The sequence below is a fragment of the Lepidochelys kempii genome, chromosome 5 (genome assembly GCF_965140265.1).
Source record: "Lepidochelys kempii isolate rLepKem1 chromosome 5, rLepKem1.hap2, whole genome shotgun sequence".
NCBI lineage: Eukaryota > Metazoa > Chordata > Testudines > Cheloniidae > Lepidochelys > Lepidochelys kempii.
Window position 1 is genome coordinate 130,252,768 of NC_133260.1, and position 576,716 is coordinate 130,829,483.

The 576,716-nt window shown below is 45.4% G+C and overlaps 4 protein-coding genes across 12 annotated transcripts; 3 read left to right on the top strand and 1 right to left on the bottom strand.

The window, feature by feature from the left end:
• Positions 1–512: 512 nt before the first annotated feature.
• TRABD2A (TraB domain containing 2A) lies at positions 513–110,974 on the top strand. Its single transcript, XM_073346320.1, has 7 exons — positions 513–632; positions 16,134–16,694; positions 72,198–72,344; positions 77,360–77,534; positions 94,913–95,003; positions 107,061–107,318; positions 110,756–110,974. The coding sequence occupies exons 1-7, from the start codon at positions 513–515 to the stop codon at positions 110,937–110,939; spliced, it is 1,536 nt and encodes a 511-aa protein (XP_073202421.1). The 3' UTR covers positions 110,940–110,974.
• A 23,961-nt stretch (positions 110,975–134,935) lies between these two features.
• On the top strand, positions 134,936–327,164 carry DNAH6 (dynein axonemal heavy chain 6). Of its 8 annotated transcripts, none has more exons than XM_073345870.1 (77): positions 134,936–135,017; positions 137,768–138,019; positions 139,220–139,411; positions 140,295–140,554; positions 142,647–142,914; positions 143,161–143,295; positions 143,384–143,507; positions 145,504–145,648; positions 150,022–150,190; positions 157,049–157,165; positions 160,717–160,917; positions 161,371–161,491; positions 162,505–162,656; positions 163,287–163,439; positions 166,202–166,453; positions 168,107–168,235; positions 170,651–170,764; positions 174,088–174,231; positions 174,803–175,015; positions 175,935–176,027; positions 176,842–176,961; positions 179,070–179,250; positions 181,638–181,734; positions 181,964–182,159; positions 182,760–182,924; positions 184,251–184,364; positions 185,613–185,738; positions 185,842–185,997; positions 186,774–186,935; positions 189,151–189,288; positions 192,221–192,388; positions 193,168–193,316; positions 194,098–194,205; positions 195,925–196,480; positions 199,052–199,171; positions 199,710–199,892; positions 200,558–200,701; positions 206,297–206,518; positions 209,017–209,164; positions 212,192–212,349; positions 215,059–215,190; positions 216,643–216,814; positions 220,240–220,386; positions 220,477–220,550; positions 222,473–222,627; positions 228,799–229,030; positions 234,645–234,797; positions 235,253–235,393; positions 236,884–237,126; positions 237,922–238,089; positions 238,759–238,994; positions 241,044–241,305; positions 243,444–243,567; positions 244,171–244,367; positions 244,802–245,005; positions 246,516–246,641; positions 266,627–266,791; positions 269,921–269,988; positions 276,959–277,139; positions 279,085–279,264; positions 280,348–280,581; positions 281,099–281,234; positions 282,320–282,495; positions 283,296–283,486; positions 284,185–284,345; positions 286,132–286,220; positions 294,295–294,441; positions 300,408–300,546; positions 304,124–304,243; positions 309,589–309,710; positions 311,488–311,617; positions 316,292–316,419; positions 317,849–318,034; positions 319,753–319,825; positions 322,562–322,713; positions 323,813–324,035; positions 326,879–327,164. In XM_073345870.1, the coding sequence occupies exons 2-77, from the start codon at positions 137,774–137,776 to the stop codon at positions 326,980–326,982; spliced, it is 12,510 nt and encodes a 4,169-aa protein (XP_073201971.1). In that variant the 5' UTR covers positions 134,936–135,017; positions 137,768–137,773; the 3' UTR covers positions 326,983–327,164. The 8 variants fall into 8 exon arrangements, with proteins under 8 accessions (XP_073201971.1, XP_073201972.1, XP_073201973.1 ...); XM_073345871.1 differs by having other exon boundaries at positions 139,220–139,396; XM_073345872.1 differs by lacking the exon at positions 234,645–234,797.
• A 3,389-nt stretch (positions 327,165–330,553) lies between these two features.
• LOC140911863 (neuronal acetylcholine receptor subunit alpha-7-like) lies at positions 330,554–460,801 on the bottom strand. 2 transcript variants are annotated; one of them, XM_073345880.1, is made up of 10 exons: positions 460,758–460,801; positions 438,256–438,395; positions 393,257–393,301; positions 391,561–391,670; positions 390,050–390,129; positions 386,949–387,116; positions 381,102–381,296; positions 379,278–379,364; positions 352,200–352,309; positions 330,554–332,122 (listed from the first exon to the last, which is right to left on the bottom strand). In XM_073345880.1, the coding sequence occupies exons 1-10, from the start codon at positions 460,762–460,764 to the stop codon at positions 331,601–331,603; spliced, it is 1,464 nt and encodes a 487-aa protein (XP_073201981.1). In that variant the 5' UTR covers positions 460,765–460,801; the 3' UTR covers positions 330,554–331,600. The 2 variants fall into 2 exon arrangements, with proteins under 2 accessions (XP_073201981.1, XP_073201980.1); XM_073345879.1 differs by lacking the exon at positions 460,758–460,801 and adding an exon at positions 459,832–460,144.
• A 94,833-nt stretch (positions 460,802–555,634) lies between these two features.
• CHRNA6 (cholinergic receptor nicotinic alpha 6 subunit) lies at positions 555,635–564,978 on the top strand. The gene is made up of 5 exons (XM_073346321.1): positions 555,635–555,769; positions 557,133–557,177; positions 558,838–558,947; positions 559,056–560,034; positions 564,856–564,978. Exons 2-5 carry the CDS (start codon positions 557,151–557,153, stop codon positions 564,976–564,978), a joined length of 1,239 nt encoding a protein of 412 aa, XP_073202422.1. The 5' UTR covers positions 555,635–555,769; positions 557,133–557,150.
• The last annotated feature ends 11,738 nt before the right edge of the window (positions 564,979–576,716 follow it).

Genomic DNA, 576,716 nt, shown 5'->3' on the forward strand with positions numbered 1-576,716 from the left:
GGAGAGCGAGGGGGTGATTAGACCCACAGCCCAGTCCCCTCTCTGCCCTGCCCGGCGTGGGGGCAGACGCCGGGGAGCGGGCTGCAGGGGAACTAGGCTGCTCCGAAGGCTCCCGGGCAGGGGACTGGGAGCAGCCCGCGCCCCGGGAAGACGTATCCTCCCCCCTGGGTAGGGTGGGGGGAGAGTTTAGGGTTAGGCACCTCCTGCGGCCAATCGCACGGAGCGGGTGACTTCGTGCCTCCATCCAGGGGCTGCCGCAGGAACTACAGAGCTGAGCCCAGCCTCCTGCAGGGGAGGAGAGGAGCGGCCGGTCCCCTCGGGAGGGCTCCCCGCTGCTGCCGCTGCAGAGCCCCGCTTTCCCCCCCAGTCCCGGCATGGCGAGCCCCCCCTCCCGCGCGGCCCGGGGACCCTTTAAGGGGAGGGGGCAGGGGCTGGGAGGCCTGGTATTGGGGTGACTCCGCTCCCCTCCGGCCAACGCTCGCGGCTCGCCAGTCCCCGGGCTCGGAGCGACGATGGTGCAGCTCGCCTGGGCTTGCCTGGTGCAAAGCTGCCTCCTCCTGCTGGCCCGAGCACGCCGGAGCTCGAGCCCCGCCAGCGGGGACCCCGCCGCCAGCTGCGAGCTCCACCGGAAAGTAAGTGCCTGGCCCGGCTCCGGTCCGGGGGAAAGTCCCTGCTGAAGGGGACAGGGCTGGGCTGGGCTGCGAGGGACTTTCCGCTGCCCGGGGCTGGGAGATTTAACTTGCGGGGACCCGCCTTGCTCCCCTGGTAGCAGCCCGGCGTGGGATGTCTCCCCATGTGGGAGACCCGGGAGGCAGCCGCCTGTCCCGCTTGCCTTCCTTCCTGGCTGGTTTGTGGGATGCAGTTTGGGGCTTTGCCCGCGCCCCGCGCAAGGAGAAGGGAAATCCTGGCTGCCCCCCCCCCCCGCGGCTTTCCCTGCCTTCGGGGATCTGTGGGGTTCCCCCCCCCCCCGCCTCGTACAGCTCCGTTCTTTTGCTCGGAAACACGCTGGAGCAGGGGAGAACCTCTCTCCAGAGACAGGGGAGGGGGAAAGGAGCCGGGCACGGATGGCTGGCTCGTAAAAGATGAGGTGTAAATAGTGAAGTGATGGGATTTCCAGTGTCCGTCATGAGATCCAGCTAGGGGAGATAAGGAGGGGTGAGGAGCGCCAGCCTGCTGTTTGTGTGGGTCCTCGCCGTGTTTACTTTCTGCAGCTCTGATTCCTTTGGCAAATCACTCCAGTTTTAACCGCCCCCCCCCCTTGCATCCTGCCAGTGATCAGAAGAAGTGTTCTCCAAACACGACCCTGTTTGTTCTAGCTCTTGATCCTGGTAACGCCACCACTGTTTACTCTCTCTGCACAAGATGATTTGAATTAAAACGTCTCCTTCAACCTGTGCTTCAGGTCTTTTTGTGACATCCTGCAAATTCAACTAGATAGGTCCACAGATTCTGTACTGGACTTTTAAAGTTGGAATGAAAGGCTGCAAAAGGCAGGCGAATGATTTCACTAGCAGAGGGAAGTGTAAACATGTTGAAAACTGTCCTAAGCCTGCTCTGTAGATGACCTCTGGGACCTTTTAACTTGAAAATGGTAACAGAACATAGATCCAAACAAAGAGTAAAACATTGCTCCTCACAATTTTTGCTTGAGACTATCTGACTGTTTTTTTTTTAAATGACCATGTGATTCAGTTTTCCAGAGATTCTTTGACAGTACAGAAAATTTACAGATGACTTGTTCTTTTTGTGCTCGTTTTCCTGTTTCCAGTCCTCTGAGGCATGGCATACCACGTTTTATTAAGGTACCCATAATGTATTATTCCCTCATGGAAATCTTGCTGTGGTGCTCTTTTAATAAGAACTGCTGCAAGAAATGTGTAACTAAAACCAGTTTCTCATAAAGTAGCCACCAGCAGTTTTTTCTTAGCGCTCAGAAAGAGTTCTTGCTGGAGCAGCTCGGAATATAGAAGAAGGTGAAATCAGAGCACAGAAGGATTAAATGCCTACTGTGAGCATCATGTGCAAACAGGGAATTGATGGTAATGGACATAATACACTTTTTAGTTTAATTAATTAAGGATGACCTCAATCGGTGCCTGCTTGGTATGGTATAGTTAAGCCTCGCTAGGATGGTTGCCTGGAGACAAACTGATAGTACAACCTGGCACTTATATAGCGTGTTACATGGTCAAAGACCTGTACAAACATTAACTAATGAATCCATACCCTGGGGAGGTAGCTATGGAATATTATGCCCGTTTTATGGATGGGGAGAATGAGAGATTAAAGTGACTTGCTCCAACCCACAGAGTGGCCCAGCTTTCTGCAAGGGTATTTGCCTCACATGTGCAATGCCAGTTGTGTGTGCAAATCAGGGATGTGCCCCTAGGAATGGGCATGCATAAATCCCAAACTTCACATCCACAGTGCTTGTTGGCACATAGGAGTCAGGCACAAGGAAAGGGTGGGCGCAGACTTGGGAGAAATTGGACTGTTCTCCTGCTTCAGGGGCAAGTAACTCTCGTGAAATAGGTGGGAGTTACTAGTTGGTTGCGGTGTTGTTGTAGCTGTGCTGGTCCCAGGGTATTAGAGAGACACGGTGCGGGAGGTAATATCCTTTATTGGACCAACTTCTGTTGGTGAGGGAGACAAGCTTTCAAGCTCCACAGAACTCTTCTTAGTGTCTGGAGTTATTAGTGTCCTACAACGCAGCTTAGCTCCAAGCTATGGGTGTAGTTTTGGGGAGGGTCAGGGGGGCATTGACACCCCCCCCCAACTGCAAGTCTCGGGCAGACATGGAATTTCTTCCCCCCGCCCCCCGTGCACAGCCTTGTTGGAATTTCCTCCCCCTTGCCCCCCCAATATAGAAGTCAAACTGTGCCTATGCTCCAAGCACCGCCTGAATCTGAATCTCCTTTCATAGTTTGTTTTACCTTTCAGTGTCGTGGCTTCCTGCTGGCTTTTGCCAAGACTCGTCACTTCTGCCAGGGCAGTTGGTTACTTTGGCACACTGTTTGCCAGAATTGCTACCTGGTTGCATTTATGTTACTTTTTATTTTTTATGAGGATAGATTTTTTGCTTATTGCTCAAGCCCCAACCTGGACAGTTAACAACCATACTAATTAGCGAGCTAGCAGCATAAACTTTTGTTATTACTGACCTGTTTGAGGCCGTCTCTACACGATTGAATTTGACTGTCTGAACATGATTGTTCGCAATGATATTAGCTGACCCATGTTGAGCATGATTAAGCAGCAAGTGAGGATGAGGACGAAACATGATGAACAAAAGCATAAGGCCAAGATTTTCAGAAGTGACTAGTGATTTTTGGAAGCCTCATTTTTTGGCTGCCCAATTTGAAACACTTCAAAGGGGCCTGACTTTCAGAAAGTGCTGAGTACTCACACTCCGAAAATCAGATGCTTTTAAGGTATCTCAAGTTCGGCATCCAAAAAATCAAGGCACTCATAATCACTGGTCACTTTCAGAAACCTTAGGCATTCTTTCTCTAGTTCATTAAGAAGTGCTGCAGTGTGTTGGATTCAGTGCGTGGCTTAGAGGCAGTCTGACCTGTTCTCATGTACCTGAGAAGATGCTCAGCCTGGTTTGCCTCATCTACGCTCACTTCTAATGTTTAGTCCTGGGTTAGCTAACATGATTGCAGCCAGCCATGTTCAGGCACAGCAAATTTCATAGTGTAGAGCAGACCTGAAAGGAGCTAGGATCCATTGAAGTGCAGGGCTCCTATACTTAGGGAGGTGACAAATCCACAATTGGCTCATCTCTGTGCACAATATACGGTTGGTTTTACAATGATTTGGGGATCCTGTGGGAGGATTTAGCAGCTGGCCAGTGAGGTCAGGTTGGAGACCCTTGTCATCAGGGAGCTGTGTGATGGTTTGGTAGCTGGGAGAAGGCCAGGGATACCTTTTTATTGCTCTTTCCACTTGTGAGCTTGTCTCCCACGCGCTCACTGCAGGGACGCCTACCTGTAGCCCACCTGTCTCATGCTGGGTCCTGCTGCCCCCTAATGAACTGTCCATACACCAGGCAGCAGTAGAGTCTGGGGCTTTCCCAATCAGAATCAATCAGGAATCGGGGCTTTGGAGCACTGCAGACTCGACTGTGTGTCACACTACAGGCAGCTTATCTGAGATGCCAGAGCGGGTCTAGCAGACGGCACTCAACCCCTGCCAAGGTAGAAGGCGGTTTGCCAGCCGGCCAGTCAATTTATTACTGGAGCCAGGATGTAAACCAGATTTCAGTGTAATCAGTGGCGGCACCCTCATAAAACTGGGTCATGTTTGGAGAGCAGGTGCCAGGCCAGGCTCGGCTCCCTTCAGAGGATGGGGCGTAGAAGCCATGGGCTTGTGTGAATTTGTAGCAAGGACTTTCAAAAACAAAAAAGTTTTGGGGCATCTGTAAACTTTGGCAGAAAAAATTGTATTTATGGAAAATTGCAAGCCTCCGGTTGAAAACACCAACATGTTTTCACCAGCAGTTGATGCAACAAGACTTTTACCCTTTGTCAAGAAAACCAGAGGTGAAATGTGTTAACGAAGTCTCATTATCTCCTGATTACTATGCCATTAAAATGTGAGACTGCCTGTAGTTTTCCATATTGACAGTCTGCTTCCTCAGGTCATTAGGACAGTGGGAGAAATGACACTATTCAATGATAGATTTTATTTTCAGGTCATATAAATAGGAGTATCCAGCTATTTTCACGGGGGTGTTGTGTAAAAAGGAAACACACTCTTGAAATGCCACATGAACACTTCTAACTCCATCTCTTTTTAAACAACATTCCCCATTGTGCCTGAAGTGGATAAAGTTTTTTTAAAATACCAGTTCCTCAAATTATGGGATGTGCTTTTTCTTACCTCCCTAAATTGCTTTTACACCTGCCCTCCTCTGTGACTCCCAAACCTTCCATCCTGAGTGTGTGTATTCAGTGTCTGAAAGAGATAAGTTGCTATTTTAAGGAAGTGGCAAACAATAATTCTTCAGAGACCTTTCTTGTCAAAGCTCCATGTTATAGCTAAAACTGCAGCCAATAATTCTCCCCAAATCCTGGATTTTTGGCACAGTAGAAACCATTCTATGTTTTCCTGGGGGAAAAAAGCTTTTAAAAGAATTAATTTGCAAGAGTGTCTTTTGTGAACATTTAGGGTTTTCCCCATTCATGAATGAACTCTTTTGATCTGTTAGTGTATTTTGCTAAATGTTGATGCACATTTATGTGTTTAATGCCAGCCCCCAGGGATTAGCAGTTGTAGCTATTTACAAGTGTAGGGAGCATTGTTCATGATAAATGGGCCAATTAATCTAAACGGCTAACTTTTCCCCATTATATTTGCTTCTAAAGAGCATAAGCAGTTTGTCCCTTTATGTTATCTCATCTGTCTGTTGTAAATTCTGGCTTTTAGTTTGAAAACTGATTTTTATTTTTCCTCTGGTGAAAAAGGTACTGAATTTGTATTCTTTTAATAGTTGTATGCAATGCAGTCCTTTTCCCCAGGCAAACTCCATTAAACTAGATTTAGGATATTAAGTATGCCAGTAATTTAAAGGAGGGGAAATGAAGAGAATATTATTAATAATGTATTTAACATTTGCAGTTAGGTGCATGGGGCACTTCACTCACTGTACAAAGACATAGGCCCCCATCCTCAAAAGTCATTAAATACCTTTGGGGATCAGGGCCACAGTCCCTGCTTTGAATAGCTACAACCTAAGTGGAACGTGACAAGATGGGACACTGAAAGAGATAAGCAGCAGACAAAGGAGATAGAAGGAGTGCAAAAAGCACACACAGAGTAAGATTTTGGGGCTGCTTGAGGGATGTATTCCCAGTTTTGTATTACAGTACTTTAAAAAAAAAAAAGCGTGAGAATATGGTAGTAAATTTAAAGAGGCCATGTGGTGCAACAGATTGGCCACTGGACTAGGATGCAGATGACCTGGGTTCTATTCCTGGCTCTGAATGATTACAGTGATAGAGGCCCTAAATGATACTGGAGCCACTGTACGTTCACATAGTGACATTCCCTTCCCTGAAGAATGTAGTCTAAATACGCAAGACAGCCCCAGAGTGGGAGGGAAGAACAGAGGTGATGCGGTTTGCCAAGGTCACACAGCAAGTCACAAACAGAGCTAGGACTAGAACTTAGCACTTTTGATCCTCAGTTCAGTTCTGTACCCACTGCACCACACTGCCAGTGAAGAGTCCTTTCCTTTTTGATTTTCTAGGTTCTCGCTCGTTTGTCAATGGCTTTCTGGTAACCGGATGCCCAGTGTAATTCCACTGGAGATCTTTGTTTCTTCCCGTTGCTTAGCTGCATTATTTATTTTCTGTATCTCTAGTGTTTTACAGCAACCAATACAAGGTTTCAATGGTTTTGAAATAACTGTTGGGGAGGAAAATTACAGTATCCCTGATAGTTGTGTTACAATAAAATACTTTGCGCGGATGTCATAAAAACCTTCCTGTTTGGCAGGTTGTAGCTCTGATCTACCAGCAGGTCTTTGTTGGCACATGAAATGATATATGTCAACTGACAAATGAAGTAGGAGGTGTATATTTGGGGACTGAATGTTATGTCTTGTTACGGTCCCGTAAACGCTGCTTGTGTCTTCCTGGAAAAGCAAGCCGGCAATTGCAGCAAAGCCTTTTGCTGTTGGTTTAAAATAGCTGGAATCTGGGGGTTGGTCTATTTCATGATGTCTCAAAAATAAATCCATGAAAAATCTATTGGAAACACCCTTTAGCAAGAGCATTTGGCACCTCTGCTCTGCTAAAACAAATAAAAGGAAGTCAAGGTGCACAGAGAATTGTAAAATTATCTAAAGGTAACTGGATCAGCTAACTTCAGGAGATAGCTTGGCACAGGATTCTGTTCCTAGTCATGCTAGTGACTGTGATTTGGCCTTAGGCAAGTCATATTGCCTCCCCATTTCCCTCAAACTCTTTTCTTTCTTTTTAAGCTCTTTGAGGCAAAGACATATGTCTCCTACGATATGTGTGATGTGCCTATGACAGTAGGGTTCTGATCTTTGCTGGGGCCTATCTAGCTATGATCTTTATCTTGCCCTCTTCACTGTCGTATCCGAGCACCTCACAGTCTTTAAAGTATTATCCGCACAATCATAGAATTATAGAATATCAGGGTTGGAAGGGACATCAGGAGGTCATCTAGTCCAACCCCCTGCTCAAAGCAGGACCAATCCCCAATTAAATCATCCCAGCCAGGGCTTTGTCAAGCCTGACCTTAAAAACTTCTAAGGAAGGAGATTCTACCACCTCCCTAGGTAACGAATTCCAGTGTTTCACCACCCTCCTAGTGAAGAAGTTTTTCCTAATATCCAACCTAAACCTCCCGCACTGCAACTTGAGACCATTACTCCTTGTGCTGTCCTCTTCTACCACTGAGAATAGTCTAGAACCATCCTCTCTGGAACCACCTCTCAGGTAGTTGAAAGGAGCTATCAAATCCCCCCTCATTCTTCTCTTCTGCAGGCTAAACAATCCCAGTTCCCTCAGCCTCTCCTCATAAGTCATGTGTTCCAGACCCCTAATCATTTTTGTTGCCCTTCGCTGGACTCTCTCCAATTTATCCACATCCTTCTTGTAGTGTGGGGCCCAAAACTGGACACAGTACTCCAGATGAGGCCTCACCAATGCCGAATAGACGGGGACGATCATGTCCCTCGATCTGCTCGCTATGCCCCTACTTATACATCCCAAAATGCCATTGGCCTTCTTGGCAACAAGGGCACACTGCTGACTCATATCCAGCTTCTTGTCCACTGTCACCCCTAGGTCCTTTTCCGCAGAACTGCTGCCTAGCCATTTGGTCCTTAGTCTGTAGCGGTGCATTGGGTTCTTCCATCCTAAGTGCAGGACCCTGCACTTATCCTTATTGAACCTCATCAGATTTCTTTTGGCCCAATCCTCCAATTTGTCTAAGTCCCTCTGTATCCTATCCCTGCCCTCCAGCGTATCTACCACTCCTCCTAGTTTAGTATCATCTGCAAATTTGCTGAGAGTGCAATCCACACCATCCTCCAGATCATTTATGAAGATCTTGAACAAAACCGGCCCCAGGACCGACCCCTGGGGCACTCCACTTGACACCGGCTGCCAACTAGACATGGAGCCATTGATCACTACCCGTTGAGCCCGACAATCTAGCCAACTTTCTACCCACCTTATAGTGCATTCATCCAGCCCATACTTCTTTAACTTGCTGACAAGAATACTGTGGGAGACCGTGTCAAAAGCTTTGCTAAAGTCAAGGAACAATACATCCACTGCTTTCCGTTCATCCACAGAACCAGTAATCTCATCATAAAAGGCGATTAGATTAGTCAGGCATGACCTTCCCTTGGTGAATCCATGCTGGCTGTTCCTGATCACTTTCCTCTCATGTAAGTGCTTCAGGATTGATTCTTTGAGGACCTGCTCCATGATTTTTCCAGGGACTGAGGTGAGGCTGACTGGCCTGTAGTTCCCAGGATCCTCCTTCTTCCCTTTTTTAAAGATGGGCACTACATTAGCCTTTTTCCAGTCGTCCGGGACTTCCCCCGATCACCATGAGTTTTCAAAGATAATGGCCAATGGCCCTGCAATCACATCCGCCAACTCCTTTAGCACTCTCGGATGCAACTCGTCCTGCCCCATGGACTTGTGCACGTCCAGCTTTTCTAAATAGTCCCTAACCACCTCTTTCTCCACAGAGGGCTGGCCATCTACTCCCCATGCTGTGATGCCCAGTGCAGCAGTCTGGGAGCTGACCTTGTTCGTGAAGACAGAGGCAAAAAAAGCCTTGAGTACATTAGCTTTTTCCACATCCTCTGTCACTAGGTTGCCTCCCTCATTCAGTAAGGGGCCCACACTTTCCTTGACTTTCTTGTTGTTGCCAGCATACCTGAAGAAACCCTTCTTGTTACTCTTGACATCTCTTGCTAGCTGCAGCTCCAGGTGGGATTTGGCCCTCCTGATTTCATTCCTACATGCCCGAGCAATATTTTTATACTCTTCCCTAGTCATATGTCCAACCTTCCACTTCTTGTAAACTTCTTTTTTATGTTTAAGATCTGCTAGGATTTCACCATTAAGCCAAGCTGGTCGCCTGCCATATTTACTATTCTTTTGACACATCGGGATGGTTTGTCCCTGCAACCTCAAGGGATTCCTTGAAATACAGCCAGCTCTCCTGGACTCCTTTCCCCTTCATAAAAAGAAAAGGAGTACTTGTGGCACCTTAGAGACTAACCAATTTATTTGAGCATGAGCTTTCGTGAGCTACAGCTCACTTCATCGGATGCATCACTTGCTCATGCTCAAATAAATTGGTTAGTCTTTAAGGTGCCACAAGTACTCCTTTTCTTTTTGCGAATACAGACTAACACGGCTGTTACTCTTTCCCCTTCATGTTAGTCCCCCAGGGGATCCTACCCATCCGTTCCCTGAGGGAGTCGAAGTCTGCTTTCCTGAAGTCCAGGGTCTGTATCCTGCTGCTTACCTTTCTTCCCTGTGTCAGGATCCTGAACTCAACCAACTCATGGGCACTGCCTCCCAGATTCCCATCCACTTTTGCTTCCCCCACTAGTTCTTCCCTGTTTGTGAGCAGCAGGTCAAGAAAAGCTCCCCTCCTAGTTGGCTCCTCTGAGGCAGGATAGTGCTACTATGCCCATTTTACTGATGGAAACTGAGGCAGCCTGCAGTGGAGCAGAGGATTTAACCTAGGTCTCCCAAATCCTAGGCTTGTGTCCTGACCACTGGACCATCCTTCCTCTCCTCCATCTGGCATCTAGGGCATCAATATACATAATAAAGTGACTAGTGCCTAAAATTGAGTGTGGTGTGATCCGTCTCTGGATCCTGTGAGTCTGATTTTCCTCTTACGCTGGTGTAAATCAGGAATAAGTCATTGAAATTAGTGGAGTTACGTGGTCCCCTTTGCATCTCTCTGGCAGTGTCAAAGGACCGTAAAGTGTAATGCTCACTTTAAGGCCCCTTTCTGCTGCTGGAGCAGTGTAAAATGACCTTAGTGTAGAGTGGAATCAGACCCAGTGCCTTTATCTACTAAATATTCTTGAAATGAGGTGAGAGAGAGGGGCTGCCAACTGTCCCATAGCGCTGGGAGGGTGAGCAAGCGTCACCACTGTTCCTGTGTTATCTCACAGCCACTTAGCACTTTGTCGAATTGCTCCCCTTTTGGGGGGAGGGGAGGAAGATGTTTGCTTGCTTTTTATCTTTAAGCTACATGGAAAAAATACCTAACAATAGAAGAGCTGCACAAGGGCAAGTTAGGATCAGTGTGTGATACGCACAGGGTGGAGTTTTCAAAGGCACTCGGCCTGGCTGTTTTCTCCTCCAAGCCCAGGGCAGTAAAATTAGGCCCATGCAGAATGCATTTGAAAGTCTCACCCACAATTTTCAGAGTAACAGCCGTGTTAGTCTGTATTCGCAAAAAGAAAAGGAGGACTTGTGGCACCTTAGAGACTAACCAATTTATTTGAGCATAAGCCTTCGTGAGCTAGAGCTCACTTCATCGGATGCAGTGAGCTGTAGCTCACGAAAGCTTATGCTCAAATAAATTGGTTAGTCTCTAAGGTGCCACAAGTACTCTTTTTCTTTTCACCCACAATTGCCATCTCAGGTACTTGGGTGGCTTTCAGTATCCTAGTATCTAAGCACCTCACACTCTGTAATGTATTTACTCTCTCAGCATCTCTGGGGGGCAGGGCAGGGCTGTTATCCCCATTGTACAGATGGGGAGCTGAGGTGCACGGGCGATTAAGTGACGTGCCCAAGGTCGCACAAGAAGCCTGTGGCAGAGCAGGGAACTGAACCCAGGTCTTCCCCATCTCAGGCTAGTGCTTTAACCGCTAGTCCCTCCTTTCTCTCACATCACTGCCACCCGTTCTCTCCATCTATGCTGAGTAGAGCTCTGGCAAAATTAAGGAACTTACTAGACACTTACTAACCAGAGGCCTATAACAAAGCTGTAGATTTTGTGGGGGGTTTTCAGGGGGAGAGAGTGGGTGGAAGAAACACAAGGGAGCTCCAGAGGCAGCCCCTTTGGTGAGCTGCCCAACCTCCCCTCAATACCTTCTGTGGCTGGAAAGGGGGAGGCTGTTGGGGAAATGGGCGTAAGTAATAACACCTGCTCTCCTAGGAGAGTGGGGGTGTCAAATGCTTTGAATGCCGGCACCGCCTTCTGGCAGAAGATGCAACTTTGTGCAGCAACTTCTAAAGCTCTGTGTTGGCCAGCAGGATTGATTATGTTCAGGTGTTGGGCTCCTGTCCAGAGCAGACTGTCCCATGCAGTACTAAGGGTGTGCTTTCCCACCAGATGTGCCGTCCCTCCAAAGATGGTAAATGGAGGTCCATTCTGCCCATTTCTAATGCCTGTTCTTGTGGGAATTAACGATCCCATAATAGTTTTCAGAGAGAAGCAAGGAGGCCCAGCCTGCCCTCAGTAATAACTCTTGCTGCTGTTTAGTGCATAGAAATGTCTGTAGTAACATCCAAGTACTCTTTAGGCACAGAGATCTCATCTGAGACTGGGTGAGAGCCATTGCTGAGTGCATAACCGGGGCTGGCTTCTCCAACACAATACACTGTACTTACGGATTGCAAGCTCTTTGGGGCAGGGACTGTCATTCACTCTATGTCTGTACAGAGCCTAGCATGGTGGGGCCCTGATCTGTTTGGCCTGTAGATGCTACTGCAAAATAGTTCTTTGATAATAATAATAATAATCTACTTTCGGTATCTATCTGATTGCTTTCTAAAGGCCACTGAACTTCCCAGAGTATGTGAGTATTATGGCAATTACTCTTCTGGTGAGTTTGTTTATGATCCTGGATGAACCTCAGTTGTCACCCTTTATGTTCCAGCCAGATAAAGCTCAGTTCTCTGCATGTTGGCTTTAGCCTTCCAGCAGCTTTTGTTTGGTTATATTAGTTGAGCCAAAGAAATTTTAAGCTAGCCAGAGGCAACTCTTTCCCTATGATCCCTTTTAGCTTTGGCTCCTCCCGTGCATTGCCTGTCACGTACAAGATCAGACCTGTTTAAAGCAAAGGATGCCCTTTCAACCTCCTCCATAGCTATGGCTGCTCTCCTGTCTTTTTGTTCACTTGCAGCTAGTAAGTGACACCACTTGTCACTCCTCCTCTGTGGCTTCCATTTGTCTCCATTTGTTTTCTTGCCACATTAACGTCTTCCTCGTATTTTCCCTATTAACTAATAACTGGTTTAGTCCTCTATAAAATTAAAATGCTGGTAAATAAAAGGATTTTACACTCTTTAAAGAGACCTCGTCAACTTGAAAATCACCTTGATTTTCATGGGAGCGGCTGGGTGTTCTGTGCTTGGAAAATCAGGCCATGTATTTATGCCTAAACGTAGGCACCCATTATAAAAAAAATCTTGGCCTTGAAATGTAGGCTTATGGTGCGTGCTTTGGAAAATCCCACCCTACCTCTGAAATCAACGGTAAAAACTCTCATAGACTTCAGCGGGAGAAGAGTTAAATCAACATTGAACACTCTGGCTAGTTGCACCCTGAGCGTACTATTCTTAGTGAAGGTTAAGGCTGTGCAGAAGTTGATGACACTCTGCCTGGGGAAAGCCTCCTTCCTTACTACAGGTGAGTAGCCCATTTGTAAGGATTTCCTGGATGAGTGGATTCTCATTAAGTCAAAAATAAAATAAAGCAGAATGACTGTCAAAGCACTGGGAAATGAAGCATCAGCACTGCAGCAAATACCCAGTCAACACTTACTCCAAACCAAACTGCTCCTGATACAGAACGACATTCCCTTGCCCAGGAAGGTCTCCTATAACCACCTGGGGGATTGGGGAGATTTTCTAAGGCACCGATAGCAGTTAGGTGCCTATCATTGGTGCTTTTGAAAATCTCCTTGTTGGTCTTCCAGGCTTACTTCTACACAGTTCTCTCTCCTGATATTTAAACATTTGGGGCTAGATTCTCCTCGCACTAAAGCCTGCTCTGGAAACACAGAGAGACCTTACAGTGGGTGTAAATTACATTAGAGGGGACTTTAGTGTAAAGGAAAATCCAGTGCTTGAGCCATCAAACTTCCCACAGATTCATTTTAAAATGGCCTCCCTTACTAGTGTTCTTAGTTCCTTTCTGTCTCCTGGCACAGTTTTTCCTCCAGCTTTGCTAGTCATTCTCTTTCCTTTGTCTGTTTTGTTTTCTCTGTTTAATTGTGGTTAGCATTCTGTTTATCTTCCTCAGCCCAATCTTCTTTCACCTCCCCTTTCTACTCAGGGCACTTATCTCACTTAGGTTTTGATTCATCAGGCTATCCTCATTCAGCAAAGCAGTAACCCACGTGCTTAATTTAAAACCTGTGCTTAAGTTCCATTAAAGTAATTGGACCTTAAGCACATGGATTCAGAAAAGCTTCCCTGTTCAGGAAGGGGATGTGAACATTTGCCTGCTAAAGTCAGGGCAAGTGCTAAATTGGGCTTTTGCTCCATGTCTATTTTCAATCTTCTGTTAGTTATTACTTTACATATTTCTGTCCCTTCCCTATGTCAAACCTCTTCCATCTCTATTAAACCACCCTCTCTATCCTCCCCCCTCTACTTTCTCTGCTTGCTTTTTCCTCATTCATGCTCCCTTCACTTTCTTTTTCCATAGTCATTTCCTCACATTCTTTTCATGTCCCTGCCCTGTCCTTCTTCTTTTCTTCATCTAGCATCTCATGGTCTGTTGTATTTTTCTAGCCTCTTCCTTCAGGCCAGCTGGACCCCTTTGCTCCTGTTTAGCTTCCTGCAGGATGAGGGAGTTGAGGACAGAGAAATCAGAGGAATCCCAACATGCCAGAAAAGCTAATTCAGCGATAGAGTGGTTTTTGTGGCATGTGTGTCCGTAACATATTCCAATGTCCCATGCCAGCTGTGGGATGCACCTTTCATTTCTTCGGCATGCATGTAACTTTGCCTCAGAACACTGCAGTCCTCGCTTGATTTGGAGACCTGGCCTCTGGGTGACAGTAAAGTAGACGTGCTGGAGTTTTCAGCTGAGGAGTGCTGTGATCTGGAGCTGTGTTTGATAGAGAACATTCTCAGAAACCATTGTCTGGGATGAGCCACTGTGGAATTATCTTTCACATTAACCCTTCTGGCCCTAGGTTTCCACTGGAAATGCATAGGCAATGTGTTTCCAATAAGTCTTCTAAGGAGCCTGTTCTGCATTTACCAGCCAGAGCAAGGCATCTAAGCTCAACATTCACGCACACGTAAATCTAACCCCAGCTCTAGGGCAATCTTTTTGGCTGAAAGCTGACCGTATGTTTGAATTGAGTGTCTGGATGCCCCTGTTGGAGCCAGACATTCGATAACCAGATCTTCCTGCCGGGCAGGGATGGGGTGGAGATTCCAGATGTTTTGTGCTTCCCTGCTTGTGGGCAGACAATCAGGAGCAGATTGCCTCTTACAGCAGCACTGACCCCATCATGTACTCTGATTGTAGATTACCTGGGCCCGCTCATCAGCTGGTGTGAACTGGTGTAGCTCCTTCAAGTGAAGTCGTTGAAGACGTGGTGACCCCGTATATATTTACTGTCATGCCATAGACCACTCAAAGGCTTGATACAACATTACCCTCTAGGATTCTTTGAGATGTTATGGTCAGTTCTAGGGGAACACTTTAAATCATTCTCTATTAAAGCAAACACAGTGACGTCTGAGAACCAGACAGAAATTTAAGCCACCACAGGGCAGGATCTTTTTAGAGCTAGTTCTAAGGTTTGTTGCTACTAAAGTAACTAAGCTGTGCAGTTAAGAGTTTGAAGGCATCTGAAAACCATATGTTTTTTAAAAAATAAATGTAAAAGTTTTTTCTCTATTTCAAAAAACATTTCTTGGAACTGTGGGCCAGGTCTGGCTCTCAAGCAGCATTCTAGCTTCCTTTTTTGTCTTCTAAAGTAATTGCCTTTTTCTCCCAAAGCTGTGCTGAGATAGGTTACGCCGAGGGGTCAGGGATGGGCATCAGCCACCTGTGCAGCCTGTGTTTCCAAATTATTATCTGAGTATGTTCCTTAGCCACCTGCCTGTTATTTTTCATGTTACATGCTGACTCAGAAGTTCTCCAAGGATGTGAAGCTTGGCAAGGGCATTCCCTCACCAAACAGATTTGCATCACAAAAAGCTGTGTCCAGACTGTTTCCTGGATGAAAGTTTTCTGTCTCTATGCATGTTTCCTTTCTCCTGGAGGGCCTCAGAAATCATCCATGGATGCTAAAAACATGGGCTTTTCCTGATGGAGAGGTTGAAGGGTGGAGATAGTGGCAGCGAATCGACTTCACCAAAGCAATGGCCGCATTTGACCCACTCTGGCTGGGGGAGGTTGGCTAACGTAGATTCCACTCCCTGGCTGGTATCTGCAGGCAGTGTTGTCATCAACGGCAGGGCTGAAGTGTCTGTCACTTGGGTTTTTCTGTGAGATGGAGAGGCCAGAGCCACTGGTTTTATTTTTTAAAAAATAATGACAATGGGGTTTTAGTGTTTTAAAAAACAAAGAAAAACCCGAGTAAGGCAGGGGGGATTTTACTACCAAAGGAATCTCACAAGCTGAAAAAACAACCACGGTCCCAAAAGCGTGGCAGGTCCACCTTTGTTAATAGTGCCTAGCTCTAATTATCAGTAGGTCTGAAGGCACTTCGCAAAGGAGGTCTGTCTCATTATCCTCATTTAACAGACAGGGAAACCGAGGCATGGAGGGGTGAAGTGATTCTCCCCGGGAGCTGGCCAGAGCCAGGAATAGAACTCAGGTCTCCTAAGTCTCCACCCCATGTTCTACCACTAGACAACACTGCCTTCCTTTAAAAGGAGAGACCGTTCCTGTGGGCACCGAGAGTAACTCTACTGGCCAGCAACATCGTGTGGCCCATTGTATTTGGGGTGCAGACTTGCCGGCGAGAGGCAGATCATACTAAAACAATGTAACTATTTATAACCTATGTCACTTGCCGTGGGTATTTCTCTCCTCTCCCCGTCTGTGTGATTTTTCTCCCCATGCCCCTCCCTCCCCTCCAGCCTGCAGGCCATTGTTCGTTTACTCGGCTGTGTTTCTCTTCCCTTCAGCAAAGCGAGCTTAACTCCTTCCTGTGGACTATAAAGAGAGATCCCCCATCTTACTTTTTTGGCACCATCCATGTCCCGTACACCCGGGTCTGGGATTTCATCCCTGAGAACTCCAAGAAGGCCTTCCAGCACAGCCACATTGTTTACTTTGAACTGGACCTCACAGACCCCTACACCATCTCCGCTCTCACCAGCTGCCAGCTGCTGCCGCAGGGCGAGAACCTCCAGGACGTGCTCCCCCGGGACATCTACCGCCGGCTCAAGCGCCACCTGGAGTACGTCAAACTCATGATGCCTTCGTGGATGACTCCGGACCAGCGGGGCAAAGGGCTCTATGCTGACTATCTCTTCAATGCCATCGCTGGGAACTGGGAGCGGAAGAGACCTGTGTGGGTGATGCTGATGGTGAATTCTCTGACCGAGGTGGACATTAAATCGCGTGGCGTCCCTGTCTTGGATCTTTACCTGGCCCAGGAAGCCGAGCGCCTGAGGAAGCAGACCGGGGCTGTGGAGAAAGTGGAGGAACAATGCCATCCACTGAATGGGCTGAATTTTTCCCAGGTAAGAGGAAAACGGTGTTTGACGTGGAGCAACCAACTCTGAGGATGTCTAATAAGGACAAATATTTGAATACAGGCTCTCTACTGGAGAACCTGTGAACACAGATCTGGGAGACGCAGCCCACAACTAGGGCCATGGTAGATGAGAGGGAGTGGCTGGGCAGGCGCAGTGCTCCAGCCAATGCAGTTACTGTGATACACCTTTCCCTTCTCTCCCCAGGGTCCCTGTGTGGGACTCATCCTGTCCCCTCCCTGCACATATCGGGGAGTCTAGTACCAATGTGGGTGAAAAACTCACGTCCCATCCCTGCTTGGAGCATGGAGGTGAGGGCTCCTGGCAACTTCTCTCCCCCCCTCCCACCCCCCAACCCCCCCGGTCCACAATGAGGCTCTAAATCGCTTGATGCATAGCCCATAGGCACCACACTATTAACCCCTTCTTTGCTGAGAACTAGCCATTTATTCTACTCTCTGAGCAATTTTTAATTCACGATAAGACTTTTCCTATGGCCCCAGAGATGGGGACTTTGCCTGTGTGATTGCATCCTTTGTCTGTCCTGTATGCACTGCACTGGTCAAGGTGACCTGCAGTGGGGGAAAATCAGTTTGTGCCCTTTCTTTGCTGCCTTATGGTGAACAAAGAAGTATATCCACTCTCAAACAAAGTATGTTTTTGCTTGTTTTGTGTGTGTTTCTTCTCAAAAATATCATAAACACACAGTCTTTCCTATTTTGTGGGAGGGTTTTTTTGGAGTCGCTCTCTCTGGGTAGAGGTGTGAAATCCAGTATTGACAGGTCTCATGATTTCATCATTAATCTCACGATGTTTCTTCAAGCCTCAGCTGCTAGAATCAAGTGATTCCATGAGAAGCTCAGTTTTTCTTAGACCAGGGGTCGGCCATCTTTGAGAAGTGGTGTGCCAAGTCTTCATTAATTTAAGGTTTCGCGTGCCAGTAATAAATTTTACGTTTACAGGGGCCCCAGACTGGCAGCGGGCTGAGCAGTGCCGGCGGCCGGGACCCCGCTGCCGGTCTGGGGCTCCATCTGCCGCCTGCGCTGCCGGTCTGGGGTCCCGGCCACCAGCCTTGCTTATCCTGCTGCCGGCCTGGATGGACGGAACCCTGGGCTGGCAGCGAGCTGAGCGGTGCCGGCGGCCGGGACCCCGACTGGCAGGGGCTGGCGGGCAGAACCCCAGACTGGCAGCGCGGGTGGCAGACGGAACCCCAGACTGGCAGCGCGCTGAGCCACTAAGCCCACTGCCAGTCTAGGGTTCCGTCCACCAGCCCCTGCCAGCCAGAGTCCCGGCTGCCGGCCCCGCTCAGCCCGCAGCCAGTCTGGGGTTCCGTCCGCCGGTCCCTGCCAGCCGGGCTCCCACCCCGCTAAGCCCGCTGCCGGCCCGGGGTTCTGTCCACCCAGGCCGACAGCGGGCTTAGTGGGGCTGGCAGCCGGGATCCTGGCTGGCAGCAGAAGTGCCACTAAAAATCAGCATGCTGCAGGTTGCTGACCCCTGCCTTAGACAAACACAGTGTAGCCTGGTGGTTGCAGAGAAAAGCTTGAAAATGTGACAAGAATGTGCCCTGAAGGCTCAGATGCCAGAAGGCAAAGAAAAAGAAGCCCAAATGTATTATTTTAAAAAACCAAACCTCATGTTTTTTAAGCCAGTCTCTTGATATATATAATAGGTATTTTTCGAGGGGCCTGTTGATTTTTGGACCCTTGGGCTTTATCGATACTGTAAATCTTTGGCACAAGAGCTTTGTTATGATTGTTTCTTCAGGCAGCTGTGTTAGTTGTGTGTTAATTACAGATCTTGGTTTTAACAGGCTGACTAGAAATCACTCCTTCTCTAATCATGTGTCACTTGAATGGGGACCCAGGTATTATGATCCTATTAGTGCTGCAGTTATCCATATAGTCTTCCAGGGGGGAAAGAAAGAAAGAGAACGAAAAACACATACACACACCACTACCACCGCATTTTTATACATGACAGAAAAGCAAACAAGGGCCCACCCCCACTTGTCTTCTTTGTAGGTGATTTTTATTACTTTAATGGAATTCAGGCAGGTCGGAGAGACATGATTTCCCCACACAGAAGCCTTGCTAGTTTGTTCATATTGTATTACGCTCCTGTGCAGTCTGTGTTTTATAACCCCGCTCGCTGCTCTGTTCTATTTTGATTGCTGTTTGTACTACCCTGTAATTATAACTCCCTGGGTCACCCTTAGCACCTTTCTGAAGGACAGGTACGGTGTTAGTCTCTTGTGCCAGAGGGAGCTGTGTTTAGTCCTGCGTGTTTCTGCACTGGTTATTGTGGCACTCTGGAAGCACAGAAACCCTTTGATGTCGCAGTGCTGGCTGGCTTGTTGATGGGGCTTCTGCTAAGAGCCCACCAGCTCCAATTCAGCTTCCCTCCCCTAATCCTCCAGCCTCCCCCTCGCCACATCATCTCCCTTCTTCCCAGTGGTCTATGTGTAGGTTTGGCTGCTTCCTCCTGTTTCCCCCCCATAGCTCCCTTCCCCAGCCTTTTTCAGCTCCCATCGAGTTAACACCAGCGTTTCAATACCGTCCCTTCCTGATACATTCTTTTTGGAGTGGGCAGATTGGGCCTAGAATCGGGGATGAGGGGACTCCTGATATGAATTATACATGTCTAGTAGCTGAGTCCTATACTCTTCAGTTTTCACAGAAGTCTCAGATGAACTCTTCCCCTAGGCACTGGCTTGGTATTGTAATTGAATGTTGGGAATTGTTCTCCTTTGAGACCTCTATCTCTGACATTGCATCATCTTCGTGAACTGCAAAGAGAAAACCTAGGGCAGCTATTTCCTTCCTTTGGGGTGCAAAGAAATCATTTAGCCCTTGCTTTCCGAGAGGTTTTGCTCTTTGGCTGTGGTTGTTCTTCCTACTTCCTCTTAATCATTATTTTTATGGCTCTGTCATACTGTATTTGCCAAAGGCGTCTTGTTCTTTACTAACTTGGGCTGCCTTTCCTGTTTTGAAATGACACTTTTGGCTTGACCATACTCTGTATAGTGCTTTTAGCCCTGTGGTGGTGTTCTGTGTCTTTTTTATCCCTTTTGCTTTTTCTGAGCGCTGTATAACTTCTGGGAGTGTGAAAAGACTGAAACAGTCACCACACTCGGTCTGTCTCATTTATTTTCCTGCCTTCACTCTTCATGCCATTTCTAACCTCATTTGTTTAAAAGTTCCCCCTTCGGGGCTTATTGTGTCTCGTGGTGCAATCCCCTGTAAGGATGCAAACTTCAGTCATTGCAGAATCAGGGCCTACGTTGGGCTGAGAAATTATTTGGATCCAGACCGTTAAACTTTGAGGTGTCAATAAGTATTAGGCTTCAGTTTTTTTTGTTTTGGATCCATCCAAAATCTACAATACCAAGCCAGAAGAAAAGGCTTTTTATCCACTGGCTCCAAAGTGGTATTTTATTAATAAAACGTTTGCCTTTCATTTCCAAGGTGGCACGTTCAACTCTTTTGTGTCAGTTCCCACAGTACAAGACCACAATGGAAAATTACCTTTGGAGATAGCAATTCAAACAAAAAGAAAAGGAGAACTTGTGGCACCTTAGAGACTAACCAATTTATTTGAGCATGAGCTTTCGTGAGCTACAATGAAGTGAGCTGTAGCTCACGAAAGCTTATGCTCACATAAATTGGTTAGTCTCTAAGGTGCCACAAGTACTCCTTTTCTTTTTGCGAATACAGACTAACAGGGCTGTTACTCTGAAATTCAAACAAAGGATCTCAGAAAAGGATAGATCAAGGAGCCATGCATGGCCTGAAGCTAAGGAAGGAATAGTTTAGGTTGGATGTTAAGGGAATGGTCTTGACATTAGGAGAAATTGGCTGATGCAATAATCTACCAAGGCTGCTGATAAAGGCCCCTTCACTATGGAGATTTGAGAACAGATTAAACAGGACACTATTTGGAATGGGATGTTGTAGTGTTCTGCACCTTGGGTGTGGCTTCAAGGTGCGTGTATTTTAACCATTCCTCCTTGATCCAGTTGGAACATCAGGAAGTAGGGCTTCTAGTTATTTCAGTGCATGTCTGTGACACAGATTCAGTTATTTTGGTTCCAGTTGGTGTGTAGATAAGCCCGTAGCCTATATGTCTAGACACAGAAGTCAGGGCATTATCTGGGTGTCTCAGAAGGGAAATGGTTAAGTGTTTGAATTTATGTTGTCATACTTAGACTTCAATTAAGACATTATTAACTAAATTTGATAGTTTGCACCTCTGCCTCAGTGTAAGAGGAATGCAGTCACTGATTTGCAGTCTCTGCATTCAGAAGGGCTAGACGCTTTGTTTGTTTTAAATGAGAGCTTGGATTCTGTGGAAAGACTTCAAAATGACCAACTCTGCACAATTTGCTTTTGTGTAAATTTGAATTGTTCACATCTAAAGCTGCCAGGATGACATTTGTACTTGTTCAGTTGAGAAACTAGTTTTTGATGAACTGTATTTCCTGATTAAAATTAATAATTAACTTGGCACACCAAACACTTGCATAGTAGAAACACAGTCTTCAGAACATGTGAGACAAGGATTGCTTCTCTCTCTCTCTCTCTCTCCCCCCCCCCCCTTACATTCCCACAGAGCACCCATCACTGTGCCACCTGACCAACTCCCAACAGGACTGTATGAGCAGATCAAGATACGATTTTCCCTTTCTTCTCTGTCATCAGGGCTGGGCTCCGCTGTGGGGGTTTTGTCAGCGGAGACACTAAGGGAATGTTCAGTCAGAGACAACATGGCTCAGGCATGTTGCTCTGCAGGCACTGACATTTGGGTCATTCTCATCTCTTCTGGCAATGAGTTCCAGGCTGATGGGCCAGTCAGTGGGTAAGCTCTGTCTGCTCCATTTACAAGCCTCGCCTTGGGATTGATAGTACCCCAGGGAATGCACAGAGCCACTGGCTGGGGTGTGTGTGTGTGTGTGTGTGTGTGTAGAGGGTGGTGTTATATATACGGCAAGTGCTTTACAGCGCTTTTCTCTCCCCTCTCAGCATCACCTCCACCTTCCCAGCATGCAGCCTCAGCCAGGTACTCTCCTCCTGGGGGAGATCTCCACCCAGCCCTCGGAGAGCTGGGAGGTGGTGTGCGGTGAAGGTGATCTAGACTCGGGTATTGTCTGCATGCTGCTGGAAGTCTAGTTCCTCCTGATCCATAGCCAAGTGCACACTGTCCCATGCCCTGATCTGCAGTAGATGCAGGTGTTGCTGGTCCAGGGCCTCCGGATGCGGGGCCCAGCCTGAGGTACCACCTGTCAGGCCGTTTGTGGCAAGTGTTTCTGTGTGTGGGGGAGGGGGGCTCCTGTCTGCCGTGAGGACCTCACAGTACAGCCACCTTCCCTCCAGCAAGATGCTGCTCTTTCTGGAGCCTCCCCATGGCACTCCTTGTGAGCACCAGAGGGCGTCGCTAGAGCAGCATAAGGGCCTTTCTTCTCCTCCAAGATTTGACCGTGCTCCCAGCTCCTGCTGTCTCAGGGAATGAGCCTGGGATCCAGACTCCCATGGCATCACCGCCCTGGCCCTGAGATGGTTTAAAATGGGATTTTAAACACTGTACCATGCTGTACTGCCTGTGAGTGTGTCTGTGTGTGTCACATCTGCCTTCTCTCCTGGGCTCCTATACTCAGACGTGATGTGCTTAGTAGGAAAACAGTTGGGGTGCTCTGAGCTGCATGGCACTGATCGCTTCTAGGTAACTTTGGTGCCACTTTCAAAAGAATAGCTTCTGCGTTGGCAGACAAAATGGTGCAAGCACAAGTCCGCAGCTGACTTGCAGACTACATAAAACTAGAAATATAAACTCTGAGGCATCAGGTAGCTTTCTGACTCAGTTTACCCACGGGGGAAATGAGAATGGAGCTTGGAATTGGATGAGGAGCATGTCAGTTGATCTAAGCCTGTGTTAGAGAATATCCAAATTAGAACTTTCAGAACTCCTCCTCCCTTTGCTTGAGGCTTAGCGCTATCTTTGCTAAGCGTACAAAAGTCAAATGTGAACAGACAAGTATTTGGGAGCAGCTTTCCCCAGTTGACAATGCAATTTGAAACCAGTGAGAGGCTGGCGAGGCAATCCATGCCACTTAAATCTAGTACCGTCAACAACGCCAAGTGTATAACAATGTTTAGGTTTGAGATTTATTGGAATCACAATCCTGTCATAGAACCGTGTTAGGGCAGATTTATGTAGCCGGCCTTGTAATTTTCTCACAATCTGGTTACACTGTTCTAATAGGATTAGCAGGATTGCTACATTTGGCCAGAACCTGAATTAATTCTTGGCTGAAAACGTACGGCTTCAGGTTTGGTTTATGTAGGGCATCTGCTAAAAGGATTAAGGGAACATTCCAGTGAAGAACTTTGTTTGGGCAGCTTTTGTGTATTTCTCTGTTAACCTGTTTTGGGTTTTTTTGGAGGGTTCCGCATGTCTGTTTTTCACAGAATCTGTAGTCTCAGTGCACTCACTGGTACATGGCTGATTTTCATCCTGTTTGATCCTCGTATGTGTCATTTGCACTTCTTTCTTCAAAGTGCCCTAAAAGAATGAATGTGAAAAATGTTGGCACATCTTTGCAGGCCATAAAAGCTGCAGAAGTTTAAACCTGCTGGTGCCCCAACTGTAGAAATTTTGCATTGGATCCGACTGATTTTTGTCAAACAAAATTTTTTGCTACCAGCAAGTCTTCTTATCTTAGCCCTTCCTAATGCACAGCCAACTGTTCTGTTCTTGCTGAGATGATCGCTGTCCTTGTTTGGTGTCATCTGAGGTGGGGTTTCATAACTCAAGGGTCTCAGAATTGCAGAGGCAGAGACCCTGTGGATGGCTATGGTTCATGGTGGGAGCAGTGTATCATGCTCTTCCACTGGGCTCCTCACTTGCATTTCTAAGAGTTTGGTCTAGACCTCAAGGAATCATTCATATCTGGACTTTATGTGAGGACTGATGGTGTTTTCCTGTTTTCCCTTGTTGCTCACATGAGAAGCTCTGTGAACTAAAAGACAACCGTAACCCTGTACAGATGCACCGCTGAACACATCAGGACTTTCTACACAACATGCTGGTGAAAACCTTTTTACTGATGCCGGGGCCCAATCCTGCATCTTTAGTGCAGGTGAAACTTCCACTGACTTGAGCCCATCTGGCCTCCGTAAGTGCTGAATTAGGTTTTTAAAGTGTGTCTTCACTGCAGAGTGAACTCAGGTTCTTACCTGGGTGTTGCTTTTCACCTCCTTCCCACCTACACACACACCTCTTTCACCCAAGTTCAGTGGTGCTTTCAGCCCGAGCTAGCTGTTGTATCTTACGGGTGTGGGCTGGAGTCCAGGTGCCTCTTTAACTCAGGTGGATAATCCACCTGCTTTGCAGTGAGGATACACGTAAATCACTTGGGTGCTGACTGTTTTCCAGTGCCTTCCCACAAGATAGACAGACAAGGTCTCCCACAACTCACTGGGAAAAAATCTGCTTACTGCAGCACAAAGACTGTGGGATGTACCCCCCAGAAATCTGAGTAACATCCACAGAGGAGCGCAGTGACAGCGAGGACAAAGTGATGTGGGCAGGGCTTTGCAGTGCGTCAGCTTGCACCCAGGCTAGGCTAACGTGGGTGCTCAGACCTGGGTGCCGATCACCCAAGTTATCCCTGCAGTGAAAACGTGCCCTTCGTTAGCAAATGCTTGGTGGTTCGCTGGTGGTGTGATGCACTCTGAGCTCATGTGTAACACTGTTACCTTTTTCTGGGCAAAACATGTTCTAGGAGGAGTTTGCAGATCTTTGCCTACCTCTGCACTCCTGCTAACAGCCTGTACCTCCCTGCCTATGCAAGCAAAACCTGAGTCAGGTGTTCCGGAGTAGTCTCAGAGAGAAAAAAATAGCCGGGGGGGCCCTTTTAGGTCATGGTGTTACTACACCATGATTGGCACCAGGTCTGAGCGCCTGGGTTATCCTAACCCAGAGGCAAGCATCTGCACAGTGTGCGTGGGGGCGTAGCCATGCTTCTTTGTGCTGAGATGCACCAGAATTCTTGCGGCCAGGAGAGCTTGTCCATCCTTCAGGGGGAATTGTGGGAAGGCACTGGAAGACCATAGTCCAATTCTCTCTCTCTCTAAAACTCCGCTGTCATTAAGGACAGTCCAGCTTGACATGAAGAGCTACAATTTCCAGGCTGGATTCTTCAGTCTGCACTGAATCCTGGCCAGTTGGATCAAACCAGGATCTTGAGCTCATTACTGTGATGACAAGACAGCTTTCAAAATGCCAGCCCAGTGCTGCGGTTGGGGAGGGAAATTTCCCCCAGGTTCTGGATGAAGAGTGAACCAGTGACAACTCAGCAACCCAGCAGCCAGCCCTGCCTGCCAAGGCAGTTTTAACCCTGGTAAGGTTTCGGAGCCACTTGGATTCTTAAAGGGCTGCTTTGAATCCGATGGGGTCCCTTTCGGTTTGGATTAGTGAAGACGTGCCGTCCAAAAAGTAGCCTATAGTTTGTGCTAGCTGGAGTGTAATGTTTTCATAACTTCCAGTAATTATGAGCTTGCTATGGGCTCCTTGATAAAGGCATTTTTTCGTCTCTTCACTACCATTAGTCATAGCATGTGAGCACCCACAACCGCTCCTCCGGCTTCGGATACTTGCAGGGATTTACACATTCTGACATCTTGGGATCCTGTGATGGTTCAGAGGCTAGTCACCCTAGTGCTGCTTCAGAGTTCGGGGGATGGTTATAGTCCTGTTGGTTAAAAAGAGGTGCATGAACCACACTAGTGAGAAAGTAAATGCAACCAGTGGCTAGAGAGGTCTTTCTAAACGTATCTAGCCTGCACATCCATAACTCGAGACTCTTCTCTGTAACAGGTATGTCTGACTCATGATAGTGTTCGAAACAAAACATACCCACATTTAAATAAGGCAGGTTCTCATCTGAGACAGTCCAGTGTTCCTTGCTTTAGAAAGTCCAACTTGCTGTTGCTTGCCAGTCATTAGAGCCCAGGACTGTAGCAATCTGCTCGATTTCATTGACTATTCTGATACAAAACATATATGCTGGATGATCTCCCATGAGGATGTTGGACCAGATTCTTGACCTCTCTGTGTGCTTTGGCTGTGCTGGCTTAACAGTCCACCCAGGATTCCCCCTAAGTAAGGGGGTTCACCAAATGGCATAGAGCCTCTGTAGTGACCCCACACCATCCCCTCCCAGACCACTGTGTAGGGGGTTAACCTGGAAAAGGGGGGTGTAGGAATAGTGCTGCTGTGCTCTGGCAGTTCTTGGCTGCTAGAATAGTCCCTTGGGGGCATGGGCAGCTAAGCAGAATTTAGAGCAGCTCCCAAGATGCTCTAAATTAGTGAAGGCCTGCTGCAGAACTGGGACTTGCATCTTGCATCAGCTACCTTTGCATCTCCCACCCCTTCTCAGCTGCAGCTGAAGAACTAGCCTGGTTCACCAAAGTCAACAAAATGGTTACCTGAGGAAAGGTGCCACAGCCCAACAGTGCGGACAGTCACAGCCTGGAGAAAAGGTTGAAGCACAGCTTCTGATGCACATCAGGAGGAGGCAGTGTATGGGCTAATGCCACAGTAACAACCCTGTAATTGTTAGGTGACTGTTACAAATATATGGACATTTTAGGCCCTGATGGAAAGAAACTATCTAGTAATTATCCCTCTTAGGTTCCCTTGTGCATGCAGGTACAGCCGGCCCTTCTTGTTAGCAATTAACCGGCTGGCTAGCTGACTCCAGAAAGGTCCTATTTGGTACTGGCCTTGATAATAGCAGTGGATTCATACAGGGATCAGACTAGCTTGATTTCCAAGTCTAAAAGGTTGGGACCAGGTAGAGAGCTCATTTTTGCCACTTTAAAATCTCTCTTAAAGAGTCAGTGGCGCTACGTGTTGCTAAACCTTCAAAATATCTGACTCTAAAATGCAGTTTTAATTGTTTGGGCGGGTTGAGAGGTGCATTTATTGTGATAGGAAGATGCTGTTCAGTATTCTGTATTGTAGCGTTTTGCACTTGAAAACATGCCTTATATTACCGCAGCACCTAATCAGGATCAGAGGCTGTGCAAATCTATCGTCCGGGTCCTGAAGCCTTCCTAATTTGGCCTTCAAATTGGTGAAGCTCCTCTGAACTCAAGGGAGCTCTGCTTGTTTACCCTGAAATCCTAGCTTTGTCACTCTCTTCACCTATCTAAAGCTCTCTGTTCCATTTATTGTCAGCTCAGTTGTCCTGACCTCCACTGCTCCCAATTTAACAGTATCTTTGTATTGATCAGCTGCTCCTGATGAAAGTCAGACCTCAGTGTATTTCTGGTCAGCCCAGTGAAATGGAGACAGGGTTCCTTTTCTCCCTGGTTCAGGCTGTCGACACTGGCTCACATGCAGCGAGATGTCTTCTCAACAAGGGTTAGAAACCGAAATGCTAGGTTAGCTCCTCAGCTGGCGCAAATCAGCATAGCCCCATTGCTTACAATGGAACGATACCAGTTGAAACCAACTGGGGACCTGATCTTTGTTTTTAAATGAGAGGCTGCATCTGAATGTGCAATGCAGGCTGGATAACTATATCAGGTGGGCCAGAACTAACCCTAAAAGGCCAGGTTTCAGAGTAACAGCCGTGTTAGTCTGTATTCACAAAAAGAAAAGGAGTACTTGTGGCACCTTAGAGACCAACCAATTTATTTGAGCATAAGCTTTCGTAATGAAGTGAGCTGTAGCTCACGAAAGCTTATGCTCAAATAAATTGGTTAGTCTCTAAGGTGCCACAAGTACTCCTGTTCTTTTTCCTAAAAGGCCAGTTGCTTAACACCACTGGTTTATAACCATTAGAGATGTCTTGATCTATTTTTCTGTCTGCCAGATGATAAGCTGTGGAGGTAAGTATTCCACTGATGGACCTACACCTTAGTTGCTCCTTTTAGATGAAATGTATAAAGAGTAAAGCCTTGGCTCTCAAGCATTTTAAAAAGTCCTTTAAAATTCTACATTCACTTTTTCTCAATTTTTTAGTTGTAAAACCTAATGCCACCTAGTGCAGTCTACTGACACACCGGCATAAATGTCATTGTGCACTCTCTTTATCATAATTATAGCAGGAGTCCCGAGAGGGTGGGGGGAAATGCAAGCAGCACTCGTTCCAACTCCATAGCTTTGATCTTAGCCTTCTTTCCACATCAGACAACTCCCAGGCCTATGGCTCCTTTCTAGACTCTTAAAACACCCTATCGGGTATGACATGTTTGACACTTCAGGATCAGTTCATGCCACGCAGGATTCTACTCTTGTCTTACAGATCATCTCCTGACATTGAAATGTGTCAGCAGGATGCTGGAGGGATTCCAAATAAACCCCAGGATACTTAAATGGAAATTAAACAACACATGGATGTTCTATGGAAATTATCCAGATTCTAAATCTTTGCTGATCAAGTAGATCAATTCAGATCCTTCAACTATGAGCCATTTATTCCTCCCTACACTATCCCTGTGTTATATTTGGTTGAAAAGTGTGTATCACAAGTGTATTAAAGGGACATTGTCATCTTGTTTAGATCTAAAATATAGTTCCCATTAAGGGTTTTATATATGTTGGGCTCATGGCCTTTTTTTGGTTAAGCACAAGGGGGCAGAATTAGAGCTGAGTTTTCAGGTTAACTCTGCATTCCCGGCTTGATTTCTGAGCTTTAATGTTGCATTGATGCTTGCTCATTTGCATGGAAATGTAAACACGTTTATTTACAACACTGACTGGCCTAATGACACCAGTCTGGGGTTCCTGGGAAATAGCGCTAAGCAAGAACTTTAGTTTCTCCACATTTTTTTTTTAAATACAAAGGCAAGTACCAACAAGCGAACATGTAGGACCACTAAGGCACGGGATCTTAGCCTTCTGCTTCATATGTATGGCACTCCTGCATGCACTTCCTGCTAGAACTCCAAAAATCTTTTAAGAGCAGCGGGCATAGAGCCAGCATATCATAGATAAATCATAGACATTCAGGGTTGGAAGGGACCTCAGGAGGTCATCTAGTCCAACCCCCTGCTCAAAGCAGGACCAATCCCCAATTTTTGCCCCAGATCCCTAAATGGCCCCCTCAAGGATTGAGCTCACAACCCTGGATTTAGCAGGCCAACACTCAAACCACTGAGCTATCCCTCCCCCCATGTTAGAGGTTAACTTTAGTATCAGCCACAATAACATGCAAAGCATGTGGGAAAGGTGAAGAGTTGAATGAAAGGGACGTTCACCTGTCCGTAACACAATCTGCAGTAAATCTCCAAGGGGCAGTCATTTTAACTTGCAGTAGCGATGAGATCTTGAAGAAGGAATACCGGGAAAAATTCCTGTCACTAGGGGGAGTCATGGCTAGGGAGAGATTTACAGTGCAAAACTGAGTCCCGGCTCCTTCAAAGCTGCACATGCTCTGCCCATTTGCCACAGCCAGAGCTGTCGAGGGGGCAGTCCAAGATAGAGCTGGATCAAGGGGCCGCAAGCGGGGAGGGTCCCAGAGCCTGGGCTCCAGCCCAAGCCTGAATGTCTACACCACAGTTTTACAGTCCCGCAGCCTGAGCCCCGCAAGTCCAAGTCAGCTGACATGGGCTAACCGCGGGAGCTTAATTGCAGGGTAGACATAGTCTAAGCGATGGCTCTTGCCTCTGGCCGGGATAATCTGCAATGGAGCAGGGAGGCTGAGGATGGGGCATGATCAGGTCAGAACGCAGGCTCATGTCAACACTGTTGTTGCCATGTTAATATATACCAATCACACGTGCAGCTGGAAGCCTCTGGATTTCTAGTTCCCATACCCATCATTCCTTTCTGTGGGATTTTGCAGATAGGCCAGAATCCATCCCAGTTCTCATTTCCACCACAGAGGGCAATAGCCAATCTTCCATTTTCATCACTGTTTTTAAAGACTTTCTTTGCATCTTCAGCACCTCTCTTGTTTTTCCTCTAACATTCTCACCAATTCAAAGGGGAGTCATAACATCACCGAGCTTTGAAAACATTTGCTGGGAAGTTGGGATCAAAATCTGTGCCACAAGTTTCATTTAACACCAACCGAGCAAGAATGCCTGCTGCTGTGTTTCACAATTACTTCACTAGTCCTTGTCTGCTCAAATTCTAGTTTATTTTCTATTCCCGTTGCCCCTTAATCGTCATCTGTCTCTTGAGACCAGCCAATTCATCATCTAGGATCTAGCCACAGATCTGGGTAATGGAAACCTGGAGACTCATCATTTCAATCTTCCCCTTAAGTGCTCTGAGTATTATGCTGTGGTTTGAGCATCCTGTACATAACTTGGTCAGTTTCCAAATTGCATTTGCCCCAGCTAATGGTTCCTCCTTCGTCTCATGCACCCCAGTCTCGGGAGCAAAGTAACTGGAGATTAGCCGCAGATAACACCTTCTTTATCTTGGCAACCGAACATTCCAGCAGAGATTTTTATTGACAGGCGCTTATAACTGAGCTGAAGATTATAGTTAATGCTGTTGGAAATACCCCTTCCTGAAAGCAGGGCTGTTTTTATTGGGGGTGGTGAATTGCACTTGCTTCAGCCTGATTTATATATAAAAAAGTGGTCCCATACCTTATTTGCTATAGTTTCTGATAAGAGTGGCAGGGGAAAATAGGGTGTCTTCCTATTGCCAAGCTACTGACAGGAACAAAAACCATGTAAAGCCCCACTGAGTCTCAGATGGTGGTCTCTGAAGCCAGCACATTTATCTGGTTCAGCTAACTCTGAGCAGCTCACCTTATTTTCAGTCGTGTGATTTTGAGAAGTAGAATGAAGATGGGGAAGAGATCCATCCTGACGTGGGTCGGGCTGTAACGGCTTTTCTTTTGTAGGATCACTCAGGTAGGCTTCAAAGCCATCCGGCAGCAGCTACAATGGAGAGGGGGCATTGTAAAGCGTTTGGAGAGGGAAATAGGAGCTGGGACTTGGGAAAACAAATTCCACAGGGACATAAACAGGAGAGCGTGAGGTAAAGTTGATATGGGTGAGCTGCTTCCATCCACATCCTCACTGCTTTTCCTGTCACGCTCCCTCAATGTGTAAGTTACATTCACTTGGCATGTCCACTGCAGCCAGATTGGTGCAAGTTATGTTACTTTGCAATGCATACTTGCTCCTAATTTTTCATAGAATCATAGAATATCAGGGTTGGAAGGGACATCAGGAGGTCATCTAGTCCAACCCCCTCTCAAAGCAGGACCAATCCCCAATTAAATCATCCCAGCCAGGGCTTTGTCAAGCCTGACCTTAAAAACCTCTAAGGAAGGAGATTCTACCACCTCCCTAGGTAATGCATTCCAGTGTTTCACCACCCTCCTAGTGAAGAAGTTTTTCCTAATATCCAACGTAAAACTCCCCCACTGCAACTTGAGACCATTACTCCTTGTGCTGTCCTCTTCTACCACTGAGAATAGTCTAGAACCATCCTCTCTGGAATCACCTCTCAGGTAGTTGAAAGCAGCTATCAAATCCCCTCTCATTCTTCTCTTCTGCAGACTAAACAATCCCAGTTCCCTCAGCCTCTCCTCATAACTCATGTGTTCCAGACCCCTAATCATTTTTGTTGCCCTTCGCTGGACTCTCTCCAATCTATCCACATCCTTCTTGTAGTGCGGGGCCCAAAACTGGACACAGTACTCCAGATGAGGCCTCACCAATGTCGAATAGACGGGGACGATCACGTCCCTCGATATGCTCGCTATGCCCCTACTTATACATCCCAAAATGCCATTGGCCTTCTTGGCAACAAGGGCACACTGCTGACTCATATCCAGCTTCTCGTCCACTGTCACCCCTAGGTTCTTTTCTGCAGAACTGCTGCCTAGCCATTCGGCCCCTAGTCTGTAGCGGTGCATTGGGTTCTTCCATCCTAAGTGCAGGACCCTGTACTTATCCTTATTGAACCTCATCAGATTTTTTTTGGCCCAATCCTCCAATTTGTCTAGGTCCCTCTGTATCCTATCCCTGCCCGCCAGCATATCTACCACTCCTCCCAGTTTAGTATCATCCGCAAATTTGCTGAGAGTGCAATCCACACCATCCTCCAGATCATCTATGAAGATCTTGAACAAAACCGGCCCCAGAACCGACCCTTGGGGCACTCCACTTGACTGCCAACTAGACATGGAGCCATTGATCACTACCCGTTGAGCCCGACAATCTAGCCAACTTTCTACTCACCTTGTAGTGCATCCATCCAGCCCATACTTCTTTAACTTGCTGACAAGAATACTGTGGGAGACCATGTCAAAAGCTTTGCTAAAGTCAAGAAACAATACATCCACTGCTTTCTGTTCATCCACAGAACCAGTAATCTCATCATAGAAGGCGATTAGATTAGTCAGGCATGACCTTCCCTTGGTGAATCCATGCTGACTGTTCCTGATCACTTTCCTCTCCTCTAAAGGCTTCAGAATTGATTCCTTGAGGACCTGCTCCATGATTTTTCCGGGGACTGAGGTGAGGCTGACCGGCCTGTAGTTCCCAGGATCCTCCTTCTTCCCTTTTTTAAAGATGGGCACTACATTAGCCTTTTTCCAGTCGTCCGGGACTTCCCCCGATCGTCATGAGTTTTCAAAGATAATGGCCAATGGCTCTGCAATCACATCCGCCAACTCCTTTAGCACTCTCGGATGCAACGCATCTGGCCCCATGGACTTGTGCACGTCCAGCTTTTCTAAATAGTCCCAAAACACTTCTTTCTCCACAGAGGGCTGGTCACCTCCTCCCCATGCTGTGCTGCCCAGTGCAGTAGTCTGGGAGCTGACCTTGTTCGTGAAGACAGAGGCAAAAAAAGCATTGAGTACATTAGCTTTTTCCACATCCTCTGTCACTAGGTTGCCTCCCTCATTCAGTAAGGGGCCCACACTTTCCTTGGCTTTCTTCTTGTTGCCAACATACCTGAAGAAACCCTTCTTGTTACTCTTGACATCTCTTGCTAGCTGCAGTTCCAGGTGCGATTTGGCCCTCCTGATTTCATTCCTACACGCCCAAGCAATATTGTTATACTCTTCCCTAGTCATATGTCCAACCTTCCACTTCTTGTAAGCTTCTTTTTTATGTTTAAGATCCGCTAGGATTTCACCGTTAAGCCAAGCTGGTCGCCTGCCATATTTACTATTCTTTCGACTCATCGGGATGGTTTGTCCCTGTAACCTCAACAGGGATTCCTTGAAATACAGCCAGCTCTCCTGGACTCCTTTCCCCTTCATGTTAGTCCCCCAGGGGATCCTACCCATCCGTTCCCTGAGGGAGTCGAAGTCTGCTTTCCTGAAGTACAGGGTCCGTATCCTGCTGCTTACCTTTCTTCCCTGTGTCAGGATCTTGAACTCAACCAACTCATGGTCACTGCCTCCCAGATTCCCGTCCACTTTTGCTTCCCCCACTAATTCTTCCCTGTTTGTGAGCAGCAGGTCAAGAAAAGCTCCCCCCGTAGTTGGCTCCTCTAGTACTTGCACCAGGAAATTGTCCTCTATGCTTTCCAAAAACTTCCTGGATTGTCTATGCACCGCTGTATTGCTCTCCCAGCAGATATCAGGAAGATTAAAGTCACCCATGAGAACCAGGGCGTGTGATTTAGTAGCTTCTGCGAGTTGCCGGAAGAAAGCCTCATCCACCTCATCCCCCTGGTCCGATGGTCTATAGCAGACTCCCACCACTACATCACTCCTGTTGCTCATACTTCTAAACTTAATCCAGAGACACTCAGGTTTTTCTGCAGTTTCATACCGGAGCTCTGAGCAGTCATACTGCTCCCTTACATACAGTGCTACTCCCCCACCTTTTCTGCCCTGCCTGTCCTTCCTGAACAGTTTATAACCATCCATGACTCCAGTCATGTGAGTTTGAGTCATGTTTGACAAACTTGTAAATAGCATTTCAGCCCCTTCTCTCTGCCCCCCAATGTGATAGCCCTGGCTTTGGCCCAAGGACTTGCAGTGGGGTGGCACCAGCTTACTTTAGGCTGAGTTCACTCTCCTAGCGCTGCCACTGCTCACTATGCAACCTTGGGCGAGTCATTTAATCACTCTATTTAATCAAGTCTTTATGTAGTTATACAATTGAAGGGTGGGTGAGAAATGCCTGTAAAATGTATATTTATTTGACTGTCTCCCTCACTATTCATATATTTCTCAGTGTTATAAGGTGTCCAAGTCTTCTGGCACCTCCTGGAGGGGATCCCATGCTCTCTGTGCCTATGAGGGGGGCTTTGCCCCACTGGCCAAAAGCAGTTCTAGGGCTGAATACTTATCAGAGGCAGCTCTACCAGCTGAGCTAATAAAGTGCAGCTGAGCTCTGTAGGCTCATTGCCTTAAAAGAAGGATGTGCTGGAGAGAAGTCATAGGGTTGTGGTGGTAAGGAACTGGGATGGGGCATAGTGGGGAGCTGCCTAGTACGGTGTGTAGTTCTTGATTTGGATTTACTGATTGCAAAGCTGTATGGCAGAAAATACTTGTGAAGCTGGAGACAAAGACACTCTACCTGGAGAGGATGCCTTGGTGTTTAAACATTTCTCTGATCTTTCCACTCCTGGCCCTGCAGCACTCAGCTTCTCCGACTGTATGTTTGCCAGGGCAGTCTCTGGGTCTCCTCGGGGCCTGGACCGATGGAGGCTTCATGCAGATTGGAGCCTCTAAGTGCTTCTGTCGTATTGCTATTTAATTATTAATGTGCAGTGTTTCAAAGTATTCAGCCAGTCAGAAGTTGGTCACATGACCTGTAAGGCTTACATGTCCTAACACAATGGAAGAAGGCAGCGTTGGCCTTGCCAAATGTTCCACCCAGAGGAATTTACAGACTAGAATTCTCTGATTTAGCCTGACACCTGCCGTACTGCGTGGGTGCACTACTGTCCTATAGCATCTGCCTGCTAACTGCCTTATGTCAGGTGATCTCTGTGAACCAGAACCAGAGAGCTGTGTTCTGCCATTCTGGCTGTCTTGGGAGAGACACAGCAGCCTGGTCAGAAAACACCTGCTGCTAACTGTGGGTACAGCTGAACTGGCGTGGAATGAAGTTTTGCTGCAAAGTGAGAAAAAGTCCAGCAACATTTCGGACATTGTGGCTGAAACCCATCTTAGCCACAGGTCATAAGCATTGTCTTGGGCCACCCTTGTAGTTAAACTGTATTCAGCCGCATTCATTGCTGATGTCTTCATTTAAAAAACAAACAACAAAAAAAAACCCCAACCCCCCCAATCCTATACCTGGATTACAGCTAGCGGAGTGACTGAGATAATACTTCAAAGTATTTCTCATGGGGTGCGTGCCTACCATCTCAAATCCTTCCTTGCAATAGCCTGTCCATGGAGGCAGCAGCACTGAACCCAGGGTGACCTCCTCCTTTCACCCATCACACAGGCTGATGTCCTAGGGGTTTCAAGCCACCGATGGACACTACTCAGTCAGTAGCCAGATCCCCCAAGTTCCTGTCACTACCTGTCAGGCTCCTGTCTGAAATACAATAGACTCTCAGTGACTAATCTGCAGATCACACATTTCTTAGAGGTGACTTCCAAAGTGAAAAAAAAAATTAATTTCTCGCCTTTTTCACGTATAAAGATGGCCCAAAACTCTTCCCCAAAATCTGGTTTTCACACTAACAGGTCCAGTTCTTGGCTGGTAGACTCCACAATGGCTGGCAAAACAGTGAGATGGCAAGAGCCAAGAGAGTGACCGTTGAGCTATTAAATGTGGGAGGGACTTTCAGTCAAGCTGTTAAAAAGTGGGGTTTTGTTAATGCCTATGTAATGTCAGTGACTAAGTAACATTTTGAATAGAGGAAGTCTTTGTTAAAGATTCGTCACCCTCAGCTAAGCGGTTGGCACTAAACATCCTGGAGACTTCCCAAAGGCTCTCCATTAGAGCTAGGGACAGAGCAAAGCTGATATTCCTGATACTTCTAAGGAAAAAGCAGGCAGTTCAAATAAACCAGGCCTTCTTTATACACCTTAGCAAGCAAAGGATGAGTAAGCCCCATTTTTTTGTTTTGAAAAATGATTGGTAGGCCGCTTTTAAATAAACGCCCTATTGGTCTCACCTCACTTCTCACTGAAGGTTTAGTAGCCAGGCATTGCAGTGAGGCCTCTTGTGACTAAGATTTCATCACTTTTATACAACATAATGCAGTACTTTTACTAGAATGTCAAGTGTGATATGGGATATTTCTAAAGAAAGAGATACTGCATCACAAGATGTACTTTATTATTTATTTTATGTTTTACTTGTCCGTGTACTTGGCAATTTTCAAAGTACGTTAAGGTCTATAAACCACCTTTGTGTACGGGGCAGTGCCACATATAACTCCCGGGTATGGCTCTCTTATTATCCTGGCTTTCTTCATGTGGCCCATACTAACAGCTGCAACTACAGCTCACTTCCGAGTGAGTAGAAATCGAAAATAGCTCACTTTCTGTCCAGTGCCATGTCTTAATACATGTAGTGTGCTCAGAACTCTGAGGGTTCACCCTTTAAGCAAGGCTCTGTCTTCACTGCTTAAAAAGCTGTGTTTTCGTGGCCGGGCATCCAGCATGCATTAGCTATCCTGGTCTAGAATTGTGGTGGAGACAACCGCTCTGTAGTTTTTACCGTGAGGTAGCTTAGTGCGGTCCACACTATACACCTACCGGTGGGTCACCTCGCCTAGTTTACCTCAGTAAAACCCAACATTTGTTTTTTAGCAATGAAGACAAAGCCTAGGGTTTTACAGCAAGATAACTATCGCACGTTACGTATCTTGCAGTAGTCCCCCACCCCTTTATAGCACTGACGACAAACCTAAGTAAAGCCATTTTGAGCTATAGCTGGCCCACTAAGTGCTATAAAAAATAGGTTCTCAATCCTGCAAACGTGTGAACCCATAGCATAGTATAATCTTACAAGCGTCTCTCTTGTAATTCAGCAGTGTCAGGATTAACAGCTGCTGAGCAGTATTTAAAATGAAGACCCCTGGTTTTGAAGGAAAACCCTTAGTTTTAAAGAGCCAGTGTTCACTGAAACGTCACTGCTCTGTGTGTGTTTTAACTGTACATGTGACACCAAAAGCCCTGAGCCTGTAAACAGTTATACATATTGTTAACTTCACACGTGTGAGTGTGACTTCAGTGGCACTGTTGACGTGTGTAAAATTAAGCAGTGCATAATTGTCATGGGGACCCCAGGATCAGGGGCTTAAGAACATTATGTGCCGAGGGAGGTCAGAGAACTTAATTCTCTTTCCTAGCTTGTTTGCCTTGGGTGTAGTCAGGCCCCTTTCTCTTTGCGCTGCACCTTCTGCAGTCATTTACACATGTGTAAAACACTGTCCTACTGATTTCTTAGCGTTAAACACCCACTTTGCACTAGTGTGATGGACTGACTATGCAAAGTTTAGGGCAATGGTGAATTGAGCCTGTAATCAGTTTCCTCTGGTTGTGGGTCTTTCCTGGGAGAGGAAAATGTGATGCATCCCCCAGCATGTTGGCATGGGGATCCAGGACAGGTGGAGGACCGGAGAGTCATGGATAACCTCTTTCCGAATGGCCTGGGTTTCAAGTGGATTGCCTTCATTTAAAGTGCTTTTGAATAGTTGTTCTGTGAATTCATTAGCTGTTCTAAGGCTGAGTTAGCTACTAAAGCCACATGATTGACAGTATTGCCAACTCGAAGCGTTCAAAGCTCATGAGTCAGGCCACCACAATTATGAGAATGGCTTAAAAATCATGAGATTTTTGAAAAATAGATATTGGCTTCTTTTTATTTGCTTTCTGGTTTTTGATCCTGTTTCCAAGCTTTTATCTGCAGTCATGAAGGGCTAGAAACTTATTTTTAAAATGAAAGCTGGGATGCTGATGCAGTCCCATTACTCCAGAGCTGGGGCTTTACCCAACAAACCTTGGGAGCGTTGGCAACACGGCAGTGGTGTATGCAGTGCAATACGAGAAATTCTTTTGTTCCAACTGGAAGGAAAGGGGGCTAATCTTGACACTAAAGCATTATTCTACTGATGCAAAACAGCGAGTAACAAATCCGTCTGTGCAGCCTGCTGTGCCTCCTCCCAATACGTTCAGAAGAACGGCAGGGTCGATGTTCTTGTAAACATCCCTGGTTTTTGGCTGCACTTTATAGCTAAGCAGCATGTTTGACAAATTCCCCCAATGGTCCCGGCCTATACAGCGCACATTTTCCCGTTAAAAGCGAAGAAAGGGACTCAAGTAGCTGCTCCTGCTTTCCAGAGGCAAAGTTACTCAAAACGTGTATTCTAGTTGTTAGAACAAAAAGTTGCTTTGTTTCTGCTCAAGTTGCTCTCATCTAATTTTCACTTTTTTGGGGGCGATTAGTTCTGACATGCACCACATAGCTCCCACTGGCTAAAAACGAAAGGAAATCAAGTCCACGGGTCTCTTACCAAATGTCTTCAAAGCAGAGTGTTGGAGACAAAGTCAAGAATGGATGCAATTCCAGGCAGTTAACAGAAGGGAGGGATGGCGTTTCACTTGTGAACTTTGGCTGTGGGCAAGCCGGGACAGTCATTTAGCCTGTTTGTGCCTCAGTTCCCCATCTGTAGAATGGGAAGAATAGCACTGCCCTACGTCATGGGTTTTTTTTTTGAGGATAACTACATGAAAGATTGTGCAGCGCTCAGATAGCACAGTGCTGGGCACCAAATAATTATTATAGAATCATACAATATCAGGGTTGGAAGGGACCTCAGGAGGTCATCTCGTCCAACCCCCTGCTTAAAGCAGGACCAATCCCCAACTAAATCATCCCAGCCACGGCTTTGTCAAGTTTGACCTTAAAAACCTCTAAGGAAGGAACCTCTAAGTACCTTATCTAGATAGTCAAGGTAATTCTGCTATGCCCCATGCCTTTGAGGACACATCACCTTCTCTGGAAAGTAGACGGAGTCTTAGCATGAGATTGCCTCTCCAGCACTGCTAGTCAGCATTGGTGGTGCTGGATGTGATGCTGCTCTATAAGTTGTTTTAATGCATTAGGAATAATGAATGTCAGGTAGGTATTATTGTTACCGGTGATCCATTTTGCTATCACGGTTTCCACAACTTTGTAATACCACAGTTATTGCTGCTGTGGCTTCATCATAGCTTCTCTTCTGTATGACTGGCCATAGGAGTCATCCTGGAGGCTCACACTGGATCAGGAACTTAGTTCCCTAATGCTGCCACAACTTACAGGGGGCTGAAGAGAGGGCAAACCAGTCCTTCGAATGCTGTTGGCTAGCCAGGGCAAAGTAAGTGCTCCCAAGAATAGAGAGAGTAAGAAAAGGAGCTTTACAAATTCTTGCAGCTGCTTCTGCAAGTTTGCTGGGGTCAGCCCATGTGACCTAGACCCAGCCAATCAATAATTTAGTAAGAGGTGGTTAGGGGAGGACCATAATCTTGACTCATTCAATGTAGACTCCAAGTGGAATCTTCCATTTGCTGGCCAGGAGATCACTGAGTTTGTGGACTCTCAGCAGAATTAGCAGTAGGGCTGTTCAAGTGAAGTAGGCTGAGAATATGTGCTATCTGGCCTAAGTGTGAAACATTAGGAGTACATTTCTCCCTGGTATAATTCCAGTGAACTCCTGGCCTTTTCTCAGATGCTGAAGCTTAGAGGAGAAAGCAATTTAAAAATGTCTTCTTGCTTCGGCTAAGGCAACCTTTATTTTCAAAAGGGAAAAGAAAAAAAAATTAAGGGATTAAAACAGCTGTTGGCATTTCTTAATAACGGTGATTGGGATTGCACCTCATCCAAAAATCACTATTAATTGACTACGTTATTCAAACTTTAATACCTTGTTTCTCGAAATATTAATAAAGAAATGATCTAGAAGAAAAGGAAATGTCAGGATGAGTGTGCTTATTTACCACAAAAGAAAGAAAAGAAAAGGAAAAGACTGAAAGATTGCTTTACATTTTCAGTCTTGTGTGATATTCTTTTCTTTTTCTCTTTTTTTTTTCCTTACTGTTTAGTGAAGGAGGCTTTTGATAATTTATGTTGGATTGGTGTATTTTTAGAATTGCTTTCCGTAGGATTGACAGTGCCCTGAGTGCTTCCCAAGACCTGGCTTTCGAAATAAAAGGATGATAATTATTTATTACTTCTCCAAATAAATGCTGTTTCTCCAACAGGAATTTGATTGTCACATTTGACCAAGGTTCTCTCATCTAACGCTCTGTTAGTTCAGAGCATAAATCTGCAGCAGGATGGCTCTCTGCACGCGTCTTGGAATAAATGCTGCTGTCTAGAGGGTGTTTTTCATTTCTCTGTGGAAGGGCACAGGGGTAACAGCCCCAGTAAATGAAACGGTTCTGGAAATTGGGGAAGTGATTGGCATTTTGTCTCCAGCAGGCTGATTCTAAACAGATTAGCAGGAAAAGTGTCCGTTTACATCAGTTTAGGAAAGGAGAGATGCCCAAACATCAGCCAATTTATTGGTGAATACTCTGAAGTGACCTGATGCTAATGTCCTTAAGCTGGTCATTTACCATGGTTAAAGGAGAGTAGGATTAAGTCAAGGTAACTTTTATTTCCATGCAAGGCTAATGCTGGACTTATTTGTGCTAATTGTAATAAGCAGAGCCCCAACAGGCTGAGAGGAGGCTGAAGTACCTGCAGGTGCCATGGCAGAAACAAAGTAGAAGTGACAGCCACTTCACAATGTCTGCCAAACGCCCGCTTGGGTAACCAGTTTGCAGCTGCCAAGGCTCAGATCCAACATTTCAGAATTCACTCCAGGCCCTTTTTGTGCACGTTTAAACTTTTCCAGATGGTTCGTAGACTTGTTACAGAACTTGGCCGTGTGCATCCTTTTTTGCCGTGCTGGGTGCTTGTGGAATGCAGCTGCACTTTATGCAGATACACACTGGCTGGGAGAGACTTCCAAAAGTACTCAGGGATTTAGGAGCACAGGTCCCATTGACACCAATATGACTTATGCACCTAAATCTCCTATCCACTTCTGAAAATCTTTCCCTGTTGGGACTATATGGGCCATAGACCTAGTGACCTATATATCGCTCATTTAAAAAAGTAGGATTTAAGTTGTTGTTGCTTGTGAATCAAACAGCTAGCAGGAAAACTTTGTGCCTGACTCCTGTTACAGCCAATGTGCTCATGCTGTGACAGACGTGTCACAGTAGGAAAAGCTATATGTGACTGATTTTACCCGCTATGTCAGTACAATCCAACATATCTGGCTTATTGGTGTGTAGGGGGGAGGAATATCTCTGTGTTTTCTGAGTTGTCGTACTATTTTAAACCGTATATAAGAAGCATGCGAGTGGAAGGTTTCAGTGCAGTTGTTAGCTACTGGAAGTACAAGTTCTTATGCGCTGAGTTACAAGATTGCCAAATGCACTGTCAGGGGGGTACATTAATGAACGGGAGGGCAGGCTGAACACAGCTGGATACATGTAAGTATTTTCCAACTCAACTATCTTCGGTGGGTACTTGAAAGCACAGCATCTGCAAAAACCAAAATCAGGTGTGGCTTGTACTGTTGTATACCTTGTATCCATGGCCCCCAGATTGTGTGTTCCTATCCAAACCTTGTGCAAAACTGCAGGAAAAGAGCTTAATCCTTAAAGGAAATAAAACAAGAGAGGGATCAAAATGGAGGAGAGAAGCCAAATAATGGACCTTTGCAGCTTGGCTGGTTCTTACTTCTTTGCTGTATTCTCTGCCAGCATCGCTGACCCATTTCCTCCTGTGCACCTGACATTTAATCTAGAGATTATAACTTTCCAATTTTTCAAAACTGCACACTACAGCTCCCCCCTCCCCCAGACCTCGCTCCCACCTCCCCCAGGACTCACCTACTACCTTCAGAGCTGGGCTGGGAGGAGCCTATGAGAAGACTGCCTGCCCAGTTGGGGCATGGAGGAGAGGAGGGGGATGTCAATCCCTGGAGCTAGGAGCTGGAGGGAGCACTTTGAGAAGCCCTGCCCGGCCATCATGGGCAGCAAGCCTGGCCGCCAGCCCTGCTCCTCAAACGCTGCATGCAGTCAGGAACCCGCCCCTTGGCAGCACCAGTATCTATCTCACCACTGGAGCTAGGAGCCAGTTCCTCAGATTAAACTTTTCTCCATCAGCTGAGCTCCTCCATCAGCAACTGCTCTTCCTGCCCTTCTGGCAGCCGAGACTGGTTACTGCGGTAACCGGACTTTTGGTTTCCGGTCAGCAGTACTGACTGGACACTGCAAGGGTCCCCTTTCGACCGGACTTTCCAATTGAAAACTGGACAACTGGCAACCCTAAGTTAGTCCCTCTCTATCTTGGAGGGTGCGCAGGCTTGGAGGGTCTGCATTGCGTACTATGGCATAATATCTCCCCAGCCATTCCTTATGATGGTCAGAGTTAGAGCTGCATGGGAAATGGTTTTCCCATCCTGGGAGAATTTTTGAGATTTTGAACATTTTTTCCCATCCTGAATGGGAACAAAACATTGAAATGTGGCACATTTTTCCAAACAGAAAGTCTGAAAATAATTCATAAGGGGTTCATCAAAAATTTATTTTTACTATAAATTAACTTAAATTTCTAGACAAAAATTCATTTCAACCTGAAAAAAAGAAATTTTGCATTTCCCAGTTTGAAAATTTTGAAACTTTTCAAAATGTTTTTGAAACTGGAAGTTTGTTGAAAGCAACCTTTTACTGAATAAATAGTTTCAGTTTTGACAAATTGGCATTTTCTGACCAAACACCCCTCCCCCTGCCCAAACACTTTATTTAACAATTCCCCATCTGCTCTTGTGTCAATGTTATCTCCATTTCAACAAGAACACCACCTTTTTAGGGAGGTCAGTTCTGGGGTCCTACGCACATTAAAGTTCCTTTCTATGAAGGTAAACTGCAAAACAGTGCTAAATTTTGAGCTGACCACATAATTTGGGGCTGAAAGGCCCTCATCTAGCCAGGTTTGGGGTGGCAAGGGGAGGGGAAGGTCAGCTCAGGAATAAGCTTCACCTAAGCTTTAAAAAAATCTTTTCTGCTGTAAAGTCTTTTTTTGTACCACCTCGTTTGCTGGATGTTTATATTGCAGTAACACCTAAAGGTTCCAATCCAGTCTGGGACCCATTGTGCTAGAGACTGTATTCACATGATCTATATCCTGTGGACTTTCCCTTGACTATGAAAGAGTCTGAGTCTAGGTCAGGGTTAGCTAATACATACTTGCTTAGGTCAACCTAAACCCTTTCCCCAGTGTAGATGCTGGGTAACATCCTGTAGCTTAATCTAGCCGGTTGAATTGTAGTCAAGACAAGGCCGTGGAGTGTACAATCTAAATTCACAATCCTGCATGTGCGTAGGTTTAAGCATCCATATAGTCCTGTTTCTCTCGGTGACACTACTCAGGTGCTTAAAATTAACCATATGCAGAAGTGCTTGCAGGATTGGGGCCTGAGAATGTGTAAAGTGTGTGACATCAGAAATACCGTGAATTGCAGTGAGACCTTTGGCATTTGTGATGCTGCATGCTGAGATATCTTCTGTCAACTGTGCCCACCTAGCAGTTACATAACGCACAGTAGCCATCCATTGGTCTCAAAGCGCTCTACTAAAGTGGGGGGAAGCAGGGGTGTTGTCATCTCTGTTAACAGAGATGGAAATTGAAACACAGGCATGTTGATAGACTTGTCCCATATCACACAGTCAGTGGCAGACTCAGGACTAGAGCTCAGATCTCTAGAGCTTTAGTCCACTGCTCTCTCTAAGCAAGGCAGTACACAGAGGGCTTCCCAGAGAAGACACACACCAGTGTTTTCAAATATGGGTGCATACCATGAGGTTAGTGGCTGCATTGTTTTTCTCAAAGGTACTTGGAGCTCAGTAGCACTCAGTGACTTTAATGGGATTTGGGGTGCTCAGAACTTCTGAAGAGCAGGCAACCTCTATATAGAAGCTGACAGCTGGATGTAGACTAACTGTAGGCAACTACCTGTAAAAACTCTAGCCATAATTTGTAGAGAGTTGGTTAAACTTATTTCTGTGCTGAATGCTGACCCCAACCTGAATGTGGGGGTAGGAGGATTCGGGGGGCCAGAAATCTGTGCCCAACTGTTCTCAATTTTGTCTTGCGGTTCACCTTTTAAATCTTCTCCTTGGCATTTCAGGAGAGTAACTCCAGCTGTCTCAGTCATGTCCAATCATAAGGATTAGTTTTCTGTAATGTTCCTAAAAATTTGCACAATATTTCAAAGGCTTCAGCTTCCCTGTGCCTGGGGCATCTGACCTCCTTCCCCTGCACCTTTGATCCGTTATTTGGTTAAAGTTATGAAACCCACCTGTTGTACTGAGCATGTTTCCCTTAAGGACCTATGTAACTAGTTAGAATCCCACCAGCGCCTCTGAAAGATACTTCCCGATTATGAATTGCTCCGTAAGTCAAGTCTGTACAAGAAGAAACAAAGTTTAATTTTTCTCTTTTATTGAACGAAAGGAAGTTGTTATATGGGAAGCGAATCTGAGTATCTTTCTTCAGTGTGGGGTGTTCATAGAACTATTCTGGCACAGGTCTCTCTGTCAGATCTCTCTGCTTATGATTTTTCTCTCTCTGCTTTCCTTTCCCATATCCTCAGAACTTCTGTGATTCTTGGGAAAATAAGACATGCGGATGTCACTCATCAGTGGCCTAAAGAACATACACATATAGCAAGTTTATATGCACAGGCCTGTTAACAGTATTTCAAATCTATCTACCAGAATTTAACCCTGGGCCTTGTTTCCACTCTGCTGTCTTTTTTCCATTCTGCCGCATGGAGAGTGTTGCGTAGCACATTCTGACAGGCCCAAAAGAGACCCTTCTATTCCATTGTCCCCTTTTTTTCTCTTGTTTTGGAAACGGATTTTAAATCAGCAGATCATTTTCCTGGCCATTATGGAATATCCACTGATATTCCATGGCCCTGCTTAGTTATTAGTGGGCCTGCCGTGTTTCTCAAGATCTGCTGCTGTATTACACAGGTAAAGACCTTCTTATTCCTTTTTAACTGAGTTGATCTGTTTTTTTCTGCCCTTTGCTCCTCTGTGTTAACTAACACTCTATGTTCTTGTTTGCCTGTACAGTAAAGGTTGTCTTTTCCCCTTCACCTTGTTGCACACCCTGTCTGAAGCTACACTGTTACTTTTTCCTTCCATTCTTCCTGTTCAATAGGACTTGAGTCCTGATTCTTTACAATCGTCCATGTGTTTTTCTTCTCTCTCTTGGTAACTGGCTGATACCATCTCTTTCGTCTTTCCCATTCCACCTCCTGTTCTTCTCATTTACTCCCTTCTCTGTAATAGGAGCATTGGGTGATTTTGTAGCACTTAGGATACTCAGTGTTTCTCTGCTGCACTTTGCAAACCATCTTGCATTTCCAAGCACACTGTGGTTGGTTGGCTGCATTATGGCTGCATCTGTGGTAGCATTTCTCAGGGACTGTCCTGGTAGTGCCATTTCTTCTGTACTTGTGCTTGCGCAGGCAGAACTCAGGTATTTTTACCATTGTGTCGTCTAAACCCGCTCACAGCAAGACTTATCGACGTGATACTACAAATGACAGTTCTCAGCAGCCTGCACCAGGGATCACAACATTGGGGCCACCAAAAGTGTTCGCAACAGTGGCAAGTCTCTGGGAAAGAAGGAAGGACCCAAGTTCAGCTCTGGTTCAGCTGCATTGTTGCTAAGACCTGTTGTCAGCATTGGGTGAATGTGACCTACTGTGGTCAAGGCTCGAAAGGCAGATGAACACACCAGCTTTCCCTTGCTAGTGAGTCATGCCGTTGCCCTGGTTCTGAAATACATTTAGACTTCTCTACGATGTACTTTAGAATGAAAATGAGGGAATCTGGAAAAGTGGAGACAGCCATGGCATCTGGGGAGAACGTGGGCAAGCTGAAAGATTGGGGAGGAAGAGAGAGGAGTCTGAGTACTGGGAAATCTGCTTCCTTGTGGTGGCTTTTCTCCAAAAGGGATCATGGGCCAGATCCTCGCCTGCTATATGTTGGTGTAGTTCCATTGGCTTCAGCTGGCCCTTTAAGCCTAGTGGGAGGGGCCTGCGAGTAGCATCCTCCTAAAGTTTGTCTGCTGTTGAAATGAGTGGAGTGGGCAGAGAACTACTCTGTTATATGCATGAATGCTCTGTGGTTCCCACTTCTCCAGGCTCCAAACTGAGGTGCTATTTGGAATAGTTTAATGCAATCACAGTGTGGCAATCCCTTCTCAGCCTCTTGCGGGTGTTGTGATTTTTGCTGTCATCAGATTATTGGACCCAGGGCAGACTTCTCTAAGCCTCTGCTGCATGGAAGTCCTCAAAGAAAGAGAAACCGTGAAATGAACGTATTGTGTGGTCAATGGAAGCATTGCAAATCCAGGTGTTAGGTAGTGAGGTAACCAACTTATTGTGAACATGCAGTCTACCAAAGCTCATTTAATTAGAAATGAATTATCCAGAACATGCTATATTTTTCTTTTAGACATTGCTTTCTCTCCAAACCACCTTTATTTTTCCCATGCTAGATTGTTCTAAATTGATAAAGATTATTTTATTGAGTGTATAATGTTGAGTCCTGAAAAGACTTTTCTACCAATTTCAGCTTAGCAGAACATAACAGCATCTGAAACTTTTTAATAAAAAGAAACAAGTATATAAAAAAGATGAGTATAGATTTGAGCAGCCTGCCAGTCAATATTAGCTCATTGATTTCATTTGAGCACACAGTCTATGTGCTGGAGTCTTAAGTGTTCCCAGACAAATAAGTCAAGAAGCCTTTGGATGAAGAAACTAAATTTAGAAGATTGAGGGTCATCTCAGAGGCAACACTTGCAGAAGAAGGCAATTTAATGTGAGTACATTAAAACAGTGTTGCAGTGAGTCACTAGGATTTTGGGGTGATGAGGGACATGTAAGTACTTCCATCGATAACCAAGTCAAACCTTCAAAGTTAGGAAATACCAGAATTAAGTTCTTCCTTCACAATCTTAATTCTGGTTTTTTTTGCACATGCCTTCTGATAGTCGCTAATTACATGAGAATTTACTGTTTTCCTCTCCACCAGACCCCTTGGCACAAATACCTATTTTCCACTAGCTTCCTTCTCAGAAATGGTTGAATCATTTTTGCATGGACTTCTCCAAAGGGCATAAATTGAGACAGGTGCCAAGCATGGAAAATGCCAGCCTGAAATGTCAGTTAGACTAAGCCGTAAACACCCAGCAACAGAAGATTATAATAGAAGGTCTTGGCAGTTCCAGGTCAAGGCAGTGCGGGACTGTAGGTCCACCCCCACATGGGGGCCCTACCAGGGTCACTACCCCAGTGAAGGGTGGTGGCCCCCTGTCAGGTGCAGGATCAGTGGAAGGGTGACCTCCTCCCTGAGCAGCAGGGGCCTGGGCTTCTGCGGTGGAAGGTGTGGAAGCTGGTGGCTCCCCGCCCCCCGTGGTTCTGCTAGCGATTCGTCCCTCTGCTGAGTGCTGCCTGTAGACTTCGGCAGCCATCCCTGCCTCACTGCACCCCGGGCAAGCTTTCAGCATTGCCAGACCCAAGCATTCAGGTTCTGAAACATAGTGAGATTTTACAAGATCATAAATGCGGGGTTTTGTTGATTTTGTCTTCTGTGATTTCACCCTTTAAAGTTCACGTTTTTCAAGCTTTTCTCTGCAACCAAGTGGGCTAGAAAGTTGCTTTGATGCCAGGAGTTGGGGCTGTAAGAAACACATAAAATCTCACGAGAATCTGTGTAGAATGACGAGAGTTGGCCATGCTTCATTTTCAAGCTTTTCTTCAAAAAAAAAAAAGGGAAGAAGGAGGATCCTGGGAACTACAGGCCAGTCAGCCTCACCTCAGTCCCTGGAAATATCATGGAGCAGGTCCTCAAAGAATCAATCCTGAAGCACTTGCATGAGAGGAAAGTGATCAGGAATAGCCAGCATGGATTCACCAAGGGAAGGTCATGCCTGACTAATCTAATCGCCTTTTATGATGAGATTACTGGTTCTGTGGATGAAGGGAAAGCAGTGGATGTATTGTTTCTTGACTTTAGCAAAGCTTTTGACACGGTCTCCCACAGTATTCTTGTCAGCAAGTTAAGGAAGTATGGACTGGATGAATGCACTATAAGGTGGGTAGAAAGCTGGCTAGATTGTCGGGCTCAACGGGTAGTGATCAATGGCTCCATGTCTAGTTGGCAGCCGGTATCAAGTGGAGTTCCCCAAGGGTCGGTCCTGGGGCTGGTTTTGTTCAATATCTTCATAAATGATCTGGAGGATGGTGTGGATTGCACTCTCAGCAAATTTGCGGATGATACTAAACTGGGAGGAGTGGTAGATACGCTGGAGGGGAGGGATAGGATACAGAAGGACCTAGACAAATTGGAGGATTGGGCCAAAAGGAATCTGATGAGGTTCAATAAGGATAAGTGCAGGGTCCTGCACTTAGGATGGAAGAATCCAATGCACCGCTACAGACTAGGGACCGAATGGCTAGGCAGCAGTTCTGCGGAAAAGGACCTAGGGGTGACAGTGGACGAGAAGCTGGATATGAGTCAGCAGTGTGCCCTTGTTGCCAAGAAGGCCAATGGCATTTTGGGATGTATAAGTAGGGGCATAGCGAGCAGATCAAGGGACGTGATCGTTCCCCTCTATTCGACATTGGTGAGGCCTCATCTGGAGTACTGTGTCCAGTTTTGGGCCCCACACTACAAGAAGGATGTGGATAAATTGGAGAGAGTCCAGCGAAGGGCAATAAAAATGATTAGGGGTCTAGAACACATGACTTATGAGGAGAGGCTGAGGGAGCTGGGATTGTTTAGCCTGCAGAAGAGAAGAATGAGGGGGGATTTGATAGCTGCTTTCAACTACCTGAAAGGGGGTTCTAAAGAGGATGGCTCTAGACTGTTCTCAATGGTAGCAGATGACAGAACGAGGAGTAATGGTCTCAAGTTGCAGTGGGGGAGGTTTAGATTGGATATTAGGAAAAACTTTTTCACTAGGAGGGTGGTGAAACACTGGAATGCGTTACCTAGGGAGGTGGTAGAATCTCCTTCCTTAGAGGTTTTTAAGGTCAGGCTTGACAAAGCCCTGGCTGGGATGATTTAACTGGGAATTGGTCCTGCTTCGAGCAGGGGGTTGGACTAGATGACCTTCAGGGGTCCCTTCCAACCCTGATATTCTGTGATTCTATGATGATTCACACCAGTATGGGCTAGAGGCTTTTTTAAAAAATGAAAGTCAAAATTTGGATTCTGGGACTCTAAGCATGTATGTATTGTTCTTGTGCCTTATTTCGGCCCGACTATTAAACACCTTTTAGCAAGGCATCACTTCTGCTCCACCTGTAATCGGGTGCATATCACATAACTGTGATCTCTATAACAAACTGCAGAGCTGTGTGATAAATGTCTCTTATCATGCACATTTGATCACCTTGCCTGTATTCCCAGTGCAGCTCTTCATGAATTTCAGGAATTTGCAGGAGATGGTTGGGAGATGTCCAGAAAATCTCCACGCCAGAATTTAGCATTGAGAGGAAAGAAAACGAAGTAAGAGAGGATACAGCCATGGGTAGGAGGAAGGGCAGTGTAGATACAAGTCTAATAGGTTATACTGGCAGTAAAATGTCTGTGCCTAATAGGGTACAGAATGTGAGTGAAGCCAAACAGCAAAAATGAAGATGTTTGTACCCCAGTGCGAGGAGCCTGGGTAACAAAATGGAGGAACTAGAGCTACTGGTGCAGGAAGTGAAACCAGCTATTCTAGGGAGAACAGAAACAGGGCGGAATAGTCGTCATGACTGGGCTACAGGTACTGAAGGGTCTGTGCTGTTTAGGAAAGACAGAAATAAAGGCAAAGGTGGTGGAGTAGCACTGTATATCAGTGATGAGATAGAATGTAAAGAAATAAGAAGCAATGAAATGGATATGACTGAGTCCGTCTGGGCAAAAATTACACTGAGGAAGAAAACTACTAGAGCCTCCCCTGGGATGGTGCTTGGGGCGTGCTGTAGACCGCCGGGATCTAATTTGGATATGGATAAAGCCCTTTTTAATGTTTTTAATAAAGTAAATACTTATGGAAACTCTGTGATCATGGGAGACTTTAACTTCCCAGATATAGACTGGAGGACGAGTGCTAGTAATAATAATAGGGCTCAGATTTTCCTAGATGCGATAGCTGATGGATTCCTTCATCAAGTAGTTGCTGAACTGACAAGAGGGGACGCCATTATAGATTTGGTTTTGGTGAGTAGTGAGGACCTCCTAGAAGAAATGGTTGTAGGGGATAATCTTGGCTCAAGTGATCATGAGCTAATTCAGTTCAAACTGAACGGAAGGATTAACAAAAATAAATCTGCAACTAGGGTTTTTGATTTCAAAAGGGCTGACTTTCAAAAATTAAGGAAATTAGTTAGGGAAGTGGATTGGACTGAAGAATTTATGGATCTAAAGGTAGAGGCAGCCTGGGATTATTTTAAATCAAAGCAGCAGAAGCTATCGGAAGCTGATATCAGATGATACAAAGCTGGGAGGTATTGCCAATTTAGAGAAGGCCCGGGATACCCTACAGGAGGATCTGGATGACCTTGTAAATGGAGTAATAGTAATAGGATGAAATTTAATAGTGAGAAATGTAAGGTTATGCATTTAGGGATTAATAACAAGAATTTTAGCTATAAGCTAGGGACGAATCAATTAGAAGTAACGGAGGAGGAAAAGGACCTTGGAGTATTGGTTGACCACAGGATGACTATGAGCCGCCAATGTGATATGGCCATGAAAAAAGCTAATGCGGTCTTGGGATGCATCAGGAGAGGTATTTCCAGTAGGGATAAGGAGGTTTTAGTACCGTTATACAAGGGCACTGGTGAGACCTCACCTGGAATACTGTATGCAGTTCTGGTCTCCCATGTTTAAGAAGGATGAATTCAAACTGGAACAGGTACAGAGAAGGGCTACTAGGATGATCTGAGGAATGGAAAACTTGTCTTATGAAAGGAGACTCAAGGAGCTTGGCTTGTTTAGCCTAACTAAAAGAAGGTTGAGGGTAGATATGATTGCTCTCTATAAATATATCAGAGGGATAAATACCGGAGAGGGAGAGGAATTATTTAAGCTCAGTACCAATGTGGACACAAGAACAAATGGATATAAACTGGCCAGCAGGAAATTTAGACTAGAAATTAGACGAAGGTTTCTAACCATCAGAGTAGTGAAGTTTTGGAATAGTCTTCCAAGGGAAGCAGTGGGGGCAAAAGATCTATCTGGCTTTAAGATTAAACTCGATAAGTTTATGGAGGAGATGATATGATGGGATAACATGGTTTTGGTAATTAAATATTCATGGTAAATAGGGCCAATGGCCTGTGATGGGATATTAGACGGGGTGGGATCTGAGTTACCCAGGAAAGAATTTTCTGTAGTATCTGACTGATGAATCTTGCCCATATGCTCAGGGTTTAGCTGATCGCCATATTTGGGGTCGGGAAGGAATTTTCCTCCAGGGCAGATTGGAAGAGGCTCTGGAGGTTTTTCGCCTTCCTCTGTAGCATGGGGCACGGGTCACTTGCTGGAGGATTCTCTGCTCCTTGAAGTCTTTAAACTACGATTTGAGGACTTCAATAGCACAGATATAGGTGTGAGGTTTTTTGCAGGAGTGGTGGGTGAAATTCTGTGGCCTGCATTGTGCAGGAGGTCAGACTAGATGATCATAATGGTCCCTTCTGACCTAAATATCTATGAATCTATGACAGGCCAGCAGCTCAGCTGCTGTAAACAGCCACCCCTTTAAACTCAACCTGCAACCAAAATGTTTTCTCCTTTTACTTCCTACCCAAATGTGGAACTTTCCGGTAAACTTACCTGGATGGGCTCTGTTCAATCCCATGACCCCATAAAGGTTGATTTTCAAAGTCAGCTGACGATCTAGCCATACAATTCCCCTTGGAATTCATTGGAGTTGTTTGGCAACATAACCTAGTCTGCTTGGAAAACCACAAGCCCGAGGCAGAGCTGGAAACAGGTCCTTGCTGCTGTTGGAAGCACTAGATCCTCTGCTTTCCAACTGAACACACAGTGCTCCCCTTGCTCCCCAGGGATATTGGCTCTGAAAGACAGGACATTCATTATGTCTTTCGCTCTCTCCCTTAGAGCCCTGCAAAATTGACACACATGGTAACAAGGATATGTCTACGCTGGAGGCATGCCCCCAGCTGTCCCATGTGGTGTGTTGCCCAAATCCCCCAACCATCCATACTCAAGGCCTTTAAATGCCTGTCTAGGGGCACATGGAACCCGAGCTGGCATGCTCCATTGAGGATATTTGGGACAACGTGTGTTGAGCTATGACCCGCCCACTTAGCAGTGTGGAGGCAGCAAAAGCGTGGGCCCATGGCCTTGTATTTAGATAGTCCTCCAGTGCCATTCCCATAATTCCCTGTGTCTGTATCTTCCAGGTCTTCTGGCCTTGGAATCTATGAAAGAGGCACTCAGTTATCGGCAGAGGTATAACAACCTAGAGGGATTTTTTTGGTTATTTGTATTGTGCAGATACCAAGAGCCCAACCAACATCAAGGCCCCCTTGTGGGAGGCAGTACACAAAGAGGAGTAATAGTGTGCAACTGTCCCAACCCAATGTCAATAAAACCTTCATATCGCACTCTGCCATCTTGTATTCCATAGATAGAGTCTAAGATTTCACATGTGAATAAAGCCAAGAAAAAGAAGTGTTCATCCATATAATGAGGTGTTGGAAAATGGCTAGGTGTTTATCTTTTTTTTTTGGTTATATTACAGTAGCACACAGAAGTTCCAATTAGGTCAGGCGCTGCACAAACACACTGTAAGCTGTTTGGGAAAGGGTTCTCTCTCACAATCTTATACTTCTCCCTAGTGCTTTTCCCAATTAAGAAAAGGAAGATCTAGCCTGAGCATGAGGAGAAATATGCTCATGGTGAGATGTGTTCATGACCAGATTAGTTTCTCAAAGGAGGAGGTTCAAGGGCAATTATATGAGACTTTTAAAACCTTGAAAACATGGTGAGGACTGGAGTAATCCTCATCTTACGGGGTGATGGAATAGCTGCCTAGTAAGTCATGTGTAACTAACTTGGTTAGACCTCCCATGTGTGGGTGATTGCTTCTAGGAAGGTTGGACCAAATGCAATCCCTAGTTTATCCAGGAGCTAGGCACATAACATCTCATGACAATAATACCTCAGATTGCCTTTAATCTTTTCTTTGCAGAAGAAATATGTTATTTTAGTTCAATGCAGAATAGTTTTTCGATGAAGGTAAAGTGTTGAAAATACAGGGATCTGTTTGACTCGAGGCATAACAGGTGAAATATTTATCATAAAACTATATCCATCCCCAGCCTTGATCAGAACTCATAGCATTTGCAGTTTACACTTTATCTGCTAAGCTACGTAGTTTCATTGCTATCCAGTAACACACACACATGTTAAATTTATTATTGAAGTTAATATTCTGTAAACATCTAACTCAGAAAGGGACTTAAACACGTGCCTAGATTTAAGAGAGACAAGGTGTGTGTCCATTTTATTGGACTGATGAGAGAGACAGCCACCTTGTCTCTCTAATATCTTGGGACTGACACAGCTACAACACTGCCTAGTGTGACGGGGCAAGGCCAGATGGCTATAGAAAAGTAGTGGGAGATAGATCTATTAGCTCCAGGCTCAACAAATCCCTGGTACCAGGATAAGTGAAATGGCAGCTGCTCCAGGTCAATTAAGACACCTGGGGCCAATTAAGAACTTTCCAGAAGGCAGGGGGAATGCTAGGTTGATTGGGACACCTGAAGCCAATCGGGCTGGCTGAAATGAGTTAAAAGCCTCCCAGTTAGTCAGGTGGGTGTGCATGTCAGGAGTTGTGGGAGGAAGTTGCGCTGTTGGAGAGGCTGAGTAGTACACACCATATCAGGCACAAGGAAGGAGGCCCTGAGGTAAGGGTGAAGTGGAGCTTGAGGAAGTGAGGGCTGCTGTGGGGGAAGTAGCCCAGGGAATTGTACATGTCATGTTTCTAAAAGGTCAGCTACCATAGCTGTTACTATTAGGGTCCCTGGCCTGCAGCCCGGAGTAGAGGGTGGGCCTGGGCTCCCCCCGCTTTGCCCCCTGATTAATCACTGAGACTGGGAGACAACAGAGACTGTGCAAGGAAGGATAACTTCTCCTCACCTCCCTTGCTGGCTTATGATGAAAATGGCTCAGTAGACTGTGACCCTTGTCTCTAGAGAGAGAAGGGTTACGCAGAGGGTCACAGTGAGCCTTTAAGGCTAGCGAAATCTGCCAGGAAACGTGGGACCCACGGAGGCAAGGACAGAGCTTTGTCACATTAGATTTAAGGCATTTTAATGGGGTTACTAACATGCTTATGGCCTGAACGCAATAGAAACATATAGTTTATATCGTACTTATGTATTTCCTGTTTACTGCTTGTGCAGCACTCCAAGAGGCTTTGGTTGGAGGGAGAGCATGCAATGATTATTATCATAGCCTATTAAGAATTAAAAACAATGTAAAGGCTACAAAGTTCAGATATGTTGGATTTTAATCATTCATACAAAGACCTGATGCAATCAGAATGTCGTTCAAATCAGACAATGTATGTTTATTGTTCATCCGTTTATTGAACAAGTACATTTTTCTATAATAGAGCTATAGACTTATCCCTAAACAGGGCCTCTGTCTAATACTTTTTGATTATGGTGTTACTGCAAATTGGTAAGCAATGGGAGAGCACAAAAATACCACTGTGAGCACCATGAAATTCTGAGATGATCTTCTCCAGTCATCCGAGGGCACACATACCGTGGTGAGGAGCTGTGTTAACAGCTCAGTGGATAGATTCTTTACGCCTCTCATTAGTGATGACAAATGTCAATACATAACTTATGCAATGGTTAAAGGGAAAGGGGCAGATCCTTAACAGGTGTAAACTGTCATAGCTGCATTTGGAGCTGTGACTGTCTACACCAGCTGAGAAGCTTTTCCTAGTTTCAGGCTGTTCTCAGGGCAGCCTAATGGGAGCAGAGTTAAGGTGGTCTGAATGGCCTTACCTGTGTGCATGCATTTGAATACTGGGAGGAGTGAGGGGGTTGTGTGATGTTGAACCCTAAGCTGGAATTTGTAGGTGTGCCCAAGTGTGTGTTTTCTTGGAAGGTTTTTTCACTGCAGTACGTGATAAGATTCCTGTGAGAGGTCCTTGATTTCAATAGAGATTTTGGAAATGAAGAAGAGTTCTGTTGGGCAAGACCCCAGGGAAGGTAGTAAGAGGAAGTGAAAGACGGAAGGTCATAGAGTGATATTGTAATGGAGGCAAAGTAAAGGGAAATTCCATCGCAAAAGAAAATTGCTATGAAGAGGAATAATACAGACACGTAAAAGATGAGATCTAGGCTTTGGTGCAGATTTTTGATATTACAAATGGCAGTTGGCAGTTAGATGCCTAGCTCCTCTTAACTTTCATTTGTGCCTTGAAAATCTTCCTTGTCTATGTTGGAAAAGTTCAGTGGTTTCACTAAAATGATCTAAAAATTGCTAGTTAAACCACTGCAATTTTATGTAAATGCACTTTAGCTAACCCAATATAGGCAAGAATTAAACCACTCTAAGTCCATTGCATCATGGATTTCCATAGGTTTAAATATATTATTTGTTTAAATAGTTAAACCCGGAGCACATATCTAATACAGACCATTCCGTAGAGCTGAACTGGGATTGTAGGACAATGGAAATAATCAAATATTTGAATGGCAACAGAATCTTGAAGAAATCTGTGCGGGCGCGGGGGGGGTGTCTTTATTTATGAAACACACCAAAGGCTTTGGAAATATCAATAATACACCTAAAACATAGAGATACCTTTTCATAAGAGACTGGAAAAAAGTGTTATAACAATATCTGGGGAAAAGAAAACTCATGGCAAGAACAGCACTCAAAGGGGACCAAATATGAGTGGATGATGGGAACGATGATCAGTGTATGATGAAGCAAACCGCTTTTTAATAAAAAGTGCGCGAGCATGAAACATCAAGAAGTGGTTAAAGCCACTGTTGCTTAGCCAGGGAAAGTTATTGACGTGGAGAAGATAAAAGAATACCTGGTAAAACTAAATATTTCTAAATCAGCAGGACCAGAGGACACACGTCCAAGACTTCTAAAGGAACTAGCACAGGATACAGCGGAACTGCTAGCCATCATTTTTGAAAATTCACGGAAAACAGGTGAGACCCCAGAGGGTTGGCGAAAGCAAATGTAGTAACATTCTTTAACAGGGTAAAAAAGACAGTTTAGGAAGTGACTGACCAGTTAGTTTGACTTCAGTAGAAGGTTACAACATCGTGAAAAGGAAGGATCCAATTTGTAAGCACTTATATAGCGAGCTGGGTGAAATTCTTCAGTCAAAACTTCTTTTTGGCAAAAAATTGGTAACATTGAGACATTTCTTGCATTCCTGTCAGTTTTACCAAATTGTTCTGGTTGAAAAAACCCAAAATCCTACATAAAAGGATCTGGAAAACCAAAATGTTTTTTGTTTCAACATTTTTGTAACAAAAACATTTTTGATTTTTTTGGTTCAAAATGACTTTGTTTCAAAATTTCCTTTAATTTTATTTTAAAAAAAACAATAAAATGTTTTAAAATAGTCAAAGTCAAAACATTTCGGTTTTGTCAAACGACATGTTTAGTTCTGCCTGATTTTTTTCCAATGTTTTGATTTGCTGAACATTTCAACCCCCACGCCCCGTTCCCAGTCTGACTCTGATACAAGTGGGTTCTCCCGAGTTCTTTGGAATTGCTAGCAAACCAAAAAATCTGCTCTTCGCACAGCTCTGCTTAGGTAGCCCATCCTGTTGTGACACCAGGAAATAAATATGGCTCAGTGAGATGCAAGCAGTGTGAGTTCATTTAAAAAAAAAAGATTGTCTGTGGGCAAAGTGGATGTAATGAACTTAACCCACTTGGCCTTCGGTAAGACTTTCAATACATTCTTGCCTGGAAAAATAATAGGGACGTTAAGGGATTGTTTAAAAGGTATGGTAAGGTACCAACAAGGGCTGGATCTCCCCAGCATACAAGCTAAGAAAAGATATTCAGCCCATTCCGACCTTTGAACTTACGTTATGTTATGATCCTTAACTATGCCAGGATAGCTAACGTGGCACAATCCCTGTAGTGTGGATGCAGTTTACACTGGTATAAAGGTGTCTCATACTGGTATAGCTTATGGCTATACTGGTATAAGGCACCTTTGTTCTGATATAAATGAATTCACATTAGGGGTTATACCGGTATAACTATTTTGGTAAAAATCACCCCCTAACTGGAACAGTTGTCCCAGTACAAAAAATCTGTAGACCAGGTCTTAATGTTTGTAAAGTGCTTTGACATCATCAGATAAAATGTGCTAAATAAGCACATACGATTATCACTGTGGAAGCTGGCTGCTCACAATGGAGATAGCCATGATGAAAAGATAGAAAAAAAGTGTGCTTTTCAGATGGTCTGATGTGTGCTAAGAGCCGCTCTCCTGGTGGTTGGGGGTTATGCACGTACAGAACGTACTGTATTTATACATTACTGGAATTTGGCACTTTACCTTTGCAAGCTATTTTGAAAGGAAATCAGCCAATGAAGCTACTGAACCAATGACAACTATTGCTGAAGAGTCTGGGTGAGTCAGGGAGGGTTCAAAAGACTGAAGATAAAAAGCAAATGTGATCACATTAATGTGTCACTACAAACAAGACACACTGGGTGGTCATGGACAAGGATGATTTCTCCTGTCTCTGCACAAATTATACTAAACTGGGAAGTGTTGGGGGCAGGGCTGTGCATCTGAGCTGAGCAGCTCCAGGTGAGCTGAGGGGACATGTTCAGTGTTTAAGTAATTGAAGTGGTGGGCACTGTGATAAAGTTGAACAAACTGGCAGCCAGGAGGGAGGCGCTGGGGGGCAGGGAGAGAGGGGGAGCTGGCTGCCAGTGGGTGCTAAGCATCCACTAATTTTTTTCCATGGGTGCTCCAGCCCTGAAGTACCCACGGAGTCAGTACCTATGGTGCCAGGAGCTGTACAGACACAGAACAAAAAGTCCCTGCTCCAAAGAGCTTACACTCCAAGTCGTGGGGTTACTGCACGGCCTCCCTACAGAGCAGAGTTAAGGTTGTTTGGGTCACTTAACTGAGCATTTCTTACCTTAGTGTGTTGGGATTTCTGTCAAGTTTTAACTCTGAATTTCCTGGGTTTGTAATACTTGGTTTTAGGATAAATATACCAGCTTGTGTTGTTTTTTTTACCCGTAAATTCCTGAATGACATGCACTCTCCACCTTAAAATCTTAACCATAGATTTTTTGTTTATTAATTCGATAGGGGTTTGGCTTAGCATGGGATTTTTCTGCCTTGCTCTGAGTCAGGACAAGAGGGACTATGAAATGGGATTAAGATATCACAATAGTAATACCGACTTGGAGGTTGTTTCATGAGTTTAAATGTTCTAGTGTTGTCTCCTTTGAGTTGTGGATGCATTCACCTGGAGAAAGGTGTAGTCAGTTCAGCAGCTGTGCCAGTAGGAGAAGCTTTCAGGGGTTTGTGTGTGTACAGACAATGAAACCTATCATTAGTTGCCTGATTCTTTATAAGACTCTGTTTGCAGTTGCTTAGAACACATGGGCAACCTTAATTCTGGTATGATTGACTTTGCAGGCTTCATGTCCTTTAAATATAGCTTGTTCAGATGTATTTAGCGAGAGAGGTTTCACTGATTAGAGAAAATAAATTATATCATTTCTTTTCTCCATCAGTTATGTTGTAAACTTAAAGCCTGTCAAGCACTTTAAGATACTGGGACAAAAGATTCTCTATGAATGCAAGGTGGTAGTAGTATTACAATTATTAACATGAGGTGTACTTAGGGCTAGTCTACACTTACCGTGGATCAGTGCTGCCAGGGGTCGATTTGCAGGGTCTAGTGAAGACCTGCTAAATCGACCACAGATCGCTCGCCTGTCGGCTCCGGTACTCCACCGGAACGAGAAGCATAAGGTAAGGTAAGTTGACGGGTAAGTCAAGTTTCTCCCGTCAACCCAGTGCGGTGTAGACACTGCAATAAGTTGACCTAAGCTATTCACGTAGCTGGAGTTGTGTAACTTAGATCGACTTAACCCCGTAGTGTAGATCTGCCCCTAGAAGTGATTTCAGGACACTTACTCCTTCTTTGGCATAGTCTGTTTTGTCGTGTGAACAGACCCTTAAGGGGTCTCGGTCTCTCTCTCTGTCTCTCTTTTTAATAAATCTGATTCTAACCCTGAAAAACAAATTGGGTAAGGGAAAGTGTTGCTTTTCTCTCAGCTCTTCTCTTTGTTGTCAGGGTGGCAGCGGGGTGTATTCCATCTGATGGGATATTCCACATGGTACATCAGGTGCAACATAAGGCCAGGGAATGGTTTGCAAGGAGATGGTTAATAGCACGCTTATACTCAGACCCCCTGTAGTGTTCTGGTAGCTCTCTAAACGAAACTTCTGCACAGACTCCTGCTGTCTCCATGCCTTGAGTGGTGTTTGCAGTGTTACTTGCTGTAGCAGGAAAGTTCAGGTTCCAGGCTTTGAGAAGGGCACTCCCAGCCGTTTGCTTCAATGGGAGTTGAGATGTAGCCTCAGAACATCTAAGAAGTGCGTTGCATCTAAGCAAGGAGCCCTGCTTTCTTCTCAGCACTCAGTTTGAACCATTAACATGACAAAGGAGGATTATTGACTTTCATTGCCACGATGCCTTTGATTCGAGGCTCGCTTTGATTCGGGGCGGCTGTGCTCACTTGCACAGAGGGACCGGTCCCCTTCAGGTGAAGAGGGAGACGAGAAATGAGCTCTTAAAGCGGAGGAGAGAAGAGAGCACACGACTCAATTGAATGGGTGACGGCAACCAATGCAGGGAGTTGCTGAGAATGGACACCAAAGCAGCCACGATGCCTTGAGACAGTTAAAAGCAAATTGTCTGGCTGAGTGGGCTGTAGCAAGGAAGATGCTCCCCCAAACTATAATTCAAGGGGTTGAATGGCCCTCAAAACTGAGAGCTGAGAAAAAAACATAGAAGATGAGGCAAATGATCGAACAGATGTGAGCGCTTTTGTTGCGAAGACTTGGAGGCTAGCGGGGTGGCGATAGGCTAATTTGAGTCTCATAATGCCAGGTTCCTTTCATATGCAGAGCAGCGCTTTGATCTGGGCTGGATGAAAGTGCTGAAAAGTGGAGAGGATGGCAGGGGGTCTTTTGTCTTTGACAAAAAAGGCATCTGCCGGGCTCTAACTCCCTCTTCCCCACCCCTTTAGCCTAGCAGGCTGTTCCAACAATGCCCGCAAAGGGGACAAGTGTCTCCTGACAGCTGAAGGAATCTCAGGGAGGAGAAAGACTTGCAGCAATATATATACCAGAGAGCTTAATCGATTTTTTCCACAGTACAAAAAGGGGGGGGGGGCAGAGGGAGAGAAGAGAGAGAGATCTCAGTGGAAATGAGAGGTGGGAGGGGGAAAAAACCTTTCTAATAAACTTGTTACTTTTGTTCTCGGAATACATCTTTTCAGGAGATGCTTTGATGCTGGTGTGAATGCACTTAATGGAAAGTGGTGTTGGGGTGGGGGGCAGGAGAGGAATATTTCTGAAAGAAGGACAAACTTGGAGTGATTTCCTGTGGATCTCAACGCAAGGAAGATTTCTGAGTTAATATAATACAGTGTGATGCAAGAGACACTCGGAGAACAGAAATCTACCTTATGTACCATTGGTTTGCAAAATCAAGCTTAACACAAACAGCTGGCTTAATTTAAACACTCCCCAGCCATGCAGAATTAACTGTAAAGGTCTCTTGCAACTTACTGTTGCAAATTTCTGTCTGGCTTTTCCCTGTTTGCTATTCTCTTCTCCCTTTTCTAACAGTGTACAGTAGCTCAGTTTCCTACTTGCTGCAGGGGGATTTTAACTTGGTGCCAGCATCCAATTCAAAGGCTCTAGATCAACTGGAGGCCTGATTCCAGTTGCTTACTTGTCTTACCCCTGTGTAACTCAGCAGAACTATTCCTGCTTTAGTATACCTGGTAAGTGAGATGAGAATCAGACCCTGACAGTCTAATTACTGTGGGCTTCCCAGATCAGCACTTTGTAATAGAACTAACATGTTCTCTTAGTAGTAACACGAGATAAGGTTATCAACTCTGAACCAAGTCAGTCACACAAATTAAACACCTTGAGCACATGAGTTCGGGAATTCTCCTTGCTATGAAATGCCCAGGACTATCAATCATTGACTGTTTACTGAAGATAAACTTTTCAGCAGGGGCACCATTTGAAGCAGCATCTGGTATCGCAAACAGCTGAAATGACACCATTCTCTAAAATAATTGTGTGGGGAGAATTTTAGGTGCTGTTCCTAAATGCAGGAGTGCCTTTACAAAGGCACACATGCTAGTACAACATAACGAAACCCTCAGCTTCCTTCGGCAATCCGTGCTGTGCGCTAGCTGCATTGTAACCATAGGCTCTTCTTTGATAAACATGCCACATTCTACCTCCAACAAATGCCCTCACAAAGCTTTAACAGCCTGATGCTGAGAGTATTTTTAGCACTACCATCATCCGCCCTGCACTGCATGGATCCTGGTGCCATGAATTTACTGCATGAAATTGTGGCTCTGTTGATTCCTATGCATTTGGCATAGCTTGACTTTTCTACCTCCCAGTGCTGTGGACTTGATCTTCAGTTCCTTTGGCTCCCCCTGATGACACCAAAGGGGTGCTGAAGGTACAACTGGGTGCCATGCAAGCAGGAGAGCGCACCCTAACTGATCTGCAAATGTTGGCTCAGAAGTGGTTCTTACTGGATGTCTATATCAGTTCTATGTAGAGCTGTAGCTTAGGTGGTTGGAACTAAAATGGGGGTGTTGCTTCCTGGAAAGTGAAAATAGGGACTGAACAGTTCCTTCCCAAAATGGAAATGAAAGCAGCCAATTGAGGTCAATATCTCCAGCTGCAGAATTGGTTTCTGGTGTTCGATAAAGCTATACTTGCCTGGGTGCCTTTTGCAGAAAGAACAAGGCATGAGACACCTAGTTCCCATTAAAATTAGATGGGAATTGGGCATCCAAAATCCAAAAACTTGAGTCCCTTGGGTGGCTTTGAAAACCTTATCCTGGAGCTTTAGATGATCTTCTAGCTGAAATATGGAATATCTGATTAGAACAGCAAAAGGCTTTTCCTCTCCTACAACTGCTTTACCTCTCTGACTATCCAGTAGACCGTTGCTGATCTTCACACTTCTGTGGTGGACAGCTCCCACCTTTCAGCGAAGAGTAGTGAGCCAAGGGTTGTAGTGAATATTTATATTAGTAAGGTTTTGTGAAGTACATCTCAGTGTCCTGTAATAGGTTTGAAAAGATTAAATCTTTATTCTGACAATTGTAGTTTTTAGTTTTAAACTGCATCCTCGCTTCGTTGTGTGTTCGCGATCTCACTGATTCACAAAATTTAATGAGGCCTCCTAGTGGAGATGCACCTTATCCCAGCAAGATTGCTTTTGCTGTTACTGCATATACTAGATCCCGGAACAAAATATGCCATTCCGGCCAAAGCACTTTTTTGCTGGTAAAATCGCATCTATCTTAGGGCTTTTGACGGTAAAGATCACACCCCAACTGACATTTCTGTACCAGGAAAAGTTTAAATCAGTGGCTCTCAACCTTTCCAGACCACTGTACCCCTTTCAGGGATCTGATTTGTGTTGTGTCCCCTCAAGTTTCACCTCACTTAAAAACGACTTGCTTACAAAATCAGACACAAAAATATAAAAGTGTCACAGCATGCTATTACTAAAAAATTGCTGATTTTCTCATTTTTATCATATAATTATAAAATAAATCAATTGGAATATAAATATTGTACTTACATTTCAGTGTATAGTATGTAGAGCAGTATAAACAAGTCATTGTCTATAAAATTTTAGTTTGTACAATCTTTGCCAGTGCTTTTTACGTAGCCTGTTGTAAAACTAGGCAAATATCTAAATGAGTTGATGTACCCACTGGAAGATCTCTGTGTACCCCGGGGTATGCATACCCCTAGTTAAGAACCACGGGTTTAAAGTGTAGAGCTGACCTTTGTCTGAGTAGGCGCCCTCTAGTCTTTAGCGTCAATTAGGGCTTGCCTATACAGGAAATTAAACAAAATGAACCAGAAGTGTGAAATTAGAGGGCCTTAGTTAAAGTTCCTGAAATCCCAGTGTGGACACACTTGTTCAGAAATGTCCTTAATCCACTTCAGTTTAATGTACTTCCAAAGTGAATTAAGCTAAAGGAAACTAAGGGTATGTCTATACTAAGAAATTAGGTTGAATTTATAGAAGTCGTTTTTTTAGAAATCATTTTTATATAGTCGATTGTGTGTGTCCCCACACAAAATGCTCTAAGTGCATTAAGTGCATTAACTCGGCAGAGTGCTTCCACAGTACTGAGGCCAGCATCGACTTCCAGAGCTTTGCACTGTGGGTAGCTATCCCACAGTTCCTGCAGTTTCCGCCGCCCATTGGAATTCTGGGTTGAGATCCCAATGCCTAGTGGGGCAAAAACATTGTCGCGGGTGGTTTTGGGTACATGTCGTCAGGCCCTCCCTCCGTGAAAGCAACGGCAGACAATCGTTTTGCGCCTTTTTTCCTGGGTTACCTACGCAGACACCATACCATGGCAAGCATGGAGCCCACTCAGATCACTTTGGCAATTAGGAGCACATTAAACAGCACGCGCATTATCCAGCAGTATATGCAACACCAGAGCCTGCCAAAGTGAAACCGGGCGAATAGGTGACGTCAGCGCAGTGATGAGAGTGATGAGGGCATGGACACAGACTTCTCTCAAAGCACGGGCTCTGGCAATGTGGGCATCATGGTGCTAATGGGGCAGGTTCATGTGGTGGAATGCCGATTCTGGGCCCGGGAAACAAGCACAGACTGGTGGGACCGCATAGTGTTGCAGGTCTGGGACGATTCCCAATGGCTGTGAAACTTTCACATATGTAAGGGCACTTTCATGGAACTTTGTGACTTGCTTTCCCCTGCCCTGAAGTGCCAGAATACCAAGATGAGAGCAGCCCTCACAGTTGAGAAGCGAGTGGAAATAGCCCTGTGGAAGCTTGCAACACCAGACAGCTACCGGTCAGTCGGGAATCAATTTGGAATGGGCAAATCTACTGTTGGGGCTGCTGTGATGCAAGTAGCCCACGCAATCAAAGATCTGCTGATATCAAGGGTAGTGACCCTGGGAAATGTGCAGGTCATAGTGGATGGCTTTGCTGCAATGGGATTCCCTAACTGTGGTGGGGCCATAGATGGAACCCATATCCCTATCTTGGCACCGGAGCAGCAAGCCAGCGAGTACATAAACCGCAAGGGGTACTTTTCAATAGTGCTGCAAGCTCTGGTGGATCACAAGGGACGTTTCACCAACATCAACGTGGGATGGTCGGGAAAGGTACATGACGCTCGCATCTTCAGGAACTCTGGTCTGTTTCAAAAGCTGCAGGAAGGGACTTTATTCCCAGACCAGAAAATAACTGTTGGGGATGTTGAAATGCCTATAGTTAACCTTGGGGACCCAGCCTACCCCTTAATGCCATGGCTCATGGACAGTAGTCAGGAGCTGTTCAACTACAGGCTGAGCAAGTGCAGAATGGTGGTAGAATGTGTATTTGGATGTTTAAAAGCACTCTGGTGCAGTTTACTGACTCGCTTAGACCTCAGCGAAACCAGTATTCCCATTGTTATTACTGCTTGCTCCACAATATCTGTGAGAGTAAGGGGGAGACGTTTATGGCAGGGTGGGAGGTTGAGGCAAATTGCCTGGCCACTGGTTACACGCAGCCAGACACCAGGGCGGTTAGAAGAGCACAGGAGGGTGTGGTGCGCATCAGAGAAGCTTTGAAAAACAGTTTCATGGCTGGCCAGGCTACGGTGTGAAAGTTCTGTTTGTTTCTCCTTGATGAAACCCCCCGCCCCTTGGTTCACTCTACTTCCCTGTAAGCTAACCACCCTCCCCTTGCTGCTTGCAGAGGCAGTAAAGTCATTGTTGCTTCACATGCATGCATTCTTTATTGATTCATCACACAAATAGGGGGATAACTACCAAAGTAGCCCGGGAGGGAGGAGGAGGGAAGGACAAGGCCACACAGCATTTTAAAACTTTAAAACTTATTGAATGCCAGCCTTCTGTTGCTTGGGCAATCCTCTGAGGTGGAGGGGCTGGGTGGCGGGAGGTCCCCCCACCGTGTTCTTGGCGTGTGGTGAGGAGGCTATGGAACTTGGGGAGGAGGGCAGTTGGTTACACAGGGGCTGTAGCGGCGGTCTGTGCTCCAGCTGCCTTTTCTGTAGCTCAACCATATGCTGGAGCATATTAGTTTGATCCTATAGGAGCCTCAGCATTGAATCCTGCCTCCTCTCATCATGCTTCTGCCACCTATCATCTTCAGCCCACCACTTACTCTCTTCAGCCCGCCATCTCTCCTCCCAGTCATTTTGTGCTTTCCTGCACTCTGACATTGTCTGCCTCCACTCATTCGTCTGTGCTTTGTCAGTGTTGGAGGACAGCATAAGGTCAGAGAACATTTCATCGCGAGTGCGTTTTTTTTGCCTTCTAATCTTCACTAGTCTCCGGGAAGGAGAAGATCCTGTGATCCTTGAAACACATGCAGCTGGTGGAGAAATAAAAAGGGACAGTGGTATTTAAAAAGACACATTTTATAGAATAATGGGTACACTCTTTCACGGTAAACCTTGCTGTTAACATTACATACATAGTACATGTGCTTTCGTTACGAGGTCGCATTTTGCCTCCCCCCACCGCGTGGCTAACCCCTCCCCCCACCACGTGGCTAACAGCAGGGAACATTTCTGTTCAGCCACAGGCAAACAGCCCAGCAGGAACGGGCTCCTCTGAGTGTCCCCTGAAGAAAAGCACCCTATTTCAACCAGGTGACCATGAATAATATTACTCTCCTGAGGATAACAGAGAGATAAAGAACGGATGTTGCTTGAACGTCAGCAAACACTGGGACCACACGCTGCCATGCTTTATTCTGCAATGATTCCCGACTACGTGCTACTGGCGTGGCGTGGTAAAGTGTCCTACCATGGTGGACGGAATAAGGCTGCCCTCCCCAGAAACCTTTTGCAAAGGCTTTGGGAGTACATCCAGGAGAGCTTTGTGGAGATGTCCCTGGAGGATTTCCGTTCCATCCCCAGACACGTTAACAGTAGCTGTACTGGCTGCCAGTGCCAGGGCAAATTAATCATTAAACACGCTTGCTTTTAAATCATGTATACTATTTAAAAAGGTACACTCACCAGAGGTCCCTTCTCCGCCTGGAGGGTCTGGGAGGCAGCCTTGGGTGGGTTTGGGGGGTACTGGCTCCAGGTCCAGGGTGAGAAACAGTTCCTGGCTGTCAGGAAAACCGGTTTCTCCGCTTGCTTGCTCCGAACTATCTACAACCTCCTCCTCCTCATCTTCCTTGTCCCCAAAACCTGCTTCCATGTTGCCTCCCTCTCCATTGACAGAGTCAAAGCACACGGTTGGGGTAGTGGTGGCTGAACCCCCTAAAATGGCATGCAACTCATCATAGAAGCAGCATGTTTGGGGCTCTGACCCGGAGCAGCCATCTGCCTCTCTGGTTTTCTGGTAGGCTTGCCTCAGCTTCTTAAGTTTCACACGGAACTGCTTCGCGTCCCTGTTATGGCATCTGTCCTTCATGCCCTGGGAGATTTTGACAAAGGTTTTGGCATTTCCAAAACTGGAACGTAGTTCTGATAGCATGGATTCTTCTCCCCATACAGCGATCAGATCCTGGTACCTCCCGTTCGGTCCATGCTGGAGCTCTTTTGCGATTCTGGGACTCCATCATGGTCACCTCTGCTGATGAGCTCTGCACTCACCTGCAGCTTGCCACGCTGGCCAAACAGGAAATGAGATTCAAAAGTTCGCGGGCCTTTTCCTGTCTACCTGGCCAGTGCATCTGAGTTGAGAGTGCTGTCCAGAGCGGTCACAATGGAGCACTCTGGGATAGCTCCTGGAGGCCAATACCGTCAAATTGCGTCCACACTACCCCAAATGCGACCTGGCAAGGCCGTTGCAGCGCTAATCCCCTTGTGGGGGGTGGAGTAAAGAAATCGATTTTAAGAGCCCTTTACGTTGGAAAAAAGGGCTTCGTTGTGTGGACGGGTTAAATCGATTTAACGCTGCTAAATTCGACCTCAGCTCCTAGTGTAGACCAGGGCTAAGGCAACTTCTGAATGAGAGCATCCACAGAGGGATTTAATGCATTTTAACAACGAGTACGTCTACATTGCAGCCAGGGGTGTGCATGGCAACTCATGTGGACATACCCGTAGTTATACTCTAGCTAACCTGCTAAAAATAGAAGTGAAGATGCCCCGTCTCCCACCCCCCAAACCCCACCAGATATGTGCTTGCTTGTGCAGCTTACACAGAAAGTCTGTGCCACAGCATCTTCACTTCTATTTTTAGCAAGCTAGCTAGAATACAGCTACTGCAGATATGTCTACACGAGTTGCAAATCACACCACGGCTGCAGTGTAAACTACCCTGAGGCACTTTAAATTCACTCCTTTAGTTAACCTGGTTTAACTTTCTTGAACTTCCTCAGGTAGACATGCCCTTAGCGGGGTGCTATTGGAGTGAGAAACAGAATTCCTGCGGTACCTGAAAAATGTGGGCATTAAGTGCTGTTTTTTGTGTCTTGAGAAGATTGAAACAGATTGTGTCTATATATACTAATACACTGAAGTAAAAGGTTCTTTGTGGGTAGGCAGTCAGGTTTGGTTGTAATGAAGGCAACATCATTTCACATTGTGTGAACATAGCTCTGTAATCTCTGCACTCTCATCTGTTGATCAGAAGGCAGGCACATACAATGGGGAGGGACAGACTGACATGATTAAATCCCATGTTCCCATTGTTTTATAATCTTGACATTTGGTATATGCATCCATGGACCTCTGAGCACTGGTTGGGGAAACCTTTACATTTTCCATCAAAGGTCACCAGTCCAAAACAGTTTACAAAAACAATACTAATGTCTCCTATGAGGCATTGATGGTGCTCATGAGATCTCTAGTTTGGAGGAAATAAGGCCACCTGAGGTCACTGGTTTTGTTCATTGGATTTTAGCCAAGGTAGTTGTTGAAGAGGGAGTAATTGCGCTGCATGGACCAATGCTGGTATCTGTTTCCATCCGAAAGGCAGACTGCTGTCAAATAGCATTCAGAGATCGCTATTTTCATACTGCCATAGTTGGACATGGATAAAAAATTTCCTCTGGGCAGGCACATTTGTAAAAAAACAATCTCTGTGTGGCATGCATGGATATGTTTATATACATGTATGTATAGACACCAAAACTCATCACACAAGATTCAAATTATTATTTGTATTACCTTGCTAGTCCTTAACCAGGACCCCAATGTGGTGGGAGCTGTACAAACACAAAACAAAAAGACAGACCCAGCCCCAGAGAATTCACAATCCAAGTATAAGACAAGTGACAACAGATGGATACAGACAGATGAGGGAGTACCAGGAAGTAGTGAAATGATACTGGGCAGTCTGATCAGCAGTGGTCAGAATAACATTACGGTTATGCCAAAGTCAGGCGCTGGACAAATTCTTTCTCTGGGTGGTGTTACACTCAGGGCTGGTTCTAGGCACCAGCAAAAGAAGCCCATGCTGCCCCTAGAAATGTGCCCCCGCTGCCCCAGCTCGCCTCTGTTCTGCTGCTCCGCGTCTCCTCCCTCCCTCCAGGCTTGCCGTGCGCCAAACTGCTGTTTCGCGCGGCAAGCCTGGGAGGGAGGGAGGGAGGAGAAGCCGAGGGGCGGCGCACGTGGGGGAGGCGGCGGCGGAGCAGAGGTTAGCTGGGGCAGGGAGCGGTTCCTCTATTGCCCCCCCATTACTTCTTGCGCTCCCCCCACCCCCACTCACCTCCCCTCCGCCTGCTCCCCTGAACGCGCTGCCTCTCCCCCTCCTGAGAGGGAGGGGGGAGAAGCGGAACAGTGGCATGTTCAGGGGAGCAGGCGGAGCGGAGGTGAGCTAGGGCAGGGGGTTGTCGGGGGGGAGCAGCAGGAAGCATGGGGGGGCGGAAATGCGGCACTCCCGGGGGAGGAGGCGGAGCTGGGGATTTGGGGAAGGGGTTGGGAAGGGGCAGAGTTGGGGCCGGGGCTGGGGGAGGGGCACAAAAAAAAGCTGGGGCGGCCAAAAAATTTTTTGCTTGGGGTGGCAAAAATCCTAGAGCCGGCCCTGGTTACACTTCACCACCTTGCACATCCCGTAGATTTGATATTAACCATATTAATATTTATCCCAATCCTCTTTACTTCCTTTGTGTTCTGATGAATTTGGTATTTTGGTACATTTGTTTTATTTGGAAAAAAGGAGAATAAAAGTGATAAAACACCCAATATTTTGATATCTATATCTCTATATCTATATCTTTATATATCTTCTGTTCATGTGTTGAAAAGCACCAGTAGCTCTAGGTGCTTTTTGCAGTACCTGAAATAAACAACAAGCAAGAATAAATTCCACACAGCAAATGGCACAAAGCCACCCAGGCTGGAATAATTCTCCCCATATCTAGCCAGGCACTTCCTTCAACCCGCCTTCTGCTCCAATGGCAAAGAGGATGAGCTTTGCAGAATGTCCTGGACGCTAGCAATTCTAGCCTCTCTCACTGCAAAGGGACCAGCTCCAGAGTTGATGTGTCCCCATGGGAAAAGGCCCCACCCCTTTAAACCGGGAGCCTGTCAGCTTTAGCAGGTCTGCTAATAGCAGCTGCCCTGATGTGGGAGGAAAGGGAAGAATGTTACAGGAGCGTGGTAGGTTCTGAGGATGCTGGCTTTTTGTCTTTAGCTGACTCGCTCTTACGTCAGCTCAGGTCATTCCTATTGGGTACAGCAGATGAGTTTAAAGGGCTGAGTGTCTCTGAGGCAGAGGGATGTAGGGGCTGGGATAAAGAGGTCTTGTAGGGGGAACCGTAGGGAACAACCAAGCTTGGGAGCAAGGTAAGGCTGAAAACAACCTTTTCTTGTTTACCTTAACAATAAAGGCAAACCTCCAGAAGAGGTGAATGTTTGTTTTATCTTGTCCAGTGTGTATGCATTGTGTTCAGAGCAGATAGCATCATCCTGCTTAGATAGAGGGTCTGTCAGGTGCCAAATCCATTTAGGGCTTCTATAGCCCAAAACCACCACCTGAATCTCAGTCAGGCAGCCAGTGCAGATTATAGGCACTGTCGTTATGTGCTCTCTGTGGCCCTAATTCAGGAAAACATCTGTATTAAAGACAGCTCCCATATTTCAACCAGGTTACCATGAACAATATCACTTTCCTGAGGATAACACAGGGAGATAAAGAATGGATGTTGCTTGAATGCCAGCAAACACCAGGACCATACGCTGCCGGGCTTTGTCATGCAATGATACCAGATTACTTGCTACTAGCATGGTGTGGTAAAGTGTCCTACCATGGAGGACGGAATAAGGCTGCTCTCCCCAGAAACCTTCTGAAAAGGCTTTTAGAGTATCTCCAGGAGAGCTTCATGGAGATGTCCCTGGAGGATTTCCGTTCCATCCCCAGACACGTTAACAGACTTTTCCAGTAGCTGTACTGGCCGCGAATGCATCCCAAGTCCTTAGGGCAAATTAATCATTAAACACGCTTGCTTTTAAAACATGTATTGTATTTAAAAAGGTACACTCACCAGAGGTCCCTTCTCCGGCTTGGTTGGGTTGGGAGGGTATTTCAGTCAGGGTGATAAAAAGATCCTGGCTGTCGGGGAGAATGTTGTGCTGTGTGCTCTCCTCAAGCTCGTTCTCCTCCTCATCATCATCTTCCCTGTCAGCATGGTGGAGAGTACCCCATCATCGGCGTCCACGGACAGGGGTGGGTAGTGGTGACCCCCCCACCCCCCCAGAATTGCATGCAGTTCAGCGTAGAAGCAGCATGTCTGGGGCTCTGTCCAGGAGCATTCGTTCGATTCTTTGGTTTTCTGGTACGCGTGTCTGAGCTCCTTAAGTTTCATGCGGCACTGTGTTGCGTCCCTGCTGTAGCCTCTGGCCCTCATGGCCTCGGAGATTTTTTGAAATGTTTTGGCATTTCGTCTTTTGGAACGTAGTTCTGATAGCACGGATTCCTCTCCCCACACAGCGATCAGATCCAGTACCTCCCATTCGGTCCATGCTGGAGCTCTTTTTCGATTCTGGGACTGCATGGTCACCTGTGCTGATGAGCTCTGCATGGTCACCTGTGCTGATGAGCTCGCCTGGCCAAACAGGAAATGAGATTCAAAAGTTCCCCGGGGCTTTTCCTGTACACCTGGCCAGTGCATCCGAGTTCAGAGTGCTGTCCAGAGCGGTCACAGTGGTGCACTGTGGGATAGCTCCTGGAGGCCAATACAATCTAATTGTGTCCATACTAACCCTAATTCGAAACGGCGATGTCGATTTCAGCGCTAATCCCCTCATCGGGGAGGAGTCCAGAAATCGATTTTAAGAGCCCTTTATGTTGAAAAAAATGGCTTCGTTGTGTGGACGGGTGCAGGGTTAATTCCATTTAGTGCTGCTAAATTTGACATAAACTTGTAGTGTAGGCCAGGCCTAAGCATGTGTTTCCATCCCATCAAAGTCAGTGAACAGAGTTGGGCTCAAGCCTTAAGTGCTTTCCTGAATTGGGATTTAAGTGAAGCCCTGCTCAATGCAGAATACTTCTTCTTACTCCTGCTTCTGAATGGCCCCAAGCTGAAGCCTGAAGCAGAGAGAGTGTGCTACAGAGGTCTAGTCTTGAATGGTAAAGGCATGGGTAACTCCAGCAAGGTCTGCACCCAAAAGAACCAGTAGTCCTCTTCTCACCAGGTGCTCTTGGCCTCAGCTGCTGTTTGAACAGCCCAGGATCTAGAAAGACACCCCCTCCCCCCAAGTTGCATAGCTGGGTAACAAACAATCCCTCAGTCTGCGGTGCTGACCCTTCCGCTTGCTGCCCGCTGCTCTGTCTCCGTGGGTCGCACCTCGGTCTGCTAGCCCTTACCCTGGCCCTGATCTCATTCAGATACTGAGTCATTCATCCTATTGCAACCCCCAGGGATGTGTAGAGATGCCACAGCCTGTATCTCCCCCTGAGCCCAACAGCCTCTTGTATTCGGGTGAGCAGGAGGGGAGGCAGGATAGATTCCCCTGCCCCCACAAGGCAGTGTACTCTGTTGTTTCTGATGTGTAAATAGCTATACCTCTGCAGGAAGGGTAGGTTGGTGAAGCATGTGGATTACCACACTTGGAGTGGGAGTAGAGTTGAAGATTCTTGTTCATATTTATCTTCACAGCCAGTGAGTTAAGCACTTATGAGGAACTCTGTCTTTTCCTCCCTCCTCCCTCCCTCAGGTGATCTTTGCTTTGAATCAGACTCTCTTGCAGCAGGAGAGCCTCCGAGCAGGAAGTCTCCAGACCCCATATACGACCGAGGACCTTATCGAGCATTACAACTGTGGGGACCTCAACTCCATCATCTTCAGCCATGACACTTCTCAAGTGAGTCTTGCCGCTGCACCCCCTGGTATTTCCCACCTGTCCCTGACTGCCAGAGAATCCCCTGATTCTGCCCTTCTGCCATGCCAGCGTCCTTCAACGGACAGCGCTGCCTCCACTCCGGAAAGGTCTGAGAATTGTTACCAATAAGTGGAACCACTTATTGTTCTGTTTAGTGTGGTAGAAACGGGAAGGGGAGAAATGAAGGGCGGGGGGATGTTTCAAATGATTGTGCCTGCCTTCTTGTCAGGCTGCCCCGATTTGGATTTTGGGGGGGTTTCTGTTCCTGTTAATTTGAACCTTTCGTTTCTTGCAACTTGAGAGAGTTAAAAGCTTTGCTCAGGAGTCCAGCCAATCCAAGCATACTAACTAGTGTTAGTGTGACCAGGTACAGCAGCAACACCGGGGCTCCCGGCATGCAAGGGGTTAACTCTGGCTTCCCTAGCATAGGTGTGCTGAGGAGGGGCTGTATGCTTAACAGGCTTTGCCAGGCTCGATATACAGGTATATCTGTCCTCCTCCCCTTTGTGGAAGTACAATTTAGAGTGTCAGAAGAGTGCTTTTGCCAGTAGACTGTAAACCATTTCCCCAAACAGAATTAGCTATGCTGGCAAAAGGACATTGTTGCTGGTATAACTGCACATACCGTAGGGATTTAGCTGTGTTGGTCAGGGGTGTGATTTCTTTCACCCTCCTAATTGACATAGCAATGCCAGCAAAACCTTCTGGTGTCGACCAGGCTTAAGAGGGTACGTCTACACTGCAGCTGGGAGTGACCCTCCCAGCCCAGGGTGACAGACCCGTGCAAGCTAGGCTGCTTCAGATAGCTGCGTGGATTTTGTGGCTCTGGCGGAGACTTGGTCTAGCCACCTGAGCTCAGACCCAGGGGCTCGGGTGGGCGCGACAGCCCGAGCTCTTGCCCAAGCTGCAGCATCCACACTGCTAATTTTAGCATGCTAAGCTGTGTGGTTTGTTTTATGCTGCACAGCTTTGCCACGGTTGAACACCCCTTTGCTGCTCCACTGCCATGTATTCTGCTGAGCTCTCCCTCCCGCAGGTTGCAATTATTTATCTAACACATCGCCCCTTCAGCCTAGAACCAAGGGGTCAGGTTGCCTCTCACTGGGGCGGTGGAACCAGTGCAATAGAGAGGAGAATCAGGCCATAAGGTTCTTTCCTGGTGATGAGTTAAGAATGATCACCCCCATCCTACAGACGGGGAGAATGAGACAGCAAGAGATTCGTGGCCTGCGTTTCAAATGTGCTGAACACTTCCATCTCCCCTGGATTTGATTTGCACTTGTGGGCTCTCAGCACCTGGGAGAATCAGGCCCTGTGGGACTTGCCCAAGATGACTCAGCAGGTCGTTGGCAGAGGGCCAGATTCTGCATGTGAGAACACTGCTCTAGATCCGGAGAAATGTCATTCGAATTACAGCTGGTTTACATTGGGCCAGATGCTGATCCTGGTTATGCCAGTCAGGAACAGGACAAAGATCCTCTCACTCCTGGTCTGCTTCTCTAACTGCTAGCTCACACTGCCTTTCCTTCGATAGGCCCCTTCGCAAATGTGGGTAAAGATTGCTAACTGGCTGACTTGAGTGGCTGCTTTTCTCTCCAGCCAGGACCAGAACATGCTCTGTCCTATACTCTAGCTTGTTGCCTGTAGACAGCGGAGTCTTCCCTGGCCTTTTCTTTGAGACAAACAGGATGTCTGACTGTTTAATTTTAGCACCAAAGCTCCGAGAGGTCACTTTTATTTTTTAAAGGCCCCTTTGGCATTAGGTTGTATAAGGGAAGAGTCAGTTTAGTCCCAGTGGAGAGGAGGCCCAGGCTTTTGGTGCGAATAGTGACACATGCATGTGAGCCTCACTTTGGCACCTATGTAACACTGGACAAATCACAAGCATTTTAATGCCTGTATTTCCCCCATCTTGGCAGTGGGGAGCATAGACGTCGACTCCGTGGGTGCTCCAGGGCTGGAGCACCCACGGGGAAAAATTGGTGGGTGCTCTGAACTCACCAGCAGCTCCCCGCCCTGCCCCAGCTTACCTCCGCCTTTGCCTCCTTCCCTGAGCGTGCTGTGTCCCCGCTTCTCCTCCCAGTGCTTGCCTCCACAAAACAGCTGTTTTGCAGCTTAACAAGCTCTGGGAGGGAAGGGGGAGGAGCGGGAACGTGGCGCGCTCAGGGGAGGAGGCAGGGAAGAGGTGGGGCCGGGGCGGGGATTTGGGGAAGGGGTTGGAATAGGGGCAGGGAGGGGGCAGAGTTGGGGTGGGGACTTTGGGGAAAGGGTTGCAATCGGGGGCAGGGTAGGGGTGGGAGGGGCAGGGGTAGAGTTGGGGAGGGGTCAGGGACAGTCGGGGGTCGAGCATCCACTGGTGCCAGCAGAAGTCGGCGCCTATGGTGGGGAGGGCAGTCACCTCCTCACAGTGGTTCATGGATTGGCTACTTCATTTTTGTCAAGCCCTTTGAGCTCCTTGGATTGTTTGCACTTCTAGAGTATGTGCCATTTTGATATATATTCCTATCGCTGTCTTGGGACGGAGCATGCTTTGCATTTAACCGTGCTTTTTTGTAGCCTAGTTATTTGGTGGAGACTCATGGCAGCAAAGAGGTGTCTAAGAGGATTGTGTTGAAAGCATGTCAGCGCAAGGGGAGGAGAGATTATGTAGGAGGGCAGAAGGGTGTATATGGCCTGATTTGTGTACAGGTTTTGCATGGGTGTAACTCTGTCTGTTAGTTAATAATGATACCAGTGCAATCCTGCATGCAACTTGTATGGGTGTATAAAAGTGTTTTATACCAGTAGAGCTCTTCCCCTTCCCATATGGGAATAGCTATATTGGTATAATATGTATGTGTGTACGTAACTGCATCCACATTCCGGCGATGGAGTTAACGCCATACAACTCTGTAGTGCAGACAAGGCCTAAGTAGGAGAACTGGGATGAAACAAAGAAAGATTGGGTTTAGATTGAATATCAGGAAAAACGTATGATGACATGCAGAGTCCGTTGCGGGAACAGTCTCCCAAGCAGCGTGATGGAATCCCCAGTGCTCTGATACTATAAACGACAAGAAAACGCCCTATAAGGAATCATTTGGCCTTGTCAGGGTGGTGGCTGGGTCTCAGACATTAGACCTCTGTTACTTCTGAGTGTGAGGTTCTGCCTAGCCCCTTATGTACGTCAATGAAAACGTAGGTCTCAACCTAGCAGAGCTGAGTGAGAGCTCAGTGGTGGGAGGGGTTCCCTGCCGATCTAACATTTCCCTCTGTGGCAGAGCACGTTCAGTGGGGTGCGCTGCGGAGCTGAAGCTACTGTCATGTTCAGTCCATTGTGCCAGTCTCCTGGCACTGAGCTTTGTGTGTGTGTCACTGTCTCTTTGTTGTTGTGCACACCTCACCATCGCCTCGGGGTGCCTTTGCAGCTGAGTGAATTGTTGGCAACGATAATAATAAATAGCACCTAGTTCTTTTTTAGCATTTTCCTCCACAGATCTCAAAGCACTTAACAAAGGAGGCGAGCATCATTATCCCCATTTCACAGATGACCATACAGATTAGACAAGTTTATTTTATTCAATTACTACAGATTACAGGCGATTAACCTTACTTCCCGTCCCGAGGAGAGAACTGCTCTGTTGATACCATGCCTCATGTCTCTGAGGGACAAGTTGCTCTTTACCTACACGAGAGTCCTTTTTCTCCACCTCATAAAGCTCACCTCGGAGACAGATTCTATGTGAGCTAGGTCAAAGAGTGACCTCCCTGCAGCCCTAATAGTCTAAATCTGTTAAAACAGCAATTCCAAACCAGTTGGATATGATCTGGGAAGTGCTCACACCCCATTGGCGGAGAAACGACAAAAAAAAACAAAACCTGCCAAATTCTGTGGGAGCCAATGAGGGGAAGGAATGAGCAAGGCACTGTCTTCCTCCTGGAGCTCCTCAATCTTACAGCACTTACTCCCCCTCTCGCCACCTTGAATCTGGGCGGTTTTGTTTTTTAATCTCCTTCCTCTGAAGCATCAGGGTTGGCCTCAGCTGGAAATGGGATGTTGGATGGGGCAGGCTAGGGCTCTGAGGTGGTACTGAGCATTCTCTCTCTCAGATACTTGGCTGGCTGGTTCTTGCTCACATGCCCAGGGTCAAACTGATCACAATGTGTGGGGTGGGGTCAGGAAGGAATTTCCCTCCAGGTGCAGCTGACCGTGACCTCAGGGGTTTTTCAACTTCCTCTGCAGTGTGCCAGTGCATTATCCGGGTATGTCTCACTTCATCATTTCCCTGCCACTGCAGGGGCCTTGGGCACTGGTGCCCCTTGGTCCCAAAGAATGGCAAAGGATTGTGGGAGAGGGGGGTTGCAGCAGGCAACCACAGGTGGATTTGGGGTTATTGGGGTGCGTGTGTGAGGGGTATTTGAGAACGAATGTTTAAAGGATGCTGTAATGACATCAGGACTGGGGACTACCTTGTAAATGATGCACATGGAGCTGGTTGAAAAATGGGAACGTTCTTTATGAAAAAATTGTCCCTTTTTGGGAAAAACGTTGAAATTTTTTGACCAACCCTAGCTGCTTGGTTATTATTCTCCCCCAACCAGCGCGGCTTGCGGGACAGCAGGCAAATGGCTCATGTGACACTGTCCCTATGATCTTAATGTTATAATACTTGGTGGGTTTAGGGAAAAGGTATGAAGCTAAAGATAGCAAATGACAAATACGGATTTCCTTTAGCTGTACAAGTAGGATTCAAGAGCTACAATATGACAAACCCAGAATGACTGTTTTCTTTGTATCAAGCTAAAACAAATTCAGGTTGTAAAATCACATACTTGGAGAACTGGAGCATTTTTAAAAATTCATTGAGAAGGGGTTTTTGTCCTGCTGTACATGTTTTTTGTGGGGAGTGAGGGGGAATGCCAGGCTCCTCGATGCCTGACCTTGACAATCTTCATCTCCTTGGAATACACCAGTGGAATAAAGTCATTTCCCACAAAGATTTTTCTTTCTTGCCTAGGTCCCAAATTTCATTAACGCCACCCTGCCACCCCATGAGCGCATTACTGCCCAAGAGATAGACAGCTATTTCCGCCAGGAGCTGATCTACAAGCGCAATGAGAGGATGGGAAAGAGAGTGAAGGACCTGCTGGAGGAGTACCCTGACAAGAGTTTCTTCTTTGCATTTGGAGCCGGTATGTGCTAGACGAGCTCTTGAATTTGATTACTTTCTTCCTGCATTTTTACAAACTCTGCTTTCAAGCCCCAGATTCTGTTATGAATCCCCATGCAGAACTCACTGCAGGATCAGACCCTTTAAAGGCATAACAAATCCTCTTCCCTTAGATAGTTCTTTAGCTGTAGACTATTATTCAAATTAAAGATACATGTGAACTCTTTGAAGCTCACTAAGGTAGGCAGAGTTGTTGAAGTTGCATACTTAGTTTACGGCCTCATGCTAGCTTAAGTCTGAAAAGTTAGTTGGTTGATGGGTATCTAGTTCAATCAGTAGTGCCAAGACACTTCCAATGAGATTGGGGCCCCCTGTGCTATGTGATATACATGTGCATAAGGGACAGTCCTTGCCAGGGTGGATTTATTCAAATCAAAGTGATTTAAATCACCTGATTTTAATCGAGATTTAAAGATGCAAGCAGGAAACCTTGATTTAAATAACTGATTTTAATTGTGCTTTGCATTTGTACTTTTTAGTTATTTTCCTAAGGAACAATTGATTCTCATTGGTTGGTAACCATTAAAACATGCTGATTTACAACTAAATAGAACTAAATCTGATACTTATACTGTATCCTCCTGGTTAGCAAATAGATCTAGACACATTTATTTTTACAGTCTCAGAAAATGGTGAATTTTCTTATTTACTAGATGACTGATTTTCTACTCATGATTTGTGTCAATCATGGAAATTGGTACTCAACTAAAAATGCACAAAACCAGCATTTGCAATTTTTGTAATTACTTGACTAAAACTACATTAATGATGCTGGATACTAGATTCTGTGTAAGTTTACCAAAACATATTTTGCATTTAAAATTAACTGATTTATTAAACAAACTATTATCTGTAGGTAATGTGTTGAACTAACTGTTTGTGATCACCACATCCTTCAAGATTTTAGAACTAACAGACCATACTTTCACACCTAGTTTTTATTCATAGACTGGAAGAGGAAAACAAGCATTCCTGCTTTTTCGGCTCCCAGTTGCTTTCTTAACTTCGAATGAACTAGTCATTGAACTGACCTAGTTGAATAAACTGAAATGAAGAAAATATTCTCTCTGCACTTGCAGAGCAGGCTGCTGCTGTCAAAAACTGGTTGAGCACTCTCTGGTTCCAGTTGCTGAGCCAGTGACTTCCACCAGGTCAGTGGTTGGACATTCTTTAGCACTTGGCAGCAAACATGTAGTGCAATATTATTTTTTGCATTTAATTTAAATGGTGTTATTAGATTATAAAAGTGTGGGCCTTAACACAGGTTGTCAATTTCAAATTTAATTTTAAATGTTTATTTTTAATAATCAACCTGTATTTAATAAAAATCTGATCTAAATAAAAAAATAGATCTTTTTAATTAAAAAACCCCTTCATGTTCATACACCCTGGTCCTTGCGCTGAAGACCAGCTTGGCTTAACAGTGAAATCCTAGCAGATCTAAAACATAAAAAAGAAGCTTACAAGAAGTGGAAGGTTGGACATATGACCAGGGAAGAGTATAAAAATATTGCTCGGGCATGTAGGAATGAAATCAGGAGGGCCAAATCGCACCTGGAGCTGCAGCTAGCAAGAGATGTCAAGAGTAACAAGAAGGGTTTCTTCAGGTATGTTAGCAACAAGAAGAAAGCCAAGGAAAGTGTGGGCCCCTTACTGAATGAGGGAGGCAACCTAGTGACAGAGGATGTGGAAAAAGCTAATGTACTCAAGGCTTTTTTTGCCTCTGTCTTCACGAACAAGGTCAGCTCCCAGACTGCTGCGCTGGGCATCACAACATGGGGAGTAGATGGCCAGCCCTCTGTGGAGAAAGAAGTGGTTAGGGACTATTTAGAAAAGCTGGACATGCACAAGTCCATGGGGCCGGACGAGTTGCATCCGAGAGTGCTAAAGGAATTGGTGGCTGTGATTGTAGAGCCTTTGGCCATTATCTTTGAAAACTCGTGGCGAACGGGGGAAGTCCCAGATGACTGGAAAAAGGCTAATGTGGTGCCAATCTTTAAAAAAGGGAAGAAGGAGGATCCTGGGAACTACTGGCCAGTCAGCCTCACCTCAGTCCCCGGAAAAATCATTTAGCAGGTCCTCAAGGAATCAATTCTGAAGCACTTAGAGGAGAGGAAAGTGATCAGGAACAGTCAGCATGGATTCACCAAGGGAAGGTCATGCCTGACTAATCTAATCGCCTTCTATGATGAGATTACTGGTTCTGTGGATGAACGGAAAGCAGTGGATGTATTGTTTCTTGACTTTAGCAAAGCTTTTGACACTGTCTCCCACTGTATTCTTGTCAGCAAGTTAAAGAAGTATGGGCTGGATGAATGGACTATAAGGTGGGTAGAAAGTTGGCTAGATTGTCGGGCTCAACGGGTAGTGATCAATGGCTCCATGTCTAGTTGGCAGCCGGTGTCAAGTGGAGTGCCCCAGGGGTCGGTCCTGGGGCCGGTTTTGTTCAATATCTTCATAAATGATCTGGAGGATGGTGTGGATTGCACTCTCAGCAAATTTGCGGATGATACTAAACTGGGAGGAGTGGTAGATACGCTGGAGGGGAGGGATAGGATACAGAAGGACCTAGACAAATTGGAGGATTGGGCCAAAAGAAATCTGATGAGGTTCAATAAGGATAAGTGCAGGGTCCTGCACTTAGGATGGAAGAATCCAATGCACCGCTACAGACTAGGGACCGAATGGCTAGGCAGCAGTTCTGCAGAAAAGGACCTAGGGGTGACAGTGGACGAGAAGCTGGATATGAGTCAGCAGTGTACCCTTGTTGCCAAGAAGGCCAATGGCATTTTGGGATGTATAAGTAGGGGCATAGCGAGCAGATCGAGGGATGTGATCGTTCCCCTCTATTCGACATTGGTGAGGCCTCATCTGGCGTACTGTGTCCAGTTTTGGGCCCCACACTACAAGAAGGATGTGGATAAATTGGAGAGAGTCAGCAAAATGATTAGGGGTCTGGAACACATGACTTACGAGGAGAGGCTGAGGGAACTGGGATTGTTTAGTCTGCAGAAGAGAAGAATGAGGGGGGATTTGATAGCTGCTTTCAACTACCTGAGAGGTGGTTCCAGAGAGGATGGTTCTAGACTATTCTCAGTGGTAGAAGAGGACAGGACAATGAGTAATGGTCTCAAGTTGCAGTGGGGGAGGTTTAGGTTGGATATTAGGAAAAACGTTTTCACTAGGAGGGTGGTGAAACACTGGAATGCGTTACCTAGGGAGGTGGTGGAATCTCCTTCCTTAGAAGTTTTTAAGGTCAGGCTTGACAAAGCTCTGGCTGGGATGATTTAATTGGGGATTGGTCCTGCTTTGAGCAGGGGGTTGGACTAGATGACCTCCTGAGGTCCCTTCCAACCCTGATATTCTATGATTCTAAGAGCTGGCAGTCTAAATAGACAACACAGACAAAGGCTGGTAGGGGTGGGGGACAGAAGCACAGAAAGGGGAAGTGACGTGCTCAAAGTCACACCAGTAGATCTGTGGACCAGCCAAGGATAGAGCCCAGGTCTCCTGATTCCCAGCCTAGTGCCCTACCTACTGCCTCCCAGTTAAATTTGTCTGTAAACCTTAATGGCCACTGGAAAGGGAAATGCAGCTAAAACCACGCTCAAGGAGAGCAGCATCCTGTCAAGCATGAGATGCACATGACACATTCATCTGATCAGTGGATGTTGCTTCAGTGAGGGTGGAAGGTCTAGATAAGGAAAGGGAAATATTTATCTAAGTGCAGTAACAGCATTTACAGTAAGGAGAAATCCTTACGCATGCAGCAGGGAGCTCTGGTTATGGGCTATCTGCTTAGCATAACGAGGATCTCTCACACCGAGCAGGGCAGTAATGAAAGGCAGTTGATAGTACCTGTTCAGGCATGCATAAAGATTATATACATACCATCCTTCTGCACTAACACACTGCTGCATACAGCTTTCCACCGTGGAGAAAAGTGAATCAGACACAGGTTACTTGGGTTAGGGCATTCGGGTGTGTGACACAAGTTCAGACTTTGTCTGTCCTTGGCCTCGCCAGTACATACCAGCTGCCAACACCACTTTCTGAACTCCTGTCAGGTCGAAGCAGTGTGTGAATCCCTGATGGGTTCATATTGATAATGACAGCCATAGATAGGAAACAAACACCAGCCACAGAAGAAGGCATAATATTCCTTCCTCATGAGAAGAGCTAGTCCTTGCCAGGTACTGCTCCAGTAATTGGGTAATAACTGAACACTGAATGGCTGACGTTCAAATGCAGAAGAGTTCACATGGACACAACTGTGAGCGTGAAAGCAGCTTGTCCCAGAAGCACGGTCCTCGAAGGAGTAATGCCCTCCCGGCAGGAGTACATGCAATGAAATGGGCAGGAATAAGCCAGACATTTCAAGATACCTATTCCTGAGTTTTCTTCCCTGTCTTCCATTTTGTTAATTTATTTCTTCTCTCTCTCAAGACCTGTCTGCACAACAACTTACATGCAGTGTGCCAAGGTGTGAATCTACAGCAGAAATGTACATCAAGTTGTTTGAAACGGGAGTACGGCAAAGTGCCCTAGAGCAGTGCTACTCAAAGTGGTGGTCCATGGACCAGTGCCGGCCCGCAAGCCATCGGCTGCCGGTCTGCGCACACATTGGAAAAAAAAACACCATTCCCCACATCAGATAGCTTGAGCAGCACTGCCCTACAGAACTTTTAGTGCATGGGAGCAGAGTCTACGCAGCCAGTTAGTGTGCGGCAAGCTGGCGTGTTCTACATTCATTTCACACCCTGGCTTGTCATGCAGTAACTCATTATGAAAACAAGCCCTCAATTTATTTGCCACTGTCGTCATCTCATACAATCTTCTCTGGCTTCCTCAGTTCTCTCTCTCTTCGCTCTCTGGCACCTGCCTCCCTGTCACTTCCCTTAGATTTTTAAAACCATTCCAAGACATCTTTGCTCTTCCCTTCATCCCTTTCTTCTCCTTCCTTCACTTCACCATTCCCCTCGCTCTCCCTTTCAATTGACATGCTCCCTTCTCCATTCCCCCCACTGCACTTTCTCTTCTCAAATCCCTCTTCTTCCTCGCCCATGGGGGAAGAGCTCTTGTACTTCTGCAAGGAAATGATGCTGTGGGAAATATCCAACCCTGCGCCTGTTGAGCTCTAGGTCACAACAGACACTTTGCACGCAGCCTGCAGGAAGTACACTGCTGCTTCTCACTCTCCACACACCAGTCAAACCTTTCTCAGTGTTTCCAGCATACTTTCTATGCCCCGCCTGCTGGAAGTTTCCAAGCCATTTGCGTTGTTTCTTCTCTTCCCCAGGGACGGACACTCACTCACTCTGTACAGGGGCCAATTTGGAAAGTGTCCCATTGTCATGTCTTTCTGTGGTACTTATCTGGCCACATCTGAGCACTCTCACATTCACATATGTATTCTCACAGCACCCAAGCGAGAAAAGGCAGGGCTGTTATCCCCCTGGGGAACTGAGGTACAGAGAGAGGGTAAGTGACGTGCTCAAGAGCACACAGGAAGCCTCTGGCGGAGCAGAGAATTGAATGCAGGTGTCCCAAGTCACATACTTGTGCCTTTAGCCAGTGGATCATCTTTGTATTTGGGTGTATGTCTTTGCTCTTCTCATCAGCCCTTGGCTTAAAGAAGTTCAATAACGCCACTGTAGATCATCCAGAAAGCAGTACAGGCCCCAGATCATGTTCCTACTGAAAAAACAAGGGCTGTATTATTCTGAAGCTATTAACACAGACTGAATGTTGGCAAACTGTCAGTAAGGCTACAAAAAGAAGGGCTATGGTCAACATTTCTTCTGTTACCAAAAGAAAAAAAATCAACCAATTACTGAAGGAAATAATGAAGCTGTTCACTTACTATGACGCAGATTTGTATGACAGTAAACCTCCAGGGAATGCTGTTTTCTTTCCCTAAGTTTTTGTTTTGTTTTTGTTTTTACAGACCGCCCAGAAAGGGGAATTGGTATGAACAGCCCGATTAGCCAATGTCTGAATTAACAATTCAGCAAGTCGTTAGAGACTTAACATCTCAGAAACACCAGGTCTTACTAGTTTTCCTGCTTTGTGACTTAATATGCTCTAAATTAAAATTAATTCACAGACAGTCCAGCACCATCTAAGACATGTGTACTGAAAGGAGCAGTCGTGATCAGGGAGAAGGTTTGTAGGTTATCACAAAAGAGGGATTGTCACTGACCAAGTGCACAACTGGTAAATAGGTGCTAGACTGTAATAGGAGAGGGACTTGGTTAGAAAGAGAGATGACATGCTACTGTTTAAGGGACTGAGCCAGTGCCTACTGGAGTCAATGGAAAGGCTCCCACTGACTTCACTGGGCTTTAAATATGACCATAAGGCATTTGTCAGACCCCATCAGTGTGCAAGACTCTACATCATGCCATGGGAATTTTAGATGGTCAACTCTGTGGGGCAGGAATTGTCATGTCCTGTATATTTGTCCAGCACCTAGAACAATGGGGTCCCACCCAGACTGGCCTCTAGGCATTACTGCAATAGAAATGTTAATTAGTATCAGTTCTTATGATTTGTTTATTGTTTTGAAAAAGATACAGTTTAGGGCAAGAAGCCTGACGAATCTTAATTAAAAGTGAAAGTCGTAATTGTGACTGGGTTTACAGTCTGCGGGACAGAGGAGATTGATGACGTGAGCCAGCAGAAATCTTTGTAAAACAAAAAAAAGAATTCAAGGCCAGGATACATTTGTCGCACTTATAGGGAGGTTTTAAAAAACCCTAAGGAACAGACGGTAGGATTTTCAGTTACCTAGGCAAGTTGGGAGCCTGATTCCCTTTGAAGGTCAACTGGAGTTAGTAGGGTAATTTGCTTAGGCACTTTTGAAATTCCCGCCTACAGTCTAAATAATCAGACCGGGGACTCCAGGAGTAAATAGGGAATGCAGCCAGAGCTACTTTGTGCAAAGGGTGCTAAACTCACGCAGTCGGTTACTAGAAAAGCCAAGAGATGCAGAGTATAAAGACATTCAAGAAACACACTCGGCCCCGAAAGAGAAGACTGATTTGAATTATTGACTGATAGGATTATCATAATGACAGGCTCCAATGGGGATGTAGTCTGTGGAAGCGGGAATCATTTCCAAAGCCCCACGGGTCGCATGAAGGGCACTCAGCCTGGAGTCTATGACAAATATACACAGTTGAAGTTTGAGTGTGCACAAATACCCCTTCCGAGGTATCCGTGGAATCTTCAAAATAAGGTAAGTCAGAAGAGAGAGAGAGTTGCAGAGAGCAGATCTCGATGGTGGTCAGCTGGCAGCTCCTTGTCTGTGCTAGAGTTCCCTCGTTAGTAGAAGGTGGTGGGAGATTGTTTCTAAAAAAAGCTAGTGTAGACATGTCCCCAAAGCCCTTTCTCTGGAAATCTCCCACCACTGGGCTACCACCAACACAGCTCTCTCCAGTCATGAGAACACTTATGCAAAACAGTGCATAGGTGTTTTTACCACCATGTTTCCTAATGCTGCTGGTCTTGCTGTCATGGTGATAAAAGCATGACCAGCCAGTTTACACTAATACCTCCATCACTGTTAGGGCTGGCGCAGCTGCAGCTAGATTTCCAGCAAAATGCCAGTGCAGATACAGCATTGATAGGCAACCTGCCAGAATGGAAAGGTTTTTTTTAATTTATATTTACTCAGGAAAATCTTCCTTCAAGCCATGATTTACTTAGTTGTCAGGCATTCAACGTTTAAGACTTGTTTTGAAATAAGTGACCCACACATTTGCTAAGGGATCTAAATCTATCCACAGAGACTGCTGGGTAGAAAGGCAGCTTGATATGATTTATGATTATGTTTTGGATTAGGGGAATTGCAGCTTTATTAAATCAATTTTGGAAATAATATGTAACTGCATCCTCTATATTGTACAAGGCCTTAAGCACAACAATTCCGAGAAAGTTTCCTATTCAAATAAGTGAACCACAGTCTAAGTAAATATAGAAAGACTGCCAAATCCGCCCATCTGAATGCCAGCAATTGCCTATGCATTAGTTGTTTGCATGGGAAAAAATGTAAAAGAATAAAATGTCATTTTTTTTTCACCCTGCTAGTAGAAAACACAGGCCATGCATTTGAGGATTTCTTTAACTCTTTCAGTGAAACAAGTATATACGAAGTGTATACTTTAGGGATGTCAGAGTATAGAGAATACATTTATTTATTTATTAGGGTTTTTATTACTTTGCAATAAACAAGAGTCCAGGCAATGCCTTGGATGCCTTTGATACACTGTTAAAATTACACCCAATAAGCAGATCTGTTAGTTACCCCAAGATCAAATCAAATAACTCCGCAACAACGTAAGTATAACAAAAACTAATTAACCTCCCCAGCAGAGTCCAACACCACTGTTGCTCAGTCCTACCCAGTCTAGCTGGAGATCAATCCAGAACGCACTCGATCTGCACGAGGAATATATTCCTTTGGGATTTGCCTTGATGATGATGACGAAGAAGAAGAAATGCAATATGGTGGCAAAAAAGCCATGTGACCTTGGTCTGCTTCTGCAGAAGCATGACAACATGGAAAAGGAAGGCTTTAAATGCAGCTCTAATCTAAATAGTTGTTCCATTGACTTCAGTGGGCTTTGGATTGATGGAAACAACTCTTCCAGCTGGTTACGCCAGATTTGTATTTTTCCTGTAATGAATTCTTCCCAAGTCTTTCCTTTCTGGCAGGATTAGATTCTTTAGAGTATGGTGCTTCCTGGCAGTCTATCCCCGCTCCTCCCCCCACACTTTAATCAGGCCAGTTTGTGAGAAGGCTCTGAAAAAGGCTCTAAAAGACCTGTGAGCCCAGAGCCCAGCCCTATACTCAGCTGAACTAAATGGAGATTGTGGGACCTGGTGAGATTTTATTTGTCTTGCACTTTTTCTTTTTTCCACTTGTCACCCAGTTGCCTGAAGGCATCTTGCGTACCTGCAGATGGATGGCACATCACGTTCCCAAATTTAGGAGAAGGCCAGGAGAATCCAGGCAGGTTGTTGAATGGAAGTAGCTACATTTCAAAAGAGCATCTTAACAGTATAAACTTTAAGGCCAGAACTCTCAGAACCTGTTGGGAATAACCGTGAATTCCCCCACTGAAAACACTGGGAACTGAGTGTTTGAAAATCTGGGTACCTTCATTTACGTGCCTAACTGGGAGCTGTTGGGTACTGAGACCTTTCTTGAAAATCTGGCCCTGAAAGTATTATATCAAAGCAGCAAAAAGACTTGACTGTAAAATGTGGCTTTGGTCATTGGAAAAAGAAGCATTTTTATAAATGTATGGAACTTCCATATTTCAGGAAATGGACCGAATACATGAAAATGTTTTGAAAGTAACTTCAGAGAGAGACTCTGAGAACTTCTTGTTGAGGAATAGAAGTTAATAAACAACTTTGACCAGAGTCCACAAGTCCTGCTAGAGAGGTATTAACTGAAGAAGCAACTGAATCTTGTCGATAAGGAAGTGAGACAATGGAGAAGTGACAAACACTGATACCTGGGTCCCTCCGGTCTTTGAAAATGTGTTCTCTGCTTTCAGTAAATTAGGTGAGAAGTAAAGTAGCTCCTATAAATTGAGGCCTGGAATTACTTTCAGTTAGGGTTGTGATTTTTTTTTTCTTTTTAACTGGAATAGTTATACCAGTACAACCCCAGTGTAGATGCAGTTATTTTCCTTCCTGAACAGGAATAGTATATAAAGCACCTTTATACTGATAGAACTGGTGTATTAGGTAGGGGGCTGTGCACTTTAACTAGACAGGTATAGTTAGAGCTGTACAACTTTTGCATGTGGACAAACAGCTTAGAGAAAGGATCTTGCTCCTCAACAAAGGACAGACGCTGCAAAATGACATGAGAAACTTGCAGCAACAGAAGAAGCTTCAGCATAAAGCAAAGACCAGCAACAAGCTCAAGAGCCAGGAACAATCCCTCAGCTCCAGCATGGCTTTGCAAATGTTGGTGCCCACACCCGGCCACACCACCACCACACGCTAGGTTAACTCTGTCACCACCATTGACTTTGGTTGGCTGTTGAACTGTTATCGTAACTTAAGGTTTATTAACAGCTTATGATGTTTAAACACTGACTAGTTGGATAACATATGTCTGGAAAATAGATGTGGGATTTAACTTTAAGATTATTAGTTTTCAATCATTTGCCTGTCTTAAACCACTGTTCAAAACAAGTTGATGGATTAAAAGGCATGAATACTCTTCAAGTGGTTTCTTTAACTGAATTAAAGCTCTTCTTCAGTTTCTGAATTTCATTGGACTTAGCCAGGTCGTCCTTTCTATTTAAAAAACCCCACAGTTTTAGTTTAAAGGAAGATGAATCCTATTCCTTTTACCAGACTTCCCTTTGCAATCAGTACATTGTTTGGAGAATCTAGGAGGTTGGTTAATTGCACAGGATCCACCTACTGAGTTTGGGAATAATTAATTTTGAGTTTAGCTCACCTAGAGAGCAGAATACAGGAAATGGCTCTCATGCTTATAGGAGCTGTAACGTCTGTTGGAGGTGTGCCTCCGGAAAGGTGCAGCAGACGAAGCCGTAACAGCACTAATTCCTTTATTGCCAGTTTTTGCTTCTTTTCTTTGTATACTAAATTATGCATGGTTAATAACTTAGTGCTGAGTTATGGCATCCCTTAGGCACAAAAAGCGCCTGTGTTGATAGACTGTGGGTTCACACATCCTTGAATTTGTATCACAGGGAACAATAATTCAGTTTTCCTGATCTTTGTTTCTCCAGGCTATAATTTTAGTAATTTGGGGGTTAAATTACTTTGCGCACTACATCCTAACTCTTACACAAACATACCCTGACGAGCTCCCATGGGTGGAAATAAACGGGTCTGTGGCCCTATGCAAGCCCATGCACTGGGATTCCTTGCACTAACAGGGTGACACTTCAGGCCAGTATGGAGGCAACCCGGACCAGAGCTAGTCCTCCCTCCATTGGATCCTTTGCTTAAGCCCCTCTTCCCCGTCGCAGTCACATGGCAACATTTCTTTCATCCAATTCATTTTATGAGGCTGATTCTTCCATCTCTGCCCAGTGGGTAGCAAGATACCATCTCTGTAGTTCAGGACAGTCTGGGTAGAATGGCTGATGATGCCAAGACAAATGGGAAATCTTTTCCAAGTGTGCGCTGGACACTACCCAAGTTAAGCTCGGTAAAAAGCATATGCAACTTATTACATCAGGGATTGTTTCTGCTGTAGCCTGTCTCTGTTATGGCTTGCCAGGTTTTGTTGATATAGAATAGGAGGGTAATCCCATGCAGGTCACTCTTGCCTCCCAGAGGATCAGCTGTTTTGTGGCCAGTCTTTTTTGCAAGATCGTTAATGGTAGATGAAGCTATCCGGGGACACACTCCTACAATCCTTTTCCCTGCTCCAGGTTATCATGCTTCATCCAGTCCAGCTCCTTTCAGGGAAAAGCAGAGATTGGTATTGACAGAGGAACCTCTGCTTTTGGAAGTCCCTTACATGAAGGCATGCTTGTCTACAATCGCCATCCCCTCCTGGAGAAGAGCTCCTCGGCCTTGCTTTGGTGTATATCTTCTCCGCATTGGTCCTGGAAACTGCATCTTGAGATTACTCCCTTCCAGGAGGCCATGCTTAGGTTCCATTTTTATTACTTCTTCCCTGCTGCACCCCACTCTGCAGGGAAGTCATTTGGGAAAACATGAGCCTGTGGTAGAGACCAGCCCAGAAGTTCAGGTTCCACCTCATGTAGTGATCTCAAGGGAATACAATGCTTTATTTTGCACTGTCCAAGTCGTTCAGTGGTGTGCCTTCTCCTGGATTTAAAAAATGCAAACTTTCTGCTACAAGTGCCAAACCCTGTGCTCTGTGAGCTGAGTGACCAATCTGCGGGACTAACCCGTGTGATGCCTTCCTACATCTCCCCCATGGACCTGATCTGCCTGGAATTTCTCCTTGTGTTTGTGTTGCTTTGGGTTGCTGGCAGTTCAGGGCCCTTCCTCGCACCTTCACCAGCTGTTGGGAGGAAAGGACTCTTCAGCTATCGGTGCCTTGATGATTGATTTGGTGGGTGAATGAAACTCTGAAGGGAAGCAAGCAGAGGGTGAGTTGCTGTTGTTCATATCTCTCAGCTGTCTGAAAAATGGAGCCAAGAGCTATGCTTCATGCTCACAGGACATAGTCTGTGAGGTGGAAAGTACATAAAGGAGGGTCAGGCTTGATCATACGAGTAAGCTTAATCCAGTTAACCAGGTTTCATCCTGGGCATATCTGTAGCTGTCATGGCTACTGTTCTGGATGTACTTCCTATTATTTTAAAATGTTTTACGTTTCAGGAGCATTTTAGGAAAAGTGGTTACAGATTCTCCCTCCTTTCCTAGATGTTTCTAAAAAATTAGAAGACTTGTTTGTCTAAGATATTTATAATGGCTTGTTTTCGCAATCCATAAATTGCTAGCCCACAAAAGCCATCTGAATGTTCCTAACCAAGTCAGAGAAATAAACATCCTGACTTAGGATATCCCAGCGGTTAGGACCAGTTGCATCACTCTGTGGTTGCATCACCACAATCACATGCTACAGCTGTTCTTACCACTACTCAGGGGACATCGCTCTAAAATGCATTTCCCGATAAACATTTTTGTTCACCCATATATATCCACCGGTTTGTTATTGTGGAACAATTTGTAAGTTATGGGTTATGCGGGAGTTTGAGGGAAAAGTGCTGAGATATTTCTGCTAAAGAAATACACACAAAATTACATGGAATTCAAGTTTTAGTTTCTTTTTTACATGGACTTTAAAAGAAAGGGCTGATCAAATTATTGATCTATCAGCATCAGATAGAATGTTTTGTTGAAATTCTGACAGCGGCATCATCTACAAAATGCATTCTTGCGACATTTAATAATTAAGAGACAAATTCTGGAACACTAGTGAAACTGCTACCGTCTGGCACTTCCTCATTCGCTTGGCTAGAATTTTACAAATGTCCAAATTCACAATGGTTTGAGTTGGGTTCAGCAGTCCCCTGATGAAAAAGATATTCTTGACTTAATTATAAAGAATAGAACACCTCTGTGTGTGTTCAAGGCAGTAAAGGCTGCAGACCGGAGAAATTGAGCATGTGTGAAGAATTGTGTCACTTAGGATATTACAAAAAATAAAGAAACTGACCCAACCAAAACCCCTTGCCCAATAGAATCACATAATGCAGAACATTTGAGAGGGATGTTAGGAAGATTTGAAATTCAGGGGCCAATGCTTTAACTGGTTTGTAAGTGCATGTTGGTCAGACAGCTTTGTTATTTGAGCATATTGCCTATCACAATCCCTGCACTCCACTTCCTTTCAGTACAGATTAAAGGCTTGGTTTTATTTACTCTCCAGTAGAGAGTATGGCTGAGCTGGTGCACACAACAGCTCCTCAGTTCCCTTTTGAGTCTGAACACAGAAGAATAGAGATTCATGGCTCCCCACCCCCTGCCAGAGTAAATTGACCTCTCAAATGCATCACTTCACCTAGTGGTATGAGGATAATGGAGAGCTGTGTACAGAAAGAAAGAAGTAGGCTTTCTGATGGGACAAGGGCCTGGGGCTTTTCTTTTGAGGGCATTCAAGTGTGTTAGGCCAAAATAGAAAACAGGTGAAAGAGGCCTACTCCCTGTCATGCTTCTATGGACTCATTCTCTCATACAGCACGACTGTTTGATCTTAAACCTTGGGAGGGTGAATCCCCTCTCTTGTTGTTTATAGTTGCTTTCGGTGAGTAGATAGATCTGGTATATATAACCAAGGCTCTTACTGTAGAGGGGGCTTGGACTGTATGTGTTCCCAGAACAGAAACAAAGTAGTAACTAATGACAACTTTACCAGTTCTAAATAGAGGAGCTATCCCGAATATCCATGAGATCCTGTGGCTGCGGCCCTCCTCCTTCATCCTCTCTCTTGTTTGCTACTTTCGCACGCAATAGCACATCTAGAATGAGTTTGTAAGCTCCTCGGGGCACAGGCCTTCTCTTTCTCTTTGTAGTGCAGAGTGTCTGGCACTCTTTTGAATGTTGCATAAACAAACAATATAACAATATCTCTTATGCATGACACATGAACAACTGGGTGGTAGTGGTGTTGACTTCTGGTGGTTGTAACTATTGTGAAATGAGTTTTTGAAGGCCTCATCACATGTCTGGGCATGTTTATGAGCACAGTTGTGTTTTCACATATACATTTTTTTTGTTCCGTTTCTCTTTTGCCGAGATTTATTAGCACATGTTTTCTCTCTGACAGTAGAGAGAGAAATCATTGTCCATCTGCTCATTGATGTCAGTGCAAATACTCCCATTGACTTCAGTGCACTTTGTCTCAGGTCCTAAATCATTTTCTTAAAAGCAAATTTCAGTGTAATATAAAAAATGTTCTTATCACGCCATCAAATTACAAAGAAGAGTAAGGACCTGATTCAGGAAATCACTTAAGCATGTGCTTGGTTTCAGTGGTACTTAAACAGTTGCTTGACTGCTTTCCTGAATGGCAGCCTAAATCACGATTATTATTTTTTGTAATGTTCATAAACAATAAAAATTACAAAAAGGAAAATGCCTTACAGCTTGTCTATGTTACCTAACACTGCACATTTCACCGGATATCCAATACAAGTATGCAATTGTGCAACTTTACAACTTGTCAAAGGTTCAAGACCAGGCAGTACAAAATCAGACACTATTACACAGACATAACATGTCAGGGTGGGGGTAACAATAACATAATCATACACAAATAGGAAAAAGAGGGAAGGAGGAGGCTGAGGTGGAGGGTGGGAAGAGGGAGGGAAAAAAGCAGAGAGGTGAAGTTAATGGAAGTCTGGCATTATTTGAGCTACCTCAGCATTTTTAAGCCAAATGTCATGACACCTATTAGGTATCAGATTTCTTTGAATTCCTATACTTGCTCTCCACGTGGATAAGCTAATCTTTCTTTAGCTGCAAACTCAGACAGGTCCGAATACCACTGCTCTATTCTGGGCATAAGCCTACTCCTCCATTTTTGTAAAATCACGCACTTGGTAATCACTGCAGCCCTCAAGAACCAAAGGCTTTGTGGTGGAGTGAAACCCAGCGTAATCGGGCCATAACCTACGATATAATTTTCAGATGAGGATTGGTTGCTGAAGTCAAGGGCTATTTTCACTCTTGTGTCCACCTTTTTCCACAGCTGCCTGCCTGCCTGTCGGTCCCATAGTATATGCGTCAGGGTTCCTTTTTCTTTACTGCAGTTCCAACAAACCAAAATTGCGGTTAGGAAAAAGAATAATTAAAACTCAGATAGGGAGTTGCCATTTTGACAATGTGATATAGATTAGAACACAGGAAATACAGCTTGTTATTGAAATGTCTGAGAACCTGATATTTTTAACGCCTAAGGTAAGTGCTCCTGTTTTAAAAACATAGATGGCTGATAATGAAATAAAGGTTAAGAACCTTGGTATGGCTTTTGATCACTCCGCTTCCATGGAAAGCCATGTGTCCGACAGAGTACATCACAAATGTGGTCTCTTGTTTTATTCCAGATGAGCACTTTGCGCAGGCTGCTTATATATCCCAGTCTGATCTTGCAACAGCAACTCATGCTTTAGTGATCATAGGCTTGATTATAGTCACTCCCGGTCTAGCGGGGCAGCTTGCAACTTGGTCAGAACACATCCTGGTGTGTGTTCCCTCGTTAGGCCCGCCTTGCCTGCTTGCCAGCAAATGCCAGTTGAGCTGGCACTGTTTGATTTTTAAAATCCTTTTGGTGACCTTTCTTCAGACCCCAGCCTGTCAAGTATCGGAGCTCAGACCACACCATTCTTTACAGATGATATCATTTCTCCCCAGCTGGGAGGTAATCTACTATAGTGAGCCTGGGGGTGTGGGACTTGCCGCTCCTGGACATCTATCTCAGTACCCCATACCCATTTTGGGGAATATACCTTAAACCCCATTTCTCTATACATTATTTTTAATCTGACCCTCTTGGTTAGTTTTATTCCTATGCATTTAGGAGGGTGTTTTTGATTGGCGTACTTTCTCTAACTGCTTGTGATAATTTTAACACCAAGTGCTTCTGCAGGAGGAAGGGAGTTCGCTACAAATTATAATTTTATTTAATAGCAGGCTGGTAAATGACAGAACAGGATACAGCTTTGAAAGTTTGTGCTGTACTTCCTGTGTCTCAGTCTGTTTCCCAGAATCTCTGTCTGATGAGGTATGAAAACAAACCTAAAGTCACAATCACAAGTCTTGAAGTCACAAGTCCTGGAGAGGATTTTCTTTTCCCATGCTGGTCAGCGTTTATTATAATAGACTGTCATAATTAATTCATTATGATGTCAGCATACAGGCAAAGCAGCATACACATCTGGTTGAAAATGGAGTGGACTTATAAATCACTGACAGAATTATGCCAGAGCCAGCTAAATCCTCTCCAAAGTTTAGTGGATTTTTGCTGAAGTTATAGGTGAATATCTGTCTCTAATTGCTTATTTTAAAGGAAGTGAGAGATTGAATTCTAGCCAGGCCAGGGCAGTGTCTGACCAAAGTCCAGAGCTATTTTTCATTCACCACAGTGGGATGACTCTTAATTTAATAATCACAACAAAAGGTTTATGACTTGATATTTAGCGCCTTTGGTTATGTGTACTGAAGTAAATGCTGTTGCTCCACATTGATACCAGTGTAACTTTATATCTCTGAATGATCTCATCTGTTATGAGGTCAGAAGGCAGTACCTGTTCACACAGGTGCTGGAATTAGGGGTGCTGGGAGTGTGGCAGCACCCCTGGCTTGAAGTGCTTTCCATCGTATACAGGGTTTACAGTTTCGTTCAATGGCTCTCTGCACCCCCACTATACAAATGGTTCCAGCATCCCTGCCTGTGTAACAATGTGCAGGAACACCTGGGAACAGTTTGGGATAGGAAGTGAAGGGTACTTTATCCAGTTGAATCTACAGGAGAAATGTGAGGACAGAAACATTTATTTACCATAGTGGCATACTGGTGGTGATTAGCAGCAGGGAACTTCCGAATGACCCAATGAGAACATTCTGGCACCACCCAAATAACCGGTATTGACGCTTCTCCAATAATTTGGTATATCATGTACTTTTTCAAGACCTCATAGAAGAGAAATGGAAACCAGTTGCTCTGACAGATCTTCTGCTCCTAGAAGTGTGGCTATGGTGGATTGTCGAGGAGCGTTTTTCTTTGGGAGGGGTGAGGATGGTTATTGCTATTCTTGTTTGATTTGCTCCAAAGTTTCTAATTTTTTTTCTTAACTGCAGGTCATTTCATGGGCAACAACACAGTGATTGATGTTTTGGGAAGAGAAGGGTATGAGGTAGAACACACTCCTGCTGGACAACCCATCAACAAGTAATATATACATGTTTTTATCATATTTGATAAGCCATTGAGATAGATAAGCTGTAGACGACTATAGAGATACCGTGGAAATAGATAGACTGCTCTTCTTTGCTATTTCCCGGTACAATTCCTTTGCTCTGTTTATCTTCTGGGAGCTAATTTGGAAACGCAGCATGCATGACACTTGACAGGTTGCTCTTTCGTATTGACTTGGACATGTTTTTCCCATAACTTTTAAAGCCTTGAGTTAGCAAGTATTTATGAACGGCAAGTTAAACCTATTTGGGTGGACAAGCTGACTTGTTGTAGTGTAGCACAAAAAGGGAAGGGCTAAAGGGAAGGGCTGCTAGTTTTTCTGTTTTATAGCCCCTTTTTCCCCACCCCGACCCCAGCTTGGCACATCTTCCCCTAGGGCCTGTGCTCCTGGGACCCTTCTCCCATTCCTTCCCTCTCTTGTGTGTTCAACCAGTCCCTCCCCTTTGGCTCTTTCCCCCCTGTACACAAGTACAGTGTCGTATCACTTAGCTTGAAAAGTCTTCCCTTGTCCCTTCCCTACCTGCCAACTCACCCCCTGTATTCTCTCTAAACCCCCTGAGTCTGCTCTGCCTTGACTCCTTGTGCAACGCTCTCCTTGACCTTTCCAATCTGACTTCCAGCCTCTCCACTTCAGAGCCGGCCTCACCAGCATCCTCCCTAACACTCTTTGTGCTAAGCTGTATTCTTGTTCCCAAGCTGTCTGCTGCCACCAATACCATTGATCACTCTCTCTTCCTCCATTTTAGACTAGGACACTTGTCTATTCTGGTTCTCCTTGCTGAGCACTCTTTTTCTTCATCCTGCCTGGTGGCTCCTCATCCTGCCTTCACTCCTACCTATGGATAGTCTTCAAGGTTTTCTCCTGAGCTCACCTTGGTCTCCCTCAGTGCTCTCTCTCAGGTGTTCTGCCGTGGTTTCAGTTACCAGAGAACTTCTACATCTCCCCCTCAGTCTAGACTTGCATCTCCCTCTGTCTCAGCCATCTCCTCCTGGACTTCCTGCCAATATCCCAAACTCCAGATTTCTGATCTCCCTGCTCTGCCTCCTTTCTCTGTCACAACTGATCATTTCCTTATTCTCCCTGCTTGGCTTGCCACCTGGGCCCTATCTTCCATTGCTCTCTCTCCCCTGCCCCACATACAGGTGCTCGCTAAATCCCATGTTTGGGCCTAGTATCTAAAATAAGCCTGTTCCCTTGTATTCTTACTGCTAAAACCTTGGTTCGCATTTTGTTCATCTTTCACTTTGACTACTGTAATATTTCCCTTTATATCTCCTTCCCCACCACATACCTCTGCCTTCATTATTGTCAGCGTTCCTTTTCTGAGCACCACACTCTCCAAACCGCCTTCCCAAACACCTCTACTAAAGGGGCTCGCTGGGGCTGGGACCATCTTTTTGTTCTGTGTTTCTACAGTACCCAGCACATGGTAGGGTTCCATGGTAGGAACTCCTAGGCACTACGGTCATACAAATAATATAAATGAAGTCACTTCCTTTCCTCCTGACCACGTCACCTTCCTCCTTGAATCCTTTCACTGGTGTTGACTGTTACCACAAGGAATGTAAGCTCCTTGTTGGGCTACATTTTAACCTTGGCTTCTCACATGGTGCTGAACATGCTTTGTCATAGTCTACACTTGCTTTTAAACCAGGCTCCACATGGGTTCAGCCACATGCCTTGCCATAGCCCTAATGTCAGCAGTATTCTGTTCTCTAGAGGTTCTTGTACTGCACTCATCACCATAGGATCTGAACACCACTGGGTAGCTCCCTGTGTAGGCGAGCCCTCTATGATGATCCATAATAGCCAATCAGAATCTAATACTTGAATCACTTCTTTTTTCAAAGAAAAAGTGCATGGTTTAAAAACGTTTCCTAGAAGGATGAAAAGTCTGGGGAAATGAGGTTTTTGTTTGATGAGAGCCTTTTGGCCAATCATTCTTTACAACTGCCTTAGCAACTTCTTATGCTCCAGAAAAAGAGAGCTCATGCCATCCTAAACCCCACTTCACATGGCCTAGAGATGGGAATAAAAACAAAGCCTAAAGAAAAGTCACAGAGTGAAATCTTGAGCCCACTGAAATCCATGGCAAAACTCCCCTTGCCTGGAATGGGGCCAGGATTTCACCCATAGTATTTTATACATTGAAGGAGGCGAGGGTGGGTGTCAAAGACACAGGCCCCTAACTCCCACTGACAGTCAGGGAAAGTTCAGTGCCTAATTAACTCCCATTTGTACCTTTGAAAACCTCCCCCTAAAATCAGAACTTGCTGCATTTCATGATGTGCAGTGTGAGAGCCGGGAATGAAGCCCTTGGTGGGCTGTGGCTGAAACCTGCTGAATGAGAAAGGTGATCAGGGAGATGGAGATGAATCCTGTATTCAGAGAAAAAAATGAAGATAAATGGCTCTGTTAAAATGTTGGGAATAGCCATCTAGGACTATTTCAAAGCAGGGTTAAGATGGGAAATGAGTTTACAATGGAATGAAAAGCAAAGGAAGGAAAATCCCTCTTGGGATGGTTTTGAGGCTCATGACAGGATAGCTCAGAGGCCTAGTAATGGGATACAGAGGCTTTGACCTCTCGGTCACTGGCTTGAACCTGTTTAGACTAATAGACTTTAAGGTCAGAAGTGACCATCAGTCTGACCTCCAGCACATTGCAGGCCACAGAACCTCACCCACCACTCCTGTAATAGACCTCAGGCTGAGTTACTGAAGTCCTCCAATCATGAGTTAAAGACTTCAAGTTGCAGAGAATCAACTATTTACACTAGTTTAAACCTGCAAATGACCCGGGCCCCATGCTGCAGAGAAAGGTGAAAATCCCCTAGGGTCTATGCCAATCTGAGCTGGGGGAAAATTCCTTCCCGACTCCAAACAGACGTTAGACTCTGAGCAAGTGGGCAAGTCCCACCAGGCAGACATCTGGGAAAGAATTCTCTGTAGTAACTCAGAGCCCTCCCCAACTAGTGTCCCATCACTGGCCATTTAGGATATTTGCTGTAAGTAGTCACTGGTCAGCTACCGTGACTCATCATACCGTCCCCTCCATAAACTTATCAAACTCAGTCTTGAAACCAGTGGAGGCTTTTCTGTTGTTTTTTTTTTTTTTTGCCCCCACTGCTCCCTGTGAGAGGCTGTTCCAGAACTTCACTCCTCTAATGGTTAGAAAGCTTTGTCTAACTTCAAGGCTACACTTGTTGATGGCCAGTTTATTTGTTCTTGTGTCCACATTGGTGCTTAACTTAAATAACTTCTCTTCCTCCCTGGTATTTCTCCCTCTGATGTATCTATAGAGAGCAATCATATCTCCCTTCAGCCTTCTATTGGTTAGGCTAAACAAGCCAAGATTTTTGAGTCTCCTCTCATAAGGTAGGTTTTCCATTCCTCGGATCATCCTAGCAGCCCTTCACTGCACCTGTTCCAGTTTGAACTCATCTCTCGTTAAACAAGGAAGCCCAGAATTGCACACACTATTCCAGATGAGGTCTCACCAGGGCCTTGTATAATGGTAACAACACTTCCCTGTCTCTACTGGAAATACCTCGACTGTTGCATCCTAGGATTGCATTAGCCTTTTTCATGGCTGCATCATATTGGCGGCTCAGTCATCCTGTGATCAACCAATACAGTCAGGTCTTTCCTTTGCTCTGTCACTTCCAACTAATACATCCCCAGCTTATAGCAAAAATTCTTGTTGTTAGTCCCTAAATGCATGACCTTGCACTATTAAATTTCATCCCATTTCTATTACTCCAGTTTACAGGGTCATCCATGTCTTCTTGTATGATATTCCGGTCCTCCTCCGTATTGGCAATACCTCCCGACTTTGTGTCACCCGCAAATTTTATTAGTACACTCCTACTTTTTGTGCCAAGGGCACAAATGAAAATGTTAAATAAGACTGGTCCCAAGACCAATCCCTGAGGAACTCCACTAATAATCTCCCTCCAGCATGACAGTTCACCTTTCAGCATGACCTGTTGTAGTCTTCCCTTTAACCGGTTCCTTATCCACCTTTCAGTTCTCTATTAATCCCCATCTTCTCCAATTTAATAATTTCCCATGTGGACCTGTATCAAGTGCCTTACTAAAATCCAGGTAGATTAGATTTACTGCATTTCCTTTGTCTAAAAAAATCAGGTATCTTCTCAAAGAAAGGGAAATCAGGTTGGGCTAGCACGATCTACCTTTTGTAAAACCATGTTGTATTTTATCCCAACTTACCATTAACCTCTACATCCTTAACTACTTTCTCTTTCAAAATTTGTTCCGAGTCCTTGCATACAATTGAGGTCAAACTAACAGGCCTGTAGGTCGGTAAATGGTCAAAAGTAATTCCCAGATGATGGCACACTCTGACATATGATCTCAGCCCAGCCCCAGTGGACATGTAAGCACATTCCCATGCCCATTATCCTAGGAGGAAGAAAAGGAGTACTTGTGGCACCTTAGAGACTAACAAATTTATTTGAGCATAAGCTTTCGTGAGCTATTACCACTTCATTGGATGCATTCAGTGGAAAATACAGTGGGGAGATTTATATACATAGAGAACATGAAACAATGGGTGTTACCATACACACTGTAACGAGAGTGATCAGGTAAGGTGAGCTATTACCAGCAGGAGAGCCGGGGAGGGGGTGGGGGGGGAACCTTTTGTAGTGATAATCAAGGTGAACCATTTCCAGCAGTTGTCAAGAACATCTGAGGAACAGTGGGGGGTGAGTGGGCGGGGAAATAAACATGGGGAAATAGTTTTACTTTGTGTAATGACCCATCCACTCCCAGTCTTTGTTCAAGCCTAAGTTAATTGTATCCAGTTTGCAAATTAACTCCAATTCAGCAGTGTCTCGTTGGAGTCTGTTTTGGAAGTATTTTTGTTGAAGAATTGCAACTTTTAGGTCTGTAATCGAGTGACCAAAGAGACTGAAGTGTTCTCCGACTGGTTTTTGAATGTTATAATTCTTGACATCTGATTTGTGTCCATTTATTCTTTTACGTAGAGACTGTCCAGTTTGGCCAATGTACATGGCAGAGGGGCATTGCTGGCCCATGATGGCATATATCACATTGGTAGATGTGCAGGTGAACGAGCCTCTGATAGCGTGGCTGATGTGATTAGGCCCTATGATGGTGTCCCCTGAATAGATATGTGGACACAGTTGGCAACGGGCTTTGTTGCAAGGATAGGTTCCTGAGTTAGTGGTTCTGGTGTGTGGTTGCTGGTGAGTATTTGCTTCAGGTTGGGGGGCTGTCTGTAAGCAAGGACTGGCCTGTCTCCCAAGATCTGTGAGAGTGATGGGTCGTCCTTCAGGATAGGTTGTAGATCCTTGATGATGCGTTGGAGAGGTTTTAGTTGGGGTCTGAAGGTGATGGCTAGTGGCGTTCTGTTATTTTCTTTGTTGGGCCTGTCCTGTAGTAGGTGACTTCTGGGTACTCTTCTGGCTCTGTCAGTCTGTTTCTTCACTTCAGCAGGTGGGTATTGTAGTTGTAAGAACGCTTGATAGAGATCTTGTAGGTGTTTGTCTCTGTCTGAGGGGTTGGAGCAAATGCAGTTGTATCGTAGAGCTTGGCTGTAGACAATGGATCGTGTGGTGTGGTCTGGATGAAAGCTGGAGGCATGTAGGTACGAATAGCGGTCAGTAGGTTTCCGGTATAGAGTGGTGTTTATGTGATCATCGCTTATTAGCACTGTAGTGTCCAGGAAGTGGATCTCTTGTGTGGACTGGTCCAGGCTGAGGTTGATGGTGGGATGGAAATTGTTGAAATCATGGTGGAATTCCTCAAGGGCTTCTTTTCCATGGGTCCAGATGATGAAGATGTCATCAATGTAGCGCAAGTGGAGTAGGGGCATTAGGGGACAAGAGTTGAGGAAGCGTTGTTCTAAGTCATCCATAAAAATGTTGGCATACTGTGGGGCCATTCGGGTACCCATAGCAGTGCCGCTGATTTGAAGGTATACATTGTCCCCAACTGTGAAATAGTTATGGGTGAGGACAAAGTCACAAAGTTCATCCACCAGGTTTGCCGTGACATTATCGGGGATACTGTTCCTGACGGCTTGTAGTCCATCTTTGTGTGGAATGTTGGTGTAAAGGGCTTCTACATCCTAGGAGGCTGTCTCACTGTAAAAGACCTGCATGAACATGGGGAGTGAAATGTCCCTTATAGCTTTATGTCCTATCCCTCCAGGTCAGGGGAGACTTATGGGGAAGTATCTTGGCGTCTCAGTCTGGCACTGTTCATTGGCCCTAAAGTCACTTGAAACTTTATTGTAAAATGGGAAGATGAACGTAAGAGAGTAGAAGAACAGCCACTGGCTGAAGCAAACGCTTCAGAGTGAAACAGAAAGGAAGCCAATCTGCAGCACGGGGAACAGAGCAGAGTGAAAGGCTGTCAGGTGAGGGGGAAAAAGAGAGGAGGGGGAGGATAAATTGAGGTGCACATAAACAGCCTGCCCTCCAGAGTTGTGATATTGTGTAGTGGCAGCATCCTCAGCTTCCCTCTTAGGGCAACCTGAGGTCCCCTTCGCGCCACCATCATTGTGCAAAGGGAACATACAGGAGCCGAAGCCCTGACTTGCACACTTGCTCACTTTGTGTGCGCGCATGCTTTTCCCTTGGATGGGGAACCAGCTGGGGGCAGACAGAAGACCGAGTGAGTTGAGCTCACAACTCTGGGAGGAAACGACAGAGCCAGCTGCAGCAAGGGCTTCTGTTCCTTTGAGGGGGACACTATATGCAGGCTGGGAGTTGAGAGGCCAGGAACTGGAGCATGGAGGGGGAGGCAGGGCTCCCGCCCTAGCGAAGGGCAAGGAGAAGAGAGACTGTGCTCCAGCCCCACAGCAGAGAGCACCGAGGACAGTTTTATATATAGTGCCCTGAATTGAATTAAGCTCCCGGTGTGTCTATTTTGAGCTTTTAAATGTTATTCCTGATTTTAGGCTGAATATGTATTTCATAAAATATTCATCATACAATCACAGCCGTAATGATTGCGACTCCCACTCTCCTCTGCAGCTGCTGTGCTCAAGGAGAGTTCTGCCGGGGTGACCTGGCACGAGGGGAGGGGAATGCGCCATGTCTCCATGCCTCTGACTATCCCTGGGTCCCTCTGGGTGTGGGACCTGCTGCCATTCAAAGGCTCGCCTACAGATTTACTGCAGAAAGTATCAAATGCCCTGAGATCCGCACCTCTATTAACCAGGTCACTCTAAAAATGCGAGGATGATGTGTGTGCACAAAGAATAAAACAGGTGCCCTGTGCTATTTGAACAGGCACTTCCTACACTCACCAAGGGATTGGATTCCTAAATCTCATTGTGATGTGTTTGTGGCAGTGCCCATGAAACACTAGGGGCTTTTTAAACCCTCACAAAGGGGCGCTCCTTGCTCACAGTTTCAGGACAGATGGAATGACAGAGGTTGGGGGAAGGACAACAGTAAACGGGTTTCTACACAGGTCCACTCAGGTTGCTGAAGGCAGCACAGTAGCAGTGGGTCTGTAAGGGGGAATTAAAAGTGGAAGAGCTCAGCAAGTTTGTACCATACCCAGGACACAGAGGTGATGCTATAAGAAGCTGAGAAAAGGGCAGGCAAGACTGGAGTGGAGGGAACCAGGGCACTGTAGTGCTTGAAAAGGGAAGAATAGCTCAGAATCTGTTTGCATTTCAAACCCAGCCCTGTATTAAATGTCTCTGTCTGAGCTCGTTCTTCAGAGTGCCTTCTCCTTCACGGTCCCAAACGGTCTCATTTCTTGGCACTGCCTCTGTCCTCTCAGTCATCTTGGATCAGGGTTCAGTTCTCAGTTTTCTTAGGGAAATGACTGTAAATTCACTCCTAATTTCATTCTCCCCTTCCAATGGGGACTCACATTCCATTCCACATCCTCTCGCCTTTGATCTGTTTGATTGAAACTTGTTTTAAATTCCATCACAGAGTTCAGGTTCAGTGACCAGACCAGTCTGGAAACTCCAAACTCTCACTGAAATCAGCCCATCTCCTCTCTGGGAGCCTGACTGCCGTTGCAGCAGGAGAAGGGAAACACTCATTGTACTCCCAGGGTACAGCTGGTGAAAGCAACATTTTTTTGCTCACTTTCTTCCTTTTATATTTAAAAACACAAGAACAGCTATCCTGGGTCAGACCAATGGTCCTTCTAGCCCAGTATCCTGTCTTCTGACAGTGGCCATTGCCAGATGTTTCAGAGGGAGTGAACAGAACAGGGCAATTATCGAGTGATCCGTCCCTTCTCCTCTAGTCTCAGCTTCTAGCAGTCAGGTTTAGGAACAGCCAAAGCATGGGATTGCATTCCTGATTGTCCTGGCTAATAGCCATTGATGGACTGATCCTCCATGAACTTATCTAGTTCTTTTTTGAACCCAGTTACTGTTTTGGCATTCAGAGCATCCCCTGGAAATGAATTCCACAGGTTGACTGTGCGATGAAGTACATTCTTATATTTGCTTTAAACCTGCTGCCTGTTACTTTCATTGTGTGACCTCTGATTCATGTGTTGTGTGAAGGGGTAAATAACACTTCCTTATTCACTTTCTCCACACCATTCATGGTTTTATTGATCTCTATCATATCCTCCTTCAGTTGTCTCTTTTCCAAGATGAACAGTGCCAGTCTTTTTAATCTCTCCTCCTGTTACAGACCCTAATAATTTTTGTTGCTATTCTTCCTACTTTTTCCAGTTCCAATATATCTTTTTTGAGATGAAGCAACCAAAACTGCATGCAATATTCAAGGTGTGGGCATACCATAGATTTATATAGTGGCATTATATTATCTGTCTTATTATCTATCCCTTTCCTAATGGTTCTCAACATTCTGTTAGCTTTTTTTGGCTGCTGCTGCACATTGAGTGGATGTTTTCAGAGAACTATCCATGATGACTCCAAGATCTCTTTCTTGAGTGGTAACAGTGTAAACCCTATCATTTTATATGTATACTTGGGATTATGTTTTCTAATATGCATTACTGTGCATTTATAAATATTGGTTTCAGAGTAACAGCCGTGTTAGTCTTTATTTGCAAAAAGAAAAGGAGTACTTGTGGCACCTTAGAGACTAACCAATTTATTTGAGCATGAGCTTTTGTGAGCTACAGCTTACTTCACAGATGAAGTGAGCTGTAGCTCATGAAAGCTCATGCTCAAATAAATTGGTTAGTCTCTAAGGTGCCACAAGTCCTCCTTTTCTTTTTATAAATATTGAATTTCATCTGCCATTTTCTTGCTCAGTCACCCAGTTTTGTAACTCTTCGCAGTCTGCTTTGGACTTTAACTATCTTGAGTAATTTCAGCCAAAGACCGTGTCCAGCCTGTCTGCTGCTTCTCCTCATGCTATAAGTTAACCTCCAGATCACTCAGGTATTCAGGTTGTGCTCCAGCTTTGAATGGAATGCCGTTAATAAGATAGATCATCCAGGTGCTTAAGAGGAATTTGGTTGGGCTCCACTTGAGGGAAAGTACTCTTTCTTACAGACATCAAGGATTGGGTTGTAGCTTTAAAGCTACTTCCCTGTATCAGGCATGATGCAGAGCTGCAGTGCCCCAAAAGGGGCACCAGGCAGATAGTGTCTGCTTGAGATGAGGCAGATTGCTTCCCTGGTTGTACTAGCTCCTACTCCGCCGCCAGCATGGAGCCCCCCTTTGAAGAGGCTAGCCCCCCGGCCCCACCAATTCTGCCCGAGGTCACCCCACTGTGACCTGAACCCCTCGCCCCCTTGCGGCTGGAGGAATCCTGCTCCCTCCCCCCACCCAGAAGACCCCTGGGCCGGCAGAAGCCACCCCAGCCTTGCCGTGCCTCCCCTCCTGAGACCCCAAGCCGCCCCATGGGAAAAGCTTGTCTCTTCTCGAAGAACCTGGGTCCAGGGAGGTTACTGGTGAACCTGAGAAGCTGAGTAGCACATACTGCCTCCTCAGCTGCCCTGGAACCTGCATGGTGCATAATAATAAGCAAAACTTCCCGTGCAAACTGCACAACCAGTGTCCAGCAGCTGCAGTACACCAGGGCAGGCCTTTTACACCCACCGCCTATGGCAGCCAGGGTTAGAGGAGGAGCAGCAGGCCCAGAGCCCCATTTCTCCCCCAGCTGCTTTTTGGAGGAGGCAGTGGTCCCTGTGCTCCCCAGAGCCAGCCTTGAGGGGGAAAGAACCTTCCTTGCCCCAGCACTTGGCCTACCTGCAAGTGTCTCCTCTCTGCAGCATGCTTCAGCTTTGTTATCCTAGGGGCCTTCAAAATGATGTCACCATCCACTAGGGTTGGCCTAGATCCCCCCTGAATCCATGGGATCTGCTGCCACCAAGTGGCAGGCTGACCTGACACACATCTCCCATTAATGACAGGTTTCAGAGTAACAGCCGTGTTAGTCTGTATTCGCAAAAAGAAAAGGAGTACTTGTGGCACCTTAGAGCTGTGGCTCACGAAAGCTCATGCTCAAATAAATTGGTTAGTCTCTAAGGTGCCACAAGTACTCCTTATCTCCCATTAAAACTCTCCATCCCATAGGGGTCCCTTACTGTAGTACCTGAACATCTCACAGGCTTCTATGTGTTTCTCATCAGCACGCACCTGCGAGGTAGGGCAGGGCAGTTATCTCTTTTGACAGGTGGGGAACAGAGCAACGAGAGACTGAGTGACTTGCCAAGGTCACCCGGAAGTCTGTGGGAGAGCAGGGAACTGCATGCTGGTCTTCCAGCTGTTAAGCCTGTGCCCTGACCATTGGACCATCTTTCCTAGCTGCCAGTGAGTACTTCAGAACTGGTGTTAGGGTGACCAGCCAGCAAGTGTGAAAAATCGGGACGGGGGTGGGGGGTAATAGGAGCCTATATAAGAAAAAGACCCAAAAATTGGGACTGTCCCTATAAAATCGGGATATCTAGTCACCCTAACTGGTGTTTAGATTCCCCAGTAGAAACAGCAGCATGGCCATGAGTGTGAATTAACCCTGTAACTAAGGTTCTATCAGAAGCTGTATCAAGCTCTTCATTAAAAGGCCAGTTATAGACCATCTCAAATGCATTCTCTTCTTCTGTTTGTCCCATCTCTGAGGTCCTGCATGGCTCCAGGGATTGCTAATGACATATAGAGCATTTCATCGCTAGATCGCTTGTTTACAAGATGCAGATTTGTAACGGTGAGGATAATTCCGCTTATGTGGTAAATTGTCCATCCTTTGGAGCCTTTAAACCTAGGCCAGGTCTACACGACGGACTGATATCGGTATAACTGCATAGCTCGGGGTGTGAAAAATCCACACCCCGACCAATGCGATTACACCAACATAACCCCATGCGTAAACAGTGCTGCGTTGATGGGAGACAGAGCTCCCTCCTCTCGAGGAGGTGGATTAACTACGCCAAGGGTAGAAACTCTCCTGTCGGTGTAGGAGCGTTTTCACTTAAGCACTACAGCAGTGCAGCTGCACCGCTGCAGTGTTTTAAGTGCCAGCCTGCCCCCAGACTGGCTGCCTTTATAACCGATCATTCCACCTCAAGCTGGGCCGGATGCAGGAATAACAGGGTGAAATTCTCTGAGCCATGCTATGGAGGAGGTCAGATCAGATGAGCATCATGGTCTTTTCTGGCCTTAGAATCTATCATTTTTTGGCCTGATTCTGAGAAATGGTGCGTATCTGCCAGTCTGACTTCAGCAGGCACTCAGTGCCTCTCAGCAGCAGTATTTTGGTAATGTAGTCAGCTAAGTGCATTATGTTATCCTTGAATGATTTTTTCCTCCTGAGCTCAGCCTGTGCATTGGTCGGTGCCGGAAACACTCTTTCCTTAGGCCCTCTGAACTGAAAAGACTCTGCTTGACCCGAGGTGTGACATGGGGCGGGGGGGATGGGAACAGAGGATGGGTAGATGATAAGATTTAAACCAGCAGAACTTCCAGGGGGAAATATTTGTTGACGTAGGGGATCAGGAGGCTGCATAGCATCTCAGTTGCCATGGGGCTGGACCAAGACCCCCACTCAAGGGCGTTCCAAACATTCTGGTTTCCTTTCCCCCCAGTGGGAAGAATCAAAAAACCTGGTCAACCTTCTCATCATCCTCACCGGCGTACACCCCCTATGTGATTGCCCAGGAGCTGCACCGCCCGCCGCATCCTCAGAAAGAGGAAGAGGAGCTTCTGCCCCACCTGCTGCTGCCCGAGCGTGTCGACCTGCTGGAGAAAGTGGACAGGAAATACAAGAAGAAGAAGAAGAAGAAGCAACAGAAGAAGCAAAGGCTGCGCCAGTTTAACGACCTCTGGGTTCGCATTGAAGAAAGGTACCAACTGGCGGGGGAGGGAGGCGCTCCGCTACACTAAGATTGGCTGTTAATCAAGGCTCATTAACATGCCACAAACCCTGTGTTTTAAACTCTATTCACTTCCTCTGGTGCAAATCCAAAGAGCAGAATTTGGTCTCTTATCTCCTGCAATTCTTATTTATGCATTTAGATTTAAATAATAATAAAAATTCATATTTCTAGGTGCCCTAACACACCATTAACAATGCAATTGGTTCTGTCTGCATAATTGGTTTAGTATCCAAAATAAGGTGGGGTGGGGAAGAGGCAACTAAGGTGGTTTTCCCAACCAAGAGAACTGACTCTCCTAGGACAGATATAACCACAAGAACCATAGCCGCCTTTTGAACTGTGTGTCGTTCGTCAAGCACCTTCCATTTGCCACTGACCCACTGCTGAATGTGCATCTGTAGATTTACTTATTTCCTTCCCATCTGATAAAATGCAGGTCTGATTCTTCATCACCTTGTGCCAACATTTACCGCTGTGAAATGTGCTCATTCAGACTGGGAGCGTTTCACTCCCACTGTGTGCAGTTTAAATGACTGCTGAAGGGGCAGGGCAATGGAAATTGGCCCCTACGAATTTTAAACAAGTTTCTCAATTCAGTGGGACTTCCTAAATCATTATTTTTCATCAGCCTCAAGGTAGAGAGCGCTTGAGAGCACCTGCACTGCTTTGATACATTATATCAATATATCATTGCTTTTTGATTCTTCTGAATGATATATTATGGGGACAGGTCGGGGGAAAGTTGCAATGGCTGTTCTTGTCTGAGTTTAAATGCAGAGATGATCATTATACTATATATTAAATATGGTTGCATAGGTTGCTATAATTTTCGTTTACTGAAGTTAATAAAGTTGATATTAGTTATAGTTTGTGGTTTTTATTGTTATAGCTGGTATTAGCTTGACCTTCAGCAGACAATCCTAAAGGATAACCCAGAGCCTTTACCAGTTTAGGCCCTGATCCTTTATATACCCACACATGTTTAACTTTATGCATGCAATATTCCTGGTGAAGTCAATGGGACTACTAATGTGCTAAAGCCTACTCCTGTGTGTTTGCGCGATCAGAGTCTTAGCTGAGGGTCATTTTTACAGCAAGGGGTAGGTGAGATGGGAAGAAGTGTCAGCTGAGCATAACTAGGAGTAAGGGCTGTTTCTCCAGTTTCCACTTCAGGAATGCTCTAGTCAGACCACCAGGGAGCACAAAGCTGATAAAGTTTTGTTGGTGGCTACTGTCAGCAACCCCCTCCTGACTCCAGGTATATGTGCCTTTAGGGCCTTGGGAGTGGCAGAGACCAGATCTCTCTTTCTTGCTTTCTTTCTTTGCAGTTTTCTTTCCACCCTTGAAATGCATCACTTGAACCAGAAACAAAGTCTGATTTTTAGTAGTGACCCTAGCAGCAGAAGGAGTAAATGGCTAGAGGACGAGCCTCCCAAACAGCTTCTGTACTGGGGGAAAACAAGCAGAGTGATGTTTATTTCTTCTTAATTGTCTGCCCGGTGCCTTCCAGCTAGGGAGAACTATAGGACGCCACTGTATCTGCCGCATACTGTCACTTAACTGCCCATCACTGCGCTTCAGATTAGATTCTTTCCATTGCAGGGGTCTCTGCACTGTCTTTGAATGTGTGGAAAATCAATACTAACTTTACGCCCTAGATATCCTACGTTACCTCTAGGTGATGGGCAGTTCCTGAAATTGCTGCCTTGTTTTAAGAAAAAAAAGAGCAAACAAACACATGCAAACTTCTTTGCATGCTTCTGTTGTGCTAACTGCCCCACCTAGTGGCGCTGTTTCACGTCACTGATGAAATTCAGTCATTCACAGGAACCCTTCAGACATAAATACTCAGTCCATCTCTGAAGCCACAGCCCTTACTCCTACATATCCATCTCTCAGTGGGTAAATCTCTTGTGCTTGGGTCTGGTCCATTCGTAAAGTAACTCCTGTGAGCAGGTAACCATGAAAGGCCTAACTCAAGTGATTTCATACAGTCTTGTAGCGGGTTTGGCCTGAATTGCTCTGGTCTGTGCTCCTGTATGTATCTGCTCTCTGCTTTGTTGCACTGCCAGCTGGGTTCTGTCCAGTTACTGTAGGAGCCGCCTGCGGGGCTGTTGGATATGGAGTGGTAAGTGTTTTCAAAAAGCAGACTAATTGCCTTCAAATTCCCCAAGCATTTTTGCTTAATGCACTCAGCCAACGTAAAGCAGGAATAGTGCACAGCAGCTGGAGCGCGCTGATGCAAGTGAAATGGATATGTTTGTACAGTTGGGCAGGTGTGCTTGCTGGAATTTTGCTGGAATTTATCTTAGTTTCCACCTAACAATGCTGGGCCTGGGGATTTGAGCTGTGTCTGCCTATAGCCTCAGGGTCAAATCTGGCTCCAACCTGTTATCCAGAGAGCAGTGCCCTCTGCTCACACTCCTATTTGGGACGGGCTTTTCACGTGGACCTTTGCTTCTCAGTCTCTAGACTGAGAAGCATTTCTAATAGATGCCTGGATTTTCCTCACTCCCACTGTCCCATATATGGTCTATATGCTTTCTCCACCTGCCAGTGATGCCCTTTCACATGGAGCATCATTTATATGGAGGCTGCAGAGAGGCTTGATTCATGCTAACATGCACGTGCAAACTGGGGAGAACCTGGACAGGGTTCAGGCTCAGCTGTTGAAAGCAGATGCATCAACCCTATAAATTGGTGCCATGTGGTGAGAATGCTGGTCGGCAGAGCCTTCTCTGCTGCAAGGCTAGATTTGTTTATCTGCTAAGGTTGCTGATCAGCCGAAAGGCTGGCTGCAGGGGCTCAGGAATGTTGCTAATACCTCTCTGCTTCCTTGGGATCTACTGTCCCTTCTGTGAGTGAAGGAAGTCTAATCAGGTAGATCCCAGCTCAGGGACAGGAATAACCAGCTCCACCACATTGAACACCCCCATCCACCAGAGAGTCTCTCTTGCCAAGTCCTTATATTGATGCTCAGCTGGGTTGGGGCCCTTCGGGAATTGTGGTGTGAGATGGGGATGAGGTATTGTCCATGGCATTCTCCTCTCCTTTGCCAGTGGGGATCTGATAGGAGCATTATCTGGCTCTGTCCTCCTCTGAGAGGGGCAGGTATGCAGTGCCCTGCCGTTAGCAGCATGAGTCATCAAGGAGTCTTGATGTCAGTGGGGCTAGGGAGGTTCAGAGTGGGGAGAGTGAAGGGCTCCCTTTCCTTGTGGATCCATGGGGCAGGGAGACCAAACTCACAGCCTCATTCAGGAACACACAAGATCTGCAGACAGCTCCACAAGTTGGTCTTGGACCCTCCTGTGGGCATTTCTGTGACAATTTGACTCCTGGTTCGTGGTGATCATTGACCCTTGTGACTAACTGCTGACCAAGATTCTTCTCTGTTTGCCTTGCAGTACCACTGACCCACCTCCCCGGATTCGCATCATTAATGGCTACATTACAGTAGAACCTCAGCCACGGGGACATGGGCGATCCAGTCACCTCCACACAGAAACCAGCAGGGCCCATGTGCCTGTTCACTCTCTGCTCATCTTGCTATTGACACGGGCTTTGCAGACATTAACAATGCTGCAGTGAGACTTGGGGTGAAACTGCAGGGTCTTTGGCTAAAAAACTTGGGGGGTGGGGGTGGGAATAGAAGACCAGAATCTCCAGGTGGGATGCCTGTTCTTTGGAATATCTTTAGATTCCTCCTTTTCCTGAATCTGGACCCCTAACACTATTAACTGGCTTGACATGCCCAATACAGGAGAAGATATTTTTAATGAAAGCCATTATTTATTCTTCTCTTGCAGAAGAATTATTGTAAGGTATCCCATAATGCTCTTGGGAGATGTACAATGTCGCTGTAACATAACTGCTGTTTAGCTGTATGAACCCGACTAAATATATTTTTTTGCCTTCACTGCCTCGCGTGGTGCAATAAGTTAAACTCTACTAACTCATTGGTGACTTTGGCCAGAAGAGACTGTTTTGGCCACATCAGCACAGCTGAGAAGAAGAGGTTGGTATCTGATGTCTGTGTTGGTATCTGTCACTTTGATTTCTCCCCATTTTGGGCCCCAGATGATACATGTCATTTAGTGCAAAATGTTCAAAAGCACCTAAGCGGGAGTTGGGAGTTTTAAGTCCCGTTGAAAGTTGCTTTTGGCAATGTTACTCTTAATCAAGACTGGCCACCTCTGTGCAGAGAAGCACTGCATGTAGATCGTGTGCTGAGGGAATCCGGGCCCTTAGTGCTTGGCAACATTTCTGAGGGGAGAGAAGCTAAGCCAAAATCACATTGAGTCAAAGCCCTCCATTGACTGGGCTTTTCTGTAGTGCAGCCCTGTTTCCCCTCCCATTCATCTCATTTTTACTTAGGACTGGTCTACACCTATCTATGTCACTCGGGGCTGTGAAAATTTCACACACACCCTGCCCCCCCCCCGAGGAGAAGAGTTAAGTCAACCTAAGCCCCAGTGTAGACACTGCTAAATTGACAGCTTCTCAAGAGACCCCTTTCCGCCACCCTAGTAAGTGTCTGGGTCACAGGGCTATGGTGGCATAGCTGCAGCACGGCAGCTGTGCCGCTGTAGTGCTTGTAGACATGGCCCAGAGTGCCCAGAAATACAAATTATTGGGGTATGTCTACACTGCAACTTGGAGCTCCAGTAGACACATATGCGCCAGCTCTGCTCGAGCTGGTGCACTAAAAATAGCAGTCTTACCAGAGTAGCATGGTGACTCAGGCTCGCCATCCGAGCACCAGCCCATCTGAGATCCTAGGTATGTACTCGGGCAGCTGGCACACAGAAAATTACACCTTCCAGCTGCTGTGTAGATGTACCATTAGCTGAGGTGGTGTGAAATGGGTCCAAAGGGCTCCTGGCGCCTCAGAATGCCCCCTGACTGTGAGACAGGGCAGGCATTTCACTAACCACTGGCAGCTGGTTGGGGAAATGAACTGAACTAGCTACACTGTCCACTTCTTAACTAAAGCCCCCAGCTTCCCCTTTCCTCCTCCTATCTGGTGTGACCTCTTCACAGTCGCCACTGCACGAAACAGTCAGTGCTGGCTTTTCTCCCTGCCCCCCACAGGCTCATTCCCATGCCCCTGCTGCTGTTCAGAGCTGTTCCCGAGCAGCGCTAACAGGAGTGAAAAGGCCACAGTCACGTCCCTTCTGCTGGGTCACCGGGGAAGCTGGGGTTTGACCCTCCCCGGCTAGGCCTTTTATAATCCCTAATGGTCCATGGCCTGTCAAGTATCAGTGTAGCTGAAGCAATAATCCTGTCAGGTCTATATTCGGCCTTTGTTCATGTAATACTTGCTTTGGGGTTAATGCCTGCGTCCAACTAAGGACAGAATATGGCCCTAACTGGTTTATTTAACCACATTAATTGTTCATCTATGTAAATTGCATCCTGAGACACAATCTCACCGAAATATAATTGCTTTCATTCAATGAGTGCAGAGGCTGGTGTACACTCTGTGCATGGGCAAGATCACTGGGTCCAACAGAGCTCTCACCTTTGCTCCCAGATTCCAGGGCTAGCAAAGTTTAGCTCTGGCACAAGTTCAGACAGCCGCAGGGGCCGTCCCAGCAGCCCTGGGTAGCCAGAGTTGCTCAGACTACGGGGTGTGGCTATTTTGTTGGCCATTGGGGCTACTGTCCACTTGCCAAGACTTTTGGAAGATTGTAGTCTAACTTGGCAGTAACAGAAATGTTCCCTGAACCTGCCTAATGGACCTGAGATGTGCCTAAGGGACTGCTCTCCACCTGTCTGTCCAAAACACCAGGATCACTTCAGTTGTCTTGGCTCATTGTCCTGAAGTTTGGTCTGCATTGGGGTGGGGGATCCCCTAAGGCCTCCCTTACCGTGTTGGCCAGAGTCTCTATGCTGCAGTCTCCAGAGCTAAGTGTAAGGTTGTATTTGGTACACTTGTACATATTGGCCCCCTTTTCTTTCACTCTTTCTTCCTTGTGCACTTGCTGACTAGCTGCATCTGGGCTTAATTCTCCACACCCACACCTTAATTTTTATTTTTTTTTGTACAGTGTCCCAGATATTTGACAGGGAGTCTGGGCTCTTTGAAATCAATGTGACTATTGCCATTGACTTCAGTTGGGCCAGGATTTCACCCTCTGTTGGGGTGGCTGGTACTTTCTAAGTAATAAATGAAAGAAATAGAAATTTGAGAATTCACTGGTTAGGTAATATAATTCTGTCTGAATTAGACTTCAGCCTCATGGAAGCAGGGGCCTGTCACTTTGTTTTATTCTGCTGAGTGGCATGTGCTTAACAAATGATGATACCCCGGATCAATATTCCGTTTGTACCCCAGCATTACAATGCACAGTATGCTTGTGTTGCTTGAATAATGAATAATGAAAAATTACATGACCATGATTGTGATATTTTAAAAATGTAACGTTTGTACAAAAACCTGGAAAAATTCAGCCCACTTTGAGAATGGCTTATTGAGAAAATTCCTCTACTGGCCCAAACTAGCCTGCAGAAGAGAAGAATGAGGGGGGATTTGATAGCTGCTTTCAACTACCTGAAAGGGGGTTCCAAAGAGGATGGCTCTAGACTGTTCTCAATGGTAGCAGATGACAGAACGAGGAGTAATGGTCTCAAGTTGCAGTGGGGGAGGTTTAGATTGGATATTAGGAAAAACTTTTTCACTAAGAGGGTGGTGAAACACTGGAATGAGTTACCTAGGGAGGTGGTAGAATCTCCTTCCTTAGAGGTTTTTAAGGTCAGGCTTGACAAAGCCCTGGCTGGGATGATTTAACTGGGAATTGGTCCTGCTTTGAGCAGGGGGTTGGACTAGATGACCTTCTGGGGTCCCTTCCAACCCTGATATTCTATGATTCTATGATTCTATGAAATGGCCCATGTATACCTTGCAGTTTTCACATCCTTATGAGTAGGTGTACATTCATTGACATCACTTATCTTGAACCTGGTGCATCTTCCAGTCAGTCACTTTTTGTTATTTCATGGATTTTCTCTCTGCTGCTTGTGGCTTTTCAAGAATTATATCTTACTTCGTTTTCTCATTTATTTCCAGTTCTGTTAACGATTGGGATTTCTTCTAGAGCTTTGCAGGAGGCATTACACAGCACAATGCTCTTTCTTACACATTAATGTTATACTCTTATCTCACACTGCTTCTCTGTAAGCTATGAATACCCCCCCAGAGTAAAAGGGGGATTCATTACTAGTTTACTTTCAGCCCCCCTCAGAGCATAATCCTCCAGATAAAATTGCAGAAAGGAGCAAAAAATTGCATGTGCTTCAACCTGGTTCTCAAAAGCTTATGTGCAAAACCATGCCAATGTTCTTGCTAACAATATGAACTGGAGTAATGCATGCAGCTGCCTGCCTACCTCTCCGTTCTCCAACACCCCCTCTATGATTTCACTTGTTTTGATTCTCTTAAAGGAGAAGCAATTTTTACCATTAATAATGCAAAATTAGACTTCTTCAGATCAGAAAAGTGCAAGGCTCACAGAACGTGAAAGATAAATAGAGATGAAGAAACGTAAGCTTTTGTTTCCTTTATTCTTTGTGCTCCGCTTGATAGAACTTGTTCCTTTTGTAGTGTCTGCGATGGAACTCTGTAGGAGAGTGTAGCACTTCTGAATTGACGAAGAGGCCAAGACTTTCAAAGTGCTCAATTTCACTTCAAACACTGGGTTAGTCTTATGACTGGTCCTATTTTCTTCCCTGTTGAGTTTAAGCTGCAATTACTCCACAAGCAAGGTACACATGCTGGTAGAGTTCACTGGGTTATTATAGGTTCTTTTGATCAGCTATTTAAAATACTGTGACATAGAGTGTGTAGAAATCACATTCAAAGCTCCCATTTAGACAGCCATGGAATGCACTTTAAAAGTTAAATTTTTCCAGTAGTTTGATCTCTGGGAAAAAAACGGGAGAAAACGCATCATTTACACTGAATTGATTTTATCAGAAGAAAATGTTTAAACCATTAAACAATCCCAAAGAAACTGTGAACTTGGTATATTCCTGCTGAAATTGGTTATACAGCCAAAAGAGTGCTGGTTTTACTCAGTATGGGCCCAATCCTGTAACCCATTATCATGTGTGCAGTCTTGCCCTATGCAACTAATCCTAATGAAATAAGACTACTCAAGTTGCAGTGGGGGAGGTTTAGATTGGATATTAGGAAAAACTTTTTCACTAAGAGGGTGGTGAAACACTGGAATGCGTTACCTAGGGAGGTGGTAGAATCTCCTTCCTTAGAGGTTTTTAAGGTCAGGCTTGACAAAGCCCTGGCTGGGATGATTTAACTGGGAATTGGTCCTGCTTCGAGCAGGGGGTTGGACTAGATGACCTTCTGGGGTCCCTTCCAACCCTGATATTCTATGATTCTATGAAGGAAGGGTTGGAAAGTCAGGCCCTAACTACGGGCAGGTCCACACGTAAAACACTGCAGTGGCATAGCTGTGCCGCTTTAGCAAAGACGTTACTATGCCGACAGGAGAGCTTCTCCCATCCATGTAGTTAATCCACCTCCATGACAGGTGGTAGTTATGTCGACGGGAGAAGCTCTCTCATCAACGTACTGCTGTCTACACTACGGGGGTTAGGTCAGCATAACTGCGTCGCTTGGAGGGGGGAATTTTTCACCCCCCTGAGCGACATAGTTATACCGATGTCAGTTTATAGTGTAGACCTGGCCTACGTAATAAAACTAGTACATGAATGTAGTGTGAAAATAAAGTGGGGAGATGGGGAATCAGATGGAAAAACATGCACAGTTCGATACACTTGTGTAAACATCTCAGGCTAGTTCTTCAACAGAGCTCCACACCCAACAGTTACCATCTAGGGACCTGAATTAAGGGGGAGAATTTCCAAAGAGCCTAGAGAATTTCCAAAACTCTGAGCTCTGCAGTGCTTAGAAAATGTAACATTTGACTGGGGTGATGTCTCCTTTTAGTATACAGCTTGTCTTGGTGACTGAGTTTGTTTACCTGTAGACTGACAATAATTGAACACTCAGAATAATAAAGACTTAACATGTATGGCTCCTTTCTAACATCTGGAATAAAGAGCCACAGGTGCTTTATGCTTTTACTTTCTTAGAATCATAGAATGTCAGGGTTGGAAAGGACCTCAGGAGGTCATCTAGTCCAACCCCCTGCTCAAAGGAGGACCAATCCCCAACTAAATCATCCCAGCCAGGGCTTTGTCAAGCCTGACCTTAAAAACTTCTAAGGAAGGAGATTCCACCACCTCCCTAGGTAACGCATTCCAGTGCTTCACCACCCTCCTAGTGAAAAAGGTTTTCCTAATATCCAACCTAAACCTCCCCCACTGCAACTTGAGACCATTATTCCTCGTTCTGTCATCTGCAACTACCGAGAACAGTCTAGATCCATCATGTTTGGAACCCCTTTCAGGTAGTTGAAAGCAGCTATCAAATCCCCCCTCATTCTTCTCTTCCGCAGACTAAACAATCCCAGTTCCCTCAGCCTCTCCAAGTCATGTGTTCCAGTCCCCTAATAATTTTTGTTGCCCTCTGCTGGACTCTTTCCAATTTTTCCACATCCTTCTTGTAGTGTGGGGCCCAAAACTGGACACAGTACTCCAGATGAGGCCTCACCAATGTCGAATAGAGGGGAACGATCACGTCCCTCCATCTGCTGGCAATGCCCCTACTTATACAGCCCAAAATGCCATTGGCCTTCTTGGCAACAACGGCACACTGTTGACTCATATCCAGCTTCTAGTCCACTGTAACCCCTAGGTCCTTTTCTGCAGAACTGCTGCCAAGCCATTCAGTCCCTAGTCTGTAGCGGTGCATGGGATTCTTCCGTCCTAAGTGTGGGACTCTGCACTTGTCCTTGTTGAACCTCATCAGATTTCTTTTGGCCCAATCCTCTAATTTGTCTAGGGCCCTCTGTATCCTATCCCTACCCTCCAGCGTATCTACCACTCCTCCCCGTTCAGTGTCATCCGGAAACTTGCTGAGGGTGCAATCCACACCATCCTCCAGATTATTAATGAAGATATTGAACAAAACAGCCCCAGGACCGACCCTTGGGGCACTCTGCTAGATACCGGCTGCCAACTAGACATGGAGCCATTGATCACTACCCGTTGAGCCCGACAATCTAGCCAGCTTTCTATCCACCTTATAGTGCATTCATCCAGCCCATACTTCTTTAACTTGCTGGCAAGAATACTGTGGGAGACTGTGTCAAAAGCTTTGCTAAAGTCACTGCTTTCCCCTCATCCACAGAACCAGTTATCTCATCATAGAAGGCAATTAGATTAGTCAGGCATGGCTTGCCCTTGGCGGATCCATGCTGACTGTTCCTGATCACTTTCCTCTCCTCTATGTGCTTCAGAATTGATTCCTTGAGGACCTGCTCCATAATTTTTCTATGATTCTTTTTTAATTGCTTTCTTTTACTTTTTAATCAACTTTACAAGTTTTTATGGCGACAGAAAAGTAACATTTCATTTTCCTTTCAATCTGCACTCTCTCCCTGAAAGAGGTGCTGCTTAGGGCACATTCTTAGTATCATTAAGTCCCCTCTATTTTGAGGTATTGAGAGTTTTGCATGTATGCAGGAGTGCTTTTTAAGTTCTGAAAATTTGTAGCAAGTTAAATTTAAAAAAGAATAGAGTGCCCAAGTGACTTAGGGCTCAGATCCTCAAAGGTATTTAGCACCCCACACCCAGTGACTTAAGAACTGAGCCTAGAATGAATTTGGAAAGTAGAATTCTTTATAAAATTCAGAAAACACCATTAATTGCACTGTTATAAAACATGAAGCCCCCAGACCCTCTCTACCACATAACATGAAAGGCAAAGCCTAAGTTTCTTAAAGCCCTCATTTCATTAATTAAAAGAATAGTACTTAGCTTTGATCAGACTTAAAGTGCCATGTTCCTCCATGTTCTGAGCTCCACTTGCACTGACTCGAATAGGAAATGCAGGGACTCAGCACCTCAGAAAATTGGGTGCTAATATTCTCACTAATTTAAAATGAGAAACAACAAAATGCATCACCAACCCTGCTATAGGCTACATTAAACATTCCTGTTGCCAATGCATGTTTGATTATATACTGAGCACAGTTGGCGCATGACTTTTGAAAATGTGCCAGGTAATACATTTTGTAGTATGGCTCATTTTAACAGACTGGAATTTTTTAACAAATGTGAAAACTTACTGACCTTCCCCCGTGTTCTCTTGTACCTCAAGATATTCTCTAACATGTCCAGAGGGCCCAAGACCTACAGTTTACTCTACCCTGGTCTACACTAGGACTTTAGGTCGAATTTAGCAGCGTTAAATTGATGTAAACCTGCACCCGTCCACACGATGAAGCCCTTTATTTCGACTTAAAGAGCTCTTAAAATCGATTTCCTTACTCCACCCCTGACAAGTGGATTAGCGCTTAAATCGGCCTTGCCGGGTCGAATTTGGGGTACTGTGGACACAATTAGACGGTATTGGCCTCCGGGAGCTATCCCAGAGTGCTCCATTGTGACCGCTCTGGACAGCACTCTCAACTCAGATGCACTGGCCAGGTAGACAGGAAAAGAACCGCGAACTTTTGAATCTTATTACCTGTTTGGCCAGCATGGCAATCTGCAGGTGACCACGCAGAGCTCATCAGCAGAGGTGACCATGATGGAGTCCCAGAATCGCAAAAGAGCTCCAGCATGGACTGAACGGGAGGTACGGGATCTGATCGCTGTATGGGGAGAGGAATCCGTGCTATCAGAACTCCGTTCCAGTTTTCGAAATGCCAAAACCTTTGTCAAAATCTCCCAGGGCATGAAGGACAGAGGCCATAACAGGGACCCGAAGCAGTGCCGTGTGAAACTTAAGGAGCTGAGGCAAGCCTACCAGAAAACCAGAGAGGCGAACGGCTGCTCCGGGTCAGAGCCCCAAACATGCCGCTTCTATGATGAGCTGCATGCCATTTTAGGGGTTTCAGCCACCACTACCCTAGCCGTGTTGTTTGACTCCTTCAATGGAGATGGAGGCAACACGGAAGCAGGTTTTGGGGATGAAGAAGATGATGATGATGAGGTTGTAGATAGCTCACAGCAAGCAAGCGGAGAAACTGGTTTTCCCGACAGCCAGGAACTGTTTCTCACCCTGGACCTGGAGCCAGTACCTCCCAAACCCACCCAAGGCTGCCTCCTGGACCCGGCAGGCGGAGAAGGGACCTCCGGTGAGGTGTACCTTTTAAAATACTATACATGGTTTAAAAGCAAGCATGTTAAAGGATTAATTTGCCCTGGCATTCGCGGCTCTCCTGGATGTACTCCCAAAGCCTTTGCAAAAGGTTTCTGGGGAGAGCAGCCTTATTGCATCCTTCATGGTAGGACACTTTACCACTCCAGGCCAGTAACACGTACTTGGGAATCATTGTACAACAAAGCATTGCAGTGCATGTTTGCTGGCGTTCAAACAACATCCGTTCTTTATCTCTCTGTGTTATCCTCAGGAGAGTGAGATATCATTCATGGTCACCTGGTTGAAATAGGGTGCTTTTCTTCAGGGGACACTCAGAGGAGCCCGTTCCTGCTGGGCTGTTTGCCTGTGGCTGAACAGAAATGTTCCCCGCTGTTAGCCACTGGGAGGGGGAGGGTTGAGGGGGTAGCCACGCGGTGGGGGGAGGCAAAATGCGACCTTGTAACGAAAGCACATGTGCTATGTGTGTAATGTTAACAGCAAGGTTTACCCTGAAAGAGTGTAGCCACTGTTTATAAAATGTGTCTTTTTAAATACCGCTGTCCCTTTTTTTTTTCTCCACCAGCTGCATGTGTTTCAATGATCACAGGATCTTCTCCTTCCCAGAGGCTAGTGAAGATTAGAAAGAAAAAAAAACCACACTCGTGATGAAATGTTCTCTGAGTTCATGCTGTCCTCCCACACTGACAGAGCACAGATGAATACGTGGAGGCAAATAATGTCAGAGTGCAGGAAAGCACAAAATGACCGGGAGGAGAGGTGGCAGGCTGAAGAGAGTAAGTGGTGGGCTGAAGACAGGGCTGAAGCTCAAATGTGGCGGCAGCGTGATGAGAGGAGCCAGGATTCAATGCTGAGGCTGCTGGAGGGTCAAACCAGTATGCTCCAGTGTATGGTTGAGCTGCAGCAAAGGCAGCTGGAGCACAGACTGCCACTACAGCCCCTGTGTAACCAACCACCCTCCTCCCCAAGTTCCATAGCCTCCACACCAGACACCCAAGAACGCGGTGGGGAGGCCACCGGCCAACCAGCCACTCCGCCACAGAGGATTGCCCAAAAAAAAAAGTTGAAGTGCTGTGTGGCATTTTCCTTCCCTCCTCCACCATCCCTCCTGGGCTACCTTGGTAGTCATTCCCCTATTTGTGTGATGAATGAATAAAGAATGCATGAATGTGAAGCAACAATGATTTTATTGCCTCTGCAAGCGGTGATCGAAGGGAGGAGGGGAGGGTGGTTAGCTTACAGGGAAGTAGAGCGAACCAAGGGGCGGGGGGTTTCATCAAGGAGAAACAAAGAACTTTCACACTGTAGCCTGGCCAGTCATGAAACGGATTTTCAAAGCTTCTCTGATGCGTACCGCACCCTCCTGTGCTCTTCTAACCGCTCTGGTGTCTGGCTGCGTGTAACCAGCAGCCACGGGATTTGCCTCAACCTCCCACCCCGCCATAAACGTCTCTCCCTTACTCTCACAGATATTGTGGAGCACGCAGCAAGCAGTAATAACAGTGGGAATATTGGTTTTGCTGAGGTCTAAGCAAGTCAGTAAACTGCGCCAGCGCGCCTTTAAACATCCAAATGCGCATTCTACCACCATTCTGCACTTGCTCAGCCTGTAGTTGAACAGCTCCTGATTACTGTCCAGGCTGCCTGTGTACGGCTTCATAAGCCATGGCATTAAGGGGTAGGCTGGGTCCCCAAGGATAACTATAGGCATTTCAACATCCGCAACGGTTATTTTCTGGTCTGGGAATAAAGTCCCTTCCTGCAGCTTTTGAAACAGACCAGAGTTTCTGAAGATGCGAGCGTCATGTACCTTTCCCGGCCATCCCACGTTGATGTTGGTGAAACGTCCCTTGTGATCCACCAGAGCTTGCAGCACTACTGAAAAGTACCCCTTGCGGTTTATGTACTCGCCGGCTTGGTGCTCCGGTGCCAAAATAGGGATATGGGTTCCGTCTATGGCCCCACCACAGTTAGGGAATCCCATTGCAGCAAAGCCATCCACTATGACCTGCACATTTTCCAGAGTCACTACCTTTGATAGCAGCAGCTCACTGATTGCGTTGACTACTTGCATCACAGCAACCCCCACAGTAGATTTGCCCACTCCAAAGTGATTCCCAACTGACTGGTAGCTGTCTGGCGCTGCAAGCTTCCACAGGGCTATCGCCACTCGCTTCTCAACTGTGAGGGCTGCTCTCATCTTGGTATTCATGCGCTTCAGAGCAGGGGAAAGCAAGTCGCAAAGTTCCATGAAAGTGCCCTTACGCATGCGAAAGTTTCGCAGCCACTGGGAATCGTCCCAGACCTGCAACACTATGCGGTCCCACCAGTCAGTGCTTGTTTCCCGAGCCCAGAATCGGCGTTCCACAGCATGAACCTGCCCCATTAGCACCATGATGCATGCATTGGCAGGGCCCATGCTTTCAGAGAAATCTGTGTCCATGTTCTGATCACTCATGTGACCGCGCTGACGTCGCCTCCTCGCCCGGTATCACTCTGTCAGGTTCTGGTGCTGCATATACTGCTGGATAATGCATGTGGTGTTTAATGTGCTCCAAATTGCCAAAGTGAGCTGAGTGGCCTCCATGCTTGCCTTGGTATGGCGTCCGCACAGAAAAAGGGTGCGGAACGATTGTCTGCCATTGCTCTGACGGAGGGAGGGGCAACTGAGGACACAGCTTACAGGGTTGGCTTCAGGGAGCTAAAATCAACAAAGGGGGTGGTTTTACATCAAGGAGTATTTCAGGCAGGACTTCACGGAGGGTTCCAATAAGAAATGGTGCACCTAAGTAATTGTTCTTATTGGAACAAGCAGGTTTATCTGGCCTCTGATTGATACATGGCTAGATTTACCTCACTGCACCTTCTCTGTGAGTGACTGCAGCGTGACCTAGAGGAATGAGTCCCCTAGACGGGGGAGAGGGGGGAAGCAAATGAGTACAAAGCAAATCTGGTCTATTTCTTGTTTTGATACACTCCATCTATCTTTTACATCTTTGGCTGGCAGCAGATGGTGCAGAAGGACTGCATGCTATCCACATGTCAGGGTTGCTCGGCAGAAGATGATGCAATAGGACTGCTAGCAATCCATATTGCCTGCCTGCTCACCATAAGATGGTTCAATAGGACTGACTGCAGGACTAAAGAGAATGACTTGATCAAGTCACTCCAAATTTAGTCCCTGCGCCCATTTCTGCCCAGGCGCTCCTGGCCGACGTGGCCAGGAGCACCTCGGACATGACGATGACAGCTACCAGTCCTATTGCACCGTCTGCTGCCACAAGGCAACGGGTTGCTGCTACTGTGTACAATGCAGTACCGCGTCTGCCAGCACCCAGGAGACATACGGTGACAGTGAGCTGAGCGGGCTCCATGCTTGCCGTGGTATGGCGTCTGCACAGGTAACTCAGGAAAAAAGCGCAAAACGATTGTCTGCCCTTGCTTTCATGGAGGGAGGGAGGGAAGGGAGACCTGACGATATGTACCCAGAACCACCCGCGACAATGTTTTAGCCCCATCAGGCATTGGGATCTCAACCCAGAATTCCAATGGGCAGCGGAGACTGCAGGAACTGTGGGATAGCTACCCACAGTGCAACGCTCCGGAAGTTGACTCTAGCCTCGGTACTGTGGAAGCACTCCGCTGAGTTAATGCACTTAATGCACTTAGAGCATTTTCTGTGGGGACACACACACTCGAATATATAAAATCGACTTCTATAATTCGACCTAATTTCGTAGTGTAGACATACCCTCTGAAGGCATAAGTGAGACTGAAGTGGTGCATAGGCCTTGTCCTGAACGTGTGCACTGAGGTGAATTTCACTCCTCGTATTTAATTATTTGAAAATGTAGGATTAACTTGCACTAGTAGATCAAGGTGCTAATGGCTATAAAAGGAATTAGAGCAGGAATGTTACAAGAAATCCTTCTGCTGAGCTTGGAAGTGCATCTATGAAAGGGACTAGGTGGGACAGATGTTTGAACCAGCGCAGACCTTCAGTTGGGGCAGTAAAGCAATCCTAATGCAAAGAACCCTGAAATTCAGGCTTCTGAGCTACAAAAAGATCCCAGAGAATCTGTAATGTCCTTGGAGGACTCAATTAACCATCTCTCTACAGTAGGCCCTCATTTTCAAAGTTATCGATGTAGCAATGTATCAATGCAATGTACAATGTAACATTTGAAGTGAGCTGTAGCTCATGAAAGCTCATGCTCAAATAAATTGGTTAGTCTCTAAGGTGCCACAAGTACTCCTTTTCATATTCCCACCTTGTTCACACAAACACCTAGAGTGTGTGCAAATAAAGTATCTGTACTCACATGATTGGTTAGGCAGCTAATTAGCTGATGTGCATGCACAGTCTACTGATTTACGTGTGTGCATTGGCTGTCTTCGCTTCTGTTCAGCTTACACACATGTATTTGTGCATCTCTGAAACCTGGTCCCTTAGATCCCCAATTACCTGTGTCATGCTTGCTTTTCTTTCTCTGCATTTTGGCAGGGGTGGGGTGGATGAATCTGCTTTTCCTTTTACTACCACTATTCCCCAAATACTGGGTATGACTCTCATTGGTGGGCGGGGGGAAGAAGGGGGGAAAAGAGATCTGACACATGATTTCTGAATGGCTGAGGTTGGCAATACCTGAGACTTTACTTTTGTTCTTCAAGGAAGTGAACAACCAGCTAAGAAGGAACGTTTGGCTTCGAAGTATTTGTTTGCCTTTTTGGTGAAAACACACAATGGGCAACAGCTTTAGAGGCATGAAAAGCTCATTGGGGAACCCGCCTCCCCTACAGTGCACAAACAGTGCAGTGTCCTTTGGGGCCTGCGATAGACCCCCGTGATTCTTGGGATCTGGAAGTGTCAGGGATACACTCAGATTGGATTATGGAGCAGCATAGTTAAGGCTCCAGTTAAATTTCTGTTTAAGGTTGAATTTTGCATCCTCTGAAATCCATAAAAATGGTCACATCAGTCTATACATTGGTAGGTATGGGTCTGGGATAGAGTTTATGGCGAAAATCTGAAGTCTATTGAGACAGAACATCATAAAAATGAGGCATTTGCACAGTTGTAAATGTTTTTTAATTACAACTGTCAAACGATTAAAAAAATTAATCACGATTAAACAATACAATACCATTTATTTAAATATTTTTGGATGTTTTCTACATTTTCAAATATTGATTTCAATTACTACAAAGAATACAAAGTGTACAGTGCTCACTTTATATTTCTTTTGATTGCAAGTATTTGCACTGTATAAAAACAAAAAAATGTATTTTTCAAGTCACCTAATACAAGTACTGTAGTGCAGTCTCTTTATCGTGAAAGTTGAACTTACAAATGTAGAATTATGTACAAAAGAACTGCATTCAAAAATAAAACAATGTAAAATTTTAGAGCCTGCAAGTCCTACTTCTTGTTCAGCCAATCACTCAGACAAACAAGCTTGTTTACATTTGCAGAAGATAATACTGCCTGCTTCTTCTTTACAATGTCACCTGAAAGTGGGACCAGGTGTTCTCATGGCATTGTTGTAGCTGGCGCTGCAAGACATTTACGCGCCAGATGTGCTAAAGATTCATATTCCCTTCATGCCTTAATCACCATTCCAAAAGACGTGTGTCTGTGCTCATGACGGGTTCTGCTCAATAACAGTCCAAAGCAGTGCGGACTGACGCATGTTCATTTTCATTGTCTGAGTCAGACACCACCAGCAGAAGGTTGATTTTCTTTTTTGGTAGTTTGAGCTCTGTAGTTTCTGCATCAGAATGTTGCTCTTTTCAGATTTCTGAAAGCATGGTCCACACTCCATCCCTCTCAGATTTTGGAAGACGCTTCAGATTCTTAAACCTTGGGTCAAGTGCTGTTGTTATCTTTAGAAATCTCACATTGGTACCTTCTTTGTGTTTTGTCAAATCTGCAGTGAAAGTGTTCTTAAAACGAACAACGTGCTGGGTCATCATCTGAGACTGCTATAACATGAAATATATGGTAGAGCAGGAGGCATACAATTCTACCCCAAGGAGTTCAGTCACAAATTTAATTAACATTTTTTTTTAACGAGCGTCATCAGCATGAAAGCATGTCTTCTGGAATGGTGTCCGAAGCATGAAGGGGCCTATGAATGTTTAGCTTATCTGGCACGTAAATACCTTGCAATGCTGGCTACAAAAGTGCCATGTAAATGCCTGTTCTCGCTTTCAGGTGACATTGTAAATAAGAAGCGGGTAGCATTATCTCCCATCAATGTAAACAAACTTGTTTGTCTTAGCAATTGGCTGAACAAGAAGTAGGACTGAGTGGACTTGTAGGCTCTGAAGTTTTACATTGTTTTGTTTTTGAGTGCAGTTATGTAACAAAAAAAAATCTACATTTGTAAGTTGCACTTTCAGGACAAAGAGATTGCACTACAGTACTTTTATGAACTGAATTGAAAAATACTATTTCCTTTATCATTTTTACAGTGCAAATATTTGTAATAAAGAATAATATACACTGATTTCAGTTACTACACAGAATACTATGTGAAAATGTAAAAAAACATCCAAAATATTTAGTAAATTTCAATTGGTATTCTATTGTTCAACAGTGTGATTAAAACTGTCGTTAATCATGATTAATTTTTTTAATTGTGATAAATTTTTTTGATTTAATTGCGTGACTTAACTGTGATTAATTGACAGCCCTATTTTTAATTATTTGTGTGTCTGTGCAAAACTAAAGCCTGTGGCAGGAGACACGATATTTATGCCACCAGACTCTTTTTGCTGGGAGCTAGTGTCTGGCATGAAAAACAAGGTCTAAAATTTGAAATATGAAAAGTTATCCGACCTTCAGTTTGGAACTACAGAGTTGGCTGCCCTAGTGCAGGTGATCCAGTCATGGACTGTCAGTATCACGCACACAGAGTGCTCAGCTGATCTGAACTCCTGACACAGCTTTAGCTACCAGCACTTCCCACTGAGTCTAACAGGCAGTCTGGAGTGATAGGGAATGGGGAACTGGTGCTGGTGTCTCAGGATCTCAGCTAAAAACTGGACTCCCCCTGCAGCTGCTCCAGGCAGCAACCAGCTGCAGTTCACTGTCTGAGGGGCACGGCTGCTAGTGTAACTCCTGAGGCAGCTTCAGGGACAGGTCTCCCTTGGGGGGCAGTGAAAGAGGGCATTGGATCCCTGAGCCTTTCACAAAAGTGCCTCATACAGCTGTGGATCACCAGCAGAGGGAGCGCTGGGCTGGCGATCCACGGGTGTCTCCCCAGACAAGCACTGCCTGGGACATTTCTTGGTGGGGGCCAGCACTGGGATCATGGTTGATATGGGGACAGGGAGATTATTACCCTCTGGGACCTCTCCATGCTGTGGTGGGGGTCCCTCATCTGTACGAGCCCTAGAGCGCTGAAACTGCCATGCTTCACAGGGCAACTTCATCAGTATTGGAGCTGCCCTCTGGCGTCGCCACCTGCTGCTTCCCCTCCCTGTCCACCACCCAACCTGCAGCTCTAGGGCATCCACACATTGGGAGATTCCCCACCCTAGCAGCTTGAGGGGCATCTATCCATAGCCCCTTGCTCTCCCCTCATTCCACCTTCCCCACTGACATCCCCAGCATCCCTATACAGTCCCTGCTCACTGATGTCCCTGCAGGAGGCCATCCCTGCCTGCCCAGTATGCTGCTGGCCTGGAGGGAAGTGATTCCTCGCCTCTTCATCAGCACCTGTCTGAGCAGCCTCCTGTTGCTCCTCAGACTCCATCCCCTTGCTGGCAAACTTGGTAGGTAGCTACTAGAGAAACCTACATGAAACTGCCTCCATTGGTTTGCATTGTGCACCTCCAGGGAAATAGGAAAAATAAACGGGCAGCAGAAGCGGTAAGTAGGACAAACTGGCCCCCACTATGGGTGTTTACTAATCTAAGGTGGTGTCAGGGATATGGTTAAGGCACTGTTTGTGGTGGGAGAGCTTTCCAAGTTGACGCTGTCCCTTTAAATCACGTTCCAGCTATAGCTAATCAGCTTTCTGTAACTAAACCTGAACTTGTACGTGGCTACTACAACAAATAATCAGTAGTAAATTAGGGGAAAGAGGCGACATGGAGAGACAGCAGCAGCATACCTACACTGTGCCTCTTGAGAGGAGACCTTGATTGAGCTCTCTGATATCACCTGAAAATTCGTGGGGGGGGGGGGGGGGAAGAAGAGGGGAGAAGAATTTGATAAAAACTCTTCTATGGTCACTGATAATAACTGAGTGATTCAAAACATTATGTACAACTAAACAATGTTTACCTTGGAGATAATACATGGATCTTTCCAAGTATGCAGTGTCCCTCCATTGACACTAGGTGTTGCCCATGTGCTTTAGAAGCAGAAAGCACATGATACTAGAAGAGTACCAGGCACATGGCATGCTGGCAAGAGTTTGGGGACTAACAGGCACCTGTATACAACGTATGTGGATGAGCTAGCACGATCTCTTTTAGAAACGTTCCAAGAAGCATTTCCAAAAGGCACCTTTCCTGACTCACTTTATTCGACACCTGTTTTTCTTGTATTTGGCAGACTAAACTAACTCCTTCAGAAATGTGAATCTTATATACAGAGAGTACTTCTAAATTGTCATCTGAAAATATTTGCTAAATTGCTTGCTATATATATTGAAAGTAATCAGGGTGAGTTACACTAAAATCAAAGATTTCAGAGTAGCAGCCGTGTTAGTCTGTATTCGCAAAAAGAAAAGGAGGACTTGTGGCACCTTAGAGACTAACCAATTTATTTGAGCATAAGCTTTCATGAGCTACAGCTCACTCCATTGGATGCATCAAAAATCAAACTAATATGACAAATGCAAGCAAACAAAAACGTAAGAACTCAAATAGGAATGCAGGTCTCTAAACAACCCACTTAAGCCTTGCCCTTATCCTTCTTTGGGGTGTCATGATTTATTTAAGCCATAAACTCTATGGATCAGGGAGAAAGTTTCTAGTTATGGCACTGAAACAGAACACAGGAGGTCTAGATACAGTTCCTGGCTCTGGCACTGACTTCTTGTATGACTTTGGTCAAGTCACTTTCTCACTTTGTGTTTCAGTTTTCCTTCTTTAAAAAGGAGTTAATATTGCTTAAAGGTGTTCAGATACTAAATTGATAGCAACCACATAAGTACCTAGATTGTGCTTAGCATATTTTAGCTGTTAAATAATAGATAAAAACCATCTGTATTTATGACAGGAAATTTCACTTAAGGTATTCAGTACTCTACTATATGCAATGGACTCAGAAGAAAATTAATTACTAATGTGCAATATTTGGCCATTGATTTCTGTTGAATGCAGGCTAGACCACTTCCCCGCATTTTGTGAGTGAAATCTATACATTCCGTTTATCTGCTAAAAATTCCAAACATTTTCCCGCACTTCCATTTTGGAGAGAATGAAACCACATGTGTGCTGGATTCCATCCTGACCAGCAGCAGGAGTCAGGCTGGCTGTTTCCCCATGAGACTGACTTAAAGAGACCCCTGGCTTCCCACTCCCAACATGACAAGAAGATCCTTCCACTCTGATCTCTCACCACCCAATCCCAGTCCTATTGATTTCCATGAAAAAGAGTAAATTTTCTTTCTGATAAACTGAGATGTTTACAAATGTGGCTATTTGTTTTGTTTTATGTTGAGTGGTACAGGAATGCATATCAAATGGAATCACACTGTATTTATGAATCTGCATGGTGCCAAACACAGCCTGTCTGAGAACTCAAAAAGAAAAGGAGTACTTGTGGCACCTCGGAGACTAACAAATTTATTTGAGCATAAGCTTTCATGAGCTACAGCTCACTTCATCGGATGTATTCAGTGGAAAATCAGTATCCCATGCATCCGATGAAGTGAGCTGTAGCTCACGAAAGCTTATGCTCAAATAAATTTGTTAGTCTCTAAGGTGCCACAAGTCCTCCTTTTCTTTTTGTGGATACAGACTAACACGGCTGCTACTCTGAAACCTGTCTGAGAACTGTAATTCTATAATTACACCCATCAGAGATGCTCCAGTTCTCTTGTATTCTATAATATATGAATTTCTGCAACTAGCAGTCATCTCTAATCTCTGTTCCCTCCCACCCAGCAGCAAATTGAGGCAAAGATGTGGGGTCCATGTTTCTTGGCCTATGTTATTACCTCCTCACTGTTGGTTTGGATCTCAGATAGGAAGCCATCTGGAGGCCGGAGGTCTTTTGGCCTCCTGATGCTGCAGGGGTAAAATCCTCCTTTCCTTCGCAGAGCAAATGGGAAGGAATGTGATGTCTGGTCCCACTCAGGCCAGCTCCTGAATAACACAAATCTTTAGCCAAATCCCCCCCATTAGACCGAAGAAATAAAGAGAATGGGAAGTTTCTTTTGGGATTCGTTTGCTAAATTAATCTATTTAATGTTGACAAAACAGAAATAAAAAAAAATCACCTTCACAAATGGCTTCATTGTGTTCATTTGGACTGGGTGAGTTTGTGGCGGGGACGGATAGCTCAGTGGTTTGAGCATTACGTTTGAGCAAACCCAGGGTTGTGAGTGCAATCCTTGAGGCAGTCATTTAGGGATCTGGGCCAAAAATTGGGGATTGGCCCTGCTTTGAGCAGAGGGTTGGACTAGATGACCTCCTGAGGTCCCTTCCAACCCTGATATTCTAGGTTGCTTTCTTTCTTGTAGTCAGCAAAATCTCCCCCCAGAAAAGCACAGGTTTTCCCTTTACAACCACCTATTCCGCGCAGGCCAGGCATTTGGGAAGAGATTAGGCTCCAGGGTCCCTGCTGAGGCGCAAGGCCAGGGTTTTTTGTTTTTTTTTTGAAGCAGAAAAGAATTTTATTTGTGTAACACTTACAAAGAATCACCAAAAAGAATAAAGCAAAACTATGCAACAAAACAAGAGCAAACAGAAGGTATAACACAGCAGCCTTCAGGAGGGAGAAGTGTTCAGGCTAGCCTGGGCCCAGAGCGGGGGGGCTTCCTCAACACTCGTGGTCTTCTACCCTCCTGAATTACCTAGTGCCACGCCCAGTGTCACCGATTATTCCTCTCCTGAGAGTGCCCGACAAGATGGGCATGGCTGCGGGGTGGGCAGTTTGGGGGGGGGTTACACCCACGTGTTATAGGACCCCTCCTAGGTGACGATGATGGTATCCACAGCAGCAACGGCTGGGGTCTCTCGCTCTTCCCCTCAATCAAAGGGTCAGACGGAGGGAACCGGACGGGGTCACCGAGCAGAGAACCTCGGACAGCGCCCACCGTTCCTCAAAGGTGTCAAGGGAGTTGGTGGACGCCGCCCAGAGGAACTCTGCCCGGATACGTGAATGTACTGAGGATCGGAAAACGGCCCTACAATCGCAGGACGCTTCATTAGCCAACCTCCCCTCTCTGGTTTTATAAATGGCTGTTTTAGCTAGGGCTAGGAGGAGGTTAACCAGGAGATCTCGCGATTTTGTGGGGCCACGGATGGGGCGTGTGTAGATAAAAAGGTGAGGGGAAAAGTGGAGCCAAAAGCGTAATAAAATATTCGTGAGGAGCCAGAAAAGGGGCTGCAATCTGGCACACTCTAAATATACATGCGCCAGGGTTTCCCTCACGTTGCAAAAAGGGCAAGTATCTGGGATGGGGGGGTGAACCGTGTCAAAAACACGCCTGTGCTTACAGCTCCGTGAAGGAGCCGCCAACTAATGTCCCCGACGGGCCTCGGGACCAAAATGGAATACAGGCTGGCCCACCAAGGTTGCTCACCCTCCAAAGGTGGCAGGAGGTCCCGCCACTTTGTATCGGGGCGGGACACCAGGGTGTGGGCGTGAAGGGTGTGAAGCGTGAGTGTGTATAAATATTTCCGTGGCGCGATTTGGAAGCTGACAGGCTGCAGTTCATGCAGCCGGCTTGCAGTGAAAGGGTGAGGGGTTTGTTGGGATCTACGGGGTAGGGGCCCAATTGAAAGGTTCAGCGGGCCTGGGGTAGAGGGTGGGCGGGGTGCGCCCTCGCGCAGGGCTCGATTAAGATAAGCCCGAGCAGCGGGCGTCAAGGCGGCCTTCACCTCCTGAAGTACGCGCCGGGGGCGGGGGTATGAGGTCTGGAGAGCCCCATGCGCTGGGCGAGCGTCAGGGGATCCAGCCAGTCTCCCCGGTCATAGTCCAAGAGGTCTCCCACTCTCGTGACTTCCGCCAGGACCAAACTCTGGCGCACTGAGCGGGACTCCGCCGCCTGCACACGGAGCTGGGGGTTGTGTAGCAGGGGCTCCGTGAGGAGATCTGCTCCCACGGTGGCCGCCACGGACCTGGTCGTTGAGAACAGTTTCCAGGTCCGGAGGAGGTCCTGGTAGAAGACCGGCAGCCCGGAGAGGTCTCGCGGAAAACCTCTCAGACAGAGATAAAAGAGCTGCCGGTTGTATCGGAGCCCTTGGAAGTGGCGCAGGAAGGCGTGAGCCAGTATGCTCCACGTCAAACTACCTGCACTATAAAGGAGCCTCTGCAGGGCCTGGAGGCGGAAGACACGGACCTGAGTGTACAGACACTTCAGGCCCTGCCCTCCTTCCTTCAGGGGTAGATGAAGAACCCCAACAGGGGCCCAGTGCATTCCTGACCAAAAAAACTCTCGAATCGATGTCCGGAGGTTGGTCAGGAAACCCGGGGCCGGGACCAGGGTGTTGAGCCGGTACTAGAGCATGGACAGGACAAGTTGGTTAAGAACCAGTGCTCTCCCTCGGAGGGAGAGACATCGGAGTAGCCTCGTCCATTTCCGGAGCCGCTCTATTACCCAGCCTTCTAAATTCTGCCAGTTCTCCGGTGGGGAAGGGTGCGTGGCAGAAAGGTAAACGTCTAGGTAGAGCAGTGGACCCGCACTCCACCGGATGGTCTGAAGCGCGGGTGGGAGGGAGCTCACCTGCCGCCAGTCCCCCACCGCCAAGCCAGAGCTCTTAACCCAGTTGACTCGGGCGGAGGAGGCTGCCGAATAGATAGCCTGGCAAGCCTCCACCCGCGCCAAGTCGCCCGGGTCCTGGACCACGAGGAGTACATCATCGGCGTACGCCGACAGGACCAGCCGCAACTCCGGCTCCCGCAGCACCAACCCTGTCAACCTCCTGCGGAGGAGACAGAGGAAAGGCTCGATCGCCAGAGCATACAGCTGGCCCGAGAGGGGGCACCCCTGCCGCACTCCTTGCCCGAAGCTGACCGGCTCAGTCAGGGTCCAGTTGAGCCTAACCAAACACTCCGCGGAGGCATACAGCACCCGGAGAAAACTCACAAACTGAGGTCCGAATCCAAACGCCTGCAGAGTGCTCAGGAGGTACTCATGGTCTACTCTATCGAACGCCTTTTCCTGATCGAGAGACAGGAGGGCGAACGACAGACTGTCTCTACGCCCGAGTTCCAAAAGGTCTCGGACTAGAAATAGGTTGTCAAAAATGCTGCGACCCGGGACAGTATAGGTCTGGTCTGGGTGGATCACGTCTGCCATCACGGACCCTAGCCGCAGCGAGATTGCTTTCGCTAAGATTTTGTAGTCTGTGTTAAGGAGTGAGACGGAACGCCAGTTTCGTAAATCGTGGAGGTCCCCCTTCTTCGGCAACAAGGCGAGCACTGCTCACCTGCACGAAAGAGGGAGGACCCCGCCCTGCAAAGACTCAGCCCAGACAGTGGCTAGGTCTTGGCCAAGGATGTCCCAGAACGCATGGAAGAACGCCACAGTCAGCCCGTCCATGCCTGGAGATTTATTGGTGGGCATGCGACGGAGGGCTTCCGAAAACTCAGCCAGGGTGAGAGGCAGCTCTAGCCGGTCTCGGTCGCCCACGCTGACCGTGGGGAGTTGCTCCCAGAGCACTCTGCAAGCACCAGGATCGGTCGGATCCAGGGAGAAAAGGCTTGTGTAGAAGTCACGGGCCCTCCCACACATCTCCACTGGATCCGTGAGGGGGGCGCCGTCTTCTGCTAGAAGGCAGGTGACGTGTTTCTTGGCCCCCCTCATTTTCTCCAGGGCGTAGAAGAAATGGGAGCTTTGATCCATCTCCCGAAGGAGGTGGATGTGGGATCGAACAAAGGCACCTCGGGCCCGATGGTCCTCGAGGGCCAGGAGCTCCTCCCGCTTCTCCCGGCACGCTCCGCAGAGGAGCGGGTCTTCGGGGCTGGCGGCCAGACGCCTCTCCAGCTCTAAGACCTCCCGTTCCAACTGCTCAGTCGCTGCATTTCTCCGTCTGCTGGTTCCCCGGGTGTAGTCACGGCAGAAGAGCTTGGTGCGCACCTTCCCGAGATCCCACCATCGCCGCGCTGAGGGAAAGGCACGCCGCTGCTCTCGCCAGGCCAGCCAAAACTCCCGGAAGGACGTCACGAAGCCCTCATTCTCCAACAGGCTGTTGTTAAAGTACCAATAGGCCGGCCCCGGCCTCTCTGCACGGAGGGAGGCTGTTATAGTGGCTAGATGATGGTCGGAAAAAGAGGCCGGCCGAACGTTGGAGGAGTGGGCCTGTGAAAGATGGAAACGGGATAAATAAATACGGTCCAAACGAGAGTGGTGTGACCAATGGGCCTCCACCCGGACAAAGGTGAACGTGGAAGTGTCATCTGGGTGGTGATCACGACAGATGTCTACTGGGGAGTGATATTCGACTATTTCTCCGAGAATGTTCTCAGCGGCCGGGCTCAGCTCGGCCCCTGAGCGGTCCCGTTCCTCGAGGGTGGTGTTAAAGTCCCCTCCCAGGACTAGGCACTCGTGAGAATCTAGGGTGCCGAGGAAATCGGACACCCGCTGATAGATGTTTTCTAAGAACTTCCGTAATGCATTTCGCAGCTCACGGGGGGGGGGGGGGGTTGCGAGTTCCAGTTTGTTCTCTGGTGGGGCTCCTGCAAGGCCAGGGTTTGCAAAGCATCCACGCGCCTCCTGGGGCAGCTAGGAGCCCACAAGAGCCTCTAGGCAGGTTGGGCAGCGACCTCACCAGACCCCCTGGCTCCAACTTGGGGGCCTACAGACCTTTACAAGCTGGCCCGGCCTGGCCCTGCTCCAGCAGCCCCCATGTGCTGGGGCCCCGCCCAGGGCTGCAGAGAGCCCGCTGCCCGGAGCGGCCCCTGCTAGCGGTGGGGTGAGCCGGGGGCCCCAGCCTGTATGCAAATGGCCTACCTAATACATGCAAATATCGCCCCCGTTCTGCCAACACACGCCTCGGTTAGGTCAAGGAGCGGCTCGGGGGGCGCGCGCGCTGGGCAGGCGGTTGGACCCCCCGCAGCGCGCTCCGGGACGCGTGGCCCCCATTGGTTGAGGCGAACGCGCTTCCGTTACCGTGGAGATCATTCGCCCCGCCTCGGCCTGCGTGGCGGCAGCCGGGGCTAAAGCGTCGGGGCTGTTGCCAGGCGACAGGGCGCTCGCTGGGCCGGGAGCTGAGAGTCTGGGGAGAGAGTGAGTGAAATGCCGCCTGGGGATCCCCCTTGCCTCCCCCCGCCCCGGACCCCTGGGGACCCGCCCTGGCCGCCCCCCGGCCGGGACCCGCTGGGGACCCCCCCTGGCCGCCCCCCGGCCGGGACCCGCTGGGGACCCCCCTGGCCGCCCCCCGGCCGGGACCCCCCCTTGCCTCCCCCCGCCGGGACCCCTTGTGGCCCCCTTAAATCCCCCCAGCTGGGACCCCCTGGGGACACCCCTTGCCTCCCTCCGGCCAGGACCGTCTTGCATCCCTCCGCCCCCCGCTAGGGACCCTCCCTGCAAACCCCCTTGCATTCCCCGGTGGGACCCCCACGTGCATCCCCCACCCGGCTGGGACCTCCCTGGGACACTCCTGTATTCCCCCCACCCGGGACACCCCCTGCATCCCCCGACCGGGACCCCCAGTTGGGACCCCACCTGCATCCTCCCACCTCCTGGCTGGGACGCCCCCCCCTGCATCCCTCTGGCAAGGACCCTCCCTCTATCCCCCCACCCGAGACCCTCCTGCATTCGCCTGCCCAAGTAGCTAAACAATATTTGGGGTCTTGCTGGGTTGTTTCCAAGAGGAGGAGAAATTGATTATATGAAGCAGGTATTGCTTCAGTGCAAACCTGTGTATTTACAAAGAACGTACATGAAGTCCAAGTTTTTGATCACAGTAGGAAAAAACAATAGCCAGGCGTTTTCTTGCTCACAATTTCCAAGCCTGCCTCTCTAGCAAGTCCTGTGCCCCCCAGGAGCTCTGTCCCTAGGCTACCTCTGAGGGTTTCTCTCACAGCTGCTTCTCTCATTGTCTGGTGGCTTTCTGCCCCTCTCATGCACACAGCCTGTCAAACAATCCGTGTGCCTCCATGGATTCACCAGTCCCAGGGAAACCCCTCAGACCATGCAGCTTAACCTTACTCAGCTTCTCCATGCAGCTCCTTGGGCAGTAGCTCCTATTGACTCCAGCTATTTTACACTATAAATGGGCTTAATTGCTCCTCCCATTTAGCATAAAAGAAGGATGGTTAGTACACCCATCAATTTTAACCGGGTCTGTGATTCATGGAAGCCATTAACACCTTCTTTCAGCATAGCATCATTATTATTACTGGTATAATGCTACAGGTGTGCATGGTGCTTCATTCTGTATAATCCCCATACCAGGTAGGTGGTAAATCCTGCATTTCAAGAGGATCATACCTTCCCTCTTCCTCCTCTGCTCTATCTGAACAATGAAGAGAAGTTTCCAGTACTTGCAGAAGAGAAAGTTAAGGTGGAATTCCTGGATTCTGGTTTTGCTGCAGCTATTCCCAGCAGGAAATGAACAGCTGCCACTCTTAATATAGTTCTCTTTAATGAGCATTAATATATTGGGGGTGGGAGAGGAGTAAAGAAAACTTCCCTCCACTACTAGAGGGGAAGAATTTGAAATTTTGCCAAGATAGGACATCTCTTGTTATAGTGAAACTGATTTATAAATTGCTATGTATTTCTCCTGAAGGATAATAGTGAAGAATTGAAATCCGACTCTTCTTCTCCCTTAGTTTTAACTTTTAAAATAAATTTGTAGGGTTGCCAGTTCTTGTGCTGTCTCCACTCTGGTAAAATCCATGGAAAACAGAACAATTTGAATTGGCGTAGTACTGGGGTTCTTAACTGTGTCACATTTGCAGTTCCAAAACCATAGACACTTTTCTCTTTCCACCTCATTTCTTTTGTGTCCATATTTTAGATCTCTTGAAGCTGGTTGGGTGGAGTGCTGGAAGTGGGACAAAGTATGTGGTCTGAGGGAGTGGAAAAAATGCTGTTTGATTTATGCTCTCCCCCTCACACCTCTATGGAACTGATGGGTGGTGAGGAGGTTACACCAAAAACAGTGCCCCCGAATGCATAGAGCCCTGCAAATCTGCGATATCTGCTTTATACCCACAGGCAATGTTTGCGGATCGCAGATCAGATGCAGATACAAATTTTGTATTTGCACAGGGCTCTATGAATGCATTCCAACTCCATTCAGTTCCCTCTGGGGTCTTGGCAGCCACAGCTCCTGCAGCAAGGGAGTTTGAGTGAGTTAATACCAGTTAGTTGCCGGCAATGACTCATTAATTTATTTATGTAATCCCTGTTGAGGTTTGGGTAGGAGAGAAAGATCATGTTGCCATGTCCTTAGTCTTGTTCCTCCTCTTGTCCAACACCTCCCCACCATCAGATCCTAATATCTGTGGACCTGCCAAAGGTGGTCTTCTGTGAACCAGGAGATAAATAATGTAGGAGTGGCTGTCTGCCCCTCAACCCCCCTGCCCTTGATTTTCTTGAGGAGGAAAGGGGAGGCTCTTAATAGTTACATCATTTAATTAGAATAATTCCAAGAGTCCTATACAAATGTATCTGACTGATAAAGAAGAGGAAAGATTTGGAGAGGAAGAAAATTGTAAATTAGAGGTACATGTAGCTCCTCCACTTTCTGACAACTCTCCCTTTTCCTCCTGAAACTATTGGATATGTCTTTCAGCTAAACACATTCTCAAAATGCTTTGACGCTCACTCACTGCTGTTGTATGTAATCTAACGACCAGGTTAGTATCTGCCCTATTATTTTAATATAGTTTGTTGCAGTAATTTTTCTTTTTTCTTTCACATAGTTGGTTAATATCTGGGCATTTTAAATTCTACAACAAAATGGATTTAGATTTGTAATACCCTCCTTTGTTTTACTTTAAAAATTATGTATGTTTAATTTTTAGGTAACTATGTCTAAGAAGCTGTCGTTGCCTTCTTTAACTACCTCATCATCCACTGTAAATGGCAGAAACAATGAATGTACAAGTGCAGAACTTCCCACTTCAATCACTAATACTAGTAAACTGAGGGAAAGACTAATTTGTATGGCTCCAAAACAGATAGCAGCAAATCCTCAAGGTCTTAAATTCATACACAGCACAAAATCGCAAGAAAGAACAAGAAAGAGACAGCAAGCCATAAAACTGGAACCTTTGGTATGTTTAAGAGAAATATGATTTTTAAACTGATCTGTAAATGGGAGCTATTATATTTACAGTATAATAAAATTTTGTCCCACAGTCATTAACTGTAGTAAGATGTATATGCCAATTCTTCTAAAAAACTAGAAATGCAGGGCCAGATTCTCAGCTGATGCAAACTGTTGTAGCTTAACTGAAGTCACTGGCACTGTAGTGATTTACACCAGCTGAGGCTCTGGCCTGCAGTTTTTTGTATATGTAATATTAAGTAATACATGAAAGCTTTCTTTAGTCTTTTTTTTTTTAAAGAATATCTTCAACTAATTAAAATGTTGATTAGCAAAGGTGTTTTCAGTCCAAGTTTATATACTGAGAGGAAGAACCAGAACACCAGAAAAACTTGATTTCCACACAGTTCCCATTTGGTGTTGCAGGCAGAGGAACATTGTGACATCATAGGTAACTCTGCCGGTTATCACTCACTCACTCCAGTTCAATTGCATACTTCAACTCCGTTGTTTGAGTCAGCAAACGAAACTGCAGGTCAGGACTGAGGAGCTTGGACTGAGTTGGTGCACACAGGGGGCTCTGCTTCTGGTCAGGAGCTCTATAGGTTGAATAGGTATGAGGCTGCAGATTTGTTTCATGGCTCCCTCCACACTATACCTGGCTCAGGCAAGATCATTTACGTTTGCCCAGTCAGAAGTTCTAGTTCATCTAAACTGTGCCTGTTTGGGGCTGCAGTGAAACTCTTCTGCCTACAGCAGAAAACGGGCAGTCAAGGGGAGAGATGGCCAAGACAAGCAGCAGTTTTAGGGTTAGGGTCTAAAGGTACAGTTAGGGATACTGGAGGATATGAATGCTGACTGGCTAAGTTACTTCTCTTGTCACAGTGGTACTTCTCAGACTCCTCTGCCTCCAGCATCAAATTGATACCATTAAGGGGAAGTTGTTATTGATATGAAGTTGATAAAACAATGAAGAGGAGGAGTAGTTTAGCTGAATTAACAATAAATTTTAGCTTTAGTGTCAGTATCCTGGAACATTGCACGTCCAGGGATAGAAACTACGTTCCTGCCATTTCTACCACCTGCCAGCTCAGGAGCGAAGCATGCAACTCTTTGATATAAGACTATGCAATTTTACTTTTGTATTCCTTTCCTTCAAATTAATCATTAACTTCCTCTATTTTTTTATATTTTTTCCTCCCCCAAGCCTGTGCTAAAGGTATATCAGCATCAGAAACAGCCTGAATACATATATCAAAAGAACAGAGAGCGTTTATTAGCTTGTGGATTACTACAGCCTTCTCCCTCAGCAGATAAAAGAAAATGGTCTGCTTCCATGGAACCAATGGCATCCTATGTTCCTTTAGTTGAGCTTCCAGAGCATGTAAGAGAAAAGCAGGTATTGAATAGTGACCCTAATCATTAGCTGTTATGGACCCCCGCTCCTGTACTTCTCATTCTGTTGAAATCAGTGGGGTTTCTGTGTAAGGAAGAAATGCAGCCTTTTAACATGAGATAATTACATTGGCCCAGATTGATCCTTTCAGAGAAATCTGTGGAAGATAGCCTCAGGGAATGTGAGACAAACTTTCCTTTGAAGGAGCTGAGACCCTGTGGAGTTTGAAAAGGTGAGGGCTCCCAACCCCACAGGTCTGCAGGGAAGACACCTCTGCTCTTCCCTCCCCCATCCCACTTCCAGAACCTGCAAAGGTAGGAACTGCCTGCCTTTAGCCAGGGGAATCTGTCTGACCCACAAGGAGCAGTGTCATGGAGCTTGGCCAGTCCCATGTTATGATTCCACTGCCCTTCATTGTACTCCCAGAATTCCATGGAGTCCTAGTGATCTTTTAGCTTTTGATATTACTTGAAAACTCAAGAAAGGGTGATCACTTCTGGCCAGTCTTCATCAGGATGAAAAGAACCGGTATATAGAACAGTGCTAGTAAGGTAGAGGCAGCAAACTCTGAAGAAAGCTTTAACAATGAGAAAAAAATACTTGTATTTCTTCTGTTCATGGCTTTGCCCTTACAAGATTCTTTATTGAGAGCTATATCCGACAATAGCCTGTATATTCCTTTTCTTAATGGGTTGCTTCCTTCTTTTCTTTCCCCCCAAATTCATTTCCCTAGGCTCTGATTTTATATTTAAATATTAATTTTGCAATTGGTAATATCCTTGAATTAAGAAAATTATAAAAGGGCATTGTCATGACATAAGGATATTTTGCCATGTCTGATGTATTTTTTCTGTAAACTGATATCTAATTTTGCTTTTATTTTAAGGGACAGCAGCAAAGCCCCAGTAAGGTACTAACTCCTAGTCCTCCCAAACAGCTACGTACTGCTCTAAAGCCAAGTGCCTGTAAATCTTCTGCCTCTCCACCTTCTTATGTTTTTAATGAAACAGAAGATGTAATTAAAGCTAACATTACAGATCCTCTGAAAATTATTAAAATAATATGTGAAAACAAAAATCTTGGATTCCTGTACATGACTCCAGCAGTTCCGAAGTCATCCATTAAATATGATACTTTTAATTTGAAGTGAGTTATTTTTTTCAAGCTATTTATTCAGATTATGCATCGACACTTATTGTTAAACTTTATAACGAGCAGTGTTTATGTATTATACATCTACTTAGTTATGTTTATGTATTATAGTTGTATATACAGTACATATAGTAATATATGTATTATACATCTACTTAGTTTTTATAGTTATAACTATAAGCACAAGACAGTTAGCCAGACAATTAATTTTCCCCTTTATATTTTATCATTTAATTCTTTAGAAATAGTTGATATTGGAACTGTTACTTTTTAAGAAAGTTGCTTTATATTTTTAAAATAACTATAATTGGATATAAAGAGAAAGTAAAACTATATTCTTTATAGGTTATCAATATAGCATGAAGTGTGTTATCAGATAAAGAGATGAGCACCTGTTTCAGGAGTGTTGTCAAGCACAAGGCCAAGAAGTGCATATCTAATGACCATCTGGCTGCAGAGTATGATTGATGTATTGGTCCAGATCCTCAGCTGCTGTAAATTGGTATATACCTGCTGAGGATCTGGTCCTTTATCTGGTACCAGTAATATGGTAGATACAAGGAAACCATTAAGGATGAGAACAGCCATCTTGCCACAAATAGTGTCTTCTGTTAATCACAGAGAGGGTACTTCCTCCAGTAAAGCTAATAAAGACACCATGAGTTGGAAGAAATTTCAGGAGGTGCCAGATCATCTGACCAAAGGCAGAAAGATTGAGACAAACAAGCAAAAACAGAGACAGAAGGAGATAGATAAAACAATAGAGGAGAAAGTCGGGTCAAACCACTGTTCTAATGGTAATATTTAATTTCTGGATTCTTTGGCTCCTTGTGCTAACATTACTATGGAGGCAGGCTGCTGAACCTCAGGTGTGAAGGGAGAGCTTTGTATTACTCTGCAGAAATCCTTCTGGCTGATTTTAAAGAATGGTACCGAAAACCTTGGAAAAGGAGTCATGTGCAGTTCTTCTCAGTAGGATGGTGGCTGTGATGCTGAATCTGAACTGAAACATTGATGGATTGTCCTTTAATACTCTGGTCTGAAACTAAAAGATGCTGCACCCTCCCTAACCTCTCACCAGAAGTTGGGAATTAAAAAAAACAAAGAACTCACTAACCTGTGTGCTGCCTAGAGAATTGATGCTAATTTAAGCAAACGTTCTAATTCCAGTTTCAGATCACTGAATCCACAGAATTCTGAGCATGTAAGAATGTACTGAACACAATCTCCATGTGACAAAATCATCTTGGGGCCATATCAAAACATGTCCAGACCAATTGGCAACATTTGTGTAACTCTTTTGATGCCATACTCACTGCTGGCCTAGGTCTTGGGCCATCCATCCCATAAATAAATGCATTGTGGGTGTGCGTTGAACATATGGTGTTACTGTGGCGTTCAGTGTTGTTGAGGCCTTTCTGTGAGGAAATGAGCGTCTTTTGAGTAATGAGTGAATGATGTTGCACTGTTAGTGGCTAAACGGTCATTGGGCTTTGGAAGAGACTAGAGTTAAAGCCGGAGACTACAGAGCTTGCTATCCAGCCAAGCCTCTAGGGCATAATTCATCTCCCACTACACAAGTGGGATTGTGAAGGATGAAATCAACCTCCCTTGTCAGTCTGAATGCGGGGTACAAGGCTGAAAACTAGATGATCTGTGGCTACTTTTCCAGGACTCAGTCGTGCAAGGTGTTGAGCATGCTTTTAGTGTTTTAGCACTTTAGTATATGTTTATGTTAAGCATGTGCATAGCCCCATTAAAGTAAAAGGGACTATTCATTTGATCAAAGTTAAGCACGCATGCTGATTAGTGATGTCATAAGTGCTGCCTTAGCTGCTGCTCTCTCTTTGCCTCTTGGAGAGTTACCCCAGTTTTAAAGTGATGTTACTATGGAGAATGAGGCCTAAAAGTGGGAGCTGAAAAGACAACTGAGAACAGATTTTTGGCTCCTGCTGCAGCTTGTGGCACAATGCAGTCACAAAGCCATCTTGATGGGCCTACCCCCTTAGTTTTTTTTAATAGATTTTACTGGAAATCAGTGAATTCACTTGTATCCTATTAAAATCAACTTTACATTTATTTTTAGAATTGTAAGCTATGACTGCATCAACAAAAATGACTACTACACCATTAGCCAGAAAGCCGTTATCCACACATGTGACGGAGAAGTTGAATTCATGCAGCTAGATCGCTGGGAGCAGGAATATCTGTATCACAAAACATTTACTAAGATTCCCATATTTGCTATCTTTTGCAAACTGAAGTCATTTACAGAGTGGAGGAAAAATGTCCGTGCCAAGAAAATCAATGCGTGCCGTAAAGCTTTGCAGGAGAACTTGTTCATCGTTAATGCTGTACGTATTTGCTAATGATGATATTTCTGAAGGAAGTAGAAAGCTAATGTCATTGCTAAAATATGGATGCATCCTCTCAAATGGAGTTCTGGCCTAATGTATTTTCAACTAGTAGGAATTCTGTACTGTTACCAAACATAAAATCAGATACTAATGTCATGATTTCCAAAAAGTCATAAATCTAAGCCTTTGTTTGGATTTTAATTTGTAAATATCTCTTGATAAACTATTCTTATTATTTGGCAGTCCTTGCGGCCTGCAGTGCTTAATGTTCAAGAAATGTGTTACCAAATCAGTGACATGGGGCTTTGTCGTCTTGAGAAAGGTTACACGTACACGCTGGAGGAATTTAGAAGCACTCAGTTCAAACAACTGGATGAGGTGAACTGTTTTCATTGGTTCCAAGTTCCTTACATATTCTTTTAGAGATTAGGTTTACATGGTTCTTTATGTGTACTATCATTTTCAGGTGGCAAGCCGTCTAGCAGAGTTCAGGGAGCTAGCGAAAAAAGTTGTTAGAAGTGCTTGTCGAACTGCCCTGCTTGAATCTGGATTCATTCCTGATGATTATTTTTATGGATCAGGCAGTGCAGGTATGAAAAGAAACTAAACATTTAGTAAATGACTGCAGGACATGTGGATCTTTACTGTGCATTTTGTCATGTATACCAGGCCACTGAACTGTTTCTTGAAAGAGTCTAGTATTTTCCCCTTAATCTGATAGGCAGGGTGTTACAATTTTGTACATGTATTGTATTGTGGAAAAGGTGCATCTTCCATGTCAATTTATAGTCCATTTGATAATAAATAATGTCTAACAATTCCCATAAGAGGCCACCTCAAAAATTATAATGTTAGCATCCAGCTTTGACTGTTTGGGTTAGGCCTCCATAAAGAATTGAACTTGTGTTCTGCTCAAAATGAGGAGAAACACTGGCTCGTTCTGATCTCCAATGACAGGAAGTTCTATAGCTGAACTTTAACCCCATGAGCCGGAGTCGGCTGACTTTGGCCAGCCACAGCTGTGCCACGGGTCTTTTGTTCCAGTGTAGACATACCCTGAGTGCGCTGTACCACTAAAATATGTGCTTAATTGTAGCATATGAGTAGTCCCATTGAAGTCAATGGGGCTATGGACATGCTTAAATACTTTACTGGATTGGGGCCTAAATCAAGAAGAGAACCTTAAAAATCAGTCATATACATATTTTCAAATGTGGCCTCCATTAGATTAATGAAGAGTATATGTAAACTGGTAAATGTGCACTCAGGTTTAAAACTTAGGAGTACTAGTAGGCTCATAAGTTTTAAACCCAAATGTGGGTAATTTTTTAAAAAGCAAAAACTATTTTAAAAGGACTACTTGGTTAAATGCTATGCATATTGAGCCAAAACCTCAGCTGATGCAAATCAGTGTCACTCCACTGGCTTCCACAGCATTATACTGGTTTACATGAGTTAAGGATCTTGCCCATACTGTAAAATATTTTTTGTAAAAATTTTTTGTTTACTTGTCTATAATTTATATATTTTAAATTATTTAATTAGAAAAGAATAAGAAGTCTGAAGTACTTGTTGAAATGCTCTCTGTTTGCTGCTGCTGACATTGCTACTTCAGTATGTTTAAGGGATGTTCTTTGGCTTGTCACTGTAAGGTTTTAAATTTAGTGGTGGGGTATGGCAGTTGATTGGATCTCCTTGCTATCTTCTGCTCCTCATTACTTCTGGAGCTGCTTGGGCCCAGTTGTCATAGAGCTACCTGGAAATCTGCAGTGTACATTTAAATATGTATGTTCGCTTTACCTTGTTCATGTTACCTAAACTAACAGGGAACTGGGGGGAAATACAGGTTTCCAGAAGCCAGTGTAGATGTCTTTGGCTTCTAAAGGGTCGCTTGAGATCCATGTGAATATTTGAGGATCTACAGCAGGGGTTCTCAACCTCTTTCTTTCTGAGCTCCCCCCTGCAACATGCTATAAAAACTCCATGGCCCACCTGTACCACAATAACTGATTTTCTGCATATAAAAGCCAGGGACAGGGCCCTTGTTAAGGGGTAGCAAGCAGGGCAATTGCCCAGCGCCCCACACCACAGGGGGCACCGCAAAGCTAAGTTGCTCAGGCTTCTTCTTCTGTCCGAGGTGGAAGGGCTCAGGGCTCTGGGCTTCAGCCCCATGCGGTGTGGCTTCAGCTTTCTGCCCTGGGCCCCAGCGAGTGTAATGCTGGTCCTGCTTGGCTGCCCCCCTGAAACCTGCTCGCAGCCCCCCAGATGGTCCTGGACCCGTGGGTGAGAACCACTGATCTACAGGTTTTGGGAAATGAGCTCTCTGCTTTCTCTGCAGGGGTTGAGAAGAAGGGGGAATTTCCTCTGAATCCTTCCATCGGGGAATTTCTGCGCAGTTTCCCTGGTGGAGTTTCTTGGGTACTGTGCTGTATTTTTTCTTTAGCCCCCATGAAAATGCCCTTTGCTTTTGACACAACTCAGACTGAATTGCTAAGTGATAGTTTTATGTAACTGTAGAATTTTCAGTTACACACGCTGTAGTACTTGCAATATTTTCATTAACATGTTTGCATATCTTCCATACAGAACAGGTCACTATGGCAACTGGATTAGCTGCTTCAAGTCTCTTTCTTGCTCCTCATTATGAAAGAGAACTTTATGGAGAAACAGCTGACAAAATGACCTACACAGAGCAGGCCAACAAAAGATCTCATTGTAGAAGGTTAACATGGTTAGTGTCTGGTGTTTGTAGCAAAAGTTGTTCTTATGCTTTCTCCTCACATAATCTCACAGTAGTTAAAATTATACAATGCAGTGTTCCTTACAAACAATGTACTAGTATATGTTGAACTGATCATAAGCAAATAATAACTGCATACCAGATCAGTTCATCTAATCTTAGGAAGGGCCAAGTATCAAATGCTTCAGTGCATGTTGTTGGTGCTTAATAAATAACATATCAAATAATATAATCATAAGAGCCAGGTTAAAAAAAAGACAAAAAACCTCACAAGGCATCCAGCCAATATTGCAGTGTGGTAAAAAGGGTTGGGGGTGGAAATCTACCCTGATCCCTACAGGCAATCAGCTTAGGTTTCGAAGCATAAAATCTTTTAATATTATTTTAGCTGGTGGCTACATAGTTGTAAAGATTGCTTTGCTTTAGTGCATTACGTTGTATTATGTTGTTCTATGAAACATCATAGAGTCATAGAATCATAGAATATCAGGGTTGGAAGGGACCTCAGGAGGTCATCCCCTCAGGACCAATCCCCAATTAAATCATCCCAGCCAGGGCTTTGTCAAGCCTGACCTTAAAAACTTCTAAGGAAGGAGATTCCACCACCTCCCTAGGTAACGCATTCCAGTGTTTCACATCCTGATAGTGTATTTTACATTACATGTACAAATGTTCTCCACAACTACATTAGCTGGAATTTCCATTTTATCTAGCTGGATGAGATAATTGTATATACTTACTGTAGTATGTCTGCACATAATTATGGTATATGTGCTGCGGGTTTAATCAAGTAATATGTTTCAAAGTGGACATGCAGGATTGGTCAGCATGGTCCCCTGCAGAGAACCATGAGTGGATTTTGTGCTGCAGACCTCATAGCCCTGGAATGGGGTTATGGCAGCTTCAAACCATCATTGTGCCTTCCTCATCCTGGGCTCTTCTAGGGACTGTAATTGAGATATCTCTGAGGTCCTGTCTAATTTACAGCACCTCTCCATGCAGTCCTATGGGCTGCAGCACTGTCTGGAATCTCTACAGTGCTGCTGCTCTGCCTTGACTTGCCCTTCCTGCCCTCAGACATGTCCCTTTGGTGGGACTTGCAACAGGGTCCTAGGGAGATAACTTTATGGCCATCCTCCAGCATGGCTAAGCCAGATGTGCTCCTGGCAAGATATGGGCTTTTAGGGCCCCCTTTACACAATGTAAAAGAACCAGAGCAGAAGTGAAGGTCTCGCCTCATAACTCTCTTTCATGAGTTCAGAGATCTTAAACAAGCAGATTCAAGAGATGGTGAGGAAACTGGCTAGCATCTAAATCTAGCTGCCTAGCACTGGAGTCTCTCCAGTGATCCCCCCCTTCTGGGGACTTCTCTCTAGCTCAGAGTCATAATCTTCCTGGTCTGCTTGTGGGGCAGTGCAGTCATACACTACCCCACATGCAAGGTTTGATACCATACCACAATTTAGGCCTTAGTTTGTAAGTTTTTTGAGGTAGGGGACCATGGGTGAAATCCTTACTGTATTGAAGTCAACAGAAGTTTTGCCATTCACATCAATGGTCCAGTATTGCATCACTTGTCTTTTTATCTGTCTATAAAGTATCTCGCAAATGCTATAAAGTATCTTGCAAATCACTACAAATGATAGTAATAAATGTAATCATTTTAATTTAAACATATTTGTGTCAAAAGATTTTAGCTGGCAAGTTGATGAGTCATAATTGGCAGTAAATAGTGGAAAAACAATGATTTCTGTTATGCCTGTAAAGTCCTCTGTAGTAAAACAGCACTGACATGGGGATCTCTGCAGAACTGGAAAAATATCCGGACGTGTCTATCAGAACATTCAGATTCTCAGGGCCACAGGGCATCAATGTGTGCTCTCTTCTGTCTTGCTTAAAATTAAGTGACTGAAACTTTGAAAAAAATGGTGGAAGGAACAGTTGGGCAAATCTTTACTGCTCTCAAGTTTCTGGGTGCATGAAGTCTGTATTTTCACAGGGATTTGGTGCAGATTTATTGTCTCTAAGCCGTGAGAATTATTTAGGGTGCCTGGAATATTTGAGCAACTTTGATGCTTTCAGTGTAGAGCACCTAGCAAAATTTGGCTCTTGTATAGCGCTTTATGACAAATTCATAAAAATTTACACTAACTCATTAGGAAGTATAACTGGTCATTTTCAGAGTTAAAAGCTATTACCACAGTACAATGTGGCAGATCTTAATGGTCTTCTTCCCCTTGCCAGTGAAGATTAAGTTACCAAGAAAGTTGATTTCAGTGATGATATCAACATGTTTTCTTGGGAGGTGGTATGGAAAACACACCAAGGAAGAGGTCCATATAGTCAGTTTAAGCCAGTAGAAAGATGTGTAGAGAGTTTCCATCTGCTCAGAAAAAGCAACATGAGGTAGGATGTTTGGAAGGGCTTGGGTGTGGCTGTGTTTTAAAAAGAATAAGTTATGGAGGCTAAAATAGAGATATATAATATAAGCTTGTTTTAGCCTTAACTGTGCAGAGGCAATTGCCTGGCTATATAGTAAGGACCTGTCTACATGATGCGTTACTGTAAGCCAGTTGGGGTGTAAATTCTAGTGTGCACCAGCATGTTGCGCACTAACTGGCTTGTGTGGACTCTGCTGATGCACACTAGAAGGTCCCTAGTGTGCACTAACATAATACCGTTTGAAATGGGACTATGTAACAATGCTACATCAAGTTGCTACATTTGAGAGCCATATTAAACCAAAGGAGCTATGTCACAGGTTGCCCTCAGGGGACTACAGGATCGTCATGAAGAGAGAGAGCATGCACTTCCAAAGCAGAGATTTGTAAGACAGACAAGTGATTGAATACCTTTCAGTGGCATCATATAATTAATCCTTCTAGATTTCTTCTGACACCCTTCGGGTACTAGGTTCTGCACACTAATAGAGTTGGGGGTTTTTTAGATTATCTTTAATTTACATTTTTGTCCCACCCTCAGTTTTGCTCATTTTGGCCACTTTCCATTCTATTAAAATTGATGATTATGTGTTGTAAGAGAGAGAAATATTAGTGCTATCTTCTCATTTCTTTTCTATAGATAACATGTCCAGCAATCCATTTAAAATTTCTGCCTAGGAGAGAATTATCACTATTTCAGAAAAAAATTATATGATTAACAATCTCATTTTATTGGAGAAAGTTGAGCAACTGCAATTTATGTTTTCATGCATTCATGTTGATACATGTTTATATAAATGAGGCCAGTTTTTGTGCTAACTTTGCAACCTCACTAACTCAATTGGTTTCAAAGTTTCAGCTATTAAAAAAAAAAAAAGGAGCAAACCAAACTTTGATCTTTTAAAATATAAATAAATTGAATAAACAAACTTTTTGTTTGGCACAGTGATCCACCCTGTGCAATTAGGAAGTTTAAAAAAGAAGCAATGAAATGAAATAATTAAGAACTAAAATAATCTAACACACTGAACATCAATATACTTACTGTATGGTAATTAATCATTAGTACTGTAATTTCACTTTTACAATCAAATTATAGAGTTGCTTGACAAAACTAACAATTTTTGTAAATGCCACTTTTAGCATTTATGTCAGTGCTACTCTGTGACTCATTTAATAAGGGGTGATCCTTGAGAAAAAGTTAAGATGTCTTAAGAAGTTAATAAAAAGCCCAGTTATACTGCCTGACTTTGAGAGATTCCTATTTCTTATTATGGCAGAACATCCCTACAGTTGAGGCTCTGCTGCTGAATTCACATAATAAAATTTGTTTCTTGAAGGAACATTCCATTTTTCTAGATGAAACCAAGTTATCACTTATGTAAATACTGCTGGACCAAATTTGCCAGTACATTCCATCAGCTTTGCACTAGTGTGGCGATACAAAACCTAAACCCAGAGCAGCACAAAGCAGCTCCAATGTACTGGTGAATCTGGCTCACCCATCTTTGTCATAAGCTGTTTCGAGTTTAATATGAAATGTGAAGTAATTCAGAGTTTGTTCTATTATTTGTTCTGTAAGTCTATCACAAAACCATCTCTCAAAGTTCTTTTCTTTTGTATATGTATGCATTCTGTGCATATTAGAGTAAAGGTATTTTTCTGCTTTCTGTTGGGGAATTGTTGGCCCAAATCCTGAAATCCTTACTCATTTTTTACTCTGTCTTTACACAGGCAAAAGTTCCAGTAAGGTTAATAGGAATTTTGCCTGAGTAAGGAATGAGTGAGGACTTCAGGAACCAGTCCTTTGAAAGCATAATACACAGTATACCTTTCCATAAAAATCAAACGCTCTCATCACAGAGACTTGTGGTATTCACATAAAGTGACAAAGTATTGTGCTTCCTTCTTCTGTCTCTCAAGCTTTATCCGTCTTGCTGACTACCTAATAGTGAACACTATGCATGTCCTGGCAGTAAAATCAGTCACTACTCTTTTGAGCTACCTTTCTGATAAGTTGAAAAGGACACCTGCTGCAGATGTCATACAGAAGTGGAATACAGAGGAAAAGATTGAAGTCTCTGAAAAAAAGGTAATTTTGTTTCAATGAAAACTAAGGCCAAGTTTTTAAAAAATGAGTGCATAAAATCCCTATAGTCCATAATGAGGCATATAAATAAGTGCTGTGATTTCAAAAGTTCTGAGTACTCAGCAGGACCAATTATTGCAATCTTAGCCTACATGTCTCATATTTTTCTGTTTATAGGTTGGTTTCAAAACAAAGATTAGAGGGAAATTTTTGTTAGGAAAGTTTAAATTCTTGCATTAATCTCATTAATAGGTGAATCTATGCTGATTATCATTTTCTTAGAAGGAGCTTCAACTTGCATTGTCTTGCACTGTTTGTAATGTAGTGCACTGTTACGTGTAATCTATGGCTGCTATAGTATTTACAGCACAGTAAAGAAACAAAAATTACACATTTGTAATCCTACTTTCCCTCCCATTTGCAAGCAATATGTGCCAAATGGGCCTTTGCAAATAAACTTATATTTAAATTCCTAGAACTGGAAAAAATCCTGTATATCTGAATTGAGATCTCAGACTTTATATGGGATTTCTCTTCTTCCAGACTTTTTCTTTTGTGCCCCTTTTGCCCTTTAATATATTCACAAATTCTCAGCCTTTGATCTGGTGCCAAGGAGCAAATGCATGCATTTACATGCATATATGGAAGCAAATTTCTGATCTGTAGCAAGGGGTACAAAAATTGCTGCTATTTGACAAGGAACTCTTCTAAGGGTATGTCTACACTACGAAATTAGGTCGAATTTATAGAAGTCGGTTTTTTAGAAATCGCTTTTATATATTCGAGTGTGTGTGTCCCCACAGAAAATGCTCTAAGTGCATTAAGTGCATTAACTCAGCGGAGTGCTTCCACAGTACCAAGGCTAGAGTCAACTTCCGGAGCGTTGCACTGTGGGTAGCTATCCCACAGTTCCCGCAGTCTCCGCTGCCCATTGGAATTCTGGGTTGATATCCCAATGCCTGATGGGGCTAAAACATTGTCGTGCGTGGTTCTGGGTACATATCGTCAGGCCCCCGTTCCCTCCCTCCCCCCGTGAAAGCAAGGGCAGACAATCATTTTGCGCCTTTTTTCCTGAGTTACCTGTGCAGACGCCATACCACGGCAAGCATGGAGCCCGCTCAGGTAACCGTCACCCTATGTCTCCTGGGTGCTGGCAGACGTGGTACGGCATTGCTACACAGGAGCAGCAACCCCTTGCCTTGTGGCAGCAGACGGTACAGTACGACTGGTAGCCGTCATCGTCATGTCTGAGGTGCTCCTGGTCGCCTCTGTGAGGTCGATCAGGAGCGCCTGGGCAGACATGGGCGCAGGGACTAAATTTGGAGTGACTTGAGCAGGTCATTCTCTTTAGTCCTGCAGTCAGTCCTATTGAACCGTCTTATGGTGAGCGGGCAGGCGATACGGACTGCTAGCAGTCGTACTGTACCATCTTCTGCCGAGCAGCCATGAGATGTGGATGGCATGCAGTCCTTCTGCACCGTCTGCTGCCAGCCAAAGATGTAAAAGATAGATGGAGTGGATCAAAACAAGAAATAGACCAGATTTGCTTCCCCCCCTCCCCTGTCTAAGGGACTCATTCTTCTAGATCACACTGCAGTCACTTACAGAGAAGGTGCAGCGAGGTAAATCTAGCCATGTATCAATCAGAGGCCAGGCTAACCTTCTTGTTCCAATAACGACAATAACTTAGGTGCACCATTTCTTATTGGAACCCTCCGTGAAGTCCTGCCTGAAATACTCCTTGATGTAAAGCCACCCCCTTTGTTGATTTTAGCTCCCTGAAGCCAACCCTGTAAGCGCCCCTCCCAGCGTCAGAGCAATGGCAAACAATCGGGCATCTGAGAGTGCTGTCCAGAGCACTCACAATGGAGCACTCTGATGGGGCTAAAACATTGTCGCGGGTGGTTCTGGGTACGTGTCGTCAGGCCCCCGTTCCCTCCCTCCCTCCGTGAAAGCAAGGGCAGACAATCATTTCGCGCCTTTTTTCATGAGTTACCTGTGCAGACACCATACCACGGCAAGCATGGAGCCAGCTCAGGTAACCGTCACCCTATGTCTCCTGGGTGCTGGCAGACGCGGTACGGCTTTGCTGCACAGTAGCAGCAACCCATTGCCTTCTGGCAGCAGACGGTGCAATACGATTGGTAGTCGTCCTCGTCGTGTCCGAGGTGCTCCTGGCCACGTCGGCTGGGAGCGCCTGGGCAGACATGGGCGCAGGGACTAAATTTGGAGTGACTTGACCAGGTCATTCTCTTTAGTCCTGCAGTCCTATTGAACCGTCTTATGGTGAGCGGGCAGGCGATACGGACTGCTAGCAGTTGTACTGTACCATCTTCTGCCAGGCAGGCAAGAGATGAGGATTGCTAGCAGTCGTATTGTACCATCTTATGCCAGGCAGGCAAGAGATGAAGATGGCTAGCAGTCGTACTGTACCATCTTCTGCCAAGCAGCCATGAGATGTGGATGGCATGCAGTCCTTCTGCACCGTCTGCTGCCAGCCAAAGATGTAAAAGATAGATGGAGTGGGTCAGAACAAGAAATAGACCAGATTTGTTTTGTACTCATTTTCCTCCTCCCCTGTCTAGATCACACTGCAGTCACTCACAGAGAAGGTGCAGCGAGGTAAATCTAGCCATGTATCAATCAGAGGCCAGGCTAACCTCCTTGTTCCAATAACAACGATAACTTAGGTGCACCATTTCTTATTGGAACCCTCCGTGCAGTCCTGCCTGAAATACTCCTTGATGTACAGGCACACCCTTTGTTGATTTTAGCTCCCTGAAGCCAACCCTGTAAGCCGTGTCGTCAGTCGCCCCTCCCTCCGTCAGAGCAACGGCAGACAATCGTTCCGCGCCTTTTTTCTGTGCGGACGCCATACCAAGGCAAGCATGGAGGCCGCTGAGCTCATTTTGGCAATTAGGAGCACATCAACCACCACACGCATTATCCAGCAGTATATGCAGCACCAGAACATGGCAACGCGATACCGGGCGAGGAGGCGACGTCAGCGCGGTCCCGTGAGTGATCAGGACATGGACACAGATTTCTCTGAAAGCATGGGCCCTGACAATGCATGCATCATGGTGCTAATGGGGCAGGTTCATGCTGTGGAACGCCGATTCTGGGCTCGGGAAACAAGCACAGACTGGTGGGACCGCATAGTGTTGCAGGTCTGGGACGATTCCCAGTGGCTGCGAAACTTTCGCATGCGTAAGGGCACTTTCATGGAACTTTGTGACTTGCTTTCCCCTGCCCTGAAGTGCATGAATACCAGGATGAGAGCAGCCCTCACAGTTGAGAAGCGAGTGGCGATAGCCCTGTGGAAGCTTGCAACGCCAGACAGCTACCGGTCAGTTGGGAATCAATTTGGAGTGGGCAAATCTACTGTGGGGGCTGCTGTGATGCAAGTAGCTCATGCAATCAAAGATCTGCTGATATCAAAGGTAGTGACCCTGGGAAATGTGCAGGTCATAGTGGATGGCTTTGCTGCAATGGGATTCCCTAACTGTGGTGGGGCTATAGACGGAACCCATATCCCTATCTTGGCACCGGAGCACCAAGCCGCCGAGTACATAAACCACAAGGGGTACTTTTCGATAGTGCTGCAAGCTCTGGTGGATCACAAGGGACGTTTCACCAACATCAACGTGGGATGGCCGGGAAAGGTGCATGATGCTCGCATCTTCAGGAACTCTGGTCTGTTTCAAAAGCTGCAGGAAGGGACTTTATTCCCAGACCAGAAAATAACTGTTGGGGATGTTGAAATGCCTATATGTATCCTTGGGGACCCAGCCTACCCCTTAATGCCATGGCTCATGAAGCCGTACACAGGCAGCCTGGACAGTAGTCAGGAGCTGTTCAACTACAGGCTGAGCAAGTGCAGAATGGTGGTAGAATGTGCATTTGGACGTTTAAAGGCGCGCTGGCGCAGTTTACTGACTTGGTTAAACCTCAGCGAAACCAATATTCCCACTGTTATTACTGCTTGCTGTGTGCTCCACAATATCTGTGAGAGTAAGGGGGAGACGTTTATGGCGGGGTGGGAGGCTGAGGCAAATCGCCTAGCTGCTGGTTACGCGCAGCCAGACACCAGGGCGGTTAGAAGAGCACAGGAGGGTGCGGTACGCATCAGAGAAGCTTTGAAAACCAGTTTCATGACTGGCCAGGCTACGGTGTGAAAGTTCTGTTTGTTTCTCCTTGATGAAACCCCCCGCCCCTTGGTTCACTCTACTTCCCTGTAAGCTAACCACCCTCCCCTCCTCCCTTTAATCACCGCTTGCAGAGGCAATAAAGTCATTGCTGCTTCACAGTCATGCATTCGTTATTCATTCATCACACAAATAGGGAGATGACTACCAAGGTATCCCAGGAGGGGTGGTGGAGGAGGGAAGGAAAATGCCACACAGCACTTTAAGCACAGCACTTTAAAAGTTTACAACTTTAAAATTTATTGAATGACAGCCTTCTTTTTTTGGGGCAATCCTCTGTGGTGGAGTGGCTGGTTGGCCGGAGGCCCCCCCACCGCGTTCTTGGGCGTCTGGGTGTGGAGGCTATGGAACTTGGGGAGGAGGGCGGTTGGTTACAGAGGGGCAGCAGTGGCAGTCTGTGCTCCAGCTGCCTTTGCTGCAGCTCAACCATACACTGGAGCATTCTGGTTTGGTCCTGCAGCAGCCTCAGCATTGAATCCTGCCTCCTCTCATCACGCTGCCGCCACATTTGAGCTTCAGCCCTCTCTTCAGCCCGCCACTTACTCTCTTCAGCCTTCCACCTCTCCTCCCGGTCATTTTGTGCTTTCCTGCACTCTGACATTATTTGCCTCCACGCATTCGTCTGTGCTCTGTCAGTGTGGGAGGACAGCATGAGCTCGGAGAACATTTCATCGCGAGTGCGTTTTTTTTTCTTTCTAAGCTTCACTAGCCTCTGGGAAGGAGAAGATCCTGTGATCATTGAAACACATGCAGCTGGTGGAGAAAAAAAAAAGGGACAGCGGTATTTAAAAAGACACATTTTATAAAACAGTCGCTACACTCTTTCAGGGTAAACCTTGCTGTTAACATTACATACATAGCACATGTGCTTTCGTTACAAGGTCACATTTTGCCTCCTCCCACCGCGTGACTACCCCCTCAACCTTCCCCCCTCCCTGTGGCTAACAGCGGGGAACATTTCTGTTCAGCCACAGGCAAACAGCCCAGCAGGAACGGGCACCTCTGAGTGTCCCTGAAGAAAAGCACTCTATTTCAACCAGGTGACCATGAATTATATCTCACTCTCCTGAGGATAACACAGAGAGATAAAGAACGGATTTTGGTTGAATGCCAGCAAACATACACTGCAATGCTTTGTTCTACAGTGATTCGCGAGTACGTGTTACTGGCCTGGAGTGGTAAAGTGTCCTACCATGAAGGACGAAATAAGGCTGCCCTCCCCAGAAACCTTTTGCAAAGGCTTTAGGACTACATCTAGGAGAACCGCAAATGCCAGGGCAAAGTAATCCTTTCACATGTTTGCTTTTAAACCATGTATAGCATTTTAAAAGGTACACTCACCAGAGGTCCCTTCTCCGCCTGCTGGGTCCAGGAGGCAGCCTTGGGTGGGTTCGGGGGGTACTGGCTCCAGGTCTAGGGTGAGAAACAGTTCCTGGCTGTCGGGAAAACCGGTTTCTCTGCTTGCTTGCTGTGAGCTATCTACAACCTCCTCCTCATCATCATCTTCTTCGTCCCCAAAACCTGCTTCCGTATTGCCTCCATCTCCATTGAAGGAGTCAAACAACACGGCTGGGGTAGTGGTGGCTGAACCCCCTAAAATGGCATGCAGCTCATCATAGAAGCGGCATGTTTGGGGCTCTGACCCAGAGCGGCTGTTCGCCTCTCTGGTTTTCTGGTAGGCTTGCCTCAGCTCCTTCAGTTTCACCGCGGCACTGCTTCGGGTCCCTGTTATGGCCTCTGTCCTTCATGCCCTGGGAGATTTTCACAAAGGTTTTGGCATTTCGAAAACTGGAACGGAGTTCTGATAGCACGGATTCCTCTCCCCAAACAGCGATCAGATCCCGTACTTCCCGTTCGGTCCATGCTGGAGCTCTTTTGCGATTCTGGGACTCCATCATGGTCACCTCTGCTGATGAGCTCTGCATGGTCACCTGCAGCTTGCCACGCTGGCCAAAGAGGAAATGAGATTCAAAAGTTTGCGGTTCTTTTCCTGTCTACCTGGCCAGTGCATCTGAGTTGAGAGTGCTGTCCAGAGCGGTCAGAATGGAGCACTCTGGGATAGCTCCCGGAGGCCAATACCATCGAATTGTGTCCACAGTACCCCAAATTCGAGCCAGGAACGTCGATTTAAGTGCTAATCCACTTGTCAGGGGTGGAGTAAGGAAATCGATTTTAAGAGCCCTTTAAGTCGAAATAAAGGGCTTCACTGTGTGGATGGGTGCAGGTTTAAATCGATTTAACGTTGCTAAATTCGACCTAAAGTCCTAGTGTAGACCAGGGCTAAGGGCTTGATTCTGATCTTACTTACCACAGTTTTACACTGTTGTAATTCTATTGACTTTGACAGAGTTAATCTTTATTATACCCAATTTAATTGAGATCAGAAGAATCTGTCTTTGCAAGTTTGTTCACAAAGAGTTTAGGGCCTAGTTTGGCTCCCGTTGAAGTACCAGAAATTTTGCCATTGATTTCAGTGAATCCAGGATTGACCCCTGACATTTATTTGTTTTATCAAACTTTTTCATTCTTCTTTTGTCTGCTTAAAAGAAATGTGCAGCATCATAGAGAAAAAGTGATGTTTATTTTTCACCCAAGATTTTTAAAAATTTCCTGATCTTTTGAAATTTGTATTGTTTTGGTTTCATTGTTTCAGGCTGTGTCAGGGACTGCAGGGCAGGATGAAGAGGAATCATTTCTGCCCATGTTTCTTACAGAGTTAATTTTGGAGATCCATGCATTGTTGTTTGCACCATCTTTGGATGACTTCCAGGTCTGTTGTAAGAAAGATTTATCTTTTAGTTGCATGTTTTAATCAGTTTCACTGAACAGAAATGTCAGGATTGTGGGCCAGATTCACTGGTATGCCCTGCTTGTTTTTATGGAGTCCAGAGACACACAGCAGCTGCAAATCTTGTTTCACTGCCTGGTCACTAGAGTGGTGCAAAATAGCCATAGCATCCTAGTGATCCCTGTATGTTCGGTAGTGATCAATGGCTCCATGTCTAGTTGGTAGCCGGTATTAAGTGGAGTGCCCCAAGGGTCAGTCCTCGGACCGGTTTTGTTCAATATCTTCCTTAATGATCTGGAGGATGGTGTGGATTGCACCGTCAGCAATGACACAGACACTATGCAGATGACACTAAACTGGGAGGAGAGGTAGATACGCTGGAGTGTAGGGATAGGATACAGAGGGCCCTAGACAAATTTAGAGGATTGGGCCAAAAGAAATCTGATGAGGTTCAACAAGGACAAGTGCAGAGTCCTGCACTTAGGACGGAAGAATCCCATGCACCGCTACAGACTAGGGACCGAATGGCTCGGCAGCAGTTCTGCAGAAAAGGACCTAGGGATTACAGTGGACAAGAAGCTGGATATGAGTCAACAGTGTGCCGTTGTTGCCAAGAAGGCCAATGGCAATTTGGGCTGTATAAGTAGGGGCATTGCCAGCAGATGGAGGGACGTGATCGTTCCCCTCTATTCGACATTGGTGAGGCCTCATCTGGAGTATTGTGTCCAGCTTTGGGCCCCACACCACAAGAAGGATGTGGAAAAATTGGAAAGAGTCCAGCGGAGGGCAACAAAAAATGATTAGGGGACTGGAACACATGACTTATGAGGAGAGGCTGAGGGAACTGGGATTGTTTAGTCTGCAGACGAGAAGAATGAGGGGGGATTTGATAGCTGCTTTCAACTACCTGAAAGGGGTTCCAAAGAGGATGGATCTATCATAGAATCATAGAATATCAGGGTTGGAAGGGACCCCAGAAGGTCATCTAGTCCAACCCCCTGCTCGAAGCAGGACCAATTCCCAGTTAAATCATCCCAGCCAGGGCTTTGTCAAGCCTGACCTTAAAAACCTCTAAGGAAGGAGATTCTACCACCTCCCTAGGTAACGCATTCCAGTGTTTCACCACCCTCTTAGTGAAAAAGTTTTTCCTAATATCCAATCTAAACCTCCCCCACTGCAACTTGAGACCATTACTCCTCATTCTGTCATCTGCTACCATTGAGAACAGTCTAGAGCCATCCTCTTTGGAACCCCCTTTCAGGTAGTTGAAAGCAGCTATCAAATCCCCCCTCATTCTTCTCTTCTGCAGGCTAAACAATCCTAGCTCCCTCAGCCTCTCCTCATAAGTCATGTGTTCCAGACCCCTAATCATTTTTGTTGCCCTTCGCTGGACTCTCTCCAATTTATCCACATCCTTCTTGTAGTGTGGGGCCCAAAACTGGACACAGTACTCCAGATGAGGCCTCACCAATGTCGAATAGAGGGGAACGATCGCGTCCCTCGATCTGCTCGCTATGCCCCTACTTATACATCCCAAAATGCCATTGGCCTTCTTGGCAACAAGGGCACACTGCTGACTCATATCCAGCTTCTCGTCCACTGTCACCCCTAGGTCCTTTTCCGCAGAACTGCTGCCGAGCCATTCGGTCCCTAGTCTGTAGCTGTGCATTGGGTTCTTCCGTCCTAAGTGCAGGACCCTGCACTTATCCTTATTGAACCTCATCAGATTTCTTTTGGCCCAATCCTCCAATTTGTCTAGGTCCTTCTGTATCCTATCCCTCCCCTCCAGCGTATCTACCACTCCTCCCAGTTTAGTATCATCCACAAATTTGCTGAGAGTGCAATCCACACCATCCTCCAGATCATTTATGAAGATATTGAACAAAACCGGCCCCAGGACCGACCCTTGGGGCACTCCACTTGATACCGGCTACCAACTAGACATGGAGCCATTGATCACTACCCGTTGAGCCCGACAATCGAGCCAGCTTTCTACCCACCTTTATAGTGCATTCATCCAGCCCATACTTCCTTAACTTGCTGACAAGAATACTGTGGGAGACCGTGTCAAAAGCTTTGCTAAAGTCAAGAAACAATACATCCACTGCTTTCCCTTCATCCACAGAACCAGTAATCTCATCATAAAAGGCGATTAGATTAGTGAGGCATGACCTTCCCTTGGTGAATCCATGCTGGCTGTTCCTGATCACTTTCCTCTCATGCAAGTGCTTCAGGATTGATTCTTTGAGGACCTGCTCCATGATTTTTCCAGGGACTGAAGTGAGGCTGACTGGCCTGTAGTTCCCAGGATCCTCCTTCTTCCCTTTTTTAAAGATTGGCACTACATTAGCCTTTTTCCAGTCATCCGGGACTTCCCCGGTTCGCCACGAGTTTTCAAAGATCTAGACTGTTCTCGGTAGTTGCAGATGACAGAATGAGGAATAATGGTCTCAAGCTGCAGTGGGGGAGGTTTAGGTTGGATATTAGGAAAAACTTTTTCACTAAGAGGGTGGTGAAACACTGGAATGCGTCACCTAGGGAGGTGGTGGAATCTCCTTCCTTAGAAGTTTTTAAGGTCAGGCTTGACAAAGCCCTGGCTGGGATGATTTAACTGGGAATTGGTCCTGCTTTGAGCAGGGGGTTGGACTAGATGACCTTCTGGGGTCCCTTCCAACCCTGATATTCTATGATTCTATGGTGCTCTCACTATAAAAATGGAACTGATTATGTGCTTTGGATCTCAAAGATACCTGTATGCATTGGGGATTCATCCCACACTCTCAGGTGACATCTCACATTTGTACATACTCTCTACCTGATTGTCTCCCACTGCTGCCCTTTGGAATACAGACTGCTGCCTAATACAGTAACCGCTCAGGGAATGTCTACACTGCAGCTGGGAGCGAGCCTCCCAGCCCAGGTAGACAGAGTTGGGCTTGTGGAGCTCACAATAGCGCACTAAAAAGGAGCTGTGTGAACACTGCAGCGCTGGCGGAGGCTTGGACCCTGTGGGTAGGATGGGCTTGAACTTGGGTGGCTAGCCCGAGTCTCTGCAAGTGCCTCAACCTGCGCATATCTATTTTTAATGCAGTAGCACAAGCCAGCTACTGCATTAAACTGTCTTCTTGGGCTAACTGAGTCTGCATAGCTTTCTTCAGCTCTTCTTCCACATCCAATGGTGCAACAGTGATATTCTGCATCAATTGTGGCTGGGAACCAGCTCTTCTCTACAAGCAGAGTGTCTTCTGGCTACTACTGTATTTTTTGTTGTGAGGAGTGATGGTTTTCTCTGGGTTCTCCCTGTTTGCTCTCCGTATGAGGCTCCATCTAGTATCTTATCTGGCAAGAGCAGTGCTTAGCATGTTGCCTCTCCACTACTCCCCATTCCTGCTGGTCTGGAAGTGAGACATAATCTGCTGTAGACCTTTGCATACATACAAATGCACTATATTTTGGAAATATTTCACACCTAATTTATTTCACAATTCAGAAGGATTCAAAGGGTGTTAATGATGTTTTCTGTTGTCTAACAGGAACGTATTGCAGATATTATTAATCAGTTTCAGGCAACTGTGTTGTCTGTTGCTAACCTTGTACCTGATCAATACTTTGATGCCTTTACTCGTCCTATTATTAATAACAAAATTGAAGAAAAGACTTGTGGTGAAGGACCAAGTTTATCAACCATGTTTAAAGATGATAAGCATTTGCAAGCTATCATCCAGCAAATAAAGGTACCAAACGGTTTCAATTTTAGATTTGATTTTTAATTAATCAATACCCCTGTGTGCCAAGTCTCTTCTGAAGGTACTGCCCGTAGGTTTGTCTAAGGGTGATACAACACTGTACAGTTTGCATGCCTATCCAATCTTTGATGAGACTGGGCTAATTTCCACAAGGAAATTGACTGACACTACCAAATATTTTCAACCAGGTCACCAAACTGACCTTAGATGGCAATGAGTTTGATTCACCATTGATCTGAGTTAGATGCAGATTGGCGACCTAGAGATAAAAGACCACTATTCCATTAGCAATCTACTGAACCTTACAGTTTCTCCAGAAATTTTCTTTTAAAGTACCAAAAAGAGGAGTCAATGTATCATGTAGAATTGTTTTAATTTCTTCTATTTGTTTGCGCCAAGCAAATTCTTATGTACAATGGTTTTTTTTTGTGTAACATTTAGGAAACTGTGTATTCAGCATTTGAGTCAGCCAGCTTATATGCAGACACTTTTGAACGGTTTCGGTTATTTTTCAAAGAAAATGAAAGTCTTGACTTGGAAGCTCTGAAGCAGCAGGAACATGGTGAGTTCTCTTTTTCTCTAATTTTTAACTAAGATTCTTTGTTTGTTCGTTTTCTGTGTTATTGCAGCAAATATCTGCGGTATTTACTCTTGATTTGGTTATAAATGTTCTCTAGACCAGTTTCCAGCAGAGGAGTGCATTAATCATGGGTTCAAACATTTATTTACTCTTTCACACAAAATAATCTATGACTGTGTGCACACAAGATAACAATGGAATGAACTCCATTTGTATCTGCCACAGTGGAATAAGCTGTATTTAAGCCTTCATCCTGCAACTTGATCTGCATAGGTGGCCCCTGTGGAATCCTTTTAAAGTCAGTACTGTTCCATGAGGGGGCTGTGCTCATCTGATTGTGGGATCTGAGCCTTAGTTTGCACCTTTTGACTTCTTATCTGCTTATGCCCAAATAAATCTGTTAGTCTTTAAGGCCTCATTGTTTTAAGTATTTCAGTGTTTCTCCGGTGTGCTAGGCAGGTACTGATGTTTACCTGCACCATGCAAGGGCCACTGCCTCCAGCAGCAGTGCACGTTTGTCCCTCCAGCAGATGATTTCTTCCCTCAGCCCTGGCACAGCCTCTCCCTACCCACTGCCCTTTCATAAGCCAGAGTAGGTCCCCATTCCCTTTATGTTTATTTACTCAGTGAGGACAAGTGTCATGCCTTTTAAAAAGAAAAAGCTAATCAAACTTTATAGAACTTAAATTTTAAAAGGCTTGGTTTAGCTTTGGGCAAAGGTTCAGGTTGTTTTATCCAAATTGAATGGTCTGTACCTATCTCTTAAAGCTGAACCTTAGTTTTGAAACACTGACCCATAGCTCTGTCTTGTAGTTTCAGTACATTGTTCAGTTGAATAGATGTTTGCATTTGTTTCTGTTTAGATAATCAAAGTTCTAAATATGTTTTGTTATGTTTACAACTATCTGATAACAATTGTTCATACACTTTTGATCATTCTTCACACAAAGTGTCAGTTATTATTTTTAGTTTGACACTGTCATTATAACACACAGGTGTTGATTTCTTTGCGGAACAACTGGAGAAATATCACAGAGAACACAAAGATGCTTTGGCTATAAAGCAGAAAAGAAATGTAGGCTTGTTGCTTATAGATGCTAGAAAACTGAAAGAAAAATTAATACCATCACCAAAGCGCTGCTTGGAGGTAAATCTACAGGCAATATAGCAAGAATTTATTCCATTTCAGTTTTGCTAAGGTCAGTGACTGCCCAGTGAAGCAACTGGACAAGCTGGCCAGTTTGTTTTGTTTGAAGTCCTACCATTATTTATATTCTAGTACAAAAAATGTTATGATATCTCCAGCAATATCATGGGTTCATCTCGTTTTTAAACTCAGTTCATACGCTAATTTCACAGGTACTTTGCAACATCCTTTAAGATGTACTGCAAAATATTACAATGTGTCATCTTGGTTGTAAAGTGGAGTATCTTACCATGAGCACACAGTGCCAGTGCTTTGGGATTGTACTGGCTGCCTGTTTGTTATAGGTTCAAGTTTAAAATGATCTGCTCTGAAAAAGGCCTAATTGGCCTGGAACCTCCCTAACAGAGAACATTCACCTCTCCCTATGACATCAGTTGAGATCAGCGGAGGCTCTCGAGCTGGAGCTCCTTTGGTTAAAAAGAAAGGAACTGCCAGCAGAGCATTCTACACGAGGGCTCTTCATCTTTGGAACTCGCTCCCATCCAGGCCAAAATAGCATGAATTTATTGACCTTTCACCTCTAGCTTTAAGAATATTTTACACAATCTACTATTTCCCTTTGCTTTCTAGGTTATTAACGATATGCTTCCAGTTATCGGGAAGAAAAAAGTGGCTGCCATTATCGCTGAGGCACAAGATGCCAAATTTAAACTTGAGTTTCTCCCATCCACAACTACAGAATATGTTAATAGCCTGATATTCCTTGATGAAATTCAGGAACGAGTAAGTACGTTCTATCTTTCAGGAGATTGGGGTGAGGGGCCACTGCATATATGTATACGTATTTTATATATGTCATTTATTGAAAAAGGTGGGTAAGGACGACCATGTATTCACATGCTGCAGACCCCCACAAAAGTAAAAAATAAAGTTTGTACATTATCATTTCTTAATGGAGCATCACTAGAAATTATAAGACTGGGTCAGAGTTAATATCAAACTTGTGTTATACTTTTTTGCTTATACACAGCCAGTTCATTAGTCAGGAATGGACTATTGAGCTGACGACCTCCATCACAGAGATGTGTCTCATCACATCACAGAGACAGCAGAGTGGTGAGGAGTTTTGGTGTCACATTTCCCTCTATATAAAACTGGGATCTGTGTCTCAAGCCCAGTATTCTGCCTTTACTGGTAGAAGCAGCTCAAGAAGAGAAGAGCTTTCTCTGCTCAGTTTGCTATTGAAAGGCTTTTTTCATTGGCTATGTCTGAAGTTCTTTTCCCTCCTCCTCACTCCTCCTGGCAGGCTCCTGATGCACAGAGCTCAGTGGAGGATGTGACTAGAGAAAACAAGCATAGCAGGGCCACTATCTATGAGTATCCTTCTCTTCTAGCAGTGGGGTACTATCTGGCAGCCCCTCCAGCTTCTGAGACTGATGATTTTCTGTGCTGATACTGCATAGTGGTAACACTTACATGAAGAGCCTTTTCAGATGCTCCTCTTGTCAATGGCCAAGGTCCTTGGACAACTAGTTCACCTTCCCAGGTTCAGTCCTTCAGCCTTTAAAAATTTGGTGCAAGATCAGAAATCTGACACAGGAAAGGTCTCTATCAGAGGTCCTAGTTAGCAGGATCAAGTTGATATGCCTCCCTCTTAGACTAGGATGCACGAATGGAATTTCACTTGTGCCATGGGAAGTATTCGTACACGGTACTGGAAGAGGAACCTAATGATATCAGCTGCTTCTGTGCAGGGTATGATCAATGGCCAGGCCAACTGGCTGAGTCATCAGACACTCTCCCCAAGACAGTGTGGGGATTGAACGGCAAATGCTTCAGTCAGTCTTCCTGGAGTGGGGGAATCCACAGATTGACTCAAATAGCAACAGCAATGGTATCTGTTCTGTTCCAGGGAATGAGAAAGCAAGGCATGGAAGATAGATGCCTTCTCCTTTAGTCTGTCCTTGTTAGTGTTTATGGTCATCAAAGACCTCCTGGTGCCAGGATCATGTGTGCTACCATGACAAAGGCATAGTTTAATTGACAGCCTAAAACTGGGAAGGATGAATTGTGAATTTGGCCATCCCAACTAGCTGGAGAATGTTCTCCTTCAGACTATGGGAGATTCTATATCCAAGATTTGTTACCACATCTTCAGAACCTGATGTATTATATGCAACATGGCCTCAGTGCTAAATCAGTTTCAGCCAAGACCTATATTTGGTTTTTGTTCAATCAATACATTAAGAATCCAAGTGGCTATATTAGGAGCTCTTATGATTCCTTCAGAAAAGAGATTCTAATTTCTCATCCTCCTGTGCTCAGATTTACGCATGCTGTGACAGAAATCTGTCCTTCTATCCAAACACCCATTGGAAGTTGTTCCTGGATTAGCTGATGCAGCAGTCATTTGAACTGTGGGCTACAACCCCAGTGTTTTTTTCCTCTTAATTTAAAGTAGCTTTTCTTATACCAGTCACCCCTGTGAGAAGGAACAGTATTTTGAATGTCTGATTAGTCATGGCAATGCGGTCCTACAGACAATCTTGGAATTCCTTTCTAAAGTTGTCCCTTACCAACTGCACCAGGAAATTTTTTTCATCCTTTTTGTACAAATATTTCTTACCTCACTGAGATAAGATGGCAGCTTCTGGACATGTTGTTAGTTGCTTCAGGGTCAGAAGCATTGGAAGTTATCCGCTGGGCTTGTGATGCAGTTTACCAAGCATATGTAGGGGGAAGCTGTGATATCAGAAATCCTTGGCAGTGAGCTGCCACTGCATGCTCATGGGTGGTGTGGCCAAACCAATAGACCATTCCAGACTAGAGGACTTCCTGTTAGGAGGAGACAACTTTTACAGGTAAGGACAAAGCTACCTGTTTTCATTTTTAAAATGTTTCTAATTATTGCCAGCTGAAAAATATGTACTTATTGCACTCACAGGTGGTGAATGCTGTGTTAAACATTGAACTACATTTTCAAGTTTTAACCTCCCTTTTTCAGCTGCTAATAATTTTCTCAAATTCCTTTTAGACTGAAATTTCACACTTTTAGTAGCAGCAAAATCCATCCTCTCCAAGTGGGAACCAGAACATCCAGAAATAGACTTACTTGCAACCAGCAAAATAAAGCAAACTGAGAGAGTAACTGTGTGCCACTGCCTAATATTTTGGTATCAAAACTCTCTACAATGGAATAAAATGGTAACATAGCATACTGTATGCTAAGGGAGGGTACATTGAAGAAGATGCCATAAGTCCAGCCAAACATTTCTGTCTTCTCCAGCAGCCTGGACATACTCTGTTTTCAAACAGTAGTGATATAAGAAACTAAAAAATTCAGGGACAAGATTAACCTGTTAATTTTAATCACATAAAAAGATAATATTTGGCTAGGACTTGTTTTCTTCCCCTTATTAAAATTATTTTTCTATAATAACCATATTTTGATACTGTCAGCAATGTAACTAAGATTAAATAATGGTAAGGATTACTTAAGAAAACATGGTTGATTCACAGTAGTTGAAGTATGACTGTTTTTGCAGATTGAAAGCCTTGAAGAAGAAGGAAATGTGGTAACTCAGATGTATCAGCTTATTGAACAGTACCAAGTACCAACACCTCCTGAAGATTTTGCTCTTTTTGCAACTCTGAAACCATCCATTGTTGCAGTTCGCAATGCAATTGACAAATCAGTGGGTGAAAGAGATTCCAGCATTACCAAATTTTGTCAACATTTAGACCAAGATGTTGTAGAGCTAAATGAGGAAGTGAAAGAAGTGAAACAGCAAGCCCAGGTTTGCAAAGAGCAGTTTACATTATTTTCATACTGTACATAATTTCTGCAATTGTGTTTTATTAAAACAAGACAACCGAGCAGTAATAAGGACTATAAAGTTATCAACAGTCTATTCAACAATGTGAAGTAAGGTTTGATCTGTAATCCGATGCAAATGCTCACATTTTAAATTGTGCTGTATGAGTTAAAGGGTTGCACAGTATTTCTGAGGACAGGATTTGGCCTTATGGATCTAAATATATAGGACCAAATTGTATCTTCTGCACCAAAACAGAGCTGATCTTATCACAGTGGTTCTCTCAGGGACTGGACTTCTCCCCAACCTGTCTCAGAGCTTCAGCAATGTCCCACATACTTACTGCCTCTGCATGTGATGGGGTTCATCAGCTTGACACTTGCTCCTTCACCTTCCTGCCCTCACCCCAAGGTCCCTGAGCATCGGGGTACAGTGAGTCACCATGAAGCTGGGCTCTGTGCCTTCTCAGGGGCTGTGGACCCCACATGGAGTCCCAAAATGCTCATCTTCCTACCACAGGCAAGGGAAGCACACCAGTTCCATTGTAACCAGGGTGTTGTGGATAGAGGGGCAGGATTTGATCTGTAATGCTTAGACATATTTTGAAACGTACATGTTTTTAAAAGTGAGAAGTAATTCTTCTGCTCTACTCTGCGCTGATTAGGCTTCAGCTGGAGTATTGTGTCCAGTTCTGGGTGCCACATTTCAGGAAAGATATGGACAAATTGGAGTAAGTCCAGAGAAGAGCAAAAAAATTAAAACATGACCTATCAGGGAAGATTGAAAAAATTGGGTTTGTTTAGTCTGGAAAAGAGAAGATTGAGAGGGGACAGGATAACAGTTTTCAAATATATAAAAGGCTGTTACACGGAGGAGGGAGAGAAAATGTTCTTAACCTCTGAGGATAGGACAAGAAGCCATGGGCTTAAATTGCAGCAAGGGAGGTTTAGGTTGGACATTAGGCAAAACTTCCTAACTGTCAGGGTGGTTAAGCACTGGAATAAATTGCCTAGGGAGGTTGTGGAATCCCCATCGTTGGGGATTTTTAAGAGCAGGTTAGACAAACACCTGTCAGAGATGGTCTAGATAATACTTAGTCCTGCCATGAGTGCAGGGGGCTGGACTATGTGACCTCTCGAGGTCCCTTCCAGTCCTGTGATTCTATCATTTCATGGTTATGGATATAAAAGGGATCAGTACTTGCCCAACTGCAGGGTTTCCTCACAGATGTTGCCATAAGCAATCAGGTCCTGGAAAGATGCCCTTACTGTGTGGCCCTAACCATGGCATAGGGAAGTCCCATGATCTATGCGGTTAGGAAGCTAACCTTCACCAACTGACGACAAATGGAAGATGGCGGTGGGAGAATATATTTTTCATTTATAAAGAGAAGAGATTTGATCTAGAATCTTTGAGACTTGATAACTTTTCCATACCTATTTACATTGGTCATTTAAAATAGATTAAATCTCATCACACATACGTTATGCAATAAATTTTAATATTGAAACATTGGTCCTATATGTCACTGAGTTTAAAACTTATTTCCATTAGCCTGGAATATAGGATGTTTATCTCAACCTGAACTAAAAGCTAAATTTAACAAACTAACAAAAAGTTGTTTTTGCTAAACAGGACCCACAGATTTTGGATATTGCAGCTGACCAAGCCAAAGTAAAACAAACTCTGACAGACTTGCAAACCATTCTAGATGAGCTACAGAAACGGGCATTCCAGTATAAATCCTACCAGAAGAATTTTAAGGTAATTTTTCCCCTCAGCTCTTTGCTGGACTTTTATGAAGCCTGAATTGAGCTGTATTTTTTGCAGTGTTAAACAAATTTTTCTGAATAGCAGAACTTTGTAAAGCCAATGCCCTGTCTAGTGTGTTTTTGGAAATAGGTATTTCTTGCCCAAACCTGCTCATGCACAAGCGAAGGCTGGATTGAGTCTCCTTTGAAAAATTGTTTGTGTGATGTCCTAATTAAACCAATGGGATTTTGTAATCTTTGTAAGCATTTTAAAGAGACTTTATGAAAATCACAATCTCCATCAGCTACGTATGGGGGCGGGTGGGGGGTGGGAGTTCAAGGGACTAACAAAGACCCAGCTAGAAGTCTGGGGATTGTTTGTGGCTCACTTCTGATAAGGCCCAGGTAGGCCCATGTCCTATTGCATGTTTACTGGTATATCGTTTCCTAATCAAACAGGCTCATGAGGGAATCCAGATGTCCGCACACTGTACCTTCTTTGATGTGTCTGCATTGAAGGAGCTAATGCACTGTGGGAAGTACCTTGATTTTATTAGAATTTTCAGATAATACCATGGAACAGCCTGTGGCAGTCACCTGGACTTCCCCACTGGTCTCTTCAGCTAGGGAAAAAAATGCACAAGAAATGTGCAGTAGGGAGCAATCCTCCTTTGGCAGGGAGTTGGGCTATGTCTTTTAATAGGTCTTTTTCCTCTTTAGACTGTGAATCCTTTGGGCTTTGGGATTCCTTATAGGCTTGGAAACCAGAGTTCTTCTGGAGCATAACCCTTGTAAGAGCTACATTAAAGAAACAAAAGTGACAAACACTGACTGCATTTGTAATATCTATGAACTATCTGTTGTATGAGGGCCTCATGAGCATTAGATGAGAGCTTTGCCACCACGCCTGGATGTTTGTGTGGCAATAAATGTAATGCTGATGAGAACGACTGATGACAGGGAGTTTGTAAGCTTTGTAAGCACTCACCTTACAACTTACTTGCCTCTCAGAGGGTACCTACATTGCTGGAAGGGCCACTAGAGCTTATAACTTCAGCCGGTACAATATCTGATAGTACAACAGCTGAGACTTCTTTCAAAGGTTCCACTTCTCATAGTTGAAAGCACTGGGTTACACAACTGTATGTCATAACTTCTAAGAACTATATTGGAGGAGGCTGTAATTTCCCTGGGTTTGGAAATGTGCTTTAAGTGGATACATATGTACAGCTGTAACAGTAGGTTTAGAGGGGTAAGTAGCACCAGCATGCTGTTGGAAAGAACAGACTTTTTTGGAAGATGTCAGTTTGCTGGTTACTAACCTAATGCCATCTTTGGGTAGCACCTGGATCCTAATAATATTTAGGTGGCCACAATACCATCTGAAAACATGGGCAGTTGAGTTATTGTAAATTGGTTATGGGTGATAAATAGAATTATTGCAATCTGTTAGAGTGGGAGAACTCCTCTACCTGTAGTTAAAGGGAATGTCACTGATACGTCTCAGGACTGGGTATACGATGGAAATCAAATAGAGCCTTTCCAGCTTCTTAAAGCATATCTTTGTTTAGTGATGAATATTCAGCACAGATGGAGAGAGCTATTTTAATGCAATGTATGTGCCTTGGCAGTTTTTCACAGAACTGACTAAAAATTAACAGTAGACTGCAATATTTACTGACTGCTGTAAATAAAAGGAGTCAAGACAACTGAATGGAGTTCACAATAATTTTGTATCTTTTGCACAAAAATATTTAAGAAGAAAAGTGGTTTAGAACAGATTATTTGCTCCTAAAGCAATATGATAAATTGCTATCCCTACTCTTCCCCAATGTTAACTGTAGCATTTGGGAAATGTGAAGTGGGTATTTTAAAAAATACATATTAGATCAGAGGTGGGCAAACTACAGCCCGTGGGCCACTTCTGGCCCGCGGGACCGTCTTGCCTAGCCTTTGAGCTCCTGGCCAGGGAGGCTACCTCTGGCCCCTCCCCTGCTGCTCCTCCCCCCCCACCGCAGTGACGCCGCTGGTAAGAGGGCGGAGAGCAGGGGGGGTTGGATAAGGGGCAGGGAGTCCTGGGGGGCAGTCAGGGGACAAGGAGAAGGGGGCGGTTGGATGGGGTGGAGGTTGGATAAGGGGCAAGAGGTCCCGGGGGGCCTCTCATGGGGTGGGGGTGTGGATAGGGGACAGGGAATGGGGGGGGGGTTGGATATGTCTGGGGTTCTGAGGGGGGCGGGAAGTGGGAGGGGGCGTATAGGAGGTGGGGGGCCAGGCTGTTTGGGGGGAACAGCCTTTCCTACCCAGCCCTCCATACAGTTTCGCACCCCCATGTGGCCCTCGGGCCAAAAAGTTTGTCCATCCCTGCATTAGATTGTTTGTTTGTTTTATAATAAGTTTTAAAAATGACTTTTTAAATTTCTCTTTTGAGGTGGAAATTTCAAAATTTGATGCTTTGGAGGAAGTTAGTGCAGAACTGAAACTCAAACAGCTGCTTTGGGATTCTTGTTCTGAATGGGAAATACTCCAAACAGAATGGATGGAGGTAAATTAAGTGCTCTGATTCCTAAATGACTAAGTATAAAAATGATGTATAATACAGTTTATAATATAAAATTCTAGTTTATAATATGTAGAAAAAATACTTTCTTTTATTTTTCCAAAGTGGCATTATAGATTTTTGAATTACAGAGCTATAAAAGATTACTATGCAGCTAATCTTTTTGTAAATTATTCCAGAGGTTATGCTTCTTGAATTGCTCTATACTATCTTGTGAGTTTAGTGAAACAAATTGTAAAGCTTGAATAACATGGCAGGAATTTTGTAGATAAGTAAGTTTTATTCTAACCATTTAGAACAAACATTTGGGTTATGAAGGCTACTTAATCTTTGTGTCACAATGGATATCTGCAGTTACTAAGGCTAATAAAGAGGAAAAAGAAAAAGAAAAAAGAATAAAAATAGTCTGCCCTTAGATAAAGTTTCACTTTCCTTCATTTGGCTTTCTTCAGGCTTCTCTTCAAAATATACATGAGTTACTCCTGTGGGGAATTCTGTGCCACTGCGCATGCGCAGAATTTATGTCCCTCACAGATTTATTTGCTTCCCCATGGAAAAATCACTTTCTGATGGGGAAGCAAAGGAAAGCCACAAAAGCAGTCATGCGACCCTCCCCAGCAGTATGTTTCAGGTGTCCAGGGCCGTGAGCAGAGAGGTAAATGATTGTGGGGCAGGAGGCGGGACTGGGGAAGACCTGGCTGGTGTCTCCTACCCTGCGCCAGGCTCAGCTATTAGTCCCAGATGGGCTGGGGAAGATCCCCTGGCGTCCAGGGCCGTGTCAGACACACCCCCAGATTTCTCCCCCAGCTGTAGGAAATGCCGCAACCCACCCCCCACATACACACACTTCCTGCACCCAACGATCCGGAGCTGAAGGAGGAGGGATCACTGTACAGGGAGCTGCTCCCCCATCCTCCCAACCCCCAGGCCTCCATACCCCCTCATACCCAGACCCCCCCATCAAGCCTCTGGCCCCTGCACCCAGAACTCCCCCCCTGTTGAACCTCACCCCCCCTTCACCTGAACCAACCCCAATGAGCCACCTGCACCTGGATCCCTACCCCACTGAGCTCCACTTCCCCACCATCTGGACCCCTCCCCTGAGCCCCCCCCACACCTAGACCCCCCCTTCCGAGCTCTATCCCCCACGCCCCCAATGCTGCACCCCAACCACCTATACCTGGACCCAATCTGCAGGGTCCCATTACCGTTGCACCCAGAACCCTCCAACAAGCCCCTGTGCATCCAGATCCCCCCCGCATCCGGATCCCCCACTGAACCGCCCGCACCCAGATTGCTCCACACAGAACCCTCTCAACCCACACCTGGATCCCTCCATGCTAAGCCCCTCCACACTTGGATCTTGCCATGCTGAGCCTGCTTGCCCGCACCTGGCAAGGAGGGGCAGGCCCAGTCCTTGCGCTGTGTCAGGGTTGGGTGCAGCCTTTCTGCTGAGTCTGTGTCCTGGGTGGGAGTTGCACAGTGATCTCCCACCTCTGTGTAGCCAGTGGCCTGTGCTCCCCAATGCCATGCCTCCACATTTATTTGACAAATAAAATTTGCATAATTTTACAGAATTTTAAAATGTAGTATGCAAAATTTTTAATTTTTTGGTGCAGAATGCTGCCAGGAGTAGTGAGTTGGATCCTGCAGTGGTCAGATGACACCTCAAAGCATGAGTTTTGGCTACTCATGTCTTGGCCAACAAAACAGCTAATATTCTTCTGGGTTGTAAAATTCTTTCACCGCCTCTTCACATTCAGCTGTAGTTTTGACATTCTGACCGCCTGCATTAGTAATTTCCAGCATGATTTGTGAAGAAGTTTTTGTTTTATATTTACCTGCGATTAACTTTAAACATCTCACTGATACCTTTTGTTTTCTAACCACCGATTATCTCTATAATAATATCCATAGATTGGAAGCTCTTTATGGCCAGGGCCATCTTTTCATTACATGACGTACAGAGCCTAGCACAATGGAGTCCTGAACGATGGCTCTAGGTGCTCCTTCAGTACATATAAATCCATAAATATTATTATTATGAGACCGCATATAACTCCTCAGTCATTATAGTAATGGCCTATTCTTGTGTGTGGGTTCCCAGTGCTGTACTGGTGGGAACTGCCATGACTTCAGAGGTTTAGGGCGGCCAGCACCTCCCCTCCTACAGATGGGATGTTCTCTCCCTGTTGGGGAGATGGACTAGCCCTTAGTTCCTCTAGCTGTCAGTTCCTGTTTCGCTGCTGACTGAAAGAGGGGCTCCCTATCACTGCTGCTGCAGCTGCATTAGTCAGAAAAATCAACATTTTATCTGCTTTGTGCTGATTTTTGTGATTGTTTCCTCAAGGTGTAGAGTAATGTATGCAACTATCTTAGATTCTGTCAGTGAAAACAAACTAACATATTTGGTGAAGAAAGGTTGATTTTTTTGTGCTGTGCGAGGTGTCTCCTACTTCTCAATACTAGTGTTTCATAATTTCTTCCTCCCCCACTGCTTTTAGTCTTTCCTGCTCGTTTAGATCAAATTTGGCTCCATTTGTGCCCTCCTATAAAATACTGAGGTGTGTTTCCTATTGTGTATCAGGCTGCCATACACCCTAAGTGGGAGCCTTCTTCCACCAGAGCATAGAGGGATTCCGCATCTGAAAGGTATATGGTACATCTCATCCTACCTCTTGTCATGGTATGGTAGTTGGTGTCATGGTGTATTTACTTACTGTATATTAATTACCTACTAGATGTCTGTGTGTGCTGTATAGAGATTTAGACAAGGCTTGGTCCCTGGTGAAAACAAGGCAGACAATGCTGGGACTTGAGTTGTGGGGAAACCTGTTTGTGTTTGTACTTTGTTGTTGTCCAGTTGTTTAAGAAAGACTGTGGTCATTCCATATATTGTGGCAGTGGAAGACTGCAGGCATCAGAAGTGCCAGCTTTGCCTATTATCAAACACAGTATAGCCTTTCTTTTTTAATTTGCAAAATTCACTGAGTCTCCCTATCATTAGTGTTCTATTGTAGTACCTTTCTTTTACCTGTGTTTAATGGATTAGGTGTATATAATAGTGCTTTGCTTTAGAATCTATGGTCTTTTGAAGCCTTTGAGTGCCCAAGGATTGCAGGATCTGACCGTATACTGTAACTGTTGTATGCACTGTGTGTCAGATTTTGCTACCCTTACTTACGTTGAGTAGTATCTTTCTGTATGAGTAGTGCCATTGAGTGCAGTGATTTCTTTGTGGAGTAAGGTACTATACAAAATGAATGTGACCATTAATTAATATATTTTTCTATGTTTGATTTCCACAGTGTAAATTTGATAGCTTGGATCCAGAATACCTGAATTCTCAGGTTTCCAAGTACGCCAAATTTGTGAATCAGTTGGAAAAAGGTTTGCCACCCAATAATATAGTGCCCCGGCTCAAGGGGAATGTGGAGAAGATGAGAGAAAAGGTAAAATAGCAACTTGAAATTAACTTTCCAAAAAGCTTTTTAGAAAAGGGGAGGGATAGCTCAGTGGTTTGAGGGTTGGCCTGCTAAACCCAGGGTTGTGAGTTCAATCCTCAAGGGGGCCATTTAGGGATCTGGGGCAAAAATTGGGGACTGGTCCTGCTTTGAGCAGGGGGTTGGACTAGATGACCTTCTGAGGTCCCTTCCAACCATGATATTCTATGAAAAACATGAAGTTAAAATATACTACTTATTTTTCAATAAACTTCAAAGATTCCCTCATTTTATATAACTCGTCCAGAGGCAAAATGGAAAAGGAGTGAAAAACAAAAAACTGAAAAGTTCAGTTTTTTAAAACCAAACGAGTTTGGTTTTTGCCAAAAATTTCAAACAAAAAGAAACTGTGGGGAAAAGGATCTTTTGTTTGTAAAAATAATTAAATAAAATTTTTGATCAAAAGTCTTTTACAAGTTCTACTTACAAGCTTTATTTAAAAGATGGTGCTTTGAGAGAGGTCTAGCGTTGTAAAATACATGAATGAAAAATAAATATATTGTTCGTTTGACTTTTCCAGCTTCCAGTTATCACAGACCTAAGAAACCCCTTTTTGAAACCCAGGCACTGGGCAGTTTTGGAGCAAATAGTTAATGCACAACTGGTGGATGTGGAATACCCGTTATCTTTGGCTCGACTTGTTGAGCTCAGTGCTTTTGACTTTTCTCAAGAAATTCAGGATGTTTCTGGACAAGCCTCTGGAGAAGCTTCCCTGGAGACCATTCTCAAAAAGGTAACTTTTACAAACAAACATTTTGTCTTTGTTTTTGACAATGGGCTGAAAATCTTGACCTTTTTATGGACGAATAAGAAAGAATGTGTCTCTCAGTTATGGTTCACAATATATAAGTACCACATTAATGGTAAGTAGAATTTTTATATTTGAGTGAAATATAAAGCAGAAATACAGTTTCTGTCATAATTCATAGATTCATAGATATTACGGTCAGAAGGGACCGTTATGATCATCTAGTCTGACCTCCTGCACAATGCAGGCCACAGAATCTCACCCGCCCACTCCTGCAATAAACCTCTCACCCTTAATAATAGACCTCTGCCCTTCCAAGGATCATGTTCAAGGGGGCTTACAAAGGCAGAGAATGATTCTGCAGGTGCACTGCCCACAGAACTCTCCTTGGCGGAGAATGTTGGGCCCACAGAATGTTCTGTGCCTTTTCGACTGCCTCTACAGTAGCACATACCTCCTGATGTCAGCAAGTCTGCGCTGAAGTCATGTTTTGGCTTAAAAAGGCTCTGTGCAAGTTGACATTATTGTAAACAGACAAAAACCACGCTTTGTTTATTATGGTTTTATGCAAAATAAGAAAAAGGTCGATGCTTGTTAAATGGAAAAGGACAAAGTCAACAGAGATTTTTTTCCTTTTTCTTCTGAGAAGAGAGAACAATCATTTGACAGTGTCTGTTTAGCCCCATGCATCTGAAGAAGTGGGTTTTTTACCCATGAAAGTTTATGCCCAAATAAATCTGTTAGTCTTTAAGGTGCCACCAGACTCCTCGTTGGGTTTTTTTTAGGTGAAAGAGCAGTTTTTTCATTAGTTGGAATGAGACTGTCTACATTTTATTTACTTCGTAAAACCTAAATGTTTTAGTGTTGTAAGTAGATTTACAAGGTTTATAATTTTCTCAACCAGGTGGAGGATTCTTGGAAAACAACTGAATTCATTGTTCTTCCTCATCGTGATTCTAAAGATGTTTTTATCCTTGGTGGTACAGATGACATTCAGGTAAGTCACTGCTTGTACTTAATAGACAGCTGAGAAAAGTTCAAGTGAAACTAGCAAAAATTCAGATGAAACTAGCAGTGGCAGGTTACATTTATAAAATTCAGGCAATGACCTGGTAATGGTCTATGTTGATGGAACATTTCATATTATTTTAAACAATGTATAAAAAAAATATAAATTCACATTCTTTTTGCTTATCCATTTAATAACAAAATTTTTTCTCAAGAGAGTTTCTAATTTTTCATTAACATTCAGTTCTCCAAAGTTAACATTTGCAATATGTATTACAATATGTAATTATCTTAATAAATTGTAGATATTTTGGTTAATATCAAACATTAGAACTAGAAGAAGTAATATCAGCTGGATGACTGCATAAAACCTATCTAGAGCCCCTCTCCTGCAACTGTCTTCATGCGGTGTACCCTTTTTGCAGGCGCTTGGGTCTATCTGTGCAGAGCCATTTGCAGGATCAGGGCCTAATTTCTGTGATTTAGAAAATATGTTATGAAATTATAACATACACTTAATTCAGCCAAAGTTTGATTCAATTAAAACTTTAGGCAACAAACCATTTGTATTGTAGTTAGGGTGACCAGATGTCCCAATTTTGTAGGGACAGTCCCGATTTTGGCGTCTTTTTCATATATTGACTCCTATTACCTCCCACCCCCGTCCCGATTTTTCACACTTGCTGTCTGGTCACCCTAATTGTAGTGAAATAACATACCTACATCTATTTTATTTTGATCATCGCTAGTGGAGAATCAGGTCCCTAGACAGTAACTGACAGACTGTGTGCTTCTTATTTAAGGTTCTTCTTGATGACAGCACTATTAATGTATCCACTATAGCCTCCTCACGATATGTGGGCCCTCTCAAAGCACGTGTTGATGAATGGCAAAAGCAGCTCTCCTTATTTAGTCAAACATTGGTGAGTAGCAAACAACAAAACAGCTTCTTAGGACTTAGCTTGAGTCTCAAATAAAGGGCAAAGTGGTGGAGTTCTAGTTTATTTTAAAATACTGAATATGCTGAAATTGCTGAAAGGAGGTTTTTTTTTTAACCTAATTTTACAAGGTGATGTCACAAAGTCCTCTTTGATCTTATATTTGTTGGGAAACCATCATTCAGAAGATGTGAGCGACTTACACAGTTCAAATAATGAGCTTATATTTGTTTAACTTTCACCCTGGGAATGTTATCTAACTGGCAAGTGAATGGCTTCTGCAAATTGGAAGTGCGTGTTGGCTGCAAGCAGAGAGAAGCTAGGGTGCATAGTAAGAGCTTTCAGTAGGGTGGTATCAGATCTCTCCAGGTCTTGGTGTGGGTGGAGGGTGGGTCCGGCAGCCTATGGGAGGCAAGGTCCAAGCCTCTTGCGATGTGGGGTAGCTGGTGCCTTGCTGCTGGAGTGGGGATGACAAGGTCAGCTCTGAGTTCTTGACATGAGGCACTTCTTGCAGAAGGTGTAATAGCTGGGAGTGATTCTGGGTTGGGTACATGTAATTGAGGAAATATAGTGGGCCAGTTCATCAGCTGTGGGGTAGACAGGGCTAATGTTATGGGTAGAGGAAGGGTTCTGCACTGAAATACTGCAGATGATCAACTGAGGATCAATATACAAGGCCCAGTTGGCCTAAATAACACTTGAAGCATGTGGACCTAAATTGAAATGGGAAATTATTCAAAATATTAAAACTAAAGAAAATGTGTATGTGTGATTTTAAAATTTAGCAACAGTAAAACATTAATATTAGAAAGAGAAGCACCACTGGACAGCTTTCTTCCTCTGCAGATGTGGCACTGGGAGAGGCTCACACAGCACTGATCAGAGCTACGGGAGTTTTTTGCAACAGGAGAAAATAAGAGGTCCTAAGCATGCTCATGTACAGGCGAGGTAGCAGGGTCCCAGAGCTCGCGCTGCAGCCTGAGTCTGAATGTCTACACTGCAATTCAACAGCCCCTTAGCCCGAGCGCTGCGATCCCAAGTCAGCTTGCATGGTCCAGCCACAGAGTCTAATTGCAATGCAGACATATCCCCAGAGGCCAGCATCACCTGGAAGTGGGATTGTGCCTATCCTATGTCCCCTTTGTGCCAGCCTAGCCGGTGCAAAGAGGCTGGGTTAACAATGAACAGAGCCTGAGGCTTATTTCTCTATAATTTCTCACTGTTGCTACCACCATTGCAACTCCACTGATAGCAGCAGCAGTGTAGACGTGGCACCAATAGCTACTGGTGCTGTGTAGACCTACTCTGAGCAGGGTTAGGGGACATGGTGCTGAAATGCTGGCAGCCTGGAGTTCTGCTTACACAAGCACTTCTAATGTTGCTACCTCCAGTGGAGCTGCCAGAGTAGTAGCCACAGTAGGAAGTTTAGGGCAAAAAAGCCTTGTGTAGATACCACCTCATAGTATGACATCTTTGTGCTGCTGGAAAACCTGACTGGCCTGCCATATCCAGCACCATCTTGTTAATCCTCATGCAAGGGAAGAAGGCAGCAGACCTGCAGTTAAGCCTTTGTTTGGTGGTGGCCAAGTCAGTCTCTTGCAGTCTTTTCCATGTCATAAAATAAAAGTTCTTCTCAAGCAGCATATATTTTATCCTTTATTTTCCCCTTTAAAAAAATCACAGTTTAAGAGCGAATCTGACAAACAAATATCCAAGAAAATTTGTTAGATTTTTCAAAGCAGCCTAGCGTGTTATCAAATAGAGTTTACTTGGTGAGTGCATTGGAAATGTACGTTCTTCATGACCATACAATTTGCCATATAGAAAATTATCTTAGGAGATCTTTGGGGAGTGGCGGGCAAAGTGCACACTGTCTCATCAAATGTCTGATAGTTGAGCCAAAGGGCTAAAATTGTGTCATGAATATTGAAATTTTGGCAGTCTAAGGGTGGATATCTGAAATATTGTGGAGGATTCATGTTTAATATTTGTGGATTTTCTTCTGCTTCCCAATTTGAAAATTCAGACTGTATTTCAATAGTTCTCCTTTGTAAGGATGGGGACTAATTGCTCAAGTTTTCCTTTTTTTCTAGGAAGAATGGTTGACATGTCAGAGAAACTGGCTTTACTTAGAAAGTATTTTTAGTGCTCCTGATATACAGAGGCAGCTACCTGGAGAGGCAAAGATGTTCTTACAGGTGGATAAGTCCTGGAAGGAAATAATGAGAAAAGTTAATCGTCTGCCAAATGCTCTTCGTGCTGCTACTCAGCCTGGTATAAAATAATGGTGTATTATCCCAAACAATGTATAAGCCATTGTAGGTGATGTTAATCCTTATTCAGCACTTACTAGGCTAACATTTATGTCTGTTAGTAGGATGAAAAATATCTGTACTGCTCCACCCCACGGCCACTCCCCGTGCAGCGTAAACTAACAAGGAATAAGACAGTTGTGTCCTGTTTACTATGTACTGCATTTAATTGCATTATGTTGTCAATCAACTTTCTGTTTAATATATATTCAAAATGTAACTTGCTATAGCTCATTTGCTCTCTTTATGCATTCTCTCCCTAGTTTCACTGTGCTTTCTCTTCTCTTCCCACTCATAATGTATATCTTCCATTATTGTTTTCAGTGTCCTGTCTCCTTTTTACTTTCTCTCCTTGCAACCTTTCTCTATATTATGTTCTCTCCCTATTCTCCTATATTTTGTGTCTTTCTAACAATCAGTTTCCCTAACTGTCATCAAGTGGCCTTTCCACCTCCCAACCACACCCTGATGGCTTCAAGGAAGCTCTGCACACAGCCCATTGCCTCAGTTTCCCCTTTCAAAGGGCTCCTTAAATAAACTCCATACAGGCTTTTTTGTCCAATAATGCTCCTGCATCCAAGTCTAGTTTACTGACATAAAGCAGAAAGCAAAAAATCAGTCCGGAGGCTTCTCTGCTTCCCCAAGTCTGTTCTTTGCAGCTCTTCTCTGCCTTGGCAGGCCACTTTCAATCATACCTGGCTGGAGTCTTTTCTTACTTTTGTAAGAGTCTCTCTTTCCATCCAGTACTACCCTCCTTGAGATCTGGTTTTACCCACAAAAGAGTTCAAAATAAAATTGCCTCAATTCCATGCATTTAACCTCTTATCAGGGTCCTCCCAGCCCTTTCCTGCCTATAGTCTCAGGCATGATAACCACTAGACAATTAAGTTGGCTTAACTGTGTTGCTCAGGGATGTGAAAAATCCACACCCATGAGTGGTGTAGCTAAGCCGACCTAACCCCTGGTGTAGATAGCACTGTCTTCTGTCAATCTAGCTACTGCTTCTCGGGGAGGTGGATTGCCTACTCCCACTGGCATAGGTAGTGTCTACACTGAAGCATTACAGTAGTGCAGCTGCAGCGGTCCAGCTGTGCCACTGTAGCATTTTAAGTGTAGAGATACTGTGAGTCCCAAGTCTTTCTGTTAGAACCCAGTGACTCCTAGCAACCTCTGATCTCCCTGAGCATCCTCCACTCAGCTTCCTGTTGCTCTTTATAGCAGAACCAGGTGATCCTTGTCTCAAGCCACCGTGTTACACTCATCTTTCCATCTCTCCCCTACTTCACTAATCTAACTTGTAAACTCTTCCTGAAGGGCTTGATCCTGCAAATGCACACAGGAGTGAGGTGCACGGTGGGTGAAATCATTACCATTCTGATTATATACTATTTAAAACTCACTTTGAATTGGTGTCAATGACCTCAGAAGGTGCAGGGCAATGGAAAATCAGACTCAAGCTTTTCCATATTAAGCATTAAGATCCAGGTACTAAGTGGCACTGGACACTAACTCTTTCATTTGCCAGGGTAGGAGAGTTCATTTTGGATTACAGTAAAATTTGCAGCAGTCAAAACATTCAACTTTCTGCTGCTGCATTCCTGTAGAATCCACTTTATCTGTAGAATGTTAGGACCTTTTTACTGGGTTTTAGACTTCTTTGGTTGTTTGAATCACTTTCTGTCTGTTGACATTTTTCATAGTCTACAGCATATACAGTATTTTAAGAAACAAAATGGACACTTGCTTTATTTTATGAAGTATTTTCCTGCACAAGTCCTCCAAGCCGAAGGCAGGGGATCTCTCATATTCACGACTGAGTACTGCTCTATCTTGGCTTTTTCCAGGGTGATACAGAAGGATGAGGGGCAAGGCGCACTGGAGCCATAAAATGGTGCACATCCCTGTGCCTGGACAGCTCATAGCCACTATTACAGCCCAGTGGTTGGAGTAGCGGCCAAGGAGCAGCTGGATGGCTGTCCAGTGCCCTGACTGTGTTGTGAAGGATGAGTTCTTCCACCTCTAACCCTTGGGCAGAATCCTCTGTTTGTTTACTCAGGCTTCATGTGAGGGATAGAAATTTTGCCCTTGTAGGATTAAATTAAAACGAGTTCAGTGGGTGAAGCAGTAATTGAATATGTACCCTGGTTTCATAGGTGAATTCTTTGCAAGCCCAAAAATGTGCACTGAAGTTATTAACACAACAATATTTAGTTTTATCTGGTGAAAGGATTTCAGCCATAGCTTATAAAAAGTGGAGTTTTTCCTTGCATTTTTAATCACAGTGTTTTCTCTTTTGTTTTTTCATTCTCAATACTCTGTTTTCTCAAGTAATCTTTTTTCTCTTAATAGGCCTCTTAGAGACTTTTCAGAATAACAATGGGCTACTTGATCAAATTCAAAAATGCCTAGAGGCTTATTTGGAGTCCAAGCGAGTTATCTTCCCCAGGTTAGTAAAAAGTCATTGCAAACAATCAGTGCAATCTGCTGATTGACATCAATCGAAGGCATATATTTGATTTAATGTTATACTGTGTGTTACTAATACAAAAGGCAAGAATCTTTAGTTATACTATAAAATTCTTCCAAATTGTACTAGTTTTAGCTACCATGAGAATGGTTTTTTAAATTTTTCTGTAAAATATATTGCATCTAAAGTACTTTTGTTTATCAAACAGGTTTTACTTTTTATCGAACGATGAACTCCTGGAAATCTTGGCCCAGACTCGCAATCCTCAAGCAGTTCAGCCTCATTTAAGAAAATGCTTTGATTCAATTGCTAAACTAGAGTTTGCCATGATGACTCCATCTGAGGGAGAAGAAAAGGTTTTTACTAATGATATTTTAGCAATGTTGTCACCCGAGGGAGAGAGGGTAAGTAAATATTTTTATTACTCTTTCACTCTGTTTCCAGTCAATATATATTTTCCATATATATGGTACTTGAAAGGAAAAAGTTAGAAACACAACTATTATATGTGAATAAAATACAGAATAGGCCAGATCCATCACTGCATTACATCAGGTTTATAAGGCTACAGTTCCTTAGATTTCAGTGGTGTTATACTTGCATAAAAATGATATAATCACAGGATTGGAAGGGACCTCGAGAGGTCATCTAGTCCAGTCCCTTGCACTCATGGCAGGACTAAGTATTATCTAGACCATCCCTGACAGGTGTTTGTCTAACCTGCTCTTAAAAATCTCCAATGATGGAGATTCCACAACCTCCCTAGGCAATGCATTCCAGTGTTTAGCCATCCTGACAGTTAGGACATTTTTCTAATGTCCAACCTTAACCGCCCTTGCTGCAATTTAAGCCTTTGGCTTCCTGACCTGTGGAGTAATACACTGGTGAATCAGGCCTAGTATTTTTTTGCTGTGCCATCAATGACCCTAGAAAACACCTGCAGTATGAACGTATAAACTCAGAGGAAATAGTACCTCCATGGTTAATACAGCTTTTGTTTGTAGGTTGGCTTAGGGAAGGGACTTAAGGCCAGAGGAAATGTAGAAGACTGGCTTAGTAAAGTAGAAGAAGCCATGTTCGCTTCTCTTAGACGCCTGACTAAAGCTGCTATTGCTGATTATCAAACCAGAGTGAGAATGGAATGGGTTGTTGCTGGACACCCATCTCAGGTAAGCCACACTAATTTTTGTGTGATCTTTCTTGCCTACTGTGATAGAATACACCCCTGTGTTCACACCCTACATGCTGTTGCAATAACGTTTGTACAAGGTGTGCCTTATGAGGAACCATTTGAAGATTTATAACTTGCTGATCAGTATTAGCATGATAAAATGTGTCTGGCAGCTTTATGCCTAAAGTTATAAGTTTCCCTGTATGACGTTAAAAACCCATGTTCAGAGTCACGAAGCACCAAACTGGTCAAACATACCTGACTTGAAAAAGGAGAATCTGCTTGTCTTAATTTGTGTTTAAGCAATAAACAGTCATCAAGCAGAAAGGGGGAAGGGAGAAAATAAGGAAAGCGTGCACAGGTGAAAAAGCCACACAGGGAACATCCTTCCTCTAGCAAACTTCCTGTCTCTTGGTTCTCAGCTGGAAATGATTTTCAAAGAGGGACTAAAAAACTATAAAAAGAAGGGGCAAACACCCCAAGACACGCTTTTCTGTATCCCTGCCCACCTCATTCTCTGCACCTGAGAAGACAAAGGAAACAGCCATTGGACTCTTTGGGAGGGGTCCTGACTCCATGAGTTTTGTCAGTATTGCTACTAGAAGCATGTGGTGAAAAACTTTGTTTAAATCTAATATAGTTCGTTAAATTAGGCACTAGAAAGTGTTTTATCTTTATTTTCTTGTAACCATTTTTTATTTTTATGCCTCTTTATTTCTACTGACTTAAAATCTCTTTGTAGTTAATAAACTTGTTTTATTATTTTGTCTAATCCGGTCTGTTTAACTTGAAGTGTCTGGGCAACTCTAAAGTAATAAGCAGTTGTGTATTTCTTCCCTTAAAGTAATAATGGACTTAATATGTTTGGACTGTCCTTGGGGAAAATCCAGGAATGGGAGCATGTTGGGGTCACCCTGCAGTATAACCCAGGTTGGTAAAAGCCAGAGCGTAACCCTAGTTACACACAGACACTCTGGGTGTGGCTTGCATGCTGGATGGCTGTTTGTGAGTGGTCCAGGAGGGAGCTACTTCAGCAAGGCATTGTAAGGCACCCAAGGTTGCAGGACAGGGATGACACAGCCCTCCACTGGTCTGCATAGCACCCTGGTATGTCACACCTATCCACTTACTTTGGGCTTGATCCTGCAAACATCTAAACATATGCTTAGTTTTAAGCCCATGAGTTGTCCAATTTAAGCCCGTGCATGCTTGCAGGATCATGGCAGTGCTTATTTATGTGACCCCATCATTATTGTATCTGAATTCCTACTCTGCCAACTTCTTTAAGACGTATCAATGGTATTTTTGTGTTTCCTTTCTACAGGTTGTCCTGACTGTTTCTCAGCTCATGTGGTGCTGTGATCTGACTCAGTGCTTAGAAGGAGAAGATCATGATCACTTACAAGCTTTAAATGACTTCGAAAAAATAAATTTTGATGTGAGTTTTGGCATCAAATGAATTTAACATTTTGTTGTGCCATGCTTGAAAATTAGTTCTGAATTAATTTTTAAAAAGAAAGTAAAATTCTGCTAAGTGGCTAAGTCTGTGTATCCAGTCATGTTGTGAACCAGCTGATGTTCACGTGCCTGAGCCACCTTAGGGCTTACTGCATCAGGGGAATAGTGATCTTAAGGTCAAGTATAGAGATTGTGGCTTCAGCTGAAATTGGTAGGGCTTGTTGCATGGAAGTTTGTTCATGTCTTCACAAGTCACTGTTTGCTCGACATGACATCAAGAGCAGATGCTGGTTTTAGAAATGCTGTGCTGCAGTCACTGTTAAACTTGCCAGATTCCTCAGGCCACTATCGCGGGGAGGTCAGTACTAGCTAGCATCCTGCAATGGAGCTTTACAGAATCAAGATCATGAAGGAGAATCTTGTAAACAGTAACTTTTTCTCCAACCACATTGCCTCCATCGAGCCTCACTGACCCTTCATCCTTAACTCTGCTTTGGAGCCCATCTCCAAAGAAGGCTTCTGGAGGCAGAAGAACTGAGGGATGGCTTAAGGGAATGGGTATTTATACCCTGCTTCTATGGAATGATGGCTTTGAGGGAATTGTGAGTGCTCATCTCTGCCAAAGTTGCTCAAATATGGTCTTTTGGCCGTGTGAGTGGGTGTGTGAGTGGGGCTCAGAGTATGATTCAGGGGGGGCTTTGCATAGGGCTTTTTCTGTGAGGTTTAGCCACAGTGGGTAGGGGTTTCAGTGTGTAGTGGTCAAATGCTAAGTGCCAATACTTTCAAGTTGGTGTTTGATAATATTTGGCTCCCCAATGGAGCTGATATTTGGGAAATATGGTAGTCAGCTTCCATGTCACCAGTCTGTTTGATTTTCTGTTATATCTTAAATAATTTTATATACTTTAGTTGGTCTTAGAGTTGCTAAGTTTATATATATATTTTTCTTATCTGTATTGAGAACTGTTTGAAAGCAGTCAAAAATGGGAAAAAATGAATGCAAGCTTTATTTTAATGACCCTCAGATGTAAAACAACTATATTCTAAATAAGCACAATATCTCCAGAAGTGTGCAATTTTATTTCTTAAACTTTCATATATTAGTTAGAGACATATCCTGGAGCTGTGCTAATTTGAACCTGCTGAAGAGCTGACCACCTATTTTTAAAGTTCTGATATTTTCAGTGCACTGAGAAAATATTTTAACACTTTATTTATTCATTTATAGAGGTTAAATGCACTGGCTGGATTAGTCCGTGGTATTCTTCCAAAATTACACAGAAATATTATAACAGCGTTGATAACTATTGATGTACATGCAAGAGATATTGTTAGTGAACTTGTAGCAGAAAAGGTAAAGCAATTGTTTTTTCCAAAATAGCACTTTGTACAAAAATATCCAAGTTAACTGCTTTGAATCACATTATTCAAAAATGCATTGTGTATTATCTCTGTAGGTGGACACTGTTGACAATTTTGAATGGCAAAGACAACTACGTTATTATTGGGATCTTGATCTGGATAACTGTGTTGCTAGGATGGCTTTATCCCAGTATACTTATGGTTATGAATACCTAGGAGCATGTCCAAGATTGGTGATAACTCCACTGACTGTATGTATTTACTTATACTCTTTATCATTATTTAGCTGGAAGTTAGAAGTATTAGTAGTGAATAACCCGTAGATAGGTAGTTGATATTTAGAAATCTTTTAGTATGGGATTGACATGTAGCACTGTATAAAACAGGGGCTTATGCTCCTTCATAGTGTTACCTCTTTGCAGCAAAATAAAACTAAAGTGCACTGGAAGATAACAGCCTGTTACTATTACCAGTTACACCTTTGGTGAAAAGTCTCAAGATGTTCATCTATGCCTATGCAAAGGTATATAATTCAGCCAATATTCAACATATCTTGGCATTTTCTATTACATGGAAAATTCAGGAATATTTATGGACAGGCTTTGAACTGAGTTTTTGGCTGCAGTGAACGATCCAAACTGACATATGGGAAAATCAGGTTCATGTGCAATAAGGAATGTAATAAAGTTGGGCAGTGGGTGTTTACCAGAATGAGGACTTCAGAATTTAGCCCACTATATGCTAATATACTGAGCTATACTTTTTAATGGTGTATGTTGGACAGTTTGTGCTGATTTAAATATATTAGAGCAGATCTTCCGATGGTGTAAATTGTCATAGCTCCATGGGGAGCTCCAAGTAAGGATCTGCTCCATACTATTTGCTATCACCTTATACATAGAGTATTTGTAAATATGTCAGCAGGCTTATGAAGTGTTTAAAACAAATCAGAAAAAGTGAAAAGTAGCAGAAGCTTTGGCAAATACCTACTCTTCCATATGTAACAATACTATATGAATCTCATCAGGATCGCTGCTACCTTTGCCTTATGGGAGCTTTGCAGCTTGACCTAGGTGGAGCTCCTGCTGGACCTGCTGGAACTGGTAAAACAGAGACTACTAAAGACCTTGCAAAAGCACTTGCCATCCAGTGTGTTGTGTTTAACTGCTCTGATGGTTTGGATTACAAGGTATGAGAAGTAAATGTATTAATATGAGCAATCTCTCTATGCAGTCAGTGGGATTGCACAGACAAAACTCAATGCTCCATTTGTCCCTGTGAAGTTACATGTCTACAGTCACATAGGAAATGAACAGTAGAGCTGGAGTAGAAACCAGAGCTCTTGGATTTGTAGTCATGAGTCTTAATCACTAAGCCAGTCTTCCTTTTGTTTAGCTATACTACAGTATAAAGAGGATCAATGTGCCCAGCCTTTATAGAATCTCCCCATAGAAATGGTGCTGTAATTTTGTCCTACCACAGAATTTTCTCTTTGCGTTATGAGAAAGGAGAGGGGAGGGTGATGAAAAGAAAAAAAGAAATGACACATTAAAATTAACAAAAAAAATCTTAATTATCATTTGGAAAGAGTGAGGAAGTCAGGGAAGTTTTTAGGAAATTAGAACTATATAGATATAGAAGCGCATCGGCTGCAAGCATTTTGGATGTTTAAAAAGGCAGGTTTTTGGAAGATGTGTCCATAATAACAAGTTTCCCTATTCTTTTGAACTGCATTTAAAAATTTTATCTTGGGCTAGATTCTCTTTTTTGCCAAGATGCACTCAGTTTGTAGGGGCTGGTGGTATCATACTGCCCCAGCCCTGGTCCTGACATAAACCTGTTCTAACATGACAGCTACCTATGGTTCCCTAAGAGACCATTCACTAGGGGACACTTGCCATAGGGGAGTGGACTCCACTCCACCCCCTCCCTACCCATTTGCCTTATCACACCCACTGCCCCCCCTCACAAGCCCCTGTAACAGGTCGACTAGGCTGGTGTAGGAGCTGGCTCCACCAGTTTTACACCCCTTTGGAATTCCTTTCTGCTGTGACAGGTTTCAGAGTAGCAGCCGTGTTAGTCTGTATCCACAAAAAGAAAAGGAGGACTTGTGGCACCTTAGAGACTAACAAATTTATTTGAGCATAAGCTTTCGTGAGCTACAGCTCACTTCATTGGATGCATTCAGTGGAAAATACAGTGGGGAGATTTATATACACAGAGAACATGAAACAATGGGTGTTACCATACACACTGTAACGAGAGTGATCAGGTAAGGTGAGCTATTGTATGGTAGCACCCATTGTTTCATGTTCTCTGTGTATATAAATCTCCCCACTGTATTTTCCACTGAATGCATCCGATGAAGTGAGCTGTAGCTCACGAAAGCTTATGCTCAAATAAATTTGTTAGTCTCTAAGGTGCCACAAGTCCTCCTTTTCTTTCTGCTGTGGAAATTCTCAGCAGTGGCCAGATCATGTTCCCGTGTACCTACTGAGCAGTGTAAAGGGATGGGACTGGGATTGCAAATCTGTGCACTTTTACTGAGAATTTTGTAGGTCAGCATTTAAATTCTCAATTATGAGCTGATTTGATTGTACTAATTTTATAAGAAAACCATGTAGAACAGAGTTCAGGGAAGGTTTTGGATTTCACAAATCATGTGACATCTTTTTAGAGAACATGGACTTTTTTCATACTATTAATTGTAATAAAGAAATTTTTCTAAGAAAGCATTTTAATATACAACATGTGGCAATAAAATAGTTTTTTAAGAGATTCTATTTTCTTTTCCCATGGGGGTATAATTCTCCTATGGTCAGATCTGGTGCAGATACTCTCTGATGTCAGCTTTCCCTTGACATTTATTTCTACTTCCAAGGCCCAATTTTCTTTTTCTCTTCTATTTAAAGGATTGAGAACCCCTGTTGTAGTGCCTCTTTTCTCTCTGTCTCTCTCTCTTTGCTCCTTAATCATCTTTATTTTTTTTAGTTCGAAATTAGCCCACTTGATGAAAGTATCTTGAAGTGCTTTACTACCTAAAGCTGATCAAAAGCAAGTATGCATAAAAATATGGCTTACAAATTGATTGGAATCATTCCGGGGGTTTTACTATAAACATTCTATTCTGCGCCTTGTGCATATGCATCTTTAATTACAGAATAACATGCTGTTTGTTCCCAGGACCCCTGCCTCATTCAGTGGTCTGGATGCATGTGCCAGTCAGAATGGGGGCCCGTATCGTGCTGTACACTGTATAAATAAGCCAGTTTTTCTTTCTTCCACAAAGTGACATTTCTTCTTCCTCTCCATTTCTCTCAAACTGGATTAACTAGCTTCATAGCTTTTGAAGAACTGGAGACATGCCAGTGCAGTGTTAAGCTAAGACTGTGCTATGATTTCAGATGATGGGACGATTCTTCAGTGGTTTGGCCCAGTCTGGAGCATGGTGCTGCTTTGATGAATTTAACCGAATTGATATTGAAGTTCTGTCTGTGATTGCTCAGCAGCTGATTACTATTAGGAATGCTAAAGCTGCAAAGGTAATATCTTTTTTTATTAGATATTAAAACAGACATAGTGTTTTATGTACATTTTTAATGAATGTCCTGTTAGTGAAGACACTGAAATCTTAAATTCTTTATTTAACCACAGTATAGGTACAACACAGACTGCAGCAATATAAGCTTCTCCAAAAATGTGTCATAACCCTGACCTAGTGAGGTCACTTGTAAGGGTCTGAGGGTAGTTGAGTCTCCATTCTCCACGTCCAGTCAGTCCTTATCCTTTATTATGAGATTTCCAGCAAGGGTGCTAAACAATGCCAACTATGGGCCTGACCCAGCAAAGACTTGCTACTGTGCATATCTTTACTCTTGCATGTAGACCCATTGAAGTCAGTGGGATTACATACTGGAGAAAAGATACACAATAGTCACTGTTTACAGAATTGGGTCTGTGATGGCATATTTCATGATGTTGAATTAAAATCACCAACTCATATGACAACAGGAGTGGTCCTCCATTATCAATTTTATTTAATGTTTGGATATTAAACTTTTACATTCTTCAGATTCTTATTTTTCAGGAAAATGTAGTTAAATCTTTATTTTTTTAGTGTTTATTAAAGTGGATTATTGTTCAAAAGCTTTTCCCAGCACAACTCTGTGGATATTAATTAATTCTGACCTGTAACACTTACGCTATTTTCACTTAATTTCAGTGCCCAATAGAGACCATCAGATTAATTTCAGTTGAATTCTATAAAACAAATCCATCTAATTTCTTGCGTAATTTAGCGTTTGTAAGTACTTTTCTTTCATGCACACTTCTTAGTCACAGAATATTGAACATTCTCGCCTTCTGCCATTTTTAAGCTCCTCTCTAAAGAGTCTGATAAATTATTACTTAACTTTAGTTCCATTCCCGAACATTCCAGGCTGTGGTCCTTCCGTGTGTCATCATACTAAATGAAGGATATGTATGTACACAGCAACTAAGATAATGCCTGGCTCCATTCTGAATTATGTAATAGTATTAGGGGAGTTGGATTTATTCACAGTGGAAAAGAGTAGATCTTGAGGTGACCTACCATTAATGGAGATTTTGAAATTCCAGAAGAAATTAGTAAAATTGGGAGAGATCAATTGTTCACATTGGTGATGGATTCCAAAACTAGGAGTCTGCTACACATTTGGAAACTTAGTCACAACTGTTGTTGAAAGATATAATGGCTAATAACATCTTACATATCTATAGGGCTAAATCTTCTGGTTCAAACAAGAGCTGTGCACCCAGCGTGATTTGACGTGTGGGGTGGGGCAGAGCCTAGAGACCACACCTTCACAGTGGCCCCCACAGCAGGCCTGCAGAGGGGAGAATATGGGGAAGAGGCATGGGGAGGGCTGTTGATTTTCATCTACCTGATCCATTGTTGTAACCCCACTGTGTTGGGGCTGCATAGCAGATCATGGATGATATTGCAGCCCTGAAGCTGATGGATGTGATGGGGGTCTTTGAGGCTTTCCTCGCATCCTACCCCCAATTAGAAAGGCCTCCAACCCCTCACTGTTTAACTTCCCTACCTAGAGCTAAGGCAAAGGCCAGGTAAATGGACTGTAGGTTTGACCCATCGGGCTTTTCATTTAGAGAGATCACAAAGCACTTTATTGTACCTCTCCATGGATTCTGTCCTACACAGAAAGCATCCAATGGCATTATTACTCCATTTTCCAGGAAGCAGGAAGATAAACACGATCCACCTCTGCTTCATCTCAGCTCTCCTTTTTGAGGGATGGCTTTTATCTTTTATTCTTATTCAGCCTTCCTCCACAGAGTGCAGATCTTCAGTTCCTAGGGGCAGGTTCACTATGCACTGAAGACTTTCAGAAACCTGATTTCGCAACAGGTCGACCTGATTCAGGTCACTGTGTTCTAAAGCAACAAGCAGTGAGGCATTGTGCCCCCAATGTCTTGGAATTCTTAGTAGAGAAGGAGGGGGCTCCGTCTCACAAAATGTTCCTGGTCACCACTTATCTAACGGCAGAGGACCAGGAATCTCCCCAGACTGATCCAACCTCTTAAAAAACTCAGTGCCTCTGTCAGCATTTTCAGTTGGTTAGATTAGTGTTAGAAATTCTAGCTTTGTTTATTTTATGTGTGGAAACTGTTTCTTTTATTCATTTTTATTAGTTCCAACACCTCAGTGTGGGCTCATGGATCCTACGATGGATCCAAAGGGGAAGAGGTGAGGATTTAGGAGATGTGCCTCTTGCTCTGCTGAATTCTCCTCTTCAGATGCCCGTAGGAGGTGTCTGGCTTAGCTGGGGAAAGAATACTCTCCTTCATGGTGCATGATCAGCAGCAACTTCACCCCAGGATCTCTCAAGGAGCATCAGAGCCTGCTTCAAGCCTTTCTACTTCAGGAGGCTCTGGGGTCCCTTAAACCTCTGGTTCCATAACTGCTGGTTCAGTGAGAACTGAGAGGCCTGCATTGGTCAAATAAAAAGTGCCTCAGATCCCACTGAAGGTACTGTCCTCAGTGTCTGAACTGAAAACAAAATGTCCAATACTGAAGGATCCTAAACCAGCAAATCCTAATTCTAGACATGTGGAACCTCAGAGGTGTCTTCCTCTGTTAGCAGAGCCAACTGTTTGTGGAAAAGCCCCGCTTTATAACCAGAAATTCCACAAAGCTTTCTGCTGTACTCATGAGAATTTCATATTTATTTCTATTTGTTTCACATTTAAAACCAGGTGTGAAGCCAGTAGTTACATTTGGTTTTTCAAAAGCTTAGAAAGAAAAATGCATTATCCAAGTGTATTCACACTCAGATATAAATGCAAATCACAATTTACTGTCTGTAATCTGTCCCTTTAAAAAAAAGTCCTAATTTTTTAAAAAAGAATGTGTGATTTTATATTTTGTAGAAATTTAGTATAAAGTATATTGACATTTCATTTTCTTTTAAACAGCTCTCTCGATTTATGTTTGAGGGACGTGAAATAAAGTTGGTTATGACCTGTGTGGCATTCATCACAATGAATCCTGGCTATGCTGGACGAACAGAGCTACCTGACAATCTAAAAGCTCTCTTCAGACCCTTTTCAATGATGGTTCCAAATTATGCCTTGATTGCTGAGGTACCTGTAAATATAGGGATTGTCATATGACCTCTGGTATGCAGGATGTCAGACTAGATAATCACAATGATCCCTTTTGTCCCTAATCTATAATATATATGATAAACATGTTGCAAGTGTTTATTTGAGGGCAGTGTTACTGTTTAATAGTAATGAACCACAATATTATCATGAGTCTCTGTCTATTCTCGATCTCCCTGGAGTCTTCTCAAATATGCCATTAATGAAGTTATGCTTGTGCATAGATCTCTTTGTAAACTATTTCCTGGAAAGTTGGAGTTTCTTCATAAATCCACTTAGTTAATCCCACACAGCATTCTTCTGTTTGGACATGAAATATAAGTCCGTAATTTAAAATATTTGCTATACTTTATTACATAGTCTTAAGTGTGAGTCTTTTGGTCCTTTAGGGCTAGACTGTGCAACCCTTCCCTGCACTGGTGAGTATTTACTCACACAAGTATTCCCATTAAAGTAAATGGATCTATTAGTAAATTCTCACCACTGTAAGGTTTGCAGATCTAGCCCTTAATATTTTCCCAAAGTAAATTGATTTAATGCTTTATTTCCTGTAGACAGGAGAAGATTGCATACCCGAGAGTGTTTGTAAAAAACTATAGTTACTATAATTTTGCGTTAATTTATTTTATCTCTAATACATATATTAATATGCATACATTCAGTGCCAGTTGAAGACAATGTGAGAGCAGCACTGAGTCCCTAGAAATAAAAAATTCTAGTATTTAATAAAAAATGTAGACATATCTTGTTTTCGTTAGGTGATTCTGTATTCTGAAGGATTTGAATCTAGTAAAATTCTTGCAAGGAAGATGACTCAAATGTACAAACTTTGTAGCGAGCAGCTTTCTCAACAAGACCATTATGACTTTGGAATGAGAGCAGTCAAATCTGTATTAGTCATGGCTGGGTAAGTATCCTCATTCTGTGTGAGATATAACATTAGTATGAATATAATTTTATATACTTAGAGATATTAACAGTTTTTATGTTTTAAATTATGTTTATGTTAAGAAAGATTCCTTCTGTAATTACCACTATTGTAAATGAAATGTGGATGATCACTGCATGATTTTTACACAATACATTTATACATTAGTGTAATACATGAAAATAGAGAAATTCCTTGGTTATAGGGACAATGTAGCCTGGGAGCATAAGGCAGTATATGTATTATTGCATACATTCTGACTGTCTTCATCAGAAATATCTGAAAATGGCTTATTAAACATATGAATTTCAAAAGCTCTACACTTTTTTCTACATTCTAAAAGGAAGACACATATAGAGGTCCAAAAAAAACCCCCCAAACCAAACCCTATTAGTAACCTCTGAAGATAAGTAACAAACTTGCATGGAACTCGCAGTAGTATGTCTGGATACACTAATTTCTGTTGGTGATGTGATTGGCTAAGATTGTTTCCAGACTCCAGTATTACTGAATTCTGAGGAATAAATAATAGAAACATGGTGAGTAGTCAAAAGTTGGAGTTCAGATATAATAAGTGGATTTTTGAGTTAACACAAAATTTTATATGGACAGTGTAAGTGAAATGTACTAGAATTCTTAGGGAGTCCTTTTGTGAGAGATTATTTACACAAGTTCACCTACAGTACCCATGAATAATAGTCGGTATTAAAATAGATTGAGTGAAACTGAGACATCTTGTTTGCTTTTTATTAAAATTCAGGTCACTAAAAAGAGAGAACCCAGATCTGAATGAGGAAGTGGTATTAATAAGGGCTTTACGAGATTCTAACCTACCGAAATTTCTTGCAGATGATGCTCTTCTGTTCAGGTAATTTTCTATAATACTAGTTTGTTTTCTTCATCTAGTCATATCACATTTATGTTGCCATAGTGAAACAGAAGACCCAACTTTCTAAGTGTAGTTTAATTTGTATTTTAGGTGGAGACTGTTGCACTTAATGTCTAACACAGTGATTCTCAACCTAGTTACTATTGTGTTATGTGGGCTGCATCCACGCAAGATCTACCAAAAAAAAAAAAAAAAAAAAAGGCTTAGTATTTGTTATAGGACAGCAATATGATTCAAATCAGTACAGTACCTTTCATTTCAACACTGGAAACGTCTACCGAGAGCATTTTTAATTAGCAAAATAAGTCAAAACGTTAACTGGTAAAATTAATTAATTTACTGTAAGGGTGGCATGGGATGGTGTATTGCCACCATCACTTCCATACTGCTGCTGGCGGCGCGGTTGAGCACCTGGAGAGCACAGCTGTGGAGCCTGCCTGCAAAGATAAGGAGCCCTGCCTGGTGCGGGGCGCCCCTCCCAGCCAGGGACTGCCTGCCATACACCCAGTCCCCACGCACCCAGCAACCAGACACCCACTCCTCCAACACTGGGCTGGCACACATGCCTGCCCTGCAGACAGGGTGGCCTGTCCAGGGCAGAATGCCACCCCCAGGGATTGTCCCCTTCAGCATCCAGTCCCTCACTCAGGGACTGCCTTCCATGTAGCCAGCCCTCCCAAGGACTGCCCCACAACATCAACCTCCCCATCCAGGGACTGTGCCCCAGCTACCAGTCCCCTCACTTAGAATCTGTCCCCCATGCACTGGATGCACCTCCCTCCCTAGCCCCCTGCACTCCCTCTCCATGCCCCTGTGGCACTAGGCCCCTGCACCCCCTTCCCCGTGCCTGCTGGTCTCCTACTTCAGCTGCATGGAGCTAAGGCATGCAGCCCACCCTGCCCGCCTGCCACTGCGGTCCTAGTGCCAGAAGCCTACTGCAGCCGGGGTCACTGGACCCATGATCCTGCGAGGTGGGGGCTGATGCTGGACCTGATCCTGTGCTACCCCATTTTTTCTCACACACACACATCCACTGGGTATTTAAAGTTAAGCACCTAAATCCCTATATTGGCACCTCAATAAAGCCCCAATTCAGGAAAGCACTTAAGCATGTGCCTAAGTGCTTTACCTAAGAGAGGCCTGGTTTGTTTGTTTATTTTGTTTGTTGACAAGTGCTGAGTACCTGTAGTTTCCATTGACACCAGTGGGGGCTGCAGGTTCTCAGCACCTCTGAAAATTGGGTCACTAGTTCAGGTACCTAAATATAGGTTTAAATTCTTAACTGTAGGTACTTACATTTGAAAATGTTGGTTTAAGCCCTGGAGCAGCCGTTCTAGCACATTAGGTGATAGCTATATACAAGAGCTGTCCAAGTGAAAACAACAACAAATGAGAATGGATATGGAGGGGAGGGATAGCTCAGTGGTTTGAGCATTGGCCTGTCAAATCCAGGGTTGTGAGTTCAATCCCTGAGGGGGCCATTTAGGGATCTGGGGCAAAAAATTGGGGAGCTTTGAGCAAGGGTGTTGGACTAGATGACCTCCTGAGGGCCCTTCCAACCCTGATATTCTATGATTCTAAGGAGTACTTCAGTATGAAAATGGATGTTTCTAAATATATAATCCATGTAATTTTTAATTAGTTTAATGTAATTAACAAAAATAAAAAGTGACTTTTTTTTCTTTTTGTCTCTGACAGTGGGATTATTTCTGATCTTTTCCCGGGAGTCATAATCCCAGAACATGACTATGGGATACTACAGTCAACAATTATAGATGTCATGCTTGCAAAAGGATTGCAGCCTGAAGCAAGCATGGTTCATAAAGTCATACAGCTCTATGAAACCATGTTAGTAAGGCATGGTGTTATGCTTGTTGGGCCAACAGGAGGTGGAAAAACTACAGTTTACCAAATTTTGGCACAGTCTTTAGGAGTTTTACATGGGGCTGGTGAGGAAAACCCTTTTTACCAGCCTGTTAAAACCTATATTCTGAACCCCAAATCAATTACAATGGGTGAATTGTATGGTGAAGTTAATAATTTAACTCTGGAGTGGAAAGATGGCTTGATGGGTCTTAGTGTTCGAGCAGCTGTTAATGACACAACTGAAGATCATAAGTGGATCATCTGTGACGGGCCAGTGGATGCACTGTGGATTGAAAACTTGAACACTGTTTTGGATGATAACAAGATGCTTTGCTTGGCAAACAGTGAAAGAATCAAACTCACACCCTCCATCCATATGGTGTTTGAGGTACTGTAATTTCTTGGAATTTAATATTCATTGTGATATTCCTGATTTGCTTCACTTAATTTAGGGACTATATTGTTATATTGGTAAGATATATGATCTGCAGCTGAATTTATCATAGAATCATAGAATATTAGGGTTGGAACAAACCGCAGGAGGTCATCTAGTCCAACCTCCTGCTCAAAGCAGGACCAACACGAACTAAATCATCCCAGCCAGGGCTTTGTCAAGCCGGGCCTTAAAAACCTCTAAGGATGGAGATTCCACCACCTCCCTAGGGAACCCATTCCAGTGCTTCACCACCCTCCTAGTGAAATAGTTTTTCCTAATATCCAACCTAGACCTCCCCCACTGCAACTTGCTCCTTGTTCTGTCATCTGCCACCACTGAGAACAGCCTAGCTCCATCCTCTTTGGAACCCCCCTTCAGGTAATTGAAGGGTGCTATCAAATCCCCCCTCACTCTTCTCTTCTGCAGACTCAACAAGCCCAGTTTCCTCAGCCTCTACCCATAAGTCATGTGCCTCACCCCCTAATCATTTTCGTTTCCCTCCGCTGGACTCTCTCCAATTTGTCCACATCCTTTCTGTAGTGGGGGCCCCCAAAATTGGACGCAATACTCCAGATATGGCCTCACCAGTGCCGAATAGAGGGGAATAATCACTTCCCTCGATCTGCTGGCAATGCTCCTACTAATGCAGTCCAATATGCCATTAGCTTTCTTAGCAACAAGGGCACACTACTGACTCAGATCCAGCTTCTCATCCACCGTAATCCCCAGGTCCTTTTCTGCAGAACTGCTGCTTAGCCAGTCGGTCCCTAGCCTGTAACAGTGCATGGGATTCTTCCTTCCTAAGTGCAGGACTCTGCACTTGTCCTTGTTGAACCTCATCAGATTTCTTTTTGCCCAATCCTCCAATTTGTCTAGGTCATTCTGGACCCTATCCCTACCCTCCAGCATATCTACCTCTCCCCCCAGCTTAGTGGCATCCGTGAACTTGCTGAGGGTGCAATCCATCCCATGATCCAGATCATCAATGAAGATGTTGAACAAAACCAGCCCCAGCACCAACTCCTGGGGCACTCCGCTTAATACTGGCTGCCAACTAGACATGGAGCCATTGATCACTACCCATTGAGCCCGACAATCTAGCCATATCTGTTTGTTTGTAATTTTTGTCCTGGTCTGTCTCTATTTTTCTCTCTATGGAGGATGAGAATGGGGATTTCTCCAGAATGACTTCTCTTTCACATGTTAGCAATTCAGGGTCAAAGCCAAGGAGTCTTTGCCATCAGGTAGTTACCTAGAAGCTAATATTAGACTTGAGTAACTCTTGTTATTTCATTGTATCTCTCTTGGTCACCTGATCACACAATCTTATTTTTACCCAGAAACTGAGTTGCCTTTCTGACATAATATCATCATTCATAGATCATAAAAAAAGAGAGCTAGAAAGATTCCTAGCAGATTTCACTGTTTGGAATTTTCTTCTGATATCCTGTCAGGATTAAGTTTCACCTCATTACCTTATTACCCTCAACATTGTGCCACTCTAAACAATTCTTTTCCCTCCTTTATGTTTAAACCCTCTGGTTCTTACATCCCACTTAAGTATCGTTTAGCTAGTCTGGATATTTTAGACCAGATTCATCCCTACTGTACTCCATTGGAATCAGTATTTAGTTGGATGATAAGTATACTGCTGCAACTATTCAGACAGCCATGAAAACAACTAACCAAAGTTAATCAAATTGAAAAGCCTCATTACTGTTGAAAATGCATGCATTCTGGTTGTTGAATATGATCACTGACATGATGATCTGGCTAGATGTAACTGGGAAAATACTACATATTATTAATTATGAGTATTGCATTGGGAGCCTAGCATCAAAGTGTTCAAGAACTCTTACGGCTATGATTAAATAGAAATAACATCCACTAATGTTCTGGAAACAGTGAATTCTCCAAGCCAAGAGTGACCTGCACGTATTCAAGAAATTGTGCATTAGCTTTCTCTCCAGAGTGGCCAAGGATCTGTGAGGTGTTCATGTTTCTAGCTGTTCTAGAAAAGCTCTCTTGTGTAAAGAATAAATTGAAAGGCAGTTATGAGCACTCTCCTGATTTGTCATGTCAAAAACCTGATTTAGTTGCTATATTAAATTGTTGACACAGTTTTTCCATGGTTTCCAAACCACTTCACTAGCAGACCTATTTATTGATGCTTAACTAATTTGGTTTTTGGCGTAACTGCTAAGTGAAGCTGTTCCCTATGTGAATATGATCGTAATTTACTCTCTGGTGGATAGTGATGAATCAGCATGCCAAAAAAAGAGAAACTCCTTTACCAGTTATGCATTTTTGTCTTCTGATCGAAATGAGGAAATTGCATATGGAGGGTGGAGATCAAGAAGCTAATGGGGAATAAAAATTAATAAGGTGGTAGATTGCAGTTTGTACTTGAATGCCTGTCCACAAGTTAACTCAGGGTGAGGGGAACTGGAAATATACCTTCTCTGTTGCATGCATTTGAAATATACGGTAGAATGTTTTACATGCAATATCCATATACCTCAGGTACAAGATCTGAGGGTTGCCTCACCTGCAACAGTTAGCCGATGTGGAATGGTGTACATTGACCCCGAGGAGCTGAAGTGGATCCCATATGTACAGACTTGGATGGCAGGGCTTGCAAAAGTAAGTGTCAGAAAAGTTAGTTTTACGTACTGACGTAACACTTCCAAATCTCCCCCTGAAAGAGCTTGTTAGCAACAGATATTTAATATTTAATAAATATCAAGGATTTACACTTTTATTTATTTATTTTAACTAATTAAATAAAATTATTATGAAGAGTAACATTTTAATAAACCAGTAATTATAATTAACTGTAATAAAGTAGGAATCTAAATGTACAAAATATATAAAAATATGCAGAACATGCATCTAAGTGTTTTTCCACTTCATGAAAATTTCCAGTTCATTATTTGTCTTCAGTGGAATAAATCATGAGAAGGATTACTCACGTGAGTCAGGGTTGGAGAAACACGCCTGTCAGTGTAATCCTTCATTTGTATATCTATAATATATAAAAATGTGTTGAGTGTGCATGTGTACAAAATTTATCAGTATATTCTGGATGTCAAGGATGCTGTACAGCTTGTTATTATGATGTGTGCTTTGTTCAAAACAATTTTTTGAAAATGTATTCATAAAAATATTGTTTTCATTTTAGTTAAATGAGGAAGCAAAACAGCATTTGTTTGATCTGTTTTGTCGCTATGTTGATGATGGTCTAAAGTTTGTCAATAAAAAGTGCTCACAAGCTATTCCACAAGTGGACATCAGTAAAGTTACTACGCTTTGTTGTTTACTGGAGTCTTTGCTGTTTGGAAAAGGAGGCCCTGATCTTAAAATGGTATAAGCATTTAACATACTACTATATAATACACTCAAGATATGCAGAAAACACTTACTTACTTACTTACAATTCTGGTATAAAATTTAAATGTGGAATAATCACATTTTATGTTCAATAACTTTTGTTTTGTAGCTTGTGTTGTTTGATTTGAAATCATGAAATCTATTAATGATCTGAACTGACTGATATTCAGAAATGATCGTTTCTTTGTTTAGAAGGGCACTGGTATCTTTCTGTTCAGTGGGATGTTAGCTTTTAGACCAATGTTGAAAACTAGTTTTAACTGGAGTAAATTGGAATTTGCATTTAAAAGTGCATTTTAAAATAAAATACTATCAAAATACCTCCCTCCCTGTAGCCCTAGCCCCTTGTATCCCCTTCCCCGAGCCTTCTGGTCTCCTACCTCAGCTGCACGGAGCTCAGTTTGTAGACTTGTGAAGTGTGTTATTCAGAATGACCAGGTGGGCTCATAAGTTGAACATTTTTCATTTTCATTTTTCATTTTTAAATGAATTGGATTGAGAACATGCAGAGCTTAGTCTCCATGGGTATTGTTAGTACTGAATACTAATTCAGCTTTCATGACTGCAGGGCTTTTTTTAAGACACTGATGTAATGAAAAGTAATGTACAAAATGTATGAACTGTCTTTCTTCTTTATAGGACCAATCAAAATTAAAAACCATAGTCTGCCAGACTTTTGTTTTCTGCTATTTATGGTCACTGGGTGGAAATTTAATGGAAAACTACTGGGATGTTTTTGATACATTTGTGAGACAACAGTTTGAGGACAATCCTGAAGCCAAGGTAAAGAAACAAGTTGACTCACGGCATTTACAGTAGCTTCTATACATAGGGAGGTAGGGGGATAATGTAACAAGCAGAGGTAGCAGAAAAGATCTTTCCTTCTTAAACCTAAGTCCTAACCATTTGTGGTCATTAAAGATGCTGTGGTACTTTTTTTTTTAAAGACCCAGGGCCTGATTCTTCATTGCTTTGTACTTTGTGTAGTCATTTACACTGATGCAAAGTGAGGACAAAGTGCTACCAAATTAGAAAGGTAGCATTTCACACCTGCTTTGCACTCACACTATACAGGTGTAAATCATGACAGGAGGGGCTAGATTGACAAAGAAATGTAGGCGTGGTGATGTTGGGTGTCACCCTGGTAACTGGGATTCACAAAGCCTGAGTTCGGCACCTAGGCTCCCTATACAATGAATGGGAAGAGAGAGGTGCCTCTCCAGGGGATTCACTAAAGCCAGCAAGCTAGGCGGCTCCTTGCCTAAACCAGCCAATTGAAGAGGCCAAACTGAGAGGTGTGTGCTAAGCCCCACCACTTTCTCGGAGATAGGTGCTTATGTCCATGCTGCAGGGAGGTGTCTCCCTTTGTTGGGGATTCTTGGCTGCCAACTCTCTTGGGTTGAGGGCCTCTGTGGTTTTTGCAAGAAGCTGGTGGTGAGGGAGAAAAGGAGCGGGAGGATTCTTTCATTGTTTTTCCACAGTGGAGCAGCTTGAACAAGAGAGACTGAGGGAGCCCCACCTCAGAGTACCCAATAGGTCAGTAGCTAGGGTACTCACCTGAAAGTTGGCAGAGCCCCGTTCAAATCCCTTCTCCCTTCAGGCAGAATGGGGGTCTCCCACATTCCAGGTGAGTACCCTAACCTCTGGGCTAAAAGTTATATAGGAGGTCATCCTCCTCCCCACTCCCACCCCCCCTGCCGTGTGTATGCTTCCTAATAGGAGCCTGATCTGGTAGGCGAGGTCTGAGCACTCTTACTGGATTGGGCCATACAGACAAATTAGGCAGAGGAACACTTATCTTGCCCTGTTTCTTGCTCTGGGGACTTAGGTGTCTGGACACCTGGCATGGGGTTGCAGTGCGTATGCTCATAAGAATGGCCATACTGGGTCAGACCAATGGTTCATCGAGCCCAGTATCATGTCGTCGAACAGTGGACAATGCCAGGTGCCCCAGAGGGAATGAACAGAACAGGTTATCATCAAGTGATCCATCCCCTGTCGCCCATTCCCAGCTTCTGACAAACAGAGGCTAGGGATACCATCCCTGCCCATCCTGGCTAATAGCCATTGATGGACCTATCTTCCATGAACTTATCTAGTTCTTCTTTGAACCCTCTTATACTCTTGGTCTTCACAACATCCTCTGGCAAAGAGTTCCACCGGTTGACTGTGCATTGTGTGAAGAAATACTTCCTTTTGTTGTTTTAAACCTGCTGCCTATTAATTTCATTTGGTGACCCCTAGTTCTTGTGTTATGAGAAGTAGTAAACAACACTTCGTTATCTACTTTCTCTACACCAGTCATGATTTTATAGACCTCAATCATATCTCCCCTTAGCCATCTCTTTTCCAAGCTGAAAAATCCCAGTCTTATTAATCTCTCCTCATAGGGAAGCCGTTCCATACCACTCATCATTTTTGTTGCCCTTTTCTGAACCTTTTCCAATTCCAGTATATCTTTTTTGAGATGGGGTGACCACAGATACAGAAACATAGGTGCCTAGGGAACTTTTACTGCAAAAATTTAGGTTCTGGAGGGTTCAGGGGCAGCTGAGCAGTGGCTTTGTGAATCCCACTCATGCCTGATTCTGGCATTTAGGCACTTAAAGTGGCAGCTAAGTGCCTAAGTTCTTTTGTGAATGGAGCCCAAGGTGCATGGCAATGGAGAATCATTAATTGTAATGTCCTAAATTCCTCCTGCAGCTTCATTTTTCTTGTTTCTGTTTTGTTAGACAGCTGCCACCTTCCAACCTAGAAGTGGTGACATCCATGAAATACAGTGTATTTTTCTGGATCCTTATCTCTCCCCTAATCCAAGACACTTGGGGTTGTACCTCTTCTCCAGGATATGCAGGAAGCAATTTAGGGCTTGTCTGTCTGGGGATATTAAGGAAAGTTAAGGCGAATCAACTAAAGATGTGAAGTGAATGTGCATAAATTCAAGTGTGTTAACCTCCACGTGGAGGCTCTCGTTCAGGAGTAAAGTGGTTTAGTTCACTCTAACTTAATTCTCCCAACTAAGGCCATTTTGCTTCTGAATGAGAGCAACCATACAGGGAGAGGAGTTAACATGTTTTAACTTGTATGCATTGACTCCACAGCTTTAGTTGATTCACCTTAACTTTTCTGAATGTCTCTATGTTGACATGCCCATAGACTTCTCCATGAAGTCTCCAGGGTTTGGCCATCCCCAAGCAATCCCTTTCCAATTATTTTTGAAGCCACTTTGGGGTCATTGTTGAGCAGTTTCTCATTCTGTCCATGGAGGACATTTGAAAACAAACAAAACACAGGATTTTTCTGGGAATGGGCCCACTGGGCTGGCTCCTTGCCTGTGTTTCGGCACTACCCCAAATTGTGGAGCTGGGGAAGCAGGCCAAGCAGATGGTGAGATGGTGCTTCAGCTGTAAGGAGATCTTCTCAGGAGCCACAGAAGAGGAGCTTTGCCAGATTGATACCAGTTCATGGAGCTTTACTCTGCTGAAGGAAGGGGTTCAGAGTGTGGGTGGTTTGCTGGCTTCTCTGCAGCACCCCCATCAGCTGACACTCTTCCACAGATATCTTCACAAAGGTGGGGCAGTCCTCAATGCCAGCGATCCAGCAAGCAACGCTGCCTTTAATATTTAGAAAAAAGAAAAGGAGGACTTGTGGCACATTAGAGAATAACAAATTTATTTGAGCATAAGCTTTCGTGAGTTACAGCTCACTTCATCGGATGCATTCAGTGGAAAATACAATGGGGAGATTTATATACACAGAGAACATGAAACAATGGGTGTTCAGGGGATTCATTGCTGGCACATGATGGCATATATCACATTGGTAGATGTGTAGGTGAACGAGCTTCTGATAGTGTGGCTCATGTGATTAGGCCCTATGATGGTGTCCCCTGAATAGATATGTGGACACAGCTAGCAACGGGCTTTGTTGCAAGGATAGGTTCCTGGGTTAGTGGTTCTGTTGTGTGGTGTGTGTTTGCTGGTGTGTATTTGCTTCAGGTTGGGGGCTGTCTGTAAGCAAGGACTGGCCTGTCTCCCAAGATCTGTAACAGTGATGGGTCATCCTTCAGGATAGGTTGTAGATTCTTGATGATGCGTTGGAGAGGTTTTAGTTGGGGTCTGAAGGTGATGGCTAGTGGCGTTCTGTTATTTTCTTTGTTGGGCCTGTCCTGTAGTAGGTGACTTCTGGGGACTCTTCTGGCTCTGTCAATCTATTTCTTCACTTCAGCAGGTGGGTATTGTAGTTGTAAGAACGCTTGATAGAGATCTTGTAAGTGTTTGTCTCTGTCTGAGGGGTTGGAGCAAATGCGGTTGTATCGTAGAGCTTGGCTGTAGACAATGAATCGTGTGGTGTGGTCTGGATGAAAGTTGGAGGCATGTATGTAGGCATAGCGGTCGGTAGGTTTCCGGTATAGGGTAGTGTTTATGTGACCATCGCTTATTAGCACTGTAGTGTCCAGGAAGTGGATCTTTTGTGTGGCCTGGACCAGGCTGAGGTTGATGGTGGGATGGAAATTGTTGAAATCATGGTGGAATTCCTCAAGGGCTTCTTTTCCATGGGTCCAGATGATGAAGATGTCATCAATGTAGCGCAAGTAGAGTAGGGGCATTAGGGGCGAGAGCTGAGGAAGCGTTGTTCTAAGTCATCCATAAAAATGTTGGCGTACTATGGGGCCATGCGGGTACCCATAGCAGTGCCACTGATTGTAGGTATATATTGTCCCCAACTGTGAAATAGTTATGGGTAAGGACAAAGTCACAAAGTTCAGCCACCAGGTTTGCTGTGACATTATCGGGGATAGTGTTCTTGACGGCTTAGTCCATCTTTGTGTGGAATGTTGGTGTAGAGGGCTTCTACATCCAGAGTGGCTAGGATGGTGTTTTCAGGAAGATCATGAAGGATTGTAGTTTTCTCAGGAAGACAGTGGTGTCTCGAAGATAGCTGGGAGTGCTGGTAGCATAGGGCCTGAGGAGGGAGTCTACATAGCCAGACAATCCTGCTGTCAGGGTGCCAATGCCTGAGATGATGGAGTGTCCAGGATTTCCAGTTTTATGGATCTTGGGTAGCAGATGGAACCCCGACCAGGGGTATTCTAGGGCTTTGTCTGTGCAGATTTGTTCTTGTGCTTTTTCAGGGAGTTTCTCATAAAAAAACCTACCTTCCACACAAACTTCCTCATGGCTGGACTTTACAAAAACTAGACAAGCCATTTAAACACACACACTTTGCTTCGCTACAAAAGAAAAAGGACACTAAACCATCTAAACTACTACATGCCACAAGGGGCCACAAAGCCTGTTGTCAACTGCGTCCACATATCTATTCAGGGGACGCCACCATAGGGCCTAATCACATCAGCCACACTATCAGAGGCTCATTCACCTGCACATCTACCAATGTGATATATTCCATCATGTGCCAGCAATGCCCCTCTGCCATGTACATTGGCCAAACTGGACAGTCTCTATGTAAAAGGTTAAATGGATACAAATCAGACGTCAAGAATTATAACATTCAAAAACCAGTTGGAGAACACTTCAATCTCTTTGCTCACTCAATTACAGACCTAAAAGTGGCAATCCTTCAACAAAAAAACTTCCAAAACAGACTCCAACGAGAGACTGCTGAATTGGAATTAATTTGCAAACTGGATACAATTAACTTAGGCTTGAATTAAGACTGGGAGTGGATGGGTCATTACACAAAGTAAAACTATTTCCCCATGTTCATTCCACCCCCCAACCCTCAAGCTGTTCCTCACACGTTCTTGTCAACTGCTGGAAATGGCCCACATTGATTATCACTACAAAAGGCTTTTTGTCCCCTGCTCTCCTGCTGGTAATAGATCACTTACCTGATCACTCTCATTACAGTGTGTATGGTAACACCCATTGTTTCATGTTCTCGGTGTATATAAATCTCCCTCCTGTATTTTCCACTGAATGCACCCGATGAAATGAGCTGTAGCTCATGAAAGCTTATGCTCAGATAAATTTGTTAGTCTCTAAGGTGCCACAAGTACTCCTTTTCTTTTTGCGGATACAGACTAACATGGTTGCTACTCTGAAACCTTTAATACTTAGAGTCATTTGATCAATCAAATACTCTTCAGTTTGGTGTCATTTTTGTATGGAACCAGATGAGCATGGTGCCTGCATGCTATTCGTGATAAAGAATCACCAAAATATTTAAATGTAAGATTCTGCAATCAGTCTGGGCAATAACTGAATAGAGAACAGCATGGAAAAGATGAAAATTCAGTTACTGGTTTAGTACATGTCACTGGAGAATGCAGAGATGTAAAGGCATTTGAATTTTAAGATATAATGTTTTTATTATTATTATGAAGTACTGTTTAGGATTATTTTGTCCTTCTAGCTTCCAACCTCTGGAGATCTGTGGAGTGTTTACATGGATTTTGATAGTAGACGACTGGATCTCTGGGAGAGGATTATACCTACTTTCAAGTACAGTAGACAAGTGCCATTTTTTGAAATGCTTGTTCCAACCACAGACACTGTGCGTTATGGCTACTTAATGGAAAAGTTGTTAGCCGTCAGACATTCCGTATTGCTCACAGGAATTACTGGGGTCGGCAAGGTAAGAATTCTTTGGATAGCAATAGGGTCACTTGATTAACACTGGAGGGTCACACACTTGGTTGCTTATGTAGGCTGACCTGTACACCCTGCCAGACCCTCACCCCCACTACAGCTGGATCCCTCAACTCCCTCCCCCCACCCCCAACTCTGGTCAGAGTCCACTGATTTGGATGAAAATTGGAAAATTTTGATGTCCACTTAAATCAAACTTTTCCAGTTTTCAGATTGTCAGATTATCTTCCAAATCAGTAGGGGTCTGACCAGAGTGGGGGTGGGGTGCAAGAGGTCTGGTTGGAGAGAGCCTGAGAGGAGCAGGAGAAAGAGGTCCGGCTGGGTGGTGAGGGTGGGGTGACCAGAGTGGGGAGAGGAATCTGCCCTCACTCTCAGCCTAACCTTGAGGTCACTGCCTCACCCCTGTATCCAGAGTGACACTGCTACTTTCCCACAGGCCTCTGTAAGATCACTACCTGCATCCCTGTCCAGAGTGACTCTGCTCCCATTCTACAGGCCTCTTTGAGGTCACTCCCTGAGCCCTGTATCCTGATGGGCCAAATGGTGATTTTAGTGGAAATCAGGCTTTTCAGCAAAATCATTAGGGTCTTGCCTGTTGATGCCTAGAATATTCCCTGAAGTTTTAAAATTGATCTGATGTGGTTTTCAAAAGTTGTGGCATTACAGAGCGACAGAGAAAGGGCACCGAGTTGAGTGAAGGGCCTACCTTCACTCAGCCAATCAAAGGAATTACATTTAGTATTAATTAAGACAGGGCTGTTAGGGGAGTGCATTTGGGATGTGGGCAGGGGAACTTCTGAGGGAAAGGGGCAACTGGGATACAGGTTTGGGGATTCCTGAGGGAAGGGGTAAGGAGAGGTGGTTGGGCAGCGGGTTGGTGGGTGGATTCCTAAGATGCAGAAGCTAAACGATTGCTTTACTATCAGTGTTCACTACAGAAGATGTTGGGGAGATGCCAATCCCAGAACTACTCTTTTCCTGTAACACTAACAATGCGCTATTAAAGATTAAGACATCGAAAGAAAAGGGGCTGGAACAAACAGATAAATTAAGAAGCAAAAAGTCACCTGGTCCAAGTGGTTTTAAGCCAAGAGTTCTGAAGGAATTTAAGAAAAAACTGGCTGAGCAGCTGGCTAAAATATGAAATGTCCCATTAAAATCTGCTGCTGTGCTGGATGATTGGAGGGTAGCGAATGTTGTATCTATATTTTTTAAAAGGTGTTTGGGATGATCCAAGGAACTGCAGACCAGTAACCTTTACTTTTATATCTGATACATTGTTTAAAACAACAATTACAAACAGAATTATGACATATTTAGGAAATCATAATACGATAGTGTCTAAACAGCAAGGCTTCTGCAAAGGAAAATTGAGCCGCACTGATCTGCTAGAATTCTCCAAAAGTGCCAAAAAAACAGTGGATAAAGGAGAACTAATTGACATAATTTATTTGGTCTTTGACAAAGTAAGTCCCACAAAAGAAGCTGCTAAAGAAAATAAGGTTTAAGAGTCAAAGTATTGTCATGGATCAGAAACTTGCTAAGAGACAGAAACCAAAGAGTGGAAATAAATTGGCAATTTTTGTTATAGTAAAGGGTTAACATCAGGGTGCTTCAAGATTCCATATTAGGTCCAGTGTTGTTTAATACCTGGTGACAAGTTAGGTGTCGTACTTTGCAGATGATGCAGAATTATTTAGATTAGTCAGAACTAGAGAAGACTAAGGAACTTCATGGGACCTGACCCAGCTCAGTGAATAAGCGACATGATGGCAGATGATATTCAGTGTTGACAAATGCAAAGCAGTGCTCACTGGAGGGAATAATTTGAACTACCTTGTGGATTTCTAAATTAACCTTGTGGACTTCTAAATTAACAAACAGTTTAGGTTAGGGGCCTTGGCATCATTGCATACAGCTCAATGAAGAGCTCTGCTCAGTGTGCAGTAGCAGTCAGAAAAGCAAACACGATGTTAGGATCCACAAGAAGGGAAAATGGAAACTAATAAAAATAAAACTGCAGGCAAGTTATCCTGTAACTGCCTACTGCAGCACATACTTTCTCTGAAGCAGCTAGTACTGACCACCATCAGAGATGGGATACTAAATTAGATGGATGATGGAGCCTGGTTCGATCTAGTATGGTGATTCCTTTGTTCCTAAGCAACAGCCAGGAAACAGTGTAGGAAACAGCAATGGCTCCTGTACTCCTATAGCTGGAGGACAGATTTCAGGGGTATTCACTCTGCTCCTATGGAGCTAGAGAGGATCATCAGGGGAGAGGCTGAGAGTGGAAATAAGATCTGGCCCACTGTTCTACTCATTTGATTAATTTCATTATATTATTTGTTGTAGGACTGTGCAATTTACCAAAGTGATTGCATAATAGAACCATAAAGAGAGGGTGTGTGTGCGTGTGCGTGTGTGTGTGTGCAACTTTGTGTATAATGCAGTTATTATTACTTATTTTTTTTGTAATTAAAGTCTGTAGTTGCAAGGGGATTGCTAAACCAAATACAAGAAGAAGCAGGCTATGTTCCTGTTTACCTAAACTTCTCTGCTCAGACATCATCTGCTAGAACACAAGAGATTATCGAATCCAAATTAGAAAAGAAAAGAAAAAATATTTTAGGTAATGATTTTTAATTTTATCTATTTGCTTATCTTAATTGCAGTAGTATAAAAATGTGTGTCTGGTATTTTAGTTCAAAGTATGATGTTTCTGAGGGCTAACTTCCAGGAAAATTTATTGTTAAATTGGAATACAAGAAGTGAAGCTTCATTTCTATTAAATGATGTAGTTCTTGCAGTTTTACACTTGAGGGCAGTAATGAAGTACAAAAGCTTTAAAATCTGTTAACAGTTATTATAATATTGAGTAGTGTGAAAAGTTGTCATGTACAATGATTTACAAGGGGATTCTTGAATGATATATTTACATTTTCCACACTAAAAACATCCTTATCTTAGAGTTAAGTTTGCTCAAGTATATTTCTTACAACAAAATTACTGAAAGTAAAAGAAATCAACAACATCCACACCCGCCTCAGTTCACACCTTTTCCAACCTCAATTCACAATAACTAAACACAATTCTAGACTCTTCCATTCCACAGCAAATTCCCTTTCAGTTTTAAGATGTAACCACCCACAGTGCAAACACCCCCTTCTTTGTAATTATACTCAAATGCACAACCTGAACTCTGACTTTGGATAGATTAAGATACATATGTTTAGTGCCAAATCTGCAATGTATTACTTTTTCATGTTCATGTACAAATATGTGGTCAGATATCAGGTTGTGTGTTTGAGTGTGATTATGGGAAATATGATGTGTACATTGTGGATTCTTAAACTTAACTAAAATACATGAATATTAAAATTATTTCAGTGTAGAATAGAGTTAGAGGAGTAGGGGATGGAAGGAGGCCATGGAACTAGGGAGCTGGGCAGGACATTGGGAGCCATGGAACAGGTCTAGATAGAGAAGTAGGGGTGAGTGTGCAGAAGAGGCTGGGGAGTCAACTAGGAGCCCCAATCCCCAGGCCTTCTCCTGAACCCCCTTACCCTGCACACCAGCCTCCCTGCAATAAACAAAAATTCATGGAGCCCATGACCTGTGTGTGACTTTACTAAAAATAACCAGGGGACAGCGCTAGGTAGAGGGGAGGGATAGCATCCCATGGGGGGACGGGGACAGACTGACAGGCTGATCCCCCTGCCATGGCAGGGGGCACAGCCCTGGTTCCAGCGGCCTCAGCGTGGGGCAGAGCCATTGGAGGTGCACATCCCCCACTCTGGAGCTGACCTCAGCTGCAGGACAGGGGTGTGCAGCCCCAGCTGCAGCCCCCTCCAAGCCCCAGCTGCAGCAGGGGGGAGGGGGGTATATGGTTCTGGGAAGCCGTGAGGGGGATGCATAGCCCCTGCTGCAGCCCCTGGCGGAAGCTGCAGGACTGATGCTTGAAGGGGAGGGGCGCAGCGCCCACTCTGGAGCTGGCCTCAGCTGCGGGACAGGGGCGTGCAGCCATGGCCACAGCCGGTGGGGAAGACTGTGCAAGGCCCTGCGAAGTTGCGAGGGGGACGCATGGCTCCTGTTGCAGTCCAGGCCACGGGGCAGGGGCTGCAGGGTCCTGGTTCCAGCCCCAGTTGCAGGGCAGGGGTGCACAGTGCTGCCTCCAGCCCTGGCTTCAATCCCTGACAGCCAAAGAAGATAGGGAGGTCCAGTAAAGTCACAGAATCCATGACTGCCGTGACCTCTGTGTCTAAATTGTAATGATAATCCTTGGCTGTTGGAATGTCTGACTGATAGATTCCCGCCGGCAAACTGCAAAAGGTTTTTCAGAGAGATGAGCTGGCTCCCTAGTGGAGCTGCAGGTTCTACTTCTCAAGCAACTTTCTCGGTAGCTCTCTCCCTTTCCCTACCCCCATGATGTTCATTTATGTGTAATATGGGTTAAGACATGGTGGCAGTAGACAAGGAGGGTGGGAGTCATGCAGCCAATGCTGTCTCAGAAGCAGAGCTTGTAGCTTGTAGCTCCACTACAAAGGCAGATTCTCTATCTGCCAGTTTCCTGTGGATCACCAGACTGTAGACCTGGTCTAATGGATCTAGTTTGGTATGTCAGCTTGGGACTTCCAGTGTGGAATGTTTTCACGTTCAAGACAGTCTGTGGGGCATGGATGGCACAGTGGCATCTAGGGTGAGGAGCTACCAAGGGATGAAGCCTTGGAACCGGAGAAAACACGGCAGTGAGCTGTGGAGGCAATGTGTGGGAAAATAAATCCTCCATGAAGATGCAATGCTTCATTGGTCTTCATGGCAAAATATTAAACAGGTTTGTGATGAAGAAGCTCAATAACTGTATTTTGAGTTTTCCCAATAAATTACCATGTTGGGCTTTTTTGTAGGCTGAAGTCTTGTTTGAAATTTGGTATTTTTGATATTGCTACGTTAGGGATCCCCAAAAACCATTAAGGTCTCTGGAAAAATTACCAACAGGAGTGATTTAATGTCTTGCAAAGTTGTACAAAGAAGGCTCTAAAGAGTGTGACAAGTACCTAGAAAAATGAAAATGTGTTCTCCTTGAAATAGACCGTGTTTAAGAATGATTTCTGTGCACAGTTTCACAGAATTTGAATTCACAAAACAATTTAAGTGGGAAACTCAATGCAACCTTAACTGTGGAGCTGCTAAGGCACCTCCATAATGTCTTCTCAGCATTTTGGAGCAAGCCTCCCAGCCCGGATCGACAGACTTGGGCTGGTGGGGCTCAAGCTAGTGCTCTAAAAGTGGCTGTGGAGTCGGCACTTTGAAGTTGTGGCTGCTACAGCTGCCACAGCACTTACTCAACCTATGTCAAGGGGAGAGCTTCTCTCGTTGGCGAAGGTATTCCACCTCAGAGAGGCGGTAGCTGTGTAGAGGGGAGAAGCCCTCCCGGCAACATAGCCCTGTCTACACCACGCATAGGTCAGTATACACATAGATCAGTATAACTAAGTCAGGGATGTGAGTGACGTAGTTACACTGCCATAAATTTGTAGTGTAGACCAGGGCTCAGTGTAAATAGCCTAAGGCTTTATTTTTTGTAACTGGAATTTTTATTTCATAAATGGAAATTACCAGCACTGATTTGTCTGCCTTTTATATTTTTATTTCTTAGGAGCACCAGGAAAAAAAAGAGTTGTTTTGTTTGTGGATGATCTAAACATGCCTAAATTGGATCGGTATGGTTCTCAGCCTCCAATTGAGCTACTTCGGCAGTACCAAGATTTTGGAGGATTCTATGACAGAGAGAAACTATTTTGGAAAGAAATACAGGTCATCCCAGCTTTTAGATTATCAAATTCACAGGATAGTTAGATAAAGTTAATTGTATTCTTTGTGTACGGTTAATGTGCTCTAACTCTGCATTGCTTCTAAACATCACTTGGATTTTTTAAATGTACCTTTGTATTCACACTCCAAAGTTTTGAGCTTTGTGTGTGTGTGTGAGATCCTCCAGAACACTTCCATTTTCATCCCTCTGCACTGCCTACCCTTTAGCCCTGTTTAGCATTGACACCCCATCTGTCCAAGGAGGACACATTTCCCTCTGAAGCCCATTATCGCTGCTCCTTGAGGCAATAACATGAGAACAGTGTGAAGCTGTTCCTGTAGCTTTCAAGCTTCTTTCAGTCCAGGGAATGAGGGTCTGAGATTTTCTTCTAACAACCCTTGAAGGTGTTGGCGTAGATGTCAGTTTCTGGATTTAGTCCCTCTCTCTGAATAATGACTCCGATACTAGCCAGTAAGTCTTTCTTCTTTCCTCCCTTGCAATATAGCATACATTCCTCTGCCTTCAGCCACAAGCCAAGAATTTGATGAGAGAGAATTCCATTCCTCAGCTGCCAGAAGTTGACGGTTGGACCTAGGGTTGTTTTTGCAATTGTGGCTAAGTCTTTTGATATGCCTAAACTCCAAATAAACTGAAGAAGGGATTGTCAAAAAGAAGTGTTAAAACAGATGTTGTTTTAACTTTTTGTTTCAAACACTGTTTTCAAAAGATGAAGAGGCAGCTACCCACTTCTAGAGTTCTACTCTTAGTTTAGTAACTGAGTTGTCATTTGAAACCCAGTGTTTGTGCAGATTATCAAAGCATTTCAGAGCAAAGATTGGACTGTTAAGAAAAATCAGCCAAGACTTTTATGCCATTTTTGACCAGTATATAGACTGAAGTCAAGTGTACAGTTTGATGATTGGCTGAATTTCTTCAGATGTCCCAGTCCCAGCACCCAACATCTGTATTGTTCATAGGATAGCAGCAGAAGGTTAGGTTGCACAGAGTGATTTTGAAATTGGGCAACTTCTTACTATCATTCAGAAAGAAATTTCCTTTCTTCTCACAATGTGTAGCTCCCACCAAAGGATTTCAAGTTTAAGCTGTAGTAATGTGGTAGATATACATACTATATAGGGGTAAACTATGGTATTTAGCCACGAGGCCCCTCCCCATGTTGAATAGAGTTCCCAGGTGTCCAGTTTTCAACCAGAACGCCTGGTCAAAAAGGGACCCTGGTGTCTCTGGTCAGCACTGCCGTTAAAAGTCTGGTTGGCAGTGCAATGGGGCTAAGGCAGGCTCCTTGTGGCTCTCGGAAGCAGTGACATGTCCCACCTCCGACTCCGAGGCATAGGGGCAGCCAGGGAGCTCCATGTGCTGCCCAAGCACCAGCTCCGCAGCTTCCATTGGTCGGGAACTGTGGCCAATGGGAGCTGTGGAGATGGTGCCTGTGGACAGGGCAGTGTGCAGAGCTGCCTGGCCGTGCCTCCATGTAGGAGCTGGAGGGGGGACATGCTGCTGCTTCCGTGAGCTGCATGAGGTAAGTGCTGCCAGGACCTGCACCCCAAACCCCTCCCACACCCCATTCTCTTGCCCCAGCCCTGGTACCCCCTTAATCCCAGCCTGGAGCCCCCTCCAACATCCCAAACACCTCATCCCCAGCCCCACCCCAGAGCCCGCAAACTCCCCCCCCCCCGCATCTCACCCACTGCCTCAACCCGGAGCCCCCTCCTTCACCCTGAACTCCTCATATCTGGCCCCACAGCCGGAGCCCTCCTCCCCACCCCACTCCTACTCTAACCCCCTCCCCCTGAGCCAGCCTGGTGAAAATGAGCAAGTGAGTGAGGGTGGGGACAGCGAGTGACTGAGGGAGAGGGGGATGGAGTGAGTCAGGGGTGGGGACTCAGAGAAGGGGCGGGTCCTTGGAGGAGGGACGGGGCAGGGCAAGTGTGTTTGGTTTTGTGCGAGTAGAAAGTTGAGTAGAAAGTTAGTGTGGATCTGTGACACCCTGAGGGAGCATCAGGAAATATTCTGCCACAGAATGCCTCCCAAAGCTCTCTGGGTATGCTGTGGGGAGCATGGTCTACTGTAGCCTTTAAGTGTCTCCAGCATACCTCACTTTGCTGCCAGCCATGGCTCTGTCTACTCTCCAGCCTTCTCCACCCCTTTTTTGGCCCATTGTTCTTAGGAGAGAGCAACACAGTAGCAACGCTTGTGCTTTCCTGAGTGAATGAGCTGCAATTTTGCATGGGCCTCATTTGGGCCATGCTACAGGAAGGGAGGTTCCTTGTTTTCCCCTGCCCTGCGACTGTGTGGTCAGTTGCGAGCAATCAAAACATAGCCCACAGTGAGAACGCTATAGGATGGGAGACTCCACTACTCTAGTTAATGTCTCTCTTATGTGTGACTGTGTGAGACAAAATATGGGGACTGGGCAGAGTAGGGAAAGAGGAGTAATGAGCTGGCCAGCACTGACCATGTCTCTTCTGGGACATGCTGTTGTGCTTGAAGGACTTTCATAAATGAATTATTTTGAATACCAGTTTTTAAAAAAAAAAAAAAAAGAGGGGATGGGGGAAAATCACATTTGCTTTACCAGGAGCTTGCTAAAGATATGGGTACTAAATGTATAAGTAACAGTGTTTGCATAATTAAACAAATTACTGAGTATTCTGTTTGGTGCAAATTGTGCCTGAATTTCCCTTCTGTAGGATGTAACAATTGCATCAGCTTGTGCACCCCCAGGCGGTGGTCGTAATCCAGTAACTCCACGTTTCATAAGACACTTTGCCATGCTGTGCCTTCCAACACCCTCAGAGCACAGCCTTAAACAAATTTTTCAGGTCAGTAGCAACTTCTGCGTGACCCTAAGGAATCGAAAACGTATTCATCTGTGTACTCTGTCATACTGCAATGTGGTCCTATAGTTAAGAGTTTAGGAATGTGTGTCACATTGGAACTTTTGCAAATTCTTAAAGTGAATTGAAATTTGATTTTGGAGACTGAGGCTAGATGCACAAAGAGCCTGATCCAAAGCCCTCTGAAGTCAAGAGGCATCTTTCCACTGACTTCAGTGGACTTTGGATCAAGCCCATAGAGCCAGGAAGAAGCATATATTTAAAATGATTAGTCATTAACCTTCTAAGGTATTTTTATTTCAGTTGTGTTCAGTGTCTTTTTCTTTATTTAAATATAACATTAAATATTTCCTTCTTCTCTTCAGTTTCTGTAAACATATTACTTTAATTGGCTAAAAATTGTCTAACATTTGTGCATTATTCAATAGCTGCCGTGCATAATTGAACATAAGGATGGATAAATATTGATATTTATTATAGTGCCCTGCTTCTAGGTTATTGGGAACACTCTCATAACTTAATATTTTTTTTAGGAGTTTTCCTTTTTATGGGTCCAATCCTGCCACCTTTATGCCCAAGGACAATGGGTCTCTATGTATTCACTGGTTTCCAGTAACTCAGTCAACAGCTTTTTGACAGACAAGTATCACTTCTCTGTTTATTTTGATAGATCAGATGTTTTTCCTTATATGTTTTTTCATGTACTTGAAGTTTGTTTGTTTTTTTGAGTCACCAAAATATTTTCTTAAAAGTCACATTTGTTTGGGGTGGTTGATTTAATTTTCCCTCCGTGCACTTCTTTTTTATCCTCCACACTCGTTTTAACCCATCACTCAATACCCTATTTTGCATCTCTGTCCTCTGGCCAAAGAGATCCTTGGGCCAGCTTCCAAGCTGTGCCTCATAAAAGGATTCTTCAGGTGCAGTAAGGGTCGCTTTCAGCTGCCCTTGCTTCTCCCTAATTCTGGTCTGTTCTTGGGTTTGGCATGGACACCAGCATAAATTAGCATTGTCCCTGGGACTGCTCCGATTTATTGCACCCTTGTGTGGCTCCTAGTATGCTACCCTGCAGCCCGGAAGAGCCATAGTGCAAAGCACTCTAGCTACTCCCCTTGGCACCCCAGCTAAACCCACAATACTTGATTGATGTCCGCTGGGTGTGCTGCACTTTTGTAAATCCAGCCACTTATTTAGGTGTCTAAACATGGCTTTAGGAGTCTAATTTTTGGGTACCCATTGTTTAAAGTCTTGATCAAATTAATATAGTATCTTGACTTTTCAAATTAAATACCTTGAAATTATTACAGATTGGAATCACAGCTCATTTCAATAAAAACCAAACTTTTCAGCATTTTATGACTGCAAAGAAAATAAAAATGTCCCTTATGTTTAGTTCTAAAGTGTCTCTTACTTTTTTTGTTGTTGTTCTGGATATAGGCAATCTTAAAGGGCTTTTTGGCTGAATTCTCTCCAGCAGTAAAGCAGACTGCAACAAGTATAGTAGATGCTGCTGTTGAAATATATCAAAGAATGAGCATTGATCTTCTCCCAACACCTGCAAAATCCCATTATGTATTTAATTTACGTGATTTGTCAAAGTGTGTGCAAGGTAAAACGTGTTTGGTTTTGACATGGTATTTTTTCTAGTTCCTCTAGTGTATTTTCAGGTGTCAGTGGTCTTTCTGTCTAGTGAGGAGACTCTAAGCAGTTCACATTCTCTATTTCAGTATTATATCTTCTGAAATTTGTTATTTACTAGAGAAAAGGATATAATTTGCAATGAATAATTTCTTTGTTCAGCCTTTTTTTCTGCTTGCAATATATCTAAGAGGAGATCATGATTTCCTCCAATTTCTACATTATATAGAAAGAGGCAAACCTTGCCCTTGTTCGAAAGGTAGGAGAAATTCGTCAGGAGCTGTGTAAGTGCCCACAAAGCCTAACTGATTGATTCTAAGGAAGGTGGCTGAATGAGTGTATGAACTGGGTAAGTTCAGACTGCGTATTTTGCATCCACTAGCTCTAAGCAAAATATGCTCATCTGCTGTTGGTGAAAGTGGGAGAAAGGGTCCCTGAGTCATTGTAAGTTAGAGTAGTTCCTCCTCATGCCCTAAGATACACAACAGCGAATGGAAAGTCCTTGTAAAACACTCACCAGTGTATTAGATAAAAACTCCTGCTGTTGGTGCTACAATGGTACAGCGGGAAACAGAGAGGGAGGGGTGGTGCTGGATACAGGAGAGATCATCCTAAGGGGCCAGACCCCAGTGATGAAGGCACAGACATCCACTTTACCTTATTTTCCTTTGAGAGAGGAGACTGTTTGGGGAACTCATAGACTCAGTTCTGTCTCCCCATAGGAAGGCTAACGTGATTCCTAACTCAGCTGCTACCTCTTTCGTATGGCAGTGTTTTAACCAGACAGTCTACAAGGAAATGACAATAAGCCTCATGATGCCTCTTGCTATCAGGCTGAAGCTGCATATGCCTAATAACATCTGCACAACTTTAAAATTAAGTTATGCATGCTTGTCTTCTGAGCCATGTCCCCAACCTGCTTCAGTTGAGCAAGCTCCGGTTTTAGGCAAGCACATGCTTTGTTTGTCCCTACACACATTTCTCACCGTTATGTGCACCGCCGCCTCCTATTTGTTCACTTTCTTGTTTACATGCACATCTGTACTTGCACTTCTCAAGTCTTTCAAACATTTACCCTTTCATGTGCAGACTTTGATTGATGGTGTGTGCATCTGGTGGCTGCTTAGAGAAGATAAATGGTGTTCTCGTTTCCCTATTTGTTTCTGCCCTCCCTTTGCTTTTTCATGTAGTTGTGTTTCTGTGTTTTGTTTCCCCCATAGTTGATTGTGCTGTCTCTAAAGATAAAGAGTAGCAAATGAAACCACTCAGAGGAAGGCACCAACGACTGTGTCAAGGTTCCTTCCCCACTCTGAACTCTAGGGTTCAGACGTGGGGACCCGCATGAAAGACCCCCTAAGCTTATTCTTACCAGCTTAGGTTAAGACTTCCCCAAGGCACAGATTTCTTTCTTGCCTTGGGAACCAGCTTAGGTTAAAAACCTGGTACGCTGCCACCACCAAGCGATTTAAACTAAGAACAGGGAAAGAGCCCACTTGGAGACGTCTTCCCCCCCTCATCCCCAAAATATCCCCCCAAGCCCTACACCCCCTTTCCTGGGGAAGGTTTGATAATATCCTCACCAATTGGTACAGGTGAACACAGACCCAAACCCTTGGATCTTAAGAACAATGAAAAATCAATCAGGTTCTTAAAAGAAGAATTTTATTTAAAGAAAAGGTAAAAAAATCACCTCTGTAAAATCAGGATGGTAAATACCTTACAGGGTAATCAGATTCAAAACATAGAGAATCCCTCTAGGCAAAACCTTAAGTTACAAAAAGACACAAAAACAGGAATCTACATTCCCTCCAGCACAGTGAATTTACAAGCCAAAAAACAAAGAAAACCTAACGCATTTTCTAGCTAGATTACTTACTAACTTTACAGGAGTTGGAGAGCTTGCATCCTTGATCTGTTCCCGGCAAAGGTATCACACAGACAGACAGACAAAAGCCTTTTTCCCCCCTCCCCAGATTTGAAAGTATCTTGTCCCCTCATTGGTCATTTTGGGTCAGGTGCCAGCGAGGTTACCTTAGCTTCTTAACTCTTTACAGGTGAAAGGATTTTGCCTTTGGCCAGGAGGGATTTTATAGCTCTGTATACAGAAAGGTGGCTACCCTTCCCTTTATATTTATGACAGACTGTAAGAAGTATGTTTGGATTTACACACTGCACAAGAGATTGTGAGGACTAGGATTATTCAGATTCTAAATAAGAAAAGTTAGAGGAAGTTTAATAGACTGTTCAGAATTATGAAAGACATAATAAAAGAGGAGTTGCTCTTCCTTTGTTACCTGTCCCAAAATAAAAAAATGAGTGGACATCTAAAGTCCCTAAAGAAATTGAAGGATAATAAAACTCGTAAGACTTAATTCAGCATATGGCCAACCTGTGAAGTTCATCATTGTGGGAATTCTTCACTTCGGATAGACTGCTAGGGCAGGACAGTTTTATTACTTATTAGGTTATCTAAGCTAACCTAATAAGATAATCAAATATTATGCTTCAAGGCATAAAATGGTTGATTGCTGGAGTCAAGAAGGAATTTTTCCCCTCAATGTATGATACTACACAGTGGACTTGGTGTATTCTTTAGGGGGGAGGTCTTAGTCTTCCTCTGAAGCATTTGACACTTGTCAATACTGGAGGCAAAATACTCAATTAGATGTCTGATCCATAAAACCAATTTTATGTTCCTAGTATTTTAATCTCTGTTTGTTTCACGTCAGTGCTTGTGTGCAGTATATATTCTTATAAATATTATAAGAACATTATAAATAGTCATAAGATGTTTTGTGTGAGATAGATGATGTTGGTAGATGGTGTATATGTACAATATTGTTAGAATTAATAACAATCATAATAAATTCAATATTCCCTCCACTTTTACTCTGCTGATCTTTCCTATATAGGCCATATCCTCTATTAACTTCCCAGTTGTGATTTTTTTGCCACCATCTCTGTAAAGCTAGTCAGCTCTTAACTCTGTTTCTGTATACATAATAATAGGAGCTTGATTGCTTCATTCCTAATCTTGTACTTTTGCTGTATTTACATAACAATGTCTTGCAATTTAATTACCTCCTTCTTTCCTTCCTGCTACAACCACCTCATCTTGTGTAAACATTCTCTCCAGATGTTCATGTGTACTTCAATTTTCAGTGTAACATGCCCCTTTTGTTCAATATGTTTCTTTCTAATTAGTGTCTGATCCTGTTGAGGCACTCAGAATCTTCAGCTACCGCTAAGGCCTTTGCAGCTGATCCAGGAAATTCTTTTCACAATCGTAAATTATCTTTCCAGTGTTTTTAAAATGTTTGTTTCAACAGTGTTTAGAAAGTGAAGATCAGAATTTGTTATGTTAGTGAAAGTATTATTCGTGTACTGTACACACAGGCATTCTCCAATGTGATCCTGGAGCAGTCAGAGACCAAACGCAGATCTTCAGACTCTTTTGCCATGAGTGTCAGAGAGTATTCCATGACCGCCTCATCAACAGTGAAGATAAACAGTATTTTCATTCTATGTTATCTGAAATGGCCAGTAAGGAAATCAACTTACCCCATTTGTATTACATTAGACATGTAAATATATGTTACAAAAACCTATCTAATCTAGAATTTTAATTTGTAGGCAAACATTTTGCAGTCCCAGTTGACCCAGATTACTTTGTAAGAAAACCAATCATCTTTGGGGACTTCCTTAAAGTAAGTCTATCATAAGCCTAAGTTTTCATAGAATACTGTTTACTTTCTGTTTGTTTAATGTAACTGCAGGGTTTATAAAGTGTAGAGGCAAAATATAAACACTATGATTTCAGCATAAACTAATCCTAAATTCTATGGGCTTGATTCACTGATACAATAAGCAGGAACATCTCCATGGAAGTGAATAGCATTTTGCCTGTTATACCAAAAGTGACTGTGGCCCTTTATGTTATATTTAGAAGAGAAGTAGTCCTTTTGCATCTTGATAAAATGTCTGCATTAGCAAAAATGGGATTTCACACAGTTCTTCTGACTGCAGACCACCTTTCAGGGAACTAGCGTAATAAAACTAAGCTGCATACAGATAATCTGAGAACTGGCCCCCCTATATTAGGAAGAGGTGAATAGTCTTCTGCCTAAAAGTCAGACATAGTAGCTAATGTACTTTCACTGGAGGAAGTTGTTAATGTTTTCACAGCCTCTGTTACTAGTGACCAAAGAGAATCATTCAAACTGAGGAATGGCAAAATTAAGTGATCCTAATTGTAAAATAGGTGGCTGAAATAAGTCTGGTTCTCCTTCATAAAGTTGCTTCTCCCCCACCCCACCCCCCAAGATATGTGGGGATAAGAGGAAGTGATTTCACCAGGTACTTTCCATTACAGAGTGCACTAAGAAATGGCGATAAAGGATAGCAAATATTCTTTTGAAACAATATGGTATTCCAGGGACAGAAGTAGATTCCAGGTAGATATTTGATCTTTGGATCCTGATGGGAATGGATAGGAAAGGAAGCCATCAGTGGTACAATTTATGACTTATGGCAAGGACAAGCTAAATCTTTAAAGGATATTTTTAAAAAGCTAGAGGCAGGTATAAATATGCAAGCAAGAGTCAGGCTAGGGATAACAAGGTTATCCCTAGTCTGACTCTTGCTTGCATATTTATACCTGTCTCTGGAAATTTCCACTATGTACATCCGATGAAGTGGGTGTTCACCCATGAAAGCTTATGCTCCAATACATCTGTTAGTCTATAAGGTGCCACAGAACTCTTTGCCACTTTTACAGATCCAGACTAACACGGCTACCTTTCTGATACTTAAAAAAACTAGTAGCATTTAACAAAGATTATACTAGGAAAGGATTTATACTAGGAAAGGAAAGTTCCACCATAAGCACTCAACTAGATAGATCAGATAGCAAACTGGGGGCAGTTTAAGGGACAAATGTGCATATTAGTAAATATATCCAGGACAAAGGCCTCAGGGACCTGTGGAGAGAAATTATTTCTCTCACAGAGTTTACATGTTCAATTTTCATTCTTTTTCTCTCTACACAAGGACAGCTTTTAAATTACTTTGACTCACTTCTGCAAGCAGTAACTGCTGCCTTGTGAGGAAATCTTTTGCAATTAGCCCCAGCTGAGATCTCATTATGACATTTACTGGGTAGGGAAGGATTCATGTGGAATGCAGGTTACAACTGAGTAAAAGAGGCTAGTAAGTGAGAGGAAAAACACAACAGCTGAATTCTTTGAACTAAACACTAGGGGTGATTTGGTAAAAAATGAGGTCTGGAGCATAGCTAAAGGTGTGATTAGAGGTCAGTTCCAAACTTTAGCCACAGGTGTGAAAGAATTGGAGAAGTGAGACTGCTCTTAACAGACTGCAAAGCTAAAATGAAAATGGATTTAATGCCTGAATTGTTTTTCTTAATTTCCCCAGAGAACACATTGAAGTCAGTGGGAACTGCTGGGAATTCAGCACTTAGGGTGCCATTCAAATGCCTAACTGTGGATTTAGGAGCCTACCTCTAGGACCCAAGTATTGAAAATCTTGACTAATAATTTGTGGAGATTTTAAGCACTATAATTTCTGTCCATTCATTTTCTCTTATTTTCCTCAAATAATTTCCTTTCAGGTCGGTGCAGAAAAAGCTGATCGAATATATGAGGATCTGACTGATACGGAGAAGATTATATCAGTTTTACAAGACTATCTGGATGACTACAATATAACAAACTCTAAGGACACAAAGCTGGTGTTCTTCCAGGATGCCATTGAGCATGTTTCAAGGTACAGGACTGTTTAGTTAATACCTAGGCAGTATCATTGTTTTAAGGTAAAAATCAGATTGGTGTAAACAAGTGAATTTAAGTCATTTTGAGAAGAATTTAAATTGTGTGACTAATCACAGGTTTACACAGTGAAAGGATGCATTAAAATACATAGAGAATTAACCATGGAGTCCCTAATAAGCAAACATATTAAATTCATCTTGCCTTCAAATGCAAACTGATGGTCAACCTGAGATGGAAGGAGGTAATTGTCAATCCATGAAAATGGTATAATCCCATGCTGAACCCTGAATCAAGAGTGTGCCCAGCTGCATGAGCTGAGTGAACAAACATCTGCCATAGCCCTCTGATCATCATGATACCCATGAAATCCTATGCTGCTTCAGAAGACCTGCCATCAACATAGACATTGAAATCACTGGGCACTGTCAGCCTCTGCAACGCCATTGGCACTTAGATTTTTACATACAGATTTAGGAGTCTAATTTAAGGCACCCAGATACAGAAGTTTTGGTCTTAGTGAATAGAGAACCAAATATTCAAAACATGGTCTCCATTTGTGTGTATGAACTTGGCAGATGCAATCTGCAGCTAGACAGATACTACACTGATATGTGTTTCTGGAACAAATCTGTATACTTGTCACTTGTGCACACAAAATATAGAATTTACAGAAACCACTTAGAATCATAGAATATCAAGGTTGGAAGGGACCTCAGGAGGTCATCTAGTCCAACCCCCTGCTCAAAGCAGGACCAATCCCTAACTAAATCATCCCAGCCAGGGCTTTGTCAAGCCTGACCTTAAAAACTTCTAAGGAAGGAGATTCCACCACCTCCCTAGGTAACGCATTCCAGTGCTTCACCACCCTCCTAGTGAAAAAGTTTTTCCTAATATCCAACCTAAACCTCCCCCACTACAACTTGAAACCATTACTCCTCATTCTGTCATCTGCTACCACTGAGAACAGTCTAGATCCATCCTCTTTGGAACCCCCTTTCAGGTAGTTGAAAGCAGCTATCAAATCCCTGCTCATTCTTCTCTTCCTCAGACTAAACAATCTCAGTTCCCACAGCCTCTCCTCATAAGTCATGTGCTCCAGTCCCCTAATCATTTTTATTGCCCTCCGATGGATGCTTTCCAGGTTTTCCACATCCTTCTTGTAGTGTGGGGCCCAAAACTGGAGACAGTACTCCAGATGAGGCCTCACCGATGTCGAATAGAGGGGAACGATCACGTCCCTCGATCTGCTGGCAATGCCCTTACTTATACAGCCCAAAATGCCATTGTCCTTCTTGGCAACAAGGGCACACTGTTGACTCATATCCAGCTTCTCATCCACTGTAACCCCTAGGTCCTTTTCTGCAGAACTGCTGCCTAGCCATTTGGTCCCTAGTCTGTAGCGGTGCATGGGATTCTTCCATCCTAAGTGCAAGACTCTGCACATGTCCTTGTTGAACCTCATCAGATTTCTTTTGGCGCAATACTCTAATTTGTCTAGGGCCCTCTGTATCCTATTCCTACCCTCCAGCGTATCTACCTCTCCTCCCAGTTTAGTGTCATCTGCAAACTTGCTGAGGGTGCAATCCACACCATCCTCCAGATCATTAATGAAGATATTAAATAAAACCAGCCCCAGGACCAACCCTTGGGGCACTCCGCTTGATACCGGCTGCCAATTAGACATGGAGTCATTGATCACTACCTGTTGAGCCCATCAATCTAGCCAGCTTTCTATCCACCTTATAGTCCATTCATCCAGCCCATACTTCTTTAACTTGCTGGCAAGAATGCTGTGGGAGACTATGTCAAAAGCTTTGCTAAAGTCAAGGAATAACACATCCAATGCTTTCCCCTCATCCACAGAGCCAGTTATCTCATCACAGAAGGCAATTAGATTAGTCAGGCATGACTTGCCCTTGGTGAATCTATGCTGACTGTTCCTGATCACTTTCCTCTCCTCTAAGTGCTTCAGAATTGATTCCTTGAGGACCTGCTCCATAATTTTTCCAGGGACTGAGAAGAGGCTGACTGGCCGGTAGTTTCCAAGATTCTCCTTCTTCCCTTTTTTAAAGATGGACACTACATTAACCTTTTTCCAGTCGTCCGGGACCTCCCCCGATCGCCATGAGTTTTCAAAGATAATGGCCATTGGCTCTGCAATCACATCCGCTGACTCCTTTAGCACTCTCGGATGCAGCGCACCCGGCCCCATGGATTTGTGCTTGTCCAGCTTTTCTAAATAGTCCCAAAACACTTCTTTCTCCACAGAGGGCTGGTCACCTCCTCCCCATACTGTGCTGCCCAGTGCAGTAGTCTGGGAGCTGACCTTGTTCGTGAAGACAGAGGCAAAAAAAGCATTGAGTACATTAGCTTTTTCCACATCCTCTGTTACTAGGTTGCCTCCCTCATTCAGTAAGGGGCCCACACTTTCCTTGACTTTCTTCTTGTTGCTAACATACCTGAAGAAACCCTTCTTGTTACTCTTAACATTTCTTGCTAGCTGCAACTCCAGGTGTGATTTGGCCTTCCTGATTTCACTCCTGCATGCCCAAGCAATATTTTTATACTCTTCCCTGGTCATTTGTCCAATCTTCTACTTCTTGTAAGCTTCTTTTTTGTGTTTAAGATCAGCAAGGATTTCACTGTTAAGCCAAGCTGGTCGCCTGCCATATTTACTATTCTTTCTAAACATCGGGATGGTTTGTCCCTGTAACCTCAATAAGGATTCTTTAAAATACAGCCAACTCTCCTGGACTCCTTTCCCTCTCATGTTGTTCTTCCAGGGGATCCTGCCCATCAGTTCCCTGAGGGAGTCAAAGTCTGCTTTTCTGAAGTCCAGGGTCCATATTCTGCTGCTCTCCTTTCTTCCTTGTATCAGGATCCTGAACTCGACCATCTCATGGTCACTGCCTCCCAGGTTCCCATCCACTTTTGCTTCCCCTAATAATTCTTCCCGGTTTGTGGGCAGCAGGTCAAGAAGAGCTCTGCCCCTAGTTGGTTTCTCCAGCATTTGCACCAGGAAATTGTCCCCTACACTTTCCAAAAACTTCCTGGATTGTCTGTGCACCGCTGTATTGCTCTCCCAGCAGATATCAGGGTGATTGAAGTCTCCCATGAGAACCAGGGCCTGCGATTTAGTAACTTCCGTGAGTTGCCGGAAGAAAGCCTCGTCCACCTCATCCCCCTGATCCGGTGGTCTATGGCAGACTCCCACAACAACATTACCCTTGTTGCTCACACTTTTAAATTTAATCCAGAGACTCTTAGGTTTTTCTGCAGTTTTTCATACCAGAGCTCTGAGCAGTCATACTGCTCTCTCACATACAATGCATCTCCCCCACTTTTTCTGCCCTGCCTGTCCTTCCTGAACAGTTTATATGCATCCATGACAGTAATCCAGTCATGTGAGTTATCCCACCAAGTCTCTGTTATTCCAATCACATCATAATTCCTTGACTGTGCCAGGACTTCCCGGTCTCCCTGCTTGTTTCCCAGGCTTCTTGCATTTGTATACAGGCACTTAAGGTAACTCGGTGATCGTCCCTCTTTCTCAGTATGAGGCAGGAGCCCTGCCCTCTCGTACTTTCCTGCTCGTGCTTCCTCCTGGTATCCCACTTACCTCAGGGCTTTGGTCTCTTTCCCCCAGTGAACCTAGTTTAAAGCCCTCCTCACTAGGTTAGCCAGCCTGCTTGCGAAGATGCTCTTCTCTCTCTTCGTTAGGTGGAGCCCATCTCTGCCGAGCACTCCTCCTTCTTCAAACACCATCCCACGGTCAAAGAATCGAAAGCCTTCTCTCCGACACCACCTGCGTAGCCATTCGTTGACTTCCACGATTCGACGGTCTCTACCCAGGCCTTTTCCTTCCACTGGGAGGATGGACGAGAACACCACTTGTGACTCAAACTCCTTTATCCTTCTTCCCAGACACACGTAATCTGCAGTGATCTGCTCAAGGTCATTCTTGATAATATCATTGATGCCCACGTGGAGAAACAGGAAGGGGTAGCGATCCGAGGGCTTTATGAGTCTCGGCTGTCTCTCCGTCACATCGTGAATCCTAGCTCCTGGCAAGCAGCAGACTTCTCGGTTTCCTGGTTGGGGTAGCAGATAGATGACTCAGCTCCCCTGAGGAGAGAGTCCCAACCATCAGCACCACCCACCTCCTTCTCTTGGGAGTGGTGGTCGTGGAACCCCCATGTCCTAAGGATGCATGCCTTCCTATCGGTGAGGTCTCCTTCTGGTCCCTTCCCTCAGATGTATCATTTAGTCCACTCTCCGCATTAGTAGCTGTGGAGAGAACATGAAACCTTTCTTCTTCTGGAGGTCACATGCTGCCAAATTTCTTCACCGTCCTTCTGTCCCCGCTGCGCAGCCTGCTCTGAATCTTCAGAATGTTGTGTCCATAAAAGCATATCCTGACATCTATCCAGGAAATCTTCAGTTTCTCTTATGCAACGCAGGGTCGATACTTGTTTCTCCAGACCCTGAACCTTCTCTTCCAATATGGAGACCAGCTTATGCAGTCAAACCGAACCAAATTAAGTGCAAATCTTTTGGCATGTATAAATTCTGTCATTTTAAAAGTACTCAAAAATTGTGTGTGCTAATAGTGTGAACATGCACAAATAGAGGCCAGATTGAAGAGCCTTCTTTGAAAATTTGGCCAACAATTAATTTGTAATCATAGAATCATAGAATCATAGAATATCAGGGTTGGAAGGGACCCCAGAAGGTCATCTAGTCCAACCCCCTGCTCAAAGCAGGACCAATTCCCAGTTAAATCATCCCAGCCAGGGCTTTGTCAAGCCTGACCTTAAAAACCTCTAAGGAAGGAGATTCTACCACCTCCCTAGGTAACGCATTCCAGTGTTTCACCACCCTCTTAGTGAAAAAGTTTTTCCTAATATCCAATCTAAACCTCCCCCACTGATGATGTGGCACATCTGGCACATGTGGCCACTGATGATGTGGTAATGATGTGGCACAATTGGTAAAGGATTTAATCTAAAAGGGAGGTTTGATGTTCATGAGAGAAAGCTTCTAGAAAGCTGAAGTCCTTCCAAAATGGAAATCAACGGTGGGGTTCATCAATATGAAACTTGGTTAAGTGGCATGTTCTTAAAGACCACGGAACGTATCTTGAAGTCCCTGTTCAGTCCAAATTCAACCTGTGCTGTTTATTTTCTCTACCCAGGTATACAATTTTATATCTATGTATTATCATAATTCATAAATATTTAATAAATATATGGCACATATTTACACTAAGACTCACACCCTTCTACAGTACAGAGCAACTTGAAGTGAGAGTAAATATAATTTATGCCCACTTTGTGTCCCGTTTATGCTTCCAGAGCAGTGTAAATGAGAATAACACCCTGAATGTGCTTGGTAAAGTAAGCAATTAAAAAGAGAATTTTCCCAGCTGCCTATCCTGTAAGTTCCTCCTGCAAAAAGCCAAACAGGATTCTCCAGAAGTGTTTTCTTGGAAATTATCCATAGTAACCAACTTGTTGAAGTCAGAATATGTCAAAAGCGATTTTGAGTTAAAGATTCCCTCTGTTCGATAGCCCAGCTGAGATGGGGGATCCAGAGTACGCTGGGTGGGTTTTGACTGCAGTGTAGGGATCCCAAAAGGAGACTGAGTTTTGGGTGGGGTGAATTTATCCTGAATTAATGCAGCTAGGTCAGTCTCTGAAATGTCCCTCTGAGCTTGGCTTGTGTGAGTCTGCATGTGTTCCCTGCCTAAGCCTCTGGGCAGAGCAGGGAATGTTCTTTTCCATTGGGACCCTGGCATTGTGCAGGGGAGGCTTCCATTGTTTGGATTGCAGAATTATAGGATTTTCACTATGGTATCATGCCTGGGTGATGCTCCTGTGCCATAATGAGATAATGTGCCATAATGAGACTCCAACAAACAGTTGGAAAATTCTGTCATTTTTACTACACCTCTACCCCAATATAACGCTGTCCTCGGGAGCCAAAAAATCTTACCGCATTGTAGGTGAAACCGCATTATATCGAACTTGCTTTGATCCACCGGAGCACACAGCCCCGCCCCCCCAGAGCACTGCTTTACCACGTTATATCCGAATTCATGTTATATCGGGTCATGTTATATTGGGGTAGAGGTGTACTTTAAATTCTATGCTTGATTTTCCTATAGAATTGCTCGGATGATCCGTCAGGAAAGAGGAAATGCCCTGCTTGTTGGAGTAGGAGGTACTGGCAAACAGTCTCTCACTAGACTTGCCTCTCATATATGTGGATACAAATGCTTTCAGATAGAACTTAGCCGTGGTTATAATTACGACAGTTTTCATGACGATCTGAGGAAGCTGTATAAGATGGCAGGAGTAGAAGACAAAGATATGGTTTTCCTGTTCACAGACACGCAGGTATGTTTGAATGGGTCAACCAGAAAAGCAGTTGACTTTATCATTTAAAATGTTGTGGCACAATAAAAGTTATTTATTTTTATATGGTGTTGTTTATATGGAGTAAGAAAATGCTTTAGAGTGAGGATCATAAGCTTTAAATCAATAAATACAATCTTATAGTAATATATAAAAGGAGGAAGTGACTCAGAGGAAGGAAGAGGAGAGTTCTTGGTAATTGAGGTAGTGTAAATGAAAGAGCTACCTCCAGCTTTAGAGAATTATTGGAAAGGGGCACAGGAAGAAGGAAGAGCAGACTTGAGACTGCAGGTGAATATGGTGTCTGAAAGGAAGAGTGGGCCAAGATCATGAGAGGACCAAGCACAGAGTTCAATCTTGTGCAGTGGAAAGGATGAGCGGAAGGTATAAATCTTCCCCCAGAAGTGAAAAATGAGGTCAGTAGAGCTGTTTTGATTTACATCAGTTGAGGATCTACCCCACTGACTTCTTGTTCAAGGCACTCAAGAAGTATAAAATGATTGATATTAGTGAAAACCAACGATGTGATCAAGTAGGATGAAAAATGACAGGTCATGATCAGAAGCCACAAGTAAATAATTAACTATACAAGGGAAGGTATTCTTAGTACTGAAAAAAGATACATCTTACATACATTATTAATATTGTATCTGTTTACTTACCATAGAAAAGTGTTATACTTTTCATACTGGAAATAGATCAGGGCATCTAAAAAATACATCTGAATCTTATGATTTATTCCCAGAGCTCGGACAATATCATTTCTATGAATAAGCTGTGATCTGGAAGAGCGTGCTAGGTAGTGACTCATAAAATAAACATTGTAAATATCCCTACCTTCACAGTTTCTGTATCCTAGAATGTATCTGATTCCAGGTATCCCTGCTGTGTGTTCATTAACTTCTGAGAATTGAATATGCTTTTCCACATTACAGCTAATTTACAGGCATGCTTTTGTGTGAGCTCTGCTATGAAACAAGCAAAATTGCCTCAAGATTTTATCATTCTTTTGGATACACTAATTTCTTCTGTGTATACTTTCAAAGCCATAATTACAAAAGGCATTTCTCACATTTAGCCTTCAGAAGATTATTTTGCTTGGCTCATGTTTGTTAATAGGAACTGCTTCAACTTTATGCTATAAAGCTTAGAAGTAGCCTCCTCTGAAGTTGTGATCAGTTCAGCTATTGTACAGTAAAGAACTTTTGATCTTTCTTTGGGAGCTGAAGGCCAGATTGTGAACCTTTCACTTCCATTGAGGAGCAGGTAATGATAAGTATTCCCAGTAATGGTAGTGAAACGCCTCGAGTGAGTAACTGCTCACCAATGAGAGTAAGGGGTTCACTATCTGGCCCTGAGAAACTGTTCTTTGATTAGTGCTGTAACAACTACAAATCAATTACTTAGGGCCACGTTGGGGCTAGTCTCTGCAAAAAGGAGAGGGAAGAGTTAAATTTACTGCTGTGCTCTCATTCAGTACCCACAAGGTGGGCTGAGCAGCACGGGCCCTGTTCCTAGCTAGCATCTCCACAAGCTGTTTGAATGAGGTTTGGGAGAGGGCAGGGTTGTACCCAACTCACATCTGCAACCAGTGTTGGCTGTGCATAGCATGGTACGTATATTGTACCCTCTCCAACAGTGGCAGAGCCTACTGCTTTGGCGAGTGATTCCCAGGAACCCCCTGGAGGAATTCTGGCTAACAGGGACACCAGCTGCAGCAGAGCTCGCTGCACACGTTCCCATGTGCTTCTGCCCGCTGAAGGCAGAGCCTAGCCCTTATCTGAATGAATAATTCCCTGAACTACATCAGGGAGTTTCTTGAGCAAATGCTGTAGTTTCTTTTGGTAACTCTCAGTGGGATCAGAGGGTAATGGCTTGTAGAAAGTGGTGTTGGAGAGCTGCCAAGCAGCCTCTTGTTCATATTCCGGCCTATTCATGATGACAGCAGCACCTCCTTTGTCAGCCTTTTTGATTATGATGTCAGAGTTGTTTCTGAGGCTGTGGATGGACAGCATTTGCTCAAAAAACTCCCTGAAAAAGCACAAGATCAAATCCGCACAGACACACCCCTGGAACTCCAACCTGGGATATTCTATCTACTACCCAAGATCCATAAACCTGGAAATCCTGGTCTCCCCATCATCTCAGGCATTGGCACCCTGACAGCAGGATTGTCTGGCGAAGTAGACTCCCTCCTCTGGCCCTACGCTACCAGCACTCCCAGCTACCTTCGAGACACCACTGACTTCCTGAGGAAACTACAGTCCATCAGTGATCTTCCTGATAACACCATCCTGGCCACTCTAGATATAGAAGCCCTCTACACCAATATTCCACACAAACATGGACTACAAGCCGTCAAGAACACTATCCCCGATAATGTCACGGCTAACCTGGTGGCTGAACTTTGTGACTTTGTCCTTACCCATAACTATTTTACATTTGTATACCTTCAAATCAGCGGCACTGCTATGGGTACCCGCATGGCCCCAAGTATGCCAACATTTTTATGGCTGTCTTAGAACAACGCTTCCTCAGCTCTCGACCCCTAACGCCCCTACTCAACTTGCGCTATATTGATGACATCTTCATCATCTGGACCCATGGAAAAGAAGCCCTTGAGGAATTCCACCATGATTTCAACAATTTCCATCCCACCATCAACCTCAGCCTAGTCCAGTCCACACAAGAGATCCACTTCCTGGACACTACAGTGCTAATAAGCGATGGTCACATAAACACCACCCTATACCGGAAACCTACTGACCACTATTCCTACCTACATGCCTCCAGCTTTCACCCTGACCACACCACACGGTCCATTGTCTACAGCCAAGCTCTGCGATACAACCGCATTTGCTCCAACCCCTCAGACAGAGACAAACACCTACAAGATCTCTATCAAGCATTCTTACAACTACAATACTCACCTGCGGAAGCGAAGAAACAGATTGATAGAGCCAGAAGAGTTCCCAGAAGTCACCTACTACAGGACAGGCCTAACAAAGAAAATAACAGAACGCCACTAGCCGTCACCTTCAGCCCCCAACTAAAACCCCTCCGACGCATTATCAAGGATCTACTATATATCCTGAAGGATGACCCAACACTCTCAGAAATCTTGGGAGACAGGCCAGTCCTTGCCTGCAGACAGCCCCCCAACCTGAAGCAAATACTCACCAGCAACCACATACCACACAACAGAACCACTAACCCAGGAACCTATCCTTGCAACAAAGCCCGTTGCCAACTGTGCCCACATATCTATTCAGGGGACACCATCACAGGGCCTAATCACATCAGCCACACTATCAGAGGCTCGTTCACCTGCACATCTACCAATGTGATATATGCCATCATGTGCCAGCAATGCCCCTCTGCCATGTACATTGGTCAAACTGGACAGTCTCTACGTAAAAGAATAAATGCTCACAAATCAGATGTCAAGAATTATAACATTCATAAACCAGTCGAAGAACACTTCAATCTCTCTGGTCACGCGATTACAGACATGAAAGTTGCGATATTACAACAAAAAAACTTCAAATCCAGACTCCAGCGAGAGACTGTTGAATTGGAATTCTTTTGCAAATTGGATACAATTAACTTAGGCTTGAATAGAGACTGAGAGTGGCTAAGTCATTATGCAAGGTAACCTCTTTCCCCTTGTTTTTTCCTACCCCCCCCCCCCAGACGTTCTTGTTAAACCCTGTATTTGTGCTGGAAATGGCCCACGTTAATTATCATACACATTGTAAGGAGAGTGATCAGTTTAGATAAGCTATTACCAGCAGGAGAGTGGGGTGGGGGGAGGTATTTTTTCATGCTTTGTGTGTATAAAAAGATCTTCTACACTTTCCACAGTATGCATCCGATGAAGTGAGCTGTAGCTCACAAAAGCTTATGCGCAAATAAATTGGTTAGTCTCTAAGGTGCCACAAGTACTCCTTTTCTTTTTAGAAAAATGACAGAAAATTTTAGGGATATGTTGCAAACTGACTCATTCCACACGCTGCAGAGATATGAAATTTCATCTACCTGCTATTATGCTGTCTGCATGAGAGATCAGAGTATACACAAAACCAGCAATAGTAGCAATCAGAGAGACCTGAACATGTTAGGATCCTGATATGTGCACCATATAAAAACTAGAAACCTGATTAAGAAGTAGAGTTTGCACAGGGTTTCTGGTAATTACCTGAATATTTCCAATAATTATTAAAAATCTCTTTTAGTTAATCTGAAAAGTGGCAGTTTAACAACCTCCCATTGTCATAACATGATACACAGACACAGCAAGGTTCAGCCTTTGTGCGGTTACTCCAGTGTTTAATTACGCTCAGTGTTAAAAATTTGTACCTTATTTCTAATTTGAACTCTGCTAGCTTCATCTTCTAGACTTTGAAAGTTATTATGTCATTGTCTGCTAGATTATAGAGCTCTGAACCATCAACAGCAGCTGGAAGCACCAGTAATGCCTGGCTGAGCATGCTCTGCTCCAGCTCCAGCTCCTCCTCCTCAGTGCTGTGTGGAGCTTGCCCAGAGCAGGGAGTAAATTTGCCAGATGGGAGGTGGCTCTTGGCCACTGGGATGCCAGCGGTCATTCCTCCCCAAGCTGCACTGAGCCGGGAGCCCTGCCATTACTCCTCTCTGCAGGGCAGCTGCTTGTTCTCCACTCTGATCTCTGGCTCTTGCTCCCAGGCCCTATCCGCACCCTCCCAGGGTCTGTGAGTGCAGAAACGCCCAGTCTGCATGTTGTTAATTCAGTTAATTTCTCCTGTGGCAGTAGCTCTGGCTCCAGCTCCTTATTGCAGACACGTCTGGGGACTGACTCGGACTCACTGGCCTCACAGTGCATGGAGCCTGGGTGCTCATGCACATGCAGCCTGAGGGAAGGCAAGGGGGTTCTGGGAACAAGGGACAGAGAACAGAGTGGGGACCAAGCAGCTTCCCCCAGTGTGGGCTGTCCCTTAGGAGGTAGGCCATGTCAGGAGATCAGGCTGCGGGTGAGAAGAACTATGATAGAAGTAGGAGCACTGATTATCTGTAAAACAGGAAGGGCTGTGTTATGAGGTACAGAGGGAGAAAAAGGCTATTTACCTGTTCAGAAGCAGCTACTTCTGGTGGTTGGGTTGGCGGATGAAAGTAGTGGCCCTCAGTTTGAAGAGTTAACACAACTGACTAATATCAAAGTAGTAAAGTGACCATGAGCACAATAAACTTGACCAAATGACAAGATCCTACAGATAATATTGGTAACTTCAAAAGACCACCATCAGTGATCACACTGAACAGTGTGTGTGAATCAGATTAGAGGCCACACATTTGTAAAAACTTCTGGACATAGGTGAGAAAACGAATGGGGAAGACCTGTTTTGTTTTCCTAGGTAATATTTTGATGGTATCTGTTTCAAATATTTAAAAGGTAAGGATTTTCAAATACATTTTTCAGTTAAAAACAAAGTTTTTTCTTACAATTTTTATAGCTTATGAATACAGCACTGTTATTTTTATTTTCCTGATTGTTTTCTCCATACTTACAGAGGACACACATTAATTCATTTGACATCTAATATTTATAAAATCTTATCTATAGATTGTTGTAGAGGAGTTCTTGGAAGACATCAACAATATTCTCAATTCTGGGGAAGTACCTAATTTATTTGAAAAAGATGAATTGGAACAGGTTCTGGCACCTACGAGACCCAAAGCTAAAGAGGCAGGAATAGCAGAGGGGAACAGAGATGAGGTAGGAGAAGTATTGCAAATATTAGTTTATTGTATCAGATAACATTGTAAATAGATGTTACTGAAATTCTTATTTTCAAAGAATTAAGTATAGACATTCTAACACATGCCTTTTATCTGTCTCTTATTTATCTAATGTATCTAATGTGAAAAGAGGAGAACATTACATTTTGTTTACACTCAGGAAGATCAATTTCCAGGACTTTTAATAAGTACTTCTGTTCTGTCACGTGTGGACAAAATATTCCTATTCCACCTTTGGAGAGAAGAATTCAGCTGTTCATAGAGAATTTCTGAGACTAGCTATAGAGGTTAGAGATGGAAATGGCCCATTAGATCGTTCAGCGAAAGTAGGGTTGTTCCCTGGAGTACATGATTGTACTAGATTTCCTTTGAGCAAACAACCTCATTGTCATCTCCTTTATTTTTCCTTTATGCTGTGTTCTTTTTAAACAGGTATTTCAATACTTCATTAACCGAGTTCGTCAGAAGCTGCATATCGTTCTCTGTATGAGTCCCGTAGGTGAAGCTTTCCGAGCGCGATGTCGGATGTTTCCGTCCCTTGTGAATTGCTGTACTATTGATTGGTTTGTGCAGGTTCGTACTAATTAGATCAACAGAGTAATAACTTTGAGATGTCTCAGTAATAAACACTGCTGTTATATATGCTATGTTATTAAAAATCAAGTAAAAATCTAGCCTCCTGAATGTCATCTGGGATTATGTGGTCTATGTGTTATTTTTCAATGATAGGTAATTCTAAGATTCTCATTAACTAGAATATCTCGAATAACTAATTGTGGTTTCTACTCAGCTGATGATAACATATTGGATCCTGGCCTCTCCTTCAGTCTGAGACATTTGACAAAACCAGAGGCAGCTCAGACTTGTCCACAGGCTCCAAGGATTGACATCCTTTCGTTCGTTGACCAGATTCTCTGCCTCCAGTGATGCGGACAAAGCAGTTCAGCAATCCTGCTTTATCCTTTGCAGTCCTCACTTTAAAAGCTGATATGGGAGCAGAAGCCAACAATCACCCCCCGCCCCCACACACTCTTTACTATCCTTTAGGGGACTCAGATTTCCAGGTCTTGGCTCCCTAAACGAGACAAGATGCTGATGTCGGTTTGGTCCCCTCTCCTCAGTCCTGGTGCAGCAGGCCAAACAGAGAAAGCTGAAGATCATAAAATCATAGAATATCAGGGTTGGAAGGGACCTCAGGAGGTCATCTAGTCCAACCCCCTGCTCAAAAGCAGGACCAATCCCCAGTTAAATCATCCCAGCCAGGGCTTTGTCAAGCCTGACCTTAAAAACTTCTAAGGAAGGAGATTCTACCACCTCCCTAGGTAACGCATTCCAGTGTTTCACCACCCTCCTAGTGAAAAAGTTTTTCCTAATATCCAATCTAAACCTCCCCCACTGCAACTTGAGACCATTACTCCTTGTCCTGTCCTCATCTACCACTGAGAATAGTCTAGAACCATCCTCTCTGGAACCACCTCTCAGGTAGTTGAAAGCAGCTATCAAATCCCCCCTCATTCTTCTCTTCTGCAGACTAAACATTCCCAGTTCCCTCAGCCTCTCCTCATAAGTCATGTGTTCCAGATCTCTAATCATTTTTGTTGCCCTTCCCTGGACTCTTTCCAGTTTATCCACATCCTTCTTGTAGTGTGGGGCCCAAAACTGGACACAGTACTCCAGATGAGGCCTCACCAAGATCTAGGTGACCTTCTGAGGAGACACAAGAGGATCACTGCCATGATTCCTGTCAGCTTGCAGACCTTTGCTTTGTCAAGTGATGGGGTTCAATGTCTACATGACTTGTAGGAACCACTAAATCCACGCTAGCCCACCAAGTCTTATCCACAAACGTCTCATCAAAGGCTGGCCAGTTTCAATAGCAGTGTGCTTGTGGAATTCATAAGGCCATTTGATAAGGTTTTTTAAATATAATGTACTCTTTCTGCAATGGTCGAGAGAAAACATCTAGTTTGTACTGAGAATTTACCATATTTCACCACAAATGTTGGCTTTGACCATGATGAAGTGAATGACTGTTGTTCAGATAATCTTTTTCCCTTTTGCAGTGGCCCAGAGAAGCACTTCTTTCTGTATCAAGGACATTTTTCCTGAATGTTGATCTTGGAAGTGACGAGTTGAAAGAGAAAGTTTCAGTAATGTGTGTAGATATCCATATGAGTGTGACTGAAATGGCAGATCGATATTATGCTGAGCTGCGGCGACGATATTACACAACACCCACTTCGTATTTAGAATTAATCAATCTCTACTTGTCCATGCTGGGGGAAAAAAGGAAGCAGTTGGTTTCAGTAGGTTTAATTTTATTAAACAAAAATCTCTGCTTATTGTGTCTGAGAAATGTCTTCCTTCCCTTCAGATTTTTGTATTACTTTTCCTTCATAGTGCAGCAGCTTCAGGGTTTACCATACATAAAATGGCTTGTAATTCTTTTGTGGTAAACCAGCCCAATTTTCCTTTTCCAAGTACTGAATATTAAACCAAGGAATTTTTAAAGTCTAATTTACTTTGTACTGTTGGTGCTTTTTGTTACCATTTTGCTCTTCATTCGCATGGAAAATGAAAAAATATGAGTCATTTCACTTCCCCCATCTCTTGTCCTAGGACAAGACACTTGGGATACAAACATTGCAGCACAATGATTAAAGCAAAATCAAAGAAAAACAAACATTGCATCAAAAGATTGCAATAATATTCAGGTTTTTAAAATGTTTTATTTAACAAAAATCAATGTTGAGCCTAAACATCTGGCAGCTTCTGTTTGATAAGCCTGATCATGTATGCCAATTTAGATGTTTTTTCTTTTATATCTGAATAAATATTATTACATCCATAATAACATAAAATTTTTATTACAGCCACCCTTAAAATAAATGTATTATACAAATTATTTATAACATAATTTACAACTGATATAAAACTTACATTACAGGGTATTAAAATATATTTGTACATAAGTTTATATTTTTATCATGTTAGAACTTTTTGGAAGTACAGTGTTTGGAAAAAGTACAGTTGTACTTTTTGGAGTCAGTGTTTGGGGAAAAAGTAATTAGATGTGTGAAATGTTTTTTTTTGTGCTTCAGGCTCGGGATCGCGTGAAGAATGGCTTATCCAAACTATTAGAGACGAACGTGCTTGTAGATAAAATGAAATTAGATCTCTCTGCTTTAGAGCCAGTCCTTGTAGAGAAATCTGTGGATGTTGAGGCTTTGATGGAAAAATTAGCAGTGGATCAAGAAAATGCTGATCAGGTACAAAGAATTATCTTGTAATATTTATGAGATAACATGTGTTACTGCTCAATAATTCATAGATGAAGTAATGGGCTCTATGCTCTCCTCCTTTATGTGACACACTGGGGAGCACAAGGGCCTAAAAGCGCAGAACTGAGCCTTGACAGGGATTGCCGGAAGGGAAAGGCAGTTAGCCTGTGTCCTGCTTTTCTATAGTGTAGCTTCTACCAGTACAAACGTTTCCTCTGTGGACGCAGCAGAGTTTATGCAGACATTTTCCATGTTAGTTAATGCCGCTCCAAGAAGCGTTAACATCGCTTGTGCACTCTGTGACACGCATTTTAGGGGTTACAGCTGCTGAGGTGAGGCCAATAGCAGTGTAGCCAGCTATGCTGCCAGTGGTAGGCCAGAGCCTGAGGCCTACAGGATTGGTCTGTCCTTGCAGTTCCTTGGCCATTGCTCCTCAAAAGTAAAGGGATTTTAGTATCTTTCACCAATTAATAACTTTCTGTGTGTGTCAGGACTGGTGAAGCTCCTCTATAATTCTATTTTGCATACTTTATGTATAAAACCAAAAATGCAGACCTGAGTGTTAAGCAAACCCTTAAAGAAATAAGACAGAACAAGTTAACCCATTTAAATCTCTGTTTTGTTTTGAAAATATTTCACTGCACATTTAATTTTGAGGTTCGCCGTGTTGTTCAAGAAGATGAAGCTATTGCAAAAGTGAAAGCGGAAGAGACTCAGGCAATTGCTGATGATGCTCAACGGGATCTGGATGAAGCTCTCCCAGCTTTAGAGGCTGCAAACAAAGCTCTTGACTCTTTGGATAAAGCAGATATATCTGAAATTAGAGTTTTTACCAAGCCTCCGGATCTTGTCATGACTGTAATGGAAGCTATCTCCATTCTTTTAAATGCAAAGTAAGCCATTCAGAGCTATATAGTATTTTGTTTTAATTTATTTTAATCCATTATTTGTTCATCTTTTCCTTTGTTTTTTCTTTGATTCTTCCCCACTCCCCCCAGCTCTTCATTAGTGAAATGTTTTGTATAACGGTACCTACTTCTACAGTAAATTCACATTTTAATAGGAAGAGTACACTAATGTGGAGAATATCTTTGGTTGAATCAAAGCATTGTCTCTTTGACAGCTGTAGTCACAACTGCTTAGCTTTGCTTTGTGGGTCTCTCACACAAAACACCTTCTACACTTTTCTCAGAAAAATGGTATCATCGTCCACCATGCTGTGGTGATAATATAATAAAAACTCCCCTGAACTTTGGGGAAGTTCACATCTACATTGGCATCTGTAGTTCATAACTGGTCTCATTCTCTATAGTGGGCTGGACTAAAACCGCATGTCAAACTTCCTGAACTTTTTCCAAGTTTCAGAAGCCGTTCCAAATGTTGTGTCTTGGGTCCATCGCTAATTTATAGTAACAGACCACATATATTCTCTGAAACCAGTTCTTAATGAGGGGAAGAAAGGAAGACTAAATTATAGGGTTACATTTAATTTTGCATGACATACTTTGTGTCTTTGATAAAAGCAATTATTTTATGAGTTTCCAAAATCCCTATTGATAAAACTTGTCAGCTTTGATGTGCTTGGGTCAAATTCTATTTTCTTGAAGCATAAAGTTGTGGTATGCTTCAAGCAATGGAGCAATTAACATCCAAAGAGGATGTAGAGATTTATTACATCAATAAGATATCATAACAAAACAAAACAATGAAAAGCCATATTTTAGATAATGATGCTAAAATATCTGTTATGGTAAACAAGCCACATTTCAAGAACTGAACATTCCACAGGTCAAATTCTCCCTTTTTACAGAATATTAAAGTATTTTTTACTTAAAGCGTAAGTACCATTGAGTTTTTTACTCTCAACTATATGGATTTTTAAATCTTGACTATAAATGAAGTAGTTTTTCTTTAAATAAACCAAATGTATTATTTAATTTGAGATTGAGTTACTTTTTACTAAGCCTCCTCTCACTTCTACTTTGAGAATTTCTCACTGAGCTCTTGGAGGCTGCTTTTTTTAACTATTAAGAGACTGGTCTTCTTATCATCTTTTGCTGATGAGTGTTTCCTAACAGGTATCATATCAGTACAAAAGTCTCTTGGCCAGATCTTCAGTTGGTGTAAATTGGCATAGGTCCAGTGACCTCAAAGAAGCTACATTGATTCTCAGCAGCTGAGGATCTGGTTCTCTGAACTCCAAGTTGGTGGTGGATTCTCCATAAGGACCACATCCAAAATTTTTGACTAAGATAGCTTTGGATTTTCATGTGAGCCAATCCAGTTTTTTACAAGTTTTTGTACCAGAGAAGACTAGATTCCATGGTTTCAATGTGAAAACAGTTTATTACTTTGACAGGATTAAACCATATAGGAATTTCACATAGTTGTTGGAGAGAGAAACAAAGGCCCAACTCTTTGGTTAAAAGATTGTCTCAGGAGATTAAAGTACAGATTCATACCTATTGTGACTTGGAGGGAATTTCAGAGTCAGAAAGCCCATAGGGCCCATTCTACTAGAAAAGTAGCAGGTTTGGCAGCCTGCCTTTGTCTCTAGATTATTTGAAATCCACAGAGGTGCTACCTGTGGTTCAATTCACATTTTCACAAAGCATTAGACTCTCTAGTCTAAGTGCCAATTTGGAGGAGAGAGCTATAGTCTACTTGTAATAGCACTTCTTAGCCTTCATTCAGAGGCCTAGCCCTTTGCTTAGATGTGTCCTACAGAGGAGATCTAGTCTACAGCACTTTTATGTTAATTACATATGATATAGAAATGTAAATCCTGTTGCTATGTTTTTATTAAGCACTGATTGTGGTCAAGCTCTTCAAAACACTGTATAAAGCAAGAGGAAGTGGACTGAAAAGTGCAAATTTGTTATTTAAGATCATGTTCTCAGGGTGTGTCTGTCTCAAATTCTGTTACTGTTATTTTCTTTCAGGCCTGATTGGGCAGCAGCAAAACAGCTCCTTGGAGATTCCAATTTCCTCAAAAAACTTTTAGAATATGATAAAGAAAATATAAAGCCTCAAATATTGTTAAAGCTTCAGAAATATATAAATAACCCAGATTTTGTGCCTGAAAAAGTAGAGAAGGTGTCCAAGGCCTGTAGGTCTATGTGCATGTGGGTTAGAGCCATGGATTTATACTCTAGAGTCGTCAAAGAAGTTGAGCCAAAGAGGCAAAAGTTAAATGCTGCACAGGTGTGTGTTTATGTCTCTAATGTCTTTTATTTGTTAGAATGGTAACTTTGATGATATTATTAATTTTTTTTTACCGCGGTAACACCTAGAAGTCCCAGTCATGGACCAGGACCCACGGTGCTGGGTGTTGTACACAGATGAAAAATCAGTTCCTGCTTCAAGGAGCTTCTGATCTAAGTAATAGAATTTTTTTCATCCAGAACTGTTCTTTTAATTCTTTGGGCCAAATCCAGCAGAAAGTAGCCTCCTGGGCTGCTGTCCTGCCCTGCTAGAGAAGCTACTTCTAGTTCCAAGGATGACGTATTCTCTCCCGAATCATAGAATATCAGGGCTGGAAGGGACTTCAAGAGGTCATCTAGTCCAACCCCCTGCTCAAAGCTGGACCAATCCCCAACTAAATCATCCCAGCCAGGGCTTTGTCAAGCCTGACCTTAAAAACTTCTAAGGAAGGAGATTCCACCACCTCCCTAAGTAACCCATTCCAGTGTTTCACCACCCTCTTAGTGTAAAAGTTTTTCCTAATATCCAACCTAAACCTCCCCTACTGCAACTTGAGACCATTACTCCTTGTTCTGTCATCAGCTACCACTGAGAACAGTCTAGATCCATCCTCTTTGGAACCCCCTTTCAGGTAGTTGAAAGCAGCTATCAAATCCCCCCTCATTCTTCTCTTCTGCAGACTAAACAATCCAAGTTCCCTCAGCCTCTCCTCATAAGTCATGTGTTCCAGTCCTCTAATCATTTTTGTTGCCCTCCACTGGATGTTTTCCAATTTTTCCACATCCTTCTTGTAGTGTGGGGCCCAAAACTGGACACAGTACTCCAGATGAGGCCTCACCAATGTTGAATAGAGGGGAACGATCATGTCCCTCCATCTGCTGGCAGTGCCCCTACTTATACAGCCCAAAATGCCATTGGCCTTTTTGGCAACAAGGGCACACTGTTGACTCATATCCAGCTTCTCGTCCTCTGTAACCCCTAGGTCCTTTTCTGCAGAACTGCTGCCTAGCCATTCGGTCCCTAGTCTGTAGCGGTGCATGGGATTCTTCCGTCCTAAGTGCAGGACTCTGCACTTGTTCTTGTTGAACCTCATCAGATTTCTTTTGGCCCAATCCTCTAATTTGTCTAGGTTCCTCTGTATCCTATCCCTACCATCCAGCGTATCTACGTCTCCTCCCAGTTTAGTGTCATCTGCAAACTTGCTGAGGGTGCAATCCACACCATCCTCCAGATCATTAATGAAGATACTGAACAAAATTGGCCCGAGGACTGACCGTTGGGGCACTCCACTTGATACCGGCTGCCAATGTCTATAAGTGCTGAATTAAGCTTCATATGGGCACTCCATTTGTGGGTAGAATCAGCACATGGGGCGATCAGGTATTGTACATCAGTGGTTCTCAAAGCCGGTCTGCCGCTTGTTCAGGGAAAGACCCTGGCGAGCCAGACAGGTTTGTTTACCTGCCACGTCCACAGGTTCCACCGATCGCGGCTTCCACTGGCCGCGGTTTGCCACTCCAGGCCAATGGGGGCTGCGGGAAGCAGCGCGGTCCAGCGGACATGCTGGCCGCCCTTCCTGCAGCCCCCATTGGCCTGGAGCGGCGAACCGCAGCTAGTGGGAGCCGTGATCGGCCGAACCTGCAGACGCGGCAGGTAAATAAACCGGTCCAGTCCGCCAGGGGCTTTCCCTGAACAAGCATCTGACCAGCTTTGAGAACCACTGTTGTACATGACATTCTTGCCTAGTTCTTCCAAGACTGACTAAACCCAAGTCATCTGGGGATGAATTTTCAAAGAGCTGTGGCCCAAAGGAGACTTTCCCCAGCCATTGGTCCTGTGTCAATGTTCAGCCAAGCTGGTTACAGCAGAGACTAGAGTGTCTGACAGTTTCATACCCTACTCCCTAGAAAAATGGTGGAGGCACTCATTATGAAAATGCCATTTTATTAATAGGACAAAAATGTTCTGGTTTAAAGCTACTTTTTCAAAAAGACTCCTTATTCATATGTAGGCACCTGAATAAGTGACCTGATTTTCTCAAGTCCCCTGTACCTGCCACTTCCATTGGCTTCAGCTCTTCTAAAAATCAGGCCACCAGGTTTGAAAGCCGTGGCCTAAATGTTTCCTCACATTCTTAGGCTGAACTTGATGCTACTATGGCTACCCTACGCGACAAGCAAAGGAAATTAAAACAGGTGGAGGATCAGATACAGGCATTACAAGACCAGTATGAAAGAAGCCTTGAAGAAAAAGAGAGCCTTGGTAAGTGATTTCTCTTGAAGTCGTTAAACAATTAAATTAGTCTTTCACTTTCATGCCTCCACAATACAGCTAGCTGGACCAGGGGAAACTAGCTAGCCCTGACCCAGTCAGTCTCATACTATACACAATATAAACATAGTGGTATGCAAATTAATATGCACATTGGTAGGACTCCATTGAAGGGGTTAAACACGTGATTTAGTAGCACTCTGTCTCCCCAGTGCTTCTCTGGTCACACAGTACCGCGGTAAGGAGATGCTACATCTGCTGACAACAGTTAGGCTTGTGACTATTCTTTCAGGCAGCTTCAAGTGGAGCAACCGGATTCCAGTAGTAGGTGATGATAATATCACAGCAGGATGATTTGAAGAGGGTGTGCTGAGAGTTTAGCGAGGTCAGGACATGTTTTTCATGGTCCATAGTCTGTCCTGAAGTACCCAATCAATAGGCCAAAAGGAAGTTTGCTCAGAAGCCACTGGAAGTTAAGGCTAGAAGAAAGGGTAGGGGCAGAGGGAGGCTAAAATAGAAAGTAAGGGAAAAGATTATTAGGAAAAATTGACTTTTTAATACTAATCACAGTCCAATAATTTTATAACTGTTTAGCAAGGACCATGGCACTTACCCAAGCTCGCCTCACTAGAGCTGGAAAGCTGACAGCTGCATTAGGAGATGAACAAGTTCGGTGGGAAGAGAGCATCAGGAATTTTGAAGATGAGATTTCAAACATCATAGGAAATGTGTTCATAGCAGCTGCTTGTGTTGCCTATTATGGGGCTTTTACAGCACTTTATAGGCAACTGGTGAGTAAAAATAATTTCCCTTTTCTTTTTTTCCTCCATAATGTGGTGCTTGTGAAAGGTACCAAACTGGCATTACTGTAGAATTGCTTTAGCCTCTGAACAGGTACAATATGGACAGTGTCAGTCTAAGCATTCCCCCACAACCTCATTAATGATCCTCAGGCTTGCTGTCCAGAGTTCAGTTTTAATACATATTCAGCCATTAGTGACAATTGTGAAGGGTGTAGGATTATTATTAGTACAAGACTAGGACCCCTGTCTATTCGAAATTAACTAAAGACACTCACTTGTTGCCTCCTAAGCAATCAAGCAGCCATCCAATGATGATAACTTTTAATTACTACCAACTAGCGTCCAACAGGTTGTTACAATTCCCATTAAGTAATATAATCTCCTATGAATCTCTTTTTACAATTAATCTCTCTCTATCCCAGCTGATAGATTGCTGGATCAAGAAATGTCAGAATCTAGAGATTCCTATCAATCCAGACTTCAGTCTTATAAACATTTTGGGAGATCCCTATGAAATTCGCCAGTGGAACACGGATGGGTTACCACGTGACTATGTGTCTACTGAGAATGGGATTCTTGTGACTCGAGGGCGACGCTGGCCACTGATGATTGACCCCCAGGATCAGGTGAGCACTGATTGTAAACTGTACTGATGCAGCTCCCTTTCCAAAAATGCAACTACTCCGTAAGTTTTTGTACCAGACATTTCTCACACTGACACCTTTTTCTTTGTTGGCTTGGGGCCAGATCCTTATATCGTGCAAATCAACATACTTCAGTAGCGGTATGGTGACTAATGCCAGCTGAGGATCTGGCCCATACATTTTCATTATGAGACCTGTGATTAAAAATAAAAAACACAACAGTGTTTCAAGTGTTGCATGGACTCTAATTTAACATTCTCATTCCAATCAAAATTGGAATAGGTTTAAAATAATGAATAGAGGTTTCTAACGATAAAAAACGTGGAAATGATTGTGCAAAATGTGTGATATAAAAACCCTCCACAATACGAAAACTATAAACTGTATTGATAACAGAGGAAAAGCAGGATTGTGTCCAGTTTTCCTTAAAGCCCAGGGATGAGTCTCAAAGATGGTTGAAGCTATGAAAGGAGTTTCGTACAATGAAAGACTGTGAAGACTATTATGATTATTTAACCTAGAAAAGAGAAAAGAAAAACTGCATATATCTGCCTCACAACTGGTGTTTATTTTGTGCTATAACTTTCACCACACATTTTTGTGGTTTTCTGAATCCCCTTAATTGACCTAGTGCTAAATGACTATTGAACAACAGCCAATTCTGTTAGGACAATTCCCTGCATTGTTCACTCCTTTTCCCTAAAGTGTGATTATTGGAAGAGGTAGGTGAACACAATGAAAGAATTTAGAATGAAAAAACTTTTTCAGTTTAATTTTTACATTTAAAACATTACAAGTATAAATCTACTATTAATTATTTTAGGGTCCAATTGTGTCTGTGTGGGTATTCCTTCCTTCTTCACTCAACCCTGCAGCACCATCCTTTCCTCTTCCCTAGACATCATACAGGTCTCTCTCCATGGTCTGGTGTCCTTGTTGGAGGAGAGGGGCTGCTGACTGAATGGGCCAGGAGAAGTATGGGTGGGTCAGATGAGCACAAGGATTTCTCCTTCCTAGTGCACAACTCATCCTAAAGGGGATGAATGGGAGGCCAAACCCCCTCTCCACACCAGCCTTGGGTGCACCACACAGTGTGTATAATCCCCCGGGAAGCTGGCCCTCTGATATACAGTCCCTCTTAAAGTTTCTCTTGGTGTGGTGCTGCCTCACACTACTCCCCAAAATGATTCCATGCTTGAATGGCACAATCCGGACCTATAAAGGCTAATAAAATACTAGCAGTCCTAGCACAGTTGAATATCATCACACTGTGCAGTGTAAAAGCCACCGATATTACAGAGACCAGCAAAAACCTTTTTTTCTGGTGATGCTTCTCCGGAGTAAAGAGTTAGTACAATTAATTTACTTTTCCTGATCAAAGCAGTGGTCTTAAGAATTGCACTTCTGAATATTGAGGCAAACATGCTAATTAACCTTTTGGTCAAATATGAAACTTAGCCAACCTTAGTGATTACTCTCGTTTCCTACATAGGCAAATCGGTGGATAAGAAACAAAGAAACAAAATCTGGTTTGAAGATAATTAAGCTTACAGACTCTGGTTTCCTGCGTACTCTTGAGAATGCTATTAGATTGGGTTTACCTGTTCTTCTAGAAGAGGTATGTATCTTTTATCAATAAACTTAAATTACTAACATTGTATTTCTATCTCTTTACATATGTTGGAATTAGTAGGAACATCGTAATCAAAATTTTTGTCTACGAACTTCAGTTTTTTCTGGCCACAAAATCCCAGAACATTTCCTACATTTTAGGTATATTATTTTTTCCAGAGAAATGTTAGCTAAAATAAAGATATAAAGGCCTGTTCAGTAAATATGGCTATTCAAAAAGCAAAACAAAAGCTCTCTCTAATTAACAAAAAAACTCCAGGAGAAATTCATTCTATAAGATGATAATCTAAAATGTGCATTATAGAGTCACAGGTTTTCGCTTTGTTTTTTTTCTTGAGAAACCTGCCTCCCATTTGAATTTTCATGTGGGTGGCGTGTTGACAGAGGAGACTTTTTAATCAGACAATATGTTTTTTGAAACATTTTTGAAATCTACTAACACTTTTTGTAATTTCGTATTTCTAAATGGTTTGATGTACAAACATCACATCAGTGAAACAGACCAACGGCATTTTGGGCTGTATAAGTAGGGGCATTGCCAGTAGATCGAGGGACGTGATCGTTCCCCTCTATTCAACATTGGTGAGGCCTCATCTGGAGTACTGTGTCCAGTTTTGGGCCCCACACTACAAGAAGGATGTGGAAAAATTGGAAAGAGTCCAGCGGAGGGCAACAAAAATGATTAGGGGACTGGAACACATGACTTATGGGGAGAGACTGAGGGAACTGGGATTGTTTAGTCTGCAGAAGAGAAGAATGAAGGGGGATTCGATAGCTGTTTTCAACTACCTGAAAGGGGGTTCCAAAGAGGATGGCTCTAGACTGTTCTCAATGGTAGCAGATGACAGAACGAGGAGTAATGGTCTCAAGTTGCAGTGTGGGAGGTTTAAGTTGGATATTAGGAAAACCTTTTTCACTAGGAGGGTGGTGAAGTACTGGAATGCATTACCTAGGGAGGTGGTGGAATCTCCTTCCTTAGAAGTTTTTAAGGCCAAGCTTCACAAAGCTCTGGCTGGGATGATTTAGTTGGGGATTGATCCTGCTTTGAGCAGAGGGTTGGACTAGATGACTTCCTGAAGTCCCTTCCAACCCTGATATTCTATGATTCTATGTTATTTGTTAGCCCTGGAAGACAGAGAGGGCGAGATTCTCCATCCTATTGTGCTCTTGCAATGCAAAGCAGTCTTAAATTTGGCCTAAGAGAAATGGTCTGAAGTAAATAGGATAAAATTCAATGAGGACAAATGCAAAGTACTCCACTTAGGCAGGAACAATCAGTTGCACACATACAAAATGGGAAATGTCTGCCTAGGAAGGAGTACTGCAGAAAGGGATCTGGGGTCATAGTGGACCACAAGCTAAATATGAGTCAACACTGTAACACAGTTGCAAAAAAAGCAAACATCCTTCTGGGATGTATTAGCAGGAGTGTTGTAAGCAAGAAGTAATTCTTCCACTCTACTTCATGCTAATTAGGCCTCAACTGGAGTATTGTGACCAGTTCTGGGTGCCACACTTCAAGAAGGATGTGGAGAAATTGGAGAAAGTCCAGAGAAGAGCGACAAAAATGATTAAAGGTCTAGAAAACATGACCTATGAGGGAAGATTGAAAAAATTTTGTTTGTTTAGTCTAGAAAAGAGAAGACTGAGAGGGGACATAACAGTTTTCAAGTACATAAAAGGTTGTTACAAGGAGGAGGGAGAAAAAAATGTTCTTCCTAACCTCTGAGGACAGGACAAGAAGCGATGGGCTTAAATTGCAGCAAAGGAGGTTTAGGTTGGACATTAGGCAAAACTTCCTAACTGTCAGGGTGGTTAAGCACTGGAATAAATTGCCTAGGGAGGTTGTGGAATCTCCATCATTGGAGATTTTTAAGAGCAGGTTAGACAAACACCTGTCAAGGATGGTCTAGATAATACTTAGTCCTGCCATGAGGCAGGGGACTGTACTAAATGACCTCTCAAGGTCCCTTCCAGTCCTATGATTCTAAGTGGCCAAATTGGGATTCCCCTGGCAGAGGGGAATTCCTGAGGTCGCTTTAATATATGTTGGGGGTGATCACGGTAGTTCTTGGGGTCATGGGACCTCCAGAGTTTCACACAACTCCCTCCTCTAGGGTTCTGTGGTTGGTGTACCTGAGCCAGGCTTCAGGATTATGGATGTAGTACAAGTCTGTTGTTTAATAGGCTGAATGCAAAATTTTTAAGTCATTCCTTGTGGAAATTTGAATCTCTGAGGGTTTTAAGGAGAAATTTGAAAGAGGATAAATGAGATGGCTCTATGGATATTTAAGGGGAGCTCCTCCCAAGGCATCATGAGAGAAAGCATGAAGGTGCTTTTTTAAGAATTTAACAAGTGGGCAATGGAGGCTGGTAACAAGAGCCAATCAGAGGTGCGAGTCAACATGTTGACAGAGAATGAGTAAGAAGTCAGATGGGGATAGGCTGTAAAGGCCCTCGAAAGTGAAGACAAACAGTTTGTGTTTGATGTGATAGAGAGAGAAGCCAGTGGAGGAATACAAAGAGTGGGGTGACATAGTCAAAGTGACATGCTAGGAAAATGATATTTGCAGCATCCTTCTGAATAGATATGAGCAGGACAAGATTGCATTTGTCAAGGCCAAAGAAAAAGATGTTGCAGTAATCAAGATGTGAGATGATGAGAGCCTGGAGGAGGGTCTTAACTGTATGGATGCATAGGAAAGGCCATATCTTAGAGATGTGCTGCAGAAAGAATCTGAAAGATTGAAATATAACCTGTATGTGATGACCTAGAGAGAGGACCAATTTGAAGATGGCGGCCAGGTCATGGGCCTGAGTGACAGGCAGGATGGTGTTGCTCACAGTGAACAAAAAAGGAGATAGGGCAGAGGGCTTGTGGAAAAAGATTCAGAACTCTGTTTTAGCTACCATGTTGAGCTTGACTTGATGGTTAGACAGACGTGAGATGTCAGAAACACACTTCTTCGAGTGATGGTCCCTATCTGCATAGATACATGTGTGCCCCATGCACCTGAGTTTGTAATTTTTTAGTCAGTAGTGTCCATTGATCCTCACATGCGCCATAACTGTCCTCATGCTCCAAACTGAGTGTGTAAGGGATGGTGTGGACCAACACCTCTCCAGTTCTTTCTTATCACCGCATGGTCTAAGTCAGAGCTCATACAGGTGGTCATATGGCACAAGGCATCTGGGAGTCCAGAATGCATATCAATTTACTAGATCTCAGGGTAGTCCATCAAGTCTGTAATGCATTCTTTCCACTCATCCAATCCCAATGTTCAAATAATGTCAACATAACTATAAGGACAACATAACAACTGTCTTCTATATAAACAAGTAGTGGGGAACGAGATCCCTTCCTTTTTGTATAGCGTCAGTTAACATCTGTAACTGGTGCAACCACCATCACATAACCCTTTCAGCAGCATGTTTACTAGGGGTGCAGAACTCCCTAGTGGACAGTCTCAGCAGATTTTTCCATGGACCACAAATGGGAGATTCACAATTCAGTTCTAAACAAGGTCTTCACCCAATGGGCAATGCTGTCCTGGGACCTTTTTGCCTCACATGTGAACAAGAAACTTCCTCTATACTGCTCCAGAGCAGCCCTAGGCAAGGTCTCAAAGGGAGATACACTCCAGCTACCACAGAAGGTTCACCTGAGGTATGCTTTCCCTCCCATTCCATTAATACTACAGGCCCCATGGAAAATCCATTAAGATAGAGCTCAAGTCATCCTCATTGTGCCTAACTGTCCAAGACAGTTAAGGTTTACAGATCATGGAATCATAGAATATCAGGGTTGGAAGGGACCTCAGGAGGCCATCTAGTCCAACCCTCTGCTCAAAGCAGGACCAGTCCCCAGCTAAATCATCCCAGCCAGGGCTTTGTCAAGCCTGACCTTAAAAACCTCAAAGGAAGGAGATTCCACCACCTCCCTAGGTAACTCATTCCAGTGCTTCACCACCCTTCCAGTGAAAATTTTTTTCCTACTATCCAACTTAAACCTCCCCCACTGCAACTTGAGACCATTACTCCTTGTTCTGTCAAAAGATCTACTGAAGCTCTCAGCTCAGCTGCCCATAAATGTCTGCCCATTTCTGGACCTCCTAACACAACATAAGGGCACTTTCAAGCATGCAATCTGGAACCACTGCAGCCTGGTATTTGGATGGTCACTGGATGGTAAGAGCGCTTGTGTTTCAGAGTGATGCAATCCATCCTTAACCACAGAAGGAAAGACTCTACTAGGATATGTTATTCAGCTAAAAGGAGGTGTTTCTCCTCTTGGGCTCAACAATGCATTATTGCCAGAATCTGCTGGGTTCTCTGCTATCCTGAAATATTTACCCATAAGTCTTTGGATGTCTCATTTAGTTCTCTTCAGGTTCATTTAGCAGCAATCAGCCCTTTTCATCCTCCTGTTGATAATCACACAATCTTCACTCATCCTGTTAAACTAGATTTTTGAAGGGGCTTCTTAGACCGTTTCCACCACTGGTGAAGTTCGCACCCCAGTGGGACCTCAATTTTGTTCTTTCATCTCTCAGCAGACCTCCCTTTGAACCTCAAGCCACATGCTCTGTGGCCCATCTGACTATGAAAGTGGCCTTTCTAGCTGAAAGCATGCGTGGTGGACCCGAGTTTCATAAGAGTCAAAGCATCCATTTACTGGTATTGTTTCCAAAACCACATGCCTCAGTTGAAGAGAGGAGACCGCATTCTCTGGATGTCTGAAGGGCACTGGCCACTTGATCTCTATTTCATCCTTCTGTGAAAGTGGCCTTCGCAGTAGCAATAACATCAGCCAGGAGAGCTGTTGAATTACAAGCATTATTAGCCAAACCACCTTATACTGTCTTTCATAAGGATAAAATCTCTATGAAATCTCACCCTAAGTTTTTACCAAAGGTGGCTCCAGAATTTCAATTAAATCTATCACATTGCTGCTGTTTTCCCTAAGCCATATGCAGAGCATGTAAAGCAGAGCAAAAGCTCCATTCGTTGGATGGACATTCCTGCACAGGCAGGAATGTCTGTGAGGGGAGAGCTCCTGCCTCATACTGGGAATGAGGGGCGATCAACAGGTTATCTCAAGTGCTTATATACAAATGCACAAAGCCTTGGAAACAAGCAGGGAGAACTGGAGGTCCTGGTGATGTCAAGGAACTATGACGTGATCGGAATAACAGAGACTTGGTGGGATAACTCACATGACTGGAGTACTGTCATGGATGGTTATAAACTGTTCAGGAAGGACAGGCAGGGCAGAAAAGGTGGGGGAGTAGCACTGTATGTAAGGGAGCAGTATGACTGCTCAGAGCTCCGGTACGAAACTGCAGAAAAACCTGAGTGTCTCTGGATTAAGTTTAGAAGTGTGTGCAACAAGAGTGATGTAGTGGTGGGAGTCTGCTATAGACCACCAGACCAGGGGGATGAGGTGGATGAGGCTTTCTTCCGGCAGCTCACGGAAGCTACTAGATCGCATGCCCTGATTCTCATGGGTGACTTTAATTTTCCTGATATCTGCTGGGAGAGCAATACAGCGGTGCATAGACAATCCAGGAAGTTTTTGGAAAGCGTAGGGGACAATTTCCTGGCGCAAGTGCTAGAGGAGCCAACTAGGGGGGCTCTTTTCTTGACCTGCTGCTCACAAATCGGGTAGAATTAGTGGGGGAAGCAAAAGTGGATGGGAATCTGGGAGGCAGTGACCATGAGTTGGTTGAGTTCAGGATCCTGACGCAGGGAAGAAAGGTAAGCAGCAGGATACGGACCCTGGACTTCAGGAAAGCAGACTTCGACTCCCTCAAGGAACGGATGGCCAGGATCCCCTGGGGGACTAACTTGAAGGGGAAAGGAGTCCAGGAGAGCTGGCTGTATTTCAAGGAATCCCTGTTGAGGTTACAGGGACAAACCATCCCGATGAGTCGAAAGAATAGTAAATATGGCAGGCGACCAGCTTGGCTTAATGGTGAAATCCTAGCGGATCTTAAACATAAAAAAGAAGCTTACAAGAAGTGGAAGGTTGGACATATGACCAGGGAAGAGTATAAAAATATTGCTCGGGCATGTAGGAATGTTATCAGGAGGGCCAAATCGCACCTGGAGCTGCAGCTAGCCAGAGATGTCAAGAGTAACAAGAAGGGTTTCTTCAGGTATGTTGGCAACAAGAAGAAAGCCAAGGAATGTGTGGGCCCCTTACTGAATGAGGGAGGCAACCTAGTGACAGAGGATGTGGAAAAAGCTAATGTACTCAATGCTTTTTTTGCCTCTGTTTTCACTAACAAGGTCAGCTCCCAGACTGCTGCGCTGGGCATCACAAAATGCAGAAGAGATGGCCAGCCCTCTGTGGAGATAGAGGCGGTTAGGGACTATTTAGAAAAGCTGGACGTGCACAAGTCCATGGGGCCGGACGAGTTGCATCCGAGAGTGCTGAAGGAATTGGCGGCTGTGATTGCAGAGCCACTGGCCATTATCTTTGAAAACTCGTGGCGAACCGGGGAAGTCCCGGATGACTGGAAAAAGGCTAATGTAGTGCCAATCTTTAAAAAAGGGAAGAAGGAAGATCCTGGGAACTACAGGCCAGTCAGCCTCACCTCAGTCCCTGGAAAAATCATGGAGCAGGTCCTCAAAGAATCAATCCTGAAGCACTTGCATGAGAGGAAAGTGATCAGGAACAGCCAGCATGGATTCACCAAGGGAAGGTCATGCCTGACTAATCTAATCGCCTTTTATGATGAGATTACTGGTTCTGTGGATGAAGGGAAAGCAGTGGATGTATTGTTTCTTGACTTTAGCAAAGCTTTTGACACCGTCTCCCATAGTATTCTTGTCACCAAGTTAAGGAAGTATGGGCTGGATGAATGCACTATAAGGTGGGTAGAAAGCTGGCTAGATTGTCGGGCTCAACGGGTAGTGATCAATGGCTCCATGTCTAGTTGGCAGCCGATATCAAGTGGAGTGCCCCAAGGGTCGGTCCTGGGGCCGGTTTTATTCAATATCTTCATAAATGATCTGGAGGATGGTGTGGATTGCACTCTCAGCAAATTTGCGGATGATACTAAACTGGGAGGAGTGGTAGATACGCTGGAGGGGAGGGATAGGATACAGAAGGACCTAGACCAATTGGAAGATTGGGCCAAAAGGAATCTGATGAGGTTCAATAAGGATAAGTGCAGAGTCCTGCACTTAGGACGGAAGAACCCAATGCACAGCTACAGACTAGGGACCGAATGGCTAGGCAGCAGTTCTGCGGAAAAGGACCTAGGGGTGACAGTGGACGAGAAGCTGGATATGAGTCAGCAGTGTGCCCTTGTTGCCAAGAAGGCCAATGGCATTTTGGGATGTATAAGTAGGGGCATAGCAAGCAGATCGAGGGACGTGATCGTTCCCCTCTATTCGACATTGGTGAGGCCTCATCTGGAGTACTGTGTCCAGTTTTGGGCCCCACACTTCAAGAAGGATGTGGATAAATTGGAGAGAGTCCAGCGAAGGGCAACAAAAATGATTAGGGGACTGGAACACATGACTTATGAGGAGAAGCTGAGGGAGCTGGGATTGTTTAGCCTGCAGAAGAGAAGAATGAGGGGGGATTTGATAGCTGCTTTCAGCTACCTGAAAGGGGGTTCCAAAGAGGATGGCTCTAGACTGTTCTCAATGGTAGCAGATGACAGAACGAGGAGTAATGGTCTCAAGTTGCAGTGGGGGAGGTTTAGATTGGATATTAGGAAAAACTTTTTCACTAAGAGGGTGGTGAAACACTGGAATGAGTTACCTAGGGAGGTGGTAGAATCTCCTTCCTTAGAGGTTTTTAAGGTCAGGCTTGACAAAGCCCTGGCTGGGATGATTTAACTGGGAATTGGTCCTGCTTTGAGCAGGGTGTTGGACTAGATGACCTTCTGGGGTCCCTTCCAACCCTGATATTCTATGATTCTATGATTCTATGTAAACAGAGTTCTTTTGTTCTATCTTGACAGAACCGCGCACTTCAGAAAGTCTCCTAAACTGTTTGTAGCATATAGAGAAAAGGACCAAAGATGAAGCTGTTGCAGTGCAAACAGTCTTTAACTGGATTTCCACATGTATCAAACTTTGTTATCAGGTGACTGTAAAGACTCTACCTGATAAAATAATGGCTCATTTGATGAGAGCTTGATCCACTGTGATGGCCACTCTCAGGACATTTGTAAGGCAGCAGCCTGGTCCTTCATCCACACATTCACTGAGCAGTACACAATTGAACAGGCTTTCAGACACAATGCAAAATTTAGCAGAATTGTCCTGCAATCACACGACTCCTGGTACCCACTTCCAGCAAGGGTCACTGCTTGTGGGGGGTTGGGGGGAGAGGTCATCAGCAATAAAATATATGTATACAGCTCATCATTAGAAGCAGAAATGGTTACTTGCCTGCACAAAGAAAAGGAGTACTTGTGGCACCTTAGAGACTAACCAATTTATTTGAGCACAAGCTTTCGTGAGCTACAGCTCACTTCATCGGATGCATACTGTGGAAAGTGTAGAAGACACATAAATTGGTTAGTCTCTAAGGTGCCACAAATACTCCTTTTCTTTTTGCAAATACAGACTAACACGGCTGTTACTCTGAAACTTGCCTGCACAGTAACTGGTGTTATTCCAGATGTGTTGTCTGTATACATATTCTATGACCTAACCCCCATCCCCGCTACTCAGAGTCTTTGGCATCGGGCTCTGTAGGTGGCAAAAGAACTGGTTTTTGGTTGAGGCAGCCCCCCCCCCCCCCTTTATGCCCTCAGTTGCTGGTGTGAGGATACACAGTGGATGTGCTCACACCAACAGTGGAATATGTATGCAAACTACACATCTTGAAGAATACCATTTACTATATAAGTAAGTAACTAGGGCTGTCAATCACAGTTAACTCATGCAATTAACTAAAAAAAATTAATCGCACTTATAACAATAGAATACCAATTGAAATTTATTAAATATTTTTTGATATTTTTCTACATTTTCAATATTGATTTCAATTACAACACAGAACACAAAGTGCACAGTGCTCACTTTATATTATTATTTTTTATTACAAATATATGTACTGTAAAAAGGATAAAAGAAATACACCTCTTCCCTGATATAACACGGTCTTACTGCGTTATATGTGAAACCACGTTATAGCGAACTTGCTATGGAGGGCTGGGTAGGGAAAGCTGTGCCTCCCCAAACAGCCTGGCCCCGCCCCCATCCGACCCCCACCTACTTCCCGCCCCCTGACTGACCCCTCAGAAGCCCCAACCCATCCAACCCCCCCCTGCTCCCTGTCCCCTGACCGCCCCCCGAGACCCTCTGCCCCTTATCCAACCCCCCAGCCCTGGCCCAGCCCCCTTAACACGCCACTCAGAGCAGCATGTCAGAGCCATAGGTGCCGACTCCCTGGGTGCTCCGGGGCTGGAGCACCCTCAGAGAAAAATTGGTGGGTGACAGAGCACCCACGGCAGTTCCTCGTCCTGCCCCCCCGTCCCAGCTCACCTCCGCTCCACATCCTCCCCTGAGTGCACCACCACCGCTCCGCTTCTCCCCCCCCGCCCCCCAAGTCTTGCCGCGAATCAGCTGTTTGGCATGGCAAGCCAAGGAGGGATGGGGGAGAAGCGGAGTGGCGGCGTGCTCAGGGGAGAAGGCAGAGTGGAGGTGAGCTGGGGCAGGGATCGGTTCCTCTGCACCCCCACCACCCCGGTTACTTGCTGCGGCCCCCCCCCCACGCCCCCCCCAGCTCACCTCCGCTCCACCTCCTCCCCTGAGCACATGGCCCCTCCACTTCTCCTCCCCTACCTCCCAGGCTTGTGCAAGCCTGGGAGGGAGGGGGGAAGAGGGGAAATGCTTTACCGCATTATATCCGAATTCGAGTTATATCGGATAGCGTTATATCAGGGTAGAGGTGTCGTATTTTTTAGTTCACCTCATACAAGTACTGAAGTGCAATCTCTTTATCATGAAAGTGTAACTTACAAAGGCAGATTTTTTTGGTTATATAACTGCACTCAAAAACAAAACAATGTAAAACTTTAGAGCCTACAAGTCCACTCAGTCCTACTTCTTATTCTGCCAATCGCTAAGACAAATGAGTTTGTTTGCATTGACGGGAGATACTGCTGCCTGCTTCTTATCTACAGTGTCACCTGAAAGTGAGAATAGGCATTCACATAGCACTTTTGTAGCCAGCGTTGCAAGGTATTTATATGCCAGATATGTTAAACATTCGTATGCCCCTTCATTCTTCAGCCACCATTCCAGAGGACATGCTTCCATGCTGATGATGCTCATTAAAAAAAATAAGGCATCAATTACATTTGTGACTGTACTCCTTGGGCGGGGGGGGGGGGGGGGGGAATTGTACATCTCCTGCTCTGTTTTACCTGCATTCTGCATATATTTCATGTCATAGGAGTCTCGGGTGATGACTCAGCACATGTTCATTTTAAGAACACTTTCACAGCAGATTTGACAAAACGCAAAGAAGGTACCAATGTGAGATTTCTAAAGATAGCTACAGCACTTGACCCAAGGTTTAAGAATCTAAAGTGCCACCCAAAATCAGAGAGGGACGAGGTGTGGAGCATGCTTTTAGAAGTCTTAAAAGAGCAACACTCTGATGCAGAAACTACAGAACCCGAACCGCCAAAAAAGATCAACCTTCTGCTGGTGGCATCTGATTCAGATGATGAGTCAGTCTGCACTGAACATGAACATGTGTCAGTCTGCACTGTTTTAGATCGTTATCAAGCAGAACCCATCATCAGCATGGAGGCATTTGCTCTGGAATGGTGGTTGAAGCATGAAGGGACATGTGAATCTTTAGCGCATCTGGCACATAAATTGCAATGCCAGCTACAACAGTGTCATGCGAATGCCTGCTCTCACTTTAAGGTGACAAGAAGCAGGCAGCGTTATCACTTGCAAATTATAACCAACCTTGTTTGTCTAAGTGAATTGGCTGACCAAGAAGTAGGACTGAGTGACTTGTAGGCTCTGAAGTTTTATATTGTTTTATTTTTGAATGCAGGTTTTTTTGTACATAATTCTACATTTGTAAGTTCAACTTTCATGATAAAGAGATTACACTAAAGTACTTATACGAGGTGAATTGAAAAATATTTTTTTTGTTTTTTACAGTTCAAATATTTGAAATAAAAAATAAATATAATGTGAGCACTGTACCCTTTGTTATTCTGTGTTGTAATTGAAATTAATATATTTGAAAATGTAGTAAACATCCAAAAATATTTAAAATAAATGGTATTCTATTGTTGTTTAACAGCACGATTAATTTTTTTAATTGCATGATTAATCATGATTAATTTTTTTAATCGCTGGACAGCCCTATAAGTAACCATTTCTTCCCATAACATCTGCATGATGAATTTCTGAACTGGCAACACTTTCAGTGCAACACCTTATTTTCTAAGAGCAAATTTTTAATGTATATCCTCTTTCATTCTGTAGAAAGATGTCCATCAGTATCATAACTTATGTCTGTTGATGGCCAAAGCACAAAACAAAAGCTTTAGCACAGTCGTGATGTGTGTTTGGAAGCTCATATACACAAGCACTCAGAAAATCACCTTTTGTTTCCTTTCATTCACAATGTGTACAAGCAGAATCTCAAAATAGTCTCTGGATAGATAATTAAAAGGTTTATCAGGAAGGCATATACAGCTTCTGTTAAACCAGATATTTTTTCCTATTTCATATTATGCTCTGGTTCCACCAGAAGTTATTGGATTAGAAGCAGGCATTATTGGGTGAAATTCTGTGTTATACATAAAGTCAGACTAGATGAGCACAGTGATCCCTTCTGGTCTTAAAATCATTGAATATCTAGCAGCCATGTTTTGGGCAAAGGTCCTTAGTAAACTCCGAAGAAACTTGCAAAGCCACAACGTAGGTATAACTCCTTGTGTTTCATAAAGCACTGTAAGATAGCTGTTCAGGAGTTTAATGCATTTCTCCCCACCCCAAAAAAGCCTCCATTTCCTAACACCAGAGCATGGATTATGTATCTTTATACTCATCTTTTCTTTCCCTCTGCCTGAGAATCTTACTAATTGCCACGTCCCTGAGTAAAGGGCCAGTATACATGTTAGGATGCAGGATGGGAAAATTGTTACCTTTTAAAATTATTTTCCTTGATTAACATCTTCGCTAGTCTGTCACACAACAAAAAATACATACATAACTGAATGGCATGTTTGATCTGGGTGCATGTTTCAGAATTCATTCAGACCTAAGTGAAGTTCAAGTTAGAATTTTACGGACAATTAACCTTCTTTGAGAAATTATTTATATAGATTTGGGAGTACATGATGAGGGGCACGACCGAGTGAGTAGGTTGCTAGGCAATGAGCTCAGCTACCGAAGGTGCCACTGCAGAGGGGTTAGCACTGAATAAAGGACTAATGGAGATATTAATAACAGAAAGGAAATGATCATATAATACATTTTCCATTCTGCCCACCCAGAGTTGATTATGCCCTAGGTAGGATTCAGTGAGTTTAAACTCAGAACTTTTTGAGTAAAATATCCCTCCCCTAAGCGTAAGATTTTATTGTGCTTGAATAATTCAATACTGAGTTAATTTTTAAACTTCAGACTTGCTATAGATTTGTTACTAGGCCTGGCTCAAACACACTTTTTCCCCCTTTCACAAGCACTGAAATCAACCATGACAAAGTGTCTGTGGCTATAGCCCATGTATTTTGACAGTGGTGTCACAGAACTGTAGTTTATTCAGCAGGAATAACTGTCCAATTTGTGAGTTACCCAGCAATTTCTTTGAAAGTGACAGCAGCACATACAATTAATTGTTCATGGATATATTAAGCTTCAAGTATCAAGGGGTAGCCGTGTTCATCTGTATCCACAAAAACAACAAGGAGTCCAGTGGCCCAAATTAATTGTGTTAAATTTGCAAATGAATTTTAGTTCTGCAGTTTCTCTTTGAAGTCTGTTTCTGAAGTTTTTTTGTTCAAGTATGGCTATGTTTAAATCTGGTATAGAATGTCCAGGAAGATTGAAGTGTTCTCCCACTGGCTTTTGTATGTTACCATTCCTGATGTCCAATTTGTGTCCATCTTTTACATAGAAAATAAAAGAATAACTAAAATAAAAGAACTAAAATTAATTTGCAAATTTAACACCATTAATTTGGGCTTGAATAGGGACTGGGAGTGGCTGGCTCACTACAAAAGCAATTTTGCCTCTCCTGGAATTGACACCTCCTCGTCAATTATTGGGAGTGGACTCTCAGAATCATAGAATATCAGGGTTCCAAGGGACCTCAGGAGGTCATCTAGTCCAACCCCCTGCTCAAAGCAGGACTAATCCCCAACTAAATCATCCCAGCCAGAGCTTTGTCAAGCCTGACCAGAAAAACTTCGAAGGAAGGAGATTCCACCACCTCCCTAGGTAATGCATTCCAGTACTTCACCACCCTCCTAGTGAAAAAGGTTTTCCTAATATCCAACTTAAACCTCCCACACTGCAACTTGAGACCATTACTCCTTGTTCTGTCATCAGCTACCACTGAGAACAGTCTAGATCCATCCTCTTTGGATTCTCCTTTCAGGTAGTTATCAAAGCAGCTATCAAATCCCCCCTCATTCTTCTCTTCCGCAGACTAAACAATCCCAGTTCCCTCAGCCTCTCCTCAGAAGTCATGTGTTCCAGTCCCCTAATCATTTTTGTTGCCCTCCGCTGGACTCTTTCCAATTTTTCCACATCCTTCTTGTAGTGTGGGGCCCAAAACTGGACACAGTACTCCAGATGAGGCCTCACCAATGTCGAATAGAGGGGAACGATCACGTCCCTCGATCTGCTGTCAATGCCCCTACTTATACATTCCAAAATGCCATTGGCCTTCTTGGCAACAAGGGCACACTGTTGACTCATATCCAGCTTCTCGTCCACTGTAACCCCTAGGTCCTTTTCTGCAGAACTGCTGCCTAGCCATTCGGTCCCTAGTCTGTAGCTGTGCATTGGGTTCTTCCGTCCTAAGTGCAGGACTCTGCACTTGTCCTTGTTGAACCTCATTAGATTTCTTTTGGCCCAATCCTCCAATTTGTCTAGGTCCCTCTGTATCCTATCCCTACCCTCCAGCGACTGAGGTGAGGCTGACTGGCCTGTAGTTTCCAGGATCCTCCTTCTTCCCTTTTTTAAAGATGGGCACTACATTAGCCTTTTTCCAGTCGTCTGGGACCTCCCCCGATTGCCATGAGTTTTCAAAGATAATGGCCAATGGCTCTGCAATCACATCCGCCAACTCCTTTAGCACTCTCACATGCAGCGCATCCTGCCCCACGGACCTGTGCTCGTCCAGCTTTTCTAAATAGTCCTGAACCACTTCTTTCTCCACAGAGGGCTGGTCACCTCCTCCCCATGCTGTGCTACCCAGTGCAGTAGCCTGGGAGCTGACCTTGTTCGTGAAGACAGAGGCAAAAAAAGCATTGAGTACATTAGCTTTTTCCACATCCTCTGTCACTAGGTTGCCTCCCTCATTCAGTAAGGGGCCCACACTTTCCTTGGCTTTCTTCTTGTTGCTAACATACCTGAAGAAACCCTTCTTGTTACTCTTAACATCTCTTGCTAGCTGCAATTCCAGGTGTGTTTTGGCCTTCCTGATTTCACTCCTGCATGCCCGAGCAATATTTTTATACTCTTCCCTGGTCATTTGTTCAATCTTCCACTTCTTGTGAGCTTCTTTTTTGTATTTAAGATCAGCAAGGATTTCACTGTTAAGCCAAGCTGGTCGCCTGCCATATTTACTATTCTTTCTACACATCGGGATGGTTTGTCCCTGTAACCTCAATAAGGATTCTTTAAAATACAGCCAGCTCTGCTGGACTCTGCTGCTCTCCTTTCTTCCCTGTGTCAGGATCCTGAACTCGACCATCTCATGGTCACTGCCTCCCAGGTTCCCGTCCACTTTTGCTTCCCCTAACTCTTTCCGGTTTGTGAACAGCAGGTCAAGAAGAGCTCTGCCCCTAGTTGGTTCCTCCAGCACTTGCACCAGGAAATTGTCCCCTATGCTTTCCAAAAACTTCCTGGATTGCCTGTGCACCCCTGTATTGCTCTCCCAGCAGATATCAGGGTGATTGAAGTCTCCTATGAGAACCAGGGCCAGCAATCTAGTAACTTCCGAGAGTTGCTGGAAGAAAGCCTCGTCCACCTCCTCCCCCTAGTCTGGTGGTCTATAGCAGACTCCCACCACGACATCACCCTTGTTGCTCACATTTCTAAACTTAATCCAGAGACTCTCAGGTTTTTCTGCAGTTTCATACTGGAGCTCTGAGCAGTCATACTGCTCCCTTACATACAGTGCAACTCCCCTCCTTTTCTGCCCTGCCTGTCCTTCCTGAACAGTTTATATCCATCCATGACAGTACTCCAGTCATGTGAGTTATCCCACCAAGTCTCTGTTATTCCAATCACATCATAATTCCTTGACTGTGCCAGGACTTCCAGTTCTCCCTGCTTGTTTCCCAGGCTTCTTGCATTTGTGTCTAGACACTTGAGCTAACTCGCTGATCGTCCCTCTTTCTCACTATGAGGCAGGAGCCCTGCCCTCTTGCACGCTCCTGCTCGTGCTTCTTCCCGGTGTCCCACTTCCCCACTTACCTCAGGGCTTTGGTCTCCTTCCCCCAGTGAACCTAGTGTCAAAGTTTGACTCAGACTCACAATTTATCAGACCACTCTGTTTTATTAGCAAAGCTGCTCTGCTAATACATTTAGAAGTGAGCCCCCTGAGTGGGGCTTGTGTCTTTTAATTTATACAGTTTTTTGGAGAACAACTTACAGAGAAGTTACAGACAAAAGAAGAAAAAGATTTTAGTCACCACCCTTCGAGATCCCTGAGACCAGTCATGTATCTTCAATTACCTGCCACCCTTAACAATCTCCTTTAACAGCTTCCAGTTAACTTAACTAACTGCCCTTCACACCTTCCATTCTGATGCCTGCTTCTTAGTGCTGGCTCTATCTTAATTGCTTCTCCATTCAAAAGCTAACTGTCCCTACGTGTGCTCCCTCAGATACTTTGTAACATGTTTTGGCATGCCCTCTCATATACAATGTATCCAGCATGTCCCCTTATACAACGTTATACTTATACAATGTTATACTTCCACACTAGTTTAAAGCCCTCCTCACTAGGTTAGCCAGCCTGCTTGCAAAGATGCTCTTCCCTCTCTTCGTTAGGTGGAGCCCGTCTCTGCCTAGAACTCCTCCTTCTTGGAACACCGTCCCATGGTCAAAGAATCCAAAGCCTTCTCTCTGACACCACCTGCGTAGCCATTCGTTGACTTCCATGATTCGACGGTCTCTACCCAGGCCTTTTCCTTCCATGGGGAGGATGGACGAGAAGACCACTTGCACCTCAAACTCCTTTATCCTTCTTCCCAGAGCCACGTAGTCTGCAGTGATCCGCTCAAGGTCATTCTTGGCAGTATCATTGGTGCCCACGTGGAGAAGCAGGAAGGGGTAGCGATCCGAGGGCTTGATGAGTCTCGGCAGTCTCTCCGTCACATCGTTTATCCTAGCTCCTGGCAAGCAGTAGACTTCTTGGTTTTCCCGGTTGGGGCAGCAGATAGATGAGTCAGTCCCCCTGAGGAGAGAGACCACCCGACCACCACTACCCGCCTCCTCCTCTTGGGAGCGGTGGTCGTGGAACCCCCAACCCTAGGACAATGCATCTCATGCCTTTCAATTGGCGAGGTCTCCTTCTGTTCCCTTCCCTCAGATGTATCACCTAGTCCACTCTCTGCATTAGTACCTGTGGAGAGAACATGAAAACGGTTACTTACCTGTATCTGCATTGCTGGTGCATGGACGCTCCCCTTTCTTCTTCTGGAGGTCACATACTGCCAAATTTCTTCACCGTCCTCCTGTCCCCACAGTGCGGCCTGCTCTGAATCTTCAGAACTTTGTGTCTGTAGAAGCATATCCTGACCTCTGTCCAGGAAATCTTCAGTTTCTCTTATGCAACGCAGGGTCGATACTTGTTGCTCCAGACCTTGAACCTTCTCTTCCAATATGGAGACCAGCTTGCAACTTTGTACAGACAAAGTCGCTTCTGTTCTGTGGAAGAAAGACAAACATGGCACATCCAGTGCAGGTCACAACAGCTGAACACCCCCCATCCATATTACCTTCCTTCTACGAGCTTCCTCAGGAGTTGTAGTGACTACTCAGTGAAGCCGGCAAGATGTAAGCCTCAGTGGGCTCTCCCCAGGCAAACTCCCTCTGTTAGCCTCTCTGCTGTTCGCCGCTCAGCTGGTTCGCAGCTGACTAGCTTTTTATAACAGTCAGGCCCACTCAAGGCTCACCTGGAACAAAGCACTCCCAATTCACACTTTTCAAACCACCAGTCAAGCACACGGTCAAACTGTCCCCACAACAGACACTCAGATACTCACCAACACAGCCTCCCTAATGCAGCCCTTAGCGTACCTCCTTTCAGACAGCTCCCAGGCAAACTCCCTCTGTTAGCCGCTCTGCTGTTCACTGGACTCCATCCACCCTGACTGAATTGGCCCTGTCAGCACTAGTTCTCCACTTGTAAGGTAACTCCCTTCTCTTCATGTGTCAGTATATTTATGCCTGCATCTGTAATCTTCACTCCATGCATCTGAAGACGTGAGGCTTTTACCCATGAAAGCTTATGCCCAAATAAATCTGTTAGTCTTTAAGGTGCCATCAGACTCCTTGTTATATTAAGCCTCAGTTATAATATTTTCATTTGGCCCACAGACAGATATTTCTTGAATCCCATAGGCATGTCCAAGAAGCTATTCCTAGTTCCTCTGGCCCAAAGCTGTAACTTTAAGCAGTCAGTACACATTGACTCGAGACCAAGGTTCTGATTTGAGTAGCCATCAGGATCAGTAACTGCAGGAAAGAAAAAGATATGCATAAGTGAATCTCCACCAATGTATTGTATGTTTGTCAGTTTTCAATACCCAAGGTAAAAATTCAAAGCTGTATTCATTGGCATGATATATATGGCACTAGGATCTGATGATTCATGACTCACTTGAAAATTCAAATGTATTTCTTTATTTCGATTTATTTTCTTACTTTTTATAAATGTGCCTCTTAAAAATCTGTATGCTCGTTTAAAAAAAAAAAAGAATCAGCAACACCATAATATGTCCCGTAGCTAATGGATAATAGAAAACATGGCTTTGTTTGCATATTAACAAATGTAAACAAAAAGTCCCATACCCAATCCAAGAATTCCCAAGATACACTCAACCGTTCCTTTCAGAAAAGTGCAAGGTGAACAGATAGGCGCCCTGCACTTTGCCATGAAAGTCAGCAGATCTGGAAATGACAAAGGCGTGAATAAATGTACTGAGATCCATGTCCAAAAAAAAAGTCTCATTCTTCTCAGTGAGTCTACATGAAAAAAGCACTCTTGCCCATCCTTGCTATCTGATCATCCAGAAACAAACACTGATCCAATGGAACCCCCATATCTTCATGTCAACTATGAAAAAAATAGTCATATCCTCTAAACTAAGGGACAGATGTCTTCCTTGCATTTTTCTGTGACTGAATGCTATATGCATCTCAGCAAACAATTTGATTATGTGCTTAACTACTTTGCTAAATACAATAGTAAGCACACTTTGAAGTCTTCTGTTGAATTAGGACAATAATTCTGCCCAGTTTACTGTTTCTGGTTCCCATAGTATGATGATTTTCTGTCTTGACTGTAACCAGTCAGAGATATAGGAAGAATGGGGCACCCTGGGCCCATAATACAGATAATAAAGGGTAGTGAGAGTTGGCAAGAGAATCCCGTTATTGGACACAACCCTGTCAGGTGCTGAGCACTCTCCAGCAAAACACTTAAAGCACGTGCCAAAGTTAAACTTAAGTGTAATGCAGGATTGGTCTAGAGTGCTCAGTATTCTCCAGGATTGAGCCCACTAAGTCTTAGGAAGCAGATGTGTATGGGTCCTTCCCATATTTTGATCAAGTTTTGAAAATAACGTTTTCATTACCATTCTGTTTCTAAAGAGACATGACTGTTTTTTAAATGTCTCGTGCCTTTTTTTTTCCCTAATGTACCATAATGAAACGTGGTTGAACATATGCAAATTATGTACAGTGAATTTGGAATTTTGTGACCCAAAAAAAAAATTAGGCCCAAATCCTGCAGAGACCTTCGCATGTACATAACTGTATGTACCTGAGTAGCCCATTGACTTCAGTGTGACTATTCATGTGTATGAAGTTATGTCTGTGTTTAAATCGTTGTAGGATCAGGGCCTAGTTTTGTACTTTCAGTTCTCATGTAAGTAAAGAATATTTTCTTCTATCTCTGTGTGTTTGCTTTAACACTGTCTAAATTCTGTTACATCACTGATTTGTGCTGTGAGATAGTTCTGCAGTAAAACATGTAGGCTTTCTCTGGTTTAAAAAACAATGCATAATTTGAAGTGTGTTTAATATCCATGGGATTTGGGCACATAACTCTGTTAGGCTCCTTTGAAAATCCAGCCATATCCTATAACAAAAACTAGGAAGGCAGAGAGTAATAAGTGAACAGAAGAATATCATTGGGACCATCTTTTTGTTCTGTGTTTGTTCAGCACCTATCACAATGGAGTCCTGGTCCATGACTATGGTCCTAGCCACTACAAAAACAATGAGGCGTCCTTGTGGCACCTCAGAGACTAACAAATTTATTGAACCAATACAGGTTTCAGAGAAACATGCTTATGCTCAAATAAATTGGTTAGTCTCTAAGGTGCCACAAGTACTCCTTTTCTTTTAGCCAATACAGTAATACAAATAATAAATAATTATTTTTATTATTCTCCTTGCATAGAGTGGAGAGTGTTAATTTAATTTTGCATTTTAGTAATGAAGTATTTCAGTTATCAGTTACATGTACAAAATACCTTAATCTGGTTTCTTTTTCTAAAGCTGAAGGAAATCTTGGACCCTGCACTAGAGCCTGTTCTTTTGAAGCAGACCTTTGTTACTGGTGGAAGAATGCTTATTCGCCTTGGAGATTCTGACATTGATTATGACAGAAACTTTAGGTTCTACATGACAACTAAACTACCAAATCCACACTACCTTCCAGAGGTATGATGCAGCATTCTAAATTCATGTCATACAAACCATAATCAATATTACTAGAAGGACATTATCAAATTATGTTGGCCCACATTATTACAGACCTTCCCAAGTCTCAGCTGGTATCTTTTATAATTAAAGTTTTAAAACAGGTGAAAATAAATAAACCCATGTCCTTTCATTCCATGGGTGAATGTAGCACAGTAGAGTCCAACATGTCCATGCTACTGTATGTGAAAAGATTCATGGACTTATCGACTGTTCTGACAAAGAGAGGTTCGCTCCTGCTGCACAGTATCACCAGGACTGAGTCATGTCTCAGGGCTCAACCATTTTGTTGTGTCCCATATTGGAGGTTCAGAATACAGGGCCACTGAGACTGGTCCTGTGTGTTGTTGGAGTCCTGTATGTTGGGTCTTCCAGAAGATCCTGCCACCTGGAGGGGAGAGCTCTATCACATGGCTACTCAAATATTAACATGACAGCATGACTTCCAGTGAAGACCCTCATTCATTAATGGACAAGCTGTATGGCCTATTTGAAGGACCTTTGGAGGGTACCCCTAATGGGCTTACTTAGGAGATCCTGCTGTCTGAAAGGGGATTGTTTCATTAGTGGTTCCTCTGAAAATCCGCCACTAGTGAGATCCTCCACAGTCAGCTCCCTCGCAAAAACCCCACTGCAAAAAGGGTAGCACAGCTAGTAGGATTTCCTAGAAAATTTACAGATGTCTATCACTTTCTAGACAGCTCTGGGGTCTAGCCAGATGATGGATGGTGTAGGACTGGGTAACTGTGATGTAATTGCTTTGATTAAGGAGGTATTGCAGGCAACTGATACACACTTTATTTCAGAACCCTATTACTTTATTCTGAGGTTCATATGGTCCTATATTTTGTATTTATATGCCGTATCATCCAGTTTCCACACATAATATTGTCTGTTACTTTATTCTGAAAGCATTTTGAAAATCAAGCAGTCTGCTGAAGTGCCTAACGGTAGACACCCAGGTTTGAAAAGATGCACTGTCAGCTACATGGGCCGGGGTATAAGGTGACCTCCATTCGGATCCTGGTTCTGATGTTGACTTGGAGTGTGACAGTAGCCAAGTCGCCTAAGCCCTGTGTGTCTCAGTTCATTTTACAGTCACAGCAAATTAAAGATGCCCCAATAGGCCTCATGGTCTAAAGGACTAAGAACTGGGGTGGAAGCCAGGAATTTAGGAGTTCATGCTATTCCAAAGTGTAGGCAACTGGTCATAATCCTTCTTTGTTCTTATGTAGCACTTTATAGGCAGGTTTTATTTATGTTCACAGCCCCCCAGGAGAAAGACAACTAAATTCCTTTTCTTACTGCTCCAGCTTTTAAGTAATTGTTGCAGGCTGACTTTCAGAATTGCTGAGCACCACAACGCCAATTGAAGTCAATCGGAAATGTTGGTGCTCAGCACTTCTACAAATCCAGCCCTGCATGTTTAGACCAGCTTGTGTAATTAGGCACTTAACTCTTGTATGTATTTAAACAGCTGCACGCACATGCCTGCCGCATCCTTCTTTAAGATCACGGCTTAAAAGTGATCACTGTTTCTTACTGTGCATGCACCAGGCTACTTTTCAAATATTCAAGACTTTTGTACTTTGTAGCCATATTTTCTCAAACTTGCTGTCCCTTATACTAGTCATTGCAGACTGGTTTCATGTAAAATTCAAAGTTTATAGTTAGGGCCTGTCACGGGGTGCACAGTCGGCCCCTCTTCTGAAGGCCCAGTTGCCTTCCCAAATAAGTCCAGGGAGACTTCAGCTTTGTGCAACACCTGTGTCCTTTATTCTTTAAGCATTTTCCCACCACCAGTGTCCAACTATATACAGTCCTTACAGGTTTCTTGTCTACCGCAGGCTGGGTTAGTAAGCAGCTAGAGGGCTTCCACTTCCCTCTCTGACTGACCTCTCTCTCTGGCTGCCCACGGCTTCTGGTTCCTTCCCAACCTTTATAGCTCCTAGCCTATCCCGTTGGCAGGTGTTGCCAGTCGCCAGGCAGGCATAAGGCTTTTCATCCAGCCCCAATCAATCCTCCTTGATTGGGGCTGGCGTGGCAGGGGCTGATTAGGTGTGTTTGCAGCAGCACCCTGCCACAAGGCCCTACTAAATTCACGGTCCATTTTGATCAATTTCACAGTCATAGGATTTAAAAAATCATAAATTTAATGATTTCAGCTTTTTAAATCTGAAATTTCATGGTGTTGTAATTGTAGGGGTCCTAATCTAGAAAGGCGTCGTCGGGGATCACAAGGTTATTGTGCAGTGGGGCGGGCGGGGGTGTTGGTACTGCTAACCTTACTTCTGCACTGCTACTGGCAGTGGCACCTTCAGAGCTGGGTGGCCAGAGAGCAGTGGCTGCTGCTGGCCGGGAGCCCAGCTCGGAAGGCAGAGCCGCTGCCAGCAGCAGCGCAGAAGTCAGGATGTCATGGTATGGTATTGCCACCCTTACTTCTGCGCTGCTGCATGCAGAGCTGGGCCCTCAGTCAGCAGCTGCCACTCTCCAGCCACCCAGCTCTGAAGACAGTGCAGAAGTAAGGGTGGTAATATTACGACCCCCCCTAAAATAACCTTGTAACTCCCCTACAACTCCCTTTTGGGTCAGGAGCCCCAATTTGAGAAACGCTGGTCTCCCCTGTGAAATCTGTATAGTATAGGGTAAAAACGCACAAAAGACCACATTTCATGGGGAGAGACCAGATTTCACGGTCCGTGATGTATTTTTCATGGCTGTGAATTTGATAGGGCCCTATTTATAGTTTCAGCCTTTTGTGAATTATGCCACTGGAAATAATTATAAGAACAGTTATTGTGCAAAGTGAAAAACGTACTTTTATTTCATCCTCTCATCCCTCCAAAAGTTTGATCAAACCTCCCAAAAATCGCTTTTGGACATAAACCAACAATGTGAAATTTCAGCCCAAATGGAAATTTTTGAGTAAGTTGTGAACAGCTATAAATTAAAGTTTAGATTGGAAAAGCCTTCTCAGCCATAACTCTACCTTCACTGTGGGTGCCATTATTATTCTTAACTAAACCCCTGATTTTATTTTCTTAACCTACATAGAAATAATTTTTGTCATTTGTTATGTTTATTCTACAGGTGTGTATTAAAGTTACTATAATCAATTTCACTGTAACCAGATCTGGCCTGGAGGATCAGTTGCTAAGGTTTATAACTTTTATTTCCATTATTTATTTCACAGTAGTTGCTTTTAAATGTTTAAGGTGACAGCAGGATAAAATGAAAGAGGGAAAACAATAAAGAAAATGTTTTTCCACATAGTTATATAAAGTATCAAGTCACAATCACCAATAACTTAAGGACAACCTATTTCTTGCCTTAGTATGCATGTTTTCTAAAATGTCTTATGCTGGGATAGGTATATCTAATTTTTGAAGTATTGTAATAGGAATCAGCTATTTGTAACTCGGGATACATAATTACTTATATTTTTCTAATACTCTGTCTAATAGGCTAGATTTAAAAATCATGACCCACTACTTGACTTTAGGGGGAGCTGAATCAAGCCCATATAATGAGCATGGAACATGCTGATGTGACATATTTGATATTGTTTATATTAATACCAAATGAAAATATCCTAAATATACTCTTGGTTACAAGACAAGATCAGACCTACATTGATTTTCGAGTGAGAAATATACCCAGAACATGGGGTGGTTCTTTGAGTGGGTGAAGACATGTATTGTATTCATGCCCAGTGCACTGAAGCCAGAGAACTTTGCTTAGCAGTACCCACTGGAGCAGCGCTCATGCCCTCTGTCCCTTGTAGCCCCTTCCCAAGCTATATAAGGGCGATGCTGCCCTGACCCCCCTCAGTTCCTTCTCACCCCCTGTGGCTTGAGTCAGAGTGGTGTCTCACTTCATGTTCTTCATCACAGTGTTCCTCTAGTTTTTTTCTGTAAATACTTAGTTAAGTTTAGTAGTACCTTAGAATTTAGTTTAGCTTAGTGTAGTTAGTAGAGTTTTTTAACCCAGGGTGCTCCCTTCTCCAAGTTTTAAACATTGTCCCTCATGTGGCATTGCTATCCCTAGTAGTGACCCCCGCACACCCAGTGTGGGTTGTTCCTTGTGCAAAGGCACATTAAGGAAGGGCACTCCATCGGTAAGGCATTTAAGAGAACGCAGGTGGCAAGGGACTTGTGTTTGAAGCAGCACATAGTGAGGCCTGCTGCGGAGCCGCAGACTGCTGCATACCATCAGGCCCCCCCGAGAGCTCCTGAGCTGTTACAGATGGGGCTGCACCTATGGACTTGGATTCTTTGCCCAGGAGGAAGAGGGACCATTCTTTTCCTCTGGGGACCAGAAGAAGGAGAACCAAAAAAAACAGACCTGGTCCACTCCAGAGTTCGGAGAAATTTCTCCTCCCTATCTAGGAGTAGGAGTACTTGTGGCACCTTAGAGACTAACCAATTTATTTGAGCATGAGCTTTCGTGAGCTACAACTCACTTCATCGGATGCATGCCGTGGAAACTGCAGCAGGCTTTATTTATACACAGAGAATATGAAAAAATACCTCCTCCCACCCCACTGTCCTGCTGGTAATAGCTTATCTAAAGTGATCATCAGGTGGGCCATTTCCAGCACAAATCCTATCTAGGAATGCAGACCAGCAGCGTTAGTCTTCCGGTACGTGGGATAGAGCTGGGCTGTCAACCTTCTGTCCAGTACCAATGCCTGATTAATTAGACTCCACACTGTCAACTCTGGTTGTTAGGGGGCTTATTCCTTCACCCACTTACTTCCCTGGTCCTTCTCGCATGAACAGAGAGCAACAATACCCGAAGTCCAAAGGTGCAAACAATTCGATGTTTATTGGGGTGAACTTCCAGCAAGCATGATTCCAGTTTCCTTCCTTAGTATCCTCCTTCCCAGCTCTGACACCACAGAGCCTTACACCTGTGTCCCTGTTCCCATTCCTACCCTTAGCCAAACATGATTCCAACTTCCTTACTCCCATTCCCTGTTCCCATTTCCCCCTTTAGCAAAACATGATTCCAATTTTCTTACCCCCATTCCCTGCTCCCATTTCCCACACCCACATGCCCATGCCCACCCCCACCCACACCCAGTCACTTCCTCATTGACTACAGATTATATAGTAAAACTTGAGTTCTGCTTAGCTATACCTTAACCAATCATTTTCCTGAAATTTAACTAACCAATCCTAACATATTGTAACATGATTATGTAACCAATTATATCCCACCACCTCAATTAGTTTACACCCAGCAAAATTAATTATACAGCAGACAGGAACAATCACAGAACCAGACAGAGATTATACAGACAAACAATAGCAAAGTGGGAACTACAATGACAAGACAACACAGAAGTGAGGATTTCACATCCCAGCTATTGATAAGTGAGTTCTTGCCAGACAGGATGCTATCAAACTAAGTTTCCTTTTACATTTTCTAGGCACTTCCCTTTCTCTGGAGGTGATAGGAATACAATCCTGTCCTGATAGTGCCTAACAGCCCAATAGCACCTTATTTCAATGTGACTAGTTTGGAATGTGAGGATGTGACCGGTCGCTTCCCAGCTTATGGCTGCCTCTGCTGCTTAGCCAAAGGCCTTAGCCTAAGAACAGGGCCTCAGACTGTCACAGTAAGAGAAGGCCCTTACACCAGCAGACAGTGATTTTGATTCTTTCTTTTATACCTCTATCACTAGCCAAGTGATAAGAATACACCTAAATTCTTAGAGTACAGGCCTTTACAGACAGGCCTGAATATCTATATCCTAACACTTGGTACCATCCAGGGGAGGGGATTGTCCATTGAGTTCAGCACTGATGACAGTGGTGTCTGCACAGACAGTCTCCACAACACCAATGTATCAGGCAGCAGTGGAATTGCTGTGCCTGTCTGTTCCCGATTTGCCACTTAGTCTAGAAAATTCGACAGCTGTGGCTTCATCTTGGGTGTCCTCAGCACCTCCTGGATTGGTGGCCAACTTAGTGTTATTGCCAGCACAGTCATCTGCAGTGCCTCATACACAGAGCTCTGGGTTACAGGGGCCTGGACCCTGTTTGGTACCGAGGGCAGATGCTATCTTCAGTACCGACAACAATTCCGGCGCAGTCTACATAGGCTAAGTGTTTGGTACCAATGCCCGCTTTGGTACCGCATGTGTGTGTGATACATTTACCACTACTCAAAGTGCCTTTGACTGTACTATCATAATGCCAATTAGGCCAGTGTGTTGGACTGCAGATGATTCGGGATGAGACGGCTTGGAAGGAACTTCAAGATCAAGTGCAGAAATGCCTTCCTCTCCTTTGCCTTTGCAGTACCACTCAGAGATTTTCAAGACCTCCTGGGATCATCATTGGTACTGGGATTTGTTCCACTCCTACAGTAGGGACAAAGCTTCCAGGCCTATCTCCTACTGGTCACTAATGTTGTATCCCTGTCAACTGTAGCCTCTTAGGAATCTGTGGGTGATTCTTCATTCAGCGAGGTCCTGATCATGTGCTCAGTCCAGGGCTAGATCACTTGTTCCTCAGATGGTCTCTCCAGGTGAGCCACCTGTGCTACAGCCACAGACTAAGGGGGCTTCCTCTGACCTGGTGCAACCTGATCCATTGATACAGTCAAATGTGTTACCACAAGAGATTCCAGTGATTCCACTTCCCTTTTCTGCCTCTTTACCAGATGATGCTATGGTGCCCGAGTCCTCATCTCCGGAACTGGAGGATTTTAAATTTTATCAAGCGCTCCTGAGATGAATGGCATCATCAGTGGATATTCAGGCTCAATTTGTTCAGGAAAACTCTCATAAGTTAGTGGATATTCGTCAATCCTCAGCTCCTGAAAGAGTCACTCTCCCTATGAATGAAGTGATATTGGAGTTTGCCAAATCTCTGTGGAATACCTCAGCATCTATAACACCCATGGCTAAGCATACCGATGAGAGATATTGTGTCCCCATGCAAGGTTTCAAGTATTTTTTCTCTCATCCACCTCCTAATTCCCTGGTTGTGACAGAGGCAAATGAGAGGGTACAGGAGGGGAGATGTAAATTTACACCTAAATACAAAGTCTAAAAGGTTAGATTTGATGTGGAGAAAAGTGTTTTCAACCTCCTTATTGCCAGCCAGCAAGCGTGATTGTCTAAATATGACTTTGCAAATTGGGATGCCAAGTTACCAGAATTCTCCATGGAAGAGTTTAAGGCATTTATTGCAGAGAGCTGTTTGGTGGCCAAGACCTCTTCACAGTCAGCACTGGATGTAGCAGATATTCCATGCAGATATGTGACTTCAGCTGTGATGATGAGGATGGTCTCATGGCTACAGATCTCTGGCCTAGCTCCTAAAGCTCAACAGACCATAGAGGACTTACCATTTGATGGTCAGTTTTTGCTTTCTGAGAGAACTGATGAGACTTTACATTCTTTTAAGGACTTTTGAGCTACTTTATAGTCTTCTGGGGGTGTCTAGCTACACCACAAAGGGATGTCATTTTGTAGGTCAGCAATAACACTAGCAATGTTGCGCTGAGTGATACATTCACCAGTCATCCTACTCTGTTAGGCTGCAAGACTTCCCAAGAAAAGGACATCACTGAAGAGAAGATCTTCTGAATCTAGTTTTAGCCAACCAGCCTATCCTTCTTCACCTTCAGGGAGGCAGCCTATTTGATTTTAAGATTGAGAGCAGCATACAAGTTGTGGACCTCCCACATTTCTTCATCTGCTTCCTGACCTGCTGACTCAGCACCATGGTCAGGTTGTTCATCCAGTGCTGAAAAGTCTACACCTCACAGCATAGATTGTACATGGCTAGACATGTAGGTAGGGCAAGGCTTGGAAGCAGTTCAGAGGATCCTGCTTAATAGTAGAAAACCATCTACTTAATTGGTTTGGTCAAGATCTAAGGGAATTCAATCCATGTGAGCTTGTGTTCAGGATATTTTGGGCTAGCTCTTATATTTGATGTCCTTGGGTCTAGGTCTTAGAACCTAGGGTTCATTTGTTGGCAATCTCAACATTCCATCCTCTGATCCAAGGAAAGTCAATTTTCTGAAAGATATTTTCCATCTGTTTCCACTTATGAAGGAAATCGTCCCATTCTGGGACATTAATACTATACTGGCTGCCCTCATGGGTCCTCTGTTTGAGCCGACAGCAACCTGCTTGTTGTCTCTCCTCTTGTGGCTATAACATCCACAATAAGAGTCAGAGAATTACAAGCCTTACTGGCATAACCTCCATATACTCAATTCTTCAGAGACAAAAGTTTCCTTAAGATCGTAGCCAAAGATTTTGTCCATGGTGGTTTCAGTTTTACCTTAACCAAGTTATTTACTTGCCTATATCCTTTCCGAAGCCACACTCAAATGCAAATGAGCAGCATATCCAGATGTTAGATGTGAGGCTGTGCTTGGCATTCTATTTGGAAAGAACTAAACTATTTCATTCAACACCTTGACTTTTTGTCAGATGAAAGGTCAGCTGGTCTCCTCACAGAGGATGTCCAGGTGTGTAACTTACAGGCTCACTCAATGAGAGCCCAACAGACATCTATCTCATTTCTCAACGATGTTTCAGTATTGTACATTTACAGGGCTGCTACATAATCTTCCATACATATTTTTATCAAATATTGTGCTATTATAATGGCATCTAAGTCAGATGCAAACTTTGGGATGGCAGTTCTGCAGTCACTGTTTAAGTAGACACTGAGTCTCTTGTCTCACAAGTACTGCTTGTGAGTCACCTGAGTGGAATACACGTCTGTAACCACTTGAAGAAGAAAAGATGGTTTCTTACCTGCATTGTACTTGTTGTCTTTGAGATGTGGGTGAAGACATATATTGCACCATCTACCCTCCATCCCCACTGCATCAGAGTCTCCAGTCTGGGATTTGAGGAACTGAGCCCAGTTGGGGTGGTGCTGCTGTTAGATAGCCTGGGCAGGGGTTATTTGGGTCAGAAGGTGCGAGCACTGCACATACAGGTACTGCTAAGCAAAGTTCTCTGGCTTCAGTGCGCTGGGCACACACACACCTGAGTGGAATACATACCTGCACTCACATCTCAAAGAACAAGAGTAATAATACAGGTAAGTGACTGTCTTGTTTGGGTCGATGGGTCAGATGTATTTTGCTGTTCTGAATAACTGACTAACAATTATGTTTAAAATAACTATTACTATTTGATATTCTATCAGTTATATCTAGTTTCTTTACATATAGCTGTAAGTAAATGTATTTTTAAATTATAAAGAGTGATTTACATATAAATATACATATTTATCTTGTGGGTGTATTCTATAAAGTCCCATTTCATCACACATCTTAAGCCTGTGCTTAACTGTAACCATGTGAGTACAGTAATTCCTTTAAAGACTATGGAATTACTTGTGCACTTAGATTTAAGCACGTGTTTAAGTGCTTTGCTGGTTGTGGGCCTCAATTTCTGTTCTGTTCAGATCCTTAAACAGTGCTTATCACCTTGTACCAGTAATTACTTTACAGAGCTAGCCAAGATGACAACAGTTTACCTTGTTCTTAGAATAGGAAGTACCTGTGGTGACCCTGCAGTCACACTTAGCAAATACAGCAGTGACTTTTTAACATCTTCTGCAGTATTTTCCTATACAGTCAGTTAAAGAAGGTTATTGATCTTACACCTTAGCTAGGCAGTAACTTTGTGTTCCCCTGGGAACTTCATGGAGCTGCATGTTCCATGGCAGAGGGCCAAATCCCCTAAGTTACACTGCTGGACTTTGGGTGGGAGGGAAGCTTCTGCTCCCTCCCTGATCCTCAGCATGGCCCTGATGTAATTTAGAGTAGCGTAAGAACTGCTGGAAATTACGTTGGCTCCTTTGACTTGGACTGCCAGAGGACATTACACTCTGGTTTCACTCCTACACTGCTTAGTAACATCCGCTATGCCACATGGGGATTGCCCCTATTTTGTGGGAATCCATAATTGCTCTGCATTCCCATTATGCCACTGGAGAAGCACAGAAGGGATGGAGTGAGGGGCCAGGAGTGTTTTGGAAAATTTGTTGGAATGAACTGGATTACTAAACAAAAAGGCAGTGAGGGCAAGAGAGAACAGGTGATAAAGCTATTAACCAGAAATTCAAACGTCTTTTCTAGTGATGTTGTGCGATTGGAGAAACCTGAGCTTGAGGAACAAAGAACCCAGCTCATTGTGAGAATCAATGCTGATAAAAATCAGTTGAAAGCTATTGAAGACAAAATTCTAAAAATGTTGTTTACTTCTGAGGGAAACATCCTAGACAAAGAAGAACTCATCAACACACTCCAGGAATCAAAGGCAGGAGACTCACTTTTACAATACCTTGTTTTAATTAAAAATAAGTGATCAATCTAGGGCTGTATGAAATGTTACACAGGGAAAGAATTCTCAGATTTATGTTTCTCCTTTATACATTGACTTTTACAGATCCACAGTCCTAAAATAATAGGCTAAGCTTTCAAAACCCAGACGCATGTAATGCAGTTAGTCTGACTTGGGGGTCATGTGTCCCAATATAAAACCATTTTAAAAATCTAAATGAATTATATCCAGTAGTTTCCTATCTGTTGTTTTCGTTAGTATTTTAATATTGTAGATTAGAATTTTAATGTTGTAGATTAGCTAGGCAATATTTAACTCTACAAAATTCATGCTTGTTTGTTACTATCATAAAAATATTTTGCTAATGTGGTTGCCATTAAAAAGTCAGCATTTGGTAATAGTTACCACACTGTGTATGAGATACCACAATCTCCCCTTACACTTACAATAAGGAATAGCTGTTAACTGTGTGGAATCTGTTTGCAAATACTAACTTGATTGGTTGTCACTCTAAGTATATTTGGCTCGAGATTTTTGCTTTATGAAAAGATAGTTTTCTTATTTAAAGAATTCATGTGAGATAATTATGCAGTGGTTTCACTTTGCTTATCAAGGCTAGGTTCAGCTACAGTTGTTCATATTGAATTGTATCTTACTCCACAAGTAATCCCATTGAAGTAAATGGGACTCTGCCTAATTGCTCCCAAATGCGAATAAGGACTATACAGTCTTACCAAATGGGACTGTTTGCAAAGTAAGATTCTACTCAGTGTGAAAGCCGAAGTAAAGATCTAGCTGTGAATTGTAGAATTCCTGAGATTGGCCTAGTTCTTAATGGGCAAAAATCTGCATTACAAAAACCACAGTCCCAGTTGGTCAAAGCTGGCCCTCTAATTGATGGTCTCAGACATGTATTGAACAAGCCATGAAGAGTGAACTACCATGTCACTCCGAAAAGTGGTCCTTTCAGGTCAGGCCTGAGACCCACCAGATGGGTAGTGTGGGGAAGCTCGCATTACTGTTACCCTTGTAGTATCAGTACAGTGCATAATTTGGTTTAGGGAAAATGTAACCTATCATTCTAAACTCTTTCTGGCTGATTTTGGCCCATAACATTCACATTCTCAAAAGAGTAATAAATTAAACTAATACCATGGCAAGCTGGAAAATCAGACCCACCCATTATACATTTATTTGCAGGTAGAGTTTTGGAGTAGTCATCTACATGTAGGGGCAGAGCTTCAGATGGAGTAAATTGGCATCGCTTCATTGAGGCTTAGGAGCCAGCCCATAATTGCCAGCAGAGTTTAGGCTACCATTCTAGCATGATGTTAAGCTAGCCTCTTTTTCCCATTCTCTCCAGCACCTCTCAGTACTGAGGCTGATAAGTTGCTTGATTTGTGTATGGTTATATTCTTCAATTAATTATTTGGTAAACATTCTAAATATATTTTTCTCTTTCTTTTTTTTTTCTTGTTATAATTTTTCATGATCTTCTGGGATATTGCCTCTGATAAAAACCTACTAGTTATTCTTTAGGGTAAACTAATGCTGTTGACTAATGACATTGTCAATATAAGTTACAAAATGCAACATAATACATTGATTTACATAAATGCTTAGCATTTCATTTTAAATTATCAAGGGAACTAATATTCTTTTCTTAAAATATCCAATAGCTAAGACATAACCAAACCTGAATCTTGAGTTTCTGGCTTGTGACAGCCAAAAGTTCTCTGTAGCTCTTGGAATAGAATAAATTCCTCCCTCAGTATGAGATGGCGCTTACATGTCTTTGGCAAGTGATGCATAAAATTACACCAGTGCCATCAACATCAAATGAAGAGCTTGCTCCTCGTGCTCCGAGCTCTGTCTATCATGAAATATTTTCTAAAATGCTACTAAAACTTGTTTCTTTTAGGTTACATCTGGTGCCATTAAAACAAGGCTAAAAGAAGCAGAATCTACTGAAGAGAAGATAAATGCTGCTCGTGAAAAGTACCGCCCTGTTGCTACTCGAGGGTCTGTCATGTACTTTGTAATTGCAAGTCTGTCAGAGATTGATCCCATGTATCAGTTTTCCTTAAAATATTTTAAGCAGGTTAGTTTCATTTTTCTTTGAAGTAAATAGCATTTAGTATAATGAAGATATGAATAGAAATAGTTTTATAAATATAAAAATAAATAAAAAACAGGCAACAAAATTTAAGCCTTTAAGAAGTGTTTTTTCATTACATCAAAAAAGAATTCATTCTGTTTCTAATTTTATGATACATTTGGAAAATTAGTAATGTTATAAAACTTCCAGGTATGATTCCAAGTACTGTTTCCAAATTTAGACATACATTTAGGTGTCTAGAGATAAGTTGTCTGATTTTCAAAACTGCAGAATACCCAGAGACTCTACTAAAGTCAAGTTTCAGAGTAGCAGCCGTGTTAGTGTGTATTCGCAAAAAGAAAAGGAGTACTTGTGGCACCTTAGAGACTAACTAATTTATTTGAGCATAAGCTGTAGCTCACAAAAGCTTATGCTCAAATAAATTTGTTAGTCTCTAAGGTGCCACAAGTACTCCTTTTCTTTTTACTAAAGTCAAGAAATTTAACGTGATGGTCAGCACCTCTTAAAATCACTGTTGTTTAGGTGCCTGAATTTAAATAACTAAGTTTTATAATATTTAATGTCAGCGATTTTTCCAGCATCTCAAAAGAAGTCTGCACCCTGAAGAGTACTTGACTCTTCAAAGTTAGCTTATTTTTGTAGTTCAGTGGTTCTGAAATTTTGGTCCATGGAACAGTGGTGCTTGTTAGAGCATTCCCTGTAGTCCACAGAGCTTTCTATGTAACAATGGTGAGTAATCTCTATCAAACAAAATGAGAGGATGTAAGACACACCCATCATATTAAAGCGAGTTTATTTTATCATCGTATCTTCTTACTGTTCTCTTAATATTACTTCTTCAAAATTCCATGCACTATAGCGATTGCAGAAAAAAATGGAAATCATTACTGAGAGGTTGGGAGGAGACATGCTCTGTGTATGAGAGGATCTCTCACTTAAGAAGTGTTGTACAATATGACATAGTTTGAGAATCATTGTTCTAGTCCAGTGAATTAATCTAGAAGTATGCTATTATTAACAATTAGAAATAAACTCATCAAAACTATGTTTGTTTTTTTCTTGCAGTTATTTAATACAACTATTGAGACTTCTGAAAAGAATAATAATCTGCAGCAGCGCCTGGCAATACTGCTTAGTCAGACTCTCTATGCAACTTATACCAATGTTTCCCGCGGCCTTTTTGAACAACACAAACTCATCTACAGCTTTATGCTGTGTATTGAGATCATGCGGCAGAGAGAAGAACTTACAGATACAGAATGGAATTTTTTCCTCCGTGGTTCTGCTGGCTTAGATAAGGTGCGTTTGGAGTAGATTGATGACAAACAAAATAGTAAATGATTATATCTATTTTTGGTTTTGCAAAGCAATTTGTAGATAGTGAAAGGAGGTTGGTGTCTAAATTTGTCTTTACAATAGAGACTTTGGTGACTTCTAATTATGATTTTCCATCATGTGATATGATACATTTTGAGGCCTGAAACATTTGAACAGTTATTTTAGATATTTGTTACTTATTTGTTCCAATCAAATAAAGCATCATTATTCAGGACAGCATTTAAACACATACTTAATTTTAAGCGTAATGGGACTTAAACACATACTTAAAGTTGAGCATGTGCTTAAGTGACATTCTGAATAAGAATGAATTTAAGATCATGCTTAAATGCTTTTCTGAATTGGGGCCACTATTAATAAACTTGTTTCTTGTGCAGCTTTCACATTTTGACTACTAAAAATAGTCGTATATTTGTTGAGCTTTTATTTACCTTCTTCTTCTTTCATATTTTCACTGATTCTTTCATCTTTCCAACAGCAACGCCCTGCTAAGCCTGATGTTCCATGGCTCGAAGACACCACGTGGTTTATGTGTTGTGACTTAGAGGAAACACTCCCGAGTTTTCAAGGAATTCAGAATGAAATACTGTCCACACACATTTTCATTAAATTGGGTAATATGATAAATAAGAAAGTGGATTGGAAAAGCCATTTTCCTTCTACCAAACCTCTGCTTCAAGGGGGGTTTTCTGCACTGATTCTACTTCTATTTTATCAAACCTATTTTTGAACAGCTTCAGAAACAGTAACTCAGCCAATGCAGCAGGCAGGTTATTCAAAGCCTTAAGACATTCGTTATGTGTATGATGGACTTTTCCATTTTCCCTTTGACATAATGATGCCTTTTCCTTTTACTCTCATTTATACTCTCTTCTGGGGGACTTGGCAGAGATCTTTCAACAGTCTGGAGCTCCACACATTGGAAGAGTGGGGGCAGCAGCAGAGGAGGCCCCCTATCTCTGCCAAGGCCTCAAAGTGGCAGCAGGGGCTCCCTTCTCTGCCCCACGAACGGCAGCAGGGCTCCCCCTGACTACTTGGGAAAAGCAGGGCACCAGTGTGATCTTTTCTCTCAGAACCAACAGTGCCCCCCTCTTTCTCCCAGTGATGCAGAGGTAATAGCCAGGAGGCCCCCAAGTACTCTATCCCAATAGCTGAAATGTATCTGCTTTATTGTAAGAGTGGGCTGGGCGTGCTGCACATGTCTCCTGCCGCACACACAATCTTCTGCAGCAGTGATGTTGACAGGGGCCCCCAAATCAGTGATACTGCAGGCAACGCCTGATTAAGATGAATGGGCAGCTTACCCCGCTCAGAGCTATTTTTTTAGGCTCTCTGCAAGCTCTGGCAGACAGATCAGTTACACTTGGGTCACCTTTTCAAGCTTTTCTTTGAAACCATGAGAGATAGAAAGCCATTTAAAAAAATTGAAGCTCAGATTCTGACATAATTATGTGACAGCAGGAGCCTATCGTGCCTATGCCTTAATCCAACATTGTCTGTCCCCAAGATAGAATCTTACAGCTGGTCACACAGTCACCATGATTGCATGCAAAGAGCCAGTTAGACCTCTAACTCATGTACAGAAGAGAGCCTTTGCCTTTTTGAAAATGTGATCTTAAATATCACCTTACCATTGTGAATTATTTCAGCTTTGCAAATTCTAACTTTAAGACACTGCTAATGCCAATGTCATTTGTAGGGTGCCTTGAAATTCATGTCAACCCAGAAACTTCGGAAACATATGATTCTGAACCCTCCCCTTCTGCAGAGCAAACTGAAGAATTAAAAAAGGAAGGCACCGTGAAAGCTTCCTGGGACACAAGACTAAGCATGTTTCAGAAATTAATTATTGTGAAAAGTTTTATGGAAGAAAAGGTAAAATCCAAATATACAGAAATTTGCATCCACACCAAAGCTACAAGAATTTGCAAAATTGTTTACTTTGGGCCATATTGTGTCATTTGGATGTTGGCTTGAAGAGGGGATGATGCAAAGATGGACCTTCCCAATGGAAGATTGGATCTGTATGGAGAAGAGGGCTAGACCCCTTCTCTATCTTCTTTGGGACTATGTGAATCTGCTGCAGGAGTGGTCCCTGTACTCTTCCAAGCAGAAGGACTGAGATTTATGACTGGCCCATGGGTGGCAGGATGGAGAGAGCGTCCTTGTACCAGTCACAATCTCTCCCTTTTTAATTAGTTTATATTTACTATGGGTCTGCTGCAAAGTCTGTGAAGTTTAGAGTGCAATGGGAAGTTTGACTTCATAGAGGCTACTCACATGCTTCTGTGGACCATGGTCAGTTCTAGTTTGCCAATTCTTATTATATTATCCAAACTTTTTGGATGTTGAATCAAACTTTTTGAAATGCCCCTAGTACTAACTGTGGCATGTTTGAGTTAACACAATACAGTGAATGTTTTCTGTTTATGGGTTTCGGGAGGTGGTCGGTTGAAGGGATCGTAGTGATTTTGAACTTGGAAGACTGATTGATTTTCACCACTGATTAATTAGTCTTTATTATTTGTATTTGCCCCAGTGAGGACTGGGTCTTATGGTGCTCTACAAAGACATACAAAGATACAGTCCTGGCCTGAAAGGGTATACAGTCAAATGTAAATACTGTTCTCTGTGCCTCTTTTTGTTTGTAAATTGGTATGTTTTCATATCCTCAGGTGGTCTCTGCACTTACTGAGTTTGTAATAGAGAACCTTGGAAAACAATTCATAGAGAATCCCCCAGTTGACTTGGGGACTCTTTATCAAGACATGTCCTCTTCAACTCCTCTGGTGTTTATCCTAAGCACAGGCTCTGACCCCATGGGAGCTTTCCAGAGGTTCGCAAAAGAACGAGGATATTCAGAACGGTACAAATTACATAGTTTTATTAGACATGGTATTCAGCTGGGATATTCAAAGGACCCTAAGGAGTTTATGGAAACTGGGTATCAGGTATCAAAGAACCCTAAGAATTTTAAGGGAACTGGGTACCTAATTCATCTAATCTTCTTTGAAAATCCCACTCTCTCATGCTTGTACATTTATTCCATTGAGTTATACTGTAACATGTACTGTCTGTGGGTGAAATGCTGGCCTCACTGACTTCTACCATTGACTTTAGTGGCGTCAGGATTTCACCCTCTCTGTACATTAATGTATGTTAAAATAATTTTTTTAGTTCTCCTCCAAACTATATACTATAGCTATGCTTCAGAGATCTTCATATTTGTATATATTTATATTTCTATATTTGTAGCCAAAGCTGTCAAATCAGACTCCTAAAACCATATTAGGCACCTAAATAACACTGGTACAATTTTCAGAGATTATGAGCTCTTTCAGCTCCCATAGACTTGGATTTGTAGGTGGATTTGTAGGTGCCCAGCGTCTCTGAAAATTTAGGGTCTAAATATGGATTGAGGTGTCTAAATTTCAGCACCCAAGTTAGGAAATGTTGGCTACTATCTTTAAAAGCTACAAATCCTAAATACCTACCATTTCAAAAGTCACTGTATGTCCAGATATTTGCATCATGAACATTGACAAAATTTTCTCTCTGTTTCAGATTACGGTCAATTTCACTAGGGCAAGGGCAAGGACCTATTGCAGAAAAGCTGATAAAGGATGCAATGAAAACAGGAAATTGGGTTTTTCTGCAGAACTGTCACCTAGCAGTTTCATGGATGTTAGCTATGGAAGAGCTTATAAAAAGCTTTACCGAGCCAAGTATGTAGTTTTCCTTCTGTGATACAATATAGGTCCCTAAAGGTAGTGCCAAATCAGAAGTGTGCTTTTCCACTTTTTGCTTGTCTTGCTGATGAGATGGGAAAGGGCCAAAGAAATGGTCATCTGTAGGATTAAGAAGTTGCTCATTCTATTAGAGAGTATTACCTTTATTCTACATGCTATAGTGCTCATTTATGTATTATTTTCATTTGCTTGTTTGTAGGCTTTCACCATTGTATCTGTTCACCTCACGTATATTAAAGAATGTATTTGCATTAATGAATTTATCCTCACAATGCCAACACCCTATGAGACAGGGAAATATTATCCCTATCCACAGATTGGGAACTGAAGCACAGAGCGATATACATATGATTCATCACAGTCCTCACTGATCTACTCCACCCAACACACCAAACTACTTCGCCAAATGTCCACTACTAATGGTGTTTGGAAGCAGGTAGTTTGGTAAAAGGGGATGTGCAGACAGGAAGGCTGTGGAGGGGCAGAGTTCAAGTTGTAGTCTGTTGTAGTGACCAGGTGTGTGTTTGTAGGTGACTACCTGTGTGTTAGATGGGTTACACTGTAATTTCCTTGCTTTTAGTGGTTTTGTTCCATGTATGTAATATCGGTCACAACTTTAACTGCTTCACAGTGACATTTTTTGTACATTATAAAAATTAAAGTCCGGGTTGCTTCAGCCAACTCCCTTGGGAAAACTCCAGCCACTAACCAGAGGCCCTTCTTTCTTGCTAGGCCTTTTCCAAGTACATTCACAGACTCACAGAGAGCTGAACTCTTCTCTTTGAGAGCTTCCTTCTCCCCAGCCACCTCAAGTCCTCTGAAAACCAATCCTTCTATAGCAGCAGCTGCAATTGAACCCAGCTGGTCTGCTTTTTGCCTCTCTTTGGGTCCCTGTTAATCCTTTCTCTACCACCATAATCCACAGTTTGTTTGTTCTCCTTCACTGTCCCTGTAAGTTAGTGCTTAGCCAAACTGTGCATATTGGGGTTGATTTTGAAGCCATAAAGACTATTTAGAAATTCAACTCCCATTGAAGGTCAATGGAAGTTGGCCACCTGATTTCTTTAGACTCCTTTGAAAATTCCAGCCATTTAGTTCTTTTACTATTTCTTTGTATGTCAGCACTTCCATTCCCTTAATTATTGTGTTGCTTTTCTCTGTACTCCATTCAATTTTTCTGTAGCTTTCTATTACTTAGGTGCCTAGAATGGAACACAGTATTCCAGGTTTGGTACCACTATAGTCATGTACCGAGGGAGTGTTATTTATGACATGATACTTCTGCAAATACAGCTCAAAATTATATTAGCATTTCTTGCTGCCATATCCCATTGCAATCTCATATCCAGCTGTCTGCTATCATCCCTCAATCTCTTTCAGCATTATTGCTTTTCAGGTTTTTCTTTCCGAAGTAATATCTGTATTTCTTATTATTTTTCTCCATATGCAATTTCTTGAGTCTTGCTTTATCTCCTGGCTCCCCTGTAGTCCCTACTCTCCAAGCTCTCCATGTTTCTTGTTACTATCTGTTTATGTCCACTGGGGTTTGAAACACTTCCCAAATTATCCCCTGTAATTTAAATATAATGCTGTTTACTCCCTCTTCCAGATCATAAATGAACATTAGATAGTATATGTAGTTCCAATACTCCAATCGTTGGAAAGATAGATCTTATAGCAAATTGTTTAATATTTGTGTATGAATTTTAACTAAACTCTTTCATAGGAGTGTAGTGAATGTACTCATTATTTTGGTTTTCAGATGTTTCTATTCAGGAGAGCTTTCGACTCTATTTAAGTTCCATGCCCAGTGAAACCTTTCCTGTCACTGTCCTTCAGAACTCTGTCAAGGTAATATATCTGGAAATAACCCTAAGCAAAATGAACAATTCAAGGACGAAATAAATTATTTACGGCGTATCTCAAATCAAATGTCTAATCTGTATTTTCTAATGAATCAAAATCCAAAAAGCATATTCTACAAGTTGGAATGTTTGTATCTTTTGCTTTTATATTTAGGACGGCCAGACACATCATTTTCTTTAAAAACACTAAATGGGATCAGCTGACAATCAGCAATCCCGCCAGTACAAACTCAAGGTATCCAAAGTTCTGACGAGCCAAAAGGAATCCAAAATCCATAGTCTTTTCTCCATTGTGGTACCGTAAATATAACATATTCAGTAACCACCATCACCAAAACCATGCCATCAGAGGGAGCGTGATATTTCAAGAGAATGCAGAATGAATCAGGAAAGGACTCACCTCTGCCCTGCAGAGCTCTTTATAGACCATGTTGATCCTGCATGCACCAATCCTGTTGCCAAGTGGCTGCAATTTTATCAGCTCTTTTAACTAAGTCCTGTGTCCTCACCCCAATTTTGTGGCTCAAGTGGTCTCCCAATCTGTCCATTAACCCACCTGTATATTACTCAGCTTCGTTTACATCCAGGGAAGTCATGCTCCATGCCTTAGACATCCAGAGGGCCTGAAGTTATTATCTATATAAGACCATATCTATCTCCAAGTCCTTCAAACTTTTTGTGGCATATGGGGATTAGGCCTGGGTTCAGTCCATTGCAGTTTACAGGCTGTCCAAATGGATCAGAGTATGTATACATGATTTTGTGACCTGACAGGTGTTCAGACACCTGGGAATATCAGAGCACACTCAACTAGGTCCAGAACAGCTTCTAAAGCATCTTTTTGCACAGTCTTCACCGTCAAAATATACAAGGCTTCTCCTTGGAGTTCTAAATGTACTTTTCACAGCATTACTCCCTCAACTTGATCTCTAGAACAAATTTGGTGATCTCTTTTATCTCCTCTGACCACCTGCTGGACAATTACTGCTGCTGGCTAATGTACCAAGAGAGGGGAGCTCTCTATTCTTCTTCAAGTGCTTCCTCATGTCCATTCCATGTTAGGCGTGTGTGCTCACCACATGCACTGGTGCTGGAAGCTTTTCCCTTAGTGGTATCTGTAGGGGACCGGCTCTGGCACCCTCTGGAGTGGCGCACATATGCTATGGTATAAGGTGCGCCGCTGCTTCCTCCCCCAAAGTTCCTTCTCATTGCCAGTGATGGTGCTGGAACATTCCTTTGCTTCGGCAAACTTTTCTTTCTCTAGAACTGTTCGTTGCAAACTTTCTTTTGTAAATAGTTCCCTTAGTGTGTTTAATTTAGTTTATAATTGTCTCAGATGGGACTTAGGCTCGGGATGGGGCATGCCCCGGGCTTTAAGAACTGCAACTGCTGTAGGAAGCCTAAGCCAGTCAGTGACCCCCCCGACCAGTTGTTTAAGGTGTTTGGGGAATCTCACTTCAGCGACAGGTGTCGGATCTGCAGGGGGTTTAAGCCTCGCGCTAAGAAAGAGCGGGACATCCAACTTAAAGTGTTCCTTACGGAGTCGGCGCTGGAGCAGGTAAGATCGGACTCCATAGCTTTGGTGCAGAGCGACCTGCTGGTGCTGTCGTCAGACAGGTGAAATTCCACTTCCACATCTTGTCCCTCCTGATGCCGCCCACACCGGTGACGGCAGCTCCCAAATCAAGGGGTCAGCCTGCCTTTGGACCATTCCTTCGGTATCTGTCAGTGCAGCTCTGCTCACCACCTCAGGGAGCGTCCCGCCAGTGCTCATCCACACAGATCCACCACACCGTGGACATAGGGCTGCCTACCAGTCAGAGCCCTCGGCGCCAGTCTCTGGATTCTGGTCCTTGCTTTGCGGGCTCGAAGCGTCGGTCACCGGTAGTATGGCGTAGACCTACTGAGACACACTCAACCCCACGACCCCAGTACTGGGAGGGTCATAGCCACTCCCCTTCTGTTAGAAGCCACTCCAGCTAAAGCCTCCATCAGGACTCTCAGTACCGGTCACTGGCCGACCGACATAGGTTGCCGTACCAGCATCGATGCTCAACATCGCAGCATCAGTCACGCTCTTGCTCCCGCTCCATGGATCGGCACCTGTCAGGAAGCGTTCGGCAAAGATCACTGGGGTACCATTTCAGATACGCCAGACATCGGTCACCGGGATCTCAGTGCAGTGAGTCGTCGCCCGCGTACAGATCCCACTCGGAGCATGGCAGTGGACACTGCTGGGACCGAGACACCTGGTCACCCTCAGTACAGTCCCAGTATCCAGAGCAGGGCCCTTCATCCTAGGGCTTGGAGTCGGATCAAGAGCACCTGCAGGTGGGTCAAGGTCCTCCATTGATGGCACTGGTCCTTCGCGCAGCACCGACAGGACTATCATGGCCTCAAGGTCAATGGCCCATGCCAAGGCACCCTTGGAATCCGTGAGTATCAGTCAGTGTTGGGAGTCTCTGAAAAGCCCTCTGCCATGGTCTTCTGCCTGTGTGAAATGGAGGCCACGCTGCTTGGGACCCCCCATGTACAACAGATGGGGGAAGAAGGTCCTGCTGAGTAGGTCACGGAGGTGGTGGCACCTGCTGCAGCCACATCGTCTTCCTCATACCCTGATGAGGCCAACATGGGGCCCCCACCTGCGGTCTCCCGGGACAATGCCAAAGCTCATCAGGAGCTTTTGAGGAGAGTAGCCTCGAACTTGGGGCTAGAAACTGAGGAGCTGGAGGAGCTCTCTGACACCCTCTTCCACGTCCTCAGCTCAGCAGCTCCCTTTAGAGTCACACTGCCAGTTTATGAGGGGCTGGCCAAAATTACCAAAGCCCTCTGGCAGACCCCCTCATTGGTACCCCCAATTTCCAAGCGGGTGGAGCACAAGTATTATGTGCCTGCAAGAGGATATGAGTACTTTGTATACCCACTCTGTCCCGAACTCGTTAGTAATGCCTGCAGTCAATGAGCAGAAAAGTCAGAGACAACCAGGGCTACTCCCAAAAATAAAGAGGTGAAGAAGCTGGACTCTTTTGGGAGTAAGGTTTATTTGTCATCAAGCCTACAGCTGAGGGTGGTGAACCGTCCGGCCCTATTGGGCTGTTATGATTTTAATGTTTGGCAGTCGATGGCCAAATTTGTTGACTCCCTCCCAGAGGACCCCAGGAAAGAGTTCCAGGCCATCCTGGAAGAGGGGCAGGGAGTGGTGAGGGCGGCACTGCAGGCAGCTTCAGACGTGACTGATTCTGCAGCGTGGACCATGGCCTCAGCCATAGTAATGAGGAGAGTGGCTTGGCTGCAGTCCTCAGGCTTGTCAGTTGAGGTCCAACAGTCCATCCAAGACCTCCCATTCGATGGCCAGGCCCTGTTTGCAGAGAAAACAGACAAAAAGCTGCACGAGCTAAAGGACTCACGCACCACACTCAAGACCCTGGGCCTGTACACCCCAGGGCAGCAAAGAAACCAACTTAAGCTGCAGCCTCCCCATCAGTAGCGCAGCCAGCCTAGACAGGAACCCTTCCATAGGAAGGGCAAGGTTTACAAGTGCTGTCAGGGCCAGCAGCCATCTGCCTCAACGCAGGCTGGCTCTTCCCGCTTCCAGCAGGGATCAAAGTAGACATTTTGAGGGTGTGCCCGAGGGCGACATTCCAGCCACTGTCCTGGATCCTGCCCCCCTCCATTTCTCCAGCCGCCTTTCTTTTTTCCTCCCAGACTGGGCGTCTATAACTTCAGACCGTTGGGTCCTCAATTCTGTGGCGCAGGGCTATACTCTCCAATTTGTTTCAAACCCCACATCCCACACTCTCTCCACATTCCTCTTCAGGGACCCCTCTCATAAGAGTCTACTGCATCAGGAAGTACAAGTCCTGCTGCAGGCAGGGGTTGTGGAAGAAGTCCTCCTACACCTCAAGGGCAAGGGGTTCTACTCCCATTGCTTTCTGATCCCATCCTGGACCTGCGACTCCTCAACAAGTTTCTCAAGAGGGTGAAGTTCCGCATGGTCTCACTGGTCTCCATTATCACCTCCCTGGATCCAGGAGACTGATACGCTGCCCTTGACTTGAAGAATGTGTACTTTCATATAGTGATCTCTCAAGGACACAGTTGCTTCCTCCGCTTCACGGTGGGATCCGCATACAATCAGTTCGCAGTGCTCCCCTTCGGCCTGGCAACAGCACCAAGGGTGTTCACAAAGTGCATGCTGGTGGTGGTGGCTCACATCAGACGTCAAGGTATCCTGATCTACCCATACCTCGATGACTGGCTGGTCAAGGGTCACTCCAGGTCCAGGACACCATCGCAATGCTGCTGACAATGTGCAGGAGGTTAGGCCTGTGGATAAACAAGGAAAAATCAATGTTTGTCCCTGTACAAAGGATAGAGTTTATCAGGGTGGTCCTTGACTCCACCAGAGCAAAGGCATTTCTGCTGCATGACAGGTTCCAGATGATGGGGGACCTCATCACTGGAGTCTCTGCATTTCCTTTCACAACAGCCAGGGTCTGTCTGTGGCTGCTGGGCCACATGGCAGCGTGCACAAACATTGTCCACTATGCGAGGCTCCGGATGCGACCCCTCCAGCAGTGGTTGGCTACGGTCTATGCCCCATCCACGGATCACCTAGACAAGGTCGTCACCATCCCACCAAAGGTACTCACCATGTTGCAGTGGTGGACTGACCGTGGAACGATCCTCAACGGGGTCCCTTTCGACAGCCCACTACCTTTGGTGTCGCTGATATCGGATGCCTCGCCCCTTGGCTGGGGAGTGCACCTCGGCGTGACGTGGATGCAAAGTATGTGGTCCGCAGAGGAGATGACGTTGCATATAGATGTCAAAGTACTCAGGGTGGTTCACCTAGCCTTCGCGGTTTTCCTCCTGCAGTTATCCAGCTGAGTGGTTCGAGTGCTTATGGAAAACACAGCCTTGATGTTTTACATCAACAGGCAAGGGGGAGCGCGCTCATCGGCACTCTGTCAAGAAGCACCCTGCCTAAGGGATTTCTGCATCCAGCATGCTATCCACCCAGAGACCTGTCACCTTCCCGGTGTCAAGAACACTCTGGCAGATTGCCTCAGCAGGTCCTTCTTTTCTGACCTCGAGTGGTCGCACCACTCAGAAGCGGTCCAGAAGCTCTTCCAGAGGTGGGGAACTCCCCAAGTAGACCTGTTCGCTACCAGGCAGAAGAGGAAATGTCATCAGTTTTGCTCCCTGTAAGGCCTCGGCAAGGCTCTCTGACACCTTTCCCCTGTCCTGGTCGGGAGATCTGATGTATGCATTCCCACCCATCCCACTCGTCAGCAGACTCCTGTCAAAAATCAAGAGTAATAAGGCTTGAATCATTACGATTGTCCTGGCATGGCTGCGCCATCATTGCTTCGGCATGCTGTTGGATCTGGCAGTAGCCCTGCCATGGCCATTGCCCGACCTCCCAGACCTTCTCTCGCAAGACCACGGTCGCCTCCTGCACCCCAACCTCACCTCCCTCTACCTCACGGCATGAATGCTGCATGGTTGAACGCGGAGGAGCAAGCCTGCTCCAGGGAGGTGAAGCAGGTCCTTTTGGGAAGTAGAAAACCCTTCACTAGAGCGACTTACCTGGCAAAGTGGACGAGATTCTCCAACTGGGCATTTGAGTGTAGCTTCTTCCCTGCAGTCAATCTTGGAATACCTGCTCCTCTCAAAGAATTAGGGCCTGGCCCTCTCTTCTATCAAGGTTCATCTACTGCCATCTTGGCTTTTCCTCCACCGATCCGGTGTTCTCACACAAGATGTCCATCAGGTTCCTGAAAGACCTCAAAAGGCTCTTCCTGCCCGTTAGGGATCCTGTCCCACAATGGGACCTCAATCTGGTTCTCTCCATACTCACGGGTATGCCCTTTGAACTCTTCGGCTCTTGTTCCCTTTCCCACCTATTGTGGAAGGTCGCCTTCCTTGTGGCAGTGACATCGACTAGGTGAGTGTCAAAGATTAAAGCCCTGACCTTGGAACCGCCATATACGGTCTTCTACAAATATAAAGGACAGTTGGTACCACATCCAGCCTTCCTGCCGAAGGTGGTGTTTTCCTTCCATATCAACCAGGACATCTTCCTCCCAGTGTTCTGTCCTAAGCTGCACAAGACCAATGAGCAGAGGCAGCTGAACGCCTTGGACATGCAACCTGCCTTGGTGTTTTACCTGGAGCATACCAAGCCCTTTCACAGGTCGACACAGCTCTTCATTGCAACAGTGAACAGGATGAAGGGTCTTCCAGAGTCTTCTCAGAGGATCTCCAACTGGATCACTTCCTAGATCACAGATCTGTTATGAGCTGGCGCAGGTCCAACCACCGCCTCTGGTGAAAGCCCACCTAACGAGAGTGCAGGTGTCCTCGGCAGCCTTCCTGACACACGCCCTCATCCAGGACATTTGCAGAGTCGCCACGTGGTCTTTGGTTCACATGTTTACAGCACACTAGGTCATCACACAACAGGCCAGAGACCACGCTGAGTTCAGCAGAGCTGTGTTACAAGCTACACGTCCATGAACTCCTGCCCGCCTCCGTTGGTATTGCTTGGGGGTCACCAAATATGGAATGGACATGAACAAGCACTGGAAGAAGAAAAGACAGTTACCTTTTTCTATAACTGGTGTTCTTCAAGATGTGTTGCTCATGTCCATTCCATGACCCACTCTCCTTCCCCACTGTTGGAGTTCCAGCAAGAAGGAACTAGGGGTGGGGGGGACTGACGGCACCCCTTATACCGTGGCATACACACGCTGCTCCAGAGATAACTGTCTTTTCTATTCTTAAAGAAGGAAAAATGGCTACTTCCCATGGTTCTTCAGGATGACTGCCTACACAACCTCCCTACTTCTGCCAAGTCTTGAGTTAAAGATTCCTGAATTAATGGCAGAACTGAAAGGAGTTACGGGGAACCCTTCAGATGGTAGGAAGGGTGAGTGTACCCATCAGACACCGTTTTCTTCAAGGCTACAAGCTTCTATGCCAGGGCACAGACAGTGTGCTCCCTATGGGTTGTCATCTTAGAGAACTGCTGTTGAAACCAACAGTTTTATACATCCCTTGTGTATACCAGGTTGTTGTTCTCTCCCTCTGTTTTCTTGTTTATTTTTTAGCTTGGTATAACTTTACTAGTTAACTCAGTTAAGCATTATGGGATATATTATATGTGAACGATACTATAGAAAATGTAGTTGTAACATATTGTGCTCATTAGAATGTGGGAGGCACATGCCCTTCCCTTTAATAAAACTCCAGGAATGTTCTCCCTTCCCCAGTGGAACATACGTTGTGAAAAAACAGAAAAATCAGAAAGGTCCACCACTCACACCTTCTTTGTTGAAGCCAACACATGGATTCTATCATAGTCTGGTCCATTCGATTCTGTTCTATATAGGTTCTTATACTATACTCATCACCATAGGATCTGAGCACTTTCCAGTAGTTCCGTAAGTAACCTTCACTCTAATCCAGACACTCAAGGCTGGCAAGCTCTAGCTCCTTACAAATGTAGCCTGGGACAGCACCAAATGGAATACCCTGCTGAATGAAAGAGCTTACCCTGGCATGAACTCTGCTGTCCCTCCTGATCTTTGTAACCCTAATCCATTTAAATCAAGATACTGACTACTGCTGGCTGGACAGTCTTTCTGCCCAGTAGGACAGCCTTCTGCTAAACCAAGATCCGGAAGCTGGAAGCTGTTGTCTAAATAAAGCAGATAAATTGCAATAGTGTGTACTTGAATCACCCTTTTTGCTATTTTTATTTATTTATTCTAATTTGTGCCTGCACATTTGTGCACATTTTTTCCAATTTCTTTCTGCTCCAATTTTCCTTATTTTCATAACATAGCTTTTCATTTCCATATATTTTCTAGGGGAAATAATCAATGTGTTCATTTGGTTAAAACCTAAAGCTTAATGTAGATGAGTCTCCTCAATGTAGAAAATACAATTTACATGCAGATAGCCATTCAAGTGATCACTTGACAGCTCTGCAGTAAAAAAATGGAGAGCAGACTTATGTATATAACAAGAACTGGTTATTTTTCCCAATTCAGGTAACCAATGAGCCTCCAAAAGGACTTCGTGCAAACATCAGGCGGGCATTCACAGAGATGACGACTACGTTTTTTGAAGACAATATCCTTGGCATAAATTGGAGGAAAATGATTTTTGGCATTTGCTTCTTCCATGCTATCATTCAGGTATACCTGATGGTGTTAGTTCAGATAGCAGAGGTACTAAGATGCCATTACAAAATTAGTTCAATAAATCTGTTATATTCAGAATACGTCTGATGGAATCATAACTGAAATAGCAGTATTTTGTGCAAACCTTATTTAGCCATTAATTTCCAGAAACTAGAACTGTAAGTTATATTACAAATTAGGGCTGTCAATTAATTGCAGTTAACTCACGCAATTAAATCAAAAAAATTAATCACAATTAAAAAATTAATCATGATTAATCGCACTTAATAGAATACCAATTGAAATTTAGTAAATATTTTGGATGCTTTTCTACATTTTCAATATTAATTTCAATTACAACAAAGAATACAAAGTGCACAGTGCTCACTTTATATTATTATTTTTTATTACAAATATATGCACTGTAGAAATGATAAAAGAAATAGTATTTTTCAGTTCACCTCATACAAGTAGTGAAGTGCAATCTCTTTATCATGAAAGTGTAACTTACAAAGGCAGATTTTTTTGGTTACATAACTGCACTCAAAAACAAAACAATGTAAAACTTTAGAGCCTACAAGTCCACTCAGTCCTACTTCTTATTCTGCCAATTGCTAAGACAAACAAGTTTTTTATATTAACGGGAGATACTGCTTCCTGCTTCTTATTTACAATGTCACCTGAAAGTGAGAACAGGCATTTGTATGGCACTTTTGTAGCTGGCGTTGCAAGGTATTTACCTGCCAGATCTGTTGAACATTCATATGCCCCTTCATTCTTTGGCCACCATTCCAGAGGACATGCTTCCATGCTGATGATGCTCATTAAAAATATAATACATCAATTAAATTTGTGACTGTACTCCTTGCGGGAAGAATTGTATGTCTCCTGCTCTGTTTTACCCGCATTCTGCATATATTTCAAGTTATAGCAGTCTCGGGTGATGACCCAGCACATGTTCATTTTAAGAACACTTTCACAGCAGATTTGACACAACGCAAAGAAGGTACCGATGTGAGATTTCTAAAAGTAGCTACAAGCACTCGACCCAAGGTTTAAGAATCTCAAGAGCCATCCAAAATCTGAGAGGGACGAGGCATGGAGCATGCTTTTAGAAGTCTTAAAAGAGCAACACCTGCTTCATGATTTTTCCAGGGACTGAGGTGAGGCTGACTGGCCTGTAGTTTCCAGGATCCTCCCTCTTCCCTTTTTTAAAGATGGGCACTACATTAGCCTTTTTCCAGTCGTCCAGGACCTCCCCCGATTGCCATGAGTTTTCAAAGATAATGGCCAATGGCTCTGCAATCACATCCGCCAACTCCTTTAGCACTCTCGGATGCAGCTCATCTGGCCCCATGGACTTGTGCTTGTCCAGCTTTTCTAAATAGTCCTGAACCACTTCTTTCTCCACAGAGGGCTGGTCACCTCCTCCCCATGCTGTGCTGCCCAGTGCAGTAGTCTGGGAGCTGACCTTGTTCATGAAGACAGAGGCAAAAAAAGCATTGAGTACATTAGCTTTTTCCACATCCTCTGTCACGAGGTTGCCTCCTCATTCAGTAAGGGGCCCACACTTTCCTTGACTTTCTTCTTGCTGCTAACATACCTGAAGAAACCCTTCTTGTTACTCTTAACATTTCTTGCTAGCTGCAACTCCAGGTGTGATTTGGCCTTCCTGATTTCACTCCTGCATGCCCAAGCAATATTTTTATACTCTTCCTTGGTCCAATCTTCCACTTTTTGTATGCTTCTTTTTTGTGTTTAAGATCAGCAAGGATCTCACTGTTAAGCCAAGCTGGTTGCCTGCTATATTTACTATTCTTTCTACACATCGGGATGGTTTGTCCCTGTAATCTCAATAAGGATTCTTTAAAATACAGCCAGCTCTCCTGGACTCCTTTGCCCCTCATGTTGTTCTCCCAGGGGATCCTGCCCATCAGTTTCCCGAGCGAGTGAAAGTCTGCTTTTCTGAAGTACAGGGTCTGTTTTCTGCTGCTCTCCTTTCTTCCCTGTGTCAGGATCCTGAACTCGACCCTCTCATGGTCTCTGCCTCCCGGGTTCCCATCCACTTTTGCTTCCCCTACTAATTCTTCCCGGTTTGTGAACAGCAGGTCAAGAAGAGCTCCGCCCCTAGTTGGTTCCTCCAGCACTTGCACCAGGAAATTGTCCCCTACACTTTCCAAAAATTCCTGGATTGTCTGTGCACCACTGTATTGCTCTCCCAGCAGAAATCATGGTGATTGAAGTCTCCCATGAGAACCAGGGCCTGCGATCTAGTAACTTCCGTGAGTTGCCGGAAGAAAGCCTCGTCCACTTCATCCCCCTGGTCCGGTGGTCTACAGCAGACTCCCACAACAACATCACCCTTGTTGCTCACGCTTCTAAACTTAATCCAGAGACACTCAGGTTTTTCTGCAGTTTCATGCCTGAGCTCTGAGCAGTCATACTGCTCCCTTACATACAGTGCAACTCCCCGACCTTTTCTGCCCTGCCTGTCCTTCCTGAACAGTTTATATCCATCCATGACAGTACTCCAGTCATGTGAGTTATCCCACCAACTCTCTGTTATTCCAATCACATCATAATTCCTTGACTGTGCCAGGACTTCCAGTTCTCCCTGCTTGTTTCCCAGGCTTCTTGCATTTGTGTATAGGCGCTTGAGATAACTTGCTGTTTGTCCTGCTTTCTTAGTATGAGGCAGGAGCCCTTCCCTTTCATGCTCTCCTTCTCATGCTTCCTCCCCGTATCCCACTTCCCCACTTACCTTAGGGCTTTGGTCTCCTTCCCCCAGTGAACCTAGTTTAAAGCCCTCCTCACTAGATTAGCCAGCGTGCTTGTAAAGATGCTCTTCCCTCTCTTTGTTAGGTGGAGCCCGTCTTTGCCAGAACTCCTCCTTCTTGGAACACCGTCCCATGGTCAAAGAATCCAAAGCCTTCTCTCCGTCGCCACCTGCATAGCCATTCGTTGACTTCCACGATTCGACGGTCTCTACCCAGGCCATTTCCTTCCACGGGGAGGATGGACAAGAAACCACTTGTGCCTCAAACTCCTTTAGCCTTCTTCCCAGAGCCACGTAGTCCGCAGTGATCCGCTCAAGGTCATTCTTGGCAGTATCATTGGTGCCCACATGGAGAAGCAGGAAGGGGTAGCGATCCGAGGGCTTGATGAGTCTCGGCTGTCTCTCCGTCACATCGTGAATCCTAGTTCCTGGCAAGCAGCAGACTTCTCGGTTTTACCAGTCGGGGTGGCAGATAGATGACTCAGTCCCCCTTAGGAAGGAGTCCCTGACCACCACTACCCGCCTCCTTCTCTTGGGAGCGGTGGTCGTGAAACCCCCATCTCTAGGACAGTGCATCTCATGTCTTCCAATTGGTGAGGTCTCCTTCTGTTCCCTTCCCTCAGATGTATCATCTAGTCCACTCTCCGCATTAGTACCTGTGGAGAGAACATGAAAACGGTTCCTTACCTGTATCTGCATTGCTGGTACATGGACACTCCCCTTTCTTCTTCTGGAGGTCACATGCTGCCAAATTTCTTCACCGTCCTCCTGTCCCTGCTGCACAGCCTGCTCTGAATCTTCAGAACATTGTGTCCGTAGAAGCATATCCTGACATCTGTAGAGGAAATCTTCAGTTTCTCTTATGCAACGCAGGGTCAATAATTGTTCCTCCAGAGCTTGAACATTCTCTTCCAGTATGGAGACCAGCTTGCACTTTGTACAGACAAAGTCGCTTCTGTTCTGTGGAAGAAAGACAAACATGGCACATCCAGTGCAGGTCACAACAGCTGAACACCCCCCATCCATATTACCTTCCTTCTATGAGCTTCCTCGGGAGTTGTAGTGACTACTCAGAGAAGCCGGCAAGATGTAAGCCTCAGTGGGCTCTCCCCAGGCGAACTCCCTGTGTTAGCCTCTCTGCTGTTCGACATTCAGCTGGTTCGCAGCTGACCGGCTTTTTATGACAGTCACGCCCACTCAAGGCTCACCTGGAACAAAGCACTCCCAATTCACACTTTTCAAATAACCAATCAAGCACACGGTCAAACTGTCCCCACAACAGACACTCACCAACACAGCCTCCTTAATACAGCCCTTAGTGTACCTCCTCTCAGACAGCTCCCAGGCAAACTCCCTCTGTTAGCCTCTGTGCTGTTAGCCGCTCAGCTGGTTCGCAATGTTATCCTTGCTTAGCGTACTAGGTTGCTGCTGTCAGATTATTCATGAATGTTGCATTCATCTCACTTCAAGAAAAAATCACGGAATTATTTATTTTGAAAAATAATGCAATATTTGGAATTACATGAACTGGGCAGATAGAGAGATTAGACATGTAAGACTAGAAGATAGGTTGTCTCAAAATTCAACCTTTCCCATCTCTAATAGGGAGATTTATCTCCTAAGTGACCAAAAGCTAATACTTTACTTTTAATTGTACAGTAAGGGTTGGGGAATGGATAGAACGAAAGTTCAGCTGACCCATTGCTGGGGGGGAGTTGCAATGTGCTCATGGCATAAGACAACTTGAAATTACTACCCTCTCCTGTCCCAAGAGCCAGGAGGAAAATATGACTTGGGGGGAGTGTCCCTGAGGACTAGTGCCTTCAGGTGCTACTCATGGGTAAGGCTGCCATTTAGTAGTGGAGAATCATAGAATCATAGAATATCAGGGTTGGAAGGGACCTCAGGAGGTCATCTAGTCCAACCCCCTGCTCAAAGCAGGACCGATCCCCAATTAAATCAGAATCTGTGACTTCCAAAGACCTCTGTGACTTCAGCCAGCGCCGGCTGGGAGCTGAAGGGTCCCCAGCTGCCGCAGGAGGTAGGGAGGACCCCCGCAGCTCAGAGCTGTCAGCAGAAGGGGGCCCTGGAATTCTGAGACCCCATGGGTGGTGGGGGCCCCTGAAGCTCCCAGCCCACTGGCTCCCCATTTTGTCAGGGATATTTTTAATAAAAATCAGGGGTAGGTCACGGGTTTCTGTGACTTTTTCATTGTTGCCCGTGACCTGTCTGTAACTTTTACTAAAAATATCCTTGACAAAATCTTAGCCTTAGTCATGGGGCAAAAAAGCTTACACATTGCCCCTTGCTAAGGTCTGTGCTAATCTATCACTTTATCATTTCTGTTACAAAATTTGAAATTGCTATCAGAAGACAACGCCACATTAAGATATGATTGCTATCTATAAATATATCAGAGGGTTAAATAACGGAGAGGGAGAGGAATTATTTAAGCTCAGTACCAATGTGGACAGAAGAACAAGTGGATATAAACTGGTCATTGGGAAGTTTAGACTTGAAATTAGACGAAGGTTTCTAACCATCAGAGGAGTGAAGTTTTGGAATAGCCTTCCAAGGCAAGCAGTGGGGGCAAAAGACCTATCTGGCTTTAAGATTAGACTCGATAAGTTTATGGAGGAGATGGTATGATGGGATAACATGATTTTGGCAATTAATTGATCTTTAAATATTCATGGTAAATAGGCCCAATGGCCTGTGATGGGATGCTAGATGGGGTGGGATCTGAGTTACTACAGAAAATTCTTTCCTGGGTATCTGGCTGGTGAATCTTGCCCATATGCTCAGGGTTTAGCTGATCGCCATATTTGGGGTCAGGAAGGAATTTTCCTCCAGGGCAGATTGGAAGAGCCCTGGAGGTTTTTCGCCTTCCTCTGTAGCATGGGGCACGGGTCACTTGCTGGAGGATTCTCTGCTCCATGAAGACACACCATGACAGCCCAAGACACCTGGAAGACTTTAAATCATGATTTGAGGACTTCAGTAGCTCAGACATAGGTGAGAGGTTTTTCGCAGAAGTGGGTGGGTGAGATTCTGTGGTCTGCGTTGTGCAGGAGGTCAGACTAGATGATCATAATGGTCCCTTCTGACCTTAATATCTATGAATCTATGAATTAACAGTACAATTGCTCTGAGCATCCTGAACAAACTAATTTTACTCAGTTTTGCTTTTAATTTAATATTCAAGGAGAGGAAAAAGTTTGGACCTCTTGGGTGGAACATCTGCTATGAATTTAATGACAGCGATAGAGAATGTGCCTTACTGAACCTAAATCTTTACTGCCAAGAAGGAAAGATACCCTGGGATGCCCTAACTTACATAACAGGTACAGTGCTCAGATATTTTATTTTAACAGCTCCAGTATTAGCAGTTATCTACTTCTAGCATTCCTCAATAAACACAAGGCATTACTAAGCTATATAGCTACGTGCAACAACTTAGCAGGTCTAAGTTGATTATTTGTATAGGGCCATATTATGCTTTTACTTATAACCGTGGAATCCTACTGAAGTCAATACAATTATATGGGTTCTGTAATCAATCTTCACCTTTTATGGCATTTTAAAGTTGGAATCAGGGTAAGGCACTAGCTAAGTGCATGTCTACACTGGAATGGGCAGTGTAATTTCTGTCTTGGGTGGTCATAGCCACGCTAGCTCTGATTGAGTTAGTGCACTAAAAATAGAAGTGTAGACACAACAGTGTGAGCATCGGGATGGGCTAGCTGTCCTGCGTATGGTCTAGTCTAAAACCCTAGGTACCCTCGCCAATCCCTCTGCTTGTGCTGCTACATCCACACTTCTATTTTTAGCATACCAGCTCGATCAGAGCTAGCATGGGTATGTCTCCCTGAGGTGGAAATTACACCTCCAGCTCCAGGTTAGACATACCCATTCAAATGCTATCTAATAGACTGGCATCAAGGGCATAGGCCAAACAGCAAAGACCTGTGTGGTTTTGAAAAGTCCTAAGCTATGTCCATCCTGCAAAGTTTCTGTTTGGAATGATCTCCTGACTGGAGAAAATTAGCAGCCTTCTAACTTGATGACCCGAGCATATAAATCTCAGCATTCAGAGCTATTGTGGACACGTAGGAGCATCAAGTTATGACCCCTCCAATGGAAACCTGATATCAAAGTGGCAATATCCAAACAGCTGCTTAATTACCCATAGCAACAAGATAATCATCATGCAGATTATATCTAGTTTACTCCTTGAGCAAGAAGAAAAGAAAATTGTCAGCTCTCACTTTACAGAGTCAAATATAAGTGATTTAAAAATTCTTCAGCAACTGTGGAGAGACTGATAAAGCTAATCTAACCATTAGTAATCACCATTGTATAGGATAGCAAACCAAAGCCTTTGTTCAAAAGCAGTTCTTTATACTTTAAAAAATCTTTTCAGGAACACACAGAGGCCTGATTCATCACAGTGTAACTCCAGCTTCTGAGTGTAACTACATTGATTTCAGTGCAGTAACAACAGTGTAAAACTGGAGTAAAATAGTAATGGGTAGGCACTTCCTTCTGAAAGTAAAACAGCTTGGAACTCCGAGCTCATTGCATTCTCTACTGGTACCATGCAGTCAGCACTGACCCAAGAATAGAGATTATTATAATTTCTGGGTTTTGACAGCAAGAATTTAAGGTAATTTTTCTTCACAATTTCAGTAATGTTCCTCTTTGCTTTGCTGCTTAGCTCTGCTAAGTAGATTTTAGTTTGCATAATTAGTTAGACAGGAAACAAAAATGGTAGTTTTATGATAAAAATAATTAAAGTGATTTATGAAGGAATAAAAACCGTCTTCCAAAGAGTACAGTAAAAAAAATAGAAACATATTCACAGTGGTTTAGGCAAAACATATCTGATCCCTTATTCTAAGATGTCCTTCTAGATTACCCCTGAAATGTGAAAATGCTTTTCACATATCTATTTCATGGTGGTTTATAATTTTTTACTTAATATTTCCTTTATCACAAACCCTGTAATTTCGTTGTAGTATTCCACAGTGTTAGAATTGCTTTTATAGTAGTTACTTCACAAGATAGGTATGTGAATATAACAGTTAAGCGTCTCTCTTTGCCTAGTTTCAGAGTGGTAGCCATGTTAGTCTGTATCAGCAAAAACAATGAGGAGTCCTTGTGGCACCTTAGAGAATAACAAATTTATTTGGGTTTAGCCCATGAAAGCCTATGCCCAAATAAATGTGTTAGTTTCTAAGGTGCCACAAGGACTCCTCATTCTCTTTGCCTAGTTTTACATTTTTCCCATTAGTTACCTGTACTATACAGCAAAAAATGCTTTTCCAATGTAAGTGAAAAATAGGTCCCATTATTCTGTTCTGTGTTTTGTCAAGCTGAAGATTAAAACTACTGTAAATTCTCTAAAAAAGAAAAGGAGTACTTGTGGAACCTTAGAGACTAACAAATTTATTTGAGCACAAGCTTTCGTGAGCTATAGCTCACTTCATCCACGAAATGATCATCATCACGAAAGCTTATGCTCAGATAGTTTGTTACAGTCTCTAAGGTGCCACAAGTACAATTTAAGGTAAAGGCCAGGTTGCAGGATGGAATATTGATTACAGTGCCAATGCAAGCCCATAGGGGGCCATAAGCAGGAATATTTTTGTGGGCCCTTCACCCATGCTCAACACATACTAATAATTAATAGGAGACCCCCTTGAGCTGCTCAGGGCCCTAAGCAATTGCTTAGTCTGCTTATGCCTAGCGCCAGCTCTGCCTAATGACTCCTCCCCTAATTTGCCCCACAACGTGAAAGTTCTTTCGGTCTCCCTATGATGGCCTCTTTTCAGATCCCTGTATGTAGTTAGATACTGTTGAATATATTACTCTAATGAGATTATATATAGAAGGCAGTGTTTCTGTATAGCTTTACTAAAGTCAAGATATACCACATCTACTGCTTCCCCCCCATCCACAAGGCTTGCTACCCTGTCAAAGAAAGATATCAGGTTGGTTTGACATGATTTGTTCTTGACAAATCCATGTTGACTGTTACTTATCACCTTATTATCTTCTAGATGTTTACAAATTGATTGCTTAATTATTTGCTCCATTATCTTTCTGGGTACAGAAGCTAAGCTGACTGGTCTGTAATTCCCCAGGTTGTCCTTATTTCCCTTTTTATAGATTGACACTATATTTGACCTTTTCCAGTATTCTGGAATCTCTCCTGTCTTCCATGACTTTTCAAAGATATTTGCTAATGGCTCAGATATCTCCTCAGTCAGGTCCTTTAGTATTCTAGGGTGCATTTCATCAGCCCCTGGTGACTTGAAGACATCTAATTTGTCCAAGTAATTTTTAACTTGTTCTTTCCCTATTTTAGTCTCTTCTGATCCTACCTCATTTTCACTGGCATTCACTGTTAGATGTCCAATCACCACCAACCTTCTTGGTGAAAACCGAAACAAAGAAGTCATTACGCACCTCTCCAATGTCCACATTTTCTGTTATTATTCCCCTTCCCCCCCATTGAGTAACGGACCTACCCTGTCCTTGGTCTTCCTCTTGCTTCTAATGTATTTGTAGAATGTTTTCTTGTTACCCTTTATATCTCTTGCTAGTTTACATATACAGCTGCAGTAATTACATGCTCAAATTAGGCACATAATTGTGTGCAACTTGTTTGAAAATCTGACATTTTTTATTAGTTGACTTAGATGTATTGCAGTGTCAGATTTTATCAATCACTTTAATGAGTAAAAAAAAAATCTTTCTGACAGTTAAACACTCTTATTTCCATTAAAGTGACGCACAAAAATCATGCTATCCTGAATTCTAGGAAAGATGAATGTTAAAATTTAAAAAAGTAAAAGCTTTTTAATATGTGAATTGTTATATGACATTGTAATCTGTAAAAATCAAACACTGTTTCAGGTGAAATTACATATGGAGGGCGAGTTACAGACACCTGGGATCAGAGGTGCCTGCGTACAGTCTTAAAGAGGTTTTTTTCTCCTGAAACATTAGAATATGATTACAAATACTCCAAATCAGGTAAATACAATTAGAATTGTAGAGGATTTCCATTTAGGTTAATGCAAACTGTTTGTCTATCACATTTTTTTATGATTTTGTGTATTTAATTCTGTATTTGTGTTGTAGAAAAATTCTGGTCTTTCTGTGATGGATCTTGCATCAGTCAATGGGGTCTGGTTCTCTCTGTGTGTCTAAGAACTGGATAACAAGCTTAGTTAAAGTCTCCCTAGTTTTTTATTGAGAAAAATGTCTCTTGCCCCACAGAGGACATTATTGGTAGTGTATCTCCTTCCATTTCCACAGACAGAAGTCTCTGACTCAGAAGTATATTTTCCAAAAAGAAGCTTTTGGCCCAAATTTTGCAGTATTTGAGAACCTGTGAACCTTGAGGTCTGTTGTGGACTTCCTAAGATTTTCAGGGACTCCGTAGAATGTGGGTCTTCTGTGAAAAGTCACTATGTAAAATGTTAACTTCTTACTCTCATCCTTGCACCTGATTCTCTTCTCACACTATTTTTACACTACACTAGCCCCATTGATGTCCATGGAGTTACTCATGATTTACTCCAGTGTAAATGAAAGGAAAATTAGTCCCACAATATGAATATAGTTATATCTGCTGAATTTAGTGACAAAACTATTTTTGCTTGTATTATATACTTCAGTTAGCACTGCTGAGCCAACACAATTAATGGTAATAATTGTCAATTCTAACTTATAGATCTTAGAACACATTGCAAAGATGAATAAACATTATTATCTCCATTTTACAGATGGAGAAACTGAAGCACAGAGAGGTTAAGGGTGAGATTTGCAAAAGTGCTCAGTCCACTCGGTTCCCACGGTTCTCAAAAGGGCTCATCTTAATCGAAACACTTTTTAAAATATGGCTCCCCAAATAGGAACTCATAAGTGGCTCATGGTCACATAGTGAGCCAATGGCAGCACTGGAAATAGAACCCAAGTCTACTGACTTCCTGTCTAGTGCCATATCTAGTGGATGATGCTACCCCCCTTTCTCTCTAAGAAAGAGAGAACTGGATTGTATCTAATCCTTCTTGCACATCAACAGACTTGTTTGCTAAAATCCAATAAATTACAGTTGAGCAAACCCACTGAAGACAATAGGGTTGCCCAGGTGTCATCAAGGGCATAATCTAAAGACAAAGAGCTTGTGCATGTGTAATTGAGGGCAGAATTTGGCCTGCAGAACCTTTATAGAATCATAGAATCATAGAATATCAGGGTTGGAAGGGACCCCTGAAGGTCATCTAGTCCAACCCCCTGCTCAAAGCAGGACCAATTCCCAGTTAAATCATCCCAGCCAGGGCTTTGTCAAGCCTGACCTTAAAAACCTCTAAGGAAGGAGATTCTACCACCTCCCTAGGTAACGCATTCCAGTGTTTCACCACCCTCTTAGTGAAAAAGTTTTTCCTAATATCCAATCTAAACCTCCCCCACTGCAACTTGAGACCATTACTCCTCGTTCTGTCATCTGCTACCATTGAGAACAGTCTAGAGCCATCCTCTTTGGAACCCCCTTTCAGGTAGTTGAAAGCAGCTATCAAATCCCCCCTCATTCTTCTCTTCTGCAGGCTAAACAATCCCAGCTCCCTCAGCCTCTCCTCATAACTCATGTGTTCCAGTCCCCTAATCATTTTTGTTGCCCTTCGCTGGACTCTCTCCAATTTATCCACATCCTTCTTGAAGTGTGGGGCCCAAAACTGGACACAGTACTCCAGATGAGGCCTCACCAATGTCGAATAGAGGGGAACGATCACGTCCCTCGATCTGCTCGCTATGCCCCTACTTATACATCCCAAAATGCCATTGGCCTTCTTGGCAACAAGGGCACACTGCTGACTCATATCCAGCTTCTCGTCCACTGTCACCCCTAGGTCCGTTTCCGCAGAACTGCTGCCTAGTCATTCGGTCCCTAGTCTGTAGCTGTGCATTGGGTTCTTCCGTCCTAAGTGCAGGACCCTGCACTTATCCTTATTGAACCTCATCAAATTCCTTTTGGCCCAATCTTCCAATTGGTCTAGGTCCTTCTGTATCCTATCCCTCCCCTCCAGCGTATCTACCACTCCTCCCAGTTTAGTATCATCCGCAAATTTGCTGAGAGTGCAATCCACACCATCCTCCAGATCATTTATGAAGATATTGAATAAAACCGGCCCCAGGACCGACCCTTGGGGCACTCCACTTGATACCGGCTGCCAACTAGACATGGAGCCATTGATCACTACCCGTTGAGCCTGACAATTTAGCCAGCTTTCTACCCACCTTATAGTGCATTCATCCAGCCCATACTTCCTTAACTTGGTGACAAGAATACTATGGGAGACCGTGTCAAAAGCTTTGCTAAAGTCAAGAAACAATACATCCACTGCTTTCCCTTCATCCACAGAACCAGTAATCTCATCATAAAAGGCGATTAGATTAGTCAGGCATGACCTTCCCTTGGTGAATCCATGCTGGCTGTTCCTGATCACTTTCCTCTCATGCAAGTGCTTCAGGATTGATTCTTTGAGGACCTGCTCCATGATTTTTCCAGGGACTGCGGTGAGGCTGACTGGCCTGTAGTTCCCAGGATCTTCCTTCTTCCCTTTTTTAAAGATTGGCACTACATTAGCCTTTTTCCAGTCATCCGGGACTTCCCCGGTTCGCCACGAGTTTTCAAAGATAATGGCCAGTGGCTCTGCAATCACAGCCGCCAATTCCTTCAGCACTCTCGGATGCAACTCGTCCGGCCCCATGGGCTTGTGCACGTCCAGCTTTTCTAAATAGTCCCTAACCGCCTCTATCTCCACAGAGGGCTGGCCATCTCTTCCGCATTTTGTGATGCCCAGCGCAGCAGTCTGGGAGCTGACCTTGTTAGTGAAAACAGAGGCAAAAAAAGCATTGAGTACATTAGCTTTTTCCACATCCTCTGTCACTAGGTTGCCTCCCTCATTCAGTAAGGGGCCCACACATTCCTTGGCTTTCTTCTTGTTGCCAACATACCTGAAGAAACCCTTCTTGTTACTCTTGACATCTCTGGCTAGCTGCAGCTCCAGGTGCGATTTGGCCCTCCTGGTAACATTCCTACATGCCCGAGCAATATTTTTATACTCTTCCCTGGTCATATGTCCAACCTTCCACTTCTTGTAAACTTCTTTTTTATGTTTAAGATCCGCTAGGATTTCACCATTAAGCCAAGCTGGTCGCCTGCCATATTTACTATTCTTTCGACTCATCGGGATGGTTTGTCCCTGTAACCTCAACAGGGATTCCTTGAAATACAGCCAGCTCTCCTGGACTCCTTTCCCCTTCAAGTTAGTCCCCCAGGGGATCCTGGCCATCCGTTCCCTGAAGGAGTCGAAGTCTGCTTTCCTGAAGTCCAGGGTCCGTATCCTGCTGCTTACCTTTCTTCCCTTATGCTGGGTAATTGTGTGTGAGAACCTATCTTGACTTGCATATTCCAGGGTGAATGGCAGGAATAGCAGATTAGGAAAAAAACCGTATTTTTACTTGGGACCTGAGCATATCTGATCTGGAAATGCCAGAGAGATGACAAGCCTCGAACTCCACTGCTATTTTTACAGAGCCACTTCTCTGATTAGAGCTGTACTTTAAAGTCCTTACCAGAACTGGCCCCGTTAAAGGACTTAGGGGGGCTAAAAGTTTAGCACAACCAGGAAGATTCCAGTATTGCTGTAGGGTTTATAACTCCCAATGTATCCTGCTGATGGTGCTAAATCTTTTTACTCTGGCCATCTTCAGGGAGAAGGGGAGCTCTCTTGCTTCCCATTAAATATTGAAAAGCTGCATAGCACCATGCTCAACAGGTGTTTGAGGTGGATCCCACTGCTACAAGCACTGCACATTGTCAGCATTCTCTGCCTGAAATATGTGGCCAGAGTGTCAAACTAAGAGATGATCAGAGGGACATTTCTCACTAATTTGGGAGCATTTTATACCCCCTTTGCACTGTTGCAAATGACTACACAAGGCACAGTGCAATGGAGAGTCAAGCCCATCAAGTTTGGATTTCTCCTCCTTGAGCTGGGCTGCTCCTAAGATTCCTTTTTTCAGGACTGCGGCACTCACCCCCTCCCCAGAAAGGCTCTTCCACCTCCCTTGTTATCAGTGTGAGGCAGTGAACCACCTGTCTCAGTGACTCACCAGAACCCACTTCACCATTTCTGTATCTATTTTTGGTACTTGTATGGCACCCATCATGGTAGCCTCTGAATGCCTGGCAATCGTTAATGTACCTATCTTCCCAGAACCCCTAAGAGACAGGGCAGTGCTATGATCCCCATTGTACAGATAGCGAACAGAGGTACACAGAGGGCAAGTGACTTGCCCAAGGTCACACAGCAACTCTGTGGTGGAGCAAGGACTTGGGCCCAGATCTCCAAAGTCTGAGGCTTGTGCCCTGACCACTGGACCCTCCTCTGCTCTGTCCTACACACACAACTTCAATACCCTTAATGCCATTTATTCATGTCCCTTTATATGTATTTCCCTGGAAGAACAGGGGGAGCAGAGAAGAGAATTTAATTTCAGTTTCTTGAATAGCCATCACAGGCCAGTGACAGATTGCACTTACTTCAGTCCAGCACTTATCATCTCAGCCACACCAGTCTTTCCTTCTTCCAGGCCTGGTAGTTACGCTGTTAACAGATGGCAATTAGTTATGAGTAGTTAGCCCTAGTTGTGTAAGTTGCTGAGTAGCTAGAAGCCTCCAAAGAGGAAAAGCACTGTAATGACCCACCAGAGAGTTGGAAGGCCAGTCAGGAACTAACCTGGGGCTCACTATACCAGTGTGAGTTGCCACTTCAGCTCAGCAGTCAAGCCTGTGAAAGCCGTTTGTTTCTTTTTATTTTAAATAAAGTTTGTTCTGTCTATGGGATATAACAAGCAACATCCCATATCCTGCTCCTGTTTTTACATTGTTTCCTCAGGCAACAAATATCCAGTTGTTTTTCTGTTCCAGAATATAACCTGTTTGCTTCAAAAGTTCTAGTTCCTCTGAAATGCTAAGACACGCTAATGCAAAACATGAAAATGTGAGACTTTTGGCCCTACCTTTGTAAAATTCTGCCTCTAACAATTTTATAGTGTCAGAATCTGATATATGCCTGTCACTCATAATGAAAAATGTTACCATCCAAATGTATTTTAAAGCATATTCATATAGATGTTTTGTTGTTTACGTGGTGAATTCCTTTACTTCTTTGAATGTGCTTTCAATAATTTAAGTTTTTCGCTAATAATATACAATATATACATTTTGACATTTCCATACATTTTTGCTCATTTATTTCACAATAAAACATTTTAATGTGGAATCTGTATGTGCATTTCTGTAATAGGTATATATTTTGCCCCTATGGCTGATAGTTTGCAAGATTATAAAGACTATATTGAACATTTTCCTTTGATCGACGACCCAGAAATATTTGGAATGCATGAGAACGCCAATTTGGCTTTCCAGGTTTGTAGGCTTTTCTTAAATACATGTTCTAAATTAAGCTACATAGTATAATTCATTTAATATCATTAAAGGGAGAATTTGATTTAATAATTATAGTTTGTTAAGCAGAAATAACAAGCAGGAATTGCTAGGCAATCCACCCTAATCATTAGATTTATTTTTTCCCATATGTAACTCCCGAATGTTTTCTTTAACCACTTTCCTGTCAAGCTGCGTTTTAATGAAGTGCACCATGATTTATGCTGGACAGTTGTTTATTGACATTGATTCTATCCTTAGTTTTACACAAATCAGCCTCTTCTCATGGGACATTATAATTCCTGATTAGACGGATGAGACATGTGAAGGAATACTGACAACCTGTTCAGAACACACACATTTATATTTATTAATTTATTATATTTATGCATTTTCACTGGAGGGACCCAAACAATCTTCCAGAATCCTTAAATACCACCCTCATAGTAGTCTAGGAAAAACAGCATTACACACATACAAACACTCATTAAAAATAGCTAGATAATGTGGTTGAGATTTTGAAAGCAGACTAGGGGATTTAGACACAGATGGGTGGGACTCAAGTGATCTGGGTTCAGTTTCTGGCTCCACCAAAGAATTGGTGGCCTTAGGCAAGTCACTTAAACTCTGTGTGTCTTTGTTCCCTATCTGTAAAATGGGGATAGTGATACTTCCTTTCTCCCACCCTTAGAATTATCTATTTAATTTAAGAGCTCTCCAGGAGAGAGACTGTCTCTTATGATGTGTATGTACAGCACCTACCACAATAGGGCTTTGATCTTGTTGGGTAGCTTCAAGGTGCTACTATAACATAATGATCTTTCATTAATTTAGTGGAAGTTAAGTGTCTAAGTCCCCTAGACTGCTTTGAAAATCTCAACTACACACTCTCTCTTCCACACACAATACACCATTGAAAAGCAATATCTTTTGTCTGTCATAAGCACTGAATTAGAAAAACATCCACTTTTGCTTGTAGTATAATATTAATTCTAAAAACTAGACTAATGTAGCAATAAGCTTACGGCCCAGCACCATAAAAGCAAAAGACTGTCATACCACGTAAAAAACCAGAAGATAAACTACACATTATCTAATAAACTTTGGTCCTAGGGGTTTGAAGCAGGGATTTTATAACTTCCAATACTAAGATAATTAAAAACATTAAAATTTTAACTCAACTCCCTTAACTTTATAGTCTCATTCAGTATATACTGCAGTAAGTTTAATGAACTAATTTAGAAACATCCTGAGAAAAAAATGCCCATTTCACACTTTTCTGTAGAAAGCAGCAAAAATTAATGTTAGTTTTAGATAAGTCAGTGGGGAAAATATTAACAAATCTTTTTTATCTAATTTTAAATGTTTATACTGAATTCCAGCAGCATCAAAGGTCTGGAATTCAGTGCAGTGGAATGGATGCATTTTATAAGAGAGAGGTTGAGAAAAATGATACCCATTATGATAAATATATAACACACTCAATGATCATGGGGACTTATTTCTTATGGTAACAATAGCTGGTCAAAAAAGCCACCTAAAAACAGAGCAAAGTTCTATTTACAGATTTCAATTACATTTTCAAGTAAATTCAAGAATGAAAATATCATGAACAAATGCTAAAATTTTCCTTGGAAGTAATTGGTTCTGAATATAAACACCTAAAAAAAAACAAGAGAGAGAGATTAAAATATTTAAGTAATAACTTGTGATGGCAAATTTTTAAAGGTACACGGCTTTTCTGTTTTTCTCTTTGCAGCGTAAAGAGACTAGCACTTTAATCACAACAATACTTGAGGTTCAGCCAAGATCAACTGCACAAGGATCAGGAAAAAGCAATGATGAAATTGTTCAAGAGCTTGCTAGCACTATCTTGACAAAACTGTCTGGTAGGATAGTGGTGTTAATGTGTTTTTGTCAATATTACTACATATATATAATGGTATTTGGGAAAAATATGTTTGTTTGTTTGTTTTTTTTGGTTTGTTGATAAAGAACCTTTTGCTTAATTCCTTATCTAGGAAAAGTGTTATCACTGGAGGTATATGGTGGTATCAGACATGAATGTATCTCCACACTGAAACAATAAACATACATGTAACTACATGTAAACAGAACTTGTTAAAATGGATCAAAAATATACTGTACTTTAAATGATAAAAGGGGAAAAAACCAACAATTCATAATTAACCTATAGCACTTGCTTCATATGGGGGAGATTTTCACAGGGACAAGGCATGGTTAGGCACCTAACAATCATTTGTGCCTTTGAAAATCATTCCCCAAAGTGTTTACTGAGACAGAAAACATACTAGAATTCAAAACATTTTGTATGGATAATCAAAATATCCAGATTTACACTAGCTAGAATATACATTTATAGAGGATAACAACTTTTATGCTTCAGAATGTAAAACTATCAACAGCTGTGTGGGGTTAAGACTACACTGTCATCATAGCTATGTTATTGCATAGTGATAATGGTTTATGCCTTCCTTTAAAGCATCTGATACTGGCCATTACTGGAGACAGGATATTTGACTAGATAGAGCAGAGAGAGACCAGTGGTCTGATCCAGTATGGCATATCCTGCTAGTTGTGTCTGGTATATAGACACAGTGGGGAAGACATCCCCAGAGAAGGGTGGTGATTCAGGTGCTTAAATCCTGTAAAAGTCAATGGACTTTAAGTACGTGCTTTAAAGTAAAGCACGTGCTTACGTGTTTTCCTGATTTTTCTTAGTCAAAAGATCTCTTCCTTAATGTTTATTCGTGAGTGTGAGAGGACGGCCTATAAAATGAGAACAGAAACAGAAAATATTCTCAGCTTGGGGCTAAACCCAGTGCTGTATGGCCTGGCTGTAGAGACCTGCCTTCCCAAAGGCATTCTCCCTTTTCCATTTTCTAAACAGCCACTCTTAAATATCTTCTCTCCAGCACCTATTCAAGAAGAGGGGCAAGCTTAACTGGCACTAACAACCTGCGCAGTGGAGAACAAAGGGGAGCCTCTGCACATTGGGACAGGAAGTTTAAGATGTGCAACTAAAGGCCTCAGTTCAGCAATCAAACCTGCACAGCGAGTCATCATTTACCCTCACAGAAAATCCTGAGGAAGTCAATGGGAGTCCATGCTGCCAGGCTCTTATGCATACACAGAACCCCATTGACTGCAGTGGGATTCCAAGCAGGCAGAAGGGTCCTACCATGTGATTCTGATTGCAGTGTGAGGGCATAAATTATGTTGTGAGATTTAGCTATTGCATATAAATGCAGTGTTAAGAGATCCTTCCATAAAATAATGTGCCTAAGAGCTAGGGGAATGTAGTGCCAATCTTTAAAAAAGGGAAGAAGGAGGATCCTGGGAACTACAGGCCAGTCAGCCTCACCTCAGTCCCTGGAAAAATCATGGAGCAGGTCCTCAAAGAATCAATTCTGAAGCACTTACATGAGAGGAAAGTGATCAGGAACAGTCAGCATGGATTCACCAAGGGAAGGTCATGCCTGACTAATCTAATCACCTTCTATGATGAGATTACTGGTTCTGTGAATGAAGGGAAAGCAATGGATGTATTGTTTCTTGACTTTAGCAAAGCTTTTGACACGGTCTCCCACAGTATTCTTGTCAGCAAGTTAAAGAAGTATAGGCTGGATGAATGCACTATAAGGTGGGTAGAAAGTTGGCTAGATTGTCGGGCTCAACGGGTAATGATCAATGGCTCTACGTCTAGTTGGCAGCCGGTGTCAAGTGGAGTGCCCCAGGAGTCGGTCCTGGGGCCGGTTTTGTTCAAGATCTTCATAAATGATCTGGAGGATGGTGTGGATTGCACTCTCAGCAAATTTGTGGATGATACTAAACTGGGAGGAGTGGTAGATACGCTGGAGGGCAGGGATAGGATACAGAGTGACCTAGACAAATTGGAGGATTGGGCCAAAAGAAATCTGATGAGGTTCAATAAGGACAAGTGCAGGGTCCTGCACTTAGGACGGAAGAACCCAATGCACAGCTACAGACTAGGGACCGAATGGCTAGGCAGCAGTTCTGCGGAAAAGGACCTAGGGGTGACAGTGGACGAGAAGCTGGATATGAGTCAGCAGTGTGCCCTTGTTGCCAAGAAGGCCAATGGCATTTTGGGATGTATATGTAGGGGCATAGCGAGCAGATCGAGGGACGTGATCGTCCCCCTCTATTCAACATTGGTGAGGCCTCATCTGGAGTACTGTGTCCAGTTTTGGGCCCCACACTACAAGAAGGATGTGGATAAATTGGAAAGAGTCCAGCGAAGGGCAACAAAAATGATTAGGGGTCTGGAACACATGACTTATGAGGAGAGGCTGAGGGAACTGGGATTGTTTAGTCTGCAGAAGAGAAGAATGAGGGGGGATGTGATAGCTGCTTTCAACTACCTGAGAGATGGTTCTAGACTATTCTCAGTGGTAGAAGAGGACAGGACAAGGAGTAATGGTCTCAAGTTGCAGTGGGGGAGGTTTAAGTTGGATATTAGGAAAAACTTTTTCACTAGGAGGGTGGTGAAACACTGGAATGCGTTACCTAGGGAGGTGGTAGAATCTCCTTCCTTAGAAGTTTTTAAGGTCAGGCTTGACAAAGCCCTGGCTGGGATGATTTAATTGGGGGTTGGTCCTGCTTTTGAGCAGGGGGTTGGACTAGATGACCTACTGAGGTCCCTTCCAACCCTGATATTCTATGATTCTATGAATGTGTCATTAAAACTGTTCACCAGAAAACAATGAAGATTCCCTTAGCGGAACAAAGGCTGAATCTTGTTGCTATGATATCCTGTCATACCAATTAGTTTGTCAGAACATAAGATTTTCTAAACAGTTGTGACTGTTAAATCCTTGTACAATAATTACAGTTTTTTAAATTATGCACCACTGTGCTGTTAATATGCAAACACGTCAGGTGCAATTATCTGCATGTGGTGTTTTTTTCTAAACTCTTGCCCCAGCTAGCGAAATATCACTGAAATTCTCTGCTCCGTAATCATTGTGAAGATGTTTAATTTGTTCCCATTTTAAAAAGAATGTGTTTCAATATGTTTTTAATGTCAAATGGTTTAATGGTTTCTCTTTGGAGAGGGGTGGAACTTCTTGATTTTCAAACATATGTTTTGGAAATTTTTCTCACTAAAGTGTACATTTTATTTTCAAGGGAAAATGTTGTTTGTACACTCTGTATTTGGTGAACTGTTTTCATGCTCACAGTTCTGCATGTTAAACAGCAGCACCATGAGAAGAATCAAATTTACTCTAACAACAAGAGGCCAAATCTTCAACTGGGGGTAATTGGCACCACTCCATTGACTTCAGTTCAGCTGATTTGTACCAGCTGAGTCTCTGGGCTTTCTTGTCCAAACATGTATATTGTTAGGGACAAATCCTGCCCCTCCTGTGAGGGTACGGAGGGCACTGGGTCCTGCTGCCTCTCTGCTACATGGAAGATTTTGCGTCCCTGTGGGACACAGATCATAGCTCTACCCAGGCTTCCCTGCACATCGTTACCCAGAAGGGATTCAGAAGGGAAGTGGGACTGGTGGGTGCACCACTCAATGATCCATCACTAAGGCTAAGATTTTTGTCATGGATATTTTTAGTAAAAGTCGTGGACAGATCACGGGCAATAAAGAAAAATTCACGGAAGCCTGTGACCTGTCCCTGACTTTTACTAAAAATATCAATGACAAAATGGATGGGACTGGGCAGCTGCGGGGTGGCTGGGAGCTCTGGGGTGCCCCACCACCTGTAGGACCTCAGAGCTCCAGGGTCCCCCTGCCCCCTCACCAGCAGCGGGGAGCATTATGGGAATCCCCCTGCCACTACCGCAATGGGGAGCTGCCGGTGTCCCCCTGCCCCGCAGTAGCGGCTGGGGAGCTGTGGGGTTCCCCCTATCCTGCGGCAGCAGTGGGGAGCAACAGGGGTCCCCCATCCTATGGTGGTGACTGGGGAGCTGCGGGGGTCCCCCTGCCCTGCAGCAGCAGCAGGGAGCTGCGGGGATCCCCCTGCCCTGCGGTGGCAGTGGGGGTCCCCCGTCCCACTGCAGCAGCCGGGAGTTGCGGGGTACCCCCTCTGCCTACAGCGGCTGGGAGCTGCGGGGTACCTCCACTGCCCATGGCAGTTGAGAGCTTGGGGGCCCGCTGCCTCAGACGACAGGGGTACCTTACAGCTCCCTGCCGCTCCCGGGCTGAGGTCACGGGGGTCTTTGGAAGTCATGGATTCCGCGACCTCCATGAGAAAACCATAGCCTTATCCATTGCTCAGTCTCCCTGTGTGAGGGAAGGTGGGCATGGTGGAGGCGACTCAAGACCCGAGGTTGCTGTAGCAAACACAGAGCAACTCTGCAGCTACTCCAAAAATTGGGTGGGAGCAAACGGGGGTTATTTCCCGCCAGTCCCTTCGGAGCTCCCCAGCAGAAGTGAACTTGGAGACAGCTCATCAGGAAGGAAACTGGCAGTTTTCCAATCGAGGGATAACATTGTTCCTCTCCTTCTTCCCTCACTGTAGTGACACCAGATCTTTCTGAGTGATAAAAAAAGGTTTCTATTGCAGGAAAACTGGAGATAGACACTGCTTCAGAAAGCCTTTTTGTCAAGGATGACAAGGGACGTGTGGACTCTTTAACTACTGTACTTGGACAAGAAGTGGATCGGTTCAACAATCTGCTTGACTTGTTAAGAGTATGACACTTAATTGAATCGTTTTACATTGGGTGGCAGTGTTACCGGAAGCTCTATAGCTAGATTGTACCCCTGCCCTGTGCGCTGTGGGGGTGTAAGGGCTCCCTCCCCTTCGTGGTGCAGTGCATCTAAGGGTTACCCACAATCACAACTCCTGCAGGGGCTCTTCCTGAGATGTTCCTCCCACAGCAGGTGAAGGAGCAGACAAAGCTGGCTGGCTGCAAGAGGGCGAGTATTCTACACCCCTTAAAGAGGAGTAGTAAATTCCTCCCTTCCTCCCTAGTGAAACTGACTAGACATGGCTGTGTATAGAGTCATAGTGTTTAAGGCCAGAAGGGACCACTAGCTCATCACAGCTGACCTCCTGCATATCACAGGTCACCAGTAACTGGTAATGAGACCAAAGTATGTCAGCCCACAGGAGACTAGGCTGTTATGTGCCACAGGCAGCGAAGAGGAGGGACCAAGGTTTCTGTAACGAATAATCTAGCCCTAAATAGCTGTTTCTGTTATGGTGTGGGATCACTTGTTTAAATGTTTCAACCATTGCATACTTTTCCACTTAGTAGTTTTGCTAGGTGGATTTCATCATTAGCATCTGGAGAAATTATTTAAACTCCTTACCTAAGAAGGGCTGCACAGATTGTTATAGGTGCAAGGAATTATGCTTACTCTTGCTGTCAAAATGTTGTAGAAGAGAGTATTCTTTAAACAGTACTAATGTTGGGTGGAAAAACGTTTGACCAGAGTACAAGGAAAATAAAAGGTTCAGGCTAGTGGTTTGTGACCGTAAATCATATGAAAATCCACAATCTGATTGTGTGGGGAGGGAGGCGTACAGTGCCAAAAGTCACTGTATACATTATTTTATTCAAACTATCCTTTATTTTTGCAGTAAAACCTATCTAAAATTATTTTAAAATATTCCAGCCAATTAAAATAACCATTGTTTCCATTCCTCAGCAGCCAGAGTTCAGGAAGGTGGGTAGAGGAGAGAGATACTGTCTCTTCTTCTGCACTGCTTTCCTGTCTCTGACAGTTCTGTAAACTCAGCGATCCCAGAGAAAACACAGAATCTGAGACCCACCCACAGGGGTCGTGTGACAGGCCACTATATCAATGAGACTTCCTGTTCTCTCAATGGCCAACTCTGACTGGGACTTGAGAATGTTCATGGCTATGCAGGAGGTGATCATGATCAGGCACTTAGTTTCCCATGCAGCCCAGATTTTTACTTGGCAGTTCTCAGTATTCCGTTAAATTGATTCAAATGTTTATTATCGTGTCCACACAGCTGCATTTAAAGGCCGTGAGTGTTATTTTAGATGAAGTTAATGGGATCCACAACTCCCATAACAGCCATTGCAAAAATTCAGCTTCAGTAAAGGTGTTTATGGTTTGGTACACTATAACATTTTTTATTTTTCAGAGCTCCTTAGAAACCCTCAACAAAGCTATTGCTGGTTTTGTGGTGATGTCGGAAGAGATGGAGAAAGTATACAACAGTTTTCTTAACAACCAAGTTCCCACACTCTGGGCCAATGCAGCATACCCTTCTCTGAAGCCATTAGGAGGATGGGTAAAAGACCTTGTACTAAGGACAACCTTTGTAGATGTAAGTAAATTGCCTTATGATGAGGTAGTGTGCTAGGTCCTTGCTCAAGGACTGAATTTGGTCATGCCAGAAGCTTGAAAGGGGAGCTTGGTCCAAACCTAATGTACCCAAACTTCCCACTTAATCCTCTCCCCAGAATTTTAAAATGAAACCTGTCCAACATATAGCGCTCTCGGAAATCCTGGATAAAGGGGCAAGAGTAACCCAGATCCAAATACTGGCCTTATCCATTTCTAGAGACATGGTTTCAATCTGCCTTCAGTCACAAATGCCATTGTGCTTCATAGGAAAGGCATAATGCCATCAGGGCACTGGGAGGCGTGAATTGGGGAGCTGCTCTTTGCTACTCTCTTGAAAAGGAGCTACTTGCACTCCCCACAATTAAGCTATCTCAGCATTTTCCTTTGTGCCACGGTGGGTGAGATCATGCCCCATCTGGGACTGATAGCCATGCCAGTCATGGTAGGTTTTCCATTTCCCTTCCCCTTCAGTAAGACACGTACTGATATTTATTAACGGTTCCGGATCTCCACCATAAGTTTGTCGCTATTACTAGTACCAGCACGGACTCACTGGTACTGCAGGCATTACCAATGCCTGTAGGTTCATAGAATATCCAGGTTGGAAGGGACCTCAGGAGGTCATCTAGTCCAACCCCCTGCTCAAAGCAGGACCAATCCCCAATTTTTGCCCCAGATCCCTAAATGGGCCCCTCAAGGATTGAACTCACAACCCTGGGTTTAGCAGGCCAGTGCTCAAACCACTGAGCTATCCTTCCCCCCTCACAGCCCTTAGCTTTCCCTTCCCACAACTCCTTCCACCTTCAAACATCCCATTTTCAAAGTCTCTTCAGAGGTGATCAGTGGGCCGTGAGAGGATTACATGATGGATCTTCAAAAGGTTTGGCTAGGAACTGGACAAGCATTTGAGATTGTGGTTGCTTCGCAGACCTAACCTCTGGAGTTTTTTCCTTTTGAGATGTGCCCCTCCCTGCCATTAATGTAGAAATACCACTTTTTCCACTTTAGTGTTCACCATGCTCCTTGTAGTGTGCCCACGCCCACTAGGATGTAGCATGCCTATTGGCCGTGTTCTGTATGGCAGCCTGGAATTCTGTAATTACCACTTTGGGAGCTTTGAGATCTGGATCCAAATGTTTTGGCTTAGGCTTATCTCTGATTCGACTGCAAAGTCAAGGGGTATTAGGATCAGGGGACTTGGGGCAACCTGTTATGGAGATACATTGGTCACTGTCCATTTTGCCCTAGATAAACAGATGTGGTTAACTCAGTGTTCCCTGTATTTCTCTCTGTTTGCCACAGGGAATATCTAAGAAACAGTACAAATACTATGATACATTATTTATTTCTTAAGGCAGTTTGACAAGATTTTAATGATAACCACTGTAGGAGCCAGCCGTAGCATGCGTACTTTATAAGTGTAAAGTGCTGGTAAAATGGACATGTCTGTTATATAAGATCCTTTTTCCTATACCACAATGAAGTATAAAATCAACCGTACATGACTTGAATCTTGTGGAGTAGGGTTTCGATCTTGGGACCAAACTCAGCTCTCCTGTATGTGGGTGCAGTTGAAGTCAGTGAGATTGTGCCAATTTACAGCACGTTGAATATGGCCCTTAATTTAATGAGACTATGCAGTAAAATAGGAAATGTGAAACTTCATAAATAACATCCACTAAAATGTTCTGATTTTAGTCCTGGCTCAGAAGGGGTCAACCGAAGTCGTTCTGGATCTCTGGTTTCTTTTTTCCACAAGGATTTCTGACAGGTAAAAAAATCAATACAAGTAATGTACATGCATAAAAGGTTGTCTTTCCTGTTGCCTGCTCTACAAAACAAAATGTCCTGGGACACAAAGTTGCCAGGTCCATGGTGGTCTGAAGCCCTGCATATGTTTTCCACAACTTTTGGGGCTTTCTTCTTTGCACATAGCTGAAAATGGCCTGGGTTTTGAGCAAACGGTAGCTCTTTTTGGCTGCCATCTGCTGAGCTCTAATCAGGATTGCCAGTCTTTGTAGTACACCCTCCCTAGTGAGACATGCAGAGTGTCCTGTTTTGCCCCATCCCACAAAAGAAGAAGAAAAATAGAATTTCCTACAGCCCAGTAACTCCCACTAAAGGCAAGTGGAGCCTTTGTATGAGAAACAGAAGCAGAAGAGTGTGCAGCCCTCTCTGGCTCTGTCCTTCCACTTTTACACCTATACAGAGAAACTGGAGGGGATGGTCTTTCCAAGCCTTAGCCCTGCAAGAAAAGTATATATAGGAGGAAAGCCTTTGCTAATTCTCTCCTCGCTGAAGCAGAAACCAAAGTTTGGAGACAGCATCACTCAACTTGATTCTTTTCCTCTCCTGAAAGAGAGAGTCTCATAGCCCTGTCTCCAGCCGAATCCCAGAAAGCTGAAAGACTAGTATTTCATCGGAATACAAGTAAAGAAAGAACATGTAAATGAACACAGTTTGATTTGTTTTAGACAGATTGTATTCAAGTAGGCAGAAAAAGCATCCAAATCATTGTCACATACTATAAATAAAAGAAAAGGAGTATTTGTGGCACCTTAGAGACTAACAAATTTATTTGAGCATAAGCTTTCGTGAGCTACAGCTCACTTCATCGGATGCATTCAGTGGAAAATACAGTGAGGAGATTTATATACACACAGAACATGAAAAAATGGGTGTTATCATACACACTGTAAGGAGAGTGATCACTTAAGATGAGCTATTACCAGCAGGAGAGCGGGGGGGGGAAGGGGGGAAGAAAACCTTTTGTAGTGATAATCAAGGTGGGCCATTTCCAGCAGTTAACAAGAACATCTGAGGAACAGTGTGGGGGGGGGAATAAATATGGGGAAATAGTTTTACTTTGTGTAATGACTCATCCACTCCCAGTCTCTATTCAAGCCTGAGTTAATTATATCCAGTTTGCAAATTAATTCCAATTCAACAGTCTCTCATTGGAGTCTGTTTTTGAAGTCTTTTTGTTGCAATATTGTGACTTTTAGGTCAGAGATCGAGTGACCAGAGAGATTGAAGTGTTCTCCGACTGGTTTATGAATGTTATAATTCTTGACATCTGATTTGTGTCCATTTATTCTTTTACGTAGAGACTGTCCAGTTTGACCAATGTACATGGCAGAGGGGCATTGCTGGCACATGATGGCATATATCACATTGGTAGATGTGCAGGTGAACGAGCCTCTGATAGTGTGGCTGATGTGATTAGGCCCTGTGATGGTGTCCCCTGAATAGACATGTGGACACAGTTGGCAACGGGCTTTGTTGTGTGGACTGGTCCAGGCTGAGGTTGATGGTGGGTTGGAAATTGTTGAAATTCCACCATGATTTCAACAATTCCACCATGATTGGCCAAACTGGACAATCACTACAGTCTCTACATAAAAGAAGAAATGGACACAAATCAGATGTCAAGAATTGTAACATTCAAAAACCAGTCAGAGAACACTTCAGTCTCTCTGGTCACTCGATCTCTGACCTAAAAGTCGCAATATTGCAACAAAAAGACTTCAAAAACAGACTCGAACGAGAGACTGGGTGTTGGGGGGAGGGATAGCTCAGTGGTTTGAGCATTGGCCTGCTAAACCCAGGCTTGTGAGTTCAATCCTTGAGGGGGCCATTTGGGATCTGGGGCAAAAATTGCAGATTGGTACTGCTTTGAGCAGGGGGTTGGACTAGATGACCTCCCTAAGGTCCCTTCCAACTCTGATATTCTATGATTCTATGACTGCTGAATTGGAATTAATTTGCAAACTGTACACCATTACATTAGGCTTGAATAAAGACTGGGAGTGGATGTGTCATTACACAAAGTAAAACTATTACCCCATGTTTATTCTCCCCCCCCCACCCCACTGTTCCTCACGCGTTCTTGTCAACTGCTGGAAATGGCCCACCTTGATTATCACTACAAAAGGGCTTTTTTTTCTTTTTTCTTTCTATCCTGCTGGTAATAGCTTACCTTACCTGATCACTCTCATTACAGTGTGTATGGTAACACCCATTGTTTCATGTTCTCTGTGTATATTAAATCTCCCCACTGTATTTTCCACTGCATGCATCCGATGAAGTGATCTGTAGTTCACGAAAGCTTATGCTCAAATAAATTTGTTAGTCTCTAAGGTGCCACAAATATTCCTTTTCTTTTTGTGGATACAGACTAACACGGCTGCTACTCTGAAACCTATCTTTTGTTTAGATTTTCCAAATGAAAATTTGAAAAGTTTCAGCAAAATAAAAATATTCCTACAAAACATTTCAGTTTTGCAGAAACTCCATTTTACACCAAATAGTGATTTTGATTGAAAATTCCCAATCATCTCTAATGGATATCAAGATGGTAGCTTTTAGCATTTTTATTCTCAGTAATAAACATACAGGCAGCTCTGCTGCATGGGTGAAATGTCTTGTTCCCATTTAGAGTAGGTCAAGTGAGCAACTGACCCCTCTCTCAATTTTATTTAAAAAATACTTTTTTTCAATTTGCCAGGCACTCTTCAAAATCATGCTCGTAAATATAATTTACCAATAGATGAGCTTAGTTTCAGCTATAACGTCATCCCTGTTTATCGAGATCAAGCACAAGTTACAGAAGCATTAAAAGTGTGCCAATTTGGACAAGAATTACCTATGGATATGCAGGTATTTTGGATGTTTATTATCAACACCAAAGTAAAAATAAAAATCCTTCCTATCATCTCTTTTGAGCAAAAATTGACATTGACTCTGCATAATCTAAGATTAATACTATTGTTCAATAACACATAAAGCTTTGAATGTCAGGACTTTATGTTGTGTTTTCCTTGTGTTTTGTCACAAAGAAATTTCATCCAAAATTTGAAAATTAGATAATTTTCAGGCAGCTGTAGTGGTAGAGGTTTCTATGTACTGTGACAAAGTCCTTGCCTCTGTGGGTCCCGCGTTTCCTGGCGGATTTCGCTAGCCTCAGAGGCTCACTGTGACCCTCCACGTAACCCTTCTCTCTCTAGAGACAAGGGTCACAGTCTACTGAGCCATTTTCATCATAAGCCAGCGAGGGAGGTGAGGAGAAGTTATCCTTCCTTGCACAGTCTCTGTTGTCTCCCAGTCTCAGTGATTAATCAGGGGGCAAAGGGGGGGGAGCCCAGGCCCACCCTCTACTCCAGGCTCCAGCCCAGGGACCCTAATAGTATCCGCTATTGTAGCTGACCTTTTAGAATCATTACATGTACAATTCCCTGGGCTACTTCCCCCACAGCAGCCCTCACTTCCTCAAGCTCCACTTCACCCTTACCTCAGGGCCTCCTTCCTTGTGCCTGATATGGTGTGTACTACTCAGTCTCTCCAACAGCACAACTTCCTCCCACAGCTCCTGACATGCACACCCACCTAACTAACTGGGAGGCTTTTAACTCATTTCAGCCAGCCACTGATTGGCTTCAGGTGTCCCAATCAACCTAGCATTCTCCCTGCCTTCTGGAAAGTTCTTAATTGGCCCCAAGTGTCTTAATTGACCTGGAGCAGCTGCCATTTCACTTATCCTGGTACCAGGGATTTGTTGAGCCTGGAGCTAATATATCTATCTCCCACTACTTTTCTATAGCCATCTGGCCTTGCCCCGTCACAGTACGTGTTCCGTCCTGTTCCCCCAGGAATCTAGAACTTCTTGTGGTGATGTGAACATGTCATCCAACTTTGATCATTCCATTCATTTTTTTTTGTTCATAAATTTGGAGATTTTGCTTTCTGCTGTTTATTTCAGTTACCCTCTCCAGAAGATGGTGTATTGGTACATGGGATGTTCATGGATGCCAGTCGTTGGGATGATGAAAAGATGGTTATAGAAGATGCCTTACCTAGACAAATGAATCCAATGTTGCCAGTGGTGCATTTTGAGCCCCATCGAAATTATGAACCAAATCCCTCTTTGTATCAGTCACCACTTTATAAAACTGGAGCCAGAGCTGGAACACTCTCTACCACAGGTAACTGTTTCTTTAAAATCATAGTTTTACCACAGGTGACTGTTTCTTTAAAATCATAGTTCTTATCAAAATCAGACATGTGACCTTTTAAATGGAAGTCATGTGTATAAGTCATTCAAAAGGAATTTTTCCTAAGTTTGCAATAAGAGCTCAAATTTGGCCTGTGGCCTCTTTGTCAAAACAATTCCACCTTTCTCTGTATGTTATTTATTTGCTGTGTAATAATCTAAGAAGACTGAGAAGAAAGAGAGACACAGGTTCCGCGGGAATGGCTGAGAGCAATTGAGGCTTTCCTGGCTCCGAGGGAACGCTCTCAGGTTAAGCCTTAGAGAAAGACAAGCAAGCATGTAGACTGTTGATTGTTTTCATCTCTGTTGTCTCTGAAATGCTTTTGTTCTAAATAAATAATAGATAATTTTAGAATTTTTGATAAAGCTATTGCAATATGGAGTTATTAATGCAATAGTATAACTCTGCAAAAAATAACTCTCCAAATACAAGTAGATTTTATTAGCTCCACACTGCTAAGTTTCAGCTTCAGATGCGAGATTCAGAAGCTGACTAGTCAGCTAAAAGAACTTAGTAATATCAGGAGATACAGAGGTCACATGAAATAAGTGTGCCCTCTGGAAACCACAACCACTGACAATTCCTTTTCCCTGCACATGCAGCTCTTTCACAGTTTCCCCTTAGAGACATTGCCTGATTTTCCTTCTTAGTGTTTGTATCTTCCATGTACAGTGTGATTTTATTTCTATTGTCTTTGTTTAGACAGTGTTGTTCTCAACACATTTTCCTTCTTGCAGAGAGAATGTCCAGCCTCTTTTATAAAATGACAGTTAGCAAGGCCTTCATTCACTTCTTACTTGTAATGGAAAAGGTGCAGGAGCAGAATGCTGGGAATCTGCTCCAAGCAATCAGGTGCCTCTGTTCACAACAGCAATAAAGGGAGGGGTGATGAGGCACCATGAAAACTTGGCTTCTAATTGTTTGCTCAGACGTTGTCAAGATGCTAGAGATGCTAAAGTGACTGTGTGCCATGATGCTAATGAGATTTTGCACAGGTCATGATGATCATGGTTGTGTCAGTGCAGAAGTATGTCATTGAGCTGATGTTGATTAAGCTAATGATGCTGAAGCTTTATGTCTTTTCATTAAAAAGATGTGGTTAAGTGTTTTTGAATCTACTGCCTTCATTCACATGCCAGAGATGCAGAAGCAGCAGTAGTACATGGATGGCACTGATGCATTTCACAGTCTTAACCAAAGGTGTCAAGATCACTTGAACAGAGCATGAGCATATTTGTAATAAAGCCTGTCTTCAAAAGGTGGCAAACCAGGAGTAGCTAAAGTCAGTGAAGTTACAGCTGTGTATGTGAAATCCAAAGTATCCTGTGTTCCGTTCAAGAGCAGAGACAGCCTGCTTCCTTGACAGATGCCTTCCTCATTAACTTGAAGTCAGGGATTCTTTTGTATGTTTCCTGCTCTCCCTCTTGTTCCTTATGTAATCAGCAAGGTAAACAGGAGAGAGCCCATTTTTTTCTAGTAGCTCCTGACTGGGCTTGCTGCTTATGGGGCTTTCCTGAGGAGGTCATTGGAACCTCTGTTTCCAGACCTCTTAACCCAGATTCATGGTCAGATTTAATCAAAACCAGACATCTCCTCTTAGGTCTAGACACTGAATGTTCCACAAGACTGAAAAGGTCCTTCTACAGACTCACTAGATGTCACCAAGAAGGATATGTCTCAGAATGGAAGAGAGAGATTATTTGGGCTTCAAGCAAAACTTTTTATTGCCTTTTTTTACTTTGACTCTATATTTTGAACTGTCTCTTTCCCATATCAAGAAATCAGGACTAGTCCTGGACTTGATCAGAGTGCTTCTGGTAGCTATGTATACATACTAGCTAGCCTAATTTTCTGAGCTAGCCTAATTTTCTTTTTGCGAATGCAGACTAACACGGCTGCTACTCTGAAACCTAATATGAGAAGGTTTCTTCATTTTATGAACTTCCACTACTTAGTATTTTACTTTACAATGGTCACTCTTAAAAATTGAGAGTTTCCTTAGCTACCTAAATAAAATTGTCTTAGTATTTTCAAAAAAATCCCTAGGTATTCGCAATAGCAAATATAGCAATTTCTATAAATACATAACCATATCTATTTGTGAAAGGCAGAACGGTCGCATTTTGAATAGAGACTACTGAAGTCCTGATAAAATTAATGGAGTAAATTCCTCCAAATTCCTCCAAATTGATATTGCAAATAAGATAACAAAAATAATACTTAAAACCCCAGCAATCCATCGGACCATGTTGAGGTTGTTGTTGTTGTCTTTATATTTGAGAAAACAAATGGGACAGATTCTGATATGCTTACATTGAATAGCACCTTACCTGAAATCAATGGGATCACTTGTAGAGTAGGTGCTACTCAGCGTAAGGATATCAGAATCTGGCCCAGTGTACTTGCTTATTATGTGGATAGAGTAAGATTTCTGATGCCCTTGACTATTCATTTATTTGTTTTTAAGAGCTTAGGTTTTGTAAATGTTGTTATAGGTAAGTACTCCGATGCCATTTAGCAATTTTGAAAGTAATCTGTTTGCTTGTGAAATTATGTAATACTTTATCTGATAGTATTTGACACTGACAGTGATGCTGCCCACTGATATGTGATGAGAGATGTATTGTAATGCAATAGGCACGGGATGTTGTAGCAATCTTGGTTCTGAATGTGCTGGTTGTGGAGATTAAATTCTCCACCATAATGTTGCGTTGACATACTGATTTGTATTGCTTAGGTAAATGGTAAGTTTTTCTCTTTGCCTTTTTAACTAGGTCATTCTACCAATTTTGTGGTAACAGTCTTATTACCCTCCAAAAGACCAAGTGACTACTGGATATCGAAAGGATCAGCCTTGCTCTGCCAGCTGAATGAGTAAGCAGGGTGCAGTTACATTCCAGCAGGAGTATGTGTAAATCACATTCACGATGTATACCAGCAGAATGGTTTTAGCATTATCACAATCCTAGACTCCTGACAGTATAATAATACGGACTACTAACTTATAATTTACTTTTTCATTTGTATTAGATTTTATAAAATAAAATGTTGCCCAATATTCATTTTCCATTGTTATTTTTAGGCTAGTTCTTATCCTCTTACTGCTCCTAAGATTTATGCACCAGTGCTCCAGTTAAAAATACTCTTCCACAGTATCTGCATGTTTCATGTAAAGAAACATGCTTTGCATTGGGATGCTAAGTTACTATGACTGCTGTGCTTTACTTTCAGCTTTTATGCCTTGTTTTCTGTCTCTGGAGATTGCTTATGATGACAAAAGGCTTTAAGCAAAAATATTAAGAGTCCTTGAGTGACTGATTCTAAAGGTCATTCACTGTCCTGCCTGCTATATTTTAGCTATAAAAGCTGCAGAAAGAAATGGGTATCTAACTATTTTAGAAATACTCCGTCTCCATCACTGAAGCAACTGGGTAACTCACAAGAATTAAAAGAATCCATTACGATTATAAACTATAAGCCTTTCAACTTAGTCTCAGTAGCAGGGCCCACTGGTCACTAACACCAAGCCCCGTTCCACTTTATTTCTGCAAATTAGCCAAAGACTTGTACAAGACAAACAGCTCTTGCATTGTGGCCTGCAGCTCACCAAGCTCAAGCTCCGAAGGAGCTGTAGCAAAGGGCACTGAGAACTTCATGCTGCTGGCTCAGGAATGTTCAGAAAATTCAGCTCTGGAGCGTGCAATGGAACAGTAGAATCTCTTAGAGCTTTATATATTATAGGTCGCGATCAACACCTTGAACTACACCTAGAAGTGCAACTAGTCCAGATCATGGAGCACTGCTGATATAGCAGATAGAAGATCTTCTTACACAAGTCAAACCACTGTCATCAGCACTAGCAGCCACTTCTGGGTGCTTCTCCAGCATAGTCCCAGGTGGAGCACATGGCTATAATGATCTAGCCTTGAGGGTACAAAGGTATGGAACAGTGTGTATCCTAGGGGAGAGGTAATCTTCCTAGCCAATCATAGATGTTAAAAGGCACTACATACTATAGTCACATGCAAATCCAGGGGAGCAAAGAGTCCCTATGACCCAAAAACTATGGGTGAGGTTGAATATACACCTGCAGCAAAAGGTTCACTAATGACTCCAAGCTGTTCTTTTAGATATTTCAGTTGTATGTCCATTTATCTAGGAGGAACTTAAGCCAGTTTAGTCCCATCCGCTTGCCTGCCTCTTTCAATACTAGGAGCTCAGACACCATAATATATGGGATAACAATGATAAGATATAGATCTGAGTGTCATCCTCACATTTATGGTACTGCAGGGAAAAACTTCTTGTTGCCCTATCAGCGATACATAGGCACACAAGAGGAGAGGTGACAACTTTCTCATACCTCACATATAAAGGCCTGCACAGAGGATGAGTGAATGCTCTCTGCCACCATTTAGGACCTCTCAAAGAATAAGGAGAGAATCCACAAAAGGCCTTCCTGTTAACTCCTGCAAGATTTAAAAGGTACTCAGCAAAGGTTTGTGGTCAGATCAGCATGGACCCTTTTACCCATGTCCATTCTCAAAAGCAAACCATCAGCAATAGCTAGTGTGACATTACACTCCATATTCTTTATGAAAATATGCTTATGATATGGATATGACATAATTGAGATGTACTTTATGCAAGATGGCTCATGTAAGATATCATTGGAAAGGTTATGATTTACTGAATGTGATTATCCAATTTGTATGCCTGTATCATTTCTATATCTGAAGTTAGGAATATTGACCATGTATCTGTATTTCAAATGGGTTACTTTGGGTGTCACCTACAACTAACCCTTCAGGTACAACCATGAGAAAGCCAGACAGTGCTAATGGCCCATTAGCTAAGACAATGGACTGTAAAAGAGCTTAGTCTTCCTGTGGATACTCAAGACAGCTTACAAGCAATGGCTGCCACAGCCATGCAAGAGATATGGGTCCAAGTCACCTGGTACTGGATATCCTTCTTCCCCTTTTGGAATGCCAGACAAAGGGTTCCCGTCTTACATAAGAGCTATATAAGGCAGGGGAGTGACATCATCATGATTCTCCTCTGCCTCCCCACCCAAAGAGACACTGAAAAACACCTGGAAGCAAGAACTGAACTGGGGGGAGAAGGGTTGAGCCCAAGCTGGAAGGGCATCTAGCTTGTGAGTAATAATATCTGAGGTCTCAAGCTGCAGACCAGTGTAGGTGCCTTTCAAGACCTTCTGCAATCTGCCTTTAACAATATCTAGCATGAGAAATTACTATTTGTAACCAACTTCTTTAGTGAAACAAGCTTAGTTTGCGTATTTTGTTTTATTTGCTTAGTAATCTGCTTTGTTCTGTTTGCTCTCTCTTTAACCACTTAAAATTCACCTTTTGTAGTTAATAAATATATGTCTCATTTATAATATAATCCTATTTGTACAATTTGTAATTGGGGATGGTGAAGAGGCTGTCCATACGTTTCTTCACACTGAGGGAGGAGGCAGATTTCATAATGTACCTTTGGATCTGCACTCCAAGGGAGCAGGACACATGAGTGCTGTGGCAAGTCCCTTAAGCTGAGTTTTCCCAGAGCTGATTTCAGTGTCTGTGTCATTCTGCAGTTGGGTGTGGCTCTGCCTGTGTGTGTGCCGACGGAGGATTAATAGCCTGGCTCAAAAAGACAGGTGAAAAGGGTGCCCAAGATGGCAGAACAGTTGGGCTCAGTGGTATCCCAGCACATCAGGTGGCATCTTAAAGGGGGGCAACCCGTGACAGATAGTAATACCTTTCTCTACTAAAAACATGCCCAAAAGCAGCCCACTAGAGATCAAGGACACTGAAATATACAGAAACCACTGGAACTGCTTCAGCTTTACCAGTTATCTTCTCCAAAAACAATTGGTTATATACTGAATGGGAATAAGTAAAGCTTTAAGGTCAAAAGATGGTTCCTTTGGCAAGCAGCCTCACCACTACCTGTTTGATTGGAAGTATTTGAAGTTCTTCTTCAGTAATGGGCCCAAGATCTCCCTATTGTTCTCCAGCAGCAATTATGGGAAAGGTCTGGCTCACCATTGTGGGAAACAACTCTTGTCAACTCCCCTAAAACCTCTTTTGAGAAAAACAGGTTAGGAATCAGTCAGAGAAGGCAATGTGTTATCATTGATCAAACACCCAAGAATGTGCTAGGTTCCTCGCAGACATACAAAGAGTTTGTAACACCAGAGAGTAGAAGTTTTACTCATGTTGTGAAGACCACATCTTCTGTTAAACACTTTAGGGATAGGGGCCCCCTGTCAGCCCAGATGGCCAGTTATAATCTGCTGGCAGATTAAAATCACACCAGAAGAGATGGGCAAGTATTCTGATGAGGGGTTCATTTTACAGTGGACAGAAGACACCTATGATAAGGAGGCTTTTTTACCATCATCTTCCAAATGAGTGACATAAGAGTTATTGTTTATTGATATTTAAGCATTACAGTAGTTAGCAGCAGCAACATGGTTACAAGTGAAGACAAAAGTCTTCCATGTTAAACTTTAGCTAAACAAAAATAAGTTGTCTTTAATCAACATAATTTCTTTAACAAGACCACATTGGCCAAGTTTGAAAGTGGACCACACCAACAGAGCCCAACAAAGAAGACTAGACCGTGACATCTAACGTCAAAATCCTGGCCCCATTGAAGTCGCTGGCAAAACTCCCATTGACTTTGATGGGGCCAGGAATCCTCGCGAAAAAATTAGGATTAGCAGGTATTAGATTGGCAGTTGTGATTCAAGATGTATTCAAATTAAGCACATGGACGACAGTAGCAACACAACAGTGTCATTGAGAATCTGTACAGTTCTCTGAATGCTGACTGAGTTTTCTGTTCCCTTTCAACAACCAACATTTCCTCCATTTAAAAAAAATATTTCTGTAAAGTTTTAGCAAAAATACATTCTGTTAACATCTTGATTGGAAAAATGTTTCAGATAATCACAGCAATAGTACAAGCGAACACCAGTAGTTTGTTTAGCTAAATGCAGTATAAACAGTGCAGAGTGATACGTTGTCAAACATGAGAAATGGATGTCACAGCCATACTAATCGAAGATACTGAAAGATAAAGATATTGAAAATGACAATATACTAAAGAACATGTTAGTCAGAATGACTTATCAATCTAGCTTTTACTTATTAAACAATAGCTAACTGTTCACTGATGGTTTCTTAGTAGTACACATACACTAGTGCTTACTTGTAACAAAGATTTGAATTCTTGCCTACCACTTGTCACAGATCATAACATCATTACAGGCAGACACAATCTAAGAAATAAATAACAGGGTCCAGTATTTATATTATTCAGTCATTACAATCACTAACACTGGAGATAATCAGCTCTCAAAACTAATTTCAGCTCCTTCATCTTCTATGTAAGATTTAAATTACGTTATTTAGCAAACTTAATGGCGACATTTTTTCTTTTGAAATGACATTTTTCGTACTGAGTGCTCCTCTTTGAGAGCCTTATGCAAAATCCTTTGAAACAGCTTCTATAAAATTTGGAGCAGACATCAGTATTGTAAACGTACAGATGATTGCAAAGAGTGAAAATGCAACCAGGCATAATCGGTCTATGACAGCTGCTGCAAACTTCCACTCACTACAAACTTCTTCACCCTCATCTTGTTTTCTGAAGCGCATTGCAATGAACTGAACTTCTTCCAGGATTTTGACAATCACTGGGATAGTATCCATTAAAGCTTTCTTTTGAACTAGCTCAATATCTTCCGTAGAGGCACAAGTGACCTTTCCACACTTACTACCTGAGTCACTGTTTTGTGGGCAGCATGGGTTTTCCATGGCATGGTAGCTATAGATCACATTCCCGTTGCTAGATTGGTATCCAGGTAACACATTCATTTCAACGCTACTGATGCTCGAACAGTGCTTGGGATAGTTGTATTTGCAAGAGAGGGGCCTTATGTTCTCTCCAGGCTTTTTCATCCTTAAAAACCAAGCACACCAATTCAGCAGGAAAACACGGACCTGAAAAACAGGAGGAAGTGATCAAAATATTTTAGAGACCTTTATCTTATTTTCACTGACTGAACAGTGCACTTAGAAATCTTTGCAGGATCTGTATTTCACAAAGTGATTTTGCCATCTATATAAATCTCCATTTGGACAGCCGTAAACTATTGTAAGGGAAAATTTTTTCATTATCACAAATTTATATTGGCTTGTGATGGGGTGTACCAGGCCCTTTCAGGACCTCCGGAATGCCCTGTGGTCCTACCACACGCCGCTTTGTGAGAAAGAACCCTGAGAGAACAGGGCAGAGACTATTACAGACTCTCCAGGCAAGGAGGCCTGGAAGAGACCCTGCTTACACGGGAACAGGCTAAAGACCCCAGAAATTGACTGGACAGAGTGGGAAGCAGCCCAGGGAATGCAACAGTAGACGCTAGTGATGGAAGCGACAGTTGGCTGCTAGTTGTAGGGTCCCTGGGTTGAGACCCGGACTGGTGGGCAGGCCTGGGTCCCCCCACTGGTCACAGACAGAGTGGCCAAGGAGGCAAAAAGTTTTGTTTGGAAACCAAGAAGGGGGGTGCTTACACAAGCCCAGAGACAGGACTGAGAACCTCAAGGAGGGGCCAACTGTTTGTTTGATTGTGTTACTCCGGTAGGGGGTTGTTTTCCGTCCATTTCACATACAGACAGTGTGTGACTCAGCTGCAGGGCTGAGTCACTGAAAACCCATCTGAAAAGAGAAACTACCAGCAGAAAGCACCGCAAAAGCAGAGAGTGTAGGCCCATTCCCAGCCAGCAGGAAGTGCTTGTGGGAGGTGAGTAGCCACACTTTTACACAGCTCTATTTAGTGAAAAACAGAAACAGGAAAATGGACTCTTCTTCTGGTTCAGGCTCTGCCATGTAACCGCTCCGTGTCTTTGTTTGCCCATCTGTAAAATGGGAATAAGGCTACCACACAAGCTGGGTGTAAGGCTTATTTCTAAGGGGATCAGTTGTAAGGTAGAAGTTTACTCCACACATGGTCCCAATGCATTATTGGGTAGCTGAATCATGTGGTGACAGCTAGCATTATATTAAAAGAGCCTTGTGGTGGGGTATTTACCCCACACTGACATTAAAGGGGCTAACTAGAGCTAGGGAGCTCAGTTAATGCACCTGGCTGCAGCTGGAGGGTGGCCAGTCCTAATTAAAGATGAATCCCAGCTGTGGGGAGGAGCTGAGTGGTTTGTATCTGAGTGGTTTGTAGTGGGAGAAGAAGGCTGAGTGGAAAGGAGCTGCAGCGAGGGAAGAACTCAGCAGCAACTCTCTTGGTGGTAGAGGCAAAGAGACAGCGGAGCAGCAGGAGCTGTCAGAGAAGTTTGTGATGTGGCTGGGCAGAGCTAGGGAACCCTGCAGGGTAGAAGACTCATGTGGGTCCCTGAGATAACGAGGGAAGAACCCGCTCAAGAGACTGAACCAGAGAGCAGGAGTAGGGTGGTTGGGAACAGTGCAGGGAGCTCTGACGTGAGGGACATGGTGGGATGTGAACACAGACCAGGGCAGGAATCCGACCTCCAGTGAGAAGCCCTGGGCAGTGTTGCTCATTACAAGAACGCAGGAAGGCACTAAGGAGAAAGACTATGGTAGGAAGGAGGCAGCTAGGTGGAGCATACCTTATAGAAGGGTGTGAGGATCACTAGGCCCAGAGTCATGAGCCGGAGATCTGACAAGGGCTTGGAATTATTATTTGGACTCTGTTATCCCAAAAGCAGTGGGAATAAATTGTGGCCGGGCTGGAAAGTCATGTTGTGAGAAGAGGCTGACCACCGTGAGACCAGAATGACCGTCGGCAAGGAGTGCAAGACAGAGAGCTGCTACCCTGCGCCTGGCCAGGAGGGGGTACCCCAGAGGCAAGTGCATCCTTCTAAAGGCCATTTTTCAGTTGCTTGTTACTTTCTCAGACTTCCCCTTTCAAAGTGAAATTTTCCCAAGCCAGGTCTCTTCCCACATATGACTTTTTTAGGGTAGTTTGAGCAAAAAGTTCAGTCAGTTTTGAGACCACAAGAAGTGAAGAAAATGTACTTTTCACATTACAAAGCAATTCTTGCGCCCTTCTGTTTGTAAGCATTCCAGGGTCTCTGTTAAGAGGAGAAAGCTGATGGCAGTCCCTTTCCACAGATTTCATGACTGGGTTATACCTGAAAGATTTGAGGTAATCGTTTTGATGCTGTTGTAGCAGGATTATGAGTCAGAGTGCTAAGAGTTTGTTTTGTAAGGGTAGTTTTTCCACTATTGTTTAAATTTCAATAAACTTAACTGAAAGTCATTTTCAATCCATGGCGAGGAGCTCAGCAAAACTGCAGAGGAGGCCTTTCTCATTCTTTGGAGTGTAAACTCCTCCTCTGGTCTAGCCTGCCTCTGGAAGCCTATTGGACAAATGCTTCTTGCAAGGCTATTGTGTGAGGTAATTGCATGAGGGTGCATCCTGCTTTTCCTTCTCTAGTTGACATTTAGAGCTCTTCTCTGAACTCCTGGCAGGCTGGGATTCTGTGTGTTTGTATAGATTGCTGGGAACGGAGAAGAGCAACAACAACAGGAAACTAAATTAACTTATGTATTTGTCAAATAGAGTGTGTGTGTGTTTGTGTGTTCAAGAATGAATTGACCTTTGCAGGTAACCTGTGAGCCACTCTTAAAAGATAAGAGCCTATTTGCATTTTTTATTATAGCTGCAGACAACCAGTCCTCAAATGACAAACAAATGCAACTTAACTCTCACAGCCCTACCTGAATTTACACAATTCTCAGGATACGAGAGGTTACAATATTTGTTACAATCGCATGAAATAGAAGTGTCAGAAGTCAGCAGTGATGTAAGTTTCCCCCTTTGTTTTATGTTAATATGAGGAAAAGCTTATAAAGTTTATGGGTTTCTTGATCTGACTGCTCCCCTCCCATGAAGCTGATGAATGGTAACCATGGACCCCAATCCTGGAAACACCTACACACAAGTCATCTTGTAGAACTCAGTGGGGTTACTCACACATCTAAGAGCATGTGTAACTTGGGGCTCATCCATTTAGACATTTCTGCAAAGAAACCCCTTAGAGTTGTGTTATCGTCTCCACTGCTATCACTTTCAAAGTGTTGCTAAGCCATTTGCCCAGTGAAAGGACTTTTGGACTGCATGAGTTGTTAGCCTTCCAGCTAATAATTGGAGGCTTTAAAGTTGCCAATATTTACATTGACACTGATTTTACTAGGAACTGCTGAGTGATCAGCATGTCTGAAATTCAGACACTTATTTAGCTGCCTAAATCATAGAATAATAGAATATCAGGGTTGGAAGGGACCTTAGGAGGTCATCTAGTCCAACCCCCTGCTCAAAAGCAGGACCAATCCCCAATTAAATCATCCCAGCCAGGGCTTTGTCAAGCCTGACCTTAAAAACTTCTAAGGAAGGAGATTCTACCACCTCCCTAGGTAACGCATTCCAGTGTTTCACCACCCTCCTAGTGAAAAAGTTTTTCCTAATATCCAACCTAAACCTCCCCTACTGCAACTTGAGACCATTACTCCTTGTCCTGTCATCTTCTATCACTGAGAATAGTCTAGAACCATCCTCTCTGGAACCACCTCTCAGGTAGTTGAAAGCAGCTATCAAATCCCCCCTCATTCTTCTCTTCTGCAGACTAAACAATCCCAGTTCCCTCAGCCTCTCCTCATAACTCATGTGTTACAGACCTCTAATCATTTGTTGCCTTTCGCTGGACTCTCTCCAATTTATCCACATCCTGCTTGTAGTGTGGGGCCCAAAACTGGACACAGTACTCCAGATGAGGCCTCACCAATGTCAAATAGAGGGGAACGATCACGTCCCTCCATCTGCTGGCTATGCCCCTAATTATACATCCCAAAATGCCATGGGCCTTCTTGGCCACAAGGGCACACTGTTGACTCATATCCAGCTTCTTGTCCACTGTCACCCCTAGGTCCTTTTCCGCAGAATTGCTGCCTAGCCATTCGGTCCCTAGTCTGTAGCGGTGCATTGGGTTCTTCCGTCCTAAGTGCAGGACCCTGCACTTATCCTTGTTGAACCTCATCAGATTTCTTTTGGCCCAATCCTCCAATTTGTCTAGGTCCCTCTGTATCCTATCTCTGCCCTCCAGCGTATCTACCACTCCTCCTAGTTTAGTATCATCCGCAAATTTGCTGAGGGTGCAATCCACACCATCCTCCAGATCATTTATGAAGATCTTGAACAAAACCGGCCCCAGGACCGACCCTTGGGGCACTCCACTTGATACCGGCTGCCAACTAGACATGGAGCCATTGATCACTACCCATTGAGCCCGACAATCTAGCCAACTTTCTACCCACCTTATAGTGCATTCATCCAGCCCATACTTCTTTAACTTGCTGACAAGAATACTGTGGGAGACCGTGTCAAAAGCTTTGCTAAAGTCAAGAAACAATACATCCACTGCTTTCCCTTCATCCACAGAGCCAGTAATCTCATCATAGAAGGCAATTAGATTAGTCAGGCATGACCTTCCCTTGGTGAATCCATGCTGACTGTTCCTGATCACTTTCCTCTCCTCTAAGTGCTTCAGGATTGATTCCTTGAGGACCTGCTCCATGATTTTTCCGAGGACTGAGGTGAGGCTGACTAGCCTGTAGTTCCCAGGATCCTCCTTCTTCCCTTTTTTAAAGATTGGCACTATATTAGCCTTTTTCCAGTCATCCCGGGACTTCCCCCGTTCGCCACGAGTTTTCAAAGATAATGGCCAATGGCTCTGCAATCACAGCCGCCAATTCCTTTAGCACTCTCGGATGCAATGCGTCCGGCCCCATGGACTTGTGCACGTCCAGCTTTTCTAAACAGTCCCTAACCACCTCTTTCTCCACAGAGGGCTAGCCACCTACTCCCCATGCTGTGACGCCTAGCACAGCAGTCTGGGAGCTGACCTTGTTCGTGAAGACAGAGGCAAAAAAAGCATTGAGTACGTTAGCTTTTTCCACATCCTCTGTCACTAGGTTGCCTCCCTCATTCAGTAAGGGGCCCACACTTTCCTTGGCTTTCTTCTTGTTGCCAACATATCTGAAGAAACCCTTCTTGTTACTCTTAACATCTCTTGCTAGCTGCAGCTCCAGGTGTGATTTGGCCCTCCTGATTTCATTCCTACATGCCCGGGCAACATTTTTATACTCTTCCCTGGTCATTTGTCCAATCTTCCACTTCTTGTAAGCTTCTTTTTTATGTTTAAGATCCTCAAGGATTTCATCGTTAAGCCAAGCTGGTCACCTGCCATATTTACTATTCTTTCGACACATCGGGATGGTTTGTCCCTGTAACCTCAATATGGACTTAGGGGATGAACTTTAGGTCTCCGTTTGTGAAAATCTTTTCCCACCTTTGTAAGGATGTTTTCTGTCCTCTAGGGAGGCACTAAAGGTCTGTGGCTATTAAATCTATCTTGTCAGACTTCAGCGAGGGCGGATTTGAAGACTGACTGGCCTCGCTTGCACAATGCTCAGTTCTGTGGCAATGCCACTCCCAGGCTATGTCTTCCCTGGAAAAACAGCTGGGTTCTTAACCCCCATTAGTTAACCTGAGTTAACATCCTAGTGAGACAAGAGTTTGTAGTTTTCACATTAGTTAGCAGGTTGAGTTAGTCTAACTCCACTGCTTCCTCAAGCACTCCTTCCCCTGCCCAAGCGTGGAGCACCGCGCAGAGCAGGTTCGGGTGTGCCTGTGATTAGCAAGTGGGTAGGAGGGGACAGGGCATGGATGGATCGCAGCAGCAGAGGAAGGGAGTAAGCTGCTTCTTCCATCCTCTATCTTGGTCTTCTGCTGGGTTGTAAAGACTTGAGGACTTGTTGGGCAGGGGGCGGTGTAGCCCTCCTGGCATCCCCTCCCAACCCACTTCTGGTAACACATCTGAGAACTCCTGGTGAGGTGCATAATGTAGATTGTGATCTCCCTTCCCAGACAGTGCCAGGGAAGGGCTACTGAAGGCTACTGTGAGCCTGGGGGATGTCGGGTGACCTAAAGAGGACAAGGCATGGTTCCAGTGCTTTAGGAGAAATGGCCTTTCCTCAAACAGCAAACACAATCTGTGACTTTGTAATGAACCCTACCAGCAGAAGAGTCTAAGTGATTCCCCTATGGGCCTGGCATAGTGACATGCAGTAGCTGAATCCTACTGAGAGGACATGAGGATGACTTCTGTTCAAAGCTCCTTGTAAAATCATGCCTAATACCCCAGACATCAGCTCTGCACCAATATGCGTTCCCAAGCCACATTCTTGTGCCCCATCTGATGCATTCCAAATGTTAAAAAATATAATGAATATATGAACTTTATAAAAAACTGGAGCAAACCAACAGATTAGATAACAGTGCAGTATACTGCCAATGGCCTGACTGAGGTTCTTCCAAGGGATATGGGTGCAATTAACAAGTTAAAGGCACCTATGATTTGCAAAGCTATAAAAACAAGAGCTGCCTATCCAAAGAACTCTTGTCCTGTGCTGCTGAAACCTGAAGAAAGGGGAATCCATATGATGCCATCTGCACTGAGCATGGAACTTCATTAAGGAAGGCACCAGTCTTTTAAAGAGAGAAGCACTTTTATATATGAAAAAGTGCAAGTGACATTGAAAAAGACATTAAAATAGAAAGGACACAGTCTGTGATTACATAAGCCTCATTGCTGCCTAACTCAGGGCTTCGGATTGCCCTGGCCAGTGGAGCACTATGCTTAGGTGCTAGGCTCAGTTTTGCACGTTCTCTTTGTGGCTCTAGTTTGGGGCGGCTTCTCACCAAGAGCAGGAATGCTCCTGAGTCCTACAAACCCAGCCTCCCCTCATCCCCGAGTCCTACAAACCCAGCCTCCCCTCATCCCTGAGTCCTACAAACCCATCCCTAGCCCTCCTGCTGCCCAGGCAGTAGTGCAGGGCTTGCCTGTCACATCTGGGTACTTGGGAACCCTGTCCCCGGTGATTAACCCTTGTAGCAGGAGTTACACAAGGGCTCTTGCATGTCAGATCAGTGGCCAGCTTTCAAAGACGCTAAGCACCCAACAGCCCCTGCTCTTTAGTCACCTGAATACCAGCTGAGGAGCCTCACTTTAGGCTCCCACGTTTGAAAATCTTGGCCTTGGCAAACCCCCTCGGTTCAGTGGCCACATAGCACCCATATAGTCCAGTGGAAGAGAGAGAGCACCAGTTGCTCTAGGCTCTGTTGCATGCTTGGTGCTTACAGAACCCACCACCTTATCAGGCTAGGTTCAGTACTAACCCTCAGGCCCTCTTCTCTTCTGTCTCCTAACGAAACACACAGGAGTACTATGGATGTAATGATCACTTTCAGGAAGGGAAAGGAATTTGCACAATTGTGAAAGTTAGTTACTGGCTCGGGAAAGCAGGGGGATAGAATCATAGAATATCAGGGTTGGAAGGGACCCCAGAAGGTCATCTAGTCCAACCCCCTGCTCAAAGCAGGACCAATTCCCAGTTAAATCATCCCAGCCAGGGCTTTGTCAAGCCTGACCTTAAAAACCTCTAAGGAAGGAGATTCTACCACCTCCCTAGGTAACGCATTCCAGTGTTTCACCACCCTCTTAGTGAAAAAGTTTTTCCTAATATCCAATCTAAACCTCCCCCACTGCAACTTGAGACCATTACTCCTCGTTCTGTCATCTGCTACCATTGAGAACAGTCTAGAGCCATCCTCTTTGGAACCCCCTTTCAGGTAGTTGAAAGCAGCTATCAAATCCCCCCTCATTCTTCTCTTCTGCAGGCTAAACAATCCCAGCTCCCTCAGCCTCTCCTCATAACTCATGTGTTCCAGTCCCCTAATCATTTTTGTTGCCCTTCGCTGGACTCTCTCCAATTTATCCACATCTTTCTTGAAGTGTGGGGCCCAAAACTGGACACAGTACTCCAGATGAGGCCTCACCAATGTCGAATAGAGGGGAACGATCACGTCCCTCGATCTGCTCGCTATGCCCCTACTTATACATCCCAAAATGCCATTGGCCTTCTTGGCAACAAGGGCACACTGCTGACTCATATCCAGCTTCTCGTCCACTGTCACCCCTAGGTCCTTTTCTGCAGAACTGCTGCCTAGCCATTCGGTCCCTAGTCTGTAGCTGTGCATTGGGTTCTTCCGTCCTAAGTGCAGGACCCTGCACTTATCCTTATTGAACCTCATCAGATTCCTTTTGGCCCAATCTTCCAATTGGTCTAGGTCCTTCTGTATCCTATCCCTCCCCTCCAGCGTATCTACCACTCCTCCCAGTTTAGTATCATCCACAAATTTGCTGAGAGTGCAATCCACACCATCCTCCAGATCATTTATGAAGATATTGAATAAAACCGGCCCCAGGACCAACCCTTGGGGCACTCCACTTGATACCGGCTGCCAACTAGACATGGAGCCATTGATCACTACCCGTTGAGCCCGACAATTTAGCCAGCTTTCTACCCACCTTATAGTCCATTCATCCAGCCCATACTTCCTTAACTTGCTGACAAGAATACTATGGGAGACCGTGTCAAAAGCTTTGCTAAAGTCAAGAAACAATACATCCACTGCTTTCCCTTCATCCACAGAACCAGTAATCTCATCATAAAAGGCGATTAGATTAGTCAGGCATGACCTTCCCTTGGTGAATCCATGCTGGCTGTTCCTGATCACTTTCCTCTCATGCAAGTGCTTCAGGATTGATTCTTTGAGGACCTGCTCCATGATTTTTCCAGGGACTGAGGTGAGGCTGACTGGCCTGTAGTTCCCAGGATCTTCCTTCTTCCCTTTTTTAAAGATTGGCACTACATTAGCCTTTTTCCAGTCATCCGGGACTTCCCCGGTTCGCCATGAGTTTTCAAAGATAATGGCCATGATAAAGATAATGGCTAGTGACACTACTGCAGCTAATTAAGCCATGTGTCTTTTGTGCTGCCCCTGTGCAGGTCATTAGCCTGCCCCTGGTTCACCAGCTGTCAATTCCTTTGAAGCAAAAGGTGGAAATAACCCCACAATGAGGAACTGAGAGGAGTTAAAATGTGCAGAACCCTCGGTGCAGTGGGGAGGAAGATGAATGAGCAGTACGGAATCCAATGAGATTCGCCTTGCAGAGAACAGTTTCAGGTAAGCAATTTCCTCTTCTCTGCAGAAAACCATCTTAATAGATTCACATTCTTACCGAGAAAAAAGGCTGCAGGGCTATCTCTGGAAGAAAAATTTAACCCAGACTGCAACAGGCATGGAGAAAAAACAGGGCCGATGTGCCGGGAATCACAGTGGCCAAAACTTTTGTATTTGTATCCAGAGAGTTAAACTCCTTCTCATCCTCCTGGTGACGTCCTCCTCAGTACAACTGCAGCACTCCTGCCTTTTCACTCTAGGTCTAGCCCTGTCCCTCCCACCCCATCTCTTCTTACATGGGTCTCTCTCTTTCCTGGCCTGGCACATATCCATTCAAATGATGTTTTCTTCAATAGTCACGTAGGCTCTACTGCAATGCAAATAATCATTACGGGCCTCAGTTTGCTAGGTGCTGTACATAGGCAGAGATAGTGCCTGCCATGAAGAACTTACAGTCTAAATAGATAAAACAGAGAGGTGACGTGACTTGCTCAAGGGCATACAGCAGAGCAGCGGCAGAGCAGGGAGCAGAACCCAGACTTGCTGGATCTCCAGCTAGTGCCCAATCCACAAGCCAGTCTCTCTCTTCATGAATAGCCGACCCAGGAACATCCGTCATGCACACCTTCCTAGTACACGGCTGGAAGGAAACACAGATTCTTCATTTACTGCTCCAGCCGTGGGTGAGGAGCACTGCCCCCCTAGATGTGGGAGGAGGGGCTGGCTCCAGGTATCCTGAAAGCTCTGCCTTTAGCATATTCCCAGGCAGTCTTCAAATCAAAAGGGGTCTGTGACGGGGTTGGGACTCACTACCGCAGCGCCTCCTGCTGACTCGTCAGGGAATTAGCTCAGACCAGTGTGGAGCACCCTCCACTGGTGGTGTCCCGTCCGTCTCTCGCCCTTTCTTGACGCCTGGACCCACGCTGCTCCTTTCTTGGGGCGTCCTCTTCAAGACACTGACCTCTGGCAGTGCCCCCTAGTCCTTGTTCACCCCCTTACGGGGGGGAGGGAGGCGGCTGTGTGTTTATCAGCAGTCTTTCACTTCGCCCAGCCCCAGCGGCCAACCACACCCCAAAGTCTAACCCCTTTTGCCAGGGCTCTGGTGCAGTCCACTATCGCCATGTCCAACGGCTGGGTGTATGTGCACCCAGAGACCCTTTGGCGGCAGCCTTCCTGCCCTCCTTCTCTACCCTTCTCCGCCTCTTTCCCTGGATCGCTTCTCCTTCATGCCCTTTGCACCAGCCCAGCCCTTCCCTTCTCTTGGGGCCTGCAGCCTGGCAGATACCGGGCTGGAGTTCCTTCTGCTCCCCTCGCCTGCCCCGCACTGCACTGTCCCTGGTGCTAGTCCTCTCGCACAGGAGACAGACCGTCACCCTCTGAAGGCCTGGGAGAGACCCCCTGCTCCCTTCCTGGGCAGCCTTTATATAGGGCTGAGCCTGGCCCTGATTGACTATCTCTTACTCAGCCTCTGATTGGCTCCCTAGCAGGCCTTCTCTGATTGGCCGCCCACCCACACAGCCCCTCTGGCCTCCTGGAACCCCCTCTAGTATAGGAGTGGGGCAGCCACCCCACTACACACCCTCCCCCTTAAGAATGCTCGGGGGGGGGGAAATCCCCTAGCACCCTTGTGCTCCTCGCAGCTGGGCCCTCAGGGAATCTCTTTCCTATTGCAGGCTCTCCTCCAACTGGAGCAACCTGATTCCCTCTTCCATGGTCTAGATCCCCACTGTAGACTGCTCCAGTCCTACGTGGGTTTCCTTCTCAGTTTGGGTCCCCCCCCCGCCCCCGTGGCCCTCCTGTCACTAGGGTGGGTTCCCTGGTTAAAGTGGGGCCTCTCTGCCCCAGCTCCCTTCTCTCTGGGGGCCTCAGGCTGCACTACCCCTTTCTGGCGGCTAGTCCCAGACTGAGCCTGTTTTTCTGGCACTCCCTCTTTCTGCCTCAGGGGGCCGTGTCTCCTTATGTGGCCCTTGGTGTGGCAGGGGAAGCACTCCCAGTGCCTTCCTGCTGCCCCAGCCCTAAGACTGCTTGTTTTCATCCTAGCCCTTCACTTAGGGTTAACCCAGGCCGTGTGAGCCTTATCAGGGCACTCCCTCTAAATCTTCTTCCCCTTATAGGATAGTGTGGCACAGTGGCCGGAGTTCATCTATCTCCTCTGAGGTAAGAGAGGGGGTCAAAGAACTATGCCATCACAAAAAAAGGGGGGGAGGGGTTAGAGACCCCCGGTAGGGGAGACCGGGCCCACCCTCCTTCACCGGGCTCCAGCCCAGGGCCCTGTCATTGAGGGCATGATCCACCCCGGGTCAGCGGGGAATCCTACTGCAACACGCTGCCCTCAGAGTGGTGGGAGATACCACTCCCTTCCCTTTCCTGGGTCACTTCCTACCAGTTCTCCCAACATAGCAGTCCCTGTGGCATCAGGGCTGTCAGGTTCCTCAGCCCCTGGGGCTCCCCGGGGTTCCCGCAGCTGCCAGTCTCTAATCCCACTTCCTGGCCCATCGGCTCCCTCCTGTACAAGTCGCCACTGCTCCTGGGCTGGAGCCTCTGCTGGGTGTCCTCCTTCCTCAGCCACCCGCCCTGACTGAGCAGCTCTGCAGGCTTTTGTACTTGACTCTCGGTTGGAGCATGCCCAGCAGAGCCTCAGGGGCGTGGCTTCTTCTGCCAGCAGGGAAGGGTTGACCGTCTCCTTCCCAGTGCTGGGCCTGTCCACCTTGTCACACACCCTTCCCCTTAGAATGATGGTAGGGGTTTCCCCTGCCCTGTCCCCTTCCTCGTCCTTCTCTTCTCCCATCCAAGAGAAAAAGTCTGCATTTTTGTGGGCCTTACCTAGCCTGTGCAGTACTTGAAAGGAATAGGGCTGGAAGCACAAATACCACCTTATAATTCGGTCATTCGTTTCTTTCATGCTTTTAATCCAGCGGAGAGGGGCGTGATCAGTCACTAAGAAGAAGTGATTCCCCAGCAAGTAGTAGCGCAGTGCGTCGACTGACCACTTAACTGCGAGGGCCTTCCACTCTATGGTAGCGTAGTGCGTCTCACGCGGAAAGAGCTTCCAGCTGAGGTATAAAATGGGGTGGTCTTCCCCCTCTACCTCTTGCGACACTACAGCTCCTGTCCCTACTCCAGACACATCTGGCTGGAGAATGAAAGGCTTTGTAAAGTCGGGTTGGGTTAACACAGGCTCCCTGGTCAGTTGTTCTCGGAGCGCATGGAAGGCGTTCTCACATTCCTCCGTCCATTGGATCTTCTGGGGCTGGGTTTTCTTTGTTAGGTCCGTCAAGGGGGCAGCCAGTGTTGAGAAATTAGGGACAAGCCGCCGATAATACCCCGCCAACCCTAAGAATTGTCGTACCTGTTTTTTGGATTTAGGGGTGGAGTAGTCCCTCAAAGCCTGTACCTTATCTACCATGGGGCATAATTTCCCTTGCCCTACCGTATAGCCTAAATAAGTCACCTCCCGCTGTCCTAAATGGCATTTGGCTGGATTCGCCATGAGGCCGGCGTCATCCAGGGCTTGTAGTACCTTGGTTAGGTGCTGCATATGGTATCGCCAGTTGGAGCTATAAACGACAATACCCTCAACACACAAAAAAGAAGCTTAGAAGAAGTGGTAGGTTGGACAAATGACCAGGAGAAGTATAAAAATATTGCTCGGGCTTGCAGGAGTGAAATCAGGAAGGCCAAATCACACCTGGAGTTGCAGCTAGCAAGAGATGTTAAGAGTAACAAGGATTTCTTCAGGTATGTTGGCAACAAGAAGAAAGTCAAGGAAAGTGTGGGCCCCTTACTGAATGAGGGAGGCAACCTAGTGACAGAGGATGTGGAAAAAGCTGAAGTACTCAATGCTTTTTTTGCCTCTGTCTTCACGAACAAGGTCAACTCCCAGACTGCTGCACTGGGCAGCACAGCATGGGAAGGAGGTGACCATCCCTCTATGGAGAAAGAAGTGGTTCGGGACTATTTAGAAAAGCTGGACGAGCACAAGTCCATGGGGCTGGATGCGACGCATCCGAGAGTGCTAAAGGAGTTGGCGGCTGTGATTGCAGAGCCATTGGCCATTATCTTTGAAAACTCATGGCGATCGGGAGAAGTCCCGGACGACTGGAAAAAGGCTAATGTAGTGCCCATCTTTAAAAAAGGGAAGAAGGAGGATCCTGGGAACTACAGGCAAGTCAGCCTCACCTCAGTCCCCGGAAAAATCATGGAGCAGGTCCTCAAGGAATCAATTCCGAAGCACTTAGAGGAGAGGAAAGTGATCAGGAAGAGTCAGCATGGATTCACCAAGGGCAAGTCATGCCTGACCAATCTAATTGCCTTCTATGACGAGATAACTGGCTCTGTGGATGAAGGGAAAGCAGTGGACGTGTTGTTCCTTGACTTTAGCAAAGCTTTTGACACTGTCTCTCACAGTATTCTTGCCAGCAAGTTAAAGTAGTATGGGTTGGATGAATGGACTATAAGGTGGATAGAAAGCTGGCTAGATTGTCGGGCTCAATGGGTAATGATCAATGCCTCCATGTTTAGTTGGCAGCCAGTATCAAGTGGAGTGCCCCAAGGGTCGGTCCTCAGGCCGGTTTTGTTCAATATCTTCATTAATGATCTGGAGGATGGTGTGGATTGCACCCTCAGCAAGTTTGCAGATGACACTAAACTGGGAGGATAGGTAGATACGCTGGAGGGTAGGGATAGGATACAGAGGGACCTAGACAAATTAGAGGATTGGGCCAAAAGAAATCTGATGAGGTTCAACAAGGACAAGTGCAGAGTCCTGCACTTAGGATGGAAGGATCCCATGCACCGCTACAGACTAGCAACCGAATGGCTAGGCAGCAATTCTGCAGAAAAGGACCTAGGGGTTACAGTGGACGAGAAGCTGGATATGAGTCAACAGTGTGCCCTTGTTGCCAAGAAGACCAATGGCATTTTGGGATGTATATGTAGGGGCATTGCCAGCAGATCGAGGGATGTGATCGTTCCCCTCTATTCGACATTGGTGAGGCCTCATCTGGAGTACTGTCTCCAGTTTTGGGCCCCACACTACGAGAAGGATGTGGAAAAATTGGAAAGAGTCCAGCGGAGGGCAACAAAAATGATTAGTTGACTGGAGCAATTGGCTTATGAGGAGAGGCTGAGGGAACTGGGATTGTTTAATCTGCGGAAGAGAAGAATGAGAGGGGATTTGATAGCTGCTTTCAACTACCTGAAAGGGGGTTCCAAAGAAGATGGATCTAGACTGTTCTCAGTGGTAGCTGATGACAGAACAAGGAGTAATGGTCTCAAGTTGCAGTGCGGGAGGTTTAGGTTGGATATTAGGAAAAACTTTTTCACTAGGAGGGTGGTGAAACACTGGAATGCGTTACCTAGGGAGGAGGTGGAATCTCCTTCCTTAGATATTTTTAAGGTCAGGCTTGACAAAGCCCTGGCTGGGATGATTTAATTGGGGATTGGTCCTGCTTTGAGCAGGGGGTTGGACTAGATGACCTCCTGAGGTCCCTTCCAACCCTAATATTCTATGATTCTATGATCAATGTATGCTGCGGCATTCAAACTGTGGGGGCTCAGTACCTGGTTTATGAGTCACTGGAATGTAGCCGCAGCACCATGCAACCCGAAGGGCATCACTGTAAACTGAAAAAGGCCCAATGGCGTAGGAAAGACTGTCTTTGCTCGTGAGGTAGGTGTCAGAGGGATCTGCCAATACCCCTTGGTTACATCCAGGGTGGAGATAAATTCTGCCTGTCCTAGTCTTTCCAGTAACTCATCCACCCATGGCATGGGGTAGGCGTCAAAGTGAGAGATGGCATTCACTTTGCAAAAGTCTATGCAAAATCTTACTGAACCGTCTGGTTTGGGGATCAGCACTACGGGACTTCTCCAGTCACTCCTCGATTCTTCCACCACCCCCAGGGTTAACATCGATTCCAACTCCCTCCGCACAGTCTCCCACATTTTCTTAGGGAGCGGGCGGTGGTTGTCTCTCACCTTTTGGCCGGGGATAGTGCGATATGGTGGCTGATCACCGTTGTCTTCCCTGGTTGAGCGGACAGTACCATGGGGAATGCGGCTACCACCTGCTGTATCTGTTCTCATTGTGTAGGGTTGAGCTCTTGGCCAGTGTCTACCCTGCCCGGCTCCTTGTACTCACTGGATAAGGGCCCAAGCTTGGGCTCTGGGGGGTATGGGGCAATCATAAAACCCTCTCGGACCTTCCACGCCTTCAGCAGGTTCACGTGGTATATTTGGGTGTCCCTTCATCATCCGGACATCCGGATCTCGTAATCAATGGGCCCCACCCACTGAACCACCTCGAATGGTCCCTGCCACTTGGCTGATAATTTAGACTCAGAGGATGGCAGCAACAGCAGAACTCGGTCCCCCGGTTCGAAGTTCCTCATCTTCATCCCTCGATTGTACTGGATCTGCTGGTTGTGTTGTGCTTGTAACAGGTTCTCCCTGGCTCAGGTGCCTAGTTCCCGAAGCCATTCCCTCAAATGGAGGATATGCTGGACCGAACTTTTGACCTGGGTCTCTTGTTCCTTCCAGGTTTCTTTCAAGAGGTCCAAAATCCCCCAGGGTTGTCTCCCGTAGAGGAGCTCGAATGGGAAGAACCCTGTGGAAGCTTGTGGCACCTCACGTATGGCAAAGAGGAGTGCTGGCAAGTACTTGTCCCACTGATGGGGGTCGTCCCCCATGAATTTCTGCAGAATTGCCTTCAGGGTCGCATTAAAGTGTTCTACCAATCTGTCCATCTGGGGATGGTAGACAGAGGTCTTAAGGGCCCGGATGTTCAGGGGTCTGCAGAGCTCTGCCATCAGCTTGGAGGTTACATTAGTCCCCTAGTCTGTCAGTATCTCTCGTGGCAAGCCCACCCGGGAAAATATCTGTAATAGCTCATTGGCGATGACGGGGGCCGTAGTTGTTCGTAAGGGTACTGCCTCTGGATACCTAGTTGCATAGTCTACTACGACCAGGATGTATCTATGTCCCAAGCTACTTTTCTCCAGGGGTCCCACCAGGTCAAGGCCAATCGGTTCAAAAGGGGTGCCAATCACTGGTAGAAGCACCAGGGGGGCTCTGGGTACCCCCTTTGGGCCAGCCTTCTGGCACTCTGGACAAGAGGCACAGTAATCCCGGACCTCTTGGTGTATGCCTGGCTAGAAAAAAACGTTCTCAAGTTGTAGGAAAGTCTTTTCTCGCCCCAAGTGTCCTGCCCAGGGGACCGCGTGGGCCAGGTGGAGCAGTGCTCATCGGAAACTTCAGTGGACCAACAATTGGCACACCTCAGCTCGTGTCTCTGGCTCCTGGACCACTTGATAAAGTAAGTCGTTGTAGATTTCAAAATGGGGCCTTGGGGCCGATATTGCTGAGGATGGGTCTTCCCGTCCCAGCTGACCGCTTGCTCCCAGGCTCGACTAAGGCTGGAGTCCCCTCTCTGTTCCTCCAAGAAATCTCCATCAACCTCCAGCCACCTCGTCTCTTCTCCTGTCGGACCGTCGGTCGGGGTTTGGCTCCCTTCAGTTACTTCGGGCCCTCTCAGTGTCCTTTCCAAGGGGTCTTGTGCCCCGGGTTGGCCCAACAAACCATGCCTCCCATAGCAGGCTCTCTTCCTCTTCACGGGCTGTCCGCTCCAACCCCGCATAAGACCGGCAAAACCAGGCCAGTTGCAACCCAAGACCACGGGGTATGCTAATCTAGGGGCCACCCCCACTAAGCAATGTGCCTCTCATTGGGTTACCTCCAGTTGTACCCAGACGGTGGGATAAGCCTTCACGTCCCCATGTATACATTGTAACTGTATCGGGGCCCCAGCGGGAAGGGAGTCCTCTACCAGTCCCGTGTGAATGACAGTCTGGCTGCACACTGAGTCAACCAATGCGAAGGTTGGGGTTCCCTCCACTCGCACCGGGATCACCACCTTCGCCAGCCCGTCCTTCCGGGCTTGTCGGTCCGCCATCAGGACCTGTCCATAATTACACTCCATGTAGGGGCACTCTCTCCTGAAATGCCCCCTTTGTCCGCACTGGTAGCATCTATTGTGATTCCCCTCTGAGGGTAGGGTGCCTTGCAGTAGGCTTGACTCCCCAGACGGGTCCTCTTGGTCTCGGCGCAGGCGCGCCGCCGAGGGGCCCCGGGGCTTGGGGTTTGTTGGAGACCCCGACTGCCAGATGGGCAAATGGGGACCTCCCCCACCGGTCATATGCACCGCTCCCTCTGGGGGTCAGACTCCCCCTCCTGAAGTCCTTGTCTTAAGACCAGCTCGCTCTTCTGGCTCTGCTGCCATGAAGTCTTCGACGAGGGACGTAGCCTCTGCGAGGGTCTTTGGCTGGTGTCGCTGCACCGACTCCTTCCCCCCGGCAGGAAGGATCCAGAGGAACTGTTCCAGTGCCACAGCCTCGGCCACCTGGCAACTAGTATGGCAATCAGGCTCTAGCCACCTCCAACAGAGGTCACGGACCTTCTGGGCTACGGCCCGTGGTCTGGCCCCGGGCGGATATTTCTCTTGACGCCACCTCTGTCGATATGTCTCCGGACCGATGCCCATCTGGTCTAGGATGGCAGCCTTAACCTTCTCATATTGCAGCACCTCCTGTGGGTCCAGATTGCGGTAAGCAGCCTGCGTGGGTCCCGTTAAATACGGGGCGAGAATAGTGGCCCAATGCTCGAGGGGCTACTGACTGGCCGTAGCTACCCATTCAAAAATTACTAAGAAGGTTTTGGGGTCGTCCCCTGGCCCCATCTTCGTCAGCCGCACTGGTAGTCCCCCCGCAGCCCTCCCCTGGCCCTCCTCCAGCTGGGTTGGGGGAGGACTGGCTGCCGTTTTCAACAAGGTCACCACCAAATATGCAGGTCACCACCAAATATGCAGGAGTCACACCTGGGCTGCTAGGGCCATGGTGCAACTGCTCTTGGCACATGGATTCATGGGTGGGATGGTTCTCTTTAACGCTCTCTTAGAGCATTGTAACTGGATGATGATGATCATTCAGAATTCATTGGCTGTGCTGTCTGGAAGGTAAAACAATTATTTTAAATGTCATGAAAGTTGCACTAAGAAATCATTACTAGCATGCCCAGCTACTGGATTTTCCACTGTTTGCTTTAAACTTGCATCAACACCCTGGAGTATTTTTAGAGCAGATGAAATGGGATGTGAAATTGGATACTGGGCAGTTTCCGCCTCCCGCCACCCAAATCTGTTGTGTGTTTCGTCTCTAATGCCAGGTGACATTGATGGGTTGTGTGACATTTTTCTATCTTGTCAGAGACAATGAACTAAGTGTCAGAGGCTGCTGCACCCTATAAAGTCTCCCCATGAGAAACAGTGAGAGAAAAACTGTGTTTTGTTTTGGTTTTGGGGTTTTTACTTGAACATCTGAAGAGCGTATATTGCTCCTGAAAGGCCCCAGCCTGTCTGATGAGCTGGAACTGGTGGGCAGAGCCCAGCAAAGTGAGGGAACACGGCCCCCTCAGAAGAGGGAGGGCCACAGCACCAGGACTTAATCTACTACCAGGGAGGTACAAACAGGAATTGGGGTGCAGGTCACAGGACCAAAATGAGAGATCTAGAGGGGACCACTGAACACAGAACCGAGGACAACGCCCCCTGCTCTGCAGAGAAGTCAGTGGCCACCGCCCAGAGGAACTCTGCCCATATGCATGAGTGTAGCAGTAAAAGGAAACGACCACCTGCAGTCACAGACTTCCCCCGACCCGTCAAGCTCCCCCTCCTAGACTGATGGATGGCCATCTTGGCCAATGCTAGGAGGAGGTTGCAAGGGTCTGGTCTTAAGACTGTGACATGCCTGCAGGCTGAAATCCTTCATATAGCCACAGAACAAGCCCAGGGCACCAGCCATACAATCACCAGCCCTGACCTGCTCTAGCAGTGGGGGTGGGGAAGAGGTAGCTCAGGCTTCCGCATCCATTCAGTGCAGAGAGGCATCACCAGAGATGTCACAGTGCTGATGAGCTCATCTCTCCAGCGTGTTGTGTCAGGACTACCCTCAATCCCAAACTGGGGCAGGGAGAGCGTTCCTCAGCTGTGCCAGGGCAGCTCTCATGTTCCGCACAACATGGGGCCTGCCTCCGCAGCTCAGACTGGGATTTAGCCTCCCAGCTACAAAAGAAGCTCTCCCGATGAAGACTGGCTGAGTTGAACCTGAGGCATTGGGTTGGCCCAGGACAGATCTCCCAGCAGGTGAGTCTAGAAGTGTCCTGAATGTACTTAGATGGTGTCAATGGAAGTGGCTGTTCTGGTTGTAACAGCTGTTCTGGTTCTGGTCTCCTCTGCTCACTCACCCTATTGAGTGAGTGGGGGTGGGCTGAGAGAGATGTGATCATGGTCTAGCTGGGCTTACCCCAACTGCCATGTCCGAATAAGAGAGCAATGGGGGTTCCAGTTGGTAAGCTGGCCCAGTTCATACAGTGCCAGGAACCAACGGGAAAATTCGGGAGGCAGATCCAGGTTCAGATTCGGAACCTCTGTGCTGCCACTTGCTCTGTGCTGACTGAAATGGGGCTCCTGGAGCGTAAACACAACAACAAAAGTTTCCGTGGTGGCTGAGACGTGTTTGTGTTTTGTGCTTTGAAAACCGTAAAGCTTTTCTGTGCCAGTGGGTCAGAGAGCAGTAGGGGTCCTTGGGGCTGGCAATAGCAAAGTGGGCACCATTAAGAAGAGCAGCTTTGGTTTGCCAGGCTGTTTGACTTTCCCATGTTATCGGAACAGTAAATGGCACAAACTCCAGTGGGAAGCCTAATAACCAGGGTGCCTTTTGAATGGTCACCCAGATTCTGGGTGTGTGGGGGTTTTTTCTACGTGACGCGGCCAGCATGGTGATATCACACCTGTTTTGTTCAATCACAGTTATTTAGCTGATTACAACAAGTTGTGGTCCCATCAGTTCAATATCAAGAAGAATCATTTATTTCCTGTTACTGCATATGTCCACGTTGAAGCCACTTACCCAGTGGGGCATTTTTCCCGCTTGTGGATCGTGATGATGAAACTGAAGAACCAGGACCGTTACCACCACCGAGAGACCAACAATGACCATGATGCTAGCGAAATATTGAGCTGCAATTAAAAAATAACAAAGGAGAGGTGGGTTTGATTAGAAATGACAGGGTGAAATCTGCAGTCCTGATTGTGGTCCTGTGCCGCCCCCATGTGAGAGAGTGAGCTTCCCCTCCAGGCTGAAAAACACTGTTGAGCCCCTGCAAAGAAATGCCAGGCATGGGCCCTGTAAGCGACTCATCATCAGAAAAAGGGGCCCTGTGAATGCAGGCGTTCCTGCAGCCCCTGACTAATTAAATTGTAATGGCACTTACGCAAAGGACAAGGGCTATACATTTCTAGAATTCTATCAAATACAGTATGTCTTTGCATAAGAAAACTATATCAAGGGCTAGATTTGCAACAAGCCCTGAAACGAGGCAGCATGTAGTTGCACTGCTCCAGGAGCAGGGGCCAGGTTGTGACTGAGATGTCGTCTGGTCCTTAGGTCCCCATCTTGGTCCGTGGAGGAGCTAATCTGTGCCAGCTCTCCATCTCCCTGTCCCTGCTATGCCACCACATGTGCACAGGGGCGGCATGTTTGTATAATTTTTGGTGGTGCCCAGAATGGGTCCCGCCTTGTAAGCCGATATATATTTTTAAAAATAATGTAAAAATGTGAGGGCTCTGGGCTGGGGCTGGGGTTGAGGGGTTTGGGGTGTGGGAGGGGCTCTGGGCTAGGGCAGAGTGTTGGGGTGCGGGAGGGTGAGGGCTCTAGCTGAGGGGTGTGGGAGGGGCTCAGGGCTAGGGTAGAGGGTTGAGGTGCGGGGGTGAGGGATGTGGGGTGGGGTGCAGCCAGGGATGAAGGATTCAGAGTGCAGGAGAGGACTCAGGGCTGGGGCAGAGGGTTGGGGTTTGGGGGAGAGGTGAGGGATCTGGCTGGGGGTGCGGGCTCTAGGGTGGGGCAGGGCAGGGGATGAGAAGTTTGGGGTGCAGGCAGGCTGCTCCAGGGCTGGGGCCAGAGAGGAGCACTGTCCCCAGCCCTCTCCCCACTGGCAACAGCGAGCTCCCTTTCCCCCACAGCAGCATTGCCCAATGCTTTGGGGGAGGAGCCAAGGTTCTGCCCAGCTGTGCAGGAGGGGGGGTGGCAGCCCCGAGGTACAGGAAGTCTATGCAGGGGAATAATAATGAGGCACCTTATGCCCACTCATTCCTCTACACTGGTCATTAAGCAGGTCACAGTCAAGCCCTAAAATAAGCGAAGTACCTGACTCCAGCAAAGTACCTGGAGGAACTTCAGCTTTGAGGCTCTCTGTCCACTGCTGTCTGTGTCAGGGTATTGCAAACCAGCTCAGCAATGTATGAATGCTTTGATATCCTATGCACTATCCCATGATAGTCGGGAGCTGGGGAGTTTATGGATGGGTGAAACTTGTGCCAGTCAGGACTTCGGAGAGTTAATGTTGTTTCATACACTGGGCTGGAAAGTGAGCAATATGATTGTGCATATAGCAGATTAGTTGACTGATAAAAGGAGATGTGCGCAGCCTACTCATGCTGCACTCTGAATGCATAGCTTTTGTCTTTTTGTATATGATCAAAGGGACACAGACCAACAGCCTTCTCAGTAGGGTTACCGTACGTCCGTATTTTCCTGGACATGTCTGGCTTTTTGGTTCTTAAATCACCGTCCGCGAGGAATTTTTAAATATCTAAAAACGTCCGGGATTTTGTCATTATTATTTTTCCCCAAAGAAGAATTAATCATTCAAGAAAGAAAGTGAATGTTGATTACTCTAGAGAGTGTCCGCTTTTCCCCCCTAGCTCTCAGTGCTTGCGCCATGAAACAGCTGTTTTGCACGGCTGGGAGGAAGTGGGGAAGAGGGGGAACGCAGTGCGCTAAGGAGAGGAGGCGGAGCCGGGGCGGGGATTTGGGGAAGGGGTCCAATGGGGCAGGGAGGGGGCGGAGTTGGGGCGGGAACTTTGGGAAAGGGGTTGGAATGGGGGTGGGGAAGAGGTGGAATTGGGGTGGGCCCAGGGGGTGTGAGCAAATTCCCCCTGCCCTATGGATTGTCCTCTTTTTTGAGTGTTCAAATATGGTAACCCTATTCTCAGCAGTGTAGTCATTGCCAATGCAAGATAACTGCCAATAGGGATGCCTGATTTGACAGCCTTTAGTAGTGGAGGAAGTATGACTCATTCTGTCATGTCGAGCATAGTGCTGAAAGCAGAAACTGCAGGCCAACCCTGCAGCACACCATGATCATTTCTGTGCAGCTTTCACCTCAAAATCAAGCCCCCGTGCCCACTGATTAAAGGAGGTCTCTGGTGTCTCTCCGTAACCAACACACTAGCCAGATAGGAAACCTATAACAAAGAAGCAAGGTGACAAGAGAGGAAGGATGATGCAGTAGTTAGGGCATCAGAGTAGGACTAGAGACTCTGGTTCAATTCTTTGCTCCACCATAGACCCCTGTGGGAAATTGAGCCCTGGTCCCACCTGAAAGGTATGTTGTTAGGATAAATATATTAAAGATTGTATGGCATTCAGATACAACAGTAATGGAGGCCTTATTAAAGGTGGAAAAACTCGATGGAATATTTTGTGATATTGGACTTTTGAAAGGAGATCCAGTACAACTAACCTTAAGAGACAACGCTGCAGCTAGCCAAGGGAAAATGCATTTTCTGCCTATCCCAAATCAAGTTTTAGGGCAGACAATAAACAGAGATGGAATCCGTCCTAGCCCTGAGAAACCCAAAGCAATTTGAGAAGACCTGGATCAAGTACCACTAAGGCCTGGTCTACAGTACGCGGTTATTTCGGAATTAGCTGAGTTATCTCGAAATAAAACTGGTTCCATCCACACGACCAAACCAGTTTTTTCAATTTAAAGGGCTCCTTATTCCGATTTCTGTACTCCACCTCGGCAAATGGAGTAGCTCTAAAATTGAGATCGCAGTTCCGGGTTACAGGTACTGTGGACACAATTCGACGATATTGACTTCTGGGAGCTATCTCAGAATGCTCCCTTGTGACCGCTCTGGACAACACTTTGAACTCCAATGCACTAGCCAGGTAGGCAGTAAAAGCCCTGGGAACTTTTGAATTTCCTGTTTGGTCACCATCAGCACAGGTGACCATCAGCACAGTCCATCATCACAGGCGACCACGCAGTCTCGGATTCACAGAAAGTTCCAGCATGGTCCAAACGGGAGGTACTGGATCTCATTGCATGTTGGGAAGACAAATCTGTTATGGCAGAACTACGTTCCAAAAAAGAGAATGCAAATACGTACGCTGAAGTCTCCAGGGCCATGACGGAAGGAGGCTACTCTAAGGACACAGAACAGTGTTGTACAAAAATCAAGGAGCTCAGGCAAGCATACCAAAAAGCAAGGGAGGTGAACAGGTGCTCTGGGTCACAGCCCCATCATGCCGTTTCTATCATGAGCTGCATGCAATTATGGGGGGCGATGACACCACTACCCCACCACTGTCCATGGACACCTGCAAGGGGGGAGTAGCATGGAGTGAGGATGATGAGTTTTTGGAGGACAAAGAGGAGGAGGAGGACAGTGCACAGGCAGCAAGTGCGGAATCTGTTTTTTCCCCCAGCCAAGAACTATTCTTAATGGTGGAGCCAATAGTCTCCCCCTTCTCTCAAAGCATGCTGCCGGACCATGACCCTGGAGAAGGCACTTCTGGTGAGTGAGAGCTTGATCGGAGCCACACGGTGGGGGTTGGGGGGAAACCCAGCCGCGCTGGGTGGTTCACGTTTAGTTTAAAGGCCTCATCACTGCTCCGAGCCTCATCGGAGCCCTGCAGTGTGTGTGTAGGGGGGCGGGGGAGGGTGTTGTGTGAAGCGATCATCCCAGAGAGCCCACAGGCTGCCTGCAAGCTGAATTCTGTTGCCCGGCCACGTGTGGTGGCTTACTCACACCAAAGTGGCAGGCACTTCAGTATAAGAGGCAAAATGAGACCTTGTACAGAAACAACATGTGCTGAGTACTATGAATTGCCTGTTTCACTGAGAAACAGTGCCTCCTTTGTTCTCTAAAATGTATCTTTTAAAATACTACCCTCCCTTTTTCTCTTTCTGAAGCAGGTGCAAATGTTTCAACACGGGCCCTATCTACTCTGTCCCAGAGGCCGGTCCAGATTAGAAGGCGGAAAAAACGAACTCGGGATGACATGTTCGCTGAGCTCATACAGTCCTCCTGCACTGATAGGTCCCAGCTGAATGTGTCGAGGCAAACCATTTTGGAGTCCCGTAAAGCGTTAAATGAACACAAAGAGAGGAGGGACGCGCACAATGAGAGCAGGCAGGATGCTATGGTCAAGCTCATGGGGGAGCAAACTGACATGCTCCACTGTATGGTGGATCTAATGCGGAAAAGACAGCAAGACCACAGACTGCCGCTGCAGCCCCTGTATAACCGCCCTCCCTCCTCCCCAAGTTCCATATCGTCCTCATCCAGATGCCCAAGAACACGGGGAGGGGGAAGGCTATGGGGACCTACACAGTCAACCCCAGAGGATTGCACAAGCAGCAGAAAGCTGGCATATCCTAAATTTTGATTTGGTTTCTGGATTTGTCCTTCCCTCCTCCTCCACGCCCCAACCCAATACCCCCCCCTCCATCTAGGTTCTGATTTCTCTCAATGTTTTGTGCAACAAATAATAAAGAACAGTTTTTAAACAATTGTGACTTTATTTCCTTTCATATATATATATATATAGGGTGTGGGTAACTTTAAGAGAAACAAACACAACTCTCATACCATACCCCGGCCAGTCATGAACCTGGCTTTCAAAGCTTCTCTGATGTGCAGTGCACCCTGCTGCACTCTTCTAATCACCCTGTTGTCTGGCTGTGTGAAACTGGCTGCCAGGCAAGTTGCCTCAACCTCCCATCCTGCCATAAACCTCACAGATATTACTCTCACAGATATTGTGGAGCACGCAACAAGCAGCGATTACAATTGGAATATTGCTTGTGCTGAGATCTAACCGAGTCAGTAAACTGCGCCAGCGTGCTTTCAAATCTCCAAACGCACATTCTACCACCATTCTGCACTTGCTCAGCCTATAGTTGAACTGCTCCTTACTACTGTCCAGGGTGCCTGTGTACGGCTTCATGAGCCAGGGCATTAAGGGGTAGGCTGGGTTCCCAAGGATAACTATAGGCATTTCAACATCCCCAACAGTAATTTTCTGGTCTGGGAAGTAAGTTCCTTCCTGCAGCTGTTCAAACAGACCAGAGTTCCTGAAGATGAGTGTCATGCACCTTTCCTGGCCATCCCACGTTGATGTCGGTGAAACATCCCTTGTGATCCACCAGTGCTTGCAGCACCATGGAAAAGTACCCCTTGCGGTTTATGCACTGGCTGCCCTGGTGTTCCGGGGCCCAGATAGGGATATACGTTCCATCTATCGCCCTGCGGCAGTTAGGGAACCCCAGCACATTAAAGCCATCCACAATGGTCTGCACATTTCCCAAAGTCACTACTCTTGATAGCAGCTGGTCAATGATTACATTGGCTACTTGCAGCACAGCAGCCCCCACAGTAGATTTCCCCACTCCAAACTGATTCCCAACTGACCGGTAGCTGTCGGGCATTGCAAGCTTCCACAGGGCTATGGCCAATCACTTCTCAACTGTGAGGGCTGCTCTCATTTTGGTGTCTTTGCACTTCAGGACAGGGGATAGCAAGTCAAAAAGTTCCATGAAAGTGGCCCTACGCATACGAAAGTTTCTCAGCCACTGGGAATCATCCCATACCTGCAACACTATGCAGTCCCACCAGTCTGTGCTTGTTTCCCGGGCCCAGAATCGGCTTTCCACGGCATGAACCTGGCCCAACAGCACCATGATCTCCCAATCGCCACATGCCATGCTGTTTGTGTCCATGTCATCATCAGTATAGTAATGGCACTGTCGTCGATTCCTCGCCCGGGTTTGCAGGTACTGCACATACTGCTGGATAATGCACGAGGTATTTACAACGCAGCGGAGATCTGATCGGGCTCCATGGCTATGGCGTCTGCATGGGTAATCCTGGAAAAAGGGCGCGAAATGTAGGAGAGCAGAGTGGCAGTGGAAGAGGTGCTGTTCGGTTCATGGTAGCCGAACAAAGGCTGAAAAGGGTTGTCTTCTGTAGCTTTCATGGAGGTGGGAGCCCAGGACAAACAACCTGGAGAAGCTCGGAAGCGTGGCAATAGTGGGAGAGCAGAGCTGGTGACAGAAGCTGTGCTGCTCGGCTCACGATGGCCGAGCACAGCTGAGTTGGAGAGGTGGATTCGTAGTAGCAGGAGAGCAGCGGTGCACCGTCTGCTGAAAGCAGTATGGCGTCTGCACGCCAAAAAGGTGTGAAACGATTGTCTGCCGTAGCTTTCTGACGACACACACCCAGAAACACCCGCGAGAATGTTTTTTCCCCATCATGTACTCGGAGCTTAACCCAAAATTCCAATGGGCGGCGGAGACTGCGGGAACTGTGGGATAGCTACCCACAGTGCACCGCTCCAACATTCGATGCTAGCCTTCGTACTGTGGATGCAATCCTCCGAATTCACACACTTTAGTGGGGACACAGAAGACCAAATGTATAAAATAGCTTCCGAAAATTCAAATAGAATAATTTTGAAAGAATTTTGTACTGTAGAAGTACCCTAAGATGCCAATATCTATTGCTAAGGTTAATGTGATTTAACCCAATTACTAAATACATTCCTGAGAAAAATCTGGTAGTAGCAAACACTCTGTCATTGTGGCAGCCAGGGCCGGCTCTACAGTTTTTGCCATCCCAAGCAGTGAAAAAAACTGCCACCATGGCCGGCAAAGGGGAGAAGTTGCTGCCGATTTGCCGCTGCGGCAGGCAGAACAGAGAGGCTGCCGCCAAATTGCTGCTGTGGCCGGAGGAACTGCTGCCCCTTTCTACCTGCCACCCCAGGCACATGCTTGGAACGCTGGTGCCTGGAGCCGGCCCCGGTGGCAGCATTGCACTCACGTACCCATGAGCTTGAAAATGATGTAAAAGGGCATGCAGATGCTATGGACACATGCAGACAAGTGTCAGAAAAGCTACAGCAAGCAACCTTGACAGATACCGAACTTCCTGAAGTTCCAAGTGATATTAGGGGTGGATGGCCCATGTATCTAAGGACACTAAAGAAGTGACAAGAGACAACTTTGTGGGTGCAATTAAGCAAGTCTAATAGACTCATGGTTAAAGGCAGTTGCATCATAATTCCAAATGAAATGAGTGGCGATATCTAAACCTCTTCCTTGGAGGACATCAGGGATTAACTAAGTGCTGTGACCGTGTCTATCTGGCTGGAAAGGTGAAACAGAATGAAGAGACTGACATTTCTCAGTGGTGGGAACACCTTCAATGGAAAGGGGCAGCTAGGCTCTACAACTACAGGATGTCTTTGGGACAAAGAACTGGGCAGGGATTCATGAGCACCTGATTCAGTTCTTGATTTGCCACAGGCCAGCTACGGGACCCTGGACAAGGTACCTAAAGAAGAGAAGCATTCAACTTCCATGAAGTTTAAGGCAAGGAAGATGCCCAACTCCCTCAAACACCAGCCTTCATCTCTTTGGGCCTCAGTCCCTCATGTGTAAAACAGGGATCAAACCACATCCTGTCTGTCGAGTGTAAGCTCTTGAGTCAGTTCTGCCCCTGTGTGCTTCCATATATGGGCTGAGCTGAGGGGGTAGAAGGCACAACAGGATCATGCCATGGACCGTTAACTGTAACAAAGACTAGTCTCCACACCAGCAATATCTGGTACTTAAATCCTTGCTAAGGGACAGATAAAGCAGGCCTAGCAGTGTAAAAAAGACAAGGAATGTGGGAGTCTAGGTCTGTGTCCAGTGGTGCCAAAAAGCCACGGAGCATTATAGCTAAAGGTCCCAAAGAGGGATGCGAAAGCATGTGCTGAAATCAGAAATCCTGTTTTCCCCCACCGCACACACACACAGCCCCTCTCCCGAGCAGGAGCTTGGAGCAATAGTCAAGATTTTAATAATGTCTCGGAGGCGTTATGTCTCATACTCTCCTAACGCAACTTCCCATAGCCTCAGAGAAGAGCACAGCGCTGATAAGGAGCCTCCAAGGTCTCCGTTAAAACTACGGTATAGTTCTGTGAGGCAGTCCCAGCATCCCAGGACAAAATGAATTATGCAGATAGGCTAATAGAATAATCTTGACAGCTAGGGGAATAGAAAACCCTCTCTATTACAGAGCAAAGAACTAAGGGAGATTTTACTCATTGTGAGGGGAACAGACAGGATTAACCACTGAAAGGAACTACCCAGCGAAGTAGTGGATTTTCCAGCTTTCCGTGTGTTCACATGAAGACTGGTTGCTGGGAGGACAGGATTAGCTGCAATGCACCTCTCTGATCGCAGGCCTTGTCTCTTCACTGCTCTCAGGATAGAATGCTACCACTTCCCCACTCTCCGGACAGGCCTGGCTGCAGTACCCTGGGTACCAACCCTCTGTACCCTGTAGGCAGAACAGGCCCCAACATGCCCAGTGAATTAGAAACATAATAGACATGTCACAAGAACCGTCACTGCCCTGAAATACTATGCACATTGGGGAATATTGCACATTTAAAGGGGCACTGTAAGGTTACTAAGCCTCACAGGAAATGACTTTAAAATGGTTTTAGACTGGGATGCAAAGGAACCCTAAGGAATTAGGTACCCATCAAATTTCAGTGGGATTTTGGGGACCTAACAATCTGAATGTTCAGGGTTAGGTTCTGGTTTGGGCTGACATGACGTGAGGGGAAGAAGTCATTGGGATGCATAGGCCAGCAGGGACCCCTGTGATCAGCTGTCTGACCTCCTGCATAACACCAGCACTCCACGGCAATCCAGGGTGTGACTGCCACACTTGTAGGCATACCCAGTCTAGCTGGCTGTACAGCCCCATCCGCGGTCTAGCTGCCACAGCTTCGCTGCCCTTGCTATTAGAGCAAAGTGCGATCAAAGCTTGCTCTGTGTGTGCTGCAGTCCCACCTTTGGTGGCAGGGCAGACAGGCCTAGGACAGTTAAGCTCACTGAAAGAAAACAAGAACATGCCAACAACGGATACCTGTACAGGAATTAAAGCCACTCCCTCTTCCATTTACTGCAAATGGAGACCCCCAGCACCACATGACTTGGCTACTAAGCCCCCTCCTCAACATGGCACATCCCACTGGCAAATGGAGTTGAATGGAATGACATACCCTTTGCATCTGACTTCTAGGATCTGCTCCTTTGACCTTTCCTGGGGTCCAGTCTTGTGCCCATGGAAACCATTGGTAGTAGGCTCAGGCTAAGAATCTGTGTCACTAAACAAAGCTTGCATGACCAGGCATGGGTAATGGGGTGGCCTGTGTTAGCAAGAGACACACGGATTTGCCTTTGTAACTCCTTGTGCAGCCTGCATTCTCATTGGCTTGGAGACTCTCAGGGCACGAGTGATGTCAAAAGCAATGCTGTTTGCGGTGGTGAATTAGAAACATAATAGACATGTCACGTGTGTGCTGAGCTGTCCCCAGGGCCCAGCAAGCTGGGGTGGTGCTAAAGTCTCCAGGCCATGGGGCTGAGCTCTGCACTGACCAGCAGCAGATGGAGCCCCCTTCAGGCAGCCTCAGTGGCACAAGTGCTTAATGAAATATAAAGTGAGCTTGATTTGTGAAAGAAATTACATTCTTTTCATTGCCCTCCCCTGGGTGGCTGCCATGGGACAGGAATGGGAAGTATGTCAGAGGAGCCAGGAGACCTTGCTTCAACCCCCACTTCTATTGCTGACTTGCTCTGTGGTCTTTTGACTTCCCTGTGACTCATTCTCCACCTAAGTATGGATGTGGGAAATGCTTTGAAATCTCTATAAAACATGAAGAAATCAATGGGATAGTGGTGACTATTAACCAGTCTTCTTATAGTCTCAAAACACATGCTGTTTCCTTAGCATCTTTGTAACACTTGAATAGCTGCTTCCAAGGCACAGAAGCGCAGGCAATCTCTTTCCAGAGTGAGGTACTAGCTTTCCTAGGGCTGATTTATTTTTTTGTCTTTTTATTGCTAGAAGAGGCATAATGTGTAGTGTAGTACCTAGGCAGCTGCTTCAGCACCTGGGGGTTGTAGGCATGAGTCCCTGGGCCTTTAGAAATGCATCACAGACTGAATTACCAGCAGACACCTAGCAAATATAGTGGCTGATGCTATCCAATGGGGGGGCTGTAAATAATCAGTAATAACAGCTATTCATTCTTGCAGTGGTGCTTAACTTTGCTGATGACATTGCTTTCCCAAGGACGATGTGGAATGGAATGATTGCCCTTACATCAGAGAGAGAACAGAAAGCAACAAAAATTGGATTGAAAGCAAATGCAGAGAAGACCAAGATTACGAAGGGAGGAAACTGGACAACAGATACAAAGGTGCACGTGTATGGAAAAGAAATCAAATAGGTAGAGTTCTGCCACTTGGGGAGTGTGATGACATTGGAAGGTTGCTGTGAGAGAGAGATTCATATGAGATTAGGAAAAGAAACACTGCTTTTGGAAGGATGAACAACCCGTGGTCAAACAGAGGTCACCACACCAAACTACAGGTCAGGGTATACCATGCGATTGTACAGAGCACTCTACTGTACCGAGCAGAGACTTGGCCAATGACAGTGGCTAACCAAAAGAGATTGGAGGCTGCCCATCGCAGATGGCTGAAGAAGATATTACACATTTCATAGGAAGACAAAGTAACTAAAGGGAGAGTCAGAGAGCCGACAGAGCAGGAGTTTAGAAAAGGTCATCACAGAGAGAAGGCTCAGGTGGTTGTACATATGCCCTGTTTGGAAGATGGGCAACACGCTAAGCAAGCAGTGAATGGCGTACTCCAGGGAGGAAAGAGAAAGTGTGGAAGGCCAAAGAAGAAGAGGCAGAAGAAAGTGAAAGAGGACTGAATGCACTGGCATCACCTGGGAAGAGGTCCCACAACTAGCGAATGACCGCAATCAATAGAGGGTGTGTCAGCGGCGCAGGAGAAACTAAGCTCTAAGGTAAGGTGATGGTCCTCCTAGATGGTGTGGGAAATTCTATAAAAGAGATGGAAATAGTTTGCAAATTAGAATTGCTGCTGTGGGGTGGGTATGGTAGTATAGTATGACATCCTGCCTCACTGAATGGGTTTGTTGCAGGACTACAGTGAAATATCAAGGTTTGTTTGGAGACATCAGGGCATGTCCTCAGCTTCCGTGCAACTCTGCCAGTGCACAGCAGCTGAGGACCTGCCCCATCATGTGTATTTAGGGCAGTGTAAGAAAAACTAAAACCACGCAGGGAGCAAGAGTGGGGGCTGGCTGTGCGGGAAATCGAGCAGAAATGAATTGGAGAACTCTTTCTCTGTCATCTCTAGGACTGTCATAAATATAAAGGGAAGGGTAAACACCTTTAAAATCCCTCCTGGCCAGAGGAAAAACCCTTTCACCTGTAAAGGGTTAAGAAGCTAGGATAACCTCGCTGGCACCTGACCACAATGACCAATGAGGAGACAAGATACTTTCAAAAGCTGGGGGGAGAGAGAAACAAAGCCTCTCTCTCTCTGTCTGTGTGATGCTTTTGCTGGGGACAGAACAGGAATAGAGTCTTAGAATTTAGTAAGTAATCTAGCTAGATATGCGTTAGATTCTGATTTCTTTAAATGGCTGAGAAAATAAGCTGTGCTGAATGGAATGGATATTCCTGTTTTTGTGTGTTTTTGTAACTTAAGGTTTTGCCTAGAGGGATTCTCTATGTTTTGAATCTAATTACCCTGTAAGGTATTTACCATCCTGATTTTACAGAGATGATTCTTTTTACTTTTTCTTCTATTAAAATTCTTCTTTTAAGAAACTGAATGCTTTTTCATTGTTCTTAAGATCCAAGGGGTTGAGTCTGTGGTCACCTATGCAAAATGGTGAGGATTTTTATCAAACCTTCCCCAGGAAAGGGGGTGTAAGATTTGGGAGGATTTTGGGATGAAAGATGTTTCCAAACAGACTTGTTCCCAGTAACTGGTGTTAGACGTTTGGTGGTGGCAGCGAAAGTCCAAGAGCAAAAGTAAAATAGTTTGTACCTTGGGGAAGTTTTAACCTAAGCTGGTAAAAGTAAGTTTAGGAGGTTTTCATGCAGGTCCCCTAGAGTTCAGAGTGGGGAAGGTACCTTGACAAGGACTTACTGCTCTTGAGTAATTTCACTCCATGCTGCAAGGAGGAAGGAAGGCTCAAGGGGCAGGAGGAAGTAAAGAGGTCCCCATGGAAGTCTGGTCTAAGGCTCTCAACAAGACCAACAAACATGGCCAGGATGCTGAGGCAGAGTTGCAGTATCTGAGCTAACCAATCACTGAAGACCCTGGATGAAATCCTGACCCCGCCCCCCCCATAAAGTCACAAACAAAACACCTGTTGGCTTCAATGGAGCCAGGATTACACCCTCTGCATTTTTCCCCTATAAAAGTCAGCAGGCTTTAGGGATGTCTCTGGGCATCCCACTACCTGGTAAACCCTGGGTTTAGAATATAAATTCTTCGCTGGCAAAAGGGAAAACGGGCCCAAGGATCTTGGAGTCACTCAGAATACTTGCAGCATATGCAGAGAGCGCCCAGTTCCACCTTGAAGTCACTAGGACCTTCAAAGGGCCCAATCCTGCTAGGTTTCCAGTGCGCTCTCAGCTTGTGCTGATTTTATTGGGAGTGCAGAGCCACTCACACAAGTACGGGACTCAGCACTTTGCTGGACTGTGCCATTGGACCCAAGGGGGAATAGAAAGTCAAAGGGTCAGTCCTGCTTGTTCTGATCTATTGTGGGAAGGTGAGATAGGGACAGCGAGGAGACAAGAGTGGGGGTACTTGTAGGAGAGAAATGTCAGTCTACATTGCACTGGCTAGAAACTCTTGCACTGTCCTTTGCCTCCATTTGGCTTCAGAACCAGAACTTTGCAGTGTTGCCAACCCCAAATGTTCCCAAACCATGAGATTGCCTTAAAAATAATGTGATTTTTAAAAAATAATTAAATTTAAATTTCTTTTTATTTACCTGCTGGTTGCACTTAAGTCATGTTTTCAAGCTTTTTCCTGCAACCATAAGGAGTTGATATTTTTTACTTATTAGTTATTAATTTATTATTGTATTTTATTATATGAACACTGAGATTCTGACATAATCCTGTGACTCCAGGAACTGGTGCATTAGGAACAACACAAAATAGTGTGAGATTCATGATAAAATCGTGACAGCTGGCCACACTAGAGAAGTTTGGTTGTATCGAGGGAGAGTCAGGAGAGACCTGGGGACAGGAATGTTGGGGACACTCCTCCCTACACAGATGCTTCCTCCTCACTGACCAAGGAGGAAATTGATCAAAAAAGAGACAGAAAGATGAAGGGGCAGATGCTAAAATGGCAGCAGCAGAAGGGATATGGGCTGAAGACCACAGTGGTAATAGGATCCTAATCTCATTTTCCTCCCTCTAGCCAGAACCACTGGTGCCTTATGTTCTTATCTCTTAAAATCTATAATTCTAGTAGTCAGCAAGACACAGCTCTGTTTCCCCCCAATAATTTATAGCATTGTGTTCCAAATGGTTGAATTGTAGAAATCACCCAAAGTGTCCACTGAGGTCATGTTTATCCACAGGTTTTAACTTCAATGCCTGGTAAAATAATGGACCAAATGTTCAGGGAGCGGTGGGGGAGAGAACAAGCGACTAATGATAACAGAGCTGTGAGCACTAAGCACACATCACAGATTAGAAAAAGCAAGTGGTGCCAGATTAACTCTGTCATGAGTGGAAGAGGGGAATGCTGTGGCTATAACATCTGGCTGCGATAATAGCTCTTGATTTTAGTGCAACATTCGACATCGTGTCTGACAAGCTTTACTTTGCAAGTAACTCTAGCTGGCATGGTTATAACTAGAGTTACTCACATACCATATAGTGAACAGACAGCAATTTATTATATCCTGATGAGTGGGTTCCAACTTCCAGATGAAACATTCCCCCACACACACACGCTGTTTTAGATGCTTGTAACTGTAATAAAATGCCTTTTCAGAGTGAGATGTTGACTCCCAACCCAAAAGCGACACTCTGATTTTGGAGAAAGTTTGAGGGGGAAATAGTTAAGCTCTTTTGGAGTTATTTGAACATTAAAAACCCCTTGGTTTGCCTGTACTCATTGTGAGTTGGATTACTGCAGGAGGAGAACTCCAAAAATGATTGAAGACTTTGTTTATAGTAGAACTCATGGAGATGTAAGGTTCAAAGCATGCTTGTGGGGAAGAGGAGAATCAGTCCAGCAATATCAAAGTTCTGATCATTTCAATTTGGTTCATGAGCAGACGGATTCCTATATCCAGTTTGCTGAAGTGCTCTGAAAGCAAAGTGTCTCAGAACGCTGGCTGGAGGTGAGAGGAAGCAGTCAGCTGAAAGCTTCATTTAGCAGTGTCCCTAAGCTGAAATCTTGTTTAATGGTGCTCTTAAGGTAAGTGTTCTGTTGTGTCACTACACTTTCTCCTCTATCTTAATACCCATAGGGGACTGATCCAAGGCCCCCTGCTGTCAATGGAGAGACTCCCACTGACTGACTGCAGTGGGCATCGGATCAGAGCCAGAGTGAAGGAGATGATCAGGCTGAGACACAGAGGGCCTGATCTATCCAGTTTTACAGCAGTGTGCATGCAATGAAGTGGATGGAGTCACAGCAGCATCAGTAGTGGAGCTAATGGGGGGCGGGGTGGTGATCACCCCTCCTGGGGGTTTTTATGTGTATGCTGGAGATCAAGCCATGATCAAGTCATGGTGCTGGAGATCAAGCCACATCAGTGTGGGATGGGCAGCAGCAGCTCCTGTCATTCCAGGCATTGTACCATGGCATGCATGGTTGTGTGGTGCTGCGACCTCATGTGCTATGCTACTCACACAAATTTGGCCTGGCTGTCCCCCCCTCATGATGGAGGGGTGGCCGGGCCAAGCCTGAAAGGCACTGTGACCCCAATGCTTGGAGTGGGTAGCCAGGTCCAGCCCTATGGGACAGGAGCTGCCACTGCCAGGTGAGTGCAGGGTAGGCTCGTTCTCCAGCCTACCATCAATGATCCATCACCCTTCCTGGCGTAGCTCCACCACTGAGCAGCATAAAACTGGTTCAGCGGGGTGGAAGATCAAAACCAGGGTCTGCATTACCCTACAGTGCAGAATAGTACATGCAGTCCAGTCTGTGACCAATAGTTTAACAACTAAGGGCCTAAAGTTAGCCTGTGTCATGTTCATATTTAGGGAACTAAATTACTTCCCTGATTTTCAAAAGTGCTGGCATTCATGACTTCAACAGGAGTTGCTGGGAGAGTCACAGTTCTGAAAATAAAGCCATGTATTAATTGCCCAAATACAGATTTAGGAGCCTGACTTTTAAGGCATTCACTTTTTTAAATCTGTATGTAGTTGTGTCTAGATATCATTGCAATGTTTATGAAATTGCAGTTTGTATTCTGTTATAATTGTTATTCTGTGTCCATTTGGGAGGCTGAAACCTATGAAGAAAAGCCCACTGACATCAGTTGTGCCTCTAGATACTACTGTAAGCCAAATGATAAGCAATGTGTATAATTATGTAGGGCTTTATTTGCTTACCATGTTTTAATCAGGCAGTAGTTATTCATTTAAATCCTTTGTGCTTCACTATACACACAATATAGGAACATTTTCAGTTCTGAACCTGTTTTTAAAGGAATAATGTACCTTGTTCTTTGATTAGCTGTATGATGACACAAGAGTTTGGATGGAAGTACAACCTCTTGATTTAAAGTTATTTGTTTTTTCTTTATGCATTGTGTGTGTGTGGTCGTATTCCATAAGCAAAATCTTTGTTTAAAAGAGACTGAGGTTAAGTCTGACATACCCCTGCCCCCAGTGCAAACTCTTACAAACAAGGAAATAGTAAGTCAGAGAACACCTCTGAACTGTTTAATGCTAACGTAGCACTGTTTGACTGATGGTGGTAGATTCCACATTGTCACTAAAAAGCCTTACTTCTTCTGAAAGATCGGTTGCATAACACATTAATTGCCTTCCTAGTACAATGCAAAACCTCAGTTACAGCCTCAGCAAATATTCAGGACTGATCTCTGTGCACAGGTTAGGTGTACCATACATGATGTGTGTGTGGGGGGAAGTGTGACATCACCATTACGTTTTTGCATTCTCTAGTGAGGAAGAGTTAATGTGTGCAAAAATTCATATCCATCTAGCCTGGTCTCTTGCAGAGCATGGGCCGCAGGATGTCACCCAATGATTATCCATCAAGCCCAACGATTTATGTAGTGAGTTTGGAGTTTCCTGGCTTTATACATGCCCCCTACTCCCATGCACTGTTCTATCCATTTGTATAGATGTCATCATAAAAAAAAAATTAAAAATAGGCCAAGTCACAAGTGCAGCCAGGAAGGTTGCCCTAGGGAGGAATCAGCTGTTCTAGGGATGGATAAGTTCAGGCCTCAGTGATTGCTGTATAATCATGCTCCAAAGGTCTTAACAAAGGTTGCACTCCACAGCTTTCAGGGCTTGCAGGGACTCCCCAGGGCTCAGCAATAAAGCCTTGCTGTTATAGTTGACTGAGTTTGGTTCTAGCTCAGCCATTGTCTTTTATATATCACAGCGTTCAAATGCTTTGTATCCACGTCACTGGGTTTGTTGGCTCTGTTAAGATTTTAAATATAAATCAATGAAATTAATCTCAGTGGTTTCCTGACTTCTCTGTTCCTTAGTTCAGTGTCCCATGTGAGTCCTCAGAAACTCAGCCTTCATTTTTGTCAGTGAGCTTCAAGGCAGGCTTTGAATATACCACACTCCTGAAACTCAGACCCTCTGAGGACTGTGGGGGTCTCTTGTGCTAACAGCAGAGCAGGACTCCTCCATAGCATGCTGCAAGGCACACAGCGAACAGCTAGCATGCTGACCTGTATGCTCTTTCCCTGGTGGGGTGCAAGCAAGGGCAGTCATCTATGGTACCAAGCAGTACACTCACCAGCAGAGGGAGGGTGTGGTCATTGCTTCTGCTTGGAGAAAAAACTGAAATACAGCACCCCAGAAGTGCATTGGGGGCAGTGTCATGTTTCTCTGTACCAGACATGGTCTGGCTACAGAGCTTGCTTATACACACCAGTTGTGTTCATCATAAGATCCTTTAATGCTCTGCCACGTATGGCTGAGGTTCATTTAAATATGGTATTTGACACACAGTGCCAGCAAGTGGCTGAAAAGTATAATACAGTTTATTATTCTATCACATCTCCCCCTTTATGTTCTGCATTCCTGACATTTACTGTATTTACATTATCACACTATCTTTGAAGCTCTGAACAAATCAGTCTGTCTCTAAATTGTACTGGTTTTCAAATTACATGACCCAAACGCATAATGACTTGCTCATTGGGCTGTCCCCAGTTGCAACATCTGACTGTGGTCGATTTGGAATCCTTGAGTTATCATCTTGTTCTGCATCTGCCATTTATAGGGTTTGCTCTGTTGATCACTCTCTCTGAGGAATAAACTGTAGCTGTTGACGGTTTCTGTTGAACTCTCTACTGTCAGTCTCAATCACATATGATTTGGGCACTGAATACTTTTTCTTCATGACAGCTGGAGTTGTCCATCCTTCTCCATCCAATCTGACATGAACACAGTTACCAGATTCTAGACCCAGCCGTTCTCTGAGTGTCTGTTGCAAAAGTGTTCATAAGCTCCTTTAACCTTTTTATCCAATTTCACCGCTCTCTCCATCTCTGGCCACCTTGGAAACAGGTTCTTTTCCAAAATTGGAACAGTAGTTCTGAGTTGTGCTGGACTAAATCCAATGGAATCATAGAAGATTAGGGTTGGAAGAGACCTCAGGAGGTCATCTAGTCCAACCCCCAGCTCAAAGCAGGACCAACACCAACTAAATCATCCCAGCCAGGGCTTTGTCAAGCATGACCTTAAAAACCTCTAAGGATGGAGATTCCACCACCTCCCTTGGTAACGCATTCCAGTGCTTCACCACCCTCCTAGTGAAATAGTGTTTCCTAATATCCAGCCTAGACCTCCCCCACTGTAACTTGAGACTATTACTCCTTGTTCTGTCATCTGTCACCACTGAGAACAGCCGAGCTCCATCCTCTTTGAAACCCCCCTTCAGGTAGTTGAAGGTTGCTATCAAATCCTCCCTCACTCTCCTCTTCTGCAGACTAAATAAACCCAGTTCCCTCAGCCTCTCCTCATAAGTCATGTGCCCCAGCCCCCTAATCATTTTCGTTGTCCTCCGCTGGACTCTCTCCAATTTGTCCACATCCTTCCTGTAGTGGGGGGCCCAAAACTGGACACAGTACTCCAGATGTGGCCTCACCAGTGCTGAATAGAGGGGAATAATCACTTCCCTTGATCTGCTGTCAATGCTCCTACTAATGCAGCCCAATATGCCGTTAGTGTTCTAGGCAACAAGGGCACACTGCTGACTCATATCCAGCTTCTCATCCGCTGTTATCCCCAGGTCCTTTTCTGCAGAACTGCCACTTAGCCAGTCAACCCCCAGCCTGTAGCAGTGCATGGGATTCTTCTGTCCTAAGTGCAGAACTTTGCACTTATCCTTGTTGAACCTCATCAGATTTCTTTTAGCCCAATCCTCCAATTTGCCTAGGTCACTCTGGACCCTATCCCTACCCTCCAGCATATCTACCTCTCCCCTCAGCTTAGTGTCATCTGTGAAGTTGCTGAGGGTGCAATCCATCCCATCATCCAGATCATTAATGAAGATGTTGAACAAAACCGGTCCCAGGATAGACCCCTGGGACACTCTGCTTGATACCGGCTGCCAATTAGATATCGAGCTATTGATCACTACCCTTTGAGCCCAACAATCTAACCAGCTTTCTATCCACCTTATAGTCCATTCATCCAGTCCATACTTTTTTACTTGATGGCAAGAATACTGTGGGAGACCGTCAAAAGCTTTGCTAAAGTCAAGATATATTTTGTCCACCGCTTTCCCCATATCCACAGAGCCAGTAATCTCATCATAGAAGGCAATCAGGTTGGGCAGGCATGACTTGCCCTTGGTGAATCCATATTGACTGTTCCTGATCACCTTCCTCTCCTCCAGTAGTAGCTTCAAAATAGCTGCTATTGGTGTTGATCTGTAAGTCAGAAGACCAAAGAATGGATCTTCCTGCTGTAGGATTTTCTTGGCTGTCTGTACAGCTCTTTCAGCCTCTTCATTTGCTTGTGGGTAATGTGGGCTGCTAGTAATATGCTCAAAATCATATTTCACTTGGAATGACTTAAGTTGTGCTGCAGTGAATTTTGGTCCGTTCTCCATCACTCGTTGCTCTGGAATACCGAAATGAGCAAAAATGCACTTCAGTTTCTTGATAACACTGCAACATATTATATCTTTCAAGTACATTATTTCTATATACCTGGAAAAATAATCCATGACAAGCAGGTAATGATGTCCTCTAAATCTGCAGCTCGTCTCTTCCATGGTCCGTTGTGTCGGGCTGCTGTATGCAGCGTAGTTGTAGCCATGGCAGTCTCAAGTTATTAGAGAAATAAGGTACGTGACAGAGGCAACACATAGGGGGAGAGGGGGGCACAGAAGGTCTTCCCCCCCTCCAATTTCTGCAAGAGCAATAACACAATGCTACACACCAATTATGTCACTGCACGGCTGAAGATTTTTTTTTTTTTTTTTAAAAAGTAAGAACCAGCATTCTTAAAAGCAAAAGAATTTGGGCCAGATTTTCAGAAGTGTTTAGTAGCCACACCTGGGCCCAGATTTTCAGAAGAGCTCTGCTTCCATATAGGCATTCCATTTAATGAGGGCCTGTGACAGAGTGTATTTTGGCCCAGAGGCCCCCTGCTGGAGGCCCTGTGGTCCGACCACATTCCACCCAGCAAAAGAGCAGAAGAGGTGAGTCCTCCAGGCTGCCTGGAGAGGCTGCAGGGAGCAGCCAATCAGTACATAGCAGGCTCATATAAGGAGCTGCTAGAGAGAACAGATCAGTTTGCTGGCTGGAGCTAGAGGTGCAAGGATGGTGTTCCTGGCTGGCTGCAGGAGCCTTAGGGTTGGACAGATCAGTGCTGACTGAAGCCAGGTGAGCAAGGAAGGTACTGGGGCTAAAAAGGGAAGTGGGCCAGGACGGCACAAAGGCAAAAGTTAAAGGGAAGCAGCAGGCGGCCGCTCCTTATTGCAGGGGTGGGCAAACTTTTTGGCCTGAGGGCTGCATCAGGTTTTGGAAATTGTATGGAGGGCTGGTTAGGGGAGGCTGTGCCTCCCCAAACAGCCAGGCGTGGTCTGGCCCCCGTCCCCTATCCCCCACTTCTTGCCCCCTGATGGCCCCCCTGGGACCCTTGCCCCATCCATCCCCCTGCTCCCTATCTCCTGACTGCCCCCAGAACCCCTGCCACCCTATCCAACTTCTCCTCTCATTCCTGAATGCCCACCCCCCTGGGATCCCTGCCCCATCCAACCACCACTTCTCTGTGTCCCCTGACCATCCCCAGAACCCCTGCCCCTGACTGCTCCCTGCCGTCCCATCCAACCCCTCCTCTCATTCCTGACTGCTCCACTGGGACCCCTGCCCCATCCAACCACCCCTTCTCCCTGTCCCCCGACTGCCCCCATTCAACCCCCCTGTTTCCCACCCTCTGACCGCCCCAACCCCACCCACACCCCTGACCACCACCCCGAACTCCCCTGCCTTCTATTCAACCCCCCGCGTCCCCTTACTGCGCTGCCAGGACAGGCAGCCACACCGCCCGGCTGGAGCCAGCCATGCACCACGCAGGACAGAGACTGGGTCAGGCTGGGCTCTGCAGCTGCGCTGCCCCAGGAGCTCGCAGCCGCCCCACCCCTGCCGGGAGCATTGCAACGATGTCGCAGTGAGCTGAGGCTGCAGGGGAGGGGGAACAGCAGGGGAGGGGCCGGGGGCGAGCCTCCCAGGCCAGGAGCTCAGGGGGCAGGCGGGAGGGCCCCGCGGGCCATAGTTTGCCCACCTCTGCCTTACAGGGTCCCTGGGTTGGGACCCGGAGTAGTGCGTGGTCCCAGGTCCCCACCCCACCAGCTACTAGGGAAGTGGCTTAAGCACTGAGCAGGAGAGTAGCAGAGTGAATGGCAGCAACTGGCTGAGGTTGTGGGGCAAGTGATGCTGCTTTTCCACAATTTCAGCCCGTGCACATTGGCGGAAGCACTCTATGTGGAAGTCCAGTCTGCTGTCTTGACCTTCAGGAGGAGTCCACCTAGAATCCTTCTTTTTGTAGTGTTGGTAGGGAGGTCTCTGTGGATTAGTATGTTGTTCAGAGGTGTGTTGGAAATATTCCTTGAGTCAGAGATGTTGAAAATAGGATTCTAGGTCACCACAGAACTGTACCATGTTTGTGGGGGTGGAGGGGCAGAAGGAGAGGCCCTGAGATAGGACAGGTGCTTCTGCTGGGCTAAGAGTATAGTTGGATAGGTTAACAATATTGCTGGGTGGGTTGAGGGAACCATTGCTGTGGCCCCTTGCGGCATGTAGTAGTTTAGAAAGTTTAGTGTCCTTTTTCTTTTGTAGAGAAGCAAAGTGTGTATTGTAAATGGCTTGTCTAGTTTTAGTAAAGTCCAGCCACGAGGAACATAGAGTACTTCCGCCGACGTGCATGGGCTGAAATTGTGGAAAAGCAGCATCACTTGCCCCATAACCTCAGCCGTGCAGAACACAATGCCATCCACAGCCTCAGAAACAACTCTGACATCATAATCAAAAAGGCTGACAAAGGAGGTGCTGTTGTCATCATGAATAGGTCAGAATATGAACAAGAGGCTGCTAGGCAGCTCTCCAACACCACTTTCTACAAGTCATTACCCTCTGATCCCACTGAGAGTTACCAAAAGAAACTACAGCATTTGCTCAAGAAACTCCCTGAAAAAGTACAAGATCAAATCCGCACAGACACACCCCTGGAACCCTGACCTGGGATATTCTATCTACTACCCAAGATCCATAAACGATAAATGATAAATGATGGGAGCCCCATCATCTCAGGCATTGGCACTCTGACAGCAGGATTGTCTGGCTATGTAGACTCCCTCCTCAGGCCTTATGCTACCAGCACTCCCAGCTACCTTTGAGACACCACTGACTTCCTGAGGAAACTACAATCCATCGGTGATCTTCCTGATAACACCATCCTGGCCACTATGGATGTAGAAGCCCTCTACACCAACATTCCACACAAAGATGGACTACAAGCCGTCAGGAACACTATCCCCGATAATGTCACGGCTAACCTGGTGGCTGAACTTTGTGACTTTGTCCTTACCCATAACTATTTCACAGTTGGGGACAATGTATACCTTCAAATCAGCGGCACTGCTATGGGTATCCGCATGGCCGCATAGTATGCCAACATTTTTATGGATGACTTAGAACAACACTTCCTCAGCTCTCGCCCCTAATGCCCCTACTCTACTTGCGCTATATTGATGACATCTTCATCATCTGGACCCGTGGAAAAGAAGCCCTTGAGGAATTCCACCATGATTTCAACAATTTCCATCCCACCATCAACCTCAGCCTGGTCCAGTCCACACAAGAGATCCACTTCTTGGACACTACAGTGCTAATAAACGATGGTCACATAAACACCACCCTATACCGGAAACCTACTGACCGCTATTCCTACCTACATGCCTCCAGCTTTCACCCTGACCACACCACATGATCCATTGTCTACAGCAAGGCTCTGCGATACAACTGCATTTGCTCCAACCCCTCAGACAGAGACAAACACCTACAAGATCTCTATCAAGCATTCTTACAACTACAATACCCACCTGCGGAAGTGAAGAAACAGATTGATAGAGCCAGAAGAGTTCCCAGAAGTCACCTACTACAGGACAGGCCTAACAAAGAAAATAACAGAACGCCACTAGCCGTCACCTTCAGCCCCCAACTAAAACCCCTCCAATGCATTATCAAGGATCTACAACCTATCCTGAAGGACGACCCAACACTCTCACAAATCTTGGGAGACAGGCCAGTCCTTGCCTACAGACAGCCCCCCAACCTGAAGCGAATACTCACCAGCAACCACATACCACACAACAGAACCACTAACCCAGGAACCTATCCTTGCAACAAAGCCCGTTGCCAACTGTGTCCACATATCTATTCAGGGGACACCATCACAGGGCCTAATAACATCAGCCACACTATCAGAGGCTCATTCACCTGCACATCCACCAATGTGATATATGCCATCATGTGCCAGCAATGCCCCTCTGCCATGTACATTGGTCAAACTGGACAGTCTCTACGTAAAAGAATAAATGGACACAAATCAGATGTCAAGATTTATAACATTCATAAACCAGTCGGAGAACACTTCAATCTCTCTGGTCACTTGATTTCTGATCTCAAAGTGACTATCCTTCAACAAAAAAACTTCGAAAACAGACTCCAACGAGAAACTGCCGAATTGGAATTAATTTGCAAATTGGATACAATTAACTTGGGCTTGAATAGAGACTGGGAATGGTTGATTCATTATAAAAAGTAACCTATTTCCCCTTGTTTATTCCTCCCCTCTCCCCCCCCCCCCCCCCACTGTTCCTCAGACGTTCTTGTTAAACCCTGGATTTGTGCTGGAAATGGCCCACCTTGATTATCATACACATTGTAAGGAGAGTGATCGCTTTAGATAAGCTATTACCAGCAGGATAGTGGGGTGGGGGGAGAGAAAACCTTTTGTAGTGATAAACACCCATTTTTTTTCATGGTCTGTGTGTATAAAAACATCTTCTGTATTTTCCACAGTATGCATCCGATGAAGTGAGCTGTAGCTCACGAAAGCTTATGCTCAAATAAATTGGTTAGTCCATAAGGTGCCGCAAGTACTCCTTTTCTTTTTGTGAATACAGACTAACATGGCTGTTACTCTGAAACCTTCTATAGTGATGTTATACACAAAAAACTACCTGAAAAGAACGTTAAGGTTGCAAAGCCAAGCGCTCCAAAGTTAGGAAATGCCAGATTGAAGGTTGCCTGTGTAGGCTTGATTCAGCCTCCTTGTGTGTATGAATTATGATACAGTCTTTAATTACACAATCACATTCTGTTTTTTTGAGAAGGCCCATGGCTCAGTCAGTGTACAGGCTGGACAATATTGTGTTTTCTCCTGGTGGTCAATGTATGGCCTCAGGCTTTGTTCTCTGCGCGCTATTCAAACCCTGCTCCAAAGAGAGCGTGATTAATTGTCTCCGGGGCTTCTGTGCAGTGCTCATCACTACAGTACCTGAGTGCTTCACAAACAGGACTGAAGTTATCTTCACAACACCCCTGTGAGGTCAAGGGATGGTGGTATCCCCCTGGTACAGACAGGGAACAGTGGCACAGAGATATAGATTAAAAGTATCCACTAATTTTGGATGCCTAGTTTGAGACACCTGGGATCCGATTGTTCTGAGTACGTAGCATTCTATATAGCAGTTCATATGTTCAAAGCACAGCTCCCTTTAACTTCAGTTGCAGATGTGAGCACTCAGCTCTTCTGCCATTCAGACCCCTGGGCAACACAGAAAATGAGGATAGTTTTGGTTTAAGTGACATGCCCAGTAACCCTGTGGCAGAGGCAGGGATAGAATCCAGTTCACCAGGGTGGCATTAAATTGCCCTAACCATGAGACCTTGGTTTCTCTTCCTGCTGTCCCCTGCCTCATTCATATACACCTTCCAACTTCTGCAACAAACGAGGCGGGGGTCCTACAGACAACAGCCTCCTCAACTGCACAGTAGTTGGGAAGCACACGCTGAGAGTCCTTAAGATTTTCATTCAATTCTTTTGTTAACTCTGGCCTGCGTAAATCTCACATACTGAGGTTTATGGAACAGCTGTCTCTCAGAGGGAGCTCTGATACCCTGACGCGTCTTGTCTTTATGCAATGCATTCTGATCAGCAGCTGAGCTCACGTTCATCCCTGAGCTTCTCCTGAAGAATATTTTAAATTCCTCTGAAATAAATGGAGGGCCGCCATCTGAAACAAACTCTGCAGGGAGCATACTCTGTAATGCTTCAGTAGTATTTGCAACATGTGTGTTGCATCAAGCCACCTGGAATGAGTGCAGCTGTATTTGCATACTATGCAGTCTTTGCAAGGCCTTAGTTGTCCACTGGTACATGTGACATGGAGCAAGTTTCTGGTATGTTTGTGGTTGCCTGTTCTTTCTCCCTAGGGATGAACATGGCTAGCTCAATGGGGCCACAATCTTAAATGTAGCCTGCAGGCATGACTGCAATATAATTAATACGTAATTCACAATGGCTGTTTAAATTTTCTGTAGTCTGCTATGCATCTGACTTCCAAAAGTAACTATGGGTATGTCTACACGGCAATTAGTCACCTGCGGCTGGCCCGTGCCAGCTGGCTTGGGCTAAGGGGTTAATTGCAGTGTAGATGTTTGCAGGGTCCTAGGCTCGAGCCTGAATGTCTACACTGCAATTAAACAGACCCTTAGCCTGAGCCTTGTGATCCTGAGTCAGCTGGCATCCCAGCCTGCAAGCATGTTGGTATTACTACCAATCTGCCCAAAATTCTAGACAACTCAATTTCTCTAGAGGAATAAGAATGACTCTTTCACCTTCTGTGTCATTTGACTCTCCCAAAAGAATATATTAGAAAGGAAGGTGATGAAAGCGCTGGGTTGAAATTTAGATGTTCTGCTGCAGAGTTCTCGGCTCTGCTGCAGCCTTCCTGGGTGACCTTGGGCAAATCACTTAGCCCTCCTGTGCCTCAGTTCTCTTGGGGTAAAATAGCAGGGAAGACATCAGCTCAGGTTAGCCGCTCAAGGTAATGCCTGTAGGGCTGCCTGAAGAGGAACTTGACCTACTAAGTTAAAAGCGGAGCTGCAGTGTGTTCACTACCATCTTAACCCGAGTTAAGAACACACTTTTTTTTCCCTCAGTGTAGACGAACACTTAGATACAGTACATTGTGTAGTGCATGAATGAGGAGAAATGCAAAGTATTGCATTTTGGAAGGAATAATCAATTGCCCAAATACAAAATGGGAAATGACTGCCTAGGAAGAAATACTGCAGAAAAGGATCTGGGGGTTACAGTGGATCACAAATTAAATCAGAGTCAACAATGTAACACTGTTGCAAAACTAACATTCTGGGATGGATTAGCAGGAGTGTTGTAAGCAAGACACGAGAAGTAATTCTTCCACTCTGCTCCGTGCTGATAAGGCCTAAGCTGGAGTATTATGCCCAGTTCTGGGCACTATGTTTCAGGAAAGTTGAGGATAAATTGGAGAAAGTCCAGATGGAGAGCAACAAGTTGCAGTGGGGGCAACCAAGCAACTAATTTAGCCCATTCACTCGGTGTGTTGAAAATGCATCAGTAATGCAGTTGGGTTTTCCCAGTATTCCTTTTAATTGTGATTGGCATCTTTAGGAGAAGGGCAAAGGAGAGCAGAGGGGGAAGGTGGGTAGGGAGGGGCGAGTGAGGGGTGCTTAGTGAAAACTGGAGGGCTGCTCACGGGGAGGAGGAGAAGGAATTGTCGCTCAGACAGTGACATTTTGAGATAGGAGTCTGGGGATGGGATTTTCACAAGTGCTCTGTGCTGGCCAACTCTGTTCCCATTGAAGGCAATGAGGGTTTTCCTTCTGGGTTCACTAGCACTGAGTTAAGCCTAGTCTGAATGCATCTGAAGATCCCACCATATATCTGTATCTTGGGGTTCTGGGAACATCATAAAGCCCTTGTGCTTCACCTCCCCAAGACTAAGTGTTAACCCCCTTTTGCTCCCCTCACACAAACCTTTACACGTGAAGCCGGTTTTCCATGTGTGCATTGCTTGTATGGTCTGAACAAGCGCCTTGCCCCCTGTACTACTGATCAGGGAGTCTCCAGGCGCGACATGGAGCCATTCCAAAACAGCCTGGGAAGCAAGGTCACAGCCCTGGGTGCAGGTAGCATGGAAAACGCACGTACCTATTAGAGGGACAGAATCCGAGGTGGCAGGCATGATCTCCGCCACAAGCAGCATGAACACTGTCAGAGACAGCAGGACAGTGATGCCTGGATGGAAAAGAAAGGATAAGTGTGACTTTTGCTGAACTGGTGTGGCCATTCCACTAACATCTTGGCCATGAAATAAAACCCTGTCCTGGTCACTAGCTAAGCAAGCCCATGGCTTCATCTCCGCTTCCTCGTCTCCAAGAGAAGAGCTTCTGCTAGGAAAGATGCATCCTCCAGTGCATCTTCATCTACTCTCTGTTCCCCTTCTCCCCAGTTTCCCTATTTGCTTTGGCTGCCAATAACCCTTGACTCAGAGCTCTCTCCCTCCTGCACTGCAAAGCTGCTGAACACAATCGCTGCAACCTTGCCTGTGTACCTTGTGGCCTTGACTCTTCCGCTCTGAACTCCACCATTTCCTCTTGCCCTGCCTACTCTAGCTCTTTTACTCTGGCCTCCTCAAATCCCAGCTCTCCACCGTACAGGTAACTCTGCTTCCTAGCTTCTCACCAGTACACCCCAGGGAGACAAATTCAGACTCCCTCCTCCAACAAACTGCAGGTCTCAAACTGGTCTCAGAGTTCCACCTGGTCTGTCATTGCCCCTGGACTCATCGTGTTTCATAGATGAGACTGGATTTTAAGGCCAGAAGAATCCATTAGGAGCACCTAGTGTGAGCTCCTGCAAAACGCAGGCCAGAAAAAGTCCATTTACTAACTACAGGTGGGATTCTGAACAGCACTCTGCGGTGGCCCATCTCTGCTCCCATTAACGTCAATGGGTTTTGACCATGGATGTCAATGGTGGCGGAGAATGCTGAGCACTTTTGAAACTCCCACCCTAATCTGGATTCTGACCCCTTACTCATATTGTCCTATTGTCCATCCATGAATAACCCCCAAGACCAGTGGGTCTCCTTGTAGAGTGAGGCACTACTCACCATGAGCAAAGTATCACAGTTGGGTCCTTAGAGCTCTGGAACTTTGTTCAAATACTCCTTTAACCTCCCCTAGACAGACCCAGATGTCCCAATCTTTGTTTCCTAGCTTGGTGGCTCAGTCCCTTTTAGCCTTGTGTAATCACGGTTCATCTCAGGAAGCCTTTGTTGCTTTCAACCTCTCCATGCATGTGCCCAGGCCTACCCCCTGAGACCTGCTTTCTCTGTCCTTGTGACTTGGCTATGAACTCCAGGTTTCAGAAGAAAAAGACGATTGCCCTAACCCACTGTTCCACCTAGTCCAATGGAGATGTCTAACTCTATCATAGAATCATAGAATATCAGGGTTGGAAGGGACCCCAGAAGGTCATCTAGTCCAACCCCCTGCTCAAAGCAGGACCAATTCCCAGTTAAATCATCCCAGCCAGGGTTTTGTCAAGCCTGACCTTAAAAACCTCTAAGGAAGGAGATTCTACCACCTCCCTAGGTAACGCATTCCAGTGTTTCACCACCCTCTTAGTGAAAAAGTTTTTCCTAATATCCAATCTAAACCTCCCCCACTGCAACTATCCTGCAGAACTGGTAAATTGCATTCATTTTTCAAAGCACGGACCAAGAGAATAATCCAAATCAAGGCCAGCCACTTATTAATACCTAGTATCAGCAGGAAGCTATATCACCACCTTGCTCAGATCAATACAAATGTCTGAGCTTACATAGTGGTGAATCAATAGGGCTACCTGCGGTAAGTGGGCTCCCACCATGGGAAATCCCTACTAGCCAAGGGCTATAGCAGGCTGAGCTTTTTACCCTCCCTTTTATGCCAAACTTTTAGGAAGAGCTAAGGAATTAATTTTCCTTACCTAAAGAGATCTTCTCTCCCGAGTCAGCAGGCAATAGGAAAACAAGCAATGCCAAGCCAGATATAAGGACACAGGGAATCAGTAAGTTCAAGCCATAGTAGAGGGTGCGCCGGCGCATGGTTACAGTGTATGTCACATCTGGATACGGTTCTTTACAGCACTCGTAGTACAGCTCGTTCCTCTTCCCTGGGACACCTGCGGAGAAGGAAATCAGAGGTGGAAAGAGCTGCAGTTGGCCTGATATCTGGAGCTGTGTAGCACTCAACTCTGAGTCAGCACTTTATGCCTCTGAGCATTGGACCCAACGTTCAGAGGCATTCTGTTTAGATCATTGTTAGTACATGCACTACTGTAACGCCTAGTGGCCTTGGAGAGATGGGCCCCCTTGTGCTAGAAGCTGTACGTATAGTAAGAGACAGCCCCTGCCCCAAAGAGCTTACAGTCTAAATAGACAAAGGGTGGGATGGGGAAAGAGGTGAAGTGACTTGCCCAGGGTCACACAAAAGGTCAGGGGCAGAGTCAAGAATAGAACCTGCGAGCTCGACTCCCATCACTAGGCCACGCTGTCTCTCAAAGAGCCACTTTCCCATTAGTGGAACTAGTTCAATCGTGTAACCCTCTAGGTTGCCAGCTGCCCAAACCCTCAAACTGGACGTTCAAATCTCAACAGGCATCTTTATTTTGTTAAAGGAATTTATTAGAATGGGGTTTGCACTCTGTGTGTGTGCGCGCGTGAGAGAGAGAGACAGACATTAAAAACATAGGTATCTTCTGTGCTGTGTAGCTATTAAAGATCCCATGACTCTTTGGTTTGCTCTAAGGTTCTTGGTCAAAACTTCCCTTCTTTCACTGCTGTGCAGTCCTAAACCACTCTGAGATTAAAGGAGCTATAGAAATATAAAAAGATTGTTTCCCTCTTACTTTGTTCACTGTATATATGTAGTGATTGCAGGATTTAGAAATACAATAATTATTCCGAGCTGGCATACTGGTTGCCAATTTTTATTTTTTGAAACAATATAACTGTAACAGGGCGTAGCAGGCCCCCCCCCGCACAGTCTGGCCTCTGCACCGAAAATCATGGAAACCTTCTGGCTCAGCAGTCATCGGTGTTGTTTATTTACACAGTGCAATCCCACCACCTTTCCATCGTGTAGAGCATGGGGGTTTCACTCGGAAGGGCTTCCCAGCCTCTACAGCCAGGAGAGACGAACTTCCGCTCTCTGGCTTCCCCCTTTCCATCTGCCCCTCTTGGCTTCCTTCCTCTGAGGCTTTTATGCAGCCCCAGGCTAATTAGGCTGTCAGCTGTCTCCCCTTTGTCAATCAGGTACAGGTGTCTCTAGCCAGCTCCAATTTACCACCCTTAATTGGAGCTGGAGTGACAGAGGGCTGGTTTAGCAGTCCCTGCCCAGCACCCTGTCAGAATAACTCATTAATGGAGAAAAATATTGCAGCTGAATTAAAGCAGACTCATCCTTTGTATATTCAGCCAGTTTGTCACAGTTGAATTCTCTTCAGCAAGAAGAACCGAATGTGAGACAGATGGTAGTTTTTGCCGTTGAGGTCATAACTCATTGTCTTTTATAAGTTCCTTTCCCCCAGCATTGGCAAAACTCAAGCGATCCAGCTGAAATTTCTTCTGTGCAACCCTGACAGATGGGGGATATTTTAGGAAGGTTTGGTAGCGCTCAGACAGGCATTCAGATATGGCAGTGTGGAAGATCAGAGCTGGAAAACTGTCTGCACACTTTCTGAAAATTCATCTGGAAAACAGCTTGGCTTAGGAACCCAATGAGAAGTTGGATGAGCTATTACCAGCAGGAGAGTGAGTTTGTGTGTGTATGGGGGTTGGGGGGGATGTGAGAAAACCTGGATTTGTGCAGGAAATAGCCCAACTTGATTGTTATGCACATTGTGTAAAGAGTTGTCACTTTGGATGGGCTATCACCAGCAGGAGAGTGAATTTGTGTGGGGGGGTGGAGGGTGAGAAAACCTGGATTTGTGCTGGAAATGGCCCACCTGATGATCACTTTAGATAAGCTATTACCAGCAGGACAGTGGGGTGGGAGGAGGTATTGGTTCATATTCTCTGTGTATATATAAAGTCTGCTGCAGTTTCCACGATATGCATCTGATGAAGTGAGCTGTAGCTCACAAAAGCTTATGCTCTTATAAATTAATTAGTCTCTAAGGTGCCACAAGTACTCCTTTTCTTTTTGCCAATGAGAAGTGGTGGCTTTGTTTTTTGGAAAGGTGGCATGGTTAATTTTAATGTAACCTGATCTGGTCTGTGTGAAACTGAGAGCACCATGAGATTTCACGCACACTCTGTACCATCTTTGAAGTCTGATCCACATATTAGCATGCCAATACACCCCCACAAGTGCTCTCATTGTAATTTGCGAGGCCTTAATGTGTCGCATATGTGGAAGGCCATATAGCCCACTTATTAAAATGATAATGGCCACAATTTCAGAAGGGTGTGTGGGGATTCTCCATTGTTCCCAATGGGACCTGCTGGCCCCCTTTTGAAAACGGGACCTATAATATGCACTGAAATGTCACAGTGACTCTTGTAAAAGAGAACTAAAAATTTCAAGGCGATTCTCAGACACACCCATTTTGTGACACCGCAGCTAAGGATGTACAGACAGGTAAGTTGAAGGGAAGATGGAGAGAGCCTTAGTTAATGTGTCTGTTTTGGTTTTAGAAAACAGACTTCAGAAAGTCAGGCAATTCAAAGGGTTTGTTTTTAATTAAGGAAAACTGGAAAAGTCAAAGGATGAAAATGCAGAGTTAAGGTAACCCAGGCCACATCAACATCACCTCCATGGCCGTGTTTTCAGTACCTTGGAGATGGGAACGTAAAGTTCCTGCTTCTTCCAACCCCTCCGTAGCCTTCTCTCTCTTTTTTTTTTTCTTTTTATCTCTCTTCTCACCTTCTATTAATAAGAAGCCTGCTTAGCTGGCCAGGGAATCTAACCTTGCAACATTTTGCTGTGAAAAGCTCCAAGCAGTCCTGAGCATCTCAGCCTTGGTAAGAGGAGACTTAACCACAGGCTGGATGCAGGACAATTAGAGTAACCTAGTCACTAACTGTGTCATGGGCTGTAGATTGTGCCTCTGATTTTCTAGCAACTGAACTGCAAATGTGACCGATGCTGCCGTGTCCTAGCATTTGCTTTTCTTCCTCTCTTTCCCCTGTTCTGTGTTTGTCTGGTTTGGTCATAAGAAGAACCCAGGTCAGACTTTTGACAGAACTAGAAATATGCCAGGTTTAACTTGGTGGCTTGCCCATGGGCTGGGGAGCCTGGGGGCTAAGCCAATTCGGATTATGAGCTGAGCCTCACCTCACTAGATGACCTTCTGGGGTCCCTTCCAACCCTGATATTCTATGATTCTATGAGAGGAGTTAGGTGATTTCCAGTCTGAAAAATAGCAGGAAGCTGCAGGCGAGGGGTGTTTTGGAGACTAGCTGAGACTATTAGAGACAGGAAACTGGGGGAAAGAGGAGACTGTGGAGCTGGGGCTGGTGGAAGGGGAACTCTGAGGAGCAAGTTTGGCTCCTGTAGCACCTTAGCCAGGGAAAGCCTGCAAGGGAGAATTAAAGAAGGGAGTTCTTAAAGGGGCTTGGATGAAGGAGAAACAAAGGTGTGACTGCCACATAGAATCATAGAATCATAGAATATCAGGGTTGGAAGGGACCCCAGAAGGTCATCTAGTCCAACCCCCTGCTCAAAGCAGGACCAATTCCCAGTTAAATCATCCCAGCCAGGGCTTTGTCAAGCCTGACCTTAAAAACCTCTAAGGAAGGAGATTCTACCACCTCCCTAGGTAACGCATTCCAGTGTTTCACATAGACCACCCTAGCTCCAAGGGAGTGCTGGGGGGCAGGGAACGGAAATGGGTATCTACAGTTAGCCTTCCCCAGCCTTAGTGACTGTGATGTCTGGAGACACTGTGGCAGGCTGGCTTTCAATAGTTGTCCATCACACCCAGTGTGCAGAAGACTGTTTACAGCCTGATCCTGCAGCTGACCATGTCCACAGTGGCAGCACAGACACAGCACCCATCACCGTTTTCTCCTCTGGTTGTATCTTCTGGATCGTCTCTTCCTTCACTGTTCACTGTTTTGCTTTGGTGCTTAAGGGTCAACAAGTCTGACCCACCATAATGTGTAGCTTCAGTGTGTCAGGCTGACACAGAGAAGGGGCTTCTTTAGAAGAGAAGGCCATGGTAGTGTTAGGCAGGCTGCTTATCTAACCCCATTATTACATTGGCCACCGTCGGAGTGATGTGAGAGCTGACGCAATTCCATCCTGGCCTGCAGGAACAAGCACAGGCAACTCAAAGACCAAATATGTTCCTCAGTGATGCTTGTTGAAGGCAGGATTTCAAGCCAGAAATAACCAAACGGGGCACTCTTCTGAACTGATAAACCTGTAGAGGAGTATTTGAAAACCAGTGCAGCGCTGAGTGAGACAGACCTTCGGGGTTTTCCCCTCCCCATGGAGTCCTTTACCCTTCCTGAAAATAGAATCCTGATGGTTCCCATTAGTTTCTCAGGTACCCTGCCTTAAGACTTCACATTGCAGCTGCCAGCCTCCGGGGAAGGGCCACATGAAACCAAGCTTACAATGTAACAAGCTAAGCAAGTTCTATATGTGGCCCACCCACCCCTTGATGCAGACAGAGCAACACAGAATGGATGCGGGTTATATACAAACTTTTTCTGAGCTGCTCCCTGAAATGCCTGGTAGAAACTCTGTAAAGTAGCTGAGGACTTTCCTCCCCTGGGATTGAACTTGACATATCTACTGGGCATAAAGCTAATACACCTTAGAGATGAAAGAGCTTGATTCTGATCTCACTTAGCCTGGTTTTATACTGGCATTACTCTGACCTCAGTAGCTTTGCTCCTCATTTACACCTGTATAAGTGAGATCAAATCAGGTCTGAAGAGGCTGGGTCTAAGAACAGAATCTGTGAGAAGAATCCGCTTTTTAAAAGTACAGTTTTCTTCTGGAACGGTAGAAAGAATGGAAATGCAGTGACCTGGTGTAGCGGAGGGGAGGCTACTGACTAGATTGAATTGAGACTTTGCTGTTCTGTGCCATGTCTACACTGATGGCACTATAGCTACTACAGCATCACAGCTGTGCTTCTCTAACCCCATAGTGTAGACGCATACTACCATGACGGAAGGGTGTTTCCTGTTGCTGTAGGAACTCCACCTCCCCAGGCGAGGGTAGCTAGGTGAACAGAAACATTCTTCTGTTGACATAGCTGCGTCTACACTGGGGGTTAGGTTGGTGTAGCCAGGGCCCTCAGGGGTGTGGAATTTTCAGACCCATGAGTGTTGTAGGGATGTCGACTAAGTTTGAAGTGTAGACCAGGCCCTGAGTATATGGTTTTGGGGTTTTGGTTTTGGGGTTTTGCAAGAGTTCCTTCTGAATTTTGCTGAGATCAGACTTTCTAACCTAATCACCTTTAGGCTAAATAAGTTGCAGAAGCGTGATTCGAAGTTCACTATGCGCGTAGAAGACACAGAGATCCAAATTCTGTGCTGACCCCCTGCACCTATTGTTGTCAGTAGAATTTCATAGGTTATCAGACCCCACAGCAATATACCCACAGGCTCCCTAATGTAGCTTTAGTTAACTTGGCAGGACAAGGAAGAAAACACTTGAAACATTGTCTGCAGTCCAATTGTGAGATTTCTACTGCTTTTCAAATAGGAGCTTTTAATACCTGTACTTCAAATGTCCAGATAAGAGCCGTCATTTCCATGTATTCATTTTGCCTTAAAGTTTCAACTCATTTAGATTTCTAAGCGAGCCAACTTACCCACTAAATCCCATTCTCCATTCGATATGTAATTGGAAATATCTGCTTCAAGCATCTGCAGATCAAGCAGCCAGCCATTGTGGGTCCATGAACCAAATTTCAGATGGCATTTTTGCACATCAAAAGGGAACCAGCGGACGTCAATGTAACATGTGCTCTTCAGAATGCCTGAGAATAGAAGTTAGAGGGGGAAACAGTCATCTGAGGTTTGAAGGGCAAATGCAAAATGAAATGACATTGTGCTGAGATCCCGTGGAATTGTCAGGCCTCTCCCTACGATTAGATTCAAGCCATCTGAGCAGACTCCGATTAGAGTTCCTAATTCAACTGTTCCACTAACATCACTTACGATTTCCTGAGCCAAATTACTTTCCTTTTTCAGTTACGTTCTTGGGAGACCCGTCTGATGAAGTGTTTCAAAAGAAATAGGGGCCAAATTCTCTCCAGATGTAAATGGGTGTGTTGAGTTCAGTGACACTGCGCCTACACACACCAGCACAGAAACCAGCTATTGGGCTAGCAACAAACATACAAATTCCTGACCTTTCACCCCTTGGTTTTCTTTCCCATGCTTATTCTCCTTGGGCCATATCTCCAGGTCTTCCCTCATGTATTTCCTCTAGGGCTAGGTCTGCACTATATCTGGTGCAAGCCTCCCACCCTGGGTCATGCAGTGCACTGAAAAATTGCGGTGGGTGAGACTGGGGCGCTCAGGCCTGGGGTGGGGTTGGATGCGGGGGGTCAGACTGGCAGCCCAAGTTGCTGTGTCAGAGCATTGTCTATGCAGCTATTTTTAGTGCACTAATGCGCGTCCCATGTACGCTAGTTTGTGAACCCAGGCTAGGGGACTCACTCCCAGATGCAGTGTGGAGATGTCCGAGGAAGCCTGCTGGGCAATCCTACCCTGTTCTGCCAATCTGTGCCTGTCCACACAATGGCCGTTAATGGCACAATGGCAGTTAAGCTGACCGCATCCCATGTGTCTCTGCTCTGGGACTGAGAACCATTACATGTCAGTTGGCTGCGGAGAAGTTCCTCTTCCCAGTGGTCAGGGCACCAGCCTGGGACTCCACCAATCGGGGTTCACGTCTTTGCTCTACCACAGACTTCCTGTGTGATGTTGGGCAAGTCACTTTGTCTCTTTGTGCTTCAGTTCCTCATCTCTAAAACAAGGATAACAGCACTGCCCTGCCTCACAGGGGGCAGTGAGGATAAGCCCACTAATGGCTGTGAGGCACTCAGATGCCACAGGAATGGTGCCGTAGAAGTGACATAAGCAGATAGGCCGAGATTCACAAAGAGACTTAGATGCTTGACGGCCACTTTAAACACCTAAATCCCAGAATTGGACCCTGGTGAGATTCATACAACCCCTGCTCAGCTGCTGCAGAACCCGATAGTCCCGTAAACTCGTTGCCACCCAAGTTTTTTCGTAAAAGTTCCTTAGGTGCCTGTGTTTCTGCTTCTTGGCATGTGCAGAGTTGCCTCACTCCAGGGGTCTGAATGGCTAAGCCCCAGAGCGATGTGTGAACTTGGGGAAGAGAGGTGTTCCTCTGTGTCACTTGCCCGCCGGCCTGATCTGGTAAGCACGCGCAGACCTCACCTACCGTATCAGGCCCTACATAAGACCTCACATGCAACCCCCGGAAGGGAGAGGCACTTCCTCACAACTTTTAGCCCTTGGTTAGGGGATGGGAGAGACCTGGTTCAAGTCCCCACTCCCCTGATGGGGGAGATGGGATCTGGAGAGGGCTCTGAGGAGAATGCCCTAACTACCGGGCAATGGGAGGTTCTGATGGGGGAGTGCCCTCACTCTCTCTCCTGTGGAAGCTGTTCCACTGTGGGTAATCAGTGGAGTGGCAGGATGGGGGGCCCTGACTGGTCTCCCCAGTCTTTGGTGAGTGCTCTGCGCACCAGACGACAGAGTAATTCTTAGAGTTGCTTGTGCTGTCTCTTTCTCACCCTGCAACTCTCATTATTTCTCCACAGTGGAACCGCTCTGATAGGGGAGACCGAGGGAATAGCCTAGTAGCTGCAGCACTCCCCTGAGAGGGACAGATCCCAGTTCAGATCCCGCCTTGTCATGTGGCAGATGGAGGACTTGAGGTCTCTCACATCCCAGGTGAGTGCTCTAACCATTGGGCTAAAAATTATGAGGGAGGTCCTGTGTCTTCTCCGTTCTCCTTCCCACGCCGGCGTCTTCAAAAAATGGCAGAGATGCCTAATGCTAACAGAGGCTTTTCAGCTGAGAATCCCAAGCAGAGGGAGGCGTCTCTCTGCAGCCCAGATGTAGGTGCCTATCTCTCTGAGAGGGATGGGGCTAAGTACTTACCCCTCACCTTAGTATCTCCCATGGTCTAGCTTTTGCAGGGAGCTGCCTAAGGTGCTGGCTTTTGTGAATCCCATTCTAAGGCACCTAGCTCTGTCCCGTTGTACTGGAGGCTTGACCGCCTCACCCAGGCTTTGTGAATCCCAGTGGTTTTCTAGACGCCTAAGTTACTTTGTGAATCTTGCCCCTAGAGCAGTGGTTCTCAACTCCTTTATCGTTATGGGCTGTGTGCTAACTGGGCCGCATGCGGGCCGCAGGTTGAGAACTGCTGGTATAAGCTGTAGCAGCATCACTGTACCATGCATTTTTACTTGTGTACAGAACAGTTAATAAATATAAATTCATCATCTGAGTCACAACAACCTTAAAGGTTTTAAAAACAAATAGATTTCAGAAAAAAAGCTACAGGATTAAAATGTTTAGCCCTTGAAATCTTGGCCTCTTAGTGCTAATTCCATCTAAAATGTCATTCATTATATGACCTAATATGTTGCAGTATGAAAAGCTGGCCAGATCATTAAAAGGTTCAGCATTGTATGATGCTGAACTTTTTTGTCACAGATGCTGAGCACTTATCAATATCTGGCCTGTATTTAGGGGCCTAAAATAGAAGCTGAATTCTTTTTGAAAGTCTGTCGCACAGCATACAGCGCACAAAGCTTCTCATCCAGATCTGCTTTTAAACTGATACAATTAATTCTCTAAATAGGAGAATTGACTGACGCTATTAAAGTAAATTGATTTAAACCAACAAACAAAATCAGTCTCTTACCTGGAGGAATGTACTGACAAGATCCAGAATAATTCACCAACACGTTCGTGTGAAACGTGGCATCGAATCTTTCATCCGCACTAAAGCATAACACAAAAAACCCCCACAGGCACTTGAATTCAAAATGTGGTGAACAGTAAGGTAACGATCATTAATTTCTGAATAGCGGGTGTATGGATTAGGGTCAGGAGGGTAAACTTTGTAAAATATCATTAGTTGGAACGTCTAGCTCACGCCAAACTGAGCTTGGATCTTCTTTCAAGATTTAGATCAGTTGGATAAAGCATCTCTCAACCAGCTGGCTGGACCCTCACATGGCCCCAGTCACTGAGGGAGAGCTGCTGCAAGGAGTTCCGCTCCCATTTAGGCAACTAAGTGAAATGGCCTGATTTTCAGAAGAGCTCAGTGCCTTTGATGCCAAGGCTGTGACAACGGGAGACGATGATAACCTTTGTAACCTCTGGCCCAGTGGCACCTTACTCAAGGTGGAGGTACTAGGTGCTAGCATAGCAGTTGCTTGGAACTGCAGCTGCTCTTCAAAGAGAGCAAGAAGTCATAGGCCAGGGGTGAAGTGGCTGGAGAAGGAAGGGAACTGTCGGGGGCTCAGATGGCATAGTGGCAAGCCTGGCGGGTCTTTGTGGGTGATCAGTGAGCAATCAGGGATCTGGATTGTAAGCTCTTAGGGGCTTTCTTTTTGTTCTGTGTTTGTACAGCACCTAGTGCAGTGGGGTCCTGGTCAATGGCTGGGGCTCATAGGTGCTACACAGATACCAATAGTAATAATCGGCACAACGTTGTGTGCAGACCTTGTGGGTTAGAACTCTATAATTTCAGGAGTTAGTTGAGGTTTGGGGAAGCTTCCAGACTGCTTGATACTTATCCAAACTGAATCAAACAATCTAGCCCTTCGGATCTTGATATTTTATACAACTTGCATTCAAAACAGCTATTGCAGACTTTTCCGTGCTGGCATCGTCCTGCACTCCCTTTGAACTGAAGGGCACTTCATAATTATTTTACAGTCTTAGGGCCCGATTCAACTCCCAGTGAAGCTAATAGGACTATTTCTATTGAGTTTCATGGGCTTTCTCGGTCCCTATACGTAGTCTTTTAGCTATATGGAATTGTGATATTTTTACGTGCGAACATCATCTAATTTTCCATAAGGCTGTACCAGAAGACTACGAAAGCACAAACAACAAATGAAACCAGGATAATTATTTACATTAGCACAAGATAGGTAATCATAACTTAATCTTTCATTATAAAGACCATGGCCAAGGGCCTCAAGCCATTTCTATTTTACGAGCATCGTTAAGATAACTCTGTGCTTCCATCTAGACTTTTCACTGTACTGCAGCACTTGTCTGGGTTTGTTTCCATTGTTTGGAGGCCATAAACCTGATCCTCAGCTGGCGTAATCTCCGTTTGAAGTCAATGGAGCTAGGCTGATTTACACCAATGGAGGAATTCACTCAGTGTTTGTCTCAGTTCTTATAAACCTTCCGTACCTGTTATACAGAAGAATGTCTGGTACCCATATCTGGTCAGAGGGAAATCGTAAGTTCTGGACTCCTGGGTATGCATACTGATCCCAAGACAAGTAAACGTCAATCCAGTACTGTAGGAAAATATAGACACAAATGTTATTTATCATTTCTACAATGTAGGATCATAGGGGAAAGGAATATCTTCCTGTATGCCTGGCACATTTGGGTGCTCTGGAAATATAATGAATATTAGCAACAGCAATGATAACATAATAATTACTGTTTTAGGGTTAATAACAAGTGACAACAATGAAAAAGACAGGTGTATGCACTGAGGAGCTCACAGTGTAATGACTTAACATTTGGACTATTACATTTTAACATGTTTGTTGTTTAGAAAAATCTCTAAGGAAATATTTATTTCCTGTGTTACATCAGTGGATGCCCACGTATACCAGCTGAGGGCCTGGCCTGGAAAGCATACAATTGCACTCTGTATTCCAAAATGATTGTTTGATCTTTTCCCCTCTCCCACCCAAAATACCAGATTTGAATTTTTGCTGAACTTTGGGATCAATACAAATTCTTTATTGAAGACTACAGAGTGTCTAGGTTCTCCTGTCCAAAGTCTATGCACACAAGAGGGTATGAAAATGATAACATGGCAGCAGTATAAAAGTATAGGCTGGAATTGTTTAGGTTATTCTTCTTTTATAACCAAGATCACTCAGACTATAAACTACCATGTAGTTAGGGGACAAGCAGAAGGATCATTTGCTCCATTCAGATAATATATTTGGTTTCTAATGTAACATTAGAGTTAGTTCAATCATTCATCTCTCCTGTGATCTCTTAGCTTGAAGAGGCAGCGCCAATGAATCAGAAGCTCAGCTTTATGTTGCATAAGAATAAATGATCCCTCATACCATACGGCAATGCTTAATCCTACGCTGGAACATTCATTCATGAGTAATAGTGCACAGGGACAACAACTCTGAGCTTTCCTTGTACGCATTTCATTGCAGATCAGATTTACTTAAGAATTAAGGGATTTAAAAAAAAAATGGGAGAGAAGGAGATTTCCAAAAGTGCCTAAGTGGTTTCGGAGTCTGCCCCATTGATTTGCAATGGGCCTATTCTTTTAAGTTCCTTAGGCACTCTTGGAAATTTCCCCTGGGTCCTACAGTCAGGCCTTTAAGTCCATATTTAGACACTATCTGGAATTCTCAAAGGAGTTTAAGAAAGGAAGATGTGCAGCTTCATTAGGATTTGAGGCACCTTTGGAAATCCCAGTCATTGACTTCAGTGGAAACTGCAGGATGCCCACATCTTTGAAAACCAGCCCTCCAATTTCAATGACATGTTTAGATCCTCATTTATTAACATCTGTGCCTTAAGGCTCATTGGACCAACTCCACTGAGCTCATCAGAGTTACAACAGGAATTAATATGGCCGATCATTTCATTTTCAGATCTGAAAGGAAGTGATAACTGGGATTTTCAGAGGACCCAGCTCCCACTGAAAGCCGATCAGAGTCAGACACCTGTGTGCTTCTTTGGAAATCCTGCCCCATTCCCCCTTCAGCAATATTTCCAAGAGCTCAATTTGCTTGAGTCCCAGTATAGAGGATGACAGACAGTTCTTCTGCCAAAGGATCATATTCAGTAAGTTCCTGTTACAACAATTTCTGTTCAGTGCTGATGCAAAGTTACTCACCATCTGTAGCCAAGCATTCGTTATCAGCACCTGGTTCTTCTCATCCTTCAAAAAGAGAGAAGAAAACCTAATTAGCCCAAGAAAATATTGGGGTTTTTTTCCCGACAAAATCAAACCCAAACCCAACTCGCAGGGTAAATGAATGCAAATATTACAGTCACAAATTATGGACTCAGTGCTGGAGTCATTGGGTGAAATCTCTGACCTGTGTGGTGATGAAGATCAGACCAAATGATTGTAATAGTTCCTTCTGGCCTTAAAAACAAATTTTTAAAATTCCACACTCATTATAATTCATCAGCAATGAAAATAATTTGCCATGGCCATTATTTACTTGAAGACATTTATTCTCTACAAAAGCTATCAGAGATTTTCATTTTAATTAGATGGCTGTGACTACAGAACTCTGTGACATACAGGAACTGGAGAGGATTAACACTGTCATTATTGTTGCTACAGACTAATCGAATACTGGTCTTGAGCAGAAGTGAGGGCACGTCAGCAAACTGTGAAAATGATGTTTATCGAGAGGATGCTATGCAGAACAGATGTGGTGCTCTGTGTATCTAAACACAACTCTAAGCAGGCTGCAGATCACACTGGAATCCAATTCTCTATCCATAATAACAATACGTAGTGCTTTTCAGCTATAGATCTCAAAATGCCTTGCAAAAGAGATAAGTGCCATGACCCCATTTTACAGATGGTGAGACTTAGGCACGGAGAGGTCAAGCGGATTGCCCAGCAGGCCAAGAACATGGCTGCACAACTACCAATGTATGGGTTCATATCATAGAGAGGAACATAGCACCTCGTTCGCATGGGGGTGACATGCAAGCCCATACCCCCTCAGACACACCCATACTTTTCCCCACTTTAGCTTTGCATATAAGGAGGCAAGGGCCCCGTTGGTTTCAGACTTAACGCTCCCAGGGCTTAAGCATAGCTGTGGCCATGCACAGCCTCTGCTGGCACTTGTGCAGGCATGTGACATCTTTTCAAACTCCACTGTGGACTGCACAGAGTTTGCAAGATCAAGGAGTGGCTGCTAAGGGGCTACATTGTCACTTAGTGCCTCTCCCTATGCAAGGGGCAGTGGGTAGCTGGGATGCTCCAAAAGCAGTGCAGGGAAGGGTTGGGACTCATCCCTATGCTCTAGGCCGTAGCAGAACCAGGTGACTCCCCACTGTGCCTTAGCTCAGCTCTGCTGGCCATGCACTGAGGGAGGGTGTGGCAGATCCACGGCCCCATCCATTTCTCATCATTCTCAGCCAACCAGCACAGGATGGAGACCTGTAGAACCTGCTTGTCCCCCTGCCACCTGCACAGGAACTGGGAATGTGGGCAGCATGCTTTCTATTTCCCTGTGCTGGTGGGCTGGGCAAATGATCATTTTGACCTAAAAACTCCCCTTCTTTTGTACTAGGAATGAATCTGTTTTGTTGTGTGCCCTTTGTGCTCGTTCGTTGTTAGCACAGGAGAAGCAGTAAGCACAAAGCTAGCCGAGAGAACAGACAGATTAGCTACATTGCAATGGAGATGGAGAGAGTCATGGGCCTGAGATGACTGCATTTCAGTAAGTGGTGTTGAACAAAGCTACTGTGGAATAGCATGGTAAATCTTGTGAGCTATAGCACGTTGGACTTGGACTGCAATGATCAAAGAGACACAGGACCCAGCACAAAACCCATCAGGCTTGTAAGATCTGGGGACAAACAGGCCATGATAGCTAACACTTTGAATGGAAATATATGAATAATTCCCAGACGCAACTTCATTAAGACAAAGAGTGACATTTTGGCTCCATTGAATTTGGTGGGGCCAGGATTTCACTCTGTCGATTTAAGTTCTTTTGCAGACATTAATGACAGAGATAAGATGCCAGATTTTCAAAAGAGTTCAGCTCCCACTTAGGTGCCTAAATGAAATGTCTGATTTTTAAAAATTCTCAGCACCCAGCAGCTCCAGGCTAGGCAGATGCTTCAGCTGCATTCTCCTCGTGTGGAGCCTACAAAAACCTCTGCAGGTACCATGGCTACTCTTCGTGGTCTCAGCCAGGGCAGCCGTCAAGATGAGGAGCCACAAGCCCATTGGGTCTGGGAGTCCATAGAGCAAACTGAAGAGATTGTTAGCCCTAGGGGCTCTTTCTGGTCCTGTGTAGGTTGAAAGCTCTGTAGGATCCCAGTGGGTCTCTCTCCTCTTGTAACATCCTCCCATGAATACAAGCCAGGAAGCATAAAAAGCTGCGCGATCGTACCCTGCAGTTTTTTATACAAAGACCATGGCTTCCAAATACTTAGTGAACCAGCTCCCTATGAACTCTCCTGTTTTCCCAAACTAGTTGAAAGCCTCAGCCCTCCCAGGGGCCAAAGGAACTAGTCAGCTGTGGAGTTTCTAGTCCAAGCTATTTGTTCCCCAACAAGTTCAGAAACATTTGCAAAAGCCCAAACCTCTGGTTTGATTCAAACTGTCGCCATGCAAAGGCTTGTCTACACTACAAAATTAAATTGACCTTCAGACACCGCAGTAACTAAAGCAGTGGTTCACATCCACACTACGCTCCTTCTGTTTGTGGTGCACATCCTCACTATGAGAGCTTTCACTGACTGAACTGGCTGGGGCATTGTGGGGCTCTGACAGCAGGAGCCCAGCAGCCCTGGGTCTGATGGCCTAAGTTGTCAGCTGGGCATTGGCTCACAGCTGGCCCCCACGCTTGGGCTGTCAGCCCCAGGGCAGGGTGGGGGCAGCCGTGAACCAGGGCGTGGGGGGCAGGCTGTAGCTGTCAGCCCCACTGGGGGCTGACAGGCAACATAAGCAATGCAGTGTTTATATGGATGCTGCATTGCCCTAGCTACACCAACATAAGCCCGGTGCCTCTTGTGGAGGTGGAGTTACTGTGTCGGTGTACAGGGAGACTCACTTCGACAGAAGCACCATTCAAGTGTAGACGCTGACATAATTAAGTCAGTGTAAGCTGCCTGGCATGGACCTAACCTTGTAGTGTGGACCAGGCCTAAGTGACACACCTTGTCCAACTGCTAGCAGATTTTCAGGCAAACAATCCCACCCCCAGCCATTCTCCCCGGCAGGCAGACTGCACACGAGAAATTCCTGGTCCATGGATTTGTTTGGCTAACTTGGAAGGAGCTTTGGAAGCTGAGGATATATTGGCCAGCTGGCCCCCACTTAGCTTGTGAATGCCGTCTGCCGTGATGGGCAGAACTGCAGTCTGAGCCCGTCTTGCTAATGCCATCTGCATGCACTACCCCAGCCGGTTCTAGCTTCACTGCCACCACTGTCTTTATTGCTATTAGTGCTTTCTTTGGGTCTTCGACTGAGAGTAAAAGGGAGCAAGCCTCTCCCGTCCAGGACTGTGCCTGACATCACTGCCAATGACACAGCTGTGTGCAGACAACAAGAGAGCCCCCGAAGGAGCTGAGGATAAAACGTGTCTGCCAGCGTCCTCAAAGCAAAGCTACTTGTCACATCCTCAGCTCTCCTGCTCGCCCGCATGAAAATGAATCCACTGTCTTTTCCTGTCCGTAGTCCCACTATGTCCAAAACCAACTGGCACTGAAAGCACAAGCAAACTGGAAGTGGTATGGGCATGTTGCAATGTTTTGTGGCTCACAAAGAGAACGAGGCCGCAGCTGTAGTTGCATTCCTGCAATGCAAATATTAGCTATGGAAAATGACCAGTTGTGCTACCTCAGGCTGCAGTCTCTCTGCAGTCACCTTCACCGTAGATGTGCAAATTTGCACATAAGGAGTCAGCAAAAATATGAGCAGCTTAAGCCAAGCGCATCTGTCGTGCTGCCTGGAGTGGCTCACAACCATGAGTGCCGACCTCAGGGCAGGCACCGCAAACTGGTGGTGTGTTCTATAATTAGATTTCACCATGTCAGTAACAAATGTGAACTCCTGGATCACTATACCAGTCCTTCCATGGAGTCAGAGACGGTCCCCTTGGGCATTCCAGTTTATCTTCCCACCCAGGCAAGCTGGACTAAGTGATAAATGGTCACTTACACCAAAGATCACAAAATACCCAGGTTGCTGCCAGTCTCAAGAGATCAGTCCCCTTCCCCAGGTCAATTTGTACTTTAGATCTTGCACCAAAGTCAATGCTTACAACCAATCCTATAGTTAACTAAATGAGGATTTATTAACTAAGAAAAATAAATAACGTTATTTACAGGTTAAAGCAGGCAACGTACAGACACAAATGAGTGACAGTCTATGGTTCCAAAAGGTGACATAGTTGTAGTAATCTGTCAGCATTGAATGTCTTGTAGGGCTAACCCAGCCTGACCCTGGCGATCTCTTCTCCTGTTTCCCAGCTCCAGCCCTGTGACAGTCCAAACAGCAATGAGAGAGAGAGATGAAAAATATTCTTGTCATCTAGTTTTATTTCCTTCTTTCGGAATTCAAGCAGATGGGATGAGCCCTTTTGCACAAAGGCTCTTTATGGGTGCGATAGGGCACTTGACAAAGCCTTTGTGTTGTGATGTTCCACAATGGCCCATTTGGATTCAGTAGCCCTTCCTGGTGGGCAGGAGATAACACCTTTTGTAAGAAGTCAGCATTTTGCATTAGGTGAAGTTTTGCCCTGTTTGATGAGTCACATCATTCAAAACAAACATTTTACAGTTTGGGGATTTGGGCCAGGGGCTTCGGTACTTTCCCCCTTCCTGTGGGGCTCCTGAGGTACACAGGAGGGAAACTTCCCTACCTCCCCCAACACTGAGTTTGTTGGCATCAGCAAGCTCTTGGAGCAGGGAGCTTTGGGGGAGGAGATCCGGAGGCATCTGTCCCTTCCTGTGGGCCTCTTGAGGTCTGAAAGAGCAGAGAATCCCAGAGAGATTTAGGTGGCTCATGAGCACCTATTGTAAGACAAGGCACTTTCTGTGTGCAATAGGAGTTTTTGCACAGGGAGCTCATGCGCTGTAAATTCACACCCTAGCTTGCTGTGCAATAACTTCCCCATGTAGACAAGCTCTCAGGCAGTGCAGGCTGGGGCATTGTCCCTCATGAACGTTTTTGGCAGGAAATGTTTTTCCCACTGGTGAGTTTCCCCAGTGATTGGTTTACACCTTGGGTTTCAGCACTGCAAAGAAAAAGACTCAGGATTTACTTTAGTATTTAATGAAACAATCATAGCAGTCATATGAAAAGAATCTATAGGGAACTCATCAGCTATAGGGAACTTTCTGTGGCAGGCCTACAAGTCTGGAACTTAATGACTATAGACAGGTGCCATCCCAGGCCTGTAAACTCTCCTCTCAAGTCCAGGATCTTTAGTATCCTCTTCCTTAGGGCTGTAAGCTTTACTTTCAGTCAGACCTCTGGGTCTGTAGCCCCCATCACAATGACCTCTGAAATTAGGCTTTAAACAACTCAGGTTTGGTGGCAGACTCGAGGTTTCTGGTAGGGGAGTCCCGTGAACTGAGTGTTCTTTCTCTCTCACTTTTTAGTAACAGCAATCAGCCAGAATTTTGACCAACACCCAGCTGGTTGGGTCTCTGGCAGCCTTGGAAAAAGATTTCCCTGTAGGCCCCCCTGGTGGCCATCCACAGTCTATTCTCAACCTTGCCTCAGGGCAGTGATGAGTTGCCAAAATCTTAACAACCGGTTCCCTCCTCACCCCACGAGGTGACTCCTGCCCCATCCAACCCCCCGCGTTCCTTGATGCCCCCCCCCCGGATCCCTGCCCCATCCCCTGTCCCCTGACTACCCCCAGAACTGGGCAGGAGGGTCTTGTGGGCCACCATAGTGGGTGCCCACCCCACCCCTAAGAGCCAGACGGACCTGCTGGGGGGGCGAGGTGGGGAGTCCTGGCAGTGCTTACCTGCGACAGCTCCCAGGAAGCATCTGGCAGGTCCCTCTGGCTGCTAGGGGTGGGGTAGCATAGCTGGGGGGGAGCAGGGAGAGCAGCCGCTCCCCCCCCCCCACTGATCACATCAAAAGTGGCCTCTTAGGCGCTGACTCTGTGGGTGCTCCGGGGCTGGAGCACCCATGGGGAAAATTTGATGGGTGCAGAGCCCCCACCGGCAGCTCCCCGCCCCATGCCCAGCCCCAGCTCACCTCCCCTCCGCCTCCGGCTCCTCCCCTGAATGCGCTGCTCTGCTTCTCCGCCCCCCCGCCCTGGCTTCCCGCGAATCAGCTCTTCAGACGGAAGCCTGGGAGGGCTGAGAAGCAGGCGGTGGCTTCGCGCTCAGGCCCAGGGAGGCGGAGGTGAGCTGGGGCGGGGAGCGGTTCCCCTGCGCCCCCCTCCCGGGTTACCTGCTGTGGCGCGGGTAGCCCCCCTCGCACCCCCCCCGGCCCCAGCTCACCTCCGTCTCCCTGGGCCTGAGCGCGAAGCCGCCGCCTGCTTCTCAGCCCTCCCAGGCTTCCTGCGCAAACAGCTGATTCGCGGGAAGCTGGGGGGGGGCGGAGAAGCAGAGCGGGCAGAGCGTAACTCAAGGGCGGAGGCGAAGCGGAGGTGAGCTGGGGCCAGGGGCGGGGAGGGGAGCTGCCGGTGGGGGCTCTGCACCCGTCAAATTTTCCCCGTGGGTGCTCCGGCCCTGGAGCACCCATGGAGTTGGCGCCTAAGGCACCACTTTTGGCCGCTTAAATTTTGAAGCCCTTTTAGAATCAGTTGTCCATCGCGGAACAACCGGTTCTAAAAGGGCTTCTAAATTTAACAACCGGTTCTAGCGAACCGGTGCAGACCGGCTCCAGCTCACCACTGCCTCAGGGCCTGTTTGAACTCGCAGAGTGAGTTCTGCTTTGTGGACAGCAAGACAGGGAAAGTGCTGTTTGTGGGATTTATAACCATTCATGGCTGGGAATGATGCCGGGAAGCAACACAGTAGCCCCTTCCAGTTGTCAAATGGGGATGTGAGGGTTTCCCGCATTGGCAGGATGTGATTTTCAAAAGTCTTTGAAACTTTTTCCAATTTGTCCAAACTGCCCAGTTTGCAACTGTAAGTGGAATAATTTCAGCTGCAAGTTAGGACTGCTGCTGTACACCTGCGTTTGTTGAAAACCAGGCCCATACATAAATATATGTTCACAGCACACACACAGAGACGTTAGAAAAAAACATGAATATTCTTGCTGGAAGGTTGCAAAGTAACATGACTTTATTTCTTAGGATTCAGAATGGTAACTCCCAAGAAACTGAAAACCAGAAAGAGAGAAAACAGGCTGCTAAAAGAGAGAGGAACAGCTCCCCACAGCTTGGCATAGGCTGGCTGCAGACTGACTGCTGCTTGACCCAGCTCACATGCTTCCCTACAGAGTCTCCTAGTCTTCAAGCAGGACCAGTAAACCCCTTACAAATACAAGAGAGAGCGGTTCATTTTAACACAGGTTTCGATGCATCCCAGTATATATCTAGCTCTCTTGCCAAATTCCTTCTGGAGAAGGGCCCTGAGACAGCAGGCTGGGGAAAAGGCCAAACCTCTGAATTGTCTGGAGATGAAGGCATCTCCCTTTTCCATCAGGGTAGCTGTGGCATTGCTAGAGGAAGGTTCTAGGAGACTGATGCAAAGCTTCTCAGTCACAAAGTAATCTTTCCATTCTTTTCGTAGCAAAATAATGGGGACAGACCATCTGCCCTTAAAGCAATGCCAGCAGGGGATGGTTTGGGGGCATGGCCAGCAATCAAAAAAAATGGGTATGGAGGGGAATTAGGGCTAACTGAAGAAATCAGAGGGAGGTAGGACTTCATACTGCCACCTCAGGAGACAGTCCCCGGTCAAATGGGAATCCAGCCTGTTGGTGGATGGGATTCGGGGGCTCAGAATGTGGGTGGGAAAGGTGGGGTTCTTTTCAGACACACGGCCAAGTTCCTTTATCTCTGTATACCTTCAAGAAATAGCATTTGGTCTGGAAGTGAGAACACTCGAAGCCTGACCTTTCGGAGCTGCTGAGTAATTTTCAGTGCCCATTGGCTGCAGCGGGAGATGGCTCTCAGCACCTCTGAAAACTGGAGCTTTAGCATCTTGAACTATCCTGGGATGCCTGAACTCCTACAGGCAATCATGAAAGAGCATCTGCACTACTCCTGTTCCAAAGAGGCTTTATATGAAATTGGTACTGAGCTGCTGAGGCAAAGATTTGCTTTCTGCTAGTGTTGGGTCCCTAGATCATAAGAAATGATTAATGGTCAGTTATCAGGGTTTCTTTTCTCCTACCTCAATACTTGTGTGATCTCCTTTATCCGTGTGTCAGACCTCTTCCTCATTCTGTATTTGTCAGGGAGTGGGATACATCTGCAATGAGCTGCTCATTGCCTTTTGGCAAACTACGTGAGTTCGCAGCTCCCATTCCAACAGAGCAGTCGTCACAGCTCTTGCCTGCCAAGATCCCTGCTGAAGCAGGAGTGTGCTGATGACCGTGTTCATGCAGCTATTTCTATCCATTCTTATGACCAGTTGTTACCAGATGGTAAGTGTTGAGTCAGGTAGGGGTTTTCTTTACCAGCTCAGGCAAACAAGAAATCAGTTCACCACCACAGTTTACTAATGCCATGGAAAACCCAGCTTGGTACCATTACCAGGTATGATGAAGTGCGAATTTTCTGTCATATTTTTATGAATCCTGTTTGTGCCTTGGTTTCCCTCTGAAGTTTGCATTGCTACCCAGTGAGAAAAAACGCATTAAGTCTGCTCTTGCAGTGATAGGTGTCTTGATAGTGCGCTCTGGGCCACAATGAATGGGGTTCTCAAGGAACTGGTTGAAACTGACCCAGACCAACAGAGGGTCCAGAGGGACCATGGGAATGACTGAACAATCAACAGTCAGCAGGGGGAGGCTCCAACGGGTGAGGTGGTGAACTTAGCATGGCCCTGCCTGGAGATAATGGACTGGGAGGTGACCAGCAGCGGGTAAAGAGTGGGCATCTGGAAGAGGCTGGCTGCTCTCTCCTGGGACTGCCTCAGGGCTCAGAGAGAGACAGAGCTTAAGACGGAATCCGCTAACAGCTTGGCTGGCGGATGGCTCTGGCTTGGCCAGAGGGACTACGTTCACCCTTCATCAATCCTACTCCGTGTGTTTGGAAAATGCTGCCTGCTGTCACTGGGAATGCTAGCTGAGGTGCATTAGTCCCTGAAGAGTGTACAAGTCTCTGACCAGGAGTCTACTTCAGTTGGATTTGCTGAGCAGAGCTCATGGTATGAAACACGATGCTGAAGCCCAGAGGCTCAGGCTTGGAGGCAGTGAGGCTACAAGGCCTGCTCTGTAGGAAGAGTGAGACCTCTTGGGGGTGTGGTGCATTGAAAGGGTCCTCCAAGAGACTGTGTAAAAGCTGGGGCATAGCATCAATCCTGTGGATCCATGAATGAGAGTATTGATGCTAGTTCTCTACTCCTGCGTTTGCTTAACTGGCTGAACAGGCCCAAGTTTCAATGTTCAGATCTGGATCCAGTTCAGAATATACCCAAAGTTCAGATACAAGGTTCTGGCTTGGGCCCTTTTTCAAGTGAATTCCTGCAACATCAGTTCTGTGTCCTAAACACCCTAGGCCAGACCCTCCATTTATGTAAATCAGCATAGTCCTGTTGAAGTCCATCTCCATCCTTAGAGGTTTTTAAGTCCTGGCTTGACAAAGCCCTGGCTGGGATGATTTAGTTGGGGGTTGGTCCTGCTTTGAGCAGGGGGTTGGACTAGATGACCTCCTGAGGTCCCTTCCAACCCTGATATTCTATGAAGTCAACAGAGCTATGTCGATTTACTCCAGCTAAGAATCTGGCCCATGAGTTTGAAAATATGAACATTTAGTTTTCTTTACTCTCAACCCACCACCTTGCAATCTGTGTTATACCAGTGCACTTCTGTGGTTTCTACCAAAGTGAGGATATCATCCAGATAATACCCGACTCCTTTAGTTCTAGAATTACCTAGGTCATAATATGTCAAAAATGTTGTTGGTCACTGTCACACCATATGTTAACTCGTCATCTTTATAATACAGACGCTTGGAACAGGTTACTGACTGTCATAATTAACATTCCCCATCATAGAATCATAGAATATCAGGGTTGGAAGGGACCTCAGGAGGTCATCTAGTCCAACCCCCTGCTCAAAGCAGGACCAATCCCCAACTAAATCATCCCAGCCAGGGCTTTGTCAAGCCTGACTTTAAAAACTTCTAAGGAAGGAGATTCCAGCACCTCTCTCGGTAATGCATTCCAGTGTTTCACCACCCTCCTCGTGAAAAAGTTTTTCCTAATATCCAACCTAAACCTCCCCCACTGCAACCTGAGACCATTACTCCTCATTCTGTCATCAGCTACCACTGAGAACAGTCTAGAGCCATTCTCTTTGGAACCCCCTTTCAGGTAGTTGAAAGCAGGTATCAAATCCCCCCTCATTCTTCTCTTCTGCAGACTAAACAATCCCAGTTCCCTCAGCCTCTCCTCGTAAGTCATGATTCCAGTCCCCTAATCATTTTTGTTGCCCTCCGCTGGACACTTTCCAATTTTTCCACATCCTTCTTGTAGTGTGGGGCCCAAAACTGGACAAAGTACTCCAGTTGAGGCCTCACCAATGTCAAATGGAGGGGAACGATCACATCCCTCGATCTGCTGGCAATGCCCCTACTTATACATCCCAAAATGCCATTGTCCTTGGCAACAAGGGCACACTGTTGACTCATAATCCAGCTTCTCATCCACTGTCACCCCTAGGTCCTTTTCTGCAGAACTGCTGCCGAGCCATTCAGTCCCTAGTCTGTAGCGGTGCATGGGATTCTTCCGTCCTAAGTGCAGGACTCTGCACTTGTCCTTGTTGAACCTCATCAGATTTCTTTTGGCGCAATCCTCTAATTTGTCTAGGTCCCTCTGTATCTATCCCTACCCTCCAGTGTATCTACCTCTCCTCCCAGTTTAGTGTCATCTGCAAACTTGCTGAGGGTGCAATCCACACCATCCTCCAGATCATTTATGAAGATATTGAACAAAATCGGCCCCAGGACCGACCCTTGGGGCACTCCACATGATACTGGCTGCCAACTAGACATGGAGCCATTGATCACTACCCGTTGAGCCCGACAATCTAGCCAACTTTCTATCCACCTCATAGTCCATTTATCCAGCCCATACTTCTTTAACTTGCTGGCAAGAATACTGTGGGAGACCGTGTCAAAAGCTTTGCTAAAGTCACTGCTTTCCCCTCATCCACAGAACCAGTTATCTCATCATAGAAGGCAATTAGATTAGTCAGGCATGACTTGCCCTTGGTGAATCCATGCTGACTGTTCCTGATCTCTTTCCTCTCCTCTAAGTGCTTCAGAATTGATTCCTTGAGGAAATGCTCCATGATTTTTCCAGGGACTGAGGTGAGGCTGACTGGCCTGTAGTTCCCAGGATCCTCCTTCTTCCCTTTTTTAAAGATGGGCACTACATTAGCCTTTTTCCAGTCGTCCAGGACTTCCCCCAATCACCATGGGTTTTCAAAGATAATGGCCAATGGCTCTGCAATCACATCCGCCAAATTCCTTTAGCACTCTCGGATGCAGCACATCCAGCCCCATGGACTTGTGCTCATCCAGCTTTTCTAAATAGTCCTGAACCACTTCTTTCTCCACAGAGGGCTGGTCACCTCCTCCCCATGCTGTGCTGCCCAGTGCAGTAGTCTGGGAGCTGACCTTGTTCGTGAAGATAGAGGCAAAAAAAGCCTTGAGTACATTAGCTTTTTCCACATCCTCTGTCACTAGGTTGCCTCCCTCATTCAGTAAGGGGCCCACACTTTCCTTGACTTTCTTCTTGTTGCTAACATACCTGAAGAAACCCTTCTTGTTACTCTTAACATCTCTTGCTACTCTTAACATCCCACTGAGCTGTACTCTTGAAAGCTGATGCACTCACTCGTTATAAGATGTTGAGTAATGGAAGAAGTCCCAGATTTGAAACGTGATCATCAGAGGCTAGCAAAGGGCTATCTGTTATTTTTATCGGATTTCTGCCATACATGTGTCCTTACATATGTATGAGGAGTATTATATTAGGTTCTTCTGTGAGACAATCAGGCATGAGTATGAAGCTTTCAGTTAGGAAATTAAGATCAGCCAAGGTCACTTGTTCCATGTACTGGATCTGAGTCACAAAAATTTCCATAAGTATATTTATTGAGTCAGAGATTTAAAAATATGAGTAAGATTTTCAAAACTGTTCAGTGACCAGGATTGCCTCCTTATACTCCCTGATCGGTCTGTCTGTATCTGTCTCTAGTTTTATACTTAGAGTATAAGCTCCTAGAGGCAAGGTATGGCCTTTTGTTCCATGTTTGAACATCACCTAGCCACTGCCTCCTAGGTGCCATGGTAGTACAGAAAATTAATTAATATTGGTTTAGCTCTGAGCCTAGTGATGTCCGTGGGAGAACTGGTATGTGCTTTTGGAAAATCCCACCTTTACTCTTGTACTGTTTTTCATTCCTTGGGACCTGTTTCCATTGTGATCTTCACCCATTTGCATTTCGGTATTACTTGATACAGTGCTGCATGCTCACTAGCCATATGGATTACAGTCAGTCCTGTGATGGGGCAGACAAGCCCCACGCTGGCAAGGAGGGGGATAATGAGAGCTTGTGGACCTGGTTGGCCCTGCCCTGCTACGCCTGGAACAGAAGCCAGGCATGGAGATGGGCGTTAACAGGAGGAGACCTGGCCCAGTTCAGAGCTGACCAGGTAGCTTGCTGGCCAAGCTGAGCTTGCTGGCCGAGTCTCTTGGGCACATCTACACAGCCTGCGGCAGCCAACCTCCTGGCCTCGATTGACAGACTTGTGGTAACGGGGCTCACGCTAGCTGTGCAAAAGCGCTTTGAAGTTGTGGCTTGGGCTGGAGCTCAGAGCCCCAGACACGACTTCAAAGCTCTCTCTCTGCAGCTATTTTTAGAGTGCTAGAGTGAGCCTCGCTAGCCCCAAGTCTGTCAGCCTCGGCTGGGAAGCTTGCTGCCGTGGGCTGTGTAGACATGGCCCTGGAGGAAGGGATGATCAGCCCCTGGGAGACCAGCCAAAGTACTGACTTTGTGAAGACAAGCCCTGAATAGACGGGTGGGGTCCTGCCGAGAGTTCATGGAACAACCCTGGTGTTGAGTTTTTTTCTCTCCTTATTTCTTTTAGCCTCTAACACCCTGGAAGGGGTAGGACTGAAGTGCACCTTGGCTGGAGGGCTAAACTGCTACTATGGCGGACTGTGACAGGGCAGACTAGGCCCAGAGGCCCTCTGCTGGAGGCCTCAGGGTCCTGCCACACCTGTCCCAGGAAAGGAGCAGTAGAGTCCTTCAAGCAGCTTAGAGTGGCTGCAGCAGAGGCAGCCAAACATGGCCCAGGAAGGCCACATAGCCCTGGTCTACACTAGGAGTTTAGGTCGAATCTAGCAGCGTTAAATCAATGTAAACCTGCACCCGTCCACATGATGAAGCCCTTTTTTTCGACTTAAAGGGCTCTTAAAATCGATTTCCTTACTCCACCCCTGACAAGTGGATTAGAGCTTAAATCAGCCTTGCCAGGTCAAATTTGGGGTATTGTGGACACAATTCGATGGTATTGGCCTCCGGGAGCTATCCCAGAGTGCTCCATTGTGACCGCTCTGGACAGCACTCTCAACTCAGATGCACTGGCCAGGTAGACAGGAAAAGAACCGCGAACTTTTGAATTTCAATTTCCTATTTGGCCAGCGTGGCAAGCTGCAGGTGACCATGCAGAGCTCATCAGCAGAGGTGACCATGATGGAGTCCCAGAATCACAAAAGAGCTCCAGCATGGACTGAACTGGAGGTACGGGATCTGATCGCTGTATGGGGAGAGGAATCCGTGCTATCAGAACTCTGTTCCAGTTTTCGAAATGTCAAAACATTTATCAAAATCTCCCAGGGCATGAAGGACAGAGGCCATAACAGGGACCCGAAGCAGTACCCCATGAAACTTAAGGAGCTGAGGCAAGCCTACCAGAAAACCAGAGAGGCGAACGGCTACTCCAGGTCAGAGCCCCAAACATGCCGCTTCTATGATGAGCTGCATGCCATGCCAGGTAGGATCGCTACCCCTTCCTGCTTCTCCACGTGGGCACCAATGATACTGCCAAGAATGACCTTGAGTGGATCACTGCGGACTATGTGGCTCTAGGAAGAAGGATAAAGGAGTTGGAGGCGCAAGTGGTGTTCTCGTCCATCCTCCCCGTGGAAGAAAAGGCCTAGGTAGGGAGCGTCGAATCGTGGAAGTCAACGAATGGCTACGCAGGTGGTGTCGGAGAGAAGGCTTTGGTTTCTTTGACCATGGGATGGTGTTCCATGAAGGAGGAGTGCTGGGCAGAGACGGGCTCCATCTTACGAAGAGAGGGAAGAGCATCTTTGCCAGCAGGCTGGCTAACCTAGTGAGGAGGGCTTTAAACTAGGTTCACCGGGGGAAGGAGACCAAAGCCCTGAGGTAAGTGGGAAAGCGGGATACCGGGAGGAAGCACAGGCAGGAATGTCTGTGAGGGGAGGGCTCCTGCCTCATACTGGGAATGAGGGGCGATCAACAGGTTATCTCAAGTGCTTATATACAAATGCACAAAGCCTTGGAAACAAGCAGGGAGAACTGGAGGTCCTGGTGATGTCAAGGAACTATGACATGATCGGAATAACAGAGACTTGGTGGGATAACTCACATGACTGGAGTACTGTCATGGATGGTTATAAACTGTTCAGGAAGGACAGGCAGGGCAGAAAAGGTGGGGGAGTAGCACTGTATGTAAGGGAGCAGTATGACTGCTCAGAGCTCCGGTACAAAACTGCAGAAAAACCTGAGTGTCTCTGGATTAAGTTTAGAAGTGTGTGCAACAAGAGTGATGTAGTGGTGGGAGTCTGCTATAGACCACCGGACCAGGGGGATGAGGTAGATGAGGCTTTCTTCCGGCAGCTCACGGAAGCTACTAGATCGCATGCCCTGATTCTCATGGGTGACTTTAATTTTCCTGATATCTGCAGGGAGAGCAATACAGCGGTGCATAGACAATCCAGGAAGTTTTTGGAAAGCGTAGGGGACAATTTCCTGGCGCAAGTGCTAGAGGAGCCAACTAGGGGGGGCGCTTTTCTTGACCTGCTGCTCACAAACCGGGTAGAATTAGTGGGGGAAGCAAAAGTGGATGGGAATCTGGGAGGCAGTGACCATGAGTTGGTTGAGTTCAGGATCCTGACGCAGGGAAGAAAGGTAAGCAGCAGGATACGGACCCTGGACTTCAGGAAAGCAGACTTCGACTCCCTCAGGGAACGGATGGCCAGGATCCCCTGGGGGACTAACTTGAAGGGGAAAGGAGTCCAGGAGAGCTGGCTGTATTTCAAGGAATCCCTGTTGAGGTTACAGGGACAAACCATCCCAATGAGTCGAAAGAATAGTAAATATGGCAGGCGACCAGCTTGGCTTAATGGTGAAATCCTAGCGGATCTTAAACATAAAAAAGAAGCTTACAAGAAGTGGAAGGTTGGACATATGACCAGGGAAGAGTATAAAAATATTGCTCGGGCATGTAGGAATGTTATCAGGAGGGCCAAATCGCACCTGGAGCTGCAGCTAGCCAGAGATGTCAAGAGTAACAAGAAGGGTTTCTTCAGGTATGTTGGCAACAAGAAGAAAGCCAAGGAATGTGTGGGCCCCTTACTGAATGAGGGAGGCAACCTAGTGACAGAGGTTGTGGAAAAAGCTAATGTACTCAATGCTTTTTTTGCCTCTGTTTTCACTAACAAGGTCAGCTCCCAGACTGCTGCGCTGGGCATCACAAAATGCAGAAGAGATGGCCAGCCCTCTGTGGAGATAGAGGTGGTTAGGGACTATTTAGAAAAGCTGGACGTGCACAAGTCCATGGGGCCGGACGAGTTGCATCCGAGAGTGCTGAAGGAATTGGCGGCTGTGATTGCAGAGCCATTGGCCATTATCTTTGAAAACTCGTGGCGAACGGGAGAAGTCCCGGATGACTGGAAAAAGGCTAATGTAGTGCCAATCTTTAAAAAAGGGAAGAAGGAGGATCCTGGGAACTACAGGCCAGTCAGCCTCACCTCAGTCCCTGGAAAAATCATGGAGCAGGTCCTCAAAGAATCAATCCTGAAGCACTTGCATGAGAGGAAAGTGATCAGGAACAGCCAGCATGGATTCACCAAGGGAAGGTCATGCCTGACTAATCTAATCGCCTTTTATGATGAGATTACTGGTTCTGTGGATGAAGGGAAAGCAGTGGATGTATTGTTTCTTGACTTTAGCAAAGCTTTTGACACGGTCTCCCACAGTATTCTTGTCAGCAAGTTAAGGAAGTATGGGCTGGGTGAATGTACTATAAGGTGGGTAGAAAGCTGGCTAGATTGTCGGGCTCAACGGGTAGTGATTAATGGCTCCATGTCTAGTTGGCAGCCGGTATCAAGTGTAGTGCCCCAAGGGTCGGTCCTGGGGCCGGTTTTGTTCAATATCTTCATAAATGATCTGGAGGATGGTGTGGATTGCACTCTCAGCAAATTTGCGGATGATACTAAACTGGGAGGAGTGGTAGATACGCTGGAGGGGAGGGATAGGATACAGAAGGACCTAGACAAATTGGAGGATTGGGCCAAAAGAAATCTGATGAGGTTCAATAAGGATAAGTGCAGGGTCCTGCACTTAGGACGGAAGAACCCAATGCACAGCTACAGACTAGGGACCGAATGGCTAGGCAGCAGTTCTGCAGAAAAGGACCTAGGGGTGACAGTGGACGAGAAGCTGGATATGAGTCAGCAGTGTGCCCTTGTTGCCAAGAAGGCCAATGGCATTTTGGGATGTATAAGTAGGGGCATAGCGAGCAGATCGAGGGACGTGATCGTTCCCCTCTATTCGACATTGGTGAGGCCTCATCTGGAGTACTGTGTCCAGTTTTGGGCCCCACACTACAAGAAGGATGTGGATAAATTGGAGAGAGTCCAGCGAAGGGCAACAAAAATGATTAGGGGACTGGAACACATGAGTTATGAGGAGAGGCTGAGGGAGCTGGGCTTGTTTAGCCTGCAGAAGAGAAGAATGAGGGGGGATTTGATAGCTGCTTTCAACTACCTGAAAGGGGGTTCCAAAGAGGATGGCTCTAGACTGTTCTCAATGGTAGCAGATGACAGAACGAGGAGTAATGGTCTCAAGTTGCAGTGGGGGAGGTTTAGATTGGATATTAGGAAAAACTTTTTCACTAAGAGGGTGGTGAAACACTGGAATGCGTTACCTAGGGAGGTGGTAGAATCTCTTTCCTTAGAGGTTTTTAAGGTCAGGCTTGACAAAGCCCTGGCTGGGATGATTTAACTGGGAATTGGTCCTGCTTTGAGCAGGGGGTTGGACTAGATGACCTTCTGGGGTCCCTTCCAACCCTGATATTCTATGATTCTATGATTTTAGGGGGTTCAGTCACCACTACCCCAGCCATGTTGTTTGACTCCTTCAATGGAGATGGAGGCAACACGGAAGCAAGTTTTGGGGACGAGGAAGATGATGATGATGAGGTTGTAGATAGCTCACAGCAAGCAAGTGGAGAAACCGGTTTTCCCGGCAGCCAGGAACTGTTTCTCACCCTGGACCTGGAGCCAGTACCCTCTGAACCCACCCAAGGCTGCCTCCTGGACCCAGCAGGCGGAGAAGGGACCTCCAGTGAGTGTACCTTTTAAAATACTATACATGGTTCAAAAGCAAGGATGTGTAATGATTAATTTGCCCTGGCATTCACGGCTCTCCTGGATGTACTCCCAAAGCCTTTGCAAAAGGTTTCTGGGGAGGGCAGCCTTATTGCATCGTCCATGGTAGGACACTTTACCACTCCAGGCCAGTAGCACGTACTCGGGAATCATTGTACAACAAAGCATTGCAGTATATGTTTGCTGGCGTTCAAACAACATCCGTTCTTTATCTCTCTGTGTTATCCTCAGGAGAGTGAGATATCATTCATGGTCACCTGGTTGAAACAGGGTGCTTTTCTTCAGGGGACACTCAGAGGTGCCCATTCCTGCTGGGCTGTTTGCCTGTGGCTGAACAGAAATGTTCCCCGCTGTTAGCCATGGGAAGGGGTGAGGGGTTAGTCACACAGTGGGGGGAGGCAACGACCTTGTAATGAAAGCACATGTGCTATGTATGTAATGTTAACAGCAAGGTTTACCGTGAAAGAGGGTACCCATTGTTCTATAAAATGTGTCTTTTTAAATACCACTGTCCCTTTTTTTTTTCTCCACCAGCTGCATGTGTTTCAATGATCACAGGATCTTCTCCTTCCCAGAGGCTAGTGAAGATTAGAAAGAGAAAAAAACGCACTCGTGATTAAATGTTCTCTGAGCTCATGCTGTCCGCCCACACTGACAGAGCACAGACGAATGCGTGGAGGCAGACAATGTCAGAGTGCAGGAAAGCACAAAATGATCGGGAGGAGAGGTGGCAGGCTGAAGAGAGTAAGTGGCGGGCTGAAGACAGGGCTGAAGCTCAAATGTGGCAGCAGCGTGATGAGAGGAGGCAGGATTCAATGCTGAGGCTGCTGGAGGCTCAAACCAATATGCTCCAGTGTATGGTTGAGCTGCAGCAAAGGCAGCTGGAGCACAGACTGCCGCTACAGCCCCTGTGTAACCAACCACCCTCCTCCCCAAGTTCCATAGCCTCCTCACCCAGATGCCCAAGAACGCGGTGGGGGGGCCTCCAGCCACCCAGCCACTCAACCACAGAGTATTGCCCAAAAAACAGAAGGCTGGCATTCAATAAGTTTTAAAGTTGTAAACTTTTAAAGTGCTGTGTGGCATTGTCCTTCCCTCCTCCCCCATCCCTCTTGGTGCTTCTCTCCTCCACCACCCCTCCTGGGCTACCTTGGTAGTCATCCCCCTGTTTGTGTGATGAATGAATAAAGAATGTATGAATGTGAAGCAACAATGACTTTATTGCCTCTGCAAGCGGTGATTAAAGGGAGGAGGGGAGGGTGGTTAGCTTACAGGGAAGTAGAGTGAACCAAGGGGTGGGGGGTTTCATCAAGGAGAAACAAACAGAACTTTCACACCGTAGCCTGTCCAGTCATAAAACTGGTTTTCAAAGCTTCTCTGATGCGCACCGCGCCCTCCTGTGCTCTTCTAACCACCCTGGTGTCTGGCTGCGTGTAACCAGCAGCCAGGTGATTTGTCTCAACCTCCCACCCCGCCATAAACGTCTCCCCCTTACTCTCACAGAGATTGTGGAGCACACAGCAAGCAGTAATAACAGTGGGAATATTGGTTTCGCTGAGGTCTAACTGAGTCAGTAAACTGCGCCAGCGCGCCTTTAAACATCCAAATGCACATTCTACCACCATTCTGCACTTGCTCAGCTTGTAGTTGAACAGCTCCTGACTACTGTCCAGGCTGCCTGTGTACGGCTTCATGAGCCATGGCATTAAGCGGTAGGCTGGGTCATCAAGGATAACTATAGGCATTTCAACATCCCAAATGGTTATTTTCTGGTCTGGGAATAAAGTCCCTTCCTGCAGCTTTTGAAACAGACCAGAGTTCCTGAAGATGCGAGCGTCATGTACCTTTCCCAGCCATCCCACGTTGATGTTGGTGAAACATCCCTTGTGATCCACCAGACTTGCAGCACTATTGAAAAGTACCCCTTGCGGTTTATGTACTCGGCGGCTTGGTGCTCCGGTGCCAAGATAGGGATATGGGTTCCGTCTATGGCCCCACCACAGTTAGGGAATCCCATTGCAGCAAAGCCATCTAGTGTGACCTGCACATTTCCCAGAGTCACTACCTTTGATAGCAGCAGCTCAATGATTGCGTTGACTACTTGCATCACAGCAACCCCCACAGTAGATTTGCCCACTCCAAATTGATTACCAACTGACCGGTAGCTGTCTGGCGTTGCAAGCTTCCACAGGGCTATTGCAAGTTCCATGAAAGTGCCCTTACGCATGCAAAAGTTTCGCAGCCACTGGGAATCGTCCCAGACCTGCAACACTATGCGGTTCCACCAGTCTGTGCTTGTTTCCCGAGCCCAGAATCGGCGTTCCACAGCATGAACCTGCCCCATTAGCACCATGATGCATGCATTGGCAGGGCCCATGCTTTCAGAGAAGTCTGTCCCCATGTCCTCATCACTCACGTGACCGCGCTGATGTCGCCTACTCGTCCGGTATCGCTTTGCCAGGTTCTGGTGCTGCATATACTGCTGGATAATGCGTGTGGTGTTTAATGTGCTCCTAATTGCCAAAGTGAGCTGAGCGGGCTCCATGCTTGCCGTGGTATGGCGTCCACACAGAAAAAAAGCGCGGAATGATTGTCTGCTGTTGCTCTGACGGAGGGAGGGGCGAGTGATGACATGGCTTACAGGGTTGGCTTACAAGGAATTAAAATCAACAAAGGGGGTGGCTTTACATCAAGGAGTATTTCAGGCAGGACTTCACGGAGGGTTCCAATAAGAAATGGTGCACCTAAGTAATTGTTCTTATTGGAACAAGCAGGTTTATCTGGCCTCTGATTGATACATGGCTAGATTTACCTCGCTGCACCTTCTCTGTGAGTGACTGCAGTGTGACCCAGAGGAATGAGTCCCCTAGACAGGGGGGAAGCAAATAAGTACAAAACAAATCTAGTCTATTTCTTGCCTATTTCTTGTTTTGATCCACTCCATCTATCTTTTACATCTTTGGCTGGCAGCAGATGGTGCAGGACTGCAAGCCATCCACATCTCATGGCTGCTCGGCAGAAGATGGTGCAATAGGACTGCTAGCCATCCTCATCTCTTGCCTGCCCGGCATAAGATGGTGCAATAGGACTGCTAGCAATCTGAATCATCTGCCTGCTCACCATAAGATGGTTCAATAGGACTGACTGCAGGACTAAAGAGAATGACCTGGTCGAGTCACTCCAAATTTAGTCCCTGCGCCCATGTCTGCCCAGGCGCTCCTGATCGACCTTACAGAGGTGACCAGGAGCACCTCGGACACGACGATGACGGCTACCAGTCCTATTGCACCATCTGCTGCCACAAGGCAATGGGTTGCTGCTGCTGTGTAGCAATGCAGTACCACGTCTGCCAGCACCCAGGAGACATACGGTGACTGTGAGCTGAGTGGGCTCCATGCTTGCCGTGGTATTGCATCTGCACAGGTAACTCAGGAAAAAAGGTGCAAAACGATTGTCTGCTGTTGCTTTCACAGCGGGAGGGAGGGAGGGCCTGATTACATGTACCCAGAACCACCCGCAACAATGTTTTTTACCCCATCAGGCACTGGGATCTCAACCCAGAATTCCAATGGGCAGTGGAGACTGCGGGAACTGTGGGATAGCCACCCACAGTGCAACGCTCCAGAAGTCAACGCTTGCCTCAGTACGGTGGAAGCACTCCGCCGAGTTAATGCACTTAATGCACTTAGAGCATTTTCTGTGGGGACACACACACTCGAATATATAAAAACGATTTCTAAAAAACCGACTTCTATAAATTCAACCTAATTTCATAGTTTAGACATATCCATAAAAAGGAGCTGCAGGGCAGACCAGAGGTAGTTCTTTGCTGGAGCTAGAGTGCAGATGATGTTCCCGGCACCATGGACAGCTCAGTGCTGGCAGGGACTAGAGTGAAAACAAGCTCGTGGGTGGCTGCTGGGACTGAAGGTAGAAGAGCCCCGAGGTAAGGGTGAAGCATCAGTGAAGGCTGGGCCCATAGGGAAATGGCCCAGGGAAATGAAGGCAGTTTCATTAAAGGGACATGGTAGCATGCGACTGCTATTCTTAGGGTTCCTGGGCCGGGACCTGGAGTAGGGGGCAGGCCTGGGTCCTCCCCATCCCCCATAGGCCACTAGCGAAGGACAGTGATAAACTCCTGGCAGGGGATCTGAACTACTTAGTGGCCCAGCTGGAGAGCTGGGGCTAGAAGAGCCCAGAGATGGTGAAATTGTTGTCTCTAGGGAGGAAGCCCTGGAGGTATGGCCTGATACCAGGGCCAGGACTATTTAAAGACTGCAGACACATGTTACCAGAAGGGGCTGCTCATGAGAGGAAGGTACCATTACACGGACCTTGCAGGAGATGGTGAACCTAGCAGTGGAGATCTGTGCTGGGTGAGTTGTGCCCTGATGGCCCACAAAGGGGTGCTGCAGAGGTAAACCCAGTCAGTCTGTCACACGGTGGCTGGCCCCTTTCAATGAAGCAGGTCCAGCTCCCCTGTGCCAGAACCAGCGCTCCTGGGGGTGAGTCAAGAGGGTGGGGCAGCACCTGGGGCTGTAAAGAATCAGGGAGACTCAGAGAGGGAGGATACCCCCTGAAGAAGCTGTAGGAGGTTTCTGGAGGAATGCTGAAGAACAGCAGAGGGCTTTGCTGGCTGCACCCTCTCCTCCCCTCCCCAAGCCAAAAAGCCAGGGCCAGAGGGCACTGAAGGCAGCAGAAGAGCAGAGGAGGTTGCCTTCTGATTTCCGAGACAGAAGTAAGGGCTGTAGGCCAAGCAACAGTGGTAGGGCTTACCCACTGGTACCTCCACGCTGGCGAGCTAGAAGAGGAATAGGGAGATGATGGAGGCTCCCTTGGTGAGGGTGAACTCCCAGCAGTGGGTGTTCCTGCTATGCCAGTGGACTAGATGTCATGGGATGTTAAGGGTTGTATGCCCTGGGGGTGATAAATGGACTATGTTTTGGGGAATTTATTATGGATTATTGTCACTATGGTTTTGTAATAAACTGGCCCCCAAGAGGGATATTATTGAGGCAAGGTCGTCTGTCGTGGAGTCCTTAGGGGCCTGAAAGGGGTATGGGATGGTAACCCTGGCATTAGAGTGCCCAGCCACAAGGGGGTGCATGGGGACAAGCCGGGGAATCGATCAGACCATTCCCTACCAGAAGTCACCATCTGAGTTCTTGGGAATGTGGTGCTCTAGCAAAAATAGTCCATCCCCTGGCCCTGCCTCTGGTAGGCATGATGTGCCAGATCCTTAGCTGGCATAAATCATCGAAGCCCCATCATCTTCCCTGGTGCTATGCCAATTGACCCCAGCTGAGGGTCTGGTCTGTTGACTTGTTAGTGTCTTTGCAGAGTGAGATCAGTATCTTTACTGGCTTTTTTTTTTCCCCACCAACAGCCCTGTATTTTCACGTGGTTTGTGCAATGTCCACACTCACATCAGGCCAAACTTTGAAATGTCTTAAATATGCAGCTCTTAAACCATTTCAGCATCCAGCCCTAAACGTTGATCTCTATTCATTTCAGATTCCTTCTACCTGACCACTCTGATGCAATGGCTTGTTTTCTAGGAGTGGTCTGTAATGTAGGAAGGCATGTGCAGTTTTGCATCCTGTGCAAATGGCTTTAAAAATAAGACACACTAGCCACATAGCTTGCCACAAGCACACTTTTCACACAGACCAATCTAAATACCTTGCATTGCAGCTTACTGTGGCTGATTCCATACACACATTGCTCTTCTAACTGTTCTTTCTTTCACCTGGGTAGTTTCTAAACTGATATCAAGCTAAGACACTTTCTTAGAGGAATAAAATCACTTAACAGTTTACCAAGCATGGTTTCCTTGATACAACCAGGCTTTAGCAAAGGGAAAGGTCCAGGTCTGGACAGGGTGGACAGCAGCATAATACAGACCTTGGACTTCAGAAAAGCAGACCTTGACTCTCTCAGGGAACTGATGGGCAGGATCCCCTGGGAGGCTAATTGAGGAGGACAGGAGTCCAGGAGAGCTGGCTGTATTTTAAAGAATCCTTATTGGGGGCACAGGAACAAATCATCCCAATGTGCAGAAAGAATAGCAAATATGGCAGGCAACCAGTTTGGCTTAACACAAAAAAGAAGCTTACAAGAAGTGGAAACTTGGACAGATGACTAGGGAGGAGTATAAAGATATTGCTTGAGCATGCAGGGGTGTAATCAGGAAGGCCAAAGCACAATTGGAGTTGCAGCTAGCGAGGGATGTGAAGGGTAACAAGAAGGGTTTCTACAGGTATGTTAGCAACAAGAAGAAGGTCAGGGAATGTGTGGGCCCCTTACTGAATGGGGGAGGCAACCTAGTGACAGATGTGGAAAAAGCTGAAGTACTCAATGCTTTTTTTGCCTCGGTCTTCACAGACTAGGTCAGCTCCCAGACTGCTGTCCTGGGCAGCACAGTATGGGGAGGAGGTGAGCAGCCTTCAGTAGTGAAAGAACAGGTTAAGGACTATTTAGAAAAGCTGGACATGCACAAGTCCATAGGTCTGGATCTAATGCATCCGAGGGTGCTGAGGGAGTTGGCTTATGTGATTTTCTGAGCCATTGGCCATTATCTTTGAAAACTCGTGGGGATTGGGGGAGGTTCTGGATGATTGGAAAAAGGCAAATATAGTGCCCATATTTTTTTTTTAAAAAGGAAGACGGAGAATCTGAGGAAATACAAACCGGTCAGCCTCACCTCAGTCCCCAGAAAAATCATGGAGCAGGTCCCCAAAAAATCCATTTTGAAGCAGTTGGAGGAGAGGAAGGTGATCAGGAAGTCAACATGGATTCATCAAGGGCAAGTCATGCCTGACCAACTTGATTGCCTTCTATGATGAGATACCTGGCTCTGTGGGGAAAGCGGTGGATGTGATATACCTTGACTTTAGCAAAAGTTTTGATACTGTCTCCCACTGTATTTTTGCCAGCACTGTAAAGAAGTATGGATTGGATGAATGGACTATAAGGTGGATAGAAAGCTGGTTAGATCATCAGGTAGTGATCAATGGCTCAATGTCAATTGAGCCATTAGATCATTAATCAATAGATCATCAGGTAGTGATCAACGGCTCAGTGTCTAGTTGGCAACCAGTATCAAGCGGAGTGTCCTGAGGCCCTTTTTGTTCAACATCTTCATTAATGATCTGGATGATGGGATGGATTGCACCCTCAGCAAGTTCACGGATGACTCTAAGCTGGGGAGAGAGGTAGATACGCTGCAAAGTAGGGATAGGGCCCAGAGTGACCTAGACAAATTGGAGGATTGGGCCAAAAGAAATCTGATGAGGTTCAACAAAGACAAGTGCAGAGTCCTGCACTTAGGATGGAAGAATCCCATATACCGCTACAGACTGGGGACTGACTGGCTAAGCGGCAGTTCTGCAGAAAAGGACCTGGGGACTACAGTGGACGAGAAGCTGGATATGAGTCAACAGTGTTACCCTGTTGCCAAGAAGGCTAACAGCATATTGGGTTGCATTAGTAGGAGCATTGCCAGCAGATCAAGGGAAGTGATTATTCCCCTCTATTTGGCACAGGTGAGGCTACATCTGGAGTATTGCACCCAGTTTTGGGGGCCCTACTATAGAAAGGATGTGGATAAATTGGAGAAAGTCCAGCGGAGGGCAACAAAAATTATTAGAGGGCTGGGGCACATGACTTACGAGGAGAGGCTGAGGGCGCTGGGCTTATTTAGTCTGCAGAAGAGAAGCGTGAGTGCGGGGGAGGGGATTTGATAGCAGCCTTCAACTACCTGAAGAGGGGTTCCAAAGAGGATGGAGCTGGGCTGTTCTCAGTGGCCTGGACACCAGAACTGAGAACAAGGAGCCTGTCTCTCCTGATCTCTCAAAACCCCCATTGCTGAGCTAAGAGTGGAGGAGGAAACTGCCTGATTCAACTGCAGAGAGGCCAAGAGCTGGGCCTTGGGGTGGGGAAAGGTGGGACAAGGAGCCTGAGAGGGTGGAGGCTAGAATAGGAGGGAAAATGAGATGAAGTACTTTGGGAATGAATCTGAGTTGTGCAGTGAAAGAGGCTGTTGTCAGTAGGACCTCGGGTGGACACCCCATCACCACACTGGCATATGAGGGGTTAATAGAACCCTATTGAGGCTGTGCAGGAGATGCAGCCAATAAGAGAAGCTGCAAGGAATAGGGTGAAGAAGGTGCTGGGGCTGTGGGGAGGTGGCCCAGAAAAATGTACTGAGAACTTGGAGGGGATGCAGCATGTGGCTGCCATCTACAGGGTCCCTGGGTTGGGACCCAGAGTAGTGGGTGGGCCCGGGTCTCCCCCCACTACTACCACCAGTGGGGAAGTGGCTGGACTGCTGGACTGCCATACAAACCCCAGAAGGGGGGAACACAGATGGTGGAAAGTGTATCTCAGAAGAGGCAGGACACTAAAGGAAGAAACAGGAGGGTATCATGGTGATGGCAGTTGCAGGCTGCTCTGAGGAACTGGATTCTATCCTTGCCACTAATTTCCTGAGTGATGTTGGGCAAGTCAGCCACACCAGACTCTTCACAGTGGTCACTAACTGGTGTTCCTCATTTTCTGGGGGCCTGACTTGAGACCCTGGGTTCTGATGTGCAGAAGTGCTGAGCACTCAGAGCTATAACTGCACTCTCTGGAAGCTGTGCTGTGAACGTATTAAATGCTACTATATAGAATCATAGAATATCAGGGTTGGAAGGGACCCCAGAAGGTCATCTAGTCCAACCCCCTGCTCAAAGCAGGACCAATTCCCAGTTAAATCATCCCAGCCAGGGCTTTCTCAAGCCTGACCTTAAAAACCTCTAAGGAAGGAGATTCTACCACCTCCCTAGGTAACGCATTCCAGTGTTTCACCACCCTCTTAGTGAAAAAGTTTTTCCTAATATCCAATCTAAACCTCCCCCACTGCAACTTGAGACCATTACTCCTCGTTCTGTCATCTGCTACCATTGAGAACAGTCTAGAGCCATCCTCTTTGGAACCCCCTTTCAGGTAGTTGAAAGCAGCTATCAAATCCCCCCTCATTCTTCTCTTCTGCAGGCTAAACAAGCCCAGCTCCCTCAGCCTCTCCTCATAACTCATGTGTTCCAGTCCCCTAATCATTTTTGTTGCCCTTCGCTGGACTCTCTCCAATTTATCCACATCCTTCTTGAAGTGTGGGGCCCAAAACTGGACACAGTACTCCAGATGAGGCCTCACCAATGTCGAATAGAGGGGAACGATCACGTCCCTCGATCTGCTCGCTATGCCCCTACTTATACATCCCAAAATGCCATTGTCCTTGGCAACAAGGGCACACTGCTGACTCATATCCAGCTTCTCATCCACTGTCACCCCTAGGTCCTTTTCCGCAGAACTGCTGCCTAGCCATTCGGTCCCTAGTCTGTAGCTGTGCATTGGGTTCTTCCGTCCTAAGTGCAGGACCCTGCACTTATCCTTATTGAACCTCATCAGATTTCTTTTGGCCCAATCCTCCAATTTGTCTAGGTCCTTCTGTATCCTATCCCTCCCCTCCAGCGTATCTACCACTCCTCCCAGTTTAGTATCATCCGCAAATTTGCTGAGAGTGCAATCCACACCATCCTCCAGATCATTTATGAAGATATTGAACAAAACCGGCCCCAGGACCGACCCTTGGGGTACTCCACTTGATACCGGCTGCCAACTAGACATGGAGCCATTGATCACTACCCATTGAGCCCGACAATCTAGCCAGCTTTCTACCCACCTTGTAGTGCATTCATCCAGCCCATACTTCCTTAACTTGCTGACAAGAATACTGTGGGAGACCGTGTCAAAAGCTTTGCTAAAGTCAAGAAACAATACATCCACTGCTTTCCCTTCATCCACAGAACCAGTAATCTCATCATAAAAGGCGATTAGATTAGTCAGGCATGACCTTCCCTTGGTGAATCCATGCTGGCTGTTCCTGATCACTTTCTTCTCATGCAAGTGCTTCAGGATTGATTCTTTGAGGACCTGCTCCATGATTTTTCCAGGGACTGAGGTGAGGCTGACTGGCCTGTAGTTCCCAGGATCCTCCTTCTTCCCTTTTTTAAAGATTGGCACTACATTAGCCTTTTTCCAGTCATCCGGGACTTCCCCCGTTCGCCACGAGTTTTCAAAGATAATGGCCAATGGCTCTGCAATCACAGCCGCCAATTCCTTCAGCACTCTCGGATGCAACTCGTCCGGCCCCATGGACTTGTGCACATCCAGCTTTTCTAAATAGTCCCTAACCACCTCTATCTCCACAGAGGGCTGGCCATCTCTTCCCCATACTGTGCTGCCCAGTGCAGTAGTCTGGGAGCTGACCTTGTTCGTGAAGACAGAGGCAAAAAAAGCATTGAGTACATTAGCTTTTTCCACATCCTCTGTCACTAGGTTGCCTCCCTCATTCAGTAAGGGGCCCACACATTCCTTGGCTTTCTTCTTGTTGCCAACATACCTGAAGAAACCCTTCTTGTTACTCTTGACATCTCTGGCTAGCTGCAGCTCCAGGTGCGATTTGGCCCTCCTGATAACATTCCTACATGCCCGAGCAATATTTTTATACTCTTCCCTGTTCATATGTCCAACCTTCCACTTCTTGTAAGCTTCTTTTCTATGTTTAAGATCCGCTAGGATTTCACCATTAAGCCAAGCTGGTCGCCTGCCATATTTACTATTCTTTCGACTCATTGGGATGGTTTGTCCCTGTAACCTCAACAGGGATTCCTTGAAATACAGCCAGCTCTCCTGGACTCCTTTCCCCTTCAAGTTAGTCCCCCAGGGGATCCTGGCCATCCGTTCCCTGAGGGAGTCGAAGTCTGCTTTCCTGAAGTCCAGGGTCCGTATCCTGCTGCTTACCTTTCTTCCCTGCGTCAGGATCCTGAACTCAACCAACTCATGGTCACTGCCTCCCAGATTCCCATCCACTTTTGCTTCCCCCACTAATTCTACCCGGTTTGTGAGCAGCAGGTCAAGAAAAGCGCCCCCCCTAGTTGGCTCCTCTAGCACTTGCGCCAGGAAATTGTCCCCTACGCTTTCCAAAAACTTCCTGTCAAAAACTTCCTATGTTGCTAAGCACTCTGAAAAATCAGGTCCTAGGGGGTCTCAAATTGAGTACCCAAAATTAGTGGATACTTTTGACCTTAATCTCTCTGTGCCTCAGCTCCCCATCTGTAAAAGGGGCATAATAATATTCTCTCAGCTCACAGGGGAGTTCTGCAAATACATTCAGTCCTGTTTGTGAAGCAATCAAATACTACAGTGATGAGTGCCATGGAAAAGCCCCTGAGGAAACTAATAATTCTGTCTTCAGAGCAGGGTGTGACTAGTATTCAGTAAACAAGGCCTGGGGCCACACATTGAACATTGTGTAAAAAACATTTTGAATAGCTGCTCATTAAGTGAGCACCTTCCATCCTGTGCACTGACTAAGACAAGGGTCCTGAGGAAAAAAATAGTATGTGATAATGTAATACAGGCAACCTTAATTCTGGCATTTCCTAACTTTGGAGTTGTTTCACATTTAAATCATGATGCAGTTAGTTGGCTTATGTAAAATGGGCATTTTGATAATGCCTGACACTCGGAACTTAGTTGAAACAATAATTCATGACTCTTTGACATTAGCATCACCAGTTCTCAAGCAGTTTCCACACTGATGTAGGAACCAATTGTTTGTTTTTTCCAGAGTTCAAAATTGGTCAGAGTAGGTTGGCCTCACAAGAGAGCGTACTGGGTTTAGTTTTAGTGGTCTAGCAGCCTGTCAAGGTTCCTCCCCCACTCTGAACTCTAGGGTACAGATGTGGGGACCTGCATGAAAACCTCCTAAGCTTACTTTCACCAGCTTAGGTTAAAACTTCCCCAAGGTACAAATTAATTTTATCCTTTGTCCCTGGATCTCCACTGCCACCACCAAACTCTAACTGGGTTTACTGGGAAACGTAGTTTGGACATGTCTTTCCCCCCAAAATCCTCCCAACCCTTGCACCCCACTTCCTGGGGAAGGTTTGGTAAAAATCCTCACCAATTTGCATAGGTGACCACAGACCCAAACCCTTGGATCTGAGAACAATGAAAAAGCATTCAGTTTTCTTACAAGAAGACTTTTAATAGAAGTAAAGGAATCACCTCTGTAAAATCAGGATGGTAGATACCTTACAGGGTAATTAGATTCAAAACATAGAGAATCCCTCTAGGCAAAACCTTAAGTTACAAAAAAGACACACACACAGGAATAGTCATTCTATTCAGCACAGTTCTTTTCTCAGCCATTTAAAGAAATCATAATCTAACACATACCTAGCTAGATTACTTACTAAAGTTCTAAGACTCCATTCCTGGTCTATCCCCAGCAAAAGCAGCATACAGACAGACACAGACCCTTTGTTTCTCTCCCTCCTCCCAGCTTTTGAAAGTATCTTGTCTCCTCATTGGTCATTTTGGTCAGGTGCCAGGGAGGTTACCTTTAGCTTCTTAACCCTTTACAGGGTTTTTTCCTCTGGCAAGGAGGGATTTTAAAGGGGTTTACCCTTTCCTTTATATTTATGACACAGCCGTATGCATAATTTTTTCTGCCTTGGCATTTTAATACCTACTCTTCATGATTATTAATCAGAGATTTTTCAGCATTTATAGTGATGCAGGGCCTAATTCTCATCTCACTCACACCAGTTTTATATCTGTAATTACACCTACTTCAGTGAAGCTACTCTTGATTTACAATAGTGTCAGTAGAGAAATTGGGCCCCTGGTAATAAATGGCATGAATGAGATGCACAGTTTGCTGGGGATTTTTCTACAAATAAAGAGTAAATATCACACAGGCTACTCAGTAAAATCACAAGTAAATGCAGAAGATATTAATGAAAAATGATTCTCTTAGTCTGTAGGGGCTGAAAGTCATTTTTTCATTAATACTTTATAAATTCGAAATACCTACTGAATAATCCTTTCATGATTATGGCTTTGTTTCATGTTCTCTGTCTGTTTCAGTCTTGACTGGTCGAGTTTACACAGTGGAAGTTATCTGGCTGGAAAAGATTTGTACAGGATGTACTATAAGGATTATGGTTTAATCTAGTGAATCCAGATGCTATACTAGGAATAATGTCAACGGGTGCATATTACTAGCATATTTATATTTGTCTGTATCCCTCACTTTTTTATTTTCGTTTCTCACATGCTGCAAAATGCAGAGCTCAGTGAAGACCGGGGCCAGCATCTCCACTGGTGTAAATACATGTAACCCAAACAGCTAGGGTGAGTCACAAAATGCAAAGTAGGGAAGTGCAGTAATTTAACCCCTTCCACCCTGCAGTCTCCCCTACCACATTCAAAACAGTACATGGCCTCTAAAGTGCATCTGTCCTAGAGAACTGGATCATTTCAAGGCTAAATGTTACCGTTCATACAGCTTGGTCCTCAAGCAATTAATGTGTCCGTGCTCAGCAACCTGGTTTCTTCAGATCAGTTGTACATAGAAGACCCACTCTAGCTGTAGCAGCACCTATGTTGAAGCACTTTCCCAGAATTCCCTGAATTCCTCCATCCAGACCAAGAGCATACAAGCAGCTGAATAGTTGACAGTAGAATAATACTGTTGTCTTGTTTTCAGCAACAGTTTATACAGTAAAAAAAATCTGTATATTAATATAAATCATTCACTTTTCTAATAAAACCACTTCCTGGAAAAATTAATTAAACATTTTGTTTGTGAAGCCACCTACTTAAAATGAACAGCTAAGGGCTTTAAAATATTATAACGCCCCCATAATGCACAAATTTTTCTGATCAAGCCATTCATGGCTTATTAAAACACAACAAGCTTAGCTCTATAAGACCAGCATTAATCTGGGTCAGAGTTAATGTCTTTGTGTGTTGATGGAATGTGTATTTTACACAGGAACGGCCCCTTTTTGGGCTTTTGAAAGTGCCGTGTGAACAATTGTGCCTTGTACCACACCCTGTCCCCACCCCTTTGCTCTCTGCTCCCCCCTGGGTATGCAGGGCCCCCCTGGGCATACACACCCTTTCTGAAAATGCTGGATGAAGGCAGAAAAATCATCCTTTTGGCCACCTAAACTGCCATTTTCTTCCACACATGCTTCTGGTTTGCTCATCCTGGGATTGCTCGGTGGACGAATGGGTGAGCGGAGAGAGCACCGAGGGGGAACAGCATTATGGGGGAGGCTCTACCAATGTAGCTGCAGCGCCTGGGCTCTAGGACCGAAACACTTCAGCCGGAGCAAATTCACTGAAGGCTTATGCAAAGGTGCCCCTGGCTGGGTTGGCTGCAGAGCCTGAACCGGAGACCTCTCGATCAAAAAGCCTGAGATGCTCCTGCTTGAGCAAAGGAACAACTACATCACCAGGAACAGATTCGTAAACGTCTTTACCTTGGCTGGCTAGGAGAGGGGGCCAAAGACCCACACTCCCCCAGCCTGGGTCACCCTGCCTCAGAGCGGTGCAACCAGACCTCTCTACTTGTGAAATAACAGAAGCACTTTTGTGTGTGGAGACAAAGCTTTATTCAGGCTCAGTAGCATTCTCCCACGTAAGTAGTCCCATGAAGTCAGCAGGGCGTGTGAGCAAGGACCACAGGGTGGGGCCCAAAGTGTTTTGGCAGCATTCCAGGCTCTCGGACATGTCATGGTGATCTCCGCTTTCCTGAGAAGAGATGAGACTGCAGGGGCTGATGAGGCTAAGAGATAGCCAGGCCCTTATTTTGGAACTAGGCAGGAGCTGGGGCCAAGAGACGAATGAAGTTCTCCAAGCTCGTACTCAGCAATGTATAATCTGTAGTGGAATGGCACGCAGTAATTACAGGGAGCCACGGAGATGTCTCTTGTCTAGGAAGAGTTTTAAATGAAGTTATTAACTCTGTGATGCAGCAAGGGCATTGTGAGGTGGGAGTTTTAACAAATCTTTTTTTTTTTTTCAAAACATTCAGACGTAGCCCAGACCTGGGCATCTTTATCTGTTAAAGTTCTTGTCCAGACAATGGAATCAACAATTTTTATTCCAAGACTGGTGAACTTCAAAAAGTTCACAGCTCGGTATAACAACCTTACCGCAGAAACTTTCTCATGAAACTTGCCATACTGCCTGCTTCTCGTCATGTCCCCACTCCCCATGAGAACAGGGCACAAGCCTTCAGCCCTTCCTCACATGAGTAGTTCTTAGTCCTTTGTGTAGCACCATTGGATGTGGGTCTAATAAAAGGCTGAATAACCAAGGGCGTGGCTACACATACAGCAGCGCAGCTGTACCCATGCATCTGTGGGGCTGTAGCACTTCGTGAAGACACTACCTACTCCGATGAGAGCTTCTCCTGTCAGCTCCAATTGTTGTAGCTACATCAATGCGAGAAGCCCTCCGGTTGATATAGCATTGTGCACACTGGGAGTGAGGTCTGTATAACTGCATTGCTCAGGGGTATGGATTTTCCACACCCCTGAGCGACTTAGTTATACTGCCATAAGTCTGTAGTGTAGACCAAGCCTGAGAGACCAGTTAGGATTGGGATCCTGAGAGTAGCAGGATCAGGCCCCACACTGCCCTTGCAGAATTTTGGTGCTTCCAACCAAAACCAGTCAGATTGTCCATTCCATTGCAACCTGGCATACAGGGGAGCAAACTGACCGGATTGCCCCCCACCCTAGAGGATCCCATGCTGCCTACCTCACAGCTCCCAATGTAGGGTTGTGCCAGAGCCGGGAGCTGACTGGAGCAGGTTGTGCTCTTGCTATTCTCAGCAGCAGAGTGGCCCATGGAAAGCCACAGTAACCTAGAGCAACCCATCTCCAAATTGCACTGAGGCCTCTGGGAGTCCCTTGGCAAAGCCTAGAATTTGAGAGGTTCAAAGCCTAGTGCAGGAAAACTAATGCAGTTTGACCCAGGAAGTGCAGGAGGCAGCTGCTGACATGGTATTCTCAGTGACAGGAACCCACGTGTTGAATTGATTTTCCCATCGTTGGTGCAACAAAGCTGGAGTCAGTTGATGTTCAGTGCATGCTGCAAGGCCCATCTGTTTTTCCCAGGCCGTCAGGAAAAGGGTAGGTTACTGGGAGTTGCATTAAAGGGGAGTGGAATGTTTTATTCTTAATAGGCAGAATTGAAAGGAGAGCACATAATCTGTTGCTGAGATTTGTGCTTGGACAAAGTTAGATGTCTTCAAGTTGCCAGGGCCTGATGAAATCCATCCTAGAATACTGAAGGAGATATCTGGGCCATTAGCAATTATCTTCAAAAACTCATGGGAGATGGAAGAGGACTGGAAGAGGGCAAATATAGTGCTACTCTATAAAATCTGGGGAATTACAGACCAGTCAACTTAAGTTTAGTACCTGGAAAGATAATGGAGCAAATAATTAAGCAATCAATTTGTAGACACCTAGAAGATAAATAACAGTCAGCATGGATTTGTCAAGAACAAATCATGTCAAGCCAACCTGATAGCTTTCTTTGACAGAGTAACAAGTCTTGTGGATAGAGGGGAAGTGGTAGATGTGGTATATCTTGACTTTAGTAAAGCTTTTGATACTGTTTCACATGACCTTCTCATAAACAAACTAGGGAAATACAACCTCGATGGAGATACTATAAGGTGGGTGCATAACTGATGAGAAAAACATTCCCAGAGAGTAGTTATCAGTGGTTCACAGTCAAGCTGGAAGGGCATAACAAGTCGGGTCCTGTAGGGATTGGTCCTGGGTCTGGTTCTGTTAAATGTCTTCAGTGATGATTTAGTTGGGGATTGGTCCTGCTTTGAGCAGGGGGTTGGACTAGATGACCTCCTGAGGTCCCTTCCAACCCTGATATTCTATGATTCTGTGATTCTATGATGTGATCTACTTCTCTGGTACAGTGTCCTTGTTTGGTGAAGGCTGTTTTAAATGTTTTAAGGTGTATATCCCAGACCTTCTCCTGAAAGTTTATCCTGTGTTATCTGAGGCCATGGCTGTAGATAACCGGTTTCTTGGTGTTTGGCGTGGTTGCTGGATCTGAGAAGGTAGGTGTGGTGATCTGTGCATTTGTTGTATATAAGTTGTCCGTAGGGCCATTGTTGAAGCTGATTGTGGTATCCAGGAAGTTGATGCTGGTGCAGGAGTGAATGATGGTAGTTGAAGTTGTAGTGGAAATCTGAGGAAATTTGGGTCATCTGTCCAGAGGATGAAAACTATCCAGATACATAGTCAGTTTTTAGTTGCATTTTTCCAGAAATTCTTCCACAAGGTGGCCCATGAAGAGGTTCGCATATTGGAGAACCTTCCTAGTACCCATGGCTGTTTCCAACAGTTTGGACAAAGTGTTTGAATGTAAATGTTTTGGGTAAGGATGAAATGGATGAGTTTGGAGATGTTAGATGTCCACCTCAAACTGTTGTTCATTGTCTTGTGGATATTTGAGGCAAGCAGCAATGCTGGGGTGAGGAATGTTGGTGTATAGGGAGGTGACTTCCTGATAGCAAGTATGGTGTTCTGAGAAAGGTGGTTGATGCAGAATTTCTGGAGCAAGTCAATTGTCCTGGAGGAAATTTGCCCTTTGTCTGGCAAGTGGTTTCTATGAGTCCCAATAGTTCTGTAAGAATGCCATGGGCAGATATGATGGGAAATGTTGAGACAAAGCTGAGAATTTGCAAGTTTTCTGAAGCCATAATCTAACACTCGGCTATTTCCCTGTCTTCAGAGTCTGTGAATAAACACTTTTTTGTTTATTCTGACTATACTACAATAAAAAAGTGCATAACAAAAGGGCCTGGTGCTCACAGTATTGTGTACATGGCAATTTCCAAAATAGTTTGTCAGGATTCTCACTCTTCTTGGACCACATTTTGCTCCCCCTTACATTAGTGGGGCTTTGGGCAACTAGGAACAGTTCCTTGTAACTGGCCCTCCATCCATCCATCCATCCAAGCCCCCTCCCTCATCAGCTGGGATCCACTGAGTTCTGCTACAGAGCTGGAGGGTAACAGCACTATGAAGGAGACCATGCATACAAATGAGCTATATTGTAAATGGCGCATATGCAGTGTAATTCATTGGAGAGGTCACATAGTGAACTGGGATTTAGGAGACCTATGTTCTGTTTCCCAGCTCTGCCAGTGACTTCCTGTGTGACCCTGGGAAGTCGTTTCCCCTCTCTATGCCTCTATTTCCCCTCCCACTCTTTATGTCTAGGTAGACAGCCAACTCCTTGGGGTCTCACTGTGTGTAGATGGGGCCTCAGTCTCAGTTGTGGCCAGTAGGGGTGACTCCAAAAGAAATAATAGTGTATGACTGTGCACAACAAATACACATCTCTGCAGCTGACAGTGCAGGGAAGTGCCTAGAAAGTATCGGTTTTCTGGGCAAGACTGGAAGGGCTAATCAATTCTGCAGTGCACCGACTCCCATGCAAACGTGGGCTGTGTCAGCTTTAGCTGTGATTTAGGTCTGTGTCTGGAACCCTGAGCTCTAGTGATAGAGTGCCGTGCACTGGCATCCATGTGCCATATCTTTGATATATGGAAAATACATTCTCAAGGGCTTTGGTTTGCTACAACTGGCTTCTAAGTAAATGCTAAATTAATCCCAGAGACAAACTGCTGGTGCCAGCAGCACCAAACCTAATCCAAGCAATTTATGCTTTTAAATTTTTATTTGTGTAACCCACACACCTCATGGGTGTGGTGTTCTGTCCCATCTAGTGGCACTGAGACCATGTAGAGAGAGCTTAATGAGTTTGCTCTGCAGCCTTAGCTAACAGCCATATGGCTTTAAACTCATGCAGTAGAAGCTCATGCACTAATCTCCAAAAGTCCCAGGTTCAATCCCGCCTGCCGACAACCGGGGTCTGTTGGCATTACATTTGTGAAGGGGGGAGGATGTGGATTTCTCCATGTGACGTGGCATTCATCATTATGGAGAGCAAATTATGGAGCCTTGAGAGGCATCTTGCCTTTCCATGTTGCAGAAGGGAGTCTGTATGCCACAGAACCTGTTTTTTACCATGTTGGTTGAGTTTAGACCTGACTTGGTTCAAGAGAGCCAGTGTGGAAGCAGATTCCTCCAGCTGCTGTATAATGTTTTATAGATGTGATGTCAAGCCAGGTCCTCGTCTAATAGAAGGAGAGAGGTGAACTGGGCTAACCAGTGGGATAATCCCCCTAATCCTGTCATGCAATTTTAAAACAGGCTGGTAAATTCTGGTCTGTTTTTTTTTTCTTTTCATGTTCCCTTCCTGGACAGGGAAAGCAGTAAACAATTCCAGCCAGTTGTGCAAGGCTTACACCTGTTGGTGAACTCCTGTGCATGTTTCCATTAGGCCCAATAAGGTGATTTATGCGAGTGAGTGATCCCTGAAGCGAGTAAGATTTGCACAATGGTGAACGCAGCACTGCGAGTACATAGGCACACTATCCTACAGACTGCATGGGCACCTGAGATAGCCAGGACGTGTGGGATTTCTATGATTTCGGGCATCTCCTAGCCTGGTCTGGTAACTTCACTGTGTGAGGAGCTCTGGTGACCTTCCCTGGGAGTTCAGCGGGTGGAGTGCGTGAGGGTTGGGGCTTTGCCTAGCAATCTGGGCAAGTACCAGTACAGTGAGGTGATGCAACGTGCTCTAATTCTGTGACTCCTGCTACAGAACGGTGCTGGTTGAACTGTGTTATCTGCTGAGCCTGAGATTGTGACTCCAACTCCTTGGTTCTCACCATTCTCTGGTATAGGAAGTGAACTGCACCACCCTATGCCTGGCACCGAATCCTTCCCCAGCCCGCTAGCCAGTGCACTGTGGGGCAGAGCTAATGATCTTCCCACACACACCTGAATGGGAGAGGCAGTAGCAGGCCATTGGAAGTGGGTTTGAGTGAGGGTCCCACAGGGGTCTGCTCTTGGCTTGACACTAATCAGTATTTTTATCAGTGACCTGGAAGAATATATACAATCATTGCTGGCAAAACATCCAGATGAGATAAAAATTGATGGAGTGATAAATAATGATGGGGATAGGCACAGACGACTCGTGCCTCCTGATGCTGGGGGAGCACGTGACCACCACACATGTCTCCTCTGCCCAGTGGACCCTGTGCCCAGCCCGGGTCCACTGCACTCTCCAGAGTCACTTGATGGGGAGGGCTGGCTGTCCCCTTCTCCCACTGCACCTCCCCCGGTGCGTTTGGCTGCTCTCCCTGGGGGCTGGGCCCAGGTGGGAAGCGGGACAGAGCTGCTTCTCATGTGACTGAAGCTGGCCACTCCAGGTCACTGACTCTGTGCAGTGCAGCAGCTGCCTGAGAGAGCCTGGCTGGGGCAGTGGCCTCCTCTGCTCCCCGCCTGAGCCCAGCTGGCAGGGACAGGGGCCGAACCAAGTGAACACAAGCTTCTGATGCAGGGCTGTAGCTAGAAGAGCTAACATGGTTCTGTAAGCAGGAGGATATCAAGTAGGGGCAAAGCAATGATAATACCTCCGTATATGGCATCAGTGACACTATTCCTGAAATTCTGTGTCAACTTTTGGCATACACACTTTAATTCCTAAAACATCTTCCAGTTCTTCCTGCCAAACACCTCTAAGATCCAGCCTTTCTTCTCCAGCCACATGGCTAAAACTCTTACCCAGGCTCTCCTCTTGCGTCTCCTCTTGCTTGCTTCCTCTGTGGCCTTAACCTATTCTGTCCTACCGCTTTCATATCCATTCACGATACTGCAAAGATATATTCCCTAGCTCATTGCTTTGAGTATGTCACTCTTCTTGTAAAAAGAAAAGGAGTACTTGTGGCACCTTAGAGACTAACCAATTTATTAGAGCATAAGCTTTTGTGAGCTACAGCTCACTTCATCTGATGTGAAGCTGTAGCTCACAAAAGCTTATGCTCTAATAAATTGGTTAGTCTCTAAGGTGCCACAAGTACTCCTTTTCTTTTTGCGAATACAGACTAACATGGCTGTTACTCTGAAACTCTTCTTGTAGTTCCTCCCCTGGCTCCCGCTTCTTTGCTGCGTCAAAGTACCTGGCGTCACTTTTAAGGTCCTTCACAGCCAATTGCTGCCCTTCCTGTCGTCCCTCATATGCTGTTGAGATGCCAATTCCTGACTCCCCTCCGGTAATGATCCCAGCCATCAACACCCATTGATTCAATTTTCAAATGAGCACCTCTGCACTCTGTCCTCATGCAACCCCCTGTCCCTGGAGGAGCAACCCATAACCATCTGCGTGGTCACCACATTGCCCTGATTCATCTCGCTCCTTAGAACTCTCTGCTGTGACCTTACAAAGGGGCTGTTGCTTGTCATGCTGACCTTTGTCTCATTGTTACCTGGTGCTTCCACCTATCTTCTCTCATCTTATGCTTAGGTTGTCTGCTCTCTGCAGCACAGGCTGTCTCTTATTCTGTGTTTGTACACCACCCAGCACCATGGAGCGCTGGTCCCTGGCTGCAAATACTATGCCCTCACTGCAGCTCTATCTACATAGTTTATCCAAGAGATGGTTAACAGGTGACTAGATGACAGTCTATAAGGAGGGGAGAAGATTTCTGACGGTAGAAAGCTTTTTAATCTCATGGCCAAAGGCGTAACATCCAATTGTTGGAAGCTGAAGCTAGATAAATTCAGACTAGAAATATGGCCCAAATGTTAAACAGTAAGGGTTATTAACCTTTGGAACAATTTACTCAGGCATGTAATAAATTCTCCATTACTTGAAGTCTTTTTAAATCAAGCCTGATGGCTCTCTAAAAGGGAATGGCTGGGTAAAATGATACATGCTGGTAGTATTCAGGAAATCAGCCCACATGATCACAATGATCCCTTCTGGCCTGTGATGTGGCTACCTGGAAATGCAGAGAAGTAAGAGGGCCCTTTGTGCATCTGTGGACCTGAGGAGATCATAGAATCATAGAATATCAGGGTTGGAAGGAACCTCAGGAGGTCATCTAGTCCAACCCCCTGCTCAAAGCAGGACCAATCCCCAACTAAATCATCCCAGCCAGGGCTTTGTCAAGCCTGACCTTAAAACTTCTAAGGAAGGAGATTCCACCACCTCTCTAGGTAACGCATTCGAGTGCTTCAACACCCTCCTAGTGAAAAAGTTTTTCCTAATATCCAACCTAAACCTCCCCCACTGCAACTTGAGACCATTACTCCTCATTCTGTCATCTGCTACCACTGAGAACAGTCTAGAGCTATCCTCTTTGGAACCCCCTTTCAGGTAGTTGAAAGCAGCTATCAAATCCCCCCTCATTCTTCTCTTCTGCAGACTAAACAATCCCAGTTCCCTCAGCCTCTCCTCATAAGTCCTGATTCCAGTCCCCTAATCATTTTTGTTGCCCTCCACTGGATGTTTTCCAATTTTTCCACATCCTTCTTGTAGTGTGGGGCCCAAAACTGGACACAGTACTCCAGATGAGGCCTCACCAATGTTGAATAGAGGGGAACGATCACGTCCCTCCATCTGCTGGCAATGCCCCTACTTATACATCCCAAAATGCCATTGGCCTTCTTGGCAACAAGGGCACACTGTTGACTCATATCCAGCTTCTCGTCCACTGTAGTCCCCAGGTCCTTTTCTGCAGAACTGCTGCCTAGCCATTTGGTCCCTAGTCTGTAGCGGTGCATGGAATTCTTCCGTCCTAAGTGCAGGACTCTGCACTTGTCCTTGTTGAACCTCATCAGATTTCTTTTGGCCCAATCCTCTAATTTGTTTAGGTCCCTCCGTATCCTATCCCTACCCCTCCAGTGTATCTACCTCTCCTCCCAGTTTAGTGTCATCTGCAAACTTGCTGAGGGTGCAATCCACGCCATCCTCCAGATCATTAATGAAGATATTGAACAAACTGGCCCCAGGACCAACCCTTGGGGCACTCCAATAGATACCGGCTGCCAACTAGACATGAAGCCATTGATCGCTACCCATTGAGCCTGACAATCTAGCCAGCTTTCTATCCATCTTATAGTCCATTCATCCAGCCCATACTTCTTTAACTTACTGGCAAGAATACTGTGGGAGACCATGTCAAAAGCTTTGCTAAAGTCACTGCTTTCCCCTCATCCACAGAACCAGTTATCTCATCATAGAAGGCAATTAGATTAGTCAGGCATGACTTGCCCTTGGTGAATCCATGCTGACTCTTCCTGATCACTTTCCTCTCCTCTAAGTGCTTCAGAATTGATTCCTTGAGGACCTGCTCCATGATTTTTCCAGGGTCTGAGGTGAGGCTGACTGGCCTATAGTTTTCAGGATCCTCCTTCTTCCCTTTTTTAAAGATGGGCACTACATTAGCCTTTTTCCAGTTGTCCGGGACCTCCCCCGTTCGCCATGAGTTTTCAAAGATAATGGCCAATGGCTCTGCAATCACATCTGCCAACTCCTTTAGCGCTCTCGGATGCAGCACATCTGGCCCCATGGACTTGTGCTCCTCCAGCTTTTCTAAATAGTCCCGAACCACTATGCAGCAGAGGGCAATGAAAATGATTAGGAGCTTGGGCACATGACTTATGAGGAGAGACTGAAGAAACTGGGGTTATTTAGTTTGTAGAAGAGAAGAGTGCAGGGGGATTTGATAAAAGCCTTCAACTACCTGAAGGGGGGGTTCCAAAGAGGATGGAGCTGGGCTGTTCTCAGTGGTGGCAGAAGACAGAACAAGGAGCAATAGTCTCAATTTGCAGTGGGGGAGGTCTAGGTTGGATATTAGGAAACACTATTTCACTAGCTGGGATGACTTAGTGGGGAGTGGTCCTGCTTTGAGCAGGGGGTTGGATTAGATGACCTCCTGAGGTCTCTTGCAACTTTAATCTTCTATGAATCACTATGTTCTCAAATGATCTCACACAGGAAGATAAGACAAAAAACACCTATCCTCTGTGGCTGAACACTTTTCACAAAGCAATCACTCTGTCTGACTTCTCCATCTTCGTCCTCAAAGGAAACCTGCACAACCCTTTCAAAAGAGAAGCCTGGAAGTTTAAATTCATAACTCTGCTAGGCACTAAAAATCAGGTACTGAACAGAGACCCTGGATTTATGGCTTATTACAACAATCTGTAACCCATTAACCCCCTCAGTCCTATGACTGCAGAGGTACTAACAAGCCACTCTACCTTGAATGGTCCCTTTACAATATGTGCTAACCACTTATACTAAGGTTTCAGAGTAGCAGCCAAGTTAGTCTGTATCCACAAAAAGAAAAGGAGTACTTGTGGCACCTTAGAGACTAACCAATTTATTTAAGCATAAGCATCTGATGAAGTGAGCTGTAGCTCACGAAAGCTTATGCTCAAATAAATTTGTTAGTGTCTAAGGTGCCACAAGTCCTCCTTTTTTTTTTTACTTATACTAAACAATCCGTTCCACCTTGTATTTAGCTGTGATGCATGGAATATCTTTCCCAGACCAGAAGAAGAGCTCTGTGTAATCTCAACAGCTTGTGTGTCTCACCAAAAGAAGTTAGTCCAATAAAGATATTACCTCGCCCACCTTGCATCTTTAATAATATGAGAGTCTGGCAACAAGAGATGGTTTAGAAAAGATATTTGAGAAAGGTGGTGAGCTACTCGTGTCCTTCAACTTGAAAGCAGCTGCTCTCTAGGCAGAAAATAGCCTGATTCAGCAAAGCACTTCGGCCATGCCTACGCTACTGCTTATGTTGGCAAAACTTACATTGCTCAGGGGTGTGAAAAAACACACCTTACAGCAGCAGAGCTGCATCCGTACAGCTGTGCAGCTGTAAGCTCTCTAGGGTAGACATAGCCTTAGACACATGCTTTCAGTGCTGTGCTGGAAAAGGCTGGACACAAGTGCTTTGCTAAATCGGCTCCTAAGCAATGCGGATGGACAGCTTCTCCTCCTATGAAGCGGATAAGGGGAAGCAAGCCACTTTAATGGCACCCTCTATACAAAATAATTTCTCTGATTTGCACAGATGGCAAGGTTGCATCCCTGGGAATGGACACTTAGGAAGAGAAGATAAATGGTTTAATTCAGTGCTAGTCTGTCAATCAACCGGAATTGAGGCTGAAAACATGGTACAATTGGTGACCTTTTTTGGATCTCAAGACATAACCCTCATGTCATGTGCAAAAGCAGGGATTCTAATATTCTCCAGACCCTGTCTCTTGCTGCCATCGTGCCAGGCTAGAATTGTTTTTATTTTAATTGAATGGACGCTGTATGGATGTCTTAGGGTCTGAACGTCCCCCAAGTTTGGATTTGTTTGGATCTGGGACCCTTTTCTAATGATCAGTGCTGCAGAGGGGACTTATAGCATGCTTGTCTGGGAAGAGGTCATTCCTGATCAGAGCTAATGCCCCCACAACATCTGGAGCATTAGACAAAGAGCAAAAGCTTTGTTTTTAAAGCATATAACTGCTTAGCTGACCTCCTTTTATAAAGTAAATCTTTCCTACTTTGGCTCATGCACAAGAGATATAAAAATTTAAATTCACTGGAACAGCCAGGATGACATCCGGGAGATAAAGTGCTTAAAGAAATGCTCTCAAAGGAAGTTTTCATCTAGGTATTTTAAAAACCTCCCCCCAAAAGGGGCCTTGTTTTTGGGGCATGCCAGAAAATCTGTTTCTGTAATTCCCCCTCTCCCCAAGTTATCCTTGGGCTAGAGGACAAGATAGATGATTTTTTAAAATAGTACAGCGTCATTCCTCAGGTTGGTAGAAAACCAAGAAACTCTATCGTTATTTTGTTTAAAAATAAAAGACTGCCAATAACAATAAAAAGAGGGTGGTGGTGTGTCAATGCATGCAGAGGACAAGGCTAAGACGCACACCGTAGTTCTAGGGGCTGGAATGTAGTGGGCAGACACTACATATGCAGTCAGTTGTCTAGGGAATATATTGTATTTAGAAGGCAAGGGTCAGACTATTTCGGGGGGGGTTAGCTGCTGTTCTATACAATGAAACCCTCCTCACCGTGGAGGGGAGATTTTGACTTGGATTATTTTGCATGTTTAAGTTCACTGTGGGGCATATCTTCCCCCTGACCCCCCAACTCTGCCAGGCCTTGGCTAACACAGAAAGGGCCTCTAGCGCTTACAGTAGCAGCTCAGGCTTTAAGATTCTCTAGGTCTAGGTTTGACCCCTGCTGCCAGTGACTCATAGGGTGCTTCATGTTACATCTACACCCACTCCGCTGCAGCTGGCCCCTTCCCCTGCTCTCTCTCTCTCTCTCTCTGCATCTTGCACTCATGACTAACAGCACTCTGCACTCCCCCACCCTCGTTTGCATGCTCAGAAGCCAGCAAGCAGGGCCGGCTCTAGGCCATGCCACCCCTAGAAATGTGCCCCCGCCGCCCCAGCTGGCCTCCACCTGCTCCCCTGAGCTTGCCGTCGCTGCTCCTCCCTCCCTCCCGCCCAGGCTTGCCGTGCGCCAAACAGCTGTTTGAAGCAGCAAGCCTGAGCGGGAGGGGGAGAAGCGGAGTGGCGGCGTGTTCACGGGAGCAGGCGGAGTGGAGGTGAGCTAGTGCAGTGCCAGGGGAGCCGCAGGAAGCTGGGCGGGGGGGGAATGGGGCATGCCCGGGGGAGGAGGCGGGGCTGGGGATTTGGGCAAGGTGTTGAGAAGGGGCGGAGTTGGGGTGGAGCCGGGGGTGGGGGGTCACGAAAAAAAGCGGGGGGGGGGGCAAAAAAATTTTTTTTTTGCATGGAGCAGCAAAAATCCTAGAGCCAGCCCTGCCAGCAAGAAGCAGCTGCTGTTGCCACCTGGCTGTTTGGCAGAGGAGTTGGAGTACCAGCCATACCAGTTTTTGTAGACAGACAGGCACTGCCGTCTCTGCAAACTGGTGCCATTGTGTATCGGGGTACTGGAGTTAGAGGTGCTGGGGGTGCAGCTGCAGTCCCTGGCTTGGAGTGCTTTTCCTCATATACGGGGTTTACAGTTTGGTCCAATGGCATTCAGCTCCCCCACTATACAAATTGTTCCAGTGTCCCTGTTGTGTATTGCCTCAAATAGCCACACACGTCCTCAGGAGTAGCTCCAGAAATAGCACAGGGCCCATAACTACAGCTTGGAGGCTGGCTCTGGGAATAGCACATGCTTATTAATTTGTAGTAACACATGGCTCATAAGCTGTTTAGATGTACAGTGTTTTTATGTAATATCATTAAAAAGCTACATAATTAATCAACACGTTTCTCATCTTGTCAGGGACATTTGTGCATTTAGAGTGGTATTAGTATTCCGAAGTGACAAACCCATGTGTTAGCATTCTGCAAAATCCCTAATCCAAACCATTCTGTTCTCAAATTCCATTCTATAACAGTCTGATTAAGAGGCAACATGCCGTCCCTACACCATTTACAACAGCAGCTGAATTCGTTATCTTAATGAGGTTATGCCCAAGAAGCAGAATTGCCGCTGACTTACCACATCGATTATCTGCAGCAAAGAAAGTTGTAGCTCAACAACAAGAGGTTGGGAATCATTCACTACGGGGCGTTCAAGGCGATTGTAGTTCCTCAACAGTTCTCTGTACAGACGCCTTTGGTTTTCACCCTGCTGGGAAACTTTTGGAGGGGAAAAAAAGATGGTGACATAAATCATCTGGCCCGATCAGAAAGTCCATTTTATTTCTGAATCCTCCGTAGCTTATTTTGATCTTCTAAAACAGAGAAGCAGATTCCCAGAAAGTAAAGACCTCCTCAAGTTTGCCCATATCGAACACATCTTCCATTCTATGGTTTCATAAAACATCGTGCACTGCATGTGTTTCTATCACGGAGCAGCCAAAGAACTAGAGGTATATAAGCTGGCTAGGAATCTTTTTGCCACATGACAAAACACACAGCTGAAGCTCTCTAAGGCAGGAAAGCCCAAACTACAATGTGGTTTTAGATTTGGTCATTTCCAGGTGTTTCCGCTTTTGTGGGGTGCAGGAGGGGGGGTTCCAACCATATTTGTGTTTCGAAACAAAACATTTCAAAAAATTAAAAAAAAAATTTCCTGGCTGAAACTATTAGTAGAATTCTGCCTGAATTTGTAAATACTTCTAGAGCACTGAAAAATGCATTTTTATTGTTTTTGAAGGCAAAAACCAAGCGTCAAAAAAACTTCGCCCAGCTCTGAGTGGCTGCATTGTGTCCTGAAGCCCGAGAGCTGGCATTACATTGACATCTGTATGTGTGTTTATCCTATCTAAGTTAACTGTGGGGTCCTTGTTATCAATGGATCTGATTAGGCCTGGCCCTCTGTGACCATGCATGTCTGGGGGAGGCAGAAAAGAGCCTCCTCCTTGCCCTTGGCAGTGCTCACAGGGGCTGGGCAGAATTGCAGCCTTTGTTCAGGGGAGGTGCAGGCTTGCTATCAAGATGTTCCTGTAGGGATGCTGCAGCGGGTGGGAAATAGACAGAGCTATGACTTCATGTCCCCATGTGCTAACCAGCACACCTGGCTTCCCTGAAGTCAATGCCCAAATTTGCACTGATTTTCACTGCAGCCAGAATTTACCAAGGCGAAAGGAGTAGAGCTGTGGGAGGTGTTATTTCTCTCAGTGCCTCCCTGCTGCCCCTCAACACAGGCCTGTGCCAAACAAGCACAGTCTAGCCCCATATAAATGTCTCATTCCTCTTAAAACCCTACAGCTCTTTGCTTCGATAACCTGCGTAGCCTCAACTGCCATGTGTGTCACATGGATATTCCTAATATCCAACCTAAACCTCCCCCACTGCAACTTGAGACCATTACTCCTTGTTTTGCCTCCTTAGCTTTGTTTAAATTGGCTTGTGTTTTTCCCCTCCAGTAGCCACTCTATGCTAGCGTTTGAAAATCCCTCTATCCACAACAGTGTAGACTGTACTACCATTGTGTCCTTTAGCTTCATTAAACCAAGCTCTCCTGTGTATTACTTAGAACAGAGTCAAACATATCTCCTCCTGCATCCTCTGTTCCAAGAAGCAATTCTTTATGGGGTTGAGAAATTTCTTCTCAAAACAGTGCCTTCATGGACCTGTTAATATTTTGGCAGCTGAAGTCCTCCATTATGGGGGGAGGGACAGCTCAGTGGTTTGAGCATTGGCCTGCTAAACCCAGGGTTTTGAGTTCAATGCTTGAGGGGGCCATTTAGGGATCTGGGGCAAAAATTGGGGATTGGTCCTGCTTTGAGCAGGGGGTTGGACTAGATGACCTCCTGAGGGCCCTTCCAACCCTGATAGTCTATGATTATCATCCGATCTTGTGTCCTCTCTCAGTGTTGGGCAATTGCTGGCGCCCGCTCAACTTGGAGACGAGCAACATATCCCAGTGATTATATAGCCCATTGTGTTGGGATTTGTAGCCATGTGTTTGTGCGCATTTCATTTTTTATCTATGAAATTATGTACATCTGCATGCAGTTTGGAGCCTGGAGGTTCTTGGCGAATTGCCCAGGCAGCTGTTGGTGTCACAAATGGTTGGCCTGTCTAATCAGGCTGTCATCTCGTTTTGTTGCAGCAGCCTCTGAGCAGGAAGAGAGGTGAGATTGGGGACAGATTAAAATAATTTTTTTAGAAAAATTAGACCAGCACAGTTTTAAAATCCTCAGTGCTTCGGTCACCAGGGAGATGATTGGTTTTCTCTCTCTCTAAAGCCCCAAAAGCTCCATGGTGTGAAGTTGGAATGAACTAAATTGTGGCATTTTTCTATAACAGGAGGTTGTAATTTCTGGGTCTGGGGACTGGTAGTGAGCTGCACAAATCTGGCCCCGGTCTTCGGGACTGGATCTTTTTTCCGGTGGCCAGTATGAAATTGCATCCAAAATAACTATTGGAAGAATGGTAAAGTTGAAAAGTCAATTGCTCAAAAGTGACACCAGACATGAGATGAAACCATCATTCACTTCCCTTGTGCAGATGCATTGTGGTACAGTCTTGCCCCACATGACACAGGAAGTGTGTAGCAGAACCAGGAATAGAACCCAGAGCTCTTGTCTTTAAGCACAAGAGAATGGCCTCTTTTACTATCCACTAATGCACTATGTATGCACTAATGTATGCACTAATCAGGCAGGGGTGCTATGGAAAATGTGATTATGTAATTAAAGACTGTATCGTAATGCATACTCACAAGGGGGCTGATTTGAAGTTGTACAGTCAACCTTAAATCTGGCATCTCCTGGCATTAGAATGCTTGATTTTGCGACCTTAATGGCCTTTAACATAGGGTTTTTTTAAAATGCAATTTCCTATCTCTCTCTCTCTCTCTCTCTTTTTTTAATAAAGAAAGCTATAAAATAGTAATACCATTATTTAGAACCAGATTGACACCTTCCTGGGTTATCATCAGGATCTGAATGCAGGACCTTTAGATCTACAACACAGACTGCTACCATTTGAGACAAAGGAGTAACTGGTAGCAGTAGTAGGTTGTTATCCTATATGTGGACTAGCCTTTGTGGGGTGGGGAATGCAGTACACGTTTTGCTAGTGCTTTACTTAGCCATTCCCCAGCCAGCAGTAGAAGAGCCTGAATCAGAATTTCTGGGTACTAATCTTGGCCTTTTCTGCGCAGTGTGGTTACCAAGCACACAGATTTGCCCTATTCATTCTAAAAGGTTGTGTGGGTGTGACTATAGTCTGCCATATTAGATGTGCATGTGTTCCAGCTCTGCCAGAAGTGATAATGCACAACTTTGCCATTACCTCATTGTGGGAACGATACTTGTCTCCCTTCTATGGTGGAGGCATTAGGCCTGGCTCAAGAAAAAGGCCTGGATACCCAGAAATATTACCATTAGTCAGTAGAAATGCTGAGACACTTTGGTCTGTTGCTGGCTTCCAACCAAACGCACCTTCCTCTAGGCTACAGAGGCGGCTGCTGCTGTTGTTCGCCATGCGGAGCCAAGCACTGTGGAGCCTATGAGCATGCTCAGAGTGGATGAAAGGTGGTGGGAGCTGGGAAGTACCCTCGGTGCATATGACGGCAGTGAGGCTGGAGGGTGCCCAGTGCAGTTGGAACATTCCGAGATTTTAGAAGCAAGATGAACCATATCTGAGCATGTGCAAAGGCTTCTAACTTTGCCAGATCTGGGTGGATTTTCTGTGAGGAGCACAATGCACCCCTCTGACCCCAGGACCACCCTCCTGCCTCATTTCTAGTTTTTGCTCCAAATCACAGAGGCACTGGAGTTCTTCAAAGAAATGGATTGGAAAAAAGTTAAATGCTGGCAACACAATGTATTTTCCCTTAACTTTCTTCATGGAAATGGCTGACCCCTGTTTGTGAATTTTTTTTAATTCAACCTCAAGCAGAGAACAAGCTTGGGGGCGGAAAGTCTGGCAAAGTTATAAGCAACTGAAACCAGTCTTATAACAGAAAGTGTAAGGCAACCTTAACTATAGGCAGTGCTGCAGATAAAATAGACGATCCCAAAAGGCTCTAGGGGGAGAAAATACTGGGTGCTAATGGGCTCTTTAGTCTAATGGCTGGAAGCTGTCGCTGCACAAATTCAAATTAGAATGAAGGCACAAATGTTTAACAGTGAAGGTGATTAACCGTGGGAACAAACTCCCAACGGGAGTGGTGGATTCTCCATCTCTTCATGTCTTCAGATCAAGCCTTGGAAGAAATATTTGAACCAAACACAAGTGACAGGGGTAACTAGGTAAAATGTAAAGGTCTGTGATATACTGGAGATCAGATTCGATCAGCTAATGGTTCCCTTTGGCCTTAAACTCTATGAAGTTAGTAAGCAAGTGTGACCGAGTGCAGGGAGTGAGTAGGTGAGCCTGCATTCTGATCCCTTAGAGGCCAATTACTGCCCCAGGAGAAGCTGACTGGGAGTAACGAACTCAATTGGCCCATCAGTCCAAGGCTGAGAAGAGATACAGGAAAGAAGTGCAAAAAGAGAGAGAGGAGGAACAGGGCTAGCTTTAATTAACTGGCCTCCTAAGCTCAAAGGTTGTGGACTCAAACCTCTGTAAGTGTCTAGCCACTAGAGGGAAACAGAGCCACACTGTGTTAGTGTGGGTCGTACAGATAATACTTACTGTCCTACTCTCAAATGGTAGCTGTGAGGCTTAGTTCATTGGCGTTTGCAAAGTGCTTTGAAGGCCTGGGGGAGACAATGCAGGAGAAGCGCTCAGTGGTGCTCCTGGCTCAGGTGATGTTGAGTCTAGTATGAGTTGGCAGCAGCATGCGTCCCGGGAAGAGCTGCCCATTTGTGGTACTGCATGTTGCATAGTCTCCTTAGGACTCCAGGGCTCTGTACCCTTTGGTTAGCTGCTTTGATTGTAAAGTTATTCAAAGTGTAACCTGACACTGATTTTTAAAGCCCTTAAAGGTGCAGGACCTGGCTGTATCTGAGAACCTCTTGCTGGAGCCTTGTGCTCAGACAGCAGGCACTATTTATGGATTGTACCACTGAGCATTCCTCTCCCGTCTGTCCATCCCCCTTGTCTGTTGTGCAGCCCATTGGATAGGGCGCTGGACTGGGATCCAGTAGAGCTGGGTTCTGCTTCTGGCTCTGCCTCTGACTTGACGCGTGACTTCAGGTAAGTCACTTTCCCTCCTGTGCCTCTATCTCCCCTCCCACCCATTGTCTTGTCTATGTAGAAATAAGCTCTTTGGGGAAGGCAATCTCTCCCTCTGTGGGTACTTCTGCACTGCATGCTTCTGTAGGCCGCACGGAGACTACATACAGCATGGCTATAAACAGCCAGGGAGCTGGTGAGGAGCGGCTTAGGGGAGTAAAGACATGCCTGAAGGGTGTGGGTGGGTAGGCGAGTACACACTCTGCTCACCCAAGGTGTGCCTCCCTCTCTAGGCTGCTATTGTTAGCCATGCAGTGTCTCCCTGCCCCCCCTCTGCCAGAGCCTTTCACTGACACAGGTAGCTACACGCCGCAGTGTGGACCCACCCAGTGTGTAGCTACACGTACACTATGTGCCACCACCAGTGGTGTGTAGTGTAGACGCAGCCTGTGTTTGTGCTGCACGCAGCACAATGGGCCCCTGATCTTGGGTAGGCTCTTGAGGTGCTGCTGTAATCTGACTTACATCTGAATTTGGTAGGTGATTGGGCTTTTGTTCTATTGGGTCCTAGTGGGTCTGGAACTTGCTCCTCCTTGAAATCCGTCTCGGCACATCCCTTCCCACTCCCAAATAACATCTTTTGGATTTAAAAAAAAAAGTTAGGGAGTTTTAATCTGAGTTCTGCTGGCCACATTTATTGCTTCCTCCCTTTCTTCCCCACTTTTTTTTTTTAATTCTTTTGGCATGTCTTATGTGTTCAAGCTTTTAGAGGGTGATTTCATCTGAATTATTTTAATTGTTTCTACTTCCCTCTTTTTGCTTTAGCGGAGGAACTTTACACAGACAGTTATTACTTGATTCATATTATTGATATTGTCCAGGCCTTTGTCCAGTCCTCCCTGACTATTCCAAAAATATTCCTTTTCCTTTATTATATATACCGCTGTTACCAGGTCTCCACCAATTATTACGTTGCTTTTGTTTGAGTGACGTTTAGATCTTAAAGCAGTTCTGTAGCTCAGCATTCTTGAATCATCATTAACTTCATTCCTCTTCCCATCACACTGCTGCTTCTCTAGTATTTTGTCTCCTGATCTATTTGTAAAAGCCCTTAACCCCTTAGGCTATCATTAACTCATTCTACTTATTTGCTGCCCTTACCTTTTCTGAATCTGAACCTTTAACTGAATCTGCATATTCCTGATGGATCCCTTCTCTCTTGCCCATACCCTTTTTTTTTCTTTTTCTTTTTTTTTAAACAATCATATATTCTTAATTCCCCAAATTTTCCTTTCTTGAACATCAATCTCATTATACCAGGATGTAGGATTTATTTGTATAGTGAATTCAGACATCACTCAATCTGATAGGAAAGCTTATACAGCAAGACGGTATTAAGAAAACTAAAGAAGCATCTGTTTAGCAAAATGGAGATATCCTTGTCATAAATATAAAGGGAAGGGTAACCACAGTACTATAAAATCTCTCCTGGCCAGAGGCAACATCCTGTTACCTGTAAAGGGTTAAGAAGCTCAGCTAACCTGGCTGGCACCTGACCCAAAGGACCAATAAGGGGACAAGATACTTTCAAATCTTGGGGGGCGAGGCTTTTGTTTGTGCTCTTTGTTTATGTGGTTGTTCTCTCTTGGGACTGAGAGAGGCCAGACGGAAATCCATCTCCTCCAACCCATCCTAATCCAAGTCTTCAATATTGCAACCAGTATAGGTAAGCCAGGCAAGGCGGATTAGTTTATCTTTTGTTTTATGTGAATTTTCCCTGTGTTAAGAGGGAGGTTTATTCCTGTTTTCTGTAACTTTAAGGTTTTGCCCAGAGGGGGATCCTCTGTGTTTTGAATCTGAATACCCTGTAAACTATTTTCCATCCTGATTTTACAGAGATGATTTTTACCTTTCTTTCTTTCTTTTTTTTTTTTTTTTTTTTTAATAAAATCCTTCTTTTAAGAACCTGACTGATTTTTCCATTGTTCCAAGATCCAGGGGTTTGGGTCTTTGATGATTTTGTAACCAATTGTTTAGGATAATATTCTCAAGCCTCCCCAGGAAAGGCGGTGTGTAGGACTTGGGGGGATATTTTCGGGGGAAGACATCTCCAAGTGGTCTCTTTCCCTGTTCTTTGTTTAAAACGCTTGGTGGTGGCAGTATTCTGTTCAAGGACAAGGCAAAGTTTTAACCTAAGCTGGTAAGAATAAGCTTAGGAGGTCTTTCATGCGGGTCTCCACATCTCTACCCTAGAGTTCAGAGTGGGGAAGGAACTTGACAATCCTAAAAGCCCTTCTAGAATCTTATGGGATATTTGCATTTACATGTTTATCTTTCAGGTGGTTTCTCCATAGATTCGTATAGGGTTTTTAGTTTCCACTATGAAGTTTTCGTATGGAATAAACAAATGTAAGGATTTTTTTTCCAAGGATGTGAAATAAAGAATAATGAAACAGATAGTGGGGATGATCCAGGCAAAATGTGAAGGTATGGAGCATAAAATATTTTTCAGGTGTGTCTGTTTTAGAATATTCACTAGGAATCTAACCAGCTTTGAAGAAATGCAACATATTCAATCCACTTTGGCAGACATGTGCATGCATAAATTTACTTAGTGTATTCTGCAGATTTCTGGGAATGTAAAGCATGTCATTTAATCCCTCAAAATACCAATATTCCCTTCTGCTTTTGTTCTTATGTGTAGTCAGTGTCATGGCATTTTCCCACAATTGTAAGCCCTTTCTTTCTTTTATTTAAGTCCTTTTTCCTTTGGATTTTAGTCCATAAAGACAAAGTACTCTTAAAATTGTATCCTTGTTTAGACATGAAAATTGTAATTCTCTCTCATCAATTGCCTCATAACATGTATGCTCTGTACTTGAGTATTTCTTGTCTTTGGTTAAACTCTCTTTCAGCTAGTTCCCTTTTGTATAGTCTTTGATTCTAACCTTCAGAGTCTCATAAAAATACAGAATTGTCACAGCACACTATTACTGAAACATTGTTGAGTTTCTCATTTTTACCATATAATTATAAAATAAATCCATTGGAATATAAATATTGTGTTTACATTTCAGTATGTAGTATACAGAGCAGTATAAACAAGTCATTGTCTATCATATTTTAGTTTGTACTGACTTTGCTAGTGCTTTTATATAGCCTGTTGTAAAACCAGGCAAATATCTAGATGAGTTGATGTACCTCCTGGAAGACCTCTGAGTACCCCCAGGGGTACACATTCCCCTGGTTGAGAACCATTAGTACAGAACATAGGCCTGGGAATTAGGAGACCCTAGTTCTCTTCTTGATGTGGCCTTGGGCAAGATACTTCACCTCACTGTGCCTCAGTTTCCCTATCTATAAAATGGAAATCATGATGCTTTTGTAAAGCAATCTGAGATCCACCGATGAAAAATGCTATAGACAAGCTAGGTATTATTTTATTTTCAGTTTCAAGCTGGCTGCAGGAAGCCAGTGGGGTTGTCTGAGAATAGGAGTGATATGTTGTAGGTGTGAAAAGCCTACTTGGCACCAGGTTCATTGTGAACATGCTGGAGATTTGGGAAGACCATTGAGAATTGAGCCAGTATAGAGCCAGGATAAGGATTTCAGCACGGGAGCAGCTGGGGCAGTGTAGATGTGAGCAGAATTTCAGAGATGATGATAGTAAGATATCCAGGTACAGATATGACTGACGTTTCTTTCATTATTTTTCTTTATTCTTTTTGTACAGCGCCAGGGGTCCTGGTCCATTCCTGGGGCTCCTACACACGATAGTCATACAAACAGTGTTTCTATTACGGTAGGGCCTACAGACCCCAACTCAGATCAGGGCCCCATTGCGTCAGGGGCTATACAAACACATATTGAGAGACATTCCCTGACACAAAGAGCCTACAGCTGAAATAGACAAGACAGACCAGGGTGAAAGAAACAAAGTATTATCCTCCTTTTACAGGGGGAAAACTTAAGTTATTTCTCCAAAGTTGCACAGGATGCAGAGCCAGGAATTGAACCCAGATTTCCTGAGTCCCAGGCCAGTGGTGAAGGGTATGTGTCTACACTGCAATTAGACACTCACAGCTGGCCAGCCTCGCAGAGTCCTAGAGCCCAGGCTCCAGCCCACACCTGAACATCTACACTGCAATTAAACAACCCCTAAGGTGAAGCCCCACGAGCCCAAGTCAGCTGGCACAGGGTTTTTCATTGCAGTGTAGATGTACCCTACTCACAAAATCACTCTTCCTATATTGAAAGCAGCTTTTTAGTTTTCACCAATCACATTTCAGAGCCACCTCCTTCAATCCCTGCCAAGCGGAATGCCCCCAAAGTGACAGCAGTACTTGTAAATATCACATTACTCGGTACCCTAATTTTTTACAGAGCAGAGAACTTCCTGACTGCTGTGCAGTCTGCGCACACCACATACTGTGTCCCGAGAAATTGTGAGTCACCTGGAAGAGCCAGTAAGAGCAGGAGTTTTACCATTAATTCTGGAGTCGAGCCAATGCTGAGTGCTTTTTAAAAAAACTCACCCTAATGATCAGCTAAGCCACAATAATTTATTTCTCCTTTTTATCCCTGTCTGCCAATGCCACTGTGAAATTTAGACAGCAGTGACTGCCAATTTTCTGAAGGAAAAGCTACACACCTTTCCTCCTATGAAGTGTAGCCTTGTGTAGCCTGTGACACGGCCATTGGCCTAGGTGAATATACATCTGTGGATTTACAGGGACGTCTCGGCAGTGCCTGCTTTAAGTCATGTAGCCATTAGTGCTTTCTTCCCTCTCGCTGGTGGGTTGAAGTGGACAGAGGATGTCTAGGAGGGATTGTGTACTTTCTGATAGAAGTTTTGGGTGGGTCTTGAACATCAAACATGTGCTCAGCTTTTGCTTTTAGACACTGCGGAATCAAAGACGGTGTAAATCCCTTTGTATCCAATTCAGCCCTGGTTTAAGCAGGCACAACCGAGTTTCTGATTTTAAGCTAGGGTTCGATTTGTCTGTATGGAGGAAGCAGGACGAGGACCACGGACAGAGCCCCTCATTCTGAAATCCTGCTAGTGGAAGTGATTACTGTCACAAAAGGGCTACTTCGATGGAAAGGAAAATGAGGCAGCGGAGCTCAGGGCTCTGAAGGATGAGTGGGTGAGGGGGGCTCTGAAAGCCAAGCTAAGATTCCAGACTGAAGTTGGATGCTGCTTTTGAGAATCTCTTGATGAGGAGCGCTATGACCCTGTCTGGCTGATCCAGTTATGCTGGCAACTAATCAAGCAAGGACCTGATCTAGAGCCCTTGGTCGAAATATTTTATTTTGGCTGGCTTTGATCTGATTTGCTTATCTTCACATCAAGTGTCTGAACATTAGCCATGTCTTGACGTGTGGCCTATTGTACAAGTCCTTTCTCAATGTCAATGACTCCTTTGGAGCATCATGTTTTGTTACCGTGTGTCTCTCTGCTTCCAAGCAGCCATACACCGTTGTCTTTGCTGTGAGTGCAGGATTAGACCCCGACTCCCATCTTTTTGTAAGACCTGATGGGGAAGGCAAACAGTGTGAAAACTAGGGCCTTCGTGGCTACCGGGGTACACTGAGGACCATGTCAGCTTTGACCTATTTGAATAATTCTCTTCCAAGAGCAGAAATAGGAGCAATAACAGGTACTCTGGGGCAGTGTGGGTGCAGGGGCCAGATTCTGATTTTGCATAAGCAGGTTTTATGCCATTGTAATTCCACTTATTTAAATGGAGTCACTCCTGATTTGCACCATTGGAAGCAAGAATAGAACTGGACCCCAGGCAACTACAGTCATGCTCTGATTCCTCTCCAAAGAACTGTAAGGCCCAATGCTGATCTAAGTTGGGAGCACAGCCACCAAAGTCAGTGGTGCTACACCTGTGCATGTGAGATCAGAAACAGGCTGAAGAGTGTGCTCTCTCAGCAAAGAAATCCCTTGTCAGGTTTCTGCACTTCCCTTCTCTCATGGAATACCCTAGCCTGCAGGCTTCCTTCTCACTGGTCCCGTGTCCAATGGCTGTGCCAGCCTGCTGTGGGAATTTTCTCATCGGATGCAGAGGCCTCTGATTGAAAGCAGGTTTTCTCTCTGTTCAAGATTTCTTGATCTTTTCCCTACTACCACAGGTGGAAGTGGCCTGTAGAAGTAGGAAACTAGGGTCTGTCACAAGCTTCATTTAAGCTACTCATGGCAGGGAGTGTCTTTCCCTATGCCTTCTGTGGCCCTGAGCATGATGTCTGGGAAGGAGTTTGGTTGCGGGAGGGGGTGCAGGTTCTGGGAAGGAGTTTGGTTGCGGGAGGGGGTGCAGGTTCTGGGAAGGAGTTTGGTTGCGGGAGGGGGTGCAGGTTCTGGGAAGGAGTTTGGTTGCGGGAGGGGGTGCAGGTTCTGGGAAGGAGTTTGGTTGCGGGAGGGGGTGCAGGCTCTGGGAAGGAGTTTGGTTGCGGGAGGGGGTGCAGGTTCTGGGAAGGAGTTTGGTTGCGGGAGGGGGTGCAGGTTCTGGGAAGGAGTTTGGTTGCGGGAGGGGGTGCAGGCTCTGGGAAGGAGTTTGGTTGCGGGAGGGGGTGCAGGCTCTGGGAAGGAGTTTGGTTGCGGGAGGGGGTGCAGGCTCTGGGAAGGAGTTTGGTTGCGGGAGGGGGTGCAGGTTCTGGGAAGGAGTTTGGTTGCGGGAGGGGGTGCAGGTTCTGGGAAGCAGTTTGGTTGCGGGAGGGGGTGCAGGCTCTGGGAAGGAGTTTGGTTGCGGGAGGGGGTGCAGGTTCTGGGAAGGAGTTTGGTTGCGGGAGGGGGTGCAGGTTCTGGGAAGGAGTTTGGTTGCGGGAGGGGGTGCAGGCTCTGGGAAGGAGTTTGGTTGCGGGAGGGGGTGCAGGCTCTGGGAAGGAGTTTGGTTGCGGGAGGGGGTGCAGGTTCTGGGAAGGAGTTTGGTTGCGGGAGGGGGTGCAGGTTCTGGGAAGGAGTTTGGTTGCGGGAGGGGGTGCAGGCTCTGGGAAGGAGTTTGGTTGCGGGAGGGGGTGCAGGTTCTGGGAAGGAGTTTGGTTGCGGGAGGGGGTGCAGGCTCTGGGAAGGAGTTTGGTTGCGGGAGGGGGTGCAGGTTCTGGGAAGGAGTTTGGTTGCGGGAGGGGGTGCAGGTTCTGGGAAGGAGTTTGGTTGCGGGAGGGGGTGCAGGCTCTGGGAAGGAGTTTGGTTGCGGGAGGGGGTGCAGGTTCTGGGAAGGAGTTTGGTTGCGGGAGGGGGTGCAGGCTCTGGGAAGGAGTTTGGTTGCGGGAGGGGGTGCAGGTTCTGGGAAGGAGTTTGGTTGCGGGAGGGGGTGCAGGCTCTGGGAAGGAGTTTGGTTGCGGGAGGGGGTGCAGGTTCTGGGAAGGAGTTTGGTTGCGGGAGGGGGTGCAGGCTCTGGGAAGGAGTTTGGTTGCGGGAGGGGGTGCAGGCTCTGGGAAGGAGTTTGGTTGCGGGAGGGGGTGCAGGTTCTGGGAAGGAGTTTGGTTGCGGGAGGGGGTGCAGGCTCTGGGAAGGAGTTTGGTTGCGGGAGGGGGTGCAGGCTCTGGGAAGGAGTTTGGTTGCGGGAGGGGGTGCAGGCTCTGGGAAGGAGTTTGGTTGCGGGAGGGGGTGCAGGCTCTGGGAAGGAGTTTGGTTGCGGGAGGGGGTGCAGGCTCTGGGAAGGAGTTTGGTTGCGGGAGGGGGTGCAGGTTCTGGGAAGGAGTTTGGTTGCGGGAGGGGGTGCAGGCTCTGGGAAGGAGTTTGGTTGCGGGAGGGGGTGCAGGTTCTGGGAAGGAGTTTGGTTGCGGGAGGGGGTGCAGGTTCTGGGAAGGAGTTTGGTTGCGGGAGGGGGTGCAGGCTCTGGGAAGGAGTTTGGTTGCGGGAGGGGGTGCAGGTTCTGGGAAGGAGTTTGGTTGCGGGAGGGGGTGCAGGCTCTGGGAAGGAGTTTGGTTGCGGGAGGGGGTGCAGGCTCTGGGAAGGAGTTTGGTTGCGGGAGGGGGTGCAGGTTCTGGGAAGGAGTTTGGTTGCGGGAGGGGGTGCAGGTTCTGGGAAGGAGTTTGGTTGCGGGAGGGGGTGCAGGCTCTGGGAAGGAGTTTGGTTGCGGGAGGGGGTGCAGGCTCTGGGAAGGAGTTTGGTTGCGGGAGGGGGTGCAGGTTCTGGGAAGGAGTTTGGTTGCGGGAGGGGGTGCAGGCTCTGGGAAGGAGTTTGGTTGCGGGAGGGGGTGCAGGCTCTGGGAAGGAGTTTGGTTGCGGGAGGGGGTGCAGGCTCTGGGAAGGAGTTTGGTTGCGGGAGGGGGTGCAGGTTCTGGGAAGGAGTTTGGTTGCGGGAGGGGGTGCAGGTTCTGGGAAGGAGTTTGGTTGCGGGAGGGGGTGCAGGTTCTGGGAAGGAGTTTGGTTGCGGGAGGGGGTGCAGGCTCTGGGAAGGAGTTTGGTTGCGGGAGGGGGTGCAGGCTCTGGGAAGGAGTTTGGTTGCGGGAGGGGGTGCAGGTTCTGGGAAGGAGTTTGGTTGCGGGAGGGGGTGCAGGCTCTGGGAAGGAGTTTGGTTGCGGGAGGGGGTGCAGGTTCTGGGAAGGAGTTTGGTTGCGGGAGGGGGTGCAGGTTCTGGGAAGGAGTTTGGTTGCGGGAGGGGGTGCAGGCTCTGGGAAGGAGTTTGGTTGCGGGAGGGGGTGCAGGCTCTGGGAAGGAGTTTGGTTGCGGGAGGGGGTGCAGGTTCTGGGAAGGAGTTTGGTTGCGGGAGGGGGTGCAGGCTCTGGGAAGGAGTTTGGTTGCGGGAGGGGGTGCAGGTTCTGGGAAGGAGTTTGGTTGCGGGAGGGGGTGCAGGCTCTGGGAAGGAGTTTGGTTGCGGGAGGGGGTGCAGGTTCTGGGAAGGAGTTTGGTTGCGGGAGGGGGTGCAGGTTCTGGGAAGGAGTTTGGTTGCGGGAGGGGGTGCAGGCTCTGGGAAGGAGTTTGGTTGCGGGAGGGGGTGCAGGTTCTGGGAAGGAGTTTGGTTGCGGGAGGGGGTGCAGGTTCTGGGAAGGAGTTTGGTTGCGGGAGGGGGTGCAGGCTCTGGGAAGGAGTTTGGTTGCGGGAGGGGGTGCAGGCTCTGGGAAGGAGTTTGGTTGCGGGAGGGGGTGCAGGTTCTGGGAAGGAGTTTGGTTGCGGGAGGGGGTGCAGGCTCTGGGAAGGAGTTTGGTTGCGGGAGGGGGTGCAGGTTCTGGGAAGGAGTTTGGTTGCGGGAGGGGGTGCAGGTTCTGGGAAGGAGTTTGGTTGCGGGAGGGGGTGCAGGTTCTGGGAAGGAGTTTGGTTGCGGGAGGGGGTGCAGGCTCTGGGAAGGAGTTTGGCTGCGGGAGGGGGTGCAGGCTCTGGGAAGGAGTTTGGTTGCGGGAGGGGGTGCAGGTTCTGGGAAGGAGTTTGGTTGCGGGAGGGGGTGCAGGTTCTGGGAAGGAGTTTGGTTGCGGGAGGGGGTGCAGGTTCTGGGAAGGAGTTTGGTTGCGGGAGGGGGTGCAGGCTCTGGGAAGGAGTTTGGTTGCGGGAGGGGGTGCAGGCTCTGGGAAGGAGTTTGGTTGCGGGAGGGGGTGCAGGCTCTGGGAAGGAGTTTGGTTGCGGGAGGGGGTGCAGGTTCTGGGAAGGAGTTTGGTTGCGGGAGGGGGTGCAGGTTCTGGGAAGGAGTTTGGTTGCGGGAGGGGGTGCAGGCTCTGGGAAGGAGTTTGGTTGCGGGAGGGGGTGCAGGCTCTGGGAAGGAGTTTGGTTGCGGGAGGGGGTGCAGGCTCTGGGAAGGAGTTTGGTTGCGGGAGGGGGTGCAGGTTCTGGGAAGGAGTTTGGTTGCGGGAGGGGGTGCAGGTTCTGGGAAGGAGTTTGGTTGCGGGAGGGGGTGCAGGTTCTGGGAAGGAGTTTGGTTGCGGGAGGGGGTGCAGGTTCTGGGAAGGAGTTTGGTTGCGGGAGGGGGTGCAGGTTCTGGGAAGGAGTTTGGTTGCGGGAGGGGGTGCAGGCTCTGGGAAGGAGTTTGGTTGCGGGAGGGGGTGCAGGTTCTGGGAAGGAGTTTGGTTGCGGGAGGGGGTGCAGGCTCTGGGAAGGAGTTTGGTTGCGGGAGGGGGTGCAGGTTCTGGGAAGGAGTTTGGTTGCGGGAGGGGGTGCAGGCTCTGGGAAGGAGTTTGGTTGCGGGAGGGGGTGCAGGCTCTGGGAAGGAGTTTGGTTGCGGGAGGGGGTGCAGGCTCTGGGAAGGAGTTTGGTTGCGGGAGGGGGTGCAGGCTCTGGGAAGGAGTTTGGTTGCGGGAGGGGGTGCAGGCTCTGAGAGTTAGTATGGGAGCAAGAGGAGGTGCAGGTTCTGGGAGGGAGTTTGTGTTGGGGGGGTGCGGGCTTGGGCTCTGGGAGGGGGTGTGGGGGGGGGGTCAGGCTCTGGGAAGGAGTTTGGTTGCGGGAGGGGGTGCAGGTTCTGGGAGGGAGTTTGTGTTGGGGGGGTGCGGGCTTGGGCTCTGGGAGGGGGTGTGTGGGGGGGTCAGGCTCTGGGAGGGAGTTTGGGTGCGGGGTTGGGCTCTGGGAGGGAGTTTGGTTGCAGGAGGGGGTTGAAAGCGACCGGCACACCCCTCTGGCAGTGGCTCCTAGGCAGCCAATTGGAGTTGCAGAGTTGGCGCTGGGGCAGGAGCAGTACGCAGAGACCCCCCCGCTCACCCGTAGGGCCGTTCCAGCCACTTCCAGAAGCAGCACAGGGCGAGGGTGGGCAGGAAGCCTGCCTTAGCCCAACTGCGCAGCTACCGGTGGTGGCGGCCAAGGGTCCTGGGCCCTTTTAAATTGCCTGAGCCACTGGCAATTGCCCCCTTTGCCCCCCTCCCCCAGTCAGCGGGCCTGGGCAACAGAGTGCCCATATGATAGCAGAACCAACAGGACTGCCTGAACAACCGTGCTATTCCCTGAGAGCAAAGCAGGGCCTGGGTTTGAGCAGGAGTTTACACCTTCAAGGCCAGTCTGGGGACAGGCACATCTGAAACTGATTCTGAGGCAGAATCTTTGTGTGCGTGAGGAGAAACGCCTTTACAGTGACGGGGGGTGGTCGGTCAGCGATGAACCTATGGGGCCTTTAAGCAGCTACCTCCTCAATAACCTCTTCCTGGGGATGAAAGACTGTTTTTCCCCCACTGGCTGCCTTATAAGTGACCATGGACTCTGACTGCACCACCTTCTTCGTGTAACACTCAGCCCCACCAATGCAGAACTTCTTTCCTGGTGGGCTGAGGGTAGCTAGAGTTAGGCTCTGTGGAAGGAGGTGTGGGACGCTGTGCATGGGACCTGACAAGCCCTGGGTTAAGACCCTTAGGCAGCCAAAGGTCTCACAGCTTGAAGCTTGGAAACACTGCAGACCTCAAGGGTTATGGCCGGGGAGCCGAACTTTAGAGGGCGTTCACTGATGCAGTCCTTAACAGATTCCATTAATGTAATGGGAGCTGCAGGAAACTCATCCCTACTGACTGTGAGCCGCTGACATACCCATGGCCAGGACCCCGCAGCCACCCTGGTTCCCAATGGGGGGATGGAATGTGGGAGGGGGACGCTGTTGTTCTCGATTGGGGGGGGGAATGAATTGGGAGGGGGTCTCTGTTCTCGGTGGGAGCTCATGTGTGTTGAACTGTTTTGAAAACCTGGCCCTAGACCTTGTTTCTGTTTGCACCCAGAATGATCTAAGGGTTTTTTAATCTTAAGGATAGAAGTGGGTGCTGTAAATCCCTTTTCCCTCAGTGCATTAACTGACCTCTCATAACTATATTGACTTTTAAAGGCTCTTAGAAAGTTATGAAGGTTCAAATAAGCCCTGCCAAGTGTAAAGGCACTGTTGCCCCCTTACTAACATTCAGTGGGGGTGTTTTAGTTGCTAGCTCCCAGTACTAAAAAGGGGGAAGGGTCAATGGGGAATGAGGACCCTGAGACTGACAGCCCCCAGGAACAATGGGGAGAGGCCAATGCTCCAGGTCAGCCTGAATGACAGGGCGAGCAGGCTAATCAGGGAGTCAGGAAGCCAGGGAGGTCCTGTCCTCTGTGTGAGCTGGATTTGCCTGGATCAGACAAAGTGGGGCCGAGCTAAGGAGAAAGCAGGGGCTCAAGCTGAGCTGGGGAGCAGAACTGTGCTAGATCCAGAGTGCCTGGAAAAGCAGCCCAGAGAGAGCAGACCTGTGTCCTGGGAGCAGAGCTGCAGCCCCAAAGCTAGAGGAACAGCCCAGAGAGAGCAGACTTGCCCTGGGAGCAGAGCTGCAGCAACCAGAGCCAGAAAAGCAGCCCAGGAAGCAGGTCAGTGCTGGGAGCAGAGTCACAGAAGCAGTCTGCAGAGCAGACCTGTCCCGGGAGCAGAGCTGCAGCAACCAGAGGCAGAGGGGCCAGAGAAGCAGCCCAGGGAGCTGGAGGCAGAGCAGCAGCAGCAGTCCTGAGACAGAGTGGTGCAGCTGGGGCTGGAGCAGTCTGGAGCTGAGTGCGGTGAGCAGCTGGGGAGACCGAGGGGGACCCTGGGCAGTGGGCCCAGCACAGGGAGATGCCTCAGCCAAGGGGCTCTGCAGGCCAGGCTTGGATCGTAACCCCGACAGGGCGGGGGCGACACTGGGAAGAAGGGTCCTACCACTTAGAGCCTGAGAGCGTGTGGCCACCACCAGAGCAAGTGTCCAACCCACAGCATCCCTACAGCACAGCCAGGGCTGGAGCAGGAGGCCTGGGACTTACAAGGAACAGACTGTGAACTGCCCTGACGTTCCAGAGACACTGTTTGTGATGTTCCCTGCCACAGAGCAGGTTGATGTGTTTCCTTTAACCTTTCCCATTTTTCCTTATTCTTTTTAAAATTAATTGTTGATTAAATAACTTGCATTTGCTTTAAATTATATGTAATGGTCAGTGGGTCAGAAAAGTAGCCAGTGCAGAAAGAGTACCCTGGAGTGGGGACACCCTAGCCCCAAAGCCCGAAGTCTCATTGAAAGTCAGTGGAACTTAGGGTGAAATCCGTGCTCCATGGAAATCAATGACAAAACTTCCATTAATTTCAGTGGAGCCAAGATTTCTCCCTCAAAGTATATCTACACTGCAATTAAAAACCCAGAGCCAGCTTGTGCCACTGATTCAGGCTTGTGGGGCTGGGGCTAAGGGGCTGTTTAATTGTGGTGTAGATGTTCAGACTGGGGCTGGAGCCTTCGAGGTGAGAGGGTCCCAGAGCTCAAGCTTCAGCCTGAACCCCAATGGCTACACCACAATTAAACAGCCCCTTAGCCCAAGCCAACTGGCGCAGGACAGTGTTTAACTACAGTACAGACATACCCTAAGTGTCTAAGGCCCAGATTCTCAAAGTATATAGGTTCCTAACCTCTATTGATTTCAGTGGCGCCAAAGTCACTTTGGAAAATCAATGTTTTCAAAAATTGAATCCATTGTCCCTTCTGTTTAGTTTCAAGGTCTGGTGTTTGTTCTGCTTTTCTTAATCACTGTAAATGATTTCTCCCGCTATTTAACTGCTGAATATTGGTAGGCACAGATCATTTCCCACAATGATGGCGTTTTCTGTAAGTTATAGTCCAAATTGAAGGTGCAAGTAAATGACATCTTTCTAAGAAGGAAATGTTTTTTTACAGCCTTGACATTTAGGGCTGAATTGATAGTCGTATTACAGTAGCGCCTAGAAGTCAGAGCCAGTTCAGGACCCGGTTGTGCTAGTCACCGTACAAAAACAAGGTAAGAGGCTTATAAGCCTCAACGAGAAAAGAAAAGGAGTACTTGTGGCACCTTAGAGACTAACCAATTTATTTGAGCATGAGCTTTCGTGAGCTACAGCTCACTTTTTGCGAATACAGACTAACACGGCTGTTACTCTAAAGCCTCAACGAGTTTACAATCTAACTAAAACGAGACAGACAAAGGATGGGAGCAAAACAGAGGCAGGAAGTGACTTGTCCAAGGATACACAGCAAGTTAGCAGCAGAGCTGGGACTGGAAGCCGGATTTCCTAATTCTCACTCCAGTACGCTACCCCCTGGGCCACTCTGCCTCTAATTCAGGAGTGAGGCAGGAGGTGGTGTAAGTTGGATGTTGGCAAGTGGTACAAGTTAGTCTGAGTGCATGGAAATGTAAGGGAAAATAAGTTAAATGACAAGAGGCCAGAATAATGTATTAGTGAATTATAGGGTGGCCTGTTTTAACTTAGCTGCTTTTCCTGCAGTATCTTCTTCTGTATCCTCCTTCATATGTAAGTGACTTCAATGTCATTGAATATCAGGGTTGGAAAGGACCTCAGGATGTCATCTAGTCCAACCCCCTGCTCAAAGTAGGACCAATCCCCAATTTTTGCCCCAGATCCCTAACTAGTCCCCTCAAGGATTGAACTCAAAACCCTGGGTTTAGCAGGCCAATGCTCAAACCACTGAGCTATCCTTCCACCCTTCCCTTTGACTGCTATATAATTTACCCCAGGCTACCCATCACCTACCTATGAGGTTTATGAAAGAGCTCCCCATTACTTCTAGGAAGCAGACTGCAGAGTTTGTTTGCAATGATAGCAAAGAGCTACACCCGATATCTAAAAACAGGAAAAATGAGGCTAGATGTTCAAAAAAATGCCTTAACGGTCAAAGCAATTACACATCAGAAGGGTCTGCCTGAGGGAGTTCACAGAGGTGCTTTCACAGGAGGTACTTAAGTGTAGATGGCATAAAACTTTTGAAGGAGTAGGTCATTCCATACCCTTCCATATAATGGCCCATGAAATGATTTGCAATAAGCAAGAAATTACATGAATTCCTTTTTGGTGTGTTGGTACACTGTTGTTATAGTGATGCTAATTATGATTAACTTGTTTGATTTTCATGTGGGTGCAGCGTGTAACCCTTGAGGAACTCAGTTGAAGTGTAATGTCAAAAAGGCTCCAGCATTGGTAAAGAGCTAGAAGACACATGCTTCATTTTTCTCAAATCTAAAGAGAGAATTCATAGGGCTAATAAATAATATTTCTCTGTCTATACAGTTTGGGACAGCTTGGGATCCTCTAGCTTGCAGGTCCATCATGTGTTCACGCGCCTGAGCTCAGGAGCAGGCTGTAAATGTGGCCAGTTGTGACTTTATAACAACATTTAATAAAAGGAAAATCATACATTATTGGAAATAGAAGCGCTCTATTTGCAAATTCCTCTTTAAAATCGGATAGCTCCTTCATGAATTAGTAATTATCTCAGTATTTAAAATACAGTGTTTCAATGCAAAAAAAAAAATGTCATTAAGTATCATATAGGTGTCTTGCAAACAAAATTCACAGGTATTAACAGCTCACAGCTCCCCCATCTGGCTATCACTTCAGTGCTTTAAGTACCATGTAGGTATCTTGCAAACAAAAGTAGCAGGACTCTGTTTAGCTGGGTAATAGAGCATTTACCGGGGATACTTTATTCCCATGTTACCCTAACCCCACTTCTCAGCCCTCCAATGAAACTAATGTATGTTTTGAAAAGGCTAAATAGATAAACTGATGAGAAATTATTCAGGTGTAAAGAGCATGGCTAAATAGTGCTACGTAGTTGAGAAATTAGTTCACTATATGCCTCATTCCAGAAAGCAACAACCTCTAGGCTTTCTGCCGAGACACTGCCTAGATATGGCACTAAATGGCCAAAGCAGTCTGCCACAGGGAAATGCTAAATTTTGCAACATGTTCAGAGCAAGAACAATGGTCGAAAAATAATTAGGACAAACAGAGGTTTTTACATGAAACACATTCATTTAGAAATTGATGAGAAAACTTCAGCTGGGGAATACTGGATATTTTTTAGGGCAGATGCAATTTCAACTTCCCTCCTTTTAGCTTTTCTCATGAGTCTTACAAGCTCATTACATTGCTCGAAGAAGCAAACAACTCCTAGGTAATTTGATAGCACAGGGTAGTTATTTTACAAAGTCTGTTAAAGCACTGAATTCATCTTAGATTAAAATTCTCCCATTCTTGCAAGGCTAGTGGGAATTTGCATTAAATTTTATAGATTCTTGCAACTTTGTACCCCTCACTGGCTTAAAACATTGATATTTTAAAAGGCAAAAGATCCAATAGAGGGGAAATATTGAACCAGAAATAGTTTAATCTATTGTCTATATAGGTGGCAAGCCTTATAAAATTATGCATAAGTAGTAAATAGTTCTGGAAACCCTTCTAATCTTATTTTGTACTGTGAAAATGCAATTATAAATGTCCAGAAGACAGATATACGATTCCCTTCATCATGCTATCTAGCCACTAGTTAAAATGTCTCATTCCTGTAAAGTATGGCTAGCATAGTTGTTTATAAGACCGCAGAAGGAGTGTATTTTGAAATGCAACAGTGCACTGTAGCATTTCCTAGGATGATATTGTTTTCTTCATAAAAATTGTTTACCTGCTTTCCCTAATGAAATCAATTGCAAACCTCCCATTGACCTCCATGGATCTAGGATTTAGCCCTGAGAAAGTTGAATCCAAAGAAAGACACAGCTGAATTTCTTGGGGGAAATCAAATAGTTCCCATGAAAACAAAGCAGATGAAACAGAACTTACCTTTAAAGAAGGACAGAAACAAAGATGCCCATAGATACAATCCGGAGTAAACAAATCCCAAACACTTGTCAGTGAGCATTGTCCAAACAGAATCGGAGTGCCACTTCTAAGCAGGCAGCAAAGCAGAATGCTGTCTTTGTGACAGCACCAAATGCTTGATAGATTCAATGATTAATAGTGCTAATAAGCCCTTCAACCAGTTTCCCACCGTAGGAGGAAAGTACATGTGCCCAGCTGTCCTTACAGTCTAAGGAAGCCAAGTTCAGTGCAGCTTAAGTAAATCCAAGTGCATGCCAGGGCTTGCTAGGTTTTTTTTTTTCTCTCCTGGTGCTCTGCACCTTTTCTAGTGCAGAAACAAATGCCAGTGAGACTGCACAAGAGGGGTGTGGGTAAAGGGGAGGGGCAGCAAAGGGCCAGCGCTGCCTGGGAGAGATGTTCCACGTCCCCACTGTCTGTAACTAACTCCGAGGCCGCACATCAGCTTTGGTTCCAAGGCAAGTACTAGAGTGCCTCTAGAGCTACTTCTCAGGCAAGGCGAGCTGCAGCCCCCCCGTTCCCTTTACCTGCCAGTGTGATTTCTAGCAGGGAACTGGAGCCTGCCACTGTGTGGAATTGAATGCAGAGAAAACCTCCGCTGTGTGGAAGTTCAGATTTTAGCAGCACAGATGTCAGAAAGCGGAGGCCTGGGGGCCTCAGCTTGTCTTCACTCTGCCCCTTTGCATGTGTGCATGACAGTGCAGCCCTTCAGTCCTGGCTCCAACCAGAAACAAACAGCTGTCTTACAATGCTCCTCGCTCCTGCTCCGGCTTGCTCTCAGCCAGGAGATTTTTGCACACCTTCTGGTCCCTTTCCCTTTTTCGCAGCTCCACTTTAATGGCCAAGCATCAGCAATAAAATATTAGACGTGAATAACGTGCACTTCAAACCTGGCATTTTCCTTGATTCTTCTCCCAGCCTCCATCTTCTGCTTTCTCAGAGATGCAGTTGGGATGGATTGGCATGCTCCTGCATTGCCACCCACAAGGCAACTTCACAGAGTCAGACTCTGTGCTGTGATTCCAGCAGGGGGCATCTCAGGCCAGCCCCTCAAGGGATCCTCCGGACCCCCCAAGAACCGTCCCACAGCTGTTCTCTTTCTGACCAGGGCTGGTGAGGGATGTCCCCTGGGTTGGAGCAATCCGCTCTGTGGGTGCATTACTGCCCAACTCTCTTTCAGCACCTGTTGGGCTCGTCCATCTCCAGGGAATACCCTCTCTCAGACCTGGTGCTTTGACTGTCACTAAAACAGAAGGGCTTTGTGTGACATGGGGAGGCAGCCTGGTCTAGCGAGTAGGGTTTTGGATTTGGATTCGAGACCTACTCTGCCACTGACCTGGTGTGTGACCTTGGGCAAGGCCCTTCTGCGCTCTGTGCCTCAGTTTCCCTTCCCACATTTTTTCCATCTCCTCTGTAAGTTCTTGGGGGGGGCAGAAACTGTCTCTCACTGTGTTGGTACAGCGCCTAGCACAATAGGGCCCTGAGCTTAGTGGGGACCTCTAAGGGCTACCGTAATCTATGTAATAAAATTCCAGGATTGTCACTCTGTGTGTCACTCTGAGCCTAAAATGTCTGTTGAGTCAGGGTGAAGCTATGGAAACAGCTACAGGCAGGGTTGAGAGCTCTTTTTGTTCAGAATATCTTTGGGTTAAATCATCACTGGGATTTGCAATCTGTTATTGTTCATTTTTTAAGCTCTCAGCCATTTTCTTTACGAATTACACCCCTGTGATAGTGTCTATGCCACATGTCTGTGCCATGCCAAGACTCCTAGACCACTGTGATATCAGAGGTAACTCAACCAATTACCACCCTTACTCTACAACTAATTTGAATATAACAATTTCATTGGTTGTATGAGGGGAGACTGCACATACGGTGGATTACTTGGCCCTGCTGCTGCAGATCTTCAAAATCACCCACACTACAACACAACCAACAAACACACATAGCCCCCTCCCACAGCACCCACCCTTTATTTGCCACCCACAACTGTCTAAGCACAACACAACCAGCACACAGTAACTCCAAGCATCACTCTGAAGTCTCAAATGTCTGTTGAACCAGTGTGAAGTGGTGGAGACAGCTACAAGCATGGCTGAGAGCTTGTTTTTGCTTTGACTAGCTCCAGGTTCAAGCATCGCTGGGATTTATCGTCCAGTTTTTAAGCTATTAGCCTTTTTTAAATTTTTTTAAACACACACACACACGTATGAGAGCATGGGCTTTCAGCTACTGGTATATAACAATAATCTTGTGACACCCCTACATCCGGTGTAATCACACTCCAACTTCTATTCCCAGTCTGGCCAGGGTGGGTGAGGAATCTCCCCTGGGTTGGTACAATCAGTTTAGTTGCATATTACCCAGGTCTCTTTCAGTGTCTCTTGGGCTTGTCCCACTCCACAGAATATCCTCAGTGAAACTGTAGTGTGTTTAGTGAAGTGGCTCAAACCATGGTCAGCGTTAGGCACATCAGGGCTCTGTGCCCTGTGGCTTGTCTCACATTTTGGGGGTGTGGAAGGAGGTGTTCCATTACCTGTAGAGCTCATTGCTAGGGTGGGAAGAATTCGGGCATTTTCATATTTACTGTTTTTTCCTCTTTCCTTCACCCCTTCTTCTGACTTCACAAAAAGCTCTGGCTGCAATCACGTCGTCCCTCCCCTGCTGCTTTGTCCTGCACCTCCGAGCGGATCCTGGCTAGCTCCAGCATAGCACTGGCTCAGTCACAACCAAGTTGGAGCACCTAAAAGCGTTCAGGGCTTCTTCCAGAGATCCCCATCAATCCAGCTTCCAGGGCAGTGGGGAAGGCCTCAAAAGGTTTCTCTTGCTCAGGGGATCCAGAGTCAAGAGACCCAGCTGGGCTGCAAGGCTTTTCACTGGCACTGCCCAGCTCATGCTAAGTCCAGCAAGATGGACGGCAACTCTTGCTGAAAAGGATGTAGAGGTCCTGGTGCTATCCAACTGACCATGAGCTGCTCGTGCAATGCTGTGACTAAAATGGCTAATGTCATCCAGGGGGAGATTGAGCAAGAGGTGGTATTACCTCTTAATATAGCATTGGTGAGACCCTGAAGTATTGCGTCCAGTTCTAGTGCCCACAGATAGGGGCCATACCTAGGAGAGGCCTGGGCAAGCATGAGAATAGATGGCCAGTCCAGAGTGCCCTGTGCTCCAGCCATCCCTTCCTGATTGATTGCCCCTTGGGGGCTATTGCAACCAGGGCATAATTTAGAGCAACCCCAAAGCATCTCTATGCTACTCTGGGGGCCAAGTTCTCTGATCCTGTGACCAACCACAGTTGGCACCTCTGTGGCTCCCTGGCCCTGCTGGGCACAGCAGAACACTGAGCCCCAAGGGGGAGCTCAACACTGCATAATGGGGACTACCCTCTTTCCAAAGCCCATCCACACTGTGGGTAGCACACCAAGGGATACAGTGGCACATATTAGATGTGATTGTTTATTGCAGGAAGATGTTGCTAATGGAATTACTCACCTCCATAACCTTGTAAAATCAGACACATCAGACATTGCTTTCACAATTTTTTTTTTAATCGCTTACTATTGTCACCGGTGCACATTAGGAAAGAAGTGTTGCAGAGACCGCAGCTGTTTCTGATGCTGTGCTGGGACTTCAGTCCACCCCTACAGTCATCATAATTAAAGATTGTTATTCTCTTTTCCTGTAGAGACATTCTGGCACTTAAATCAACTCAGAGAATAATTCCTTTTATAATGCAATGGGTTTTTTTTTCTTGTTTCTAAAATATGACGTGGGCTAAAGCTCTTTGGACAGCTAAAGCCTCTGGCTGAAGTGCTCCTTTGCGAGAAGAAGAAGAATGAGGGGGGATTTGATAGCTGCTTTCAACTACCTGAGAGGTGGTTCCAGAGAGGATGGTTCTAGACTATTCTCAGTGGTAGAAGAGGACAGGACAAGGAGTAATGGTCTCAAGTTGCAGTGGGGGAGGTTTAGGTTGGATATTAGGAAAAACTTTTTCACTAGGAGGGTGGTGAAACACTGGAATGCGTTACCTAGGGAGGTGGTAGAATCTCCTTCCTTAGAAGTTTTTAAGGTCAGGCTTGACAAAGCCCTGGCTGGGATGATTTAATTGGGGATTGGTCCTGCTTTGAGCAGGGGGTTGGACTAGATGACCTCCTGAGGTCCCTTCCAACCCTGATATTCTATGATTCATACCATTGACCTACAGGTTTGTTGTAACCAGTCTCCATCCACCTGCCTCTCTTCATCAAAGTTCGTTGATAGTATCAAAACAATAGCCAGTAAATATGGAAAACCAGTCTCCCCCATAAATATGAGCATATCTCTGAGCTTCTAGGGTTCTGGAGCCCAGGGAATGACAGTGAAGGGGTTAAGGAGAAGGGTCACCCTGGAAGGAAGGTCTATTGATGCTGGAAGTAGGGATGCAGGAGGTACTGCCCCACCCCCGGGCTTGAAGCGGTTTCCATCGTATATAGGGTTTACGGTTTGGTTCAATGTTCTCAGCACCCCACCTCAGCAATTGTTCCAGTGCCCCTGGGAAGGTCTGAGATTAATAGGCTTTGTTTTACTAAAAGGATCCAAGAGAGATCAGGGCCTCTGTTGCTCTAGGCACTGCATAGGTGCCAGAACTAGGGGTGTGCTGCCGTAAGGATACGGCCTTTTCCTATAGCCATATTGTAAGGCCTGAGGCCTTTGTCTGTGATCATATTAGGAGGGCAGCAGCTATTAGCCAAGAAACAGGAAGTCATCCTCACATTCCATCTAAATTACATTATTTTAATGTAATAGCAGATTTAAAAAGGCAATCCTATCCTAATAGTACCCACCATTACCAGATTTAAAAAAACAGATCTTAAGGTGGTTAAAGAAAACTTAGTTTGATAGCATTCTGTCTGACATGAAATCACTTAATAGTTCTGGCTGTGAAATCCTCTTTTTTATGGTACCTACTTCCCTATTTTTTTTGTCTGTATGGTCTGATTGTTTGTCTGTTACTAATTAATTTCGCTAGGTGTAAATCAATTAAGGCAGTGAGGTAGGATTGGTTAGAGAATTTTGTTACAATATGTTAGGATTGGTTAGTAAAATGATTGATTAAGGTATAGTTAAACAGGACTCAAGTTTCACTATATAAACTGGGGTCCAAGAAGAGGACCAGCAGAAGAATAAGGAGGATAGCTAATGTGATGCCAATTTTTAAAAAGGGCTCCAGAGGTGATCCTGGCAATTACAGACTGACACGCCTGACTTCTGTACCAGGCAAACTGGTTGAAACAAAATTGTCAGACAAAGATTAACGTAATTTGTTGGGGAAGAGCCAACATGGTTTTTGTAAAGGAAATTTTGCCTCGCGTATCTACTAGAACTCTTTGAGGGGGCCAACAAGCATGTGGCCCAGGGGCTATAGTGTACTTAGATTTTCAGAAAGCCTTTCAAAAAAAGGTCCTTCACAAACACTCTTCAGCAAAGTAAGCTGTCATGGGATAAGAGGGAAGGTCCTCTTATGGATTGGTAACTGGTTAAAAAGATAGGAAACAAAGGGTAGGAATAAATGGTCAGTTTTCAGAATGGAGAAAAGTAAATAGTCCCCAGGAGTCTATATTGGGACCAGTCCTAGTGACCATTCATAAATGATCTAGAAAAAGGGGTAAACAGGGACCTGGCAACATTTGCTGAGGATACAAAGCTATTCAAGATCTGCAGAGGGATTTAGGCACTGCCACACAGCATTATAATGCCCAACTTTTAAGCATCTGGAAAGTTGGAATTCCTGCACAGTGGGAGAGAGTTGCCTACAAATAGAATCATGGGCTCCAACTTTCTAAAGTGCCAGAGGGTGCTCAACCCCTGGCTCTGCCCCAGGCCCTGCCTCCACCCAACCCTCCACCTCTTCCCAGTTCCACTCCCTCCATGGAGCATGCCATGTCCTTGCTCCTCCCTACTACAGCCTCCTGTACACTGCAAAACAGCCGATTGTGGTGGTGCTGGGAGGGAGGGGAAGGCACTGATCTGCAGGGCCCACCAGTGGGTGGGAGGATCTGAAAGGGGGGCTGCCGGTGGGTGTAGCACCCACCATTTATTCCCTGTGGGTGCTCCAGTCCCTATACCTCTCAGCCACACTGGCCACTGCAGAAGTCATGGAAAGTCAAGTCACACAAGCCTGATCTCAGTTGTTTGCTCTCTTAGCACATAAGGTCTCTGGCACATGCTGCATGGCTAGCAGCTCCATGAAGAGAGGGGTGGAGTGAAAGTGATGGAGTGACCACCGGCCACCAAAGTCGCTCTGCGTAGCTAATGCCACTGCCAGAAGTGCTCGGCAGGGGACGCTGTACTCACCTCAGTACGACGAGGCCTCCAGCAGCACTGTAACCCAACAGCACTAAAAAATAGAAGGTTCTGCAGCAAATCTGGCCCTGGGAAAGGGAGAGATTTGTTTTACCAATGGACCCAGCTATTCCTATTGCCAAAGGTGGCACTGGGAACCCTGTGGTTGGCTGAAGAAAACAAGAGCTGAGCTTAGCCGGGAGCAGGCTACTCAAGGAGCCTTGGGGGAGACAGGCAGTCATATTGGCTCTGGGACAAGTTGAAGGGCAAATGTTTTAAGACCTGAGGTTTTGAAAACCATCTCATGGATCTGGATGTCCAGTTCCTGTTAAGATGAATGGGGATTTGACACCTAACCCCCCTGGATGGCTTTGAAAATGTCAACATAACTTAAGAGCCCTGTCTCCATTTAGAGCATATTCCAAAGGGTGGGCACAACAGCAGGGATTTCCCTGAAGAGCTTGACTGTATTCAGAGATTACACCCATGGTCCATTCTTGGCATAACAGATAGGAGTAATGATGCGCCCATAGTTAATAATAGGCAGAAGACAATAATTCATGAGGTCTTAGTATGATCTGCAGAGCCAGGCCTTTGTCTGACTGCCTCACTTGCTCTGTTACACCAAGCATATTTTTATGAACTAGAGAACAAATTCTAGAGCCAAGAGAATTTCACAATCTCCCTATCACTTAAAGGCATGTGGTCATCATCCCAAATATGATGGGTTTTCCCCTTTATAGGAAGAATGTAGCCAGTTAGATTAATCATTTATGAAAACTTCTGATGAGCAATCTGGTTGCTAGGATCCAGGTAATATTGCAGCCTCAACTACTGCTGAAATCCCAGAGTCACTGGCTGCCAGGTTTGTGTTTCAGGCCTTGATTCAGCAAGTACTTATGCAGGTGCTTAAATCCCATTGACTTCAATGGGACATCTGAATGGGAACTTCAGTCCTGTCTTAGACTAAAGCTGAAAATTCAGGTGAGCAATATCTTAGAATTGGATCCAGTTCACCAATGAAGGTTCAGATGGACTCAGATAATGGCAACAATCACTGGTTTTCAGACAATGCTAACATTAGTGAGGGTTGGAAAACATGACCTTTGAGGAAAGGATGAAAGAACTGGGCATGTTTCCTCTAGGGAAGCCTGAGGAGGGACACAGTCTTCAAATATGTAAGAGATTGTTATAAAAAGGGTGGTGATCAATTGTTCTCCATGTCCACAGGGGGTAGGACAAGTAGTAATCTGCTTAGTCTGCAGCAAGAGAGATTTAGGTTAGATATTCAAGAAAACTTTGTAACTCTAAAGGGCCGTGAATCTTGGAATTACCACCACTGGGGGATTTTAAGAACAGGTTGAACAAACATCTGTCAGGGAAGGTCTAGATTTACTTGGCCAAGTCTCAGCACAGGGGGCTGGACTAGGTGACCTCTCAAGGTCCCTTCCAGCTTACATTTCTAGGACAGGCCATGTCAGCAGTGGTGGACACTGCCTTGTGCAAAGTCCTAGTTGAAGCCACTTGAGTTTGTCCTGGACTGGGGAAGCAGTTGCTTAAATCACATCTTAAACCCCAGAGTCTAGAAACATAAATGAGTCAAAAAACAAAACCCTTTAGCCCTCAAGGCTTCCATCTACAGCTCCCTCCTTTGTAGGGCAGGAAGTTTTAAGGTGCTAGCTAGCGGTTGGGCAGAGGGCTATCACCCCATTTGAAGTCCCAAACTCTTCTGTTCCCTCTCTTCCTCTTTCAGCTTGGCTTGCCTTCATTAGCTGCAGCAGCTGGGGGTGGGGGGGGTGGTTTCTCTCCCAAAGTGAGATTTTTTTCCCACAGCTGAGCTGGGATGAGAGCTGGCCTTGCTGTCAGGAAGGGTTCTTAACCCCTTCTGCCAGTGTTGTGTGACATGTGTTGACTCAATAACAGGTCCTACACTGAGAAACGAGCCAAAATCTGCTGAGCAGTCTGTTAAGACTGAAAACAAATCTATCTGAAGTGAAGAGGCAAAGAAGCTGGTCAGATTAACAGAGCAGGGGTCGGCAACCTTTCAGAAGTGGTGCGCCGAGTCTTCATTTATTCACTCTAATTTAGAGTTTTGCATACCAGTAATACATTAACTTTTTTAGAAGGTCTCTTTCTATAAGTCCATAATATATAACTATTGTTGTATGTAAAGTAAATAAGGTTTTTAAAATGTTTAAGAAACTTCATTTAAAATTAAATTAAAATGTAGAGGCCCCTTGGACTGGTGGCCAGGACCCAGGAAGTGTGAGTGCCATTGAAAATCAGTTCACATGCTGCCTTTGGTACACGTGCCATAGGTTGCCTACCCCTGACAGAAAAGACATTTCTAATGACAAATAGTCTTAGTTTGTGCATCATCCTCTGATAATTAGATCAAATACAAATAGAGAGGATCTGATTCTCACTGGGTTTTGTTAAGAAGTTGCTCTGAAACAAGGGTCAGGGTGTATTTACCACAGAATAACAGTCTGTGTGGGAGGAAGAGCTCCAATAACTCAGGATCTGATCAAAAACAGATCACTAACTTTTGTAAAAACAAGGGGAAGGCATGGAGTCTGTTCTAATTAGACTTTAGAAATTACACAAACACATTCCAGTGGGAAACCATTTCCCTTGTAAAACCAAGGGGAAAGATGGTTGCACATCAGTATATAGAAAGAGGTGTTCTCAAATTCATTATTTCAGGCACTGGGATAGTAAGGGCACACATGCAAAAGTAGTGGTTACTGAAAGGAGAAACTCAAAATCGAAAGACATAAAAATTACTGTTATGGAAGAGGCAGTGTGAAGTGTCAGTTCTTGTAATATATCTAGTGCTACGTCTATAGCAGAAGACCGAATGGGATATGAAAAGCATGCTAGAAAGAGAAAATACAAATGTCAACATTTGGAAAATGAACCCAAATGTGAAAAGGGAAACAAAAACGGTCTCCAAAAGTCTTCATGGAAGTACAGTGATTGCTACAAAGGCAATCAGAAGCCACAGTGAGGGAGTCATGTAAGAACCTAGACAAACAGGTAGACTGGATGGATACAAAAGCAAGTGCTGGCATTTAGATAGCAGTGCACCCAGTGAAACATAAAACTGACAAGAAGCCCACATATGGTGCTTGTTTGTGACAGAGGAATCAGACAAAACGACACAGAAAAAGATTAACAGAAGAAAAATTACACAGGAGACATCATGCAGTTGACATGTTCTTCTCCAACTGGGAATACTTCACGGTAGAGAAAAGGCCCAGTTTTCAAACTTGGAGCAAACATTTGTGGAGTACCTGTGCTAGTGTAACCCTTCTGTCTAGTGGAGCCAGTTTTAGAGGGCTTTCCCTTCACTCTCGCCCTGGTTCTTGTCAAAGACCAGAAGTCCAGTGTGCAAACTATGCAATGTTTATTGGGGTTAGTTTCCAAGCAAGCATATTCCAAAGCCCTTCACACCAGTCAGGCTTATCTCTATACACTGATAGAGCATTTACCCAGTGTCCCTGTTCCCCATTCCTGTTCCACCTACTTAAATATGATTCCAAATTTCCCTTCCCCTCACCCCCACTTCCTGTTTGACCCCAGTTTATATGGTAATATTCTCAGCTATACCTTAACCTATCATTTTACTTAATTTTAACTAACCAGTCCTAACATATTGTAACAATTCTCTAACCAATTATATCCCACTATCCTAATTAATTTACACTTAGCAAGATTAAACAGCAGACAAACAATTAGAGAACCAGACAGATTAATAGAAAAGTGGGGTTTTATCTTTGACTTTATACAATACAGAAGTGAGGGTTTCACAACCACAGGTACGTGATTTCTTGCCAGACAGGATGCTGTCAAACTAAGTTTTCTTCAACCATCTTAAGATTTTTATCTGGTGGTGATGGGCATCATCGGACAGGATCATCTCCCTAACAGCCCAATAGCACCTTATTTCAATGTGACTAGGTTGGAATGTGAGGATGTGACCGGTCGCTTCCCAGCTTATGGCTGCCCCTGCTGCTTAGCCAAAGGCCTTAGCTTAACAAGGCCTCAGATTATCCTAGTGAGAGAAGGCCCATATACAAGCAGGCTGTGATTTGGATTCTTTGTTTTTATACCCCTGTAACTAGCTAAGTGATAAAAATACACCTAAAGTATAGGCCTTTACAGGCAGGCCTGAACATCTACATTTTAACAGCCAATAGCAACAAGGGCTGGGTTCAGTATCTAGGGGTTCCTTTACAACAATAAAGCACAAAAGCAGCTTCAGCCCCCACCCAGTGACCTGGGACAATTACACACCACCCCGGGCGCCTCTGAGAGGCAGTACTTCCCCTCTCACTAGCACAGACCCTGAGCGTAGCAAAAAACTTTATTAAAAAGGAGGGAAGTAACTCAGCATTAATTTGGGAAAACACTGTAACTAAGGTTCATAAACACAAGCCATGAGCAAAAGACCCACCCCCAAGTAAGTTGGGCAGTGTCCTTCCCCCCCCCTCAGATTCTTAAGTCCAGCAACACAAAAGTCGCTTTAGTATGCTCATCCCTTCTTTGCACCCCACTCACAGTTGCTGTTCTTGGCCAGTGCAGTCCCAGAGTTCAGAGGTTCATCTGCAGAGTTCACCTCCCATCCTGTGTGGAAGGATGGGGTAAGGAGGCACCTTACACAATCTGCTGCTCAGGCACTTGCTTCCCACCCCAATGGCCAGTTGCCACACCTCTCTGCAGGGCTCTGCTCTGGCCCTCTCTGCCAGCCACCCGCCACACTTCTGTGAGCTACCGTGCTAGCTACAACAAGATGTCTTCAGTGCCCCCCCATTTAACACAGTTCTCAGTGATTTCAGCTGTTAGTGGGGGGAAGCTTCACTGCTGGTACACAGTGAACAAATCTCTTGCAATAGAGACACTGTCCCAAATTAGGTCTAATACTTAGACATCAGTGATTTCAGCTCTGCAGTATATAATAAAACTCAAGTCTAAATTAGCTCTTTTATCATCTCATGTAGAGATGGAGTCAACTGGTGTCTATGACCCTTGAACAGCACCCACCAGGTACAATCGACACCCTTTCTTAACTTTAGGCTTTGGAACCCATGTTCCCTGCCTAGCAAGTGCCATTCAGTTCAGGATGAGTCCCTCCGTCGGGGTCAACCAGGTTCAGTTCTGCTGCCCTCAGTCCACACAAAGATAACAACCCTTTATTACTCCTACCCCAATAACAAGGAGACTGGGGATCCAACACCAGCCACACGTGATCATTTGGGCAAGCAATCCCATCATGCTGAGCATCTAGGCAGGGTGGGTGTGTCCATGCAAACAAGATCAGCTCTGAAATCTTTTTCCACAACTCACCACTAGATGTCAGGGGAGAGCTCATTCAGACTCTTCTTACACTAGCATTGGCAAGCGAGTTAATTATCACTCATCTAACTTAAGTAATACAACCAAAACCTCTGCTCTAGCAATCAGGTTTCCACACTAAGGCTTGCCAAGCAGACAGCACTAGTTGCACTAGAAGTGTCATAGAATATCAGGGTTGGAAGGGTCCTCAGGAGGTCATCTAGTCCAACCCCCTGCTCAAAGCAGGATCAATCCCTATATGGCCCCCTCAAGGATTGAACTCACAACCCTAGGTTTAGCAGGCCAATGCTCAAACTACTGGGCTATCCTTTCCCCCCCATCCCTCTCCTCCTCATTGAGCCCCTCCACTCACTCCCAATCCTAGAGCAGGTTCCAGGTACCTTCAAGAATGAATGTCCATCTGCGAGCCACCAAGAGAATTTTGCTCCTCTTGGTGGATCAGAAAGGCCAGGGCAAAGCACAGTAAAGCCAGGGAAAGGATTTCAGTCTTGGGGACTAGGTGGTGGAATAAAATTCCAGATGAGATTAGATCTAGCCATAGTCTGACCACCTTTTAGGAAGCACTGCAGAACCTTCCTCATTGGGAGAGCTTTTGCACCCTGGCATGCCTCAGGGGCTGCTGTAGCTCTGGTCCACAAATATCCAGACCAGATGCTGAGTGGTCCTGACACGTGTTCTCAGGTTAAAACCTTTCACTGTTCCCAAGGTGAGACTCTTCTTAGGAGCTCAAGTTAACACAGGGAATCCGGAGGTGGGGGCCTTGCTTGATTTATCTCTTCATAATTTACTGGGCAAGGACGCAGATGTGTCAAAAAGGGTATAACTTGAATTTCCCACTAGCAAGCTCTTCTGTGGGAAAGAGCCATATAAATGTAGATGGGGGGGAGAGAGAGAGGGGAGTAAAACACCCCATTCTCCTTCAAGCCTTTTGTCTGGGAGCAGCCAGCAAAGCAAGAGATGGGGAGAAATTTCACACAACCAGGTTGTCAGCCACAGTGAAGATGAGGGCTTGCTACACCTCACCAAGAGAAGGGACATAACATCAGAAAATCCACAGGTCAGAAATAAAGGAGGGGAGTCTACTGGGGCTACTTCTCTAGCTACTGGGTAAAGGACAAAGGATACCCCAATGCTTAAACTAAGGCCAGCTGGCTAATACAAAAGAAAACACCCCAATCTGCACTCACAAGAAGCTGGGAGGAATTCACAGCCCCTCACTGCAAGGAGGAAGTAGCTAAAATAACACAAACAGCGGGTGGAGGAGGAAGGTCACCTACTGAAATGACCCAGATGCAAAAAGGATTAACAGTGACAAAGTATGGGTCTTTGAATCCCTTGACAGCCTGCAGATAACCAGCTCACTGGGGGAGTGCCAGGCTATAGAAGCATTACAGATCCTCCCAGGCATGTAGGCACCTAGCTCCCATTGATTTCACATGGAGGGAGACATGCCCTGAGGTGCCCATAATCAGGGGCTCATCTGTACAAGACCAGACCTAGGAGGATAGGCTCAGAGAGGAAGTGGCAGGAAGAGAGCAAGCAGCGTGGAAGGAAATAACTGTCAAACAGCTGGTCACTCAGAGATGTAAAGATACTTCCCAAAGATGCTAGAGGGCATGAATTTCCAATCTGATTGTTCAGAGGACGACGAGAGTGGCAGATTGGATGCCATCTGTCCAAAAAACACAGCTCAGAGCACATGGAAGCTGAGGGTAAATGTGGTCAGCGTGGCCACAATTTTCAAAACTGACCAGTCATTTTTGGGTGCTCAACACCTTGAAGGGGGCTGATTTTCAAAGGCCAGGTTCTCAGCTAAACATCACCTCTCTACTCCTCTTCAGTCATAAGAGCAGAATGGCCGTATTAGGTCAGACCAAAGGTCCATCTAGCCCAGTATCCTGTCTTCTGACAGTGGCCAATGCCAGGTGCCCTAGAGGGAATGAACAGAACAGGTAATCATCAAGTGATCCATCAGCTGTCGCTCATTCCCAGCTTCTGGCAAACAGAGGCTAGGGCAGGAGTCTCAAACTCAAATGACTGCAGGGGCCACATGAGGACTAATGCATTGGCCCAAGGGCCGCATTACTGACACATGCCCCCCCCCCGCCCCGGTCACTGTCCCCACCCCCACTCCATCCATGAGACCCTGCCCCACCTCTTCCCACCCTTCCCCTGTCCCCATTCCAACAACTTCCCAAAAGTCCCCACCTCAACTCCGCCTCCTCCCTACCCTCAGGGAAGGCTGGCTGGGGTGCAGCAGGGGGCTCAGGGCAGGCTGGCTGGGGTGGCCCCTGCACCACTCTGGGAAATGGCCAGACCATGTCCCTGCGGCCTGGGGGGGCGGGGAGCATGGCACAAGGCTCCATATGCTGGCCTTGCCGCTCCTGCGGGTACCTCCCCTGAAGCTCCCATTGGCCACAGGTCCCCCTTCCCAGCAAATGGGAACTGCAGGGGGCAGTACCTGGAAGCCATGCCAATGCACAGAACTCTCTACCCCCCCGCAGCCCCATCCGCAGGGACATTGTGCTGGCCGCTTCAGGGAGCGGCACAGGCCTGGCGGGGGGCAATCCTGCAGGCCAGATCTGGCCCACAGACTGTAGTTTGCCCACCCCTTGCTGCAGGAAATAGCCCAGGGGTCTCAAACAAGTGGCCTGCAGAGCTAGGACACCATTCCTGCCTGTAAAGGTTCAGACTCACCCCTGTAGTGCCTCCTGCTGGTCATTGGGAATTAGCTCTTTTCCAGCCTGGAGCACCCTCTGCAGGCTGGCGATCCACACAGCTCTGGCCCCCCGTGTCCCTCAGACACCGATGCCCCTTTCTCTAGGGTTCTGCCCCCTGGCAGCACCCCCATATTCTGCCTCTGGGTCTCCCCTCAACCCACTATCCCCACTTTGCCTCAGTCTGGGCTACTGCTAGTCATCACCAAGGCCCTGGGGCAGACTGCAGTGTAAAGGCCACTCATCGTAGACAAGGGGGTTCAGACCTGCTGCCTTCTATATGCCTTGGACCAGGCCTTACCATCTGGGGAGTTGCCAGCCTGGAGCACCCCTGCTCCTTTCCCAGCACTGCACTACCCTCAGTAACCTATCAGGCAGGCCCTACTCTCTCCTAGCCTGGAGAGAGACTCCTTAGGCTTCTGGCTCACAGCCTTTTTATACAGGCCAGCTGGGGCCTGATTAGGGTTTGGCCCAGCTGCAGCTGCTTCCCCAATCAGCCATCCCCAGCCACAGCCCTCTCCAGGGCTGCTTTTATCCCCTTCTATTTTAGGAGCAGGGTAGCCAGCCTGCTATACTGCCCATCCTGGCTAATAGCCATTGATGGACCTATCCTCCATGAATTTATCCAGTTCTTTTTTGAACCTTGTTATAGTCTTGGCCTTTACAACATCCTCTAGCAAAGAGTTCCACAGGTTGACTGTGTGTTGTGTGAAGAAATATTTCCTTTTGTTTGTTTAAACCTGGGCCTATTAATTGCATTTGGTGACCCCTAGTTCTTGTGTTCTGAGAAGGAGTAAATAACACTTCCTTATTTACTTTCTCCACACCAGTCATGATTTTATAGACCTCAATCATATCCCTCCCAGTCGTCTCTTTTCCAAGCTGAAAAGTCCCAGTCTTATTAATCTCTCCTCATAGGGAAGCCGTTCCATACCCCTAATCATTTTTGTTGCCCTTTTCTGAACCTTTTCCAAGTCCAATATATCTTTTTTGAGATGGGGCAACCACATCTGCATGCAGTATTCAAGGTGTGGGCGTACCATGGATTTATATAGAGGCAATATGATATTTTCTGTCTTATTATCTATCCCTTTCTTAACGATTCCCAACATTCTGATTGCTTTTTGACTGCCGCTGCACATTGAGTGGATATTTTCAGAGAACTATCCACGGTGACTCCAAGATCTCTTTCTTGAGTGGTAACAGCTAATTTTGACCCTGTGGGATTCTTTGCAGATGGGCTCATTCTCCTTAAGTAATTAACGACCTAGCTGCCTGGTTGGCCGCTAATAGGCAATAGAACAGAGCTCCCTAGGCTGCCCCTAGAGAGAAGTGCTCCTAAGGAAACAGAGTAGGGGGTCTCCCTAGGCAATAAGCTTAGGAAGGGACTGCCAAAGCTGCAAGGAGCTGTGCCCTGCCTGGAACTGAGCTGCAGTTGGCAGGAAGGCCCTGACTCTAGGTAAGGAATCAAGGTTGTACCTTGCCTGTAAACGACCTTGTTGTGGGATGGATGAACGTAGATGGAGGCTGCCTCCCTGCTGAGAAGCCAGAGTGAAGGTCTTTTGTGTGTGTTCTGTTAAGTTTTGGTTCAGTCAAGAAGACCCTCAGAAAGTTGGTGGGAGGTGTTGTTTGACACATAAAAGCTGTGCTGAACTGAAGCTAGGGGGAGTGATTGTAGCAGGTGTAGACACAGCTGAGCAAGCCTTAATCTAGGTAGCTCGTGTACCAATAGCAGTGAAGCAACAGTACAGACTGGAGCACTGACTAACCACCTGAGTACGGACCCTGAGTGTAGCCCGTACTGAAGCCCAGGCTGCCACAGCCTAACTGTTGTTGCTGGTTTTGCTAGCTAGATTAAAACTAGCTCAGGGGTGTCTACGTGTGTTGCAATCACACGTGCTTACTCTGACTAAACAGACACATAGGTCTAAAATGGGTTGCTGGATTCACTTCTGATTTTTCTGGACAATTTCTTCTCCAGTCATCTCACCTGTGGTTCAAATCCCGCTTTGCTTTTTAAGGAAGTTGGGCAGAAGGTGATCAAAACTTGGTGATTAATAGAAACTGCCTTTGAGCCTTGCCCATAGAGTTACTGCCTATAGAGAAACCCTACCAGGGTTTCAGAACCAACCAGGTTAGGATTTTAGGCAGCCTTATCTTTGGGATTCTAATGTTACTTCCTGTTCTTGGCATCATGTTTGTAAACAGTCTATGGTAATCAATGAGGTGATCTACAACTGTTGCAATCAAATGATCCATCATCGCAGTTTTCATGACAGTGTATAGAAAGTCCAATATAGCAGAATTCTGCTGCTATCTTCTGGCCCAACATCTGTGTGCAGAAAGATCATGTCTGTAAATCTCTTCCTTACACACACACACAAAATATACAAGAAATCAAAATTACTGCTGTTTAGTTCTGGACAGTAACAAAGGAGATGCTGCAGAATGGGACACAGAGAAGTCTATTCATAACCTCATTCTTCCAAAACACACTCAATGATTCTCAAGTCTAAATGAGAAATTCCAAATGGTGATGAATCTTAAGATTTATCTAGTGGTTAGAGCAAGGGAGTGGCCATCAGATTTTCCCAGTTCTGTTCCCATCTATGTCTCTGCCTTGTTCTGGAACCCTTAGGCATGTCACTTATTCTCTCTCTGCCTCAGTTTCCTATCTGTAAAATGGGTATAACTACTTGCTCATTTTAAGAGCAGGTGAGAAGTAGTTGGCACTGACAGTAAACTTGAGGCCCAGGTTTAAAGGTAGCTGAGATCATGAGCGGCTCAGAAAACAATTTCTGCCCAATGGGAAATTCTGCTGTTTTGAAATTTCTTTTCATCCCAAACTGGGGCAAAAAGTCAAAATCTTGCAGAATGAAAATTAGAAAATATTTTAATTCAGAAACATTGAAATGATCTTATAGAAACAATGTTTCATAATGTCAAAATATTGTAGTACCACATTAACTATCAAATATATAAACATTATATAAGTAGTCACGTTGTCTAGAGTGGCTCATGACCGTGACTGCCTCCCTCAGGGCAGACTGTCAGAAAACAGGCAGACACCCCCAACTGGTGGTGTGTTCTATAATTTGATTTCATCAAGCCAGTAGCAAATGTGAACTCCTGGATCAATATAACAGTCTTGCCATGGAGTCACGGACAGTCCCCTTATATTCTCCAATCTATCTTGCCATCCAGATAAACTGGACTTAGTGATAAAAGGTCACATATACCAAAAATCACACCACATTTAGGTTGCTTCCAGTCCCAAGAGACCAGTCGCTTACCCCAGATCAATATGTACTCTCGCTCTTACACCAAAGATAATGCTGGCAGCCAATTCTATAGTAAACTAACTAAAGGTATATTAGCTAAGAAAAGGAAATGAGAGTTATTGAGAGGTTAAAGAAGGCAAAATATATGCACAGGTGAATCACAGTTTGTAATTCCAAATAGTGGCAGGGATGTAATAAACTACCAGTTACCCTGAAAAAATTTCTGGGAATCCAAATTGTCTGTAGGGATCTCTGCTTTGCATCTCGTACACTTCCATGTAAGAGTCCAGAGATGAAGGATCTTTCCTTGAATCCACACTTATAGCTTCTTTTCACATAAAACAAGCTGACAGGGTCACTACCCACATGGGCTTTTCCTTTGATGAGAGCATGAGGCGTGCAATTTGAGTCTTTGACTTCCAATCATTGCACACAATGATTGTTTGCTTTGAAATTAGCACTTTTCTGTTAGTTCTTCATTTGCATTCTACAAGGCTTCTTTCTCCTTTGGCAGGTTATTTCGTTACCAGGGTATACACAATGTAAATGTTTGTTACTGCATTATAACAGGATACAGATAAGTGAAACAATGGAAGTAATATCCCACTAGATTTCCTGAAGTGTTAACAATCATTTTGATCTATACTAATACACCAGTGAATTGGCCTGGGGCTCTGGCATGAGCTGGCACCTGGTCAACCAGCATCACAAGTTATAAATCTTTATAAGCTTAAGTTGAAATTAAACTAAATGTCAGAATGAAACTAAATAAGAAAGTTGAATCAAAAATACTCCATTTTGATTTTGAATTGTTTCGAAAATCTTCTGTCAAATTTCGTCAAAACTGACATGTTCTCGTGAAACACTTCGATTTTGACAAAACTGCAATTTCCAGCGGAAAACTGTTTCCACTGGAAATTTTTGGACCAGCTCTACTTAGCTCGATCAGCTCCCTTAGTGTCTAGTCAATGTCTGTACTGGGAGTTTTGTATTTTAGAGAGACACCTATGACAAATAACAGAGCCAGCCCAAGACTATTTCTGCTGAAGTCAATGGAAAAACTCCCACACTAAACTAACAGCAACAACCATCTTTACAAAAGTCTCAGATCCTCTAGCACTAAGCTGTCAGCCTTTGACCCAGCTCACTACAAGTGGGACAGCTAAAGAAAAATACCCTCATTGGAATGCTGGTTTGGGGTGAGTGCTTCCTCATTTCTGCTCATTGTTCTTGCTCAGGAAGTCCGTACTAATTAATTATTATTATCATGGTACCTAGGAGCCTAATCGTGGCCCTGGACCCCATTGTGCTGGGTGCTACACAAACACAGAGAAGAGAGACAGTCCCTGCCCCAAAGAATTGGGTTTTTCCCCTTACAAAATTGCAGCCTGGCTATAAGGATTGTGTGGAGATTACCACCAATCCACAGGATGAAGGAGTCTGCAGTTATTCCTGGTTTTGCCACACATTCCCTGCGTGACCTTAGATTTGTCATTTCACATCTCTGTGGCTCATCCTCCCTGTCCGTAATGTGGCCATAACCATTCTGATCAGCCTCACAGTATTATTATATCCAACATAGTATTGGTTACTAGTGGATAGTATTACACAGTATTATTATATCCAACCTGATGCAAGTTCTTACAACCGAATATGGAGAACGTATGAGAGAGGACTGGTTTCTAGCCTATAGACAGAGTTGCTGTCATCGATTGGGATCTCTGGTTTACATGGATGGCAGATGGAGGAGGGTGTCCTTTCTGTGTTGTGTGTGGGTTAGAGGCAATGTGTCTGTGTCTTATGCTGTGCAGGGGTGGGTGACTTGGAGCAGGGTTTGTGACTATGGTGAAGTTCATAGGAGTTGGCACTCAGACTAGTATGTGCCCTCCTTGCTTTGCATGTTTGGATGACAACACCCTCATTGGGTTGCCTGCAGAGATTGAAAACAGGCCTTTAGATTTAAAGGGAAAAAAGTCTCTATTGTTTGAGCTGTAGGACTAGGGCTGGCAGCTAGGAGGCAGCCTCATAAACCTCTTACTTGGTCCAGTCCGCGGACAGAAACAGACTCACTCATAGAATCATAGAATGATAGAATATCAGAGTTGGAAAGGACCTCAGGAGATCATCTAGTCCAACCCCCTGCTCAAAGCAGGACCAACTAAAGCATCCCAGCCAGGGCTTTGTCAAGCCTGACCTTAAAAACTTTCTAAGGAAGGAGATTCCACCACCTCCCTAGGTAACACATTCCAGTGTTTCACCACCCTCCTAGTGAAAAAGTTTTTCCTAATATCCAACCTAAACCTCCCCCACTGCAACTTGAGACCATTACTCCTTGTTCTGTCATCAGCTACCACTGAGAACAGTCTAGATCCACTCGGCCAGTGCATTATAGCTGGCTGGGAAAAATGTTTGTCACAGGGCTTGTGAAACTCACAGATTCTTGTAAAAAGAAAAGGAGTATTTATGGCACTTTAGAGACTAACAAATTTATTTGAGCATAAGCTTTCCTAAGCTACAGCTCACTTCATCGGATGCATTCCTCTGCAGAGAAGATGAAGTGAGCTGTAGCTCGCGAAAGCTTATGCTCAAATAAATTTGTTAGTCTCTAAGGTGCCACAAATATTCCTTTTCTTTTTGCAAATACAGACTAACACGGGTGCTACTCTGAAACAGATTCTTGTGTTTTTAATTGGAGCCTCATGGCTCAGCCCTGAAGGGAAGGGTGGATTGTGCTCCTACCTGACCCCCTCCCCTCTGAAAAGGAAAGCTGCATGTGAAGAAGCTGCTGGTGAAATCATAGCAACATCCCCTCCATCTCCCTCAGGAGCTGTGGCGGAAAGCAGCAGGGGCTCAAAGGAGTGGGGACCTGGCAACTTCTCTTCAGGGGGTTGCTGGGGGAGTAGGCAATCTGAGGGGAGTATGGGCAGCAAGGATGCACTCTCTCCTGGCGTGTTTTTGGGCATGCCGGCAGGAGCCGAAGGTCTGAACTCTGGCTGTCAGTGTCAGCAACTGCAAGGGAAAAAGTCACCAGGACAAACTTCCAGCCCTTGTGGTCGGTTTGCAACTTCAGGCCTATCTGCAAAATACCAAAGGTCACAACTTCCTTTAAAATAAAAGAGAACTCAGGATACTAAAACAGGCAGGATAAAAATGAAGGACTGCTGCAAATGACTTAATTAACCACATGGCCTTCCTAAAAATGTCTGGATGAAAGCAATAAAATAAACCTAGCCTGGAGTTCCTGAGGCCAGACACTCTTGAGAGATGACACACACACACAACATTTGAATAAATTGGCATGTGATGGAGTGTAGTGCACACAGGCCATGAATGGGTTAATAAGGGCTTGAAAGACCAGTTATGTTATCTGGCTGCAACTGAAGAGGGAGGAGCTGTGTAGTGATTATAAAGGCAGGAAGCCTGGAGCAGAAGGGGGCTGTAGGGAGAGGTGAGTTTGCAGTTGCTCTGGGAGTAGAGGTGGTGAGGATGAAGCCCAAGGGAGGGAGAACAAGCCTGAGTACAGAAGGCTGGCAAGACATAAAGCAGCAGCTGGTTAGCACTCTAGTGGTGCACCCTGAAAGATGGGTGGGCTTTGGACTGCCAGGTAGGGAGCTCTGGGAAGGGCTCATGGAAGAATAGAGTAAGGGGACCTTAAGAGGCTGAAAAGGACAAGCCTGAGGAGGGCAGAAGCTGGTCTGAGTTTATATTTTTATGCTGGAATCTTGCTTGGGGGATTCCAGGGAAGGGCCCTGGGAGTCCTGCCCCTGACAGAAGGATTAACCCTGAAACAGGCTAGGTAGGAGCAAGGAAGAAGTGGTCAGGACTATTTAGAAAAACTGGACGTGCACAAGTCCATGGGGCCGGATGCGTTGCATCCGAGAGTGCTAAAGGAATTGGCGGATGTGATTGCAGAGCCATTGGCCATTATCTTTGAAAACTCATGGTGATCGGGGGAAGTCCCGGAAGACTGGAGAAAGGCTAATGCAGTGCCAATCTTTAAAAAAGGGAAGAAGGAGGATCCTGGGAACTACAGGCCGGTCAGCCTCACCTCAGTCCCCAGAAAAATCATGGAGCATGTCCTCAAGGAATCAATTCTGAAGCACTTAGAGGAGAGGAAAGTGATCAGGAACAGTCAGCATGGATTCACCAAGGGCAAGTCATGCCTGACTAATCTAATTGCCTTCTGTGACGAGATAACTGGTTCTGTGGATGAAGGGAAAGCAGTGGACGTGTTGTTCCTTGACTTTAGCAAAGATTTTGACACTGTCTCCCACAGTATTCTTGTCAGCAAGTTAAAGAAGTATGGGCTGTATGGATGCACTACAAGGTGGGTAGGAAGTTGACTGGATTGATGGGCTCAACGGGTAGTGATCAATGGCTCCATGTCTAGTTGGCAGCCAGTATCTAGCGGAGTGCCCCAAGGGTCGGTCCTGGGGCTGGTTTTGTTCAATATCTTCATTAATGATCTGGAGGATGGTGTGGATTGCACCCTCAGCAAGTTTGCAGATGACACTAAACTGGGAGGAGTGGTAGATACGCTGGAGGGTAGGGATAGGATACAGAGGGACCTAGACAAATTGGAGGATTGGGCCAAAAGAAATCTGATGAGGTTCAACAAGGACAAGTGCAGAGTCCTGCCCTTAGGACGGAAGAATCCAATGCACTGCTACAGACTAGGGACCAAATGGCTAGGCAGCAGTTCTGCAGAGAAGGACCTAGGGGTGACAGTGGATGAGAAGCTGGATATGAATCAACAGTGTGCCCTTGTTGCCAAGAAGTCCAATGGCATTTTGGGGTGTACAAGTAGGGGCATTGCCAGCAGATCGAGGGATGTGATCGTTCCCCTCTATTCGAAATTGGTGAGGCCTCATCTGAAGTACTGTGTCCAGTTTTGGGCCCCACACTACAAGAAGGATGTGGAAAAATTGGAGAGAGTCCAGCAAAGGGCAACAAAAATGATTAGGGTTCTGGAACACATGAGTTATGAGGAGAGGCTGAGGGAACTGGGATTGTTTAGTCTACCGAAGAAAAGAATGAGGGGGGATTTGATAGCTGCTTTTAACCACCTGAAAGGTGTATCCAAAGAGGATGGATCTAGACTATTCTCAGTGATAGCAGATGACAGGACAAGGAATAATGGTCTCAAGTTGCAGTGGGGGAGATTTAGGTTGGATGTTAGGAAAAACTTTTTCACTGGGAGGGTGGTGAAACACTGGAATGCGTTACCTAGGGAGGTGGTGGAATCCCCTTCCTTAGAAGTTTTTAAGGTCAGGCTTGACAAAGCCCTGGCTGGGATGATTTAGTTGGGATTGGTCCTGCTCTGGGCAGGGGGTTGTACTAGATGACCTCCTGAGGTCCCTTCCAACCCTGATATTCTATGATTCTAAGGAGCTGCACAGAGCAGACCTTGGCTGCTAGTTGTTGGGTCCTGGGCTGGAACCCGGTATAGTGGGAAGGCCTGGCTTCCCCTATAAGCCATTGGAGTAGGTGGCAGGAAGCCCCCTTCCCTCTCTCCCTGTGTGAGGGATAAGGACACTGGAAAGCCCCAAGGCAAAGGTGTGAGTGCCAAAGACCCACTGGTAGCACATTAGACTGATTTATGTTGGACTTTCTGTTACCCACAGAAGGGGTGGATTAAATTGTGACCTGTCCGGAGGGCTGAATTAGGGGATGAGAAATTGCCAGCGAGATGGTCAGTGGGGGTGTGGGGTGCCAGATGGGGACAGCGAGAGCAGGTGCTCTAGCCACGGGCAAGCTCCCCTTCACAGTGCAGGACATCTGAGTCCACAGCCTTCCAAGACCAGATGGGACCATTATGATCACGGTCTGACCTCCTGTATGTCACGGGCCAGAGATTTTTTTTATAACCCTCTCACATAAGGAAACTCTTGGTGCTAAGTCAGAGCTTCTCTTTCAGGATGACATCCGAGCTTGACTGAAAGAATCCAGGGAGTGATGATAAACCATTTACCACATCCCTTGGGAAGCTGCTCCACTGGTTAAGCTGGTTAAACAAGGGCTCATCCTTCTCAAGGGCCAGTGGGGTGGGTAAACCAAGGTCAGGAGTTTCAAAGGAACATTTGCGGGGGAGGAGGGGACTGGCAGCTTAGTGCTGACTGTTCCACCAGGGCTAGAAATGAGAGAACACTTACAATGATGTACACTAAGCAATTTGCACACGGCTTGGGACCTGCAACATATGCAGAACAGTGGACTGACGCCAGATGAAGCTATTCTAGAACAAGGGTGGTGTGCTTAGTCAGCAGACATTTGGCTTTCTCATTTGCTGGAGGGCTCTGGATTTCAGGCGGTAATAAGACTGACCTTGTAAGCTAGGAGTTATGACTCACATTTGACTATTAGCAGGACCTATTACAGTCTTGAACATTTCCCTTCAGAAGAACACATCTGAGCAGGAGATGTTCTGGGCCAGATTATTCTCAACGGGTGTAAACAGGCATAGCCCTCTGAGAAGCTGGCCATCTGTCTTTAAACTTTCCCATGATTAAGGTTGCATGGTCTTGCAGGAGGCATTAGGGAAAGTACCTAGAACGGAACAGCTACCAGAATTGGGGGTCAAACTCAAATGATCTCTCACACGCTTATTGTTAATTAATCATCAGTAAGAAATAACTTGGCGATGACCAGTAGTTGATCATTTTAACTGTGATCATAGAACCATAGAATATCAGGGTTGGAAGGGACCTCAGGAGGTCATCTAGTCCAACCCCCTGCTCAAAGCAGGACCAATCCCCAATTAAATCATCCCAGCCAGGGCTTTGTCAAGCCTGACCTTAAAAACCTCTAAGGATGGAGATTCCACCACCTCTCTAGGTAACACATTCCAGTGTTTCACCACCCTCCTAATGAAAAAGCTTTTCCTAATATCCAACCTAAACCTCCCCTACTGCAACTTGAGACCATTACTCCTCGTTCTGTCATCTGCCACCACTGAGAACAGTCTAGAGCCATCCTCTTTGGAACCCCCTTTCAGGTAGTTGAAAGCAGCTATCAAATCCCCCCTCATTCTTCTCTTCTGCAGACTAAACAACCCAGTTCCCTTTATGAGCCTCTCCTCATAAATCATGTGTTCCAGTCCCCTAATCATTTTTGTTGCCCTCCGCTGGACTCTTTCCAATTTTTCCACATCTTTTTTGTAGTGTGGGGCCCAAAACTGGACACAGTACTCCAGATAAGGCCTCACCAATGTCGAATAGAGGAGAACGATCACATCCCTCGATCTGCTGGCAATGCACCTACATATACATCCCAAAATGCCATTGGCCTTCTTGGCAACAAGGGCACACTGTAGATTCATATCCAGCTTCTCGTCCACTGTAACCCCAGGTCCTTTTCTGCTGAACTGCTGCCTAGCCACTCTGTCCCTCGGTGATCTTATGTTTAGTCTTGAGTCTGGATTATTTCCAGACCTTAGATAAATAAACAAACCTTAGATAAATCAGCTTTGATTGGAGTTAGTGATTAACAGTAAAGACAGCCCATATACAGAGAAGCATTCAGTTTGCAACAGGCTGTGGAAGATCTCCCCTGTATCTGTCTGACAGCCTGCATCCAGTTTATAGATGGCCTCACCTCCCCATGATGTCCCAGGATAACTACACCCCTTATTGCCCTCTGTCCATCACTATAACCCTCAGCTGCCTTTCCCCCCCGCCCCAAATTTCCCCACCTTATCCAGTCTTTCTGCCACACACCCTGCAATCAGCGCTGCCAAAATATGTGCAACAGCAGTTCTCACACTCTGTGGCCAACACTGCCAAACTCCCCACAGCAGCAGACCTGAAAACATGCCAAAACCCACTGCCCAGCAAAATTCAAAGCCATCTCCTGCTACATAGCAGAGTGTCATGGGAGTTCTGCTGCCAGCCCAGCACCAAAATCCCTCCTACCCTATCACAAGTGTCAACACACTAGAAGGAAAGCCACATGTCTTGATCATTCAGCCACAAAACACCTCCTTTATATAAAAAGAGGCAAATCACTGTCCCCTAATCTCAGCACTCTTTGATTTGTGGTTTATTGCAGCTATCTCACCTCCTCTTTTTGTCCTATGACTGCAGAGGTGTTAACGGGCCACTCTACCATGAATGGTCCCTTACAATATGTGCTAACTATCTATTCCACCCGGTGTTTAGCAGTGACACTGGGAGTACCTTTCCCAGCCAGGACGAAGAGCTCTGTGTGGCTTGAAAGCTTGTCTCTCTCACCAACAGAAGTTGGCCCAATAAGAGAGATTACTTAACCCACCTTGTCTCTCTGTTATGAGTATAGGCAGATTGAGGTAATAAAATGTGATTGGTGTGTTTTCTTTCTCCAGTAGATGGCATCTAGACACCAGAGCTGATTCAAGTTGCATATTAATATTGGTTTTGAGGATTCACTCTAAAACTTCTTCCTTAAATCTTTAGTTTAATTAGAACTTTATTTTAAAGAGCAAATCGTAGAAACTGGAAATACTTTGATTCCTTTTTCAGTCTTTTCCACTTAACTGTAAATAGCAGTCTTCTCTATTCCAATGGCAAAGCAGGTGCTTTGGGAAGACCAGGACTCAGAGTCACTACTCAAAAATTCTGTTCCCAGATCTATGAGAAAGTGTGACCTAAAACTAAGTTGTTTGCACTTTGTATTGTGGGTGGATCTATAAGTAGTGCAGAGATGGATAGATGTCTTCATAAATGGTTAAGGGATATTACACCTCATGCTGCAAGGTGTAACCCAGTCTCTAACGGTTAGATCAGAATGAGTGGGGAGGGAAGGGTCAAGATTACCCCACCTCTGCCTACTGTGGGGTTCTTACCCCTTCCTCTGAAGTATTTGGTCCAGGTCACTGGCGTAGACTAGATGGACCTTAGGTCTGATCCAGTCTGGCAATACCTATGGTCCTAAAATGGCAGCTGTTTCCCATGATTAACAAAGGGACTGTTTGTTAGAGAGTCCAATAAGTTGCTTATAACCATCTATATTGCTTGCTGCTGTGCTCCAAACCATCTATAACACACGGTTCTTGCCTGTAATCTACTGATTTATCACCCCTTTTGTGAAGGGTGGCTGTAAGTTTTTGCAGTTGCCTGTTTATGGAGTGTGGTTCTGCTTTTTAAGTCCCGCTTCTAATTTTCCTGAGACTAGTCTGTGGTTTTCCTCAAAAACTCTTAGCTGTGCCTGTATTTTGTCAAGACTCCTTAACTAAGCCTGGTGGCTTTAATTTTTATTCCCACCACTTAGATTTGTGCTTTGAACCAGACTTGCCTCACAAGAGGTTGGCTAGGTTCACTTCAGAATTAATGTGAATGCTCCTGGCCTTAGCTTGCTTCCATTTCACATTGTGTAACAGGACTAACAGCATTAAAAGGGGGAATAATGTTACAAATGTCTACAACCAGCCTGGGCAGAATGTGTCCCCCATTTGGTGTCATCTTTGCATATTTCAGGTCAGCAGGACAGTCAGTCTTGGGAGGTGTGCAGGCAGTGGGGACTGGGTAAGAGCCAAGGGATTATGGGAAGCATCTGTAGGTTCCACACAAGAGACTCAGAGTAAAGAGCCCCTATACCCAGCCACCTGCTGGCTTGTAGTAATTGGAGCTCTGTATGAACTAAATATAACCACCTGGAGCTGCCAGGCCAGAGTGACCCTATTTCAAAAGTTCGTAGGCTTTATATTGACTCTTCTGTAGGGCTGTTCTGGATCTCGGCGAAGGGTATCTAGTAAATGAAGTTTTATCTCTGCTCTTCTTTGTGCGTTTCTTGACTTTGGCTTGGCTACAAAGTGGCCAAAAACCCCACCAATGTATATGGCTTTGGGAGTCTACTAATCACCTCTCCATCTCTGCTTCCTTCAATCTTGGTGTGACGCTATTGACTTGAACTGGGACCATATAGATCATTGTTGCAACGAAGGTCCTGTAGTGGCACCAAATCTTATATAAAGAGGTCAAATGCGGTATCTAAGACAAGGTTATGGTTTGCTGATTATGATTATGCTGTCTATATGTGTGTATCATTTTGTAGTTGAAGTTATGAATATTGGCTCTATACTGTCTGTATTTCAAACTTGCGCTATGCTTCTGGGTGACACCTTAGACAAGTTGGTGTCAGCTCTGCCTAGCCCGCTTGATGGCCCATTAAGGACCATCCGCTATACAATTGACCCATTGAGAGAAGGCAGACTCAGCAAGGTATGCAGGGACATGCCTATGGACAGAACTCTGAGGTTTTTCCAGGCCATGTGATGGACAGCTTGTCTTTGGGACAAAGAAAGAAAGACCACATGGCAAAAGAATATAAAAAGCTGCTGCAGCTCCTCCATCTGGTCTTCAGTCCTGCTTCAGACCTCTGGAGCAACTTTGCTACACTGAAGTTTTGAACCAAGGACTGAAAGACCTATCCCAGCTGTGGATGTTCTCCAGAGACTTGATTTGAACCTGCAGTTTATTCTATCACTGCTGAAAGCCTGAACCAAGAACTTTGCTGTTACTGTATGTCATTGATTCCATTTAACCAATTCTAACTCTCATCTATATCTTTTTCCTTTTATGAATAAACCTTTAGATTTTAGATTCTAAAGGATTGGCCACAGAGTGATTTGTGGGCAAGATCTGATTTGTATATTGACCTGGGTCTGGGGCTTGGTCCTTTGGGATCGAGAGAACCTTTTTTCTTTTACTGGTGTATTGGTTTTCATAACCATTTGTCCCCATAACGAGTGGCACTGGTGGTGATACTGGGAAACTGGAGTGTCTGAGGGAATTGCTTGTGTGACTTGTGGTTAGCCAATGGGATAAAACCAAAGTCTCCTCTGTTTGGCTGGTTTGGTTTGCCTTGGTGTGCTTAGAAACCCCAGCCTTGGGCTGTAACTGCCCTGCTTTAAGCAGTTTGTCCTGAATTGGCACTCTAAGTTGGGTCTTGCCAGAACCAGCATCGTTACACTTGGTAGAACTTTTCTACCTTCTAACTTACCATTTCTGAAGCCAGTCTGGCATCTCTATGATTTTTAAGGGGAAGGGGCAGAAATTTGGCTTATAACGGAAACTCCCTTGCAAACTGCTCAGTTCCATAACACTGATATGGCTGCTCACGTTTTCAAAATGCTGTACACGTGATCCCTGTGGTAGAGAGAATTATCCTTCACTGCTATGTAAGTGAAAACTCTTGTGTCCAATAACTTGTGGTTGGACAACAGCGTCTCTTTTGGGAAGATGTCAGATTTCCCTAAGAACACTACAAGTGACGAATTCACCACTTCTCTTCTCTACATACCTAACAAGGCCTAGTTTGGGTTCAGTTTTGGAAGATGGGTAAAGCTTCCAGAAAGGCATGTGGAGTGGGTGGCTGTGATCCAATTCACCGCTCCGCGATCATGGTGCCTATTAAACAGAAATACACAGATACTGTCATTTGGAGAGTGCGAGGGGAAAATACTGTCAAGCTCAATTCATAATTTTAATCTCAAACTTGTAACAATGGTTAGATTAGAACTAGGAATGGCTAAACTGGTCCAGAATTCCAGTCTGGGCTGGATAACACTAAACAATCCAGTAAAAGCACATTTTCAAAGATGACTAATGGACTTGAATGTTCAATTTCCACTCAAAAGTAATGGGAATTGAGGGTCCAAATCCCCACCCATCCACCCCAGTTGACATGTACTGTAATTGATGTTTTGTTTAGGGTACCCAGGAACAAGCGTAAATCATGTAAACAATACATCACAATGAAAATTCTCCAAAAATGCTGGTTTGGCTTTTGATTACTCAGCAAAAGCTTTGGTTTGTTCTTATTCCATCTGAACCGGCCTGCCCAGCCCTAATCAATTCATTAGAAATGTATCATTGTTACAAAGCAGTTTACATCACTTCAGTGCCAAGTACAACATTAATTCCTTATTAAAGCCTCTGTGACCATCACATGACCTCTCAATGCCGCTCAGCAGAAGCTCTTCTAGCCAGAGGCCTTGTTAATAATTGAGATTAAGTGCTTTCCCTGCATTATTGTTTGTGAAGGGAATGGAGAGGGTATTGGCGTTCTTCACTTAAGAAGGGACAGCAATGTTTTCGTCTCAATTTATTGTCCAACATGCACTTTTGTATTGCATATAATCAAATAAGAAGCCAAAGTCAGAAACTGATAGCAGTGTCTTTTTGCTTCATCTCCCCCATAGCAAACCTACAATGTGTTGCTCATGTTTTTATATTCCTATTCTGTACGCCCTAATTAATTCTTAATACCTTACAACAGACTTCCATTATGGCTCTGCTTTATTTCTGGAAGGCTTGGGGCCGTCAAAACTAACATGTCTCATTTATTTGACAGTTTTATGGTTCACTTGGAACAATTTCCAGAGCTGTCCATCACTCTCCTCCTAGCAACTTTTGGAGCATTTCTATTTTAATCCCGCGCTGGGGAACAGAGCAGAGTAACAGTCCCTTAAGTGATACTTTCAACTTAAAAGGATGAAGTTCCTCTGAAGTATGCAGTGTTTGCTATAATAGTTTATTAGGGTGTGTTTGGTTTTTTGTAGGGCCTGACATTAGTACACTTTGTGCTAAATTATGCCTCTGTGTGTGCAGTTTTATAATTAACCGTACGTGGGGTTTGAACTTGGCCCTCCAGAACTACAAGCATAAGCCACTCTTCCTTGAGCACAAGGAGTTGCTCTGCTAGCAATAGTAGATATTTATCTTCTTTATGTGAGGTTGCCACTAGAGGAAGACAGGCCCACAGTGTGTTAAGTTACAATGCAGCAGAGGTACAGGGAACCCTCTTGCACCCTCAGCAGTTCCACTCAGTGGCCAGGCATAGTCTAGAAATGGAAAAAGGCAACTAGCACAGCTCTAGCCACCCTAGAGAGGGCATTTCCATGCAAGGTAGACATGGGGACATGCCCTCCACTCCTACATGTGCTAGAAGGATCACTGCCTACCTGTGAAAGAGGTGTAGTAAGGGGCACTTCTCCCTAAAGGCCTAGAGAATGATTATCACCTGCATAATACCTTCAGGCCCTGCCATTCAGGCAGTGTCCTTCCCTCACTGTGCCCTGTGTTATTTTAACTCTTTTAATTACTGTCATATTACTGATGTACAGCCACCATTGTCAAAATGAGGCAGTAATTTAACAGCAATTGTTTAAAGTAACCTCTCCATTTCATTACCATTCCTTTTGACATTCATCTTAATACAAATCAGAATAATATAAAGCATGGAGTATTAAGTCAGAGTGTTTCCTACAGGACTTGCACTGTGGTTCAGCAGAAAGCCACGCTACTAGTCAAAGAACAAGACCCTGAACTCGCTAGGCCTACAGTTCTCGGAATCACTTGCTAGCTTGCACCTTCAATTTTAACCAGGCTTTTTCCAGAATTGTTGTACTTGCTATCAGCTGACACCCAAATATTTCCTGAAATACCGTGTCTCCAAGGCTGCACTGTGAAATCATTCCAGGAAGAAATGTTCTTAAAGAATAGTGCTCCTCTCAAATGTGGCTATGTAAAAAAAGTACCAATTCTGTCCTCTGCACCCCATGTGCATGCACTGTCGTGTTTTTGCTCTCGTAGAGCCAACACAATGAAGGCAGAGTATGGGCTGTATTCTGTTCCTTCAAGGATGTCACGTGTTACTAAATTCCATGGGGCCAGATTTTGCAACCTTTTTCATCATACTCCACAGATCTTCTCATTGACTGTACTTTCTCAAGCAAGTAGCACCAGCAGAATCAATGTGAGTAAGGTTTACTGAAGTGTTTACAAAGTCCCATTTAGCCACATCTTTATGAATCCATGGAAGACCATGGGGCTTACACATGTAACTGTGGGCCTAATTTTGTCTACAGAAGGTCATGGTTGGACCTTATGATGCATGAGTAGAAAAGTATCCAACCTGACTCTTGGAGTCCAGGTTGAATTTGAAGTCTTGGCAGCTAGATAAAGCATCTTTTACTTGCTTACAGAGATAGTTTTGTTCTGGAACACTGAAAGGAAAGCATCAACCCTCGCAGAGCAGAGCTGCACATTCTCGATACATGAGGGGATAGGAGTGAACTGCTCACTCATCTCTGTTAAATGGTGGAACTCAAGGGTGAATTCCTGGTTCCATTAACAGAATAGCAAAGCTCCCGCGGACTTCAGTGGAGCAGGATTTCACCCCAGGAATGCAGTGTTAAGGGTACATGGCTGAAATTAACCCAAGTCAGAAAGTGTACATGCTCGGGTTTTAGCAGCAACTCTGACTGAGCTGCACTGCATGTTGTCTTCTATTGAGTATGTCTGATTATAAAGGTAACACAAGATTATACGGGCACAATTTTTAGTCGCCCAAGTGACTTGGGAGTCTAAGTGGAAAAGCTCCTAAGTCACTTGGGTACTTTTGAAATCTTACTTCACACGTAGGGCTAAACTGTGGTTCTCAGCCACAGCACTGCTCCTAGCATGGGCGGCATTGCCCCAGGAGCAGCAGGGGGGTGAGGGCACCTCAGGCAATGCCAGTGCTGCCCTCGCTTGTTAGGATGGAGCCGAACCTCCCCCAGGTGCAGGGTGATGTGGAGAGGAGTGGGGCCAAGGCCTTGCCTCCTCCCCCAGTCGTGTGTCTCCTCCTGGGGTGGGTAGGGGGAGCAGGAAGGAGAGGTCCATACCCACCACAGAAGACAGGGATTGCTATTGTGAGTTTGATACCTCTCCTTGGGTCCCCTCTGGCCTTGCAACAGCTCAGCAGGAGTGACGCACACAATCTGGTCCTTGACTAGAGAACCGGGATTCAAAAGGGTGTGTATGTGCTGCAGTACTCGGACACAGTCGGGCCTTGCTTAGAAGCTTCATTGTTGAATTTTCTGATGATCGGTCATTTTACACAGGCAGCGCTGAGTCTGCATTAGCAATGTTACCCCTTTTGACATCAGTGGTGAGTCAGGATTTGAGTTCTTGCAGGTTGTTTCCATTAGGAGGAGGAGCGTGATGATGGAGTTAGGTATTTCTTTGGTGTAATCCTCTCTATTTACAAAGAGTATATAGAAAACTCTTCCTGAACACAATAGAAATGAAACAGTAGGAGACAGCTTCCTTGCTTGCAGTTCCAAGCCTCTTTCCAACTAGCACTCTACCCCAAAAGCCTCTCAGCTTTTACTCAGGGCTTGTCTACACTACGCAGCTTTTAGCGACAAGGCTGTGTCAACACAGCCTTGTTGCTAAAAGTCAATGCATGTGAACGCTGTCTATCGGTATTTCGTCAGCACTTTTGCCAACAAAATACTTCCAGCCCTGCAAGGGGCAGTAGCTTTCTCAGCAGGAGAGTGCTACACTGCCACTTGCATCAGCAAAACTTTTGTCTTTCATGGGGGAGCTTTTTAAGGTACCAGTGAAAGACAAAAGTTTTGCACACAACGTCGCAGTGTAGACAAGCCCTCCTCCTTGTGCTACAAATCTTCTCCTGCTGTCCTTGGCTTTCTGCTGCTTTCTCTGTTTCTGGGCTGTTTCTCTATCTCTCTCACACAGAATCCCAGCTGCAATCTGATCAATCACCAGCCCTTTGGACTGCATGGCTTAACTCTTACTCCAGTCTTGCATGTGGCCTATGTTTTGGGTGGGGTCTCCTATCTATCCTGGAAGACTGCTCAATTGCTTCTGACATTTGTCCTGAACGAAGGAAAATGGTAATACCCACCAGTTTCACTGATGTTTTGCCCAACCCCCACCATGACAGTAATATTTTGCAATTAATGTCCTATGTCGGTAGAGAAAAAAATTTAAAATTAATTTTAAAAAAACCCCAAAGCTATCCAACCTGTGAAGTTTACAGACTCTGCCAGCTTCTCAAGTAGAGTTTAATCACTCATTACTCTCAGTCTAATTAGCTCGCAGAGCTCACAAACTCTGCCACTTTCCCAAAGAGATGTAAACTCCTTGAACTGGAGTGCAATTGCATTCCTCCAAAGCTAGGAGCTGTTCAGGAGCAGGATTTGTAGCCTTACAGAGACTGAAGCTCTGTGGAAGATAAGTTAGAGCCTTAGGCTATGTCTACATTACTGTGGTAAGTTGACCTACGCTACGCAATTCCAGCTATGTGAATAACGTAGCTGGAGTCAACGTACCTTAGGTCGAGTTACCACAGTGGGAGAAACTCTCCCATCAACTTACCTTACTCTTGTCTTTGGGGGTAGAGTACGGGGTCGACTGGAGACCGATCTGCTGTCGATTTGGTGGGTCTTCACTAGACCTGCTAAATTGACCGCCGGTGTATCGATCTCAGAGCGTCAATCCCAGCTGTAGTGTAGACATAGCCTTACAGAATGTAGGAACTCTGCTGCTAGACGTAGCAGGAATTGAAGCTCCTGGGAGTGGCCTGGGCGCAGTTAACCAGCTGGGCATGCTTGAACAAGGTGGGCCAGATCCTCAGCTAAGTTCTGTCAGGGCACACTATGCAGCTCTGCTGATGCCACTGGAGTTCTATAGGGTGTCCATTAGACTATAGTTTGGCTCCAGATTCTGAGTTAAGTGAAAGGTCTACTTACCTGAGACGCACACGTCTCAGTAACTGTAATGCTGGGTGATTTAAAACACGTTAAGTTGTCTATATGAGGCACATCTAGCCACTCCACCCTGTAGGAAAGCAAATAGGGAGGACCTGGTTGAGATTTTGAAAGTGGAAGGCAGCTTGGGTGAAAGTGATCATGAAATGGTAGAGGTCATGATTCTAAGGAATGGTAGGAGGGAGAACAGCACAATAAAGACAAAGGATTTCAAGAAGGCAGGCTTTAGCAAACTCAGGGAGTTGGTAGATAAGATCCCATGGAAAGTAAGTCTAAGGGGAAAAACAACCAAAGACAGCTGTCAGTTTTTCAAAGAGACATTATTAAGGGCACGAGCAAACTATCCCACTGCATAAGAAAGATAGAAAGTATGGCAAGAGACCACTCTGGCTTAACCAGGAGATCTTCAATGATCTGAAACTCACAAAAGAGTCCTACAAAAAGTGGAAACTTGGTCAAAATAAAAAGGATGAATATAAACAAATAAGACAAGTATGTAGGGACAAAATTAGAAAGGCCAAGGCACAAAACGAGATCAAACTAGCTAGAGACATAAAGGATAACAACAACACTTTCTATAAATACATTAGAAACAACAAGAAGACCAAGGACAGGGTAGGACCATTACTCAATGAGGGAGGGAAAACAATAACAGAAAATGTGGAAATGGCAGAGGTGCTTAATGACTTTTTTGTTTCAGTTTTCACCATAAAGGTTGGTGGTGACTGGACATTTAACATAGTGAAAGCCAGTGAAAATGAGGTAGGATCAGAGGCTAAAATAGGGAAAGAACAAGTTAAAAATTACTTAGACAAGTTAGATGTCTTCAAGTCACCAGGGCCTGATGAAATGCATCCTAGAATACTCAAGGAATTGACTGAGGAGATATCTGAGCCATTAGCGATTATTTTTGAAAAGTCATGGAAGATGGGAGAGATTCCAGAAGACTGGAAAAGGGCAAATATAGTGCCCATCTATAAAAAGGGAAATAAGGACAACCCAGGGAATTACAGACCAGTCAACTTAACTTCTGTACCCGGAAAGATAATGGAGCAAATAATTAAGCAATCAATTTGCAAACATCTAGAAGATAATAAGGTGATAAGTAACAGTCAGCATGGATTTTTCAAGAACAAATCATGTCAAACAATCTGATAGCTTTCTTTGATAGGATAACAAGCCTTGTTGATGGGGGGAAGCAGTAGACGTGGTATATCTTGATTTTAGTAAAGCTTTTGATACTGTCTTGCATGACCTTCTCATAAACAAACTAGGGAAATGCAACCTAGATGCAGCTACTATATGGTGGGTGCATAACTGGTTGGAAAACCATTCCCAGAGAAAAGTTATCCATACTTCACAGTGAAGCTGGAAGGACATATCAAGTGAACAGTTCTGGAATCTGGTTTCTGTTCAATATCTTCATCAATTATTTAGATAATGGCATAGAGAGTGCACTTATAAAGTTTGCAGACGATACCAAGCTGGGAGGAGTTGCAAGTGCTTTGGAGGATAGGATTATAATTCAAAATGATCTGGACAAACTGGAGAAATGGTCTGAAGTAAATAGGATGAAATTCAATAAGGACAAATGCAAAGTACTTCATTTAGGAAGGAACAATCAGTTGCACACATACAAAATGGGAAATGACTGCCTAGGAAGAAATCTGGGGGTCATAATGAACAACAAGCTAAATATGAGTCAACAGTAACACTGTTGCAAAAAAAGCAAACATCCTTCTGAGATGTATTAGCAGGAGTATTGTAAGCAAGACACGAGAAGTAATTCTTCCAGTTCTGGGCACCGCATTTCAGGAAAGATGTGGACAAATTGGAGAAAGTCCAGAGAATAGCAACAAAAATGATGATGAAAGGTCTAGAAAACATGACCTACAAGGGAAGATTGAAACAATTGAGTTTGTTTAGTCTGGAAAAGAAAAGACTGAGGGGGACATAAAAGTTTTCAAGTACGTAAAAGGTTGTTACAAGGAGGAGGGAGAAAATTGTTCTTCTTAACCTCTGAGGACAGGACAAGAAGCAATGGGCTTAAATTGCAGCAAGGGCGGTTTAGGTTGGACATGAAGAAAAACTTCCTAACTGTCAGGGTGTTAAGCACTGGAATAAATTACCCAGGGAGGTTGTGGAATCTCCGTCATTGGAGATTTGTAAGCAGGTTAGACAAACACCTGTCAGGGATGGTCTAGATAATACTTAGTCCTGCCGGGACTGGACTAGATGACCTCTCGAGGTCCCTTCCAGTCCTATGATTCCATGAAATGACTCATCATTTGCACTGGAGAGTAACTAGATGGGGGAAATTTATGCACAGCAGGACAAAATAAACAGTTCACCACGCTGTGTACTAGTTTGTTTCTAGATGCTCTGTGTGTAACCGCCTGCTGCAGTAGTGTACTCTTAAGATGGCAGAAACATGAGTTAACCATGCGGCAAGGCCTACGTGTGAAAGGAACTGCGCTCATCTAACCAGGCATGTGTATACCAGATTGTAGCCCCAATACCAAAAGCTCCATAGCATGGGAAGCTACTAAAGGACTCTTGAGCACTCTCTCTATAGCAGTGGTCCCCAGCTATGAGATGCACCCCCTAAGGGCGTGTGGAGGAATGTTTGGGGGGCACAAACCAGCTCCCCCAGGGGTGGGGAGGGAGTGTCCCTCCAACCTGCCTCTGCCCCCAGCTCTGCTCCGGCCCCTGGCTTCGGTCCCTGACTGCAGCTCCACTTCCAGCCCTGACCCCAGGCCCACCCCCAGCCTCGGCCCCCTTACCCCTGTCAGTGTCCTGTCCCCCCCCCCCCCGAATCGCGGCCTCACTTCCAGCTCTGGTGTGGGGAGAGGGGGAAGGCACGGTCAGGGAGAAGTGGGGGATGACCCTGAAAAGTTTGGGGACCTGCTCTAGAGGCCTGCAGGGGAATTACAATACTTCTCATCACCTCAGCACCACCATCTGGCACCATCTCGTGGAAGGGTTGGTAAATACTTCAGCTATTTGTGTAACAATGTAAAATGTTTGTGCTTATTTGCATTACAGATCCGCCCCCATTATGCTAGGTGCTGTACAAACACATAACAAGAGACAGTCTCTGCCCTGACGAGCTCACCATCTAAACAGACAAGACAAAGAGGAAGCTGTACTACACGTGTTGCAGATGGGGAACTGAGGCACAGAGCGGTTACAGGACTTGCCCAAGGTCACACAAGAAGTCCTGCAGCAGAGATGGGAACTGAGTGTGCATCTCCTGAGTGCTAAGCCAGTGCCTTAACTGCAAGAGCATCAATCCTGTCGGAAGAGGCAGTGACATGGGTCGTGTTCATAGCATAGAGGAGAAACTGGGCTCACTCTAGCTGTCACATGTTAAGTTTGTGCCGTTAAAGGTGAAGTGTGTGCAACAAGAGTGATGTAGAGGTAGGAGTCTGCTATAGACCACCGGACCAGGGGGATGAGGTGGATGAGGCTTTCTTCCGGCAGCTCACGGAAGCTACTAGATCGCATGCCCTGATTCTCATGGGTGACTTTAATTTTCCTGATATCTGCTGGGAGAGCAGTATAGCGGTGCATAGACAATCCAGGAAGTTTTTGGAAAGCGTTGGGGACAATTTCCTGGCGCAAGTGCTAGAGGAGCCAACTGGGGGGGCGCTTTTCTTGACCTGCTGCTCACAAACCGGGTAGAATTAGTGGGGGAAGCAAAAGTGGATGGGAATCTGGGAGGCAGTGACCATGAGTTGGTTGAGTTCAGGATCCTGACGCAGGGAAGAAAGGTAAGCAGGAGGATACGGACCCTGGACTTCAGGAAAGCAGACTTCGACTCCCTCAGGGAACGAATGGCCAGGATCCCCTGGGGGACTAACTTGAAGGGGAAAGGAGTCCAGGAGAGCTGGCTGTATTTCAAGGAATCCCTGTTGAGGTTACAGGGACAAACCATCCCAATGAGTCGAAAGAATAGTAAATATGGCAGGCAACCAGCTTGGCTTAATGGTGAAATCCTAGCGGATCTTAAACATAAAAAAGAAGCTTACAAGAAGTGGAAGGTTGGACATATGACCAGGGAAGAGTATAAAAATATTGCTCCGGCATGTAGGAATGTTATCAGGAGGGCCAAATCGCACCTGGAGCTGCAGCTAGCCAGAGATGTCAAGAGTAACAAGGGTTTCTTCAGGTATGTTGGCAACAAGAAGAAAGCCAAGGAATGTGTGGGCCCCTTACTGAATGAGGGAGGCAACCTAGTGACAGAGGATGTGGAAAAAGCTAATCTACTCAATGCTTTTTTTGCCTCTGTTTTCACTAACAAGGTCAGCTCCCAGACTGCTGCGCTGGGCATCACAAAATGGGAAAGAGATGGCCAGCCCTCTGTGGAGATAGAGGTGGTTAGGGACTATTTAGAAAAGCTGGACGTGCACAAGTCCATGGGGCCGGACGAGTTGCATCCGAGAGTGCTGAAGGAATTGGCGGCTGTGATTGCAGAGCCATTGGCCATTATCTTTGAAAACTCGTGGCGAACCGGGGAAGTCCCGGATGACTGGAAAAAGGCTAATGTAGTGCCAATCTTTAAAAAAGGGAAGAAGGAGGATCCTGGGAACTACAGGCCAGTCAGCCTCACCTCAGTCCCTGGAAAAATCATGGAGCAGGTCCTCAAAGAATCAATCCTGAAGCACTTGCATGAGAGGAAAGTGATCAGGAACAGCCAGCATGGATTCACCAAGGGAAGGTCATGCCTGACTAATCTAATCGCCTTTTATGATGAGATTACTGGTTCTGTGGATGAAGGGAAAGCAGTGGATGTATTGTTTCTTGACTTTAGCAAAGCTTTTGACATGGTCTCCCACAGTTTTCTTGCCAGCAAGTTAAAGAAGTATGGGCTGGATGAATTTCTATCCACCTTATAGTCCAGCTGGCTCGATTGTCGGGCTCAACGGGTAGTGATCAATGGCTCCATGTCTAGTTGGCAGCGGGTATCAAGTGGAGTGCCCCAAGGGTCCGTCCTGGGGCCGGTTTTGTTCAATATCTTCATAAATGATCTGGAGGATGGTGTGGATTGCACTCTCAGCAAATTTGCGGATGATACTAAACTGGGAGGAGTGGTAGATACGCTGGAGGGGAGGGATAGGATACAGAAGGACCTAGACAAATTGGAGGATTGGGCCAAAAGAAATCTGATGAGGTTCAATAAGGATAAGTGCAGGGTCCTGCACTTAGGACGGAAGAATCCAATGCACCGCTACAGACTAGGAACCGAATGGCTAGGCAGCAGTTCTGCGGAAAAGGACCTAGGGGTGACAGTGGACGAGAAGCTGGATATGAGTCAGCAGTGTGCCCTTGTTGCCAAGAAGGCCAATGGCATTTTGGGATGTATAAGTAGGGGCATAGCGAGCAGATCGAGGGACGTGATCGTTCCCCTCTATTCGACATTGGTGAGGCCTCATCTGGAGTACTGTGTCCAGTTTTGGGCCCCACACTTCAAGAAGGATGTAGATAAATTGGAGAGAGTCCAGCGGAGGGCAACAAAAATGATTAGGGGGCTGGAACACATGAGTTATGAGGAGAGGCTGAGGGAGCTGGGATTGTTTAGCCTGCAGAAGAGAAGAATGAGGGGGGATTTGATAGCTGCTTTCAACTACCTGAAAGGGGGTTCCAAAGAGGATGGCTCTAGTCTGTTCTCAATGGTAGCAGATGACAGAACAAGGAGTAATGGTCTCAAGTTGCAGTGGGGGAGGTTTAGATTGGATATTAGGAAAAACTTTTTCACTAAGAGGGTGGTGAAACACTGGAATGCGTTACCTAGGGAGGTGATAGAATCTCCTTCCTTAGAGGTTTTTAAGGTCAGGCTTGACAAAGCCCTGGCTGGGATGATTTAACTGGGAATTGGTCCTGCTTCGAGCAGGGGGTTGGACTAGATGACCTTCTGGGGTCCCTTCCAACCCTGATATTCTATGATTCTATGAATCCCCCTGAGTTAATTGCTCATTTAACAGTCAGTGGAGACATTAGAAATGGTTCTATAATGTCCGTTATTTCCTGATCTCCCCCCTGCCCTCCCTTTTGTCACAATGTAGATTATGATGTTTCAGTTCAAATCTTCTTCCTTCCATATGCTCTTTCAAAGCAAAACAAAGGCAAAGAGATTGTCTGCTGGCAATGATGACCTCAGAATTTCTCCTTATATTTTTGCCTGGAGGCCATAGAAGGTATTGATGGCTCTGTCTGTCCCAGAAACGTCTAACCCGATGATGCTCACAGAGCCATGCATTAAATGAAGTATGCATAATTCCTCCTGCAGATCTCTCTAGCCATCACACAGTCACGCTTCACGCTCCAGCACTGCCTTGTAAATACAAAAATCTACTGGCTAGTTTCATAGCTCCTCAGCTATCCCTTAAATACAGAGGAGTGCCCACCAGCAATGTCTCAAATTCCCACAGGCCATGCTCTCTGCATAGGTGAGGTCCTGCCATATTTCTCTATTTTCTCTGCTTACAGATGGGAGCTCTCCAGCAGTTTGTTTTTAAATTGTAGGGTTATTGCTTTTCCATTAGGAATGTTTTTAGAAAATACAGATGAGATTTTTTTTTCTTCAGAGCCATTTAGGGAGCGGAGTTTTAATCACCATTTACCGTCCATTTGAATGGCAATTGGGCTTCTGCATTCCTCAGGCAGCTTTGGAATTGTTGTTCTGGGTGCATGTGAATTTGAGTCCCAGGTTGAAATGCTTTAAAGGGGCCTGACTTTTGGGGTGGGTGTGGGGGAGGGAGGTGCTCATCTCTTCCTGCAAATCCAGCCTTCTTGAGGTGTGCCAGGTTGGGAAACCAAATTTGAGGCACCCCAAATCATTAGTCACTCTTGAAAATGTAGGCTATAGTTCTTGCAAAGGGGTGGGGGGCATATTGACAGGGGTCCTTGGTTTATCCATGCAACAGGCAGTACAAACTTCCCCACTTTGCCCTGGGCCCAGTACACTTTTTTATCCAGAGGGGAGGGGAGGTGGTAGGCAGGGATGGGAGCAAAAAGTTTTACGGGCTTAGCAAAATGTGCTATGGCTGGCCCTGCTCTGAGGCACAGGTCAGCTTTGACAGAGAGGCCTTTGACTTTCTAGTCCTACGACCTCCCAGGAAACTTCCCCAGGGCCTGTCAGCTGGTCTGAGGCTACTGGGTAGGTGAAAGGCTCGGGCCCGAAGGGATGTAGGAGTTGATGAAAGTAGGTGATGCAGAGGTTGGAAGGTGAGGGAAATGTGTAGTTTGAAACTGATGCAGAAGGTAGGAAAGAGTGGAGCCACATAAGGCCCTTATATTTGGCTCCAACTAAGTCAATAGAAGCGCTTTCTGTGACATACATGAGAATTGGATTTGGGAGACTCGAAGGGGGTGACATGATTGGAGAGATGGGAGAGGAAGATTTTCACAACAGCATTTTGCATGGACTGGAAGGGTCTGAAACAGGAGCGGCAGACTGAAGTAGGTCACAGAAATGGAGGGGAGAGCTGACCAAGGCACAAAGCAGGGTTTGACCATTAGAGATGGGGAAAAGGAATGCAAATAACATCCCTTGCTAATGTAACACTGTCAGACCCTGGTTGTCGGCAGGCAGGATTGAACCTGGGACCTCTAGAGCTAAATGCATGAGCCTCTACTGCATGAGCTAAAAACCAATTGGCTCTTAGCTAACGCAGTAGAGCAGACTCATTAATCTCTAAGTGGTCTCAGTGCCACAAGATGGGACAGAACGCCACACCCAGAGGTGTGTGTGGGTTACACTAAAATTGGATTTGAGAGACTCCACATTTCAGTAATTGAGTAGGGCTGCTTCCATCAACATGGTCTTTTGACAAGAAATTGGGGTTTCAACTAAACAAATGTTTTCAAAAAGTGCCTTTCTGCGGAAAATCTCAATTTTTCTTTCAAAACTATGGATGTCTGAAAACCAAAACATTCAAATTGGATATGCTGCCTTGGTGCCCCATGGGAGTTGTAGTTCGGGTGCTTTATCTCAATGTTCTTTTTTATGGGCTGAGCTCCACAGCTGGGCTTCATCTCCCATGAATCACCAGTCATGGGACTCCCATGATGCACTGCTTCTCCTCACCAAGAGGAGAGCCCACGGTTTATTATGGGAGATGTGGTCAGGCTGGGGAGCCCAACACATAGAGGCAAATGGGAGCATGTGGGACTGTGACAGTGTTTCCAAATCCAAATATTTCAATTTTCAGCCAAAACATTTTCACTTCTTTGATTGCCAGAAAGTCCAGGTTTTCTATGGAAGTAAAAACCATCTTCTGGCCAGCTCTGTTAAAAAACAAACAAACAAACAAAAAACTGCTTAAACACCTGGTATGCAGTGTCTTAGCCATCTTGGTCCCAGGCTGTTAGAGAGAAAAGATATTACCTCATCTGCCTCGTATTAGACCGAAGAGAGACAAGCTTTTGAGCTACACAGAGCTCTTCCGGTCTGGGAAAGGTACGCAGGGTCACAGCTAAATATAAGGTTGAACAGATACTGTAGCATAAGTAGTCACCACATTCTAAGGCAGTGGCTCTCACCAAGGGGTATGCATGGAAGGTCTTCCAAGGGGGTACATCAACTCATCTCGAGATTTGCCTAGTTTTACAACACGCTACATAAAAAGCACTAGCAAAGTCAATACAAACTAAAATTTCATACTACTTGTTTATACTGCTCTATATACTATACCCTGAAGCATAAGTATAATATTTATATTCTAGTTGATTTATCTTATAATCATATGGTAAAAATGAGAACATAAGCAATTTTTCAGTAATGGTGTGCTGTGACACTTTTGTATATTTAGTATCAGTGGGGTCGCCGTGTTAGTCTGGATCTGTAAAAGCAACAAAGAGTCCTGTGGCACCTTATAGACTAACAGACGTATTGGAGCATAAGCTTTCGTGGGTGAATACCCACTTCGTCAGATGCATGTAGTGGAAATTTCCAGAGGCAGGTATAAATATGCAAGCAAGAATCAGACTAGGGATAACGAGGTTAGTGCAATCAGGGAGGATGAGGCCCTTTTCTAGCAGATGAGGTGTGAGCACCAAGGGAGGAGAAACTGCTTTTGTAGTTGGCGAGCCATTCACAGTCTTTGTTTAATCCTGAGCTGATGGGGTCAAATTTGCAAATGAACTACAAATTTGAAGCTCAGCAGTTTCTCTTTGAAGTCTGGTCCTGAAGTTTTTTTTGCTGCAGGATGGCTACCTTTAAATCTGCTACTGTGTGTCCAGGGAGGTTGAAGTGTTCTCCTACAGTTTTTGTATATTGCCATTCCTAATATCTGGTTTGTGTGCATTTATCCTTTTATGTAGGGACTGTCCAGTTTGGCCGATGTACATAGCAGAGGGGCATTGCTGGCACATGATGGCTTATATTACATTGGTAGATATGCAGGTGAATGAACCGGTGATGGTGTGGCTGATCTGGTTAGGTCCTGTGATGGTGTCACTGGTGTAGATATGTGGGCAGAGTTGGCATCGAGGTTTGTTGCATGAATTGGTTCCGAAGTTAGAGTTACTATGGTGCGGTGTGTAGTTGGTGGTGAGAATATGCTTCAGGTTGGCTGGTTGTCTGTGGGCGAGGACTGGCCTCCCTCCCAAGGCCTGTGAAAGTGGGGGATCGTTGTCCAGGATGGGTTGTAGATCACTGATGATGCATTGGAGAGGTTTTAGCTGAGGACTGTATGTGTTGGCCAGTGGAGTTCTGTTGGTTTCTTTCTTGGACTTGTCTTGCAGCAGGAAGCTTCTGGGTACACGTCTGGCTCTGTTGATCTGTTTCCTTATTTCCTTGTTTGGGTATCGTAGTTTGAGAATGCTTGGTGAAGATCTTGAAGGTGTTGGTCTCTGAGGGGTTGGAGCAAATGCGGTTGTACCTCAGCACTTGGCTGTAGACAATTGATTGTGTGGTATGTCTGGGATGGAAGCTGGAGGCATGAAGGTAGGTGTAGTGGTCAGTGGGTTTTCGATATAGGGTGGTGTTAACGTGACCGTCACTTATTTGCACCGTGGTGTCTAGGAAGTGGACCTCCCGTGTAGATTGGTCCAGGCTGAGGTTGATGGTGGGGTGGAAGCTATTGAAATCGTGGTGGAATTCCTCTGCTATGTACATCAGCCAAACTGGACAGTCCCTACATAAAAAGATAAATGGACACAAATAAGATATTAGGAATGGCAATATACAAAAACCTGTAGAAGGACACTTCAACCTCCCTGGACACACAAAATAGCAGATTTGAAGGTAGCCATCCTGCAGCAAAAAAACTTCAGGACCAGACTTCAAAGAGGAAACTGCTGAGCTTCAGTTCCTTTGCAAATTTGACACCATCAGCTCAGGATTAAACAAAGACTATGAATGGCTCACCAACTACAAAAGCAGTTTCTCCTCCTAGCCTCATCTGCTAGAAGAGGGCCTCATCCTCCCTGATTGCACTAACCTCGTTATCCCTAGCCTGCTTCTTGCTTGTGTTACCCGGGGTTTCCCCTCCTTAAAGGTCACCTTTCACACAAGGGGGCCTTTACATGATCGCTGTCACACCTTTTCTGGAGGCACCTGAGTTGAGATCCAATGAAAGCTCAAGGATCTCAGCCGAGACTGAGAAAATTATCTTCTTGTTGGCATCCCATACTTAGCACAGCAGCATAGCAATTGACAAGTGATCGCCTTAGCCTCCTTTCCCAGTTGAGGGAGGGGCAACAGATTTGATATGTTCCTTACCCGGGGGTACAAGTGCCTGTGGCAGTAACCACTGACTCATTTGTTGGGGAACTTGCAATTGCCGGATTTTGCACCATATCCAGGATGTCATTAGGCTGGTAACAAAAACCACTACTATTTGGCAACCCAAATTTGACACCATCAGCTCAGGATTAAACAAAGACTATGAATGGCTCACCAACTACAAAAGCAGTTCCTCCTCCTAGCCTCATCTGCTAGAAGAGGGCCTCATCCTCCCTGATTGCACTAACCTCGTTATCCCTAGCCTGCTTCTTGCTTGTGTTACCCGGGGTTTCCCCTCCTTAAAGGTCACCTTTCACACAAGGGGGCCTTTACATGATCGCTGTCACACCTTTTCTGGAGGCACCTGAGTTGAGATCCAATGAAAGCTCAAGGATCTCAGCCGAGACTGAGAAAATTATCTTCTTGTTGGCATCCCATACTTAGCACAGCAGCATAGCAATTGACAAGTGATCGCCTTAGCCTCCTTTCCCAGTTGAGGGAGGGGCAACAGATTTGATATGTTCCTTACCCGGGGGTACAAGTGCCTGTGGCAGTAACCACTGACTCATTTGTTGGGGAACTTGCAATTGCCGGATTTTGCACCATATCCAGGATGTCATTAGGCTGGTAACAAAAACCACTACTATTTGGCAACCCAAGATTACTATGATGGGGTGTGTCAAGGTTCCTTCCCTACTCTGAACTCTAGGGTACAGATGTGGGGACCTGCATGAAAAACTCCTAAGCTTACTTTTACCAGCTTAGGTTAAAACTTCCCCAAGGTACAAACTATTTTACCCTTTGCCCTTGGACTTCCACTGCCACCACCAAACATTTATCTGGGTTTATTTTATTAGGAAAACATTGTTTGGAAATGTCTTTCCCCCAAAAATCCTCCCAACCTTTGCACCCCGCTTCCTGGGGAAGGTTTGGTAAAAATCCTCAGCAGTTTGCATAGGTGACCACAGACCCAAATCCTTGGATCTTAAGAACAATGAAAAAAGCATTCAGGTTTTACAAGAAGAATTTTAATAGAAGAAACAGTAAAAAAGAAGTAACAATAAAAAGAATCACCTCTGTAAAATCAGGATGGTAAATACCTTACAGGGTAATTAGATTCAAAACATAGAGAATCCCTCTAGGCAAAACCTTAAATTACAAAAAGACACACAGACAGGAATATCCATTCTATTCAGCACAGCTTAATTTCTCAGCCATTTAAAGAAATCATAATCCAACACATATTTAGCTAGATTACTTACTAAATTCTAAGACTCCATGCCTCTCCCCGGCAAAAGCATCACACAGACAGACCCTTTGTTTTTCCCTCCCCCCAGCTTTTGAAAGTATCTTGTCTCCTCATTGGTCATTTTGATCAGGCGCCAGCGAGGTTATCCTAGCTTCTTAACCATTTACAGATGAGAGGATTTTTCCTCTGGCCAGGAGGGATTTTAAAGGGGTTTACCCTTCCCTTTATATTTATGACAGGGTGAAGGACCAAATTCAGAATGCCTGTGCCAGTGGGGGACCATCCCAATACTACTTCCCACCAGTGGTGTCACAGGTCCTGGCCAATTCTTGCAAATACCCGTTTAATTTCATTGGCATTATGATGCACAGTAACCATGATTCTGCGCCCTTCCTGTTGTGCACTATGTAACTGGTTCTGTAAATCAGGGTGTACAAGTAATGTTTGTAAAGCAGTTACATCCATTCCAAGGGGCACAGGTTTTAAAATAGAATAAAAAGTAAAAAACACTTTTAACTGACTATATTTAAATTTGGGTAAATGAAATTCAAAATCACATCTCCTAATTGCTACAATATGACAGAAACATTTATTCTCATAAGGATTATGATTTACTTTATGCACAAAATTAACAAGAAATGTAGGACACTAACTTCGAAGACATACACAAGGATTTCCTATATACACAAACGCAGAATTGTTACTGATAAATGGGTTAATAGTATAATGGCATTTTCCTTCAATTACTTCCAAACATAAATCCTAAGGTTGGGGGGCATTTTTGTTACATTCATATCCAATTTCGGATCTAACATTTTCAATCATTTTCCACCACCCACACTCTGTGGTCGATAGGTTCCTTTACGGTCTGATTAATATTGAGGCCTAAAGCCACAATGGGAGAAACTCATTTTATTTCTGCCTGGGACATTAGCAAAACAAAGACCGTGATTTCTTCTGAGTCTTGATTATAGGTGAAATTTACCATTTTCCACCAGGCCTGTAACTCTTTCAGTTTGGGTGGAATTTTTCCAGATGATGCTTCTGATTTCTACTGGGAGCACCCCATTCATACCATCGCGAATCATATCTTTTACTACATCAGTCATCCATACTTGCATTTGCATACATGCCATAGCTAAAGAAGTGTTAGCTTGCAGAGTGCCAACAGCCTGCAAGAGGCAGCAATGGTCTTCCTCTTGGGTTTTTCCCCATTCCTCTAAGATATTTGCTACTTGGGATTGCAGAGCTCTTAATTGCTTGAATGAGACCCTAATGGGTATAGCCAAATCTTTTATGTGAGTTCCCATTGCATTCATCTTGTTTGCAAGCACCGCCTCATTAATGCTGTTAAGGACTGCTCCTCCCTTTTCAATTGCTCCCCATAAGTCTCTTTTTACCCTTCTGCATTCCCTGATAGAACTTTCTGGTTTGGGAATATTGTGTGTTTCCATCCAATGTTTCCAACCTTCAAATAAGGGCAGAACAAATTGCTTACACCTGGGCTCTATCACTGAGACCTTTGTCAAACTTAGGTCTAGAATGACCTTTTTGAGGGAAAGGAGTACTTGTGGCACCTTAGAGATTAACCAATTTATTTAAGCATAAGCTTTTGTGAGCTACAGCTCACTTCATCGGATGCATGCAGTGAAAAATACAGTGGGGAGATTTATATACACAGAGAACATGAAACAGTGGGTGTTAGCATACACACTGTAACGAGAGTGATCAGGAAAGGTGAGCTATTACCAGCAGGAGAGCGGGGGATGGGGGGGACCTTTTGTAGTGATAATCAAGGTGGGCCATTTCCAGCAGTTGACAAGAACATGTGAGGAACAGTAGGGGGGAAGGGAAGAGGAGATTACGGTATGCATGAGGATAGTGATGTTTCCACCAATCATTCTGGGATTTTTAGCCGCCAAAGTGGACTATCATTTACAGTCCAAACCATTATACATGTTGCTTCCCCACTAATTCCAACAGTGATGTTTACTTTGTTCAAACCTTTTAACCTCATGGAAGTGGGGTTGTATCCATTTGTGGGTCCAAAAAGATGGAGGCTTTCCCCTGAGACATATGCGGGACTTGGAACAATGTTGAGGGTATTGTTTACTTCACACTCCAGTGTCTTCCATGCATGGGTCTCTGTAGCCAGACAGCCAGCCCCCCCTAACCCCCCCTCAGACCAGCATTGCTGGAAACACAGGAGGAAGCCGGAACAGGGCACTTAACATATATTCCAGCACAGCCTTTGAAGCTGTGAAAAGCACAGGTGTGCTGCTACAATGTGCCTCTGGGAGCAGATACAAGGATTAAGCTCACAGCAGGCAGAGGCCCTGTGACAGACATGGCTCTTAGCCCCTACTAAATAGCGTGATCCAGAAGAGGTAAGCGGAATGTCCGGGTTCCAGTAACACAGACACAGGTAACTAACCGCTTTCATGTTCTCTCCACAGGTATCGTTGCGGAGAGTGGACCAGATGATATGTCTGGGGCGAGAAAGCAGAAGGAGACTCCGCTGGTTGGAAGGCATGAGATGCGCTGTCCTGAGGTTGGGGGTTCCACGACCACCACCCCCAAGAGGAGAAGGCGGGTGGTGGTGGTCGGGGACTCTCTCCTCCGGGGGACTGAGTCATCTATCTGCCGCCCTGACCGGGAAAACCGAGAAGTCTGCTGCTTGCCAGGGGCTAAGATTCGTGATGTGACGGAGAGACTGCCGAGACTCATCAAGCCCTCGGATCGCTACCCCTTCCTGCTTCTCCACGTGGGCACCAATGATACTGCCAAGAATGACCTTGAGCGGATCACTGCGGACTATGTGGCTCTAGGAAGAAGAATAAAGGAGTTGGAGGCGCAAGTGGTGTTCTCGTCCATCCTCCCCGTGGAAGGAAAAGGCCTAGGTAGGGAGCGTCGAATCGTGGAAGTCAACGAATGGCTACGCAGATGGTGTCGGAGAGAAGGCTTTGGTTTCTTTGACCATGGGATGGTGTTCCATGAAGGAGGAGTGCTGGGTAGAGACGGGCTCCATCTTACGAAGAGAGGGAAGAGCATCTTTGCCAGCAGGCTGGCTAACCTAGTGAGGAGGGCTTTAAACTAGGTTCACCGGGGGAAGGAGACCAAAGCCCTGAGGTAAGTGGGAAAGCGGGATACCGGGAGGAAGCACAGGCAGGAATGTCTGTGAGGGGAGGGCTCCTGCCTCATACTGGCAATGAGGGGCGATCAACAGGTTATCTCAAGTGCTTATATACAAATGCACAAAGCCTTGGAAACAAGCAGGGAGAACTGGAGGTCCTGGTGATGTCAAGGAACTATGACGTGATCGGAATAACAGAGACTTGGTGGGATAACTCATATGACTGGAGTACTGTCATGGATGGTTATAAACTGTTCAGGAAGGACAGGCAGGGCAGAAAAGGTGGGGGAGTAGCACTGTATGTAAGGGAGCAGTATGACTGCTCAGAGCTCCGGTACGAAACTGCAGAAAAACCTGAGTGTCTCTGGATTAAGTTTAGAAGTGTGTGCAACAAGAGTGATGTAGTGGTGGGAGTCTGCTATAGACCACCGGACCAGGGGGATGAGGTGGATGAGGCTTTCTTCCGGCAGCTCACGGAAGCTACTAGATCGCATGCCCTGATTCTCATGGGTGACTTTAATTTTCCTGATATCTGCTGGGAGAGCAATACAGCGGTGCATAGACAATCCAGGAAGTTTTTGGAAAGCGTAGGGGACAATTTCCTGGCGCAAGTGCTAGAGGAGCCAACTAGGGGGGGTGCTTTTCTTGACCTGCTGCTCACAAACCGGGTAGAATTAGTGGGGGAAGCAAAAGTGGATGGGAATCTGGGAGGCAGTGACCATGAGTTGGTTGAGTTCAGGATCCTGACGCAGGGAACAAAGGTAAGCAGCAGGATACGGACCCTGGACTTCAGGAAAGCAGACTTCGACTCCCTCAGGGAACGGATGGCCAGGATCCCCTGGGGGACTAACTTGAAGGGGAAAGGAGTCCAGGAGAGCTGGCTGTATTTCAAGGAATCCCTGTTGAGGTTACAGGGACAAACCATCCCGATGAGTCGAAAGAATAGTAAATATGGCAGGCGACCAACTTGGCTTAATGGTGAAATCCTAGCGGATCTTAAACATAAAAAAGAAGCTTACAAGAAGTGGAAGGTTGGACATATGACCAGGGAAGAGTATAAAAATATTGCTCGGGCATGTAGGAATGTTATCAGGAGGGCCAAATCGCACCTGGAGCTGCAGCTAGCCAGAGATGTCAAGAGTAACAAGAAGGGTTTCTTCAGGTATGTTGGCAACAAGAAGAAAGCCAAGGAATGTGTGGGCCCCTTACTGAATGAGGGAGGCAACCTAGTGACAGAGGATGTGGAAAAAGCTAATGTACTCAATGCTTTTTTTGCCTCTGTTTTCACTAACAAGGTCAGCTCCCAGACTGCTGCGCTGGGCATCACAAAATGCGGAAGAGATGGCCAGCCCTCTGTGGAGATAGAGGCGGTTAGGGACTATTTAGAAAAGCTGGACGTGCACAAGTCCATGGGGCCGGACGAGTTGCATCCGAGAGTGCTGAAGGAATTGGCGGCTGTGATTGCAGAGCCACTGGCCATTATCTTTGAAAACTCGTGGCGAACCGGGGAAGTCCCGGATGACTGGAAAAAGGCTAATGTAGTGCCAATCTTTAAAAAAGGGAAGAAGGAAGATCCTGGGAACTACAGGCCAGTCAGCCTCACCTCAGTCCCTGGAAAAATCATGGAGCAGGTCCTCAAAGAATCAATCCTGAAGCACTTGCATGAGAGGAAAGTGATCAGGAACAGCCAGCATGGATTCACCAAGGGAAGGTCATGCCTGACTAATCTAATCGCCTTTTATGATGAGATTACTGGTTCTGTGGATGAAGGGAAAGCAGTGGATGTATTGTTTCTTGACTTTAGCAAAGCTTTTGACACGGTCTCCCATAGTATTCTTGTCAGCAAGTTAAGGAAGTATGGGCTGGATGAATGCACTATAAGGTGGGTAGAAAGCTGGCTAAATTGTCGGGCTCAACGGGTAGTGATCAATGGCTCCATGTCTAGTTGGCAGCCGGTATCAAGTGGAGTGCCCCAAGGGTCGGTCCTGGGGCCGGTTTTATTCAATATCTTCATAAATGATCTGGAGGATGGTGTGGATTGCACTCTCAGCAAATTTGCGGATGATACTAAACTGGGAGGAGTGGTAGATACGCTGGAGGGGAGGGATAGGATACAGAAGGACCTAGACCAATTGGAAGATTGGGCCAAAAGGAATCTGATGAGGTTCAATAAGGATAAGTGCAGGGTCCTGCACTTAGGACGGAAGAACCCAATGCACAGCTACAGACTAGGGACCGAATGGCTAGGCAGCAGTTCTGCAGAAAAGGACCTAGGGGTGACAGTGGACGAGAAGCTGGATATGAGTCAGCAGTGTGCCCTTGTTGCCAAGAAGGCCAATGGCATTTTGGGATGTATAAGTAGGGGCATAGCGAGCAGATCGAGGGACGTGATCGTTCCCCTCTATTCGACATTGGTGAGGCCTCATCTGGAGTACTGTGTCCAGTTTTGGGCCCCACACTTCAAGAAGGATGTGGATAAATTGGAGAGAGTCCAGCGAAGGGCAACAAAAATGATTAGGGGACTGGAACACATGAGTTATGAGGAGAGGCTGAGGGAGCTGGGATTGTTTAGCCTGCAGAAGAGAAGAATGAGGGGGGATTTGATAGCTGCTTTCAACTACCTGAAAGGGGGTTCCAAAGAGGATGGCTCTAGACTGTTCTCAATGGTAGCAGATGACAGAACGAGGAGTAATGGTCTCAAGTTGCAGTGGGGGAGGTTTAGATTGGATATTAGGAAAAACTTTTTCACTAAGAGGGTGGTGAAACACTGGAATGCGTTACCTAGGGAGGTGGTAGAATCTCCTTCCTTAGAGGTTTTTAAGGTCAGGCTTGACAAAGCCCTGGCTGGGATGATTTAACTGGGAATTGGTCCTGCTTTGAGCAGGGGGTTGGACTAGATGACCTTCTGGGGTCCCTTCCAACCCTGATATTCTATGATTCTATGATTCTATGCACACACACCAACATCCTAGGTGGGAAAATATTTACCCTGATAAAAGAAATGTCCAGTAGTCGAAACTTACTGTTTCTCTCCCTTGCAAGTGTAAACTACTCTTGCGAAAGCTGGCGTCACCCAGACAGACCAGCCTCAATTTGGCATGAGAAAGAGAATAAAGGAGTACAGAGGTATAAGTAGGGGACCTACAGCACCATGATTTTTGAGTGCTTTTCACTATCTATCTGCTGGTCAGATAAGTGACAGCCTCCCAAGGCTTCTGCAGCTAAGAGGGTCCCTAAGCCTTGTCCCTTATTTGTCTTTCCGCGGAATTGAGTGACCGATCCTGGCTTGGCACCGCTGGAATCGAGAGATGCAAGGAGGGTAAGAAGCACCCACACCTGATCTCCTATCTTTAGTGTACACATATTTTGAAATAGAGCTCTATACTTTGTTTTCTTTCTTTGGGATTGTGGCTTCAGTTTTGTAACTTGTTTGTGTGTGTAACATCTCTACATTTAAATAAGTAGGCACTAGCAATTTTGTAACCACATGATTAGAATCTAGCTTAATAAATTTTGGTAACCATTTGGGCATAAGCCTGACTTGTTTTCTCTGGTTTACTGTAAAGCAGCCAACATAATTAAAGAACCTCAGCCGTTTTGGCTCTAAAGCCTGGCCATTAGGTGAGAGTACTAAGAGCCTAGCGTTGAGTTGTGCCGCCTCCGCGGGGCAAATTCTTGGGGCACCTGTCAGTCAATCCTGGCTGCCCGCTGCGAAGGAGCTCTGAGCTCTAGCAGTTAAAGTCACGGGTGGTTAGGACCTTGGGGCATCCATCAGCCTAGCCCGGGCTGCCCGCCGCGAAGGGACAGTGCATCCTAGCGGTTAAAGTCACGGATGGTATAAACGGGCATAGCTGGCACCTCACCAAACATCTTTGGCCGTCGGCTAACAGTCTCCCATGTCTCGATCACAATGGCTTTTGGTGTACCAACATAGGAAGAGTAGACCCACAAACACAAGAGTCCAGATAGCAACATACACAGCCAGGACCACATTGCATGCAGGGCTGTTGGACATCTGCTGACAGAGGACTCTGCAACACAAAGCATACACAGATTGTTCCTCTCCCCACTTCAAGAGGGAGGGAGTTGTGAAACGTCTTAGAGCTAATATTAGTCAGGCTCACTGATGTCTGAATCATGTTTCTCCCAAGCTGGGAGTACCTGGGCCTGATGCTGGGCTTTGTCTAAGACTGACTGGCATGGTTTCCCTTCTATCGTTTTAGCTGTGAGGAGTGAAACCACTTGAGTATGTTTTTCTTTCCTGACCAAATTTCTAGCTGATAGACAGTGGGGTTAGCCTTGTTACAGATTCAAACAGGTCCTGCCCAGATAGGACTGAAATTATGTGCTTTTTCCCTTACTTGTCAATACATAACCATGTCTCCTACCTGCTATTCTTGGGGATTTAAGATGGGACCCATTATTTTGTCCATTTTCCGAATGTTAGTTCCCAAGGCTATGGCAACCTGCCAATGGGTGTCAGCAACAACTTTTAATAGCTGCTGCATCCATTGGTCTGTGAGGATCATAGAATCTCAGGAGGGGCCTCAGGAGGTCATCTAGTCCAACCCCCTGCTCAAAGCAGAACCAATCCCCAATTTTTGCCCAAGATCCCTAAATGGCCCCCTCAAGGATTGAACTCACAACCCTGGGTTTAGCAGGCCAATGCTCAAACTACTGAGCTATCCCTCCCCCCAGTGTGGGGTTGTAGGTTGTCAGGTGGCGTTCTCTTCACCCACCACTGTTCTGGGAGACACATACCTCTCCCAGTCATTGCCTTGAATGGAGTTACTCCATGTGATGCCACAGACCCCCCGATAGCCATCAGGATAAATGGTAGTTTTTCGTCCCAATCTTTCCCTTCCTGGTTTACTACTTTTCTGAGAGCTGTTTTGAGAGTATGGTTAGTTTGCTGCACTTGGCCTGAACTTTGGGGGTGTCCAGCTATATGTAACCTTTGTTTAATCCCAAATACTTGGCAGATTCCTTTTGTGATTTCCCCAATAGAGTGGGGCCCTTGATCTGAATCAATTTCCCTTGGGGTGCCCCTTCTGGTTATTACTTGTTCAGTGAGCATCCGAGCTGTGGTTTCAGCTGTTTTATTTTGAGTAGGGGTAGCCTCAGTCCATTTAGAAAAGGGATCAACAATCACCAGACACTACTGATTACCCCTTGTGGTCCTGGGTAGGGGCCCAATAAAATCAATTTGCAGTTGGGCCCATGGTCCCTCTATTCTCTGATATCTCAGAGGTCCTTTGATTTGGTAAACAGTTATTTACAAACTCCTCCACGTCACTGCTCAGGTGTGGCCACCAGCCAGCAGCCTGCAATCAGGTTAAGGTTTTCTCTACTCCTAGGTGTCCCCCATTGTGAGCTAGGGAAATCATTTCTGTTCTTAAGGCTGTAGGAACCACCCAGACTGCTTCTGGTTCCCCTTCTTTAGTTGCCAGGATTAATTTCTATACATTCTGCCACACTTTCCACTTCCCTTTTTCACTAACTCTGTCAGGCTGGGATCCTGACTTTGGAGGGTTATTAAATCTATGTGAACTGAGTCTCTTTTTCTGGCTGCTGCTATAGGAGCTATACCTTTCCCATTTCTTGGCTGCCACAATTTCCCTTCTCTGGCCCCCCTCCTTGCTTCCTCATTTGCCCGATTATTCCATTTTGACTCCTCAGTCCCCTTCTTGTGTGCTCTGACTTTTCCCATGTATACCACCGTATCCCAGGCCTCCTCCAATGTCCACACATATGTCAGTTTGTCGGCATAGGCTATGGGTTTCCCATCTGCAGACCTCATCTCTCTCTTTTTCCATTCTGGTACCCAATCCACTAGGGACCGAAGGACGCAATCTGAGTCTGTGAAAATGGCTACCTCCTGCGTGGTGGGGGTATTTTCCAGTGCTACTGGTATAGCCACAATTTCAGCTGCTTGGGCAGAATATGGTGTACCCTGTCCCCTCAGCACCTCACCCACAGGCACTTTTACAGCAGCAGAGACCACATGCGGATGGCCATTTTCATAAAAACAGCTGTCCACAAACCAAACAACATCTGCTTTTCCCAGCATCTCTCTCAGCACGGCCCCTCCCTTGAAGAGGGACGGCTCTTGAGGCAGTGGCTCAGGTAATGGGCATTCGTGTTCTTCCCTCTCTATCAGGAGGCAATAAGGTATTGGGGACAGTACTGTGTTTTTTTTCCATATCTACATTTTTGTTTAACAAAGCAAGGGTCCATTTTGCCAATCGAGGGCTAGATATGTGGCCATTGTTGATTTTACCAGTGAGTACGTACTTCACTGGGGAATGGGTTGTCTTCAGTAACACCGGGGACAAACCCACTAGGTATTCCCAATCTTGTAGTGCCCATACGAGTGCCAAGACCTCCTTTTCACATGGGGTGAATCCCCTCTCTATCTCATTCAGGGTCTTGGAGGCATAAGCTACAGGTCGGAGACATGTTCCATGGGTTCTGGCTTAGCACAGCTCCCATTCCCTTGTCTGTAGTTGCTAGTTGTAACACAAATGGTTCTCCTACCCGGGGGCATGATAGGGCTGGGGCTTGTGCCAAGGCTTGTTTTAACTGGGTCATGGTTTCCTGCTGCTGTGGGCCCCAGTTCCATTCTGCCCCTTTCTTTTACAATTCATGCAGCGGGGCTGCTTTTTCTGCAAACCCTTCTATAAAATCTTGGGAAAAGTTAATCATTCCCAGGAAGGATCTCAGAACAGTTACGTCAGTGGGGGCTGGGAGTTTGAGAATCAATTCAACCCTCTGTTGGTCAGGGGAGCGCCCTTCTTGTCCCAGGGTTACCCCAAGATAGTGTACCTGCTAGGAGCACAATTGGGCCTTCTTTGGGTTTACTTTAAATCCTGTTTCCTGAATCTTTTGCATCACTCTGTCTAACACCTTTAAATTTTCCTCCTGGGTCTGTGTACGGACCAGGACATCATCCACATAAGAAATCACACTATCCTTTTCAGGCATTCCCGCCCACATTTTTGCTACATGGACATGGCAGATAACAGGTGCATTATTCCATCCCATGGGGACCTGGGCAAAACACAATTGTTTTTTTCCTGAAAGGTGAAAGCAAATTTATTGTAGCTGTCCCGGTGTAAAGGGATAGCAAAGAAAGCATTAGCCAAATCTAAAACTGAAAACCACTGGGCCCCTTCTACAATGGAAGCCATTACCTCCTGATATTTAGCCACTATGGGGGCCATAGGCGAAGTCACCTGGTTAAGGGGGTGAAAATCCGCTACAAGTCTGCAGGTTTTGCCATCACTCTTAAGGATGGGCCATAGGGCAGCTTTGTTAGTGCTGGGCTATTTCACTAAAACTCCTTGGCTCAAAAGCCCATCAATTGTTTCCTTTAGGCTAGCTTCTGCCTCTTTTGGATATTGATACTGCTTCTGGGGTGGAGGATCAGGGCCTGTGACTAGGATTTCTGCATCAATTTTACCACATTCTATTTTATTCTTGGCCCACACCTCCCGGTATTTCTCTGCAATTGCTAAAACTGCTGAGGGCCAAGCAGACTATTCCAATTCCTCAGATGCCTTAAGGGCTGCTATTCGATAGCTGGCTGAAATCTCCACAGGCTCCCATGGGGTGCAAGGAGGCATTTCCCACAAAACCCTGTTAGCACAATCAACTAGCACTCTCGGTTCCCTCAGCACATCTATTCCTAGATACCTTCTCCCCCCAAATCGCCCTTGGCTCTTCTTTGTCCCCACACTATATGGGACTTTTTTACAGACGGGGACAATGCATTGTGCCTCATTAAATCCCTGTAAGCTTTTGACTCCTGCCGGAGGTCCAAACAGGTGTTTATTGTGGGTACTAATTAGGGAGTAGGTGGCACCTGAGTCCACTAGTAAATTCTGTCTGAACGCCCCTCCTGCAAACTTCACATGAACCGTGAACCTCCCCCACTCACCGGTGTTTAATTGTGCCACAACTGGGGGACCCTGGGGTGCTCGGCCTCCCTACAGGGCAGCCATCGGCTGTGCACTGGTGCTTTTTCCTCGTTGCTCAGCCGGTTCATGTTCTGCCAATTTCTCTACAAGTTCAGCAGTAGGCAGCCAGTCTATCATTTCCTTTTGCTCATATTTTAAAAGCCGCCTCCAAATTTCCCCATGCCATGGGTCGGGGGTTCTGCCTTGACCCTTATGGGGTCTGTCTCCTTTTTCTTTTCCCTGCGTGCTATTTGGAGGGGCTATAGCAGCCACCTTATCAGGTTTCCTTTTAGGAGGGTGCATATCATAGAATCATAGACTGTCAGGGTTGGAAGGGACCTCAGGAGGTCATCTAGTCCAACCCTCTGCTCAAAGCAGGACCAATCCCCAATATTTGCCCCAGATCCCTAAATGGCCCCCTCAAGGATTGAACTCGCAACTCTGGGTTTACCAGGCCAGTGCTCAAACCACTGAGCTAGCCCTCCCCTGGGATATCCTTTTGGACCTCATTGGCTTGCTTTGCTCTATCCTCAATATCTCTTGTTCGAACTGCTGCCAGATCCATACCCACTAAGGCCATACAAATTAAAGGGAGAAATCCTTGGATTAAAGCTTGTTTGAAAGGGTGGGCTGCAAAGTCTGGGTTAATGACATTTATCAGCCTAGAATGTCTCCATGCCAATTTCTTTCTGGCTATATAACTTTCTACTCTCTCCCCGGCCTGTTGCTTGTCCTGGTAAAATATAACTGTGGGGATTTCTCTTGGGAAGAGGGTGTGTATTACTTCCCTCTGCACATTTATATGCTTCTCTGTATCATCTGCTCCGGGGGGTGGGGTGCGGGGGACGCATCTGGATATCATAAGGGAGCCCTGCAAAATGCTCAGGGGACATACACTCCCTGCATATAGTTGCCACATCAGGTGGAGGGAATCCAGTCATGCCAGGCACTCTTACCATCCACCCCAAGGCTGTGCTCCTATTCAGCAGGCCGACTGATTTCCCTACTGCCCTAACCTGGTCAGGGGTAAAGGATCTAGTGTCCATCCGCTCCTCTGTTCCTCCCTGACCTCCTTGAGGTCCCCTTTTTGTGACAGAGGTTCTGAGTATGGGGGCCATTGGAGGAGGCTTTTGCAGCTCTTCCAGTGATTCCTGTAGGGGGCTATATGGAGACTGCCCGATGGGATCCAGGTGAACTCACCAGGGTCCGTCAGCTCATAGTTGCAATAAGGGGGGCATGCATTGAGATCCTCCTCTGATTCTATGTCTTCCTCCCAGCTACAATTCCCTGTGATCGCTGCCACGATCCCTCTTTGCTCTCCCAACTGAGCCTTAAGGGCACAAATCTGTCTCCAGCATTCCCCATGGTCTGCCTGGGTTCTGCTTTGTGAATCCTTCAAAAGGGCTCTGCCTGCAGCTTTGCTCTCCGTGGTCAGCTGTTTCAACTCAGACACTTCCCCCTGCAACTTACTACTGACCCACTCCCTGTCACATACCTGCTTCTGCAGTCCTACAATCCGTGCTGCTTGTGTCAGAGACATAGCTCTGAGAGCATCAGATTCTGCCTTCAAATTAATCACTTCACTTTTCTTTTCCGCTCTGATTCTTTCCAGTTCCTGCACATGGTCTTTTAACCGATCTGTCTCCTGATCCAGTGTTGTCGCAACCATCCACAAACCCTGCAAAGCAGCCTTTTTCTTTGCCCTACCATTCGGACCTCCCCACCTTCCTGCACTAACCCAGATATCCCATAGCTTACAGAGCTGCAGGAAGGCTCCGGGGCCAGTGACGGCACTGGGCTTCCAGGGCCCGTTACCCCCATACTCTTGTACAAAATCTGTCAGGCTGTTTCTCAACATCATGTTCAACTGCTCATTCTTTCCAGTTGTTTCCCTGTCTCTGGACATAATTTCTCCACTCGAGCAGGCAATCAGCCTGCATTCTGAGTCCTAGTAATGGAATGTATCCGTAAATTAACTCGCAAACTGCGACACAGGAACTTGTAGGGAGTGACCCCACCCCACTGTCTTTTACCTCCTTTTGCAAGGGACAAACTACAAACTGTGTGTACCATCCATCTCCTTCCTCTCTACCACTCCTCTCTGGGGCCTCCAAATTCTGTTACTTGGGGTTCTTCCAACCCAAAGTTCTTGGTAACTTTTACTCTGTGTGAGGTGGTGTCAGGAAATAAAACAGGGGAGACACGGCCATCCGACCGATAGATGGCTGGCACAGACAGGACAACACAAGAGTGCTTTCATTTAAAGCTAAACTTTACTTAATCTCAAGCACTTATACACATGTCCGCAACAGGTTAGTAAAACCCCAACCCTTGATAATTACCAGAGCTGAGTGTTGCTCTCGAGTGGCACAGCGGCAGGCTTCTGGTGGCCAAATCTTCTGTCCGCCAGTGGGGACTGCAAGATGTATCCAGAGGGAGAGTCCAAAAAGAGTCCAACTACCTTAAACTTTTCCCCCTTATTTATACATAGAATGACATGTCCCTTAAAGAAAACTTGTTAAGTAATCAGTTTCAATAGTCAAGCAAAAGGTTCCTTCTGAATATCAGTTAACCAGGTGTGGGTTTTTCCAGAGTTTGCAGCCTTGAGGCCCACAATAGACATTCCTGGGGCACGTCCTGCTCTTCTAAAATGCAGCCACTTCAACACAATTCTCATCAGGAAGGATGTGGGGTCAAACTGCCCCCTCTGTGGCACCCAAAGGACCCCCCCCCACCTTGGTTAAGCTAAGCCTGCTGACTTGACTGCTTTTAGCAATAAGCCATAGTGGTTTCAGGCACTTTACTGGTTTGCCAAAGTCTCCCCGTACACTTGCATATTTATACCTGCCTCTGCAAATTTCCACTACATGCAGCCAACGAAGTGGGTATTCACCCAGGAAAGCTTATGCTCCAATACGTCTGTTAGTCTATAAGATGCCACAGGACTCTTTGTTGCTTTTGTATGTTTGTGTCTGATTTTGTAAGCAAATAGTTTATAAGTGAAGTGAAACTTGTGGCGTATCCAAGAGAAATCAGACTCCTGAAAGGGGTACAATAGTCAGGAAAGCTTGAGCCACTGTTCTAAGGGACCAGTCAAGGCCTGTTAACAGCCCTGTAGTCATAGAACAAAAATGGGGGGATAGGGCATTCACCACTCTGAACTGCCAGAGGAGAATCAAAGCCCTAAGACCCTGTGGGGTGGAAGGGACCCAGAGCTCAGGCTCCAGCCTGACCCCAGAGATCTACACAGCAATGAAACAGCCCGTTAGCCCCAGCCCCGTGACCCCAAGTCAGCTGGCATGGGCCAGCAATGGGTTTTTCTTTGCTTTGTAGACATACACTCTACCATTGCATTACAGCTTCTTTATTAAGGGTAAGTCAAAGCATGCAGAATATTAAGAGCAATATTACTAAATCATCCGATTACAGAAGTGGAAGCAGCTGCTGTGGCTTTCAGCAAAGTTTATGGCCTCTTCAGAATTTATGAAGAACAACTTAACCACATCTCCGCCAAGAAAAGTATTCCACATTTTGTGATGAGATGCCCCTGGTGTTTTTGGCCTCTGAACTCCAAACATCTCCTGTGATTGAGAGAGAGGACAGCTAGGTTTCTGCACCAATTTCCCTATTTTTTAAAAAAATATTTAAATGTCTTCTATGAAATGCTAAGATGTGTTCTAATTGCAAGACATTATAAATCAGCCAAACAAGATGAAATAGTTTTTCCTTCCAAAGATAAAGCCATCATCAAGATATAGATGAGGGAATAATTCCCAACTGAGAATTTATTCAATGATTTTATCTTCTTCTCTGCTCAGGAGCTAGCCGTGGCCAGAATGATTCCAGAGTTTCTTCAGCAGAGAAGCCTGAGCATGGAGGTTGTTGAACCTGCAAATTGCCACTGTTACAATGGAATATACCATTAGCTATGCCTCTTGTCATTTATGTAACTAATTTATATTATGAAGGCCCCAATTCCACAGTATGATGCATGCAGGCAAACTCCTGTGCCAGGGTATGTCTACACAGCATTTTGGAGCAAGTCTCCAAACCTGGATTGACCGACTTGAGATAGCATGGCTTGTGCTAGTGCTCTCAAAATATCTGTATAGACAGCACTTTGAAGTTGCGGGTCAGGCTGGAGCCTGGGCTCTGATGCCTAGGGAGGCAGGTAAGGAACTGGTGAAAGGGGAGATTACCATGGATCACTGACAAGTGAACTCTCAGGCTGGAGGGAAGTTAATAGTGGAGTTGCTCATTTAACATTTTCATTAATGCCCTTGGCGCAAAAAGTGGGAGTGTGCTAATAAAATCTGTGGATGACACAAAGTATTGTGTCAAGGTATTGCCAAGACAGAGGAGAACCAGAATATCGTGCAAGAAGATCTGGACAACCTTGAAAACTGGAGTAATAGAAAAGGGGTGACATTTAATAGTGCAAAGTCATGCACTTAGGGACTAACAACAAGAATGTTTTCTATGAACTGGGCATGTATCAGTGGGAAGTGACAGAGGAGGAGAAAGACCTGGCTGTATTGGTTGATCACAGGATGACTGAGCTGCCAATGCAATGCAGCTGTGAAAAAGGCTAATGCAGTCCTAGGGATGCATCAGGCGAGGTATTTCCAGCAAAGATAAGGAAGTGTTAGTACCAGTGTACAAGGCACTAGTGAGAGCTCATCTGGAATAGTGTGTGCAGTTCTGGTCTTCCATGTTTAAAAAAGGTGAATTAAAACTGGAACAGGTGCAGAATTGGGCAATTAGGATGATCAGAGGAATAAAGAACAGACTTGTGAGAGGAGACTTAGGGTATGTCTGCACTGTAATGTAAAGCCAGGGTTAGGGGGCTCAAGTCAGCTGACCTGTGTCAGGGAACCCTGGGCTTGAGCGTCTGTCACGGAGTCACCAGGGCGATGCTCTGGAATTGCTCTGTATGAAGCCAGTCAGGACTCTGGGGGAGTCTCCTCTCTCTGAGCAGACTGTCGCCAGGGCAAGAAGCTCACACAGCTTCGGCCTTCCTGGATCTAACCTCGGAGCATTCAGCATCCCCTTCCACACCATGAGCTTCCCGCAGCGAGTCCTCCCGGGCAGGGCTCCTGGGAAAGCCAGCTCTGCAGTCAGCAGCGACTCAGCCAGCATTGTAAAACAGAAGGTTTATTAGTTGACAGGTACACAGCATAGAGCAGAGCTTGTTAGCCCAGAAATCAGTGACTTTCAGCCAAATCCATCTTGAGGAACCCCGGGCCAGACACCTCCTCTTCCAGTCCCACACTGCAGACTGCCCTGGACCCCGCTGCCTGGCCTCCAACCTGCCCATTGCTCCTCCTCCGGTCTTTGTCCTGCTTCCCAGGCACAGTGTCACCTAGTCGCCTCCCCCGCCTGGTTCTCTGGTTACGAAGGGCATTGGCCATCACCTACATACAGGCAGCTGGAGCAGTCTCCCCTGCCCCGATGGCCTCAGCAAAAGTCTCACACGCAATTCCCACCACCTAGGCATTGGTGCAGTACACAGGGAAACTGAGGTACACACAGTATTAATATAGGGCAGTAAGACTCACATGCAACATAACAAGGTAAAAATAAACCCACTTCGTCACAGCATCTACATTGTATTTTAACTTTACATTAAGACTTTTCTAACCTGTACTCTAGGGCTCTGGCATCCACACTGCAGGGCGCAGATCTAAGTCAAAGTAACCATATCCCAGAGTCCCTAGTGCCCCGCTTCCCATCCTGAAGTGTGGCCATTCTAGTCCTAGGGTCATGGTGCACTGTGGGAAAAGTTTGGTGCCCGCCCTGACCATTACAGGAAATTGGAAGCAGCTTGCTTTGCAGAAGGCGTGATCGGTTCACTCCGCATTGCAAACCTACGAGGCTCTCTGCCAGTGTGTCAGCCAACCGGTGATCAGAGCAGAATGGGTTAATGTGGACCTGAGCTGCTGCCATTCACAAAGGTAGGGTAGCTTCCATTTTCAATAGAGTGGATTGCAGATTGTTGGGATAGAGGACAAAGGAGGTTGTCCCATGGAATTGTGGGATACTTCTGGCTGACTTCAGGGACCCGAGGTAAGTGAAGCTGTATCTACACTGCAAAGCAATAGGGGTTGGACCCTGGGTCCTGGCTTAACTCAAGCTCAGACCCTCCCACCCTGCAGGGCCCTGGGACTCTGGGTCCAAGCCCTGGGTTAGCACAATCACAGTGTAGACAAAATGGGGGTTAGGTTTGAGCCTAGGTTCAAGCACAGGCTTATGTTGCAGTATAGACACCCCCTTAAGGAGTTCGGCTGTTTTAGTCTAACAAAATGAAGGCTGAGTGGGAGTTACGATTGCTCTCCATAAATACATCAGAGGGATCAATACCAGGGAGGGAGAGGAGTTATTTAAGTTAGCACCAATGTTGGCACAAGAACAAATGGCTATAAACTGGCCACCAACAAATTTAGGCTTGAAATTAGACAAAGGTTTCTAACCATCAGAGGAGTAAAGTTCTGGAACAGCCTTCCAAAGGGAGCAGTGGGGGCAAAAAACCTACCTGGCTTCAAGACTGAGCTTGATAAATTTAATTTGGGGGAGGGTGGTATAATTTGGTTGCCTACAGTGGCATAGGGTCCATCCACGATTGCTAGTGGCAAATATCTCCAAGAGCCGGTGATGGGACACTAGATGGGGAGGACTCTGAGTTTTTACAGTGAATTCTTTCCCAGGTGTCTGGCTGGTGGGTGTTGCCAACATGTTCAGATTCTAACTGATCACCATATTTGGGGTAGGGAAGGAATTTTCCCCTCAGGTCAGATTGGCCGAGATCCTGGGGGAGGGAGAGAGTTCGTCTTCCTCTGCAATGTGGGGCCTGGGTCACTTGCTGGTTTAAGCTAGTGTAAATAGTGTATTCATAGAATCATAGAATATCAGGGTTGGAAGGGACCCCAGAAGGTCATCTAGTCCAACCCCCTGCTCGAAGCAGGACCAATTCCCAGTTAAATCATCCCAGCCAGGGCTTTGTCAAGCCTGACCTTAAAAACCTCTAAGGAAGGAGATTCTACCACCTCCCTAGGTAACCCATTCCAGTCCTTCACCACCCTCCTAGTGAGAAAGTTTTTCCTAATATCCAACCTAAACCTCCCCCACTGCAACTTGAGACCATTACTCCTCGTTCTGTCATCTGCTACCATTGAGAACAGTCTAGAGCCATCCTCTTTGGAACCCCCTTTCAGGTAGTTGAAAGCAGCTATCAAATCCCCCCTCATTCTTCTCTTCTGCAGGCTAAACAATCCCAGCTCCCTCAGCCTCTCCTCATAACTCATGTGTTCCAGTCCCCTAATCATTTTTGTTGCCCTTCGCTGGACTCTCTCCAATTTATCCACATCCTTCTTGAAGTGTGGGGCCCAAAACTGGACACAGTACTCCAGATGAGGCCTCACCAATGTCGAATAGAGGGGAACGATCACGTCCCTCGATCTGCTCGCTATGCCCCTACTTATACATCCCAAAATGCCATTGGCCTTCTTGGCAACAAGGGCACACTGTTGGCTCATATCCAGCTTCTCGTCCACTGTAACCCCTAGGTCCTTTTCCGCAGAACTGCTGCCTAGCCATTCGGTCCCTAGTCTGTAGCTGTGCATTGGGTTCTTCCGTCCTAAGTGCAGAACCCTGCACTTATCCTTATTGAACCTCATCAGATTTCTTTTGGCCCAATCCTCCAATTTGTCTAGGTCCTTCTGTATCCTATCCCTCCCCTCCAGTGTATCTACCACTCCTCCCAGTTTAGTATCATCCGCAAATTTGCTGAGAGTGCAATCCACACCATCCTCCAGATCATTTATGAAGATATTGAACAAAACCGGCCCCAGGACTGACCCTTGGGGCACTCCACTTGATACCGGCTGCCAACTAGACATGGAGCCATTGATCACTACCCGTTGAGCCCGACAATCTAGCCAGCTTTCTACCCACCTTATAGTGCACCTTATATTCTCTGTAACTTGAAGTCTTAAATCAAGATTTAAGTAGCTCAGCCAGAGGTTATGGGTCTATTACAGGAGTGGGTGGGTGAGGTTCTGGGGCCTGCAACGTGCAGGAGGTCAGACTGGCTAGATACTCATAATGGTCTTTTCTGGCCTGAAAGTCTCTCTGAGTGTAGAAGTTACTACAGAGAGCCCCAGTTCTAGAATTCCAGAGCAGATGCTGTGACTTGCTTCGAAGAGCTCAAGATATCACTAGCCCATGTAATCTCTGCAGTGACCCCCTGCTGTAGAGTCACACTTTAAAGCTCTATGGTATCATTTCTGGATCACCGAAACTTAGGGTGGCCAACTTTATAATCACACAAAACCAAACACCCTAGCCCTGCCCCTTCCCCAAGGTCCTCCCCCGCTCACTACATTCCCCCTCCCTCGGTGGCTCGCTCTCCCAAACCCTCAGTCACTCTCACTGGGCTGGGGCAGGAGGTTGGGGTGTGGGAGGGGGTGAGGGCTCTGGCGGGAGTGTGGGCTCTGGGGTAGGGCTGAGGATGAGGGGTTCAGGGTGTGGGAGGGGGCTCTGAGCTGGGGCAGGGGGTTGGGGTGCAGGAGGTGAGGGCTCTGTGGTTCGCAGCCAATGGGAGTGTGGAGCCATACTCGGGGCAGGGGCAGCAGGCAGAGTCCCGTGGCCCCCCGCCTAGGAGCCAGACCTGCTGGCCACTTCCAGGGCACAGCACGGTGCCAGGACAGGCAGGGACTAGCCTGCCTTAGCCCTGCAGCACCACTGACCAGTCTTTTAACGACCCGGCCAGCGGTGCTGACCAGAGTCACCAGGGTCCCTTTTTGACCGGGCGTTCCGGTAGAGAACCAGACACCTGGCATGGCATCCCTAGTAACACTCCACAGCAGGCACCGGAGACCATCCATCTGGAGCCCTTTGAGATATGGACACTCCAAATGAGTCCTGGAATAGAAGCTTTTTGATCCTTGAATATGGAGCCACTGCCATGGATTCTCTGAGCTTTAATAAGAAAAGAGCTGCAAATAAAGTCAGTGAGTGAAATCCTGGCCTTGTTGAGGTCAAAGGCAAAATTGGTGATGCCAGGATTTCACCTTGTCCCTTTACAGACTTCCTCTCAAGTGTGCTGTTTCTGATGCTGCATAAGATGTGCGCTCTGAGTGAAGGTTTTAGCACATTCAGGGCATTCACAGAGATTTTCTCCAGTGAGAGTTCTTTGATGCTCATAATGAGCGAGCTCTATCAGAAGCTTTTCCTGTATTCAGTTCCTCCCCTCTGTGCAGCTCTTGTGTCAGATAAATGCTGAGCAGTGACTGATGCTCTTGCCCCATTCAGGACATGTGGAATCTGATGTTCAGTGAGACTTGAGCTGAGTGAAACTTCTCTCCCCATCTGGACATAGGTTGATCTCTCTCCTGCGTGTGCGCAGTGTCTCTCTAAGTTCCCTGGGGACTGATACAATCAATACAGAAGATACAATCATAGAATATCAGGGTTGGAAGGGACTATGGTAGAAAGATTAATTCCATGTCTTTCTCTGCTGCTTTACCAACCTCCTTGTGGTTTTCTCCCTCTGGACCTTGGGAGACAGTCAGATTAGATAATATACTCCAGATAAACAGTATTGTATCTGTTTCACTAATCAATGTATCTTGTTTGAAGTAGAGTTTAGTCAAAAAATAGGGGGAGGGGTTCCTACTGATAACTTTGACAAAAACAACAATTTTTTTTTATTTTATTTTTTTTTTTTTAAGTCACAGCTGAAAATGGAAGTTTTCAGGTTTTGGCCAAAAGATTTTTCAATGAGAATTCAAAATTTTCCCTGGAAAGCAGACATTTTTTGTGAAAACTTTTAGTTGAGTTGAAAACCCAATATTCCATTGAAAAATGGTTTGAAGGGAAAAATTTCATCCAGCCCTAGCTTTAAAGTCTCATCAACAAGAGCAGCTTTTAGTTTCTTTGTCCTCATGTCATTTGCATATCCACTTTCAGGACTGTCTTACTGCATTTCTCCTTCCCAGTTCACCCATGATGATCTTCTATCAAGGTTTTCTTTTCCTCAAAGCCTCCTTCCCATTAGGAGAACCTCTCCGCTTTCAGAACTGGGAGTGGCTGGTAAAGTCACAATTCCCATAATTCTCTTGCATCATCTCCCTATAGCTGTCCCTCTGCTTTTCCTCTGAAAGAAATACAATTGCTCATTGTACTCATTGCTATAAACCTCAGATGCTTTGTCTAAATAGAGCATTTCTCTCTCAGCTACTTTGGTTATATACTTTTGATTGTTTTCTGTTTAGGAAATATTAGATGTCTCTGAAGTTAAATGATAGTCACATTAAAATTCCTGGGGATATTGCACAATGCCAATGTGAAAGTGAGTATTCGCTTAAAAAAACCCCCCATAGTCCGGTATGTGTGGTCTTTAAATTATTGATGTTATCATAGCCAGGTTTATGAATAATGCATCACTTTATGCTGTGCATAGTTGGCGATTTATTTCCATTACATTCCTTGTGGGATGTGTATTTGTTTTTTAAAGCTTTGGTTGCACTTTTGAGATTAAGGAGAGCTGATGTTTATGGAAAGACAGTCAACAAATGTTTGTTTATGCAGAATGTTTGTTCATGCAGAAGAAACATAGACTTCCTACCAAGAAAGTGTGATCACACCAAATAAAGCCTCATATCACAGCAGGCCAATCCATAGGTTTTATATAACTGAAAAGCCTTTTTAGTCATTTTTTTCTAGTACAGACCTAAAGATGTTAAGAGATGATTTATCTGTAGTTACATGTAATGAATCAGAAGGGTAATTGTTAGTGTTCCAGTGTTCCTGTGGTGTTCCAGAACCCCTGGAAGCCAGTGGGCGTCTTGCTGTTAACCCAATACTTGTATTGTTAATTGTTCTTGCACATGTTGCATGTATTCTCTCTGTGTGGTGCAGTTTAAAGAGAGAGCCAGGTCTGCGTGTAGCATTCCCAGAGCTGTCGTCCTTAAGCAGCAAGAATTCCCGGAGAGGGAGCTGACTTTAATTCACTCTCCCACTTGGTGTGATGACAGGGACAGGAATACAGCCAGGACGGGCAGCGCCTGAAGAGGAAGGGAGGCTGGGGATGCTGGATCGAGGGAGGCTAGACAAAGGAGGGGGAGCATGGAAGGATAAGGTGTGTCTGAGGGGATGGAAATTGCTGGGCTGAGGCGATGGGAGGAAAGACGGGAGAGTTTGTGGAGGGGAGATGGGATGTAAAGAGGTGGGGAAGCATGAGCGAGAGAGAGATGGAAATGAGGAGACATCAGACAAGCTTGTGGTTACTCAAAGTCCCAGAGCGGGTCAGTGGCAGCACCAGGCACAGCACCCAGCATGCTTGCACTTTCTACTAACCTTGTAGCTCCCTCCTCCACTCCTCCCTCTCTTTCACTCACTCCTGGCAGTTCCCACTTGAACACAAGGGCTCTCCGCTGAAAGGAGCTGCTTGCTGCTCTGACCTGAGCTGCAGGAAAGGAGGTGATCATAGAATCATAGAATATCAGGGTTGGAAGGGATGTCAGGAGGTCATCTAGTCCAACCCCCTGCTCAAAGCAGGATCAATCCCCAACTAAATCATCCCAGCCAGGGCTTTGTCAAGCCTGAACTTAAAAACCTCTAAGGAAGGAGATTCCATCACCTCCCTAGGTAACCCATTCCAGTCCTTCACCACCCTCCTAGTGAGAAAGTTTTTCCTAATATCCAACATCATTCTTCTCTTCCGCAGACTAAACAATCCTGGTTCCCTCAGCCTCTCCTCATAAATCATATGTTCCAGTCCCCTAATCATTTTTGTTGCCCTCCGCTGGACTCTTTCCAATTTTTCCACATCCTTGTCCTTGTTGAACCTCATCAGATGTCTTTTGGCCCAATCCTCTAATTTGTCTAGGTCCCTCTGTATCCTATCCATACCCTCCAGCGTATCTACCTCTCCTCCCAGTTTACTGTCATCTGCAAACTTGCTGAGGGTGCAGTCCACGCCATCCTCCAGATCATTAATGAAGATACTGAACAAAACCGGCTTGGGGACCGACCCTTGGGGCACTCCACTTGATACCGGCTGCCAACTAGACATGGAGCCATTGATCACTACCCGTTGAGCCCGACAATCTAGCCAGCTTTCTATCCACCTTATAGTCCATTCATCCAGCCCATACTTCTTTAACTTGCTGGCAAGAATACTGTGGGAGACCATGTCAAAAGCTTTGCTAAAGTCAAGGAACAACACGTTTACTGCTTTCCCCTCATCCACAGAGCACTTATCTCGTCATAGAAGGCAATTAGATTAGTCAGGCATGACTTGCCCTTGGTGAATCCATGCTGACTGTTCCTGATCATTTTCCTCTCCTCTAAGTGCTTCAGAATTGATTCCTTGAGGACCTGCTCCATGATTTTTCCAGGGACTGAGGTGAGGTTGACTGGCCTGTAGTTCCCAGGATCCTCCTTCTTCCCTTTTTTAAAGATGGGCACTACATTAGCCTTTTTCCAGTCTTCCGGGACCTCCCCCGATTGCCATGAGTTTTCAAAGATACTGGCCAATGGCTCTGCAATCACATCCGCCAACTCCTTTAGCATTCTCAGATGCAGCGCATCTGGCCCCATAGACTTGTGCTCGTCCAGCTTTTCTAAATAGTCCCGAACCACTTCTTTCTCCACAGAGGGCTGGTCACCTCCTCCCCATGCTGTGCTGCCCAGTGCAGTAACCTGGGAGCTGACCTTGTTCGTGAAAACAGAGGCAAAAAAAGCATTGAGTACATTAGGTTTTTCCACATCCTCTCTCACGAGGTTGCCTCCCTCATTCAGTCAGGGGCCCACACTTTCCTTGACTTTCTTCTTGTTGCTAACATACCTGAAGAAACCCTTCTTGTTACTCTTAACATCTCTTGCTAGCTGCAACTCCAGGTGTATTTCAATTCACCTAATACAAGTCATAGAATCATAGAATATCAGGGTTGGAAGGGACCTCAGGAGGTCATCTAGTCCAACCCCCTGCTCAAAGCAGGACCAATCCCCAATTTTTGCCCCAGATCCCTAAATGGCCCCCTCAAGGATTGAACTCACAACCCTGGGTTTAGCAGGCCAATGCTCAAACCACTGAGCTATCCTTTGGCCTTCCTGATTTCACTCCTGCATGCCTGAGCAATATTTTTATACTCCTCCCTGGTCATTTGTCCAATCTTCACCTTCTTGTGAGCTTCTTTTTTGTGTTTAAGATCAGCAAGGATCTCACTGTTAAGCCAAGCTGGTCGCCTGCCATATTTACTGTTCTTTCTATACATCGGGATGGTTTGTCCCTGTAACCTCAATAAGGATTCTTTAAAATACAGCCAGCTCTCCTGGACTCCTTTCCCCCTCATGTTATTCTCCCAGGGGATCCTGCCCATCAGTTCCCTGAGGGAGTCAAAGTCTGCTTTTCTGAAGTCCAGGATCCGTATTCTGCTGCTCTCCTTTCTTCCGTGTGTCAGGATCCTGAACTCGACCATCTCATGGTCACTGCCTCCCAGGTTCCCATCCACTTTTGCTTCCCCTACTAATTCTTCCCGGTTTGTGAGCAGCAGGTCAAGAAGAGCTCTGCCCCTAGTTGGTTCCTCCAGCACTTGCACCAGGAAATTGTCCCCTACACTTTCCAAAAACTTCCTGGATTGTCTGTGCACCGCTGTATTGCTCTCCCAGCAGATATCAGGGTGATTGAAGTCTCCCATGAGAACCAGGGCCTGCGATCTAGTAACTTCCATTAGTTGCCAGAAGAAAGCCTCGTCCACCTCATCCCCCTGGTCTGGTGGTCTACAGCAGACTCCCACCACGACATCACCATTGTTGCTCACGCTTCTAAACTTAATCCAGAGACTCTCAGGTTTTTCTGCAGTTTCATACTGGAGCTCTGAGCAGTCATACTGCTCTCTTACATACAATGCGACTCCCCCACCTTTTCTGCCCTGCCTGTCCTTCCTGAACAGTTTATATCCATCCATGACAGTACTCCAGTCATGTGAGTTATCCCCCAAGTCTCTGTTATTCCAATCACATCATAATTCCTTGACTGTGCCAGGACTTCCAGTTCTCCCTGCTTGTTTCCCAGGCTTCTTGCATTTGTGTCTAGGCACTTGAAATAACTTGCTGTTTGTCCCGCTTTCTTAGTATGAGGCAGGAGCCCTTCCCTCTCGCACTCTTCTGCTCATGCTTCCTCCCGGTATCCCCCTTCCCCACTTTCCTCAGGGCTTTGGTCTCCTTCCCCCGGTGAACCTAGTTTAAAGCCCTCCTCCTTGGTTAGCCAGCCTGCTTGCGAACATGCTCTTCCCTCTCTTCGTTAGGAGGAGCCCGTCTCTGCCTAGCACTCCTCCTTCTTGGAACACCATCCCATTGTCAAACAATCCAAAGCCTTCTCTCCGACACCACCTGCGTAGCCATTCGTTGACTTTCATGATTTGACGGTCTCTACCTAGGCCTTTTCCTTCCGTGGGGAGGATGGATGAGAAGACCACTTGTGCCTCAAACTCCTTTATTCTTCTTCCCAGAGCCACGTAGTCTGCAGTGATCCGCTCAAGGTCATTCTTGGCAGTATCATTGGTGCCCACGTGGAGAAGCAGGAAGGGGTAGCGATCCGAGGGTTTGATGAGTCTTGGCAGTCTCTCCATCACATCGTGAATCCTAGCTCCTGGCAAGCAGCAGACTTCTCAGTTTTCCCGGTTGGGGCGGCAGATAGATGACTCAGTCCCTCTGAGGAGAGAGTCCCCGACCACCACCACCTGCCTCCTTCTCTTGGGAGCGGTGGTCATGGAACCCCCAACCCTAGGACAGTGCATATCATGCCTTCCAATCTGCAGAGTCTTCTTCTGTTCCCTTCCCTCAGATGTATCATCTAGTCCACTCTCTGCATTAGTACCTGTGGAGAGAACATGAAAACGGTTGCTTACCTGTATCTGTGTTGCTGGTGCATGGACGCTCCCCTTTCTTCTTCTGGAGGTCACATGCTGCCAAATTTCTTCACCGTCCTCCTGTCCCCGCAGTGCAGCCTGCTCTGAATCTTCAGAACGTTGTGTCTGTAGAAGCATATCCTGACCTCTGTCCAGGAAATCTTCAGTTTCTCTTATGCAACGCAGGGTCGATACTTGTTTCTCCAGACCTTGAACCTTCTCTTCCAATATGGAGACCAGCTTGCACTTTGTACAGACAAAGTCGCTTCTGTCCTGTGGAAGAAAGACAAACATGGCACATCCAGTGCAGGTCACAACAGCTGAACATTCACCATCCATATTACCTTCCTTCTACGAGCTTCCTCAGGAGTTGTAGTGACTACTCAGAGAAGCCGGCAAGATGCCTCAGTGGGCTCTCCCCAGGCGAACTCCCTCTGTTAACCTCTCTGCTGTTCGCCGCTGAGCTGGTTCGCAGCTGACTAGCTTTTTATAACAGTCAGGCCCACTCAAGGCTCACCTGGAACAAAGCACTCCCAATTCACACTTTTCAAACCACCAGTCAAGCACACGGTCAAACTGTCAAACTGTCCCCACAACAGACACTCAGATACTCACCAACACAGCCTCCCTAATGCAGCCCTTAGCGTACCTCCTTTCAGACAGCTCCCAGGCAAACTCCCTCTGTTATCCGCTGTGATGAGTTGAGGTTGGCAGCTGGCTGAGCCTGCAACGCACATGGGAGCTACCCCTGAGACCAGCTGTAGGGGAGCATGGAGGGAATCAGACAGACTCAATTTTTGAGGAGGTACCTGTTGCATTTTTCTCTCCTGTGGTCCCTAGAGCAGCCGCCGCAGTGTTTTTGGTTTTGAAAGAGACTTAGGGTATTGCAGCTTCCCATGTGTGCGCCTCATTCTCCTCAACTCTCCTACCATCACCCTGCTGTGCCTTCAGCCACCTCCTACAGGGGAGCAGCTGGGGCAGGGAGCTGAGAAAGTGACCTTTGTCAGCTTCAGCCACACCCAGAGCAACGCAGGAAGGAGGCAAGAGAAAAAATGTTTGGTGCAGCATCCCAGCCCTCCCAGCCCGCTAGCCCTGCAGCCCGAACTTTTACAGCATGGCCAGATCCCTGCTGACACATCTAGCTCCCTGGCAATGGCGTCCTCCAGAGAGGGCATGAAAACCTGATCACTCTCATTACAGTATGTATGGTAACACCCACTGCTTCATGTTCTCTGTGTATATAAATCTCCCCACTGTATTTTCCACTGAATGCATCCGATGAAGTGAGCTGTAGGTCACGAAAGCTTATGCTCAAATAAATTTCTTAGTCTCTAAGGTGCCACAAGTCCTCCTTTTCTTTTTCTTGGTATTAGGGAGCAGCTGCTGCGCTCTCCCCGGTTGTAAGGCTTTCTGGCATTGTCAAAGTGCACATTAGTTTTTGCATGAGCCATCTCGCCTTTTGAAATGAGTTCAACGCACAGCACTGAGTCAGCTTGTTAACGCTGGATGAAAGCACATCGAAGCTTCTGAGTCAATGTTCCCTCTGCAGCAATTACGGCAGTGGGGAATGAGAAGTGACTAAACCTAGGACAAGCCACGTATTCTTAAAGCTTGTATCTGGCAACTAGATACTCCAATGGTGGGTACATGAGACATGCCACAGGCAAGTGATCGGTTTACTTTGGTTCCCCACGGCTTCATCTGCACTTTGTTATACCAATGACTCAACATTAGAGCTGTGCGAATAACTGATTTTTCAGTTCACTGCATGCAGGGTTGTAGCTGTGTTGATCCCAAGATATTAGAGAGAACAGGGGGGCGAGGTCATATTAAAAGTTGGTCCACTAAAAGATATTCCTTCACCCACTTGTTTTTTTCAGTTCACTGGCAGTACCAAAAGTGTGGAAGGGAAATTGTTTTGGGTCAACCAAAACATTTTTCGAACCAAAAAGTTGAAGAAAAATTCATTTTGTTTTTTAATTCACCCACTTTGATGGTTGTTCCTCCTCCTCCTCTCTCTGGACCTGATTCAAAGCCCACTGAAAGTCTCCTAGATGTCAGTGGGCTTTGGATGGGGCTCTCTTTCAGTATTCCTCAGTTTTGTCTTCTCTTCCCTCTTTCCTTTATCCCTGGGTGACCCCTTCAAACATAACCTTATAGGCTAATGTCCCAGACCTCTTTTCTCTTTTTTCACTCCAACCTCTACATTTCTGTCTATTTATTAACAACTGAAGAGAGGTGTTTAGAACAGAAATACTTTTTCACCCTTAACTATAGCATTTGCTTCTGCACTACAAAGGCATTTTCTTTTGTTTCTGTCATGAGTGCATGTCACCTGTGTAAACAAAAACAAAAATAACGGACTGGAAATTAATGGTCTAGGCCAGGGGTCGGCAACCTTTCAGAAGTGGTGTGCCAAGTCTTCATTTATTCCCTCTAATTTAAGTTTTCGCCTGCCAGTAATACATTTTAATCTTTTTAGAAGGTCTCTTTCTCTAAGTCTATAATACATAACTAAACTATTATTGTATGTAAAGTAAATAAGGTTTTTAAAATGTTTAAGAAGCTTCATTTAAAATTAAATTAAAATGCAGATCTTAGTTTAATGTGATCCTTGCCTTTGCTTTTCCTTGCTGAGTTTTCCAAAGTCTGGCAGGTATTTGGATACTTTAAGCTGCACACAGGCTTCTGAGTGATAAGTTGTTAACCGGCTCTGAGAGGGACAGAGGACAGATTTCATGTACGAAAATACCTGTTCACACAGGTATGTGGATCGAAATGCTGAAAGCATTGCAAACGCAATTTTCAGCAGGTCAGAATAGATGCCCCATGTTCTCTCTTGGTAGCTTCAAGTGCACTCTGCAGATCTTCAAACTTTGATGCCCCCAATTCTGAGCTTTTTAACTGAACGAGCTGCATTTCGAAATCTTCAACACCCATCCACTGAAATACAGACAAATCCAAGTTGCTTTCATTGAACTTTTCAGGTTTAATTAGAAAAGAAAGCACTGGGCCAAATCGCTGGAAATCTGTCCGAAAATTCTGATTCCAGTTCTTGCGTGTACATTCTAATCTCAATGTCAAACGCAGCGCGCTGTTCCACGTGGCGTGAGAGTGATGTAAGCAGCAAATCAGGACTTTAAAATATCCCACTACAGTGGTGCTGGAACCATTTTTAAGTTGGGGGTGCTGAGCTGTGCACCCTCTTGCCTCTGTCTGCAGCCCTCACTGCCCCAGGCTGGGGCCAGTGGGCCACAACTGGGGGTGTCTGCAGAGCCCAGGGCCAGTGGCCAGGACCCCAGGCCAGCAGCAGAGCACCCCGGACCGGTGGCTGGGAGCTGGGGCTGGCAGCGGGCTGAGCAGGGCCGGCAGACGGAACCCCAGCTGGCAGGGGGCCAACAGCTGGTACCCCAGACCAGCAGCAGAGCCCCTGGACCGGTGGCCAGGACCCAGGCAGTGTGAGTGCCTTTGGCACGTGTACCATAGGTTGCCTACCCCTGTAATATTTGCTTATTTCACTTTCTTTGGAAAGTGTTTTGAGTTCCTCAGATGGGGCCTGATCAAAAACTTGCTGAAGTCAATGGAAAGATTCCCACTGCCTTCAATCAGCCCTGGATCTGACCTGTGTAAAGCACGTCTAGAGAGAAAATCTGTATTCAGTTCCCAGTGCTGCCACAGATGCCTTGTGTGACCTCAAGCAAAACATTTACTTCCTCTGCATTTCAGTGCCCCGTAACAATCCTTCCTCCCACCCTTCATCTGTCTTGTCTCTTCAGAGAGTAAGCAGCTTGGGGCAGGGACTGCCTCTCACTACCTGCATGTACAGAACCTAGCACAAGGAGGCCCTGATCTCTTCTGGCAACTCTAGGCACTACTGTAATAGAAAGAAATAACAGTAACTTAAAGGTTTGCTGAGCCCCCTTTAGATTATTCACCAACCCCTGTCTCTTCCTCCATCATATCCTCATCTGACAGAAAAAGGCTTTCCTATTTGGTCTTTGGACTGTATTTAAAAGAAGTGCAACCGGTGGAGACAGTTCATTGCAAATGAGCAAAGAGATGTTTGGCACTGATTCACAACTGCAGCGATTTAGCGGCAGGTTGACCTCCACACCACTTGCTGAAAGACTCATGCCAGGCGTGCTGATTGCTGGTGCCAGAGGGCAGGTAATTTTGTGATGGGGAAGAAGGCTATGGGAAAGAGAACAGAATTCCCAGAATACCCTTCACTTTTTCTTCTTGTTACACAGAGTCATTTATATAAAATGGAGGCAGATTAATGGTGTTCTCTAGCTAATGTGATGACTGCCAAGAATGAAAACCAAGGTTTAGAAACAGCCAGTGTTAGAACCTGCAGGGCTGAAAGCTGGATTCAAGGGGGCTCTGGGCTGCTGACACTTCCACATCATCACCGGAGGCTTAGGCTGGGCTCCCATGGGAGGACCTTGTGAGGCTGGGCTTGGCAGGAAGTTCTGCCCAACAGGACCAGAGTGGCAGCCCCTCACAGCCGCCTGATTGGCTGATACCAGTATATAAACCAGGAAGCCATGAAGGGGAGCTGTCTGATCAAGAACACAGACTGCCTGTCTGTCTCTGCTCTAGACTCTGCTTGTGATAGACCCTAGACTCTGGTTTCTGACCCTGGTTTGTCCTCAGCTTTGTTATTCAATTGCTGTCTGTAATGTGGTGCCTGTCCCCAATCTCCTGGTAACCTGCCTCTGCCTGCCTCCTGACGCCTAACTGTCAATTCACCCAAAAGGCACCTCTCAGACTGACCCCAGTACCTGACTCAGCCCGACTCCTGCTACGACCACTAGTTCTGACTACTCTTGTCCCTGCCATGACAGTTTGCTCAGACTATCTGCATCCTCCTCAATCCATCTAACCCCTCCACAGATGATAGAAGGGACGGGCTGTCCGCTAACCAGTGGCTCCCTAAGGTCACCTGTCTGCAGGCGGAGAACCATGCTACACAGTGTGGACCCGAAGCACAGGCCCTGCACGAACAAATAGACCGGTTGCAGGCTCAGATGGCACAGGTCACTGCCGAGGCCCAGCCCCTATGCAGGCAGCTCACACGCTCACAGGGAGAAGCTGCGACACTACGTGTCCAAATAGGCTGTGCATCACTTGCACCATCCCCTGCCCAGCTGGATGATTGGAAATTCTGAGGTTTCCTGAACCAATGCCGGCTGCTCTTCCTGCTCCACCCCTTAGTGTACCCCACAGACCAGACTGAGGTGGGACTAGCACTCAGCCTGCTCTCCAGCGAAGAGTTCAACTGGGCCTCCCCCACTGTTGGAGCAGAGCAGCCCTGTGCTCTCCAACTGGGATGCCTTCATGACAATCTTCAATGACCCACACCGCATCCACTCGGCAGAGGCTGCCTTCTGGAAGCTTTGCCAGGGGCAAGAGCTAGCCACCTCCTATGCCGCACTTTTCCGACAGCTCATGGCTGATGCTGAATGGAATGAGGCAGCCTGTCATAAATATAAAGGGAAGGGTAAACCCCTTTAAAATCCCTCCTGGCCAGAGGAAAAATCCTCTTACCGGTAAAGGGTTAAGAAGCTAAAGGTAACCTCGCTGGCACCTGACCAAAATGAACAATGAGGAGACAAGATACTTCAAAAGCTGGGAGGAGGGAGAAAAACAAAGGCTCTGTGTCTGTCTGTATGCTGCTTTTGCCAGGGACAGAACAGGAATGGAGTCTTAGAACTTTTAGTAAGTAATCTAGCTAGGTATGTGTTAGATTATGATTTCTTTAAATGGCTGAGAAAAGAACTGTGCTGAATAGAATGACTATTCCTGTCTGTGTGTCTTTTTTGTAACTTAAGGTTTTGCCTAGAGGGATCCTCTATGTTTTGAATCTAATTACCCTGTAAGGTATCTACCATCCTGATTTTACAGAGGTGATTCCTTTACTTCTATTAAAAGTCTTCTTGTAAGAAAACTGAATGTTTTTTCATTGTTTTAAGATCCAAGGGTTTGGATCTGTGGTCACCTATGCAAATTAGTGAGGATTTTTACCAAACCTTCCCCAGGAAGTGGGGTGCAAGGGTTGGGAGGATTTTGGGGGGAAAAACGTGTCCAAACTACATTTTCCCAGTAAACCCCGATAAAGTTTGGTTGTGGCAGTGGAAATCCAAGGGCAAAGGGTAAAATTAATTTGTACCTTGGGGAAGTTTTAACCTAAGCTGGTAAAAGTAAGCTTAGGAGGTTTTCATGCAGGTCCCCACATCTGTACCCTAGAGTTCAGAGTGGGGAAAGAACCTTGACACAGCCCAAATTTACCCATTCTGGTGGGGGCTCAATGTTGAGCTACAAGACAAACTAGCCCGGGTCAAAACCCCACCCATCTAGCCATATTTATTGACCTCACCCTGTGCACTCGATTCTTGTCTTCATGAACAGATGGAGGAAAGGAGAGTTGGCTCAACACCCGCATGCCCACCCTCCACATTGAGACCTGTACAACTGAGTCCTGAACCCATGCAGGTCAGGCTGGGTCACCAACATCGGAACCCCGAGGAGAGAGCATGTCAACAACAGCTGAACCTCTGTGTTTACTGCAAGGGACCAGGACACACTTCCTGCCCAGCTCAGAAGAACTCAGGAAACAGACCAGCCCAACTTATGTCAAGTTACTAGTTCTATAAAAAGAATCGAGCACGGAGAGAGATGGAGAGCTCTTTTAACACTGAAGCTCCTTCTGATCTTCTCAGGATTGGAAATGAAAACTACACAATGCCAGAGGGCTTCCCCCTTCCTCTCCCCTTCCCCCCCCCCACCCGCAAATAAGTTTAAAGAAGCGTTATTTATTGAACACAAGATGATATGTTAACAACAGGTGTGACCCTGAAAACAGACATGAGAAGCTCCTGACTACTGAAAATGTATTGAAAGCCGTGTTTTCTTACTGTTCTCTTCTTTAAAAAGAGAAGAAACATAACATGAAATAAACTGTGCACACAGCCAGTCTGTGCTAAAACTTCCATTTATTTTTTTATTACCACTCCTTCCCTGCCCATTTGTATGCCTGGCCATCTGTTATGTTGTATCTTTTAGACTGTAGGCTCTTTGGGGCAGGGAGCACTGTTTCCAATGAAGGAGATTTTCAAAGGAACTGAACAGATAGGCACCCAGTGGAACATCAGTAGAACTTATGCCTCTAATTCCCTTTGGCGCTTCTGAAGCTTCTCCCCTATATATGCTTGTACAGAACGTAGCACAATGTGGCCCTGGACTGGTTGGCCCCTGTGCACTATTGTAATATACATGTTCAGTAATAACTAGGAAATTAAAGGAAAAATAGCTACGAAAATGGGAAGCAGCATGACCCACAAAATAATTTCGGCATTGTAGCGCACGTGGTGGAGGCAGCTTGCATCTGGCACAGCTTATGGTCTCTGTGGTGCACACTGAAATGGAGAGAGGCAGCTGTCCTGCTGTAAAGGCAGCTGTCATTTCATGCTCAGATGCAGCCTGCTACAGAGAGAGAGACACACAGTTTGTACTCGCTTGAGCAGAATTTCCTTTCTGGATTTTGCAGCCTTATTAATCTAAACCAGAGGTCAATCTGCCTGAAAGTGGTAGGGCTTTGTGCATGGAAATATATAGCAGGACATATGCTGGTCCTCCCACCACACATCTATGCCTGCTAACGCCTATCCATAAAAATACAAATCCTTTATAGAGGCTCCCTGTGGCTGGATTTTCTGTTGACTGCAGTCGTGCTTGAGCAGGTGGGAACTTCCTCTCATAGTAAACTGACATCATTGTGCTAACGCTACTCAGTGGAGTTCACTGAGACCCTTTTGTGCAGACAAGTAACAGCAAGTTCAGATGAGCAGCTCAGGAAGTGATGCTCAAGTTCAGCGTTGCTTCCTGAAGCAGGGTACGCATGCCCCAGAGAGGCAGTTTCAGCATGTGGGTATCAGATGAAATCCGAAGTATACGGTGGATTTACTCCCACGTTGTTAGCTTTACAAATCTGGGTTTGGATAACTGGGTGACCCAAATGCGAAGCCAGCTGTTCCCAGGCTTCACTTTCAATTCCTTCCTCCTACTTTCTCCTTAAAAAAAAATTAGTGGAAAATCCCTTGATGCCTGTCATCATCAGATGCTTCCCAATTGCAATCATGTTTTGCTTGATAAAATGTGAGGTGTGCTGCTCAACAGCAAACAAGTGACTAAATGCTAATTGCCTTGATTGCGTGAAAAGCATAGAGAGACTTCTTCTTGCCACAGCATTGGAGTTCCATTGTCCAGTGGACAGGATGGTGGTATGGAGAGCACATGCTAGAAGGAGCATGTCAAGATGGGGTGGATACACCATTTGATAAGTTTAAAGAAGGAGGATCTCTTAGTTTACTCACCACAAAATTCTGCTGGGGCCTGCCATCCACACAGTGCGCCTCCTTCCTAGACCAGCATGAAGTTTTTGGTTCGGCCATTGTTATTGACACGGGTCTAGTTCTGATTCAATGCCGGAAAATAATGAATACTCAGCTTGATTGGCTTTCTGCTTCTGTGGTCATCTATCCTCCTCTTCATCCACTTCCCACTTTATGAACACTTTGCCTCCTGTTTGCTTTGATCCTCATCCATTGTCTTCCCACTGCCCTGTGTTTCCCTGCCTCACAGGTTATCTCACTGATGCCACCTAAATAAAGGGCCATCTAAGCACTCAGTGTTTCCACAACAACAAAAGGTAGGCTTGCATGCTTCAGTTCACCAGGAAAGAAGGGAAGAGCCATCAATCTTGCTGGATACTGGAGAGGTCAGAGTGCTTAGTCAGCTGTCCAATCAATTATCACTTGAACAGACTATGAGTTTTAGAAAGAGGACTATATGCTATTCTTTCTGACATCAGGGCTGCAGGTATTTACAACAGATTTAAGGGACGTGGGGAGACCAATGCAACCATGTAGAATGCACCTTGAAAGCAAAGCAAGTCTCTTTTTAATGGTCAAATGTCGGAAATATTTTGGAGGTTCAACAAACTTAAAAAAACCAAACTCCCTTAAAATCCACCACACAACATCATGCCCGTTTGCTCACTACGTTTCTCAGTTTCCTTATCCATCATTCTACTGCAGGGGTCGGCAACCTTTCAGAAGTGGTGTGCCAAGTCTTCATTTATTCACTTTAATTTAAGGTTTCGTGTGCCAGTCATACATATTAACGTTTTTTAGAAGGTCTCTCTCTATAAGTCTATATATTGCATAACTAAACTATTGTCATATGTAAAGTAAACAAGGTTTTCAAAATATTTAAGAAGCTTCATTTAAAATTAAATTAAAATGCTGATCTTACGCCGCCGGCCCACTCAGCCTGCTGCCAGCCTGGAGTTCCATTCACCTAGGCCGGCAGCGGGCTGAGTGGGGCCTGCGGCCAGGACTCCGGCTGGCAAGGGGCTGGCAGCCAGAACCCCAGCCTGCTGCCACTCAGCCCGCTGCTGGTCTGGGGTTCCATCTGCGGGCTCTTCCCAGCCAGGGTCCCGGCTGTTGGCCCTGCTCAGCCCGCTGCTGGTCTGGGATCCCGGCCCTGTCCACACAGAGTGGGTACCTACCTTCTCCCTGGTTCTAGCCCATTCTCTTCCTCTCTCTCTGCACTGAGCTGAGGGTGGGAGTGCACAGGGCTGGGGGTGAACAGGAGAGCTGGCTGTATTTCAAGGAATCCCTGTTGAGGTTACAGGGACAAACCATCCCGATGAGTCGAAAGAATAGTAAATATGGCAGGCGACCAGCTTGGCTTAATGGTGAAATCCTAGCGGATCTTAAACATAAAAAAGAAGCTTACAAGAAGTGGAAGGTTGGACATATGACCAGGGAAGAGTATAAAAATATTGCTCGGGCATGTAGGAATGTTATCAGGAGGGCCAAATCGCACCTGGAGCTGCAGCTAGCCAGAGATGTCAAGAGTAACAAGAAGGGTTTCTTCAGGTATGTTGGCAACAAGAAGAAAGCCAAGGAATGTGTGGGCCCCTTACTGAATGAGGGAGGCAACCTAGTGACAGAGGATGTGGAAAAAGCTAATGTACTCAATGCTTTTTTTGCCTCTGTTTTCACTAACAAGGTCAGCTCCCAGACTGCTGCGCTGGGCATCACAAAATGCAGAAGAGATGGCCAGCCCTCTGTGGAGATAGAGGTGGTTAGGGACTATTTAGAAAAGCTGGACGTGCACAAGTCCATGGGGCCGGACGAGTTGCATCCGAGAGTGCTGAAGGAATTGGCGGCTGTGATTGCAGAGCCACTGGCCATTATCTTTGAAAACTCGTGGCGAACCGGGGAAGTCCCAGATGACTGGAAAAAGGCTAATGTAGTGCCAATCTTTTAAGAAGGGAAGAAGGAAGATCCCGGGAACTACAGGCCAGTCAGCCTCACCTCACTCCCTGGAAAAATCATGGAGCAGGTCCTCAAAGAATCAATCCTGAAGCATTTGCATGAGAGGAAAGTGATCAGGAACAGCCAGCATGGATTCACCAAGGGAAGGTCATGCCTGACTAATCTAATCGCCTTTTATGATGAGATTACTGGTTCTGTGGATGAAGGGAAAGCAGTGGATGTATTGTTTCTTGACTTTAGCAAAGCTTTTGACACGGTCTCCCATAGTATTCTTGTCACCAAGTTAAGGAAGTATGGGCTGGATGAATGCACTATAAGGTGGGTAGAAAGCTGGCTAGATTGTCGGGCTCAACGGGTAGTGATCAATGGCTCCATGTCTAGTTGGCAGCCGGTATCAAGTGGAGTGCCCCAAGGGTCGGTCCTGGGGCCGGTTTTATTCAATATCTTCATAAATGATCTGGAGGATGGTGTGGATTGCACTCTCAGCAAATTTGCGGATGATACTAACCTGGGAGGAGTGGTAGATACGCTGGAGGGGAGGGATAGGATACAGAGGGACCTAGACCAATTGGAAGATTGGGCCAAAAGGAATCTGATGAGGTTCAACAAGGATAAGTGCAGGGTCCTTCACTTAGGACGGAAGAACCCAATGCACAGCTACAGACTAGGGACCGAATGGCTAGGCAGCAGTTCTGCGGAAAAGGACCTAGGGGTGACAGTGGACGAGAAGCTGGATATGAATCAGCAGTGTGCCCTTGTTGCCAAGAAGGCCAATGGCATTTTGGGATGTATAAGTAGGGGCATAGCGAGCAGATCGAGGGACGTGATCGTTCCCCTCTATTCGACATTGGTGAGGCCTCATCTGGAGTACTGTGTCCAGTTTTGGGCCCCACACTTCAAGAAGGATGTGGATAAATTGGAGAGAGTCCAGCGAAGGGCAACAAAAATGATTAGGGGACTGGAACACATGAGTTATGAGGAGAGGCTGAGGGAGCTGGGATTGTTTAGCCTGCAGAAGAGAAGAATGAGGGGGGATTTGATAGCTGCTTTCAACTACCTGAAAGGGGGTTCCAAAGAGGATGGCTCTAGACTGTTCTCAATGGTAGCAGATGACAGAACGAGGAGTAATGGTCTCAAGTTGCAGTGGGGGAGGTTTAGATTGGATATTAGGAAACACTTTCACTAGAAGAGTGGTGAAACACTGGAATGAGTTACCTAGGGAGGTGGTAGAATCTCCTTCCTTAGAGGTTTTTAAGGTCAGGCTTGACAAAGCCCTGGCTGGGATGATTTAACTGGGAATTGGTCCTGCTTTGAGCAGGGGGTTGGACTAGATGACCTTCTGGGGTCCCTTCCAACCCTGATATTCTATGATTCTATGATTCTATGAAGGAGCAGGCTGGGGGTTGGGGTATAGGGTCTGGCCAGGAGCTAGAATGAGGGAGGGGGCCCAGGGTTGGGGCAGGAGGTTTGGGTGTGGAGTGCTTATCTGGATAGCTCCCATTTGGTGCAAGGGGTGTAGGTGGGAATGTGTGGGGGGTTCAGGAGCTCCCGTTTGGTGCTCAGGGTGGGGGTGGGAATGTGGGGGGTGCAAGGGTCAGGGCATGGGGTGTGGGGGGCTGGGTATGTGTGGGGGGTGCTAGAGTCATGGGGGGGCGCAGGAGTCAGGGCAAGGGGCTGGGGGTATGTGAGGAGGGTGCAGGAGTCAGGGCATGGGGTGTGGGGGGGCTGGGTATGTGTGGGGGTGCTGGAGTCAAGGCTGGGGTCGTGGAGGGGTGCAGGAGTCAGGGCAGGGGGCTGGGGTTATGTGAGGAGGGTGCGGGAGTCAGGACATGGGGTGGGGGGGCTGAGTACGTGTCGGGGGTGCAGCTCACGGCAGGGGGCTGGAAGGGATCTGCCCTGATTCCACCCCCCCTTTCCCAAGGCCCCATCCCCACCTCTTCTCCGCCTCCTCCCCGGAGCAGGAGCATGCTGGGCTCCACTTCTCCCCCTCCCTCACAAGGGCCATCAGCTGATTGCCGCAGGGAGGGAGAGGAGGAGGGGCAGGAACTCAGCGGGGGGGGGGGGAGCTCGCCTGCCCTGCAGCAGCAGCCGGCAGGACCAAGCTTCTTCATCTTGCCCCTGCTAGGGGGTGGGTGGAGAAGAGCAGGCCGGGGCGGGCAGGATTTTGAATGGCTCGCTGCTGCCTGCCGGGGTCCCGGCCTGGGTTCAGCAGCGGGCTGAGAGGGGCCCGCGACTGGGACCCAGCAGGCAGCAGCGTGCCATTAAAAATCGGCTTGCGTGCCGTCTTTGGCACACGTGCCATAGGTTGCCGACCCCTGGTATAGGCTAATGTCCCAGACCTCTTTTCTCTTTTTTCACCCCAACCTCTACATTTCTGTCTATTTATTAGCAACTGAAGAGAGGTGTTTAGAACAGAAATAATTTCTCACCCTTAACTATAGCATTTACTTCTGTACTACAAAGGCATTTTCTTCTGTTTCTGTCATCAGTGCATGTCACGTGTGTAAACAACAACAAAAATAACGGACTGGAAATTAATAAAAAGAAAGGAGTACTTGTGGCACCTTAGAGACTAACCAATTTATTTGAGCATGAGCTTTCGTGAGCTACAGCTCACTTCATCCGATGAAGTGAGCTGTAGCTCACGAAAGCTCATGCTCAAATAAATTGGTTAGACTCTAAGATGCCACAAGTACTCCTTTTCTTTTTGCAAAGACACACTAACACGGCTGTTACTCTGAAACCTGGAAATTAATAGTATTTGTTTCATCCAGTCGTTTATATTGGATTGATCTCACACAACAGGGATTCGTTTTAGAACAACGGTCTAGATAGGAAGTTATTATGCAGAGGTTTCTTTAACCACATTTGGTGCCTCTGTTCCCCATTTGTAAAATAAGGTGGTTCTTTTCTCTTTTACCTGGCCTGTCTCTGTAAATCTTTATTCTGCAGAGACATACGTGCTTAATATGCTGTGGGTGGGTGAAGTCAATGGCATTACGGACTGTGCATAAAGTCATACGCGTGTGTGTCATTGCAGGATTGGGGCCTGGGGCAAGGGGCTGTCTCCTACTCTGTATAAATATGATGTATGCTGGAATGGAGCCCTGCTTTCAGTTGGGACTGCTAGGCGCTCCTGCCAAATTAATAATTGATGATTTTTCAATACACTGTGAATCCTCCGGTACCAGTGGTTTATTGATACATGAACCACACTGTAGAAAACTATAGCAGGGCATTGAAACCATGAGCTGCTGGGGTAGGGACCATCTTTCTCGAATGTCTGGAAAACACCTAGCACATTGTGGGGTCTGCTGGACAATAATAACAATGCTATAATGAGCCGTTATAGCATGGAATGCAATATCTGTCTCAATGTTCCGATGGTTTCTGATTATTGAACCTGGAGAATATCACTTCTCCCTCTGCAGAAAAGCTCCCCATCTAGAAAAGTGAGGGGGTTTCACCTGCATATACTGCTAGTTTAACATGCAGGGTCTGTGTAGAAGCCACACCAAAGAACAGATAGAGCTGCTGCTTGTGGGCAAATGTTGTCAACTTAGTGGGAGTGCTGTCTGGCTTTCCTAAGGGCTGGTGGTGTCGACCCCCCTCCCACAAACACAGCTCCCCTGCGGCTCTTGCTTTGTCACACACACCCTGGAAGGGGTGGAGAGCAGCTGGAAATGTGGTTATTCACCTGACACTGATCAGGTTTGTTCCCTTTTCTGCACATAGCATGAAGTCTCTTCTCCTGGCAGTAGTAAGAGCGACAGTGATCCTCTGGCTGCAGATTTTGCTTTGAATGCAGAACTGAAATACGTCTTTACATCACCGAGACCGTTCAAGAACTGAGGGTCACACGCACCTTCTGTCCTGTTCCTTTGCTTTTCCAAACCTCTCGTCTCAGAAGGGAGTTGTAGTACTTTTTGGATAATGCTTTTGGAGAAGTGTCTAGGATTTCTTTACTCCGGCTTCTGTCTGTGGGCATATGCGTTCATGTCCTTGATTAAAGGTAGGTTTCTTTTTACCTTGCCTCTGAGAAATTTATTTAGCCCTTTCCTGATCCTATTTTCCTGGATTCAACTTGATTGAAAGTTTTAACCAATTGTTTAACTTAAAATAACCTTGTTGTGTAAAAGTCCAGTATACTAAATGTGATTGTTTATCAAACCAAATTTTAAGAATGTTTTTTCTTAAAAGATTTCATTCTCATTTGATTCAATGAGAAAATACCTCTAGAGTATCATGGAAAATAGGAGATAAAGTGATTTAGTGTTAAGCCACGCTTAACTAACAAGGACTAAAGATGTAGGGTTCTTTGCATGTTTTGTATTAAAATTTATGAAAGTTAGAGGTTTCTCACTAAATATTCATTTAGCTTCAGTTGTGTGATACATTTTTCAAAAGCACTTGTATGACTTTAGACCAGATGCCATCACTGAGTTTCAAAGGGACGTGCGCTCCCAAGTGACTTGGAAACTTTGGAAAATCCCACCCTTCATAGTTACCAGGACTCTATTATTGTGAATTACTGTATTGCTTTATATGGTACAAATAAAATGGGTTTTAACATTGAGACAAATGTGAAAATAAATGAAACCACTGGAACTGGGGAAGCTCAGAACACCTCCCTGCTGAACAACATCTTGCTTCAAAATGTTACTTTAGCTTATAGATCTAGGGCCAGGGCCATTAAAAAGCCAATAGATATTGTACTTTATCCAGAATATTTCAATCATGCTCTTCTTGATCTCATTCATACCTCGCTCCTCTTTAATCTCTGTCACTCTGGCTGGCAGGTGTCGCTTTTGCTCACTCTTCCTTACAGGCAAATGAAATAGTGTGGGGAAACACTGAGTTTTGTCCCAAGAGTCTTTTGAGGAGCAGCTCATTCTCCCACTTGCAAACTACATAGAGCATGGTTTCATGGGACACTGACCAAAGAGACAGGAGAGCTGAAAAAGAGATTGCATTTCGTTTGTAGTAGGTGCAAAAAATATGTAAACATAAAGAATATATAATCATTGATTTGAACCATCTTTTTGAGAATTTTCAGATTAGACATAACAAAATATAAGGTCATAGGTGGAATGTTAAAAATGTCTGTCCATAAATGGAAGAAAAAATCCTACTTACCAACATTTCAGATTCTAATATTGGTATAAAAATGTAGCAACAGTAGGCCTACAAATGATATGTCTCCTTTTGACAATGTCATGCTGCATAGCTCAGTTTGAGCCATACCTGGAGTCTGAAGTCAGCAAAGATCTCATTGAAAGTAAGACGCAAATGTTTAGATGAGGCTATTTAAGAGTTGGGAACAGTTTGCCAATGAATGAGGTAAATTCTCCATCAGTGGCAGTCTTGAAATCAAGTATGGGAGTCTTTCATTTAGATGTGCTTCAGTTCAACAGTGAGTCAGTGGGCTTGCTGCAGGGCTAGTGGGTGAAATTCTGGCCTTAATGGATATAATCTATTGGGTGGATAATAGATGCACCCTTGAAATAAATCTACAAGTGTATGAGATCTTCTTAGGATCTGAGCAATGGAATGCCTTGCAGTGGGCTGCTTTAGGATAGACGTGCGTATAATATTTGTCCTTGTTCACCTCATTTACATGTCTGGCTATGGCATGACCTGTTGAAGATGGAAGTGTTACCTACTCCTAAGATGGAACATTTACATTGATTTAAAGAACAGTTCCCGCTATTCTTAGGATCTGTTCAGTGTTTATGGAAGCCCTAGTGTAGACAAGGCTCTAGTGACCTGTTTTTACCACCATGTTATTTAAACCTGCTGGCAGTAAGTACAGTCGAATCAGGGGTAAAACTACAGGTCCAACTGCAGGAGCCTGAGCTGAACTATCTATACGGTTTAGGTACTTGTATGTTCCCTGTTTCCATAGTAATGGGGTCTCATGCTCTGTAACCTTTTTATCCTCACAACACCCCTGTGAGGAAGGGCAGTGCTTTTATATCCACTTCACAGATGGGAAACTGAGGCACAGACAGGCTAAACATGTTGGCCCAGGTCACACAGGAAGTCTGAAGCACAGCCCGCACCCATTTAGTACCCTAACCGCTGGACTATTCTTTCTCTCCAGGGCTAGGGCTCCAGTGGGTGCTAACGTTCGTGTAGAAGAACTGGTGATAACAGTAATGAGAATTCCTTTTGTAAATATCCCATGTGTAGACAAGACTTTAGAGAAAAGGACCAAGATTGTCTCTCTACCTGCTACCAGTGGGGTGCATCACCAGTTTCCAAAAAGATTCGTAGCTCTTGGACTTTACTGGCTTAGTCACAGCTCCTAGACACTCACACACCAGCAGTAGCTCTTGGTGCCTGTTATAGTTCTGACCTTTCCTCCTTGTATCAGTTATCCACACTGTCTGGCTCAAGGCAGACACCCCTAACTGTGTGAAATTAGATTTCACCAACCCACTAACAAATGTGAACTCCCAAAGTATACAATAGTCTTATAATGGGTCACAGACTGTCCTCTTAGACTGGAGTTTCTATCTTGCCACCCAGGCCAGCTGGACTATGTGATAAATGGTCACAAAATATTCAAGTTGCTTCCAGTCCCAAGAGACGGGACCCTTACCTCACATCAATTGGTTCCTTAAATCTCACACCAAAGACAGTTGCTGTGTCCAATCCTGCAATAAATTATCTAAAGATTTATTAGTTAGGGAAAAGAATGAGTTATTTAAAGCAGGCAACGGATACACAAGTGACTTCAGTGAATGGTTTCAAAAGGTGATCGAAAGTTGTAATAAACCCTGATGTGAGGAATTCAGGCATCTGTGTCTCTTCCTGGAGAGAGTTAGCAATGCAATCAGCAAAGTCTCTGTCCTTTGATGCTACACAATACGTCATTTGCCTTCAATAGGCCATCTTGGGTGCTAGACAAGCACTTTACCTTAATCAATGCTGCTTTTCCTATTTGGTGAGTTACACAATTACAGAGGCTTACAATGCAAACGCTCCCTATAACTTTATACCATGGGCTATAGAGGTTATAGGTGAGATTAATACAGGCAGCATCCTACAAGCACTTTATAAAGTCTAGACACATTCTTATCAACTGAACCTCTAGTACCTATTTTGATAATGCTAATGCACAGGGAGCCAGACTGGTTCCCAGCTATGCATTTGTCAGCATTCAGTGAGGCCTGGGGCCTTGGCATGGGCTGGCACCTGGTCTGCCAGTGTCACACAGGCCTTTGGCACTTCTGGGCTAGGCTGCTGCCATACCCTCTACCTGGGCCCACTCTGCAGTCTTCTTCCACACTGTCCCCCTCCTGAGGGGCCTTTGTGAGCACAGCTCAGGCCTGTGCTGGCTCCCCAGCCCCACCCTTCATTTCCAAAGCAATTCAGACGTTGGTGTTACTCTTTTCAGTTCATGTCGGTAGTGTGGTGGTGCGCAGAGGCACCAGTCCTACGTGCAGAACAGCCACTGAGGCTGCAAGTCCCCTCTCTGGCTGAGCATCACTCAGTGCAGATTGCGGGGCAGGGAAAGCAAAGGTTCTTTTAAGCCCACTTTGTGATTTTCCAGTTCTTAAACCATCCAGGTGCTGGACCAGTCTCCAGTGCAAACTAGAGAAGCCTAAAGGCTGATCTGATCTACATCAGTTGTCAGCAACTCCCAGGGGCCATTACAGCTGACAGGGATCAGCCAGATGCAGGAATATCTTAGTTATGCCTCCTTGTACCTGGCCACATGCAGTCCTGCGTACCATTGGCCAGGAGGAGGGCCTTGCTATAGGAAGCGCTACACCGGTTCTGTCCCACTGGAGGATCCTCTAGGCAGAGGTCACTCCTGTAGGACAGTTGCACAGAGAGTCATCCGGTGCCAACTTACAATGGATTTAGGGCTACTTGGCTCCACTGAAGAGATGCATCCCAACTGCACTGGAGACTTGGGCCCAGGGACTGCACCTCCCAAAGAGCTTAGGGTCAGAAAGGATGGGCCAGGCAAACAGCAAAGCAGAATGGCCAAAGTACGTCTTGTGAATTGCTTTTTAAAAAAATCAAATTGCACCAAACCATCAGCTGCCTCCTTCTTCCCTGTTGTCCACCTGGCCCAGCCAGCCTGAGAACCTGGGGTGGGGGCAAGGCTGGACAGAGTTAGGCATTGGTATAGCCTCTCGCGTCCCCCTGCACACACACACACTTTTTCTTTTCCCTGCCTCATCCCCCAGCTGGTGTGGCTCCTGGGAATGGATGGTTTCCTATCTGAGTGTGCTGGGGATGGAGTCAGAGAGTTGGCTGCCCCCTCCCCCTTGCAATGCCCTGAATAGTCTGACCCACAGTGCCATTCCAGCCACAGCTGCTGAGAACAATTCCAGAGTGTTTGCTGTCAGTTCTGGCCAGTTATACGTCTACACGCTTGCCCTGCATCAATCTGGTATCTGAGCCCACTCCTACTGCCAGGCTTTGAGGTACCATGGTTATATGTGACAGGCAGAAAGCATGAAGATAGCTGTAGGAGAACCAGAATCGAGGATGGGACAGCCAGCACTGCTGCTGGACTAGAGGGACTGATGTGATAAGAGAAGAGGGCAGTGCGATGGGTGGGACAGAGCTCTGAAATGCCTTGACTGTAAGAACTAGAAGCTTGAGCTTGATGAGGGGACAGAGAGGACAGCCAGTGCAGAGATTCACAGAGGTGGCAGTAGGCTCAGTCATATTTTTACAGCCCATTTGAAGAGCGTCGTGGGAGCAGCTGCTGGCTAGACCTTTCCTGAATGGGGCTCCAGGGAAGCCTTGCAGCCAAGGAGACACAGGGTCTCCAGAGCCAAAGAGCCTGAAGTTCCCTGGAGCTGGGCACGGAACCTCTCCCAATCCAGGCCTAAGAAAGGGAGTGTCCAGGGTGATATAGTTTGCTATGTGCCATGTTGTAGTAGCTAATCCCAGGATATTAGCAGTTGGCTCCTAAAGCGGATGTGTATTAAAGAACCCTTTACACGCCTAACTACCTGCTGTAATTACTGCTTGCCTTTGGCTGGAGATCCAAGGGGTACATTGAATGTGTTCATTTTCACCTCCACAGACCTAAATGCAACCCCTGCTAACCAGGAGTTTGGTGTCCACTGAATTATTTACTGTTTCACTTATTTTTTGCAAAGGTATACAATGTATTTTGGGCAAGGAGTGCTCCTAATGTGACAGTTTAATAGCATTTAAAAAATGCACCACAAGGTCGATTCAGCTGGATGCCCGGCCAGGGCAGGCTGGCTAGAATAGGAGGGGAGGAGGTGTGGTTTATTTCTCTGTGTAGTTATCAGTGCTCTAAGAATTGCAATAGATCCATGGCTGTTGATGTCCCAGGTGATGTGAAATCCAGCCTTGCCAGCTTGGATTTGCTAAGTGTGAGGAGCAAGCTCTGATACTTTATGAAACATATTATGTTTGGGTATTACATTATAGGAATCACTTGAAAGACCCATTCACCCAAGGAGGATGCTTTCCTAGGCAAGTTTATGTGAATCTCTGCACAATCTAAACTTTCATTTTAAAACTAAAATTAAGTCTTGTTGTAAAGATACTCTTTCAAATGTGACTTGAGTGTAACTGATGCAGTGCTGCCTTCCTGAGTCTGCAGGCACACGGTGCCTCAGGTGCAGTTTACAGCGTCTCTAAGCTGTAGCAGAGTGAAAACTGACCAGAGTCTGTCAATTTTCACTGCTGCTGGTGAGAACCCTGTGGGCAGAAGTAAAATTGACAAATCATTTTAGCTTCACTTTGCAGCTGCTGCTTTGGAAAGCTGTGAACATCACCAAAGGCAGGTGCTAGTGTTATTCACTAGGAAGGGGGGCTTAAAAATGAAGACTAGGGGACAGAAATATTTCCTGCCCAGTTTTTCAGACTAACTGGTATCAGTAAACATCTTGAACTTGAACTGCTTATCCATACAGAATCTCTGAACCTTTTGGGATTTGTTCATTGCTTGTTGAGTCACTGTAAAGACTCGCATGCTCTGAGATGCTTGAAGAAAGGGACTATATACTGTAAGTGCATATGGTGACATTTAATGCATATTCTTCATAGAAATATGCTTATGTATATAGCATAAATGCGATATATTTTATGCAAAATGGGTCTTGTAAGGTATCATTGGAAAGGTTATAAGTTACTGAATGTAATTATCCAATTTGTAGGCATGTATCATTTCTGTATATAAAGTTAGGAATATGGACTATGTAAGTAATAATTACAAGTGGGTGTGTACTTGGGAAACACCCTCCCAGACAACAGGCCATCAGCCTTTGTGGGCTGTTAGGAAGAAACAACAAGACTGTGAAGATACTAATCTCTCTCCTTCCTGAGAGTCATCCTGGGATGTAGCTGTGACACTACTAAGTCAGGTGGTCCTGTCACCTGGTACTAAACACCATCTTGGACTTCTAGTAATTTTCCACTAACAGGAGTGGGAGGTCAAGTTTGGGGAAACAAAAGATTCCTGCCTCATGTAAATTGTATTTAAGGCTGGGGAGGAAGGCAAACAGCATTCTCCTCCATTGCCTGCCCAAGAAGAAAGACTGCTCAAAATACCTGAATAGACAAAGGAACTAACCTGAGGGAAAAGGCAGTGGTGAGTCCAGAATAAGACAGGAGTCTAGTCTGTAAAGAGAAATACCTGGAACTCTAAGCTCTGGAAACTCTGCAACTTGACTAAAAGAACATTTAGGGTAAGAAATTACTCCTTGAAATCAAGTATCAGGGGGTAGCCAAGTTAGTCTGTATCCACAAAAACAACAAGGAGTCTGGTGGCACCTTAAAGACTAAAAGACTTTTTTAGTCTTTAAGGTGCCACCAGACTCTTGTTGTTTTCTTGAAACTAGTCTCTTTAAGATCTTAAGCTTAGTTTGCGTGTTTTGTTTTATTTGCTCAGTAATCTGCTTTGTTCTGTTTGCTATCCCTTATAATCACTTAAAATCTGCCTTTTATAGTTAATAAAGTTGTTTTGTTTATTATAAAACCCAGTTTGTGCAATTTCTAACTGGGGGGGGGAAGAAGTTGTGCATGTCTCTCTTCACTTTGAGGGAGGGAGCAAATTCTTATGAGCTTGCGCTATGCAGATCTTTCTATGTAGCGCAAGACAATATACCTTTGGGTCTGCACTCCAAGGGAAGTGGGCACCTGAATGCTGGAGCAAGTCCCTTAAGCTGAGTCTTCCCATAGCTGATCTCAGTATCTGTGTCTTTCTGCAGCTGGGTGTGGCCCTTGCCTGTGCATGTGCTAAAGGAGGTTTAAGAGCGGGGAGTGGGGCCACAGAGAAGGGGCGGGGCAGGGGCGTTTGGATTTGTGCAATTAGAAAGTTGGCAACGCTAGATGGAACAGTTTTTCTGTTGGAAAAAGCAGTTTCATCAAAATCAAAAAGTTTCATAGGCACACTTTTTGCTGTAAGATTTTGACAAAATTTTCAACCGGGAAAAAAGTCAAAACAGTTTATTTTGAGTTTCTTGGTTTCAATAATGTTGAAACATTTCATTTTGTCTATCTTTTCAATTCCTTTTTGTTTTTGACTTCATATTAAAATAGTTTAATATAAAATAAATGTAATCTATAATGTTTTGCCTTTATCAAAATGAAATGTTTCAGTAGTTCCAAACTGAAATATTTTGATCGTTCTGAACTGAAATTTAGGAGGGATTTTCAGGTTACAGGAAATTATGAAAATACAGCTTTTTGTTCCAATTCAGAATGAAAAAAAAAACATTCAAAACTGTAGACTTTCTCACTGAATGGAAATTCCATTCTCCGACCAGCTCTAATAATAATCCTAATAGAATCAAACATCCAATATTGATTTAAAGACTTCAAGTGATGGTGTGACAGAATGCACCCCTGCATTCACACCCTACACACTATTGTAATAATCATTGTACAAGTATACCTCATAAAGTAGCATTTGAAAACTCATAACTTGCTAATCAGTATCATCCTGGTAAAATATGAGTGGCAACATTATATGTGAGGTTGTAAGATTCCACTGTGTGCTGTTATTAACACATGTTCCAAACTGAGGTTTGGCAAACAAGTCTGTTCTATACAAAGGAATGTGTGCTCTGTTAATTTGCATTTAAGCAGTAAACAGTCATCAGGCAGGACGGGAAACAAAGGAAGCTCAAACAGGTGAGGAAAAAAGCAGCAGGGAACATCCTTCCACATACTCTTTCTCCTAGTGCCTAGCTGGAAATGTTTTTCAAGAGAGGGTCTGTAACTATACAAAGGAGGAACAAACACCCCATAGGGCCCCTTTCTCTCTTCCTGCCCTTCACGGCACCTGAAGTGACAAAGGAAGCCTTGGTTGGACTCTGAGAGAAGGAGACCTGACCTAAGAAGTTTGTTCAGTAAGACTGATGAAAGCATGTGGTGAGAAAACTTTGCTTTGAATTTAATATAGTTCGTTAAGTTAGGCATCAGTAAGCATTTTATCTTTATTTTTCTTGTAACCATTTCTGACTTTTATGCCTCATTACTTGTACTCACTTAAAATCTCTTTGTAGATAATAAATGTGTTTTATTGGTTTAGCTAATCTAGTGTGTTTAAACGAAAGTGTCTTGGAAACTCCTTTTGGGATGGCAAATTGTGTGCTTATTATTCTTTTAAAGAAATAACAGACCTTAAATAACTTGTATTATCCAGGAGAGGGCTGGGAGTGTGCTGGGGTCACCTTGCAATATAACCCAGGCTGGTGAGAGCCAGAGTGTAACCCAAGTGTGGCTGGCAGGCTGCAGTTACACACAGACACTCAGGGTGTGGCTTGCATGCTGGAAGGCTGTTTGTGAGTGACCCATGTGGGAGCTACTTCAGCAAGGCATTGTAAGGCACCCAAGGTTGCAGGCCAGAGGTGACACAGCTGCTCATTAGTCTAGATTGTACCCTGATTTGTCACAATTGGTTAATCCACCACATCCCTAGGCAAGTTGTTCCAATGGTTATTTACACTCTCTGCTAATAAGTTGCATCTTACTTCTATTCAGAATTTGTCTAGCTTCAGCATCTGACCAGTGGACCTTGCTATGCCTTTATCTGCTAGCTTAATAAGCCATCTTCTATCAAAACTGTGCATTCAAGTGTTAGTGCACCAAAAGTCTGCATTAACAAGTGGAGGCTGGGTTGAGGACCCAGTGAAAATCAGGCCTGAAATTTTCTCTCTCCTTTTTCCTGCCTCTTCAGCAACTGCTTTCTGTTAATTTTTGTCAATACAGGTTGCTCGGCATGTGAACCAGAAGAACGTTTATTTCAAAAACTTTTCTCCCATTACAACCACTTCATCAGACCGGTGGAAAATGTATCTGATCCTGTGACAGTACATTTTGAAGTGGCAATTACACAGCTTGCAAATGTGGTAAGATTAATTACAGAATGCTTAAAAGATACATGGGTGCTGATTTTATAAGTTTAAAAGAACAATTGCAGGCACATAATTTACACACACAATTGCATGTGCAATCAGAGTGGTTGCACATGCAAATAGCCATTTAAATGTCTCATGTGTGTGCAGACCTTGCCATTTTCTTTGCATGTTGTATAGACATAGTTCTGTAATCTTCAAGGCTCAGATGATTAGAAGTTTCTTGAGTTAATGGCCCAAGATGTACAAGTGCAGAATCTGATTAAACTGTACACTTTTGTGGGTGGTTTAAAGGTAACTTTTCTGGGTTTCAGGGATTTTCCTGTTTTCTTTTTCTCTGTCACAAACACTCACTGACACATAAGTGGGGCTATATTTTTGGATATTGAAAAATCATAAGCCAGCCTCTTGGATTTTATCAACTAAGGGGCAGATTTTCTAAGGTATTTAGGTGCCTAAAGATATACATGGGCACCTGTGGGGTTTTCAAAAGTGCGTAGGCAGCTGCCTCCCAATGGGCCTAGGTGCATTTGAAAATCCTCTTAGGCACCTAGCTGCATCTTTAGGTACCCAAATACCTTTAAAGTCTGGCCCCAAATGCTTAACTTTTATTACCCACCCAAAGTAAGGCCTGGTCTACACCTAAAACTTAGGTCAATGAAAAATGTTACACCCGGAGAGCTATAGTTAGGTCAACCAGTGTAGACACAGCTAGGTCTATGGAAGAATTCTTCTGTCATCCTACTTACTGCCTCTTGGAGAGGTGAATTAACTACATCGATGGGAAAAATCCCTTCTGTCAATGCAGGAAGCAACTATGCTATTCTCCTACCTGGCATAGCGGCAGCTCCGTAGTTGTGCCCCTGTAGCAGCTGTAGTGTAGAAAGGGCCTAAGTGTTTCACGGATAGGCTGCTATTTGCAATTAACGCATGTTCCCAAGCCTCTGCAATCTCTCTCGCTAGGGCCCCAATCCAGCACCCATTAAATTCAGTACTAGAGGGAGTACATTTACATTAGAGATTCTCATTGGCATGACTGCATCCAGTTACACTGGTGCAGTTTTCCTTAAGGCTGACAGTGCATTGCATGGTATATTGTATTGTGTAGATGCAGTACATTAAACCTTCAGTCCAGCAAAACACTTAAACACCTGTGTAACTTTGTGTCTGAGTAGTCCCGCTGACTACAATGGGACTACTTGTGTGCTTAAAGTTAGGCATGTACTTCAGTACTTTGCTGGATCAAGACCTATATGTGTCTTGGTTTCTGTCTGTGTTGGGCTAACCTGTAACTGTCTCAGGATGCTGTAATTGATTTGTGGGATTGAAAAGTCTACATCTATTTATTTATCTCTAGGATGAAGTCAATCAGATTATGGAAACCAACCTGTGGCTGCGACACGTAAGTGTCAGAATTGTGTTTTGCACCAACCCTGGGCTTTGAATGTGTGTGTTGGCATGAATTTGATCTAAAGAATAAACATCTCCTTTGTAACAGTGTCTTCAGAGATACACGCTAGGTCTACACTGGAAACGTTGCAGCAGCAACACTGCCGCTGTATTGCTCGCGGAATTCGTTCGTCAACCTAGCAATGTTTACCCTGAGGCTTAGGTCATCTTAATTACATTGCATGGAGCATGACATTTTAACTACCTAGTGTAGAGCAGCCCACAGATCTGTAGACCAGCCCACAGATCAAGAGAACTCAGTCTAACCAAGGGCACATTTGAAATGTTTTATAACTTAAGTACCATAATATTTAAAATTATGTAAAGGGTTCTCCCACATTTCTATTGTGTATTATTCCCCACCAAGTGTGTTACCGTGCATTTCATCTGCTACATTTCAGTCATTGGGCTTGGCCTATGCACAGTAGGGACAATTGAATATGCAGGTCTGCACACAGGGAGGAATAATTTCCTAAGAGCAATTTAAATGCCTGATTAATCTGGAAGCCAATAATTTTGGGTGCTTCACAGAGCAATCGTATTTTCTCAGATTTTCCAAACATTCAGGGAGATATTAGCTTGTGCTCCCAATTGTGCAGACAGGTAAACTGTGATGTTGCTCAACAGCATACCCGTTCCTTCCTGAGTAAACCCACACTTGCACTGCCTGCGTAGCTTCCTGCAGCCTCTTTGCTCTTCATTCCAACAAAAAGAACTGTGGCCACCAAAGAGAGATACTTGTTCCACTGAAAGAAGTCAGGAGGTAACATTTACTTGTATGCTTTCCTAGCAGGGTAGAAACGTCATTTATCTCTCCTCTGTGTGTATGTCTGTCTGTACAGAGGGACTGTGATTTTTCAAAAGAGAAGTTAAGGTGCCCAACGCCCACTGAAATTCAGTGGGGTTTGGGTGCCTAACTCCTTTAGGCTGCTTTGAAAAGCTCAGCCATTCCGTTTAATGGCACTCTTTGTGTGGCCCAGCAAAGGTGCTCTCCTGTGCTAGGTAGGACTAAAGAATTGGCCGTGAGCCCCACAGGAAGGTGGTGTGCTCCAGTGAAAGAGCACTTGGCTCAGCCATTGACTTGCTCGGTGACCTTGGATAAATTACTTCCCCTCTCTGTGCCTTTGTTTCCCCTTCCTTGCTTTGTCTGCCTTGTCCATATAGACTGTAAATCCTCCAAGACAGGGACTGTCCTGTATGTGTATGTACAACCCTGACCTTGGATGGGCCTCTAGGCAGTACTGTAATCATAAGGACAGCAGGCCCCATGTCTCCTGCCTGCATGGCAGAAGGATCTCCACACAAGATTTGCATAGGTCAACGTGGCTGGTGGCTATGGAGCAACGGCAAGCCAGAAGACAGGCCACAGCAATGATCCACAGGAGTTAGAGCCATAACCCTATGCAAGTGAGGATGGCGTAAACATCAGCAGTACTCTTGTATACTGTACACACGACTGTTAAGTTAATTAACTTAAGAGGCTGCATTGCATCCTAAAGCTCTCAAAATGCTGGGCCTTAGCTTCCTAGGGGTGCACTGCACCTTTTCCAGGCAAATCTTTAAGCACAAGTTAAAAACACTAGGCTTTAAATAATTATTTTTCCTTCCTTTAGATTTGGAATGACTATAAATTGCGATGGGATCCAATGGAATATGGTGGAATTGAATTTGTCCGGGTGCCAGCGGATAAAATTTGGAAACCTGATATCGTCTTGTATAATAAGTATAATGCTTTTTACGTTTGCCATCTTTCAAAGGTCACCGTTTTATATAAGATGCTGTTTCACTTCCTTGTTCGTATTGTTTACACTTGTGTCGTTTGTATTTCTAGTGCTGTTGGGGATTTTCAAGTAGAAAGCAAGACCAAAGCTCTTCTTAAATATGATGGGGTGATCACTTGGACTCCACCTGCTATTTTTAAAAGCTCCTGTCCTATGGATATCACATTTTTCCCCTTTGATCACCAGAATTGTTCACTGAAGTTTGGCTCCTGGACATATGACAAAGCCAAAATTGACCTCCTGATTATTGGATCCAAAGTGGATATGAATGACCTTTGGGAAAACAGTGAATGGGAAATAGTTGATGCTTCTGGCTACAAACACGATATAAAATATAATTGTTGTGAAGAGATCTATACAGATATAACATACTCCTTTTATATCCGAAGGCTACCCATGTTTTACACCATTAATCTGATCATTCCCTGTCTCTTCATTTCATTCCTAACTCTGTTAGTCTTTTACCTTCCGTCTGACTGTGGGGAGAAGGTGACCCTCTGCATCTCAGTGCTACTTTCTCTGACTGTATTTTTGTTGGTGATCACAGAGACAATCCCATCAACCTCTCTGGTAATTCCACTGGTTGGCGAATACCTGCTCTTCACCATGATATTTGTGACCCTATCAATTGTCATCACAGTGTTTGTGCTGAACATCCATTACAGGACTCCAACCACACACACCATGCCCAAATGGGTAAAAAGCATCTTTCTCAATCTCCTGCCTAAAGTCCTGATGATGACGAGACCTCTAGACCCACAGAAGGAAGCCAGCTCTAAAAAGAGTAAAAAAGGGCTTGCCACTAAATCTGGCAAAATGAAGCAATATGGAGACGTTAAATTATACAAGGAGAGGAGATGCTGCCACTGTGACAAGGTGAACGAACTTGCTACCGGCAAAAGAAGATTGAGCCCTCAGCCCATGGAATGGGGGATGGAGCACGTCAAGTACTCCGCTGAAGTCAGCGAGGTAATCAGCAGTGTTCAGTTCATCGCTGAAAATATGAGGAGCCAAAACGAAACTAAAGAGGTAAGAGGGCTATTCGCACTGCCTGGGCTGCACTGTGAACCGTCCACTCCCGGCAGGGAGCGGTTGTGTGCATGAGTTGTCCCATTGAAGTCACCGGTGCTGTTCTGTACCTCTCCAAAAAGCTATCAGATTTGTTTAGAGTGGTTTGTTTAGTGTTGCTGCTTAGTGTTCAGGGTTCTGCCGTTGTCTCTATGTTTACAGACTTCACTCCTAGAATGGACCCACCGCCTGGACCCACCCGTGTACATAGGTTCAGATTTCCCAAATAGTCCCTTACCAGCTGTCAAGGTTCCTTCCCCACTCTGAACTCTAGGGTACAGATGTGGGGACCTGCATGAAAACCTCCTAAGCTTACTTTTACCAGCTTAGGTTAAAACTTCCCCAAGGTACAAATTAATTTTACCCTTTGCCCTTGGATTTCCACTGCCACAACCAAACTTTATCGGGGTTTACTGGGAAAATGTAGTTTGGACACGTTTTTCCCCCCAAAATCCTCCCAACCCTTGCACCCCACTTCCTGGGGAAGGTTTGGTAAAAATCCTCACTAATTTGCATAGGTGACCACAGATCCAAACCCTTGGGTCTTAAAACAATGAAAAAACATTCAGTTTTCTTACAAGAAGACTTTTAATAGAAGTAAAGGAATCACCTCTGTAAAATCAGGATGGTAGATACCTTACAGGGTAATTAGATTCAAAACATAGAGGATCCCTCTAGGCAAAACCTTAAGCTACAAAAAAGACACACAGACAGGAATAGTCATTCTATTCAGCACAGCTCTTTTCTCAGCCATTTAAAGAAATCATAATCTAACACATACCTAGCTAGATTACTTACTAAAAGTTCTAAGACTCCATTCCTGTTCTGTCCCCGGCAAAAGCAGCATACAGACAGACGCAGACCCTTTGTTTTTCTCCCTCCTCCCAGCTTTTGAAAGTATCTTGTCTCCTCATTGGTCATTTTGGTCAGGTGCCAGCGAGGTTACCTTTAGCTTCTTAACCCTTTACAGGTGAGAGGATTTTTCCTCTGGCCAGGAGGGATTTTAAAGGAGTTTACCCTTCCCTTTACATTTATGACACCAGCGCTTTCACAGGCCTACATTTTCCTCAGTGGCTCGTGATTTTGGGAGCCTCCATTTTTGGGGGCTCAACTTGAGACGCCTTAAAAGGGGCCTGATTTTCAGAGCGTGGGTGCTGGTCACTTTCTGAAAATAAGGCCCCTTTAAGGGGTTTCAAGTTGGGCTCCCAAAAACAGAGGTACCAAAATCACTAATGGCTGTTTGAAAATTGTGGCTGCAGAGGTCTCAGTTTCTTCGTGGCTGTCCAACCCTTTCTCTTTAGTTAAGGTATGTTAGACTTTGCCACCCACATCCGTTACTAGCACCTCTCTTCCTGCCCATTTATTTGTAGAAACCCTTCTTCTTCCCTAGAATCCCAGCACAGTATCACCTCAGTCTACTATTTGTGGCCTGTGTCTTTCCCGGCAAGCTTTAACTGACGCTGTAATCTTGTGTAGCAGACTCAGGACTCCTCTGCTGGGAGTTCAAAGGGCTTTTCTTCCTTGCATGCTGCTTTCTCACAGCAGTTATAATGGGTTCTAATGCTTCCTTCTACGCCCCTCACTCACAAGGGGCTCAGTCTTAAAAAGTGCTGAGAGGAGGGTTGGCAGTTAAGGTGCAGAACCTGGATTCAGTTCGTACTTCTGCCACAGACGTCCTATGTGCCCTCAGGCAAGTCACTTAGGGTCGAGTCACCAAGAAACATAGGTGTAGTGATGCTGAGTGTCACATTTAGGCCCTTAGAAGATCACTGGGATTAACAAAGCCTGGGTTATGTACCTAAGCTCCGTATGCAACGAATGGGGAGAAGTAGGTGCCTTAGAATGGAATGGGATTCACAAAAGCCATCATGCTAGGTGGCTCCTCACCAGAGGCCAAGCCGAGGGCTGAGTGCTAAGCCCCGCCTCCCTCTGCCTGGGATTCTCAACAGGTTTGGGGGTGGAGGGATTAAGTAACTAAAAATAAGAAGGGTTTTAAAAACAAGACTCGGTGTTCGGCTAATGGGTTTGCTTGTGCAGAATAATGAATCTTTATCCAAACCGAGACAGATGTCATAGGATGTGATGCTCTGAGGGCACAGTTTAGAATTCTAGGACCTCAAGGGCTGGATCCTCAGCTGGTGTAAATCAGGGCAGCTCCACTGAACTTAATGTGGCTTCGATGGTTTATACCAGCTGACCATCTGGCCACCAGCGTTTGCAGAGAAGGTAAGCGGAGGGCCAGATTGTGGGTCTGAAGGAGCTGGCTCCCCAGAAGGGTAGGGGCTTTTGAGCAGGGCGAGATTAAGGCAGAGGCACAACAGGCCATACCTAAGGCTCCTGGAGTCACATGAGCTTGGAGTCCCAACTGTCATTTAAAAAAAATTGTTTCAAGCCCTGGTGGATGCCAAGAAAAACCTGGAAATATGACCTATTGTCACTGATGCCTGCCTGAGTCTGCAGACAGTCTGAAATGATAGCTCTAAGGGATGTGAGTTGTCCCAGACAGCTCAGCTCTGAAAGCTGCTGCCAGCCCAAGAAGGGTCAGGGCCATGGTGTGGGGCTGGGATCATCGCTGTCCCATGTGCGGTGTGCCTATGGCCCTGGCTTGCCACTCTGCAGAAGGACCCCCAGGAATTCTGGCACACTAGGCCAGAGTGCGGACTGGAGCCTGAGGAAGTGAATGCTGGATCGGGGGCTGTGCCACCCTTTGAAAGGGTGTGGCATGCATGTCTTTCCCTCCACAGTGTAACATTGCATTACCAAACTCTGTAACCAGTGCTTGTGGACTATGCTAGGGCAGGTTCACTGGTGCATTTCAGCTAACCCGAGATGACAGCAGCTTTGCATCCCGGGGAATTTTGCTTCAGTTCAAAGCGGGGGGGGGGAAATTCTTGGGCAAGCTTTGACTTAATCCTTCGTACTCATCAGAACACCGCTTGCTGCTCAGGCCCAGCATGGAGAGAAGGCTGGAAGGTGTCAAAAGCCGGTGTCAAAAGAACAGCAGCACTTTAAAATGTGGACAAAGGGTTACAGGAATTGGGGCTGTAAAAGCGGCTGTATTTGCACTCACACAGAGCACAGCAGCAACCTTTGGAAGGAGAAAAAGTGCCCTAAAAATGAGAAACAAGGTGGGTGAGATAATGTCGTGTATTGGGCCAACTTGTGTTGGTGAGAGAGACAAGCTTCCGAGCTTACACTGAGCTCTTCTTCTGGGCTGGGAAGGGAACCTCACAGCTAAATGCAAGGTGGAGCACATGGTTTGCATGAGTAGGTCCATCTGGTCCACCTTGCATTTAGCAGCAACGTTCAGAGTTAGTTTGCCAGCCCTGACGAAGAGCTCTGGGTAGCTTGAAAGTTTGTCTCTCCCCGAACAGATCTTGGGCCACTAAAAGATTTTGCGTCACCCGCCTTGTCTCTCTGCTATCCTGGGACAGACCCGGCTACCACAACCCTGCATATAAAACTGAGAAGGCCGCTGAAAAGGGAAGGAGACATGAAAGGGACAATGTCAGCTCAGAGTTAGCCACAAAAAAATTAATATTCCAGGGCTAAGTACCAGTGAAAAGGAGCCTCAGAAGGCCTGGGTGGGTCAGTTTGGTTTGGATACAGCTTCTCTATTATAGTTACTTTCTGAACTTGCTGAGTCAGCAAAACGGGGCTCAAAATCTTGCAGAAACAGCCTCTCTCATGTGAGTGCCAGTTGGTCCTGCTGATGTGCTGGCCAGAAATATCGTAAGAACAGGGCAGAGGCCAAAAAATGCACCGCGCCGGTCTGAGGCCTGACATAAGTGCTACTGCTGCTTTGTTTTCACTTTCAATTTGATGGTTTTGCTACTAATAGGTGGCGATGGTTTAAGGCAGGATTTTAAAGGGCAATAGCATTCTGTTTGGTGTGTAGTCCATTCATTGTCCTGAAAGCACTTAGGCTCCGATTCAGGAAAGCACTTGAGGACATGCTTGGCTCAATCATTTAAGAACTTTGCTATACATTACAGGTCTGATTCCCCATTTTGGACTGACATTGGTGGAGTTTGACCAGGATAACTCTGGAATATCACAGTGGTGAATCAGGCTGCAGATGTGAACTGTCTCTTGAATCAGCCATTGGGCCAAATTCTTCTATTACACCAGTAGAAATCTGGGGGAACAAACTCCATTTGCTTCACTGGATTTCCAACAGTGTAACTGAGAGCAGGGTTTGACTAATTGCCTCTATTTTCTTATTTGTTGCAACCTTTTTACTCTTTCCTTTTGTAGGCTTTTGAGCTTTTTGGTTTTTATCCTAATCCTGAACTAATCAGATTGATTCTTATAGCCCATATTTTTTCCCTGCCTTGAAGTCTTAGAGTCAAATTCTGCTCTCCAGTTCATCAGTTACCCTGGATTTACATGGGTGTACCTGACACAGAATCTGACCCTATGGCTATCATCTACCCTGGTTCTGTTGTTTGCAGCTGATGTGCCTATTTAAAGGAGATGCAACAAACTTAGCCAAGGGTTTGCAGTTGTGTCCAAGATTTTTCAAAAGTCATTTGTGACTTTTGAGAGCCCAACTTTAGGCACATTGAAGGGCTGAGTATTCACCCTCAGGAAATCAGGCCCCTTTGAGCACCCAAAAATTGAGGCAAGTCACTTTTGTAAATTTCATAGCTCGTGTATATTCTTCTTCCCGACGCTCACAAGCCTCTTACTCAATACAATTCTTTCTAGCAGGGGATCAAATGAACCCATCACATGTATAGTATGTTTAATGTGGTGTATCCTTTCTTTTCTGCATTGCAGGTGGAGGATGACTGGAAATACGTGGCTATGGTGATAGACAGGGTGTTCCTTTGGGTGTTCATCGTTCTCTGTATGTTTGGAACAGGAGGGTTATTTCTGCAACCACTGATAGCAGACACATAATTCCAAGAATGCTGGTTGGTTTTTGTTTTGTCCGATTCCCTACTTTTTTGGAGATCCACCCATCTCCTCCACTTTCTCTGTTACACTTGGCTCATCCTCCAAGGGTCCATCTGCAAAGGGCTGCTGTTAAGGTGATTTTCCCTCTGGCTAAGAAGTGGCTTCCCCTTCCAACTGTCAAAGGGAGAGAGAAGGCATTTCACCCTGCAGTCAGTTTCAGACTGTCGCATATCTTCGTCGAGTGCCCGCTGACTGACTTCAACAGCGGGCTGCCAGCTCTCCACCTGGCTGATGACACCATTCAATGACTGGGCATGTTGCACATACGCTGATGATCCCTTTGGGGACCTCTGTGGCAATTCCTGCTCCCCTAGGGGGAGATTTTCAAAAGCGCCCAGTGTCGGCCTAACTTTGCTCCAGCAGAAGCAGAGCTAGGCTAGTGGGAATTTTACCATTGCCTCCACTGAAGTCAGAATTAGGCCAGCATTGGACCCTTGGAAAATCCCCTGCTTCTGCTCACAAGCGCACCCTAAACTTTGTATGGGTTTATTTTGCTGTCTTTATATCCACTTAGTACTCTTCACTACAGCACTCGGATTACGCACGACAGTCCAGCTGAATGTGTTGATGTTTTGTTGTATTCTTACAGTGAAGCCATCAATATGAATAAAAGTACTATAAAAACCAAAATATGACCGGAGTGGTCAACAGGCGGACCATGGGCCAAATCCAACCCGCCAGATGCTTTTGAATGAACCCTGAAATCTTTTTATTTACTTGTCATTATTATTATTATCATTATCATTATTGTTAATTTTTTTATTATTTTCTCTGGAATTTGGACCTTGACTATACTTTGACCAAGAAATTTGGACCGTGACAAAAAATAATTGACTACCCCTGAAACAGACTAATGTGGACCCAATTCAGGAAAAAGCTCTCCATCTTCTGCATTGTGGATACCCAACTTAAAGTCCTGATTCAGCGAAGCTGTTAATCACGTGGCTTAATTTTAAGTTTATGAATAAATTCCATGGAAGTCAACCAGATGTAAGCAAATGCTTCAGTCCTGCAAAGACATGTGCTTAACTTTTTGCACTATAGACAGGCCCATTGACTTCAGTTATACCATTCACAGTGGATAAAGTTAAACATGTGTGTAAATTGAGCCTAAGTGGCGGGTTTTTTTACACCTTTTGCTGGTTTCCCACAAGGTCTCTGCCTGGACATGTTCCTAAGGACTCGAACCTGCATTCCTTACTAAGAGACAAAATGTCCATTGAAGTCAGTGGATGTTTTTAGCGATACAAGCAATGGATCCTGCCTCTTTCATGGGAAAAGGCTTCTGACTATGACCTGGGTGCAGTGTCCATGTGGTGTGGTTGATGCATGCAATATGTAGATCAAAGTTCTGATTGTCACAGTTTCCTGAACTGATGCAATTTCTTATAACAAAAGAACATTTTTTAAAAATAATATAACACAGTTAGCAGGTACTTAAGAACTAGGATTACTTAAAAGATTGTTTATTTCACATGAGTATAGATTCATGAGTAGAGGAGTTTGATTTATGCCATAAATCAACAGGGGCATGAAAAGAATATTGTTTTCCTATTACAGTATTTGAAGTGTATAGCAGGAAAATTATTTTCTTTAAAAATAATAATACAACCAGTGATGTCTGTGACACAGTTGAATGCCGCTCAGTCATGCACCGTGACCGCTATGCAGATGTTTGGCCATGCATGGTTTATCTCATTAGCCATTCCTGAATAAAGCCTCTGGAGCACGCCTTCTTGAGGAATCTTTGTGGTTTTTTAATGAGGTCTTGAAGGGATACTGTCAAGTTGAATTATTTTTTTGACTTCACTGAATTGTGGGTGGCCTGAACTCTGATATTGCTGCGTGGGCAGTGCCTGCTCTCTACCATTTACATTACTGTTATTTGCAAACAAACAGCAGCCAGTTAAGTAAAAAATTGCAGTTGAAAGCATGTTTCAGAGGAGGCCAGGGCCCCAAAGCTAACACCTCAGAAACAATAGGATACTTTCTTTAACACAAATTTTACAGAATGGTGTTAAAATTTCTGGAAAGGAACAGTTAAGGCATCCAGCCACTTATCAGCCCTCAGTGTCACCCCACCTGATTTACACCTCCACTTCTCCATCAAACACCCTTCCTCACTGCAGATCCATTGGACTCAGGGACCCCTCCTTACGCAGCTGGCAATCCAGCTTGTTGAATTCTAGCTCCGGTGAAAGGCGTGAGCTTGGTGTTTAACGGTGGCAAGTATTTTGTTGCAGTAAGTGCAACTTGTCCAAAATTGGTGGCCACGTGATGAAATTAACATGGGACATGTTAAACGGCTTCAAAGCTGGCTACCTGATAGGTCCCAAAATGTAATTGCAAAGGGGGAATCATCACTGAGCAGGTGTGTTACTAATGGGGTCCCACAGGCACCAGTTCTTGGTATTTTTGTCAATGACCTAGAGGAAAACAAAAAGTCACCAATAAAGTTTGCAGAGGATACAAAAATGGAGGGGGATGGTAAATAATGATGAAGACAGGTCACTGATCCAGAACCATCTGCATTCCTTGGTAACTTGGCATAGGCAAGTAATATGGACGTTTAATACAGCTAAATGTAAAGATATACATCTAAAGTGGATAGAAAGCTGGCTAGATCGTCAGGCTCAACGGGCAGTGATCAATGGCTCCACGTCTAATTGGCAGCTGGTGTCAAGCGGAGTGCCCCAGGTATCGGTCCTGGGGCCGGTTTTGTTCAACACCTTCATTAATGATCTGGATGATGAGAGAAAGGTCTAACAATGTCCAATGGCTGGAAGTTGAAGTTAGACCAATGCAGACTAGAGATATAGCATACATTTTTAATAATGAGGATAATTACCCGGAGGAACAATTTATTGTGCGTCATGGTGGATTCTTGATCACTGGCAATTTTTAAATCAAGACTGGATGTCTGTCTGAACTATACACTTCAGGAATGATTTTGGGGAGGTTCTCTGGCCTGTGCTGTAGCAGTGCCAGGCATGACGACCTTGGAATCGCTGACCATGTTGACACATGGAGTTTTCTGAGCAGCACCTTTCCAGCTACAGTTTCAGAAGCAAGTTGCACTTTGCATGGATCCTCACGGTGGCCAGCAGGGTCATGCTCTGACTTTGGTGTGCTCTAAATGTCCTTGCCTATGACGATAATGTCACTCATCAGCGCTCACTGTTGCATCTTGGGCATTGACAACTCCAGCCTCAGCAGTTTCTCTCCCTGTGATGGATTTGATGTTGTGGTTCAATTACCATTTTGGCTAAACCCAGTGGGTCTGGGGCAATTTATCACCTGCTGGAGCCCAGTTTAGTCTCCTCCCCATTTTTTGACCAGCTGTGTTGTGAACAGAGCTCAGCAGGAAACAATTTTTCTGTCCCACAAACATTACTGAGATTGCAAATTTTTTTCCCCATGCTGCACTGGGACAAACCCTTGCAAAAAAATTTTCAACCAAAGAGAAGCCTGCTCCACCCTCGAACAGCCAATAGCCTGGTGCATAGGGCCCTCCCCTGGGATGTGAAAGACCAACATTCCGGGCCCTACTCTGCCTGATTGGGAGCAGGAACCTGGAGCTGGTGCACCTACTGCCCAGCTGAATGCGCCAGGCTCGTGGCTCTTCTGAGGCAGAGCTGCCCAGAACGTCCAGCCCGGACTTGAGGGTGGCCTTGTTGACATTGCAAAAACAAGGGTCAGAGTTTCCATTTCAATGACTCTGCATTTTTCAACATAAAACCCGAAAAGTCCAGCCCAGCTCTGACTGGAAACTATCAGGAAAGCCTGCGGTGTGTCTTTCTCTGCCATCAGGTCACATTGTGTCTTGGAGCAGGGAATTGACAATGAAAGACCATCTCCTTTTACTCATCTGGTATCCTGAGAGCATCATATACTCCTCTTTGGGGCCCTTTTCTTGGGGTGGAGTCAGCCTAAACCATCTTAAGGGACAGTTATAGCCAATCTAGAGCGCCATAAAGGCAAAAATGCAATGCACAATAGCTAGCTTTGGGAAGCTGATGAAATAAGCACTGACAGCATTCTCAAACTCATATCCATCATGAACAGCAGCCATCTTAATTAAGCCACTGGTAATTGCTGAGGGGTTTTTTAGTTTAATTAAAAACAAACCTAAAAAAACTGCACCCCAAAACGACAGGCAAACAGTGTAACGAGCTGTAGTTTTACATACCCTTGCTAACCACTGTGAGTCAGCTCCTCCATTGGTGTAAATCGGCATCGAGCCATCAGCCTCAGTGGTGCGCTGCCAGTTTAACCAGTGGAGGGCAGGGCCCCAAGACTGTGCGGCTGTGGTCTCGGTCACCCTTTTTGGTGGCAAGGCAATGCAGACGCGCCCCCTTTGAAGGACCTGAGAGAGGAAAGCACTCACGTATGTGCTTTAGTGCAGGGGCTCTCAACCTTTTTCTTTCTGAAGCCCTCCTCGACATGCTCGAAAAATGCCAGGGCCCAGCGGGGGACTCAGGGCTCTGAGGGGAGTGCGGGGGAGAGAACCTTGGGAATAGGCATAGTTTGACTTCTATTTTGGGGCAGGAAAGGGCCAGTGGGTCTCAGGTCAGCTCTTCAGGGGAGGGGCATCACCTTCACCCCCTGACTCACCTCAGCAAACCACCCACCTGTCTGGGTAAGGGGGCGGGGAATGAAAAGTTATCATGCAAAGAGGTGAGGTGCTCATTTCAAACATTTGGAAAACAGCTCAGGGTGCAGGGGAGGAGCTAGGGGCTGAGTGTGGGCAGGGGGGTAGCTAGAGCCTTGGTGGAGACAGAGAGTAGCTCAAGGTGCAGGAAGGGATGTCTAGGAGCTGTGTGCTTGGAAGGGGGTAGCTGAGCAATCAGGGAGGGGTACTTAGGGTCTGTATGCAGTCAAGGGGGTAACTCAGGGTCCAGGGAGAGGTAACTAGGGGCTGTGTGTGGACAGGGCGTAGCTCAGGGTTTAATGGTGGGGTTAGCTAGGGTCTGTGTGCAGTCAGGGGGGTTAGCTCGGCACAGGGAGGAGGAAGCTAGGGGCCATGTGTGGGCAGGGGGGTACCTCAGGATGCAGGGAGGGGGTGATTTGGGTGCAGACAGGGAGTATCTAGTAACTGTGGGTGGGTAGGGGTTAGCTCAGGGTGCAGTGAGGGGATAGGTAGGGGCTGTGTGTGGGCAGTGGCTAGCTCAGGGTGCAGGGAGGTGGTAACTAGAGGCTGTTTGCAGATACGGAGTATAGATCAGAGTGCAGAGAGGGAGTAGCTATAGGCTGTGTACAGGCAGGGGTAACTAGGGGCTGTGTGCTGGCGGGGGATAGCTCAGGGTGCTGGGAGGGGATAGCTAGAGGAGGTGTGCAGGCAGGGGATAGCTCAGGGTGCAGGGAGGGGGTAGCTAGGGGCTGTGTGCAGATAGGGTGGTGTGATGTTCCCCTCTGGTGTTATCTGGAATGGTGATCTGCTAGGTCACTCCAATCCTTGCCCCTGGGAGCCAGCCTGACCCTGCTCTGCTGTGAGAACCCCACTCCTGGGCCGTTCACGCACAGCCTCTGGCATGTCAGCTGCTCCCAGCTACTTGCAAGTGAATGACACGAGCCAATATCTCCAGTCCCAGACACAACCCTGGGAACCTCCATCTGGCAGTGTCCAGTTGTGCCCGCTGGACACTGCAAGCTTATATGAGTTTGTCAATTTAACAAAGAAATTGATATGTACCAGGCTTGTTATCCCAAAGAGAGTCTCTGACCTGCTTCAACCCAAATGCACTGCTTCAGGTAGAATAAACAAACAGATTTATTAACCACAAAGATAGATTTTAAGTGATTATAAGTCATAGCACAAGAAATCAGATTTGGTCAAATGAAATAAAAGCAAAACGCATTCTAAACTGATCTTAACACTTTCAGTGTCGTTACAAACTTAGATGCTTCTCACCACAGGCTCACTGGCTGCCCTTCAGCCAGGCTCTCCCCTTTGATCAGCACTGCAGTCGCTTTGTGTGGAGTCTGTAGATGGAGGTGGGACAGAGAGACACAGCATGGCAAATGTCTCTCCCTTTTATCATGTGCTTGCTTCCCTCATGGCTTTTTGCCCCTCCCCCATTCAGAGTCAGATGAGCATTATCTCATCACAGTCCCAAATTGACTAAAGGAAGGGGGGTGACTCACTCGAGAGTCCAACAGATCCTTGGTTGTTACCTAGGCCAGTGTGGGCTGGGTTTGTCCCATACATGCCCTGATGAGGTTTGAACTGCTCCTCTGCTGCTGGAGAGTTTTTGCCTGGGCTTGCTTTAAGCCATGGGGACACATTTTTCAGCCTCAAATTATATACATGAAATGACAACCTATAACATTACTATAACATTACCATAACAACAATGCTCAGTGCATCAGGAGCCTTTCAAAGACACCCAACATGACAAACTTTGCATTAGATTAGATTACAGTCATACTATAAGGATGAACATGGGGGTGCTGGGTGTTCCCCCGAGGTACAGAACATCACAGGAGGGTAGCTCAGAGTGCTGGGAGGGAGTAGTTAGGGGTTGTGTGCAGCCAGGGAGTACCTCAAGGTGCAGAGACGGGGTAGCTGGGGGGGCAGAGGGGTTACTCAGGAGGCAGGGAGGGGGTAGCTCAGGGCCTGTGTGCAGGCAGGGGCTGGCTCGGGGGCAGGGAAGGGTAGCTAGGGGCTACGTGCAGGCAGGGGTTGCTCAGGGTGCAGGGAGGGGGTAGGTAGGGTCTGTGCACAGAGAGGGTGTAGTTCAGGATGCAGGGTGGGTAGCTGGGGGCTGTGAGCAGGCAGTAGTTCAATGCAGTGAGGGGTTAACTAGGGGTTGTATGCAGGCCGGGGGTAGCTCAGGGTGCGGGGAGGGGGTACCTGGAGGCTGTGTGTGTGGACAGGGGGTACCTGAGGTTTCAGGGATGGGGTAGCTAGGGGCTGTGCAGAGAGGGAGGGTGTTAGGGGGATTATTCCTTCATCCACTTACTTCCCTGGTCCTTCTCGCATGAACAGAGAGCAACAATACCCGAAGTCCAAAGGTGCAAACAATTCGATGTTTATTGGGGTTAACTTCCAGCAAGCATGATTCCAGTTTCCTTCCTTAGTATCCTCCTTCCCAGCTGTGACTCCACAGAGCCTTAAACCTGTGTCCCTGTTCCCATTCCTACCCTTAGCCAAACATGATTCCAACTTCCTTACTCCCATTCCCTGTTCTCATTTCCCCCTTTCGCAAAACATGATTCCAATTTTCTTACCCCCATTCCCATCTCCCCCCAACCCACCACTTCCTCATTGACTACAGATTATATAGTAAAACTTGAGTTCCGCTTAGCTATACCTTAACCAATCATTTTCCTGAAATTTAACTAACCAATCCTAACATATTGTAACATGATTATGTAACCAATTATATCCCACCACCTTAATTAGTTTACACCCAGCAAAATTAATTATACAGCAGACAGGAACAATCACAGAACCAGACAGAGATTATACAGACAAACAATAGCAAAGTGGGAACTATAATGACAAAACAATACAGAAGTGAGGATTTCACATCCCAGCTATTGATAAGTGAGTTCTTGCCAGACAGGATGCTATCAAACTAAGTTTCCTTTTACATTTTCTAGGCACTTCCCTTTCTCTGGAGGTGATAGGAATACAATCCTGTCCTGATAGTGCCTGACAGCCCAATAGCACCTTATTTCAATGTGACTAGTTTGGAATGTGAGGATGTGACCGGTCGCTTCCCAGCTTATGGCTGCCTCTGCTTCTTAGCCAAAGGCCTTAGCCTAAGAACAGGGCCTCAGACTGTCACAGTAAGAGAAGGCCCTTACACCAGCAGACAGTGATTTTGATTCTTTCTTTTATACCTCTAGAACTCGCCAAGTGATAAGAATACACCTAAATTCTTAAAGTACAGGCCTTTACCGACAGGCCTGAATATCTTTATCCTAACAGAGGGTAGCTCTGGGTGCATGGAGGGAGTAGCTCAGGCTGCAGAGTGGGGGTAGATAGGGGCTGTGCACTGGTGGGAGGTAGTTCAGGGTGCAGGGAGGGGTAGATAGGAGCTGTGTGTAGGGACCGGGTAGCTCAGGGTACAGTGAGGGGGGGGTCTCTAAGGGCAGGCTGGGGTAACAGCATGTGGGGAGGGGTAGCTGTAGTCTGTGTGGGCAGGGGGGTAGCTGAGGCTGCAGGGAGGGTGTAGCTAAGGTCTGTGTGTGGGTAGAGGTAGCTCAGGGTGGAGAGAGGGGGTAGCTGGGGGCTGTGTGCAGCCAGGGGGTAGCACAGCGTGTGGGGAGGGGGTAGCTGGGGGCTGTGCGCTGACGGGGTAGCTCAGGGTATGGGCTGGGGCTGTGCACAAGCATGGGGTAGCTAAGGGTGCGGGGAGGTGTAGCTAGGGGTGTGTGTAGGCAGGGGGGTAGCTCAGGGTGCAGGGAGGGGGTAGCTAAGGGTGCGGGGAGGTGTAACTAGGGGTGTGTGTAGGCAGGGGGGTAGCTCAGGGTGCAGGGAGGGGGTAGCTAAGGGTGCGGGGAAGTGTAGCTAGGGGTGTGTGTAGGCAGGGGGGTAGCTCAGGGTGCAGGGAGGGGGTAGCTAAGGGTGCGGGGAGGTGTAACTAGGGGTGTGTGTAGGCAGGGGGGTAGCTCAGGGTGCAGGGAGGGGGTAGCTAAGGGTGCGGGGAAGTGCAGCTAGGGTTGTTTGTAGGCAGGGGGGTAGCTCAGGGTGCAGGGAGGGGGTAGCTAAGGGTGTGGGGAAGTGTAGCTAGGGTTGGGTGTAGGCAGGGGGGGTAGCTCAGGGTGCAGGGAGGGGGTAGCTAAGGGTGCGGGGAGGGGGTAGCTAAGGGTGCGGAGAGGTGTAGCTAGGGGTGTGTGTAGGCAGGGGGGTAGCTCAGGGTGCAGGGAGGGGGTAGCTAAGGGTGCGGGGAGGTGTAGCTAGGGTTGGGTGTAGGCAGGGGGGTAGCTCAGGGTGCAGGGAGGGGGTAGCTAAGGGTGCGGGGAAGTGTAGCTAGGGGTGCGTGTAGGCAGGGGGGTAGCTCAGGGTGCAGGGAGGGGGTAGCTAAGGGTGCGGGGAGGTGTAGCTAGGGGTGCGTGTAGGCAGGGGGTAGCTCAGGGTGCAGGGAGGGGGTAGCTAAGGATGCGGGGAGGTGTAGCTAGGGTTGGGTGTAGGCAGGGGGTAGCTCAGGGTGCAGGGAGGGGGTAGCTAAGGGTGCGGGGAGGTGTAGCTAGGGTTGGGTGTACGCAGGGGGGTAGCTCAGGGTGCAGGGAGGGGGTAGCTAAGGGTGCGGGGAGGTGTAGCTAGGGTTGTGTGTAGGCAGGGGAGTAGCTCAGGGTGCAGGGAGGGGGTAGCTAGGAGCTGTGTGACAAGAGGCTCTGTGTCCCCGCCTAGGCAGCTCTGACCAGCTTCGTAAGCCATCCAGGAGGACTGGGAGCTGAGGAGCAGATGCAACCCCTGGCACCAGCAGCAGACGGGGAAATGCCACAGTTGCCCACTTCATGGCACCACCAGCCAGAGGAGCAGCCGCCCCTCACTGCCTGGCTCTGGCTTCCTGCCTACGACCTGGCCAGAGAGGGTGGGCCTGCAGGGGTCTGAGAGAGGAGGAGGTGGGGACGGGGGCTGGCGCCCCCCCCCACCCCAGGACTGCCCCACTCTGGGTAAGGCACTGCAGTTTGGGGAGGGCAACACCCTTGTGCTCCCTCAGCTCTGCCCACAGACTCAGGGCTTCTGCCCTTGGGGAGTGCCTGGGTGCGGGACTTCATCCTCTCCACGGGGGGGCCCACTGGGGCTCGGGACACCAGGTTTCAGCCACTGAGCCCCGTGGGCTCCCGAAAGGGCTTGCAGCCCCCCAGGGCACTGCAGATGCCCCACTTGAGACCCACTGCTTTAGTTCAGTGCTAAGCTGCAGAATTTTCCAGCAAATGTCAGGGAGAAGGGACTGTTAGTAATGTACTAAGATGGTATGACAGAGTCACAGGTCCGATGCTCTGGAACTGCTCGTTATGAACCCCCCCAGGCCTCTGGGGTGGCATGACTCACCTCAGGGCACCTGTCCAGGCAAGGAGCCTCCTCGGCTTCAACCTTCCTTGTTTGACCTCGGAGCATCCAGCATCCCTGTTCACACTGCACACTTCCCCTTGGTGGGTCCACCTGGACAGGACCCCTGGGGAAGACAGAGGGGGCCGGCACCCCAACTCCGCAATCAGACGTGGCTCCCAACCCATGTTGTAAAACAGGCAGTTTATTAGTTGACAGGAACACAGCATAGGGCAGAACTTGTTATAGCACAGAAATGAATGACTTTCAGCCAAGTCCATCTTGTGGGGATCCCAGGCCGGACGCCCTGGACTTCCCCCTCTGAGTCCCAAACGAGAGACTGCCCAGCTTCCAGCAACCCGACACCCGACACACCCATAGCCCCTCTTCCTGGTCTTTGTCTTGCTTCTCGGGCAAAGTGTCACTTGGTCGCATCCCCCTCTTGGCTCTCAGGTTACAAAGGACAACAGCCATCGCCTACGTGCAGGCAGCTGGAGCGTCCTCACCTGCCCCCGAGGGTCTCAGCAAAAGTCACACACCCTTATTCCCACCGCCTAGGCATTGGTGCAATACACAGAATTCAAGCAAAATGGTAAGATTCTAAACCACCATTAATGGCCCACACTTTGCATAGTTACAATAGGACCTCAGAGTTATACTTCATATTTTTAGCTTCAGATACAAGAATGATACATTTATACAAATAGGATGACTACACTCAGTAGATTATAAGCTTTGTAAGGATACCTTACAAGAGACCTTTTGCATAAAGTATATTCCAGTTACATTACATTCACACTCATAAGCATATTTCCATAAAACATTGTGGCGTGCAACGTCACACCATGTTCCTCCGCCAGGAGGAAGCAAGGAGAAATCTGTGCGCCCCCACCCCTGCCCCACGGGCGCTCCCGCCAGTTTCTGACTCTACACTGGCAGTGCAGACCTCTATTCTGCTGCACGGCGCCCCCTTGACTATAGTGCCCCTCAGCAGTCACTCGGGGGCAGGAGGGGCACCCCTAAGGCCGGCCTTGCACAGGTCTGAATGCACAAGCGTCATTGCAAGGATGGGTTTCAGAGTAACAGCCGTGTTAGTCTGTATTCGCAAAAAGAAAAGGAGTACTTGTGGCACCTTAGAGACTAACCAATTTATTTGAGCATGAGCTTTCGTGAGCTACAGCTCACTTCATCGGATGCATACCGTGGAAACTGCAGCAGACTTTATATATACACAGAGAATATGAAACAATACCCCCTCCCACCCCACTGTCCTGCTGGTAATAGCTTATCTAAAGTGATCATCAGGTGGGCCATTTCCAGCACAAATCCAGGTTTTCTCACCCCCCACCAATTCACTCTCCTGCTGGTGATAGCCCATCCAAAGTGACAACTCTTTACACAATGTGCATGATAATTAAGTTGGGCTATTTCCTGCACAAATCCAGGTTTTCTCACATCCCCCCCACCCCCATACACACACAAACTCACTCTCCTGCTGGTAATAGCTCATCCAAACTGACCACTCTCCAAGTTTAAATCCAAGTTAAACCAGAACATCTGGGGGGGGGGGGGTAGGAAAAAACAAGAGGAAACAGGCTACCTTGCATAATGACTTAGCCACTCCCAGTCTCTGTTTAAGCCTAAATTAATAGTATCCAATTTGCAAATGAATTCC

Excerpts from the sequence above, each read along its gene's own strand:
- TRABD2A (XM_073346320.1), top strand. The coding sequence starts at position 513 with ATGGTGCAGCTCGCCTGGGCTTGCCTGGTGCAAAGCTGCCTCCTCCTG. Across the intron at positions 72,345-77,359 it reads TCAGCCATGACACTTCTCAA|GTCCCAAATTTCATTAACGC; the intron begins GTGAGTCTTGCC and ends TTTCTTGCCTAG. Across the intron at positions 77,535-94,912 it reads CTTCTTTGCATTTGGAGCCG|GTCATTTCATGGGCAACAAC; the intron begins GTATGTGCTAGA and ends TCTTAACTGCAG.
- DNAH6 (XM_073345870.1), top strand. The coding sequence starts at position 137,774 with ATGTCTAAGAAGCTGTCGTTGCCTTCTTTAACTACCTCATCATCCACT. Across the intron at positions 220,551-222,472 it reads TCTTTGGGGACTTCCTTAAA|GTCGGTGCAGAAAAAGCTGA; the intron begins GTAAGTCTATCA and ends ATTTCCTTTCAG. Across the intron at positions 300,547-304,123 it reads TGCCCTAACTTACATAACAG|GTGAAATTACATATGGAGGG; the intron begins GTACAGTGCTCA and ends ACACTGTTTCAG.
- LOC140911863 (XM_073345879.1), bottom strand. The coding sequence starts at position 459,910 with ATGCTCACTGACAAGTGTTTGGGATTTGTTTACTCCGGATTGTATCTA. Across the intron at positions 379,365-381,101 it reads GGGAGAGAAGATCTCTTTAG|GCATCACTGTCCTGCTGTCT; the intron begins GTAAGGAAAATT and ends TTTTCCATCCAG. Across the intron at positions 352,310-379,277 it reads GGATTCTGTCCCTCTAATAG|CTCAATATTTCGCTAGCATC; the intron begins GTACGTGCGTTT and ends TTTTAATTGCAG.
- CHRNA6 (XM_073346321.1), top strand. The coding sequence starts at position 557,151 with ATGGAAACCAACCTGTGGCTGCGACAC. Across the intron at positions 557,178-558,837 it reads CCAACCTGTGGCTGCGACAC|ATTTGGAATGACTATAAATT; the intron begins GTAAGTGTCAGA and ends TCCTTCCTTTAG. Across the intron at positions 558,948-559,055 it reads GATATCGTCTTGTATAATAA|TGCTGTTGGGGATTTTCAAG; the intron begins GTATAATGCTTT and ends TTGTATTTCTAG.